This window comes from Ascaphus truei, chromosome 11 (assembly GCF_040206685.1).
Source record: "Ascaphus truei isolate aAscTru1 chromosome 11, aAscTru1.hap1, whole genome shotgun sequence".
Taxonomy (NCBI): domain Eukaryota; kingdom Metazoa; phylum Chordata; class Amphibia; order Anura; family Ascaphidae; genus Ascaphus; species Ascaphus truei.
In genome coordinates this window covers 33,966,877-34,543,592 of record NC_134493.1, presented here as the reverse complement: position 1 = coordinate 34,543,592, position 576,716 = coordinate 33,966,877, and the positions used below count along the sequence as shown (strand labels likewise).

At 43.9% G+C, this 576,716-nt stretch overlaps 2 protein-coding genes and 2 long non-coding RNA genes across 10 annotated transcripts in view; 3 read left to right on the top strand and 1 right to left on the bottom strand.

Annotated features, from left to right (window-relative positions):
• Window positions 1-44,263, top strand: part of MAD1L1 (mitotic arrest deficient 1 like 1) — a 482,152-nt gene extending 437,889 nt beyond the window's left edge. For 2 of the 3 annotated variants that reach the window (XM_075565583.1, XM_075565584.1), the window contains exon 18: window positions 42,531-44,263. In XM_075565583.1, the coding sequence (XP_075421698.1) occupies window positions 42,531-42,689 (159 nt within the window). In that variant the 3' untranslated portion in view covers window positions 42,690-44,263. Of the gene's footprint in view, window positions 1-19,500; window positions 21,101-42,530 lie in introns of those variants that run through there. The other variant, XM_075565586.1, reaches the window with a different exon arrangement.
• Window positions 44,264-103,815: 59,552 nt separating this feature from the next.
• Window positions 103,816-109,256, top strand: LOC142463177 (uncharacterized). The gene is made up of 2 exons (XR_012787384.1): window positions 103,816-104,081; window positions 109,142-109,256. It is a non-coding gene; the product is annotated as an uncharacterized LOC142463177 (long non-coding RNA).
• Window positions 108,501-547,200, bottom strand: ELFN1 (extracellular leucine rich repeat and fibronectin type III domain containing 1). Of its 5 annotated transcripts, XM_075565580.1 has the most exons (5): window positions 547,064-547,200; window positions 464,620-465,014; window positions 463,216-463,445; window positions 274,401-274,573; window positions 108,501-112,999 (listed from the first exon to the last, which is right to left on the bottom strand). In XM_075565580.1, the coding sequence occupies exon 5, from the start codon at window positions 112,608-112,610 to the stop codon at window positions 110,193-110,195; it is 2,418 nt and encodes an 805-aa protein (XP_075421695.1). In that variant the 5' UTR covers window positions 112,611-112,999; window positions 274,401-274,573; window positions 463,216-463,445; window positions 464,620-465,014; window positions 547,064-547,200; the 3' UTR covers window positions 108,501-110,192. The 5 variants fall into 5 exon arrangements, 4 of the variants coding, with proteins under 4 accessions (XP_075421695.1, XP_075421694.1, XP_075421697.1 ...); XM_075565579.1 differs by lacking the exon at window positions 547,064-547,200 and having other exon boundaries at window positions 464,620-465,167; XM_075565582.1 differs by lacking the exon at window positions 547,064-547,200 and having other exon boundaries at window positions 464,624-465,167.
• On the top strand, window positions 180,787-188,279 carry LOC142462975 (uncharacterized). The gene is made up of 3 exons (XR_012787314.1): window positions 180,787-181,261; window positions 184,221-184,379; window positions 188,125-188,279. It is a non-coding gene; the product is annotated as an uncharacterized LOC142462975 (long non-coding RNA).
• Window positions 547,201-576,716: the final 29,516 nt, after the last annotated feature.

Genomic DNA, 576,716 nt, shown 5'->3' with positions numbered 1-576,716 from the left:
GTGACAAGTGGAGAAGTGGGTGACAATGGGTGTAAATCCATACCTGTTCTGTGCTTACTCTCTGCAATGCCATCATCATCCTTCCTCCCTGCTCACATGTGGCTCTCACTCCGCGCCCGGCGTGAGAAGCTCCATCTTGGTCGGTGACGCACTGACCTGATCTAGAGCTCAGATTTATTAGGTGGGCATTTGGGGTTTTAGAGCGGGCCTTGCTCTGGTCCTACTCTAGCTACGCCTCTGCTTAAATGTCCTAAGTTTTTATCCCCTCCAGAAACTATGCCTTTTGGTACTTGTACCTTAACCCCTTTTGTACCAGCAGGGCATGCAATTAATTGGTCTTTGAAGAGATAAAGTCCTTTACGGCGGTGAAGGACTGATGCAGTCTCTGTTGTATTTGCTTACAGTCCTGAAAAGGGAAGAATATAATTCAAAGTTAAGTCAATGGTTTCAGCACAGAAGAGGCCAGACCTGCTTTGCATCCATAGTGTGTGTTAGCCGAGGCTTCATAGCTTCGCTCTTGTCAGATTCGGCTGCCTGTGGCAGGACACCAGTGGGATTTACAATCATGGGGGAATAAAAAGGTGTTGTAAGGGACTCGCTTAAATAAGCTTGCTGGTAAAAGCAATAAATGCAGATTTGTGATCTGCAAGACGAGGCTTTAACCATAAATCATTTTCCAACCAGCATAGTCTAGTATAATAAAATGAAGTTTTGTTCCAAGTAACATCCAGCGAAAGTATATGAGCCCTGCGCAGAGGAATTCATTGTCGTTTGTATTTCAAGGATAATTGAGTGTAAATCGACCAACTCTGAGGGGTCGGAGTTTGAGCCTCAATGAGCTGGAATTTGGGGCTATATTTGCTAAGCTGTGCAAAGATATGTCTTATACATATGCCTTATACATGATAAGCAGTTTACGGCTTAACCCTGCTTTGTAATTATAGCCCTGAGTCTCTTGCCACAGCAAATCATCTTTAGCTCACAATTTGAGGGACTCAAGTCCCTTTCGGATTCAGGCTATGTTAGAGCTCTGACTTAAGAACTGATTCTTCTGTAACCGTATGCACTAGTGTTGCCACCTCTCCGGGTTTGACCCGGAGACTCCAGGTTTCGGGCACGTACCTCCGCGCTATGGGTTTCCGTCGTCAATCTCCGGGTGGCGGGGGGGGTGCGGTGTGATGGCGTCTCAGGCATTCTGCTGCAATTTCCCCAACCAACTGCAGTGAAGATGGCTGCCATGGTAACCGGACGCTATGTGACGTCATGACGCAGCATCATGTTGCCATGGCAGCCATCTTCACTGCAGTTGGAGGGGGAAATTGCAGCAGAATGCCGGGAGACGCTGCCGCCGCCGCCGCCGCCGCTGCACCACACGACCACACAAGTAAGGGATTTTTTTCTCCGGGTTGGCCTTCAGTAGAAGGTGGCAACCCCGGTAAGCACAGAAGGGTGGGAGCTGTGTTGGTCCTTTCTTCCATGTAGTAACACAGGAGGGAGAGGGAGGAGGGGAAATTATACCTTTTATTGGACCAACAAGTAGTTGATATGTTACAAGCTTTCCAACCTCTCAGGGTGGGTAACCCGGTGAAGGACCCCGTGAGGTTGGAAAGCTTGTAACATATCAACTACTTGTTGGTCCAATAAAAGGTATCATACCCCCTCCTCCCTCTCCCTCCTGTGTTACTTCTGTAACACTTTCACTTGCAGTTACATCAGAAATTCCCAGCTGTGTTCCACATTACGTGCCACAGTTTACACCAAACTATGGAGTGGAGCAGAGAGAACTGGTGCTGACAGATTTGAGAGTATACCTTTTTGGGCAGTTCCTCTCATTGCTCCTTATTTTACGTGTAGCAGAGTCCCCCTCCTTACCCCCATTAAGGGGTAGCTGCTCTGCTGCTGGGCGGACTTCCGCGCGATCTGGGAGTTAGCAGGGGGCGGCCATCTTGGAGAGCGGCGTGCATGCACAGTGTGGCCATCTTGGATTTGGCTCCGCATAGACTGAAGTGGGACTACGAGTCCCAGAATCCTTGGGCGAGGGAGATCACGTGGGCTGATTCAGCCAATGGCTGGAAGCAGCCTGAATGAGCAGGATATTCTCCGTGGGGGGCGGAGAGCCCGCAAACCAGAGCTGACAGAGGTGGCAAGCTGGAAGGTAGTGTACTGGGAGGAGTACCTTCCTGGATTAGGCCAGACCTTGCCCATTAGGCCCTCAGCTAGGCCGTGAGCTACAATCAGTTGTGTTTGTAGGGAAGGCCCCAGATAGGGACTCTTCCTCTTAGAACTGTTGCCGCAGTACTGCACCGGTGGACGGACATCCACACGGCGATCTGCAGCCTGGGACCAGACTGCCGTTTCAGGGACATTTGTGTGAGACACTCCGGCTGGAACTCACATCATGTGGAGGACCGGGACCTTAGGTAAGAGGGGGAATTTCTGTTGGAGGCCCCGTTGCGTGGGACCTGCTTCAGCAAACGTCCGCAAGCAGCACCTGGGTGCTGGAGTACCCAGGAATGTACCCAATGTGCACCATTAGGCCAAGGGAGGGTAATGAAGCCCTGGGACATATATCTGGGGAAGGAAGTGTTGTTGGACACCGGTATACAGGTGCACAAGCACCCCAGGGTTATTTGGGGCTAGCTACTCCAGGGTGTGTGTTATTGTTGCATGATAAACATATATATATACGTGTGTATATATATATATATATATATACGTGTGTGTATATATATATATATATATATATATATATATATATATATATATATATATATAATCCACTCTATTAGATGTTTAAGAGAATATCAATAAGCTGAGTGGAAATGAACCATAAAATACATTGGTACTGTTTTTACGGATACTTCATAAGTAAAAACACAAAATAAACACTTATATACAAGTTTATCTTTCAAAATGGTTTTTTGTATTCATTTTTTAATAATGTGTTCAGCTCATTTTATATTTTGTATATATAATGTATTATTACTTATTGCTTTTAACACTATTTTTAATATTAGTAATATATTCAAATGTACTGATAATGTCAAAACCTCTCTAACAAATATATACTGTAGAGAAGAATATAAAGAAGTTAAAAATAATAATTAGAGTTTGAAATTGAAAATACGAGAACGGAAATGCTTGAGTCACAGAAATATGCAAAGTGAAAGCAATAAAGTAGATTCGGAAGGAAAAGGAAGAATATAACAATGACAAAAACGGGAACTGTTGGATAAATGGATCCTATAGCAGAATCCAATTCAACACATGCTAACAGATTGAAAGTACCCAAATCAATATGTTTTGAATCACCATAAGGATGTGGATGAATAATTTCCACATATAGATTCAGCTCTCTAAAAAGGGACCCAAGTACCAATCTGAGTTCAACTCAAAGGGGGCCCTTGTCTTCATGGTAAATATCCAATAAAGTTCCCGGCGGTCTAAAGCATTGACCCTATTGACACCTCTAGTGGACTGTGGTACATGCTCTATTCCTGAAAAGGAAAAAGCCCTCATGCCACCAGAACTACAACATCAGAAATGATTTGACACTGGGTGAGTCAAATCACCCCTCTCTATGAGTCGCACATGTTCCATGATTCTTATTTTTTAAGCTCTTATTGTGCGACCCACGTATTGTTTACCACAGCGACAGGTCAGCAGATAGACCACAAAGCGCGTATTACAATTAATAAACGCTTTGGCTCCCTACTGCCGACCCGTCGCTGTGGATGAAAAACTACAACCAGTATTCATGTATTTGCAAATTTTGCAATTGGAACATCTAAAGTTTCCATCTGGGAATGCTGAACATGTTGTCTGAACCGACTGAAATAAACTAGGACACACATAATTTGAGATTGTCTTCGCTCTTCTAAATACAGATTTTGGTCCCTCCTGGTATATTGTTTTTAACGCTGAATCAACTGACAATACACTCCAATGTCGTTTGACAAAGTTTTTTATTAGTTCAGATTGAACGCTACATTTGGTTATAAACACTGGAGTGTGCTGTGATGTTGATTTCACTTGATATCTGCTTGATTTCTCATTGTTTAATGATTGACTATTCTTAAACAGAGATGATCTGTCCTCAAAGGCCCCGTGAAGATCTTTAATGTTATAGCCTCTGTCCTGGAATCTGTCAATGAGATCTAATGATTGTTTTTCAAAATCTTCATAATTTGAACAATTTCATCTGATACGAATGAACTGTCCCTTGGGAATTCCTCGTATAAGGGATCTGGTGTGGCAGCTGTCTGCTCTTAAGAAAGTATTACGAGAATTAACCTTTCTATATACGTCACTTTGTATGGATTTGTCTAAATCAATAAATAAAAACAAATCCAAATAGTGAATGTGATGAAAATCATAATTGTGAGTAAAGTGTAAATTAAAATTATTATTATTTAAGTAATCTATAAACAATAAAAGTGCTTGTGCTCCCCCTTTCCAAATAAATATAAGATCGTCTATATACCGCTTGTAAAATAAAATGTGATGTCTGAACGGATTTTCATCTCCAAACACGTGGAACGACTCCCACCAGCCAAGAAACAAGTTCGCATATGATGGAGCAAAGCTGGTGCCCATAGCCGTTCCACGTGTCTGGAAATAAAATGTACCGTCAAACAAAAAATAATTGTGAGTAAGTAATTAATACAATCTATAATGAAAGTGCTCTGTGCTTGTGAAAGTTCTGATTTATCTAAGAAAGATTTGACAGCTGTCACCCCATGTTCATGTCGTATCACGGTGTAAAGAGATGTAACATCTAGTGTTACCCATAGAAAATTGTTTTCCCATATGACAGATTCCAGTTTTTGGAAGAGATCTCCGCTATCCCTTATGTACGAAGGTAAATCCTGTACAATATTTTGCAAATATGTATCAACATATCTTGAAACAACATCTCCCGAAGATCCAATACTTGAGACAATTGGCCTCCCAGGGGGGGAGACCAATGTCTTGTGGATCTTCGGGAGATGGTGGAAGATAGGGATGATTGGATGTTTTTTATATAGAAAATTAATCTCCTTTTGGTCCAGAACACCAAGAATTTGTCAGAATTCCAAAAGTGATCTGAGTTCTATGATAAAAAGTGACGGTGGGATCGCCTCTCAGGACCGCATATGAGGTTGTATCCTCCAGTTGTCTTAGTGCCTCCAATTTATACTGGGTGCTATCTAAGACAACAATAGCCCCATCCTTGTCAGCCCCCTTTATGATAATGTTTTTATTGCTTTTTAATGAATACAAAGCAGTTTTTTCGTCTGGGCTAAGATTACTAATAGGCTGATTAAGAGGGGAGACATTAAAGGTATAGCCTCTAGACAAGAATGTAAGATCTCTCTCTACAAGTTTTTCGAATGTAATTAAACTGTTTCCTTGATACGGGCCTACCTTCAAGAAGCTGGAGAATTACTTTTATCGTCCCTGCGGATTCATCCGGTCTTCAAGGAAGAGTGCTATCGAATCTCTGCTCGAGAAGGTTTTGGACAAATCTTCAACCTTGAAAAGGGGTTGATTCCACCAGGGGGAGTGAGACACATGGCTGCTGAACCTAACTATCCAGGTCGGCATGAGACAGACTGGTACTTTTTCCTAGAAACCACGCCCGAAGAGGACGCAATGAGAGGGTTCAAAGTGGTGCCAGAAATGGAGTTGAAGTCCTCGCTTCCTCGTTGGTTCACAGTGTCTATGCAGAACATCTCGCCTCACCCTATCCGGTTTTGATGTCGGACAAGCCCTGGGTCAAGTATACCCTGTTGAGCAAGTGGAATCCCTGGCTCATGTGAATGCGGCTACAGTGCGAGAAGCCTCTTCTGAACTGCAATTCGACTTTGGGGAGTCGTCTTTACCACCGGAGTGGAAGAAGCGACTGAGCGACAAGCTGGCGGAGCGCAAAGAGGTGTTCTCCACCAGCGAAATGGATGTGGGCTGCAGCAAGAATGCTCAACGCACGATTCGACTGAACGATACCACCCCATTTCGAGAGCGGTCCAGACACACAGCTCCCAGAGATGTGGATGATGTGAGGGATGTCCTGAAAGAGATGGAGACTGCTGGCATTGTGATGGAGTCCCGCAGCCCCTATGCATCACCCATTGTGGAGGTGCGGAAGAAGAACGGATCGGTGCGCTTATGTGTGGACTACCGCACCCTGAATCGCTGCACGGTTCCCGATCAGTATACTCTGCCACAGATTGAAGAGATCCCAAGTGTCTTGTCCGGCAGCCAGTGGTTCAGCATGACCCCCGAAGACCAGTAGAAGACAGCATTTGTATACCCCCTTGGGTTTTATATGTTCACTCGGATGCCTCAAGACATCTGTGGGGCACCTGCCACCTTCCAGAGACTGCTGGAGAAGACCATTGGAGATATGAATCCCCGGAAGTGTCTGGTCTATTTAGACAATATCATTGTCTTCAGACGGACACTAAAAGAGCATGAAGGACGCCTTCTGAAGGTCATGGATAGACTAGGGAAAGAAGGTCTAAAGTTGTCCCTGGACAAATGCCGATTCTGCCACCCCTCAGTTACGTATATGGGCCAAATTGTGTCCACAGAGGGAGTGGCTACCGACCCAGCTAAGGTCGAAGCAGTAGTAAACTGGCCCTGACCAGAGAACGTGATGGAGTTCCGATCCTTTCTGGGGTTTTGCGGATACTACCGTAGATTCGTGGAGACGTATTCCAGCAAGGCCAAAGTTCACAACAACCTGTTGTGGATCTCACCGGAAGATCCTCGGCAAAAGGCAGCGACACCGCGAACGCCGTTCGGGGACAAGTGGAATTCCACCTGTGAGAAGGCCTTCATGGAACTTAAGAAGAGCCTCACTGAAGCTCCTTTCTTGGCCTATGCAGACCCAGAGCAACCGTACATCCTGCACGTGGACGCCAGCTTCAACGGATTGGGAGCGGTATTACACCAGAAATACCCTGTTGGCCTCCGTCCTGTAGCCTATGTAAGCCGCATTCTGACTGCAAGTGAACAGAACTACCCAGTTCATTAACTGGAATTCCTAGCACTCAAGTGGGCTGCGGTAGATAAATTGCATGATTATCTCTATGGGGTCTCCTTCGAGGTGCGAACCGACAACAACCCGTTGACATACATTCTGACCTCTGCCAAGTTGGATGCCACAGGTGGTTGGCTGCTCTGTCCTATTATCAGTTTACTCTGAAATACAAGCCGGAGCCCCTGAATGTCGGAGCTAACGCTCTGTCCCGATTGCCCGGAATGAGTTCAGCATCGGACGATAGCGAATGGGAAGAGATTCCTGGTCCTGGGATTTGGGCAACGTGCTCCACAGCAGCGATGGTGGAGGACAAAGTCACCTTCTCCGAACTCAGCGGCGGACTCATTGGGATGCAAGTCGAAGGCACTTCCTGCAGCATACTGCCATCCAGAAGGCATGGCCATAACTCAAGATTCTATAATGAGCTGGTAAGAGCTAGTAGTGCACCAGATGCGAGACCAGGTGGCTAAAACCATACACCGGGCCATTCAAGAAAATAACCCCTCCTTAGTGAAGCGTGCTCCTGCCGACACAGTCTCTATTCTCATGAGGGAATGGGATAAGTTCCACATAGACCATGGCCTCCTCTATCGAGTCGTTCCCTATCACAACCACCTCGATAGGAGACAACTAGTTTTGCCCAGAAGGTTGCAGTCAACATCAAATATGACAAAAATACGCAGTGAAATACCTATATATCTCTTGAAAAGGGGTCATTTACTTAAACTTTGGTTTCTACAGATGACCATTCCTCCTTATTTGAATGCAATTCATACTTTTACCATTAACTTTGCAAAAAACTTTAAATGTTTTTAATTTTTGAGTATACCGGTCAAAATCTACAAGTTTGAAGTGTACCTTCAGGTGCATATTCTGTGTGCCATAGAATATTCAGTGCACTTTCCTTTGAAGTAAATATTGCATTCTAGCATCTTTAATGCATGCGCATTTTAAGTGAAACTTCTTTGTCTTTTGCACTGTTTTGCACAGAAATTGTATTTGTGATGGTGCTGTTTTTAATTAAAAATCAAAACACAATCGGTGACAAAACGCAAAGAAGTTTCTTAGAACGCGTGTGCGTGGCACACACCCCTGTTGTAACTATTTGCACTTCTATATTTATACTAACTGTGAATGTGAGTGACAGTGTGTGTGAGTGACAGTGACTGACTGGGTGGGTGGGTGACAGTGACTAACTGGGTGGGTGGGTGACAGTGACTAACTGGGTGGGTGGGTGACAGTGACTAAATGACTGGGTGACTAACTGACTTTGACAGTGACTGACTGGGTGGGTGACTGATTGGGTGGGTGTTTGACTGACTGATTTTTGACTGATTGGGTGGGTGGGTGACTGATTTTTGACTGGTTGGGTGGGGTGACTGATTGATTTTGTGTGCGTGTGCGTGTGCGTGTGTGTGTGTGTGTGTGTGTGTGTGTGTGTGTGTGTGTGTGTGTGTGTGTGTGTTTCCTAATTTCCAGACATATGATTCATACATGGTCAATATACTTCCTGAACACAGTTGCTTAAGAACCTAGCTCCACCCAAAAACTGTTGACGTAATGGTAATCTCAGCCTTGGGTAAATTGGAAACATTAGCTGTGGGTCAACAGATCATCTCCAAGCTGTAAACAGCAGAGGAAGGAGATGAAGCTTGGTTATTTATTTTTGAGCTGAACGTTCTTCTTTTTATTCCATGTCAGGGCCAGGATATTTATTCTCTTGTTTTGATCTTGCTGCTTGGTCTCTGCGCTGACACGCTGCTGCCGATATTTTTGTGCGAGACATGGCGAGAATCAATATTTTTTCCTTGAGTCGATTATAATGATGGTTGTTTTCAAAGCCACACTGCTTGCAATTAAGCCTACTCAAAGCCAGTATCATAGAAATACGGAAACCAGGAGAAAAATCTATTCTAGTGATAGCCATGTAGTGCAGGGGGAGCCAACTCCAGTCCCCAAGGGGCCACCAGCAGGTCAGGTTTTCCAGATATCCCTGCTTCAGCACAGGTGGCTCAATCAGTGGCTCAGTCGAAAACTGCACCACCTGTGCTGAAGCAGGGATATCCTGAAAACCTGACCTGCTAGTGGCCCTTGAGAACTGAAGTTGACGACCCCTGATGTGAAGGGAGGGATCTATAAACAAGAAAAGCTGGCAGTTAAAGTTTAGAAATAGGATATTAATATTACTCTTAGTCTCTAAAATGTAAGTGCTGCAAAAAGATGTCTACAGTAATTGTTTTTTTTTTAAATTAAAGCAGAGTGGCACAGCCATGCCCTCACAGTTGGTACAGAAAAATGTCAGCCTTTCAAGTTCATAAATATGAAAACCCCAAATCAAGTAATCGAAGCTTTAGCATTTGTTTGTATGTGGTCGAAAGGAACCAAGACATTATAATGATGTGTGAGATGAAGGCAGAATTTCTGTTATACTAAAAACACACTGCAAATATACAGCTATTAAGAGGCAAAGACCCGAATTTGAGAAGTTTGAGTGTTCTGGAATAAAAGATGATTTTTGAAATGGAATAATGGACTTCAATGAGCGATACTACTGAGGAAGAAGGTAAATAGACTTTTAAAAAAATATATTTTTTTTTTATTTTAATATATGCAGCCATTGATTACCTTTATTGAAATTTTTTTTTATCTAGCTGCCAATCAGTATGTTCTCCTGTGATCGATCAGCAAAGATCCCGCTTCCTGGGGTTCACGTAATGGCTGCCTTTCACTTTCAATCCTTCAGTCAGTGAAACCCAGCAGCTACTGTGTGTCCAGATATTACTAAGATATCATTGTAGTTTGCTGCTCAAACTGCTGGTAACATTGGCAGCAAATTATCACAAAAAGGAAAGTGTTAAGCCGCGCTTTTAGTGACGGCGACGCGATGTCGCGGCAAAACAAATGCATTGCCGCCGTTGCGTGCGCTTATTGTAGAAGCGACGTGATGGAGCGACAGCTTGGTCGCGATCACTGAAAGTCAAGTCAATTAGATTTTTCCAACGGCCGCAGCGTGACATAACCATCGCCGTCGCCAGCAACAGCACTATAAGCGCGGCCTTACAAAGATCTTGCACTGCTGGGTTAGTATGCTAAACCTGCTATAGAAATCAAAGGATGATCAGTATATTAAAACTCATTACAAATGGCATTGAATTGAACAAAAAAATGCAGTAAGTATTATCTAATACTACCGACTGATTAAAATAAGCACACGTAGGATATTGAATGGTTTGCTCCTGTAAACAAAAGATTCATTACAAATGATTGATGTTGAAGGGTCCTAAATGTCACCAAGTAACGTTTACCTGTGGGTGCAACAAATACTGTTCACAATACCAACTATTGGTACACCAGTGGTTTATAACCTTTTTTTGGTTAAGGAACCCTAGAATTAGATTGTGAAATTCTGGGGAACCCCAACACTCTCCCCGCGCCTCTACCCCCCCCTTCCTCTTTTCTGCCCCCCTTCCCCTTTTCTCCCCCTCTCTCCACCCACCCCCTTCTCCCTTTTCTCCCCCTCTCTCCCCCCCGTTCCCCCTTTTCTCCCCCCCTTCCCCCTTTTCTCCCCCTCTCTTCCCCCCTTCTCCCTTTTCTCTTCCCCCTTACACTCACTCACACTCTTTCCCCCCCCCCCTCCCCTGCACACACGTCTGATATATATTTATTTTTTTAAGGCGAGCGTGGGAAAAATCCCTGCAGTGAGAACAGAAGAGCGAGCACACACCTCTCTTGCCTTGGGGCCTGCGGTGCTTCGCTGGTCCGCTCCGTCCTCCTGTCGGCCGGAAAGTTGAAAGTGACTTCATCGAAGAAAGATCGCAGTGACTGGGCGGCTGCTGAGCGGGAGCCGCTGGGTCACTACTAAACTGGGGAGCCACTGGGTCACTACTAAACTGGGGAGCCGCTGGGTCACTACTAAACTGGGGAGCCACTGGGTCACTACTAAACTGGGGAGCCACTGGGTCACTACTAAACTGGGGAGCCGCTGGGTCACTACTAAACTGGGGAGCCGCTGGGTTACTACTAAGCTGGGGAGCCGCCAGTTCACTGCTGCTTGGGTCGCCGCCGGGTCACTGCTGGGCGGGAGTCGCCGGGTCACTGCTGTGTGGGCCGCCGCCGGGTCACTGCTGCGTGGGGGAGCCGCCGGGTCACTGCTGTGTGGGGCGCCGCCGGGTCACTGCTGTGTGGGGCGCCGCCGGGTCACTGCTGCGTGGGGGAGCCGCCGGGTCACTGCTGCGTGGGGTGCCGCCGGGTCACTGCTGCGTGGGGGAGCCGCCGGGTCACTGCTGCGTGGGGGAGCCGCCGGGTCACTGCTGAGCGGGGGAGCCGCCGGGTCACTGCTGAGCGGGAGCCGCCGGGTCACTGCTGAGCGGGAGCCGCCGGGTCACTGCTGAGCGGGGGAGCCGCCGGGTCACTGCTGAGCGGGAGCCGCCGGGTCACTGCTGTGTGGGGGAGCCGCCAAGTCACTGCTGTGTGGGGCGCCGGCGGGTCACTGCTGTGTGGGGCGCCGCCGGGTCACTGCTGCGTGGGGGAGCCGCCGGGTCACTGCTGTGTGGGGTGCCGCCGGGTCACTGCTGAGCTGGGGCGCCGGCGGGTCACTGCTGAGCGGGGGAGCCGCCGGGTCACTGCTGCGTGGGCCGCCGCCGGTCCTAGGACAGCTGGGAGAGTTGCCCCAGCTCTCTTTACACCCCCCCCCCCCCTGCCCCCGGGTGGTCCACGGAACCCCGGTTTAAAATCACTGATCTACACTAAACATACGCAGTTATCCCACTGAACTGCAACATTGCGACAGGAGCATTAGACGCCTCATAAAAAATAGCATTGCGTTAAGGTGAGCGACAGAAGACCGTGATCCTCTGTACAATACAAACTAGGGTTCAAATACGATTAAAACCAAAGGTGGGAAATATAAATTGACATCACTAGTCAGGAAGAAATGTACAAAAACAGAATGACATACATTGGTTAATAATAAGCACCACAACGTTTACAGATATCCAACATGAAATTAGGTAGAAGCATTACTTTTTCAGACAAAACTACTATTTGATGCCTTAAGAGTGGGCTAGCTCAGGGGCTCTCAACTCCAGTCCTCAAGACATCCCCAACAGGTCAGGTTTTAAGGATATCCCTGCTTCAGCACAGGTGGCTCAGTCTTCGACTGAGCCACTGATTGAGCCACCTGCGCTAAAGCAGGGATATCCTTAAAACCCAACCTGTTGGTGGTGTCCTGAGGACTGGAGTTGAGAGCCCCTGGGCTAGACAGTAAGAGCGCCAAACTTCTGAACCCCAGCACTGCCGCACACTGCTGAAACAGATCCACGTTAAAGAATAGTTCATTACTGTATATAAAAACATTATGGAAAGACAGTACCAATATCTCGGGCGCCGACTGGGCCTGTTATCAGTGTGTTACCTTTAATCATTAAATAGACGAATGAAGACATCTACTGGGGGTGGGGGGGGGGGTAATGGAAGATAATGAGGTTATTTTAAAGGAGAGCAGAGCTAATAAAAGTAATTTTTAGCCTGTGTTTGAATGCATCAAATTGATTGAATTTGTTGTGGACTGGTCCAGTCCATACAAAATCCTTTATTTGGCTTTCAGAGAACACCTCTCCCGTAAAACAAGAGCACTTTATTATGTGTTAGTAGCTACCTGCAAAGCAAAGCAGGCCTGTGCCCGGGGGTTTGTTTTGTTCTGTATAAATGAAATAAGAAGAGGCAGCTTCAAGACAGTATTTTGTTAGCATGTGTCAATGCTGCCTACTGCTGAGAAAAACTAGCACAGCAACCACCTGAGGCCTCAGATGCCCGCCTCTGGAGACCTCATGCTCCCATGATAGCATCTGTCGCTAGGTGTGAACACTCAGCACCTAATCCTGTTAACACTCCCTTTAGTTTATGCCAGTTTTAGTATTTAAGGTCGGCATGTTAGATTATGTTAAGTACGCAGCTTCTTCTTTCAAGGACATTGAATTCATGTCAGTGAAGACCCAGTCTAGTGAAAACTCAAGGAGGCACCAGGTCCAGTTGGTTTATGGGGAGAGTTTAATGTACAATTCAGGAGTCCGTGACCTTCTGTATTGGCATCAAGCATCCAGAATGTTTTACTGCAGGTCTTTCAAATCTATAAAATGTCTTAAACAACAAAGTGAGAATAGAGGAGAAAGGCATTGCTACCAGGTCCCAAGCACATTGTGCTTCTACATCGTTTTCAGAGACCAAACAAACTATACGTTTTTTTTTTTGAAAATCAGTGGCTGGTGTTGTAATGCCTGAAGCGAATCACAGACCTGAGGTCACAAAAACCGTGTTACATTTATTGAATGCAATTTTCTGTACAGATTCTGGACCCTGCTACACCATACTTTTGAAGTGAAACTTCTTAGCTGAAGGTGGCTCATTAGAAAATCTCATAGGGTAAAATGAATTGAGTTGTGACACGCTGTGAAACGGAAGCAGCATACTGCACATGGGCAGAGTTTGGCTGCAGAAGTTGCCACTAGTTGTCAGTAACGCTGTCAGCGGTGTTGGCGCATGAGTTATGGGGAGCGCACATAATCCCTCTGCCTCACCAAGCGCATCAGACCTTAGTCCCCCTAACTCCGTGACCACCTCAGACCAGTGATTTTCAACAGGGGTTCCGCGGCCGCCGGAGGGGGAGAGCTGGGATAACTCTCCCAGCGGTCCCAGGCCCGGCGGTGCGGCAGCCGTCCCACGCAGCAGTGACCCAGACTCAGTATCAGCAGCCAGCAGCTCAATGCTCTTCCTTCCCTGCTTCTGCCATCAGCTTCCGGCTGACAGGAGAGAGAGAGAAAGAATCAGAGCGAGAGCCGGCTCCCTTAAAAACACAGTGTGTGTCTGTGTCTCCGTGTGTGTGTGTGTGTGTGTGTGTGTGTGTGTGTGTGTGTGTGTGTGTGTGTGTGTGTGTCTCTGTGTGTGGGGGAGGGGAGAGATTGTGGGTGTGGGGGAAGCGTGTGGGGGAGTCAGACAGGGAGTGTGTGTATAGAAGAGTGATAAAGGGGGAGAGTGAGTGTAAGGGAGAAAGTGTGTGGGAGCATAAAGGGGGACAGACACAAAAGATGGGGGGTTCCCCAACCAAAATAAGGTGTAAAACCACTGCCGCAGACTCTTGCTGTCCTCCAGGCGCCGATACTGGTAGTGGCAGGGATCAGGAGCATTTATCAAACCGCCTGGGATCGTGTGCATGCGCAGAAGTGAGGCCATCATGCGCATGCGCTGAAACGGATCCTGGGCATGCGCAGATCCATCTGGCAGCGTTCCCATACTTGACTGAGACAAGCACTGTGCGGATGTGCGAAAAATCGTGCGCATGCACTACAACGGAAGGGATCATGCACTACAACGGAAGGGATCATGCACAGGTGCTGATGTAGCAGGTACCGTTCCCATGCTTGACAGAGGCAAGCATCATGCGCATGCGCAGAAACATCGAAACACACACACACCCTTTCCCTAATGGCATACTTACTTCCCATGTCCACCCAAAGAAGACACCCCCATAAACTACAATATATACTGCAGAAATATTAACCCATTGTCTACCCCTGCTATACACACGCATCACGCACACACGCACACACATATAGACGGGACAGGCACTACAAAATCCAATAAGGTGAAATGTATTCTCTACGCTTCGGCTCCCAATTGAACCTTTATCAATAGCACGTGTGTGTGTATATATATTTGGAGGAATCTGGCTATCCGGAGGGGGTATACAGGAGACAGGACAGAGTCTCTAGTGTTACCCGGATCAGTAATACGGTATACTTGTGTCGCGGATTTGCAGGCGCAGCTGACGGAGGGACGCAGACACCCCTTGGGGTTCATCACGTTTACACTCATCTGGTGAGACCTTTCCCTTACCCCCCTCTGCCTTTCCCTTGGATCCTATATATAGGAAACATCCCACAGCTTATCACGGCTATTTCTACCTTCACATTTGTTATATATCAGAGTCACTCTACTCCTCACTGTTGCTTCAATCACCATCCATGTCGGGCAAATAAGTTCTTGATTCATTCGACCGCTACTCCCTCACATTACATTTTCTGGACATTTTTTGGACACAGTTTTGGACATTTATTTGTTCCTCTATTTTTTATCCACTTATATAATGTTGTATGGTTTTATTGTCATGCTGTTTCTGTATTTGTGTCATTTGTGCTATCAGTAACCAACCTTTATTGCCTTTATTAAATTTTTCCCACATTTTTAACAGCTACATGGGATTGCGCTTTTTCTTTTTTGCAATTCTTTAGGATAGGCATATCTTTTTAGAGCTGCATCCTATGGTATATTCTCCTGACCAGTGCCTGATATTCTTTACACTATATTATTAAATTATTATCACTTATTAATTCACCTAGTGCCATTTCCAGCGCTGATTTGTTCTTTTGTTTTTATATATATATATATATATATATATATATATATATACTGTACAGTGGTTGACAAATCACCAAAAAATCTACTCGCCACACAAAAAAATCTACTCGCCACCTAGTACCAAACGTGTGCTGCTTGGGCCAATACTTACTCGCCCGGGGGTTAAATCCACTCGCCCGGGGCGAGCAAATGTATAGGTTTGTCGAACACTGTATATATATATATATATATATATATATATATATATATATATATATATATATATATATATATATATGAGCATACAGTTATATTTCCATTTGCTATATGCTTTGCTGTGGAGGGTTTTGTCACTTTTTTTACTCGCCATAACTTAACTAAGTGTATATATATATATATATACATACATACATACATACATACATACATACATACATACATACATACATACATACACACACACACAGTCCAGAAATCCAGGCACTCACATATGCGTAGATACAGGTAGTAGTAGTAGTAGTAGTAGTAGAGTGCAGACCATCCAGGTGTCAGCAAGGACAGGCACTCTAAGATCCAAAGGGGAAAAAGGTCCAAAGGTGTGGTAAATCAGCTGTGAGATTGACGGTTTTACAACAGAGGGAAAAAAACGACGTTTGAATTTTGTCTCAATATCTAAATGTACTCATAACTTTCCTTAACTAACACTTACGCACATGTGAGTCACATCAATACATTCAGGCGCTCAATGTGGACAAGACTAAACATGACCATTGTAATCCTAAATTTAAGTGACAAATTAATATCTGTCTCTTATTATCTCTTAAACATACAGTGTGGGATGTCGGAACGTGCCACTCAGTGACACGGTTACAGATTTTTTACTTTTATTATGCAGAGGATATGACATTGCAGGATATTCTAATTTTTAATAGTCTCTTGGTTGGATACCTTCTGTAGCCACGACCCATGCCATCCATAAACCCCCTGCATAGAATGCTTTGTAGCTCAGCTGTAAAAGAATCGTGTTTAGAACAGTTGTCACAGGGGCCATATTTTATTCCCATCTCTACTATCAGCAACATGCAACCCATCTGGACCTTTTAAGTGAGCCATACAGGATAACCCACCAGTTAAGGTCTGTTTGAAACCCAGCACATACCCGTGGCAAGCCTGGGCATGTCATAAACCCAATATATATGGTATTTTTAACTTCAAACTGTATCTCATTAACCCCTTAAGCACCAAATGAATTAAAATACATAATACCTCAGGACATTATCATGACAGGACCACTTTTATTTTTTGGCATATCTTGTAGAAACATCACTCAATTGTCATGAAAATTTGAGCAATTATAGGTCTGTCACAGTAGATTATTACATTTAAGAATGATTTCATAATCTAACAAATATTCATTGGAATTGGTGACGACGTGATGACCCCATCAAGTGCATAGTTACAAAATGGTGTTTAGCAAAGAAGAGAAGCACGCTATAAAGTACTTGAGACAGAGCATGAATTAGGGTCCCAAAACGGGTCGCTAGGAGGACTGAAAAAAAGGATTTGTATCGTTCAGCAATGGAAGTAGCCGGATCAGTGCGTCATGCAATCAGACAGCGGCGGTCTCGTCTCTGGGCGCGCGTTTCAGCAGGAGGAGGGGATATTGAACTCAAACTTTACAGTAATTTTAGTGTTTCATATTAGATTACAACATTTCAGCACATTTACGTGATACGAAGGGATAAAAAGCTTGTTTAATTAACATGGACCTACCGCCGTGTATCAGGTACATGTTTACACAATACAGTCGGGGCCGCTGATGGGGTGGAGAACCGGCCCGGTGGTTGCGGGGACCCCTGGCCGGCCAGTGCTGGAATTTGGAATATATATATATATATATATATATATATATATATATATATATATATATATATATATATATATACAGCTCATCCCCATTCTAACGCTGTGCTTGGGGTCCAAAGAATCACATTGCGTTATAAGCGGATCGCATTAGAAATAATGTACAATTGTATGCATTGTACAACGTCGGATCGTGCGCTCCTCTCCACCTTCTCAATCCTATACCACTGGAAGCTGCACATCCAGCCAGCCACACAGAGGAATTGTGAGTACTGAATTGCTACAGGGGAACTTCCAATGAAATAGATCGTGGGGGGGTCATTCCTACCCATTACCTGTCTTCAGGAGGTTCGTTAACCCATTTTTGCTAGCTATATTACTACAACTCATCATTACTGTCTATGGATTATCCTCGGATGTTGGCATTGGCTATTATTGGTTATTATACCTAGCATTTGAGCGCTTCTTCTCTACCTATGCATTGTACAATAAAGTATTTAAGATATCAATAATCGTTTTGTAAAGTATTCATAGATACGAAAATTGGGAGCCATCCTTGCATCGCGTTATAAGCGGATTCGTGTTGTAACAGATCGTGTTATAACAGGGTTGAGCTGTGTATGTGTATATATATATATATATATATATATATATATATATATATATATATCTCACAATGGTGAGAAGTCACTGGATAAAAATACTCACCAGATGTACTATTTGACATAAATGTCAATTGTATCCATGCGATATATCATCAGCCCTTTATCTGTTGCAATAATTGGAAGGTTCTGTGCTTTATTCAGCAGTAGTTAGGAGATAGACAGTTGAGTTCCCAGTCTGACTATTTTATGATGACAGCCGGCTGAGAGAAAACAACCCACAGACAACTGCAAGAAACTCAGAAATACTTTGAAGAAAAGTGTAGTCGTGTAATTGGAATTGAATATTTTATTCTTCGTGCAAACATTCTGACGCCTCACATTAGAAAAAATATACAATATTATTTCTGTGCAGCTTTTTCAGTAATGTTACATTATTGTGGATATCTAATATTTTACTGTTGCTCTGAATCATCTTTATTAATGCTGTTCAATTTTAACATTATACTATGTTGCCCAGTCAAACATGTATAATACAAATAATTATTCTTTCCTTACAGATTTTAAATATTCCTTTGTGTGTGTGTGTGTGTGTTGTGTGTGTGTGTGTGTGTGTGTGTGTGTGTGTGTGTGTGTGTGTGTGTGTGTGTGTGTGTGTGTGTGTATATGTATGTGTGTATGTAAAAAAAAAAAATATATATATATATATACATGTAGAGGTATCAGTACCGTGTTAGCCGAGCTTCAATAATCAAAAAAATAAATAGATGATACCATTCTGTGGCTAACGAAATGCTTTTATTTGTGCGACCTACACTACCGACACGATTTATTCGAGCAGGGCTAGTTCCGCAAGCCGGGGGATGCCCCGGCTTGCTAGCCCCACTCCCTCGGCGTGCCGCGCGTCACCGATGCGCGGTCACGCGTCATCGGGTGCCAGCGCCCCCTGCACGCGCGTCCAGGGCTCCCCGAGGGAGCCCTGGTGTCCCGCGATGTGGGGGACGGCGGCAGGGGGTTCCGGGGGTATTATATATATATAATACACACACCCATGAAAGCTTGATCCATTTTATTCATATTTGTTTCACTGAGTTGGACAAAAGTTCCTGTGCTAGGAGGTGGAATCAGTACTTTGCCCTGCACCTGTATATCAGTCTTTTATTAACCGCGAATGTCAGATTTATGACCTCTTTGGGTTTGGGAAGAATTAGTGAAAGCCCTGATAGTAAGAGAAGGCATATTTTAATAATCTGTGTGGATACATGCTTAAGATGCAGGGCAGATCTGAAGTCACTTCTAATTAGCTGTATGCTGCCGAAAGTAATAAACAGTTGTGTTTTAATCCAGAAGCCAAATGGACATAACCAACCATAATTTTCCGAGCCAGACTGCTGCCCAGCTTTCAGTAACATCTGAAGAGAGAATACAAGCAAACTGGGAAAGTAGAGAGAGAGCGTGGTCTTTGTGTACAGTATGTTTAAGGACACTGAGATGGTTTGTGAGCTTTGAGAGAGGCTGCAGCATGACAGCTGTTACTAGACACTGCACACAGGCCTGCTGGCAAAATGCATCAATTTGTATGATATCTGGGTGTCTCTTCTTCTGTTTTCATAATTGCAGAGATGGTGTCTGCATAAATCTTCTCCCCGCTATACCTCCGGCAAAAGCTGCAGAGCTCAGGAAGGCAGTCTGTCTGCTGGGAGACACGACATGCAAAAAGAATGTCAAAATAACATGGTCTAAAAGGCTTCATTTCTTCTATTCTTGTCAAAAGACTGACACGCAGTCAACACAATGTAAAAAAACGCTGCTCATTCTTCCTCCTCCTCCAGCTGAAAGGAAGAACTCGGGATAAAAACCTTTTCCTTTTCGGAACACTGACGTTGTGAGCAAAAGATGGACAAGGGAACGTATGTAAAGATGATGTGGATTTCGTGTTGGAAGTCAAATTCCTGCAACATGCCAGAATAATAGTGGAAATGTAGAGCTGTCCAGAGGCTGAATACAGATCCAGCTCATTTCTTAACCCTCTGGTTAGCTGCAGTTTCTCTCAGCATGTGATGCTTTGCAATACGAAGTTACACTTCTCTATTCTCTTTGTTTTCACTTTGGGGAACCATTCCTCCAACGTCGCTTGTGTATGTTTGTATTTTGGTTAAAGTCCAGCATCCGTCATATAAACGGGTTAAAACAAATTGTACCATGAAAATCTGCATGTTCCACCTCTGCTCCTCATCCTTAACTACTGTAGTTGCAGTCTCTGTTGGTTTGGATGAATGCGAATCCCCACGTGACCCTGTTACATAATGACAAGCTGCCCTTGAGCGCTGTGTGTCTTTGTCATTTAGGAGCCGTTTCTGGTCTTAAGAAGTCCCAGCAGATTAATGTTTTGCCTGCTTGGTCTCGACGACGTGTAGCTTGAGGGGTGCTGGGAGAAAAGTAGAACTCTGTAGGGCACGGGTTCTCAACGCCAGTTCTTAAGCCCCCACCCCATCAACAGGTTAGGTTTTCAAGATATGCCTGCTTCAGCACAGGTGGCTCAATCCGTGGCTCCGTGCTTCAGCACAGGTGGCTCAGTCTTCGACTGACCCACTGATTGAGCCACCTGTGCTGAAGCTGGGATATCCTGAAAAACCTGACCTGTTGGGGGGTGGTCTTGAGGAGCGCTGTAGGGTGCTAAAACAACAGATCCACTTACTGTATATTACATTCGAAAAAGTGTGTTTGCCCAAATAATACTTTCTGTCATTATCAATGTGTATTTCATCATTCAAAATATTTTAGGCAAATAACATTAGTCTACAGTGCTTTTGCTAGAAGCGTTTTTGCAACACAAAATATATAATCCTGCTTTGATTCCATTAGTACAGTGAGCATAGTATAATGCAGCTCAGAGGCGGCACTTAAACCTTACCATCTTTAATGAGCCCAGCATATGTTATTCCAATTTATTTTGCTCAATTAAATAGCAACTAAAGTTTCAGGACCTGAACGGAGAAGGTGCTTTGACACTGTAAATATTTACAGTACCGATGTGTTGCTTTTGGTCTTGTTTGGACCTCCTATAAAGAAAAGAAAGAATCCCAATACTGATTGCTGTTGTTTTCTTTACCGTATGTTCTGGATCTTCAGACAAACTCATCCTTTGAATGTATAGTTTTGGAGATAAGACATTCTGAGTGATATGAATGAGATTTGCAGGCTTTGAGGAAGGGTGTGCAATAGAATTATATTGGAAGCATACTGCCTGCTTATCCTCTTGACTTGAAATGTCTTTGCATTTTAATACATGAAGCCATTCTTTTATTGAAAATACATATTAACACTTAAACACATTTTAGTAAGAAAGAAAAAGAAAGATAATATTAATTATAAGTTACTTTTTGTTGTAACAATCATTTTTCAGAGATAAGCCCAAAAATGCCCATGAGGCATATCTGTTCATTTCAGTGCTTTCAGTCCAACCAGCCACTTCCCACGCTCGTTCACACACATACCCACACTCGTACACACACCTACTCATGCTCGTTCACACACCTACTCACGCTCGTACACACACCTACCCACACTCGTACATACACCTACTCACGCTCGTACACACACCTACCCACGCTCGTACACACCTACCCACACTCGTACACACACCTACCCACGCTCTTGCACACAGCTACCTTCTCTCTCTGAACAGGAAAGAACCCAACACACAAAAACACAGACTGTGAAAGGAAAGCTCATTTACAGTACCGAGGGGAGACTGCACTAACTTCCCCGGCCTATAGCTAATGCGTGTTGATGTCTTACACGACCCATTGGAACATTATTCACATGAGTGCACGGAGATCACGCACCGCAATGCTTTGCATGCCCCTTGGCAGCTAAAGGGTTCAATATCTTGGTACTGGTAGAACTGGAGGGCGCAAGCATGCTACATTTAATCCATGTAGGAGCCGGCTGAGTGTTTGTAACCCCTTCAGTGCCCTATTGACGGCATACTGCGTACGCCTTAAAATGTGCCACCCGTTCTCACGTTTTCTGTACGTCACAGACATTTGCTTGTTTTTTTAGACGGTGGTAGGACCCTCTGGCACGGAAGAGGTTAATGTTATTTCTCTATTTGCTTTGTTGACAATTTAAATGAATAAAATAGAAATGTGTCGTTTTGTTGAAGGTGTATTAATTCTCACATCTATACCTACAACGAGGACGCTATTCCTGCCTTACAGAAGCTTAAGCTTCGGCCCCACATTACAATGTGACCCTCCCTGTTGCAATGTATTTGTGTAGATAAATGCTTGGGTAGCATAGGAGGATTATGCAGGAATTGTGTAAACGTGGCACAGTGACCCGCGGGAGACTTTATTGGAGACACTTATTTATAGTCCAAATACGAGATTGCGATCACAACAGGAAAGCAAGGCGCCCGTACAAACACTCCGCACGCTGAATGTGCTCCTATTTCTAATTAGAAATTCTATATGTATTTAATTGTTAGGCAGCAAAGCAATTATTTCCTATCACAGGAGACAGCAGATCTACAAAACCCTGTAAATATAAGTAGATATCTCTCAATTCGAGCAAACAAAAAATATAGTAATTCAAATGTGACGTCGTCGGCCGGTTTCTCGTTCCAAAGAGTGTCCTTGATGGTATCTTTAAAAATATAAATAATCGAGATTTAAGAACATTTTAAATATTACATAATGGACTTAACGTGACAAGAATAAAAGCAACGAGGTTACAAGGTGGCGAACGTTTTTGCAAACTGTTAAAGGAAATGCCCCATGAAAATGTTTCCTTGTGTTGTAGAATATCCTCTTGGTGGTTGGCATGTAACAATTGAGGTGACTGTTCTTCCCCCCCCCTATGTCTGGTGTTTCAAAGCAAGTCTGCCAACAGCCAAAGCCATGGGTGTCGCTGCCGCACTCTGTACCGCGCTTGCAGCATTCTCCTTTCTGCCATTCAGAGCGCCAGTATAAAAGGGAACAATGGGGGACCAATTAAGTTCTTTGCGGATTTTACTGCCAACATCGGCTAAAGAAAGGAACCTCAATGTCACAGTGGAGTGTCGCCTACTTAGATCTTCTTAAAGACCCTTGTTCTGGTGTCAATGACTTCTCCAAAAAAAAAACCTGGAAGCTAGATCCATTTTAATGATGATACAAAGTACTCTTCCCTATTGTACTCTTTCTTATCTCCCTTTTGTTGTCTCCCCTTATACAAGGAGATAGATCACATTGCACATCCAGTCTCTCCTGTCAAGTGTCTCTTTCACTGTGTTCTGCATGAACGCTTCCCAGCTTCGTTTCTTCCATGGTCTCAGTGTCATCGTGCCTACTGCACAGCCCCAAGGTTTCATCTATTTCCCATCTCCAGGAGTAGTTCTGTCATACAAAGCCTGCGTCAGAGCCAGGTCCGCAGCACAGAGTGTAGTTCAGCTCATCAAAAAAGGATATAGATTACTTGGGAAACACAACAAAGAAGAATTGCTGGATGACAGACACAATGGCCTTATTTACCTCTTAGATTGTAAGCTCTTCTGGGCAGGGATTCCTTTTCTTAATGTCTATTTTTATGTTGAAGCGCTTCGTCCCATGATGTGTGAGGTTATCATATCACGTGTATTACTGCTGTGACGCGCTGTCTACCTGGATGACGCTATATAAATAAAGATATCCATACAATAAAGCAACTACTCTTCCAAATTAGCCAAAGCAGAAAATAAAATGGAGTGGAAGGGACATGAATGCATTGTAGTGTTTTCTGGTAATTATTGTTCTCTCCTGTTAATTTATTTCAACATATTATGCTGACATCATTTGTCAAACGCCCGTGCCCAGGACATACTGAAAAACAAGAGGTAACGCCCACGGGTTTTTTCCTGGTAAAATATTTTATAAATCAACAAACATGAAAGGAGAGAGATTCTGTGTGAACAGTTTTCCTCCGGCATACAGTATACAACAGTAAAAAAAATTAAAACACACTTATTTCAGTCGTATACTGTGTGTACTGTATATATATATAAATCTTAACCCCGTTATAGTGCGGTCCTCGGTCGCCACCCGCGACCACCGCGTTATAAACGGGGTCGCGGAACAAAAATGGCCGCCGAAACAAAAATGTGTGTATATATATATATATATATATATATATATATATATATATATATATATAGGCCATGTCTGTACATACTGTGCTATATGTATGCACACACAGCTGTCTCTCACACATACTTACACTCCTTGTTTTTCCATCCCTATACACCAATAGGGACCACAAAGTATCCACACACACTTTTAGTTGTGCTACAAACTCTCACATTTCCACACCCACCCACACCATTTATATCCACTCCCACTCCACACACACCTTGTGTACAGCACTGTATATACTGTGGGCTCTCCATTAATTTTTATTCACACTGATACACATACACACACTTTCTTCACTTGCTTTCAAGAACCTTTTGACACCTCTAGCCATAAAACACATCCACACCGGGGGAAGGACCAGCACAGATAACATTCCAAGAGACACTGTTTTTAAGTATACCCTTGCTTCATTCATTGTAACATCGCCGGAAGAAGAGATCAGTGTATCTCGAAAGCTCGCACAAATAAAAGCATTTCGTTAGCCACAGAACGGTATCATCTATTTATTTTTTGATTATATATATATATATAATAATCAAAAAATAAATAGATGATACCGTTCTGTGGCTAACGAAATGCTTTTATTTGTGCGAGCTTTCGAGATACACTGATCTCTTCTTCCGGCGATGTTACAATGAATGAAGCAAGGATTACTTAAAAACAGTGTCTCTTGGAATGTTATCTTTGCTGTTCCTTCCCCCGGTGTGGATGTGTTTTATGGCTAGAGGTGTCAAAGGGTAACTGAAGGCAAGTGAAGAAAGAGTGTGTATGTGTATCAGTGTGAATAAAAATGAATGGAGAGCCCACAGTATAAACAGTGCTCTACACAAGGTGTGTGTGGAGTGAGAGGGGATATAAATGGTGTGGGTGGGTGTGGAAATGTGAGAGTTTGTAGCACAACTAAAAGTGTGTGTGGATACTATGTGGTCCCTATTGGTGTATAGGGATGGAAAAATAAGGAGTATTGGTATGTGTGAGAGACAGCTGTGTGTGCATACATATAGCACTGTATGTACATACATGGCCTTTAGCGCTCATGGGAAGAGAGTTCGCTAGTGTCAGTAATGACTCATAAAATTTCGATCTCTGTTTAGGCCACTGCTAAGTGTCCCGAACAGTTGCATAAATTTGTATTCATGCAACCGTCTCTCTTTCGGGGTTTTAAGATTACCTTTGAGTATGGCAACCCTCAGATCGTTAATCTTATGGCCAGAGTCAGAGAAATGTTCGCCAACAGGACTGTCTCTTGTTCCGCGTGTGATGCTGTGGCGATGCAGGTTCATTCTCTTGTTTAGCCCCATATATATATACACATTTTTTTTTCGGCGCCCATTTTTCGGGTATTTAACCTAAGGTGAGGGACAGAGAGTGAGATCAGCCCCTGATGAAGCCCAAAGGAGAAATGCGTAGGGCGTGAATTAACTGCTATTGACCAAACACAGGACACTAGGTAGCTGTTACGCTACATGTTTTTATGTGGAGGACTAATTACTTTGGCTAAACAGTGAGTTACGAGGAGCAGAACGGAACTCTCGCGAGACTGAGTGACGTCATCATGTCAACACGAGGTATCGGACGAACGCAGAGGACGCGAGTTGCCGGAGGTGGAGAAGAGTCTGCATCCGAGGCCTTGAGTACATACAAACGAGTACGACATAAGAACTTTTGAGCCCCAAAGTACCGTGAGTACTAAGAGCACATTAGGTGCAGAGAGAGACCCGCGAGGGTTTGCTCAAACGGGGAGAATATCCAGTCCTAGGAGACTGTGGGCACGATCAATAGTGCAAGTGCTAAGTGTACTGTCACTAGAGCATCCGGCCAATTATACTAAGTGGATACATAACTCCACACCAGGATAACAACAGAGACTGTTAGAAGATCAACAGAGTATTATTAGCCCTAGATGAGTGTGAGATACTCTGAATTCTCAACCGTTTTATGAGAACTCACAAAGTGTGAGTTTTTTACCTACTGTTATTGAATTATATATTTTATTAAAACTGTGTTACACTATTTGTGTGTTTCTTACCTCTTTTTCTACATGTAATGCAACGTACGAGATAACACTTGGTTGTGAAATACGTGCTGCTGGATGTTCATCTGGGGATGAAGTCCTAGTTCCAGGACGAAACTAGTAGGGAGGAGGCTCTAAGACAAACTTTCAGCATCCCTATCCAACATCACATGCCAGCAGAACCCCCTGCTCATTACTGGACATTATATCCAAATTTCGGCCAAAATCTCGGCGGAGTGACGTCAGCGGGCTAGTCTCGCGAGACCAGAGGATCAACCAGGAAGTCACGGAGAAGGGCTGCAGGCAGAGGAGAACCAGCATGGCGCTTCTTGGCGTTCCACGTGAAGGATCCATACAGCAACTCCAGGCAGCAGGACGGAGAGGATTATAATATCCTACATGCTTGTTTACATCTGCTACTTTAATCATTGGCAAACCATACCCCCATTCTACCTATGCTCAAATTTATTATACAGTTAACAGTCATTTGCGCCGTTGTTTCCCCCCTTCCCCCATATATATATATACTGTATATATATATATATATATATATATATATATTTTTTTTTTTTTTTTTTTTTAAATGATCAGTCACCTGTATTTAACCTACAGAACGTGCCAATGCTATTTGGTCACTTTCGTCCTTATTCCTTTTCACCACTTCTGCATTGGCCCTTTTGCATCCAGATTGATCTCCCCAGCAGTATAGGGGATTTATGGATTGCTTTCTAGCATAATTCCTTGTGCTTACAAATTATTGTAGCTCTAAAGTGATTTCTCGTTTTCTTGGAAATGTGTGGAGCTGATTTTCGTGACCTTGCGAACTCAATTAAAAAGTGTGTTTGTTATCAACCTAATGAGATCACAACCTATAGAAATACCTTGTTCTGTGGTATACGCAACAGAGGTAATATTTGAGGTTATACACCCAGGCATTCAAATGCTTTTGTCTAGAATGTTATTGTACAGATAATGAATGTAATAGATTACATATATATAGCAACGTGGAGAAAATAGGCTTTCCACCGCAGCACCTGGAAGTGTGTGTGTGTGTGTATATTCATCAGGACTCCTAGAACCATGTTACAGTGTTATCCTTTGGAGGAAATCGCTCACTTTGAGTGACTTGAAGTATTGGCTTTAAAATGCATTCAAGTATTGCTTTCAATTGTCTAATGGGATCCTTTCCCATCAGAATAACAAAGTAAACATCGTGAAACAGGATTGTCAGAAGAAGGAAGACAAACAAAAGTCAAAAGTGGCCCTGGCTAATGCGTTTTATACATACAATTCCACTTCTCCGTGATCATTCCTTTCAATTAAGGGATGTTCGGACTAATGTGGGAGCTTTTTGAATATAAGATAATGGGCAATAGAAAAGATTGTTCATAACTGCTTAATTCAATGGAGAGATTTTGATAACTGGCTCCCAAACAGAGAACAAAGTTTGAGCATTTTAGTTTTTTCCCCGAGATTCCTAGAAGCAGAAATTGAATTCTATTAACGGCAGAGATTTGGCACTGAGGACTCGGGGAGCACGTGCATTTCTCTGGAGCAATGATGGATTGGAAATTATATTTCTTTCATTGAGCAGTCGGTAATTATTTTCCCAATGATGAGTGACTGACGAGGTGAAGACCTTTTTCAGTCTGATTCTTGACCTCGGGGTTTATTTAATTCATATTGTCAATGAAAATAGAAATCTGTTGTAGAATTATGGTCTCCCACTGCTCAATAAAAGCCAAGGTTGTGAGTGGAAATAAATATCCAGGGCAAGTTCGGATGTTTATTTTTAAAACTGGGAGATCATTATCCTGCCATAATTGTCTATTGCTATTATATTAGAACTAGGATATCCTTTGATTAGAGACTAAACAGAACAGCGAGATTAAATGCCCCATATCTGAGAAGGAAACCCCCACCTATGAACACACATTTCTCATTTATATTGGAAAACGAATAAATCTGTATTTTCAGCGGCCCGTACCATATTAACGTATCAATTCTGGCCTATGGTAAGGGCAAACTGGGCAGCTGCCGGGGTCCCACACTGTAGGGGACCCCCAAATTTTGCAAATGTGTTATTGGGTGGAGAAGTTAATATGGTCCTTAACTACCACCTAACAATCTTTTATCAATTAAAATCAGAAATGCCAGGCTTGCTAAATTGCTTATAGGTCATCAAAGTCAAACCTCCAAGGGGCCCCCAATGACTACTGCCCAGGGACCCAATAACCTTAAGGCCACCCCTGCATACATATATGAAAAACACTTATGGTTGTTTCATTAGGGTAACTTAGTGGCCAAAAACAATAACATCAGTTTGATTCCTTAGAAACATTGTCACTCTTAGTATAAAAGTTTTATTTATTGGTATTCTTTGTCAAATGATTGACATTTTTCTAGGTTCCCTGGAATCCATGCTCATCGGACGCTTGTTGTACTAAACTGGAATCTCTTAATAATGGTTACTATCGTTATATTACAAAGAACACAATACAAACAATAGAGATTAACATCATAATTGGGAGAAGTAGTGGCTCAGTGAGTAATGACACTGACTGGCACAGAGTTTGAATCAAGGGGAGCCTGGTTCAATTCCCGGTGTCAGCTCCTTGTGACCTTGGGCAAGTCACTTTATCTCCCTGTGCCACAGGCACCAAAACATAGATTGTAAGCTCCACGGGGCAGGGAAATGTGCCTGCAAAATGTCTCTGTAAAGCGCTACGTAAAACTAGCAGCGCTATACAAGAACATGTTATTATTATTATCGTAATTGTGTATTCTCAGATCAGAACAATTTTGCTCAAAAGTTTCCAGATAATGATCGTAAATGCCCTGCAATGCACTTGGTTACCATGGAAACATTAAAAGGTTTTAAATACCGTATGTCAAATACATGCACCTTTCTACTAACATTCATTTACTTTGTCATACTTGGTGGTCCTTTAACTTTGAAAAAACAATTTTTACTAGACGTACTTTTGTTTACTGAGCATCCATTTTAAGGTGATTTTGATACTTTAAAAATGCATAATATACAAAGCTGGTACCGAGATGTTTAGCAAATGAAACTTCGAGGCTTTCTGATGTGAGGCAGCCAAGTACGAACAAAGCAGTTGAAGCTGGAAGTTCTCAGAGTTGTGTTTTCGAAGCTTGATTACATTATGATACATTGGCTTCGTGCTTGGATGAAAAGAACCATCACTTTACACCCCCTTCTGTAGCACACACTGCACGTCATGCAAATGTGCGTGTTTTTAGCTCGTTACCCACTGGTCGGCTCTCCCACCGGCGCAGTCTGTGTTCCTCGAGTCTCTTTTCTGCTACACGTTGCAAATGGACTTTTGACATTTAGAAAATCTCACCAAAACGAAAAGGCAGCATGCAGAAATAAAGGAAATGTCGTTCTTAAAAGGTCATCTGTTTTCTTTGTCCCCGATTTTTTTTTTTTTTCTTTCTTGCTTTTTGAAATGAAATCTGTTCTTGTCAGGTAACCCAAGGAGATGCTAGAGATTAAACAAAGTGTAATAGGTTTGACTGTGGCATGCACCTTGCAGAAATGTATCTGGAACGAGGAAAAAAGCCATTTGGGGAAAGGGCTTTCCCATTGGATAACTTTGTTTAAAATATGCAGTATATATACTGCTGCTTATGGCATTGGTTGATTTTACTTTACCTTATATATTTAATAATAGATTATAAGCTGTCTTGTTAGATCAGTCACTATAAACTGTGGAATTACATAAACTTTAAATGTGGAATGAATTAAGAGGTAGCAGTTCGTTTTAATGCATATTGTGTATGTAGTTTGCACCATTTCATGACCTATTCTTTGGGATGACTGTAGGATGTACAGTATGTGACCTGAAATCAATTGTTCAATTAGAGATTGAGGCTTGTAAAATCCGAGAGAGAAGTGTTTTTGTAGAAGAAAGCTAGTAGGGAGAGCATTGCAGCTCTGTCGAAATGCATATAATTATCTCCCTCTATTAATGGACACAGTCATAATGAAACCGCTGCTTCTTATAGGAGTTAACAAGCCTTTATTCCTAATTAAATGATTGATTCCAAGTTGGAAAATTCCAACCGTCACCTAAAAGGAGGCCTAATGAAATGAGGTGCTTGTTTATCGGAGTTTTTCTAATGGGCTCTGGTGGAATAATGCTCTGGATTTATTTATTTTTGAATCCTCCTAATTGGAAACTGGTACATTAAAATAGCCAAACATTCCGGTGATTTAAGGATTCTGTTATTTCTCTTCTTTGGATAATTCTGCTCCATGGGGCTCGGGCGTTCCACCGTCATCAGCTAAAAGGTTAAAGGTGCAGTCCTGCCAAATATCAGCTTTGAGCTAAACACATTATGTAAGAGTCACAAGTTCCAAGTACTACCCTATTATGTTCCCAAAACATCCCCCAATCTACTAACCTGTAAACACTGAGTTTTTTCAGTGGGACGTTCTCTCACTTGTACAAGTCCAAGTAAGTTAGCAGGAATGCGCAGGGTTAATGTTTCTTGCAGTTACGCTGCTTCACCGGGCTTTATTTACAGTGAAAGAAGCCACTATTAATAGATAGAGGTGTTACATGGCAGAATACATCTATTTTATTCTAATTACACTATAGGCTGCTAAATGGGACTAGAGAATGAATGCTCCTTGGGAAATGTTCCTCTCGCATCCTGCTAAGCTTCTGTATTCCAAAAATATTAGCACATTGCTGTCACATCGCTTCTGCGGGGACAGACAGACGTGGGAAGATTCCTTTCTCGTCCCCAGTCTCTGACTGAAAGGCATCTGCTGGGTATCAGTCGATTGTTTTGGGAAGTGAGAGTTGACCTACTTTAATGGGTTCTGTCACTTTTGCGTGTGACTTGTTCTTTTAGCTAAGGGAGTAATGTAAGAGACAGGTTTATACAGTACCCTCACGCAAAATAAGACGAATGAACAAAAAAAAGCATTTTTTTTTGTTATTCTGTAATGTTTTCCCATTATCCCATCTGAAATTGACGCCCATGCATCAAAATATAAGTATTATTATTTTTTAGCTGTGTAAAAGACGACTGTTTATTATACTGTACACTGGATTATGTGCTTATTGTGAAACATAAAACAGGGACGTCTACAATATGAAAAGATCATGTGTCCTCCGACAGCACAAAACGGGAGCCTACTTGATTTTATAAGCCGATGTGAAACCAGGGCCGTCTTAACAGCATTATAGGCCCCCGGGCAAAGCAGTGCACTGGGCGCTGCCAACTCTCCGCTACAAGTCGTCATTTTTCTCCTTCTACCGAGTTAGCGGGAGATTTGAATGCTGAGGCGGGTGATCGGAAAATTAGTGTTAAATTCTGGTCTGTGCGTAGATTAGCCTGGGGCCCCTATGCTCGTGGGGCCCCCGGGCAACTGCCCAGCGTGCCCATGCGTTGAGACGGCACTGTGCGCAACACTATTTCTCTACGTTTAATGTTCAATGCAAAATATTAGTCCCAAAGAAATAGAGTTTCCTTCAGGGTTAGTTCAACTGTTTACATGCAATATTTGTTAAAGGGAACGTAACCCGAAGAAATCCTTTATTTAGTTAGCGATTTTTATAAAATATTTTACCAGTTACCTCCCGATTTCAAGTATGTCCTGGGCACAAAATAAAGTGTACACCATTACAGGTTACAGCTACACACGTGTTTAAAGTAGCAAACAGCCAAAGTCTTGAAGGCACCTGGACAGGAAGCGGATTTGAGCGACCCTGGTAACCTGTCCCAGCAGCGGGGTGATAGATACGAAGGAAGAGCGACCAGATCCTTTATTGAACCTTGGGACTAGAGGAAGGTTTCTGGAGGCAGACCTGAGGAGATGAGTGCGGTGTAGGGTGGGGTGACAAGCCTGCTCAGATAATTGGGTAACTTGTCCAGAAGATAAGTAAAGGGAATATGTACGTTGCGCCTGGGCTCGGGATAACTAGCCTGCTACAGATAACATATCCCAATATTGATGAAGAGCTTACAGTCCTGGGCGCAGGTCCTGATACACAATACCAGTCCGATGAGCAAATAGCAATCCTATAGAGGAAGATAAGGTGGATCAGTCTCTAAGGATCACAAGTGGGCAATGTTCAATCCTCCATGTCAGTCCATGCTGTGTTGGAAAGAGAGGACACAAACACACACCATTGCGCAGCACAATAAAAGCCCTGGAGACCCCTCTCCTGCTGCTGGCTACTTACAATATAGTAGTAATGTGCATTCGTTGAAAGGTATCTTTACACGGGAGTGGTCTTGGTGAAGGGATAGTTGTCTTCTCTGCTTACCGCACTTCTTTCAGTCTCAGGAGAGAGGGAAGACAGACAAAGACACAATTGTGCAGCACTACTCAATTATGCAAGACCCACACCAGAAGCCAACTACTTACAAAATAAAAGATGTACACAATCTTTGAAAGGTTTCTTTATGTCTGTGATGATGGTGTAGAGGGAGAGGGGGGTTGGCCCGGTATTTGGGTGGGTGGGGGTGAATGGGGGGTGGGGGTGAATCTTGGCTGTGTGTGTGGGGGGGCCTGAATCTTGGGGGAAGGTAAATCTTGGGGGGGGGGGGTGAATCTTGGGTGGGTGTGATTTTTTGGGGGCGGTTGGATGTGTGTGAATGTTAGGTGGGTTTGAGTTCCCCCTCCCCGTCCCAGACGATCAGTACCCCCCCCACCCTGTCCCCTGCGCGTGTTCCCCCCCCCTCTCCACCTCTGGAGGTTAGTGGCGGTGGGGAGAGGAGGGGGGTTTGGGGTAGGAAAGGCGGCACCAGTGTTCAGACCAGCGCGACGTCGCAGGGCCCCCTTTCCCCGTGCCGCCGTGGTGCAGACAGTAAGCGGCCTGCGGATCGGGCGGGAAGGCGGAGGGATGTCGATTGTGTATCGTGAAGGCGTCCATTTTCCGACACAGCGGCCAGCGGAGCGGGTGGGAGGCAGCCATTTTGGCAGAGACTGCTGAGCGCCGAGCGGCCGGGAAGGCGGAGGGAGTGTGGAGCGGGCGGGAAGACGGACATTTTAATCAGGGAGCGTGGTGATGATGATGGGGACAGATGTATCGGGCGGGAAGGCGGCCGGAGCGGGCGGGAAGGCGGAGGGAGTGTGAAGGCGCCATGAGGTAAGGGGGTGGATATCAGAGAGGTAGAGCACCATTTTCTCACAGGAGCGGTGATGATAGGGGTAAGCAGAGACATAGAGGAGCGTTGTGATGCGGGCTACGGGAGGCTGTGTGTGTGTTGGGGGGGGTTGCGGGCTAGGGGAGGGTGTGTTGCGGGCTCCGGAGGGGGGACTGTGTTGTCCGGTGCTGTCGGTGAAAGTGAGTAGCAGTGTGTTGCGGGCTACTGGAGTCTGGGGGGGAGGAGGATTGCGGCCTAGGTGAGGGTGTTGTTGCGGCCTCCGGAGGGGGGGAGTGTGTTGCGTGGTAGTGGAGGAGATGCGGGTGTTGTCCGGTGGCGATCAGGTAATGTGGCAGTGCAAGTGAGTAGCAGAGTGTGTATGTTTGCTGGGGGTGTGTGGTGTTTTTGCGGTGAACGTGCGTTTCGGCGTGGTTGTGTTGAGGTGAAGGGGAGGGGTGTTGGCAGGGTAGGCAGGAGTGTGTGCGGGTGGTAGAGGGGCTGCGGTACCGGGAGAGGTCTGGCGTGCTGTCGGGGGGGGGGATGAGTAGGGGGGTGGTTGTTAAGAGGTGGTGGCTGTCGGTGTGCGCTCCGTGAGCGTGCGGTGTGTGTGGGTGATCGTGCGGTGTTGTGTGAGGGTGGGTAGTGTTGCAGTGGTGAAAACAATATATATATTGCTAAGTGTCTGTACCTGATTCCGCAGTTCTTTTGGTGGTATCAGGCGGTGAGGGTTTTGTGGATTGAGAGGTGAGAGCTGTGAAGCGTTCCCAGAGCAGTGAGGGTTAGGTGCTGTGAAGCGTTCCCAAATCTCCCAGAGCAGTGAGGGTTAGGTGCTGTGAAGCGTTACCAAAGCTCAGTGAGGGCTGAGAGAGTGTGGCAGTGGGGTCGGTGTGTTGGCCGCAGGCCAATGAGAGGTGTGCGGGGGTGGACGTGGGGCCAAGGGAGCTATGTCATTGGCCTGAGGCAGTGGTGTCGGTGCCAATGAGAGGTGTGCGGGGGCGGGCGGGCCGGCCAAGGGACCAATCTCATTGGCCTGAGGCGGAGTGACGGGCCAAAGGTCTAATGCGATTGCCCCTAGACACAGGGAACACACATACAGACAGGCAAACACACATACGACGGTTTGAGAAATATATAGATAGATTAGAGTCATTCACCGTTCACTGACATAGATTGGCACTATTTTTTATAGGTTCCTAAGCACTAGTAGTCACAGCTATTTTGCTTCTTTTAGCCTTATTATAAGTATAGTTTAGTCACAAAATTGTTTTAATAGTTAAGCGCTTTTCTGTGTGTTATATATAGTTTAGTTAGTTTAGTTCACTTAGCTTAGTATATCCCAATGGTGGGAGTTAGTTACATAGTAACTGTTACGCCGGTGCTGCCCGCAGACCAGACTCGTCCCTTATACTGAGGTGGGGACGTATATGTGCACGCACCCGCAGCAGAAGGAGCGTGTCCGGAGTGTGGTGTTTTGGCGTTGCCAGGCCAGGTGTGAACAGGTGTAGCAATACTCGCCGGTACCGGTACTGAAGAAGCGAAGTGTTTGCCGTTAGCCAAAAGTCGGGGAGAGTGAGATCCGGAAGGTCGAGGTCCAAGCTGAGGTCGAGGGATGGAAGAAGCTGCAGGGTCAAGAGGGAGCCGGGATCCAGAGCCAGGTAAGTTCGTCCGCCAAGCCGGGTCAAAACCTGAATGCACAAAGACAAAGGGAGAGCCAGAGATTATGTCGAGCGATGTGAGAGAGGCAGAACAGGCATTAAGTACTGTGGCTGACCAATGGTTAACGGAGGCAGGCCTGGAGGAGCCCTAGGAGCAGTCCAGGATTGGTTTCCATAATAGGCTGCCAGGTGATAAGGTTTAGGGTTAACTAGTAACCAGCGTGTGGGAGGGAGGTGTGGCTTCACTGCAAGAGCAGTGAATAAATTAGCTGGTGCTGGAATGTGTTCTGTAACAGCAGGGGATGCGTGCGCAGAAGCAACGGCAGGCAGCCGAGCACCAGCCCCGCGCGGGGCAGCAGCAGCCCGACGGGGAGGACGGGGAAGTCCCCTCAGCAGGGGGCCGGGCGAGGAGGGAGCCGCACAGCCGCGGGAATGGACAGAGGTGAGGGGAGGTCACGCTGCGACCGACGTGACCCCTGAGTCCTCACAGTAACATAGTAAGACTGCATAGTGAGCAGTAACGAATACCAAGTTTGTTCATGTAAATTTGGGGTGCTGCACCATACCCTATATCCCCATAGTCTGTAATATGACATTAGCATCTGATGTGCAATGCGCTTTCTGACCAATGGGCTTAGGCAGGATATATTTCTATAAAGTACACTCATTTTGGGATAGATTATGCATGTCAGTTTGTCAATATGCAAACCAAATGTTAAATTGGAGCCCAGCCACATTTACAAATATTTTAAGCTAGTAACTGCGGCAAGATTAGTGTTGGAGCCGGTTCTGGTAAGTGTGTGTTGGAAAACTTTAGAAATGTAACCTTCGACCTAAGTACCACAGTTACTGTTTTGATAGATGTTGATCATCTCTGAAAAATCAGAATGCAGTACATTATCAAGGTCAGAGAGGCTGGGACTGTGTGCATTTAGGATCGTATCAGCATACATTCGTACAGAGGTCATCTAAAACAGTGGGCAGGTCATTTGTAAAGACAGAAAAAGGAAAGGGCCCCAGAACAGAGCCTTAGAGCAGCGGTGCGCAAACTGGGGGGCGCGGGATTTTTGTCAAATGCCGCTGCTGTGAGAGGTAAGGGGGGGGGGCGCAAAAACGGAGCAGAGCAAGCAGCCCCCCCCCCCCCACACCCCATCCACACAGGCCCAGCTTCCATCGCACACTGGCAGGGAGAGGCCCGCAGCAGTAGCTGTGGAGAACTGAGATCCGGCAGCAATCCCAGGCCTGGCAGCCGGACATAGAAGTTGGGACTGACCTATGGCCAGGCCCAGCTTCTAGCACCAGCCAACTGGGCCCCCCTCAGCCACCGGTCCTGGGCCCCCCTGTCAGCGGCTCTTTGTATCCCAAGCTGTGAGGGAACACCAGCACAGTTAATATATACCCAAAGAGACTGAAAACCAGTTGTTGATCCTGAGCAAGATAAAGGGCCCTATTCAATATAATCCAAACTGGCACCTTCTGCTTCGGTAAATATTAGGACTCATTCACTGAAAATGTTGTACATTTTTCGACTAATGCAGAATAAAACAAGTTATAGTTATATACAGTATATATATATATCCCTGATGAAGGGGCCCTGAGATGGCTCAAATGTTGGACACCTATGTATTAAATACCGTATTTTATTAATCTTCCTTTAGTGCTGCGTCTCCTTCCCTGGTCATTTGATTTTGGTGAAGTATCTCTTTTATACTATTTATGACGTGCGCACTTGCCAATTGTGAGCTAATTGTTTTGTATATATGGTGTGCTTTCTCTCCCTTAGAGTGTGTGTGTGTGTGTGTGTGTGTGTGTGTATATGTGTGTATATATATGTGTATATATATGTGTGTATATATATATATATATATATATATATATATACATACAGTGTGTGTATATGTGTATGTGTATATATATATATATATATATATATATATATAATGTGTGTGTGTATATATATATATATATATATATATATATATATATATATATATATATATATATATATATATATATATATATATATATAATATTATCACCGCTTGTGCTGTTTAAATGCCTGTGTGTGAGATGATTAAGACACACAGCATGTCATACTGTACATGCATTTGTATCAGCAGGTTTGATGATTACAATGTACAAACCATAAGGGCGAAACTTCTGCTCATACTATTGAACACCTGTGCGCTTTAGAAGCGGAGCGGTAGCACAAGTGATTTCTGAAAGATAAATGAATACTGTAAGTTAGTCTTGTAATCTCTTCCTCATTACCTTAGGTTATTCTATCTTCTACCTACTCCTTGTTTTAGAATATTACTGTCCTCCCTCCCACATTGTGCTGTGGAATATGTTCGAGCCGTACAAATACAAGGTATAGATAACAATAGTCTTCATCACACCGAATACTCGTCTCTCCCTGTGTACAACGGGTCTTTCCAGCAATGGTTACTTTATTGTTTTCATTTTCAAAGTAGCTTCTACCAAATAGTATTTAACTTTCATGTCTCCCCAGATTTATTAGCAGTATCTGAATTTCCCTGTACTGTAAGTGCAGTATGAGAATTTAGAAAGGGTTCCTTTGCATATGCGTGTTTATGTAAAATCTATGCATATGCCTTCCCACTGATTAAACGCTTACGTTCGTAGCTTCTGAAGTGATTAAAAATGTTAAAGCTTTGGGTAAAGACTCGAGTAATAACTAACCATAAATAATTCAATAATTGTTTCTTCGGCTCAAGTCAGAGTTTTGTGCAGCTGCGACATGCTTATGCTTTTATCACGTATACTCAGGGCCGCCGACAGCCTTCCCGGGGCCCAGGACTAGTGTTCACAGGGTCGGCAGCCTTGTGAGCCTCCTCCCCCACCCCCCTCTTTCACACCTCTTCGCTCTCACCCTATCTATTCCCCCCCCTCCCCCATGTATTTCTCTCCCCCTTCTATCTCTCACTCTTCTCCCTTCTTTTCCTCACTCCCACTCCCCCTCACTCGCTCTCTCTTACACCCCTTCTCTCCTCTCGCACCCCCCCCCCTCTATCACTCAATGACCCCCTGTCCCTCAATCCTCCTTCCTCACACTCATCCCCCCCTGGCCACATGCACAACTCACCCCACACGCACAATTCCACACAATCCCCACACATTATTTACCCCCTCCACAATACATATACAATAATTACTCCCCCCGCCATACACACACAATAATTAAACCCCACAAAACACTCAATAATACCCCCCACAATATACACACAATTATACCCCCCTACAATATACACCATAATACCCCCCACAATACAGACACAATAATATCCCCCCACACACAATACAGACAATACCCCCCCCCAAAATACACACAAAATAACACCCCCCATAATACCCCTCCACAATACACACAATACCCCCCCCCACAATACACACAATACCCCCTCCCACAATACACACAATACCCCCCCCCACAATACACGCACAATAATACCCCCCACAATACACACAAAATAACACCCCCCATAATACCCCTCCACAATACACACAATCCCCCCCCCACAATACACACACAATAATACCCTCCACAATACACACACAATAATACCCCGAAAACACAGTACCCTCCCAACCCCCAAAAAAATACACACAATAATATTGCCCCACTGCCACACACACACACACACACACACACACACACACACACACACACACACACACACACACACACACACACACACACACACACACACACACACACACACACACACACACACACACACACAGCTTCCATCACACACTGGCAGGGAGAGGCCCACAGCAGTAACTGGGGAGAACTGAGGTCCGGCAGCAATCTCAGGTTTGGCCGATGGACATAGAAGTTAGGCCTGACCTCTGGCCAGACCCATCTTCCAGCGGCGGACAGCTGGGCCCCACTCAGTCACCGGGCCTGGGCCCCCCTGTCAGCGGCCCTTTGTATCCCAAGCTGTGAGGGAACACCAGCACAGTTAATATATACCTGAAGAGACTGAAAACCAGTTGTTGATCCTGAGCAAGATAAAGGGCCCTATTCAATATAATCCAAACTGGCACCTTCTGCTTCGGTAAATATTAGTACTCATTCACTGAAAATGTTGTACATTTTTCGACTAATGCAGAATAAAACACGTGTATCCATTTTCAGGGGAAGAAAGGTATCTAAGAAAATAGCTAAGAAAGGCTAAAAAAAAAAAAAGTCCCAAAGGGCTCTCATTGTTTCCTTTATATACCTGGAATAATTTATAATGCAATAATGATGCATTCATGAATGCCATGGTTACTAAGGGATTACTAATGTAGGGATTTTATATATTGTTATTTTTTTCCCCCTTGCATAGGGTTTACAATTAGGTTTACGCCGTTTGGATTTCTGAATAGGGACGCTCCAGCGCCTTGGATTAGCCGGGGAAGAACGTTTGGGTGAATAGATAGTTTAGTCCGTCCCCTTCAATGGGGATTTTCTATTTGGCTAAAAATCCATCTGATTTTTTTCCCCCGGGGATGCTGCAGGTATTTATTCACTGTATATTGAAATAGGAGAAGACAACTTTTGCATTGTGTCGCAATTTTTAAACTGCCGAAGCTTTTCGGCCCAAAGGAATTGTTTATGGAACCCGGGGATCTAATTGTAGCAGTATATACTGTAGCATATTCACCGTTGCTGCCAGGTTGCCCAACTCCTGTCGGAGGCTTTACCACTTGTTCAGTGATATTAGTTACTGACCTTAACAAACTTGGTAAGCTTTTAAATGTAATATACATTCATATCTCCGAGCCTGCATACATCACGTACAGGCTGTTTGGTTCATCCTGTTGGGAAAATAGGAACAGCCAAACTTGAGAGAGGCAGCTGTGCCCGCCGAAACATCACGTTGTTACTTGGCCCAATAAATAGTTTTTTTTTTAGAAATCCGTTGAGCCCTGCTTCTTATCTGATTGCTGGAACATGGCGTGCAGAACGGGATTCCCTGAACAAGGAGCACCGGTGAATAGAAGTATATTTTTTCTTTATTGGTGTGCAGCAATAGTTCTTGTCTTTAGGGAAAATAGGAACATCCTTTTACTCGGCCTAACGTCCGCCTTTTATAGGTAGCCAGGCTGTTTGCTTGAAACATGGCTAAGGTCTCCCCTGCCGGATAAACCATTTGGGAGGTGTCCCTATCATCACTAGGACGACGTACAGTAACCGCCGCCTGAAGTAATTTCTAAAATAATTTTCATTCTTTATGACCTTTTCAGAATCTGGCGCATACCGGTGTGTTGGATTACGATTACTGGTGCTTTTTATAATATAATTTTTCACTTTTTTTCTCATCCCAGTATTTCGCTTTATCTTCCATAAAACCGTCAGATTATAAATGGTAAATCTTTGTATTCACATTCCATTCCCATAGAGATCCTCAAGGCATTTGGCCCAAAGTGTGCCAATTTGTTTTACATCCAATTTCATATTTTACCTAGTTTCCCTTAGATCGAACATGGTGTGAGCAGATTTTTATTGTGATACAGTTATATTTTTTTTCCATCCACATTAGATAATAATTGGATGTTCTTGTATAGCGCTGCTAGTTTTACGTAGCACTTTACAGAGACATTTTGCAGACACAGGTTCCTGCCCTGTGGAGCTTACAATCTATGTTTTTGGTGCCAGAGGCAGAGGGAGAAAAAGTGACTTGCCCAAGGTCACAAGGAGCCGACACTGGGAATTGAACCAGGTTGCCCTGTCAGTGTCTTTACTCACTGAGCTGCTCCTTCTCTCTGCTAGATATAGATCTATAGATGTGTATGTACATTTCCAGCATACTTTCCTTTCCATAAAGTCCCTCTCTCCCTATTATACATCCTGTAGAGTGTGGTTGTTCTCTCGTATTTTCTCCAGTACTCAAAATCCTAGGGCAAAAATGTGCCTACTGTTTGCTCTTGATGAATTGCTGTTTCTATGCTAATTGTTTGTTTCTTTGCAATGGTGGTGTGTTTGATACCAAGCATTTCTTTTGTCCGCTGCACACGATCTTTTCTGTATTGTTATATCGTCTTTATCTCTGACCTTGTATAAAGGAAACCAGTAAATGCTTAGCTAGTATTTCTATTCAGTGAACAAAACGGTGAATGGCTCGATGAAACCTGGAAGAGCTCCGAGATTTGTAAGATGACAGATAGATCTCTCACATCTCCTTTTCAAAAGAAAATAATCTTTAGGGTACGTGAGGAAGCCGAGTGGTTATGATGAAAACTGTATCTGAAACATGAATTATTTATTTATCAAATGTTTTACCAGGAAGTAATACATTGAGAGTTCCCTCTCATTTTCACGGATGTCCATTACGCCAAAGCTCCCACCCTGTTCCTAAGGCTTCATCCGTAGTAGGTACGTTGGCTCGCAAGCAAGCGCATGATGTCACGCACACATGTACTTGCCGAGATCTGTGTCCTGCAGGGTTGGTGGGGGCGTGGCAAAGGCCCTCATTGGCTGAACCGCGCATGCGACCCAGCCGACGCGCGGCAAATTCAAACCAGTTTGTCTCGCCACGCCTCGGCGCTCACATGTACGTCGCACTATGGACACACGCGTTGGCCTCCATTGGTTTGTATTTGGCGCTCGTGACATCGGATCCACTATGGACGCGGCCTAAAGCTTGCTGGTTGTGTGACTTTATATTGTGGGTATGGTGACTTGCACTATACTCATCATTTCATGACCTCTGTGACATCTTTGTATTACACAACCATTTGTCGTATGAGCAGGGACAGCAATGGGCGAAAGAATAAGAGAAACCACCACCCTCGAAACATAATTGAAGGACTCGCCTCCGACAGCGATTCTGCGCACACGCCTGCGACGATGAGTATAGGGAGCTGTGGTCAGACACTTGAAGGTTTTGTCTCATGCTTCTCTATAGTACTTTATACTTAGATGTTAAATATGATTTCAACAGTAGCATTTGAATATTCCTTCATTTTGTATCGCCGACGTGGACTTCACAAAAGTGCAACAACTACAGCAAAGTTATGGTGGCAGGTGTGAAGGCTGCTTTATAGGTGGGACTGTATTTGAAGGTGTGTTTTAAACTAATGGGTGTGTTGTACTCATAGTGCGGTCCCTTAGCTGGTGGGTCACGTACCTACTGTCAGCTGGTTGCATGGAAGACTCAATGGGCCTGATATATACACTGTCAAAATGTTTTAAAATAGTGTTCACTCTAGATGTAACCCAGATGCGTATGGAGCTTTTGAACCCTCACAGGTCTCTTATACAGATGTATACAATATAAAACGAGTCTATAGTTTTCCTGGTCAAGTGTGACAATTTACATTACAAATTACGCCATTGCTGAAACTCAGAAAAGTACTCTTGACCACACTGTTAGGAAACGTTTACCAACTTAGAGTAGAGTAGGTCTCTTCTAGCATTGCTTCTCAATGTTCATCCTATTCCATCCTGGCGATAACTGGTTTACTCTCACAATAAAGTGGCAGAAGGTGTTTGTGTGGTGGTTTGAAATGTGTGTGTACGTTGTATTCATTTACTAGTATTGAAGCTACTGTACATAGGATGCCTTAGATTAGAGACACCATTATCCTTGAAGAGGAACAGACGGACATTGCATGACTTGGAATCTGAGAACTCAATTTATTCTGCTAAGCAAGTCTCTTTAATGCTTCTTTCTTCTTTCTTCGCAGGCGTCCAGCCCCTCCGGAGGAAATATGCAGCTATTGGAGACTGACTTTTCTCTGACCTTGCGTGAGTTTATTGATCTCCACCTGCATCACCAGGACAGCATCCCCGTATTCCTCAGCACTGTCACCCTTGACCTCTTCAGCCGCCAGACAATTGCCTAGAAGTTACCCGCTCGGAGCACCTGTGCATTTGTGTCCTCTTAAAAGCAGCATTTTGTGTCCGTCACCTTCAAATGAAAGTACCAGCTATTTGCCTAACAGTTAGATTGATGTGGAGAGAGTGCTTGCAAACTTTGCATGGCGGTCAGTGGAGAGAGTGTGGTGGGGTCTCCCTCTGCAGATGGCTGTACAGAAGGAAGGAAAGATGGCAGACCTTGCAATAATATGCAAAGAACTAGAGTTTTGATGAGAACATATTAAACGAATCATATTCTACCCTGGCAAGGAATATATATATATATATATATATTTGTATTTCTTTAGAACAGGCAGTGTTGCTTTCAAACGTTCGTATGAAAAAATCTTTCTAACTTAGCATAGTTTGATGTTTGATACCTCCCCTCATATTTTACCATTTCCACAATATGTTACAACGTATTATTTAAGCGTAAATGGAGTTTACTGCCCATGTATTCTAGAATTATCCTAGCAATCTAGGCAGGCTTGCCACTGCCTTCATATACATAGTGTATCAATTAATTCAATTTCTCCAGTTGCCCCTGTACCATGTAAACTGCATGTTTCTGTATACAGCATCAGTGCCACCAATATATTAATATATATGTAAAGTAGCCTGTTGATTACATACTTCATTGGGACATGCTTCAGTATTTTTCTGGTTTGGAGAAAATGTGTATATTTGTTAGGCGTTCCTAAATATCGTCTCTTGTGGGATAAATGATACATTTTCGAGGATTTGCTATTGAAATGAGCTTTTCACTGTATTATTTTAGAGTATGCATGTAGCATTCCACTAAATGTATGTGACAGGATAACATGGCGGAGAAGTGCCACGTGAGTCATGAATTTTTATGGCGAGACCAATATACATCACTAAATGACAGTGTTACATTGTAACATCTATATGTTACTTTCCTATTCTCCCTCATTTCAAAGACTTCCCTAGCACTGAGAGCCTGACATTAGAGGCTCGAGATATTGTGATACTGTCTCCCCTGGTACTGAAGAAGAATCTGTTTACTTTCAGTCCCCCAACATCAATAATTTAAAAGGTTACCTTTCACTAATTCTTCATGGCATTTGCACTCTCTTGTTGCAGAACGGTACCAGCCGCGTGAGGTCCTTTCACAGAGTATGCTCTGTAGCTAGTTTAGTATTATTTTGGGTATATACCACAGTGTGTTTGTGTGACCAATTTTTTCTAAGTCTTTGTGTCCAGACAGCAATGATCTTTATAATCACACTTATACAGGACATCAATTTAGAAATTGCACATTCACATTTTTTGCCATGTTTTTGTTTCTTGGGGGGGTGAATGTTTTCTTGCATCTTTGTTGCAATGCATGGTGGGCCTTTCTAGCTGCTAACAAACTTGCATACTATATGGCTTATTTACTGCGCGAGAAGAGTTTGTCGGGGGTGGCATCCCTCTATCACAGACCTTCTCCCTTATAATTAATAAATAAACCATGTTTCTGTAGTGCTGATTAATATACTGTAATATCTGATCTTTTTGCAATAAAATTTAGTTTTGTACACGGCAAAATTAGTGTTCATTTAATTGAAAGTGGAATGTTTTTTTTTTTTGCAAAAGTAGCACACTTGATTTTAGCCTCTTGCCATATACTGTGTACCGGTGGTCCCCCCACCCGGTGGGAGATTGTGGCCATTACTACATCTGTGGTGCATGATACCTGCTCGTAACAGGAGGGCTGAGTCGTCCGCCGATGGTAGTGGGGACACAGGACTAGGCTTCTGGGGTTCATAGCAGGAGAATTCCACAGGGAAATAAAGCGGAGCACAGCAATAAGATTGGGGGCTAGACACCAACAAGTGTAGAGTTAAAAACACTTTAATCCATGGTAGACATCAAGGTACAGTACCAGGTCAGATCTCTAACGCGTTTCGGGCAGCAGCCCTTTGTCGACTGAAACGCGTTAGAGATCTGACCTGCTACTGTACCATGATGTCTACCATGGATTACAGTGTTTTTAACTCTACACTTGTTGGTGTCTAGCCCCCAATCTTATTGCTGCGCTCCGCTTTGTTTCCCTGTGGAATTCTCCTGCTGTCTTGTACATCAAGCATGATGCACGCCGACGGATCAACCGCCTCAGAACTGTGAGTACCCCTCTCCTTCATGCAAAGGATTGGGGGATTATGATTGTGATATGAGGGCCATTCTCCAGGGTTACGACAAATCATAGTGGTGTTCATACAGAGATTTGTTTGTTAACATTTTACTCTAGTATTGAAGTCCATACACCACATGTCCCCACATAAAGGATGTTAAAAAAGGCACACGGAACCTCATGAATCTCACGAGGCTGGATAAAGGTTGTTCCCCAAGCTTATGATTAGCACCCCTCAAGATATGATTGCACTATGGTGTCTCATTATTGCTGAGCACCAAATTTTGGAACTTTTCCTATCTTTGCCTTCTGGGGTTCATACAATACATATATTTAGCAGTGCAGCGCCTCCATCTGCCGTAGGCTCTGGGTAACTGAAGATGATCTCCCACGGTAGAACCGATTATCTCTCCCCCCCTGTAAGATCACACATCAGGCCGGAGGTATAATAACAGGAACGATTTATTGTCTCACTCTGTGCAGCACAGTACACAGCAGGGTTCTGCCCAATGCAGCAAACTGTCAGCTACTCACTGAAGGATGGTCCCTGTACCTTCCCTACAGGCAAAGGGCTCCCGCAATAGTCCCAGCTCTTCCCTGCCCCTCTAGCATGGACAGAGGTATGGTACACACTCATTCTCCCCCGGAGGGAAGAGGACCAGAGAAGGCCCAATAGTCAGGCTCTTGGCTGGGTGACCTGCCCTCTCAAGCGGGTAGAGGCACTAACGAATTTGGGTGGTACTGCCCTTAACAACAGCCAGGAGGAGGGCACCAGGTCCGCTCCATGATTGGACATGCTCAGGTCTGATGTCACTGCCTCCCACTGTCACTCAAGTGCAGCACCAACTAGGGGGAAAACCCCATGATAACTACTGGCAAGGCCTGCTTGTACCCGGACTTACTGCCAGGAAGAAAAGCAGATTAGTAGCCATAGATGGCATGGCTACACTGTATAGGTCTTTCTAGCATTGAAGGAGTTAAAAATATGTTAATCAAAGTCTTTTTCCCCATAGTAATACATATCTTGTTTCAATAAATGTTATAACCAAACTGGACCACAATTATTTATTGTCTCAAGCAGCAAAAAGGGAATTATCAGCTGAAAGTTTCCTTGTATATAATAGCTCACAAGTCAGTGCATAAGATGGATCACTGCTGCTCAGTGCCAGGGGAACGCAACCTGATTCATATGCGCAAAGTGGCATTATTAGCCGCGTCCATTAGTCAGAAAGTAAATGAAGTGGCGTCACCAGTGATCTGCTTCCCGGCCAACACAAAAGCCCAAGCCTGACTGGCACTGCAAATCTCTCCCACTCGCCCATGGAGGATAAATTAAGCAATTAATACCTTTACAATGAAGCCCCTATCTTAGACAAACAGAGGTGGTGTGTGAGGCAAGAGATGGAAAGTGAGGAAAAGGAAGGGTGGCTCTCATTGGAGGGCAGCTGCATGAATGAGAACAGAAGCTAGGCTAGGCCGATTCCCTCTGCAGACTCTAGAGAGAAGTCCCAAGGCCTACCAGCTCGTTCAATGCAAGGGAAGTTTCCAGAAAGTATGGAGAAGTGAATCCCATAGACATTTACCAGCCATTTATTTTATCTGCAGTGGAACTACATCTGCTTCTCTTCCCTTGACACCTGACGTCCTTGAGCGCGCACCTTCATTTTGCAGAATTTTAAGTCCAGAAGTGACGCAGGAAAATGTTCACTGCACAGGTGTGAAAATAAAAAATACAAAACGGCTGGGAATACTAAACATTTTGTTTCCTTTCTGTTTGTCAATAGAAATGATAAAATAAGAATTTCGTTGCATTAGGCCTCATAGGTTTTTACTTCTGCAGGATACAAAAGAATGTGTTGCTTGCCCCTCTGGCAACAAGGTGTTAAGTGGTCAAAATCTGTCATGGCTGAAATGTGAACGGGTGTGTTTAAAGGCTGCTACTTCAAGATTTTAGTAAGTAGTGTGTGCTATTATCCAGCTGCAAGTATGACCGAGTCTCAGCGACAGTACAGCCAAGGTAAAAGCAGCAGACCAGAGATGAGATGTCTCCCAACAGTCATATCAGGCGATGCTTTTTTTTTTTTTGCTCCCTCTGATGGGTTTAGCAAAAATTCACTAATCCTATTGCAGTGTGAAACTTCCTTTCTTGCTATCTGTAAGACATTCACTACAGGCGTCAACTAATCGCAGCCCGCACTGATCTGAGATCCCTGTGCATTTTGTAATAGGATTATTAAACTCTGGAAGGACCCACCTCGGAAAGAAATCATTCTTTATTTAAAAACCTTAATATCCAGCAGACTCCTTTTCCCGTTTGCTTTAATTGTGTGTAAATTGTTCCATTATTCTGCTAAATAGACTTATTTTATTGAAGCAGCATTTGATGTTTAAGTAAATGAATGTGCTGGAATATAATTGAAATGTAAAAGTATGCATGCTTCCAGCAATAAAAAAAGAAGCAGAAGAACTGATCAATTGGATGTCTGCATTGCGACTGGGCCATTTATCTCAATGTTGTAGAGTAGGTGACACCGAGACTCAATGCAATTGCCACAGATTGTGGACGCTTTGCAATGTGTTGGTCTCTGACCGTGAAAGAATTAAAGTATTTCTTTACACAATCATATAATTGCCTCATTCAATCTCACTCATCTTTAAGCCTTGACAGTTCTAAGGTATTATGAGGGTCGTACAAGGGGTAATAATTGATCAATCGGTCATTAACAGGGTAAGAACTTAAATATGACTTTGTATTTGCGAACTGGATATAACTAAAATAATGTTTATTTTCTTGTGGGAATAACGGTAGAGAAGGGAGAAGTAGCGGCTCAGGGAGTAAACTCACTGACTGTAAATAATGACAGAGATTGAATGGGGAACCTTGGGCAAGTCACTTTATCTCCCTGTGTCTCAGGCACCAAAATCATAGATTGCAAGCTCATCTGGGCAGGGGCCGTGTCTGTAACAATTCTAAGTGCTGCGTACCGCGCGCTATACTACAATTGTGATGCGCTCGGAGACACATTTGGAGAAAAGCGCTATATGAAAAAAAGTTATTATTAAATAATTGAGATGGCCTTACAGAAAAATACTGTTGCTTTTTGGAACCCCCAAAATGTAGCAATGTCACTGGCGAACCGCATGAGTTTGAGATCCTGTGTCTGTTTCTTCTCCAGTATTGTTAACCAAGCTCCACCTGTTATCACAACATCGAAGTCCAGTCGAGGTCTTGCAAGTCTCTATATTTCATAGAAATACACGACTGCAGAGAAAGAGAGTGCAAATAGGATTATAGTGAGAAAACCAGGACTGGATCCATTTTGTATCATTATATGGCACCGATATAGTCTGCAGAACGGTGTTATGTGGGGGTAAGGACAGGAACCAAACATTATAATTCATCTTGAAACAATAGATGGTACCTGGCAATTTACTCCAGGTCCAAAGTGGGGTAATAATCCAGTCTGATGTTTCATCAGAGCCTAATCTAAGATATATCAAAGTAGCCAGACAAACGGGAATAAAAAGTCGGGATTGGGATCATTGTCACACTGTTGACCTGCAGTTGGTTGTCCAGTATGGTCAATGAAACTACTGTGCCTGTATTCTCCAGCACCAGTTTGTGAGACCAGCTGGTGGAGTGTGATATATCGGTGGCCAGCAGAGGGAGCCATTTAATACTCTTATGGCTAGTGCGCTGATGAAGTGAAAAGCCATATTTTTAAATCCAGTTTTTTTTTCTGAGGTCTAGATAATTATTTTTTTAGCAGAGCTGATGCCAAAAGTGTACTTTAAAGCAGCAGTTCCCCTTACATAGGTAGGGAGTAGGACGTCTCCGGAGCGGAAACAAGTTATTTTAGCTCTGCGGACCTTCTAGTTACCAAGATACATACTTTTAAAGCTAATGCCAGTATTATTTCCCCGCCTCCCCCCCCCCCCCCGGGGGAGGAAACAAAATGGCAGCAGGCTTCCTTTTGGCCCGCGCGACACCGAGATTTTAAACAGCCAGGAAGTATTGGCACTAGCTTTCTTTGTGTTTTGTGAACCAGGGGGGTCCCCAGAGCTGGAATGAACGTGGTTCAGCTCCGGGGACCCCCTTGCTTTCCCATCTATGTGAGGGGAGAAAAAGGGGGTAAGGGTCCTTGGAGGGAGGAACTTCTCCGTTAAACAATGTTCCACACTTTCACTGCCAGAGGAACCAGCAACACATTGACCGGCAAACGGAGTTAAACGTTTCTGTGCCTGGAAGGATGCATCGGTAATACAGATTTATACTCAGCATTTTATTGAATAAAATAAGTTCATGGAAAGAGTAACGATGCATTTCTTTGCATTTGGGCCTTTCCAATGCATTATAAAGACAGAAAACATAGGGGGAGCAAGGTTTTTTTTTTCTGTTTTTATGTTCCATCAAGGGTCTTGGATGTTTCCTTTCTGGAACATTTACCATTTAGAGAGACTTTACCTGTTGGTTTGAATTATTACTTTATTTAAATCTTCATCTCTGATTCACAAACATAAGGTAAGCGCTTGGTTTTCTCTGTTTTATTTTTCCAATGCATTGTCTGTCCTGGCAGCAGATGGGATTTTTAAAAAAAAATGCTTTCGCTGCTTTTCTGTGGATTTTTGTGTTTTTTTTCTGTTTCAAATCCTCCTTGTTCAAGGTAACGCACTGCGGTTTGTGACCTCTGGTTGGGAAGGACGATCCTGGCCGAGTGAAAGACGCCGAGCATCAGAATTCTCAGCACACAAAACATGATCAACATGGTAGAGAACGAGGACCCTGCTTCACTGAATCATGGCAATTGAAAACCTAAATTGTTAGGCGTCTGAGATTGCTACAGTATGCAGCTCAAGACTGCAGAGAGGAGACAGAGGGCAGAGTTGAGTAAGGTCACCATCTGGATTTTAAGCATTGCAGTGCAGGAACGCATTGCCAAACAGTGGATGACGTGTAACACAGAGGACCACTACTCTTCATTGACAAATTTCCACTTCTTTTCATGGAAACAAAATTGCTTGTAAAGTTCTCTTTAGGATTTGTCAACCTTCAAATTCATTATTTTAGAAGCAATGTTTTAGAGTTACCGTCCTCTTCTACTTTTAATCACAGAACCTATACTCGTTCATGGTAACCTTGACGTAGCATCGCTTGGCCAACCTACTCTGCGCCTTATTGCTCAACGCTGCAATATACCCTAAATATACTGCAGATTCGTTTCCTTTTCTTGACCTTGTCCAATGAATGTAGTAGTGTATAGGCGGTCCTCGGTTATCCACGGGTAGCAATGGCCACCTGTAGTGTAATTACCTGAAATGTTTATTGCATCCACCCCTGCACTGAGGCACAGGGAGATAAAGTGACGAGGAGCCGACACCGGGAATTGAACCAGGTTTCCCTGCTTCACACTCAGTGCCAGGCAGTGTCTCTACTCCCTGAGCCACTCCTTCTCACTGAGCCACTCCTTCTCACTGAGCCACTCCTCCCTGAGCCGCTCCTTCTCCCTGAGCCGCTCCTTCTCCCTGAGCCACTCTTTCTCCCTGAGCCACTCCTTCTCACTGACCCACTCCTTCTCCCTGATCCACTCCTTCTCCCTGAGCCGCTCCTTCTCCCTGAGCCGCTCCTTCTCCCTGAGCCACTCCTCCCTGAGCCACTCCTTCTCACTGAGCCACTCCTTCTCACTGACCCACTCCTTCTCCCTGATCCACTCCTTCTCACTGAGCCGCTCCTCACTGAGCCGCTCCTTCTCCCTGAGCCGCTCCTTCTCCCTAAGAATTCCTCCTGTATATTTCTGTGTCTTCCTTAAAATCTTTTTTTTGGGAAAGATTGTACTTTTTTTTTTTTTAACCCCATTGAAGACTTGTATCTAACAACTTAACATATCATAGTATGACTACTTTCCTGAGAAAAAGCTGCAGAATGTTTAATGAATGAAGTTTGGCTAATTTAGAGTGAATGGCCCTCGCTGGAAGCAGGCGCACTCCTTATCTTTGGCATCTGCAGTTACAGACTTTACTCGGGTCTCCATATTTGTAGTCAAAACATATCCAGCAAAATTACTTTTTTTTAAATGTATTTTTTAATGTGGGTCTAGAACACCCACTCAGTCATTTGGGTCTTTACAGCCATTACGGAGTGGCATCTAAAAGTATTGTAACAGTGTGTCTAATAGCTGCCATGTAAGTGACACTTGAATTAAAAAGATGAACCTATTGTAGGAGGCAGCTTTGTAAAGAGCCTCTCTATCTCGGGGGTTCTGCAGTGTGCCCCCTTTCCTCTAACCACGTTACCCCCTCTCCTGCCTCATCAGTATTACCTTCTTACAGGTAGGGATTAGGACCTGCATACTGGTGATGCAGTGACGGGGCTGCAGGCTTATAACGCTTTGGCCAAAGGGTTTACCTAAATAACCCTTACTCATGAGAATACTAACATTGGAGTATTTACAGTAACTCTGTATTTTCTTATATTGGATGTGGCATCGGGTATCTTTGTCTTCTGTTTGTGTACTGTGTGTTCATTACCTTCTTGCTGCTTCTCCTTTCAGCCCGGCATATGATTCCACTCTCCCACAGCACACCGATGTCTCTGACAGACAGGCTCTGAAGTGACAGGTTTCCGAGCTCCGCTTATCGCTGCTTCCCCCCGCCCTTCCCTTCAAGAGCAAAAAAAAACGATATATGACGGAAGTGTTAAAGCTAGAAAGGCTGATAAAGGTTCCCCAGATAACATCTCTCTTCTGGGTTGATTTAATAAAAACCTGCAGTTATAGTTTGTCAAGTCCCTTTCATTCTTCCTGCCAAGAAGAATGGGAATAAAACAAATGAAAGTGATACTGAAAAGACAATGAGAAAGGAAGGGGGCGAGGGGGTGGGGGGCTCGTTTGGATAACAATGACTTGATTTAAATGTCACAAGTGTTTCTACTTGATGCTGGTAAACATCAACTTGTCTGGCCTCACTAATGCTGACAAACAGCCTTTTTGTGCGGTGTACACTTGGATACATGGCCTGCAGTACTGTGTTCAATGCAGATCATTTCCCATAAACACATCCATGCTTATCACTGAATAATTGTGTGTGCCAATGGCTAGTTAACATTGTAAGGTGACGTTCAGACGATTATTATTCTGGCTAAGCAATCGTTAAGTACGCCGACTCATTAAACTATTTGATACACAAAATTGTTGTTAATGACTGATTTGAGGGGATTACTGCTCGTGTAAACCATAATTAACAGTTTATAGCAGCAGTTCCTGTTTTAATGATGCTGTAGAGGAATCGGGCATAATATTTCTAAGCACAGTGGGAGCCTCACGCGCTGGTAGTCTAATGCTAGACGCTGGGGGCAGCAGCTGCCATGTGCTTGGGCTTCAGCAGAGGGCTCAAGCCTAGAGGCATCATTTATTTGTTGTGGTAAAGATATCTATGTATAATAGGCGTCCCCGAGCACAGCACTCACCCATAGATCAATAGAAAACGCTCTAGCATGTGGTCACGTCTGTTTTGCCGTGACCAAGTGACCGACGATGCTTCGCCGGGACATGATGCCGCTGGCTGCTTCGCCGCGAAGGGAAGTGCTTTACCCTAAAACCCCTACCCTAAGCTGTTACCGTAAAAACCCCTGCCCTCAACCGTTACCCTAAAACCCTCTTCACTAAGCCATTACCCTAAAACTCCCTACCCTAAGCCCCTACCCCAATCCCTTACCCTAAAACCCCCTACCCTAAGCCGTTACCCTAAAACCCCTTTCACTAAGCCATTACCCTAAAAACCCCTACCCTAAACCCCCTACCCTATGCCCTTACCCTAAAACCCTCTACACTAAGCACTTACCCTAATACCTGCCACCCTAAACCCTTACCCTAAAACTCTCTACCCTAAGCCCTTACCCTAATACCCACTACCCTAAGGCTTTACCCTAATATCCCCTACCCTAAGTCCATACCCTCGACCCTAAGCCCTTACCCTAATACCCTCTACCCTTATCCCTTACCCTAATACCCTCTACCCTAAGCCCTTACCATAAACCCCCTACCCTAAGCCCTTACCCTAAAACTCTCTACCCTAAGCCCGTATCCTAAAACTCCTTAAATAAACTCCCCACCCTAAGCCTTTACCCTAAACCCCTTAAATGAACCCCTACCCTAACCAGTAAAACTTTCCTTAGAAGTGTCCGGTGGGGGTTCCAGGTGCGGATTGGTTGCGGCGGAGAGTCTGTCTGCAGCCGAACACCAGCGGTAATTTGGTTGTGGCGAAACGGCCGTGACGAAATGTCCCACTCCGATAGAAAAGGTGCTGGCTATTCCCTGCCCATCTTCCCATATGGACCACATACACACAGAAAAAATAAAGCAATGGGAATATACAGTAGCACTCAGTCATTTTTTATTCAATGGGCCACTAGTCTCAGAGAGAGATAGTTGTAAAGCAGGTAACAAAACGTTGAATAAGGCAAAAGTACAAAAGATTTATACAAATGCTGATGTAACAAGTAATACATGTCCATCTGTGGTCTGTTACCCTTCTAGGGTCAACATTCTAGTGTTGTACGAAGTCCTGGAAGTACGTTTGCTAATCTATGTTGCAGATCATGTTCATATTAGGCCCCAACAAGACGAATTCAGAGGTTGTACAAGTCCTTAAACTCGCAGTAGTGGTGTAAGTCAGGAATTTTCAAACGGATCAGGATCTGTCATGAAAACAGTCCAATTCTTTCATAGGATATTGCGTAGGTCAGACCACTGACGATTAAAAGTGCCTACACATCTGATCTGATTTTGGTGGTCTTTTTTCTGTTTGGGCTGTAAGAGACAGTCTCTTGACACCTTTACACTCTTTTGAAATCCCTTATTTATACAGGTATGGCTGTAGCCTCGTTTGAGTAAACGTTGTTTCATCTCTTCTGCTCTCTCAAAAAAAATCTCGGGTGTCGATACATTGCGTCTCAACCTAAGAAACGCGCTGGTTGTGATACCTCTAACCTGGTGAATAGGCTGGGAACTGGTGGCGTGGAAGAGTGAGTTGGTTGCAGTCTGTTTCCGGAAAATATCCGTAGAAAGGCTGCCATAAAGACCTAAACTAATTTTAAGGTCTAGGAATTCCACTTGACTGGAACTGCATTGAAAGGTAAGTTTAATATTCAGGTCATTGTGGTTGAGGACATCGACGAACTTCGCAAACCCCCAGCAGTGCCCTGCCAGAGGATGAGGATATCGTCGATATACCTCAACCACAATGAGACGGACTGCGTGAATGTCTGGTATTGCTCCGAGAACACTACCTCTCTTTCCCACCACCCCAGGAATAGATTCGCATGTCGCCCCCATTGCTGTACCTTTCTTTTGTAGAAAATATTTGTTCTTGAAGACAAAATAGTTGTGTGTCAGGATGAATTGCAGAAGATTCAAAATAAGATGGGATAAATTATTAGAAATACAGCTCAACCCCGTTATAGCGTGACCCACTACAACGTGGATCCGCTTATAACTCGGTCTAAACGTGGCTCCCGATTTAAAAACACCTCCTCCACCACAAAGAAGGAAGATACAGCTCACCTGTGGGACATCATTTCTCACTACCAGATCATTCCATAAATGATTTAAAAATCAAAATCCTCAATGGAATGTTTAAACGCACCTAAGAACGGAAAATATTTGAACTCGGAATGATAAGACTCTTTGACACCAAAACAAAAGGACTTAATGCGGATATGGGGTTTCTCACACAGTATCAGAATTGTTTGTAATCATCCTGTCTGTCTCTCTTCTTATCCACACCTTCTTCCCACAGCATCCCCTTCCCCCCCATGCTGTTCTTTGTCACCCTTCCAGGGCTTCAAACACTTTATCACCCCAACTTATCTACAGTACATCTCTGTTTTTTTTTTTTTGCTCTCCTGTTACACTGTTTTAGCCATATTCCTGTGTTAATCAGTATTGCCGGCCTGAGGAAGAGAGGAGAACTCGCGAAAGCTTGTCCTATGACATAAATTGTTAGTCCAAATAAAAATGGTATTACCTAATACTGAAGAACTCATATTTATATCACTTGTGAACACATTCACATGTGTTAAACAGGTCTGCAACCCAGCCTTTCACCATTATCATCTAACATGTAGCGCTTCCACTTCAGCAAGGGATTCTGGGAAATGACATGCAAATGAGCACATCATGTCACCTTTTGTCTGAAATCCATTTTTACATGGAACCCTTAGAAGCCAATGCTCGCTGTTAACACAGCTTTTAAGCACAGCATGGGAATCAGATGCAAAGCCAGAGAAACCACTCACAGGCATGTTTCAATCTTAATGGGTCTCATCAGTGTGAGGTTGGTTGTACTGGCGCTGCAATTACTGTATATATAATGATATATATCAGGGTTGCAGACCTGCCTGACGTGAATGTGCTAACAACTGGTATTTGTATTTGCAGTATTTGCTATATATCTTTTTAAATTATTTGTTACCTGCTTGATAACAATTCTTCTGCAAGGCTAGTGGCCAGCTATATAATGTGACTTTTTCTGAGTGCTCCATTCCCATTGCTTCACTTATTGTGTGATAGTAAAGGGCTAGACTGACATTGTGAGTCTGAGTTTCCAAAGTATTATGCGATCCTGTGATTGTGATCCTGTGATTGTGATCCTGTGATTGTGACCGTTATCAGCCAGACCATGTATTGGAATAGAAACGTACAGCTTGATGTTAGCCATGGGTCATTTGGTATGGCTCATATCCATGAAAGGGTGCTAAAGCTTTAGCACGTCTCTGCTCCTATCCATATTGATGGGCGTGCTAAGGCTTAGCACCGTTTTGTGGATCAGGGCCATAGTTCACCCTTTTTCCCATATACTGTAAGTTAAAAACGTTGTATCCTGTTTATCTCTACAGGTTCTCCTTCCTATTTAGTTGTTCCCGTATGTGTATTCCCAGCCAATATTCTTTACTGCATTTCTCTCTCACTCAACTATTATTTTGTGCATCCACTAGACATCTTCCCATTGGAGTAACTTAGTGGTGCAAACACCATCTTTGAAGTGGGTGAACCTCATTTAAAGATCAGTCGGCTGCCCTTGTGCGCTTAGACAAGTGCCTCGGATATCAACATAAGATTGTAAGCTGTTTGGGGAGGGTGGACCCCTATAGCACTGCCTGTCAGTTCTACATGAGAGAACAAACCTACGCCCCCCCCCCCCACCCCCCGGCTCCTCCGCACGAGAGCTCGCTCCATCACTTGTGTTTCACTAGAAAATATTAAACTACTGGACGTGTATATTCAATGAATTCACATAACACGGGATTACCCAATACTATCCCAGACCAGAATGATTAATTAAGCACAGGAAACAAAAATAGGAGACAGGATTAAAGCACAGGGTTGTGTTCTTTGAAACCAGCAGGTTCTTTCCTGGAGGGGACGTGTTGGCTATGCCCGGGCGTAGGTTAGGAAATCCCTGGATTAAACGGCAAATGCTGACAGGTATCACACGGAGACCCTCCATTTGTCTCATCGTTAAGGTAGCGCTATAATTAGAGTAATTACAGACAGCCTTGTTTTTGCAACTTAAAAATGGAAATTCACTTTTGCTCCCAGTTTACAGGCTGCTGACGGGCGTCAAATAATCAAGCAAAACTCAGCACAACAACAAAAAGGTCTGTATTTGCATATTCATGTTTTTTAATAGAGTTCAGAAAGTATATTTGTAACCGACGTGCAGGATTAATTAAATCTGCCTAGTAGACGTATTTTAACCCTTTTGTTTACCTCTGACGTGTGATAGTGGTAAAGTGGTTTTGGTTAAGCCTCTAGAATCAGCTCTAAGCTATGTCCTTATATTTAGCACAAGGGACATAAACCCCTGGGCAAGTCGATAAGAGCTTTTATAATGTACAGTAGTAACAACAGGTAAAACCAGATGTCTCCAGGTCATCTGTCACTTAAGCAATTCTCTTAGTCTCCAGAGAATTGGTCCTGCAACTTGGATAGTAAGCTCCTTGGCTCAGGGAGGCATTTAAGGTTGCTGGATTTGTTGAGCAGGTCTGTCGGGTACACAGTGTATGAAGCTCCTTGACACATGTTCCACTGACCTCTGTCAAACGGCTTTATCAAGGTTCTAGCATTTGATGGAGATCTATTAGAAGTTCATACCATCTCAGACCTGGCATATTGTTTGGATGGATAGCCAGAGAGACAGGATGTTGTTTATCCCATTATAACACGAGCTCTGTAACTCCTCCCTGTCTGCTCCTGTAGCCCCACGTAATCACCCTACCAATCACCCACAGATCGGAGAGGATTGCATTGCACCTGCACATTACGACTGTGTGTAATAACTAAGATTTATCACGGTTATTATTGCATAGGAAAGAGAGAATCAACTGAGGTTAATCTGTGTGTGTATATGTATATATATATGTATATATACCTTTTGTAAAGCACTGCATACACTGTGGGCTCTCCATTCATTTATATTCACACAGATACACACACACACACACACACACACACTCTCACATCACTAACTTTCAGGAACCATTTAACACCTCTAGCCATAAATCACATCCACACACGGGGGAGGGACAAGCACAGATAACATTCCAAGAGACACTGTTTTTAAGTATACCCTTTGCTTGCTTCATTCATTGTAACATCGCCGGAAGAAGAGATCAGTGTATCTCGAAAGCTCGCACAAATAAAAGCATTTCGTTAGTCACAGAACGGTATCGTCTATTTATTTTTTGATTATTGAAGCTCGGCTAACACGGTACTGATACCTCTATATGTATATATATATATATATATATATATATATATATATATGTGTGTATATATATTTATGTGTGTATATATATATATATATATATATATATGTGTTATATATATATATGTGTTATATATATATATATATGTGTTATATATATATATATATATATATATATATATATATATATATATATATATATATGTATATATATATTTTTTTTCATGGATTCAATGAGCAGCTTAGGTGATTAGGACAATGCTGATCAACCCCAAGTATCCGCTCTTGTTCAATAACCTTGGGCACGTTCCCTCCTCTCCCTGAATCTCAGGCACCAAGAATTAAGATTGATAGCTCTGCAACATCGCACACATGTTGGTATTATTAATAACGGCTGGGCACTTTCACTTGTGTTTTGGTCCTATAAGAAATGTGGGCTTTTGGATTTGCCGCAACTTGGATCGGTAAATAATTATGGAAAAGACTCCCTTTAATTTTAATATTTGGTCAAACGTTTACACTGTAGTTTGCCCAGTTTGCAGAAACATATTGACCTTCTTCCCCCTACCCCCCAAAACCTGAGGAACCTGCCCATTCTTATTTGTATCATCCCACTGAATTGTAGGATAAGCAATCTTCCAGGGGCGGAAGAAAATATAAAACAAGACTCGCTCCATGTGCCCGATGATTGGGAGCAATTTGGAAGCTTTAACTTTAGGTCAAGTGGGGGCATTCTCCAAAAGAAGCCAATGTTTCTGTTTCACTGCCTCTGGCCGAGGTTATTGAATATTATTCTGAAATCTCACAGCAGGGAATAAGCAGTGTGTCCTCGTGGCTTCCGGCCAGAGGCGAGGCTTAATGCTGTATAATAGGCATTCTTCCATCCCTGCACAGTGTCCATGTGAGAATATTCATCCTTCCACTCAGCTGCAGCAAATGCTGTTTCTGTAGCTCTCAGGTGACAGGCCTCGGCTGAGAACTGCATCCCCAGAGTGACTCTGTTTGCTTCTCATTATCTGCATCTGGATCCCAGGAAGCAAGTGGTCAGCATATTTGATATTGACCTTATCAGTGCCTGATGGGTCAGCAGGGCACAATGAAAACAAGTCTTTGTTCATACTGTTTAAACTCAAGAAGCAAACGTGTCTGAGTGCCAAGATTGCACGGGGGCTGCTCGTACCATAGGAGACGAGCTAAAAAGAGCGAAAGCCTCACGCCAAAGTTTTTAGGGATCACTCTAGTGACCCTGATGATGACCCCCACGTTAGGATGAAAAGTAAAACGTTGGTATTTTCTTCATGTTCAATATGTAATCTATGAACAAGTGGTACCCTGGAGGGCTGATGTTTCTCGTTGTGTAGAGCGGTAATGCACAATCCAATGGTCAAAGTGATGTTGGACGAAACCTCAGCTCTCACTGCTTGTTTTTTTCTTTCTTTTAAAGATCTATTAAATGAAGCACGCAGGGGAAGATTCACTAACTTGCGGTATGGGTTAATGCAGGGGGGCTCAACGCAGGTCCTCCTGTCCCCCCAAAGTGTCAGGTTTTAAGGATATCCCAGCTTCAGCACAGGTGGCACAATCAGTGGCTCAGTGAAAGACTGAACTACTGATTGATCCACCTGTGCTTAAGCAGGGACTGATTGAGTCACCTCTGCTGAAGCAGGGTCTGATTGAGCCACCTGTACTGAAGCAGGGATATCTGGAAAACCTGAACTGTTGGGGAAGTTAGAGGACTATAGCTAAGCCCCAATGGGTTAATGCATCGTGACCCAGTGTTGACATGTCACCCCTATTTCTGGACACACACTCTTGACCTACTGTTTTGTTTTTGCCTACCAATCACATATATTTTTTAATTGTCTAAAGTTTGTTGGTTTTGTTCCGGTATACAGTGCAGTATGTGAATTGATCATCTTCTGTATATAAAAAATATATATTAAATAGGACTTGTTAGTAATTAATTATAAATAGTCATTAAATAGGTTGTTGTCGAAATACAATTCCATTGAGGAACTTATTTGCCATTTCTTATATAACACAATATTCTGTAAATAGCAGGCAATCAAAGCTGCGGGCCTCCCTCACTGAGCTTCGGACGTCACCGTGCGCCGGGCCTCCCTCTAATGCCGGTGCGTGCCGGAATCTGGGCCCAGCTTGTTTCCGGTGCGCGCTGATGTTAGAAGCTTGCCGTGAGACAGTCAGTGAGGGAGGCCCGCAGCTGGGGGAGAGCTGGGGCCAAGCGGCAACGAAAGGACCAGCAACCAACTGCTTTGTCCGGCCGCCAGGCCCCTCTGCCATTGACCAATCAGGGCTGGGGGCGGGCTTAGAGAGTTAAAGGGCTTGTGGCGGGAAATACAAACAGGTCAATGGGAGCCGCGCATACCAGAGAGACTCGGCAACGGCTTCCCCCGGCCGACTGGATATCTCGGGCTGGGCTGGCGCTGCTCTGGCTGGGGAGGCAACCACATGCTCCGCTTTGTGGGAGGATGGTTCCCCGGGCCGAACTTCATCCCTGGACACACACTCCTTTGTCCCCTGCGCCTCTCCTCCCCGTCCAGTCCCAGCAGCAGCCATTTTCTCGGGACATGCGGGCTGCACACGAGGTGTCTCAGCCCTGCGCGGCCCGAGACTCTGGCTCTGCTTTATTGGAGGGTGGCAACCTCCTTCCTAATTTAAGCTCACCCCCTCCCACATTTAAATGGTTATGGGCTCACTCCATAGCATCTTCCACTCAGGGGAACTTGCTGGCTTGCAGTATGGTTGTGACATCTCTAATACAGAGTGCTTTTCCTGGTAATGTACAGGTTAATAAAAGCTTCAGTCAGACTCAGAACTTTGCAACTAATATTGACAGATTTACTATAAATCATTCTTCCTGTTATTACACAGGTTATTAAGAATTTATATTAGCGTTAGGGACCCCTGATATGTGGTCTGCCTTGGCGTTGGCTCAGGGGCTTACAACAATTTTGGCCAAAAATGTCAAACTAAAAGACCATTTTACTTATTAGATATTTATACATATATATTTAGGCACTGTACCGTGTATGAGTCTCACTGGATGTGCTAAAACTGAGCTTTGTCTGTGTTTTATGTTCTGTCTCTGGTTTTAAAATATATATTGCCATGCTCAGTAGCACTCCTCTGTGACACTCATATGCTTATATATATGTTGTGGTCATTTTGGGGGTTCAATAGGAGCTTGTTAGGTGTCCAGTATGTTTTTATTGTTAAAACAGCCACATTTTTATACTTTCAATACATAAATACAGAGTACACTTTTACGTGGGATGCAAGGGGCTGCCGGGCATGTAATAACCGTGTAGCTCTGGGGTCTGGTGGCCAGATGAGCCTCAGGGATGCATGGACAGAGGCCAGGGACCGGGCTAACCCTTTATTTTACTGGTCCCTGGGCCCCTTTTCCGTCACAACCACCACCCTAGGCGGCCAGCTGCTGTGCCACACCGACAGTTTCGTAATTTGAGAAGAAACTGTTCATCAAGTAGTTTAATTCGCAAACAACCAGAACTTCTGAAGCGAAAATGTGTGAACAATTGATAGTTTTTGTCCCCTCCTGAACTCCCCCATCTCTACTTATCTCCCCTTGGACCCGAAATTATAGATTGGACTCCAGTCTCCACTACATAGAAGGACTTTGCTGCCGGTTGGCTGGGGTTAGAAATCGCTTTGGAGCAGATCTTTGAGTAGAAGCCTTTTAACCCGTTAATGTCTGGCATCATTCAACACATTGCAGTGCACTGGGGAGGATTAATTGTGTTGTCTCTCAGCAGAAGGAGGGGGGGGGGTACAATATTTACAGGGAGAGCGGCACAATATCCTATGGACTGTTCTGATAAGCGAGCCGGGCTCTGGGGGGACTTCCAGTTCAGCAAAAATATTCTAAAAAGTACAGTTTGGACTTCCAAGGATAATTGCATGCGGACCCTGGTACCCAGCCCCGACCTGCCCCAGCTGCTGCCGCTCTCCGAAATGCTGCGAGGCAGTAATGTACATTGTCTGGACAATGCTGGGCACTAATGAATGAACCTGCTGCTATGATTAATACTGGGGTAATATACTGTAGGCACTTCCATATAAAATGGAATTGTAAATGTATTGTTTATATTTTGAAGCAGCACTGTATAAAACCCATGGAAAAAAAGACATTATCCTTCAACTTTAAGTTTGAGTGCAAAGTCAATGAATTATTATTATTATTATTAAAAGAAAATGCTCTGGTTTTAATATATATATTTTTTCCCTATTCCACCAGCAAACCTAGTATTGGAAACTGAACAAACACCATTACATGTTATCAGAATTAAAAGGAAGGCTTCTCCAATTAAACGTGTTGTTGGGACGCGAATCGCACAGGACTGGCGTCCCTGTAGGTGCAGAGGAATACGTATTAGTAAGGCCTGGGACATAGTAGGGTGAGCAGCACTGAACCGCGCTGAGCCGCGCTGAGGGGAAACATTATCCCTATCAGCGCGGCTTTAAGGGCGCTTCCGCAGGCGTGCGGAGCCGTGTGGAAATGCAGGAGACAGGCAAGTTTGAAATTTTCCGCTCACGCAAGCGCAGGGCCGGTCACGTGACTGCCAGAAGCCAATGGCAGTCCGTGACGTCGGCGCCGTGACGTGGCGCCCTAGCCCCGCCTCCCGGCCCGCCTCCCGCCCGGCTCCAACCCTGCACACAAGCGCGCTCGCTGACACTCATGCAGGGACAAGAAAAATCTCCTGCGTGAGCAGGTGAGCATGAGCGTCAGCGCTGATCAACCTCCTATGTCCCAGGCCTATCTTGGAGAGGCCGGAGTGAGGATGCGAGGCAGGAAATCCAGCTTTCTGTTTTTCCCCTTTTTCCTTCTCCCACCCTGTCCGTTTCGTTAGCTTCAGTTTACCACCCTTTTGCCATTTTCTTCATACTCCAGTGATGTTAGGAGTATATATGGATGCAACTAGGGGAGACGGATGGGACTGGCTCGGGCTAACCTGTTTAGATATAATATGCTAATATAATATCTTGATGGTCCCTTTCTTCTATGTATTCAAACAATAAGTTATCATGATGTTATCCCGTTCCCATATGCTCCCCTTTCTTTTTCTGTATCCCATAAAAATCTGAAAAATAAACGTTTAAAGAAACAAAAGTGGTGTTGGGCTTCTGGCTGTAAAATTGTCCAGCAAATATGTATTTTCCCAGATAACTAGAATGACATACAGAAATACATACAACAATATGGCAGATGTGTTAGAATAAGGGATCAAGCAGATCAGGGGTGCGCTAACTTCCCCTCTCTGCCCCCCTGCCTAATCTCCCCCGTGCTCGCGCCCCCTCCTTACCTTGTCTTCCCGTTGCCAGTCGCCGAAGACAAGGTAAGGGACGTTGCAGAGGCCTCGCGTGTTCCCCCGGTATTTCATTTAAAGGCCTTGGATAAGAGTGCGGGGCCTCTGCAATGCACGCCCCCCCCCCCCCCCGTTTGCACACCCCTGAAGTAGATCATGTTTCCAGAACAGCACAGTGGGAAAGTCAAGCCTAGGATGCTGATTGACTCAAATACAGCTCCACTAATACGGCTCGGTGGTGACCTGACCCCCAAGGTGCCTTCTCCGAAGCTTGGGAAAAGAGAGTATGCAAAAATATGAACACTCTCGAGTGTACAAGGATTTATCCTGCTCTCTCTCTTTTATTCATCATTTTACAGTTAACATAATCATGAACAACTTGACAAACACTCCCTGCGGGTAACATGGCATTAAAGAGCCCCTTCACTGGCCATGCGTCGTGTGTCACAACAAAGCCCAGCTTGTCAGATCCTTGCAAGTTGCTGTGATGTACAGTGTGATCTGTTGTTGTCTGTGCAGCTGCTCTGGGATTCTGCCATGGCTTGAGTGCAGAGCTTCAGAAGAGCTAAGCATAACATGCTTTGTGATGGTCTATGATTTGTATTTGACGAGCTACCTGTGTATGGTCACTTGGAGTGTGAGCTGCATGAAGGATCAAGGTCGTTGTTATTTATAGTGGCTCTGATGGATGTATAAGAGGAAAAACAGCAGAGCAGTATCTAGCACACTTAGCCATGTGCGTTGGCCAGTCTATCATACAATATGGGCCATTTGATCCTAAATAACCACTAAAATGTATTATTTTCTAGAGATGAGCAAAATGAGGTGTGGGAAATAGGAAGCTGTCAGAACTGATGCCAGGTGCCAATCTCTACAGTGGAGTTTAAAGAGGCAATCCACGGAGGCGGATTTTTTTTGCTATTTAAATTTTTTTTATACTGTGTATATATAGGCTTGAAGCAGGGGGTCTCCAGAGCTGAACCCCATTAATTTCAGCTCCGGGGACCCCCTGCTTCTGGAGATATTTACCTGCGAATTAGGTGCCAGTAGCTGCTCTCCTCGTTTACCAGTGTTCACAATATGTCCGCTGTTTAGAGATCACGGGCCCGGGACGCCAACCCTGGCAGACCCCCCTGTTGGCGGGCCTGAATGCGGCTTCCTATTGGCCCATGTGATGCAGAAACGTTAAACTTTAAAGCCCAGCTTGCTGAGCCAGAGCAGCTACCGACATCTACCGCGGAGGTAACTATCTCCAGAAGCAGGGGGTCCCCTAAGCTGAAATTAACTGGGTTCATCTCCGGACACCCCCTGGGTTCATCTCCGGACACCCCCTGGGTTCATCTCCGGACACCCCCTGCTTCAATTCTATATAAAAATAAACTTTAAAAAAAAAAAATAATAATTTGCCGGCTTGGATTGTTCCTTCAACATTTGTGAAGTTTCTTGAAAAAAAAAAATGTGTGTTAAGTTTTTTAGTTTTCTAATTTTATACGAATTTATTTCCTGCTTCTTTGTTTTTTCTATAATTTAACATCGCGCATAGAATTTGACGGTATATATAGATCTATATAGATATTGATCACTTGGCTCACTGTGTCTGACCATTCTCCTATCTGCTGTAAAACCTCAGACCAGACTTGACCATTGTCCTTCTTTTGTATATAGGATTTAGGCTTATGTCTAACCCAACCATTTTTTATTTCCCTTGCTATATATTACCCTGTACCACCTCTGCTGTGAGGCTACTCCACAAGCCCACTACCCTTTCTGTAAACAAGTACTGTAAGGTCAGAAAAGGAAACAAAACAGAACTATCAAAGAAGAAAACAGAAAACCAAAGAAGATAAAAGACAACTTCCAAGGTTCAAATGAAGAAAAAGGAAAGGAAAAGGGAAAATAATATATATATAATATAATATATGGGTGTTAGAAATCCATTTACTAAATTAAAATGTATGAATGAGAACTTATCACTTCCTGGTTTGTAAAAGGGGGAGTTAAATGACCATCTAATAGGAAGCCACAACCGACGATGTTGCAGCTTGTTATTGGCCCACACGGTTTGGCGGCCATTTTCTTTCCCCTAGAGGGAGATTTAAATCGGATACCTTCACTGGTACTCATCTCAGGAACCAGTATGTGCCCCAGAACTGAAAACGGTGGGGTTCACCAACACTGGGGCTCTTCAAGTGGCAGATTGCAAAGGGCCAGGATGTGGCCCTTAGCTGCCTAAGCAACTAAAGGAACAACGTAGGATGGGCTAGACGCAAAAACTAAGTGAATGCACTCCACAACTCACCGGGATAGTGAAAAAATAAAAAAGATTTATTAAACTACATCTCCGTTTACTCTAATCTCCCATCCTACCTACGTTGGACATTACCAGTTCCTGCCTATTATGATATTTACTTACCTGCATATCTAAACTGCTGTCTAAACTACAATCAAACTTTTTTAAGATCTACTATATTTGTGGGACTAATTGTTCTCTCAGGTTATTCTTGCAGCTAGCAATGGCTTATCTGTTACATATGCCTAAGCAACTAGTCTGAAATTAGCAGGAGCAGAGCGTCTAAGTGAAGTTTTCCACACTGAAACTCACGTGTACGTTAAGGTAATATAAATATATATGGTACAGAGGTTATAGTATTTTTTAAAGTCTTTAAATGTATCTTAAAAATAAGCTTTGTGGCCCTTCTACTCCAAAGTGTTTTCTGATCTGGCTACTTTGGAGAACTAGTTGAAGAACCCTGCCCTACGCGTTCCACGGCATCTAAGCGTTCCATCAGGGTTCCCACTGAAACACAACAAATGAATGTTGATATTACTTTAGAACCTGAGTTTTGTCTCTGTTGCCACGTGAGCTGCAGGAAGTTCAGTAATATGAAGGGGGAGAGATATTGGAGGTTGGTTCTGCAGTTCACTTAGGATCAAACTCCAATATCCCTTATCGATGCTTGTTGAATCCTGGCTGAGGTGTTATAAGGTGAAATTAGACAACGGCACACTATGTAACAATGTCCATATCTTCTGCCAACATTTTTCTCCACAACTTATGCAACAATTACTCTAATAGTTCTGAGCTCAAGTTAATCTTGTCTGTTTTAGGAATGTGCATCAAATATATGAAACATTTGGCAAAGATGTGAACAGTAAATCATTCACACGGCCTGACACAAAAGCAGCAATCCCTTCCAATGCGCATTTACAGCTAAATTCCCATTAGTAGTACACCTTGTTCCTAAAGCAAAACCCTTTTTCTCTGTCTCATAAAATTCCCAAAGATTAAGAAATGATTGATACTGTATTTTCTTTTGTGGTTCCTATTGGCATCACTGGCAACAATCTGTATCTATCCCATTTTCCAGGAATCCGGAATGGAAAAAGAACCCACTTATAACACACACACACACTCACACTCACGCACGCACTTAACTGGTGTAACCCAGACCACATGAGAGGGTGCTGCTATCAGAGTGTCTATAAGGTACTGCACACTGGGGGGCGGGAGATTTGTCTGGCGGGGGCGGTTGCAGAGGTCCCGCGCTCCTCTCCAAGGCATTTAAATTAAATGCCGGGGATCACGTGAGGCCTCTGCAACAGTAACACTTACCGGGATTCAGATGCATCTCCATGGCAACGCGGCATCAAATGACGTCACCGGCATCAAATGACGCCGTGGGTCACGTGACGCTGGAGCGTCATTTAATGCTGCTGCCAGGTAGGAGAGGGGGCGCGAGACCAGGGGAGGCCAGACAGGGGGGCACAGCTTCAAACTTCTGTGCTCCCCTGGGTTAGACACACCATAAATATGTAAAAAAGTTATTTTATTGGCTCAATAAAATCTTTTTTTTGCATATTTATGGTCTCTCGGAAGAAAAGCGTGGGACCAGCAATTTAAAGCAGGTGAATATTTTAAGAAATGTCAATTTTTGTGCGGAGTAATGCAGATCTCTGCATTAACCACTTGAACGCCAGAGGGATTTAGGTTAATACAACTTGTTTGCAGGGTCGCCCCCGTCATTATATGACGTTTGACTTTCGCAAATGGGACGGAAGGGGTCTGACGTTCTCTCTGTGGATCCCTGAATGTGTAAAGCTGACACTCACCTCAGAATAAGGGCTGTAATATAGTGCGCGAACATGCGCTGCTGTGCGCGCCTCAATTATAATTGGCTGTGTTAGCCAGACATTTATATACTTGTGACGCGCGCACGGCCGTGAGCAGTGGTGCAGCAGACCAGAGAAAATACAAGAAAATTGTATTTTCGCGCTGCTGCCACGCCGCGAGCCAATCACAGTGCGGCCTAACGCTGTGATGTCAGAGTCACGACCCCTAGCCACGCGCGTCACCGCTTGCGCTATAGCAACTAATCGCGCACACCACCTGCACGCACAATGCTGGGCACGCGTACTGTATAACAAGCCTAAGACGTACCTAAGTTTTGTCCACAGCGTTCTTTAAAAAGACAGGGCAGTCAATAATGGAGTTTGGCACTCTCATTACATGGAAATAGACAGAGCTTAGCAAGTCAGCTAAAAATAGATTCAGCATTGCAGGTCATCTAAAAATAGATTCAGCATTGCAGGTCATCTAAAAATAGATTCAGCATTGCAGGTCATCTAATAAAAGTATACAGAATTAAATCAGGCGTATAGTTCATTCGCTGCCAAGCCTATTCTGTAAAAATAAATGTAATGTAAATGTCATTCAATAACTGAGCTTTGTGACAGAAATTTGAACAAAACATTGCGTAGCCGTATGCAAAAACCTCATGTTATCTCAGCAAAGATGCTACAATATTTACTGAAGAAAACTCAATAGGACTTATTTTATTTTGACATTTATTCAAAAATTTGTGGTTTCTGTCCAAAAATAAATTCCTGAAATTGTTTGTGAAGACGAGATCATTTTAGGCCGTTCTGCTAGAAACGTTCAAATGTTTTCATGCCTTCCACAGTGATTATTTTCCTTTCTGCTTTATGCCTTCCAAAGGTGTGCGCGGTATAATGGCCGGCTGGCCGCCATTTTTTCCCAGTGGTGCTTCTTCAGTATGTTGGGAAGCAGTGTCCCCGTGCCGGAGAAGGTTTTAGTCCCAGTAATTGGAATTGATCTGCAGCAAGGACGTGCCAATATAGCGGGAAGTCGTAAAAGGTTTTTTTTTTTTGGGGGGGGGGGGGAATATGTGGGAGGTCGGGCGCCTTCACTCGTGTTTTGGCGTTTTTCCTATTTTGGACGCGGTATTAGTTCTGTTTTGATTCTGTATCTGTTACTGTTGCGTGGCGCACTCGCGAGGTTTTGGATTTTTACCATTTTATAGAAATAACCAGGAGAACGCAAAGATAGCGCAAAGAGCCTAAAAAGGCCTAAAATAATTTCCAAAAGATATGGCAAGAAGTACCGCAAGTATTTGACATCACTGGTGGCGCCATAGTAAAGATGGGTTCTGGTTCTGCTTCTGAGACCATGGTGATTGCGAGGGCGTGCGAGGCGCGATCACATAGATGTGCCTCTGAGGCTGTCTATAGAGCGCACCGACGCGCGCGGGAGCAGAGGCGCTGGCGCTCGAGATTCAGAAGGAAACAGAAAAATGTGTTTTCACGCACAGCGGCCAGGCCATGTGAGCGGGTCGTCAATGAGGGCGAACCAGCTCCGTGACATCACTGCCGCGCCCCCCAACACGCCTCCCCGTCTCCTCTGCATGCAGGACACAGATCTCTCCGGCGACGGGGAGAAGCCGAGTGAACGCTTGCGCCCTCTCCAGCGTTCACCACGGCCGCAGCCTAAGGATTTAGTATTTGGTTTTGTAATGTAAGGTTCTGATTTGACACACCGGGGTTTGCATTGGCTTTCCTGTCTGTTTATTTTCACGTAAGATTAGGCTTCATACATCTATAAGAGTTGTTGGGAAATGTTGGGGTGCTTTGATTTCCTGTCTTATGCAAATGTATTTGATTTTTTTAATGTTCCACCACCACTCCAGACATTAATGTGGATCTATATTTAAAGATGCATTTCCCCTTGTCCATTTTTTCCCCCTTTCGTTTAAATAAATGAAGCAGTTCTTACATTTACAGCAATGTAATTATCTAAACTGCCGATCGATCCGGTGTGTGTGTGTGTGTGTGTGTTTTGCAGCAAGTATTATCTAATACTACACAACTGATTTATTACAAACACAATATATATGATTTTGAATGAATAGCTGCTTTAAATTGCCCTAGCTAATCAAGTCCTTTTTCTTTGTGTGCATCTTCTGATCTCCTGTGCTTCCATGTGCATACTAGATACCTGGTAGAATTATTTAACTCCCTACCAAGAAGCATTTTGCAGCACAACATATAGTGTCTTTGTCCCTTTGTCTTGCAAAGTAAGGCACAGAATGAATGAAGCTTGATGGTAAACGTTCCATTTTGTGCAATTGCAAGATATTGTATGCTGGCAGGTGGGGTGAATTAAATCTTGTAAAAAAAATAAAATGTAGCAGGGTGCTCCTCTTACCTCCGTAGGAGATGTCTTGGCTGATGTAAACTAGCAGAACTACAACTCCCAGAAGCCCTGAGGGGGGTGAGGTAGCATCACATGGGCTGTTGCAGCCAATCAGGAGTGCACCCATAGGAATGCAGGGAGCTGGTTCTGTGGCTAGGGGATCTGGAAAGTTGCGGCTGCCATCTTGCGGTTGGCATTGCATGTTAGGTATGGGCGGTGTGTAGTGTGGGGGCCCCCATCTTGGGACTGACATGATTTCCCCCGCGGTACAGGGGTGACCTTGGCAGATCATCCGGAGCCAGAGAAGAGGATGGTAGTGTCCAGGGAGCCTGCCAAGCTCCCGGACTAGGCCCAAACCTGCCCCTAAACCCCGGATAGATTCCCTTCACTGCAGACAAATGTGCAGGGCTGGCCTTAAGTATAGGGAGCTCATGTAGAGAGAGAGCACAGCGGAACCAACGGCGCAAACACTTCCGGTCTTTGGTGTTGCACCGGAACTGGTAATCCCGGCAAGGGTTGCCGGGAGGACCAGTTACGGTGCAACACCAAAGACCGGAAGTGACGTAGAAACCTGGTTGGATTGGCGGTGGATGTCACAGAAACCAGAGGGGAACACACGAACTGGTCTGTCTCTATTTGTTTTTACACTGTTATGTGTTTAATCAGTACCTGCACTTTTATAAAGCTGGAGCTTTTATAAAAGAAGTCCCTCTTGAAATTATTATTACCAAAACGGAGGTGAATTGTCTTCAAAAGATACCGTTACGTACCTGGTATAGGCACTTTTTAAGTAAGTGCATATCTTACCACTTCTATGTGCTGAAATCTTCATGTGAACATACTTCACTATATTGCTCTTTTTCTTTCTCACATCTTTTCCATATCTCGAGGAGCACTGAACATTGTGAACATTTTTGCTGCTGCTGGGAATTGGGAACAATTCAACTGTTCAAGCTGCACCACATCAACATATCTCTAAACGTTTGGACTTTATTTATGTTAGAGCGCTTCCTATTATTGCTACAATTCTATACCTTTAATAAGCAAGGCAACATAGCAAGGGACTGCAAGCAGTCGGCAAGTCCCACTCCTACGGCTCGGTCATTCATCACACACTTGAAAGAGCGGCCGGCCATCTCTACAGAAAACATCCCTACGGTGAGCCCCGGATGGGAGCACCCTCCAGAAGCCTGTAGTAAAGTGGGCCCTATGGCTATAGTACGGGCACTGATTGAGGGAATCTATGCCTCTGTCCTGCTAGACACTAGTTCACAAGTAACGATAGTCTACCGGTCCTTCTATGATCTTCACCTCCAACATCTGCCTCTGCAGTCGGCAGAGAAGATGGTGTTGTGGGGCCTCACCAGTCAAGGCTATCCCATGGACGGAGGGATCCGAGTGAGGATGGACATACTGCAACTCAATACGAATAGGACCCACCCCATGGAAGTAGAAGCGCTGGTGTGTCCTGAACCAAGGGAACATCCAAATTCCCCCATCATACTAGGAACCAATGTGGATGTGGTGCGATCCTTGATCAGGGTGTTCCTAAAAGAAGCCGGAGAACTACCATTGTCTTCCCTGAGAATTCATACCACTCTCAAGGAAGAGTGTTACCGAATCTCCACACAAGAACGGTTTGGACAGATTTACAACCTCGGGATGGGAGTGACAGAGACTCCACCAGATGGAGTAAAACATGTGAGAGCTACGCTCAACTACCCTGCTCATGATGACAGAGACTGGTACGTCTCTCTGGAAACTATGGCTGCAGATGACCAGATAAGAGGATAGAAGTTGGTACCCGAAGTGATAGAGTGGAAATCTACGCTTTCTCAGCGATTTGTAGTATCCATCCAAAATATGTTGCCTCATCCTGTGCACTTGGACACCGGTCAAATACTGGGCCAAATATACCCGGTAACCCTGGGACCTTTGGTTCACGTAAATGCTGCCTCCAGACGAGAAGCCTCATCTGAATTACCCTTTGACTTCGGAGAATCACCCTTTCCCCCAGAATGGAAGAAGCAGCTTGAGGACAAGTTAACTGAACGCAAGGAAGAATTCTCTACCAGTGAAATGGATGTGGGTTTCAGCAAAAGTGCACGGCACACCATCAGGCTGAGTGATTACACCCCGTTCCGAGAGAGATCCAGATGTATAGCTCCAAGATGTGGAGGATGTTAGGGACATGCTGAAAGTGATGGAGAACGCAGGCATCGTGACTGAGTCCCGCAGCCCCTACGCCTCACCCATCGTGGTGGTGCGGAAGAAGAATGGTTCTATGCACCTATGTGTGGACTACCACACCCTGAACCGTCATATGGTTCCTGACCAATATACACTACCCCGAATCGAGGAGATCCTCAGTGCCCTGTCAGGCAGCCAATGGTTAGTGTACTGGATCTGCCTTTGGGATACTATCTAGTTCCTATGAGCCCCGATGATCAAGAGAAGACGGCATTGGTCTGCCCGTTAGGGTTTTACCATTTCACCCGGATGCTTGCAGCAAGTATAGTATTACCTAAAACTACACACCTGATTTATTACAAAAACAATATACAGTCATGTGAAACAGAAAGTACACCCTCTTTGAATTCCATGGTTTTACATATCAGGACATAATAACAATCATCTGTTCCTTAGCAGGCCTTAATATTAGGTAAATACAACCTCAGATGAACAACAACACATGACATATTACACCGTGTCATGATTTATTTAACAAAAATAAAGCCAAAATGAAGAAGCTGTGTGTGAAAAACTAAGTACACCCTTACTGCTTCCATAGGAATTAAGATTCTAAGTAGCAGACAGGTGCTGCTAATCAAATGACCTTGATTAATTGATCATCAGCAAGTGTGACCACCTCTATAAAAGCTGAAGTTTTAGCAGTTCGCTGGTCTGGAGCATTCAGGTATGTGTTAACACAATGCCAAGGAGGAAAGACATCAGCAATGATCTTAGAAAAGCATTTGTTGCTGCCCATCAATCTGGGAAGGGTTATAAGGCCATTTCCAAACAATTTTAAGTCCATCATTCTACAGTGAGAAAGATTTTTCAAAAGTGGAAAACATTCAAGACAGTTGCCAATCTTCTCAGGAGTGGACATCCCAGCAAATTCACCCCAAGGTCAGACATTGCAATGCTCAGAGAAATTGCAAAATACCCAAGAGTTACATCTCAGACTCTACAGGCGTCAGTTAGCATGTTAAATGTTAAAGTTCATGACAGTACAATTAGAAAAAGACTGAACAAGTATGGCTTGTTTGAAAGGGTTGCCAGGAGAAAGCCTCTTCTCTCTAAAAAGAACATGGCAGCACGGCTTAGGTTTGCAAAGTTGCATCTGAACAAACCACAAGACTTCTGGAACAATATCCTTTGGACAGACAAGACCGAAGTGGAGATGTTTGTCCATAATTCACAGCGCCACGTTTGGCAAAAACCAAACACAGCATATCAGCACAAACACCTCATACCAACTGTCAAGCACGTTGGTGGAGGGGTGATGATTTGGGCTTGTTTTGCAGCCACAAGACCTGGGAACCTTGCAGTCATTGAGTCGACCATGAACTCCTCTGTATACCAAAGTATTCTAGAGTCAAATGTGAGGCCATCTGTCCGACAGCTGAAGCTTGGCCGAAATTGGGTCATGCAACAGGACAATGATCCCAAGCACACCAGCAAATCTACAACAGAATGGCTGAAAAAGAAAAGAATCAAGGTGTTGCAATGGCCCAGTCAAAGTCCAGACCTCAACCCGTTTGAAATGCTGTGGCTGGACCTTAAAGCTGCAGTTCAGCCTTTTTTTTTTTTTTTACTTCAATAGTTTCATGTGGGCAATCTCTAATTACCTAAAAAACTGTATAGCTGCCAGTCAAATTCGTTCTCCATGTATTCATCGGCGAAATTTGGCAAAATCTTTAGATATGGATATGTTTTTCCTCTGCTTCCGTCACTCAGTGGAAGCTTATGAATATTCATGAGCACTCCTGCACTAACAAGTGCTAGAGGGAGGGCAGGGCTGACAAAGGGGTGTGCCAGGGCTTGTGACAGGACATGAAGGGGTAGTGCCTTAACAAATGGCTGTTAAAATAGAATACAAGAAAATTGGTCTTTAAAAGTTGTTTTTTTATAAACAGAAAATGCTAAAAGTATTTTTTCTTACTACAGAACTGATTTATTAAAAAAAAACACACATGCAGGATATTGACTGAACTGAAGCTTTAAGAGAGCTGTGCATAAACAAATGCCCACAAACCTCAATGAACTGAAGCAACGATGTAAAGAAGAGTGGGCCAAAATTCCGCCTCAACGATGTGAGAGACTGATAAAGTCATACAGAAAACGATTACTTCAAGTTATTGCTGCTAAAGGTGGTTCTACAGTTTTTCACACATGGCTTCTCCATTTTGGCTTTATTTTTGTTAAATAAATCATGACACAGTGTAATATGTCATGTGTTGTTGTTCATCTGAGGTTGTATTTACCTAATTTTAAGACCTGCTAAGGAACAGATGATTGTTATTATGCCCTGATATGTAAAACCATGGAATTCAAAGAGGGTGTACTTTCTTTTTCACATGACTGTATATGATTTTGAATGAATAGCTGCTTTAAACTTCCCTAGCTAATCAAGTTCTTTTTCTTTGTGTGCATCTTCTGATCTCCTGTGATTCCATGTGCATACCTGGTAGAATTATTTAACTCCCTACCAAGGAGCATTTTGCAGCACAACATATAGCATCTTTGTCCCTTTGTCTTGCAAAATAAGGCACAGAATGAATGAAGCTTGATGGTAAATATTCCATTTTGTGCAATTGCAAGATATTGTATGCTGGCAGGTGGGGTGAATTAAATGTTGTAAAAAAAAAAAAAACCATGTAGCAGGGTGCTCCTCTTACCTCCGTAAAAGACGTTGTGGCTGATGTAAAATAGCAGGACTACAACTCCCAGAAGCCCTGCGGGGGAGGTAGCATCACATGGGCCGTTACAGCCAATCAGGAGTGCACCCATAGTAATGCAGGGAACTAGTTCTGTGGCTGGGGGATCAGGAAAGTTGCGGCGGCCATCTTGCGGTTGGCGCTGCATGTTAGGTATGGGCGGTGTGTTGCGCGGGGGCGGCCATCTTGGGACCAGTTCACCTGGATGCCTCAAGGCATATGCAAACCCCCTGCCACATTCCAGCAGTTGATGAAGAAAACCATCGGGGATATGAACCCCAGAGAGTGTCTGGTCTACCTGTATGACATTATCGTCTTCGGTCTGACGTTTGAAGAACATAAGGAGCGCTCCTGAGGAAGAAAGCAGTCATTTTCGAAACGCGTCGAGTGGGAGTCTCATCCAGAGCGGAGCATACAGCAGAGGAGTTGCAGGAGGATCCAGCACTCACCGAGCGACGAAACCGGAAGTGACGTCAGACGCCAGTCGGAGCAGTGTAACAGCTGACCGGAGGCTGAGGCGGAGGAGTGGGGGAATGTTGCGGGACGGTGAGCCAACTGGCTAAAGTCTTCCTACACTAATGCAGTGTGATATGCCCGTTTTTTATTGTTAGAATGTGAGTATACTATTTTATTGTTATAAAGCTATTTTATCTCGAGTGATCTGTGTTATGCCAGTTTTTCTCTCAACATTGGGGTACGTGATCCTGAGGACCTGATCCACTTTGATGACAACTGCATCATCCACTTACCTCTGACTGTTTGAGTCAACCCTGCCTATTTGACTCTTACATCTTGTAAGTAGTCAATTCATTAGAGCCAAGTCATTTGAAGGCTTTTTCCACGTTGCCATTTTTGCTGCACTTAAATTTATTTTTGTTTCCTCCCCATGCTCCCCGTGGATTTTGTGTGTTTTGCTGTTACTGTGGGGGAAGAGTGAAGACTACCCCTTCCAGTGGGTTCCAGAGCAGGGGGTGAAACTGTATTTACTTAAATTTTATCACATATTTCACTTATTTAAGTTTTGGATTAGTCACTTATTATTAGTGTCCACTTTTTATTTGTTTGCGCCTGTGTTCACTTTACCACTATACATAAGGAGCGCTTCCTGAGATTCTTGGATCGATTGCAGAAGGAAGGTCTGAAGTTGTCCTTAGACAAGTGCAAATTCTGTCGGACCTCCGTCATCTATGTGGGTCATACTGTCTCCGCCGACGGAGTGGCAACGGACCCTACCAAGGTGGAAGCAGTGGTGAACTGGCCTCGGCCTGACAATGTAATTGAGCTTCGGTCCTTTCTCGGATTCTGTGGCTATTACCGAAGATTCATGGAAGGGTACTCCTGTATTGCCAAAGTTCTGAATAACTTATTGAAGCTCTGTCCTAAAGATCCCTACCAGAAAGCCGCAAATCCAAGAACCCCGTTCGGCGAGAAATGGACTTCTGCCTGTGAGGAAGCCTTCGTGGCCTTGAAGAAAAGGCTAACTGAAGCTCCTGTGTTGGCTTATGCCGACCCAGTTCAACCATATGTGTTGCACATAGATGCCAGCTTCGGTGGACTGAGAGCGGTACTCCATGAAAAGTACCCCACGGGACTTCGGCCTGTCGCCTATGTGAGTCGCAGTCTAACCTTAAGTAACAAAATTATCCGGTCCATAAACTGGAGTTTCTAGCCTTGAAGTGGTCTGTCACAATTGCCTATATGGGGTACTCTTTGAGGTAAGGATGGACAACAATCCGCTTACTTACATGCTGACGTCCGCCAAATTGGATGCCACCGGTCACAGGTGGTTGGCTGCACTGTCCAACTACAACTTCACTTTAAAGTACAAGCCGGGCCTCCTGATTGTAGGAGCTGATGCTTTGTACAGAAGACCCGGACTGTGTTCCGTCCCTGACGATGGAGAGTGGGAAGAGATTACCGGTCCTGGGATTCGGGCTATGTGCTCCACAGCTGCAGTAGGAAAGGGAAACATAGCTTTCTCTGAACTTCGCGTGGCCGATTCACTGGGATGTCAATCAGGGGCACTCACAGCTGCGTACTGCCATCCTGAGGCCATGTCCGTCACTCCAGACACTATAATAAGGTGGAAAGAACTCGTCCATGTGCAGATGCGAGACCCGGTGGCTCGGGCCATATGTCGGGCTATTCAAAACCAGAATCCCTCATTAGTGAAGCGTGCCCCCACAGAGACGATCGCTATTCTCATGCGGGAATGGGATCTATTTCAAATAGACAATGGCCTACTCTACCAGGTGGTTCCCTATCATAATCATCCAGATAGAAGACAGCTAATCCTGGTAAGGAAACTGCAGTATATGGTCCTAAGGTCACTGCATGACGACCATGGGCACTTGGGAGTGGACAAGACCTTCAGATTGCTACGAGACCAGTTCTTCTGGCCCAAGATGAAGGAATCGATGGAACATCACTGCCGAAAGTGCTTGCGGTGTATCCAGCATAAAACACTGCCCACTCACGCAGCCCCAATTGCCCAGTTGAAGAGCTCTGGTCCTATGAACCTCGTATGTATGGATTTTTTGTGTATTGAGACATATTTAAAGGATATCAGGAATGTGCTCATGATAACTGACCACTACACCCGTTACGCCCAAGCCTTCCCCACCAAAGACTAAAAGGCCATCACGGTGGCTAAGGTACTATGGGAGATGTACTTTGTCTATTATGGGCTACCCAACTGAATGCATTCGGACCAGGGGCGGGACTTCGAGAGCAAACTCATCAAAGAGCTGCTGAAACTACTTAACATTAAGAAGTCCCGCACGACCCCCTATCATCCTGAAGGAGATACCCTACCGGAACGGTTAAATCGGACCTTGCTTGATATTCTAAGTACCCTGCAGGACCCTGAGAAGACAGGATGGAGTAAATATGTGGAGCACTTGGTGCACGCCTACAACTGCACTAGGCACAAGTCCACTGGGTTCTCACCATACTTTATGATGTTCGGCAGAGAAGCCAGGTTACCAGTGGATATTCGCCTGAGGGTGTCCACCGATGGAGTACCCCATACGACCCTTTATCAGTATATCCAAAGACTGAAAGACAATCTCCAGAGGGTGTATCAATTAGTTGAAGAATTCACTGACAAATTGAACAGGAACAACAAAAGGCGATTTGATTGTAAAGTACGCTATCGGGAACTTCAGCCTGGGGATAAGGTTCTCATGCGAAATCTGGGAGTACCCGGGAAGCATAAGTTGGCTGACCAATGGAGGAACGCCCCCTTCGAAGTGGAGTCACAGATGCCTGACCTCCCTGTCTATCATATCAAAGATTCCGAGGGTAGGGTAAAGGTATGGCATTGGAACCATCTGCTACCCATTCAACAAGTGGGCGCTGATAATGATTTTGATCAGTCGGCCGCCTTACCACAAATGGTACAGGAAGACGCCAGTGAAATCCAGGACCTACAGATGAAGAGGATCAAGGTTCAGTGGAAGAAGGTTTTCCCATCACTGAGGAAGAGTCAGGAAATAGTCCTGTCAATCAGGAGTCATTGCCGGTGGCTTCAACCAGTCGGCCTCTTGACCCAAAAAGTCCTAGCTTTACCCCAAAAAGACACTTTTCAGATAGACAATTACACTCTATGTGAGGGCAAGGGCCTCAAGCCACTGGAATCCTCTCTGACCAAGATGATGTGGAAGAAATTATTCAAGAGGTTCGCATGGGGTCAGAGATGCCCTCAAATGAGGGTGGCTTAAGATTCATTAGGAGCACCCAGCTATGAATCTCAGCAGTCGTCTCGGTGCAAGTTTGCATCTATAAAGGTGATACTCATGGAAGTATTGAATGCTATTTAAATACTTGCTGTATTATGTTGTTGCATTTTCCATTATATAAAGTTATGTTCATGTTGGTTTCACATGCAGGGATGTTGAGGTCTTCACCAGGGGGAGAGTGTAGCAGGGTGCTCCTCTAACCTCCATAGGAGACGTCTTGGCTGATGTAAAATAGCAGGACTACAACTCCCAGAAGCCCTATCCCTCTCCCACCTCCCCCTATCCCCCTCCCTATCCCTCTCCCCCTCCCTATCCCTCTCCCCCTCCCCCTATCCCTCTCTCCCCTCTTTCTATCCCCTCCCCCTATCCCCCTCCTCCTATCTCTCTCCTCCTACCCCTTTCCCCCTCCCCCTTTCCCCCTCCCCTTGTCCCTCCTTCAACCCCCTATCCTCTCCCTATTCCCCCTCCCCCCCTCCCCCTATCTCTCTCCCCCTATCCCTTCTCCCCTCCCCATATCCGTCTCCCCCTCCCCTTATCACTCTCCTCCCACCCCTATCCCTCTCCTTATCTCTCTCCCATTGTCCCCCTCCCCTATCTCTCTCCCCTCTCCCCCTCCCCCTATCTCTCTCCCCCTCTCCCTCTCCCCCATTCCACTCCCCCTCCCCCTATCCCTCTCCCCCTTCCCCCTATCCCTTTCCCCTATCCCCCCTCCCCTATCCCCCCTCCCCTATCACCCCTCCCCTATCCCCCCTCCCCTATCCCCCCTCCCCTATCCCCCCTCCCCTATCCCCGTATCCATCTCCCCCTCCCCTTATCCCTCCCATCCCACCCCCTATCCCTCTCCCCCTCTCCTCTGCCCCTCTCCCCCCTCTCTTCGCCCCCTATCCCTCTCCCCCTCCCGATATCCCTCTCCCCCTATCCCTCTCCCTCTATCCCTCTCCCCCTTCCCCTATCCGACTCCCCCTTCACCCTATCCCTCTCCCCCTTCCCCATATCCCTCTCCCCATATCCCTCTCCCTCTCCCTTTCCCTATATCCCTCTCCACAAATACCTCTCCCCTTCCCTATATCCCTCTCCACAAATCCCTCTCCACTTCCCCATACCCCTCTCCCCCCTTCCCCATATCCCTCTCCCCCTTACTGATCTATGTGTTTGTATTGCAAATTGCACAAAAGCAACAAATCCCATTGAAACCCGCGCCGGCAGTAACACGTTACAGTACAATCGCAGGTGCAATAACATCTGCTGAATGTGCACAAACACAGCTATAGCCGGCACAGGAAGAGCACCCGTAGAAAGATTAATAAGGAAGGGCCTTGGGACACCAGCAAATCAGAGCTAAAAATAAAATAAAAGTGGATCTAAAATGAACAGTCAATCAGAATTAGGACCAAAGTGAATTATATGACATGTTTAATGCATAGGAACCTTGTGATACTATTTATACTTGACCTTTTGTATGAATGCATCAATCTGGGTTTACAGTAGCCTGATAAGTCGCTTTCATGAATTTGATCCTAAGTGGGACTGCACCTTTAACCCTACACGGCTGCAAGACCCTGCAATGTGTCTCGCCGGCCCCCCATACCTTGATGTGTTTTCTTCTTGCATTAAGGAAACATGCAACCCACAAGGCAATCATGGTTTTCTTAGCAAGCGAGGGAAAATGCATAATAAAAGATATTTTCATTTCTAAATGCTTATCAAAGTTTGATTAAATAAGAAGTCCTGTTTCCATGCTTTGCCCGCCTCTGGCGCTTCCTACCTCTCCCCTGCTTTCTCAGCGGCCGAATGAAATAGAATTAATAAACACATACCCCGGGGATCCAGCTTGGCTGTCACGGTGCTGGTCAGGTCTGAGGAAATTAAACTTTAAACAGACAATCGCACAAATAAAGAAGAATTTGCAAAGCAGATGTAGAGAATCAGCATATTCCAGCCTTCGCTTTACCACTCGTTGAACACGTTTTCGAACAGGGGCGGCCAACTGCAGTCCTCAAGAGCTACCGACAGGTCAGGTTTTCAGGGTATCCCTGCTTCAGTACAGGTGGCTCAATCTGTGGCTCAGACTGAGCCACATGTGCTGAGGCAGGGTCTTCGACTGAGCCACTGATTGAGGCAGCTCTGCTGAAGCAGGGATATCCTTAAAACCTGACCTGTTGGTGGCCCTTGAGGACTGGAGTTGGCCGCCCCTGCCCTAGAATATATTTACAATGCCCTAAGAATAGCTAAATACAGTGCAGCCAGAGGCATTACCTGACCACTGTAAGCACAGCTAGAATCGACTTCTTTGCTACAGTAGCTTATTAAACCTCAGGCTGAGTCATATACGCTGGTAGAATAAAATTCAGATGTTCTTTATTGCTGCAAGATTTGGAGTATTTTTCTAAATCAACGGCTATTGTAATCATTACCCAAGGTCTGGGAGCTAAGGGGGCTCTTGACCTCCACAAATAACAGCAAAATGAAATCATTCTGGATTCCACCCTTTCTCTGCCAGAGAATGCAATGCGTACCAATGAGTTACAGTCCATTCTGGAAGGGGTGGGGTTAATTCGTTTAGTGGTGGACAGAGCCTGCAATATATAAAAATTCAACTCCAATTAGCAAGATAAATTAGGCTGCAATAAAATGAACGTACTAAATCATATTACACTTTTGAACTATTTCTTAATGCTTATAATATCATTTTAGATTTGTTTAATGGTTTTGATAATGTAAGTCTGCCTGAATGTCTAGCAAGTCACGGTTACAGGGGCTCAAGAGTCGAAGATTCAACTTGCTTTTCCCTGGGGGTCAGTTTTGGGTCTTACTTGGTAAGCAAGAATAATGCTGGAAGAAATGAAAGATTACAGTGACCAGAGCTCGGTTCTAAACCGAAATAGTGGCCCTACCAAAAGTTTGTGTGTCAATATTTCTCCAAATCAGACAACTACTGGAAGGTTTCACAATAATATTGTTATCTTTTTTGTGTAACCCTCCCTGCCCGCCTTCTAGGGAGATTATATGGGTGTCCTGTGTGTTTAGCCGCTCAGTATGGGTTACCCTGACTCAGAGCGCTGGATTCAGGCGCCTGGGCGATGAGGCAGCAAGGATGGGAAATAATGGGCGCCAGGAAAGTTTGTAGTACAACAGTCTTTTATTCGTGTCCCCAGCACCGCACACACGCACAGGAGTGTTGTACTGTTTCTGTAACAGACGTACATGAATACGGGGCTTCCATTAGTGCCCACTCTTAACATCAAATGGAGGTGCGTTGCCTTAGTTGCTTTACTTGTGTGGGACCCGGCACCCCTTTGTTGCTTCGGGATCGTTATCGGTATTATTCCGGTTACACTGGGCCCATACGGGAATCCTGGTTGGTCCGTTACAAGTGACCACAATACCTTTGGCCTGTTTGGGCCACTGCTTGGAACTGCTACTTCCATACAGACTGATGATTATTAATGCGGATCCGCGGTTAGAGCCGATCCTCCGACACCCGGGAGCCCTATTTCCTGAGGCCCTCTGTGGCATGCCGCTTTCCTATCTTGTAGATACCTGTATGTTGGACTCAATTCGGCTTCTTCTGGGATCCTAATTTAGAGGGGAATTGTCCCTATCTCCGACATAATAAAGAAAGGGGTTCTGGCCTGTCCTATTACTTTATTAACATCCCTATCTACTCTCCCCGAGGCTCCTCTCCTCTTGTCCTCTGGGAACCTGACCAAGATCCTTCCCCCTATCTTTTATATCCCTTCTGACATCAGTATCCCCATGCTAACAGGATGGGACCCAGCACACACTATCCCGCTATTAATTCCTCACAGCAACCTATCAACCCCATTGAGTGAGGGCTACATTTGTATACATACAGTAGCATGAGACTTTGCCCCGGGAGCCAATGTTCTAATTTTGAGATAAAGTGACTTGCCCAAGGTCACACACACAGCTACTCAATATTTCATCCCTTTCGCTGCCAGAGGGACTAGCAAGGAACCAAAACAGGAACTACAGTTAGGACACCCTGCTCTTGGACAACTAGATGCATCCCCCAATGGAATTATAGCTTGGTGAGGTAATGCAGGTGGACAATGTATAAGATGGATGGTAAAGGAGAGTTGGGATAAAGGGCACACAGGAGGAGTGGAATGGGGAAGGATATTAATAGTATTGCTTTTTCGTGTCGGAGATGGCCGAGTAACATTGCTGATAAACAGTTACCATCTTCATGCGCTGGAAGTGAAAGCTGTAAACTACCGGACAACTGGGACATCTCACATAATCTAAGGAGGAGTTGTTTTGGACGGTTTAACATTTATAGAGATACTCATCATCAATATGCAATGCACCGTGTTACAATTTCGCTGCCTCTTCCCCAAAGGAAGTCCTGGCCCTTCAAACTTCAGGGAAATCCATCGTGGAACACTCCTTACATTGTAATTTCCCATCAGGTATCTTCCCAACAGAGGTGGTGGGGACTAATGCAGCAAGGCAATTGCAAACATGCTTGGGATAGACATAAGGCTCATACTATATATGGAAGAAAGCTCCAAGGATCAAATAGGGCCTGACGTGTCACAGCAGATAGGAAAACGGGCAGTCTGGGGAGCCAAGTGGTCGTCAAATACTACCTTTCTAATCTCAACCCGTCAGAGCGCTCTACATTGTGTGTGTGTCAGTATCAGTGGAGTCATGAGAGGGTCTGTGACACTGTGCTGTTATTGCCTAATTCTCCATGACTTGATTCATAATGGTTCACTAAGAGCCACTGTGTCCATTGCATACATGTGTCACTCTGCTTTTCCTCACGGAAATCAAGATCCAATCAACCTGTCCCTAATGACCGCTAGCCATCTGGTAACTGTAAGGGCTGTGTGGATGCTGGAAGCTGATTACACAATTCTCAGTGATGTGTTCTTTCTTACAAGGATGAAACTGCTGTCTTCGAAAGGGGCACTGGCTCAGCGCTTCCCTGATCCAGGCAAGTTCGTTTGAATAGCTTTTTGGATTCATTTTTAAATGAACGGGAAAGGCTTGGGAAATCTTTGTGATAAGCAGAATTACTAATGAAGACTGAGACGAAGTTTACTACAGCCTTAATCGCAACCTCCAACCAAGACGTAGCTTCTCATCCCAGCCTTCTTCCATCTTCCCAGCCTTCTTCCATCTTCCCAGCCTTCTTCCATCTTTCCAGCCTTCTTCCATCTTCACAACACAATGCACTGGAAATCACATCATTTGTATACATGAGTTCATTTTCATATTGTGGTAGTAAAGGGGAAATGTTACACTCATAAATTCCAGCTTGCCTCTTTTTTAGCAAATGTGCATTGAGCTATTTGGCATTTGCATTTCTTTGGGTAGCTAATGGCATGCCAAAAATCTATTCTTGCTTAAATGTAAAACTCCTGTTATAAGCAAGGGTAGTACTGTACCCTACAAGGGGCCAACTAAGTGTGGATACTGTTACGTAATGAAGGTAGCAAACTGGCTACAGTAACTTAGGACAATGCCATGGTGTTACTTGGAATGGTTAATCCATTTACCTAAGGTGTTTATAGATTTGCTTATAGCCAACACCTACGGTAACATGGTTTGCTCTTGTTAAAGGGTATATTTTCTATTTAGTGTTAAAGCGGCAACTTCCAGCCTACTATAAGTAAGGGTGGGCACTTTCACCCGTGTTCTGATTTTGGTTGTGTTGGTTTTGCACGTGGTTTTGGTTCTAAAAATGTTTTGGTTCTGTTTTTTTTTTTTTTTTGCCATAATGTGATTTATTTGGCTTTGGATTGTTGCCAAATTTTGGGAAAAAAATCAAAATAGGCAGCAACATGCTAAAATATCATGATTAAGTGTAATACCCCCCCCCCCCCCCCGCATGAGGGACAGGGTGTACAGTGAAAATGGAGGATATTAAAGTCTCTGTCACTTTAAACAGGGTTTGTACCTGTTTAAAGGGTGTAGGTGCTCAGTGGTTACCTGGTTGCATCAGCAGGACAGGTCTTCAGGTGCATCTCGGGGTAGACGGATCCGCGCTGGCTTGTATGAGGAGTGGTGAATAAATAGAGAAGACGCCAAGAACTTTTAACTTGATTTATTAGCTTGCAGCAACTTAGGCACCACAAACAGAACTGGTTTTCAGCACTTTGGGACTCTGGAGTCCAGTTTCCCCTTGCTATGAGATTTGTAATGGCTCACTCTCCCCGAGAGCCTCTTGCCTTACCCACTTAAACTCCTGGCAGACACCTCTAGGACTTTCCTCTTGAAGAACTACTCTCTACTGTAGAGTAGGCTGACTGGGTCACTGGTTCCCTAAGGGCCCCCCTCACACTGGGAGACTTTGTCCTAGCACTGAAAAATATTACAAGCTAGGATCCCAAATCCTTCTAGATGGTCCAGGATCTTCCTGATGTTAAATGGGATCCTCCCTGATGTTGTTGGGATCCTCCCTGGGACTTAGGCCGGGTTGCCACATTGCCACCACGCCGCGTTGCAACCTGAAGCTATGTAATGTCATGACGCTATGCGGCGCCGCATCGCCATGGCAACGTAACGCCTCATATCATCATGATGCCACGTGGCGTCCAGTTGCCGTGGCCAGCCATGTTCACTGCAGTTAGAGGGGGAATTGCAGGAAAATGATGGAGAATGCTGAAGACGCCGCCGCACCCCCCCGCCACCCAGCGATTGACAACGGCAACCCGTAGCCCGGAAGTAAGTGCCCGAAACCCGAAGAGGTGGCAACCCTGGTCCTATGTCTGAGTACAAAATGGCTGATCCCGACCTTTTATACCCAAGGGGTGTGAACAACAACCCACCCCAGTAACTGGGCAGAGTACATGTTGCAATATGGTCCCACCATACCAGGCGAGCATTTCCATCAGCTTCTAGAAATAAGGCAGGACCAGCACTGCCCTTTACAAGGCTACATTATAGAAACACGTTAAATCACTGAGGCCTTGTGAGGATTTAACCCCTACACTGCCTGCAGCTACCAGGGCTGACATGCAGGGATTTCTAAACTTTAGCAAAGGTTTGGGTTTTAAATGATTGGTTTTGGCACGGTTCTGATATCATACACCCCGTTTTGCCTGCCTCTTATTAAAAAGGATATTAATCCTCTTCTGAGAAGAAGTAATCATTTTTATGGGGTTGAATAGAATGTCTGCCTGCTACAAGTTCTGCTTCCTGCATGCATCTGCATATTGCATTTGGAGTGACACTGCCATGCTGTGCCAAGAATTTGTTATCAAAGACTTGCACCTAAATCTGCATATCTATCTAAAGATGTGCCGCTAAATCCCACCTGCTGTGCTTGAGCGCCCGCTTTATTTTTCCCCAGGCCTGAGACGACCAATATTAACGGTTTACCACCCAGCCCAGATCCACCTGATTTTAGAAAAACAACCCACAGCTCCCATACAATTATTTTGATATGGGCGGCCAAGCTGAGTTCCAAGAAGGATGGCATTTTCTCCAATGTGTCTTATTCGTAGTGAATTGCCTTGTAAAGAGTATGAAGAGAAGATGGAAGGGTGACCATTACCGACCCAGCTTTTAATCCTCCACTCTACCCAATATATATTATGTTTTCCTCTCTTTTGTTCCCCCCCACTCTTTATTTGCTATGTATACCCCTGGTGATTGGATGCCTATTTCACCCAGGAGATTTTAGGTAGAGAGGTGCAAACCTGATGAAATTCACTTTGCTGCAGTTTCCATCAAACTTTTCAAACGTTCTTCTGAAATGGCCCAAATTCTAAAATAATTTGCCTTTTTAAAGTGGCAAAATAGCAGCCCTAGACTAAAAAAATTATTTTTGGACACGTTTGAAAGTAATGGAAAATGATGGAAAGTAATGGAAAATGAAGCGCTCATTGACTTTTCAGCGTTTATTGAATTTGCCAGAAACTTTTGTATTGAATTGAACTGTGAATCAAAATAGCGGATATCCGCCCAGTATAGCGGCTTTCAGGCTAGGGCACTGGTGAGCAATCTGGGCAGAGGTGGGTTATATACAGTGGCAATTTGTGTGTGTCTGTGTGTGTTGAGAGGGAGGGTCTTACCTTCTATAGAATGGCCCCCCGCCTGCAGCGTCACGTTGTCAAATGATGACACGTTGCCATGACAACATGACGCCCTGACATCATGATGTCGCTACGCTGCGCAGGAGGCCCCCTAACCCCCCACCCCCGAGCGCATAGGCAACACAAAGGAAAATCCCCCACTGCATCTAGGGACGTTTACTGATGTTAATATATGCATTGCTTTGCTGTCTTATTATTCGTTGTTTTCCATGTTACCATTTGGTTCCCATTTATTTGACTTGGTATATATAATTCACATTTATTTTCACATATATATTATACACTTTTATAGTCTCTATTTTAACGGTTTCTGCTCTTTTAAGCACCCTTTTTGTTATAAAGACCGCACATAAATCTATCACATGTGAGCGCGTTCCCAACTCAGACAGGTCTCCAACCCTGTCTTTCCCCATTACCTCAGGGTAACAGTGCTTGCACTGCAGCCAGGGTTTCTGGGTAATGACATGCAAATGAGCACACAGTGTCACCTTTTGCTTCATTGCCATTTTAAAGACCAAACTGGAGCTCCGGTCACCCTTTGCTAGAATATGCAGAAGGAACGACACTTTTAAAGTACGCTATCACTGAAGGAAGAGTCTGATAGCACAATGTGTCTAACCTCATATAGCAGTGATTTGCCCTCTCCCAATGGGCACGTTACAGCCAAAGTGGTACTATTGGAGGGTGGTGGGTGGAGTAATAGGGCTGTTTCCCCTGCACAGTCATCCTTCACTTTGACAGGCACTCAGAAATGTAAATACATTCCATCTTCAGACTCTGCTCTGTCTGCTGCGCTATAAATAGATGTTGGACGCAGTGCGTTGCAGCCTTCAATCACTCCCATTGATTCAGCATCTCCGTGCCGGCTTTCACCCAACTATGAATCTCTATTTGGCTTACTGCTTGGGTGCAGGATTGTGGGTCGTTGCTTAATAATTGGACAGAGAAGGAATCAACCCTCTATGGCATCCACTGCTGCAAGGCGGAATTAAAATGTGGCACTGGACCAACAATTAACCCCTTTGCTGCCAGAATGGCCATCATCTTTTATTTATATATATATACACAGATATATATATATATATATATATATATATATATATATATATATATATATATATACCGTTCTGTGGCTAACTAAATGCTTTTATTTGTGCGAGCTTTCGAGATACACTGATCTCTTCTTCCAGCGGTGTTCATTGTAACATCGCCGGAAGACGAGATCAGTGTATCTCGAAAGCTCGCACAAATAAAAGTATTTAGTTAGCCACAAACGGTATCGTCTATTCGTTTTTATTATTTTTATTATTAAAGCTCAGCTAACACGGTACTAATACCTCTACAATTATATATATATATATATATATATATATATATATATATATATATATATATATATTACTGTGTATATATATATATATATAAATAAAAGATGGTGGCCATTATGGCAGGAAAGTGGTTAATTGTTGGTCCAGTGCAACATTTTAATTCCGCCTTGCAGCAGTGGATGCCATAGAGGGTTGATTCCTCCTATATATATATAGACCATACGATACCGGTTGCAACACGACATCAAGGGACAGCACGCAGGTAAGTAAATCATACATTTTCTATATTTGATAGAAGACACAAAAAACGACGTTTCGGTCCCCCAGTGGAACCTTTCTCGAGGTGGGGCAGGGTGGGTGGAGGTGGGTGGACCTCGAGAGAGGTCCCACTGGGGGACCGAAACATCGTTTTTTGTGTCTTCTATCAAATATAGAAAATTTATGATTTACTTACCTGCGTGCTGTCCCTTGATGTCGTGTTGCAACCGGTATCGTATGGTCTATATATATATATATATATATATATCTACACTGTATGTGTATATATATATATATATATATATATATATATATATATATATATATAAAATAAATGAGTACTTCAGTGATAACATTTGAACTCAGAATGATAAGACTATTTGACACCAAAACCTCTGTTGTAGCCATAGATTCCTTTGTGAATCAGTATTGCTGACCTGAAGAAGAGAGAACTCTCGAAAGCTCGTCCTATGACATAAATTGGTTGTCCAAATAAAAAAGGTATCACCTAATACAGAAGTACTCATTTATTCTGCACTATCGCAACTGGTCTAACACGGCTATTTCTGTTATATGTGTTACAAGTACTTTCACACGCCTGTAAAAATGTGATGATAGTTCTGTTAACTTGTTACAGTGATAGAAGAAATAAGTTGGTCATCGCAATCTTACATTATGAAACTACAGGGAAAAAAACAGAAGCAGTTATCCAACGAAGTGCTTTCAGTTTATTTCAAATCCAGCTTGAGTTACTATGTGGCACTGCTCCATGAAATAACTGCCTGTTATAAACCCCTTCCATGCCAGGGTCGCCAACATTGATATCCTGCTGCACATCTGATGTATTGTATGCTGTAGGTTTGACGCAGCAGAATATCGCGTTACAGCTGCCGCAATATTTACCGCGGCTCCATTGAAACAAATCAAAGCACCAGTAATAACATGGAGCAGTGTCACATGTTACCTTGCGCTAACGTCGTTTACATCTGTAAGTCTCCAGTGGGAAAATGGCATTTTTAGGGGCTTGCGGGCACTAGAAAAACGTCTGTCCTTTCTTTCAATAGCAATAAATCTGGCTTTATGTCTGTTGATGGATTGTCACTCCCTGTGAATAACCATCATGAAGCCTTTGCCCCTTTGCCCCAGGCCTAGATGGAGGAGGTAAATGTGGGTATTGTTTGCATGTGTGTGTCTGTTGCTCCCTCCATTTGTACATACTTCGGTGTACTTAGGGGGCGAGAGAGAAGAGGCTTCTCGTGTTTGCCAACTCATGTGTAGCAGCTGTGTCACACGCTTGAAAGATTCACACTGGAGCCAATATTCCCGTTGGACAAGAAAATACACACTGCAACGTCCTTAGAAATCTGGAACAAGGTAGCACTGGGGTGAAATAATTGTCATTTTAATGACAGTTAAACTGCATTTGTTCTCAAAGGGCTGAATCCTGGCATTGTGTCCGAAGATTTGCAGCGTTTCAGATGGATTCAGATTCCTTTATATTTCAGGCATGGGATCTTAGAAATACTTTGAAGGGGTGAGAAATGTTCCCAATGTGATACCCTTTTTATAGGATACGTGCAGTAGAAGGTTGTGTCTCAATACTGTACGCCTGTGGCATGTGATAATAATTGATTCTGAACACGGTGGTGGGTATACAATTTAAAGGCTCAGTAGTTGCCATGAATAGCTAGCAGTCTATTTGTTATGCCAGACGTTCAGGGAGGTAATAGAACCTGGAAAGAAGGGTTTGCCAGGCATGCACCAAACTATTCAAGTGAATGTATTATATTTACATTTTGTACCTATATCAAAAGACCTGAATACTATGAACATGTCAATTTTCAGTCACTTAAGATGTTTATTTCCCAAATGTAAGATCTGAGTTCACTTATTTTACACGTAGGCCTCGTTCAGGCGCTCATGCTGATCAGGCGATTCCTGGGCAGCTACTTGTGCGCGTAAGGGGGGGGGCGTGCCCGTGACGTCACGTGAGCGGTTCACCCTCATTGGCTGAACCGCGCACGTGACCAGGGCAAGCGCAACCAATACAAAAATATTTGTCTCGCCAAGCATCGCGCCTCTGCACGCACACGTGCAGTATGGACCCAGCCATTTACTTTCACTGTTTTGATCGCGCAACTCTAATACTCACTGATAGAGTCACTGTTGCTTTCATTTATTGAAAAGCAAAGAAGGGGGGTGGTCACCGTGTTGGTCCTTTCTTCCATGTAGTAGCACTGGAGGGAGAGGGAGGAGAGGATATGATACCTGTTATGAACCAACAAGTTGATATGTTACAAGCTTTCCAACTTCTCAGGGTCCTTCATCAGGAACCCCGGACAGGTACCTCAACCAGTGCACCAACATTCCACGGGATAGCGCTATCTCCTACAATTTTGGGTGGGGGAAAAGGACATCAGTGTATTGGTGCCAAACACCCTGTGTACTTTGGGGGGCACTTCACTTGTCTATTGGGGTTGCGTGTGTGGAGCTATATACTGTGGGGTACAGGTTATTAAAGTGAGTTCAGTAAAACCAGTTGTCAATGGTCAAATACCCTGTGTGTGGTTACTATTGGTATTGTCCCATGAGGGGCTTATCCCACCATGTTGGGACCCCTCGCAGGTGGAGGCGCTGCACCGAGACGAACGAGGTATCACCCCATGCTCCCAGTGGCAGAGGCTCACGCCTCTTGGTTGCCAAACGGGTAATAGCAGTACTGGTATTTCCGTCCCAGGTACGGGGGAAAGGGGGCTACATATTCTTTTGAGACCCAAGCTCATTAAAAGGAGAGTGGCACTGCTACTTGAAGTGTTTAAGAAAGCATTTTCTCTTTCAGTATCTCTTTGGTACAACACTGCTGGCATTCAGAAAACCCGATTTTGGTAGCAGGGAGCTATGGCAGGCAGGATATCACCAGATCAAACATCCAACTTTCTGCTATGTACCCTACATACATACATACATACATACTATATATATATAGATAGATAGATAGATATATAAAAGTATACATTACCGCATAGCAGCAAAAAGGGAGACAGCACTCAGGTGAATGAAAATAAATGTATTAAATCCAGCACATAACTCCAACGTTTCGATCCCACAGGAAGATCCCCCTGTGGGATCGAAACGTTGGAGTTATGTGCTGTATTTAATACATTTATTTTCATTCACCTGAGTGCTGTCTCCCTTTTTGCTGCTATGCGGTAATGTATACTTTTATTATTTATATGGGACATGCACCTATTCATTATTGAATTTCTATTGGAGTGCCAGTGATTTTTTATCATATATATATATATATATATATATATATATAATCAAAAAATAAATAGATGATACCGTTCTGTGGCTAACGAAATGCTTTTATTTGTGCGAGCTTTCGAGATACACTGATCTCTTCTTCCGGCGATGTTACAATGAATGAAGCAAGGATTACTTAAAAACAGTGTCTCTTGGAATGTTATCTGTGCTGGTCCTTCCCCCGGTGTGGATGAGATTTATGGCTGGAGGTGTCAAAGGGTAACTGAAAGCAAGTGAAGAAATAGTGTGTATGTGTATCAGTGTGAATAAAAATGAATGGAGAGCCCACAGTATAAACTGTGCTCTACACAAGGTGTGTGTGGAGTGAGAGGGGATATAAATGGTGTGGTTGGGTGTGGAAATGTGAGAGTTTGTAGCACAACTAAAAGTGTGTGTGGATACTATGTGGTCCCTATTGGTGTATAGGGATGGAAAAATAAGGAGTATTAGTATGTGTGAGAGACACACTGCAACTGTTCGGGACACTTAGCAGTGGCCTAAACAGAGATCGAAATTTTATGAGTCATTACTGACACTAGCGAACTCTCTTCCCATGAGCACTAATGGCCATGTATGTACATACTGTGCTATATGTATGCACACACAGCTGTCTCTCACATATACTAATACTCCTTATTTTTCCATCCCTATACACCAATAGGGACCACATAGTATCCAGACACACTTTTAGTTGTGCTACAAACTCTCACATTTCCACACCCACCCACACCATTTATATCCCCTCTCACTCCACACACACCTTGTGTAGAGCACAGTTTATACTGTGGGCTCTCCATTCATTTTTATTCACACTGATACACATACACACTATTTCTTCACTTGCTTTCAGTTACCCTTTGACACCTCCAGCCATAAATCTCATCCACACCGGGGGAAGGACCAGCACAGATAACATTCCAAGAGACACTGTTTTTAAGTAATCCTTGCTTCATTCATTGTAACATCGCCGGAAGAAGAGATCAGTGTATCTCGAAAGCTCGCACAAATAAAAGCATTTCGTTAGCCACAGAAAGGTATCATCTATTTATTTTTTGATTACAGGCATACCCCGCTTTAAGGACACTCACTTTAAGTACACTCGCGAGTAAGTACATGACGCCCAATAGGCAAACGCCAGCTCACGCATGCGCCTGTCAGCACGTCCTGAACAGAAATACCGTCTCCCTACCTGTACCGAAGCTGTGCGCAAGCGGGAGACTATAGAGCATGTAACACATGCGTTATTTACATCAGTTATGCACGTATATGACGATTGTAGTCGATGCATCGATAAGTGGAGAAAAGGTAGTGCTTCACTTTAAGTACATTTTCGCTTTACATACATGCTCCGGTCCCATGTTAATTCGGGGTATGCCTTTATTGAAGCTCGGCTAACACGGTACTGATACCTCTACATGGATATATATATATACAGTGGTCGACAAATCACCAAAAAATCTACTCGCCCAACAAAAAAATCTACTCACCACCTAGTACCAAACGTGTGATGCTTGGGCCAATAGGAGCTCGCCACGATGTTAAATCCACTCGCCCGGGGCGTGCAAATGTATAGGTTTGTCGAACACTGTATATATATATATATATATATATATATATATATATATATATATATATTGTGACATAGTCCAAAGATGTTAGGCAGCTTTCTGCCCCATTTTAGAGCAGAAAGTGCAGGAATAGCTAAAAATGATCCGTTCCACAGCTTCCCATTAACTCAGGCAGCTGGATGGAAAATCCAGACCACAGATTACAATGGCTCTAGTTCTCCCTCACCTGCTCTTCTAATCACATGCACAGGTATTTAGAGCAGAGAGGTTTTGCATTTGACTCTCTCTCCTTGGAGCCTGGGGGCTGGGGGTGTCGCTACTCTCCTGCATCCAGTATCGAGGTTGACGGCCTCTCCACGTATCAAAGTACCAGAGGATTTGCCTGGACACCCCAAACAGATAAGACAAACAAATGGTTACTGCTGTTGCTAAAAGACTGTGCTGTATCTTGTGTCCCTAAATGAGAGAGCATTGTTTTAAGCTGGGGAACCAGTTTAGTTGGCCAGCAGCTGTTAGAGAGACTGATTCTGATGTGTAGTTAGATCCCTGAAAGGGATAGGATTTGCTTATATGATTTTGGTTTTATTTCTTGAAATAACAGTGTGGGAAATATTGTAACACTGAAATGTGTGAACTGCTGAATGAAAGTATCTGAGTACCTCTAACCTACACATGTTAAAGCTGCAGTACCTTACTTGGATGAAAATAAAGCAGGCAGAAGCCTGAGTTAAGCAGCATAATACTTTGCATGATCCTGTTTGTTGTATAATTAACCCTAGAAGACTGTGTCGGGAAGAACCCAGACAGACGTCAGCACTACAAAAGAGGGGCGTTTGTCACAATATATATATATATATATATATAATAGATAGAGCCAGTCAGCACACTAATACAAAGCATAGGCAGATGCTAGTCCCATAGAGATAAACAGCATAGTTACCAGTCCGTGAACTAATAAAGGAGACAACATACAGCAAGGGGTAGTCCAAAAAAAGATGTATTCAAAACATACTGTTACACAAATGCCAACGTTTCGGTCCCACAGGGAGACCTTGCACGGCCTTTACCAGGCAGACCAAAGAGTCCAGAGAATCCAAAGTACACACAGCAAGGAAGAGACAGCACACTTGGTAACAAAAAAGAATTGTATTAAATAGCAGGCACATACACCGACGTTTCGGTCCTAGGAACAGGACCTTTATCAATTCTTTTTTGTTACCAAGTGTGCTGTCTCTTCCTTGCTGTGTGTACTTTGGATTCTCTGGACTCTTTGGTCTGCCTGGTAAGGAGCCTTTGATTATATTTATTCATATGAGACTAGCACCTGTCTTCATCTGTATTTGTGTGCCATCTGCTGTGTTACACTATATATATATATATATATATATATATATATATATATATATATATATATATAATAGAGAGAGAGTTGGCACTCCAAATACAAAACAATAGTTGTGGTGCATGTCCCATAGGGATAAAATAGAAACCGGTAGTCAACTCAACAAGAGTAAACGAAGGACAGCACTCAGTGGTAGATGAAAAAACCTGTATTCAAAGTAGACAGCAGCACAAACAAGATCAACGTTTCGGTCCTCACAGGGACCTTCCTCAGGGCAGTGCTGTAGACTACTGGCCGTGGAAACCTTATATACCCCCTAAAACCCACACCTAAGTGACCATCAGCTACTCTGATTGGTTATGCAAAAATGACCCATGATCAACCCCTTCATAGCTCTCCCCAATGCGCATGTGCAGTCTCCTCGGAGTCAGTATAAGCACCACAACACATCTGGTAATGAGAAAGTTATCATAGGATCCTTTATCTTTAGCATAAATTCTGCAGCAAGCAGTCAGTGACTCAGCATATCAGGAACAGTCCAAGAATGGCAAGGCTGATGCTCTTGTGTATAGAGTCAATGACTGCTTGCTGCACTTCTCAAGGTGGTCCCACTGGGGGACCGAAACGTCGGTTTATGTGTCGTTTTCAATACAAAAACTTGTGATCAAACTTACCAGAGTGCTGTCTCCTGATCTCGTGCTTCAAACGGTATCGTATGGTTTATTGTTGCTTTATGGGACAAGCACCCAATCTTTTCTACTTGCAAGTGGAGTGCCAGCTGCTTCTGTGGATTTTATATATATATATATATATATATATATATATATATATATATATATATATATATTAGCCTTATTTTATTGCTGCCAAAGCAGCTGTTTGGACAATTTTGTTGCCTGAAAATTGCTGTTGAAGTCTAAAGGAAGTTTAGGGGGGAAAAAACAGCCCCAGCAGTTGCTTTGGCAGATGTACAATTACCCCCCATAGTATGGCACGAAAATGTTACTTTGCTTTCTATTCAGCAGAGGGGTTCGGTTCATATTATGTATGATTTTAATAATTGGCAGGGCTGTAATTTGTCCTTTTATCATGTACAAAATGTGACCCTTTTTCAATAGAACAAATGTAATTGAGATTAATTATACCCTTTTTGTGTTTTATGCCATCTATCAATAGCTTACAATAGAGAATACTGTACATAATATGTGCTGATGTTATGCAATATATTAGTAGTTTCTTTATGCATGGTGGTGTCACAACTACGGGCAAAGGACCTGAATGGGTAACCTTTGCAGGCCCAGTTTGGGCACATCAATTTCTCCCTGCTGCTTCCATCTATCCGTTGCCAGAGCACGACTGTCTTCTACATAATTATAAGTCTGGATTGTGCATGCTTTAATGACATTTGTTACATGGACTTCTCAATGGAAAAATGTTATACCTATGGCGCTCTGCACTATTATATATTAAACAATTTGTAATAGAAATATATAATAAAAAGATGTTATACAACCAGTATCACGGATTTCGCCCGTCCATATAGGTGCTCCACGGGATGTGGGTAAACATACTTCTCAATGCCATTTTATTTTTTGTTTGCTTGCTGTTCTGGCGGCGTATCCTGGTTTGTTGAGGCGAGGGGTAAAGGAGGCTAGGATGGGTCCTTCGAAGGAGTGACTGTGAGAGACGGGGGTCTCCAGCGAGCTGGATTTCCCTAACAGCGCCCGAGACTCTAAACAAAGTCCTTCACGTCATTTTGTTCTACAATTATACATTCCAACGAGTAGAGGAGATAGAATCCAAAGTGATCCAAGTTGAAATAGTCACAAACATTTCATTCACAAGGACCGGAGGACTTCTTTCCCCTCACACGTATGAAAGGGTGCAGCTTCTGAGTAAGAGAGGTACATTCCTCAGCTGTGTGTGTTTTTTTTTAAATTATTATTGTTATTATTATTTTTTTAGATATTTCCATGACTGGAATCATTGGGGTATCTTGTGGTCTCCAAAATCACTCTCAAATAGCTAGAGGGAAAAGACTGTTCTCTCTTTCCTGGCTGGATGGTGTTTTCTCTGCTGTGCTATCTCCTGAGATGATTTCCTGGTGAAGAAACATCAGAACTAAGAAACTCTCTTATCTGTGTGTGTGTAGTCACTCTAATCCCGTCTCTCATGTACAGCGCAAAAGGTAACAATGTTACTGTCAACAGCTACAGCATTAGTAAAGTCCATGGTTCCATGCACAATATGTTCTTCTTGTATGGATTAGTCCTAAGCAGGACGTGCCCCAATTATTTTCGCTGTGACCGGAGGTTAATTGAAAAGAAGGGGAACACCATATATCAGGAGTGGCCAACTCCAGTCCTCAAGGGCCACCATCACTGACTGAGCCGCTGATTGGGCCGGCCGTGCTGAAGCAGGGGTATTCTTAAAACCTCACCTGTTGGTGGCCCTTGTGGACTGGAGTTGGCCAATCCTGCCCTATATTCTAATGATTTTCCACGTATTCATGGACTTGCTGGCACTCATTATTCGGAAAATGGTTTAGTCAAATATTTTGACGCAGAGAAATTGAATGTTAATGGCAAGTACAATTTTTTTTTAAATTGTATCTGTGCCCCCCCACAAAGTGGAATGTGCATGAAAATCGCCCGCCATTTTGAACACGGCATAAACCCTAAAAACGAGTGTGTTTACAGTGTTAGCGCAGAATGAAGTTGCTATGTATTAACCAAAACTTTATTTGACGCAGCGCAGAAAATTCATTATGTAGCGCTTAACAAATGTATTATTTTCACAGTATGGCTATTATAAATAATATTATACTAATAATTGATATTTACTAACACTAGTTATACATAAATACAAATACACAGTTCTGTTTTAATTTAAATTATATAAATCTGCCGTCGGCGCACGCGGAAAGCAAGCTGGGCTCGGCTTCCGGAGAGCACCGGCATGAGAGGGAAGCCTGGGGTGCGCCGGCGGCAGAATTTCGGCGTGGGACAGTCAGTGAGGGAGGGTCGCAGCTGGGGGAGAGCCGGGGCACGGCGGCTACAAGAGGACCGGTAGCCGTGGCCCTCCCGCAGCCACCAGTCCCGGGCCAGAAACCTGAGTCTATCCCCAAGGTAAGTCTGTATTTTGTATTTATTTGGTGGGTGTTTTTTATTTTTATATGTATTGAGGGGTGGGGGTTTGATTTATATGTATTTGGGGGTGGGTATATGTATTTGGGGGTGGGGTATATGTATTTGGGGGTGGGAAGTTTATTTTATATGAATTTTGGGGGTTTGCTTTATATGTATTTGAGGTGGGGGGTGTTTTATATGTATTTATTGGTGTTTTTTTAATATGTATTTGGGGGTTGGGGGTTTGTTTAATATGTTTTTGGGGTGGGGGGTTGTTTTATATGTATTTGGGTGTGTTTTTAATATGTATTTGGGGGGTTATATGTATTTGGGGGGTGGTTTTGTATATGTATTTGGAGGGTTGGGGTGCTATATATGTATTTGGGGGGTTGGGGAGGGGGTTATATGTATTTGGGATGGGGTTTATATGTGTTTGGGGAGTGGGGGGTTTATATGTATTTGGGGGGGTGTTTTTTTACATGTATTTGGGGGGTTTGGTATGTATTTGGGGCGGTGGGAAGGTTTTTTGTTTTGGGGTGGCTTTTTTGTTATGTTTTTGTGGGGGGAATGTGTATGTTGGGGGAGGGAATGAGAGTGAGGAGGGGGGATTGAGTGAGTGTGGGGTAATTGATGGAGAGGTGGGGGGGAGAGTGAGAGGAAAAAGTGATGAAAAGAGGGAGTAGGACGGAGGGGAGAGAAATATATGCAGGGACAAGGGGTAAAGTGAGAGTGGGATAATTGATGGAGGGGGGGGAGAGTGAGATGAGAGAGGGGTGAGTGAGACGGAGGGGAGAGATACATGGGAAGAGGGGGGCATGAGAGCTGTGAAATGGGGGGGGGGGGGGGAGGCTCGCAAGACCACCGGCACATGGGGGGTGGGGGAGGGGTGGAGACAGTCGTAGCTGTAGTCCTGGGCCCCAGGAAAACTGCATGCGACCCCGTGGCTCTACTTCATGCACTGATCTGTAACATTCTGCTATTTCACAACCACATGTTTCTATCCGAATATAGTTATAATTCCCACTTGCCTTCAATTCTCCATAGACACGAAGGACTAGAGAACCTGAATGTAATAGGGTTATTGGAAGTCAAAAGACGGGATCAAAATCTCATGACAATGGAGTCAGGTGGGCAATTACAACTTAATATGATTACCTGACATAACGATATCATGAATCTTTTTACCATGCTCCCTGCCATTTGCTAAATATGCTCATACAGTACGTCTGGCTGCATCCAATCCCTCTTTTGCACCTTAGAATTTCCAAACCATTTGATGCTTTCAAGTCTTTCTATAAGACAGTAAGGTTGATGAAGCTAATATCCACACCTGACTATAAGGTATTTGGAGGAGATTGATCTTATGGAGCATGGAATGAAAAGTGCAGGTTAATGAGATATGCCAATATAAGGTGACACAGCCTTTGTAGGTAGAGACATTCAAATAATTGGACCCTAACTGTGATGCAACATACAGCAGAGGATAAAGTGATAGGTAATTGCTTTATCTTGCAGGTAATGGCAGAGGTGTTGCAATGTGTTGACGATTCTTCCTCTGGCAGAAAACTGCGTTAGGACAGATCCAGTTTTTGTGAGAGTGGGTTGTTGATGTGAAACAGCCGTTTTTGTTTTTTTTTGGTGCTTTTCTCTACATTGCATTAACCTCACTACCAGAAAAGTAATCACTCATTGCCGGAAGCAAATAGCAAGTTAGGGAGTCTGCATGATAAATGACTTGATAAAATACTGATTTTTAATATTACTTCTAGTCTTCGGAGAGCGGCTGAAGGACGTGATGGCCCAAAACAGCATGTACTAGTTCTACATGTGTCTGCTTTATTATGGAAGGGAGAGTGAATCCCCGTGTAATGTGCCTTTCTGGAAGCCCTGGTCAGTGCTCATCATGATTGGATGATCAATAAGAAAAGATAAGTAAAGAGCGAAAACATAATAGCCCTTTCGCTGTTAGAAGGCCCAGCATCGTGTTGCAATGTACGCTGTGTTGCTAATGAGTTAAGCGTGCATTTACGCCAGTTTCTAAAACATCCCACACGGTCTGAAAACATGCCAATTCACTAATGTTGCTGTAGCTTCCAAACTCCTTATAAAAAAGGATTTCCCAGTGGTATTCAACAACTTGTACATCCACGTCTGTGTTAAGAATGTACAATGCCTTTAGACTTACAGTTGCTTGCTCTTCATTGTGCGTTTGGTAGCGGGCTCCAAACTAGACACAATATACTAACTTTATTTATTTATAAAAATGTTTTACCAGGAAGTAACACATTAAGAGTTAACTCTCATTTTCAAGTATGTTCTGGGAACAGAGATACTGTATAACAATACATGGTTACATTAAATGAACAGGGTTATACACAGACATTTCATGGACTGATAGAGTTGGAAAATTGGGTACAGGGGATAAAAGGGCTGGTGAGTTTCAGATTAAAATAGAGAAGCTTTAACATCAGTAAACGGCTCACACCCTTTGGCTGTGCCAAAGGCTTACCGCCTTTGTGGCGACGCAGATGTACATTGAAGGGATTCATATTGAATGCAGCTGCGAATACAAAGTTCTTTGTCCTCTTGGCTCATTAACATTCCAGTGGGTGGGGTTGACGTTCCACAAAATACAAGCAAATATTAACCTTCAGCACGCTGGTCCTGTGCAGAGGGGAGCAGCTCTTGGGGAGCCCCATCAGGTGTTTGCCTTTGGGGCGTCGCAGATGTACACTGATTGGGTCCAGATTGAATGCCAGATAAGGGTTTAAAGGATATCCCTGCTTTAGCACAGGTGGCTCAATAAAAATGATTGAGCCACCTGTGCTGAAGCAAGGATATCCTTAAACCCTGGCCGGTTGGTGTCTCCTGAGGACGGAATTTGGCCTCCCCTGTAATATCTGGTAGTTACGGTGGATTAAAAGGTGACACAAGTCTTAGCTGTACAAAGTACAATAAAGCCATGTAAAAGTGTACCTGCTGTACATGTGTCACAGAGGTTCCCTAAGTCTCTCTCTAAGGGGCTTCTCCTATATCGGCCGGACAGCTAGGTTTTGGATGAAATTGTCGGTTGAAGTCAATAGGGAATTTTGACCACTTCAGCTGATATAGCCCCTAAAACATCGCACAGATTATATACGAGGGTTGTCGTGCCCCAGTCTTGTATGGGAACCTGCGATTGGTGTATCAGGCACTTCTTATCTCTGTATTCAGACTAGTAATTCTGCAGTTACATGTAATAAAGACTTTATTTTTCATGTGTAATATTTGGAAACTTTACCCTCTCCTCATGCAGGGAAAGTGCTGTAACTCGTGTCATTTTCATTTTCGAGATGTGGTATTAAGTTGTATAGGTCAGCCCGACTATAACGTGCAATTACAGCCTTATTATTCATGGTTCGGGAAACATTATCCTTGGTAATAATGTAATAATGTCAATTACTGGCCCTATTAATATTACAAAAGAGATTCGGAGTTGCAGTGGCAGCCAAAGTTGGCAGAATTAACTCTTGTGGTGCTGGACGGAACATAATTATGGAACCCTGTCCTGCCGCAGTACAAATATGTTACCACCATGGAATGTATTTATATGTGGGTCACACAAAGAAATGGCAACTGCCACATCTGTGGAATAGAGCCAAGAATCAGTTTTGAACATATGAGACATTAAAGCTGCAGTTCAAGCTGTCGTTTAAAAAAAAAATATATATATATTTTCCATTCAATATGTGCTTCAATACAATCTGCACACTGACAAGTGATTAGCTAAATTGCTGATCGATCCATTCTCCTGTGATCGATCGCTGAAATTCGACTGGGGGTTCCCTTAATGCATCTTGGGTACCTTGGGTCTTCTGTTGCACTGACAGCCAAAGTTCTGTGAGGAAGATCATGTGACCAGGCAGGCACTAGGTTCAATTGGGTCACTGCTAGAGAGGCAGGCCTCAAAAATGTGATGCTGTTTCGGAAGGGGAAGGGGATGCGACTTTTTATATGGTTGCTATAGGAACAACAATGCCTGTTACATTAGAATACATTAAAAATGTCTTTAACATTTAAGTGTAGTATTTTCCCATAGTACATAACTGATTTATTTAAAAAAAAAAAATACACATGTAGGATATTGCTGGGACTGCAGCTTTAATGGTCTCTGAGGCAGCTGATGCTAAAACAATCAGTGACTAAAGAAGTAAGACTCACTGAAAATCAGTGATTAATTCTCTTTATTTACTGCAGGAGTGGCCAACTGCAGTCCTCAAGGGCCAACAACAGACAGGTATAGGGGATATCCCTGCTTCAGCACAGGTGACTCAATCAGTGGCTCAGTCTTTGACTGAGCCACTGATTGAGCCACCTGGTGCTGAAGCAGGGATATCTTTCAACCTGACTTGTTGCTGGCCCTTGAGGACTGGAGTTGGCCACCCCTTATACATGTTACATTTGTAGCTATGAATCAACCAATAGCTTAAAAACACAAAAAAATGAAAGTCCCCGTTCTCTTTTATTCCGTCAGCATCGCCTTCTTGTAACGAGCAAAAACATAGGAGAGGAGAGATGGTCGGATTATAGAGGATTAGCTCGTATGGTGCTGGCCTATGAAGTGGACACTCTGGCCACTGCTCCCCTACCTGACCTTGGACCAATTCCTTTTGAGATTTCCATTTAAGCAACCATCTCTCTTTTAACTGTTGCATATTTTCATCGCCCAGTATTTTCCCGAAACACTGGGAAATAATATTTTTTAGAAGCGCCTAAAAAATGTCCACCATGGGGAATGTCTTCGTGCCTCATCTCTACGCCTGGAATCGCGGCAGCGCTAGTTGGGTCCGGATGTGATCGTCTTAAGTGCTGCATATCCACTATTATCCACATCTTAAAGATTTTCAGTGTCCCGCTTACTCCTTCCAAAAACCTTTTTATTCTTTAAGATGCCTTTTCGTTTTGAAAAAAGACATATCGGAAAGAATATTCTCGGGTGAACGAAATAAATCTCTTTTCTTAGAACTGCACATTTGGAATTGTGGCGGCATTTCTTCACTTGGCATGAGATATTAAGAAAGAACCGTGCACTGTATGTTGTCTTTATGCATAATGTATAACCCTGTTCACTTAATGTAACCATGTACTTGTCATCATATCTCTGTGCCCGGGACATACTTGAAAACAAGAGGTAACTCTCAATGTATTACTTCCTGGTAAAACATTTTATAAATAAATAAATAAACGTGCTAAAGAGTAAGAGTGTCAGACTATTATCCACTTTAATGCCAGCATTGCATTGAGAATGAGGACCTATGTCTCACAAACTGCATGAATGAGCTTTCTCTTGATTCCAACATCCATTGTATCACGACAAGCAGGACACCAAGTTCTGCAAACCTATGTTGAAACAAAAATCACAGGTGTTGCATGCATGGGGGGGGGGGGGGGGCATGGCTTTGTTTGCAGCTGAAATATACTTTGCTATATGGGACTCCACCTATAAAGAATAGAAGTCTTGAAAAACAACAGTGATGGGGAAGAGTGCCGGAGGCAATATTATTCAGGCAAATGTTTGAGCCACCTGATGTGATGAGAGATTTAAAATGCTCGTTTTCGTTAACTCCATCCCAACGAGGATTCTGGGAAGCCACGACAGCGCGGAGCAGGCACACGGCCAACAGCATGCGAGGCGGAAAACGCACCTCCCATATGAATACTCCCAACAGGGGAGACAGTTCCCCAGTGATTGTCCCTGTTACCCAGCTGCACAGCAATAACATACTGTGATTATGTAGCATCTTTCAGCTTCAAAGCGCTGTCACAGGTTAATAGGTATTACTTTACAACACTCATCCTTATCTGTTGGCTTATAATATATATATATATATGTCATTTCCCAGAATCCCTTGCTGTAGTGGAAGTGCTGTATGCTGGGTGATAATGGGGAAAGGCGGGGTTGCAGACCTGCCTAAGACATGTAGATGAGCACACAGCTATATTTGCATATTTGCTTTCCTGTGGAGGGTTTTTGTCACTTTTTTTACTCACCATAACTTAACTCGGTATTATGGTTTAGCCTATCCCATAGCCTCTCTTGCATTCCCAGTAAAATCAACCCCACACTGATGAGACCCATCAAGGTCGAAACAGCTGTCTGTGGGTGGTTTTCTGGGTATGCACCTTAACCCTGGCTGTGCTCAAAGCTGTGACCATGCAGCAAGCTTAAGCCTATAGGGAACCATGTTAAAAATGGTTATTGAGGCAAAAAGTGACACTGTGTGCTCATTTGCATGTCATTTCCCAGAATCCCTTGCTGCAGTGGAAGTGCTGTATCCTGGGTGATAATGGGGAAAAGCGGGGTTGCAGACCTGCCTAAGACATGCAGATGAGCACACAGCTATATTTGCATATATATATATATATATATATATTTATATATATATATATATATATATATATATATATATATATATAAAAAAATATATATATATATACAGGGCCACCAACATGGGGGATCTGCCGGGATTGGCGTCACGGGCCCTGCAAGTCAAGGGGCCTGGCCGTGCCCATTATATTTTAAAAAAAATGAAAGGCCATGCCTGCTCCTTTCATTTGTCCTGGGCCCATGATTTCTGTTGGCGGCCCTGTATGTGTGCGTGTGTATGTGTATATATATATATATATATGTGTGTGTGTTTATGTTTGTGTGTATGTATATATACTTCCACTGTCTGATATATCTCTACTCATTCTACCAGTAAGCAAAGGATACGAGCCGCACGTACCAGCATGTACCAGCGTGAGACGGGCTACTTTGTGGAGGAGTTCTTGTTGCCGAAGGAGCCGAATTGGAGGCGACACGGTGCATACATCCCACATCCGGTTGCGGTCAGCGTGGAGTACCGGATAGCACAGCAGCAGCTGCGTGGATTCCTTCGCTGAGACGAATTCTCAAAAACTGCCTGATTTCTAGCGTCGATTGTGAGTGAGCATCTTTTACCTGTTCAGTCCTATTAAATTGTTACACTTTATTACACTAGGAGGGCGCCTGTTCTTTTTTGTTTCTGTATATATTTATATATACAGGTAGTCCTCGTTATGCAACATTTCACTTTACAACGAAGGGCATATCCAATACTTTACAATGCCACCCTAAGGGCCAGAATGCGTTATCCAACGCTCACTGCCACTGATTAACATGGGACTCACTTTACAACGGTTTCACCATCCAACGCTACTCCCAGAGCGGATTCCGTTGGATAACCGAGGACTGCCTGTAGATATATTTCCACTGTCAGACGTATCTCTACTCATTCTACCAGTATAATAGTAATATTATTATTAGTCAGCTTAATTTTACCTGTTGGGCACTTGTTGAGTAACTGTGAAGCTGATCAGAGAGAGGTATGCGGCCATCGAACCTGTCTCCAATCCTACTCGCTGAGAAAATATAATACTTAACTGTATCCGTCAGTCAATTGGTTCTAGTTGCGTTAACACCCTTATCTGGCTTATATGATATAACTTTAGATATATATTTTATAGGGCAGAGAGACTGAGGTAGTACCATCTGACTTCTCCTATTCTTTGCCGGACTTGGAAACAGACATAAACAATTTTTATTATTATTATTATCATTATTTTTGCTAAATCGTTTTCAAAGGGCATACATATTTACAGAGGAAGCAAACAAAGCTCCTTTTACAGGAAGACATTATCTTTCCCATTAGACTCACCTTTTTCCCACAACACCAATCCTTCTGACGTATTTTTCTAAAACACTGATACTTCGTTAATTAACTAGTCTGTACTTCTTGTATAAGGCGTTATATTATAGGTCACAGGAAAGCATCTAGGGACCAAATACTGTTTAACCTGGTCAGTGCTAATTGCCCACTTTGTACTGAGAAAGTCACATCGTCCGCTGCGATGTGAGTAGCCAAGAATATAAAGAAGCTGTTGGGAAGACTGAGCTTGAAAGAAGTTTGCAGTGCAAGGTGTAGAACAGGGGCGGCCAACTCCAGTCCTCAAGGGACACTAACAGGTAAGGTTTTAAGGATATCCCTGCGTCAGCACAGGTGGCTCAAAAAGTGGCTCAGTCAAAGAGCCTGCTTCAGCACAGTGGCTCAGTCGAAGAGCCTGCTTTAGCATAGGTGGCTCAATCGGTGGCTCGTCTTTGACTGAGCCACTGATTGAGCCACCTGTGCTGAAGCCACCTGTGCTGAAGCCACCTGTGCTGAAGAAGAAATAGAAAAAACAAATAAGTGCGCACTAAACTATATACTTAATACAAAGTGTTAATTGTGATGTCAATTTAAATCAAAAAAACACACCCACCATTTGGAAAAGGTAAATAAATATATACCAATGTAGATAAGCGTCTGCTGCTGTGTAAAGGGTAGCCCAAGACCCCAGAATCTAGTAACAAAAAAAACAAACAAAGCGCACAACACTCATCGTGAAAAATTTAAAAACTATGTTTATATATAAGGTGTTTCAAGGTTATGCGTACATCAAGGTAGATTAATCAAGCATAGAGCCACAGAGTGGCAGTTACCAGCGTCTGCAACCAGGAACCACCAGAGCTTCACTCTCCTTTCCACCTACAGGTAGGTGAAATGCCAGATAATTGATGACTCTGCCACAGTCTCAATGTCCTGTAAATAGCGTCAATGCGCTTAGTGGATCCTGGGGAGTGGTTGTCCTTTGCTCGCAAGTAGTACACAGGTTCCTCTGCAGACCTCACTGTGTTTCCCGATCAGTCAGGCAGCGTGACGGCGTGGTCCCGCGGCCCTTCTGTGACGTCAGAGCGCCCGCTCTGCTTTGAGTAACAGCGTCTGCCAGTAATGATTCAGACCTCACTTGGCAACCACAGAGGCAGGCAACAGCGCGGCACATACGCAGAAGAGGAAATCAACTCGGTGTTCAGCAAACCGTTTGACAACAATAAAATACACCTTGGAACATGAATAATAAAAATATATAGGTTGAATGGTATCTCTACTACGCGGCGTTTCGTAGCTCAACAGGCCACTTCTTCAGGGAATAGAACACATGATATCTGTATCAGAGTTTATACCATTCAAAACCATATGATTGGTTAACAATTTGGTAGTATCAACGATAGAGACCACATGATATTACCAAAGAGGAAGGAATCACCTGTTGTAACTGGGTCTCTTGATATTCCATTTGTGACTACCTTTAATTCTGTGAGTGTTAAAATTGAGGAAATTTAAAAAAAAACATTGGGCAATATTAAATAGGGATGTGTTTTTAGGGGGCCACATCCCACCAGCACCAAAATTCATTTACAGGAGAGCTAAGAATTTTAAAAATACCTTGGCTCCTAGTGATATTTTTCCGCCAATCCATAATAGGGATAAGTTATGGCTAAATAAATCTGTAGGTAATTTTGCATGTGGTAAGTGCTCTGTTTGCCACTATCTACATAAAGTGAGGAAAACTTTTAAATCATTAGTTAATCATGAGGAGTTTAAAATTGAAGAATTTATAAACTGCAATACCACCCATGTGGTTTACTTGATTGAATGTATATGTTGGTCGCACTAAAAGGTGTTTGAAAGTGCGCATCCAGGAAAACATTAGGAATATTAAAAATGGTTATGATAAGCACAGTTTGTCTCGGCATTTCTCTGTACACCATAAAAAAGACCCATCTTCCCTTAGATTTAAGGGTATACACACTGTCCCCTTAGGGAGGAGAGGTGGTGATAGAATCAAGAATCTCTTTATCCAAGAAACATTCTGGATTTACAAATTAGAATCCCACACCCCTAAAGGGTTAAATGAGGATGTGGATATATGGTCCCTGTATTGATTCTGTCATTTAAATAATTCATGTCTGCTTCGGAACTAATTCTTGTTTCTTTCTTTCAGATATAAATCTTTGCCATTTGTTATTTTTATGGTTAATTTTAGTATTGCGTTTTATGCAGCTTTTTAAGTATTAAAAATAAAATGTTTTTTTTTTTTTAGGCAGCTCTGATTTTGCAGCTGTACTGCATTAGCATGGTGCATAGTGATTCGTTGATACTACTAAATTGTTAACCAATCATATGGTTTTGAATGGTATAAACTCTGATACAGATATCATGTGTTTTATTCCCTGAAGAAGTGGCCTGTTGAGCTACGAAACGCTGCGTAGGAGAGATACCATTCAACCTATATATTTTTATTATTCATGTTGCAAGGTGTATTTTATTGTTGTCAAACGGTTTGCTGAACACCGAGTTGATTTCCTCTTCTGCGTATGTGCCGCGCTGTTGCCTGCCTCTGTGGTTGCCAAGTGAGGTCTGAATCATTACTGGCAGACGCTGTTACTCAAAGCAGAGCGGGCGCTCTGACGTCACAGAAGGGCCGCGGGACCACGCCGTCACGCTGCCTGACTGATCGGGAAACACAGTGAGATCTGCAGAGGAACCTGTGTACTACTTGCGAGCAAAGGACAACCACTCCCCAGGATCCACTAAGCGCATTGATGCTATTTACAGGACATTGAGACTGTGGCACAGTCATCAATTATCTGGCATTTCACCTACCTGTAGGTGGAAAGGAGAGTGAAGCTCTGGTGGTTCCTGGTTGCTTACGCTGGTAACTGCCACTCTGTGGCTCTATGCTTGATTAATCTACCTTGAAACACCTTATATATAAACATAGTTTATTACATTTTTCACAATGAGTGTTGTGCGCTTTGTTTGTTTTTGTTTTTTCTTCTATTGAAGGGCGCCTGTGCTAAAGCAGGGATATCCTGAAAACCTAGCCTGTTGGAGGCCCTCAGGGGCTGGAGTTGGCCACCCCTGTTATAGAATCTGGGTGGGAAACCTATTTTCCCAATTCTGTCTGTCTGTAGCTCCTTCTATCCACTCCTCTCGGGCACATTGCATCACAAGAACACGATGGCAATAAGAGACATGGAATAGACAGAGTGTCAATGAGTGATAATTCCTTCATAAAAAAAAATGTCAACCACTGCCGGTATAAAGTGAAGTTCTGCATGTATCTAGGTAGCAATATTGTTTGACACATCTGGACTTGTATGTGTAATTCTCCCAGACTGGCCGTGTTAGCAGTGAACAGAAGCTACTGCCCTATCCTTAGAGATACATCAAATACACACAATATTAACCTGCTCATTGTGTCTTTGTACAGACCAATATGCAAATGTGTTCATGCGTGGTGCTGAAGGCTGCAAACAGAACAATTGATGTAATATGATGATGATTATTCCTGTGCGATGTGTGGAGTATATGTCTTGATTTGAGGCAGGGTACTGGGTGTGGTATCCCGGTTGGTAAACCAGCAAAAGCGGCACTCAATAAATCCAGGAACCGAAATGCTAAATATCACCCCAATCATGGGATGTGTATGCATGAAACATGTTGGTATGGTAATGCCTTGCCATTTTTTCCCATTCTTGATCATTAAACATTTTTATGGATAACGCACTTTCCTCCTAATTTTTGGGATATTTCCGGTTGTGCTCAGCCATTTCTTCCCTCTATTAAAGACCAATATGGCATGTTTTCAAGCTCACTACAAAGCATCTCAAATAGCCCCTCTTTCCCTAAAAGTGCAGCTCCATTTAACAACGTCTGTTTGACAGTAAAATCATTTTTTCTTTTTTATTATGTTTTTAAAAGATTTTAAAAGTGGCGTTTGAAAAGTGTTGGCAAAAACATTAAACTGAACAGTTTAACACAAAATGTCATATATTGAACAATATATATATACAGTTTTAGTTAAGTGCCTATTAGAGGCTTATAACTAAATGTGTCAGCAATCTAACCACCGGATAAAAATGTTTGTATATTGTTATTTATTCCTAATGGAAAAATATTGGATAATGTCTCAGTTTTTTTTTTTATCAGTGGTCTGGTTGATGAATTAATAATGAAGGCCCCAAAAATGGGGGCAGACTAAGTGGAACTTCACCTTTAACCCATTCGTTCCTAGGAATAATAGGCGGGAATCCAGTTTTCTGTAAGAATGTGTCTTTTTTTTTCTTTTTCTCATTGCAGTTCATCTCATTCAGAACTTGGAGACAGTCATTCAGCGGAAAAAAAGAATAAAACCAACTCGTAAAACAACAAACTGATTCTTCTTTTTTTTTTTTTTTTTCTCTCCTTTTTTTTTTTTTTTAAACAAAATAAAGTGAAATAATAATGAAAAACAAAAAAACATCCATTTTGTTTTGAAAATCCATGATTAAAACCTGATACAAACAGGGTGATTTATTTGATTTTTTTTTTTTTAACACCTTCGCTGTCAGAGCAGCAGCAAAGGGGTTAAGATATAAGTATATACTTTTAAATCTTATTTATTCTCTCTTTCTTTACAGCAAACGTTGCAAATATAGAAAATTATATCTGTAAAGTGTAGTAGTGATCACAGTTTTGAATGCAGCTGCTCATATTTTTGTAATGGGAGCCCTCCTCATAGCCAAAGTCCGCACTGGAAGACTCAGTTGAAGTAGAAATAAACATAACGAAAGGAGTTACTGTCTGTTAAAGTCTAGTATTGTGTTCTGTCTCGCGGTGATGGAAGGAATGACATGTCACACAAGAAACCACACAGGTCAGAGTATGAAATAACATGCGGTAATGCAAACAGAGTTCCAATCACTCTTCGGACGTCACTCTTTCCTTCACTTTGCCTATTTTTTTTTTCTTATTTTTATTTTTCTTTTGTAATAAAAACAAAAAAAAAGGAACTCTTCACAGTTTTAGCGCATCGATTTTGTTTTCCCCGATTTGGTGCATATACTCACAAACGTGAGATATATATATATATATATATATTGTATTTGTAAGAACTTCGCTTTTTCTATATGATGTATAATAATCTTATACTTTCTCTATTTTTTCTTTTTTTTACTTTCAGACAGTCTCGAGTAAAAATTAGCTGCTGCTACGTAGTTCGATTTTGGTCCTGTTAACCTCTTTTCCGCTATAGAGACCAGTAGAGTGTCGCACCCGCTATGCTTTGCGGGTCTCTCTGGCTGGGACAGCGTTAAGGGTTATGTACGTAAGTTAAGTCACGGTAGTTGGAGGTGAGGGGAGAGGTGAGGACTCAGGACTTGTGCTGGGCAGAGACACCCTTCCAGTAGTCTAGGATGTCATGGAGATCCTCATCTTTGGCAAACTGGACCTTTTTGCGCAGGGCATGGCCGGCTGCCATGTACTCTTCTTCTTTGTGGCGTTTGCGGTGCAGTTTGAAGCGCTCCCAGATGCTGTGGGAGGGTTTGCAGGTGTACTCAGGGCTGGAGGTGTAGCTCAGGTTGTGATAGTGAGGTGAGAGTTGGGAGTAGGCCAGCTCCCTTGGACGGGGCCGGGTCAGAGGTTCCAGTATGGAAGGTTTGCGCCCTCCCATGTTGTCGTGCTGTGGAGGCTGTTGCTGCTGTTGCTGCTGCTCACCCTGGTGTGAGCCTGGGTAGGAGTGCCGGTGCTCGGTATACTGGCGGATCTTTTCCGCTTCCGCTCTCAAGATGGCAGCGGCTGGGGTCACAGTGAGGATGGTGTCAGCGGTGGGGGAAGTCTTCTCAATGTATTTAGCTTCAGACTTGTGAGCCGATCCCTCGGAGCGAAATGATCGTGGGCTGCGAATAGAACCGCTGGACGAGGTGCTCGAGCGTTTTGGCGGCACTTCCATGCTGTGATGTCTTTGCAATGGGTGGGTGTAGCTTTCCTTGTACACTGGAGAGAGGAAGCCATGCTTGCTTGGAATTTGCTCAGACATCATTACCAGCTGGGGCTCCGCTGTGGATACTGCTCCTGACTTTCCCCCCTGGAAGGAGGTGGACTCAGACTTCAAGGCATCTATGCAGTTGTTAATAATCTGGTTGACCTTGTCGACCTCCTTAGCGATGGTGGAGATCTCTGCCACAGAACTCTGGCTGTCTTGTGGCATGGACATCTCGCAATCCCTTCTCTCAGACTGTTCACCAGTACGCACCTCCATGTAGTTTCCCTTGGTAGTTTTAGGCGTCCCCCCACTTTCTATGAGTTTGTACTGCTCCACTTCCCCCACTGAGGGTAAGTAGGGAATGCGTGATATAGTCTCAGGGCCCATCATCTGCCCTTGAGACAGCTGGTTGATGCTGGGCGTCTCCATCTCAGGTCCATACTTCAGTTCTATGATTGTTTTCTTCATGTTGCTCCCAGCCTTTTTGTGCTTCTCCTCTTTCTGCCGTCTCTTGCGCAGGCAGTAATACACAATACCCAGGATGATGACCATGCCGAACAGGCAGCCCAAGATGGTCATGATGTAGTGAGTGGCAGTGGATGGGGTAGGCACAGGTTCCGTTTTGGTATGGCTGCGAGTGTAAAAGGCTATGCAGGTGTGGTTGAACCTGAGAGAGTTGCGAATGGAGGCCACACAGTAAGTGTAATTTGTATTGGCTTTTAAGCCATCCAGCTTGATGAATTCCTTTTCTGTCTTCAGGTTCTGGATATCAGTGAAGAAGCTGTTGTTGTATTGGACCAAGATGTACATCTTGCTATACGGGTAAGGTATTTCTGCAACCAGAACTGCGTCTGTGTGCGTTTCTGTGTTTAAGTTGACACTGAGGCTGACCTTGGAATTGGCAGGAGGTGTGTTTAAAGAGATCAGTGGGGTTGTGCCATCCCCAGAAAAGCAATCCTCTTCTGAGCATGGGCTTTCAGGAGGACCAGTAGTTGCTTGATACCTTGGAGACATGAAGTGTGGCATCATTGTATATGAGCCATCTGTGCAGAGAGAAGACAGCATTCCAAGAGCATTGCGATAGCTGGATCGACCTTGGCCCAGCAAAAAGTAGCCAGTATAGTCTGGTGGAGAATCGCACTGCATGCGGTCATAGGTGCGGGTCATGTTGGTGAAAATGTCCAACCACTTCAGGAAGCCCAGAAGCTCACACGAGCAGTAAAAAGGGTTACTGTACAACTCGCACACAGTCAGCTTGTTGAGGCCCACGAATGTGTTGCTGTCCAGCCTTTGGATGCGGTTCATGGACAAGTCAATGTTCATAATGTTTGGGCACTCCCAAAAGGCATTTGGAGTCACAGTTTCAATGAGGTTCGCTTGGAGGTAGAGGTACTCCAACTTGCCCAAACCCCTCAGAATGCCCTCAGTGAGATTTCTCAATCGGTTGTAACCAAGCTGAAGCACCTGCAAATTGAACTGACCTGCAAAGGCTCCATCTTCAATGTAGGATACCTCATTCTTGGTGAGGTTGAGGTACGTCAGGTTGCCAAAGCGGCTGAGTGATGAGTAGTGGACGCTCTTTATTTTATTCTCATTGAGCCGTAGGTCCACAATGGTACTGTTAATGTGCTGTGGTATAGACTCATAGGGTGGCTGGTTCTGGCTGCAGATAGCAAGCCAAACAAAACCCTTATCACCTTCAATCAACCAGCAGTCTGCCCGTACCTTGCCTGTGTAGAAGAGGGTGAATAGGACTAATACCCATAAGCACAGTGCTGGCATCACTATTCCTCTGTGATCTGCCATAGAGAAAGAAACCCTGGAGGGGAGACTCTTTGTATACTGCACTTAAGTTTGATGAAAGAGAATTTGATTATAACACAATATCCCCTTTTCTAACTTTTCTCCACATCTGTACAACCAAATGTGCTCTACACATAGAGAGTGCTGACATTAAGTCTTTTCCCGAGAAAGACCTTTAGTGAGTAGGGATTCAAGTTACTCAGAGAGACACTTGGAAGCAAATTATTTGTCCATGTTGAAGGTTGAAATCATAGGCGCTCTCCAAAGTTTTTGTTACTCTCTGCTATTGATTTTCCTCTTCCTTCTGCTGCAGTACATTTCCTAGTGGTCACTGGGCATTTCCCATGTTTGCTTCTTGGCACCGAGTTTGTCCTTCTGATCCGCAGGTTTTCCTGGAGGAATAAGCAGAAGAGAGAAATATATCATTAAAAACACTATAGATGTCACTTCTCTTTCATTTGAATATGACAGGTGAGCTGCTACTGCGATAAAACATTACTCTAATCCAGTGTTTTTCAACCAGGGTTCCCCGGGCATCCCTAAAGGGTTCCCTGCAATTTTCAGGTAACTTTATAATTGTACCAAATGCAGAAGAATTTACCATGTATCTGATCTCAGACGCGCTATTAGAGAGGGTTGGGGTTCCTTACAATGCATCTGATCTCAGACGCGCTATTTGAGAGGGATGGGGTTCTTTACAATGCATCTGATCTCAGACGGGCTATTAGAGAGGGTTGGGGTTCCTTACACTGCATCTGATCTCAGACGCACTATTAGAGAGGGTTGGGGTTCCTTACAATGCATCTGATCTCAGACGTGCTATTAGAGAGGGTCGGGGTTCCTTACAATGCATCTGATCTCAGACGCGCTATTTGAGAGGGATGGGGTTCTTTACAATGCATCTGATCTCAGACGTACTATTAGAGAGGGTTGGGGATTCCTTACAATGCATATGATCTCAGATGCACTATTAGAGAGTGTTGGGGTTCCTCAGAATTTCACATGGGGTTCCTTAACTACAAAAAAGTTTGGGAACCTCTACTCTTATCAAAATCTCTACTGCAGGGCTCTTCAACCAATTCTCCAAAGCGGCAAGATCAGAACACATTCAGGATTAGAAGGGCCACAAGCTTCTTATAAAGTCATTTTAGATACATTTTAAAACTAGCAAATAATATTTAATCATTTTGCAAGTATGCATAACATCTGTACCATATATATTCACATTACTCTTACTTACAAGGGAGTTTTAGTGTGAGAAAGTGCACTTTGCTGCTGCTAATTTCATACTACACTAGTTGCTTGGCCAGTGGAAGAGCCCTGCTCTACTGGATGTGACAACGTTTGCAAGGATACAACTCACGATTGGATGTCTCAGGAAGCCAAAGCAACGGAAGGTGTCGATGCAACGGATTAGTACAGCTGAACCCCATTATAACGCGGTCTTTGAGGGCCACAGAATGAGACCGCGTTATAACCGGGATCGCGTTGTAGCAGATCGCACTATAACGGGGTTGAGCTGTATTATTATTATTTATTTTACCAGTCTCCCGACTGCTAAACTGGGGTAATATCATTACAACAGAACATCACCCCTGAGTTATAATCTTCCACGGGATCCTTTTTCTTGGATAAATATAATATAATTTTTTTACATTTGCCCCAATGTTGCAGCCGGGTTTTTTTAGCAAAAAAAAACAAAAAACATCAAAGATCTTAAGAATGAAATATATTAAAATATGACGTTTACCCCTCTCACTGCTGGATGCTTTCAATCATATGAAATACCTTCCACCTCGATACATACTTCATACTACAAATGTTTTAAGTTATGAAATATAATTAGGAAGTGAAGTAGGAAGTAAAATAGTAATTAGGAAGTAACGTAGGATATATGTACTGCAGTGTAATGAGACATTTACAAAGTAGCTTTGAATTATTCTTCATGCCCAGTAAAGACGCTTCTGCAGCCATACAAGCAATGAGAAGGTGGGCTTACAATAATAATGCTGACACATTTTTATTTAAGTAGTAATAAAAAGAACAAATGTAATGGGCCATCAGGTGGTGATTTAGGCTACGGCCCCGCTGCCTGCGCTGCACGCGCGTCTGCGAGGCAGGCAGCGCGTGCAGCTGAGTCCCCCGGTCTGCAGAGAGCTGCAGGGGGAAAGACGGGGGGAGGGGGTTGACAGGGGTGCGGCCTTGACATCACCCGGCAGGTTCGCCCTCATTGGCTGAACCACCGGGGGGCGAGGCCTAGCGTTCCATCGCGACTCCTGCTCTCAATTTTCTTGAGAGCAGGAGTTTCTGTTGGCGCAGCGTGGCGCCCCAACCCCCTTCGCAGCGGGCCCGGCCCCATTGTGTGGCGGCTCTTGTGCCTGCAGCGTCCGCCACAGCGGGCGCTGCAGTAGCCAGCGGGGACTGGGCCTTAGTATGTAGAATCACAGCCTGGTGTTGAAATATAAATGTGTCTGATGTAACGAGAAAATGTTACGATGACTGAAGAGAAAGGGAACTTGAGTTGAACGCCTGAGGCTTTCTACATGCGTTCAAGCTCCTGGCACAGACGGACATTACTACATTTCCCCCTCTCTATATGCACGTCTCGTTCTCGCCCTGAGATATGCTGCACCCGGGATGAGTTTCTCTTGCAATATAGAGCACTGTAATAAACGCATTTTATCAGGAGCAGAGTTTAATTTCGACATATTAGAGCAAGCAATTTGACAGTTATTTGCTTTACAAAGTGTGAATGAAACGACAGCATTAAGGGGAAGAAACGCGAAGAGAGGCTAATAACACAGATTAATGGATTGCAGAGAGTCACATGTCTGGGGAACAAAGATCTAATTTTAGGCCTAAGAATGTTTCTTTTACGGCTCACGGTGTAACTGATAAATACCTGCAGAAGTGTATGTACTTGTCATAGAAAAACACACAAGGACAATAATTTATTTGGGCATTATTTATTTATATATATATATATAGCAACTGTAAATATTACTGTATGCTCATTTGCATGTCTTAGACAGGTCTGCAACCCTGTCTTTCCCCATTATCACCCAGCATACAGCGCTTCCAATGCAGCAAGGGATTCTGGGAAATTACATGCAAATGAGCACTCAGTGCCACCTTTTGTCTCAAGCTCGTATTACAGCAGCTTTATATATTGCAAGAGGCTCGCAACCACAGTACCTGGAAGATTATTGGAGAGGCATTATTCCTTTATCAACAAGGGCTGAAGATAATTATATATATACACATACAGTTAGGTCCAGAAATAATTGGACACTGACACAATTTTCATAATTTTGGCTCTGTACGCATCCACAATGGATTTGAAATGAAACAACCAAGATGCAATAGAAGTGCAGACTTTCAGCTTTAATTCAAAGGGTTGAACAAAAATATTGTATGAAACGTTTAGGAATTGCAACAATTTTCATGCACAGTCCCCTTATTTCAGGGGCTCAAATGTAATTGGACAATGTTCATTTTTAAAACTTTGTCGAGAATCCTTTGCAGGCAATGACTGCTTGAAGTCTGGAACGCATGGACATCACCAAATGCTGGGTTTCTAACTTTGTGATGCTTTGCCAGGCCTTTACTGCAGCTGTCTTCAGTTGTTATTTGTTCGTGGGTCTTTCTGCCTTAAGTTTTGTCTTCAGCAAGTGAAATGCATGCTCGATCGGGTTGAGGGGAAAAAGGGGAAAGCAAAATAGTATAGTAGTGTTTTTAATGTTAAAAACACAAAGTACTATTTAAGGGAGGGATACAGAGAGGGAAGTTAGATAAACCCCTGATGAAGACTTTGCAGTGGAAACGCGCGTTGGGTGATATCAGTGACTACTAAGGAGCCCTTGTTGATGACATCTAGAGTGGAGGACAACTTTAATCAGCCCAGTACCTGCTGTGACGGCCGTGGAGTGGATGCTGTTGCTGTGAATACCTTGTCTGACCCTATGACCCAGGGTGGTCTGAATGCTCATAAACAAAGGCACTTATGTAAGTGGAATACTTTGTGTTTTTACCATTAAAAACAGTACTATACTATTTTGCTTTCCCCTTTTTTGTATATGGAATTTCCCCCCCTCTATGTGGATCTGGAGAACCTGTCTGGAGACATAAGTTGGTAACTTTGAACAACCACAACGCTTTCATTTCACATTAAACACGTGAGTGCAAATTCTATAGAACTTCCAGCATTGAAGCTATTTTGTTGGAGTAGACAATATTGCACTATTTTGTGTTTTTACTTTCTTTTCCATGTCCTGATGTGATTTGCGCACCTGTTTCTCCTTCGTTGGATAAAGATATGCCTACTTCCTGGAGAGTGTTCTTCACTTGGCTGGATGTTGTGAAGGGGTTTTTCTTTACCATGGAAAGGATCCTACGATTATCCACCACTGTTGTCTTCCATGGACGTCCAGGCCTTTTTGTGTTGCAGAGGTCACCAATGAGTTCTTTTTTTCTCAGAATGTACCAAACTGTTGATTTGGCCACTCCTAATGTTCCTGCTATCTCTCTGATGGATTTTCTTTTTTTTTTTGCAGCCTAAGGATGCCCTGTTTCACTTGCATTGAGAGCTCCTTTGACCGCATGTTGTGGGTTCACAGCAACAGCTTCCAAATGTGAATGCACACCTGCAATCAACTCCAGACCTTTTACCTGCTTAATTGATGATGAAATAACGAAGGAATAGCCCACACCTGTCCATGAAACAGCTTTTGAGTCAATTGTCCAATTACTTTTGGTCCCTTGAAAAAGAGGGGGCTACATATTAAAGAGATGTAATTCCTAAACCCTTCCTCCAGTTTGGATGTGAATACCCTCAAATTAAAACTGATAGACTGCACTTTAAGCCCATATTCATTATTTAACTGTAACTTGAATTTATTTTGGTACACAGCCGAAATAACTAAACTTGTATCAGTGTCCAATTATTTCCGGACCTAACTGTGTGTGTGTGTGTGTGTGTGTGTGTATATATGTATATAAACAATTGTATTTACCAGATGCAAGTCTGGAAAACAGAGACAGCACACAGCAAAGGAAGTCCAAAAACACTGTATTCAAGAGAAATACATGGCACTGCATCCAACGTTTCGGTCATCCAAATGTGACCTTCCAAGAGACACTGTTTTTAAGTATACCCTTTGCTTGCTTCATTCATTGTAACATCACCGGAAGAAGAGATCAGTGTATCTCGAAAGCTCGCACAAATAAAAGCATTTAGTTAGCCACAGAACGGTATCATCTATTAATTTTTTTATTATATATATATTTTTTTTTTTTTGTGTGGGCACTTTTTGTGTTTTGGCTCTAAACATTTGTTTTTGTTTTGCTGAAACTCATTATGATTTGTTTTTGGATTTTTCTTTTAATTGATTGAAAAAAATCCTCCAAAATAAGCATAAAAAATATTTTAAAAAACTACACCTCGAAGCATGAAAAAACAAGCAAAAAAAAGCTTAAAATAAGTATGGGATCATTCAAACTATAAGGAAATTTAAATACTGTAACTGAAAAGTGGAAAACAATTTTATATATATATATATATATATATATATATATATATATATATATATATATATATATATATATATATATATATATTGTGACATAGTCCAAAGATGTTAGGCAGCTTTCTGCCCCATTTTAGGTCAGAAAGTGCAGGAATAGTTAAAAATGATCCGTTCCACAGCTTCCCATTAACGCAGGCAGCTGGATGGAAAATCCAGACCACAGATTATAATGGCTCTAGTTCTCCCTCACCTGCTCTTCTAATCACATGCACAGGTATTTAGAGCAGAGAGGTTTTGCATTTCACTCTCTCTCCTTAGAGCCTGGAGGCTGGGGGTATCGCTGCTCCCCTGTTTCCAGTGTCGGGGTTGACGGCCCCTCCACGTATCACAGTACCAGAGGATTTGCCTGGACACCACAAACAGATAAGACAAAACAAATGGTTACTGCTGTTGCTAAAAGACTGTGCTGTATCTTGTGACCCTAAATGAGAGAGCATTGTTTTAAGCTGGGGAACCAGTTTAGTTGGCCAGCAGCTGTTAGAGAGACTGATTCTGATGTGTAGTTAGATCCCTGAAAGGGATAGGATTTTGCTTATATGATTTTGGTTTTATTGCTTGAAATAACAGTGTGGGAAATATTGTAACACTGAAATATGTGAACTGCTGAATGAAAGTATCTGAGTACCTCTAACCTTCACATGTTAAAGCTGCAGTACCTTACTTGGATGAAAATAAAGCAGGCAGAAGCCTGAGTTAAGCAGCATAATACTTTGCATGATCCTGTTTGTTGTATAATTAACCCTAGAAGACTGTGTCGGGAAGAACCCAGACAGACGTCAGCACTACAAAAGAGGGGCGTTTGTCACAATATATATATATATATATATATATATATGCAACCTATATACCCAACACAGGTAACCTAAGGGTATGTATAACACACAGGTAATGTGAGGGTGTGTATAACACACAGGTAACGTGAGGGTGAAACCCATGAGATGAACGAACTTTGTGCATGAGGTCACTAACCATTTCAAATTGGCCGTGGCTCAATCTGGGTTCACAGACGATTCCCCCAAGTATGAAATCAATGTGCGCTGTAATTTCATGTAATATGCTTAAATTCTCTAAAATTGCGAGATTTCCCTAAGAATGTAACAAGGCGCACACACCATGTATCGCTCACTGCCTGGCGGTATTTCAATGAAAGAGCACAAATGTAGCGATATTATTAGCCCCTTGAGGCTCAGCAAAATGTTTCAGAGAAAATCAAATTTTTATGGGAAAAGCACTTAAAATTTTGAGAATTAATTTTATACAGTTTTGCACATTTCTAAAGCAAAGCTGGAGCACCATATATTACATGCCCAGTACACCTGTCTCTCTCAGCCTGTCATGCCACCCCTCCCTCCCTATAAAGCTGCCCCTTCCCCTGACACATTTCGTGGTAACTTTACAGTGAGGGAATTGGCGTGAGATCTGAGCCCCGACTGGAATAGGAAACAAGGTTTTATTTCGATCCGGCTCAGTCACAGAGATCCGAGCTCATGATTTGGATTAAACCGAAACGCAAGAAGTCCCAGGACTTGAATTTAAGGAATACTAAACTGGGCAAGTTTGGGGAGGGGGGGGGGGTGGAGGCTCAGATTTGGGGCATTCAGGTCCGCCCCTCCTTAATAGATATAGGTATTCTTTGCAAGATTTGCCCATTTTAGAGACTATTTCCTCTAGGAAAGAGGATATCAGTAAGGAGGAGTGTCTAGTTGTTAAAGCTGCAGCCAAGCAATGTCCCACGTGTGTGTTTAAAAAAAATTAAAATAATAAGTTCTTTACTATGAGAAAATACTTGTAGTGTTTTTTTTGTGTGTTTTTTTTTTTAAGAACTCTGAATGATATTTTTAATGTATTATAATGTAACAAGCATTTGTTGTTTCTACAGCAACCATTTCCAAAGTCACATCCCCTTCCCCTTCTGAAACGGGCTCTGGCACACCCCTTTTTGAACCCTGCCCTCTTTCTAGCAGTGCACCAATTGTATCTAGTGACTGCCTGGTCACATGATCTTCCCCACAGAACTTTGCATCTTTGGTCCTCTTCTGCTGATCTGACAGCCATTTAATGAACCCCCAAGCTGAATCTTCACTGATCGATTACCGGAGAACGGATCGATCGACAACTTAGCTAATTACTTATCATTGTTTGGATTATATTAATGCACATATTACTTCTGCTGCTTTAAAATATTTTCTTTGAAGTCGGATGAAATCTCAGTGCCACGGCACTTTGTCACCGTGTAAAAGTCTCTACACTTTTTTGCATGTCACTTCCCAGAATCCCTTGCTGCAGTGGAAGCACAGTAAGCTGGGTGAAAATGGTGAAAGGCAGGGCTGCAAACCTGTCTAAGTCATGCAAATGAGCACACAGTAATATTTCCATTCGCTATATGTATATATATATATATATATATATATATATATATATATATTCAGCATCATTACACTTACAGTATATTATTATATACATCATTATAGCACAGGCTGCAACAATCTGCTTTACAGTCCCCGTGTTGCTAAGGTCATGTCAGGCAGTGTCACACCATTGGTCGACAGCAGTCACCTGTATGGGTCACATAAAGCAGTCACTTGTGACCCCCCTCTCCCCCCAACAGGTCAGGTTTTCAGGATATCCCAACTTCAGTACAGGTTGCTCAATTAGACTGAGCTTCTGATTGAGCCACCTGTGCTGAAGCAGGGATATCCTGAAACCCTGACCTGTTGGGTTGAGGGGGGGCTTGAGGACTGGAGTTGAACCCCCCTGACAAAGTAATAAAATGTAGCACAGCCTACAAAGAATACAGAGCACTAGAGACCTGTGTGGGAAATACATTCAGCTGCTTAACTAAAGACCTGATTACCTAATATTAGTAACCTCCGAGGAGTGTCGTTTAATTCAGTAATATTATAGCATGTTTCAGACGCCTGAGCATTTATCAATGGCGACCACTCCTCTATCCTCAACGTGTTCACTTTCTGAGATTCATTTCTCGGCTTCGCAAGGCGCACAGCTCTCCGTCACCCAGGGGCGGCAACCACCAGCTCGTGTTGTCAGGCTATCCCTGCTTCAGCATGGGTGGTTCAATCAGTGGCTCAGTCGAAGACTGCACCACCTGTGCTGAAGCAGGGGTATCCTGAAACCCTGACCTGTTGGTGGCCCTTGAGGACTGCAGTTGCCTACCCCCTGCCTTAACCTCTCTGCTATAATGCTTCCAGCAGGGGATGGGTTACCTTCCATCTTCCTGGTCGAATCACGCCGTCGCTTTGCCATTAGAAACACAACGGAGCGGTTACCCAAGCAGAGTAACAGAGAAATTAAAGTGATAAATTACAAATCATGAATGTTTAATCAGGCATAGAAAAAGAGACGGGATAGATATATATATATTTTTTTTTTTTATGGCTAAAAGGCACTAAATGTTAAAACGAACACAGGCTATCCATTTCCCTGTAATAATTTGAGCAGACAGCTCTAAAATGGCATGGAAAACATGTATTAATGACGAAGTTTACCCGAACTGGCTCAATGTACATTCATCAAACGTCAGGTGCTGAAAGAACAGCAGTTGCATTCTGCTGGAGACCTGTGTTCCTGGCGCTGTGATTTCCACGCGGGTGATATTCTTTGGCAATGCTCCAAATAACATTTCCATTCCCATTTACTTATTTATTTTTGAATATTTATAGGATGCGTTCCCTCTAGCTGTCTGGAAGCGCTTTGCTGCAAAGTAACATACTTATTCTGACTTTATATACAAGCGAGGACAGAGAACACCGTTCTGCAGAGCTGACACTCTGTTTGTATTTTGATGCCTGCGCAGTGGTTAACGTGTGATAGTAATAAGCAGGGCCGCAGGCAGCTTTCCCGGGGCCGGGGAATAACATTTCCACCAGGGCCCCCCACCCACATGTCGGAGGCCTTGCGAGAAACCCCCTCCCCCTGTTTTCTCTTACACTCTCCCCCCTTCTCACACACACCTCCTCTCACTCACCCCTCGTCACCCTTTCTTTCCTCCCAATATTATAATATATTTAAGTAATAATCCCCTCAGAAAGGGGCATGATTGGCCAGTAATGCCCTGTTTATAGGCTAAATGCCCTATTATAGGCTAAATGTAGGCTTATTATTATTATTTTTTTACATTTCATAAAAAAGATGGACACTTGTGAGGGGGCGGCAGCCAGGAAAGGGGAGGGCCCTTCTTCCCTGCACATAGAGAGAGAGCTGCAGGGTTGCCAGTAGGAAGGCTGGGCCTTGAACAGGACTCTCAGCTGCCCCCCTCCCCCCCTTGTCGGCAGCGCTGGTAAGATAAGTGATAGTAAATACTACTTCTTTTTTTATTGTATCATTGATGACCATGTGCTGTAGAATAGGTCAATGCCTTATAAATGAATGCTAATCATTATAATGAGAATTTGACGCCCTGCGCTAGATCGGCGTTAACCACGAGAGTTTCAGTGTTTACCCAGCACAATTAGGAATGTCGTTTATTCTGTCTCGCTGAACGGACAGGCGCATGTTTTCCTTTTTCAATTTAAGGTGACTGTTTATTTCTAATTTCTAGGCCCCTTATTGCTTGTAACATGTTCCCTGTTCTGTGTTCCGTGTGGCGATTCCTTCTAGCCCTGAAGCTGTTTCCTGTACAGAGCGTGATTCAGGTACATGTTGAGTTTTATGCACATAGCTGCTTAACGCTTCCTGTTTTTGAGTATACTTGTCACTTGTGGCATTCTGGGCCTAGCTGAGTGTTTTCCGTTGATGATATTTACATTTTCTTTGTCCCCGGCACACTTTCTCCTTACGCAAATGCATTTTATTCATTCTCACCTTGATGTCTTTTTTTTTTTTTTTTTTTAAACACCACAGTTTCATCTTAAGGATTTTGCTTTCTAGGGCACGAAACACTCAGGAATGTATCAATATACGTCACACAGGTGCCACAAGGAAGCTCCGATTTCTCAAACTGGGTTTAAATGTCACATTCAGCGTGAGAAACCACCGTGAATGAGTTTACAACGTATGTCACATTTTAGCTTCTATTCTTATTTTTTTTCCCAGGGGTGTCCCTAATCATCTGAGATCTGACTCAAAAAGACTGTTCATGGTCCCAAGGTTCAACAAAGTATCCGGCCGCTCCTCCTTCTCTTACCGTGCACCCCAAAACTGGAACAACCTACCGGAGACTCTCACAGCCACCGCCAGTTTAAGTTCTTTCAAAACTAAGGCTGCCTCACATTTAATCTGGTCGGTAACTGTTACATACGCCTATAATAGATAATCTTAACTGTGCATACAATGTCTTGTATATAATGAATACCCTGTTCACTTATGTAACTGTATTATTTGTCATCTTAACTCTATGCCCAGGACATACATGAAAACGAGAGGTAACTCTCAATGTATTACTTCCTGGTAAAATATTTTATACATAAATAAATCAGCTAAGCAGTTTCATCAGTGAAGAATGGGTTTGAGTTTATTGTCATACTATTTAAAGGGTTGTTTAGTGACTTACATTTAAAACTATTCTGTATGAGCACAGTCATGTATAAATTTGGATTCAAAAACTTAAAGTGACACTATAAAGGAAATGACACATTAAGGCTGATTGGCCACTTCAGTGAATATATAGTATATAAGCCCCTACATCCATTGGGTTAACTTCATGTGTTACAGCTACAATAAATGTTACATATATTACGATGTATACTTTATGCCTTATAAATATTGGATTTCTATGCACTCTTCCAGTCTTGCTCTATGGAAGGGGTTCTCAACTCCAGTCCTCAAGCCCCGTCCCCCCCCCCAACAGGTCAGGTTTGCAGGATATCCCTGCTTCAGCACAGGTGGTGCAGTCTTCGACTGAGCCACTGATTGAGCCACCTGTGCTGAAGCAGGGATATCCTCAAACCTGACCGGCGGGGGACGGGTCTTGAGGACTGGTGTTGAGAACCCCTGCTCTATGGGACAGGTACTCCTTTCTCACAATGTTTTACTATTATATTTGCATATTTTATATGCATAGGCCTGTTTGGAAGGAAAAAAATCCTGTATATTACATCTTATGAAAACACTACATACAGTACATGTTTTTGGGTATGTAAATAAAAAGCTGAAATACAATACAATTATTTGCATATTTTGATTAAAAATTAAAACGAAGTGTTCCACGTTAAAGCCCAAATAGGCCATTAATCTGTTATTGACTTTCATTTGTTGAAAGGGAGATTCTATGCTGTTAAAGCGCCAATCCAGTATAGGATTGAAGCAGGGGATCCCATTAAATTCAGCTCCGGAGAAACCCCGGCTTCCGGACATACATACCTCTGAAGTAGGTGCCGGGAATCACATAATGACTGCTCTTTAAAGGTCTCGTGCCTTGCGGGCCAATAGGAAGCTGTGACATCATCGGTGCGGCTTCCTATTGGCCCATGTGAAGCGGGAGCTTTAAACTTTAAACCCCAGCTTGCTCAGCCAGAGCGGCTTCCGGGCACCTATTTCGGAAGTAAGTATGTCCAGAAGTAGCGGGTTCCTGGAGCTGAAATTTATGGGGTTCAGCTCCAGAGACCCCCTGCTTCAATGCTATATAAAAAAAATTTAGCAAACAAATTTGCTGGCTTGGATTGGTCCTTTAAACTGAGTTTTAGAAAAATGTGCTTTATTAACTCTGGTTTAGAATCACTAACAGCAGAGCGGTTTGTATTGCTGACAGAGTAATTCTGGCCACTTTATACAGTTAGCCTTCCATTAATATCAGCAAGACGTGGCGAGCTTTACTGCCCGCGCTGGTGCGTTGTGTATGTGCCACGGCAACATACCATCGAGAGAAACACCGCTGGCTACATCTGCATGTGTGTTAATCCCCGGCTTACTGCAGAGTATTAAAATGATAACCACATCTATTATTTCGGATTAAAAGGGTAAGGTCGGGCTTAATCCAGAACGCTGTAATGTAATCTTCTTAAATTAGTGCGTTGAAGACTAATATTTAACTTTTTCTTACAAGATGAGAGCGAAATTAGTCCTTCATTTTGGTTTCTAGTAAAAGTGATGGACGTGCTTTAGAAAATAAATAGTCGCAGATCGCAATATCACTTTTTGAATCTGTTACAGGGCTCATTTTGGAAAGGTTTGTGCAATAAAGCCTTTTAGAAATGAATCCAATTTCATTTAAAGCTAAACGAATATGTTAAGATTAGAAATAAAATCATAATGTTCGTGTTTGTAAGTTAAAAAGTAGTGATACTTCATTCCTCACTTTGAGCACCTATAAAAGCCCATTCTTATGGCAGGCATATACCGTCCCCCTAAAGTCCCACTACAATCCCTGACCGATATCACTCACTATCTTGGCACAATATCATCTCTAAATGGGAAGAGTGAGCTGTTAGTTCTTGGTGATTTCAACCTCAATTGGCTTGACCCTAAAAACAACACTAAATTTAACCCAACTAATTTCCCAACCGACCAAGACAAACCTAAAATCTGGTAACTACTCCTTGCTAGATTAGATTCTATCCTCTTCTATTTCCAATCAGAGTTCTTAAAGCTCTGTGATACCCATGCCCCACCACGCAGAATAAGAATACAGGGGGCCACCTTCCATGGGTTACAACTGATCTTAATGGCTTTACCATTTTAGGGATCCCCTGTGGAAAGATACAAAGTAACTGGTAGTACCAAGGATCTTAATATTTATAGATGCCTGCGGAATATGTGCACAAGGCAAACAAGACTAGCAAAAGCCCAATATTACTCGGACAATCTTTAACAAAATACATCAAATCCAGCAAACTTCTGGAAGGTCGTCAAAAATATATTCCAGCCTTCTAACCATCAAATATCAAGAAGGATGATATTTTGTCTGACAAATCACATTGACATTGCAAACACATTCAATGAATACTTTGTGCGATGTGCTACTTCCCTATTATCAAATCGTAACCCGAACTACAATCATAAAGCTCGCCTGCCTCTCTAATCAACTCTATTTTGTCTTCAGGCAATATCCCACAGAGCTGGAAAACCGTCAACTACAGACCCATCTCTCTTCTCCCAGTACTATCCAAAGTCATGGATAAATGTGTCCATTCCCAATTAAGCGATTACTATACCAGGACAAATGTCGTTATTCAACTCCAATCTTGCTGTCGCCAAAAACATTCCACAGTAACTACTCTCCTAAAAGTTTGCAATGAGATCCAGTGTGGAATGGAACTGGGACAACTTACTGGTGCAATATTCACGGATTTTGCAAAGGCTTTTGATAAATAATGATTTTAAGCAAGCACAAGTGCTCTGGAATAGGGGAATGCTTTAAACTGATTTCACTTCTACCTATCTGTTAGATCCAAATATGCTTCTCGAGCTCTAATACCAACCCTTGTAAGGGAGCTTCAATACACATGTATGTGGATGACACAATCTTAGGTCGCGGACATGGTCAGTGCTTAGGCACTGACCCGTGCTGTGCCGCGGTCACGCTTGGCAGTGAGCCCTTGCAGCCGCAATGAGAGCAGCTTTAGCAGGGGATCGCACACGCTTCCGCAGGCGTGCGGAAGCGTAGCTGACAAGTGAATTTTATTTTCGGCGCTCACGACAGCGCAGGGCCGGTCACGTGAGTGGTTCGCCCAATGAGGGCGAACCAGCTCCGTGACGTCACTGGCCCGCCCCCCGACACGGCCCCGGACGGTGCGCAAACTAAGGCTAGGGAAAGCACCCGCTTTGGCGGGTGCATAGGCTGTGTACATAGTAAGCATGCGCGTGACCGAGCTTGTGACATCATGCGCGCTTACCTCTCCTGCAATTGTTGGCCTGTAGTGTAGGAGACGGAGCGCACGATGCAGTGGCGTGGCGGTGATGTCTAGTTAGCGGTTCACCCTCATTGGCTGAACCATGCATGTGACCAGCCGTTGCGCCGAAAAATGAAATTTCTTTGTTTGCCCAAGTTTCAGCAGCGCCGTCTCCTACATTCGTGCGCACTATGACCATCCACATTGGCTCAAGGTACATTGTATTTGACACTCGTGACGTTGCTCGCGACGTCTCCCCATCTATGGCCGCAGCCTTATATGCACATAACCCTTGCATCTCTGACCTTGGACACAAATTTCAATCTGATTTTTCAAGACTTGAATACTGGATTTCCCAAAACAAACTGTTTTTAAACACTGACAAAACTGTAACAATGGTACAGCTGAACCCCATTATAACGCGGTCCTTGGGGTCCACCCGATCCGACCGCGTTATAATCGCGATTAAAAAAAATGGCTGCCGCGATCAGTGACTCTGCGTCCGCCGGAGGGGGAGAGCTGGGATAACTCTCCCATCTCTCCCTGAGCCAGGCGTCGCAGTGGCAGCCCCCTACGCAGCACTACCCGGCATCTGCAGCAGCTTATCTATGCAGAGAAGCTGGTAAGTCTGCGAGAGGGGGGGGGGGGGGAGCTCACACAGCCTGTGCCAGGCTGTCAGCTCTCTCTGTGAGTCCCCCGGCCAGGAACCAGCTCCCTTCTATCCTCCTGTTCAGTGTGTGTGGGTGTGTGGGTGTGTTTGGATGGATACAAAAGTTTGCTAACAGACTCCCAGAGACACTTGGTTCCCATGAGCACAACCTTTGGACACAGGGCAGGTGCAGTGTGGGGGGCTCCCTCTTACCTTTCTCTGTTACTGGCTCTGGGTGACGCAGATACCTCTGGCATGTAGAAAGCACATTCCCTGAGCGTGGCTTTGCCTCCTCTCCCCTGGATTCCTGTAATTTTTAACTGTCTAGTTAGGCTCTATGGGAACTGAGCAGGTCATTATTGGCATATGATAGCAGGACATCAGTGAGCCATGATGTCACTGCCAGGAGCACCCTCAGGCTCTGGGGGATGGGCCCCCTCCCCTGGGCCAATCAGAAAGCAGAGGTCTACATGGAGGAAGCCAATGAAAGGTAGGGAGAAGCGGACTGGAGTTAAAGGGACTTTGGGAGATATGAGTGCAATACTGCAAACAGGTTAAACTCTCAGGGCTTCTGTATGAGGGATTCTGTCTCTCACCCTGATGTGTGTGTGTAAGTTTGCCCCAAAAGATTTTTAAATGGGAGCCACGCACACACCGCGTTATAAGCGGATCCGTGTTGTAGCGTATCATGCTATAACAGGGTTGAGCTGTATTTGGGACTAAAGCTAAATTACTAAAGCTACCAATGGCAGAGCTATAGATCAGAACCAACTCTAACACCATTCCAGCCCATGTCACTAGTTTAAAATGTCTGGGTATATGGCTTGAATCCCATTAAACATTTGGGTTGCATATTGATACTCTGACATCCAAAACCTATGCGAAACTAGGTGTACGTGACATGAACAAATCCTCCTTAATGCCAATTATTGACTATGGGGACATAGTATATGGTTCAGCATCCCAAACTCACCTTAGCAAACTAGATACCCTCTACAACTCTACAACTCAATATGCCGCGTTGTCCTACAATATAATTACAACACACATCACTGAAAAATTCTTCTAGAACTAGATTAGCCATCACTTTAGTCTACTCGCAAAGTACATTTTTCCTGCCTTCACTTCAAATACTTTCTGGGCAAGCTACCAGCCTATCTGAAGAAGCTCCTCACCCCGACCACACGCAGCACTTATCACCTGAGATCTGACTACAAAAGACTGGTCACGGTCCCAAGGTTCAACAAAGTATGCGGCCGTTCTCTTACCGTGCACCCCAAAACTGGAACAATCTACCGGAGACTCTCACAGCCTCCACCAGTCTAAGTTCTTTCAAAACCAAAGCTGTCTCACATTTTAATCTGGTCTGTAATTGTTACATACGCCTATAATATATATTATCTCTAACTGTCCGTGAACTGTCTGTAAATTGAATGTATAACCTCTGTTCATTTAATGTAACCATGTATTGGCATCATACAGTATCTCTGTGCCCAGGACATATGTGAAAATGAGAGGTAACTCTCAATGTATTACTTCCTGGTAAAACATTTTTAGAAATAAATATTTTTTTGGGGAAGCCGTACATAACATTTTCCAATAACATGTTGATATATTTGCACCTGAGTGTCACATCTCAATGATAATGTTATTTAATATTCAGATGTAGCCAGACTCCATCTCCCCACAGATTCCTCCAAATACCTCAGACTTTCCATAGGATTCAATGTTGAGAAATGTACCAAACTGTCCAAAACCCATCTGTGACATTATTAGTGTTTTTTCTCCCAAAACGTTTTGCCAAGCGTCCAAGGGCTTATAATGTCACCAAATTAGTAAGCTGTCAGCTAAATATTGCTAGACAGTGAGTGAAACATGGCATGTGTGTCCTATTTATAGTCTAGTGGGTGTGCGTGCCCTATTTATAGTCTAATGGGGGGTGGGGGGAAGAGTGTGCCCTATTGATTGTCTAGGGAGTGTGTGTGCCCTATTTATAGTCTAATGGGGGGGGGAGGGAGAGAGTGTGCCCTATTTATTGTCATGGGAGTGTGTGTGCCCTATTTATAGTCTTGTGGGGTGTGTGCCCTATTAAGTCTAGTGAGGGTGTCTGCGCCCTATTTATAGTATAATGGGGGGAGTGTGTGTGTGTGCCCTATTTATAGTCTAGTGGGTTTGTGTGCACTATTTATAGTCTTGTGGGAGAGGGTGCACTAATTATAGTCTTGTGGGGGGTGGTTGTGTGCCCTACTTATAGTCCTAGTGAGGGGGGTGCCTTATTTATAGTCCTAGTGAGGGGGGTACCCTATTTATAGTCTAGTAAGGAGGGGTGCCCTATGTATAGTATAGTGAGGGGGGTGCCTTATTTATAGTCTAGTGAGAGTGTCTGTGCCTTATTTATAGTCTTGTGGGGGTGGTTGTGTGCCCTATTTAGTCTAATGAGGGTGTCTGTGCCCTATTTATAGTCTAGTGGGGTGTGTGCCCTATTTAGTCTAGTGAGGGTGTCTGCACCGTATTTATAGTCTAATGGGGGGGAGGGGGTGTGGGTGCCCTATTTATAGTCTAGTGGGTGTGTGTGTACTATTTATAGTCTAGTGAAGGGGGGTGCCCTATTTATAGTCCTAGTGAGGGGGGTCCCCTATTTATAGTATAGGAAGGGGGGTGCCCTATTTATAGTCTAGTGAGTGTCTGTGCCTTATTTATAGTCTTGTGGGGGGGTGGTTGTGTGCCCTAGTCTAGTGAGGGTGTCTGTGCCCTATTTATAGTATAGTGGGGTGTGCCATATTTATAGTATACTGGGAGGTGCCCTATATATAGTATAGTGGGGGGTGCCCTATTTATAGTATAGTGGGGGGTGCCCTATTTATAGTCTTGTGGGGGGTGGTTATGTGCCTTATTTATAGTATAGTGGGGTGTGCCTTATTTATAGTATAGTGGGGGTGTTCTATTTATAGTATAGTGGGGTGTGCCTTATTTATAGTATAGTGGGGGTGTCCTATTTATAGTATAGTGGGGGGTGTCCTATTTATAGTATAGTGGGGGGTGTCCTATTTATAGTATAGATTTTAGAGAATTTCTGAAATTAGCATAATAAAATTGCAATGCACTGCACATTGATTTAATGATTGGCGAATTGCTTCTTAAGTGTTACTCTGCCGCTGCAAGAAGGGCAAATATTGCGCGGATCGCGATGGCGTGTGAATGTTTCGCACATCTGTAGTAAGGCTGCAGCAGAATGCCTGGGCGGCTTAAAAAAAAAGGAAAATTAGTCTGGCCACATCTACACGTCTTAAACTAAACACATTCCGCTTATAACATCCATGGGGAAAGAGATTTATAGGGTACTACGTTACTGGGAAAGAATTGATTTGTTATCTTCCAGCATGTCCCACCCTCTTTGCCTTTAATAATTGCGCCTGAGGTTTTGCTAGTTGCTCGTGATATATTTTACCACGCAGGTGTGAATAATCAAAATGCTAATGAACATGTAAATGTGGCAAATTGAAACGCATACATTATAATACTAATATTCTGCACAGACACAACTTAAATCCTGTTTGCTGCATTTGTTGAAAAGGGCAAAAGGAAACCTGAGTGTTAGTTTTGTCTGATGTGAAACATCCCGGGACTGGCTGAAACTTGACCCGTTCGGTGCTTAACTGGGTGGTGACACTTTGCTCTGAACTTAATTAGTCCTGGTTGGGCCGCAACAGACTGTATGACCAAGTATAATCTACTTAGATGTTCCAACATGGGCACCCAAGGCAGCGACCATTTCTTTCTATCCCTGAGCAATAGCTACGTCAGGCCAACTTCCAGTAAAAAGAAAGGCATGCAGAGCTGGAATAACCTATGCAAGGACATCTTTTTCCTTCTCATGTACTCATCCGTTCAAGTTTAGACTCCTATTCAATAGGCTTTAAAGTTGCAGACCCAGCAATATCCTACATGTGTTTTCTTTAATAAATCAGTTCTGTACTATGAGAACATACTTGTAGCATTTTTTAAACAACTCTGAATGACATTTTTAATGGATTGTAATGTAACAAGCATTTTTTGTTTCTATAGCAACCATTTACAAAGTCACATCCCCTTCCTCTTCTGAAAAAGACTCTGGCACACCCCTTTTTGAGCCCTGCCCTCTTTCTTGCAGTGCACCAATTGTATCTAGTGACTGCCTGGTCACATGATCTTCCCCACAGAACTTTGCATCTTTGGTCCTCTTCTGCTGCACTGACAGCCATTTAGTGAACCCCCGAGCCAAATCTTTGCCGATCGATCACAGGAGAACGGTTCAATCGGCAACTTAGCTAATTACTTATAATTGTGTAGACTGTATTGATGCACATATCAAAAAGCGGCTGGGGGGGGGAGGAATAGCGGCCTTAAAGCTGCTTCTCAGCGCTGGAGAGGTGTTCAGCTCCATTTCAATAAATGGGACTAAATTATTCACCAGCACAGAATGCTGGTCCGTTAGAACAAAGAAACATGGTAAAAAAAAAAAAAAAAGCATAAGTGATCCTAAAAAAAGTGAATACAAATATGTATTCTATTGGAGTGGGGAGATGGCTGCATTAACCATATCAGTGTCTGAACGATACACAGTGTTCTGTGCTCTGTGCTTTATTTGCTTACTGAAATGTTAAGAATTCACGGGCTGATGAGCAAGACATTAAGAAAGAGCGATTATTCCAATATGAACAGGGCTTTATTGCTCGTCTTGACGTAATGTCCGTCCATAAATAACACCGATTTTAATTCCAGTTGTTAAAAATGATGTACTTTATTTTAAACATTTACTGGCTAATAAATGAAACCGAACTGGCAAACATGTCAGAAAAACCTTTTCCATTGCAGAGCAGCAGACACTCCGAGTTTATGCTCATTTCATAGGAAATAAGGGAAGAAGAATGCACTGCGGAGGTTAGGACACCATCCAGGAAATACCTACTGGTTCTCACTCTATAGGAGTCTGCGCCACTAATTGTGTAACCCTTTGGCTGCCAGTGAGCCCAGAACCGTATTGCGAGATGCTATGTTGCGTTATGGCCAATTAAATTCTACATCCACGTATAGACTTAGTATATATATAGACTTAGTATATATATTAAAAAAAAAAACCTCTGTATAAAATAACTAAACATTAAAATCTATTTGGGGACTGTTATAACATCTAGCTTCTAGTTTAAGCCTCTAAGTATATAAAAAGCCTCTCCTCTATATACATCAAGGGTGGCCAACTCCAGCAATCAAAGGCCACCAACAGGTCAGGCTTTCTGGATATCCCTGCTTCAGTACAGGTGGCTCAATCAGTTCCAGCTTCAGCACAGGCGGCTCAATCAGAGGCTCAGTCTTTGACTGAGCCTCTGATTGAGCCCCCTGTGCGGAAGCAGGGATATCTGGAAATCCTGAGCTGTTGGTTGCCCTTGAGGACTGGAGTAGGCCACCGCTGATGTATATAATGATCGCCGAAGAACTGATATTATCCAATTAATTGGAATTGGTACTCCCTTTAACCCTGTCCTGTTTTTCTTATTTCTGTACATCTCTCCCCAACCCCCTACAAAGGAAAATCAATCAAATGTGACTAATGTTCATTAAAAAAAAATCATAAACCGCTGAATTCAGAATGCGAATGTTCTGATAAAAATATTACGGTAACACTTCCAAGATGAATAATAATTATTATTCTTTTTTTTTTTTTTAGCCTGGCACGATACGAGACAGCCTATCCATTTGAGCCAAATGAAATGAACTATTTATAATTTATTTGAAATGAATGTTTAGATGTTACATGAAGTTTCTGCAGCTTCCGCCTTCAGTAACTCGTGTTCGAGATCATTAACAGAGCAAGCGGGAGCATGGCTCATATTTGGAGATGCAGGGCAATTTGGAATATTCAAGCAAACGACATTGACATCATTGTAAATGGAATGTGCATAGTGGTTGAATCATCATTTAAAAAAAAGTGGTTGTACGTTTTTTTAAACGCAGAGCGCATAAAGCTCTCCGTTTATTATTTGTAAAAGGTTCATGTGATATTTAAACAGGCAGTTTCCTGATTATTTAACGCATTCCATGCTGAATAGTCCGTGGCTGGTCCATTTAGCACTGAAGGGGTTAAAAGTGGAAGCTTTGCAAATAACAAAGTAGTGAGACTCAGTACCCATCTTGTACCATCACATGTCCATCACGCTATCAGGAGAAAAAACAACCCAAAAAACAACATTTCCATCCACTACTGGAATTATCATTGGGTTGCATTTTCCCACTGTATATAATAGTGTAATTGTGGTTTGTCAACGTACCCTTTACTCACCTTGAAATAATATGTAAGGGGCCTATTTATGGGATGCTGACATCCGTCGGCACCTCTTCACCCTCTAACTTAGGGGTTCTCATCTTCAGTCCCCAAGCCCCCCCAACAGGTCAGGTTATCACTGCTTTAGCACAGGTGGCTCAATCAGTGGATCAGTCGAAGACTTTACCACCTGTGCTAAAGCAGGGATATCCTGAAAACCTGACCTGTTGAGGGGTCTCGGAGTCGAGCCCCCCTGCTCTAGAGAAGCAGGACGCTGTTGGTGAACGTACATGTTTAAAATACAGTGGTTAAATGAATAGTGCTGTGCATGTCTTCGATACATTGTAACACTGTTGACAATGAGGTAAGGTTGAGACCCCATAACCTCCGCTGCACGCACGCCCGCGAGACTGGCGGCGCGTGCAGCCGATTCCCCGGTCTGCAGGGAGCTGCAGACCAAAAGACCGGGGGGAGGGGGCGTGGCGAGGGAGTGACGGGGGCACGGCCATGATGACACCCGGCAGGTTCGCCCTCATTGGCTGAACCGCCGGGGCGTGGCTTAGCGCTCCGTCACGAGTCCTGCTCTTAATTCTATTGAGAGCAGGAGCAACTCGCGCCACAGCGCTGCGGCCCCCCCTCGCAGCAGGCCCAGCGCCATTGAGGGGAGGGCTCTCGTCCCTGCAGCGTCCGCCACAGCGGGCGCTGCAGTAGCAAGCGGGGACCAGCCCATAGGCTTATGGTCTTCATCTTGCAAACTATTTGCACAGTATGTCTGCGCTAAACACAGAAAAGCAGGAGGCATTTGCTAAAGAAATCTCTGGAAGAAAGTTGAAACGTAAGTTTGCAAATAAAACCGTGTGGTGCATTGTATCCTCGCCAATTGTGCTGCTCAAACTCTGTCCTCAAAGGCCACCTGCAGGTCAGGTTTTAACCCTTTGAGTGCTGGAGGGGTCGTGGTGCCCGAGTGCCCGGCCCCTCCGGCACACTGTGGTCACGTGACTGCGGCGGCCATTTTGTAGGAAACAGAAGAGGAAGGATCTTCCTCCGTTTCCTCGCTCAGCAGAGCGCGTCCGCCTTGGGAACGCAGGACGTGGTCAAACCCAGAAAACAAAACCCACAGCCTTTGGGGATGACGTAGTCACTATGCAATGGGGCCTTCGGAGTGCCGGTCTCCATGACGTAGGGTTAAGGATATCTCTGCTTCAGCACAGATGGCTCGGTCATTTTGATTCAACCACCTGTGCTGAAGATGAGAGATCCTTAAAACCTGACCTGTTGGTAGCTCATGAGGACGGAGTTTGAGCAACCCTGAATTCCCGTTATATATACACTAGGGCTCTTTATTTTGTAGAACATGTTATTAGGGCGCATTCCCATTTTATGAAGGAAAGAAGGGGAGAACCTTGTCGTTAGCCCTAAATAGTTAATGGCTAATGGGAGAGATACACAAAGTTATTTAGTAAGATGATTCTCAAGCCGCCAACAGCTTTTCCTGGGACCCAAGAGGGAAGTCTAGACTGGGGCCACGGGTTGTTGAGCAGGGGTCAGGAGGCCTGTCATGTGTGGGGACCTGTTGGGGAGGGGCTGCACACACTATTCAGCGTGGGCCCGGCAGAGGAAGTTGGTTTGGCTTCCGGTCGGCCGGGCCCAATTCCCCCCCCCCCCCATGTTGGGGGCCCTGACAGATCTAGCAGCAGCATTCTGAACAGATTGTAGAATGTTACAATAGACAAGGTGGGAGAAAGTGAGGGCAAGCCTCGTGCTTAAAGCAGCAAAACATGTGAAATCTTACGTTTGAAAAAAAACAAATCAGTTCTGTAGTATTAGATAATAATTACTGTTTTTTTTATTTTTTTATTATTCCACGCTTATTAGCATTTTTATTGAGTTTTAAAACATCCTTTGATTTCTACAGCAGGTTTTAGCCCACTTCCCAAGCAGTGCAAGATCTTTGCAACACTTTCCTGTTTGGGATAATTTGTTGCAAATGCTCCCAGCAGCTTTAGCTGTAAACTGTAACAATAGATAATGTTACCTTAGTGATATATGGATACATTGAAGCTGCTGGGTTACAGTGACTGAAGCAGCGATTATCTTAGGCACACAACCAGGATTTTGACAGATTCATAACAAGAGCCCCAAACGATCGCCAGCTTAGGTAAGAATATAGAGTAATGCATTGTCACAGGCTTTACATATACAAATAATAATAAAAAAAGTTGGAAAGAAGTATTGCTGCTTTAAGCTGAGTCTCCAGTCTTCACTGTGGCACGCGCGCCCGGCGAGGGGGGAAGGGGGGCGGCGCGTGCACAGCGCTGCACCGCGATAGGCGGTCTGAGGGGAGAGGGAAGGTTTGCGACGGGAGGGGGCGTGGCTGTGGGTTTGCAGGGGGCGTGGCCATGACGTCCCGCGGCTGGTTCGCCTTATTGGCTGAACCGCCGGCGGGGGCATTCTAATTTCAAATTCCCCTGCCTCCCTGAAAACCTGTCGCGCACCGCTGGGGAAAGGTGCGCGACAAGGTAGGGACTGGGACCGGCCAGACTGGGGGGGGCTTGATAGCACAGCGCACGCCGAGCCGTGCGCTGTAGAAGTGACTGGGGCCGCCCCCTTAAGCTGTAGGGCAAGAGATGGACGAGTGGATCCTAACAGTGCTGCAAAGGAAATCTGAAGAGGTCTCAAGTGAAAGGCACGGATAGGTGATAATGTTGTTGACAGCAGATAAAGCAACAGGCCTGGTTTAGATGGAAGTATGAGGACATTTATCTTAGACATGCAGCAGAGTTAAGGGAGGTTTATTATTAAAGCAGCAGTCTCTCCTCTGCTGCCCGCACTCGTTACAGAATGTGAAACAGGAGGTCCCTGAAGCTAAGCCACTTTTTTTTCCTGCTCCGGGGGACCTTCTGGTTTCCGTGATACTAGTAAATGTAGAGCCGGTATTTCATTTACCCCTGTCACGTGGGCCAATGGGGTGACACCACTGATGATGACTTCCTATTGGCCTCGCGTGATGCAGGAGATGCCACTTTGCTTCCCTTGGAGGGGACAGGAACGCACTTCTTTTACCGATAAGTATTTCGGGAACCCAGTGACCCTGGAGCTGAAAAAAGTGTGTCCGTTCCCAGGACACCGTGGCTTCCCTACTGGTAAAAGTAGGTTAAAGAAAAGAGAAATGTTGAAGCTGTTAGAAATCACATAGACTTGAAAGTCCTGGGCTAGATAGAACGGTAGATACTGTAGGTGCTATAGTCCATATTTAATAAGCAATGCTACACCACAAAACACAGCTGTGAAGTGAATGGGCTGCAGGTTGTCTTCTGCCGCCAGAAAGTGACGTGTGTAATAGCATCGCTTAGTAAGTGTTATTTATTTATCAAATGTTTTACCAGAAAGTAATACAATGACAGTTACCTCTCGTGTTCACGTATGTCCCGGGCACAGAGTTATAACAATACATGGTTACATTAAGTGAGCAGGGTTATACATTATATACAAGACATTGCATGCACAGTTAGAGATAATATATGTTATAGGCGTATGAAACAGTTACAGACCAGGTTAAAATGCGAGACAGCCTTAGTTTTAAAAGAACGTAGACTGGTGACGGCTGTGAGAGTCTCCGGTAGACTGTTCCAGTTGTGGGGTGCACAGTAAGAGAAGGAGGAGCGGCCGGATACTTTGTTGAGCCTTGGGACTGTGAGCAGTCTTTTGGAGTCAGATCTCAGGTGATAAGTTCTGCGTGTGTTTGGGGTGAGGAGCTTGTTCAGATAGACGGGTAACTTGCCCAGAAAGTATTTGATCCTGCATATCACCTATGTAGCGGTGACACATCAAGCCAAAGATGTTTGTACTGGTCGTTTGTTAATAATTCCAAAAAGTGAACCTATGGGTGTTACCCCTTAAGCTGCGATAGTGCTGATCTGGGCACAGTGGCAAGGAACCTCCCATGGACTTCCCTGGTGAAAAGTTTCTGCAAAAATGCAATAATAATTTAAAAAAAAAAATCCGAATGACAAATATTTTTCGGCAATTATTTCTACTCTTAACTTACAGTAAGTTACGTGACTGCAAATACAAACGCAGAGGAAATCCAGAGAAGTTGTCACTGAAAAATGTCAAAATATTATTTGTCAAAAAAATGGAAAACTGCAGGATTTTTACAGCGTGTGTTCAGCATCAAAGAAAGAAAAGCGAAAGGTGGTTTGTCCAAACGAATGAAACAGCGTCTTTAAGGATTATTTACAAGAGCTAGGCGGTTATAAACCAGTTATATATTTCCCTTGGAGACTACTTACTGCCATATTTAAAAAAACGAAGGGAAAAAAAAACATCCCTCTCCAGGGGAATCGAGTTTATTGTTAATAATCGGCTGATAAAAGGGTAACATCTGTTTTGGACAAACTGTAATGAGATTTAATCCCCAGGTGGGGGAATACTATGTACTAATGAATGAATTGCTCCACATGTAAATAGTTTTAATATTTTTTTGGCAGAAATAGCCACTCTTCTCACATCAGGCTTCTTTTTGCCATCTCTCTCTCTCTCTGTTTAATGATTGCTATTAATTTGCAGGGTGGCAGAAGGATTCTAGACTACAGGAGTTTGAAAGGAGAAGGTTAGCCTGTAAGAAGGTGAGACACTGATGTGTGCGGGTTCCTTCAGATGGTGCTGGTAAGCGCTGATCAAACCTTCCTCAAATTAAAGATTGGTAATTATATCTCAAAGCAGAAGTCTATATATGGATGCCCTCTCTCTGAAAAGGTCTGTGCTGCAATGTAGAGGAGCATTGAGTATAACATACCAACTGTATAGTTATTTTTCAAAGAGTTATGAGGGCCCCAAACAACTGACAATTAGAGCTAATCACCTTTTGCCTGTCCCTTTTTTCCAGCAAACTCCACTAAGCCCGAACTGTGCAAGAATTTAAAGGAGCCCCCCGCCCTTAGTAGCCTCCATTATTTTAATTTTATTTTAACAGGATTGGCCCCGGGGGGTCATCCACAGCTTAACCGCACTATATTCAGGTCTGGGGACCCCCAGTTTCCGAGATAGTTACTGGTGAAGTTACCGATATGACTTAATGGTTTTTAAAGGGGATTTAAATATCTGTCCAATAGGAAGCAACAACTAATGCCGCTTCCTATTGGGCTGTGATTTGGCAGCCATTTTGTTTCCACTGAGAGAGATTTAAATCCAGTAACTTCACCGGTAAGTGTCTCGGGAAGCTGGAAATAGTGGTGTTTTGGCTCAAGGTGACCCCCCGTTCCCAACCTAAAAAATGGGGGCTAAACCCCTCCCTTAAAAAAACAAGTAAGAGGAACGGACATGCTGGGTTAGAGGGGTGCAGATGCCACATAGAGGCAGCTTGTGGGGTAGCATTTTATCTGAAGAGATGAGGCTTGGGTGTCAAATATAGAAATGGCCAACAGACAAGTACCGTTTGAAACCCCAAGTCTGCCCAATTTCTCAAAGTCCTCACCAATCTTTGGACCTGGCTGTTTGTTTTTTTTATCTCCTATTTCCTAAAACCACTGGAGATTCTGGGGCCTCCCTGTATCTCTTTCAAATTTGAGTTCCTTTTATGCCCTGGAGGCTGTTCCATGCCTCCGATTATCCCAGAATGTGCCTCTCTTTGTTCTCCTATCTGATATGCAGTGCAGCTTCCCCATGCCGGAGAACAGTTTAGTCCCATTCACTTGGAGGTGAAATGTTCTCCAACGCAGGGAAGCAGCTCCACAGCAGATTGAACAGGAACCTCTGACTTCACAGCATTTTGTTTCTCTGAAACACATTATCCTCCTTGATACCTTCGAAATATTTAATAAAATACCCATCACACATCTCTCACCTTTATTTCTATTTTGACGCCCAAAGTTTTTTTTAAAATAAGGTAATAAACGACTCCACAGTATGTGCCAGGGTCATTTTGGAGCAAAACAGGGGGGCATTGTCACCCTGTCCCTATGTATCAAAGCATTTTGCTCCAATATTGCCCTATCTGTCCCAGTTTGCACCTTGGGCAGAGTCAGGAGGAGGAGTTGGGGGAGTTACATGGGGCACAGATTATAATGAGATGTATCACATTCTGCGTCTCTGCCCCAGCTTGCACATTGGGGAGAGTCAGTAGGAGGAGTTGGGGAGAGTTACATGGGGCACAGATTATAATGAGATGTATCACATTCTGCGTCTCTGCCACAGCTTGCACCTTGGGGAGAGTCAGTAGGAGGAGTTGGGGAGGAGTTACATGGGGCACAGATTATAATGAGATGTATCACATTCTGCGTCTCTGCCACAGCTTGCACCTTGGGGAGAGTCAGTAGGAGGAGTTGGGGATAGTTACATGGGGCACAGATTATAATGAGATGTATCACAGAATGCGTCTCTGCCCCAGTTTGCACATTGGGGAGAGCCAGTAGGAGGAGTTGGAGAGAGTTACATGGTGCAAAGATTATATGTACTGTATCTCTGTGCATAATGTTGTCCCTTTTATTTGCTCTCCAAATTCTACTATTTTGCACCAGATGTAAGAAACTATTCATACATACAGTATCCCGCAGCTCTGCTGCAAAAAATAGAGCAGTGTGTTGCAACGCACTTTCTATACGTTGATGCATAGACCCCACAGTTATTACTCGCTTCCAACTAGTAACGTGAAGAATTGAATTTTGCTAGTAATATTGTACAATTAAAAGCATAGCAGTCATGTTAAAGGTTAATGTATGTAGATTGGTGAAGTCTGAAAAGTATAGACGTACTAAATAAAATTGACGCACATTTTTCCCAAACATCAAATGTTGGTTTCATGATCAGGAGATAGGAAGGATAGCTTCTTTAATCCCAGCTTCTATGGACTTGGTGAACAAGCACTGTTCAGTACGGCCATGTCCCAGGTAACATCGATAATCACCTGTAATCTCTTGCTCCACATGGTCCAAAGTCTAGTAAAGGAGGGATTATAAAGCCTGATCCTCTATTATTACCAACATACTACACAGACAGCTGGCTTCCAGCAACGGTTTACAGTGAGGAGGAGGGAGAAGGGATTGTATTTGACATGACTTTTAGATCATGTGAGATGGATATTTTTTTAATCATCATTTCCCAGTTATCACACTGCAGTTCTGCTGAAGTCTGCAACACCATACAGTTTTAGCCTATATGTTCACTAGTAAAGCCAAGCAGTGATGTGCTAAATTATGGCAGGTATAAACACACAGATCAAGCAAAAAAAAAGGGGAATCAGGACAAAGCTAATAGGGATGCCCTTAGGTAGTGGGGACTGGGGGGATAGAGTAAAACATAAAGGGTGCTACAGGCAAAAAAACCTAGTCAAGGACACAGCATAATAAGCTTAATAAACAAGAGGGGGGCGAGCAGACCAGCAAAAAAAGGGTTACTGCAAAAAGATCATTTAATGACTGGGATAGTGAAATGCATCCAGCGTTTCAGTGCTAAGTTCCTCCCTGATGAAGGTGCTTATCACCGAAGTGCTGGATGCGTTTGACTATCCCAATCATTAAATTATCTTTTTGCAGTAACCCTGTTTTTTCGTTGGGGTGCTCGGCCCCCTCTTGCTTAATAGGTATAAACGCACAAAATATAGATAATAAAAACAAATGTCTACTGGAAAATTCCAGAGGTTTTCATTTTTTTTAATTTTTTTTCCAGAAATCAATGTTATTTCTAGTTGACTTCAATTTGATTAGAACATTTTTTTTTTTTTTTTGTTACCAATGCTGCTACAGTACTGTCTTTAAAGGTTCTGCTGGTGAAAGGGTACTACAGATAGCTATGGTGAAAGCCTGGAGTACTTAAAGTTACATTATTATTGCAATGGGCAATGCAGCCATTCCTTACAATATGTTTCAGCACTAATTCATCAATAGCAATCAACCAGAGCACTCAAGCACCCATATGTCCAATTTATTATGGCGTATTTATTATATACATACATCAATAATACTGTGCCCTACCATTTCAGTTCAATTAAGTGCTGAGTATCAAGGTTCTGCACTGGAAAGGGAAAATCCTTACCTAAAATAAAATATACAGCCCTAGTTTCTAGCCAGCCTCAGCATAATTGCTTCACTTACATTTACTTTAAAGCTGCAGTTCAAGCAATATCCTGCATGTGTTTTTTTTATTTTATTTTTAAATAAATCAGTTCTGTACTATGAGAAATTACTTGTAGCATTTAAAAAAAAAAAAAACAATTCTAAAGACATTTTTAATGTATGCTAATGTAAAAAGCATTTTTGTTCCTATAGCAACCATTTACAAAGTCACACCCCCTTCCCCTTCTGAAACAGCATCACCTTGTTGAGCCCTGCCTCTCTAGCAGTGACCCAATTGAATCTAGTGGCTGGCTGGTCACATGATCTTCCTCACAGAACTGTGGCTGTCAGTGCAGCAGAAGAGGATCCAAGATGCATTTAGTGAACCCCCAGCCGAATTTTCAGCGATCGATTACAGGATAACGGATCAATCAGCAACTTACCTAATCACTTGTCAGTGTGTAGATTGTATTGATGCACATATTGAATGATTTATTTAAATTTTTTTAACGACAGCTTGAACTGCAACATGTTTTGTGTTCTCTATTAATGAACACTAGGTCCTTTTCTGTTGTTCTTTATCCAGTGTTGTAGCAGCAATCATTTTTATGACCTACCTTAACGGAGCTTTATTTGAGCATGACTATCTCGGTCTAACCTTTGGGCGTCCAGCTGTTTAGGAAATATTTACCCATTATTTAATAATTAAACGGCATTTTCAGGACAAAACATGGTCAATTATTTAGGTGATCATCATTATGGCATGTATTAATTACCCCTGTCTTCCCAAATTGCCTGAATCAACAAAATGAAATGTTTTCTAACTCAAGAGTATCCCGGTGTTAATTCAGCAGGAGACGCTCTGTAAGTTATAACTGCCGAAAGGGTGGACCATTTGGCCGACGGAACTTCCCCAAAAGACTCATTACCGCTTCCTCATCCCCTCTTAGAAACTCCTGCTATAGCCCTAGAGTTTACATTTGTAACATTTGTTACTCTTGACAAAGGGTTACGTTGGGACCAAAACATTGAGTCTATTTGACTAGATGTCAGCCGATCTATATAGACCATTTTTTTTCAGCAGGGGTTCCTAGGAACTCCTGGGTTCCCCAGGCATTCCTAAAGGGTTCCCTGCAATTTTCAGGCTATTGTACCAAATACAGAATTATTTACAATGCATCTGATGTCAGACACGATATTAGACAGTATGGAAGAAAACCGCAATCGTGATTCCCCGGGTTATGATTTCAACCTGTTCTCCTTGCATCTGCTGTGCTGGTGCACTCCAAAGCTCCTACGGATGCCTCACATCAGAGGTCTCCAAAGACAGAAGATACAAAATACAGGAGGGCCCCACTAATACGGCGGGTTCCGTTCTGAGGACCCGCCGTAAAGCGAAAATCGCCGGAAAGTGGAACCGACGATTTTTGTTAGGTGCGCATGCGCAGACCGGCAATGCGCCGTTCTGCGCATGCGCGACAGAAGGAAACCCCTCCATTCCGCGCATGCGTGACCCCGGGCTGGTCTGTTCTGCACATGCACGACCCTGCCGACCCGTTCTGCGCATGTGCGAACATGGTGGCAAAATGACTGCCCCCTTCTCGGCACCGCCGTATCAGCAGATCGCCGAAAAGCGGAGCGCCGAGAAGCGGGTCCCTGCTCTACATAGAGTGATCAGTAAACTGAATATTTTAAAAGGTATAGTAAAGATATACTAGACCATTCTATATTGGTAAGTGTGGATAGGAGAGAGTTAACTGAACACATCATGTAGTATTTTATATAGGTATATCTATGCTGCTAATCTGTCTGAAGTCTAAACCTTTGACCTCGCTTAGAAGAGATAGAAAAAAATATCTTAGCAAAGAACTGACACTATCGTTCTAACATTTTTTCTTTAGATGGCCACTCGCTTGGTCTGTATCAATATATAGTAGGATATTGGAATGCAAAAACAAAGAAGATAAGGATGGATCAGAGCTGGGAAGTTGGTCATTCAAGGTCCGGACGTGTAATCTGATAATAAGGCGACAGAGCTAAATAACTGACCAATTATTTTGGAACAGGAAAAATCTAGTTTAATAGAAAACAATAAGAATAAACTCCTGTGAACTATTGATAATTATAATATTGAATAGAGCAGGGGTGCGCAAACGTTTCTGTTTGCCCCCACCCCCTGCTTGTGCCCCCCCCCCCCTGCTTGTGCCCCCCTTACCTGCTCTCTCGCATGGGCGGCTTCATGTGACGTAGCATTGACATTTGATGCTGCGTTGTCAGGGAGATGCGTCGTTGGAGAAAGCAGGTAAGAGGGAGTTAGCGATGCCTTGTGCGTTCCCCGGCATTTAATGTAAATGTTCTGGGGAAGAGCGCGGGGCACCTGCAAACAGTGCCCCCCCCCAGAAAATCTCGTGCACCCCTGGATTAGAGGTTGTGGCCTATATGCATGACTAATTTAATGCAAATGACAGAATAATGAATAGTGTATCAGTTTGATTGCTTCCATACATTTCTTTGTACCAGTTTTTTGTCCCGCTGTTATCTCTACCCGTGTGGTAGCATAGAAACAAAATTATAAACTGAGAATTTAACCGATTTTTTTTTTTTTTTTTTTTACCATCAATCAATAAATCAATCAAATTACATAGGACTGACGCCTTCTATAAATCCCCAGTGGACTGCGTGTGTCGACATCCAGATTGGCAATTGATAGATTATTGCTAATGATGATAACGTTTATTTCATATACTGTAGCGCTTTTCTCCCAATGGGACTCAAAGCGCTTCACAAATACAGTATAGGGACATAGACACAGGCCCTGCCCCGATGAGCTTACAATCTATGATTTTGGTGCCTGACGGTAATAGTTAAGAGCATTAATCTCCGACAGTAAGAATATTTTATTTGTTCATGTTTATTACATGCCTTTTTGTAACTTTTTGTTAAGTGCAACTACCCATTTGTATCGCATCCTACTTTGTAATTACAATTTAAGGTTGCACTTGTTTAATCCTACATGTCCTGTTTTTCTTTTTTATCACGTCCCTTCCTTATTTATTTTGCTACATTGATGGCATATGGAGAACGCCTTTTTGACTTTGTGTCACTACAATCTGAATGTGTTCCTGCTGTGCCCTGCGGGTATGGATACTACTATTTATATTTTTGATTTTTTTCTAAAATAAACCAGTAAAACTGGATATATCTTGTATTTGGGACACATAGTCCGAATAGTGTCACATTTGTACAAAATAACTATTTTAAAGTTTTTCCATTTTAAAGCAACAAAACATGTGAAATCTTATAATTAAAAAACTATTCTGTAGTATTAGATAATAGTGACTGTGTTTCTTGTTGTTTTTATTCAACTCTTACTGCCATTTTTAATTAGTTTTAAAGCATCCTTTGATTTCTATAAGCGGGTTTTAGCCACCTCCCAAGCGGTGCATGATTTTTGGAACACTTTCCTGTTTGGGATCAATTGTTGCCGATGTTTCCAGCAGTTTGAGCTGCAAACTGTAACAATAGATAATGTTACCTTCGTAATATAAGGATACATTGCAGCTGCTGAATTACACCGACTGTAGGATTGATTGAAACTGAAAGGCGGCCATTATGTTAGGCACACAATCAGGATTTTGTACAGATTTATAACAGGCGCACCAAACGATTGCCAGCGTAGGAAGGAGTGTAGAATTATACAAATAAGAAGGGGAAAAAAAGGGGGGGATGTAGTATTGCTGCTTTAACTCCAGCTACCAAAAAATAATCCTCAACTTATTTACCCTTTCCCTGCCGGAGATGCCTGCAGCAAATTCCAATCGCTCGTCCATCTGGCAGAGATAGGGTTAAGGCTCCCAAATCCCTACACGTCTATATGGCAAACGGAGTCTCTTCTCTGGTCTTCCTTCTCTCTCTGACGCGTTCTTCCCATTATCCGAGGCGCGGGAGGTTAGATTATTATTATTTTCCTCACCATGGCTGGAAATAGCTCTTGCACGATACAGAAAGAAGCCTTGCTATTCCTGCCAGCGCCTGTGCAGCTCACACGTCCTGTAATGGGTCAGCCTTGGTGTGTACGGCCTTGGAATCGTTACTCTCATTCTGGCAGGGCCTGGGCATGTTTTCACTTGTCACAAACACGTATTGACATTATCTCTGTCCAGAGGACTGCGATGACAAATAGTAGGGTGTGAATTACACCAAACAGAGCTGGGCCAGGAATGAGCTACTGTAAGCCGGCCGCTTCTGGGAATGAGCACATCCAAGTGATGGCAAACATCTGGAAAACTGTCACTTTCATGCCCTGGTAGTCGACTATTAACGCATGTAATAGAATTGAAGGGCTGATTCACATGTACTAGATGCTCCAGACACAAGGCAATACACACTGCATGTTCTCCGAATACAATTTGCAAGCTGATGACGCTATTTTACGCATTGGTTTTCTTTGTGAATGTAACAGTGCCGTCTGGGAAACAGCTGGATATGCTGGGAAACAGCTGGGAAACAGCTGTCTATGCTGGGAAACAGCTGGCTATGCTGGGAAACTGCTGGCTATGCTGGGAAACTGCTGGCTATGCTGGGAAACTGCTGGCTATGCTGGGAAACTGCTGGCTATGCTGGGAAACTGCTGGCTATGCTAGGAAACTGCTGGGAAACAGCTGGCTATGCTGGGAAACAGCTGGCTATGCTAGGAAACTGCTGGCTATGCTGGGAAACTGCTGGCTATGCTGGGAAACTGCTGGGAAACAGCTGGCTATGCTGGGAAACAGCTGGCTATGCTGGGAAACTGCGGGGAAACAGCTATCTATGCTGGGAAACAGCTGTCTATGCTGGGAAACTGCTGGCTATGCTGGGAAACTGCTGGGAAACAGCTGGCTATGCTGGGAAACATCTGGCTATGCTGGGAAACAGCTGGGAAACAGCTGGGAAACAGCTGGCTATGCTGGGAAACTGCTGGCTATGCTGGGAAACTGCTGGGAAACAGCTGTCTATGCTGGGAAACAGCAGGGAAACATCTGGCTATGCTGGGAAACAGCTGTCTATGCTGGGAAACAGCTGGGAAACAGCTGGGAAACAGCTGTCTATGCTGGGAAACAGCTGGGAAACAGCTGTCTATGCTGGGAAACAGCTGGCTATGCTGGGAAACTGCTGGCTATGCTGGGAAACAGCTGGGAAACAGCTGGCTATGCTGGGAAACTGCTGGCTATGCTGGGAAACTGCTGGGAAACAGCTGTCTATGCTGGGAAACATCTGGCTATGCTGGGAAACAGCTGTCTATGCTGGGAAACATCTGGCTATGCTGGGAAACAGCTGGGAAATAGCTGTCTATGCTGGGAAACAGCTGGGAAACAGCTGGGAAACAGCTGGCTATGCTGGGAAACTGCTGGCTATGCTGGGAAACTGCTGGGAAACAGCTGTCTATGCTGGGAAACAGCAGGGAAACATCTGGCTATGCTGGGAAACAGCTGTCTATGCTGGGAAACAGCTGGGAAACAGCTGGGAAACAGCTGTCTATGCTGGGAAACAGCTGGGAAACAGCTGTCTATGCTGGGAAACAGCTGGCTATGCTGGGAAACTGCTGGCTATGCTGGGAAACAGCTGGGAAACAGCTGGCTATGCTGGGAAACTGCTGGCTATGCTGGGAAACTGCTGGGAAACAGCTGTCTATGCTGGGAAACATCTGGCTATGCTGGGAAACAGCTGTCTATGCTGGGAAACATCTGGCTATGCTGGGAAACAGCTGGGAAATAGCTGTCTATGCTGGGAAACAGCTGGGAAACAGCTGGGAAACAGCTGGCTATGCTGGGAAACAGCTGGGAAACAGCTGTCTATGCTGGGAAACAGCAGGGAAACATCTGGCTATGCTGGGAAACAGCAGGGAAACAGCTGTCTATGCTGGGAAACAGCTGTCTATGCTGGGAAACAGCTGTCTATGCTGGGAAACAGCTGGGAAACAGCTGGGAAACAGCTGTCTATGCTGGGAAACAGCTGGCTATGCTGGGAAACAGCTGGGAAACAGCTGTCTATGCTGGGAAACAGCAGGGAAACATCTGGCTATGCTGGGAAACAGCTGGGAAACAGCTGTATATGCTGGGAAACAGCTGGGAAACAGCTGTCTATGCTGGGAAACATCTGGCTATGCTGGGAAACAGCTGGGAAACAGCTGGCTATGCTGGGAAACATCTGGGAAACAGCTGGCTATGCTGGGAAACTGCTGGGAAACAGCTGGCTATGCTGGGAAACAGCTGTCTATGCTGGGAAACAGCTGGGAAACAGCTGGGAAACATCTGGCTATGCTGGGAAACAGCTGGGAAACAGCTGGCTATGCTGGGAAACAGCTGGGAAATAGCTGTCTATGCTGGGAAACAGCTGGGAAACAGCTGGCTATGGTGGGAAACAGCTGGGAATCAGCTGTCTATGCTGGGAAACAGCAGGGAAACATCTGGCTATGCTGGGAAACAGCTGGGAAACAGCTGTCTATGCTGGGAAACAGCTGGCTATGCTGGGAAACAGCTGGGAAACAGCTGTCTATGCTGGGAAACAGCAGGGAAACAGCTGTCTATGCTGGGAAACTGCTGGCTATGCTGGGAAACAGCAGGGAAACAGCTGTCTATGCTGGGAAACAGCTGGCTATGCTGGGAAACAGCAGGGAAACAGCTGTCTATGCTGGGAAACAGCAGGGAAACAGCTGGCTATGCTGGGAAACTGCTGGGAAACAGCTGGCTATGCTGGGAAACAGCAGGGAAACAGCTGTCTATGCTGGGAAACTGCTGGGAAACAGCTGGCTATGCTGGGAAACAGCTGGGAAACAGCTGTCTATGCTGGGAAACAGCTGGCTATGCTGGGAAACAGCTGTCTATGCTGGGAAACTGCTGGCTATGCTGGGAAACTGCTGGGAAACAGCTGGCTATGCTGGGAAACAGCTGGGAAACAGCTGGCTATGCTGGGAAACTGCTGGGAAACAGCTGTCTATGCTGGGAAACAGCTGTCTATGCTGGGAAACAGCTGTCTATGCTGGGAAACAGCTGGGAATCAGCTGTCTATGCTGGGAAACATCTGGCTATGGTGGGAAACAGCTGTCTATGCTGGGAAACAGCTGGGAAACAGCTGTCTATGCTGGGAAACAGCAGGGAAACATCTGGCTATGCTGGGAAACAGCTGGGAATCAGCTGTCTATGCTGGGAAACATCTGGCTATGCTGGGAAACAGCTGTCTATGCTGGGAAACAGCTGGGAAACAGCTGGGAAACAGCTGGCTATGCTGGGAAACAGCTGGGAAACAGCTGTCTATGCTGGGAAACAGCTGTCTATGCTGGGAAACAGCTGGGAAACATCTGGCTATGCTGGGAAACAGCTGGGAATCAGCTGTCTATGCTGGGAAACATCTGGCTATGCTGGGAAACAGCTGGGAAATAGCTGTCTATGCTGGGAAACAGCTGGGAAACAGCTGGGAAACAGCTGGCTATGCTGGGAAACAGCTGGGAAACAGCTGTCTATGCTGGGAAACAGCAGGGAAACATCTGTCTATGCTGGGAAACATCTGTCTATGCTGGGAAACAGCTGGGAAACAGCTGGGAAACAGCTGTCTATGCTGGGAAACAGCTGGGAAACAGCTGTCTATGCTGGGAAACAGCTGGGAAACAGCTGTCTATGCTGGGAAACAGCAGGGAAACATCTGGCTATGCTGGGAAACAGCTGGGAAACAGCTGTATATGCTGGGAAACAGCTGGGAAACAGCTGTCTATGCTGGGAAACATCTGGCTATGCTGGGAAACAGCTGGGAAACAGCTGGCTATGCTGGGAAACATCTGGGAAACAGCTGGCTATGCTGGGAAACTGCTGGGAAACAGCTGGCTATGCTGGGAAACAGCTGTCTATGCTGGGAAACAGCTGGGAAACAGCTGGGAAACAGCTGTCTATGCTGGGAAACATCTGGCTATGCTGGGAAACAGCTGGGAAACAGCTGGCTATGCTGGGAAACAGCTGGGAAATAGCTGTCTATGCTGGGAAACAGCTGGGAAACAGCTGGCTATGGTGGGAAACAGCTGGGAATCAGCTGTCTATGCTGGGAAACAGCAGGGAAACATCTGGCTATGCTGGGAAACAGCTGGGAAACAGCTGTCTATGCTGGGAAACAGCTGGCTATGCTGGGAAACAGCTGGGAATCAGCTGTCTATGCTGGGAAACAGCAGGGAAACATCTGGCTATGCTGGGAAACAGCTGGGAAACAGCTGTCTATGCTGGGAAACATCTGGCTATGCTGGGAAACAGCAGGGAAACAGCTGTCTATGCTGGGAAACAGCAGGGAAACAGCTGTCTATGCTGGGAAACAGCAGGGAAACAGCTGGCTATGCTGGGAAACTGCTGGGAAACAGCTGGCTATGCTGGGAAACTGCTGGGAAACAGCTGGCTATGCTGGGAAACTGCTGGGAAACAGCTGGCTATGCTGGGAAACAGCTGGGAAACAGCTGTCTATGCTGGGAAACAGCTGGCTATGCTGGGAAACAGCAGGGAAACAGCTGTCTATGCTGGGAAACTGCTGGCTATGCTGGGAAACAGCTGTCTATGCTGGGAAACAGCTGGGAATCAGCTGTCTATGCTGGGAAACATCTGGCTATGGTGGGAAACAGCTGTCTATGCTGGGAAACAGCTGGGAAACAGCTGTCTATGCTGGGAAACAGCTGGGAAACATCTGGCTATGCTGGGAAACAGCTGGGAATCAGCTGTCTATGCTGGGAAACATCTGGCTATGCTGGGAAACATCTGTCTATGCTGGGAAACAGCTGGGAATCAGCTGTCTATGCTGGGAAACATCTGGCTATGCTGGGAAACAGCTGTCTATGCTGGGAAACAGCTGGGAAACAGCTGTCTATGCTGGGAAACAGCTGGGAAACAGCTGTCTATGCTGGGAAACAGCTGGGAAACATCTGGCTATGCTGGGAAACATCTGGCTATGCTGGGAAACAGCTGTCTATGCTGGGAAACAGCTGGCTATGCTGGGAAACAGCTGGGAAATAGCTGTCTATGCTGGGAAACAGCTGTCTATGCTGGGAAACAGCTGGGAAACAGCTGTCTATGCTGGGAAACAGCAGGGAAACATCTTGGTATGCTGGGAAACAGCTGGGAATCAGCTGTCTATGCTGGGAAACATCTGGCTATGCTGGGAAACAGCTGTCTATGCTGGGAAACAGCTGGGAAACAGCTGTCTATGCTGGGAAACAGCTGTCTATGCTGGGAAACAGCTGTCTATGCTGGGAAACAGCTGGGAAACAGCTGGGAAACAGCTGGCTATGCTGGGAAACAGCTGGGAAACAGCTGTCTATGCTGGGAAACAGCTGGGAAACAGCTGTCTATGCTGGGAAACATCTGTCTATGCTGGGAAACAGCTGGGAAACAGCTGTCTATGCTGGGAAACAGCAGGGAAACATCTGGCTATGCTGGGAAACAGCTGTCTATGCTGGGAAACAGCAGGGAAACATCTGGCTATGCTGGGAAACAGCAGGGAAACATCTGGCTATGCTGGGAAACAGCTGTCTATGCTGGGAAACAGCAGGGAAACATCTGGCTATGCTGGGAAACAGCTGGGAAACAGCTGTCTATGCTGGGAAACAGCTGTCTATGCTGGGAAACAGCTGGGAAACAGCTGTCTATGCTGGGAAACAGCAGGGAAACATCTGGCTATGCTGGGAAACAGCTGGGAAACAGCTGTCTATGCTGGGAAACAGCTGTCTATGCTGGGAAACAGCTGGGAAACAGCTGTCTATGCTGGGAAACAGCAGGGAAACAGCTGTCTATGCTGGGAAACAGCTGTCTATGCTGGGAAACAGCTGGGAAACAGCTGGGAAACAGCTGTCTATGCTGGGAAACAGCTGGCTATGCTGGGAAACAGCTGGGAAACAGCTGTCTATGCTGGGAAACAGCAGGGAAACATCTGGCTATGCTGGGAAACAGCTGGGAATCAGCTGTCTATGCTGGGAAACAGCTGGCTATGCTGGGAAACAGCTGGGAAACAGCTGTCTATGCTGGGAAACAGCAGGGAAACAGCTGTCTATGCTGGGAAACAGCTGGCTATGCTGGGAAACAGCTGGCTATGCTGGGAAACAGCTGGGAATCAGCTGTCTATGCTGGGAAACTGCTGGGAAACAGCTGTCTATGCTGGGAAACATCTGGCTATGCTGGGAAACATCTGGCTATGCTGGGAAACATCTGGCTATGCTGGGAAACATCTGGGAAACAGCTGGCTATGCTGGGAAACAGCTGTCTATGCTGGGAAACAGCTGGGAAACATCTGGCTATGCTGGGAAACAGCTGGGAAACAGCTGTCTATGCTGGGAAACAGCTTGGAAACAGCTGTCTATGCTGGGAAACATCTGGCTATGCTGGGAAACATCTGGCTATGCTGGGAAACATCTGGGAAACAGCTGGCTATGCTGGGAAACATCTGGGAAACAGCTGGCTATGCTGGGAAACAGCTGTCTATGCTGGGAAACATCTGGGAAACAGCTGGCTATGCTGGGAAACAGCTGTCTATGCTGGGAAACATCTGGGAAACAGCTGGCTATGCTGGGAAACAGCTGTGAAACATCTGGCTATGCTGGGAAACAGCTGGGAAACAGCTGTCTATGCTGGGAAACAGCTGTGAAACAGCTGTCTATGCTGGGAAACAGCTTGGAAACAGCTGTCTATGCTGGGAAACATCTGGCTATGCTGGGAAACAGCTGTCTATGCTGGGAAACATCTGGGAAACAGCTGGCTATGCTGGGAAACATCTGGGAAACAGCTGGCTATGCTGGGAAACAGCTGTCTATGCTGGGAAACTGCTGTCTATGCTGATGCTACAGGTGTAGCCAATCATATTGCAACCCATGGCATGCTCCCGCAGTAGCCCCGCTCGCAGCTGATTCACAACAATGATAGGTAAAGCAAACTGGCTGCAAGCTCCAGGAACAGCGCTGTATGAGTAATATACAGTAAGTTGTTTCGCCACGGTAAATGAGTCATAGGCACTATTTAAGAGGTGTATGGGGAGTCTCCGTAAGGGGATGCATCAGCAGGGTAAAGTCAGAGATACTGTATGTAGAAAGTCTCATGAGTTGATGAGCTGCTAAGAGTGAAAACATAAACCCGAAACGAATGACAAATTGGCGTGGAGTTAACACTTTTACTCAAAATATGTCGCCGTGCCCCTTGTTCTCCTGGCCACGCTGAAGCATTAAAGATCCTGCGTCTCTGTCGGCGTCTTATCCAATCCAAGAGCATGCCGTGTAGAGAGAGGGGATCGGTGTGACAGCAAAACTGAGGAAAAAAGCAGAACTCACCGGCCAAAAATGAGTAAAATAAAAGAATCTTTATTGAGCTACATAAAAATGTGTAACATCTACATGAAGAACAAGCTCCTTGAGAAAGCGCCAGTGACGACGTGAAACACGTGGGAGGGGGAGCTTGTTCTTCATGTGGATGTTACACATTTTTATGTAGCTCAATAAAAATTCTTTTATTTTAATCATTTTTGGCCGGTGGGTTCCGCTTTTTCCCTCGGTTTTGGATGTCACACCGATCCCCTCTCTCTACGATTCACGACAATGGCCTTTCCCCTACAGATGCGTTTTGTATATCGCACTTTAGCGACCCACACTGTGACACTATTACAGTGCCGGATTTCCCATTAGGCCCGATGGGCCTGTGCCTAAGGCATCAAGTTTTGGGGGGCGGCTGAATTTGGGGGCGTCATCTGCGATTGGCGCTTGCTGGCTGCTTGTGCGCATGCGTGATCAGAGCTTGCCGGCCAATCATGCGCATACGCGGCCATCAAGCGCAATGTGACGTCACACTGTATCACGTTACCATGGCAACGGGATGGCGCGGCGCTGGAAGACAAGGGCGGCACCAGGTAAATCTCTAAGGGCGCCATTTTTTTAAATTTGCCACTGGCCACCAATGGGGGAGGGGGGCGGAGAGAGGCGCAGCCGATCCTGCTGATCTGGGCCCGGTGATTTTAGGGGCTCAGCTCCCTACCAGCAGTATCAATTCTCTGCAGGGGCCCCTTGAGCTGCAGGAAGCACTGAGAGCTCAGGGAGGAGAGAGTGGGCAGAGTCTCAGAGAGGAGAGCAGTGCAGGGCTGGAGTATGTGGCAGAGAAGGGCTGAGCGGTGAGAGGGAAAGACCAGATCAGGGGGAGAAACACAGACCTGGAAGGGGAAATAGAGAGGAAGAGGCAAAAATAAATATATAAGAGGGAAAAGAAGGAGACACGAGGAGGGAAAAAAAAGAGAGAGACAAGAAGGGGAAAGAGTGAGAAAGACGTGAAGGGAAAAGAGAAGAGAAAAAGATGCTGGCGAGAAGAAAATCATGATTGATAAAGCAAGGATGACATGAGGGAAAAAAACGTTCTCCTCGTGTCATCCATGCTTTAGAGGATTAAAGAAAGAGAATGGCATGTATATTGGAAAAGAAGAGAGACTGAGAGTGAAAGGCACGAGGGAAAAAGAAGATACATCAAAGGAGGGGACAAGGAGCTGAGAAAAAAGAGGGAATAACAAAGGGTGTTAGATATGTAGTAGGTGGAAAAGGAGAGAGAAACATGAGGGGGGCAGGGATGGGGAGGCGGGAGCAGAGAGACATGAGGGGGAGGGGGAGGCGTGAGCAGAGAGACATGGGGTGGGCGAGGAGGCAGGAGCAGAGAGACATGAGGGGGATGGGGAGGCGGGAGCAGAGAGATGAGGGGGATGGGGAGGCAGGAGCAGAGAGACATGAGGGGGATGGGGAGGCGGGAGCAGAGAGATGAGGGGGATGGGGAGGCAGGAGCAGAGAGACATGAGGGCGATGGGGAGGCGGGAGCAGAGAGACATGAGGGGGATGGGGAGGCGGGAGCAGAGAGAGATGAGGGGGATGGGGAGGCGGGAGCAGAGAGAGATGAGGGGGATGGGGAGGCGGGAGCAGAGAGACATGAGGGGGATGGGGAGGCGGGAGCAGAGAGACATGAGGGGGATGGGGAGGCGGGAGCACAGAGACATGAGGGGGATGGGGAGGCAGGAGCAGAGAGACATGAGGGGGATGGGGAGGCGGGAGCAGAGAGACATGAGGGGGATGGGGAGGAAGGAGCAGGGAAACATGAGGCGGGAAGGCGGGAGCAGGGAAACATGAGGCAGGAGGGGGAGGCGGGAGCAGAGAGACATGAGGGGGATGGGGAGGCGTGAGCAGAGAGACATGCGTTGGGCGAGGAGGCAGGAGCAGAGAGACATGAGGGGGATGGGGAGGCAGGAGCAGAGAGATGAGGGGGATGGGGAGGCAGGAGCAGAGAGACATGAGGGGGATGGGGAGGCGGGAGCAGAGAGATGAGGGGGGTGGGGAGGCAGGAGCAGAGAGACATGAGGGGGATGGGGAGGCGGGAGCAGAGAGACATGAGAGGGATGGGGAGGCGGGAGCAGAGAGAGATGAGGGGGATGGGGAGGTGGGAGCAGAGAGAGATGAGGGGGATGGGGAGGCGGGAGCAGAGAGATATGAGGGGGATGGGGAGGCGGGAGCAGAGAGACATGAGGGGGATGGGGAGGCGGGAGCAGAGAGACATGTGGGGGATGGGGAGGCGGGAGCAGAGAGACATGAGGGGGATGGGGAGGCGGGAGCAGAGAGACATGAGGAGAGGCAGGAGCAGGGAAACATGAGGCAGGACGGGGAGGCGGGAGCAGAGAGACATGATGTGGGCGGGGAGGCAGGATGAGAGAGACATGAGGGGGATGGAAAGGTGGGAGCAGAGAGACATGAGGGGGAGGCGGGAGCAGAGAAACATGAGGGAGAGGCGGGAGCAGAGAGACATGAGGTGGGCGGGGAGGGGGAGGCGAAAGCAGAGAGACATGCAGGAGCGAGGAGGGGCAGGTGGGAGCAGAGTGTCATGAGGGGAGGCGAGAGCAGAGAGACATGAGGGGTGGGGAGGTGGGAGCAGAGAGACATGAGGGGGAGGAGGGAGCAGAGAGACATGAGGTGGGTGGGGAGGGGAGGTGGGAGCAGAGAGACATGAGGGGGGTTGGGAGCGGGAGGTGGGAGCAGAGAGACATGAGGGGGAGGTGGGAGGTGGGAGCAGGGAGACATGAGGGGGAGGTGGGAGCAGGGAGACATGAGGGGGAGGTGGGAGCAGGGAGACATGAGGGGGAGGTGGGAGCAGGGAGACATGAGGGGGTTGGGGATGGGAAGGCGTGAGCAGAGAGACCTGAGGGGGAGGTGGGAGAAGAGAGACATGAGGGGGAGGTGGGAGCAGAGAGAGATGAGGGGGAGGTGGGAGCAGGGAGACATGAGGGGGAGGTGGGAGCAGAGAGACATGAGGGGGAAGTGGGAGCAGGGAGACATGAGGGGGAGGTGGGAGCAGAGAGACATAAGGCAGGCGGGGATGGGATGGCGGGTGCAGAGAGACATGAGGTGGGTACGGAGGGGGAGGCGGCCCTAGCGCCATTGGTTACAATAACATTGGCTACATCTCTACTTCCTACTCTTCCGACCCTTGAGTGTAATGAATGAAGATGGGTTTCTGATTCTTCCTAATACATTGGTATCCCTCTACCTGATTATTTTAAAGAGTCATACGTTATAAGTGAGTTGCAATTGTTCCCTATGTGATTGTACTGTACTTATAATGCAACTTCATAAGGAGGATTTGCAAGAAAATGAAACCCAAATTGCATTGGGAATAAAAGGAAATGGCACGAGCCTTCGTCCCCTGTAATAAACATGTTCTGGAGGTTTTATCAAATCGTTTCCCTCTTCCCTTCTGTTATTGAGGGCACTTGATACTAGCAAGTATGTATGTATGTATATATGTCTTTATTTATATAGCGCCATTAATGTACATAGCGCTTCACAGCAGTAATACACGTGACAATCATATAAATAACAAATAGTACAAATAACAGATCATGGGAATAAGTGCTTCAGACATAAAAGTAACATTGTAGAAGAGGGGTCCCTGCTCCGAAGAGCTTACAATCTAATTGGTAAGTAAGCAAACACAAGGTTTATGTCCCCAGTCAAGTCACTTTATCTCCGGGGCAGGTTGGTTGGAGATACCGAATTGATAGTGAGTTGGTTGGAGAGATCTTCAGCCAATTCAGGTTTTAAAATATGCCATCGAAGATCTAAAAAACTAACGTGGGTGAAAGAGATATAGAGCCAGGTATACAGCCATACCCTCAGGATACAGCACACAGCCCTGCCCTTGTATTTGTATATTAAAGGGATAATGCATAGAGTACACAACTTGCTAGCAAAAGTCTAATTGGAGACAGAAACACTGATCACCACAAGCCTAATTTATCAATACTCTGAATGCTGCAGGTTCTAAAATGACACTGTTGGTGCCTATTTAGGTATCCTTGTGCCATAACTTTAAGGAAGTTTAAAATGACACAATAGCAGCATCTCACTTTGTTTTTTTTTACTCTCTAAAAATGGAAATGCAAGAAGCAAAAGTTGTAACCTTCGCACTTATTCCATTTCTGAACATCGATAAAGAATGGCCTTCCTTTGGAAATGTATTATGAATATTATTACTTTTCCTGAATTGAAAATACTGTCCTGATTAAGCAGAATCCTAATGTTACCGAAGTTCCTTCCACATCATGATAGCCTCACGTATTTTCTACTGTATCACCCAGAGTTGGCCAAGTGCTAATGTGTATTCTGTGAATGAGTTGGCAAGATGAATTCCTGACAAAGCGTCTTCAACCCGCACTTCTTGTAGTGGCAGCTTAGTGTCCCAGAAAAGCTGGCATTTATGTGAAGAAATGCTGCATCAGCTGGGCTCATGTTCCAAGAGCTAAGATCCTGCCATAGAATGCTTGATAGCCAGCATAATGGTCATTGGTTCTACCTCTCAATTTACCATATTACCGAGGATTTTTGCAAGCTTTTTGTTTGACTATTACAACATAAATAACAGAGAGCAAAGGCTCCTATGCAACAACTACATTCTAATTCCATTCTAACTGCATTGTATGTGACAACATGTTTCTTCTCAGCCGTTTAACCTAAAGGTGCAATCCTACATAGGAACACATTGAGCTAATTAAAGTCGTATGTTGATGAAAGGTTAAAATGTGGCTATTAATTCATTTTCCTCAAAGAAAAATATCAAACAAGAATAAGTATTTTGAAATTAATTTATCATATTTTTCTTGGAATGTCTGTAAACATTATAACATGAAAGAACATTTTCAGCCTTCAAAATAGATTTAAAAATGCATACACTGATCTGATTTTTTTTTTTGGTAAGGGCTTTAATCACCAGCTGTAGTTTTGATCTGCTGAAAATATTACTGTGATTAGTTTAACTTGGCCCTAGAAGAACTAGATTGGCTATCCCTTGAGTCCAGACGCAAGGTACATTTTTCCTGTCTTGCCTTCAAATACTTTCTGGGCACTGAGAAGACTGTAACAATGGTATTTGGGACCAAGACTAAATTTGTAAAGCTTCCAGTGATTGAGCTCCTGATTAGAACCAACGCTAACACCACCCTAACACCTGTCACTAGTTTTAAATACCTGGGCTTATGGTTTGACTCCCACTTAACATTCGGGATGCACATTGATACCCTGACAACCAAGACCTATGCCAAACTAGGGGTACTTTACAGGAACAAATCCTCCCTAAGTCTCCTGGTCAGAAAGCGTATTGCACAGCAGATGCTAATGCCAATTATTGACTATGGAGACATAGTATATGGCTCGGCTCCTCAAACCCACCTTAGCAAACTTGACACCCTCTACAATTCAATTTGTCGTTTTGTTCTCCAATGCAACTACAACACACATCACTGCGAAATGCTCAAAGAACTAGATTGGTCATCACTAGAGTCTAGGCGCAAAGTTCACCTTTCCTGTCTCACCCTCAAATACTTTCTGGGCAAGCTACCCAGCTACCTGAAAAAGCTCCTCACCCCTACCACATGCAGCACCTATCACCTGAGATCAGACTCCAAAAGATTATTCATGGTCCCAAGACTCGACAAAGTATCCGGACGTTCCTCCTTCTCCTTCCGTGCACCCCAAAACTGGAACAACCTACCAGAGACTCTCACATCCACCACCAGCTTAAGTTCTTTCAAATCTAAGGCTGTCTCACACTTTAATCTGGTCTGTAACTGTTTCATACGCTCATAATATATATTTTCTTTAACTGTGCACGCAATGTCTTGTATATAATGTATACCTTGTTCATTTATGTAACTGTATTTGTAACCATGTATTATTTTGTTTTACTCTGTGCCCAGGACATACTTGAAAACGAGAGGTAACTCTCAATGTATTACTTCCTGGTAAAATATTTTATAAATAAATAAATAAATAAATAAAATCTACCCGCCTATCTGAACAAGTTCCTCACCCCTACCACATGCAGCACTTATCATCTGAGATCTGACTCCAAAAGACTGTTCACAGTTCCAAGATTGAACAAAGAACGCGGTCGCTCTTTCTTCTATTACCGTGCACCTCACAACTGGAACAATCTACCGTAGACTCTCACAGCCGCCACCAGTCTAAGTTCTTTCAAGACTTCAGCTCTCACTCTTGAATCGTCTGTAACTGTTACATACGCCCATAACACTTATTGTCTGTAACTGTGCATGAAGTGTCTGTAAATATAACGTACAGTATAACTCTGTGCCCAGGACATACTTGGAAACGAGAGGTAACTCTCAATGTATTACTTCCTGCTAAAACATTTAATAAAAATAACAAGGAACGCCACCTAAAAAGTGTCTTTAATAGAGATGGGAGAATTTGTTAACAATTCCATTTGCATTTTTTTTTTCCGAACGACAGAAAAAAGGCAAAAAAAGATATGGTGCAAATTTTTAGTTTACTTTCTTTGTGAATTTGAGAACTTAGAATTTTAGAACTAGAATTAGAACGTAAAAAAAAAAAACCCGGTGGCTTCTCCCCCCCCCACCCCAGAAGTTCAAGAAATTTGTGAATATTCAAAAATGCGAACAAATACCATGTTTGAATTTTGGCGAGAAATGTGGTCCAGTCTTTAAAAATGACGCCTTAACATTAAAAAAATTTTTTTTTAACTATACATACATTTTTTGCTTATCCCTCAAACCTGAAAAGAGCTGATGAGTCAAAGAAACGTCCTGGAGAAAAAGGCAAGAGGGGTGAGCTTTCAACAGTGAGGGGAGCGAGTCCAAGGAGGATGTATATACTGTGTTGGGTATAAAGGAGACATAACCTACACAGGCCTTCAGTATTCTCCTAGTAATTATCACTTCCCATATATTCCCCATTACGGCGCATTCAAACAATGTACAATGCATTAAAGGCAAATTAATAGCCCTGCGCACCTTGAGTTACCTCTTTGACAAGCATCCATGGCAATCTCGAAGTGTATCACCTACATTTCTTGTGATATGCCAAAGAGCAGCTCTTTGCTCATGTGATTTGGGTACGTTAATGATCACCCCTGTGACCCATCTTATAAACACACAGCTTCTCTTTTAATAATGTCTAATGCAAGGGAGCAGGGATGGATTACAGCGCGTAAACACAGAAAGATAGGAAGAATTCATTATGATTAAAAAGCTTAGACTCCGAGGAAATGAAGGAAGACTACCACTGTGCTTTAATAAATCAGTTTAATCAAGAATGTAAGAATTCTTTTGCAGGCAGGATAAGGAAATTAAAGCGTACCTGACATTCAAATGGATTGTAATTTAAGGATATTATCAAAATGATAGGATGCAAAATCACATAATGCCAATTCTGAAATGCTACTTTTCCACTAATAATAGCATTTATTAGAAGCAGAAACACCATTGTTGACGAGTAGGAACACCTTTGTTTTTTTGCTGAATGAGTATTAGCAAACAGAAGCTGCCTTTCATTGTAAGTATTGTGTGCAGAAATGGCCAGCTTGCCATGACAACCGTGTTTTGCCTAAGAAATAATGGGGTTTTATCATGGAAAATAAACCACTGTTTTTAATAGGATCCTTTTGTTCACTGCACAAATGAATCATTGGTTCATAACTCCTTTAATGTGGATAGCCTTCCACCATGGGGGTTAATTAATTAAACTGCGGTAGTGCAAATCCAGTGCTATCGCATGGAAACTCTAATGAACTTGAATGGGATTTTCCGTGCGATACTGCCTTGAAACAGTGCAAGAATTATAGAGTAGGGTAACAGCCTTATCCTCAGGATATACTGTAGCGTACACAGGCATCATCATCTGTATTAGAATATTTTAAGGTATAACACATAGAGTACACAACTTTCTAGCACACGTCTCATTGGTGACGAACACTGGACGGCACGATCACAGTGTAATGATATTCTCCGATGTATGTTTACATCAAAGAGGTGAGATATCCGAAGCATGGGATCTTGAGATATCATTACTTGTACTGTAAGTCCTGATAGGGAAGCAGAAGGAAACTTGTGCTACACACACACACACACACACACACACACACGAAACAAACAGCGCAACCGTGAACAATTATCAACAAAAATTATAGTATAATATATATATATACTTAGTTAAGTTATGGTGGGTAAAAAAAAGTGACAAAAACCCTCCACAACAAAGCATATAGCAAATGGATATATTACTGTATGCTCATTTGCATGTCTTAGACAGGTCTGCAATCCCGCCTTTTACCATTATCACCCAGCACACAGCACTTCCACTGCAGCAAGGGATTCTGGGAAATGACATGCAAATGAGCACACTGTGCCACCTTTTGTCTCAAGCTCACATTACATGAACAACCCTTAAGCCAATGCATGCTGCTTTAAACACAGCTTTTAAACATGACCTGGGATGAGATGCAAAGCCAGTAAACCCACTCACAGACGACAGACAGTTTCGACCTTGTTGGTCTCTTCAGTGTGAAGTTGGTTGTACTGGCTCTGCTTGTTTGAGACTAAGAGTACTGTAGGTCTTCACCACACTTTATTAAGGTTATGGTGGGTAAAAAAGTGACAAAAACCCTCCACAGTAAAGCATATAGCAAATGGAAATATTACTGTTTGCATGTCTGGAGAAAGGACCAGGAGGTCTGAAACGTTGTTTCTTTTTCCTGCTGTTACCCCTGATGCTTGTGTTTCTACATTAAATTGTTTTGGCATTTGAATTGGTGAGTGCTGCGGATTTTGTATATCAGGATTTTGTCTATTTTTGCTGCTGGATGGTGATCCTGGTTGCACTGCTTGCACCTCTTGAGCGCCCTGAACATTATTGTGTGTTTATATATACAGTATATATGTCAGTGCGGCCATTTTGTGTGTGTGTGTGTATATATATATATATATATATTTTATATATATATATATATATATATATATATATATATATATATATATATATATATATATACATACATACAAACATATACACAGACAGCTCTACAAATGAATACAATAAACCCCATACTGAGCACAATGAGTCTGCCACACTAATACCACAATCTAACAATCTGAAACAGTGACATCTCAACCACACATATGGGCCGATTCTATATGTGTTGATTGACAGTCTTCAGTGGAGATTCCCTATTGACTTCAATGGAGAATTTCGTCTTAAAACGGACTGATCGCATGTATAGAATCAGCCCCGTAGAGCTGATATTGGATCTCAAACTGGTCCCCATTTCAAAGTCGTAGCCACAATACCAGCCAAACACACCCATTTACTGTTTGTTGCCAGTCACGGTAGCCTTATTGCCTTTGGTAAAATCTGTTTTGGCATCACACTAACACATGTATGTATGTATATTTTTATTTATATAGTGCCATTTACGTGCATAATGCTTCACAGCAAACACATTGCAAAATATGACCGATAAGAGAGTAATGTAGTGTTGAAAACGTCCCATTTCTGTGGAAAAACATTTATTTAAAACCGAAACACACATTTTTTTGCTCTACTTGCTCTAGATTATATAACTCACTTGTACCACACATTCCACATCCAGACTCAGAAGAGGTTTCTCATCTAATGATTAGTGAATGTGACAAAAGAGGAGAAGGATCTTTCGGAATGAATCATTAGCCAATTGCAAGCTGGAATCCCTTTTTTTTTTTTGGTCTGCTCAGAAAATTCTGCATTTGGACCAGATGATTCGGGAGACAATATCTCTAGTTTTGGTATTTTAGATGAGTGAAACTCATATAATGGAAACCAGGATGTAATAAGGATGAATTCCCATGGAAAGGCCACAAGTAGCTTCTGGCCATATGATGAGAACGTGTGTACTATTAAAAATGGGTCGCCATGCAGTAAGTTGGTTGTGAGACGAGGGACAATCTTTATGATGAAGCACCAGTATATGATTTAAGTGCAGAATGGGGCTTGGATGCATATTACACATCAGAATATAACGATTTTTTCACCTTCACTGCCAAAGGCGCCTGCAGCCGGTGACTTTGCGATGTGCCAAAAAAACGTGAAGCAGTCAAGCAATGAAGTGCAGGAGGCAAGAAGACGGGTAATAAGTTGGACATACTGTATATAAAGTGCTATGTATAAAAGTCTCCTGGCTGCATGGGAGGCAAAAAAATAGCACCAGTTTTATTAACAACAAAAAAACCCCTCTTCATTATTTTTTAATAGATAAATCTGGTGTAGATAATTGTCCTGTTTTTTTTCCCCCGGATCTGCCACCCTGAACTATGATGCCATAACCCCAAGAGTTCATCCTGTAGGTATCATGAATACTAAAATTGCGAGAAAGCCGAAAGTAATATGCAAGACAGGACCAAAACGTTCCATCCTACAAGAAAACATCACTTTTGATTTTTGCATCAAGTGCCCTGTTTTTTTTTTTTTTGCCTTACTTTAGACTTTCTTACAAGTAACTCCCTCAACCAATGGACAACAGAACACCCATGGCTAGGGTTGCCAGGTGTCCAGTATTGAACTGGACTGTCCTGTATTAGGACACTGTTCAGTAAACAATGAGAGGTAATACTGGGCGTGTTTGCGTCCGGTATTACCTCCCTGGACATAGTGACCTGACCGGCTTGGGGGTGACCGCGGGATTCCCCTGAGCAGGGAGAGAGCAGGGCGACTGCTGGGGGGGCGGGCAGCTTCCCCCATCATGATTGGCTGCTGCTGGGTAATGTAGCCAATTTTGGCTAGTATTTTTGGAGAAGCCGCCTGGGACCCCTACACATGACGGCTGCAGCGCGAGCGTTTGTGGGTGCAGCTCATATCAGAACTGTCATGAACATGTATGCATGAGTATGTCCTTGTCAAATAGCTGGCATTTGTTCCACTTTCTAATATGTAAATGTAACATGATGGCAGATGAGAGCAACTAGGCCCTACTATCTGACCATTTTAGCCTCTGCGGTAAAAATGCACTAATCTAACCACCCTTTCCGTGAGGAAATACTTCCTCTCATTTCCCCTTAGCCTGCCACCCGTCAGCTTCAGAGCATGCCTGACTTGTTCTAGTTCTTCTCTCTCTCTGAAGTATGCTTCCCTCCTGTACTGAAACCCTTTATGCCAGGGCTTGGGGTTGTGAGATGATGAGGAGGGGGAGAGGGGGGTAGATGAGAGATGATGAGGGGAGTGGGTGAGAGAGAGATGATGAGGGGGGTGAGAGAGAGAGATGATGAGGGGGGTGAGAGAGAGATGATGAGGGGTGTGAGAGAGAGATGATGTGGGGAGTGGGTGAGAGAGATGATGAGGGGGTGGGTAAGAGAGATGATGAGGGGATGAAAGAGAGGAGGAGGAGGGTGAGAGAGGAGGAGGGGGGAGTGAGAGAGGATGGGGGGAGTGAGAGAGGATGAGGGGAGTGAGAGAGGAGGGGGGAGTGAGAGAGGAGGGGGGGAGTGAGAGAGGAGGAGGATGAGAGAGATAAAAATGTCAGTCAGTATTATCTTATACTACTACACCGATTTTTTTTTTTTTAAAAACAACATAAAATTTGTCATGTTTTGCTGTTTTTAAAATGTTGAAATATGCCAAGTATTTTTATGTATTTGTATTCACGTTTATATTGTATACCGATTTAATAACGTTTCTTTTTCATGGGATTTGAATTACATCAAGCGGGGGTGGGCCGACCAATATCACGGATGGAAAGGGGGGCTCGACTTCAAAAGTTTGCTCAGCCCTGTAAGCTGTTAACACAGCAGCCGTCTGCGCATGCGTGAGCTCTTGTACATGCGCAGGTGGCTTCTGTGTTATTAGCTTCTCACAAAAAGATTGTTGGAGGACCCAGTATCCCAACCTTTTTCCTAAGAAAAAAAGCACTGAGTATATATATATATATATATATATATATATATATATATATATATATTACCTTAACTGAAAGTGCGTTTTAGCAGGAGAAACTGCACTTAGCTGCCTAAGCAACGAGTATGAAATTAGCAGGACCAGAAAGTCCGCTTTCCGCCAATTGAACAGCTCCGCTTTCTGCATTTCAATGGTTCAATCACATCCCTTAACCACATTCCAGTAGGTCAACTCCAACGAGTCAGACGTAGCTGTACACGAGAGGGAGTGTTTCAACACCAGGCACATGAATTGATGAACAAATTTCACGAAAGCAAATATAAAAAGGAAAAAATAGATGAGGCATATAATAGGGTGTCTAAAATGAATCGGACAGATTTAATTAATTATAAAGCATAGGAAACAACAGGTCTAAGGGGTGAAAAGGGGGAAATATCTTTTGTCACTAGGTCTGCTTCACAAATCAAAAAAATCTTTTTTTGAGCATTGGGGAATCCTACATAAGGACCCGATTCTCCAAGTTTTGCCATCAAACCCGGAGATAATATTTACCAAAGCACCCAATCTTAAGCATAGGTTGGCTCCGAGCTGTTTGAAGCAAGAATGTGTTAGACCTGTGACTGTAACAAAGGGATTCTTCATGTGTCAAAGCTGCAGAGGGTGTAAGTTACATCCGAACTCTCAAAAAAGCTTTAGAGATATACAGTCTGAAATTACACAAGAGAAACACAAAATGGGAGATCTGATAGATTGTAATTCATGTTACGTGATCTACATGTTACAATGTCCGTGTAATAAACAATGCATAGGAAGGACGACACGCAAATTAAAATCACGGTGGCAGAGCATTTTAAAAACATTGAGAGAGGCTTTATGCAACACAGTGTCTCAAGACACTTTAAGGATTATCATGCACAAAATCCAAATGGTCTAAAAAAAATGTGGTATTGAAAAAATCCATCCAAATTGGATGTCATTAACATTTCCAGACAGGAAACATATTGGATCCATGCCCTAAAAACATTAGTGCCACAGGGCTTTAACATCGGCATTGACTTGGGGTCGTTTCTCAAAGATTAAGAGTCTCTCTTTATGTCTAACAGTTCTGTACTGTTAAATGCCAAAATGCGTTGTATATCGTTTTTGTAAAATATCAATGTTTGATGTGATGTAAACCCTCTGTACTGTATTGTAGAATGCTTCTTTAAATATGATGTATCCTTTTGCTTCCCTTTTCTAAGCCTCCAGCGTGGTGTATACAATCTGACACATTTGTGGTGTTTGTTAGGCAATATGTTTAATAATATGCTTAATAATATGCTGTGTTATGCTATACAGCACAGAATATGATGATGCCAAGAGTTGTGATTCGTCTTGTAAAATCGTACAATTATGTTATTGTTATTATAATTTAATTTCCTGGTCTTAAGGGAATAATTCAACTAAAGTCTATCTAATAGAACTGAGTAATTAATTGACCAACTAAAATGATATAAGGGTCAAATATATATAAGGAATTTATGAGAACTGTAGTAGGTTTCTAGTGTGGTAATGAATGATTTTTAAAATAACATCCTTTTAAAAAATCCTGGGTAAATATATAAAGATTATAATGTAGATTATAATATATAATATATGATATTATATTATGAGGTAATGCCAATTATTATTATGAAGGGTGGCTATATATGGGGTATCTCCTTAATCAATCTATATAAAAGCCTATCTCTTAATATATGATAAGATTTGTTTATTAACATTGTATTTTAGTGGTAATGTGTTGATAATTAGGCTATATAGTATCCCATCTGTCTGCTTATCAAATATCTATTCAAACTATAACTATATGTAACGTGATATTCCTTTAGACTCAAATTATTTGTTGAGTAGTCTATTTCAGTTAATGTGTATATAGATATATTAAATAATATGGTGCCTATAGTTTGGGTACAATATATGTTGGTCGTACAAAGATCACCTGTGTAATTATGATTGCAGAAGGTGTATCAACAAAAACTGACTCTTTTTTTCATCAAAATCAATCAATATCATTATCCAATCAGCAATAAGAGGTGGCTATAAAACCCTAGGTAGGGACAGGTACAAGGTATCTACCCCTGACGAAGTCACATTGGTGAAACGCGTAGGGCGTGTTGTTGCAGTGTCCAGAGTGAGAGATTGACGTCCGGAGTCCACTACAGAACCGCAATCCACAGCGGCGAATGCGCAGCGAGTTCTCGTGGGACTGTGACGCGAACACGTGATGCGGAAGTAATCGCAGAGGCCGGTACCGGAGCAGCATTGAGTGTGAGAGACTCCGCTGTAAATCTCTCAACTGCTCTTTTTATACTCCGAGAGTGTGAGTTTACTATCTGTGAGGTATCTTATATTAACTTTTATTAAAACAATTTTACACTATGTTGTTTTCCCTACCTTACCTCTTGCATGTGACCTGGCCTTGAGACAGAGGCTGAGTGTCCAGGGTACTAATTCTAATCTTGGGATCCTGTTACTGAAGTTGTTTGGAGGGTGTGGAGAATCTCTGCTGGCTATAGGAAGATTTCAAGCTGAGTTCCTGGTCCCAATGGTTGATAAAGGCATGTATTTATCCATATAACTGTGAGAGCATATTTTACCATCAACTGGGCATATTTGGTTGAACATACTACCCTATGATTGTTCTCCTCATGGTCTTCTCTTCTATATCTCTATATCTCTATATCCTTAGCTGCCTAAGCATCGACTATGAAGTTAGCAGGAGCAGAAAGTCCACTTTCCGCCAATTAAACAGCTCCGCTTTCTGCATTTGAACGTTTCAATCACATCCCTTTCTCTCACTTCAATCTGTGTCCGGAATCCCTGAGCTGACATTCACTTCTCTAAGAGACACGCATCACGTGTATCAAATACTTCATTGCACGCAGGTTCTAAAGCAGGAATATTCAATATTATTAATTGTCAGGCTCGATCGTGCTACTACTCTGTTGACACAACCTGCTTAGTATGGGCCGCGTTCCTCTCCCCCCCATTCATCCCAATCGTCCCTGAGCCAATACATCTTTTTTTATTACTTTTCCTTCTCACATGTATTTCATTTTTATTCCAACGTGTCATTAGAAGAGAGATTGCAGGTGCTGTGCCTCCTAATTATGGATACACAAATGGCTGTGTTTGCAAAGCAAATCGGAGCTAAACGCTGCGCAGGTGAAAATATATATCTTGCCATCCTGCGCACGAGGTGATCCCGTTTTTTTAATGACGCTGGTTTTGCTGACCCAGTTAATGTCATTTCAAAATATGATGAGGAAAGGAAGACACCCAGCTCTCTATTGTGTCCTGTCCTTATCTCTCTCTTGATGTGTTTAGCCATCATTATTCACTAGCTGCACGTCACATGGTTGGAGCCTTCACATTTAATATACACAAATTGTTTTACCAATTGGTGCTCCTGTATATTTATTGAATCCACTTTTACACTAATTTACACTAACTGATTTATATACTTCACTTTTAGTTTAGAGCGCACTCATTCTCTCTATTGTATGGATGAAACGTGTTGTGTGTGTCGTTTCCACTCTGTGTATTTGGCACAAAATAAATATCAACAGTACAGGAAGGCAAAGCATGCATCCCATGTGGGTTACATTGCTTCAGTATATCAGTGATTATATACTTTATCTGTTAGGCTGCGACCTTGTTGCGCACGAAGGCGCGTGCGGCGTGAACAATATACAGCACCACTATCAGGCCGTCCATAGTGCGCACTGCTGCGTGTGCGAGGAAGCGTGACGGCGCGGCAGTATTTCGGACAAACAATTTAGGTTTTTTTTCGTGTCGCGGGCGCGTCACGTGAGCGGTTCAGCCAATGAGGGCTGACCAGCCTAGTGACGTCAGGGCCACGCCTCCCCATCAGAGTCCATGGATCGCTCGGGTGACAGGCGCACGTGGCTCCTTGCCACCCGTCGCGCGCATGCACTATAATCGGGGCCTTATAGTTAGATGGCAACATGTTTCCGAACGATAACAGTGCCACACAGCAAAACTGTGACAGAGATGGATCCTAGCAGGGGAGGAAACACAGCGCATCCTGCTCCTAACAAGGTTCGTTTTGGATTTTATGGTGTGCGAGTCAGACTGTTCTTTAATTAATAATGGTAAAATCTAAATTGTCCACTATAGAAGATTTTTGTGGAATATGAGAGTGTATAGTGGTTCGTTGTGTATATACAACACATGGGTTGATAGGGTTATTGACGGTGGTCCAATAGAAAACAAGTTTGGGGTGTAAAAGATGGTATTTTGACAAAAAGAACATGCTTTGTGGGTTTATGTACTTTTTCTTTGTAGGGAACTAGCTTCCGCTTGCTTTAACCATATTTACTGCTGCCTGGTATGCTGCAAGATACTGTGCAAATGTGCTTATGTAACTAAGAACCAGTTGTAAGAAATTGCTTTGTGACGTGTCTTTGTCAGACAGTCATTGTGCTCGGTATGTGACTCCAATAAAAATGAATACTTTTGCTTTACAAGAAAAAGGAGTTTGTGATTGTGAGTCTCACTGCATGGAAAAGAAAGATGACAATAACAAGAATACACATAACCATTTTAAAAAGGTGGAACTCCTAATTCATATCTAAATTTAATCTAGGGCATTTTCGGTGTTGTATTAGTCAAATGGCTTGAATATTAAAAAGTTGCTTATCATTTTCCCACCTGCGAGCACTGAGCTGTGTGACTGAATTGCAGTGTGGTCAATGTGCAGTTGGAATAAGTGGGGAGTTACAACCAGAAGGAAAGTGGTGTGCAGTCTCTACTGTGATCCCTGGTGACTGACATCTTCATATTGCTGTCTCTGAGGATGGAGAATGTACAGTGGATTCATTTATTTTGATTGCGTGGGTATTGGGAGTTGGTAGTAAACTTTTTTGACTGACTGGTTTGAGAGATTGCAGTGACTGTACAGTGTATGTGAATTAATTGCTTTACTAACACAGCTGATTGGTGTGTGCACTGAGCTGTGTGACTCAGTTTCAGTTTGGTTCAAGTGCAGATGGAATAAGTGTGGAGTTATAACAGAAGGAGTTAAAACAAAGGAGATTGGAAACAAGATAGTTAATAACACTCTCTAATCTCTTAGTTAGCACTTAATACATTTTGTTAGCAGAGGAAGAAGTGTGAAGGTGGAGTGACAAAATTAAGGTAAATGAAGCACCTGGTCCCGATGGCATGCCCCCAAAGGTTGCTACATTGAGTAAACAATAACATTTCATATTCACATACTCCGTTTCCGCAGGCTCGGTATCACTAGACTGGTGTACAGCAGATGTGGTGCCTATATTTAAAAACGGAGCTAGATCACAACTAAGGAATTACACATACCTGCAAGCCTGACATCAATAGTGGGGAAGCTACTTCAAGGTGTAGTATGGGATAATATTCAGGAATATCCAATGGATAATAAAATTATTAGTAATAGTCAGCATGGATTTATGAGGGATGTCATGCCAAACTAACATTAGTTTCTTTGAGGATGTAAGTAGGAATTTAGACCAGGGTAATGCAGTTTATGTGGTCTACTTAGATTTTGCAAAGGCTTTCGATCCGGTGCCACACAAGAGATTAGTGTACAAAATAAAGGAATTTGGTCTGGGTAAAAACATTTGCAATTGGATTGAACTGGTTGAAGGATAGACAGCAGAGAGCAGAGAGGTTCCATAAATGAAACCTTTTCAGGTTGGGCTAAAGTTGTGAGTGGAGTACCTCAGGGATCGGAACTGGGACTCCTGCTTTTTAACTTGTTTATTAATGACCTTGAGGTTGGCATTGAGAGCAAAGTCTCCATATTTGCTGATGACACCACATTGTGTAAGGTAATTTCTCTCCAGAAGGACTTGGAGAGACTGGAAACGTGGACAGGTAAATGGCAGATGAGGTTTAATACAGATAAATGTAAGGTTATGCATTTGGGAAACAAGAATAAACAGGTGACTTAAAAATTAAATGGGGCAAAATTAGGTGAATCCTTGATGGAGAAGGATTTAGGAGTGCTTGTAGACAGCAGGCTTAGCAACAGTGCCCAATGTCAGGCAGTAGCTGCAAAGGCAATTAAGATTTTATTTTGCATTAAATGGAGAATGGATGGAAAGGAAGTAAGCACTATTATGCCCCTCTATAAAGCATTAGAAAGACCACACCTTGAATATAGAGAACCGTTTTGGGCACCACTCCCCCAAAAATACATTAGGAACTAGAAAAAGTGCACAGAAGAGCCATTAAATGAATAAAAGGCATGGGAGGTCTGACTTACTGTATGAAGAGACGCTAGCTAATTTAGATTTGTTTACATTAGTAAAGAGGCACCTAAGAGGGGAAATGATAACTACAGGCATACCCTGCTTTAAGGACACACTTTAAGTACGCTCGCGAGTAAGGACATATCGCCCAATAGGCAAACGGCATATCATGCATGCGCCTGTCAGCACGTCCTGAACAGCAATACCAGCTCCCTACCTGTACCGAAGCTGTGCGCAAGCGGGGAGACTATAGAGCCTGTTACAAATGTGTTATTTACATCAGTTATGCACGTATATGACGATTGCAGTACAGTACAAGCATCTATAAGTGGGAAAAATGTAGTGTTTCACTTTAAGTACATTTTCACTTTACATACATGCTCCGGTCCCATTGCGTACGTTAATGCGGGGTATGCCTGTATATACAAATATATTCGGGAACAATACAAGGAGCTTACAAAGAACTATTCATCCGAAGAGCAGTACAAATGACTCGTAGTTATACAGAGATATACCAAATAAGTAGACATATGAAGGGCCTTGATCCATGGAGAAATATAATTCATATTACTTGAGTCAGGAAGGAATCGATTTTTTCTCTTAAGAGACATCATTAGATGTCGTGGAGGGGGGGTTATTTCTGCCCACCTCTGGATCAATATACTATAAATACAAATATAGGATAAGTATCTATTGTGTAAACTTGAAATAGGTTGAACTCAATGGATATATGTTTTTTTTCAACCTCATCAACTGTATGCAACTATGCAACTATCCAAGTATGTAACTATTCAAGTATGCAACTATCCAAGTATGCAACTATCCAAGTATGCAACTATCCAACTATTCAAGTATGCAACTATCCAACTATTCAAGTATGCAACTATCCAACTATTCAAGTATGCAACTATACAACTATTCAAGTATGCAACTATCCAACTATCCAAGTATGCAACTATCCAAGTATGCAACTATCCAACTATTCAAGTATGCAACTATCCAACTATTCAAGTATGCAACTATCCAACTATTCAAGTATGCAACTATACAACTATTCAAGTATGCAACTATCCAACTATCCAAGTATGCAACTATCCAAGTATGCAACTATCCAACTATTCAAGTATGCAACTATCCAACTATTCAAGTATGCAACTATCCAACTATCCAAGTATGCAACTATCCAAGTATGCAACTATCCAACTATTCAAGTATGCAACTATCCAACTATTCAAGTATGCAACTATCCAACTATTCAAGTATGCAACTATACAACTATTCAAGTATGCAACTATCCAAGTATGCAACTATCCAAGAATGCAACTATCCAAGTATGCAACTATCCAAGTATGCAACTATCCAACTATTCAAGTATGCAACTATCCAAGTATGCAACTATCCAAGAATGCAACTATCCAAGTATGCAACTATCCAAGTATGCAACTATCCAACTATTCAAGTATGCAACTATCCAACTATCCAAGTATGCAACTATCCAAGTATGCAACTATCCAACTATTCAAGTATGCAACTATTCAACTATTCAAGTATGCAACAATCCAACTACAACCACCTTTACAAGATGAATCTGCGGTAAAGAAGTCCTCTCTGGTCACACAATAACTGAGTGATAGATAATGGCCCATATTTACTAAGCAGTGCTATGCCATAAAACGCTGGAAGACACCTTTCATATGGTGTTTTATGGTGCCGGAAACTAACCTATAGCATAGCACTGCTTAGTAAATATGAGCCTCTGCATTAAGATGGGAATTTCAAGCAAAGTGGAGCACTCTGGGATTAACGGGCAGCAAAAGTCTCCGTGTTAAATGTGAGTGGTAAAGTCTATGTATAGCTATAGAAAAATAAATAGAGATGCTATCAAAAAGGATGCCAGGAAAGTGCCTGCGATATCACAGCAGAAATCAGTTCCTTTCTTCCTGAGAGCTCCTGAGGGATGAGTCAGACACTGACTGGATAGGAAATCCCCATCTTTGCCTCTTTAAACAGCCTGACTCACTCTGTCGCTTCAGATTTGTGCTGGCTGCTTTTGTTTTCGGCTTTTACGCCATGTGTGTTGCGTTGGTCGGGAGATTTTTCTTCTTCCCTGTGCTCTGCACTGACAGCGGGAGTTGTGCGCTGCTCTGCCCCAGAGGGTGAGATCAGAGGCCCAAGGATGGCTGCTGGAACTTATTGGGACACACCTCAAGGGAACCACATGTCAAAAGAAATTCCCAGGTACATCGTGTGAAACATGAACGGTTTCAGGGAAAACTGAAGCCTGGCTGCAGATTAAAAAAAAAATATTGTTCTTTTGATGAGCTTTCTTATGCATTCATTTTAGTTTAGGAGCTATGTAAACCCAGGCGTTCACAACACCAGTCCCCAAGATCCCCCAACATCTCAGGTTTTTAGGATAACCCTGCTTCAGTCAAAGACTGAGCCACTGATTGAGCCACCTGTGCTGAAGCTGGGATATCCTTTAAAACCCGACCTGTTCGGGTGTCCAGAGGACTGGAGTTGAGAGCCCCTGGTGTAACCCTTTCACTGCCAATGAGACCAGGAGCTACTGGAACGCCTTCACTGCCAGGTGGACCAGGAGTGGTGCCAGCATCAATCCAACAGCAAAAGCATGGCCCGCCCCCCACCCCCCCACACACACACACACGCATCAGAGAGACTTTAATAGATAATCCCCCTATATCTTCTGCGGTGCGAGTTGGGTCAGCAAATAATGCTGAAATACTCACTAGAACCATTATAAAAAGCAGTCAGTAATGGGTCACAGGAGCCTTTGTAACTTCTGCACATTCCCCTGTATCCTGGGCCCCACTATATCAAACCACAACCAGTCCTAGTATTGATGCTACAAGGCTGTTATCAGCCTCCACTATGACTCAGATAGAGGGCCCATGGACACAGGAATGCGTGTTCTCTCTAAGCTCAACACAGGGAACAAGGTTCAGATAAGCCACGAGAAGTGCCGCTATAAAGAGTCTAAGGATCTATTGAATAACAGGACAAAGCTCAACTGGCTGTATCATATAATAGAACATAAAACACGTTCCAACTGGCATCTCTTTTTGACACCGCGTAGAATGGCTGTAATACATCGCTTTTGATTGACAAAAAGCCTCTTTTCTATAGCGGTGAGTGATACAGGGCCATGGAAATGTCATAGCTCAGCTTCGGGAAGGGTGAGGAAAGCTGAGCTGTAAACAGTTTCAGGTTTTGGAGTCAGGAGGCAAGCAGCAAAGAATGTCATGTCAGCCACTGCCGTAACCAGGGGGCACGTCCCCGACGTTTCTTATGGCAGAAAACAAAATACACTATGATGTCCCCTGCCTGTCGGCGACTGGTAACATTCTCAAAGCTATCACTGTATTCTACAGCCGGCTCTAGTAACCGGGTGCGCAAACTGGGGGGCGCAAGATGTTTTTTTTGGGGGGGGGGGGGGCGGGGGGCGCTGCAGTTACAGAGGTCCCACGCTATTCCGAAGGCATTTAAATTAAATGTCGGGGATCGCGCAAGGCCTCTGTAAGGCTGCGGTCCCACTAACTACTACAGCGCACGCCGAGGCGATCAAGCCCCGCCCCCCCTGTTCCTACCTTGTCGCGCACCTTTCCCCAGCGGTGCGCGACAGGTTTTCAGGCAGGCGGGGAAATTTGAGTTCAGTGTTTGCGACGGAGGCGTGGCCACGCCCCCGCCGGCGGTTCAGCCAATGAGGGCGAACCAGCCGTGGGACGTCATGGCCACGCCCCCGCAAACCCACCGCCACGCCCCCTCCCGTCGCAAACCTTCCCTCTCCCCTCAGACCGCAGACCGCGGTGCAGCGCTGTGCACGCGCCGCCCCCCCCCCCCCCCGCCGGGCGCGCGTGCCACAGTGAAGACTGGGGACTTACCCTTACTTTCCTTCCTTGAACTTACCAGCGACGCCGCAAGGTCATGTGACGTCACATTCACATGACCCCGCGGGGTCATTTGATGCCGGAGGTGGGGGGGGGGGGGGGGAGGTAGCCTAGGATTAAGCCTCTAAAATAAACAGTAAAGTCTGAGAAATGGCCTAACCCCTTTGCTGCTGGAGGGGAGACAATCAACACATGGAAACAGAAATTCAGATTGAGCCTGGGCAGCATGTGGTTAATTACAGTGATTCCAACCATGTACGGGTGTGTGTACTGATTATATTATTATACACGGCCTGTGGTACCCACAGCATTTAGTCAACAGAGGGGTCTAGTTATGAATATCTCCCAGCTGAAAAAACTGGAGCAAAGCAAGAGCGGCCAGAAGTGACGCGACGGGAGAGAGTTCCAAGCGGAGGAGGGGGTGAGAGGCCAACAAGCCACGCTCGCTTTTATTATATGCCAGTATTTTATGTTGAAATTGTAAGTGCATTCCCACTAGTTTTATTAGATATAGATTTTGGATTTACACTGGTGTGCACTATATCTGCTTTGTCTCCATATTTAACGACACACGACCCCTGTATACCCTGAGGGACAAGGGAAGAAAATCAGGGCTCCACAGATTTGCTCAATAAACTAATTTTTGCCAATAGACTCAACGTTTCGGCCACACACGCCTTTCTGTGCCATTTCATGGCCATTTCTGCTTTTGAGAAAGGCCTGTGGCCGAAACGTTAAGTCTATTGGCAATAAATTAGTTTATTGAGAAAATCCGTGGAGCCCTGATTTTCTTCCCTTCGTTAACCCTGGATTGATACAGAAAATCCTGAACCAGGAGCACCGGTAGTTGTATCCCCTTTTTTCTGATTATAATAATGTGCAGCAATTTATTATTATTCTACCCTGAGGGACAACCACATCTTGAAGTAAGATCCACCCTGAAAACATCTTTGCCACTGTTTTGGAGATGCCTTTATTTGTTTGAAAAAAATGTGAGTTTAAAATCTAAAGACTCCTCCGGCACAGAAATTCAACATGTTCCATACGTTATCACACTGTATTATCCATTTTCTTTTTCACATTTACTCCACGCATTGCGTTCCCCTATTGTCCACCAATGTTGTCTGTGAGGTCTGCACGGTGCCTTATGGGTTAGTACCGTTTAATAAATCTAAGTAGGTACGTTCCAGAAACTCAGGCTGCAGTGCATTGAGATTCATTGATAATCATTCTGCTTCTCCTAGAAGAGCACAGGCAGAGGGGCAAACGACATGCATCAAGGCAAAAGAGGGGCAATTAAAGAAAAAGTCCTATTGATATCCATTGTATTTTTTTCTTTGATGCACCTGATGCAGTTTTTTGGGGCTCCAGATTTATAGTTGACAGGTGTCCAGTATTGAACTGAACTGTCCTGTATTTGGACACTGTCCAGTAAAAAAATGAGAGGTAATACTGGACATGTATGTGTATACCGGTATTACCTCTCCGGACATAGTGACCTGACCGGCTTGGAGGGGCTGTGGGATTTCCCCGAGCAGGCAGAGAGCAGGGCAGCTTCCTCCATTCTGCTTGGCTGCATTACCTAGCAGGATCCAATCAGGACAAGGTGTCAGGAGCCTGGGGGGCGGGGCCAAGGAGAGGAGGAAACAGCCTGGAGAGGTGTGTGGGTGTGGCTCGAGCACATTGCACCTTTCACCATTGTGTCCAGTATTTTTGGAGAAGCAACCTAGCGACCTCAGATATGCACCACGTTGCCTTGATACAGTATGCCTCAGTATGTGACATATACGAGAACCCCGGTTGTAGAGTAACCTAAAGAATAATTAGGATTGTACATGTGTACCTCTTACTGTAGGCACTTCATAAACAAAAACAGCTCCTACGGTTTCCTTACATCTCAGCTATGCAAGATTGACCACTGGTAGCAGGTTTAAAAGCAGTAATAATATAAAACAAATATAAAAGGTCAGTTCTCAGTCGTATTAATTAATCAGGCCAGCAAATAGTTAGCTTTATTTGCAACTTCTTATACTGTTTCTATCCTAGCTAAAGGATGTGCATAGTTTCACACTGGCTCTTGTCAGAAACTGCGGCTCGTACAAATTCACAGCAGCGTGTCTTGATATAGGGATTTCACAAACAATTTAAGGCTCTGTGTTTGCTTGTTTTGCATACTAATATCCAGGTTGCTGTCTGACTTTATACAGCTGTGCCCAGTAATTGCAAAAAAAACCACAAGATGGATTTGCAGAAAACAGAAGCAGTATAAATATTCTCTCTTCTCCAGGAGTGGCCAACTCCAGTCCTCAAGGGCCACCAACAGTTCAGGTTTTCCGGATATCCCCGCTTCAGCACAGGTGGCTCAGTCTTCAACTGCAGGGATATCCTGAAAATCTGAACTGTTGGTGGCTCTTGAGGACTGGAAATGGCCACCCCTGCTCTTCTTTTTCTTCTGCCACCACATTTTCCCCTCTCCTTCCTTTACCTGCCCCCTCAGAACTGAACCGCTTTCATTTCAGCTCCAGGGACCCCCCGGTTACTGTACATACATATACTTCCACATACTTAAATCCATTGTGGAACGTGGGCCAATAGGAAGCTGAGACGGATGATGTTTTGGCTTCCTATTGGCCCACCATATGTGGGAGATTTAAACCGCCATTTTGTTTGTTTGTTTGTTGAGGGGATGGTTCCAGGGGGTTCCCGGAGCTGATAATAGCACATTTCAGCCCTGGTGTTCCTTCATACACTTTGCTGTGGGAAGGTCATTTTATTATATGCCTTTGCTAAAAAATAATCTGGGTAATCCATGTTGTCATGATAATATCTTGAGATATTATGTATTCAGGGGTGAATGGTGCAACAGTTTCAGTTTAAAAATACAATATATTGGGTTTATGACAGGTCAAGGCATTTCCTGGGTCTGTGTGGTGGGGTCTTCAAAGAGGACTTCATTGGGGGGGCCTGTCATGGATGGCCCACTCAAGGTGACGTGTTATTTAGAAGGTCATAAACGTTAACCAGAGATGACGTTGTCAGCCTCAAAGAAATCTAAACTTTGTGAATAATTACTGGCGCATGCCAGAGAGAGGTGACACATAGGGTATGCTTTCATTGAAGGACTTTATTAAGAATGAGAATTTCATGTGATGTCATCCACTGTACATACTAAGAGTTACATGTGTGCGTTCGTGGCACAGAGTAGCATGTACTGAGACCACACACTGCATGGGTAAGAGGTACCAAGGCCAGATATCAATTTGTCACTCAAATTTAGGATGATTGGTCTCATTGCATCCATCGTGACCGCCTGGATCTATTGATCTATTGATCTATTGATATGCCCCCCTGTGTCTAAGTATGAGAAAATGGAAGTTATGAGTGCGGTTATATACCAAGGCACAATTTAAACGTCCTCTGTAGTAGTTTTTTACTCTGTCATAAAACTGTCAATCTCGGAATTGATTTACGACAAGGGTGGGCTTATGTTGTTCCAATTGGGGGAAAAATAGTACACAAATCTGAGCAAGGGATTATGAAAATCAGAAGTGTGTTTTGGACCAAACGTGTGATTTCTCATAATTACTATGCCAGTGACCTTTCTGGAAGAAAACCTATGACATATGGTAATGCACTGTATAGGTATTTGATGTTTTATACTGTTATTTTAAGAAACTGTCATGCATTTACTGTAAATGTATGTTCTTTTAATCCATTTTCTGTAATCTAAACACTGTATTTTTATGTATATTAAAACATTTAATAAGTGATGTTTTGGGCTCTGAATGAACTGAAGAGAGTATTATTTACATTTTCGGACACATTTTGCTACAACAGATTTTTGTGCGTTAAGTGCATAGTTTTTTCTACCATAAACAGGGACCGGAGACCCTGGCAAATATTAATTTGACATCTTTTATTTGCATAATTTATCGGGTGGTGGCAGCGTATAGATATGCTTGCAATTGAGTAAGGGGTTAATATTAACTAATTGAAAGTATCTTGCGCATGAGAAAGGTGAGTTGGCTAGAGTAGACGTGTGTATTAACCCCGGTTGCATATTGTTCATTTGAGAGACCTTTGCGAAGGTGAAAAGTGTGACAGCTTGCGAGCTGTGTATTAACCCTTGTCCAGTATGCAGGTCACGTGCTCACAGGTGTGCCATACGTGACACATGTAACTTCAATTTGAGTGTAGACAGAGCCCCCCTTATACTTTTGTACGTAACTGTCTTAATGCAGTTTCTAACTTTGATATGATGTGATCTGATTGACGCCTTTGACCTTTCATCACCTTATATCAGTCGAAAAAGTTGAAAATGGCTGAAAACCACAATAATGCCTCTAGTCACCTTTTCTAATGTTACTTTTATGCATGCAGTGCTTATTCCTATAACGTCCTATGTGTTACTGAAGCGCTATGTACATGTATGGTGCTATATAAATAAAGATATACATACATGTAGCCCTCCCTTAATTGGGACTGCTCTCTGAAAGGCTAATTATCACCTATGCCCATCCCATATCTGATAACACCACGGGAAGAAGCCTATATACAGAAAGTATAAATCCCCTTTCTTCCCTGGCTAGTTCTTCGATCTAGTTCTCAGTTCTTTAGTTCTGATCCAGTTCCATGTAAATTAGATAACTCCAGTATACCTGGCTGGAGAGGCCCAAGCCATGGACCTCCGTGCAGCCACATAAGGGAGATCTGGAAGGTGGAAAGCTAAACCTGGCTGGATCTAGCGGATGGTTCTTAAGTTTCTCTGCAGTAGGAGGATCCCAGACATCTGGATAAAGGAGGACAGTAACAAAGGGGTGTGCAACATGGTATGCCTCAAAAAAACGCGCCTTTGGGGGAGAGTCAACTGGTCACCCCGTCTAACACTACTACCACAGCCCTCTCTTAAGTGTAGAGTCCCATCTGGTAGAGACCCTGGGGTAATCACCATAGGGAGACTGCAACCCCTGGAAGAACCTGAAGCATCCTGCCTCAGAGATTACCAAGTGACTGACTGTGCACTAAACGAGGGGTGCTCAACTTCAGTCCTCAAGTGCCCCCCCAACAGGTTGAGTTTTTAGGATATCCACAGCTTCAGCACAGGTAGCTCAATCAGAAGCTCAGTCTTCAACTGAGTCTCTGATTCAGCCACCTGCGCTGAAGCTGGGACTGATTAAGCCAGGGCTGCACAACACGCGGCCCGCGGGCCGCATGCGGCCCGCCTGGCCTCTCTGTGTGGCCCTCGATGAGATTTAAAAAAAAAAAAAAAACTTTGAAATTTAAAAAAAAAAAAAAAAAAAAACTTTGAAAAAAAAAAAAACTTTGAAAAAAAAATGGCGCCAATTCCCTGCGGTCCCGGCGCGCATGCGCTAGGCCCGCTCCGTCCCCCCCCCTTCCCTGCTCCCAACGCGGGGCGGAAGGGGAAGCAACATGCAGCTCCTCTGCGGGCCCGCTCCCCCCCCCTGCTCCCAACGTGGGCCGGAGGGGGAAGCAACACACAGCTCCTCTGCGGGCCCGCTCCCCTCCCCCTTCCCTGCTCCCAACGCGGGGCGGAAGGGGAAGCAACATGCAGCTCCTCTGCGGGCCCGCTCCCCCCCCTGCTCCCAACGTGGGCTGGAGGGGGAAGTAATAATTAAATAATTCAGCTCCTCCAGCGGCCTGCTTCTCACCGCTTCCCTCCGCGGCCAGCTTCTCGCGTCCCCCACGAGCTCACCTCCCGTGCCCTCCTCCCCCCCCTCCCCCCAACCCGCGCCCCCAAGCCCACCTCCCGTCCCAGGCAGCTGCCGCAGGGATATCGGGGGCAGGAGGAGCAAGCGTCCGGCGGCAACCTGCACCCACCCGGGTCAAGGTAAGTCACTGTCACTGTTAGTCACTGTCACCCAAGTCACTGTCACCCACCCACCCACTGTCACTGTCACCCACCCAGTCACTGTCACCCACCCACCCAGTCACTGTCACCCAGTCACTGTCACGTCACTGTCACCCACCCAGTCACTGTCACCCAGTCACTGTCAAGTCACTGTCACCCACCCAGTCACTGTCACCCACCCACCCAGTCACTGTCACCCACCCAGTCACTGTCACCCTGTCACCCAGTCACTGTCACCCAGTCACTGTCACCCACCCACCCACTGTCAGTGTCACTGTCACCCACCCACCCAGTCACCCACCCACCCAGTCACTGTCCCACCCTGTCACTGTGTCCCACCCTGTCACTCTTCCCACCCAGTCACTGTGTCCCACCCCGTCACTGTCACCCACCCAGTCACTGTCACCCACCCAGTCACTGTCACCCACCCAGTCACTGTCATAGTCACTGTCACCCACCCAGTCACTGTCACCCACCCAGTCACTGTCAAGTCACTGTCACCCACCCAGTCACTGTCACCTACCCACCCACTGTCACCCACCCACCCAGTCACTGTCACCCAGTCACTGTCAAGTCACTGTCACCCACCCAGTCACTGTCAAGTCACTGTCACCCACCCACCCAGTCACTGTCACCCACCCACCCAGTCACTGTCACCCACCCACCCAGTCACTGTCACCCACCCAGTCACTGTCACCCTGTCACCCAGTCACTGTCACCCACCCACCCACCCACTGTCAGTGTCACTGTCACCCACCCACCCAGTCACCCACCCACCCACCCAGTCACTGTCCCACCCTGTCACTGTGTCCCACCCTGTCACTCTTCCCACCCAGTCACTGTGTCCCACCCCGTCACTGTCACCCACCCAGTCACTGTCACCCACCCAGTCACTGTCACCCACCCAGTCACTGTCATAGTCACTGTCACCCAGTCACTGTCACCCACCCAGTCACTGTCACCCACCCAGTCACTGTCACCCACCTATCCACCCAGTCACTGTCACCCACCCAGTCACTGTCACCCACCCAGTCACTATCACCCACCCACCCAGTCACTGTCAAGTCACTGTCACCCACCCAGTCACTGTCACCCACCCACCCACTGTCACCCACCCACCCAGTCACTGTCACCCAGTCACTGTCAAGTCACTGTCACCCACCCACCCAGTCAAGGTCACTGTCACCCACCCACCCAGTCACTGTCACCCTGTCACCCAGTCACTGTCACCCACCCACCCAGTCACTGTCACCCACCCACCCAGTCACTGTCAGTGTCACTGTCACCCACCCACCCAGTCACTGTGTCCCACCCAGTCACTGTGTCCCACCCAGTCACTCTTCCCACCCAGTCACTGTGTCCCACCCCGTCACTGTCACCCACCCAGTCACTGTCACCCACCCACCCAGTCACTGTCATAGTCACTGTCACCCACCCAGTCACTGTCACCCACCCAGTCACTGTCACCCACCCAGTCACTGTCACCCACCCAGTCACTGTCACCCACCTATCCACCCAGTCACTGTCACCCACCCAGTCACTGTCACCCACCCAGTCACTGTCACCCACCCACCCAGTCACTGTCACCCACCCAGTCACTGTCACCCAGTCACTGTCACCCACCCAAGGGGGAGAGTGATGTGAGGTGCAAGGGGGGGAGAGTGATGTGAGGTGCAAGGGGGGGAGAGGGATGTGAGGTGCAAGGGGGGGAGAGGGATGTGAGGTGCAAGGGGGGGAGAGGGATGTGAGGTGCAAGGGGGGGGAGAGGGATGTGAGGTGCAAGGGGGGAGAGGGATGTGAGGTTCAGGGGGGGAGAGGGATGTGAGGTTCAAGGGGGGAGAGGGATGTGAGGTGCAAGGGGGAGAGGGATGTGAGGTGCAAGGGGGCAGAGGGATGTGAGCTGCAGGGGGGAGGGATGTGAGCTGCAGGGGGGAGGGATGTGAGCTGCAGGTGGTGGTGGGATGTGTGTGGGGTGTAGGGGGGTATTGTGTGTTTGATGTGGAGGGGGGTATTGTGTGTTTGATGTGGAGGGGTGTATTGTGTGTGGGTGAGGGGGAGAGATGGGGGTATGAGAGATAGATGGGGAGTATCGCAATGGTTGATAGTGTTGGGTTCTGGGGGAGATATGAGGATGATGATGGGTGCTGGAGGAGAGATGATGATGATGATGATGATGATGATGATGATGATGATTTTACCCGTGCGGCCCAATTTATTTTTCCTTGGAGCAGTTCGGCCCTTCGCACTTTACGAGTTGTGCAGGCCTGGATTAAGCCATCTGTGCTGAGGCTAGGACTGATTGAGCTAACTGTGCTGACACTGGAATATCCTGAAAACCTGACCTGTTGGGGGGGAGCTTGAGGACTGGAGTTGAACGCCCCTGCACTAAACATATTCCTAAAATACTGTGGCGCCTGGGGCACCAGGGGTTACACCTATGTAATACAAAATAAAAATGCATGAACCCATTCATGTGGAAACATAAAGAAAGACCAATCTAAAATATGTATCATACCAACAGGGCCCTTCTTATAATGGATTGGGCAGGGTGAACGCACAACTCATATATTCTGCTTCAAGTACATATTGTTGGCATTGTCAGTTCTGCGGTCTAGAGAGTTGCTTAGAAAATGTCAGTTTTAAGTAACGTTTCAAGCACTGAATCATTGTGCACTCCCCCTATTCAGCTATCTGAACGCAGTTCATAAGAAATCACCCATCTTGTTAAATTACATGAGGACAGCCTTTACAACCTGGAATTGCTTTATTCTGTCTTATTAACTCTCAACCTTGTATTTATGTTAATGAAATAAAGAAAGACGAGGTTTCCAGACTTTTAAACTTCTTATGGGCCTGATTTACATAATGGACAGCGCTTCTGCCTCTGAGAATATCTAAAAATACTGTTTTTCTTCCCTCCCGTTTGCTATAATAAAAGGAATCCGTTGGAGACAGTTCTGCTGATGGAATGCACTTTGCCGACTGCCGAGCAGAAGAAGCTCAAATTAGGACGTGTTCCAATATTATCAAAAAGAAATGGAATCAAAGTTGCAGATCAATAACTTCGAAGTGTATCGCATATTAAAGAGACATCATGGTTAGTGCAGCTAATATCTGAAACATTTTGTCACCATATTGTAATAATAATGTTCCCCCCCCCCCCCAGAAAATATTATGCCTCCTGGGATTACTATTGAATCTCTGGTGCATTTAGATGAAGTTTATACAGCACGGCAGGTTGGAAAATGTTTGATTGCAAATATTAATAATTAATAATAGACCTGCCTTAGACATGCAGATGAGCATACAGTTATATTTACATATTTGCTTTGCAATGGAGGGTTTTTGTCACTTTTTTTACTCACCATAACTTAACTCAGTATTATGGTATACCCCATCCCTTAGCTTCTTTGCATACCCAGTCAATCAACCCCACACTGATGAGACCCATTAAGGTCGAAACAGCTGTCTGTGGGTGGTTTTCTGGGTATGCACCTTAACCCTGGCTGTGCTCAAAGCTGTGACCATGCAGCAAGCTTAAGCCTATAGGGAACCATGTTAAAAATGGTTTTTGAAGCAAAAAGTGGCACTGCGTGCTCATTTGCATGTCATTTCCCAGAATCCCTTGCTGCAGTGGAAGTGCTGTGTGCTGGATGATAATGGTGAAGGGTGGGGTTGCAGACCTGCCTTAGATGTGCAGATGAGCATACAGTTATATTTACATATATATATATATATATAATTTTTAGAGAGATGATCAAAATATCAAAATCAGGTGTTTGATATCTGAACCTGCGAGAAACTTACATTAAAAAAAACAAATACGTAACCCAAACCAAAATACAGAAATGATTTTGAACTACTGTAAAACCAGAACTCCAGGCCAAGTGCCCATTTCTTGGTGTATTTCACCATATCTTTTATCAGTTATATTATTTTAGATTCCTAATTGTTTTTATGATTTTAATCAGTCTTCGACTGAGCCTGTGATTGAGCCACCTGTGCTGAAGCTGGGATATCCTAAAATCCTGACCTGTTGGGAGGCTTGGAGTTAAGCTCCTCTGTATTAACACCCCTGTAACAGAGTCTGATGAAGCTGGGTGATAATGGGATATGTAACAATTCATGGGTAGCCTTAAAATTGATGCTAAGAAAGGCATTTGGAACAAGCAGATCTCAGAGAATTATGCTTGTTTTCCGCGAGTATCTACCTGGGGGCTGCCATTTAACCTGCGCCCCGCTGGAGCAGCGTGTAACACATTGTGAAGAGGTGCAGATAGAGAATAATATTGGAAGGGTGAATTCTACAGCATTTTGCATATGACTAATGTTGCACCGGGAGAATTTTAATTCTACAAATTCCAGAATACAGGTTGGAATATATATTTGAGCACTGATATTATACACACAATAAGTGGCCACGAGTCCCTGAGTTCCATACACAATAAACCTAAACCATATGCCGTAATAATAAAAATGATGATTATCATTAATATTAGTTGTAGGTAAGGATAGGGCGTATGGTGCATAAAATTCAGTGGCTGCTCAAAATCATGTTATTATTATTTGGACCAAGGTCTATAGTTTGTATTGTAAATATATTTCTTTCTTTTAAAGTGAATGCAAATAGGGGTGTAATTTATCCTTTAGAATCGCCGTAGAATTCACAGAGTGACTGAATCACTAAATTGAATTTATTCTCTTCTCTGAAGCTACTTTTTCTTTCTAATGATCTCTGTTTTTTCTCTTCTGTGGATTAGGCTGACCAAATGTTTTAGCAGGCTCATCTACCATGCCCTGTGAATGCCTTTGGCTTATGTCACTGATGTGTATTTAGCAGCAAAGATATGCAAAACGTCTGCACACGCTCAATTCCTTTACTTTCCTGATACAGTTATGAATTTCAATAGCCTAGACCAGGGGAGCGCCAACTTTTGGAGCTGCGCCCCCCCTGCCTGCTCCCCCAGGTGCTTGCTCCCCCCTTACTTTTTTACTGACGTCAAATGACGCTGAGGGGGACGTCACATGATCCTGTTGCCATAGTAACGAGCGTCAAATGACGCCGTGGGGTCATGTGACGTCACATGGCTCCGCAGCGTCATTTGACGCCGCGTTGCCATGGCGACATGGCACAACAAGGCTTCTGAATCCCGGTAAGTAAGTTACAGAGGTCTCGCGCGATCCCCCAGCATTTAATTTAAAGGCCTTGGGGAAGAGTGCGGGGCCTCTGCAATTGCCCGCGCCCGCCAAAAAAAACCCCGCACCCCCCAGTTTGTGCACCCCTGGCCTAGACCAGTGTGTTTCCACCCGGGTTCTGCGGGCATCCCTAACGGGTTCCCTGCAATTTTCAGGTAATTTGAAAATGGTACCAAACACAAAATAATTTACAATGCATCTGATCTCAGACGCGCTATTAGAGAGGGTTGGGGTTCCTTACAATGCATCTATCTCAGACGCGCTACTAGAGAGGGTTGGGGTTCCTTACAATGCATCTGATCTCAGACCCGCTATTAGAGAGGGTTGGGGTTCCTTACAATGCATCTGATCTCAGACGCGCTATTAGAGAGGGTTGGTGTTCTTTATAATGCATCTGATCTCAGACGCGCTACTAGAGAGAGTTGGGGTTCCTTACAATGCATCTGATCTCAGACGCGCTACTAGAGAGAGTTGGGGTTCCTTACAATGCATCTGATCTCAGACGCGCTATTAGAGAGGATTGGAGTTCCTTACAATGCATCTGATCTCAGACCCACTATTAGAGAGATTCAGGGTTCCTTACAATGCATCTGATCTCAGACACACTATTAGAGAGGGTTGGGGTTCCTTACAATGCATCTGATCTCAGACGCGCTACTAGAGAGGGTTGGGGTTCCTTACAATGCATCTATCTCAGACGCGCTACTAGAGAGGGTTGGGGTTCCTTACAATGCATCTGATCTCAGACGCGCTACTAGAGAGGGTTGGGGTTCCTTACAATGCATCTATCTCAGACACACTATTAGAGAGGGTTGGAGGTTCCTCAGAATTTCATACTATAATTATAGGGTTCCTTAATCAAACATAGGTTGGAAACCACTGGCCTAGACTTATGACCATGGCCACCGCAAGAGGTGAGAAGCGCACATGGGCCCGGTGTTAAGATGCCAAGGAAGTGATTGGCCTGGCCGACCGAGTCTGCACTAACCCTCCCGCCCCTCGCTCAACAAAAATCCTACCTTGTTTGTTTAAAGAATGGTTATTACATTGTGCTGTGTGTGTGTGTGTGTGTGTGTGTGTGTGTGTGTGTGTGTGTGTGTGTGTGTGTGTGTGTGTGTGTGTGTGTGTGTGTGTGTGTGTCATTTCAATGGTGTGTTACCTGCATCATTAAACATTATAACATACTTGCACAATTTTCTGGAAAAGGATTAGCATGAAATTGTGCCACTAATTATCCGAGTGTTTTATGTGAGTTGCGCTTATTCCGTCTATTATTTTGTTGCGTGTATTCTTGCTGTGAACCGCTATGTACATGGATGGCACTTTACAAATAAAGATACAGTATGTATACATTTTACATACACATCCCACCTAGGGCGGCTACGGGGACCCGGACAACCAGCGCTGGAAGTTGGCCCCAGCTTCTGTGTCCGGCTGCCGAGCCTCAGGTTGCTGCCAGCCCCGCTATTGCGTTGGGTGCTGTGTTGAATATTGTTAAAACAATAGGGATAATCTAGATTTATTAAAATGCCATCCTTCCCCTGGTAATCCACAGCTCTCTCCCGGTTGCACCAAATGTGTTTATAAGAAGTATTTCCACCCGGCCTGCTGACTCGGGGATATTTCCTCTCATTTTATCTTTCCAGCTGGAATACGAGCTTCAGTTTTTTAAAACGTTTTTCTCTGCTGCGGAGAGGTGAGCCACGTGGCGCGTGTTGTGGGCATGAGGTGAGCCACGTGGCGCGTGTTGTGGGCACGAGGAGACACATGCTGTATCTCCAGTGCAGAACTTCACATTAAATGATGATAATTACTACCGACTCTTTCCATGATTACAGTTACACATTACTGAGTCTTCATTTCCCCATAAACATTATTATATTGGGTTTACAGGAGTTGACCAGTGCTGGGAACAGCTGTAGAAAAACACTTATGGTTCAGATGTTGACCTATAAAATATTTTTTGAGCAGGTGACAGAGTTAGTTTAATACTGCACCGACACACTTTATTCGAGCAAATACCCAGTATGTACCTGGCAGATACCTGGAATGCGCCGCTCCTCACCTCTGACAAGCCCCGTTGCGTTTGCCTTCCCAGCCTGGGTTCATGCCTGGCTGACGGGCGGCTGATCTGTTAAATGATAATGATTAGGATTTAATAGGCTGCAATGCTTCGCGTGTCTACCAGATGGCATAAATTCATGAATTGTAATGCAGTATATATATATATACTGTGCAGTATTGCAGCCAGCGGGAAAAAATGCTTCAATCCCTGCCTAGAAAATACCTCAATGCACTCGGGCAGAAAACAGTCACAAACCTCAATACACCCGGGTATACCCGAATTCGTGGGACTAGCCGAGCTCGAATAAAGTGTGTCGCCAGTGTAAATCCAGAAGCCCCTTTTTCTAGGTTTTATGGTGCAGTTTATAGGGTTGCTGTCTGACCCAAGGATAACGGACACATTTTTGTCCTAACCTGCACTTGGGGGCGTCCTGAAGAAGCTCTGGTCTTTCTGCTCAAAGATCATTTATTCAACTATGCACTCACGCTTTACCCATGTCACCGGGAAACAAAAATGGCTGATGGTAAGTCAATGAACAAGTGTATGGGAACAATGCTCTGATAGGCAGAGTACCCCTCAGGGATTTGCTGCTGTGGTCCACTTTATTTTTGTGCCAGGACACAAGACTGGCGCAGTCTTCCAGATCTTGTAATAAATTTAAAAAAAGGTCCAGGTGGATGGCTGCTTTAAAAAGTAGACCAGCATGTGTTTAACATGAGGGATGGGTTCAAGAAGAGCAGCCCACTGTCACGCTCCACTCAGGAAGGCATTCTTCTTGTATTTAGTACCTTTTGGAACTCCTGGTCCCACACGCTTCACCCCATTTCTGATATGCTTGTGTCATCCTTAGTCCTAAAATACCACACATTACCCCACCCACCCACCCACAAAAAAAGAATGACCAGTATAAGGTTAACATGGCGTCATGGGAAAAACAGGAACAGGACCAAGACAAAACATCAAAAATACCTTTATCTTTGGGAAGCTGTGTGAAAGAAGCAAGTACACTGTTACAAGTATCCTAGCATTGCAGCATGTCTAACTGCCTCTTGGAGGGATCATTTGGGGAGATTTTCACAAACCATGGCCAGAGGGGACCTGCATTGCCTGGCCAGACCCTCTGACAGCGCAGGTGTTTACAGGAAGCATGGTTTCCATGACAGCTTGAGGCAATTTGGGATTTTGGATCTCCCATCCCAATTTAAAAAAACCAAAAAAAAAAACCAGAACTTGGTTAAAGCCGTCCCTTCTCATCTAGATTCAGATGGCCGCCTTTATAATGCCAAATCCCTTTATACGAGTTCAGCGTATACCTGCATATTCCCTTCCTCAGTGTAAACAACCCTTCCTCTGATATAGGAAGGTTCTCGCAGGGCTCCACACCGGCATAAATCATAAGATAAATTGCTCTCCTATTTCCTAACTTTTTTTTTATGTGGTTCTGAGCGATCTTTCTCTGAGAACGTGTGGTGGTTTTCCAAACAGATACGCTGCAGGAATACTGTATGTGGCTCTGATTTGGGAATCCGTCCCTTTACCATTCTCGGCAGAACTGTAAACTTTTATTTTCTGTTTTTATCTGCTCTTTGACAAAGACCAACCGTTTATAATGTGCCCGGGGAAATTCTCCTTGGGCTTTAGTAATAGAAATTCACCCAGCAGCGCGGGTATTCTGCGGATATGAACCCCCCATTGTGCAGGCTGCAATTTATTAAAACATATTTTTATCTAGAACAATATATTTTTACACCGTAGTAAGTACTGACATTTTATAAGCAGGGTAATGATACAGGCACCGTGAAACCTTGGGCTACAGAGCTTACAACCTACAGTTAACATGTAAGGCGCTAGAACAGGAGTGGCCAACTCCAGTCCTCAAGGGCCACCAAGGATTTTAAGGATATATGTGGCTCAGTCACCTGTGCTCAAGCAGGGATATCCTTAAAACCTGACCTGTTGGTGGCCCATGAGGACTGGAGCTGGCCGCCCCTGTACTAAAAGGTGAAGTGACGAATCCTCAAATCTCATTCTTCAGAGGCTAATATTACCCTATTACAATTAAATATAGAAGTACTATCCCTTCTCACAACAAATGGACCCAATATGCCTCTTTGACACAGCAAGATGACTAAGGGTAAATTCGATTATAATCCCAATCCCATTGATGTCTCTGGGGATTTTCTGACGAAACACTTTCCAAACAGTGGCTTCGGACTACACACAATGTACCCCTAAGCAGTGTCCAAATCTATATGCTAATGTACGCTGCGAGAGGGAAGATACACACGCAGGTACCTGTGTAGAGTTGCTGATGGGGATAGCAGCGCAATGAGAGCTGGCATCTTTTCTGTGATCCACAGCGAACCGTGACATGGAGAGAGAACTAGTACTTGGACTGAGATTATTTCATTTTCGTTCATACAAATCAATTCATGGAAATGACAGCTGGCGTGTACTATAAGGAGCTGCAATAAGTGAGAATACACTTTTAAAAGGTGCAGCTCTATAGCGGGGAGTCGGATGACATTGTAACATTTGTCATTTTTGTTTTTTGAAGTTTAGGCATAAAAACCTCCACCTGACACGCGCAATAAAAATTCAGTGTCCTATACGGAGCCTCCTCCTGTTATTGGGGCTATTTTGAGACTGCTGCCAGGTGATAGGTAGTAATAATGGGATAAGAAGTTGCTGGTTTGTGGAGGGTCAGATTGGGCAACTTGAATGTTTATTGAAAATATTGTGCGAACGTGGCAAATATTCCGCTAAAAGAAAAACAGCCTTCGGAGTAATTCGATCTCGGTTACTTAGATTGAGAAAGTGACTAAATATTGAAATGAATTTTGCGAAATGATATCAGTAAGTAATGGCAAATAAGGAGAAATCCGGTCGTTTCTAATGAAAACATTTTTAAAAGGGGGGGCTGACTGTTTAGGTATGGGAAATGAATGAAAGGATTCTTTGGCAGGGCGGGGGTATGTATTTGGCAGGGCGGGGGTATGTATTTGGCAGGGCGGGGGCATTTATTTGGCGGAATGGAGGTGTTTGAGAGGATTACTGGAGCAGTGGGGAAAAGTAAAAGATATCATGCTAAAAGTAACAGCTCCTTTTATCAGGCGGGTTAGTATCTATCCAAGGAAATAAAACCGATCTGGTTCTCAGGAGGTGGCAGGTAATGTAAGAGCTACAAAGAGAAAAGCTGTTAGGAAATATAAGCAGACTCAGAGGGAGGGGGACAGATTCTTATTAGGCTAAGCAATGAGTCAGATGTGCAAATGCCCTGGCAGAAGAGAAAGACAGTGGTCCAACCACCCTCCGTTACTTCCATCGCTTCCCGTCCGGAGCGCCGCGCTGGGGGCAGCTAATTAGTGCTCGGCGTTGATTGACAAGCGTCAAAGAGTGAAAAATGACTCCCCACAATTCCTAGCACCATGCGGAGGAGCAGGACGGGCGCCAGTGGGGGGCAGAGACGCTCTGCATGGCTGGGGAAGCCAATGGCGCATGGGCAAGAGGTAAACGGAGGTGTATGTGAGGGGGGGGGAGATGTGTCTGTGTGAGGTGAGGAAGAGGGATGTCTGTGTGAGGGGTGGGGGGAAATGTATCAGGGGAGAAGGAGAGAGAAAGGGATAAAGAGAGGTGGAGTGGAAAGAGAAAAGAGGAGTGAAGGGAGATAAAGAGGGCAAGAGAGAGAGACAGGGGGGGGGGTACAAGTCAATGGGACTAGATGGGCTACATCCAAGGACATTAAAATAGCTTATGGGTGTGCTGGCAACACTATTAACAGATCTATTTAGCCAAAACAGAAATATTGTGATAGTAGCGCTAAAGTTTAAACACCAATGTGATAATAAGCAGTGAAAAAAATATCCTTTACATAAAGGTAGGCTGCCTGGTCCCTACTGCTGGTACAAACAGATAACAACGTGAAAAAAGGAAAACCTGACGCCAAATGTTCAAATGGTAAGTCCTGTGATCCTCAGAGAATCTGCACACTTGCTTGACAGACCATGAAACGAGAGAGAAGAAAACAAACACAAATCATAGCGTACAACTGCTGGGTAACTCACTATAACACCATAAAACATATAACAGTGAGACTCCTAGTGACAAACTAAAATAAAGAATGTATTAAAACATGAACGATGTCATAAAATTAGCAATGAAGCAATGAAGAGCAGCTGGTCATCCGGAGATGGTAAAATCAAAACCCTACTTACAACAAGCAGGGTGATAACAGGCGATGTAACAACAGTGTCCTCTCGGCGCAGGAGAATGTCCTGGCAGAGTGCCAACGCGCGTTGATTGCCTATGAGCCAGGAGGAGGAAGGAAGGGGAACCAGCCACACGTGTTGTTGGACTGTGTACCCGAGAGACTGCCCCCAGCACCGGCACGTTCCTGTACACCACGGAAGGGATTTCGGGCGAGAGCACCGGCGGAGCAGAGTTGGCACTCTGCCAGGACATTCTCCTGCGCCGAGAGGACACTGTTGTTACCTCGCCTGTTATCACCCTGCTTATTGTAAGTAGGGTTTTGATTTTACCATCTCCAGATGACCAGCTGCTCTTCATTGCTTCATTGCTAATTTTATGACATCGTTCATGTTTTAATAAATTCTTTATTTTAGTTTGTCACTAGGAGTCTCACTGTTATATGTTTTATGGTGTTATACTGAGTTACCCAGCAGTTATACGCTATGATTTGTGTTTGTTTTCTTCTCTCTCGTTTCATGGTCTGTCAAGCAAGTGTGCAGATTCTCTGAGGATCACAGGACTTACAATTTGAACATTTGGCGCCAGGTTTTTCTTTTTTCAAGATCTATTTAGCCAGTCACAATCACCAGGTGTAGCTCCAGATGACTGGAGAAGAGCAGGAGTAGTCCCATTTCGCGAAGCAGAAGTAAGGAAGAGGCAGGTATCTACAGGCCAGTAAGCCTCACATCGGTAGTGGGGAAATTAGTGGAAACATTGCTGAAAGATAGAATTGTTGACTATCTAAAGTCCAACAACCTACTGCTGCGGCCGAGTTTATTCGAGCATTTGCCCGTTCTCGGCCGCAGCAGTAGCCTGGCGCGCGCCGGAGGGTGACGGGCGCGCGCCGAAGCAGCGGAAGAGCGCCCTCCGATCGGGGCGCTCTCCCTACCGCTGCCGGGTCCGCCGGGTCCCCCGGAACCCCCTGCCGCCGTCCCCTACATCGCGGGACACCAGGGCTCCCTCGGGGAGCCCTGGACGCGCGTGCAGGGGGCGCAGGCTCCCGATGACGCGTGACCGCGCGTCAGCACGCCGAGGGGCGGCCACTAGCAAGCCGGGAAATCTCCCGGCTTGCGGATCTGGCCGTAGTGCGATTAAGTGTGTCGCCAGTGTACAAGAACTAAGGCAGCCAGGTTTTACTGGGGGGAGATCATGTCAAACAAATCTAGTAGATGACAGTGGAACAGTAGCTGTAGCTTACCTAGATTGCACTAAAGCTTTTGACACTGTTCCACGCAGAAAACTGATAAGCAAGTTGCAATGCTTGGCATTGAACTCTAAGGTGCTAGCAGGACTGGCGTGATGACGGTGCCATCGATGCCTGTGCACCGAGCCCAGTGGTTACAGAGGCCCCACACTCTCCCCCACAACAATTAAACTGGAGAGAGGGACTTTTTCCAGAAGACACACTGCAACAGGGTTGACTAATAATGTAGGTAGATTAAAAAATTTGCACTCTCCCTGTTTTATATAATTCAGACGGAAGAGTGTTAGGATCCTGCACCTATACAGCTGCAACAACTCCCAGACAGGGAGGAACCGGTGCCCAGCGTCAGTCGTGGGATAAGTAATTCAAAAGGATTTATTCATATTAAAAACATGGACAGAAAAAGTACTGATGCAGTCACTCTAACGCGTTTCACACGCAGGGGGCTTTATCAAAGCTTTTCATCTTTGATAAAGCCCCCTGCGTGTGAAACGCGTTAGAGTGACTGCATCAGTACTTTTTCTGTCCATGTTTTTAATATGAATAAATCCTTTTGATTTACTTATCCCACGACTGACGCTGGGCACCGGTTCCTCCCTGTCTGGGAGTTGTTGCATACTGGTTCCTATCTACCAGGGAGCACGCAGAGCAGACGATTTGCATGCTGTTTGAGAATCCAGGCTACAGGCTACCGTACTATGTATCACTATCTACCCGGCAAGAGGTGACGTCAGACTGACCGGAGAGAGAGGCTGGGAGTCCCGTCAGGATTCCCTACAGGCGGAGACGCTGAGTTCCTGAGACCGCTGCCAAACGGAGTGACAAGCGGGGGGGAGGGGGGCGCTGAGACCCTGGCTGCACTCGACGTCATCGGTGCCTTAAGTGATGGGCCAGTCGAGATTTGCATCCGGATAAGAGATACGGAGCGGTTCACTGATAGGTCCACAAGATCTAAAACATCGTGACTCTCTCCACTAATCAGCCTGTCACCAAGCCGTGAGTAACTGGCTCTCACTGAGAGTAATAACTTTTAAACATACTGCAGAACTGTTCCTCTGTTCTAAGACTGGTGAGATACTTTTGAGCACCGGATTTTGGAGTGATCTTGCTCTGATATTATCCACCTATACAGCTGGATGCATACAACTACAAAACCATGCTGGATCGGCACTCAAAAAATAAATAAGACAAAATGCTAGATTTGTAGTTATTATTTTGAAAAGTAATGCCGTGTTTATAGTGCCGGCGACGCGACCGATGACATCACCCATTGCCGTTGACGAAAGTTGCATTTAAAGTTTGAGCGACGTCGCTGGTGACAGGGCCAGTGACGTCACCAAGGGGGAGGGCAGAGTGCATTGGTTTAGAGACAGTCACATGTGGCGACTGTCTCTCCAAAAATCAAATAACACTGTCTACCAAATTTTTGGTCGCTCTGTTGCGCCTACTATAAGCGCATGCAACAAATTCAATGTATTTATTTTGGAGCGACGTTGCGTCGCCGTCACCAGGCACTATAAGCGCAGCCTAAGGCCTCGGTCCCGCTGCGCTCGGTGGCGCGGGCGGCCACACGCGAGTTCCCCACCAGCAGGGGAATCCTGCGGAGCCGGTCCCGGTCCCGGTCCCCCCTGGCTGCACAGCTTACTACACGCTGTGGCGCGTCAGCCGCTATGGGATACAAGAGAATGGTGTTCCCTAGCGTAGACGCGTCACGTGGTGTGGCTGTGAGCCAATGGGGAGGGGAGGCTTCGGGAGGAGAGGCTTCGGGAGGAGGAGAGGCTTCAGGGAGCGGGGAGGAGTGTGGAGGGAAAGCAGCGTGAGTGCCTGTCTGTGTGTGTGTATGTGTGTGCCTGAGTGCGTGAGTGCCTGCCTCTGTCTGTGTGTGTGTGTGCGTGTGTATGTGTGTGCCTGAGTGCGTGAGTGCCTGCCTCTGTCTGTATGTGTGTGTGTTGCTTTACTTACCCGAGCCGTGGAGGGAGGGGGGGGGGAGAGTAGCGGGTCCCTCCGCTCAAGCCACGCCCCCCCTCCCGCTCAAACCTCCCACTCCCGCTCCCTACAGACCGCATATCGGTCTGTGTATGTCAGCGCCCCGCCTGTCTGCAGTGCGGGCGCGCTGACTCTGGGAGCGGGGCCTTAGCCTAAAGCATGTAAATCAGCAGTAACAATGTATCCATATATCACTAAGGTAACATTATCTATTGTTAAAGGAGACCAGGACTAATACCAGGGATCAACTCGCCAGACAGAAACACAAGTTTATAAAATGTAATTCATTGGAAAAAGGTTATCCACAGCTATAAAAATAAACAGACAACACATACTTAACTGGGATAAACTGGGGATATCCTATAATCCTAGGCACAGGGACCTCCTGGCAGAGATTTCCCCTGTCACCTGCCTTCTTCTTGCACAGTGCCTACATGGACTGGTTGTCAGGCCTGGGACCATCACTGGAGCTCTGTATATGCAGCTGGCAATCACCACCAGAACAGGAGCTTGACCTACCTAGGGGTCTCCCTCCCTACATGTTTTATACCTTTAGCCCACCATATTGCAACACTCAGGGCCAGGTGCTGCCTACGTGCCCAGGCCCTGATTGGTGGATAGACATGCAACATTACATTAGCAACATATTCTGTTACAGCGAAAGGTCCCAGGCAGCTTCTGCAACATTTCTCCTGCAAACACATTAGCCCCTGCTCCCTGAACTTTTAGAACCAGGCTTACAATACAGATATACATATACTGTATGTCCTGGGCATAGAGTTCAGATGAGAAATAATACATGGTTACAAATACCTGTACATACATAACCTTATATAATACAACTGTATTATTTACTGGTAGGGGTAATACAGGGCTTAACCTTTAGTAACATCAGCCATAATTACCCCTACCATCACAGTGTTATTATTTAAATCTTATGGCTATTACCCCTTACTGTTACGGCGAAAAACTAGCCCATAAAAGGAGCAATCGCATAACAATGATATCGAGAGAAAAATAGTAAAGACAAACACCAGCACAAATCCAAATATATATCCCCCTGTCTCACATGGGGCACCCCCAAACCTGCCATCAACATTCCTTTCTGCTCCAGGAATTCCCCTAAAGCACAAGGCTGGTGCATTAGGCTGTGGCCGTAGTGCACGCGCGACAGAGCGCAAGTAGGCACGCGCGCCTGCCGCCTGAATGATAAGTGGAGTCCTTCCACTCACGTGACAGGGAGGAATGGGCATGACATCACCAGGCTGGTTTGCCCTCATTGGTGGAAATACTCACGTGACGCGGCTGCTCAAAATCCGGCCGCGCACGTCGCATAGCGCGCAGCATGGCCAGACTGGTGCACTCACAGGAATTTGTTTGTGCCGCTTGTGCTGTCGCACGTGGCGTCGCGTGCACTATGTCCGCAGCCTTAAGCAGCATTAGGTCTAGACAAACCACAGAGCCAGCAAGCCACCCAATGATAGTGATTGCCTCCGTTTGGGCTCATCAGCGTTGTACTACGTTATGTAGCTGAAGTTGATTTGCCAAACAGACATTTGCAAATTGGTGGATGAACAAAACAAAACAAAACCTCCCAGTAATGCAATGTACTTTGATACATTAACAGTAGGGCTCGCAGATTCTGAGTCATCATGTTGAGATTTTTTTTTCCGTCTCTATTGTGCAGCTTCGAAGAGATTTCTGACTCATTTGCTGTGAGGTGTAGAACAGGCGATTTCGTGATTCACCTTTTCTTTTCTTGGATCCAGCAATATTCACCTAAAAGTTGTTTCCACTGAGAGACATTCATCCTAGGTCATCCGTTCCCAAAAGCTGTAGTCCCTTCCTGGACCACCAGCGCCCCCCTCCCCCCAAACTTCCAATCAGCCAGCTCTCTTTAGACCAGCAGTCTAAGCATTGTCCATCTCTACTAAAAGGGTGATTTGTGTATGTAGGTTTAGTATCTTGTTTTGAATATATGTTGCACATACGTATAAATATATAGATGTAATAAAGGTCGAGAGCACTCGCGTGGACTTGTACAAAAGCGTATTTAATAAATTGGTCAACGTTTTGGTTCCAGCCTGGACGTTTCTCATGGTCCAGGCTGGGACCAAAATGGGGACCATTTTATTAAAGACACTTCTTTTGTACAAATCTGCGCGAGTGTGCGGCACCTTTCTTACATACGTGCAACATAGATTTTGTTACTTATGTCTGTGCGTGCACCAGTGGCAGTAACTTTCATTCTGTGAGTACTCCTTCCTGTTCAAATGAAATATATGGATGAACAGAGATACAGTAAGTCTAAGAATGGTGGTCCCCCAGCCAAATATGAACAAGTACAGAGCCGAGTGTCCAACACCAGACTGGAACGCTGGCTCAAGTCAGCGCCCCTGGAGCGGTCGCATGATGTGACTGGTGCCCGGATGCCGGACACTGAAGTGGAGGGAGCTCCCGTTCCATTTCGATCTGGTCGATTTTGGAGCACTCGTGGAAACAAGGCAGTGATCATGCTGTACCAGGCAAGTCGTAAGGGCACTGTGAAGGTCATGTGAAGGTTATCACCGAAGTGAAGTCTGAGAACCCTTCACATATGTGATTTGGAACAGTTCTGCAGAGAATTTCAAAGAAACGGCATAAACTAACCTTGGTGTGAACTGTAATCTGCAGAGAAAAGATAGGAAGCATGCCTGCTGATTATACCCTTATGCTGTAACTATAACCCCCTGAATAATGAGGCTTCCTCAGTATCTTTGTGATCTCTGTGATAAGTAGTAGGTGTATAGATTGAAGAAACAAGTTATTTCCATTTGATGGTAAATGGCAGGATGAGAGTTACCACACCTGCATTTACATCTAATCTCTATGCGAGTAAATCATGCAGGAACCAAACCTTACATATTGAATGATTCTAAAGGAACCGCAGTGCAGATAAATATTTATGACTTCGTGCAATTGTACTCGCTACTGTGTGCATTCATTAAGAAGGCACAGCCGCCCCGTTCCTTCCTATATTCAGCTGGTGATTGCGATTACTTGGTTTTCTCAATACATATTAAACTAGCACAATATCAAAAGCAATTCAAGTTTTCAAATCAGCAAAGATTAAAGCTGTAGCTGCCGTGGGGACACTTGAGGAGTCGCCTTCAATGTACAAAAAGACAGACTTTAAAGTACAGCAGCATTAAATGTGTCCTCTCTCTTAAAATGAACAAAGTAAAACAGTAGTCCTGAGTATGATTATATGCTTCTGATCACCTGCACCTTTACTTGACCTTACATTTGAAATTACAATGATTGTAAGTAGTAACTAAGCATTTGCTTTAAGTCTGATTCTCTATTTTGTATGCTCGCTGCATGGTTTAGTTCAAGGGAGCTCAACAACAGTCCTCAAGCCCCCTCAACAGGTCAGGTGTTCAGGATATCACTGCTTCAGCACAGGTGGTTCAATCAGTCCCAGCTTCAGCACAGGTGGCTCAGTGAGTCCCAGTTTCAGTACAGTCGATGAGCCTGCTTCAGCACAGGTGGCTCAATCAGTGGCTCCGCCTTTAACTGAGCTTCTGATTGAGCTACCTGTGCTGAAGCTGGGATATCCTGAAAACCTGCCCTGTTGGGGCCAGGGGGGGAAGGGGGGAGTTGGCTAGAGGATTGGAGTTGATCACCACTGGTTTAGTAGATATGGTATTTAGGTTTGTTGCACCAATATACTGTAAGGGTGGTACACAAGCTCTCGATACATTCTTAAGTACCTTCTTCAGTTCTTGTACAAGACCATTACAATCCATGACAACCTCCAATAATCCTTCTACAACCCGCTCACCATTGCATCATCACCGAGGAAGCATCATGGACCTGTAACGTATGTTTCATGGACATCGACTTACTAGCAGGGGTATTCTCATGGACTCAGACCTATTAGGGAAGGGGTGGACAACTCCAGTCCTCAAGGTTCACCAACAGGTCTTTGCTGAACCTGAGTTGGCCACCGCTGATCTGTAAGGTACAATTACAAAAAGAAATGAATTCGGAGGAATCCAGAAATCATCTTAAAGCCGCAGCCATTTGGTTTTTGGCATTTTTTTTTTATTTCCTTTATTCTTCTTTTTTCCCCCCCGTTTCCAATACTGTTTTTATTTTAAAATGTGGGTTCTCTGTACAAGAGAGAAGTGGCGGAATTAGGAAGTGTCCGGGTGGTTAAAATGGAGCTACCATGGCAACCTCACAAGCTAGAGATTAAGGAAATCAGGAATTTTAACACTAAAAAAAACCATTAAAAAGAAAGAGCAGGACTTGCTAAGGGGCGAAGATGCTAATATTCTATGAGTTAAAGACGCTTGGGAGGGAGGGAGAGGGGAGGGTGGAGAGGGGAGGGGTTCGGTTAAGGCAGGTCATTAACTTGATAAGGAATCTTAGAAATTATTATCTTGCAGGCAAATAGTACCTTCACCTTAAAAACCTACATTTTATAACACTATGTAAAGCCGAGATTTAATTTTCTTCCATTTTTTTTTATTAACATTGTCTCCCTCGTTCCAGCTTCTAATGTTGGCAATTGGCTTCTAAGAAGTGTATCCAGGCCAGGTTTTACAATTGGGATGGTTTATGTGGAAGACAATTTTACTCCTTTTATAGAATCATTTCCCCCAAAGTGGAGCCTCACTCTGTTTCTATTAAAATGTCATTTTTGGTTACATATCCTTAAATTTCACAAATGTGGGTGACTGACCCTAGATAGTTGTTCGGCTAATGGCTACAGTTGTAGGGTGAGAATATTCTCCTCCCTTTATAATACTTAATTCCTGTCCCATGTGAATTGCAGCTATAAGGCCACCCCCTCTCCTCCTCCTCCTTCTCTGGCACTTTAACTTGGATGGGACCCTCATTATCTGAGGTATAAATCCCGCCTACATACATTTTTTTTTTACACCAGATACTTTCCGGTTTTGTTACCGGTGTCTCTTAAATAGCCGCTCAATACAGTGCTGCAAAACAATGACATCGCGGCTTCCAATTGGTTCGCTGCACTTGCAAGGTTTGGCGGCCATATTGAATTCCTGAAACGGGGAAAAGAACAATGGTAACGAAGGAATCAGGGGCTCCCTGGAGGTAGAAATCGCACAATTTAACTCTGGAGGACCCCTGGTTCCGTAGATGTTTATTAGTGTAGTTACCATTGTTCTCACCGTTCAGGAATTAAATATGGCCGCCAAACCTCGCACGTCTAGCGGGCCAATAGGAGGGTCACTGGAGCTAGAAATAGCGTGGTTTTACAGCATAGCCCCAAAACGAATGCTGCAAAAACAAAGATTTGTTGGCATTTTCTGCTTTTTGAGACATAAATAAAGTTGCTTCCTGGCAAGTCTCTTAATAATTATTGCACTATGATCACATATAATGATATTGCCTCTCATCTCTACCTTATAAACACAAGTTCCAGATGTGTTCCTCTGTTTCCATCCAAACCTTTGCAGAGAGGCTGTTCTATGTCTGACTAAGCAGGATAATAAAATAATAGACAGGCATCTTTTATTTCCCAGAGATACAGTATTACACCCATGACTCATGTCCGATTCTGTATTACTGGACATATGGGGGAGGCAGCAATGCCCACATGTATTAGTTGAAATACTGTATGTTCTCAGTGATATTAGTCAGACCTTTTGGCGATGGCTTAGCCTTGTCACTATTTTAATTAGACCTGCAGTGTTTTCAAACTTTGGGTAATTAGCGCCCACCTCCACAGAAGGTTGATTTCTATTATTATACACAAACTGTAGCTGCAGGTTGATGTGATTTTACTGAAGCATGAGTTTCAAACAGGGCTCGAGTTGGCAACCAATCATTATAAAAGACAAACTACATATCAAATCTAATTTCTTCCACAAAAGCGGAACGTTGCAAAGCAGAAATATTGGCATCGAAACGCTGCGATCCTTTACATCAGGGGGGCGCAAAGTTTCTCTCGTGCGCCCCCCTGTCTCCTCCGGCTTGTGCCCCATCCCCCCCCGCACGGCTCCGGCGTCAAATGACGTCGCAGGGTCATTTGACGCCGGTAGCCATGGAGACCCGTCACTGGAACTCCAGGTAAGGGAAAAGTTACAGAGGCCTAGCGCGATCCCCGGCATTTATTTTAAATGCCGCCGGGGAAGCGCCGGGCCTCTGTAACAGCCGCCCCCCCCCCCCCCGCAGAAAATCTCACGCCCCCCACTTTGCGCACCCCTGCTTTACATTTTTTGCCCTCAATAGACTCCACAACTCGGCTCCATACGTAGGGATATTTCTAGGTCTTAATAAAATACTGACAGACAAAACAAATACTAACAAGAATAGTGCACTGCGTGAAGTATCTGCATTGGTCCTGGAGAAGTGTAGGTTTGTAGGTTGTGATAACTTTTAATGGACCAACGTAAACATTTTCAGTAGATTAAATTAATAGCGGACAGAGCTTTTGAAACTTTGCTGGTATAAGGAGAAGCCGTGATGAATAAAGGTAAACAATGACACTGAGTTTGAAGCAGGGGAACACCGGTTCAATTCCCGGTGTCGGCTCCTTGTGACTTTGGGCAAGTCACCCTATCTCCCTGTACCTCAGGCACCAAAAACATAGATTGCAAGCTCATCCGGGCAGGAACTGTGTCTGTAACAATCCTATGTGCTGCTTACCGCACGCTATGCTGTAATTGTGACGCGCTTTAAGTCCCATTGGGAGAAAAGCGCTATATGGAATAGTTATTATTATAATGTGTATCAAGGGAATACATGCACATTGTTTGATATCTGTCATTGTGTGTCAGTATTCTAGAAACTTCCACTTTTTTTCTTTTTAGATTTTTTTTGTCCATGTACCACATTATTTTAAGGACAAATAATAATGTATGTCTCCCTTATACCTCGACCCCTTGCGATCTCCATAGGAAGTATTTAAGTCTTTGGCATGCCATAACCAGTCCCCTTCCTTGCATACCGTAATGCAGATAGTGGTGGCTAAAATCCAGGGGACCACATCCATAAGGATTTTTTCAGGGGTACAGAAAAGATGGATCCTAAGTCATGTGATCACTGCAAAAGGAATGGAATGACCTTGGACTAGAGAAAGGTGACATTTTCGCCATCATTCGCATTTGCCGCGGGTGGGCAAATTCCTTTTAAATCTGCGGATCCGTCTCAAAAATGCAGATTTTTTCCCCCTTCCCGATTACTTAAAATCTGCGTGACAGATTCGGAATCGAAATCCATCAAACGGAATTATTATGGGAGGTAGGGGAGAAGTATATAAATAAGCAAAACCAATAGAGGAAAAACGGAGCACCATCCAGTGTAAAAAAAACAAATAAAGTTTTAATAGATCATACCAAAATAACCTCTAGAGGGGCAGGATCACACAACGCGTTTCGTGCGTGTAGCGCTTCATTATGGAGTGAGGCAGCATCACACAACGCGTTTCGTGCATATAGCACTTCATCATGGAGTATATAAATAAGCCTCAATTTTAAGTCATTGTGTTGTAGGCTGGGTTTGGGTTTGGGTGTGGGTTGGTTGGGCTGCCGTAGTACTATAGGTCATACTATACATTTATACATTATCATTCGGGCAGGAAGTGGGAGTGGCAGTATTTCTACTTCCTGTTTGCAGAACGGATTCATGCGAAGATGTTCCGCGGATTCAGATTAAGTTGAAGCCGTCTACGGATTTCTTTAAAATTAAGACGCAACAATGGATTTTGAAGAATGTGGGCAGCCTTAGGAGGAAGCAATCCAATGGCGATTTAATTCAATTCAGTGGATTCAGACACATCCGCACATCTCTACCTTGGATCCACAATGTCTACCACTAGACACTATGGCAGGAGTGGTCAAATCCAGTCCTCAAGGGCCACCAACAGGTCAGGTTTTAAGGATTTCGCTGATTCAGCCCAGGTGGCTAAATCAGTGGCTCAGTTGAAGAGCCTGCTTCAGCACAGGTGGCTCAATCAGTCCCTGCTTCAGCGCAGGTGGCTCAATCAGAGGCTCAGCCTTCGATTGAGCCACTGATTGAGCCACCTATGCTGAAGCAGGGATATCCTTAAAACCTGACCTGTTGATGGCACTTGAGGACTGGAGTGGACCACCCCTGCACTATGGTATTTAAAGGGTAATACACAGACATTTTAACATAAAAGGAGAATACAAAAGTAAACCCCATACATAAAAGTAAACATAGAAAACAGACAATGGGGTAAAAAGTTTCGACATAAAGAAAGTGCAAATAGAAGTGTGTTTTGACACATTGCTCCATGTTCTGTTGCGTTTGCATCAAATGTAAAAAAAAAAAAAAAAAAAAAAAAAAAGGTGTTCTTACATTTGCCGCAAACGGTTAGCCAGAAAAGGTTACCACGGCCACCTCAGACCAGGCTGATTTTTGTTTGCCGCAAATACAAGCTAAAGAAAGTGACGCAGGGAGACGCAGAGTTGGATACATCCCATTATTATCTCTGTGTCATCTAACTCCTCCTACTGATACACCCCACATCGCAAGCTGACGCATACGGCGCAAAACTTGGAGCAAAGACCATGATATGTTGACACAGAGACGTGTAACGGATTTTCTGGACTGGCCTGACCCACCAAATCTCATATTGGCCCCTGTGGTCTAACCAGTCCCCATTACAGTGTGATGTCTGGTGGTGCACCTGTTGGCAACAGGACTCCTGAGTCTCCCGCATGATGGTGTGTGGGGATTTGCCAACCCAGACAGGCAGCTGAGGTAGTGTGCTGAGTCCTACCTATATCCAATGCAGCGCCTCCACCTCATCAGGATCCCGGCGTCCGCTTGGGGATGATTCTGATGAGGAACTCCTCTGTGGTGCTTCTCTCTGTGCAATAACTCCACACTTGCACACGAGAGTGTCTTTAATCAGGATCATCTTTATTATTACGGTGGGCCAGCTGCCCTCCACAATGGGGTGTATTCAGCCTCCCATGTTCACCGCACTTCCCTTTGAAAGGTATCTCTTCCCTTAATTGGTGGGTTCCCTATCTCCCCTTTAGGGAGATAGTCCCTGTGCCAGGTCCCTGGTCACAGTCTTATAAGCTGTCTCCTCCCAAGCCTGCACTCAGACTTGCTCCTTGTCTCATAGCTCTTACATAACACCCCAACAGCTTTTCTCTGTCTCCCTTGTGCTGCCAGACTCACAGCTCTGCATCAGACTACTGCAACAATGTTGCAGATCTCCATGTGCCTCTTACTGAACAGAGGCAGCCCAACAACAGGAACTCAACTAACTTTAGACAGTGCTGTGTCTTATATCACCTAGGAACAGGCACATCTCTGATGTCACTAACTGTGGACACACAGCATGTTGTCACTTCCTATGGGACATATGACACCTCACCAGGGTGTGAGGGCAAACCTCCATGATAACTGCTGGCATGCCAATAACTTACCAGGGAAACAAAAAAGAAAAAAAAGCGCAAGGCCCATAGAGTAGTATAGTCTGATTTATCCACAAGAAAAAACGGTTAGAAACACTTACAACAATGCAGTTGTTTTAAAGCACTTCGGTACTGTAACTGTTTTGTTTCCCTATCTCTAGTTTCTTCTGGTTCCGAGGTTGGTTCCAGACCTTAAGAAGCAGCATACCCATATATTCATTCGAGACTGGACTCTATATCTATCTTTATGGGAACACGATTTTGGACATTTTCCTAAGTATTAAGTATATCTTTATTGTATTGTGCAAATCCCATCTTACATATGTGACAAATGTGTTTATGCGATTACTAATTGTATTAATTTAGAGCGCTGGTGGATACTCTGAGGGATAGTGGGGTTCTTCCCATCTAGTCCCACATTGTGTCTGACTTATTTCAAATCCCTATTACCATAACTTACCAGGCCTTACTGTCAGCAGGAGAGATGACTGCAGCCATTTTACAGCATGGTTACAGACGCAAGATGAAATTGATGCAATGTCTGTCCTGAAGAGTTTATAGTCTAGAGTACAACTCCTATAGTCTGGAACTCCTGATAGTCTGGAACTCCTGATAGTCCGGACTCCTGATAGTCTGGAACTCCTGATAGTCCGGAACTCCTGATAGTCCGGCATTCCTGATAGTCCGGAACTCCTGATAGTCTGGGACTCCTGATAGTCCGGAACTCCTGATAGTCTGGAACTCCTGATAGTCCGGAACTCCTGATAGTCCGGAACTCCTGATAGTCCGGCATTCCTGATAGTCTGGAACTCCTGATAGTCTGGAACTCCTGATAGTCCGGAACTCCTGATAGTCTGGAACTCCTGATAGTCCAGAACTCCTGATAGTCTGGAACTCCTGATAGTCCGGAACTCCTGATAGTTTGGCATCTGATGGCTCACTCACTATCTCTTTTGCAGCTTTGTATTCTGGTCCACCTGAGATGTCTGAGAACTCCCCGGATCGGATCCCCCACTCCCGGCATCGGGCTGAGTACATGCTTGTTGGACATCAAATGGTGGTGGGGTCAGCACCTGGCAACCAATAGAAAACCTATGTCATCAGGAAATGACGTGGCGGCTTTCTATTGGTTGACTCCGCGTTTGTAGTCCGGCGATCATATTTGTAGGTGTTTTCTAGGGTGGCAAAACCGGCACAGAAAAACTATAAATACCTGGAGATGACGGGGTGCAAGGACCCTGGATGAGCTCCGAGGTTCAGCTTACCCTGTATCAGGGCGGTAGGTGAGCACAGCTGGGAGGTCGGAGAACCCTGTATGAGCACAGATGGGACATCTGAGCTGCATCGGCTTCCGGGTTCAATTTCAGTCACAGTCCCCCCAATAGTCCGGAATATCCAATAATTCGCCACCACTCAAATCCCAATGGTACCGGACTATCGGAATTGAACTGTATATAGCTTAGTGGATGGCTTTGCCGTGCATGTGATTGTTAAGCAGCTCGCTGTCAATGACTGAGCACAATCCCACTGCCATCTAAACCTATAGATCTTTCCCCCTCCTCCCCAAACCTTCCGCTCGGCAAACTATTTCTCTCTGGCTTTGCATTCTCAGCATCTGTCCCGCTGCATTTAGTCCATAAATTCTCTTCCTCTCGCAGAGTACATAAAAAATCAATCTAATTATACAGTGAACATTAATTACAGTTGAAAGACCATTGAAAAGGATTGATTTTAAAGGAAAGAGCGTTGGTCCCTGCTCAGTTTTAAAGAGTGACTGAATCATCAGCTTTGGCAGGCCTTGGGGTGAGAAGGCAACCTCTTCATGAGGGTCATAGGCTGGTGGTGGTCTCCATACTGTGGGTGAATGCAGCATATCGTGACGGTGGGAAGGACCATCGCAGTTATTAGAGGTAACCTTCTGGTTATGGCCCTGGCCTTCAGAGGAGACGCGTTTTGGCTGCAAGAGGGGTTTATAATGCACGGCAAAGTCTTTGGCTTTCAAGAGGCTAAATGGGTTAGTCCTACTTGGCTCACAAATAAACCTTTTGCAAACAACTTAACAATGTATTTGTTTCCTTAAATGTCAATTCTAAGATCCCAAGTCTCCCTCAAATTGTAAACGAGACATATGTTCTATTTTCTGCGGAGAGCTGAGAAGCTGAAATACATGTTGATTAACTTTTTTATTTTGCCAGGAGACAGTTAAATAAGAAAAATGGATTTTATAGTCCTGCTAGAAAAACATTTACGGAACAGAACTTTTAATTTAAAGAAACCTTGTTTATTGGTGTTTCGCTATTTAAAAATCTATGGGCTATTGACAGGCAAAATTCCTTCCCCGTTCAAATTGGATTCAGACCAAGAACTGCAAGAGGAATAAGCAGTGCATGGTAAAATATGAGGCGTACTTGTTTTTGTACTTGTACGCGTTTTGAAAATAAATTCCATTTGGTGCCACAGGTTGCTGGCTTGAGTTTACAGCCGTAATATTTTACAGCCGAATTACAAATTTCACCTCCATTTACATAACATTGGATTTGCACATAACGTTATTTACCTTGCACAAATATATTCTTGTGTGACATCTAACTGTAAAATATCTGTGTCTTCGAAAGTGGAAAGAATCCTTTTAGAACTGCACATCCCACAGGTATGTATGAATAATAATATAATAATAGCATGTTCTCGTATAGCGCTGCTAGTTGTACGCAGCGCTTTACAGAGACATTTTGCAGACACAGTCCCTGCCCCGTGGAGCTTACAATCTATGTTGTTGGTGCCTGAGGCACAGGGAGATAAAATGACTCGCCCAGGGTCACAAGGAGCCGACACCGGGAATTGAACCAGGTTCCCTGCTTCAAACTCCCAGTGCCAGTCAGTGTCTTTACTCACTGAGCCACTACTATCTTTATTGATATAGCGCTTCACAACAGTTAATGTAACAAACTCATTCAACCAGCGGCGGATTTGAAAATCCGCCGCCCCTAGCCACTTCGCTGTTGCGGCCGCCACCTTGCCGCCGCCCCCCCCCTCCTTCCGAACCGCAGCGTCAAATGACACCGCGGACGTCACCAACGTGACGTCATACGGCGTTACGTTGCCATGGTAACGCGACGTCAAGACGTCAATTGAAGGAGAAGGAGGGTGGCAGCAAGGAGGCGGCCGAAACAGCGAAGTGACTTCCCATCAGGCCCGATAGGCCCGAGAGCGCGGCAAAAGTATATAGGGGCAGACATTTTTGCCGCCCCCATATTTTGCAGCCCTAGGCCCGGGCCTAACAGGAAAATTCATAACTAGTTATATTTAAAGCATTAAAACTTTAACCAGGTGATTAAAGTAAAACAGCTCCGTCGTAAAAATGCGCAATTATAATTTAAAAAGAACAACTCCATCTTTCACAATGAAAAATCCTACTATCTTTTCGTATATTCAAAATAGTGGGATATTTTGCTTTAAATCGTATAATATACACTAGGGTGAAAGGTAACCCAACTAGTAGCACTCTCTCACCTACATGAATGATTGATGAGATAGTTAAAATAGTCTAATTGGAAATAACGATAATGTCTAGGGCTTAAAAAAAAAAACAATTAAACGACGCACTATAAATCCAGTTGGAGTAGGTGATTGTAGACAGTGCTGGATAGGGTATGTAGGTGTACATACGCTATCCTAGGTGGAACCTTCTGTGAGGGAGAACCCCCAGTGAAGGTAGGGGGGAGGTAATAACTAAAATACCACGAATAAAATGCAAACAGCTGATAGGAGTCATGCTATAATGTGGTTAAAGAACACTATAGATAACCTGGTAGGTAGATCATTGATTGGTGTGTGAGCAAAGCTCAGAGGTGTTGATCTATGTTTACACAAAAACTGATTAGTGTTCCTAGGATAGGAGACGACAATAAGCCAGTATATTTGTATACTTATGCAAGGCACAACAGTGTACACTGCATCAAGGTGTGTAAGCAAGGATCTCAGAATGAGGAACACCTGCACACACCTGCAATGCTCTGTGATGAAGGCAGGGTACAACAAACGTGTGGGTAGAGATCTGAGGTATAGCTAATTACCCACACAATGAGTTAAGTGCTAAGATGAATGAAGCCGGCTCCTGAGGAGGGACCCACAAAAGTATATATAACGGCTTAATGAAACACACTTGATGAATGCAGTGTCAGGTCCTGTGAGCAAGGGTCTCTGAATAGCAGATCGGTGCAGACACTAATGCTCCTGATCGGTGTCAGCTGTTAGCAGGAGCAGGGCAACGCGAATACTCTCCACTGGAGTCTGTGTCTGCGATACTAAGGCCTCGTTCAGGGTGCCAGAGGCAGGAGTTGGAGGGCGGGCGTTCGGGAGGGAGGGCGCCAGTCTGTTGGGCGATGTGTGTTCATCCCCAGCAGACGTTTTCAGGAGTTGAGGAGGGGGCGGGGCTACAGACGGCAGGTTAGGGATCGAGGCTGCAGTCTTGAAATCATTCTCAAGAATGATTTCATTGGCTGCCGAGGTCCCAGTGACGCTGCTGCAGCTTCAAAAAAATGAATTTTTTGTTTATTGAAACTGTAGCCAGCGTCAACTCCAGGCTTCGGAGACAGGGCAGCTGCTACCCTGACAACCAGTATTCAATTTGAATACTTTGTGTCCCACGGCAGCTCACACGGCAGCACGCCCTCCCTCCGAAGCCTGCACCCTGAACGAGGCCTAATGATCAGCCCTGCGCGTGCAAGTGTGCCGAGGTGCCGATGCGCGTTTCGCGAGGAAAACGCTTTGTCAAGGCCAAGTGAGAGGGGGGTGTCCCGTAGCAGCGGGTGAGTTTAAATAGTGGCGTCAATTGTATTCGATGCCTGCATTAACCCTTCATTTGCCGCACGCATGCGCAGCTAGAGAAAACCAGGACTCAGACCATATAGTGAATTTCAGGTGATTTCTAGCGATGCGGTACTGGCACTCAGGGCAGCACTGTTAAGATAACAGTGGTTCAGTAAATATGACATTTATGGTAAGAAACAAATCATTATTCTTGATCACTCGGATATAGTACTAGTGTGAGGAATAAGATCACTGCTGTGTGAAGAGTGAAAAGAAGGGGAATGGTTTATCAAAGTCCGTCCACAGTCCCTTAATAGATGTCAGGGTATGAACGGTGATACTGGTGCTTATTACAGTCACCGGTCATAGTGGGTTCCATGTTGACCACTGATGAATTCATATTAATAGTTTAGATCATATAAACCTGCATTGCTGTTTTATTGATATTAGAAGGAGTTGTAACATGTAGCAAAAGATATAATCACTAAAGACCTGTTTGAAAGAAAATCCAGTCGGTGATACATTTAGCAGTCCAAATTATTAAATAGCTACATTGGCAAAGAATTTAGGCAAATTGTGGCACCTTTTTATCCACATGAAGGTTTTTCTTGGATGTTTTTATGTTATGGCGTTTCAGGCCCTGAAGTAATTGCTCTCAAGGAGCCATATAATACTTCCAAAAAATGCTTTTGGGAAAGACACAGACAAACAAAATCCTCTTAAAAATATCTGCCATCGTGTTTTTATGTATTCATATTTCTCCTTGGAACTCGTGTTATACTAATTTAATCTTTACAGAGCAACACCATTATATTCCTCTGTAGGAAATAGCAGCCATTAATGTATATATCTAAAATAGTAAAATATTCAAGCAGGGGGGAATTGTGTGGGCACTGTCCTGTATCTGCCTACATCCTGAGGACTATGTTAAGGATAGGAATGACCATATTTGGGCATGTCATTTTGGGCTTCCTGGCCCACCTTCAATCCCAGTAATCTCACCAACCGGCTCTGGGGCCGTGTGCAGAGACCAGGACTATTGTTCCTACCAAGACTTGCTGGCATCTCACTAATTGGGACAGGGGTATAAATAGCCCTCTCCAGCCTCAGAGTCATTCTGGACCTGATGGCCTTTGTGAGGGCGGTGCGCTGACAGAGCTGTAAGAGCTGACAAAGAGTCAGCAAAAGGGAACGGAGGAGACCCAGTGCAGGGGTCTGGAGCACCCGGTGGAGCTGCAGTCTGGATGTGCAGCGTTGGCCGGTGCTGTTTGGTGAAGCAACGGTGGGGAATTTAAAACTGCTAGCTAGCGGAAAGCAAGGCAGTGCTGCCCATACTTCCGAAGAGAACGGCACAAGGTGGGAATGCGTATCGGGGTAAGCTTCTGGATGGAAGTCCCCACACCTAGGGCTTTAGGTTGTTCACCTAGTTACCCCAGTTGGGTAAGTTTGTGTGTATCTTATGTACTGGAAGTTTGTGGAAACGTTTTCCAATAAATTCACTTTTGTTCAACTCTGCAGTTCTGTCTAGTGTACTGATCCCTGGTGTAATTGCCCTGGTCTCGCGTGACAGACATCACAGGGAGAACCATAGCATCCTTCTAGTGTGTGTGTGTGTGTGTGTGTGTGTGTGTGTGTGTGTGTGTGTGTGTGTGTGTGTGTGTGTGTGTGTGTGTGTGTGTGTGTGTGTGTGTGTGTGTGTGTGTGTGTGTGTGTGTGTGTTAATGGTCACATCTCTCTGCGCCCCTCATTAAATTCCCCATATCTGAAGTGGTGTAAGTTTGGCATTCTGCATCAGATGTTAGAAACTGTTCCTACTGTACATGTGCAGCTATTCTGCTCGAAAACATTTTTTTCTCTTCGTTGATACATACAAAGTTGGCTGCCTGCCTCTAACAATAACTTGTCTATTCTGCTGTTGCTATCCAAGAGTTAGATGCATTTCTGAAACTAGCATTTTACAAAGTGTCCTTTCTGCTGCTGTACGCAGACTCTCTAAGGACAATTCTGCAGCTTGTGAAGGATACTGTTCCAGGTTTATTATAAGCACCCATCTATTTATCACTGTTTTATTGTTGATGTACAGTATAACACCTAAAACAACCCTGTGCTCAGTCGGGAATATTCGTGTTTTCTGAAGATTATAGGCTTCAAGTTTTGTCAAGTTTAGAAGAGTGCAAAACACACTGAGGTTAGTTCTAAAATTATTCTGCCCTTACAGTTGCAATGTCAAAACTCTCCATTATTCATGAAACAAGGGCATCCAAGGTCATGCCTGCTCTAAATGATCATCTGTCTGTGTCAGTTCCCTTATTACAATGAAACGTCTGTTGCAGCCCCTGTAGCGGAGAATAACTCTTATTCCTTGCCCATTGGTGATGCCATAAAATCCCATTCTTAGGACACATTATGGGAGTCATAAAGTGTACCATAGTCTTCCAGTGGCAAAAGTCAGATCGGATACTGATGGCTGCATCTGTATGAGCCCCCTGATGAAGTCGCAGTTACTCTAGCGACAAATCAAGTAGGGCTATTGCCATTGGACTAGTAGCCAGGAACCTGCTGCACTGCTGCACTTTGACTACGGAGGAGAGCTGTGGAACAAGGAGAGCATTAACCGCTGTGCCGGGGGACCATTGTGTGGACGCACATTCTCTGAGGTACTCGGATGTGGAAGCTGAACAACATTGCACTCCTCCAGCCTTGAGATTCAAGTTCCAAACCTTTAGTGGAGAATCAACAGGAGGCCTGTGCTCAGTTCCAATGTGCATGATCTACCCAATTTCTGTGAGTGGCCTGATTTTAGCTCGTGTATAATAAAACTATTTACTATTTACACTATGGAGTCCGCACTGTACCTTTCTGGAGAGAGGGAGAGAGGGAGAGAGGGAGAGAGGGAGAGAGGGAGAGAGGGAGAGAGGGAGAGAGGGAGAGAGGGAGAGAGGGAGAGGAAGAATGAATATATCACTTGTGAGCACATTCACATGTCTTAGAAAGGTCTGCACCCCTGCCTTTCAACCAATATCACCTAACATACAGTGCTCCCACTGCAGCAAGGGATTCTGGGAAATGACATGCAAATGAGCACACAATGTGTCACCTTTTGCCTTGAAAATCCATTCACATGAAGCCCATTTAAGCTGATGCATCACCGTTCACACAGCTTTTAAGCACAGCATGGGACTAGCAAAGCAAGTAAAACCACTCACAGACATGTTTCGACCTTGATGGATATCATCAGTGTGATATTCTTTATTGGCTATATGCTAACGGTGGAGGTTTTTTGTTGCCCTTTTCACCCACCATAACTTAAAATGTATATGGTAAACATACCCAGCCTAGAAATATTGCAAAGCAAGTATAAACCAACCTCACACTGATACCCATCAAGGTTGAATCCAAAATATATGCATCTTACTTTAGTTATCATAAGTCAATTATATCATGTATTCCAAGTGACTAGTATGTAAATTACAACACAAAAATAAATAAAATAAATTCTACTCTCAAATCTCTTTCATTGAATTAAAAACATCACCATCACAAATACAATTTCTGTGACAAAAGACAAAGAAGTTTCACTTACAATGCGCGTGCTCAGCACACACAACTGCATTTTGCATTGATTACTGGTATTGGTTTTTCTGCATCAGATGTAAACGTTACACTGTACAATCCTTCTGATGTTTTGATTTTCTGCACACTGAACAGTACACCGCTGGCTTTAAGTAAATAAAGGACTGTAAGTGACATTGATGGCCCTAATTTTTATCTTTATTGACACTTTTTATCTTTATGCATTTGGCACCGACTGTTCTGATTGCTCATTTGAATTTTGTCAAGTTCTGCATTATACTCATGATATACCTCGTGTTCCACAACATAAGTAAATTGTGTATCCGCTATCTGCAATTACAGTAGTCACATTGTGTCAATAGAAACCAACATAAGTTTGATTAAAAGTGATACCTGTGCAGGCTAATATAATTCAGGGTCATACGATTAACCAATCAGAATGCTGCTTTTAACAAAGCTCCCATGCCTTGTTAACTTGCTGCATCGCCTCTTGAATAAAACCTTGACCACAGAACAATCAGATTGATGTATACTCAGGAATACATTGAATCTTTCTCTCCCCACTCAACTGTCACCGTACACACATGACAACTGTTGTACACTGGTAAGCATGTACAGTATGTGACAAGGAACATATTCAATCACAGCATTGCACAAAATAACACAGTAAGAGGGCTTTATATAACCATATCCTCATTGATTTTTATCGAATGTCGGCACAGATAGAATTGCATCTGGGTCCAGAGTTTGGAACCAGCGTTTTCGCTTTATAAAACGTCACACGTAAACTCTGGTATAGAAAAAGATAAAGGATTTCCATTAAACAATGGTCTGATTTGCTGTCATTCTAGCCGCTTTTTCACATTTTGAGAGCACTGCATTGCTGACCCTAATGCCAGCGAGTTCATCAAATAATTGCACCGTCTCTCACTATAGAATTCTGGTGCCTGTCAAGCTGCTCAAACCATTTTTCTTCATGGAAGACGCTGCTCAACACCACATGCCATTAATTTCAGGACTTTCTGCCACTCTTTTCATGGCTCCGGGCAGAATACAGTGAGTGGAAGGACCAGTTGTAGACACCACGTACGTGGGCAAATCCAAGAAGGCGACCAACTTATAACAAAAGCGCAATAGCCATTATTAATGGTTCATTTTCCTTGACGTGTATGGCTATTATTGAACAAACCCCTACATAGATACTACTTTTTTTTTACCACCTCCTACAGTACTTGTGATTGTCAAGCGATGCTATTAGCCATATTGGTCCCAGTAAGAGTTAGATGTTTCCTATGAAACACTGTGAAACACTGTTTCCTGTGACACTTTTCAATGGACCAACATATGAATTCTACAGGTTTTCTTGTGCATACGCTTTCGAGCGAGAGCGCAGAGATCTCTTTATCAAATGAAGAGGCCTCTCCAAAGATCATGGACAAGAAAACGGTCTGCGATTGACATGTAGGCCCACTGAAAGGTATCACAACCTGCAAAATATGTTATTGTCATTAACACCCCCAATTGTACCGTGCTTCATATAAATAAATAATAATTAACTAAATATTACTGCTTCTTAAACCCTTTGAGTGACCCTGAAACGTAGCCATTACGCCATGCGGGTCTGACACTCCAGGGGGTCACATGACGCAGTAGCTATGCCATAAAAGCTCCTGTTCATTTTCCTAGGGGAGATCGCGTTCATCGGTGTGAGTGCCGGAAGGGCCGTGGCAGTCTGGTGCCCCTCGGCCCCTCCAGCAGTCAAAGAGTTAATGTGCAAATGAAGGCTCGTTAGAAGTGCAGTTACTGCAGTAGAAGTGTCAAGCTTTATTAGAACATATTGTATGGATTCAATGAAATCTGCACTGCTGTCTAAAAAAAAATGAAAGAGCCCTTCAATTTGTCCAACAAATAGAAGCACGGGTACATTTGCGGTAGCGGTTCCATTTTTTGCAGTGTAAGATGGAATGCTGTTCAATATCTTTGTAATGCTTTTCTGGCAGCGGCCGAAGGAACAGCCTGTTTTACTTGTGCCCTGCTCATCCCTGGGCCTCTGTACTGCTGAAACTTGGCAGAGACTGGTGTGTTGGTTCTGCCATTATCTTTAATAGGCTTGGCAGCGTATATATTTTTCTTAATTTGTTGTATCAATTTTACAACCTTTTTCTACGAAAACAATCTTATACTGGGACTAAGTCATTTATAATACGCCTGCCAAGGAAGCTGCCCACTGGAAAGTGGGGGGGGGGGGTGGGTTTTTCATCAATTCTAGAGCACAACAAGGCTGCGGTTGTTGCACGCGCGCCTGGCGGCGCGTACAGTGAGTACAGCCACGATCGGCGGCCTGTAGGGGAGCTCTAGGGGAGAGTGGGGCGCGGGGCCATGACGGGCATATTCTTGTCTTCCCTGCCAGCGTACGCGTCACAGCGCTTTGCGCGCCTAAACACACAGCCACTGGGGCCTGTGCTGTGGCGTGTGGCGCGCACGCTGTAGCGTGCCCCGCCGTGACCAACGGGGACTCAGATTAAAACATACATAAGATTTAACCGCTAACAGACGTTGTTTGCATTTTAAGGGCACTCTCACGCAGCAGTATGTACTAATATTGAAAGAAAACAAAGACCATCAGGAAAGGTTTTCTATCATTACTATGGTTATTTCTTTTATATAAAGGACAAAAAAGGGACAGCGCGGCTCTCATAGCGCAGAAATGTGTAATAACTTTTAATAAACCTTACAATCAAAAATGTGGATTATGGCCACTCACAAGATTAAAATTGAATATGCGCGTTGGACAGGTTTTGAAAGGGAACCGATATCCCTGTGTATCCTATGAAGAACAGCTTACATGCTCCTGTGTTAGAAGATCGTGTCTCTGTCGCCAATTCAACCGCGTACTGGGGGTGCACGTCTGCACTCGGCTCCCTCCACACATGCGCAGTATGGTCCAACTCCTCTGTGTAGCAGAGACTGCCTTGCATTTCCGATGTCGGGCGCGCTCCTGGCGTGCACATCCGCACTGGGCTGTCTCTGCACACACTCAGCAGGAATAGCACTTACAATGTCCGGTCTCTAATCCAAATGGATAATAACACTGCACGCGGCTAGGTTCCAACATGAAAAACAGTCCAACAGCGTTTAGCCCACCTACGCGTTTCGTCGCTTAGGGCTTGCGACTTCGTCAGGGACTGGGGTCCTGTTGCCATAGAAGATCATTAAATACCTAATTGGTAAATTGAACCACAAGTGTTCAACCCCCTTACTTGATTTAAAAAAGAAGTAAATGAGTGTCTGCTATTAGAGAATTGATTGGACAGGGATGACAAACATGCAAAAACATATAACAGACCATATAATATGAATAATATTGAGAGAGAAAATTATGAATAAAGCTAATAAATGAGACAAACAGAAATAAATATGTTAAAAATGAATAAACAATGTAAACATATCATGAAAAGGAAAATAAAAATAAAATAACCAATATATATATAACGAATTAAATGAAATAAAATAAAACTGCTGCAAGATTGTATTGAATAATCAACATTACAAAAATTCTCTGTAACATATATGTGTAACAAACAAAGCTATTGCAATGTTGCACTAAGCAATAAACATTCAATATTGATTCAAAAGTCTAAAAACCTAATCATTATAATTTTACCATAATGCAATAATATATAAATAATGAAATATACATAGATTTTTTTTAAAGAAATTGAATTCTGAATGTCTCATGGGACTTAAAATGATAAAAAAAATATATGTGTGTGTGTGTATACATACTGTATACACACACACATATATACACACACATATATATATCACACACACACACACACACACACACACACACACACACACACACACACACACACACACACACACACACACACACACACACACACACAAACACACACACACACACACACACACACACACACACACAGACACACACACACACACAGTGTGTATATGTAGAGGTTACAGTACCGTGTTAGCCGAGCTTCAATAATCAAAAAATAAATAGATGATACCGTTCTGTGGCTAACGAAATGCTTTTATTTGTGCGAGCTTTGGAAAGCTCGCAAAAATAAAAGCATTTCGTTAGCCACAGAACGGTATCATCTATTTATTTTTTGATTATATATATATAAATATATATATATATAATATGTACCATGTTAGCCGAGCTTAATAATCAAAAACGAATCGACGATACCGTTCTGTGGCTAATGAAAACCATTTAACACCTTAAGTCATAAATTGCAGGGACTGATTGGGCCACCTGTCTGTGTTGAATCAGGGATATCCTGAAAACATGAGAGGGGGGGGGGTTGAGGACTGTAATTGAGCTCCCCTGGTCTACACTGTATTTTCCAATCCTTATTCTAGGTGTGTCCATGACTATTACAAATGCTTTACGGAAAAACCTTGCAGGCCTCTCTGGCATTGAAGATGTTAAAGAGACACACATGAAAGGGGATGTTATTCTATTAAACAGACACAGAGATTTTGCACTTTCCGAATTGCAAGACTTGAATGTCCCGGAGCGACGATTCCTCAGCACCCCCAGAGGCGCGAGTGAGGGTATGATCTGCAAGTCCATTTAAATTTAAGTAAGCCATGAATAAATAATGACCCCTTATTCCCAATGCCATGATCTATATTTAATTACGAAAATGACTAGGTGGTGGGTATAAGGGAAAAAATAAGGAGAACAGTGAATACTGATAAGCTTGTTCTGTTCCCTACTGAGATAATAAGAGTTTTAGAGGCTTACTGGAGGTTCATCCTCTCCAAAGGGCATGGAAGTCCAAACTGAAAGGGCAAATAAGATGATCAATGAGATTCCAGGACTCCGTAATATAGAGGAGCCTGCTTATTAGTTTTCTCCTGGACCACAGCTGAATGACATGGATATTTTACGCGCGACTCCTGAGTTTATATTATACCTAAAATATTCATGTGCTAAAGAAGTCAGTGCAGATATGTCACACACTACCTCCTTCAGAGAATTGTTGCAAAAGCCGACATGCATCAGATAGTAAAACAACAGTAAACTGTGCTGTACTAATGCAAGAGGTATATATACCAACAGATGCTAACATGCAATTTATGTACAACACTCAAACATTCATATTTCCTAATTCACACTCTAAAACTGGGGATTAATAAGAGGCCCAGCCAATATCTCACCTAGGCTTCACATCAGGGACAGAGCAGGGGCATTTTGAGCAGGGCACCCCTGAAGGATTTTTAACTTCTCAGGGCTCCCCTACTCTTCAGACCTCACCTTCACAAAACACTTGCTGTCCTTTTCACAGGCACATACCCTCCACACTCACCCACCTTCTTCATACACAATACACATTCATCCTCACACATCATACAAAGCACACTCACATTCTTTTCTGATCATAACCACTACATTCACTCCTCCCTTCTCTTACTTACACCACACACCTTCACCCACACAAAGTACTAACCTTCCTCACCACACAAAACTATCACACTCCTCCACACAGAAAACCATGACACACTTCTCCGCTCACCAAACCATCACACTCTCCTCCCCACACAAAACCATCACACTCTCCTTCACACACTACAACCTCCCACTCTCCTTCACACACTACAACCTCCCACTCTCCTCCCCACACAAAACCATCACACTCTCCACCCCACACACAACCATCACACTCTCCTCCACACACTACAACCTCCCACTCTCCTTCACACACTACAACCTCCCACTCTCCTCCCCACACAAAACCATCACACCCTCCTCCCCACAAACAACCATCACACTCTCCTCCACACACTACAACCTCCCACTCTCCTCCCCACACTACAACCTCCCACTCTCCTCCCCACACAAAACCATCACACGCGCCTCCTCACACACAACCCTCACACTCTCCTCCCCACACAAAACCATCACACCCTCCTCCCCACAAACAACCATCACACTCTCCTCCACACACTACAACCTCCCACTCTCCTCCCCAAACTACAACCTCCCACTCTCCTCCCCACACAAAACCATCACACGCGCCTCCCCCCACACAACCCTCACACTCTCCTCCCCACACAAAACCCTCACACTCTCCTCCCCACACAAAACCCTCACACTCTCCTCCCCACACACAGCCATCACACTCTCCTCCCCACACACACAGCCCTCACACTCTCCTCCCCACACACAACCCTCACACTCTCCTTCACACACTACAACCTCACACTCTCCTCCCCACACAAAACCATCACACCCTCCTCCCCACAAACAACCATCACACCCTCCTCCCCACAAACAACCTCCCACTCTCCTCCCCACACAAAACCATCACACGCGCTTCCCCACACACAACCCTCACACTCTCCTCCCCACACAAAACCCTCACACTCTCCTCCCCACACACAGCCATCACACTCTCCTCCCCACACACACAGCCCTCACACTCTCCTCCCCACACACAACCATCACGCTCTCCTCCCCACACAGTCCTCACACTCTCCTCCCCACACACACAGCCCTCCCACTCTCTTCCCCACACACACAACGATCACACTCTCCTTCACACACTGCAACCTCCCACTCTCCTCCCCACACACACCCTCCCACACTCCTCCCTACACATACCCTCCCACTCTCCTCCCCACACAAAACCAACACACTCTCCTCCCACACAAAACCATCACACTCTCCTCACCACACACACCCTCACACTCTCCTCCCCACACACAATCATCACACTCTCCACCCCACACAACACCCTCACACTCTCCTCCCCACACAACACCCTCACACTCTCCTCCCTACACAAAACCATCACACTCTCCTCCCCACACACAATCATCAAACTCGCCTTCCCGCACACAATCATCACACTCGCCTCCCCACACAAAACCGTTACACTCGCCTCCCCACACACAACCATCACACTCTCCTCCCCACACACAACCATCACACTCTCCACACACTACACCCTCACACTCTCCTCCCCACACTACACCCTTCCACTCTCCTCCCCACACACAGCCCTCACACTCTCCTCCCTATACACAACCATCACACTCTCCTCCCTATACACAACCATCACACTCGCCTCCCCACACACAACCATCACACTCTCCACTCCACACACTACACCCTCACACTCTCCTCCCCACACTACACCCTCCCACTCTCCTCCCCACACAACAGCCCTCACACTCTCCTCCCTATACACAACCATCACACTCTCCCACCTATACACAACCATCACACTCGCCTCCCCACACACAACCATCACACTCGCCTCCCCACACACAACCATCACACTCACCACTCCACACAACGCCCTCACACTCTCCTCCCCACACACAACCATCACACTCTTCTAAAAACACAAAAACATCACACTCTCCTCCTCACACACACTCTTATGAAAGAAGTGACTTGTTTTTTATTAGCCAGCTCCACTCCATCAACTTGGAGACCCTTATTGGCCAAGGAACACAGCACATACCGCAAGGGAGACGGCTCCCCATATTAGAAAAAGGAGGTAGGATGCCCTACCTCATCCTGTAAGTGGGTTATTGTGATTGCTGCACCTGACATGTTGTGTTCTAGTTATCTTTATTTATCATCACATGGAGTGTGTTGCAGGCGAGAGGCAGCAAGAAAGCACGCACAATAATAAACAGTAAGAGATGGAGCTTCTCCCGTGGCCCATGACAGAAATCCATCTAATGCTCTTCTTACTGAGACTGATTGAGACAGGTTTTGTTTTTTTGGTTCTGGTATTTGTAGCTTTGTTCTTCCTTTTGTGAAGTCCAGCTTAATCTGTCACAGTGAAACAGAGTCATTAGTTAGCTTTACTAGAACTATACTAGTCATGCAATACTAATAAGAGGAACTTGTATTGCAGATAGGCCTGGGGTGGCCAACTCCAGTCCTCAAGGGCCACCAGCAGGTCAGGTTTTCAGGATATCTCTGCTTCAGCACAGGTGGCTCAAACAAAGACTGAAGCAGGGATATCCCGAAAACCTGACCTACAGTAGTTGTCGGCCCTTGAGGACTGGAGTTGCCCACCCCTGAGATTAACAGTAATGCACCTGACGGACAAACATCGCACAGAGCCATCTGTAATCGGTGTCCTACGCTTCACTCATATCTCTTTCTGTTTTTGAAGGGTGTAATTTGCCCGACCGCTTGGTGTGCAGCTCTGCAGCCTGACGTTGTTCAGTTATTTTGTTTGCAGTGTGCTGTGGCAAGAAAGAAAAAAAAACCCCCATAACCGAGATACTATTAATTTGTTCTCTAGTGATCTCCTCAGAGGATTTCGGGATCAGTGTCAAAGCTCCGGATCCCAATGTGGATTAAACTGCTTATGCTGGAGGATTAACGAAAAATGTATTTTTGGGTGTTTTGCTATTTTTATGTCTTGTTGGCTCTGGATTTAGCTGGGATTATTTTATGGTTCTGTATAATATTTCCGTGAAACATGATATGTGTGTCAAATAGTTCTGGATACATAGACATGTTTTGTCTGCACGAGGAGAGAGCTGTATACATATCGCAGGCTCTCACAAAGCAAACACATATGCAGCAGCCACTCAGATTCTGCTAGTGAATGTGAAAATTATTTGACACAAGTTTGCACAGTTCTATTACAAGTGCGTCAAATCTTAGGCTGCGTCCATAGAAGGACAGACAGCGCTGAGCTGTGCGGACGCTCCGCGATGAGCCCCGTCATCCTCAATGAGGATGTCTTGAGAGGGGGCTTCTGCGAGCGTCCGCAGGCGTGCTGAGGCGCAGGGATTTTCAGCCGACAGCAGAAATTGTCTCTGAGTGCGCTCTTGGCTGAAAACCTCCAATCAGAGCGAAGCAGCGTCACAACGTTGGCGCCGTGACGTTGACGTCAGCGCTTCGCGGGCTATTGGCCCCATGACATCAGTGCTCCGCCTCCCGATCGCGCGCGCTGGCTCGCCTGCTAGTCCATGCAATCGCTCCTGACTAAGCAGGCGAGCCTCAGCGTCAGCGCGGATCAGCGCTGTCTGTCCTTCTATGGACGCAGCCTTAAACAAGGATGTACGCTACCGTATTTAATGCTGCCTTGAGTTCCGGTTAGGTACCATTTTATTGTTACTTCTATTTTACAATATTAATATCTAAGATATCACAACTGCAATACAATATACATAATAGGTGCTCAGAAATGTCTGCTGATTACATTGACAAAGGTTTATAAAACTTGATTAAATGGGATCGTTTGTGCTCGGATGGATAAAGTCAGTCTTCTGCATGTAACACAAACTTTTATTTCTTAACTGATCTCCCTGATCACAAATCTAATGCAGTTTTTGTTATACTATCCATTATCAGTGGCTTCAATTTAGCAAACATCAGTTCAGCACATAAGAACTCTTATATGGGAATAATGTACCACTTATATTTAAGGCGCCATGCGGCTCTCGCAGGCTCAGTTTGGCAACCTGCCACAGCGGAGTGTGTTGCGTATTGACAAGGAAGACCCGAAACATTGCTGATGGCTATACAATAAACAAGGTCAATTGTGTGTGATATATATATACTGTACAGTGGTCGACAAATCACCAAAAAATCTACTCGTCACACAAAAAAATCTACTCGCCACCTAGTACCAAACGTGTGCTGCTTGGGCCAATAGGAGCTCGCCACGATGTTAAATCCACTCGCCCGGGGCGAGCAAATGTATAGGTTTGTCGAACACTGTATATATATATATATATATATATATATATATATATAATCACACATACATACAGGGGTGCAGCTATAGCCTGGGGACCCGCGCTCCTCCCCCCCCCTGTCGGCGGCCCTGCTGACCATCTCTCTCTTCTTCCCCAGATAGAGGCAGGGAGGGGGGGGGAGATGATGGTACGTGACGGCGGCGGGCCGTCAGAGGGTAGCAGAGGAGAGGAGAGCTGGAGGAAGGGGAGAGAGTTGGAGGAGGGGGTGGGAGCTGAGGTTGGATGTTGAGGAGGGGGAGAGAGCTGTGGAGGGATGAGGGGGAGAGATGATGATGAGGAGAGATATCCTCCCATTAAAAAAAAAAATTTGCCCGGAGTCCCGTGCATGGCTAAATACATATATATTTATGTTTTTATAACGGTGGTCATACAGGTTACTCATACAGCTGAACTATCCTCAGTCATTATTTTCGCACTTACATCCCACGCCTAAAACGCTGTGATTGCATAAGAGCTACAATCTTTATTAACATCATTATAGAAGAGGGGTCACCAGTGATGTCATTACGTTTAAAGGGCTTATTCTATAGCTGCCGACGCGACCAATTGCAGACTTTTTCTGCCGTAATTGTCCATTCAGGTCATCAGCAAAATTTTGTCCGTAAATGGCTCGTTTGGCCACTTTGGTGGGTATACAATAAGCCCATACGGCTTTTATGTTGCGCTAACAAACTGTAATACCCTGTCTTTTATTATGTGTATAACTTTATTTATATGGCGCCATCCATGTACACAGCGCTTCACAGCAGTAATACACGGGACGTAATAATATAACACATAATGGGAATAAGCTAGGGGCAATGTGTCCAGCATATTAATGGTTAAGCCCAGCCATTGCTCCTACCAGTCAAAATGGCTGACCTGTGTGATCCATCTTATTGTGGCCAAAATGGCTGACCTGTGTGATACTGTGCGCTCCCGTAAGCAGTGTTTCCCCCCTGCATATATAATGTAATGTATTTGAATGACTCCTTTTCTGTGCTGAGTGGGCACATTACTTAGCCAACCGGCACACAAAAGAAACTGGGCCCAGCCCCAACTGACTCGGTTCCCAGGTGTCAGTTTGAATTTCTTGCTGTCCTAAAGCTCTGTCATCTTCCATGGCCCTGAGTGGCCAACGTAGCACCCATGTGCTGATTGGTCGGCAGCCCTTCTCCATAGTTTCAGATGGACGCCAAGGTTCATTTTAACCCCTGCCGATCACAGTTAGTTGGATCAGATCCAGACTCTAAGCCTGGGAGACAGTTGGTGTGTTACTCCGAGGTTTTTGACGAAAACACACAGATCCGTAACGAGGCTAGGTTGTATAGACGAGCGAGACTTAACCTTTCTGGGACACAACTACCATCCCTATGGTACCGTGGTACCCAGATTCGCACGTGTGCGTCAAACCATGGTAAGCCTATTGAAGCGGCACTCAGCACCTAGTGTGCTAGGATTTCCTCCGCAACTCCGGATTTCGTGAGGTTGTGCTGTAATCGTGTATGGTGCCGTGCCTGTTAACTCCGGTCGAAATAAACCTGCTGTGATTAACTCCTTCGTTCTGTCTGGCATTTGCGATCCTGTGTAAATTGTCCTGGTCTTCCGTGACAGTAACGATAGGAAAAGGAGTCCCCGCCCGAAGAGCTTACAATCGAAGTGGTAAATGGGGAGAGCTTACAGAGACAGTAGGAAGGTATTCTGGTAAGTGTGTCTGCAAGGGACCACGGTCAGTGCATATGAGGTGTATAGTATCAGCCAGTGGAGCTACTGTACCCATATGCTTAGTTAAAGAGGGGTGTTATAATAAAGGTCCTAAAGATGGAGAGAGAGGGGGCTAGTCGGATATTGAGGGGAAGGACATTCCAGAGGTGTGGGGCAGTGAGTGAGGAAGGTCTTAGGTAGGAGAGGGCTTTAGATACAAAAGGGGGTAGACAGAAGACATCCTTGAGCAGAACGTAGGCGTCGGAATGGTTTATAGCGAGAAATTAGGGCTGAGATGTAAGGAGGGGAAGAAGAGTGTAAAGCCTTAAAAGTGAGGAGGAGAATTTTGTGTGTAATATGGGATTTGATAGGAAGCTAGGAGAGGGATTTCAGCGAGGGAGAAGCTGAGACAGATTTAGGAGAGCATAAAGTGATTGTAGCAGCAGCATGTAGGGGAGACAGGCAAGAGGCAGGAAGGCCGGACAGGGGAAGGTTACAATAGTCGAGGCTGGAGAGAATGAGAACCTGCCTTAGAGTTTTAGCAGTAAGAAAAACAGGAGTAAAAGTGAAAGGAGAAAATGGAGTATGTCAAATTTGATCTACAATATAAAGCAAGTTCAAGACATCATCCCAGTATGAGCAAAGGTAACCCAAAGGATGCCGACTCATGTTACAAAAGGTTATTGTATCCCTTCATCCCATGTTGCTAATAGGGGTGTTCCTTTGCCGTTTGTTTCCGCGGTCTTCATGAGCAACGGTGGTGAGGAAATGGATGGGCATTGTGGTAAAGCCATTGTTTCGTGTTGGAGAACCTCTTTTTTTAAATTTTGTTATTTCAGTAATGGTGGTCACGCACTTATAGGTGAACGCTCCTCAGGTGTTGAGGGAAAGGAATCGGGATAGGCCTCTTTTAAAGCCCATACTTTGGGAGTCAAATTGGGTTCTTTGTATCAAGGCAAAAGAACAATCTGTGTGTGTGCCTGTAAATAACATTGAGAGGCATTTTCATCCTGCATCTCATCATTAATGTGTCAATGTACATGGGTCCCGGTGTGCTATTGTGATTTGGGGTATGCTAGTGGGAAGAATAAGGAAGGAGGTAATCTATGCATATCTTAAAATGGGATGTATGAAATATGTCTCTGTCATTTCCTCCCATGCTTACCATTAAAAACTCCACTAGATCATAGGTGGTGTAAACCTATCAGGCTTATGATGGTCTTTTTAATGTCCCTGTACTGTATAGTGCTGTCTCCACAGTAAACCTGGACCTTTCATGCCACTGTGTACAATGCTGCTCGCACAATCAAAGCTATATACATATCATTAATGATTCTGTACCATAAGAAACCACCTACTAGCTTGTTTTGAAGGAACAGCATTTTTTCCCCTCTAAAGCAGCAATCCAAGCCAGTTTTAACGTTTTGTATTTGTCTTACATAGGATTGAAGTTGGGGATCTCCGGAGCTGAACACCTTTCATTTCAGCTCCGATAACCCCCTGCTTTCAGACATTCTTACCTCCGTAAGGGGGGCCGTTAGCCGCTCCGCTACCAGGGTTCATGTAATGATGGAGTTTCAAAGCTCCCGCACACTGCGAGCCAATAGGAAGCAGCGACGTTATCAGGTTCGGCATCCTATTGGCCCGTGTGACGCGGGAGCTTTAAGCTTTAAAACCCCAAAGTGGCTACCGTCACCCCCCCCCACTACAGAGGTAAGTATCTCCAAAAGCAGGGGGTTCCCCGGAACTGAAATGAATGGGGGTTCAGCTCCGGAGACCCCCCGGCTTCAAAACGGTGTTAAAAAAAATGAAAACAGTTAAAACGGCACGAATTGCTCCTTTAAAGAAATAAATGAGTGCCTTGCAGCACGAGTGAATCGCCGCCAGATCCAGACACACTGCACATAGAGCTAGGAGTGTGCAGCCAAGCGTGCCTATCTATCAACTATCACATTTTTTAATGGCCTCCATAAAGCAAAACATCTGAGTGCTAATGCTTGAATTTCTTCTCCTCTCGCCTGTTACATTTTCCCATATACTATATGGATTGTGTTTAGGTTATATAAGCTTCCTGCATTAAATGTGCAAATTATTCCCTCCGGGGCTATTTAAGGGCTCTATTTGCGTAGCACGGGGAAGTGTTTGAAACCAAAGTAGTTCCACTTTTAAGCTAATAAAAATACAGAGGTTGTTTGCAATAATATACATTTAAGACACCACATTGAGCAATAAATATACTTGAGTTATTGCTCCTGCATTCAATTTCTGGCTTAATCGTTTGACTGCATATGTTAACTCGGGGGCGGCCAACTCCAGTCCTCAAGATCTTCTAACGGGTCAGGTTTTCAGGATATAACCTGCTTCAGCACAGGTGGTGCAGTCGAAAACAGAGCCACTGATTTAGCCGCCTGTGCTGAAGCAGGGATATCCAAAAAGCTGACCTGTTGGTGGCTCTTGAGGACTGTGGTTTGCTAGCCCTGTGTTAACCCCTTCAGCTGCCTGTATATAGCAATGAATTGCACAGGTTTCCGGCATTAAAGGGTTGCAGATGGTTTTTTTGCATTACCCAAAATCAGTGTGCATTTATATTAATTTAACTACTGGGCAGATTCTGTGTCTTTAGCTGGAGTGCTGAGTCAGTGTTGGACATGCTCCTATTCTGCAGATAAAACCTCTGCATTCTCTTCCTCCTCCAACTGGATTTAAGTGGCTATTTCATAGATTTATAATCTAATACGTAACATTGTATCGGGCTATTCTGCGCTTGTACACAGTGTAGCATGGGTTGTTACTCACCTCTATGTCCCCTGTATTTCTACTGCCATTCATGCCTTAAGGCCCATATTCACTAAGCTCTGTTAACCTATTTAAAGCTGCAGACCAAGCTATATCCTACACGTCTGTGGTTAAAAAAAAAAAAAAAAAAATCAGTTCTGTACTATGAGAAAATACTTGTAGCATTAAAAATAAATAAATAAAAAAACAGCTCTGAATGACATTTTTAATGTATTATAATGTAACAAGCATTTTTGTTTCTATAGCAACCATTTACAAAGTCACACCCCCTTCCTCTTCTGAAACAGGCTCTGGCACACCCCTTTTTGAGCCCTGCAATACACCAATTGTATCTAGTGACTGCCTGGTCACATGATCTTCCACACAGAACTTTGCATCTTTTGTCCTCTTCTGCTGCACTGACAGCCATTTAGTGAAACCCTGAGCTGAATCTTTGCCAATCGATTACAGGAGAACGTATCGATCGGCAATTTCGCTAATTACTTATAATTGTGTGGATTATATTGATGCACATACAGTATTAAAGGGGGGGAAAAGAAAAAAATGGCAGCTTGGACAGCTTCTTTAATGTGCCGTTAACCCAAGATAACACCTGTTAATCCTTACGCAGGATCCACTAAAGCAAATCACGTGACGGTAACCTGGATTGACTCCCGTAAAAAGCATGGCGCTATTTTTAAAAGCATGTATTCTAAATCATATGCAAATTAGCCAAAATTGCATTCATCTCATAATTGCTAACCTCTGTTAAGATTAACGCTGAAAATAACTTTTTGTTATTTAGGTCATACATAACTCTGGCGTTGCTTCCTTCTAGACCAGGCGAGTCAAACGCAGTCCTCAAGGGCCACCAACAGGACAGGTTTTATGGTTATCCCTGCTTCAGTACAGGTGGCTCAATCAGTGGCTCAGTCATGACCGAGCCACTGATTGAGCCACTTGTGCAGAAACAAAGATATCCATAAAACCTGGCCTGTTCGCCGTTCGGGACTTTTCTCAAGGTGGTGCACCTGTGCCTTGTTTGTTTACATTACAAACCTATTTACCTGACTTGACTCGAGTGCTGTCTTTTGAGTTCGTGTGAACAGTATCATATATATATATATATATATATATATATATATATATATATATATATATATATATATATATATATATAGCAACTGCAAATATTCCTGTATGTTCATTTGCAAATGAACATACAGGAATATTTACAGTTGCTTTATGCTTTACTGTGGAGGGTTTTAGTCACTTTTTTTACCCACCATAACCTTAATAGTCGTGGTATATATATATACACACACACACACACACACACACACACACACACACACACACACACACACACACACACACACACACACACACACACACGACAAATGGCACTGGCCCAGCTGGCGAGTCAGCGGCTGGCAGCAGAAGAAGAGGACTGAAGAGCGGAGTGGCACCGGAGGAAGACACTTAGCGGTGGGAGAAGAGGACCGAGGACCAGCATGTCACAGGGCGGGGCAGCAGAGGCGTAACCAATGTGGGCCTAATCGGTTACTCACTAAATGAATCCTATTTCTGTTCCCAGCAATGTTTGCCAAGCTCCCTTTAAGTTTCTAACCGTCTTCATGGCTCGGTTAAAAAAGCCACATTTGAAAGGAGGAATTGCAGCATCATGGAAATCATACGGAACCCAGTTTGCACCCACATTCTGTGCCCTCGGATATATTTCTTCCTACTGTTTCTACAGTATATGTATTTTCTATCATTAGACTCTATGGAAGCCATTCCGTTTTATTTTCATTTACTTCCAGTACTTTACATGTGTAATCATGTTACATGCTATTATTCCTCTATATTAAAGCAGCAATCACACCTGGGAACTTGTGTTCTTTCTTCTGTACCTGATTCAGGGGGTCCCCCGAACTGATTGGCTGTCCCCTAATTTACTGGAATGGTGTTTTTTTAAGGATGTGGGGGTGGGGGGGTGTGGAGGAGGGGGAGGGGTTATGTGCCTCGATAGATTGGGGCTTATTTACTAAAGTCTTCCGGCTGCAAAATCATTGCACCAGATTTACCAAAGAAAAAAACTCCAATTGCTTTCTATGGAATTCCTTTCGTGTGCTAAGTATAGTGCTGTTAGCATGCGCTGGAGTTGGCCCTGTTTTGCCATCAGGAAACTTTCTATCTAAATATTTCTCTGATACTACAAGGTGCAGAATGAAAATGCCTCTCCTCGCATCATTTTAATCAACACCAATATTTTCCTGGAATATACAGTAGATAGCAATGTCTACAGTATATACAGTATATCCATAGACTCAGACAGCCATGTATGTCTACATATTCATCCGTGAGCACATAGGAGGTAATACATTGCTCTGCTATTCTCATTTTTCAGTACAAATCAACAACAGTCGATGGTACTTTAAATTCTACGAGCTGCGGCATACTGCAGAACGTGGCTATCTTTGCTTCCATGAAAATATTTCTGCACCGACTTTTGGCAACATTCGCTAAAACATGGAAATCCTCTGGAGTCCATTAGGAATGAGGCGTCATTAAAAAAAATATATATGTGCTTGGTAGACTTTCCATATGCTCATTGAACATGTGGAATCTGATAAAGGTTTCTCCTGTTTAGAATGCAGTTCGTCAATAGTTTTAAAGGTTACTGGTGGATGGAATGACATGAAAGCATTTCCAAGTAAGGGCGATCTAGCGAAGCTAATTAAAAACAGTGCAAATACTTCTGCGAAGAACCAATGCTGCAGTTACACGGCGGAGCGATGAATATGGGTCAAGTTCACATCTTTTGGCTTACATTAACCCATTAGCTGCCCTGGGGGGCAGCGGTGTGCTGTTGGCATCTCTGGCAGAGAAAGAGACAAATATGTACTGTAGGGTCATAGGAATGTCCATAAGGAAGGAGGTCATCGTGCCAAGGAGCTGACATATATATTCTTCTTAGATGGAAAAAAAAGAAGAATTTAAGTGAAAAGGTTTTCTACAAAGACTATTTTTAGTGAATACCTTGTTGAATGGAGGTGGTGGAATCGGGACATTTTGTTACCTGCTGCATAATCCTTGAGAGCAATGTAAATAGCTCTAGGTTTCAGGGAGCGGCCCTATTGTTGGCGATGACTCAATAATGATGCAATAACCTGGATCAGATCCCAGCAGTAGTGCCTGGTAATTGTGGGCAGGCCGTCTTCATGTTAACTTCAGGTGGCAAACCCAGGCGGCCTCCCATGCCTGAGATATATTGACATGTCTCCCTTCTTGGCGGCTACTGGTAACTGGTTTTGATATCTCATTCCCCCTTGTGTTTTAAATTCTTTCCCAAGACTGGTTATACTGCGAGCCGGGACCTTATCTATTATCTCTGGGAGGATATTATTTAATTACGTGTACTGTACGTGCGTGGTATCATTTAAATGTCGCTGCATTTTGCCTCCTATTACTCCACCTAATACAGCATATTTCTCTCTAAATGCACAACAAATATGAGTATGATTTTAATTACTAGTAATAATATTATTATTAATAACAACAGCAATAATAATAAAGAGGTTCTCGCGTTATAATTCAGAAATAAACATAAAGTATGTTCCAATATCTTTTTTAATGATAATATAGAGTGCCATTAGAAGCAACTCATACATAATTGCACCACAGGACAAAATCATGTTTTCTAACTGAGAATAATTATCAATAAAATAGCATTGGTGCGCACACATGAATATAAATATAGATTTTGCCATTGAATATGAGGATCTATTTTGTACACAATGTAGCTGAGTGCTTTCTGTAAATTGACCTGCGTGGTTTTTACTCTTGGTAGTTAGTTCTTTCAAGCTATGAATATATTTATATTCATTATATGAAATATTTATTCACAGCTGAGTGCAAGAATATGTACAGTTCAAAAGACGCTATTATTCTCCGGTAATGAAATGATGGCAGAAAAGCACAAATAGCCCCAGTATTCCAAAACCCAACCAGGTGCGAGCAATTAGCTGAACAATACTGTACATGCCTCGACATGAAGAAGTGTGAAAGGCTATTATAATATTACAAATGTAGACATAATCAATGAAGAATGTCCTTTAAGACCCTTGCTTAAGAATTATGAATGGTATCCAGAACCGATCTGATATACTTTTTTTATTTTAATAACAATCTAATACCTTGATCTGTTTTAATTTCCATAACACACTACAATTATGTTTTATTGAAGCCACCTCTGGGGTGCAATTGTATCCGAATATTGTGCAATATACTGGAACAATGCCTTCATGCAACCACGTATTTATATATAACGTCCAGGCAAGTGAATGTAATATTAAAGTATTAAATCATGTTACAATAGTTTCTATCAATATTTTAGTCCCCAGGCACGTCACATCCTGAGAAAGTCCATCTTCGGAAGAAAAAAAGCATTGATGTGAATTATTGATTCCCATTTCAGGAACGCCTGCATTTGTAATATTCGGTTTTTTTTGTTTTTTTTTACAAGAGATGAGTGAGTCCGGGTTGCAAAAATCCAAACCTTCCCCCTGAAATTCTGTGATCCTGACTAATTGTGGCCCGTGGCTCATATCTGCGTCCTACAAGCAATCTAAAAATGAGGTACAACCTTGTTTCCCGCGCACACGGATCTGACCTGACTCAGTCTATTAATCAATCAGCTACAGTATGGTTTGGTTATTCATTGGGTATTATTTTATCATATATTACAATGAGTGAGCAGAGCTATATATCTACCCTGTCTCTACTCTCTACCAGTAATATACTAGTCAATCGATGCCAGTTGGGTAACAACAATACTCATTTGTTTGTTATATATAAATATAGATATAATATATAAGACATATAAAGATATATTTATATATACAACTCTGCCCTGTTCTCCTCTCTTGATCTACATAGCCCTCTTTCTCTGCCGTTCTCGCCCTCCTAACCCCAGACCCTGGCTAAATTCCCACACGCGCATGTTGCGTTCCTCCACTCGTTCCTCTGAGCACTTATGGCGGAAATCTCACACTCTCGCAGACTTCCTTCACTACAAGTTTATCCTATCCGGTTTCAACTCTGCCCTCTCTCAAGTTAAGCAAACCTACTTTTCTTCACTAATCAAAACGCACAAGTCTAACCCACGCAGCCTCTACTCTGTCTTTGACTCCCTACTTAGATCACCGTCTGTTACCTGTTTTCTTCTTCTATTCCACCTCAGAACTTCGCTGACTATTTCAAGAAAAAGGTGGAATCCATTTGGCAAGACATCCCCTCTGTATTCTTCTCTCACCTCTTCCAGACTCTCCTCCTGCCTTCCTCAACTCTTTTTCCTTTGTCACAGAGAAGGATGTGTCGCTGCTGATCTCCTCTTCTCTCTCTACCTCTTGCCTTCTTGACCCCATTCCCTCCCATCTCATAAAACATCTTGCTCCTACTCTAATCCCTACACTCACACATATTTTCAACTCCTCCCTCTACTCTGGTACCTTTCCCTCCTCCATTAAGCACACAACAGTTCTACAATTACTCATAAACAGCAAACTGGACCCTACCTGTGTCTCTAATTATTGCCTGTCTCCCTCCTGCTTTTTGCCTCAACTCCATGAACATCTTGTATTCTCTCACTTGCTCCATTTCTCACCTCCTATTCTCTCCTAGATCCTCTACAATCGGAATTCCGCACTGCTCACTTGACGGAAACTGTCCTTATCAAAATAACTAATGACCTCCATACTGCCGAAGACAAAGGTCATTACACTCTGCTCATATTACTCGATCTTTCTGCAGCATTTGATACTGTGGACCACCCTCTTCTCCTTCACATTCTCCATACTCTTGGTATCCGTAACAGAGCTCTATCCTGGATTTCCTCTTACCTCTCCCATCGTACTTTCAGTGTCTTGTTTGCTAGTACTTTCTCCTCCTCTGTTTATCTCCCTATGTGGGGGTGTACCCCAGGAGTCTGTCCTGGGACCCCTTCTCTTTTCTCTTTATACACTCTCTCTAGGTGACCTTATCACATCTCTTGGGTTCAAATATCACCTCTATGCTGACGACACACAAATTTACTTTTCAACTCCTGACCTTGCAGCTGCTGTACAGACCAAAGTTTCTGAATGTCTCTCTGCTATATCATCCTGGATGGCCATCCGCCGACTCAAACGTAACATGGCAAAAACAGAGCTCCTCATAGTTTCTCCCAAACTTTGCCCCACTACCTCCTTCCACATTACTGTTGGAAGAACTATCATACACTCCGTATCACAAGCCAGCTGCCATGGGGTCACATTTGACTCCTCCCTCACATTCTCCTCTCACATAGGATGGAGGGGGAAGGGACAAGAAACAGATAACAAACTAAATGAAATAGATGAGGTTGGGGAACTAGCAAGGGGTCATGGAGGTAGAATGGGGAAAAGTGCGAGTTTAGCAAGCAACAAGACACCCATAGTAAATACAGATAATACTAGAAAACTTCTAAAGAGTAAACCCAATTGGCACAGAAAAGCAAGAGAAGATAAAATAATAGTACAGACTAAATAAAAACTTAAATGCATGCTTGCTAATGCTAGAAGCCTGACAGATAAAATGGGGGCGCTTGAATTAATAGCTACAAGGGAGCAGTATGATATCATAAGCAATGCTAAAACATGGTGGGATGAAACTCATGACTGGGCAGTTAATTTAGAGGGCTATTCTATTTTTTGGAAAGATCAAGCAAATAGAAGAGGAGGTGGAGTATGCTTATATTATAAGCCGGAAAATGTTTATGAAGGGAATGATGAAAATGTACAGACCTTGTGGATAGAATGAGTAGTGGAGCTAAAAGTATAAAGAAAATGTTTGTGGGAATATGCTATAAACCACCAAATATCTGTGAGATTGAGGATCTAAAATACTTTTGCAAATGGAGAAGGCATAAAAAACTAGGTCATGTTTGCATAATGGGGGATTTTAATTATCCAGACATAGACTGGAGTAATGAGATTAGCATTACCACAAAAAGAAACAGTTTTTTTGGGGTGCTTAAAGACAATTACATGACCCAAATTATTGAGGAACCAACCAGAAGAGGGACAGTACTGGATTTGGTAATATCAAACAATGTAGAAGTAATAGCAAATACTCAAGTCCGGGAACATTTGGGTAACAGTGATTATAACATGGTCTCATTTGAAATAAACGATCAAAATAACAGATTACTTGGGTTCAACAAAAACCCTAAACTTTAGAAAGTCAGATTTTAATAAATTTAGGACTAATATACAAGGAATACATTAGGATGATATTTTTGCAGGGGACAATGTAGAAGATAAATGGGCACTCTATAAAACATTGTTAGAAAAGCACACTTATCTGTGTATACCCTTGGGTAATAAATATAAAAGAAACACATCAAAACCAATGTGGCTAAATAAACAGGTAGGGGAGGAAATGGAAAAGAAGAGGCAGGCGTTTAGATTCTTGAAGTCAGAAGGGACGGAGGCATCATATCAGAATTACAGTATAAGGAATATAACAAAAATTGCAAATGGGCAATCAAATTAGCAAAAATGGACAATGAAAAAAGGATTGCAATAGAAAGTAAGGTCAACCCAAAAAAGTTCTTTAAGTACCTCAATAACAAAAAAATGAGAAAGGAAAATATAGGACCCTTTCAGGGAAAATATAGGACCTTTGCAGATTATTGGAGGTAAGGAAAAAGCAGAGATATTAAACAACTTCTTTGCCTCTGTGTTTACCAGGGAAGAATCAATTTCAATAGTAGTGCTGCAGGAGGAAGCCACAACCTCCATATTAACGAACAATTGGTTAACTAAGGAAGAAGTTCATAGGTGGCTTGATAAAATTAAAGTAAATAAATCACATGGCCCAGATGGCATACATCCAAGAGTTCTCAAGGAATTAAGTTCAGTAATAGCCAAACCATTACATTTAATATTCAAGGACTCCATTTGCACAGGCTCAGTATCAAAAGATTGGCATAAAGCAGATGTGGTGCCTATATTTAAAAAGGGAGCTAGATCACAACCAGGGAATTACAGACCCATAAGCCTAACATCAATAGTGGGGAAGCTACTTGAAGGTTTAATATTATTTATTTATTTATTTATAAAATATTTTATCAGGAAGTAATACATTGAGAGTTACCTCTCGTTTTCAAGTATGTCCTGGGCCTGTCCTAATATAGGATACTATTCAGAAATACCTAATGGAAAACAAAATTATTAGTAATACTCAGCATGGATTTATGAAGGATAGATCATGCCAAACTAACCTTATTTGTTTATTTGAGGAGGTAAGTAGTAATTTAGACCAGGGAAATGCAGTTGATGTGGTCTACTTAGATTTTGCAAAGGCTTTTGATATGGTTCCAGACAAGAGGTTAGTGTACAAAATAAAGCAAATTGGACTCAGTAAAAATATTTGCACCTGGATTGAAAACTGGTTAAAGGATAGACTACAGAGAGTTGTCATAAATGGAACTTTTTCAGGTTGGGCTAAAGTTGTGAGTGGAGTACTTCAGGGATCGGTACTGGGACCTCTGCTTTTTAACTTGTTTATTAATGACCTTGAGGTTGGGATCGAGAGCAAAGTCTTCATCTTTGCTGATACTAAATTGTGTAAGGTAATAGAATCAGAGCAGGATGTAATTTATCCCCAGAAGAACTTCGATAGAGTGGAAACTTGGGCAGGTAAATGACAGATGAGGTTTAATAAAGATAAATGTAAGATTATGCATTTGGGAGACAAGAATAAACAGGCGATTTACAAATTAAATGAGGATAAATTGGGGGAATCCTTGATGGAGAAGGATTTAGGAGTGCTTGTAGACAGCAGGCTTAGCAATAGTGCCCAAAGTCATGCAGTAGCTGCAAAGGCAAACAAGATCTTATCTTGCATCAAACGGGCAATGGATGGAAGTAAACATAATTATGCCCCTTTACAAAGCATTAGTAAAACAATACCTTGAATATGGAGTACAATTTTGGGCACCACTCCTTAGAAAAGACATTATGGAACTACAGAAAGTGCAAAGAAGAGCTACCAAATGAATAAAGGGGATGAACAATCTGATTTATGAGGAGAGGCTAGCTAAATTAGATTTATTTACATTAGAAACCAGGCGTCTAAGAGGCGATATGATAACTGTATGCAAATATATTTGGGTACAATACAAGAAGCTTTCAAAAGAACTATTCATCCCACAAGCAGTACAAAGGACTCGGGGGCATCCCTTAAGGTTGGAGGAAAGGAGATTTCACCAGCAACAAAGGAAAGGGTTCTTTACAGTAAGGGCAGTTAAAATGCAGAATTCAATACCCATGGAGACTGTGATGGCAGATACAATAGATTTATTAAAAAAAACATTTTTTTTCCTCTTATGAGATATCATTGGATGATATTTCACTGGGGGTTTTGTTTTGTTTGCCTTCCTCTGGATCAATATACTGTAAGTACGGATATGGAATAGAGCAGTGGTTCCCAACCCCAGTCCTTAAGGACCAGTAACAGTCCAGGTTTTAAGGATACCCCAGCTTGAGCACAGGCGGTTCAGTCACAATGATTGGGCCACCTGTGGTAATGAGAGGATTGCCTTAAAACCTGCACTGTTAGTGGTCCTTGAGGACTGGGGTTGGGAACCACTGGAATAGAGTATCTGTCATCTAAATTTAGCATAGGTTGAACTCCATGGACGCATGTCTTTTTCCAACCTCACCTACTATGTAACTACGGTATGTAACATTCACAATGTAGCTAAAACCTGTTTTTTTTTCATTCTGCAATATTGCAAAGATACGACATTTCCTCTGTTGCTCTACTGCAAAAACTCTGACGCAAGCCCTCATTCTCTCCTGCCTCAACTATTGTAACCTCCTGTTGTCTGGACTTCCTGCCTCCCCTATAATCTATCCTAAACGCTGCTGCCAGAATCACTTTACTTTCTCCTAAATCTGTCTCAGCATCTCTCCTGCTGAAATCCCTCTCCTGGCTTCCTAGCAAATCCCATATCACACACACAATTCTCCTCCTCACTTTTAAGGCTTTACACTCTTCTGCCCCTCCCATCTCACCCCTAATTTCTCGCTATGCACCATCCTGACTCTTGTGTTCTGTTCAAGGATATCTTCTCTCTACCCCTTTTGTATCTAAAGCCCTCTCCTGCCTTAAACCTTTCTCACTCACTACCCCTATTTAGGGGAATGCTTACCCCTCTCTTTCCGCCTTTAAAGACTCATATTAAAACCCACCTCCTTAGCAAAGCATATGGGTAGCTCCGTAGCTGATACTATACACTTCTTACATCAGCCATGGCCCCCTGCAGACGCACTTACCAGAACACTATCCTACTGTCTCTTTACATTCTTCCTACTTAACAATTGATTGTAAGCTCTTCCTAATGTTACTTTTATGTCTGAAGCGCTTCTTCCCATTATCTGTTAGTTGTATTTTTTTTTTTATATTATTATGTCACGTGTATTATTGCTGTGAAGCACTTTGTACATTAATGGCACCATATAAATAAAGACATATTATATATATAAATATATATAGCTGAACCCCGTTATAACGCGGTGCTCGGGGTCCACCCAATGCCATCGTGTTATAACCGGATCAAAAAAGAAAATGGCCGCAATCGAGGGTTCCGTGTCTGCCGGAGGAGAAGAGCTGGGATAACTCTCCCAGCTGTCCCAGACCCGGCGGCACAGCAGCACCCCTACACAGGACTTACGCTGCATCAGCTCTCTCCTCTCCTGTGTGTGTGTGTGTCATTTGTACAAGTACTGTACTTCAGCATTACAAAAATATACAACAGTCAATATTACACATTTATGAATCACAGCTTTCAAGGGTAACGGTAAATGGGGGAAAAAATTGTGCTCACACAAAAAGTAAGAAACAATTCACACAAAAGGATAAAGCACCCAGTTATGGACTGGAATGTGGAAATAAAAGCATTTAATGAAAGTCACTACTGCACTGAGTGGTGCTCCTCTGCTTCCTAACTAGGGAGTTAGGACCATTAAACTGATAATAGTTTATGATAGTGGCCATAACAATCCCTGAGCACTGACGATCCCCAGATATCAATGATGCACAAGCTGTGGGACTAGAATCTCCTGTCACCAATACCCCCAAATATCACTAGACCCATGTACAGGCTTCCAGTGATCCCTGACTGGTGTTGCCTCTGGTCTCCATGCTGACGACACAGGGCAGTACCTGGGTGATGAGGCGAGCGAGGTCATTGTGCAATTTACAGGTAAGCCGTGAAGATGCTGATGTTGCCAGGCAGTGTGGTGAGCTCCTGGTCCGAGCAGTCCACCCTCAGCAGCATACTGTCCTGTTCGCAGTGACAGGGGGCCGGGCAGCTACTGTGCTGCCGCTGCTGCTGCTGCTTCCCCGGCCAAGCCACGCTGACAAGCTGCAGGCTGCACAACACAGAGCACACGAGCAGGCTGATCCGGGAGGTGTCCATGGTGCCGATCAGATTCTTGGTTCCGCGGGTGGTGCTGCTGGCGCCCCCCTCCTTGGCGTCAAATGACCCCGCAGGGTCAAGTGATGTCGCATTGCCATGATGACGTGATGTCACATAACCTCGTGGGGTCATTTGATGCCGGAGCTGAGGAGGAGGGTGGGGCACCGGCAGCAAGAGCACAGAATCAGAAAGGTAGGAGATCTGCTGCTTAGATCAGGAGCCACACTCAAACCGCATTATAAGCAGATCTGCGTTGTAGTGGATCACGCTATAACGGGGTTGAGCTGTATATATATCTCAATTGATGGGAACCTTTTGAATAAAATCAACAGGAGAATGAACATGTGATGGAGGCAGTTTGAAGAAACAAGACAATATTCCACAGTGCCTCAAGAAGAAACTTGGACCCTAACTGCAAAGATAATTGAGAAGTTTCAGACAACTCGAAGTATGGAGAGAAGCATGATGGGTAGTACTTGAAGAGACAGGAAAAAGAATAAATGGGTTCGAGACCAAACACAAGTCTGTGACATCACAAGGGTGAAGAAATTAAAATGGCAGAGGGCCGGACATATCGCAAGAAGAAATGACCATCATTGGACAAAGATGGTACTCGACTGGATTCCATGAGAGATTAAGAGACCATGACGATGAACAAAAGTTAGATGGGATGATGAGTTCAGAAAATGTGTATGAGCGACGTGGAGAAGTGAGGCTGTAACCGCAGTACCTGGGAGATCATTGGGGTGGTTTCACCCAACAGTGGGGAGACAAGAGCTGGAGATGATGATATAGATATCACCCATATGCAGTTGTGTTTAAAAAAACAAAAAAAACAAAAACAAAATAAATACAAGACTAATATACCATATGGAGGCCCAAACAAGTGAGCATCTGTTCTTATTATACCATATTCTATATAATTATACCATAAATTATTCTATGAAAATGTAACTCCTTTGCTGCCGGAGCCATCTGCCGAAAGGGTTAAGTGTTTTTAAATGTACCAATGCAAATATAGCATATGTACGAGTATACGTTTCCCAAAAAGAAGTTCCTGTTAACCTCCAGATCTTTCTTTTTTTCTCCCAAACAGCCAACCCTCCCCTCCCCCCCCAAAAAAAAAATCCATCACAGCCTGAGACCATCTATTTTAATTTCTGTTATTACCAGCTAGATGAGCTTCCAGCCTCCAAAGAGATACTAACAGCCCCAGGTGCCTTCAGCTAAAAGTTATCTGGCAGAAACTGCAGAACTTCATAGCTTGTATCCTTGAACTGCAACCGAAGAATCTGCGAGTTGGTCAGCTGTGTAAAAGCAAATGAATGAAGCGAGTGAGGCTATTATAGCCAATGTTACAGCACCCACAGAAATATGAGCTCAGTCACATCCCTTGACTTGGAGCATACAATGCAAACTTTAATTATTTGCTGAAATACTTTCTCAGGAACGCACTCAACACGCACTTAACACTTGCATATTTTGTTGCAGATGCATCCAATATTTACGGTTTCTATTTGGAGATAGTTAGTAAAACAAATTTAGGGGAAAACAAAGTAGGTGGGAAAATGGCCCCGCCCCGTAATGGCCCCTCCCACCGACCCATTTTGGCCATGCCCCCGCGACTAAAAACGGCTACCTAAAGACCGCAGATCGCGTGAAGTGCAGTGCACGCGCCGCCGGGACGCAAGGCGGGCACACCGGCGCGTGCAGTGGGGCTTTAGAGTGCAGTGAAGAATACAACATTTGAGGTCCATATGGACCTTTCATCAGGTGAGTAGAGTCCTACTTGGTATCTCACTTGGGAAACTGTTGCATTGTGTTTTTCAGTCTATTCGGAGATAACCTATGCGAATAAACGAAGAGAACAGTGACGGTCTGAAAACCCTGAACGTATAAAATATGTTAAACATAGAATCATAAGACTTTGACGGCAGATAAGAACTACTCGCCCCAACGTGACCGCCCAGCTCCTATCGGCAGTATAAACCTCAGACCCTAATTGATCTTCATTTAGAACAACCTTATGTCTATCCTTTTCAACATATAGGAATAAATCTCTCGTTAGTCGATTGGAAGGAAACAGAAGCTGCAACTAATCTTCACTTCTCCCCCGGACCAATACAGCGACAAGCCCTGAACGCTAATTTGGAGAGTAAAAAAGAAAAAAATGTGTGAACAAACGCTACATATTTTTAAATAGCATATAGCAACTCCTAAAATTCATTAGCGCTGGATGTTGTGACTGCAAAGTGTTTTAACCCCTGCAGTGCCGGATGTTCCAGCTACCGCCAACGAGTCCTCATGTGATCGCTTCCTTTTCCGGAGTTATAAACTGAAAGGGAGCGCTGGTCGACAACGCTCCTTAGAAAATGAGACCCGTGGCTTACACCCCAAGGGTGCCATCCATGATGCAAGCCAGGGGTGGTCAACGTCAATCCTCAAGGGCCACCAACAGGTAAGGTTTTCAAGATATCGCTGCTTCAGCTCAGGTGGCTCAATCAGTGGCTCAGTCAATGGCTACACCACCTGTGCTGAAGCAGGGATATCCTGAAAACCTCACCTGTTGGTGGTCCTTGAGGATTGGAGTTGGCCGCCCCTGACGTAAACGGTCTATTTTTATTGGTGGGTTTACAGAAGGACAACAATACCTACTAGCATGAAGGATACAAATATACCTTCTATGATTTGAGTCTGTATACTCCTGTTTACAACCAAAGACAAAAATACCCAACGCTCCATCCAATGTAACAGAAAATACATAGTTAAACACTTAAATGTTTGTATTCTGATGAGTAAGGGTCATTTAGTTAAACCCTTTGGCCAAAGCGTTATAAGCCTGCAGCCACGTCACGGCATGACCAGTGTGCAGCCGCGTCACGGCATGATCAGTGTGCAGCCGCGTCACGGCATGACCAGTATGCAGCCGCGTCACGGCATGACCAGTGTGCAGCCGCGTCACGGCATGACCAGTATGCAGCCGCGTCACGGCATGACCAGTGTGCAGCCGCGTCACGGCATGACCAGTATGCAGCCACGTCACGGCATGACCAGTATGCAGCCACGTCACGGCATGACCAGTATGCAGCCACGTCACGGCATGAGCAGTATGCAGCCACGTCACGGCATGACCAGTATGCAGCCATGTCACGGCATGACCAGTATGCAGCCACGTCACGGCATGACCAGTGTGCAGCCGCGTCACGGCATGACCAGTGTGCAGCCGCGTCACGGCATGACCAGTATGCAGCCACGTCACGGCATGACCAGTATGCAGCCACGTCACGGCATGACCAGTATGCAGCCACGTCACGGCATGACCAGTATGCAGCCACGTCACGGCATGACCAGTATGCAGCCACGTCACGGCATGACCAGTATGCAGCCACGTCACGGCATGACCAATATGCAGCCACGTCACGGCATGACCAGTATGCAGGTCCTAACACTGCCTGTGAGTATTCTCATTTATCTCTGCAGTGGAGTTAGAAAGATCTCCATAGACCTGTCCTGCACAGGAACATGGAAATACATGCTACTTAAAAAGTGGAGAGGAGTGAGTTTAAACCCAGGGAAGAGGGGCCACCAACCTCCAAACAACTGTTACCAGTTGACAATTAATGACCACACAGTCCCTGCAAGCTCTAGCCCCAGCACCCACCACATCATACTCTTGTTGATACAGAAAAGCAGAGGGTGGGTGATAGTGTAAAAAACACAAAAACACAGCGCACAACGCTCATTGTGCATCAAAAGAAATATTATTCAAATCAAACAGTACAGGTAAGTATTGTTCGTACATCAAGGGAGAAAAAAAAACAGCATGTCATAAGGGAATGATGAAGAAACCTTGTGGTTTCGAAACGCGTTGGAAAGGATTTTATGTGCTATTTCCATTGAACTATTCATCCTACTACGGCGGGCCTATTTTACTCAATTGGTGAGGAGATCGTGATGCGAGTTGCGTTGTCGCCATTCAGTGACGTCAGAGATCCGGAAGCAGAGGATCGGAGGGCTGCGAGTGTGCACCCAGCCACCGCAAGAGATTAACCCACGCAGCAGTTATTATCCTCGTTCACTACGAGTTTGCTGGATTTTCCATCTCAAAGAGTGGGACTATCCAGGGTCTACCAATTTCGGTTCGTGACCGAGAGACCCAGAGGCGGGAAACTGCTTTAACAACCATAGATGACATCTTATCTGGAGATCCGGTTGGCGCATGGGTAACATTAACCCCTGACATGCTGTTTTTTTTCTCCCTTGATGTACGCACAATACTTACCTGTACTGTTTGATTTGAATAATATTTCAGTTAATGCACAATGAGCGTTGTGCGCTGTGTTTTTGTGTTTTTTGTCTAACGTTTAGGGGGTGTTTTGAGCCATCCCTGGTTTCACGGCTGCAGACGCTCCTTCTATCAGTGTCCATAAGGTCACGTATTTATTTAATTTTATCATCACTTGTTTATCACTTCACTTTTGTGATTGAATGTAGTTGCGCACTTCACTTCGCCTTGGGTGATAGTGTGTCTGCCTGCAGGGGGTGGGTGATAGTGTATCTGCCTGCAGGGGGTGGGTGATAGTGTATCTGCCTGCTGGGGGTGGGTGATAGTGTATCTGCCTGCTGGGGGTGGGTGATAGTGTGTCTGCCTGCTGGGGGTGGGTGATAGTGTGTCTGCCTGCAGGGGGTGGGTGATAGTGTGTCTGCCTGCAGGGGGTGGGTGATAGTGTATCTGCCTGCTGGGGGTGGGTGATAGTGTGTCTGCCTGCTGGGGGTGGGTGATAGTGTGTCTGCCTGCAGGGGGTGGGTGATAGTGTGTCTGCCTGCAGGGGGTGGGTGATAGTGTATCTGCCTGCAGGGGGTGGGTGACAGTGTGTCTGCCTGCAGGGGGTGGGTGACAGTATGTCTGCCTGCTGGGGGTGGGTGATAGTGTGTCTGCCTGCAGGGGGTGGGTGATAGTGTGTCTGCCTGCAGGGGGTGGGTGATAGTGTGTCTGCCTGCTGGGGGTGGGTGATGTGTGTCTGCCTGCAGGGGGTGGGTGACAGTGTGTCTGCCTGCAGAGGGTGGAATATAGTGTGTATGCCTGCAGGGGGTGGATGATAGTGTGTATGCCTGTAGGGGGTAGGTGACAGTGTGTCTGCCTGCAGGGAGTGGGTGACAGTGTGTCTGCCTGCAGGGGGGGGGGGTGACAGTGTGTCTGCCTGAAGGGAGTGGGTGACAGTGTGACTGCCTGCAGGGGATGGGTGACAGTGTGACTGCCTGCAGGGAGTGGGTGACAGTGTGACTGCCTGCACAGTTGCACATGAACTAATTTTACAAAAATGTTCCCGTGCTGGGCTGGAAGAGAAAGGATACTGGGATTGTTGCACACCATTCACACCAATATGCATGAATAATATGTATAGGGCAGCGAGCCGCAAACAATGTTTGACCAGCTAAATAAACAAAGAATACTCTGTGTATACATTACCACAAAACAGCTAATATAGGTCGTCAGAGCATCGTATCATGTCTCGGGATATGATAAACGTTTCGGGTACGATCCCCTTCCTCGGAATTTCATGCCTGATCATGTCCCCATTCTGAGGACGGGAATAGCCCCAAAACGTTTATCACGATGGTTCGATGTGACAACCTTTTAACAGTAACACAGATTGTAACAAGGAAAGACCAATGCTAGTATCCTGCAAATACAGCAGGAGCTCAGAATTGAAGGGGCGAGTGCTTAAGAACGCATTGAAAGGGACCAATCACCTTGAAAAAACATCCTAGCCGCTGCCCTGCAATGCATCGCAGATCTTCCAGCACTGCAGGGGTTTGGTATTGGAAATCAGCATTGCCAAGGGGCTAGGAAAGTCGGCAGCTGGAACCGTTTTTGGTACTGCTGTGAGAATCATTTACTGCTTCTAGCCAGGCAGGGGGACGCCGCTGAGCTGAATCTTACTTTATTGGAATATTACCTGGGGCAGTCCCCATATTACACTGCTGTGAAGCTGCTCCCATTCCTCCTTAGCGACAATTGATGGCATCCCTAAACTGAATAGGGGAACAGCTGAATTATAAACTGGCATTGACTTGAGGCAGCTGAAGGGAAGCTTGCACCATTCAAATTTCACATAACAACAACTGTGCACGGCTGCAGCTTCTGGCGCCTTTCAATCATGTTGATAAAGCTGAAATCACAGGATTATTTGCCCGTGCAAATAGCACCAGATGTGTAAACTAGCATTATCGGATTCCCACCTGTAGCTGGTACTCTGGTCTCCAACAGAGACTATGCCAGGCAAGTTCTCAGCTAGACTTGATAGGGCAACAGAGTAACACAGATGAAATTAATAGGTTACATGTGTGTTTGTTTTTTGATATGATACTAAAACCATTGTATAATCCGTACAGTACAGGAGGAAGCACAGATGGTGATGCCAGTGTTAGAGCTGCTATTCTTACAAATACAAAAATAATTGTTACAACTATTGATACGATGTGACCACCAACGTTTGCCAGAAGATAATGAAACTCATATATATGTTGTGACATAGTCCAAAGATGTTAGGCAGCTTTCTGCCCCATTTTAGAGCAGCGAGTGCAGGAATAGTTACAAATGATCCGTTCCACAGCTTCCCATTACCTCAGGCAGCTGGATGGAAAATCCAGACCACAGATTACAATGGCTCTAGTTCTCCCTCACCTGCTCTTCTAATCACATGCACAGGTATTTAGAGCAGAGAGGTTTTGCATTTCACTCTCTCTCCTTGGAGCCTGGGGGCTGGGGGTGTCGCTACTCTCCTGCATCCAGTATCGAGGTTGACGGCCTCTCCACGTATGACAGTACCAGAGGATTTGCCTGGACACCACGAACAGATAAGACAAAACAAATGATTACTGCTGTTGCTAAAAGACTGTGCTGTATCTTGTGACCCTAAATGAAAGAGCATTGTTTTAAGCTGGGGAACCAGTTTAGTTGGCCAGCAGCTGTTAGAGAGACTGATTCTGATGTGTAGTTAGATCCCTGAAAGGGATAGGATTTGCTTATATGATTTTGGTTTTATTTCTTGAAATAACAGTGTGGGAAATATTGTAACACTGAAATGTGTGAACTGCTGAATGAAAGTATCTGAGTACCTCTAACCTACACATGTTAAAGCTGCAGTACCTTACTTGGATGAAAATAAAGCAGGCAGAAGCCTGAGTTAAGCAGCATAATACTTTGCATGATCCTGTTTGTTGTATAATTAACCCTAGAAGACTGTGTCGGGAAGAACCCAGACAGACGTCAGCACTACAAAAGAGGGGCGTTTGTCACATATGGTGGAGAATGCGGGTCGACACTAAAAAGTCTGTGGGTTTGCAAATAAATGCGGGGGTTTAAAATGGCCGCCGAGCTGAACTAAAGTACAGATGCTATGAGTGAAGTCTGTCCCAATGTGTATATCAGTTGTGCTTCTAGCATACACAGAGAATGTGCGAAGTGTGGATGCAATAGCACCCTGAACCCAAACAGAAAACCAAAATGTTTTGCTGAAGAAGGAAAAAAAAAAAAAAATTGCATCTAGCAAGTGCTGTTTGTAAAGCTAATGCATTTTGCTGAAGTGAGTGAATTTGCAGCTAGCAAGTGCTGTATGCAAGTTGCTGAAGGGAGTGAAATTGCAGCTAGCAAATTGTTCCTGCCGGGTTTCTAAAATGGCCGACGTGAAATGTTTATTTTGTAATGTACATAATCATGAAAAACAGTGTCCCTTCAGGCCATACGATGATGATGATGACGACTCGTATGTGGCCCCTGGAGGAGAGCCGTACCCACAGATGAATTTAGTATGCTGGGCCTGTCATAAAGTAGGTCACATGGAAGATGTGTGCCCCAAAATTTTCAAAGACAAACAGCTGCAAAAGCAAGCAACGCCCTATGTGTGCAAGCAAGATGTGGAAGCTGATACCAGTGAGCGTGTGCCCAGTACCACTGATATCTCTGGAGCTAATAAAGCAAAAAGAAAGAAGAAGAAAAAGAAAACTGTCCCTCAAGTCACAGGGGAAGTGACCGAGCCACTTGAACCTGCGCTGTCAGAAAGGCGCCGAGATGTGCTGCAGACCGGAGTGATCGGCAGAATTGTCACGGGAACAGTGGCAAAGGAAAAGGAGGAGCAGAGGGAAGCTGAATCCTTGAACCAGGATAAAGAGGCTTTGGTTTCTGCACTCCAAGCTGCCCGCCATAATTATGAAGTCCTGTGGCAGGATTTGGTGAAGGAGCGAGAATGTTGGAAGAAGGAGCAAGAATCTAACAATAAGGTGCGAGAAGCGAACGCCGAGTTACAGAGGTGTATACTTCCAGCTTTACAAGAGCACGAGGCTTTGAAGAAAACAGAGTCTCTCTTACGGAGTGAGCTGGAAGAGGTGACGACTAGTCTGGAAAAGGCCAACACCGTAATTGTCACCATGGATGAAAAACAGATTAAGTCTGACAAATTGATTGCTATCCTAAAACAGAAATACGGGAAGGCTCTACAAGAGGTTCATGCGCTCAGCACAGAGGTGCAACACTTGCGCCTGGAGGGCCACGGTCTGAACACAGAGCTGGGAATGTTGAAGCAAACCCATGAGATTGCCCTAAGTGAGTTAGAGACTGTAAAGCAAGAAAATGAGACTCTGAAATTGGAAAATTCAGATTTGACTGACCAAGCAGAAAAAATAAAGAAACAGTTGACTCAGGAAAAATTAGAAGTGCAGGAAGCACTGATGCACACTCAGAGCCAGCACCAGGAAGAAATGGACGCTCTGAGAACAGAATTGCGAGATGTATGTACAAAACAGAATTCTCTCGTGGAGGAACTTAACATTTTGAAAAAGGAGAAAAGCATTAGAATAATTCAGAAGCACTGCAAAGCTCTTATCCAAGGAAGAAGGGAAAGAGAAAATTATCAGCGTAAACGCGCCGCAACTATCATCCTACAGGCTGCCTACAGAGGGATGAAAATTCGTGTGTTCAATCACCGGAATAAAGCAGCCTGTGTTCTTCAATCATTCTACCATGCCCGCATGGTACGAAACAGGTTCCTCATTATGAAAGGAGCAACTATAAAAATCCAGTCTCTGACTAGGATGACACAGAACAGGATTCGCTATCAAACCCTGAGAAATGCGTCACTGGTTATCCAGCGGTACTTCCGCCTGAATAAATGTAGACCTCAGGAAAGAGAGGTCCAAGACTACATGCCTGCCGGCTGCAAAGGTAAAATGCCACAGGGTACAGCCAGAGTTAGTGAGAGCCCCATCAAGGTGAAGGTGCTCCAGGTAATCAGTGCTTCATCTTCTAAATACCATATAATTGCCCCAAAGGAAAAATCCCAAATCTCTGTGAGTGATGGTCATGAGAAAATACATGGCAGTAAGAAGTACCATAAAGGTTCAAAGGTCGCAAATCAAAAGCGACGAAGGTCAACGCTGGCCTTGAATTTTTCCGGATCTCGCCACTCTGGGCCACAATATAAAGACAAAGACTATCCGGGCCCAGAGTTCCGTCAGAAGCTAAAGAAACAGTCCAGTCATTTGCAGGTTGCAGCGGCCTATGAAATAAAGTCAGGAAATGTAATGGACTGGAAGTCAAAGAAAAAAAAAAAATGTGTTTGGGGAATTGACCGATATTTTTTTTGTTATTACACGTGTGGACTATGTCACGGACACTTAACTATGCAAATAAGCTATTGTAGTTAAGGTATATTAGGCCTCTAGAATAAGCATTTTGTCAAGGGTACAGTGTTATATTGGTTCTCTGTGTTGAAAATGTAGCTAAACTACAAATTAATATACAGGGTTGATGGCCCTTTCAGTTGGTAAATTATATAATGAAGTTCATATTCGTGTCATGTGAATACTTAATGTTGTACTGAGGAGTTAGCTCAAGTATTTCAGGTAGGACGCTCACCCCAGTGAGGTCCATGGCCGCTCACCCCAGAAGGTGTGAGCTGGGGAGGGGGATATGTGACATAGTCCAAAGATGTTAGGCAGCTTTCTGCCCCATTTTAGAGCAGAAAGTGCAGGAATAGTTACAAATGATCCGTTCCACAGCTTCCCATTACCTCAGGCAGCTGGATGGAAAATCCAGACCACAGATTACAATGGCTCTAGTTCTCCCTCACCTGCTCTTCTAATCACATGCACAGGTATTTAGAGCAGAGAGGTTTTGCATTTCACTCTCTCTCCTTGGAGCCTGGGGGCTGGGGGTGTCGCTACTCTCCTGCATCCAGTATCGAGGTTGACGGCCTCTCCACGTATGACAGTACCAGAGGATTTGCCTGGACACCACGAAAAGATAAGACAAAACAAATGATTACTGCTGTTGCTAAAAGACTGTGCTGTATCTTGTGACCCTAAATGAAAGAGCATTGTTTTAAGCTGGGGAACCAGTTTAGTTGGCCAGCAGCTGTTAGAGAGACTGATTCTGATGTGTAGTTAGATCCCTGAAAGGGATAGGATTTGCTTATATGATTTTGGTTTTATTTCTTGAAATAACAGTGTGGGAAATATTGTAACACTGAAATGTGTGAACTGCTGAATGAAAGTATCTGAGTACCTCTAACCTACACATGTTAAAGCTGCAGTACCTTACTTGGATGAAAATAAAGCAGGCAGAAGCCTGAGTTAAGCAGCATAATACTTTGCATGATCCTGTTTGTTGTATAATTAACCCTAGAAGACTGTGTCGGGAAGAACCCAGACAGACGTCAGCACTACAAAAGAGGGGCGTTTGTCACAATGTATATACGTCAGCATATGTATACACATTCAGCTATAAGAAAAGAGAAAGACGCGCACGAACCATCGTGTGAAAAAGTAACAAAGGTTAAATGTACTGCATATGATAAAAATGCACTTACAAGAGGTAAGATCTCTTTGTAGCATATAGAGAAACATTTCTCAGTGAGTTACCAGGCAGATGAGAGGAACAGCGTCTGTTCGACAGGTCTGGTGGAGTCATAGAACGTTGTTATTTTTCAAATTTCCCCTCATCACCGAACATGATGGAGAGTTTGATCTCCCCTGCTCTCTCCACGGAATTCCCCTCTGAAGAAGTCATGAGTGTGTGACGGAACGCGTCGGCTCACGCCAGAAGGAGAGAACGACTTGCTATGCTCACTGCACGCACAGAGAACAGAGGAGATCATCATACGCTCTGAAACTTTCCCAAGCAAAACTTCTTGCATATACGGAGACAGGTGTTATTCTACCGCTGTTCCGTGATAAGGGGAAATGTTAACATTTTGAAAAAGAACTTTGACTCCAGAAGACCATCGAACAGATGCTGTCTCTCTCATTCGCCAGGTAACCCTTTGAGAAATGTTCTCTATTTGCTACAAAGATCTCACTTCTTGTATGTGCGGCACATTATATTTTTGTTACTTTTTCACACGTTACTTTTTTTGCACTTCTTTTTCTTTTCTAACACATTTCACCTATGGATCTGGAGTTGTATATTTGTCTCAACCGTGCCACATGTATGCGGCTCAAAGAGACAACTGGCTTATTCTCATAGCTCCAAAGAGGTCAGTGCCAAACCGCGTAGCTTGGCTTGTACAGAAGCAGCGGAATGAAATGTGAGGAAAACAAACTCTATTCTCTATTGCAAACCGCTTCTATAAAATGTGACAAACTGCCCGGTGTAACAGCCAAACCGCCCGGTGTAACAGCCAAACCGCCCAGTGTAACAGCCCAACCGCCCGGTGTAACAGCCAAACCGCCCGGTGTAACAGCCAAACCGCCCGGTGTAACAGCCAAACCGCCCGGTGTAACAGCCAAACCGCCCGGTGTAACAGCCGAACCGCCCGGTGTAACAGCCGAACCGCCCGGTGTAACAGCCGAACCGCCCGGTGTAACAGCCAAACCGCCCGGTGAAACAGCCAAACCGCCCGGTGTAACAGCCAAACCGCCCGGTGTAACAGCCAAACCGCCCGGTGTAACAGCCCAACCGCCCGGTGTAACAGCCAAACCGCCCGGTGTAACAGCCCAACCGCCCGGTGTAACAGCCAAACCGCCCGGTGTAACAGCCAAACCGCCCGGTGTAACAGCCTAACCGCCCGGTGTAACAGCCAAACCGCCCGGTGAAACAGCCAAACCGCCCGGTGTAACAGCCAAACCGCCCGGTGTAACAGCCAAACCGCCCGGTGTAACAGCCAAACCGCCCGGTGTAACAGCCAAACCGCCCGGTGTAACAGCCAAACCGCCCAGTGAAACAGCCCAACCGCCCGGTGAAACAGCCCAACCGCCCGGTGTAACAGCCAAACCGCCCAGTGTAACAGCCAAACCGCCCGGTGTAACAGCCCAACCGCCCGGTGTAACAGCCAAACCGCCCAGTGAAACAGCCAAACCGCCCGGTGTAACAGCCAAACCGCCCGGTGTAACAGCCTAACCGCCCGGTGTAACAGCCAAACCGCCCGGTGTAACAGCCAAACCGCCCGGTGTAACAGCCAAACCGCCCGGTGTAACAGCCAAACCGCCCAGTGAAACAGCCAAACCGCCCGGTGTAACAGCCAAACCGCCCGGTGTAACAGCCTAACCGCCCGGTGTAACAGCCAAACCGCCCGGTGTAACAGCCCAACCGCCCGGTGAAACAGCCCAACCGCCCGGTGAAACAGCCCAACCGCCCGGTGTAACAGCCCAACCACCCGGTGTAACAGCCCAACCATCCGGTGTAACAGCCAAACCGCCCGGTGTAACAGCCAAACCGCCCGGTGTAACAGCCAAACCGCCCGGTGTAACAGCCAAACCGCCCGGTGTAACAGCCAAACCGCCCGGTGTAACAGCCAAACCGCCCGGTGAAACAGCCAAACCGCCCGGTGTAACAGCCAAACCGCCCGGTGTAACAGCCAAACCGCCCGGTGAAACAGCCAAACCGCCCGGTGAAACAGCCAAACCGCCCGGTGTAACAGCCTAACCGCCCGGTGTAAAAGCCCAACCGCCCGGTGAAACAGCCCAACCGCCCGGTGAAACAGCCCAACCGCCCGGTGTAACAGCCCAACCACCCGGTGTAACAGCCTAACCGCCCGGTGTAACAGCCTAACCGCCCCCGGGTTGTACTTGCTTTGGAAGCGGAATGACCTGAGGTGGGGCTAACTCCATCCCCAGTCTGACTTTGGGTTTTGCTCTCTCAGCCAATCCCATATTTCTGGCTCTGGATGGAACTCGCAATACCAATCTCACCCCTTCCCCCTCCCCCCCCCCCCTCCTTGAGGTTGCGTGAAAATAATGCGAGTTTTTAGAAGCGGTTTCCATAACAGAGCTACGATAATAGCAGTTTTAGTTTAAAAAAAAAAAGCACTTTAGTTGCATTTTGGCACACTTTGGAGCTACCAGAATAGGCCCCAATGAGCATAATGATATTTGTAATATCTACCACCTAATATAAAAGTCCCCCCTCACTTCAGATTACAATTGATTTCGACACACATCTTCGCAAAAACCATGATATACATACATACATACAGTACATACATACATACATACACACATACATACATACATACATACACACACACACATACATACATACATACATCATACATACATACATCATACATACATACATACAGTACATACATACACACACACATACATACATACATACATCATACATACATACAGTACATACACACACACATACATACATACATACACACACACATACATACATACATACATACATACACACACACACATACATACATACACACACACATACATACACACATACATACATACATACACACACACACACACACACACACACACACACACACACACACACACACACACACACACACACACACACACACACACACACACACACACACATACAGAGATAGGTGCCAAGAAACACAGGGGAAAAAAGAAACATTTGTTTTAAAACAGAAAAAGGGAATTGTTACATGTATCAGCGAATATGTTACCGTTTGGTTGGGCAGTTCCAGGAATCCTGTGTATGAAACACTCTCTTATTGTATAAGCGCTCCAGACTGCTAACCCAATTAATTTATAGTAGCTGGCGTGAACAGAGCTTGGATTTAGAGAGGCACGCACACTGCTGGACTTCTAAATGACACAGGCAGAGCCACTTTAAACAGCTTACAGTACCATGCTGGCACTGACAGGGCACTGCTGAGAGAAATCTTCTACTGCCGCAGCCCTTGTTGGCACTGACAAAATACTGCCGCTTGGAGGAACTTCTCAACACTAGTGTGGTAACTGGCATTGACAGAGCACTGTTATTAGGGATCTCACATGGCCATCCGCAAATCTAGCATGGAATTACTGTAAGAAGACGTACGCTGATGTTGGCCCAGCTGGTAATGACAGGGCAACGCTAAGAGGATCTTCAAAATGATGGTCAGCTCACCGGGCACGACAAAGCACTGCTCTACAAAGTATCTTTAACTGGCACTAGAACCCAGATCACTAAATCCCTAAGGCAAAGCCTAATAGAGCAGACCACTTTTCACATCCATGTGACCTTGGGCAAGACATTTTATGCTTTAGGCATTATCGATGACATTGTAAGGGCTTTTGGGCAGTGCTGTGTACCTAGTCCATGCTGTAAAAAGTTAATTATTTGCAATGTTTCCCCTAATTATTAGAGTAGAGGGAGGTGGAAATCAGATGTAATAATGAATATATTTTGCAGCCTTGCCGTGCCTCTGGCCTCCTGGCACGGATCCATAGCCATACATCAAACAGAAAGGAAAAGTTGGACTGCTGCAGATGAAGGCTGGGACCTGAGAACTGCCGAGGGGGCATTAATAAAGAGCGACGTTTGGGAGCTGGTCCAGGTGCCTTGGCTACAGCCACAGGAAATGATATGCAGTACTTGTCAATGGAGATTGATGCTGTGTGCTGTAATACAAATATGGTGCGAGGACATGGATCCAAAAGACACGGGACCCAAGTCTAAAGTTCTGAGACAGATACGTTGATAGATTCAGTTCTCCCCTGTATTATGCAATAATAATAATAAAACGTTTTATTATTTTCCTCTAGTGGAGGACCTTGAGTGCACCATATGGAGAAACGCTCTTTGTAAATTATTACGCCTCGCCAGGTGATGTGTTTTTAGGAATGGCTAGAGAAATATTGCTGTATGAAGTGTGCGCCACTTTTGACTGCCACAGGGTTTATGGTCGGTGACAAAGAGCCACCATACGCGGATAGAAAACACTCAAAGCCCATGTATATGTCTTTTACGCATCAGAAAGTGTTAAAAATCTGCGGATACCAGGATTCTTCCATGGAGATGCAAAATAGCACATTAAAGAGGCAATCCAATTAGTTTTTTGTATTTTTGAATACAGGATCTCTGGAGCTGAACCCCACTCATTTCAGCTCTGGGGACCCCCTGCTTCCGGAGATACTTGCCTCGGCAGTGGGTACCGGTAGCCACTCCAGGGTCCACATAATGGCCGCTTTCAAAAGCTCCCGGGCCCTGCGGGCCAATAGGAAGCCGTGACATCACCAGGTGCAGCTTCCTATTGGCCCATGTGACCAGAGGCCTTAAACGGCAGAAAACTGCAGAGAGATTCCGGCACCCCCTTGGGAAGTCTGTGTCTCTGGAAGCTGGGGGTGTCCCGAGCTTAAATGAATGGAGTTCAGCTCCGGAGACCCCGCTGCTTCAATCCTGTATTAAAATACTAACTACAACAAAATGCCATGGAGGGGTCCTTTAAAAAGCAGAACATATAAAGGAAACGGGGTAATAGATCTGTCAAAAAAATCCCACAGTCAGACAAAGCAAACACCTGACATCGCAAGTATATGAGTCTTTGTAACTTCTGTTTCCTTATATCAGAAACTGCACAAAGCAAACAGAAGTGTTCATACACTTTAGTGTTGGCTCTAAATGAAAACTGGGTCATGATTTATACGTGAGGACTCTTCTTATGGGGCTAAAGAAGACAGGCTTACATAATCCAACATGTATTAGTTGAATGTAGATAAAGTGGTATGGACAGATCTAATTTGTAGCTCAGGAATGATGTAAGCCAGTTCTGCCTAAGCCTCTGCATCCTGTGAGGGAGTCGGAGAGCAGTCCCAGATCTTTGCATTCTCTCCCTGTCCATGTCTCTCCTGTTTAAGCTGTGTTTTAGTGCCTAATGTTAATGTTTCATGCTTTAAGGTTAAGATCGCGTATCTGACATAAATTGTAATTAAATTAAAAGGCAAATGAGAAGCCTACGACAGAATAAGATGATGAGCCTGAGGGATTCGGGCAGGAGGAGAGCAAGGCGTGAGCGAGAAGAGGAGGGAAGGGAGAAGAGTGAGACGAGGAGGGAAGGGAGAGGAGTGAGGAGGAGGGTAGGGAGATGAATGAGAAGAGGAGGGCAGGAGAGGAGTGAGAAGAGGAGGGAATGTATAGGAGTGAGAAGAGGAGGGAAGGGAGAGGAGTGAGAAGGGGAGGGAAGGAGAGGAGTGAGAAGAGGAGGATAGGAGATGAATGAGAAGAGGAGAGAAGGGATAGGAGTGAGAAGAGGAGGGAAGGGAGAGGAGTGAGAAGAGGAGGATAGGGAGATGAATGAGAAGAGGAGGGAAGGAGAGGAGTGAGAAGAGGAGGGAAGGGAGAGGTGTGAGAAGAGGAGGGAAGGGAAAGGAGTGAGAAGAGGAGGATAGGGAGATGAATGAGAAGAGGAGGGAAGGAGAGGAGTGAGAAGAGGAGGGAAGGGAGAGGTGTGAGAAGAGGAGGGAAGGGAAAGGAGTGAGAAGAGGAGGGAAGGGAAAGGAGTGAGAAGAGGAGGGAAGGGAGAGGAGTGAGAAGAGGAGGGAAGGGAGAGGAGTGAGAAGAGGAGGGAAGGGAGAGGCGTGAGAAGAGGAGGGAAGGGAGAGGCGTGAGAAGAGGAGGGAAGGGAGAGGCGTGAGAGGAGGAGGGAAGGGAGAGAAGTGTGATGAGGAGGGAAGGGAGAGGAGTGAGAGAAGGAGGAAAGGGATAGGAGTGAGAAGAGGAGGGAAGGAGAGGAGTGAGAAGAGGAGGAAAGGGAGAGAAGTGAGAAGAGGAGTGAAGGGAGAGGAGTGAGAAGAGGAGGGAAGGAGAGGAGTTAGAAGAGGAGGGCAGGAGAGGAGTGAGAAGAGGAGGGAAGGGAGAGTTCTGAGAAGAGGAGGGAAGGGAGAGGAGTAAGAAAAGGAGGGAGAGGGAGTGAGAAGAGGAGGGGAGGAGATGAGTGAGAAGATGAGGGAAGGGATAGGGAGTGAGAAGAGGAGGGAAGGAGAGGAGTTAGAAGAGGAGGGAAGGGAGAGGAATGAGAAGAGGAGGGAAGGGAGAGGGCGTGAGAAGAGGAGGGAAGGAGAGGAGAGAGATGAGTAAGGAAGGGAGAGGGAGTGAGAGAAGGAGGAAAGGGAGAGGGAGTGAGAGAAGGAGGAAAGGGAGAGGGAAGAGGAGGGAAGGGATAGGAGTGAGAAGAGGAGGGAAAGAGAGGAGTGAGATAAGGAGGAGAGGAGTGAGATAAGGAGGGAAGGGAGAGGAATGAGAAGAGGAGGATAGGGAGAGGAGTGAGAAGAGGAGGATAGGGAGAGGAGTGAGAAGAGGAGGATAGGGAGAGGAGAGAGAAGAGGAGGATAGGGTGAGGAGTGAGATGAGGAGGGAAGAAAGAGGGGAGAGATTAGGAGGGAAGGGAGAGGGGGCGGGAGCAAAATAAAGACAAAAGCTGAAACATGAAAACCATAAATGATAAATCTGTTTAAAGCAGAACTAGCTCCTGTAAATACAAAAATATATACATAACGTACTGTACGTACCTCCCTTTGGCCATGATGTGTAATCCCATTGTGTACTGTATCTCTATTCACCTTCATTCCTCTGAAACTGTTCCCTTGTATAGAATATACGTATAATTTAAGGGGGAAACTTACACGTGTGTTTTAGTTCTAAAAAGTTTTTGTGTTTTGGTTTTGCCAGAACTCAATTTTTTTTTCATTTTTAAACAAATTATGTTGGGAAAAATTCAAAATTAGCAGGAATTTGTTTTTGAAATTTGTTCGAAATTTGGATTTTTTTAAATGTTATTTAAAGGATTCTCTTCCTGTGTTCTGGTTTGAATTTAGCTCGGAATCTTTGTTCCAAATTCCGACTTGAATTTGCAGAAAAAAAACATTGACGTTCGAGAAGTTTGGGTTTCGAACTTGCCGACCGGCACCCCGGCTCATCATTACTATAGTCCAGGGGTATCCAACGCCAGGGCCACCAACAGTCGAAGATTGAGCCACCTATGCTGAAGCAGACTTTTCCGACTGAGCCACCAGTGCTGAAGCAGGGATATCCTGAAAACCTGACCTGTTGGCAGACCTTGAGGACTGGAGTTGACTGGTATAATCTAATCAAATGCAATCACCATGCAAACTTCACCTGCTCTACTACAATTATCCGGTGTAGTGTCTGCTCCTCACCTGTCCCTTTAACTGTGATAACCAATAGTAGTGTAGTTCCCTCATCAGGTGTTATTCTATTGGTATGTGTAGCAGGTAAGATAAGAGGTAATTTAGTGCAGGTATTGGGCCTGTAGCAGTAGTAGGACGTAGTGGTGTAACCCCCTGTGTGTGTGAGCTCACACACTGCCACACTGCCCCTGGCAGGTTGCTCTCCAACGTGACTGGTATGGACATGGGAGCAGCCAATAATAACGGCTGTAGAACAGGAGGGACTATGTGGGAGAGGAGCCTTTAAGAAAAGGGAAGGCAGCCATGTTGGATTAGATCTCAACGGACCTGAGCACAGCAGGTTCGTTCGAGGTCTGCAGAGAGACTGTACGCGGTGACCGGAGCGGAGAGCTACAGTTCCAGGGTGGAAAAGAGATCACACCCAGCTGGAGGGGACCCTCACCGGCTACAAAGACACAGTGATACCTTTTTGAAGAACCGGCCTACATGTGGTTCAGTAGAACACAAGCTCCCACATTGTGCCGGCGCCATCATAAGCCAACATACTCAGGATTGGGTGGCTACTACACCACTGACACTGACTCACACACCCACACAGTGCTGTTTGGGGATTGTGTTGTATTTGTGTACAGTGTGTAGTGATCCTCTGCTGAGAATCACAAGGTGTCTGAGTTTAATAAGTGTATAATAAACTAAGCGAATTACCCACCTGGGTTTGTATTATTCCTGCCGTCTGACCGTAGGCCACGTGTGGCCCAGTAAGTACCAAGGGTACTCAGGGCCCAGCCTCAGCGGTAGTTGTAAGTCTGAGAGCTAAAAGTAGAGGGGATGGGCGAGACAGGTGGGAAAGTCATACTCAAGATACACATATGTATCAATGTCACTTTAGGGAAAGAAAACGACGAGCTACAGAGAAAAGTACAAACAAAGAATAATCTCCGTTACAAGAGAGTTAAACAGAATGAAAAACAAATAATTGGATGGATCAGCTAGGGCAGCCTTAATCTCTGTGAATATACACAAGCTTTATCCTGTGACAGGACAGAACACGGCTTGCCAATGGTACTTGGGATCTTAGCCAAAAACACAGAAATACCACCAAAAGCATTTTTTACTAAAGTGCCTGTAAATCATAGCAGCGTCGGTAACCACTGCCAGAGGCACACGATTCATTTGAAGGGATTGAAAGTATTTAGTTGGCATAGTTTTGTTAAATCAAGGCATGTTTTTAAGGCTGGTACAGTAGTGGGGTGTAATTTAACCCCCTTGTCCCAACCATCATTCTGGCAGGGAGAGGTTAAAAACAATAACAGCAGAAGTTGAATTTAAAGGGCCCACGTGTATACGATTTAACACAATACAACAAAAAGAAAGGTGCTTGAAAGAGCGCTTAAGCGTAATAAACAATAAAACAATACTGTGAAATGTACTCTAATAATTCAAGAGTGCAAAGTAAACTCATATAAATGAGCCAAGGCTGCCCGGAAACAGTAACCGAACCAAATCAGAGAAAACAATGCAGAAAACTGACACAAACCAGAGCCTTAAAGATACTGTCCAAGCGCATCTAGCTTCTGTTTGTGTTTGTGTTTTATGTTGGTGTATGTTTTTGGAGTTTTATGTGTGTATGTTCTTGTTTATGTTTTATGTATTTTTAACCAGGAGTATACACTATGATTTTTCTTTGTGTTTGATTTCACATATCACGTGACGCCATCCACGAAGTCTGCAAGCCAGTCCTGGTGCATATGATTGGATCATCCTATAAGGACTAGATGCCACCTACCTACTAGTGCATTTGGACATTTGCTTGGACTGTATCTTTAAGGGGCCGGTTTGTATCTGTTTTCTTCATGATTTAACACAGGTGTTCTCAAGTTCAGTCCTCAAGACACCCCCAAACAGGTCAGGTTTTCAGGATATTCCTGCTTCAGCAACGGTGGCTCAATCAGTGGCTCAGTCGAAGAGCCTGCTTCAGAACAGGTGGCTCAATCTGTGGCTCAGTTGACTGAGCCACCGGTTCTGAAGCAGGGACTGATTAAGCCACCTGTGCTGAAGCAGGGATATCCTGAAAACCTGTCCTGTTGGGGGGTCTCGTGGACTGGACTGGAGAACCCCCTGACATCACAGTTTTGGAGAGAAGATCAACAATTCCTTTTGTCATCCAGAATATTCTGCTCCAGCCCTGAGGCTTGTCAGCGTTAAGCCACAGAGAAAGACTGAGACCCCACTCACAGGATTGATGATTGTTGGCGATAGGTGAGGAAGTCTTGTTTATCTCGATTGGTTCTTGTGCTGTTAGATCAACAAATCAGACGAGAGAGAGAAATAGAAAAGGGACTCGTAGAGAGAATGAGAAATAAAGCCCAGAAAAAGAAATGTTTGTGATTTATTACGTGAGATACAATATGTCATGTTTGTTTTCCCCATAATCTTCCTGGGTCTGGTTATCAGTCTGTTCCTTTACATTGCAAAGCAGGGAAGCTTTTTATTTTAATTGATATCTCTGGTGGCGTTAGAGAGATTGCATCAGTGTGATATAATAACAACTTCATTTCATATCGCACTTTTCTTCCAATGGGACTCAGAGCACGTCACAAATACAGTGTAGCACACGGTACGCACACATTGTGTGTGTGTGTGTATTTGGGGAGCGGGGCTTATAGTGTGTGTTTGTATTTGGGGAGGGGGGCTATTGAGTGGGGGAGAAATACACGGGGGGAGCGACAGGATGGGAGGGGCGTGTAAGGGAGGGGGGAAGGAAAAGGTGACGAGGAGTGTGAGGGGGGGGTTGAGAGAGTGAGGTGCTGTGTGAGAAGAGGGGGAGTGGGTTCCCACAAGATCGCCGGCACATTGGTGGTGGGGGTGGAAAGTTTAGTCCTGGGCCCCGGGCAAGCTGTCTGCGGCCCTGGACCTATGTCTTTATTTAACCTCCTCGATATGTGACTGGAACATATTTAACCCCAAAGCAATACACTACTGACCACAGTGGCCCTGACAGCACACATTTCGAGTCCCCTGCCCTTTTATTAGACATTTGCCCCCAGATACTACACCGGACATGTTAATATCTCTGCACTGCGTCTCTGGGAAGGGAACTTAGAACAATTCTCCTCTTCCTTAATCAGCGGCTGGACACGCCCCCAAGAATCCAGTGGGCGCTAGGAGTGGGTAAGACCTTTGACTTATTCTCAAATTGTGGATCGTCATCAGTACTACAATATTTGGTGAGTTGTGGACTTTGATATACAGCTATCTCCAATAAGGTGCAGCCAAGTGAGAATGACATCATTTTGTCTGTTGCCTTCAAGAGATTTATGTTTCCAGTGATTTGATTGACTCACATAGTAGTTTACCCACTCCATAGTCGAGCCACATCTGTATCTATTATTCATGAATACAAGATTATATTCCAGGACTGTTGGAGCACCCATTACCCTTCCATACTGAATTCCCATGGAATGAAAGAAATCACAGAGGAAGATGGAAGTCTTCGTGCACAACGCCCATTGCAACCCACCCGTGTTCTTAGTAATTGTGGCTGTGGGTATTTTTCCACAGGAGCAGTTAAACACAAGTTTTAAAGAAAATGCACATCAAAAATTCATGTTCTGATGATATTTTTAAAGTTGTACAGATGTTTTTGTTTTGATTTCTGAGCATTTTATGAGCTCAGTGGCAGTAAACATCACGCAGCACCCAGGCAGGTGTTGGTTTTAGTTCTTTTTTTACACGTACCCTGTTGTGCGATGCTATTTTATGCCCATCTGATAAATCACTTCTATTGTAAACATAATATCGGGAGCAAATTCCCAGCCTGGAAATGAATTGCTGCATGTTTGTCTTTGACTGTTTTTCAATTAAATTCACTGCAGTTTTTTTCAGCATTATATTAATTGAAAAACCCTTTCAGGACCTGTGTAAAAGTACCCTCCAGATCTGTGTGTGTAAAAGTACCCTCCAGATCTGTGTGTGTAAAAGCCCCTTCAGCACCTGTGTGTGTAAAAGTCCCCTTAGCACCTGTGTGTGTAAAAGTCCCCTCAGCACCTGTGTGTGTAAAAGTACACTCCAGATCTGTGTGTAAAGCCCCTTTAGCACCTGTGTGTGTAAAAGCCCCTTTAGCACCTGTGTGTGTAAAAGCCCCTTTAGCACCTGTGTGTGTAAAAGCCCCTTTAGCACCTGTGTGTGTAAAAGCCCCTTTAGCACCTGTGTGTGTAAAAGCCCCTTTAGCACCTGTGTGTAAAAGCCCCTTGTGGTGTGGATAATTAACTGATCACAGTGTAGTGTTGAATATGGATTAAATATAGATTATACATACAGCACATTTTCAGTAGCTCATCAGCAATTTTTGCAGGTAAGTGTAATTAGTTACATATTTTTAGAGCATTCCTCTATTTCCCTGAGCCTGCACACAGTGAAGTCAGACCAGACTCCTCCCAAATAATCTCTGAATACTGTACTTTTCTCTCTCCATCCAAATGTACAAACCTAAAAACAGACATACACGGATTATTCATTTCAAGAAATCAAATGAATGTGTTAACCCTGCTATCTTCCCCATCCCCTGCACCTTCCTGCCAATGTTTGCCACTGTGGGGTCAATTCTATATACTGTAGTTCCAGTTCGGGCCATTTTCAGCCAAAAATCCCCATTGAGTTTAATGGGGATTTTCGTCATAAAAGGCCCTTTGTAGCCGCTATGGAGTATATAAAATGTACCACTTTGTCTATTCAAACGTCACACTTGACACATCTTACCAGCCTCTTATACAGACATGCACTTAGGATACTGCTGGTAAGGAATAGGATGTTATACCTGGGTGACTGCTGAACCTATTTCAATCAAAGCCTACGAACTTGCGTTTATATGGGACACGTTTTCTCTGGCATCATTTTCTCTGTTGCGTTTTTTTTTTTTTTATCTCTGGATGAATTTATTTTATATCCATGTTCAAATTTCATTGGTTCTGGACCACAAAGCATATAAAACGCACTATTACATTTCTTCTTTACCTACAGATTTACTGCAACTCAGGAAGGTTGGTTGACAAGGAATCTGTACTGCAATTCCCTCTGGCAGTGAATGGGTCTATCTGCAGTGGCACCTGCAATGCATCGCAGGAGGAGTGGCTCAGTGAGTAAAGATACTAAGGGGCCTATGCCATAAGTGTTCATAAAAAAAATCGCCGGGCCATTTAAATCGCCTGTTTTGGAGCGTTGCTATCACGGTATCAGAAAGCCTCGATTACCTGTGATAGCAAAATTCCCAAAACGGGCGAGAAGCCGGCGGCGTGATGATCGCCCCTCTCAAAAGGGCTCACCCAGTGATTTGTTCCAGCTGCAGAGAGAGAGAGAGCCGCCTCTCCCTGTGCAAATCTTGCCCAAAATTAATGTTTTGTAATAAAAAATGTAATACTAGTGTAGATGAGCAGGGGGGTCTCCGGAGCAGAACCGCGTTGATTTCAGGTCCGGGGTCCTCCTGATTCCCGAGATACAGGCCCCGTTATGGGGTGCCGGTATCTCCTATGCATTTTATTCCCACGGTCACGTGACACGGGACATTTAAATTCATTGGAGATAACGACACCCCATAATGGTGCCTGTATCTCGGGAAGCAGGGTGTCTCCGGACCTCAAATAAACGCAGTTCTGCTCCGGAGCCCCCCTGCTCATCTACACTAGTATTAAAATGTATATTAAAACAGCTGCTACCCACAATAAACATTTAAAACACAACAACACTAGTACCCACCTCCTCTACCCCCACATGATTGATACAAGAGGCCGCGGGTGTCCGGGGGTCCTCAGGTGGTCCCCATGGGTGTCTGGGGCCCTTGGGTAGTCCCCAAGGGTGTCCGGAGGTCCTCCGGGTGTCCCCGCTGGCCTGCGGTACCAATCCTGTGGCCATATTTTTTTTTTCAATACCGTAGCGGTTAATAACTGCTATAGTAATTAAGGGGTTAACCGACACCCCTGCCACCCAATCGGGAGACCTAACCACCCACCCAGGACCACTATATCCCCCCTGTACCCATTGATTGGCATAGTGGTACATCATACTCATATAATATGGGCATGATAAGCCACTATAGCAGTTAATGTTCGCCCTAATAAAAAAGCATGAAGGCCAAAAATACACAGTAATAAATGACATACACAAGCACCTAAACACCACAATTCAAGAAATAAATGCACTAGCCAACCAATGAAATAAATAAAAGCACCCGCCAACCAATTAAATAAATAAAAGCACTAGCCAACCAATTAAACACATAAATAAAAGCACTAGCCAACCAATCTATTTAAAAAATAAAAGCCATAAACATCAATTAATTAATTTTAAACACTAGCTAACAAAACAATTAATACATTTAAGCCAGTAGCCAACAAAACAAATAATTAATTTAAAATGCTAAACAATCCTAAAATGTCCGTGTGCCCTCAAGTGGTCCCCACGGGTGTCCGGGGGTCCTCAGGTGGTCCCGTGGGCATTTAGGGGTCCTCAGGTGGTCCCCGTGGGTGTCTGGGGGCCCTCGGGTGGTCCCCACGGGTGTCTGGGGGCCCTCAGATGGTCCCCACGGGTCCCCTCTGGCCTGTGGTACCAATCCTGTGGCAAATTGTTTTTTTGCAATACAGTACATTTAAATAAATACACCCCCCAACACATACAGTACAGTAATAGCAAAATAACTATTCTCCAGATGTGAATAATAGTGAATTTACCCATTATAAAATAAAATATTAGCCAACCAGCATAAATAAAGTAAATAAACCTTTCTACTTACCCCTGCCATCATGAAGGGTATCTGCATCAGCATATTGCAGGTCCATGTCCTCCGATGCCAGCAAGAAAACATGAAATAATACAATCTAATGGTCCCTAACCCCTTAATCAACTTGGTGGTTAATAACCGCTATAGTAATTAAGGGGTTAACCCACCCTCCCCTGCTACCCACCCGGGAGGCCTAACCACCCATGCCGGGACCACTATACCCACCCTGTACCCATTGATTGGCATAGTGGTACATCATACCCATATAATATGGGCATCATAAGCCAATATAGCAGTCAATGTCATCCTAATAAAAAAGCATGAAGGCCAAAAAAACACAATAATAAAAGATATACATAAGCACCTAAACACCTCAACTCTAGAAATAAAAGCACTAGCCAACATATTAAATAAATAAAAGCACTAGCCAACCAATCAATTTAATAAATAAAAGCACTAACCAACAAAACAATTAATACATTTTAAACACTAACCAACAAGACAATTAATGAATTTAAACCAGTAGCCAACAAAACAAATAATTAATTTAAAACGATAACCAATCCTAAAATGTACTAAAAACAAGCCATCCAAAATCCAAACAATTGAATCCAAACAATAAAAACAAATAGAAAAAAATTACAATCAATTCAAAACAAGCATTTGCCGAAAATGCATTGGCTGTCACTGTATTTATCTGTACCCTGGCACAGATTAATAGATTATCAATCAATGGGTAAGCAAATACATACAACCGGATTCGGAGGGTGGAGATTTCTAAAGGTAAGTAAAATATTAAATGCATGTAAATGTCTTTTTTTCAGTTTTTTTCATTGTATTTATTTATTTTTATGTTTGCGATTGCCCATTGACTGATAATGTATTAAACTGTGCCCCTTTAGGCACAGATTTTTATTGTTTTGGATTCAATTGTTTGGATTTTTGATGGCTTGTTTTTAGTACATTTTAGGATTGGTTGGCAGTTTAAATTACTGTAATTATTTGTTTTGTTGACTAGTGTTTAAAATTAATTAATTGTTTTGTTGGTTAGTGCTTTTATTTATTAAATTGATTGGTTGGCTATTGCTTTTATTTATTTAATTGTTTGGCTAGTGCTTTTATTTTTTGAATTTGGGTGTTTAGGTGCTTGTGTATATGTTTTATTATTGTGTATTTTTGGCCTTCATACTTTTTTATTAGGGTGACCATTGACTGCTATAGTGGCTTATCATGCCCATATTTTATGGGTATGATGTACCACTATGCCAATCAATGGGTACAGGGTGGGTATAGTGGTCCCGGGGTGGGTGGTTAGGCCTCCCGGGTGGGTTAACCCCTTAATTACTATAGCAGTTATTAACCACCAAGTTGATTAAGGGGTTAGGGGCCATTAGATTGTATTTTTTCATGTTTTCTTGCTGGCATCGGAGGACATGGACCTGCAGAATGCTGGTGAGGATTCCCTTCATGATGGCAGAGGTAAGTAGAAAGGGTTATTTACTTTATTTATGCTGGCTGGATAATGTTTTATTTTATAATTGGCAAATGCACTATTATCCATATCTGGATAATAGTTATTTTGCCCATTACTGGGCAGTATGTGTTGGGGGAGGGGAAGGGGGTGTATTTATTTCAATGTATTGAAAAAAAAAAACAATTTGCCACAGGATTGGTACCGCAGGCCAGCGGTAGGCCCCCAGACACCCAAGCAGAAAACCAACATTTTTGAAGGTGAGTGAAAACCAGAACCACTGTAAACTCTGGTCTGGAGTTTCCATCCCACAGTCTCAGCAAATGTGAAACTCTGGAATGGATCATTTTTTCCCTTTTTTGCACTTTCGGCTTTAAATCGGACAGACAGCTGCCTAATTATCTGGGACTATATATATATATATATATATATATATATATATATATATATATATATGTATGTATGTATGTGTATATATATATATATATATATAGTGACATAGTCAGAGAGTGTATATATATATATATATATATATATATATATATATATATATATATATGAAAAGGGGAAAGAGAGAGCGCACACCCATAGCGTAAAATTGTAAAATTTAATGAGGGAAAGGGAGGGGGGGGAATAAGAATTGCACTTACAAAGGTACAATATAAAAAAGCATTCTGTGATATATAATCACCACCATCCGGTTTAGAACTGCAGCCTCATGGTCTGTGCAGTCCCAGGGTGGCGTCCCAGTCCAAATCCAGGGTAGTAGTTCTTCTCTGCATCAATGGGGGAGTCCTGTAGAGTAGTTCCAAGCTGGGAAGCCTCTGCAACAATCGCGCGGGTCAGTGAGTCCCAGCGCGCGGTGATGACGTCAGTGTCATGCGTCTGACGTAATGACGCTCCCTACTTAGGGACTCACTGACCCGCGCGATTGTTGCAGAGGCTTCCCAGCTTGGAACTACTCTACAGGACTCCCCCATTGATGCAGAGAAGAACTACTACCCTGGATTTGGACTGGGACGCCACCCTGGGACTGCACAGACCATGAGGCTGCAGTTCTAAACCGGATGGTGGTGATTATATATCACAGAATGCTTTTTTATATTGTACCTTTGTAAGTGCAATTCTTATTCCCCCCCTCCCTTTCCCTCATTAAATTTTACAATTTTACGCTATGGGTGTGCGCTCTCTCTTTCCCCTTTTCTTCTAGATTCCCTGTGGATATGGTTTGTCCACTTTGAGAGCAGCCGGAAACCCTCTATACCAGAACTTATTGGATTCATTGGACTATTTGAGGACTGGTTTTTATACCTCTTTTTTTTCCCCCTATTTGTGGAGATATTCATTTGCTGTATGATTATTGATATTTTGTTTTTATTGTAAGCTTGGTTTTAGGTTTTGTCCTATTATAATTGATTTATCATTCATTTTGATTTTCATATATATTTTTTCATTTTTATTATTATTTTTTTACTTTTATTGTTATATTTCAAATTGTCTATATATACCTAATTCACAGAGTCTAACTCTTAGTGAGTCACACTGTATATCAGCAACCAATTGCAGAGGCGCAGCTCAGTCCCTTTTCTTTTTGTTCATATATATATATATATATATATATATATATATATATATACATACAAGTAGAGGTATCAGTACCGTGTTAGCCGAGCTTCAATAATCAAAAAATAAATAGATGATACCGTTCTGTGGCTAACGAAATAAAAGCATTTTGTTAGCCCCAGAACGGTATCATCTATTTATTTTTTGATTATATATATGTATATAAAAATATATATATGTATGTATATATTATAAAATCAATCATTCTCCTACCAATCATCACGCATGGGTATCTAGGCTATGTGAACAAATCAAAACTGTTAAAGACGAGAACTTGAACAGAAAGACAAACTTTATAATATAAGAAATATTGTGTATCATAGAAATAATTTTCAGCCCCCTGGGGAGAATGCTGCAGCTTTTTTTCCCCAGAAAATAACAAATGACATTATTCGGCTACAAAAAGATAGGACCAACATGCCCTTATAATGGAATCATTCAGATTTCAATAAGTGATACTCCATTGAACTCTAAGAGGCCATTGATTTTGGGAATGAGTGAGACTTCCATTTAATGAGTGAAGCGTTTCAGCACAACAATATTGATAGTCTAACTCTCTAAATCTGTGGCCCTGCTGTTATCCATGCAGGGAAAGGTGAGGCTGGATTTCTTACAGAGACATGCAGAGAGAAAGAGGAATCACTTTATTAGTACGATGAGGTTTTCTTTAGCAGAGACTGTACACTATTTGCTCCCACCGGATGCTGATAACTGACAGTATTATAAGGAGAGCACAAAGTCTAAAGGAGTTTCTTCTGCGTGTTAGTTATATTATCAGAGACTGTACAACAGACACAACACCCCCTCGGATCAATACTATTTTATTGAGGATACCTCTGAACTGATGCAGACAGACAGCGGGGATTTGATAAATGAGATACGTTCTTTCTTTGAGGCATGCATGTGTTCTATACATCAGTTTTATAGACAGCCTCAGGTGTTAGTCAGGATGCCCGGTACCAATTAAAATTTGTGTTTCTGCTTTATTTGTACCAGGGTGAAAGAGAGAAATTGACATCTTTCCAATCCAGACATATAAATTAAAAAGACAGATCAGTCCAGTGCAGCATTCTTAATCTTAACCTTTCACTATTTTTAATGTCATCTTTTAGGCGCCTCTATTTCAGTCCCTGGAATGAGATTCAAGAATGTTTCTTTACGGTCCAGACAGGTCAACGAGGCATTCGCATTTCCGTAAAAAACGTGACTTGTGCTTTTTAAAAATAATATATAAATAGAGCTTGCTTGTGGGTAACAAGAGAAACTGAAGATTTAAATCAATTCAAAATCAGGTCACAAATCACACCCCCTTAGTTGTTCTTCACATGCATATAATATTTCAATATGATGAAGGTAAAAATAATAAAACAGAACAGACTCCCACGTAGAAAGCAAACACTCTGTTTGCTTTCCAGATACTGAAAAATGTCACCCCATCTTCTGCACTTAATAGACGCGACCGTTTCGTCCTCCTTAAGCAGAAGCATTTTGCGCAATAAATTATTTAGACAAATGGTTGTGGAATCCATTCACTTCTTTGCATTTGAACGTGAAGGTGCACTGGCAGCCACTTTTCTTGTAACATGGAAAAGAAAATCTACTCAATAGGATAATCTTTAGTTCCGTTGAATGCAATGACATGAAGACATGTATATATTTAGCATAGGTTGAACTTGATGGACATTCAGTATGTCTTTTTCAACCTCATCTACTATGTAACAAGTTGGCCCAAATGTACAAAGAAGCCTTCTGCCATAAGGCTGCTGCAGGTGCTGGAGGACACCTTAGAATCCATTGACTAAAAATAGTCTGCAAGGTGTATCATGGCAGAAGACTATTTAGTAAATATGGCCCTGTATAAAAAAGCTGTTCCCTGAATTCAGATCTGAAGTACACATTTGAATCAGGAGATCTCCCTTACACCCTTCTGTCCACATTTCAATCGTCTGAAACACAGGGAAATACATTGTCTGGTGTTTGCACTTTGGACCACTTTGGACCAAACGTTCAGTTGTCCTGTCTCAAGACATAGAAGCTAAGTACTGCTGATGTCCACTGCTCTAACTGGGACTAGAAGAAAAGAAAATAATGAAGAGAAGAGGTTTCCACCACAAAACACATAATAAATCACAGGATAACAGAATTTAATGTGAAAATCCTGTTATTTTGTCAAACTAAACACAGCTTCCTTGTATCTTGCTGTGCTTTGGATGCCCTGAAACATAAAACAATTGAGTCATCCGAAGCAAACTCGAGAAGATCATGTAATTGTGATCAATACGTCTGAAGACTCCTGAGGCTGTTTACTGTAAGTTGATGCTTCCAAGAAAGTTGCAAAGATTATAGTTTTCAGCAAATTTCAATTAGCCCACCCCCCTCCCTTTTATAGCTTGGAAATAGTTGTTGAAGAAACTCTAAATGACTGATTTACATGGCCGGGGGTTACGGGGGAGGTTGTTTATCAAATGAGAGGATAAGAAAATGGAAGGAAAAGTCACATGAAAAACTATCATTTCTTTTGCCTTTTCTAAGCGCATTTTACTTTTGGTCATATTTCACATTGGGAAATGCCACTGTGTTGACATTTTAACTACATGTCATTGTAGTAAAATAAACTGTAAATCTGTGCAGGGGTTTTTCTATATAATGGAATCAAACTTTTTACAATTCTACCGCCTATCCCTGGGCCATTCGTTCATCTAGTAAACAATTGATTGTCTGTGTTTTCCATTTCCATTTCTCAACCCCGTCTCGCGGTCAATGCATCACCTTTAATTTCATTCGAAGATAGAGGACCTGGTAGTCCTCTACCTTTCTGCAACTCAATGCTGCTAGTGGTTCCGGTGTGTGAATAAATTACCCGTCGTCAGCTTTTCCTGTCTGGATCCCCGTTGTGTTGTTATTGGCGCAGTGCTCTCCACGTGCCTGTTCTCCAGGTCTTCCATCTTCTATTGCATTGTGCAGGTTGCACGCCCACGGAGGTCGGAATATACGCTCCCAGGTCGGGTGACGTGAGTCGCTTATGGCCATTGTGGCAATTATTTATTAATTCGTTGACTTTGTTCTATCTGGTTGGGGTTATCACTGGCTGTGATTATTGAGGGAGTGGTTGCTCGGGCCGCCCCGAGTCTTCACTGGACTGCAACCCAATTTGCTTATATACCCCCTCCTCCCCTTTCAATGCTCAGAGTTTGCTGTATACTCTCGTTTTTTCTGGATCATTGCTGGAATGAATATATAGTACATCAGAGGGAACACTCTCACCAGATTTACATATATAAAATTGACTCGCCTCTCACCCGTACCTATCCTCATTACTTCCAAATCATTGAATATATGGACATTACATTGTGATCAGTGATGCTGGGATTCTGCTCCAGCTGTGCACCACTAGCTCTGGATTTTTTAGTCTCTCCACTTTCCAATTACTGTATTTCCATTCTACTCACAATTTGACAACAGCTGCCTAGCCCCAAAGATTATAATAGGATCACCCTCTGAAAAGTCATGATCAAATAGAACGTCAGTTGTCAGTTGAAAACCCACCTCTTAAATGAAGCATCCCAATAGCCTGGACTCGTGGCTACTGTCCCACACCCACAGTCGCTCGTACCAACCATTGCAACCATCTACTGCACCTATTCCCTCGCCTGCTGTCTCTCTAAGTTTCCCAACATTCCACTTAGATTGTAAGCTCTCCGGGGCAGGGATCTACTGTCCTATTGTCTGACTTTGCTGCACTTATTATATTATTATAATTCCCTGTACTGTATTGTCTTTGTAAAGTGCTGAGTACTATATAAATAAAGATATACATACAAACAGTTGTCCCCACACTTACAAACATTAGTTGCCTTCACGGGGTCATCTTTTTAAAAGTCAAACTCCAAACTGTTACCCAGACATTTATGGTTCAGTGTCCTTATAATCGCACCCTTACACACACCAACTGCCTTACAAGACTTCAAAGGAGTTAAACAAATAAGTATCGTTGGTTATGAGTTATTGTACATGAATGTACTGTAAAGAGGTGTTCACGTGGTTAGCACTCTATAAAAATAATGAAATAAAAATAATATTGGAGGCAAATGCAGAAACTCAGTAGAAAAATAGAACTTGCAGATGTACGGTGGGGTTTTCTGTCTGCACTGTTAGCATTGACATTTGCTGCTTCACATGCTTGAGTGCATAACTCAGTCTTAATCTGGTTGATACTAAAGAAGGCCTCATGTTGGACACTTAAAGGATGTTGCATTTAAATTATGTGAAATTGCCCCAGTGTATCTGTGGGAGCCGGCAGCATTGAATGTGACAGCGATGACACTGTGCTATGGAAAGCAGAGAAAGGTTCTCTGGGAAAATGTCAGCTTCGTGTATTCTCCATCTCACTCCGTGTCCTTGCGGCTCACTCTGTGACAGTCCTATTGCTCTCTTTTCCATTTCCTGTTATCTCTTCTAAGTTCCTGACTTTTACCAGCGGTTCCTGCCATCTTTGTTTCCATGGAGACAAAAATGCTACTATAGAAGCATCCATTGCTTATATAACATAATACCAACTATATATAGCTATAAACTATAGATAGATACAAAAGTGTGTGATGTCATCACAAGGCGGAATACATTCAAATGGCAGCGGACCGGACATCTTTCAAAAAGAAATGGCCATTGTTGGACAGGGATGGTACACGAATGGATTCCAATGAATATCAAGTGACCAAGATGGCGACCGAACATAAGATGGGAGGAGGAAATCAGAAAATGTGTTAGGACAACTTGAAGAAGAGGGGCTGTAACCGCAGAACCTGGAAGATCATTGGAGAGGCCTTTATCCAGCAGTGGATTGACAAGGCCTGAAGATGAGAATGATATATATATTTTTAATTTATTCACTTTTTGTAATGATTACTTTTGATTGCTGATATATATATATATATCTTTGACATTGCATTGCTTGTATCATACCACTTTTTGTGAACATTGCAGCCTTATTACAAGTTCACTCACCATATAACACATACAATGCCCCCATAGACTACAATGGGATCACCCTTTAAGAGAAAGTCCTGAACACCAGAATTACTTCTGTAACCCTCCCTTTAGAAATTGCCTGTATGCATTCAATGAAGGTGCAGCTGAATGTTTATTTTGTAAAAGAGAATACGAAGAGATTTATACTCCTCTGCAAAGGAGCAACTTTCGATTGAAAGAAGGTTGATTGGTAAAATAGTCTGCTATAAGTCTCCGTATGCCATAATTGCAATTAAAATAAGCTTTCTTAAATACTTGTCCTTCTGCCACCGAGCAGACAAAGAAAAGGAACAGGAAGCTTTTTACACCAGTTTTTTTTACCAACAGGTACGTACTGAACAAAAAGTGAATGCTCTACAGATCTGAACGGCAGGATGTTGCTTTACTGCATTTCCTTGATGAATCCCTGGGACTCTCTCCATGCAGTTTCCATGTAGTCAGTAATTGAATTCTATTTCTCATGCTGCTGATGGGCAGGAGAGACAGATAACTTACTCTTGGAGTTTTATTCAGCACCAGTTGTGACTTGTCATTTGTTTCAAAGCTATTTCTGCAAACAGAAAGCCCATGTCAGTTTGGCCGAATGGAGGGGAATAATTCCTCTCAGTCTTGGAATGTAGAAGTAATTGGTGCCGTAAATTGAAATGATCCTTATTGCTATCAGACAATGGCGGGTTATGCATTATAGTCTCTTGACTGCAAAACCGGGGCAATGAGACTGCATCCACATGATCAGAGAGAAATACCCAATTCAAAGCAAGAAGATCAGTTGCTTAAATAAATCTGGTGCAATTATTTTGTCCAAGTTTTGCCTTGTGATGGATATGTATGCATCAAAATAGATCAACTGCAAATTTGTAGCTTTCCTCCAAAAAATGACACAAATTGCACCATTGTGTAACTATTGTGTCAATGTAGTGACCGTTTTGCTCCATGTGTGTAAGATAGTGATTTGGGCAGCGGTTTGGGAGCAGTTAGGGAACGCAGTTGCTTGGGGCAATAGTATAATGAGATGTCTCAACATTACCATCAGTGACGTGCGAAAGGCCCTGTTTCAGGTCTAGATCAATGCTGGGAATTTTGCCAACACAAAAATATGCTTGCACACTTTCTCGTGCTAAACCAAGGGTGCATTTCGCATCGTTTGCAAAATGGGAAAATGACTGACATCTCAAGTTAGCATCGATATAATGCAGCACGCGTTGTGTCAATTCAATCCGCCGCCAGGTTTGAGGTGGCGTTAATCCCCAGGACTGGGGTGGCATTCATGCATATGGAGAAGAAGCCAGTTGGAGCAAATAAGAACTGTTGCTTCAGCAAATTGCATCACCTTGATATATACAGTATCCTCCTTTGATTCATCGCTTTCATAATTTCTACAACACACAGAATTAATCATAATAGTATTAATAATTCAGATTATATAGAAAGGATATGCTATGCACCCTTGCAAATACAATTTTTTAGGCATATTCAATCTCTGCCCAAAAGAACTTCTAGTCCAATGTTTCAGCGCACAGGGCTTCGTCTGTGACTCGTGATTAAACATATTTTGGCCAGAACGGCAAAACAAAGTAAGGCTTTTACCTCTGTCTCTGGTACTGTCCGCAGGTATTAGAAAGTAGTACTTCTTTCTTAAATGATATTCCTTTTGATAGTCATTAATGTCTTGTGAGAAGAGGGTGTTACTTTTATTGACGTGTTGAGAAGATCACACTCGGAAAACCTTTTCAGATCGGTCTCCGAGACCAGAATCCAAACTGAAACAAAACAAAAAAAAATGTATGAATAAAAACGTCAAGGTATCAACAAAGCGGAATTATGGTAGTTTAATGTTGGGAGTACACAGCATAAGCATCAGAGATACCTGGGGCGATGATAATAAGAAAAACACTAGGAAATTGGGATTAAAGAGAATTAGAAAGGGCAAATATTGCAGAAAAGCATATCAGCATTAATAACATCAGACCAGCTAATCAGACACTAGGCAGATGGATCAAACATCTGGAGCAACATCAGAAAGTTAGGACAGTGGGGAGGCTGCAAAGACATAGGGCACAAATCAAAGAGCTAGAAGAGATTTGAGATAAGTATTAGAGGGGACTCACTTCAAACCACTGAATTATACATCTGAGCAGCGTGCAGCTGATCTGGGACAGGTATCAGAGGGGAGGCATTGGTGCAGTCTTTTAGACATACAAGGGAAAGTCAAGAAGAACAGATCTGAGGAACAGCTCAGATGACTCAATCAGAGGGCTGTGAGGATGGTGAAATGAAATCAGCATGCTGTATCTATTAGAATATACTGAGAAGCATCTCATAGGCAGTACATAGAGCTGAAGCAGGGAGAATTCAAAGAGTTGGCACAGTGAGGCGGCACAGTGACTACACCAAGTCCTAAAGAAATTGCAGTTGAAGATGTTGATCTGAAATTCTAGAAAACCTGAGAAATAAAGCACCCGGTGCCCTACTTTGTCCAAAGACGACATACAGTATTCATTCTGTATAGTATGGACCAGAAGCTTGTCACACAATTTTTGCAGTTAGAGACATGGAAATTCTTATCTACGGAACTGGAATCCGGTGAATTTTCTATTTTGTGACCGGCAATTAAATCAAGAAGCTTAATCAGAAGCTGCCAGACAATTACAGACATTCAAATGCCTTTGACGAAAGGGATTTTGCTAGTGTGCCCAGAAAAAATATGACGCGGTTAGTCCTTCGTCCTAACTCAAATTTTTCCAGAAAATAGTAAAACTCGTAAGCATTAGCATTTCCAAGTGACGCAGGATATTATGGATGTATTTGTTACTTAAAAATAGCGAAAAATACCAAAATAGCAAATGTCACTGTCAGATGGATCAACGCAACGCAGATCTTCGCCAGCTGAGGTTCTTCCATAGATACACTGAAGTAACAAAAAGAGACTGTCAAATATACTGTATCTGCCAGGAACGTATAGAAACGGGGCTCTATTTATTAAGGGGTACGTGTGCGCTGATGCACAGACGCAGTTTCTTCTGTCTCAATCGCAACATAATTATGAAGTGGATTCTGCGCTGAAAGACTTACACTACTAGAAAAGTCACGGAGAAAACCAACGCAGAAGACGGTCAAGTAATGCCAGCCGCACACGCTTTAATACATAGACCTGCGCCTTAACTCCCCCCACTTGCACCATCAATTCTTCATCTCTCTCAGGCAGACACAAACGTAGATGGCGCTGGTGTATTTCTGAGTGAGTTGCGACTTTGTGACGGAATTTACTCTTGATACATACAGCCCAGGGAACGTAATCCTGCATTACATATAAGAAATGACCTAAGTGGAAATATTTTTCATGTGGTCACAATGTAGCCAGCACAGGTTTACCTTGGGGCACAGTAATGCTGCTATGTGGCAACATGTGACTTACCACTTAAATATTGCGTCGATCACTTGGCTAGGGTTGCCAGGTGTCCAGAATTGAACCGAACTGTCCTGCATTTGGGCACAGAGTCCAGTAAAAAAAAATAGATGCAATACTGGACATGTGTGTGTCCGGTATTACCTTTCTGGACATAGTGACCTGACCGGCTTAGAGGGTCGCGGGATTTCCCCGAGCAGGGAGAGAGCAGGGCTGGGCAGCTTTCTCGATCCTGATTGGCTGCATTACCCTGCAGCAGCCAATCAGGAGGAGGTGTTAGGAGTATGGGGGTGGGGCCAAGAAGAGGAGGTATCAGCTTGGAGCAGAGAGAGGTGTGTGTGTCTCTTGAGCATGTTGCGCCTTAGACCATTGTGTCCAGTATTTTTGGAGAAGCTGTCTAGCAACCCTACACATGTCTGACGAATAGATAATAAAGGCATTGAGGAAACCAATCTAATTTATTTCCAAATAAATAGAGGGGCAGAGTTGGTTAGAAAAGAGAACTCATACTGTAGGACCAACAATATTTTGGATTTATGTGGACTTACTAAACTGTATACTTAAGTTATGGAACTCCTGCGCAGTGAACTTTTCTAATCTAATAAAAGACTGCACTTGTGTGTGTATACAGGCAGACATGGAATAGCAGGGTTAATAAACAGTTTATTTAATTAGATAGTTTGGGCTTTTTTATTAAGGAGAGTAGAGTCCCTGAGAAGGAAGAGGAGGGGTCGATGGGGGGGTCACTACAAAGGTCAGCAACTCAGCAACATGCCTGTGAGTATGTATAGGCAGAGTGATCCCAGCTGCAATTAATTAGCTTCCTGACTACCTGGACTGGGATAGAATTCACTTTTTGGAGTTTACTTGTATCGCTTGTGATCTGATCCCATAATTGTATCAGTATAGGGCTGTGAAGCCCTGTCCTGCTGCCCATTTTCATCGGGGTTACTATCAGTAACCCTAGGGTCCATAGTGGGCATCAGTATTTTGCCCTTGTATTATTATGTATGCGTATGTTATGCTTTATCCCAATGTGGATTGTGGTTTCATAAACGTAGTGATACTGCTTTGCCCCAGGGTTTAGGGATGGGTGGGGGTTAATCCTAGACTGGTTCACACTGGAGCTATGATCACGGAGTCTGCATCCCGTTTTCCTGGGATGGGGGTGCCTTTGTAAGGGAAAGTCGCTCCATACTTCTGGCCCGTTTGGATGGACCTTTGTTGCCTGGGTGCAAAATACACCATGTGCAGAGGCAAAGGGGTGCAAAGGGCATCTTCTGGGATCCAATACCAAGGCAAAGCAGAGCTTTGTTCAATCCTGACATACTGGCACCAACCCAGCTGACCGCGTGGAACCCTGAAGTTGATAGAACCGGCTTCGCAGAGGCTTCGTAGGTGCACTTCTGATTGGCGGTTTGAACTTCCTGCCCACGATGATATCACTCATTTGCAACCATCCAGGGGCCATAGCCACACCCCAGCCAGTGATTGGCCTGTAACGTCCGCCCACCTCGCTCCCAATTGGCTGGGCGTCTAAAGAGACTCCCCTAATTGGTTAAACCCACCTTCCTCCATGATTTGGACTGGAAGCGGTAAAACTACATCTGCCTAGCCGATCGGAAATGTCACAATTGCCCATGGTTAGTCTCGGTGTCTAGAGACCAGCTGGAAATACAGGCAGGCGGCTATCCTGAGTTACGAGGCTCTACAGAGACGGGCTGAATCATGGAAGCTTGATTCGGCAGCGCTCAGTACCTGGCAAGCTCAGAGTCCCCTGTAACCCTGTTTTGGGTGAGATTTGACTGTTTGTGTTGTTCCCTGCTGGTTCCAGCCACAATAAACCTTTGTTTATGTAACCTTTCATTCTGTGTGGTGCATGCGCTCCCTGTGTAACTCGTCTGGTATTCCGTGGCACCATGTATTTTACACTGGGTACTAATACCTTGACTGAAAACAGAATTTCCATTAACTAACTGTAACCCCCCCATTTGGATTACTAGGGCCATTAGGGGTTAACTGTGTGGGCCCACGCAGCCCATCACATGGTGCTGGGATGAATCAGCAGAAGTTAAGTCCCACCCATCTGCCTGGAGACAGTGACATCAGACTAGGCTATAAATAGTGACGGGGACGCTTCTGAAACTCAGATCCCAGGAGGAGTTGAAGAAGAGGGATCTCACTGTGAATAGTTATATAAGTTCCTATCTTTAGGATAGGTTATGTATCCCCTTTATTGTTTTCCAGTTAGGGAGAGTACCTTGTTTATATAGTGTCCCATACTACTACCAAGGTTCACAGAGAGACTGCTGATGCCTAATGGGGGCTCCACAAGCCCCAGCCCCGGGGCATAGTTGGTCCAGCCCCATCTGAGGGTCTGTAGCAGGCTGTCATCCAGAAGACCACGTGGTGGCCGGCTGCCCAAAGATGGGGAAGCTGATCACAGAAGAAGTAGTACCAGGCCCGTCAGGGGCCCAGGGGATATGGAGCATTACAAGCGCTATGGAGCAGGGGGACCCTACAGGTAACATGATAATTATAAAGACTCCGCACATTCCCAGCGGGGTCAGATGGGGCAGCTTGGGAAGTCATACAAACAGTGCGGCCCAAGGACACTAATTGGATAAAGAAGATGCACTGTGTATAATAACTGTAAGACTGTGTATAAGAGATAATAAAGCTGCTGTTTGGATGAATAAAGTTCCCGGGGCCCACCCTTGGTTACCAATGCCCAGCCTGCACGAATCAGGCACCCCGAATAAGGTACCGCACCCCGAGTAGCGAATATTACAGACACGTTAAGAGCCGGCCAGGGAGGGTTACATAACATAAAGTAACAAGACGTGTTTACAGGAAGCTGAAAGGGCAAGTTGCACTCGTGACGTGAATTATTTAAAACTTCAATTGTATTATTATATATCGATAAAATAAGTGGGCACAGAACAAACAAACAAATCACCCTTATTAAAACAGTCCTAGCCTGGTCTGAGCTAGAAATGTAGGTTACGTGACATTAGACCTAAGTAAGTAACAGTATAGGCTACAGTATAACTTTTATGTTAGGTCATAATGTATCCAAATATTCGTACCATAGTAATTCTGGGTAGTGTGGTATGATTCAAAAAACAGCCACCCCACTACCCAGAATTCCTATGGTACGAATATTTGGATACATTATGACCTAACATAAAAGTCTTTATTTGAGCTATTTAGCCTATACTGTTACTTACTTAGGTCTAATGTCACGTAACCTACATTTCTAGCTCAGACCATACAAGGACTATTTTAATAAGTGTGTTTTGTTTGTTTTTTCTGTGCCCGCTTATTTTATCGATATAATAATAAAATTGAAGTTTTAAATAATTCACGTCACAAGTGCGACTTGCAGTGCTTGCCCTTTCTGTGCCTCCCCTACTACTGAATATACCTGCAGCCACCTTGTCATTCTCTGTACACCCATTTCTCCAGCTGAGCAGGCATCCCTTTCTAAATACTCTATTGTAGAAATGTAAGCTGGGAAAGACACTTTAAGGAAGCGGACACGATATTGGTGTGCCGTGTATCAGCAGAATAAAGGATAACCCTCTGCATCACCCACAATGCATCATTGTGTGTCTGACACCTTGTTTTGTTATCATTGACTGGATTATGTAGTTTGCTTCAAGAAAGGTGACAAGATTAGAGCCATCCATCGTACACAAGAAAGGAGCGGGCAGCTTCTTTGAAGGTGTAATCCCACTAACTTGCGATCAGTTTACGGCTGTAATGACATTCAGTACTTTTTACAAACATTTTCTCCACTCATTTCATTATTCAAGACGTTTCAAAGCTTTTCAATAAGAGATGGGCAGAAACGGATGTATGAAACCAGAACCTACCAGAACATTACATTCCAATACTAAATAGAAACCAAAACCCTTGAGAATTTTAGAACCAAACCACCCAAATTCTTTTGAACCAAAACGAGAGCACCAGCCCTAAGTGCCCATCCCCCGGCATTTCTCATCATATCATAGCGACCCGTCTATCTCAACAAGCTCCTCACCCCTACCACATGCAGCACTTATCACCTGAGATCTGACTCAAAAAGACTGTTCACGGTCCCAAGTTTCGACAAAGTATCGGCCGCTCCTCCTTCTCTTACCGTGCACCCCAAAACTGGAACAATCTACCAGAGATTCTCACAGCCACCACCCATCTAGGTTCTTTCAAAACTAAAGCTGTCTCACATTTTAATCTGGTCTGTAACTGTTACATACGCCTAATAATATATATTATCTCTAACTGTGCATGCAATGTCTTGTATATAATGTATAACCCTGTTCACATCACGTAACTATGGATCTGTCATCATAACTCTGTGCCCAGGACATACTTGAAAACAAGAGGTAACTCTCAATGTATTACTTCCTCGTAAAACATTTTAAAAATAAATAAATATCGTTTGCGATGAATTTTGCTTTTGCAGTTATATTATTTTAGTGTCCTAATTCTTTTTGTGAGTTTATACTTTATTTTTAAAATATATAAAGTTATACGTGTACTCGACGGCGGATTTGAAAATCTGCTGCCCCCAGGCATTTCCATGTAAAGGCTGCGGGGTGTCCATGGAGTGATTTGACGCTGAGATTCCAAAGGTAATTGAGGGGGCGGCAGCAAGGAGGAGGCTGACATATGTAAGTGCCTTCCCATTAGGTCCGATAGGCCTGTGAGTGCGGCAAATGTATATGGGGCGGAAATTTTGCCGTCTGGACCAAGCGGGCCTAATTGGAAATCTGCTACTGCGTGTACTCAAGTTAAAGAGACTTGCGGCAGGTGCTGGAACTCACCAGGGAAATCCCATAGAAATTAAGCAAAGTGAGTAGCCCGCCAAAATAGCGGTCAAGTGGTCAGTATTTAGTCATCCAATGTTTCGCTCCCACACAGCAGACCTTTTTCGAAAAGCAAACGTTGGGTCAATAAATATTCACCACATGACCACTATTTAGAGCGCTTCTTTTTGCTACATTTATACTTATTTTCCCCAGATAAAAAGAAAGTTAAGGTGAGTAAAAAGTGACAAAACCCTCCACCGTAAGGTGCCCAGCAGATAGATCCACAACCCTGCCTTCCCCCATTATCTCTTAGCATACGATGTTTCCACTGCAGCCAGGCATTCTGGGTAAGGAAATGCAAATGAGCACTCCGTGTGTTTATAGGGGTCCATGTTAAAATGGATAAGAAGCAAAAAGTGATGCACTGTGAGTGCTCATTTGCATGTCATTTCCCAGAATCCCTGGCTGCAGTGGAAGCATTCTATGCTAAGTTATAATGGGGAAAGGCAGGGTTGTGGACCTGTCTCAGACATGTAAATGTAATCACAAGGGGTATTTTTATTTGCTGTGCTTATTTTAAGCATTAAATGTGCTATTTTAGCATTTGTATTATTGCTTTGAGTCCACCCCCATAATTTGATTAAAAAAAATATATAATAATAATTGCGTTTTGCAACACCAGAACCAGAACCAGAACCAAAACACGAAATAAAGTGCCCACCCTTCATTTTTCTATTTAGGACTAACAACCTCACTCAGGACAGCACAGAAAGCAACGTCCAAAGCTTCTAAGAACACAGAACAGGAAAAATCTCCTTAACTAACCTCCGGACTGGCATTGGGCAGGGGGTCCTAACTATTTTCAGCTCTGGGGTCTCTCTGATATCGAAGGGGTTCATTTTAATTTGTGCAGCCCACATTCTTCCTCTACTTATTGAAGACCTCCCTAAAATGTGAAGTATATGACTTATCTCCCTAACTCCCATACCTCGACCGGCATCTTGTTTTGTTTTACAAAGCACAAAGATTCCTGATATGCATTGTACATTTGATGATGCAAATGTTTCCTACGAGACTTGTTTTATTGATATGTGTATATTAATGTATAATATACCTCAATATGTATATCCGCTGTATTTTTCCCAGTGGCACTGGGTTTTGAAGGATTTCCTATATGTTTTTAACTCAAATGCATTTTTCCCTGGCATTAGGTCGACTGTTGATAAGTCATTGCATTTAGATAGAAAATGAATTTTCTAGCAACTACTCTGGATTCAAATGTATCCGGTGTGTCAGATGGCAATTCTGTAGCAAATTGACTCAATTTTCTAATATGGTTCTTTCAACACATATCACAGAATGTATCTGCTGCAATCTACCACTTCTTCTATTCTTTGGTAAGTACTAAATAATCCTAAAACAATCTTACTGAAATGTGACAAGGTATATTTCATTCTGATATGCTGCCACTTGGCAGGACTTCTGCTGAATAAGCTTATGATACATATGCATTCTTTGTAATACTTTATCCTATGGATCACATCACATTCACGTTAATGTAACTTGCAAACATGGAACATTGCTTGCTGGGGGACACAGGAGACTTGGGAGGGGGCTCAGAGGGATAGTGCAGGGGGTGGCCAACTCCAGTCCTCAAGGGACAACCAACAGGTCAGGTTTTAAGGATATCCCTGCTTCAGCAAAGGTGGCTCAGGCAAAGACTGACCCTTGAGGTCAAAGCAGAGCTTAGAGCAGGGGTGGCTGTAACTATAGGGCAATGTGGCCCCATCGTCTGGGTGGATATACAGAGTAGCCCTGTATATTCATCCTATCATGACTTATCTGGCCAAGTATGGATAATGTTTGTAACTTTTATTGTTGAAATTGTTGGTGTTAATATGTAACATTGTGTTCTGGATTCCCTGGGCATGCTAGACTGGTAATACACTTACTCAGACAAAGATGCCCAAAGCTACTTCCAATGTGACAAAAATACACAGTGCAATACCTATATATTCTCTTGAAAAAAAGGGTAATTTAGTTTAACCCTTTGGCCAATGGGTTAAACTAAATGACCCTTTTTTCAAGAGAATATATAGGTATTGCACTGAGTATTTTTGTCCCATTGGAAGTAGCTTTGGGCATCTTTGTCTGTTTTTTGTTGTATACATTTAGCCACGCCCACTAGCACTCCTTTTGACACTTATATACATATATATATTATGTGGTAATGGTTGGGGTTTCCCAGAGCTTGTTGGGTATCTGTGTGTTTAATACACTTACTCAGTCTGTTCTCCCAGGGACCTGGGTTTAGATGGCAACACGAGGAGGTTGTAGACAATGAAGGGTGGGGATGGGCAGTTGTCCTATCTGGGAGCCATTGGTCTGATAAGCCGGACCATTGTCTGCCTAGACAGAGAGGCACCTATCTCACCAAGAGATAGTGAGCCGGCACTGGGAACAGGAGGAGGTAGACACTGTTCCCATTGACTGTTTGTAATTCCCGTCCCCTTTGCCTCAGTCCCTCCGTCACGCCCCATGTCCAGTTTGGCCAACGCAGATGAGCCCTCGTCCTGTGATTAGCCCACAACCCAGCATCCATGTGGGGATTGGTTTTTGCCCCGATCTCCGTGTTTGGCTATGGAGACAGAAAGCCTATAAGAATGGTGGCCGATTTCAGTAGTGGTGTGGTTGCTGACCCTGTCGTGCGGATCTAGTAGGCAAGGCTCTACGAGGTTGTGCTAGAGTGACCTGAAGGCGAGGCCGTGCGCTCTGCTATAACAGGAAATGTAAAGTTGCTGCTCGAGGAGTTGCAGCCAGCGATACCTATGGACTCTTAGCCTGCACAATAGTGGAAGCTGCACTTTGAAAGGCATTTTAGTGGCACCGGGCACCTAGAATGTTTAGGATTCCCCTTGTATGGGCCAGGGACTGTGAGTATACAGACGAGACAATGAGTATTCTAAAGCTTGCCTTAAACTAGCCCGGTTACATTCTGGGTATGTGCTGGGTGTAACCTGGCTAGTTTAAGGCAAGTTTAAGGCATTTCTGCATTGACTAATGACCCATTGGATTAACACAGCAGGGACTGCCAGGGACCCCGCTGTTAATCTGATGGGTCATTAGTCAATGCAGAAATGCCTTAAACTTGCCTTAAACTAGACCCAGCATGTACCTGGGTCTTTTTGGCGATTGCCACTGGTTTGTGTTAGAATAACCATCGGCACTACAGTAGCTCTATTGTGATTTGTGTTGGGTCTGCTGGCTATCGCCAGAATAAAAATACTTTTTATTTGACTTTGGTGTCCTGTCTGGTGCTTGATCCCATCGAATAGTCCTGGTCTCCCGTGACAGTGGCCAACTCCAGTCCTCAAGGGCCACTAACAGGCTTGGCTTTCAGGATATCCTTGCTTCAGCACAGGTGGCTCAGTCATTGTGACTGAGTCACCTGTGCTGAAGCAGGGATATGCCTAATACCTGGCCTGTTGGTGGCCCTTGAAGACTGGATTTGGAGAGAGGGAGAGGGAGAGAGAGAGAGAATAGGAGTTTCCCTGCATGTAGCAACAAAAATATAAAAGGTCCCTATAGAATGCACTCACTGTCTGATGAATAATGTCTTAATGATATAAAAAAAATACCTTTCATTTGTAGTATTTAAAATGGTAGAAATTGGATTGGCAAAACATGAATCCATGACCAATCCCAATGAACAACACACTAATCATAAACACACCAAAATAAAGCAGTATTGAGTGATATTGTTGTATTGCCCCTACTGGATACAATATTTTGAAAGACTGAGAAGAGTCTACAGAAGGATTGACCCGTTGGTAATATATAAACCTACTAATATTAATATAGGCCTGTCTAGAGACTCTTATCAAAAGATTTATTCTAAAACCCCAGGTTAGTAATAAACCTTTAGCACCTCAGTCTATATACATATTTGTTGAGCTGATGCAGGAGTACTTTTCTACCCCACACTGAGGAGACCCATTAAGGTCGAAGCAGTCTGTCTGTGGGTGGATTTACTGGCTATGCATCTTAACCCAGGCTGTGCTCAAAGCTGTGACCATGCAGCAAGCTTAAGCCTATAGGGGACCATATTGAATGGTTTTGAAGCAAAAGGTGGCACTGTGTGCTCATTTGCATGTCATTTCCCAGAATGCCTTGCTGCAGTGGAAGTGCTGGGTGATAATGGTGACAGGCGGGGTTGCAGACCTGTCTTAGACATGCAAATGAGCACACAGTAATATTTCCATTTGCTATATACAGATCCGCATGCGCCATGGGCCAGATACAGTAGGAAACAACTGTATTATTATATAATGTACAAAGGAGATCTGCTGCGGGATGAAGCCTTTAAAGCACCGCTGGACACTCTGACATGAAGGGGTTAAAATAGCCTGCATCCTGGACCACGAAACAAAAATGAATGTGCGCAGGTAGACCTTTTAATGTACACAAAAGTAGACCTTTCACCAAGCCAAAAGCATTCTAACCATCTCCGAATGTGAGCAATAGATCTAAATAATTCCTTGCGTGTGTTGCTGCGCGGCAGCTTACAAAGAGGAGAGAGGAATATATAAATATATATACTAAAGTCAGATGGATGAGAGGAAGAGAGAAGATAAAAATCAACCATCACAGAGACAAAGCTGATATCATAACAGATATCAGAATGAGGGGGCGGATGTCAGAGGAATTGAATAAACACCAATCATTTCTCTAAAGATGGGTGCTGTAACTTAGTTTAGTATCAAATTGCTACTTTGGATGTCATATTGAGTTATATTCTGATTTGCAGGTGATGGGTATGTTTTCTTACAGCCTTTGTGTTGCTCTGTGAATCCTATCAGAATTTATCAAACCATCCATTAGCAAAAAAAAAACAGCTTTGCAGAATAATCATTTCATCACACACACACAGTAGCTTTAAACAAATTTCATTAGAAAGAAACGCAGAGCTGCAATGTCATTTATATTATGACCATTATTTAAAAATCGACTTTAAATCCGAGTTCTAAGCAGATCCCTTCTTTGCAATATTTAGACCCAGGTCCACAAAGCACCGTTAAGTCCCCTCATGTCCCATTATGTCCCCTCACATCCTGTTATGTCTATCCTTCACTTCCCCTCGTGCCCTGTTTTGTCCTCTCGCGTCCCGTTAAGTCCCCTCATGTCCCCTCGTGTCCCGTTATGTCCCCTCACGTCCCATTAAGTCCCCTCACGTCCTGTTATGTCCCCTCGCGTCCCGTTATGTCCCCTCACGTCCTCTCATGTCCCGTTATGTCCCCTCACGTCCCATTATGTCCCCTCACGTCCCGTTATGTCCCCTCACGTCCCGTTATGTCCCCTCACGTCCCGTTATGTCCCCTCACGTCCCGTTATGTCCCCTCACGTCCCGTTATGTCCCCTCACGTCCCGTTATGTCCCCTCACGTCCCGTTATGTCCCCTCACGTCCCGTTATGTCCCCTCACGTCCCGTTATGTCCCCTCACATCCTGTTATGTCCCCTCACGTCCCCTCATGCCCCCTTACAGTGGCGGCCGCCTTCATTCTCCTGCGGCCGCCACCGCAATGTGGGGGCAATGTGCGGGCAGACGGCGGCTGGTTTTGTTTTTTTCCTGGTGCGTGCCGCGCATCACTGTGGCAGGCGGTCACACGTGCCGGGGTTCCCCGGCATCCCCGAAGGCTGAAGGGGTAAGCAGGGGTAAGGGGAAGCTGCGCAAAGCTGCGCGAAGCAGAGGAGCAGCCAGGGGGAGCAGCCAGGGGGTCGCAAGGGGAGGGGAACCGCTACGAAGATGCGCACGCGGGAAGGGGAAGATGCGGCTGGCGCACGGCCAAGTTTGGCGCCAGCCGAGCGCCAGCTGAAATAAGCCCCGGACAATTACGGACAAATGTTAGACTCAAGCTGGCCGCAGCAGTATGTCCCCTGATGTCCCGTTAGGTCCCCTCACATCCCGTTATGTCCTCTAATGTCCCATTAACTCCCCTCACGTCCCATTATGTCCTCTCACATCCCGTTATGTCCTCTCACAACCTGATATGTCCCCTCACATCCTGTTATGTCCCCTCACATCCCGTTATGTCCCCTCACATCCCGTTATGTCCCCTCACATCCCGTTATGTCCCCTCCCGTCCCGTTATGTCCCCTCACGTCCCGTTATGTCCCCTCACGTCCTGTTATGTCCCCTCACATCCCGTTATGTCCCCTCACATCCTGTTATGTCCCCTCACATCCCGTTATGTCCCCTCACATCCCGTTATGTCCCCTCACATCCCGTTATGTCCCCTCACATCCCGTTATGTCCCCTCACATCCCGTTATGCCCCCTCACATCCCGTTATGTCCCCTCACATCCCGTTATGTCCCCTCACATCCCGTTATGTCCCCTCATATCCCGTTATGTCCCCTCACATCCCGTTATGTCCCCTCACATCCCGTTATGTCCCCTCACATCCCATTATGTCTCCTCACATCCCGTTATGTCCCCTCATGTCCCCTCGCATCCCGTTATGTCCCCTCACGTCCCGTTATGTCCCCTCACATCCCGTTATGTCCCCTCACATCCCGTTATGTCCCCTCATGTCCCTTTATGTCCCCTCACATCCCGTTATGTCCCCTCACATCCCATTATGTCCCCTCACGTCCCTTTATGTACTCTCACGTCCTATGTCCCCTCACGTCCCGTTATGTCCCCTCACATCCCGTTATGTCCCCTCATGTCCTGTTATGCCCCGTTATGTTCCCTCATGTCCCTTCACATCCCGTTTTGTCCCCTCATGTCCCCTCACGTCCCCTCATGTCCCCTCATGTCCCGTTATGTCCCCTCACGTCACGGAAAGGGCACTGAGTTAATGATAATGACCGTTGGTGATCATGACATGCAAATGAGATGCTATCATAACATGGCATAGACAAAGGTCTGTTAAGGTTAACGCAGGGGCATAATGTTCCATTCGTTGGTCATACCTAAACGTTGCTCACATCCACGCCCTGAATGGGGCTTTTACAAGGTCCGGGCGGGTGTAACACTACACTTAGGTATGATTTAACTACTATAGCATTATTTCCCTTTCCTATCTTCTCTCTCTCTCAACTTTAGTTAAAAACCTATTTTTGGTATGGATCTGAGTAACACCAAGACATACTTATCGTCCCATTATAGGAAGATAACACAATGTTATGCTACAATAACTTGACATTAAGCCTATGATAATGAGATGTAGAACAGCCAATGTTTTTGCATATAATGTCATATAATAATATGTATTCCATCACTCATTAAGCGAAATAATTTATCCTGCAAGTTCACCTTGTTGACACTCTTTTATTGAGAAGTTCCTATCATGACCTGTCCCCTGTTGCTCCTTTCTTCCAGGGAGTCCGTGTTCTTGTTGTTTAGTCTTCCCTGATGTATATGTTTTATGACAGGGTGGCCAACTCCAGTCCTCAAGGGCCACCGACAGGTCAGGTTTGAAGGATATCCCTGCTTCAGCACAGGTGACTCAATCAGTGGCTCAGTCATTCTTACTGAGCCATTGATTGAACCACCTGTGCTGAAGCAGGGATATCCATAATATGGCCTGTAGGTTGACCTTGAGGACTGGAGTTGGCCACCCCCAGTTTAGGATATGATTAGATTTGAAAGCTCTAACAGTGCCCTAAAAAACTGCCCTTCCTGACCTGTCTGAATGGCCCGAACTCCAGTTTGCACTGCCTGTGTGTCATAGAGTAGAGGCAGATATCCGCCAATGGTTTAACTGTCTGATTATAACATCAGCTCTAGAAAGAACACATCCGAAAGATTGCTCTCATTTCTGACTGAGCAGCAGATTGGCGTGTGGAACGAGACTTTGCAGGACCCTGTTCTTTGGTCTGGGGATAGCATGTCCATTCGGACACTGCCCCTTGGCTAAGATGTCAAGGTGGTTGTGAGCTGCCATTGGTTGGATGCTGGGGGAGCCTTTTTTGATTGTGTGGTTTGGGTAGTTCGGTAGTTAGATTGGTCAGTTGGGGGAAGCGTGGGGTAGGCAGATGGTTGAGACGCTTGTGGGTGGCAGTTGGGGAGTGTAACAGGGACTTATCCCTGTTGAGAGAAACTGTCTCTAAATCCAGCAGTGTGCTGGTTAATTGGACACAGGCAATCAACCAGACGCCACCTGGCTGATTAAGACTCTTAGAAAAAGCCTGATGTGAGAAACAGGAGAGGGATTCCTGAGCTCACAATTGGGCTGACACAGGAGAGCAGAGAAGCCTGCACACAGATACTGTCTTGAGCACAAAGGCTGTGCTGAGATCAAGACACCCAGAGACCTATATTTCCTGGACACATAGGACCAGGAACCTACCAGAGACTGATATGGCCGGGAGGTCCACCTGCCTTAAGACTCCTGAGACTTTGGGGTGAAAGGCTGCCCTGCAGATAGGGTCTGGGGAAGTATGTTAGCCCTTACAAAGGGGGGTTGTTATTTTGTTGTTTTATGCATATTTTTGTTTGCTGTGTTATTTAAAGGAACAGGCAATAAAGCCTTATATTAATTTCGCCCTAAAAACGGTCTCCACTTTGCATGCCTCTGCACAAATATCTTACAGGGAGTCATTATTTAAATGTATGTATGTATATCTTTTTTTATATAGGGCCATTTATGTACATAGCGTTTAACAGAAGAAATACACGTGACATAATAACATAACACATAATGGGAATAAGCACTTGTGACATAAAAGTAACATTAGGAAAAGGAGTCCCTGCCCCAAAGAGCTTACAATCTAAGTAGTAAGTAGGAAGAACTTACAGAGACAGTAAGTTTGTTTGCAAGGGGCCAAGGTCGATGTATGAGGTGAATAGTATCAACCAGCGGAGCTACTCATCTGCTTTGTTAAAGAGGTGTGTTTTAAGAAAGGTCCAAAAGGTGGAGTGAGAGGGTGCTAGTCGGATATTGAGGGGAAGGGCATTCCAGAGGTGTGGGCCGGGAGTGAGAGGTTTTAGGCAGGAGAGGGCTTTAGATACAAAATGAGTAGACAGAAAACATCCTTGAGTAAAATGCAAGAGTCGCGATGGTGTATAGCCAGAAATTAGGGTGAGATGAAAGGAGGGGCAGATGAGAATATAGTGAGATATTAGGGCTGAGATGTGAGGGGCAGAAGAGTGTAAAGACCTTAAAAGTGAGAAGGAGAATTTTGTTTGTAATACGGGATTTGATAAGTAGCCAGGAGAGGGATTTCAGCTGGAGAGAAGCTGAGACAGATTTAGGAGAGAGTAACGTGATTCTAGCAGCAGCGTATAGGATAGATTGAAAGGAGGACAGGTGAGAGGCAGTAAAGGCTGGACAGTAGAAGTTAGAGTTAGTATTTTAGCAGTAGAGCAATAGAGCAAAAGGTGTATCTTTGCACTGTTACAGTGGAGGGGGGGAAGCAGGTTTTAGCTACATTGTGGAAAGGAGAATGTGAGGGAGGAGTCAAATGTGACCCCTAGCCAGCGTGCTTGTGATACTGGGTGTGTGATAGTGCTGCTAACAGTAATGTAGAAGGGGCAGTAGGGCCAGGCTTGGGAGGAAGTATGAAGAGCTCCGTCTGTGACATTTTAAGTTGGCGGAGGGTCAACGAGGATGATATAGCAGAGACACGTTCAGAGATTTTGGTCTGTATAGCAGATGTAAAGTCAGGGGTTGAAATGTAAATGTGTGTGTCATCAGTATAGAGGTGATATTTGAAACCAAGAGATTTGATAAGGTCACCTAAAGAGAGTGTATAAAGAGAAGAAGTCCCAGGACAGACCCTTGGGGTACGCCCACAGAAAGATCGATGGAGGAGGAGGTATAGCAAACAAGACACTGAAGGTACGATGAGAGGTAAGAGGAAATCCAGGATAGAGTTTTGTTACGGATACAAAGAGTATGGAAAATGTGAAGGAGAAGCGGGTGGTCCACAGTATCAAAGACTGCAAAGAGGTTGAGTAATATGAGTAGAGTGTAATGACCTTTGTCATTGACAGCATGGAGGTCATTAATTATTTTCGTGAGAGCTCTTTCAGTGGAGTGAGCAGTGCGGGAACCAGATTGTAGGAGGTCTAGGAGAGAATAGGAAGTGAGAAAATGGAGTAAGTGAAATAATAGATGTAGCCAGGTCCCCCTTCCGTGATAGACTCCCCCTCCGGGTACTCACTGCGGCCGGTTGTCGGGGACGTGTGCGGCCGGTTGCCGATTCAGGGCGCCGCCATCACTCATTGCCTCGCGCCTGCGCAGAAGACCCAGGCGACGGGAGGCACAGAGACAGCTTGCACATGTGCAGAACAAGCGCGCGAGAGGCAGCAAATCACAGGAGGGCTCACAGCAGGGACTACAGATCCCATGAGCCTCAGGAGCGCCCCACGTGAGCCAGGGAGCAAATAGGGCTAGTGTATCTCCCTGCACAGAGGGATTGATACATTTTGCGGGCTCTGAGCACGTTAGTCTGTCAGGACCAGGAAGAGCTAGGGGATGGAGGTGAGTGCAGGAGTCAGTGACCCACTGCATTAGGCCAGTAACCCCCTAGGCCCCAGATAGGTTCTGAACTCCCCAGCTTTTGGTGCTATAGGGACAGGCCCTAGGTTAGGGACCCTGTCACATTAGTGCCAGTGTTAGATAGGGACACAGCGGACGCTGCGCTCCCCGGGAAGAGACTTGGACTCAAGTCTGTGCTAAAGAGACAGAGACTATCTCCAGGGTGGGGTCGCCCCTGTCGGACCCTCGTGCGCGAAAACATTGGATGACAGACGGGATCACCAAGCGGCAGATCCTTTTTGAAGTTGATTGCTGGCCCGAGTGCAGGAGCGCTTGGCAGGTACCTTCCTAAGTGCACCAACGTTCATATATATATATATTTGTTACACATAGTGGCAGCGCTGACCACGGGACAAAGGGGTTAGGCTGTGGACACGGTGTGGGGATACACGGTGGTGGATAGGTACACTTCTAGTGGAGTGAAAGACACTTGGGACTGAGTTATATTGTGGAGTTACCCTCTAGGGGATATATTACTATTATCAAGGTGTGTGAGTATTCTGCATTACAGTAAAGTGGTTATATACATTCCTGTGTATGTGTTTATTGTATATGTGGGTCCTGTGTAGGCAACCTTCTACATTCCTAGAACCCTACACAGGTGGAGGCGCTGAAAACCAGAACGTTCCAGAGATTCACCCCAGGCTCTCACTAGCGGAGGCTCAGGCCTCCTGTGAGCCTGACAGGTATAACGCACCACACCAGGTAACATTAAGTTCCCCGCACACACACACAATATGCGATTGGGTGGGGGAATACCCGTTACATTTGGAGGCGCTGCTGAGATCCCAGACCTGGGGTGCCCCCTCAGTTATTAAGCATGTCACCCCCATTACCGTCCCCATCACGCTCAGAAGTGTATGACTGGGCCGTGGAGCTGCAAGTGCCGCTGCTCCACACGCTCGCGGTGAGCCGAGTCCCTGTTGATACTCCGTCTTCGGCAATACAAATGGCCCTGAGGCAGCACCCAAATATCCGGGATGCTGCCAAAATAAGAGTGTTGGAATGACGTAAGGATGCGGACCAGGAGTGTTGCTCCGTGTAAGTGAGTATAGGGCAAGATAACCGAAGACCGGGGGCCGTCCAGTTTGTGGCTCGCGAGGCTGACCGGTTCCTGCTGTATTGTTGTCTACCCTGAACTGCCTATAAAATCTGAGCCCAGCAGCTCTCACACGAACTTACAAGAGGTTGCTATGCATACATCACCTTCCCCCCCTGAAAGTTATTGCGGGGCCGACCGGGCTGCTCCCACAGACTACAGTCCACCATTAAGTATTGCCAGCTCATCCCCTAAACCTGGGGATGATATCCGAATGCTAGCTCAGGCTATCCTACAACAGGGGGCGTCCAAATCCGAAGCTCTGCCCCACAGCAGTATCGCAAGTTAAAGATCTTTTCAGGGACCAAGCCGACCCCGACTGGCGAAGAAGCGTTTGAAGTCTGGAGAGAATACACTTCTCAGGTCCTAGAAGAATGGACATGCTCTGAGTCGGTGAAGCGGCAACACATAATGGAATGCCTACGTTCTCCCGCGTCCACCACAATACAGATGTGTAAAGATTAGCATGCGGACGTTACCGCGCATCAGGTGCTAGAGACTCTAGTGCGGGCTTACGGGTGAACTGAAGACATAGGACAATTGATGAAGAGATACTACAACCTTTGCCAAAAAGAGGGAGAGGATCTGTCTGATTTCCTACAGAGGATTCAAGCGATCTTATGGGAGCTACGTAAGCAAAAACGTATTACTGCAGCAGAGGTGAATGAGTATCACCGCGCGCAATTCCTGAGTGGAGCCCTTCCCAATAATAATATTGTGCTCATGATGATGGCGTTCTCTGATGCGAGGTGACCCACCTTCCTGGGAGGAGCTAAGGGATGAGATAAAAGAACATGAGGTCTACGCCCGGTTGCATCCAAGAAGACTAAGGAGTCTCCAAAGAGTGAACCTCAGGGGGCTTCTGCGCCAAAGGCCAAGAAACCTCCAAGTCAAGAAGAGGAGGCCTCACCCAAGATCCCGGTCTCCAAATCTAGACCATCCGGGAAAACACCTTCCCCGTACAGGGGCCGTCCTGAACGCAGAGAAGTCGTTTGCTATAACTGCGGTAAGAAGGGTCACTTCTCCAGTGACTGTCCAGAGAGGGAGGACCCCCCGGAGGAAAAACCTCCCAATAGAGGAAATTCAGCCCGGGCAATGGTTTGCCGCGTGCGAATGGCAGAGTCTGATCCAGAGACCCCTACTGGACCCAAAGAGGCTTCTCCTGACACCGGCCCCAGTGGTGACGCCTTACCCGAGGATGCTTACAGTCAAGTAGGCCCCTCCACCATAGTGCCTGTTTTACTGGAAGGAATCTATGCCTCTGCCTTACTGGACACTGGATCCCAAGTGACAATTATATACCTCAAGTTCTATGACCAGCACCTTAGACACTGCCCCCTGAGGTCGGCCGAACATATGAAGGTAAGGGGGTTAAGTAATGAAAAAAAGAGATGGGAGGTGGAGCGCAGAGAAAGAAAAAACCAGGGTGAGATAGGTTCAATTTATTACAACAACAGAAGCACAGAATTACTTACAATTAGTAAAACAGCAGCATGTAGATACTCCCACAGGAATCTGATCTGCAACTATTTGGTTACCCCCGTCCTGACTGCAACACACTGCTTCAGTCACACAGGGTCCCTGACCCGGAACCGGAAGTGTAGCGACCGAGCAAAGGGCGGGCTCTCTCTAGCCGTGGCAAGGGCTACAGCAATAGCAACAGCCACTCAAGACTCACGGGGGAATACCAGCAAAAAACAGAAAATAGGGAGATTCTACTATGCTAAAGATGCACTCCTACCCAGGAGTGCAACATAAAAGTATTGAAACAACCCTCTACGCGTTTCGCGCAGTATAGCGCTTCGTCAGGAGGTATTAGGGTATTGCAGGAGGTGGTCTTATATAGGTCACCACCTAATTAACCACCACAAAATACATGTGTCAAAACCTACTTTTAAAATACTTCCCAATGGTGAATGTGACTAAAAGACATATAATATACATATAAAAACAGTGAACATACTTGCACATAAAAATAAATGCAATAATACCTAATATGAACTCTACAAATACATGTCTACCTATACTCATACCAATAATCCAATTAATAATAAAGATACCCATTTTTAATCCCTAATGTTACATATTGTGTACTTGTACAGTTTGACCTTTTGCTAGCATACATCTCCTAAATGTACATAGCAATAGACCTTTAGTCACATTCACCATTGGGAAGTATTTTAAAAGTAGGTTTTGACACATGTATTTTGTGGTGGTTAATTAGGTGGTGACCTATATAAGACCACCTCCTGCAATACCCTAATACCTCCTGACGAAGCGCTATACTGCGCGAAACGCGTAGAGGGTTGTTTCAATACTTTTATGTTGCACTCCTGGGTAGGAGTGCATCTTTAGCATAGTAGAATCTCCCTATTTTCTGTTTTTTGCTGGTATTCCCCCGTGAGTCTTGAGTGGCTGTTGCTATTGCTGTAGCCCTTGCCACGGCTAGAGAGAGCCCGCCCTTTGCTCGGTCGCTACACTTCCGGTTCCGGGTCAGGGACCCTGTGTGACTGAAGCAGTGTGTTGCAGTCAGGACGGGGGTAACCAAATAGTTGCAGATCAGATTCCTGTGGGAGTATCTACATGCTGCTGTTTTACTAATTGTAAGTAATTCTGTGCTTCTGTTGTTGTAATAAATTGAACCTATCTCACCCTGGTTTTTTCTTTCTCTGCGCTCCACCTCCCATCTCTTTTTTGCATTTTGGACTGTATCTGGCCGGCTGATCACCGGAGGGAGAGGGAGCAGCGGGAGAGGAGACCTTCCAGAGGAATCTCCCTTAGGATCCCAGACGAGCGCGATTTCCATCTTCAAGAACTGTGGTTAAGTAATGAAGACTACCCCATCGATGAGATTGTAAGGGTTCAACTAGAAATACTCCAACTGAACACCGGCAAGAAACACCCCATGCAAGTAGCGGCGATGGTATGTCCGGAGCCCCAAGACCCATGCAAGTATCCAATCATCCTGGGAACAAATACTGATATAATACAAGCTGTAATCAGAGCATACCTGAAGGAGACCAACGAGTTACCGCTGGCCAATTTGCTCCTAGATCCCGTACTACGAGAGGAGTGCAACCGAGTATATGCCTTAGAGTGTCACGGGGATCTCCACAATCGTCAACGCGGACTGACGACCATTTTACCAGGGGGAGTGCAACGAATGGCCGTCTGGTGCTGTTATCCCGAGCGAGATGAGAACGACCTGCTTTTCTCTCTGGAGAGTACCCTTGAAGAAGAGGTTCAGAGAGGGTATAGGGTACTACCCGAAGTGAGAGAGTGGACGACTAAAATCCCTCTACAAGCCTACGTATATGTGCAGAACATCTCTCCATTCCCGATGGAACTTGATGCCAGACAGAGTCTGGGTTGCATATATCCGGTTAGTCCTGTGGAAACAACACCCCAGGTGAATGCGGCGGCAGCAAGTGAGCGGTTAGTCGATCTAGATTTCAACTTCGGCAAGTCGACATTGCCCACTGAGTGGAAAGAGCGGCTGACAACCCAGTTGAATAAACGACGGAATGTGTTCTCCATGAGCGAGATGGATGTGGGTTGCAGTCGCAGCGCTCAACATGCCATTAGACTGAGTGACGCCACTCCGTTCCGTGAATGCTCTCGTCGCATTGCCCCTAGGGATGTGGACAATGTAAGGAACGTCTTGCAAGAAATGGAGACCGCTGGGATTTTGACGGAGTCTCGGAGCCCTTACGCCACTCCCATAGTGGTGGTGAGGAAAAAGAACGGATCCGTACAACTGTGTGTTGACTATCGAACCCTGAACAATCGTACGATACCGAACCTGTACAACCTTCCTCGCATTGAAGAGATCCTGAATGCTCTGAATGGAAGCCAATGGTTCAGCATGCTCGATCTACGATCTGGGTAATATCAGGTACCCATGAATGCAGAGGATCAGGAGAAAATAGCTTTCGTCTGTCCCCTGGGGTTCTACCAATTTACACGTATGCCGCAAGGTATATGTAGGGCCCCTGCTACCTTCCAATGACTGATGGAGAAGACTATCGGGGACATGAACCCTCGGGAGTGTCTCGTCTACCTGGACGACATCATCGTATTCGGAAGGACTCTGGAAGAGCACGAAGAGAGGCTGCTTAAAGTGATAGACCGTCTTGGGAAGGAAGGGTTCAAATTGTCCCTAGACAAGTGCCGGTTTTGTCACACCTCGGTGACCTACGTGGGGCACATCGTGTCTGCTCAAGGAATCGCCACCGACCCAGCCAAAGTAGAAGCGGTCGTGAACTGGCCGCGTCCCGGGAATGTCACGGAACTACGATCCTTTCTGGGGTTCTGTGGGTATTACCGTCGCTTCGTGGAAGGGTACTCTAGTAGAGCTAAATCCCTGAACAATCTGTTGAAGATATACCCCGAAGATACAGGAAGGAATGCCGTATCGGCCCGCCAACCGTTTGGCGATAAATGGACGTCTCAGTGTGAACAGGCCTTCCTGAAACTGAAGAAGTGTCTGACCGAAGCGCCGGTGCTTGCGTATGCTGATCCTGAACAACCATATGTTCTGCATGTGGATGCCAGTCTCAATGGACTGGGTGCCGTCCTGCACCAGAAGCACCCCGAGGGCCTTCGGCCTGTAGCCTATATCAGCCGCAGTCTTACACCCAGTGAACAGAAATACCCCGTCCACAAGTTGGAGTTCCTGGCTCTCAAGTGGGCGATCACCAAGAAGCTCCACGATTACCTTTACGGTATTACGTTTGAGGTAAGGACGGATAACAATCCCCTCAACATCAATACCTCGGCCAAATTGGATGCAGCAGGACACTGATGGCTGGCAGCTCTGAACAATTACAGCTTCTCCCTGAAGTATAAGCCGGGACCCTTGAATGTCGGGGCTGACGCCCTCTCCCGACGGCCAGGGCTAAGTGCTACTCAAGATGATGAGGAATGGGAAGAACTGCCAGTACAAGGGGTGCAAGCTATGTGTAGCACCGCCGCCATCATCAACGATCAAGTGGCCTTCTCAGAATTACGGGTTGCGGATTCCTTGGAATGCCAGTCGCAGGCTGTCTTAGCCGCCTACTGCGATCCCAAGGGGATGAATATAACTCATGACAAAGTGCTGCGGTGGAAAGATCTTGTAGACTACCAAATACGAGATCCTGTCATTAGTATCTTTAGGCAAGCCGTTGAAAAGAAGAATCCAGCCCTTCTGAGGCATGCTCCCAACGACTTGGTTGCCTCGCTCATGCGGGAGGTGGACAAATTTGAAATCGACAACTGCTTACTCTATCGGGTGGTGCAATACCACAACCACCCGGATAGACGACAACTAGTCCTCCCTAAGAACTTGCAATACATGGTATTAAAGTCCCTACATGATGAACAGGGACATCTCGGTGTGGAGAAGACCTTTGGGTTGGTCCAAGACCGCTTTTTCTGGCCCAAGATGTGAGAGGCCGTAGAACGCCATTGTCGCCGTTGTACTCGGTGTATACAACGCAAGACCCTGCCTACCAGAGCAGCACCCATGGGCCATCTGAAGAGTTCTGGCCCAATGGATCTTGTGTGTATGGACCTTCTGTGCATTGAACCTGATAGCCGAGGAATATGCAACGTGCTGGTCATCACGGACCATTACACCCGGTATGCCCAGGCATTCCCCACTAAAGACCAGAAAGCTATCACGGTGGCAAAAATATTATGGGAGAAGTACTTCGTACACTACGGTCTTCCAAACCGCCTTCACTCCGACCAGGGTCAGGATTTTGAGAGCACTCTGATCCGAGAACTGCTCAAAATGCTGAACATCGCTAAATCACGAACAACACCGTAGGGAGACGCGTTGCCCAAACGATTTAATTGAACTTTACTGGACATGCTCGGAACTCTACAGAATGCTCAGAAGACTGAATGGAGTCGACATGTAGAGGCCTTGGTTCACGCGTACAACTGTACCCGACACGAGTCAACTGGATTCTCGCCCTACTTTCTCATGTTCAGATGAGAGGCGAGACTGCCAGTAGATGTACGCCTTCGCGTATCGACAGATGGGATACACAACGCTACCCATTTCAAATACGTGCAAAGACTCAAAGACAGCTTGCAACAGGCTTACCAACAGGCTGAAAAGTCTACAGCTAAGCTGAATGCTGATAATAAAAGGCGATACGACCATAAGTTCAAATATCGGGAACTTCGTCCTGGAGACGCTGTGTTGCTTTGCAATCTGGGAGTTCCGGGAAAGCATAAGTTGGTGGACCGATGGAGAGATGGTGTATATGAAATAGAATCTCAAATGCCTGGCCTCCCGGTCTACCGCATCAAAGACACCGACGGCCGGATAAAGGTATGGCACCGTAATCATCTTCTCCCCATTCCACAAGTGGGAGAGGAAGAAGCAGAAATACTGGCCACACCGCTCAACGGTGAGTCCAACTTATTAGAGATGGGTCAAGAGACTGTAAATAACGAAACCCACTCTGAAACTCCTGAAGATCCTATGGAAGGACCCTCTCAAAGGGACTATTCCACTGAAGGGGCATCTCCCGGAGGAGCTACGGGTAAAGGGCCCCGTAGGCCAACGCCTACTAAGGTGGCACCAACAGGCCAGCCTTTGGATCCACAGAGCCTGTGCTTTGTGCCAAACAGACACTGTCCAGAGACATTTCTCCCCTCAAGGGAAGAGGCTGAGCCTCAGGACTATACTTATTACTCCCCAGAGGGAGTTGCTGAAGAACAGCTCCGCAGGAGCCAAAGAGTAAGGTACCCTCCAAACCGGGTAACCTATGATCAAATTGAGGCACCCCATTATGAGGCTCAGCAGTGGGCTCACAGCAGAGTGCAGTCTTTCATTGTGATGTTCAATGAACTGTACAATCTAATGTAGAACTGATAAGTTAAAATCGCATTTGGTTGTTGCATTTTTATTATATAACAATGTTGTGCCATTTTCATTATATAATTTCTGTGCATAGTTATATTCAGTTGTGTCCCAAGCGAGGACGTTGGGGATTTTACCAGGGAGAGGATGTAGCCAGGTCCCCCTTCCGTGGTAGACTCCTCCTCCGGGTACTCACTGCGGCCGGTTGTCAGGGACGCGTGCGGCCGGTTGCCAGGGACGCAGTCGCGTTGCGAGGTCCCCGGCGAGTCCCGATTCAGGGCGCCGCCATCACTCATTGCCTCGCGCCTGCGCAGAAGACCCAGGCGACGGGAGGCACAGAGACAGCTCGCGCATGCGCAGAACAAGCGCGCGAGAGGCAGCAAATCACAGGAGGGCTCACAGCAGGGACTACAGATCCCATGAGCCTCAGGAGCACCCCACGTGAGCCAATAGGGCAAGTGTATCTCCCTGCACAGAGGGATTGATACATTTTGCGGGCTCTGAGCACGTTAGTCAGTCAGGACCAGGAAGAGCTAGGGGAAGGAGGTGAGTGCAGGGGTCAGTGACCCACTGCATTTGGCCAGTAACCCCCTAGGCCCCAGATAGGTTCTGAACTCCCCAGCTTTTGGTGCTATAGGGACAGGCCCTAGGTTAGGGACCCTGTCACATTAGTGCCAGTGTTAGATAGGGACACAGCGGACGCTGCGCTCCCCGGGAAGAGACTTGGACTCAAGTCTGTGCTAAAGAGACAGAGACTATCTCCAGGCTGGTGGACCCTCGTGCGAGGAAGCATTGGATGACAGATGGGATCACCAAGCGGCAGATCCTTTTTGAAGTTGATTGCTGGCCCGAGTGCAGGAGCGCTCAGCAGGTACCTTCCTAAGTGCACCAACGTTCATATATATATATATTCATTACACATAGTGGCAGCGCTGACCACGGGACAAAGGGGTTAGGCTGTGGGCACGGTGTGGGGATACACGGTGGTGGGTAGGTACACTCCTAGTGGAGTGAAAGACACTTGGGACTGAGTTATATTGTGGAGTTACCCTCTAGGGGATATATTACTATTATCAAGGTGTGTGATTATTCTGCATTACAGTAAAGTGGTTATATACATTCCTGTGTATGTGTTTATTGTATATGTGGGTCCTGTGTAGGCAACCATCTACATTCCTAGAACCCTACACAGGTGGAGGCGCTGAAAACTAGAACGTTCCAGAGATTCACCCCAGGCTCTCACTAGCGGAGGCGCAGGCCTCCTGTGAGCCTGACAGGTATAACGCACCACACCAGGTAACATTAAGTTCCCCGCACGCACACACTATATGCGATTGGGTGGGAGAATACCCGTTACATAAAATTTGTTCAAGCAGTTTAGAGTAAAAAGGCAGGAGGGAGACAGGATGATAATTAGAGAGACAGGTAGGGTCAAGCATTTTGAGCAATGGTATAACAGTTCCTGTTTTAAGGAGGATTGGAAGGTACCAGAGTAGAGGGAGGAGTTGAAAATATGTGTGAGTGTAAGGATTAGAGTAGGTGCAAGAGGTTTGAGGAGATGGGACAGAATGGGATCGAGAGGGCAAGTGGTAGAGGGAGAAGAAGAGATCAGCAATGACACATCCTCCTCTGTGACAAAGGAAGAAGAGTTGAGGAAGGCAGGAGGAGTGTTTTGAAGAGGGGTAGAATGTGAGGAGGACACACAGGGGATGTGTTGACAAATGGATTCCACTTATGAAATGTACCTTCATTGCCCTCCCTCCCTTTGTTTTAATTAGGAATATTTTGTTAATAATAAGGTTTTATTATTAAGTTGCATTTAAGATTGTTAAAATGTTTGATTGTGTCAAAATCTGTTATATTTTCCATATTTATATATGTACATATACATATTTAAACTCGTTGGCTGTCATAGCTTTATTTCATTGCATGTTAAGTTAAAGCTCTTGGCTGGGGGGCCGAGTAATATTTGGTATAATATTCATATACCGTTGGTTACCTTATGGCCGGAAGGCTAAAGTTGGTTTAGGTTTGATTATTAAAGATAAATGTTAAATTCATAAAGCTTTGGCCATTGCATCATTTCCATATACTTACTGTCTGGTCTCATTATTTATTTTAAGTTTAAAGGGCACATGCGTCCTTGGACAAGACATGGTATATACAGCCGACGTAAACACCCACCACGTCTCCAGATTTACCTCCCACCCTCAGCATGATGAAATCCCACAGAGTAAAAAATCTAGTGAGGTTTACCTTCTCCAGCCATAATAAATACCATGAAATGGAGCGCCATTCATTAGCTATAGCACTGCTTACTCGGCTTCTCATCTTCAAGTAGCAGAGTAGGCTTGCCTTGCTGATTTAACACTTTCACTGCCAGAGGTTCCTAAATGCACTAAATGCCTGTTTATTTATTTATTGAGTGAAACAATCTTCATGCACTTAGGATATCACCAATCACAATACATACAAGAGGAATAGTTATTTGTGATTCATTAGCATGTGCAGTGTAATATCAGTTAGTGACATTATTAAGTGGATCCATGATTTAATGTATGAAGGTTTACATGGCTCCAGCTGCCTGTAATCCAGAGGTTTCCTTGTGACACACTCATGCTGCTTATTTATTTTTTTAGGATTTGTGAGCTCTGTAGGAGTGCAAAGAACATATACAAACAGATTACCCTTCATTAACCCTCGAGGGGGGTTGGATTAGCTCATTCAATGGCAATAGGTTGATGTTTGAGTCACAGCGGGTGAACGGCAAATTAAATTAAATGTTTCTTGGTTAAAAATAGTGCAAACAGTGTAACCTAACAACCTACATATGGAAAATACTTAAGGCGTCTGGATATTTTTGATTTTCACTTCTCAGTGGGGGGAAGTGCGTGGAATACCATCACCTTTATCTCTCAAACTAGAAGATACGTGCAATAAAAGATCTTTTAAGCATGATTGACTATTTTATATTCGACAGATATTTAGAGGGTGCGGTAAAAATGTTGCTTTGCTTATCTATACTCTTTGCAGTGACCTTACGATGTAGCTGTCACGCCAAAGGACCATACTGTATGACCTGCTGGGTACGTCAGAGCCACTTGCTTGTTTTCCATAAAATAAGATGAATTCAATGTTCTGGGAGTATCTGATTCAGTCTGATTGAATGTAGGTGGTTTTCCTTGCGCTGCTCTACAGTTTTCTAGCCACAGGAAAATCACGAATTCCTCGCATAAAAAGGCACAAAGGGGTCATTTATTAAGGACAACATCTATCACGTAAAAGGACCCCAGTGTCACGATTGCACATATGTACAGATGACGTCATGTGGTATTCTCATTTTTAATAGACACTCCTTGGTTAAATAATTTCTTGGCCATGCCCCATGAACCTTGCTGGACCCTCCAGAGCACAGGTGCGCAAACTGGGGTGCGCAATACTTTTTTGGGGGGGACGCCGCGGTTACAGAGGCCCCGCGCTCTTCAGTGCGAGGCCTCTGTAACTCATTTACCTGAATTCAGCCGGCTTCGGGTGACGCGTCGCCATGGCAACGCGGCATAAAATGACGCTGCGGGGTCATGTGACGTGACATTACATGGCCTCACGGTGTCATTTGACGGCCGTCTCCATGGCAACGCGGCGTCAAATATCGCTGCTGGGTCACTTGACGTCACATCACATGACCCCGCGTGTCATTTGACCCTGGATTAAAGGTAACGGTTTCCGCAAACCTGCTCCAGAGAATGCCTTCGAAGGCAGCTTCAAAAGGATCCTCTTTATAAAGCTGACAAAGGGGACATATTTTAATTCCATCACTGGCAAAACAACAGCCCTTATCTCGGGACTCCATATAGCCCCCCTGGCACTTTTACTGGGACATACAGGATAGCCCCCCCCCCCCCACACACAATTAAGTTCCCTATGAAATCCAGCAAAGATCCGTGACAAGCCTGAACCTGTCATAAACCCAATACATTGTATTTGTAAGCCCAATGTGTACCTTCTTTAACCCTTGAAGCACCAGGTGGGTTAAAATACCCAATATCTCATGACATTATCATGACACCTAGTAATAGACTTGTTTCTCCCTGATAAATGTGGTGCCCGGGTTCTGCACCTGGGAGACTTTGGTTGCAGATTAAAGCTGCTGTCCATGTATTAGCTGCGGAAAAGAGTAGAGCCTTTACGGGTTTGTTAAACGATTTAAGGGACTAACCCAGGGGTGGGCAACTCCAGTCCTCAATGGCCACCAACAGGCCAGCTATAAAGGATATCCCTGCTTCAGCACAAATAGTGCAGTCGAAGACTAAACCAGTGATTGAGCCACGTGTGCTGAAGCAGGGAGGATATGCTGAAAAGCTGAACTGTTGGTGGCCCTTGAGGGTTGGAGTTGCCCACCCCTGGACTACCATGAGAGCTCTCCGTAGATGAAATGGCAAAGGACACGGCTTTTAAATCTCACACACGTCTTCGCCAAGTGCACCTTTACCCAGAAAGAAATGACAAAACCAACACTGGCTAGTGCCCTGCTGGAGATCTTTGACTTTATCTTTATGACTCCCTTTGGATCAGCAGCTCGGGCTGCAAGCCACCGCTGATAATTCAGTCCCATGAACCTGTCTTCTTTGAATGTCACCTGCGAGATTTCAAAAACCCAATGCACAGCATCCTCTAAGAATGTCAGTCCAATGAAAGGTAACATAACCTCCAGCTCATCGGCATAAAAAAAAATGGATGTATACAGCTACTCATCGGTAACGCTATCACTGCCAGCTGGTCCCGCAAAGCATTGATACTCAACTGGCAGTGGAAGAGTTAATTCTCTACTTATAGCGAGCCCTGTTGTGCCTATAATATATATTACATTTAACTGTGCACGCAATGTCTTGTATATAATGTATAACCCTGCTCACGTAATGTAACTATGTATTTGTAACCATGTATTTGTCATCATAAGTCTGTGCCCAGGACATACCTGAAAACGAGAGGTAACTCTCAGTGTATTACTTCCTGGTAACACATTTTATAAATAAAATAATGCTAGGGGAAATATCACCCAGAACTGCGACTGAAGAAGCCCTTTCATGTGATATTATATGAAATGACAATACAAGAATGTAGCCAATCACTAAGGCTGGGTTTGTAGCAGTCTAATCTATCTTCTCCTCAGCTGGAATGATTTCTCACCTGCATAGAACATTTATTCTCAATCTAATCGGTTTAACATGTGCACTGATCTATTTTACACAACATAAATGTGAGGAGAGGGCAAAGCTTTAAACATTTCCTGTAACCGTATTAAACAATAATCCTTCCTAATGTTTGTTGTGATTTATATCAGATGTGTTCTATGACAAGGTAAAAGGCACGGGCTGCTGGGAGGATTTATCTTGCTAAATTAGACAGGAATGCTGTGTAATCAGAACGCATTCTTAACCCACTCCTCCAAATGTGCCCTCGTTTATTCAATGGCAATGGTAACATTAGGCAGGGCAACCCCTCTTTTTTATTGGGTGGTGGTGAAGGGTGCCGGGATTGTGCTGCCCTTTAGCGAAAACCAGGCTCTCTCAACCATAAAAGGTTCCCTTGGTTTTTTTTTTGGGGGGGGGGGGGGGTTTAAAGACATATTTGCAGTTTTAAAGGATACAAAGTCACATCTAATGCAATACTACAAATTAGTCATTGTTGGGCACAACCGAAATACCTTAATTATTATTAATATTATTATAACATCAGTGTTTTAGTCCCATTTCAATGAGAAAAATCCCAAAGGTGTCCAAGTCCCATATCCTGCTGCTGAAATATTGATTTCATAACAAAAGAATTAGAAATGTGTCCAGGTGTCTGTAACTCCTTTTTCTACCCATACTTAGACTGATGGATGAGATGGCATATAACATGAAATGGACTCTTAGGGGTATATTCATGATGAAGAATGCTAGCCATTATCCTTGGTACAGGTAATTGCTAATGGCTATCACCCTTTAGAGAATATACACTTTAGTGTTAATGTCATGGAAAAATACCGCAAATGTTCTCAACAATTGATACATACTGTATCCCTTTAGTATTTATACAGTGCAACAAATACATTCAGCTCGTTCCCTCTTTCTGCACATTAAACACATCCCTATACGTCACGAAAATATTTAATTTCTAGGATGCTTTTTTCATTCAAAATGTCAAGTTATCCAAACATGCTGTGAGATGCCCTATGATAAAGACAGATAAGGATAATAACGTGTGAACGCTTGAACCTCCTTTAAACCTTCACTGGTATCTGGGGTGGGAAATCTTTTCCAAGAGCTGAGAACAGCAAAACGCAGCCCACGGCTTGCAGAGATTTTTGCATTGCAAACAGAGCTTACAGGAGCATGTACAGTATCACATCATTTTGTTTATCTTATTAGGCGATCAATAAGACAGTTTAATATTGTGCTCTGTAGTGGGGGTTGCAAATTCGGTAATATTTGTTCACATTTTCTCCGGGGAAATGTTCGACAGCAGCCGAGCTGTGGCCCAACTCATCTCACCCTTCTGACAGGTCTGTTTTACCAGCACCTTCTGGGTCTGGGATTGGACCCAAATAAACTCAGAAAGAATAGTCTTTTTTTTTTATTCCCACAGAACAAAAAGACAGAACGAAATTACCCTTTGAGCACAAAATGACAGTTTGAATGATACAATTCTTCCCCCCATTTGTAGGGAAAAAAAGACAATTATACAAAGCAGTTTAAAGGCTGCTTTTAAATAATAAAGGTATGTGTAGTATTGTGGGTGTACGTGCAAATGCTGCCAATGAGAGGCAATCACCAGCACTGTGACTTAGAAGATAATGCAAATAATGCTGAAAGGAAAAATGATAATGAATTAGAGCACTTTAATTAACTTCTAATTAAATTAAGAACGGGTAGCATTTAAATATCTTTTCGCTAATAATGCTGAAGGTGCCACTGAAAAGCTAATTTAAACAAACGCATGTGGATTATAAATATAACTTGAAACATTCTTTGTGTATATCCGCTTGGGAATTAGGGTGATAAATGAAATGTCTTTTATTCTTGACATCTTGTAACTACGGAGCCTTAATAGTGATTGGTGAACAACAACAAAAATGCAGTCACCTGCTAATAGTATGCGATGCGTTGGGCTTTGAGATCTAAATCAAATTCTAAACCTACAGAATCACAGAATCATTTAAAGCTGAATTTCTTTACATGGGGCATATTGCCAATGCACATTCCGTCTTAGATCAAATGTAACACTAATACACGCCCTTCCCATGTCTGTCAAGTTGATTGAGGTTGGATGCCTTCTGCGCTGTCCTAACATTTAACGGGAAATTCCTTAGCTACGGTTGTCCGAAGCCTTAATCTTTAGAGTGTAAGATCTCAGGATCAGGGCTTCTCATTACCTTTTTTGTATATGTTTGCGCATGTTTGTCCATATTTGTATATATCTGTTAATGTAACCATCAAATCTCTGTACCGCATTGTACCGCGCTACAGAATATGTTGGCACTTTACAAACAAACAATGATAATAATAATAATAATATTGGGAGGAGTGAAAAAAAAATTTGGGCTCCATTTCATTGAGAGATTTTGACTTGCACAGATCCAGATACATCGGTATGGGTAAGCACACCCAATGGGAGTCAGTGGGAGTTAACGCTGGAACGGGGAAGCTAACCCGTACTAATGCTTGATGAATCTGGGCCATACTATTGCAATGCAGGGAAATAAAGGGGTACAACATTTCCAGAATGTTATAATTTTGTGGGAGGCCCATAATATGCTCACATCCAGTAATTGTATGAACTATAAATAGGATGAGGCGGAAATGTGACACATTCAGAGAAATCCTCTGTACAATTGGAAGATTTCGGGAGCCAGATGGCTGAAGTGTTTGGTATATTTGGCATATTTGCATTTTTTTACACACCTGTAGAGCAGGGCCGTCTTAACAGCATTATCGGCCCCCGGGCAAAGCAGTGCTCTGGGCCCCGCCAACTCTCCGCTACAAGTCGTAATTTTTCTCCTTCTACCGAGTTAGCGGGAGATTTGAATGCTGAGGCGGGCGATCGGAAAATTAGTGTTAAATTCTGGTCTGTGCATAGATTAGCATGGGGCCCCAAAGCTTGTGGGGCCCCCGGGCAACTGCCCAGCGTGCCCATGCGTTGAGACGGCACTACTGTAAAGAACAAATGGCTTACTAAATATTTCCAAAACACCAGACAGATATAATTCAAAAGCATCCATGTATTATAGACACTCCTAAGATGAAATCCTGGCATCTCACTTGTGATTCTCACAAATCTCCCAGAGAAATAAATTATCCCAGAATCTCAAAGCCAACCCGCATCCCTGTACATTCAAAACCAACCTGTAAACCACTAAACCATACTCCCTCCTCTTATAATATAATGCTTCTGCCCCATTAACATTTTCTGGGGCAATTACCGTGAGCCCACCATGATTACTGTAAGGATTCACTTATACTGCATCTCTCCGAATGACTTACCACTGCTTTTGCTGCTTAATATGTAAAACTGCACTAACCAATATATTCAAAGCCAGTCACTTTCATGCCTATACAATCATGTTTACAATATATCCATTTTAATGTTCCACTTCCATACAATTCATTCCTGAATTCTCAATGATTCATTTGATTTTATATTTGCTGCTCATAGGACTGTGACTGAATTCTAGAGCCACTACAGAGTGGAATTGCCTGATGTTATCCTTGTGTTGAGCTTGTGGGGAATGCTAATGCTTCAAGTTGAGCTGTGGCCTTTCAGCACCATCAACAGCGACAATATAGCAACATTTCTCCTTCAATAAGAAGGATGTCCATTACAGTTTAGGTGAGCAAAGGTGCTGGTCTTTGGATTTAGGCCCATATTTACTAAGCCGTGCTATACTATAGGACACCAGACGACACCCTATACAGTCCATTTACTTGAATGGGCCAGAAGGTATCTTATGGAATGGCACATCTATGTAAATATGGCCTTTTATGTCTACATTTATGGCAGCTGGACCAGCAATGCATTATCTGTAGGCAGCAAATAAGTTCATATATAATTACTATAAACCAGCCATTATACGTTTAGATTTTAAGAAATAAATATTTCCGATAGGCTTATTTCTTTTAGGAAAGGAAATACATTTTTCAGTATTTTGTTTATATCAGGTTCTCTCGCTCCAATAAACCAATATTGAAAGGACTTTAGTAAGTTTCTCCCACCCATTAATCAGTCTGCTTTTTTAACTTCAACATTAATGCCGTGTAGGATAGGCAATTATTTTTAAATTATCCCCATGCACTGGATACCTATAGATGATGTTCCAGCAGCTTTTTGCATCAAGGCCATATTGGACTTAAACTGGCATAAAGTGATTCATGTGCGTCTGACGTCTTTTAGATTCATGTGCCAAGTTACTTGTGTATATCAGCTTTTAATCTGGTTAGTGTTCACAGAAAGCATTAGTGAACCACTACAACGCATACATAAGTATGTAGCACCTGTCCCCCCCCCCTGCCATGGAAGATCTATAAGTATATAAAGGGTAGTATCAAATTCTCCACCTCAATCCATCATTTGTTTTCATATATCCACCAGCTCCCAGGTGGTGTAGGGAAAACAATGTCTAAGATTGTTCATTTAAACGCAGTCATATTCTGAAATCTTTCATACAAATTGCAGTGCGTCAAGGTAGATTTTTGCTCTACATCGATGCACAAACTTCATAGACTTTTCCTTTTTCCTCTCTGCCAATATGTATCCTCAAAAGGACCACAGGTGGGAAATCTGGGTTGGGTTCTTGGAGGCAAGATGGTGGTAGGATGTTTTGCAGGTTGTGATGCCTTTTAATGGACCAACACTGGCAAAACACAGGTTTTCAAAGCTCTGTAAAGTATAATTTTATCAGCTATTGAGATTTCTCGTGTCTGTCTATGAAAAGGTACAGTATAACAACCTTCAGAGAATAATGCAGCTACTCATACTTTAAACTACTGTACTGCATATACTTTTGGTTACAAATACAAATAGGATGATCGGCTACTAAGTACAGACAGATTTATAGTATATTTTGCTTAAAATGTATTTTGTCACATTCTTATACATCAATTTCTCAACTGGACATGCCAGTGATACAGCGAAATGAAAGTCTCTCCAGGAGTGTGCATGGTTTAAGTTATTTAAGCTTATTTCCCCCAAGCAGACACCTGCAAACATACAAACATACTGTATTTCTGGTACTTTGCCCAATAGGAAGCAGTTGTCCTTATCTGTGAGTGTGAAGCTGTCTTGTATATTTCTTCCTTGAAGCACAGCCAGTCACCCAGAAGCCTCTCAGGACTATTTATCAGATGATTATATGCTGTAAGATTTAAGGTGTATTGTTATCTTTGGGATGCTGCGTTTAGAAATGTATTATTTATGATTTCCCTTCTAGATGGAATTCACCTTTTTCGAACTAGAGGAACTAACACAACGGGACGCACATTTTACAGTCAGTATCTCCAGCTCTAGGGTATGGAAGCGCAACTTTTTATCATTCGGTGTGCGGTGTCGTATAAAAATATTATACTTCCACAGAGGTCTCCAGTGCAGTTTTAAGGCAAGAAAACCCAAGCCCTCCAAATGTATTTAGTTATGAAACAAATCAGAGGGGCATAGTGGGGTGGAGTTGGGGGATGACGACAACATTGAAAGGGACTAAAGACACGAGTGTGCAAAAGGCAAATCTCCTCACACAACAACACGTGTTTATTTCTATGTTAGAAGCCACCAATCAACACGGGGTCTAGAGCCTCCAGAATCCATAAAGTAGACATGGTGGGCTCGCAGTAATTACCCCCAGAACATGTTAGTCTCCAAAGATAATGAGGCAGCAGCATCACATTATAAAATGAGGGATTGTTTAGTGGTTGACTGGTTGGTAATGAATGCACAGGGATGTTGGTTGGTGTTGAGATTCTTGGATAACTTATTTCCCTGTGAGATTTCCCTGTGGGATGGAGATAGGTATCATGTGGCATTTTCATCATATGAAACAAAATAACAAGAGGATCCTACGCCTGCATCGCATGTATAGCTGTGTAATCAAGTGTCTTCTATCTAATTGACACAAATAAATCAGTGGAGTTTACAATAAGTCAATAACCACAGAGTGTTTTGAGGGAGATGAATGCCATGCAGAATTTGATGCACCCATTAAAATATGTGCCTCTGCTAATCCTTCTCGCGAAGCCTAACGAAGATATTTGAGCCCCTCTTAAGAAACTGGCCTTGTTCACCCTGGCTGCGGCTCGCTGCTCAATAGCAGCTAATTGGAAAAAGATTAAACCCCCATCTAAGCAGATGGGCCTTCGTAGGGTAAACGAGGTTAAGCTAATGGAATACCTGCCGGCGCTCCTGAAACAGAATATCGAACAATTCGATAAAGTTTGGGTACAGTGGCCTTATAATTAAAGCGATTAAAAATGGGACGTGGATGATTCAGTTGGACACTGTGTTAGGCCCCTGATCCCTCGGAGTTGGGGTTTGTGTCTATTCAGGGGATGCCGACGGCGTGGAGGGGAAGAAACCCCCCCCCTCCTGTTAGCTCTCCCCCGTTCCTATCCCCCCTTCCCCACTCCCCCCTTCTCCTGCTCTTTTCTCTCTTCCCCCTCTCTCTCTTCATCTGCCCTTTACATTTCTAGTCTAAGGGGTCAGATCAAAGATCCTCCCAAAAATGTTAATCCTCCCTGACGGAGCGTAGGAGGTTACAAAAGGCTAGGTGCAGATCGTTCGTACCCGATCAACCAACCTTGAGATGGGTTGTTAAATGTGTGTGTTGACTATGTATACTGTCTATAATCGGCCATGTGACATGTATGTGCCCCTTTCAGAAAAACAATAAAAGTGTTTCAAATAAAAAAAATTTAAAAAATATGCGCCTCTTTGAGTATCAATTTTATGACAATTTCTGTCCCAATGCTTTGCTGGCCCCTCTGGCAGCGATAGTGTTAGAAACATGGCCATCTAAGTGCTTGTTATGTGAGTAGAACAATGTACGAGGGATTCTAATCATATGTAACACTGAATACACATCTGAGCAGCGCAGTATTTAATTGGCCATCATCGTGTCCCGTTTGGTATTTTGCTTTTCACATGCACACGATGACAATTCCAGAAGGAAAAATCTCTATAACACAATAATTGTCCACTGACAAAGTTTAATGCCCCTATTACAAGGCACGCTTATTGACTCCAGATTGGTAAATCCCAATTGCCCCAATTAAACAAGACATGACATTTACTAGAAGTCATCTGATTTCTCTCTCTGCAATTAAGATAACATCTCTGTTTCCATTGTCCTGATTTTGATCATTCCGAATGCAAGGGCCTGGTGCCCTAGGCTCAAGCGATGTGTGTGTGTTTGCTGTAATTAAAACTTCCTACAACAGTGCAAGCTGTAAACGTGGACTAATTTACAAGAATATTAATGCAAAATGTTACCGTTCTGCCTTACTCATCATTAATGTGTTAAAAAAAATGAATAGCTAGCCATACTAGTCTAGTTTTGGGCTACAGTTGGTACGCCAAAGCCAAGATGAACCCAATGCTGTACTAAATGTTGTGCTACAACTGATACATGCCAATCCATCTCCGTCTTTAATAAATAAATATTCCACTTAGTTCTAGGCGTCTCTGTTGTTGTTAGCTCCTGTGCTTTATTTTTCCCTTCTCTGGACTTCTCTCTTTAGAAAGGCTGTTTGCTTAATAAAACCTGACGCCAGAGATTGGAACCTTCTAATTTATAAAGAGTCCCACCTTTGTGATAAAGGTGACACCGTGTGCTCATTTGCATGTCATTTCCCAGAATCCTTGGCTGCAGTGGGAGCATTGTATGCTAACAGATAATGGTGAGAAGCAGGGTTGCAGACCTGTCTGAGACATGTGAAAGTACTCACAGTTTTTATATGCTGTACCTTTGTGTACACACATCATTTGTAATTGTCCAACAATTGGCTTAACTCTTCCCAGCCCAAGAAGCCAATAGTGAACTACACGGTGATGGGGGTAAAAAAAACATGATTAATGTGGAATTGCACATTACTTCTGCATAATGTGACATTTTAATTTGATTAAAGACTCCACCAGACTAAGCTTAATGGGCAGTTAATGCTAAAGGGGCTGTTTATGCTAAATGGAACATCAGATTCATCCATCAGATTCATCCTTTTCCTCTGTTGCTCTACTGCTAAAACTCTGACAAAGGCCCTCAATCTCTCCCATCTTGATTACTGTAACCTGCTGCTGTCTGGCCTTCCTGCCTCTCACCTGTCTCCCCTACAATCTATCCTAAACACTGCTGTTTCAGCGTCTTCCCTACTGAAATCCCTTCCTGGCTTCCTATCAAATCCTGTATTACACACTCAATTCTCCTCCTCACTTTTAAGACTATATACTCTTCTGCCCCTCCCTACATCTCAGCCCTAATTTCTCGCTATACACCTGCACGGCTCTTGTGTTCTGCTCAAGGATGTCTTCTCTCTACCTGTTTTGTGCCTAAAGCCCTCTCCCACCTTAAAACGTTCTCGCTGACGGCCCCACACCTCTGGAATGCCCTTCCCTTCAACATCCGGCTAGCACCCTCTCTCTCCAACTTTACGACCCATCTTAAAACCCACCTGCTTAACGAAGCATATGAGTAGATCCAGGGATGATACCATACATCTCATACATGGACCTTGACCCCTTGCAGACGCACTTACCAAAACACCTTCCTACTGTCTCTGTACGTTCTTGCTACTTAACAGTTCGATTGTAAGCTCTTCAGGGAAGGGACTCCTTTACCTAAATGTCACTTTTATGTCTGAAGCGCTTCTTTCCATTATGTGTTATTTGTATTATTTGTTAGTGCAGAATAAATGAGTTTTTCAGTATTAGGTGATAACTTTTTTATTTGGACTAACAATTTATGTCATAGGACAAGCTTTTGAGAGTTCTCCTCTCTTCCTCAGGTCGGAAATACTGATTAACAAAGAAATCTATGGCTAAAACAGGGTTAGGAGAGCAGAAAAAAACAAAAACAAACAAACAATTTTTTTTTAAAAATCCAAATGAAATTGTCTCTTCAAGCGATGGACGCATGACGTCAGCGTCACGTGATGCAGTTCAGCCAATGAGGATGATTCTGCCGCGTGATCGCGAGTCACGGTCGCAGAGCACAATGCGTATTTTCAATCTAAAGTAAGTATTTGTATTGGCGGCGCGCACCATCGCAGTCGCGGTAACTATAAAGTATTTTTGCAGTAGAGCGATGGAGGAAAGGGAGTATCTTTGCAATGTTGCGGAGGAAAAAACTCCAGGTATTAGCTACATTGTGACCATGAGAGGGGAATGTGAGGGAGGAGTAAAATGTGACCCCTAGCCAGCGTGCTTGTGATACTGGGTGTGTGATAGTGCCGCCAACAGTAATGTAGAAGGGGCAGTAGGGCCAGGCTTGGGAGGAAGTGTGAGGAGCTCCGTCTTTGACATGTTAAGTTTAAATGAGCATTTCTGTGGTCCTTTAGGAGCTCTTAGTAACTGATATCGCACTCCCTGGCAGCAATTGGCACGGAGCAGGCCTGTTCCGGTGCCACCAGGGGAAGCGCACCCAACACCCCCGGGGCAGTCGACTCACCCTCCATGTGCACCGACACCGGTTCCGGTCCTGGAACCGTTGGGACTTGGACCACGGGGTGTTGTCTCGGCCACAGGAATGCTGGGGCATGATTGAGCAGGTAAAGGGGCACATGGGTCCACAGGTGGCCCTGCAAGGTATAAGTTGGCACAGGCCGCATCCCATGACTGTAGAGCTTGGTCGTAGGCTGGAAGGGACACGGGTGCAGAACAGACCGCAGGGGCCACACCACATGGCGTAGAGGCCCGGTCTACCAGCTGGAACACAGCGGAAGGTGCTACAGGGCTGGCAGGCCGCATGTACAGGGCCCCGCAGTGCTGGCACCGCGCGGTAGGGCTGGCATCGCACCCTGCAAGCCGGCAGTTGGGGCACACACACTGCAAGTGGTGTTGCCCATAGATGGTAACTACCAGGTAGCCTCCTGGCAGATAATAATTTGTCAGCTCTAGCTCTGACATTGTCTCGAGATGAGGTAGAATATTAGCAGTTAAGCAAGGCAGCTCTTCTCTCTCTCACAGCTCCGCAGAACTAAAGTCCAGCAGCGTGTGGTAACTCCTCCCATAGCAGAGACAGAGTCCTGGATTGCTTCTTGAGTGTGGCCTCTCCCCCAGGTGGAACACAGAGTAGGAGCAGGGTGGACCAAGGAGTGACCTGGCTCCGGCTAAACCAGTCACAGCGATGGGTGGTATCAGCTTTTGCCGCCGACTGCATGCAACCGTTTTGCAAAACTCATAGCTTGCTTTTGCAAACCCATGCGGTCCCTTGGTTTCAGCGGGAACGCCATCTTGTTTGCGCAGCAAACGCGGTGAACTCCATTTTGGAGTACACAGCAAAGTCCATTGAAATAAAGGTACACAGGGTCCCTGGCAATGCCTTAGGGGCCGTTCCTCACATTTTAGAGTAGAACAGCACTGTCCATGATTGGCTGCAACACAGACCCAGTGTCATCTCCTCTCCTGCCACTCAGGGAGGCTGCATGAGGAGGGGTAAACCCCGCAGGGTAGCCTGTCACTGCCTGTAGCTACTAGGGCTTAAGTGACAGGATGGCAGAAAGATAGTCTGGACCAGCCATGATGTAAAGTTAACCAATAGTTAGTATAACCATATGTAGCTGATATCAATAAAAGAATGCTTGTGATAAAAAGAATATTAAATAATAATCTAGATATTATAAACCATATATTTAAAAGTATTATAAAATAATAGAAAAAGGTGAAAAAATTGAAAAATGAGAAAAAATCGAAAATCAATATTTCTCAAAAAGTGTGTACATAAAAATAATAAAAGAAAGTCCAAGATAAAAAAAAACATACACTTTTGAGTCCACTGATTAAATAGTCCCAATTGTTTGGTGCATAGAACAGGATGCTGGCAGCCTTCTTTGTGGGCACAACGACCCCCTCTCACAAAACTGCATAGAACAAAGAAAAAGAAAAAGCGCCCGATCCTAGTGCATTATTTCTAAAATATGAATTTAATACATTCCAAAACTCACAAATTAAAACTCACAAACAGAAATAGTACAGAGGCGTTTTATGAGATAAATACTCATGCCCCAATCCGATCGCAGGAACTCCGCTCCTCTGCTTCACTACACTTGGGTCACATGAGCTGTTGATGTCAAGGTGTTTTTATGTGCGGTTCACCCACATTGAAGTACCAGCCATATTCGCTGTATCATTGAAATCGCTCCCTGCCCGGAACTAAAGACATCAGAAGTTTGTTCCCGGAGGAAGGATCTGTCGGCTGCTGTCATTTCAAGTTTCTGCTGGACAGAGGCTCGTGACGGACAGTCAGATGCTCGGAGGAGTGAAGCAGAGGAGCGGAGTTTTACTTTAAGCCTGTGTGATATGACCATTTCTGTGGTCCTTTGCAAAGGATTAAATATAATGACCTTATTTAACCCACTTGTGACTGCTTGCATTTATAACAAGGGAGTGCTGGGAATGCATTATTTCCCCTCTATTTCCAGTCTATATGTGCTTTGGCGGGGGGCCTGAGTCCTTCCTCCCTTAGTACACCATCATTGGACCCCTTGAATAAAACAAGATGAGACTTGTGTATTTATTCACTGGTGCTTTATAGCCTATGGGCAACCTCAACCCGGCAGCCCTCACCCTTAGATAAACCACTATTCACTTAACACAAAATATATGTATACATTTAGGACAAAAGTAATAGACAGCACTCACATAAAGTAGATAAATATACACAAAGCGGGGTGCCACGGACTAGAGAGGTCCCAATCCCTCTCAAACACAATAAAGTACTGAAGAAAATCCAGCACACACTAATAATAGATTCAAAGTCACTGGTATATAACCAATTTGAAAATTTAATCAGTGCACAAATAAGTCAAACAACTGACACCGCCACACTAGGAAAACAGATAACATATAGGTAGGGCCATACGTGGGATGTACAGGAGGATAAGGGATAAAGGAAAAGTAGGATGGTCCCATCCTACTTTTCCTTTATCCCTTATCCTCCTGTACATCCCACATATGGCCCTACCTATATGTTATCTGTTTTCCTAGTGTGGCGGTGTCAGTTGTTTGACTTATTTGTGCACTGATTAAATTTTCAAATTGGTTATATACCAGTGACTTTGTATCTATTATTAGGGTGTACTGGATTTTCTTCAGTACTTTAATATGTATACATTACACTGTAATTAGATTGTAAGCTCTTCGGAGCACGGACTCCTTTTCCTAAATGTTACTTTTATGTCTGAAGCGCTTCTTCAAATTATGTGTTATTTGTATTATTTGTTATTTATATGATTGTCATGTGTATTAGTGCTGTGAAGCGATATGTACATTAATGGCGCTATATAAATAAAGACATACAGGCAGTCCTCGTTTTACAACGCTTCGCTTTACAACGAATGGCTTATCCAACGCTTTGCAATGCATACCTATGTTCATTTTTACAACGCCAAAACGCTTATCCAACGCTCTTACGACGCTTTGCAACGTTGTGTATGTATGTATATATATATATATATATATATATATATATATATAAATAAAGCAGTCAGCACTCTAATGTAAAGCAAAAGGCAGTTGCTAGTCCCATAGGAATCCACAAATCATACGAACCAGCCCAAAGACCAGTAAAGAGACAGCAACCAGCGAGGTGTAATCCAAAATAATCTGTATTGAAATGAACAGATACACGAAAGCCCATATATATACACATTCACATAAACAACGTTGCAAAGCATCGTAAGAGCTTATATATATATAATATTATACTATATAATATTATATTATACTATATAATATATTATTTATTATGTTATATTATATATATATATATATAATACAGTATATACACTATATAATTTACTAGCTGAGAGACCCGGCGTTGCCCGGGATGTAATGTTCCCGCTCCTCTCTCACTCCTCTCTCTGTTTGTCCCCCATTCACATCAATCCAGTACCCCCCCCTCCCTCCTTTACAGCTCTGTTTGTCCCCCTTTACAGCTTCATGCAATGTGTGTGCGTCAGTCATTGTGTGTGCGTCAGTCAGTCACTGTGTGTGTGCGCGCGTCAGTGAGTGTGACGCAGAAACACAAACACACACAGACTGACGCACACACACACAGTCAGTGTGTGCGTGTGTGTGTGTGTGTGTGCCTCAGTCAGTGTGTGCATGCGTGTGTGCCTCAGTCAGAATTGTGTGTGCGGCAGTCAGTGTTTGTGTGCGCGTCAGTCAGTGTGTGCGTGCGTGCGGCAGTCAGTCAGTCAGTATGTGTGTGCGTGCGTCAGTCACTGTGTGTGTGTGTGTGTGTGTGGGTGTGTGTGTGCGCGCATGCGGCAGTCAGTGTGTGTGTCAGTCAGTGTGTGTGTCAGTCAGTGTGTGTGTTTGTCAGTCAGTGTGTGTGTTTGTCAGTCAGTGTGTGTGTGTCAGTCAGTTTGTGTGTTTGTCAGTCAGTGTGTGTGTGTGTGTCAGTCAGTGTGTGTGTGTGTCAGTCAGTGTGTGTGTGTGTCAGTCAGTGTGTGTGTGTGTGCGTGTGCGCATCAGTCAGTGTGTGCGCGTCAGTCAGTGTGTGTGTGTCAGTCAGTGTGTGTGTGCCAGTCAGTGTGTCAGTCAGTGTGTGTGTCAGTCAGTGTGTGTGTCAGTCAGTGTGTGTGTGTGTGCACGCGTCAGTTAGTCTGTGTGTGTGTGTGTTTGTGTGCGTCAGTCAGTGTGTGTGTGTGTGTCAGTCAGTGAGTGTGTGTGTGTGGTGAAGGGCAGCGGTGAATGGCAGGGGTGGGGGGGGGGTGAAGGGCAGGGGTGGGGAGGGGTGAAGGGCAGGGGTAGGGGTGGGGGGTGAAGGGCAGGGGTAGGGGTGGGTAACACATTGTGTCGGATAACCGAGGACTGCCTGTACATACATACACACACATACATACACAGACACACACATACATACACACACACACACACACACAGACACACACACACACACACACACAGTACATAATGACACTGCACTATTTTCCCTTGTATAGACCCAGTGTCCAATGTAGCAGCCAAACAGGCTCATATTAATGCCGGCACAGCGTTGGAGCTTTAATTTTTTCGATGGCGTGTATTCGTGTTACAGGCATGTTAAGGGTGAAACATTTGTGAGGTGTGCGAGTTTAATACACAAAGGATACTTTAAATTACAGGAACGGGCCTCCCGGCTGTGTGTTATATGGTGGCGCATTAAAGCAGCAAAACATAAAAAATCCTAAATGTTTTTTTCTAAATAAATCAGTTCTGTAGTATTAATAATACTGTGTGCACTTTTTTTTTTTTTTTAACTCAATGCCATTTGTAAAAAATTTTTTTCATGTATTTATCATCCTTTGGTTGCTTCAGCAACCATTTAGAAAGTCATATCCTTTTCCTATTTTGAAACAGACTCTGACACACAGCTTTTTGAGCTCTGCCCTTTGGCAACAAAGTATCGCAAACAGATCTATTGAAGTATTCCAAGCAGCAGTCTGTCTATTACTCTGGAAGCAGTAACAATAATGTGTTACACTTAGTAATATAATGTTACATATCAGCTGCAACATGTCAGACTGCAGCACAGAGTTAGAAGGCGGCCATTTCGTTAGGCACACAATCAGGATTGTTACAGATTTATAACAGGAGCACCAAACGATTGCCCGCTTAGGTAAGAATGTAGAATTATACAGTGTCACACGCTCTACATATACAAATAAGAACAAAAGAAAAGGGTAAAAAGGGGGAAGAAAGTAGTATTGCTGCTTTAACTGTCCAGCAAGTATCTGGATCTCTCTTGCTGTGGACTCTTCTCCTCATAGCCCATTTCTCTCACCTTGGCTAGCAGTCTCTTACAAGCCTCCTCTCTGACCACCTGTGAGTGTCAAACTATCTCTTAAGCCCCTCTCACTGTCACCTGGGTTGTCTCTTTGTGTGCCTCTCACACTGGCACTCCCTATCTCTGTGTCTGATCTCAGACTGGCAGCTCAATAACTCTCATCCCTTATTGCACTATGGTGGAACATATTAATTCGGTATTGTTCACCGTTTTCATATATTTGTAGCATGGGGCTACATTAGCACTGCAAATGACCCTATATATTTAACATCAAGAGGCTGGAAGTTGTTTTTTTTTTTATATCTCATGGTTGTTCTGTCTGAAAATTTTGGACCATTTTCAGACTTTTTGATTAAAGTAAAATGTCACCATTTTCATACTGGCCACAGATTTACTGAAGCATTAGAAATAGCCTATTTAATTAAAAAGCTTATATACGTGGATATAAATCCAGCGAAATGTATAGCACTGAATGGCATGTTTGATAAACAAATCTATTATTTATTCAAGATGTTCTCTGTGTAACCCTATCCCGCAGTTCTCCATAAAACGACAAAATCAATCATATAAAATAGCGCTCAATGAAGTAAAATGCAGTAGCATTAGTTATGGAAAAAGCACGACGCAAATTGTTTAATTGGATGAATATGAATGTGACAAGTGAGTGATAAAATTCTCCCCTGTCGAGCAGAATCCTGATACTTCCTTCCTGTCACTGTTCAGAAGGTTTCCTGTCTCTCTAGGGCTTGATTGAAGAACCTACTTACTAAGAAAAAAATGTACTAGCTAAAGCTATATAAAGCCCATTCTTCAGCGCCAGACGGGCTGGTCACATACTGCAAAAGCCTTAAAGCAGGGTACCTCAACCGGTGGCCTGCAAAGGGTCAAAATGCCACCTGCCAAGGGTCCTGATGTGCACCTTGGACTCTGCTCCTGCGCATTTCACATTAGTTGGTTCCGTTCCGTTTCTCACACTAAAAACTTGCTTGTAAGTTAAGGATGGTGCATATATGCTTACAAAATATTGAAACCCTATTTTTTCCAGACTTTAGATGTATCTAAATTGACATTACAATCAGCTTGTGGTTGTACTGCTCCTAGATGTTTAATGATCTGGTCCCTTTGGAGAACTAGTTGAAGAGCCCTGAACTAAATGGTATTAAAGTATCCTTTAATTTATGATAGCTAGACATGTTATAATTAATTCACTAATATTCCTAATGTATCAAATGTGCACCATATGGGACTATAATGGCTATAAATGTGCCAAACAGAAATGCTTTTGGTGGATTTCTCTTGAATTTCATGTTTTTACCAAATGTTTGTGAAAATCCCTTTACTCACAGTGTTCCCAATTTATCCAGAATGTTGAGAAAATGTTGAGAAAATAGCCGTATATAAAGGATTGTGTGACCTTATATAAAGGATTGTGTGCACATTGATTTTTAATGCGTGTAATTTTATTCCTGCAAAGATTGCCATTTTTTACTAAAACGTTTTGAGGGGGAAAAAAGGGCAAATTTTTCCGGGATTGCGCATGTGTGCGAAAACTTTGCACATGTATACTCAGAACGTATATATGTTTAACAGAAGAGGTATGGAAACTTTTTCCCCACACTTTCACATTTTTTTCAATTTGCAGAAAAGCAAACTTTTTCAAAGTTTGCCAAGTAAAACTCTCCACAGCCTGAAATTGAGCTTTGTTGGAGTGGGAATGGGAGTGAGAGGGAGAGTGTGAGAGGGAGAGTGTGAGAGGGATAGAGAGGGAGATAGGGAAAGAGAGGGAGAGAGGGAAAGAGAGAGAGAGATGGAGAGAGGGAAAGAGAGGGAGAGAGGGAAAGAGAGGGAGAGAGGGAAAGAGAGGGAGAGAGGGAAAGAGAGGGAAAGAGAGGGAGAGAGGAAAGAGAGGGAGAGAGGGAAAGAGAGGGAGAGAAGGAAAGAGAGGGAGAGAAGGAAAGAGAGGGAGAGAAGGAAAGAGAGGGAGAGAGGGGAAGAGAGGGAGAGAGGGGAAGAGAGGGAGAGAGGGGAAGAGAGGGAGAGGGAGAGAGGGAAAGAGAGGGAGAGAGGGAAAGAGTGGGAAAGAGGGAAATAGTGGGAAAGAGAGGGGAGAGAGGGAAAGAGAGGGAGAGGGAGAGGGAAAGAGGGAGAGAGGGAAAGAGAGGGAGAGAGGGAAAGAGAGAGTGAAAGAGAGAGGGAGAGAGAGAGGGAGAAGGAAAGAGAGAGGGAGAGGGAAAAGGAGAGGGAAAAGGAGAGGGAAAGAGAGAGGGAAAGAGAGAGGGAAAGAGAGAGAGAGAGGGAAAGAGAGAGAGAGACAGAGAGAGAGACAGAGACAGAGACAGAGACGAGAGACAGAGACAGAGAGAGAGAGAGAGAGAGGGAGAGAGAGGGAGAGAGAGAGAGAGAGAGAGAGAGAGAGAGAGAGAGAGAGAGAGAGAGAGAGAGAGAGAGAGAGAGAGAGAGAGAGAGAGAGAGAGAGAGAGAGAGAGAGAGAGAGAGAGAGAGGGAGAGGGAGAGGGAGAGAGAGAGAGAGAGAGAGGTAAAGGGAGAGGGAAAGAGAGAGAGACCTGGGTCATTGGCTAATTTGAATATGCAAATAATATTCACATTTTCTTCCATTCACATGATATACACTAGCATATTTCCCAGCCACCCCAGGTCCCAGGCTTCACTCCAGAAGCTGTTGTACAAATGAGTATTTTGGGAGGCGTGTAAATCAATGGGTAATTTACTAAGTAGGATTTACAAACAATTGTATCCAGACCAACTGGTTGCGCTGCTGGGGGAAGTTGCGGAATCAGATGGTAGCGGGAAACTTCTTGCTGTGGGAGGGTCCCATTCAGAAGAATGGACCCTTAGGCATCCACCGTTAGCATATAGCAACCAGCCATGAAAATGGCAAAGCCAGTACAACCAACCTCGCACTGATGAGACCCACAAGGTGAAAACAGCATGTCTGTGAGTGGCTTGACTGGCTTTGCATCTAATCCCATGCTGTGCTTAAAAGCTGTGTGAACGACAGAGCATTTGCTTATATGGGTTCAATGTATAAATGGATTTCAGGCAAAAGGTGCCACATTGTGTGCTCTTTTGCATGTAATTTCCCAGAGTCCCTTGCTGCAGTGGAAGCACTGTATGCGAGGTGATAATGGTGAAAGGCAGGGTTGCAGACCTTTCTAAGACATGTGAATGTGCTCACAAGTGATATTATACATACATACATAAATACAGTATATATATATATAGCTTCTCGCCACGTTAAATGAATTTGGGTAAAGTCACACATCTCTATTTAACAGATTAGGAAATGTGTGTAAACGTTGTTACTCCAAAATTGACAATAGGTCTGACTGTGCTTTAATCTCGCTTATTTTATTCTCTTTCTTAATTGCTTGTGTGACAGACAGGGGGCATTGATAAATCTGATTACCTTGTCATTGTAAATCAACACGATTGACAGTCAGCCTCACTAACATAAATCAAAGCAAAGGAAACAATGTAATCATTCAAAAATGGTTTTGAAATGTACATATTTGTCTGGGGTTGTGTTGGTCATTAAACGCATCAGTGACATTAATTCACTATGTTTATCTCTCAGATAGATAGGATTCTGGGAAATGACATGCAAATAAGCACACAGTGCCACATTTTGCTTCAAAACCATTAACATGGTTCCTGACAAAGTCGGAAGTCTCTGACGAAACGCCTAGGGTCTGACGTCATTGGGTTGCGCCTTGCTGAGTTCCGTGGGGCACTTGTGTATCGAGGACATGCTCTGGTGTGTTTGGCCTGCAACAGCTGAAGGAGGGCTAACCGGTCTCTTCTACCGCACCCTGATCCATCGTGACTACAGCTGCGGTTGGCTCCGGCATTTGAGGACGCATGCAGCGTTCGGCAGCGGGTCTGCAGATTGCTGGTAGTAAGTAACATCTGAAGCCCCTTCTACCTGCTGTGGCTATGATCTATCAACTCACACTTAAGGATACCTTTATGTGAACTTTGCCTCATTTTATCTTGTAAGTGTGAATTATCTATCACTGAATAAATTATTCATCTTTAATATCACTGAAGATAATGCACTAGGGATCTGCACTTTTTCTTTATATATATATATATATATATATATATATACACTGTGTGTGTGTGTGTATTTGTATGCATGCATGCATGTATATATATATATATATATATATATATATATATATATATATATATATATATATATATACAGTGGTCGACAAATCACCCGAAAATCTTCTTGCCGAACAAAAAAATCTACTCGCCACCTAGTACCACACGTGTGCTGCTTGGGCCAATGCGTGCTCGCCACGATGTTGAATCCACTTGCCCGAGGCGTGCAAATGTATAGGTTTGTCGAACACTGTATATATATATAGGATAAAGACGTTGCTAATAAGTCAGGAAATGCTCCCAGAATGATCATTGATCAATCAAGTTGGGCACATGGTATAGATGTAGAGTAGCTGACCTACAGGTAACTGCCTTTGTTGCGGGACGTCCCATTCCGAAGCATGACTCTCGGCCGTGCCACTGGAGAGAGTAAGTCTTGCTACATATATATGTGTATATGTATATATATACTGTATATCTATATTTGGCTTGCCTCTTTAACATGCATGGTGTTGGCAGCCATCTTGGTTATTTTGACTGCAATCTGCTCTGGGCAGGCTTTACACTAAGAACCTAAACTACCTAAAAGAAAGAAAATACTATGGGCGCAGCATGCAAAGTCTCCACATTTTGGCTTATGCAAAAATACAAATGTATGAGGCTGATTTTTCATATTAAACTGGCCATGCTACCTGCCATATATATCATCTTCCTTATGTAAAGAGCAGAATAAGATAATATAATGACAGATAATAAATAAATCAAATGATATTCAATTTTCCAACAAGATGCCAATGATTACCCTGACAGCCAACTCTAGTTTCAACTAATTCAGGAAAAATTTAAGTATCCCCTCACCCTCGCAGGACACCTCAGAGAGTAAAAGATACCTCGCCTTGCCCCTGTAACTTCTGTTTACTTGCTACTTCTGTACCTAGTATCAACCCCTGCATCATTTTGATAGCCCTTGTTTCACTGCAGACTCATTGTATGTATATGTATTTATGTATATCTTTATTTACAGTATATAGCGCCATTAATGTACATAGCGCTTCACAGCAGTAATACGCGTGATAATCATATAAATACCAAATAATACAAATAACACATGATGGGAAGAAGCGCTTCACACATAAAAGTGACATTTAGGAAAAGGAGTCTCTGCCCCGAAGAGCTTACAATCTAATCGCTAATGTAAACTCCCTTTCTCTGCCAGAGCTGCGGGGTGTCCTCCGGCAGCCGAGGGGTTAAAGAGTGGGTTGCAAATTGAAAAACATGACTGGAAAATGCTTGATTTTTTGCCCCGCTATAGATGTAGCAAGACTTACTCTCTCCAGTGGCACGGCCGAGAGTCATGCTTCGGAATGGGACGTCCCGCAACAAAGGCAGTTACCTGTAGGTCAGCTACTCTACATCTATACCATGTGCCCAACTTGATTGATCAATGATCATTCTGGGAGCATTTCCTGACTTATTAGCAACGTCTTTATCCTATTCAAATTGCCAGCAAAAAGGAGACGTTGTACGTTATTCTGAAACACATCCCCCAGGGCAGCAACTGCGAGCAACTTATAGTCAATGCGGGACAAGATTTCTTGTTACTGACAAAGCAGTTTGCCTTGCTTTAACTTTTGCAGTGTGCTGAGCTCCTCTGTGAGTCAAGGAGTTAAATGGGGCTCAAAGAGAGGATGTTTTGTGCTAGAGATGAAGCTGACACAAGACGCCAGCGAAAAAAAGAGAACAGATGTTTGTGCTCTCCCCGGGTTCTCGCTGTTACAGAAAATGGTGATAAGATTAAACTAATTCCTTTCCATGTAGAGACATCTGAACATTTGGCCGGGGGGCGGGGAGCAGGTTGTTCTTGGTTTGGAATATTACCTTAGGGTCTTCAAGAAAACTTTCATAACATTTATTGGCTGGGTAGGAAACACTGGTGTGATCCTTCATATCAAAGTGATTGGGGCATAGTGAACATTAATATCATAATAGAGAGAAGACTTGTTTTATACAATGTAATAACTTTCAATGTGCTGAACATTATTCTTCTTTCCTACAGATGCATCTGGGGGGAGATCCAGGCAGCATACTTTAGTTACAATGATACAAATGTAGCATTGTAGTTTAAAACTCTGGTATAATGACTCTGTTGGTCCTGGGAGTATTTGTACGCTTGTATCGGAGGCTCTCTGGTTAGCTTACGTTGGTCACAGCTACTCTCGCTGCTTTCTCAAATGTGGAACAAACAAATAAATCCCTGTCTTGTTGCCTGCTGTCTCGTGTTGTTTTCCCATTGCTATACCAGTTGGCTTGGTGTCCTGGCATAAGTTAAAAAGAGCATAATTGTTGTTCGTCTTAATCCAAATAATTGTCTTCATTATGCAGTGGGCGATGCGTGGGAGTAATGGGATTGGGGAACACGTCCGGCTGTTTTGTGGAGATTTTGTTAGAAAATGAGATAGACCTTCTGTCCCATCCAGTGAACGGGGAGAAGTGTGAACACAGCAATAATGTCCAATTACAATATTGATAAGAACATGTCATGTTCAAAAGGATGAGCAACTGGGCATTTTCATTCATAAGTGAGACTGTAAGGTTTGCTCTTAACACCTGGGCAACCTTTGCAACCTCTTCTGATCCAAGTTCTGGCTAATGATTGACTAATTTCATATACTGTACCACTTCTCGTAGTGTTCAACAAGCCACAGGCACATTGGTATCTTGGCCCCAATCAAAAGACAAGAAACAAGAGCACTACAAGTTGGATTTAATGCATAACTGGGTGAGACATACAGAAGCTCACTCCACTTCACCTCTACTCTCATGGGAACCTGCATACAGTTTGATTGTGACAAATCTAATACAGAGTGCTTTTCCTGGTAATGTACAGGTTAATAAGAGCTTCAATCAGACTTAGAACTATGCAACTCATTTTGACAGATTTATTATAAATTCTTCTTCCTGGTAATGTACAGGTTATTAAGAATTTAATTTAGTGTTAGGATCCTTGAGATGTGGTCTGCCGTGTAGTGGCTCAAGGGCTTACAACACTTTGGCCAAAGGGTTAAACTAAAAGACCATTTTATTCAAAAGATATCTATATATATATATATATATCTATATCTATATCTATATCTATATCTATATCTATATCTATCTATCTATCTATCTATCTATCTATCTATCTATCTATCTATCTATCTATCTATCTATCTATCTATCTATCTATATATATATCTATATATATATAGATATATATATACAAAAACAAACAAAGAAAGTAGCGCCAGTGAATGTGTGGTTAATATACTAAAGTGTAAACTTATAATATAAAAATGGAAAAGTGTGAATACACATGAAAAAATATATATATAAAGTGATAACCACCACAAATGTGTATAATATATAATACTAATAAAACACAATAACTAAATACACAGCTAATAAAAAGAAGAAATTAAGTATAGAACCAGTCCAAATGTTAAGTCCAGAATATATACTGTAGTTATATCCAGTGGAAGGGGAACTTCAGGCTGCTCTCTATTGGATGAACCACATCCAGTGGAACCTGTAGAAAAGAAAAGAGGAGAGAGCGCACGCCCCATAGCGTAAAAAGATAACATTTATTGGAGATAGGGAGGGTAGGAGAGGGGGGGGATAGGAATCGCACTCACAAGATTCAAATTAAAATGTGCAGTTGTGAAATCATATATCACCGCCAAACTGATGTGTCCACCGCAGTCCAAGGATGAAATCCGCAAAGAAGATGGTGATCTGTATTGGCAGTCAGTGGAGGGCTTCTGGATGGCAAAGTGAAGCCCTTTTGGAGGTACATGGCAGCTCGGCTAAGTGTCTCTCACAGCTCAGGAAAACACACGGTCTGTAGAAACTTCATGCGCGATCCGACCTGATCGCGCACTTCCGTGATGACGTAATGTCGTGACGTGATGACGTAATGAGGTCCCTGACGCGTTTCGTCGCATCAGCGACTTTCTCAGACTCTCAGAAAAAGTCGCTGTTGCGACGAAACGCGTCAGGGACGTCATCACGTCACGACATTACGTCATCACGGAAGTGTGCGATCAGGTCGGATCGCGCATGAAGTTTTTACAGACCGTGTGTTTTCCTGAGCTGTGAGAGACACTTAGCCGAGCTGCCGTGTACCTCCAAAAGGGCTTCACTTTGCCATCCAGCAGCCCTCCACTGACTGCCAATACAGATCACCATCTTATTTGCGGATTTCATCCTTGGACTGCGGTGGACACATCAGTTTGGCGGTGATATATGATTTCACAACTGCGCATTTTTATTTGAATCTTGTGAGTGCGATTCCTATTCCCCCCCCTCTCCTACCCTCCCTATCTCCAATAAATGTTATCTTTTTACGCTATGGGGCGTGCGCTCTCTCCTCTTTTCTTCTCATATATATATATATAGGCACTGTACCGTGTATCTGTGTTAATGGATGTAGCACTGAGCTCTGTCTGTGTTTCATGTTCTGTCTCTGGTTTAAATAACTGGGTGAGCTATTAAACGTAGAATGTTATCCCTTACAGTAAAGTTTATAGTAAACAGAGTGGTCTGTTCGAAATGTTCTGTGTGTGAAGGACATGTGCCGTGACATAAATGTGCATGGTTGACATAAATATATATTCAATTTGTGGTGGGTGGGGGAGTTTGAGCTTGCTGGGTATCTGTGTATGTGCCGTGACATTATAAGGCCTGAAAGCTTTGCTGAATGGAGTATTCTGATTGGTCAGTGTCAAAGCCCTGTACAATCAGTATTTTGGTTTGCATTAGCAAAGCACTCAAGTGTGGATAATAAAGGTACCCAGTTCTCATTCTCCAGGTCATTATTTTACAGGAGAGCAATATCACCTGAAGATAGCTTGTGTTGATGATTAATTCAGTTAAATGCATGTATTTGCTCTGTTATGTGCATACACACCTACCTCCTGCTCCTATAAATCCCTTGTGTGCACTTTCTGCTTTCTAAGTGAACTGTTTGCACATTCATCCTCAGGCCGTGAGATTGCTTGAAATATGAGCATTCTCACAGGCAGAAGAGAAATGTGACACTGGTATCATGAGGACCTACACCTGAATCCTACAAGTTACCAATTACTGATCATTGCAAAGAAATCCTCAAGAACTGCTACATGTGCACATTGTTTACAAGGTGTGTATCAATTCTAAAGCTAATGATAGTTGGTGACTTGCTGATGTAATCGCAATAAACGACTTGAGCTATTTCACATTTTCAGTACTGCTGAGTCTGAGAAAGGCTGTGCCAGACATACTTTCACAGACACTAGGGTGTCCAGATTTACGTTTTTATAATACGGGACGCCGAAATCCAGTATGAAAGTGCGACGTCATAATGAGGCATGAATGATTTGCAATTGCTTCGCGCAGAATGGTATCTTCCGCTTGACAAGATGGCCGCTATATCCTCTGGTTTTTATCATCTCAGCGATTGGCGGGACGGGGAAAGACGCGCACGGAACTAACACCTAGCCAGGGGAGAAAAAGTAACGCCTATAGGGATGGGGGTCATGGTGTTATGAGATGACCGGGCAGTGTCCTAACTTTATTATTTTAATCATTTAGTAAGGCGACATCTATCAGAAAAGGGAACAATTACACTCCAGTAGAAATCTTTTAAGTTTTTATGACTGATTTTATTGCAGTAACTTTAAGTTCAGGCATTTCACATCAAGGCGCTAAAATACGGGACAATGATGCATCCCAACTGACCTCTCCAGGACAACAGGAAAAGCCAATGAAATAAGGGATAATTCCGTATATACGGAACGTCTGGCAATACTACACCCACGCGCTTCCATATGTACCCACCCACACTTTCTCCTAAGCACTTTTTTTTTCACCGAGCATGTTCGGAGTCTGTAAATTACCCATTCGAGTGTCTTCTCCCTCACGTGGAATGTTATGTTATGAAAAATGCCCGGCTACGGCTAGTTTGACAGCATGGAACTAATTAGGTTACACTCCCCAATTGGGTTGTCTAAGTCCAAGGCTCAAGGGCCATCAACAGACCAGGTTTTGAAGATTTCTATAATAGACATGTCATTAATTAAGTAACCTAGTTCTAATGATCACAAAGGCAACTTAGTTAGGTATGAATTGCCTTAATAATCGAACCTGCTGGTGGCCCTTGAGGATTGGACAACCTTGAACTATGGCCTACCACATCTTGTTCTTACTTTGGTGGTGTGTCCTCCATTGGAAGGCCATCTCATAGGTGAAACAATACAGCCTGAGTCTGAAGTCAGACTTTCCTCATTATAATGTATTTTTTGGTCAGAAGTTCCAAAATTAAACTAATTTGGACCTTAACATCTATTTCGCAAATGTGGAGCGCCTACCACCCTGTTACACTTTAAGGCAATCACAAGACGTGTTTGGGTGATAGCAAATATGGCTTTAATTGTCAGAGTGAAATAAATAAAATTGTGATGTTTTTCTTGACCGAACCTGCCACCATTCTGTACATATCTCTTACATACAGTACATACCGTGACAAATTTGCAGGCCCCTTATACACTAAAGGGTCAAATGAAGGCAGCTCTTACAGCTTCTACACAGCTTTGTGAAACAGCTGTCCACGTTAAAATAGATGAGACGTAAAGAGTGACACACTGGGCTCATTTGCATGTCATTACCCAAAATCCATGGCTGCAGTGAAAGCAGTGTTTCCTAAGCGATAACGGGGTAAGACAGGGTTGCAGACCTGCCTGGGACATGCAAATGCACCACACGTGGTATTTTTATTTACTGAAACAGCTGTAAAACTGTGCATTGAAGTATCAGATGACATCCACATGATGAACTCTAATTTGTTATATGATGACTTTTGCTGCCTTTGTAGGAGAAATGATTCACTCCTACCAGCTCTGAGTGGACAGAGGCCGGTGCCTGAGGTAATTGGGTAGTTTGTCACAGGTCTAAATAAAAGTCCTTCACCCATGGCAGCATTAGCTCTCTTCTTATTGTTCTACAGCGCGAGTGAGAATTCCTGATGAATGATTGCAGAAAGATGAAATAACTCCCAGTTGGACCGAGAATGTCGGAAGCTAAAGGTAGCTGAAATTAATAGATCAGGGATCTCCACAGGTAGGAAGAAGAAGAAGAAAAAGACACAGCCTTTGAGAGGCTTGGTGACCAGGGTAGTTTAACCCTTTCAATGCTGGAGAGGCCTACAACGCCTTGCCAAGTAATGCATTGATGTCCACTCCAGCAGTGAAGGAGTCAATATTTTACTTCTGTGAGAGATCCTTCCCTTCTGCCTCCTTGTGCACCTGTGTGATTGGTTAGGACTGGAAGTCCATCCGATGTTCAAGTTGCCCCTTAATACCTCATTCTGCCTGCAACTGTTAGAAGCAGCTTCAGGCTTGAAGAAGTCATGCAGGGGGTGTGGGGAAGAGGGGTAATAATAGGCTGCAGCGTATGCTGATTTTGACCAAATACACGGAGAAAAGGCACTAAAAAGCATCTGTTGATTAGCGTCTGGTTCTTGTTAACTGCAGAATTCAGTTCTCAATTGTAAAAATGCTATAGAGCTTTCAAAACGGTTCCAACTATATTTGAAACAAAAATATCTCCTGGTTCGTCCTCTGTCCTCGTTTCATTCTTCTTCATTGTTGACAAATCGCACACGCAACCAGATCAGCACTATCAGATACAGAATGTTGTGGTGATGGGATGGAGGGGAAAAGAGGTTAGGCTGACCCATGATGTGAGATCTCCAACAATGGCCCATAGTTACTAAGAAGGCCTCCTGCCATGAGCTGATAGACTCCTTGACTTGAATGAGCTGTAAGGTATCATCCAGGGCTGAAAGGTGTCTTATGATAGAAGACTGCTTAGTAAATATAGGCCAATGAGTGCTTTTATTTGAACATATCTTATTAATAAAAGGAAAAGCATTCCACTGAAAAGGACACAACAGAGTAAAGGAGTTATCGAGCAGGGCTATAAATCCTTCCAAATTTTTCGGGTCTTAAATATACTCTTCTCATGTATTATTATTAATAATTTATTCCAAGACAGGGCTTTAGATGTAGATAGGGCTGTACAGTGGGAGTAATGTGCTCTTGCAAATTCCCATGCCTTATAATGACTAGCAAAGGCTGCTCTATATAATACAAGACCAGATACACTGTCATTACCAATCTGCACAGGCCACGGGTTCTCTGTTGACTACAGAACTAGTTTGCAGGATCCTTGGGTATCCCAGAAGATTTAGATGCTGCATGGTAACTGTATAAGGACTAATTGCCCTGTGTGACCATCTCTCGGGACCAAACATGCCACCAGGATGCCCAGGGCATCTCCCGGGAGACAGAAGAGAAATACACAGTCAAAGTGCACTTCGTAAAACACATTGTATATGAAGTGGCACATAACTAGGATGGGAAACAAACATTCTGGCATTTCGCAAAAAAGGTCGAGACCTTTGAGTTACCCTCGGGCATCTCCTTGTCCCTCGCTTGTCTGTGGAGGTCATATCATGTATGGCAAATGTGAAGATAAATATAGATTTATATGTTTAACTTGAAAGACAAATTCATTTCGGTTATTGGAATCGGATACACGAAGAAGATAAGCAAACAGATGAGGAACACTTTAACCCGTATGTTGTCATTAATTAGAATAGGATGTCATGAATGATCTTATCGCATGTAACGTAATAATTGTAATAGAACAAGTAACAAGGTTAACCCGATGATTGCCACATGGACCAACGCATTGCTAAATCGTGTATTTATCTAGTGGAGCCCTATAAAAAAAAAAAACAAGTAACAACGGTAGAAATCAAGTTTTAGGTTACCACAAGGAGGGGAAGGAGGGAAAGGAGGGGAAGGAGGGGAAGGAGGGGAAGGAGGGAAAGGAGGGAAAGGAGGGGAAGGAGGGGAAGGAGGGAAAGGAGGGAAAGGAGGGAAAGGAGGGAGTATATTTCACAGGAGTCCCAACTGCTATACTGTATATCCCCTTAAACCCACCTTCAAACAACACATTGAGAGACACCTGTGCACAAAAAGGAGCACACTTGATATACCTGGGATATATGCTAATGTGTCATTTATATATACGTTGCATATCTTATCTGTGTGTATATATATTATATATATATAGATGTATATATTATGTACCCTGCGCTCTTCCCCCACAACATTTAAACTGATTGCCAGGGGAGAGCGCGGGGCCTCTGTAACTGTCTCTTAACTTGTCCGGCGGCATCTCCTCCTGCAGCGTCTCGTTGTTATGGCGCTGCAACGTCACATGGTGCCGCATTGTCTGAAGAGATGCCGCGCCGGACAAGGTAAGAGGCCCCTGCAACGAGCCCCGCAAAAGTCCCAGCCGGCCCTGGGCTGACATTAGTTTTAAAGGGGGAGAGGGAGTGCTGAAACAAAGATGCGGGAGACCCTAAGTGACCCCTAATTCTTCAAACAGAATTATAAGACAACAATTTATTTGAGACAATATTTTATTGAGGAAGTTACATGCATACAAGTGTACCATAAATTTGGGAGATCTTGCATATATAGCCAGAGCTGCCCCATTATATATATATATATATATATATACACAGTATATTATACACGTTATTACATTTTATACAGATTGGTTACAGGTTACTTAAGTTGTTCTCTCTCAAGTGTCTACTCAAAGAATATTTAGCACTGCTGATAACATTGTAAGTGACCGTTGCATGACACTACGGGCCAGATATGTTGAGAGGTACTGTATTAATAAAAAAAAACAACAGCATGTTCAATGAATACCGTCAGCTTGAAACAGAAAATATTCTGGTTAATTCCAATATGGATGAGATTATATTAGTTAAAGACAATGCTGACAGCGATAATGATGAAGCTATCAAAGTTGAGCCATTAAAAAAGGACTGTGCCCCTTCTTGCTGATTGGCACCAATAATAATCACAATTTTTGCTAAATAGATTGAAAGTTTCATAAATACTTCAATAGGAAGCATAAAACAGCTCCAGATCAAATTCCCATTTCCCCCATAATTCAAAATCAGAACCATAACCCGCAAAACAAAATGTAGAGGTCAAATCAAAGCACAGGGTCAAATAAGCATCTCTAATCTCCAAACTGCAATGAATATCTCAGCTTTAAAGGAAAGTGTTGAAAAAATACCATGCATCGGTTAGTGTTCCAGCCATGTTTCGTATAATTTCATTATAACTATATGGAGATTGTTGTTGATTCCTTAAAAAAAGGTGATGGAATCCAGTTCCCCCGCGTTCTCCCACAAATAGCCCTGTACTTCCCAACACTGATATTCCCTTTTCCCATGTCTCCAGGCTGCGGTTTCTTGGCTAGGGTTGAAGAGCTAGGGGACCTGGTACTCCCTCTGTCTGTCTCTCCCTCTCTCTCTCTCTCTCTCTCTCTCTTCCCTTCTCTTAGGGTTTAAAAGGTGGAACTGAGACAGAACCATAGGATCTTTTCACACCTGGCTGGAACCAGGTCAGGCGGCTAATGTGTTTTCCAAGCTCAGCGGCTGCTTGTTGGAGACACAAAAACACTGCTCAGCTATTGAAACGCTGCAGGCAGAGAGCAGAAACCCCAACAAGAGACATGTATGTAGAAGGCAGAGTGTGATATTATGCAAAAAAAAAAAAAGGGCTAAAAGAAGTGCAGGTGTGGAAAGTAATAGAGAACAGAGGCAGCAAAAATAGAATTGTAATAATAGCCCCTGGCAAAAAAAACCTACTTGAAGTTCAAAGGTGTTTTCATTGTGTTAGCTGCAGTGCTTATAAATGTACAGTACATCTTGTTTATTTGAGATGAGGGTGAATGTGAGTACTCAACAGGCTACTGTATGGTAAGAGGAGACCTGTGTATTAATTTGCGTACATACAGAGCAGATTACATTAAAGCTTGTATCAGTTAGATCCTGGAACATTGCAAGAGTGTATTGCATACAGAAAGATATATTGTCATGAGATGTATAAATGTTTGTACTGTATCAGGTAACTCCGCACATGACGCTCCTTCCTACTGCTCCATATAACCAATTCCAGTATCACATGCTCAACATAGCTAATTTTCTAAAATATGTTTTTAAAACACCTGTATTCTATATGAAGCTTGTAACCACTTAGATTGTAAGCTATTCGGGGCAGGGACACCTTTTTCCTAAATATTACTTTTTTTATGATTGAAATGTTTATTCTTATAATGTATCAGATTATTGTGTTGTCTATTACTGCTGTGAAGTTCTATGTATATGGATGGCATTATACAAATGAAGATATACAGTTAGGTCCGGAAATAATTGGACACTTATACAAGTTTTTTTATTTCGGCTGTGTACCAAAATAAATTCAAGTTACAGTTAAATAATGAATATGGGCTTAAAGTGCAGTCTATCAGCTTTAATTTGAGGGTATTCACATCCAAAGTGGAGAAAGGGTTTAGGAATTACATCTCTTTAATATGTAGCCCCCTCTTTTTCAAGGGACCAAAAGTAATTGGACAATTGACTCAAAAGCTGTTTCATGGATAGGTGTGGGCTATTCCATCGTTATTTAATTATCAATTAAGCAGGTAAAAGGTCTGGAGTTGATTCCAGGTGTGGCATTCACTTTTGTAAGCTGTTGCTGTGAACCCACAACATGCGGTCAAAGGAGCTCTCAATGTAAGCGAAACAGGCGAACCTTAGGCTGCAAAAAAAAAAAAAAACCCATCAGAGAGATAGCAGGAACATTAGGAGTGGCCAAATCAACAGTTTGGTAAATTCTGAGAAAAAAAGAACACACTGGTGAGCTCTGCAACACAAAAAGGCCAGGACATCCACGGAAAACAACAGTGGTGGATGATCGTAGGATCCTTTCCATGGTAAAGAAAAACTCCTTCACAACATCCAGCCAAGTGAAGAACACTCTCCAGGAGGTAGGCATATCATTATCCAAGTCTACCATAAAGAGAAGATTTCACGAGAGAAAATACAGAGGGTTCACCACAAGGTGCGAACCATTCATAAGCCTCAAGAATAGAAATGCCAGATTAGACTTTGCCAAACAATATCTAAAAAAGCCAGCCCAGTTCTGGAACAGCATTCTCTGGACAGATGAAACTAAGATCAACCTGTACCAGAATGATGGGAAGAAAAAAGTATGGAGAAGGCTTGAACGGCTCATGATCTGAAGCATACCACATCATCTGTAAAACATGGTGGAGACAGTGTGATGGCATGGGCATGCATGGCTTACAATGGCACTGGGTCACTAGTATTTATTAATGATGTGACAGAAGACAGAAGCAGCCGGATGAATTCTGAAGTGTATAGGGATATATTGTCTGCTCAGATTCAGCCAAATTCAGCGAAGTTGATTGGATGGCGCCTTACTTTACAGATGGACAATGACCCAAAACATACTGAGAAAGCAACCCAGGAGTTTTTTAAGGCAAAGAAGTGGAATATTCTGCAATGGCCGAGTCAATCACCTGATCTCAACCCGATCGAGCATGCATTTCACTTGCTGAAGACAAAACTTAAGACAGAAAGACCCACGAACAAACAACAACTGAAGACAGCTGCAGTAAAGGCCTGGCAAAGCATCACAAAGAAGGAAACACAGCATTTGGTGATGTCCATGCGTTCCAGAATTCAAGCAGTCATTGCCTGCAAAGGATTCTCGACAAAATATTAAAAATGAACATTTTATTTATGATTGTGTTAATTTGTCCAATTACATTTGAGCCCCTGAAAAAAAGGGGACTGTGTATGAAAATAGTTGCAATTCCTAAATGTTTCATACGATATTTTTGTTCAACCCCTTGAATTAAAGCTGAAAATCTGCACTTTTATTGCATCACGGTTGTTTCATTTAAAATCCATTGTGGTGGCGTACAGAGCCAAAATTATGAAAATTGTGTCAGTGTCCCATTATTTCCGGACCTAACTGTACATACAGTTGTGTGAAAAAGAAAATAAATCCTCTTTGAATTCCATGGTTTTACATATCAGGACATAACAATCATCTGTTCCTTAGCAGGGCTTAAAATTAGGTAAATACAACCTCAGATAAACAACAACACATGACATATTACACCGTGTCATGATTTTTTTAACAAAAATAAAGCCAAAATGAGGAAGCCATGTGTGAAAAACTAAGTACACCCTTACTGTTTCCATAGTAATTAAGATGCTAAGTAGCAGACAGGTGCTGCTAATCAAATGCCCTTGATTAATTGATCATCAGCAAGTGTGACCACCTCTATAAAAGCCGACGTTTTAGCAGTTTGCTGGTCTGGAGCATTCATGTGTGTGTTAACACAATGCAAAGGAGGAAAGACATCAGCAATGATCATAGAGAAGCAATTGTTGCTGCCCATCAATCTGGGAAGGGTTATAAGGCCATTTCCAAACAATTTAATGTCCATCATTCTACAGTGAGAAAGATTACTCAAAAGTGGAAAACATTCAAGACAGTTGCCAATCTTCCCAGGGTGGACGTCCCAGCAAATTCACCCCAAGGTCAGACCGTGCAATGCTCAGAGAAATTGCAAAAAAAACAAGAGTTACATCTCAGAATCTACAAGCCTCAGTTAGCATGTTAAATGTTAAAGTTCATGACAGTACAATTAGAAAAAGACTGAACATATTATGGTTTGTTTGGAAGGGTTGCCAGGAGAAAGCCTCTTCTCTCTAAAAAGAACATGGCAGCATGGCTTAGGTTTGCAAAGTTGCATCTGAACAAACCACAAGACTTCTGGAACAATGTCCTTTGGACAGATGAGACCAAAGTGGAGATGTTTGGCCATAATGCACAGCGCCACGTTTGGCGAAAACCAAACACAGCATATCAGCACAAACACCTCATACCAACCGTCAAGAACGGTGGTGGAGGGGGGATGATTTGGGCTTGTTTTGCAGCCACAGGACCTGGGAACCTTGCAGTCATTGAGTCGACCATGAACTCCTCTGTATACCAAAGTATTCTAGAGTCAAATGTGAGGCCATCTGTCCGACAGCTTAAGCTTGGCCGAAATTGGGTCATGCAACAGGACAATGATCCCAAGCACACCAGCAAATCTACAACAGAATGGCTGAAAAAGAAAAGAATCAAGGTGTTGCAATGGCCCAGTCAAAGTCCAGACCTCAACCCGATTGAAATGCTGTGGCTGGACCTTAAGAGAGCTGTGCATAAACAATTGCCCACAAACCTCAATGAACTGAAGCAACGTTGTAAAGAAGAGTGGGCAAAAATTCCTCCACATTGATGTGAGAGACTGATAAAGTCATACAGAAAACGATTACTTCAAGTTATTGCTGCTAAAGGTGGTTCTACAAGCTATTGAATCAAAGTGTACTTAGTTTTTCACACATGGCTTCTCCATTTTGGCTTTTTTTTTGTTAAATAAATCATGACACAGTGTAAAATGTCATGTGTTGTTCATCTGAGGTTGTATTTACCTCATTTTAAGACCTGCTATGGAACAGATGATTGTTATTATGTCCTGATATGTAAAACCATAGAATTCAAAGAGGGTGTACTTTCTTTTTCACACAACTGTACATACATACATACATACACACATACACATACATACATACACACACATACATACATATATACATACATACATACATACACACATACACACACACATACACACACACACACACACACATACATACATACATACATACATACACACATACACACACACACACATACATACATACACACACACATACATACATACATACATACACACACATACACTACCACAAACCTCCATTTTTGCAGACAGCAATTTCTAATTGCTTTTAAGATGCAGACTTTTTAAAACCTGAGAGCATCCTTTGCACCCTTCCCTTTTTAAGAACTTGGTTCCCCTACAGCAGCATCTTTCTGCAGTTTCTTTTTTGTTGATGTACTGTTCTGCATTCTGTAAAATGAAAAACAATGGCATTGCTGCTGTTTTGTGTCGCTGAACATGATAAGCAGATACAAATGTAAATATAATTCCCAAGCAGTAAAATCAAGGAACATTTCTTTCAAAACTGATCACCGGGAACATGGTGTGTGCCGGACGCTGGGGGCATCCTGCCTCCCGTAATCTCGCGTCTTTGCATAGTTATAACAAACTTTTGACCTTTCCTGCTGCTGCTCTTCATGCCTGAATCATAGCATTTGGTAGGTGTCACCAAAACCCCCTGGTAACATTCTTCATATAGATAACCAGACATTCAAATAGCTATAGTGGGTCTATGTTTAGGTAGATTTTCTCACATACACTGTCTAGTCCCATTCCCCTCCCCCTCAAGTCTTCCTACTGTGAAAGCGTAGAAATAAAATCAATGAGTCAAGGGTTCAAAAGTAACAACATGAGTTTATCTGTACCAAGGCACCATTGAGAGAAAAGAATTCCAACAAGGAACTCAGGCCTCTGAAAACATATTGCTAGGATCACATTTGTATACATTTCAAAATGAGTAATACACCCCTTAAGGGGGCTGGCTTAGAGATAAATAATAATATGATGACATGCAAAAATACATATTGGTTGATACCTAAATATGCTGCATACGCTATATTCTTATCGATAATTTACCATAATGTGGGCCTCTTAACCTTGTGACATAAGGGAGTTACTCTGTTCAGCCCTGTATACACTGTAACTGTTAGATAATAAAGCCTAAGATCAGCAGGAATGTCTAAGACAGGAGAAATCGCTTACGAATGCTATTTCAATTCTTGCATGCATTGTAGGAATTACACAAGGGTTAGTTATATCTAGGAGCGATACTCTGCAGACTCTAACATTCACAGTTCATTCATTCACGAATGAAACAAATAAACATTCATATAAGCAAACACTCAGAAAATGGTGGTTTAGGCCAAAATGGAGGTGATGATAGCCACACACATTATCTCAATCTTCACACTACTGTCTAGACCGCAATTACATTTCAATAGTGAATAGAGAATTGCCTTGTATGTCTCCACTGTTAATTTTCACACCATGCTACCTTTGTACCCTATCTAATGTCCCACTTCCTCTCAACAGTTTCCAATTTACCTGCTTTATAGATTGTAAGCTCCTTGAGGCAGGACCTCTTCTAACACATTGCAGGTCCATTCTACCTCTCCTAACACCATTTTAATCGTGTCTGTAAATGTTACATTCACCAATAATCATATCTCTAGCTGTCCATGAAATGTCTGTGAATCGACTGTATAACCTCTGTTCATTTCATGTATTGTTATAACTCTGTGCCCAGGACATACTTGAACACGAGAGGTAACGCTCAATGCACATTACTTCCTGGTAAAACATTTTTATATCTAAAATAAATAATAACATCCATTGCAACCAGATATTCCTCTTACAAACATTGTTGATAATATTGTGTTTCTGTATCTTTAACAATTTCTTCAAAGTGCCAGTCTTCTCAAAGATAGCGATACAAAGCAGCGCTCTACTCACAGGTCCATAATGAAATTCTCCTTTAATGAGACAACCTAGAACAGTGGAAATACAACGTTTCAGGTCCCATATGGACGTACCTTTGGAATTATACTTTATGTTTATGTATCTCTGCCATAGCCCATGAAGGACCCTGAGAGGTTGAAAAGCTTGTAACATATCAACTACGTGTTGGTCCAATAAAAGGTATCATAGCATCTACCCCCTCTCCCTCCTTTGTTACTTCTCTGAACCAAATGTGAGAGTATGGGAATTTAATGCAACAATCCCTCCCAAAAGTAATTTTTGAAGTGAAACCTCTTTGCCGGCACCTAACAAAATCGAAAATCACATAGGACTGAATGTTGTTGTTGGAGACGAAAATCCGTTACCAAAATGCGCGTGCACGAATGTGCGCGTCTCCCCGCATGCGCACAAGCCTGTTTCCTCGCGCATGCTCAGATATGTAAACCGTGACCGCCGTCCGCAGCGCATGCGCGGCCATTGTTCGTCGAGCATGCGCACATTCAGCGCGCATGCGCAGACATGGCCTGCTCATAAACACCCATCCCGCTGTACAAATGCTCAGGAATCACCAAAGTCACAGGAACAGATATGGGTAAAAGCCACAGGCACAGACATGGGAAAACCACACATAATCAACCAAACACACAATCACCCACCCAATCATCTACTCACCTACCCACCCACACAATCACTCACCCACCCACACAATCACCCACCAACACACCCCCAACCACCCACACATTCACTCAACTCACACAATCACCCACACACAATCACTCACCCACAAACCCACACAATCACTTACCCACTCACACAATCACTGACCCAACAACCCACACAATAATCCACCCACACAATCACTCACCCACCCACTGACAAAACGCATAGAAGTTTCACATACAGTGCATGTGCTCGGCCCACATCTCTTATTTTTAAAACGGGATTAGGTTCAGCGGTCTTCCAGAACTGATGTATATTACTCCTTGAGCTTGGGGTACTGCAATTAACCTCGACAGGGCCACTGAGACCTTATCATGTAAAAATAAAAAAGGGGTGTGTGCAGAGCACACTCGTATGAAGTGAAACTTCTTTGCATTTTGTCACTCCCTAAAGTCTTTCATTCAGGCAAAATTATAAAAATCAAAATATAACTTACGTGAGAAAATGCAAAGCAGTATCACTTAGAACGTGTGTGTATGTGTGTGTGTGTGTGTGTGTGTGTGTGTGTGTGTGTGTGTGTGTATACATATACCTAAATAATGTGTGGTGATAACCTACCCAGGTCTTAAATTGCAAAGCCAGTATAACCAACCTCTCACTGATGAGACCCAAAAGGTCGAAACAGCTGTCTGTGAGTAGGTTTACTGACTTTGCATCTGATCCCAGGCTGTGTATATAAAGCAGCGAGCATTTGCTTAAGGGTTCAATGTAATAATGGATTTGAGGCAAAAGGTGGCATTGTGTGCTCGTTTGCATGTCATTTCCCAGAATCCCTTGCTGCAGTTGAAGCACTGTATGCTGGGCGATAATGGTGAAAGGCAGGGTTGCAGACCTGTCTAAGACATGCAAATGAACACACAGTAATATTTCCATTTGAGATATATATATATATATATATATATACACATACACACACCTACATACATACTGTATACATATAAACATACATACATACATGCATGCCTACATACATACATACATGCATGCATACATACAGTGGAGAAGGAGCGGCTCAGTGAGTAAAGACACTGACTGGCACTGATTTTGAAGCAGGGGTATCAGCTCATTGTGACCTTGGGTAAGTCACTTTATCTCCCTGTGCCTCAGGCACCAAAAACATAGATTGTAAACTCTACGGGCAGGGCCTGTGTCTGCACAATGTCTCTGTAAAGTGCTACGTAAAAACTAGCAGCGCTATACAAAAATAAACTATTATTTAGTATTATATACACACACGTCCTAAGTGACACTGCTTTGCATTTTGTAACAAACTATATTTTGATTTTTATCATTTTGCATGAAGGAAAGACTTTAAAGAGTGACAAAATGCAAAGAAGTTTCACTTCATACGCGTGTGCTCTGCACACACCCCTTTTTTAAATTATTTTCAGTCTGTATGTTAGTTGATAAAGGGTTGCCCACCTGTCTAAGACATGTGAATGTGCACACAAGTGATCTTTTTATTTGCTATATGCTACACGGTGGAGGTTTCTTGTCGCCTTTTTCACCCACCATAACTTAAAATGATTACTAGGATATACTGTAGGCTGGAATGGAGGCCCCTGTCGACTCACCTGATCGTGATTATATGCTCAAGTGGGCGGCGGACTTAAATATAGTAATTTCAGGGATGATTTGGGAGGATATATGGGAGTTCGCTGGAAAAACTTCCATATGTACACCCATTAAAGAAAATATATATAAAATCCTATTTTATTGGTACCTCACTCCAAGTTGATTGAAACAAATCTACCCTCTGGTGTCTGATCTGTGTTGGAGGGGCTGCGGGCAAAGAGGCGATATGGTCCTTATTTGGTGGACATGCCCAGCGATACAGAAATATTGGATCACTGTTCAAACTATTACTAAAGAGATAACGGATGTGGCCATCCCCTTGGAACCACTGATTTTCTTGCTAGCCAAGCCAGTTGAAGATATTGGTCGCCCTTTAAGATGGCTGATGTCATTTATTCTGACAGCTGCTAGGTGCGCAGTGGCGGCCTCTTGGAAGAAGATAGCTCCCCCCCCCTAGACAAATTGTGGAGATGAGAATAAACTAGGTCGTGCTGATGGAAAAATTGACAGCTCTTTTGAAGCAGTCAACTGACGAATTCTATAAAACATGGGACCCATGGTTGGGTCGGTGAACTGACCTAACACGAGATTGGTAATGGCGACCAAGGGCACGTAGGGGGGGATCCCTTCCCTCCCGTCTTCCCCTTATCTCCCCCTCCCCCTTCCCTATCTCTCTACACTACCGACACACTTTATTAAAGTGTGGCCGGTACCGCAAGCCGGGATATTTCCCGGCTTGCTTGTGGCTGCCCCTCGGCGTGCCGCGCATCATAGACGCGCGGTCACGCGTCTTCGGGAGCCTGCGCTCCCTGCACGCGCGTCCAGGGCTCCCCGAGGGAGCCCTGGTGTCCCGCGATCTGCGGGACGGCGGCAGGGGGTTCCGGGGAACCCGGCGGACCCGGTAGCGGTAGGGAGAGCGCCCCGATCGGAGGGCGCTCTTCCGCTGCTTCGGCGCGCGCCCGTCACACTCGGGCGCGCGCCAGGCTACTGCTGCGGCCAAGAACGGGCAAATGCTCGAATAAACTTGGCCGCAGCAGTATATTCTTTCTTCTTCCTGACCTTCTCATAGGACACCCACTAGACCAGGGATCTCTAGTGGCCAGTCAAGCACCGAGGCACTGATTGAGCCACCTGTGCCGAAACAGGGATATCCATAAAAGCTGGCCTGTGTGCGGCTCTTGAGGACAGGTTTGGAGACCCCTGCACTATATAATACTGGGTGGTCTCTGTTACCATCCAGATTTAAATCAATATACCCCATTATAGTATCTGCAAATAAATCTAGGATGATGATCAGGTGTTATTAAATATTTTTCACTGTTTTCTCTATTTTCTTATATTCCTCGAAAAAATATTGGTGCATTGTCTTTTATCAATGTCTTGAGATGTTGTTTATTCTATGGTTACCCCATAAAAAAATTAAACAAAGGAAACATAAACTAAAGCTAAAAAGATGAATGAAAATAAACTGTCACGAAGATGAGTTGCATACAAGGAATAAGGGGGTCACCATGATTTCTATCTCGCTGTACTCAAAACACATCCCAAACCTTCTCAATAATAATGAAGCATTTTAATACCTCCAAAATGCAAACACGTTATTCTCTTGAGATGCACTTAGCTGTGTTCTCTGAACCGATGCACTTACTGTACAAGAAATCTTACGGTCTCTGTAAGTCTTCCAACACACCACTTAGGTTGTAAGCTCCATGTGGCTTCCTTCTCACAATGCTTGTTTTTATATGCGTTGCATTTTTTCCAGTTTTGTAATATATTCCTCTGCATTAATTCTATTTAAAATGCTGGGTACATGCCTGACAATATATAAATAAAGATAGACTGTACATCATACATACAAGTTTAATTTTTAAGAACTGTTGCAGCATTTTCTCTTCCACAATGTACTGTGAAGCCCCTGGAGTCCTTTCACTCGTCTATACTTGACACTTTGAAATGCTATATGGATATCATCTCCATTCTTTCCTGCCCTTGTCTTTCCCACTCAAGATTTTCCTTTGTTGCTGACCCCCACCAGCCACAGCAGCAAAGCCGTATAGATTTTTATGGAGTTGCGGAAGCACAGGTGTGCAACCTAATTCTGCATCATTTTGCGAATGTTCGTGCTTTTATGCCCAACGGTCAGAAGTACGTGAGAATCTTTTCCGAAATGTGTTGAGAATGTCTCCTTCATTCCTTGTCATTATTCAACGTAAACAAATGGCCAATTTCCATTAAAGTCACAAAAACCTCAGCAAACGCCGGGGTGAAGTTCAATCACTGAGTAAGATATTGATGTTTGTTGATTTGTGGAGAAGTTATGTGCGAATGGGTTATACTGTATCTACTGCTGAGAAGAATGGCTAAACAGTAGAGACTGACAAAACTATGTGCTAGCTACAGTACATTAATTCATAATATAGATTTGTAGTTTATTTTGTTTATTATATTATACAGTAGAAACCAGAAAATGGAAATAAAGAGAGGTATTCCTCAACTTCTAGCCGACCCAGAGAGGGTATAAGTGAATAATATGCATGGAATTAGCATATTGACAGAAGTCGTGTTGGTATTACATGGAGTAAAAATGCAATCAATTGGGTTTCTTTTTCAGAACTTGACAGTTGACATGAGAGGAAAGATTGTTTTGGCTACTCCTAGGGTTCGTAATCCTACCAGTTATTATAAAGAGGACATTGAGTGCCTGCACTTCTTTGAAGGGTCCTCTGCTAAAATGTGTAGATTCTTTAGTGGAATTTGGAATTGTGCTTCTTATGATCCTTGCTAATAGAAACTCTTATAAAATCCTTCACTTCACTATACTTCCCAAAAAATCTCTCTCTAAAAGGCTACACTTTGGTATCCACTCCAACAGCACAAGAATATTTCTAGGCAGAATTGCATCCATTGACTCTATTTTCTATTGTATTTGTTAACAGAGCTAAATAATTTGTAGCACAAGGTGCTAATTAATCAATGTGTTCCAAGCTGTTCTGATCAGGAGAGAGAGAAAAAAATCAACTGAAGTCAACACGTGATATCAATGTATCTCCCAGATTAGAAAGTGACTTTTCTCAGATGTAATTCAGACTTCTTCAAAGGAGGACAAAGTCAATCAATACCCTAAAAAGTGCATAAAAAAGGACACAGAGGTTCTGTTCTATATAAATCCATCAGGAACTAGCAAATGGGTCACCTTTACAAATATTATGTGTAGTAAGTTGAATTTTTTGTTGATTCTATAAAATGTTAATGTCATACCTGACATGGTCATTATTGCCTGTCTCATGTAACTGATGTCAGGAAGGCACTCCTGAAGAAGGGGAGAAGGGTTACCTTCTATGATCTCATCCATCGAGTATCAATAAAAAGACTCAGACATGAAATGCTGAAGCAATCATTAATTTATAATATTTTTTTCCAACAGGTCAATGGATAGAAAGATGTTAGATTTATCTTAGAAAGTAGTTACCAGGAATAAGGTAATATTTTCAAACAGATATAATGGCCCATTATACAACCTCAGAACGTACTTATTCTTTAGCACCAAAGGTAGTCATTGAGATGAACCCTACTATTCTTGGGTTGTCAATCCCAGTTGGTTCTCATGGGGCAGGTAGTTACATTTCTTGAGAAATCCTACTGCCTGAAGTTGAAACAATTACATTGTTTCAGAAAAGGGTTTATTCCCACTGGTCTCTTAGCTGTCATTTCTCCGGAAGATAGATGGTTTGACAAGATCTAATACAGCATCTTTAGAAATAATTCAGTAAGTCAGATCTCATTCAACTCTCCTGATAAATAATTAACTACATGTTTGGCTTCCTTCTGTACATTGACTTTAAAGCATTACGTACTTGGCAACTTTTAGTTACTGCGGTGAGAATATTGAACTGCCTTTAGGCCCATGGAATACCGGAACCTTTTTACACAACAGAATTCTTGACAAAATAAGTAATTATCCTTAGTTTTGAAGTGGAAGCCTAGTGGAGATTTGGTAGTATACAGGGCCTCATGCACTAAGCGCCGAAAAAATCTCTTCGGCAAGTGTTGCCGATAGGCATGATTTTGGCGATTTGCCCTTGCAGTATTCAGTAAGGGCCGAATCCATGCCGATCCCTGCGAAAGCAAAACGCCGATGAGCCGGTGATAAAAAATCCTGGCTCCCGATAACCTGGCGATAGGCCGTTTCTGCCGATATGTGTTTGCAGCAGAGAGAGACCCGCCGCTGTCTCTGCGCAAACATCGGCAAAATAAAAACATATCAAAACAAGATAGTGTACATGTGCAGGGGGTCTCCGGAGCTGAACCGCATTGGTTTGAGGTCCGGGGACCCCCTGCTTCCCCAGATACAGGCCCCTTTATGAGGGGCCGGTATCCTTCTGCATTTAAAGGTTCTGATCACGTGACCGCGGAATGTAAACAAAGCAGAGGGATACCGGCACCCCCTAAAGGGGCCTGTATCTCGGGAAGCAGGTGGTCCCCGGACCTAAAACCAAAGCGTTCAGCTCCGGAGACCCTCTGCACATCTACACTATGAGTAAAACACATATATAAATAAACACTCATTCCTTACCTTTGCGTCTATGTGCTATGGTAACGAAGCACCATGAATGTATTTTTAATAATAGAAAACAGTGAGCAGGGGGTCCCCTGAGCTGAACCGCATTGCTTTGTGGACCAGGGACCCCCTGCTTCCTGAGTTACAGGCCCTGGTATGTGTCATCGGGTGGCAGTGTCGCCGCCATCTTTATTGCGTCCCATTTGCGCCGTGGCCACTATAAATATGGCGGCGACACTGTAACCGATGCCCCAAACCGGGGCCTGTAACTCGGGAAGCAGGGGGTCTCTGAGCCACAAATCAATGCGGTTCAGCTCAGGAGCCCCCTGCTTCCGCACAATATTATTAAAATACATAAATGCTGATTCATTACCATAGCGGATAGCCGCTAAGGCAATGAAGGGGTTAAGGCAGAATAGCATGTTTATTGGGGACATTTGCCCCCAATAAACATTGCAATTAACAACATACACCCCCTGTGTATTTAAAATACATAAACACCAATCAATACATTATCATACCTTGGGTCACCGTGGGCCACAATTGGGTCCCCACGGTAGGCCCGCGGATGTCTGGGAGCCCCGGGTCAGACCCACAGGTGTCTGCGGGGCCTCTGGTGGTTCTCACGAGGGTCTGGGGAACTCACGAGTGCTCACAATGGGTCCGTGGTGCCCCCATGGATGTGGGACCACCGGTTCTTCCCCGCACACTACGGGTCCGCGGTGCCCCCACGGATGTGAGGCCACCGGTTCATCTCCGCAGGTGTCACCCGTGGAACCACCAGCCTGACACCCGTGAGATACCCGAGGATACCGCAGGTGGTCTCCAGAGGTCTCACGCAGAACCACGGAACAAACCCTGAATGTAAAATAAATAAACCTGACCTATACATTCAATACTTCATTCCCCCCCCCCCCAACACCTACAGTACAATAATGTGCAAAATAACTATTATCCAGATAGGGATAATAGATTAGTTGCCCATTATTAAACACATTAACTAGCATATTAAAATAAATAAAGTACTACTGACCAATAAGAAGCCCCCGTCGCCAGCAACATCCTGGTCTTTCGTTGCCCACAAAACACATAGCCAATACATTGCAATTAGACTGTAAGCTCCTCGGAGCAGGGACTCCTCTTCCTTAATGTCTAAAGCACTTATTCCCATGATCTGTTATTTATATTATCTGTTATTTATTGGATTACCACATGTATTACTGCTGTGAAGCGCTATTTACATTAATGGTGCTATATAAATAAAGACATACAATTACATTCAGATATCAATTAACCCCTTAAACACTTTATCGGATAATAACCGCAAAGGTAATTAAGGGGTTAAGCCACACTGGCCCGATACCCACCCTTCACCCATTCATTTGTACAGTGGCTTCATCATGCAACTATATATATATATATATATATATATATATATATATATATATATATATATATATATATATATATATATATATATATATACATACACACACACATATGATGAACCAATATACAAATAAATGTAGAAGGGTTATCAAAAACATGCTGTACTACAAATACCACTTCTCCATACAGACACACTACAATAATATCAATTTCATTTAATAATCCAATCTGATCTTCCAATCAAAATCCTCAAATGCCACTGAAAACATTGCATTTACATTGTATATATGATGCATACAATCTATCCACTATATACATTCTACAAATGAATGTTAACAATAACATATTCCAAACAAAATACCAATACATCCAAATAAGTATACTATTTAATACAGTAACCATAAATCAATTAGCATTCATTAATGAAATCCCTAAACAATTTACATTCCATCCCTAACAATTAAACAATTAACTAATTCAATCGTTGAACAGAACAAGTTATCCTCTGACAAAATCTAAGTACCAAAAAAAATACAATATACAAAAGCAAGCCTCACCCTGACCTAAAGTACACCATACAATAGCAAAAATTGCATCTATCTAATTTTACAATACATGACACACACATTTATGCATAGCAGCATAGCCAAAATAATTTAAAACGCAGCAAATCAAGCTTTTAAAACTACATCATTTCTTACCCTGTATGTATATATCGATCTAGACATACATACATACATACAGTGGCAAGAAATGATATACCAAAAATAAATAAATTCACATGTAAAAAAGCTTAAGAAAAATGAACAAGTTCAATAAAATACATTTCTTTAGTTCACTTACCATTAATTGACCCACTCACCGACTCCCATTGAACAGCTTACTCTCGAACCAATCCACCACGCACAGGAACCCATAAAATAAAAAACCATAAAATAATAAACATTAAAATAAAAATCCAAAACAATCCACGGGTCTTCTATTTGTAATCCATCTTCATCTGTATTCTTCTTTCTTCTATCTGCGGCTCTCTTCCGGGGTCTTCTTCGGCCACGCCCTGGCCTTCTTCTTCTGTAGGAGGTCCTTCCTCCTCGGCGTCTGCCTTCAAAATGAGACGACATAGGCTTTTAAAGGCCTATGACGTCACATTTTCGTCATATGGTTCCCACGGCCCTGATTGGGCCGTGAAAACCATGTGCTTTGGCCGACAAAAAAAAAATGATGACGTAATTTAAAGGCAATGAAAGCACAGCCAATCAGAATGGCTTTGCTTCAATTGCCTTTAAGATGACGTCATGAAAAGAAACATGGCCAGCCTCACATGGTACGGTAGCCAATCAGATCGTGGGAACTCTACCCCAACTCTGATTGGCTCTAGTACAATGTGACAGGCTTTCAATGACGTCACATCCGTTCTCCCCTAACCCTCTGTCACATGGTATACTAGAGCCAATCAGAGTTGGGATGGAGTTCCCACGCTCTGATTGGCTACCGTACCATGGATGTATTGGTATTTTGTTTGGAATATGTTATTGTTAACATTCATTTGCAGAATGTATATAGTGCATAGATTGTATGCATCATGTATACAATGTAAATGCAATGTTTTCAGTGGCATTTGTGGCTTTGATTGGCATTTGAGGATTCTGATTGGAAGATCAGATTGGATTATTACATGAAATTGATATTATTGTAGTGTGTCTGTATGGAGAAGTGGTATTTGTAGTACAGCATGTTTTTGATAACCCTTCTACATTTATTTGTATATTGGTTCATCATGTGTGTGTGTGTGTATATATATATATATATATATATATATATATATATATATATATATATATATATATGTGTGTGTATATATATATATATATATATATATATATATATATATGTGTGTGTATATATATATATATATATATATATATATATACAGTGTTCAACAAACCTATACATTTGCATGCCCCGGGCGAGTGGATTTAACATCGTGGCGAGCTCCTATTGGCCCAAGCAGCACACGTTTGGTACTAGGTGGCGAGTATATTTTTTTGTTCGGCGAGTAGATTTTTATATTTTTTTGTTCGGCGAGTAGATTTTTTTGGTGATTTGTCGACCACTGTATATATACACATATATATATATATATATATATATATATATATATATATAGTTGCATGATGAAGCCACTGTACAAATGAATGGGTGAAGGGTGGGTATCGGGCCAGTGTGGCTTAACTCCTTAATTACCTTTGCGGTTAGTATCCGATAAGGTGTTTAAGGGGTTAATTAATATCTGAATGTAATTGCAATGTATTGGCTATGTGTTTTGTGGGCAACGAAAGACAAGGATGTTGCTGGCGACGGGGGCTTCTTATTGATGAGGTCAGTAGCACTTTATTTATTTTAATATGCTAGTTAATGTGTTTAATAATGGGCAAATAATCTATTATCCATATATACATTCAGGGTTTGTTCCGTGGTTCTGCGTGAGACCTCTGGAGACCACCTGCGGTATCCTCGGGTATCTCACGGGTATCAGGCTGGTGGTTCCACGGGTGACACCTGCGGGGATGAACCGGTGGCCTCACATCCGTGGGGGCACCGCGGACCAGAAGTGTGCGGGGAAGAACCGGTGGTCCCATATCCGTGGGGGCACCGTGGACCCATTGTGAGCACTCATGAGTTCCCCAGACCCTCGTGAGAACCACCCGAGGCCCCGCAGACACCTGTGGGTCTGACCCGGGGCTCCCAGACATCCGCGGGCCTACCGTGGGGACCCAATTGTGGCCCACGGTGACCCAAGGAGACCACCTGGGGGCCCTGGCGCTTGGCGGGACCACCAACAGGCCTCCAGAACCTGTGAGAAACAAGTTGCTGGTACCCTGTAGGTCTGTCAGGTGACCCGCCAGCCCGCCGGGGACTCGCGTGGGGCTGGGGTATGAACCCTGTATGTAAAAGAATAAATCATGTATTTATGGGGGGGCACAGGGGGTGGGTAATGTATTTAATAAATAGAATAATGTTTATTGTGGGGCTGTGTATTGTTTTTATTGTGGGTACTGGGGGTGGGGGGAGGGGGTATTGGCCCCAAGGGTATGTGGGTAGGCCTCCCTTGTGGGTAGTGTGTGAGGGTGGGTTAACCCCTTAATGACTGTAGCGGTTAATAACCGCTATGGTGATTAAGGGGTTAGGGGACATTACATTGGATGTTTTTATTCTTGTGTCTGTTTTGCAGCAGCGGAGGGGGCATGAACAGGATGAAGATGAGGATGGCCTTCATCGTGGCAGCCGGACATGGGTGAGTGCTGTATGTATTTAATGTATTTATTGTCCTTTATGTATTTAAAATGGGCACATTCACTATTATCCATTTGTGGATAATAGTAATTGTGCCCATTACTATACTGTATGTGTTAGGGGGGGGGGGTTATTTATTTATAAGTATGTATGTGTTTTGACATTAATTGGGGGGGGGGGCACATAATTGTTACTGCAGGCCTGCGGGTAACACCCGAGGGCCCCGCCGGCCTATAGTATCATTGATGTGCAAATACTGTATGTGTATGTTAGGGGGGTATAGGGGTTGTTGGGGTTATATATATATATATATATATACAGTGGTCGACAAATCACCAAAAAATCTACTCGCCGATCAAAAAAATCTACTCGCCACCGAGTACCACACGTGTGCTGCTTGGGCCAATAGGAGCTCGCCACGATGTTAAACACACTCACCCGGGGCGTGCAAATGTATAGGTTTGTCGAACACTGTATATATATATATATATATATATATATATATATATATATACTTATTTATTTAGATATATTTATTTATTTAGATATACTAATTTATTTAGTGTGGGGCTGTTGTGTGTGTATTTTTTTTATTGTGGGTAGGGGGGTGGGTGAAGGGGGTATTAGCCCCAACGGTGGTTGTTTAGGGCTTGCGGGTGGGTAGCGGGAGGGCTTAACCCCTTCATGACCGTAGCGGTATTAACTGCTACGGTCGTGAAGGGGTTAAGTGCACCCGCAACCCCCCTCAAGCTCTAAACAAACAACAAGGGCCAAATACCCCCTTCACCCACCCCCGTTACCCACAATAAACCTGGCACGGTGGGTTAACCCCTTCATCACCTTAGCGGTTAGCCGCTAAGGAAATGAAGTGGGTTTTACATGCATTTTTCCTGCCTCGGATGCATGCCGGGGGGCTCCGGTGCAGCTATTAGCGGGTATCAGCTCCGGAGACCCCCGGCATCAATCATCGACAGGAAAAAGGCCTGATGTTTTTTAAGTGTCGCCCTTGCCGATGCTTCTCCCCACCGACCCGCCAACTTTGAGTTGGAGGGACGATTTACCGAAAAAATGGCTTTTCGAGACTGCCGATCAGCTCCGATAAGCACCGAAAACAGGATCGGGGCTACTAGAATACAGCCGATTTAAAAAAGTGGCAAAAGGTGCTGAGAAGTGGCTTATCGCCAGCCGCCTGCCGATAATTTTTTATCGGGGACAAAAAATGCCGATTTTGGCAAATTATCGGCGCTTACTGAATACCAAAGGCATTTTGTGGCGATAAAAAACTTTTCGGCGCCTTGTGCATACAGCCCGTAGTATGTGTTTTTTCTATGTAACACAGTCGGCGGAGGATACTGTACTGACATTTGAAATGCCTTAATGCAGGGTCACATGTATTAAAAAGTCCAAAGTTTGGCCGGCACTCTGAAAATAATTTTTTTTAAAAAGGGGTGTGTGCAGCGCACACGCGTGCGAAGTGAAACTTCTTTGCATTTTGTCACTCTCTAAAGTCTTTCCTTCATGCAAAATGTAAAAAAATAAAAATCAAAATATAGTTTGTGATAAAATGCAAAGCAGTGTCACTTAGAACGTGCGTGTGTGTGTATATAATAATAAATAATTGTTTGTTCTTGTATAGTACTGCTAGTTTTTACGTAGCACTTTACAAAGACATTTTGCAGACACAGGCCCTGCCACTGGAGCTTACAATCTATGGTTTTGGTGCCTGAGGCACAGAGAGATAAAGTGACTTGCCCAAGGTCACAAGGAGCAGGTTCCCCTGCTTCAAAATCAGTGCCAGTCAGTGTCTTTACGCACTGAGCCACTCCTTCTCCACTGTATGCATGTATGTATGTAGGCATGCATGTATGTACAGTATGTTTATATGTATATATATGTAGCACAACAGAAAGAAAAAAACGGCGCCAACCTAAACCACTAAATGAATGACCACATAAAGATGATGAAAAAAACCTATCCTGTACAAAATGGGGAAAGATAATAATACATGCACAATACACAAAAATAAAAGTAAAAATATCAGATGAAAAGTCCAAAAAAAGATATAAATAAAAAATATACAAATCCTAAAAAATGCTCCAATTTGCTATCCAAAAGAGTCTCTGCAGCCCGAATGAAGGGAACACCACTTCCTTGAAGATATCTATAGATCCCCGGGCTGCGGAGGCGTCCACAGAGGCTGCTGCAGTGTATCAACACCGGACACTGAAGTTATCCGTTACCGGGTTCCTGCGTCTGGCTGGCTGAGTTATACTCAAAATTGCTTTTTATTAAGCTATGTTTGTGAGTGTGCATTTTAAAATCCTTTGCTCCATAAATATTGTTATACCTTTTTACGCTATGAGTGCACCTTTTTTTTCTGTGTTTCTGTATATATATGTGTGTGTGTATATATATATATATATATATATATATATATATATACAGTTGTATTTACATTTATATATATATATATATATCAAATGGAAATATTATTGTGTGCTCATTTGCATGTCTAGACAGGTCTGCGCCCCTGCCTTTCACCATTATCGCCCAGCATACAGTGCTTCCACTGCAGCAAGGGATTCTGGGAAATGACATGCAAATGAGCACACAGTGCCACCTTCTGCTTCAAATCCATTTTGACATGGACCCTTATAAGCTTATGCTTGCTGCATTGCACAGCTTTTCAGCACAGCCTGGGTTAAGATGCATAGCCAGCAAACCTACATGCGCAATACGCTACTTCCGTTTCATAGGAAGTCACAACTCAAACCGTTTTACCCTATGAGATTTTCCAATGAGCCACCGCCAGCTAAGAAGTTTCACTTCAAAAGAAGAAAGAACGCACGTGCTCCACATGGAACTTACTCCAATTCCTCGGTTTAATTAAAAAAAATATTCACAAGTATTACAGAAGGAGAATGGTTAGCCACATGCTGTTATACCAAGACTCAGCTGTAGCAACAATGTTTCAAGGCCCCTGGACCCTTTATCAAACTCGTGAATTTGAAAATGAATCCGAGGACTTAGAGTAAGTTCCATGCCGATCACGTGAGTCTTTTCTTCTTCTTATTTTTCTATAAGTGTTAATATTTTCGGGGTGCCGGTCCAACTTTGGACTTTTTTCTGTACGTGTTTGTACCAGAACGATGGTGGTACCAGTCCAGAGCACCTGTATATTACAAATCTAAATGTGCGGTGGGCGAGTGCCAGCACTTAATCCTTCTTTTTTTTTTTTACAGGATACAGAGCCATATATATTAGTCATCCTTTGAAGATAACGATTCCTATTTAAGCAGCTCTGTAATTTGGGCCAAGCAACATTTTCAACATTGATGATAAAATAAAACACAACCCTTGATGAAGTTATAAATCATGGATGCAACACATGGAAATCAGTACTGTAGGTGGTAGTTTAGTTGACAAAGGCTGAAGTTTAACACTAGTAAGAAAATAGCCAGCTGTCATTCAGTTAGAATAGATAGGAACTCAAAACAGACTAATAATACTTTTATTGTGCGACTCTTCACTTACTCAGAACCACATGGTTGGAACATCCACCTCTCTACATGCCATGTATCAATTTCTTTCTTTGCATCCCCTTCTCATCATCATCTAAATGGCCACATATGAGTTAGCAACCAAACCATGTCTAGATTTGGTGTTCGCAGTAGGGACAATTGGATATTGTTGGGCTGAATGGTGCTGCTACAGTCTTCTTCACATGTAGCCTTGGAAGTGACTCTGTATGCTCCGTAACTACAGAGAAGCCCATATTAGACAAATGTATATTACTTTCCTCATATAACTATGCATGCTTGCACAACCCCCCGCATGGGGGCTCCTGTTTAAATGCCAAATAGACTCTGATGTTGGCTAATGCAGTTTATAGTTATTGGAATTCCTCTGTCACTGGAAATATGCTTTTCAAAGTCTGGTAGTAATGTGTATGATATTTATTTGGCAAAATTGCCGTACACATAATGTATATTGCTCTTTTCAGTCCAGTAATAAACAGGCCTTTTATCTTTTTGCGTTTCATTCTTAATGTGCTCTTACATTTAATGGAAATCAAAGCCTAATTACTCACTATACTGTACGGGCAAACCATCTGCTCAGAAAAGAAATGTAGATATGTTAAGTTGTATTTTGTTGTATAAATCGTTAGGAAGAGCAGTTCTTCGATCAATTGAGTTCTTGGTCTGTTGCATACCTCTTTTAATGTAAATGTAACTAGATTTTATTGCGAGTGGTTATTACTTTTACGGGAAAGAGGTTTTCGGGTTCAAATAACTATTCTTTCATGTCTTGGAAGTGAATAAGAAACATTTTGTCTGCACCTTATCACATTATCATAAGCAATTGATCATGAGAAAAACATTGGCATTTTGTCCCCAGTGAGACCTATCTTTATGTTTTTCTAAGGCCCAAAACATCACTCTTATTAATTGTCATATAATATACTGTAATATTTATTGGTTCCCATGTTGGTAACATTTGGACTTCTTCTTTATGCATAGATTGCAAATAACAGCTGAACTTTTTTTGCTTAGACATATTAAAATGTCCCAACACACCAAAGCACATGTTTATGTGAATGGACAACCCCCCAATTTTACCAAGTAGATCATGGGTGGCTAACTCCAGTCCTCAAGGGCCAGCAACAGGTCAGGTTTTAAGAACATCCCTGCTTCAGCACAGATGGCTCAAGCAGTGAATCAGTCATTCTGACTGAGCCACCTGTGCTGAAGCAGGGATATTCCTAATACCTGCCCTGTTGGTGGCCGTTGAGGATTGGACTTGGCCACCCCCGAAGTAGGTAACAAACGACAAAGCTCCTTTTTTCTTTTTTTAAAGAAGGACTATCCATCACACCTTCCTAATGTGCCCATCTATTTCACACTTATGGGAGAGACACAATCCATCATTCTACTATCCTGGGATAACACACTGGCTGTTGCGTTGTAGGTTACAAACATATTTCATTGCATTCTTCATCCAACTCAGTGACCCGCTCTGCGGACTTTAGTGGGGAATGTCTGAGTGATAACATTACCGGATTTCAGGTGATAAGTTCGGGGGAAATCAGACAGAAACTTGACACATCGACGGATTTCACCACGTATTCCAAGGGCTTATCATTCTTTATCTGTCTTGTGATGAATACAAAGTTGGTTACGGACAATAAAAGGGGAGCGACAGGAGAAATTACACTGAGAAGGGACTAGGTTAACTAAAGATGCCCTTGTGTTCTTTACGTTCCCATTTTCTCAAGGTCTTTACGGCCAATATTCACTAAATGGAGCTAAAAGTAGAAATACTAACCCACCCGCTTTACTTTTTTTTTAAAGGACTGGAACTGGGGGTCCTCCAGAGAAGATGCATGCGGTTGTCAGACCCCTTTACCAAGCTAGTGGCCGGTAAAGTTACCAGTATTACTTCATTATTTTTAAAGGGCATTTAAATGACAGGAAGATGCAACCGATGATGTTTCGGCTACCTATTGGTCCGATATTTGGCAGCCATTTTGTTTCCCCTGGTGGGAGATTTAAACCCGGTAACTTCACTGGTAAGTATCTCAAGAAACGCGCGTGCAGTTAGGCTCTAGGGGATACCCCGGTTTCCATCCACTAAAAAGAATGAGTGGGGGGGGGCAGACAAAATGAGCGAATAGAGGGGATTGCATCTTTAACTCCCATTCAAATGAATGCATAGTAATACTACAGCTTTAATCTGTGCCTCAATCTCTCATTTTCTCCAGGCAGACAAAATGAGTATGGATTCTGTGTAGGTAACAATAATGATGTGCAATTGCCTGTGAAGCAGTTTGAATTCATTGGAGATAAAGAGCTAAGAGCAAAGTGGCAGAAATGGAAACATCAGTGGGAGTCAATAGAAACAGGACCAGACTTACCTGGATACTCTGTACCATGAACTCAGCTCTACCTAACAGCAGGTGTGTACAACAAGAATGAAACAAGCCGTATTACATTTATTATATGCTAGAATATGTTTTATTGAATCACCAGGAAAATGACAGACATATGAGCTTTCTGTTAACTAACCTCACACTGTAGAGACCCAAAAGGTCGAAAAAGCTGTCTGTGGGTAGGGTTGCTGGCTCTGCCCTTCTTTAACCCAGGCTATGCTGAAAAGCTGTGTAATGCGGCAGGCACAGGCTTATAAGGGTCCGTGTTAAAATGGATGAGAGGTAAAGAGTGACACACTGAGTGCTCATTTGCATGTCATTACCCAGAATCCCTGGCTACAGTGGAAGCACTGGAAGAGAGAGAGAGCTTTCAAAAACGTGTCCTATAATATCAATTGTTATTCCAAATAAAAAAGGTATCACGGAATATTGGAGTACTCATTTACTCTGCAGTATCGCCACTGGACTAAGGCCTTGCCCCCGCTCAATAGAATTGAGAGCAGGAACTCGCGTCGAGCGGCTAGGCACGCCCCCCCGGCGGTTCAGCCAATGAGGGCGAACCTGCCGGGTGACGTCATGGCCGCGCCCCGTCACTCCTCCGGCACGCCCCCCCCCCCCCCCCGGTCTCTGCTCCTGCAGTGAGCTGCAGACCGGGGAATCGCCGGAACGCGCAGCCGAAAGCGCGGGCGCGCATTAGAGCGCCGTGACCGGGGCCTTAGCCTAACACGGCAGTGTCTACTTAATTATATATGGAAAGACCGAAGTGCTGGAGCAGAAGCCCCATATGGTGTGGTATTTTTTATTGAAGAAAAAAATGAATAAAGGTGAAAAAAAATGCACTCACAAACACGTGTCCTTTTAACGATTATCGGGGGAGTGCTAGTCCCCTAAATAGACAAAAATAGGTGCGCATGAAATGAAACCAAGAAAAGTTGAAATTAATACATAATGTTTATCATAAATTGTTATCATAAAAACACATGTAAATGAGAAACATACAAATCGAAAAATGCCTTAAATGACATGTAGCCCTGTGTAATTTTGGGGTTACAGGCCTCTCTCCTCCTGTGCAATAATCCCTGTTAAAAGCGCAGGTCTGCCAGGAGTAATCATGAGGTTTGCCCTCATCCCCTGTGATGTGTACTGTGTAGTGAAGGAAGTGACTCATGCTCTGTGTCCACTTACAGTGACACAGGGGTGGTGCCTACTGGAGCTATATAGTACGCATCACTTCCTGAATTTAGTGTGTTGAAGTGTGTTGAAGTGTGTATGAGTGTCTCATGTCACATGACGGAGACTGTCTGACCCAACACAGTGCCAGGGCTCTGGCAAGGATTGTGGCCCTCCCTTAGGGGAGAGGTGGGCAGACTATTCCCCTTACTCTATTAGAGAGTAAGGGAATAGCAAGGACAGCTTCTAGGGCCCTGACTAGGAGTGGTGTCCAGGGACTTTCTTGAGGTGGGCAACCTTTATTATGAGCGGCTAGAGACCGGCCACAATGATGAGCAGTCTGCCAGTCAAGATGCCAATAAAGAATGTCCAATTTGAAAGAACCGTCTTGCCTGAGAGTGGAGTCATTCAGGGAGAAGCTGCACCCAGGGGTTCTCTTCCAGAGACTACTCCCTGCTGTTGTGGGGACCTGGAAGAGATGGAGGCGCTATATGAGAAGTGAGTAGTTCTCAGCAATACCTCACGAGCCAGTCCTGATGTACTTGCCCATATCACCGCGGAAGACTCAGGTGTCCTGTAAGCCAGCAGGTGCACCACACTGTAGTACATGTAACATGGAGCAGGGGCCAATATGAGATTTGGGGGGGGGGGGTGGGAAACACCGTTACAGACACTAATATTAAAATGAGAGCCCTAGCTTCATAGAGGATAGGGGTGCAAGCACCGAACAGTACACAAAAAATATTCCTAGCTGTTATAAGGGAAGAAGAATCGCTGGGACTGCTAGATGGAAAAAACAGACCTTAGCTATCATGTGTATTCCTCGTGGTGTAGCAGGGCTCAAGGCAGCAACACAAACAACCGTCGTCACGGATGTGCGTCGCTACGTGATGACGTCACCAAAGGTTTTTGTCTGCTGAGTGTGCCCCGCTGCTCACGGGAGATTAGGAGCTGCGGGTGGAACCAGATAGTTGAGGGTGAACATTTGGAGGGACAGCGCGCTCAATACCTTCTTCCAGAGTGCTAGTCCCCTGTCTGTCAGCAGGCGTCTTCTCAACAGGGGGAATTCCTCACTGAAGGTGCTGTCATCCCTCTAAGTCACCCGCCGCTGCCCCCGCTGAGTTTGATGACGTCACTATGGAAAGCAGCTATGAACGGATTCAGTTCCCACACCTTTTGGCTCCACGCGTTTCGCAGAACTTGGTCTGATTTGTCAGGAGTACAGATAGTAGCGAGACTGCCCTTAAATAGGCTGTCTAACGCCTCTCTAAGACATGCAAATGAGCATACAGGAATATTTCCATTTGCTATATGCTTTGCTGTGGAGGGTTTTTGTCACTTTTTTTACCCACCATAACTTAACTCAGTATATATATATATATATATATATATATATATATATATATATATATATATATATATATACATACACATAGCTCCACACTATATATAAATATAGCATAAAAGAGATCCAATATACTTGGACTTCTTCAATAAGGGAAGTTTATTTACACAGTGATCAACGTTTCAACCGAAATGTTGATCACTGTGTGTGTTTGTGTGTGTGTGTATATATATATATATATATATATATATATATATATATATATATATATATATATATATATATATATATATATATATATATACATACATACATAAATCGCATATATTCAACAGACTATGGTCGATGGTTTAGCATTGCTCAGCAATCTCAAAATGACCCCTGAATCAGTAAAAGCAGTTGAATAGATAATTCTATTGGAGACTGAATTTATCTAACTCTTTAGGCACCTTTTTACTATTTTTGATGCTTTCATAGAAATAAGTCAGACATTCAGGCTGGCAATCTATGAAGCCAGTGGCATACTAGGGAAGAGGTTTAAGATATCTGTAAGCACGTCTCTTGACTCCCAGCACAAGTCTGTTAGATCTATAGCATCCATTATAAAAACAGCATTGACTTGTACCCTGATAGAATTTCAGAGATGAAAAATCCAGGGCAAACTCATTATGCTGACTTTAAAGGTGGAGGGTAGTGTCTCCCATTATAAGAGCTTACAGCTCCACAGACGTTCACGTCAAGAAACTGTCTGCAATTTGTATTATTCACAAAAGGAACCTACAAACTAAAAAAAAAAAAATATTAGCAATTTAAAGAATTGGGTCTTATAATTCAAGATAGGATTTTAAATGTAAGATGCAAATCCCAACTTCCAACTAACACTACACATACAGTACAATTTACCATGCACACAGCTATTGTTACACACGCTAAATAATGCTCCTATGACCAGTATCATATACTTCTGACCTTGGGACAAATCACATGTGGACCAGGATTAAAAAAACAGACTGTAAGCTTGAAAAAAATCTATATAATGTAGAGTGCTGTGTACACTGCAGGTCTCTGGAAGAAAATATATAGTTGCTGTTAAGGATGTGTTTTCAATCAGTGGCATCCGCGTGTCGGCTCCTTGTGACCTTGGGCAAGCCACCATCTCCCTGTGCCTCAGGCACCAAAAACATAGATTGTAAGCTCTATGGGGCAGGGACTCGTTATGCCTGCAAAATTCTAGGTACAGCGCTGTGTGTACTATGAGTGCTATACAAGTGTAACCCCCCTCTGGTATAACCATATGCATTTAGGTGGTAAAGGGCATTAAAGAGTTAACTACCCAGTAAAGCCCCTCCTATAGTATGTTGTGAAGTAGCTAGGCAGGGGATTGGTTACACCCTTTCTTCTGGGAGGTGCTAAGTTGGTCACCTGGTCCAGGGTGACTCAGCAGAGACTAAGCTCCGCCCCTGTTCTGCCTGGAGACAGAGAAGGAGATGAGAGGCTATAAATAAGAGGGGGAAAGTGCTAGACCCTCAGCTCCCTGGGGGAGAGACAGAGGAGGGATCTCACTGGCATATATTGTATTGTATTGTATTGTATGTCTTTATTTATATAGCGCCATTAATGTACATAGCGCTTCACAGTAGTAATACATGTGGTAATCGAATAAATAACAGATAATATAAATAACAGATCATGGGAATAAGTGCTTTAGACAAACATAACATTAAGGAAGAGGAGTCCCTGCCCCGAGGAGCTTACAATCTAATTGGTAGGTAGGGAGAACGTACAGAGACAGGAGGAGGGAGTTCTGGTAAGTGCGTCTGCAGGGGGCCAAGCTTTATGTATCATGTGTTCAGAATGTTCACAGTGCTATTCGTATGCTTCTTTAAGCAAGTGTGTCTTAAGGTGGGTCTTAAAGGTGGATAGAGAGGGTGCTAGTCGGGTACTGAGGGGAAGGGCATTCCAGAGGTGTGGGGCAGTCAGTGAAAAAGGTTTAAGGCGGGAGAGGGCTTTAGATAAAAAGGGGGTAGAAAGAAGACATCCTTGAGCAGAACGCAAGAGTCGGGGTGGTGCATAGCGAGAAATTAGGGCTGAGATGTAAGGAGGGGCAGAAGAGTGTAAAGCTTTAAAAGTGAGAAGAATGGAGTGTGAGATGCGGGATTTGATTGGAAGCCAGGAGAGGGATTTCAGGAGGGGAGATGTTGAGACAGATCTAGGAAAGAGTAGAGTGATTCTGGCAGCAGCATTTAGGATAGATTGTAGGGGAGACAGGTGAGAGGCAGGAAGGCCGGACAGCAGGAGGTTACAGTAATCAAGACGGGAGAGAATGAGGGCCTGAGTCAGAGTTTTAGCAGTCGAGCAACAGAGGAAAGGGCGTATCTTTGTTATATTGCGGAGGAAAAAGCGACAAGTTTTAGAAATGTTTTGAATGTGAGGGGCGAATGTGAGAGAGGAGTCGAGTGTGACCCCTAGGCAGCGTGCTTGGGCTACTGGGTGGATGATCGTAGTTCCAACAGTAATGTGGAAGGAGGTAGTAGGGCCAGGTTTGGGAGGAAGTATGAGGAGCTCTGTTTTAGCCATGTTGAGTTTAAGGCGACGGAGGGCCATCCAGGATGATATAGCAGAGAGACATTCAGAAACTTTGGTCTGTATAGCAGGTGCAAGGTCAGGTGTTGAAAAGTATATTTGTGTGTCGTCAGCATAGAGGTGATATTTAAACCCAAAAGATGTTATTAGGTCATCTAGAGAGAGTGTGTACAGAGAAAAGAGAAGAGGTCCCAGGACAGAGCCCTGGGGTACCCCCACAGAGAGATCAATAGAGGAGGAGGAGGTGTTAGCAGAAGAGACACTGAAAGTACGATGGGAGAGGTAGGATGAGATCCAGGATAGAGCTTTGTTCCGAATACCAAGAGTATGGAGAATGTGAAGGAGAAGAGGGTGGTCCACGGTGTCAAATGCTGCAGAGAGGTCGAGTAATATGAGCAGAGTTTAATGACCTCTGTCTTTGGCAGCATGGAGGTCGTCAGTTATTTTAGTGAGGGCTGTTTCCGTGGAGTGAGCAGTGCGGAAGCCAGATTGTAGAGGGTCTAGGAGAGAATAGGTGTTGAGAAAATGGAGCAAGCGAGAGAATACAAGACGTTCAAGGAGTTTAGAGGCAAAAGGCAGGAGGGAGACAGGTCGATAGTTAGAAAGACAGGTAGGGTCAAGCTTGCTGTTTTTGAGTAATGGTATGACTGTTGCATGTTTGAAGGAGGATGGAAAGGTTCCAGAGCAGAGGGAGGAGTTAAAAATGTGTGTGAGCGTAGGGATTATAGTAGGAGCAAGAGGTTTTAGGAGATGGGAGGGAATGGGGTCAAGAGGGCAAGTGGTAGAGGGAGATGGTAACTAGATGGTAATGTTAATAGAGTAGGGTAGGTTTCCTTTTACTTGTTTTATAGGTAGGGAAGTATCCTTTGAAGTTAGGTTCCCTAGTATGAGGGAAGCAGAGAAGTGCAGGCTCCCAGATGGGAAGCCTGTGTCCCCTAGGGGTTGTGCTAAACGTAGCCCAGTGACTAGCCAGGAGAAGCATTAACTTGGAGCCCCTTGACTCATTCCTTTGGTCAGCACACCCAGGGAATAACGAGTGGGGCACACTTAAGAGAATCCATGCTACCTTCCCCAGCACTGAGGCACTGCATATGGGATGGGTGGGACAGAACACAGAGGTCAAGGTCTCTCTAGCAAAGAGGAGAAAGGGTATCCCAAGCTGTGACCCAGGACGTAATTGAAGAGAATGCCTTAGGATCAATCATCAGATATGCATAGCCAAGCAACTGATAACACAAAGAAAAGTGCTTTGGCGCTACGTGCAATAAAATAAAATACTAACAATAATAACACAATGTGTACAGGGCAGCCAGGAACACTAGCAGAACAACACCAGAGAGAACACAAAGAACATATACAGACCAGCGCCCAAAAAGAATCCAAAGTCCCTAATAGAGTCCAAACAGATGGAAGGGAAGATAATCCAAATGCTCCAATCACTGTAAGATCTCCATTCCGGGGGTCCGTGACATAGGGACAGAAACAAAGAAAAATAATAGTGTAATACGTAATGTTAAAATGGGACAAACAACATGAAACACTTAACAGAAGACAAGCATAAAACAATCAAGCTGAAAGAAAAATAACTATTTAATAAAACAAACGGAGCCTGCTGCAGCGGGTCATCAAGGGGTTAAGGAAGTGACGTCAGGGTAGGGTCAAAGGTCACGGTGCCTTGGAGTAACACTGGTTGTGAGAAGTGTCAGTCAAGTGAAGCAGGAAGCAGCATCATTGAAGCTGCAGTGCTGGCAAGCAGGAGAGTATGGAGTTCCCTTACTCGGCGTCCATCTTGGAGAGTGTTTTGAAGCTAGAGGGAAAGATACTACACAGGGAGCCCCTGAGGACCCCCACTGCTGCAGACGTCTGCCCCACTTGGTTACAAATGCTTGTTATTCCAGTCCTGCTGTAAGTAGGGTTTTGGGTTTTAACCCCTTGATGACCCGCTGCAGCAGGCTCCGTTTGTTTTATTAAATAGTTATTTTTCTTTCAGCTTGATTGTTTTATGCTTGTCTTCTGTTAAGTGTTTCATGTTGTTTGTCCCATTTTACATAACGTATTACACTATTATTTTTCTTTGTTTCTGTCCCTATGTCACGGACCCCCGGATTGGAGATTTTACAGTGATTGCAGCATTTGGATTATCTTCCCTTCCATCTGTTTGGACTCTATTAGGGACTTTGGATTCTTTTTGGGCGCTGGTCTGTATATGTTCATAGCCAAGCAACTAACCACATGTTCAAAGGATGTGCATCTCCAGGAATTAGGGTTGCCAGGTGTCCAGTATCTGGACATAGTGATCTAGGAGAGAAGGAGAGAAGAAGTGGCTCAGTGAGTAAAGACACTGACTGGCACGGAGAGTTTGAAGCAGGTTCAATTCCCGGTGTTGGCTCCTTGTGACCTTGGGCAAGTCACTTTATCTCCCTGTGCCTCAGGCACCAAAACATAGATTGTAAGCTCCACGGGGCCTGTGCCTGCAAAATGTCTCTGTAAAGCGCTACGTAAAAACTAGCAGCGCTATACAAGAACATGCTATTATTATTTTTATCTGACTGGCTTGGGGGGCCCACAGAATTTTACCGAGCAGGGCTGCTGTTGCTAGGGGGCTGGGCAGCTTCCTCCATCCGGATTGGCTGCTGCTGGGTAATTCAGCAAACCAGGAAGAGATGTCATGAGCCAATGGTGGGGCCAAGGAGAGGAGTAAACAGCATGGAGCGGTGAGAGGTTTGTGGGTGTGTGGGTCCAGTATTTCTGGAGAAGCCACATGGCAACTCTACTAGAAATGCAGTAATGCATCAGGGGAAGAAGCTGTATTTCTATGAAATGTAAATAGCGACCACTCTGTTCATAACTACAAAGTTCCTGGCGCCCACCCTTTGTCCCTCACCACCCAGCCGCACGGATCCAGCACCCTGATAAAGGAACACTCTGAGTAATAGCATCCGATGTAAACTCCCTGGGAATCGGGCAGGGAGGATTACACAAGAAAAACAAATTGGTACACTTTCTCCCTCACAGCTTTATTCTTTATTGTCCAAACTGGTCATTTGGGCAGTTTTCAGCGGAAAAATCCCCCTTGGAAATTTTTGAATGAAACCTAGCCAAAAAGCTGCTTCCGGCAATAACGAATAAGGCCCTTAGGCATAAGCCCCTCTCCGCCGCAGGCTGCATGCAGGTTTATGGAGTAAGATGATACATAGCACAATTACTTTCATATTTGCAAATGTGCACTAATACACCCACAGGAAATTAATTCATTCATTTTAAAATCCCTTTCTGTTTTTATCGCTTTGATACAGCCAAGGCCTTTGGGAAACGGAGTGGAAAGAGCCTGGCCTCCTTATTTATTGCATTTACAGAAGGAACGGCTCAGTGAGTAAAGACTGACTCTGAGTGCGAAGCAGGGGAACCTGCTTCTATTCCCGCCGTCGGCTCCTTGTGACCGTGGGCAAGTCACGTTATCTCCCTGTGCCTCAGGCATCAAAATCATAGATTGTAAGCTCATCTGGGCAGGGACCGGTGCCTGCAACAATTCCTGTTTAGCGCGCACTATGCTGTAATTATGATGCGCTTTAGGTCCCATTGGGAGAAAAGCACTATATGAAATATAGTTATTATTATTATTATTATTACAAGATGTTGCTTCCCGGAAATCAGGCCCAATACACAACCATACTGGCCAACATGTGAAGTTTGATACGAAGCAGATTTGGGCAAAAGGGGATGAGCACTGGAATAATGGATCTTTAATCAGACCATAGAAAAAAAAGGGTCAGGGCCCAGGAGGTGTTTCGTGGTGTAGGGCCCATGCAGCATTGGATGAGTTCACTTTATTGTTTTGGCTGGTGAGCCATTGGAAGCGCAGATATAGAATCACATATGCAGGGCCGCCAACAGGGGGAAACAGCTAGTACTCCTGTCCCGGGCCCCGGTGAGGCAGGGGGCCCGGTCCGCTGGCCTAACAAGTCAGTGATTGAAACCTAGCTGCAGAGCCAATCAGGGCCTTTCTGGTGGGCGGGAACTAGCAGCCGATATAAGTAACTGAAGAGGCGGAAAAACATGTTTGAATCTTCCCTGCTGTGCAGCTGCTTATTTCTACTCATAAACCACCCCAGAGCCCGCTGCTGCCACCCAGTGCTTTCTCTCTCCTCTCAACCCTGTGCCCCCCAGTCCCTATTGATTTGAGGAACAACCTTCACAGGGTCCCCCTGCAGGCCACCTCAAAGCCCCTTCATAGCGCCCCACCGTGGGACGTCCCCTTCACATGGACCCTCTGTGGGCTGTTGCAGCTCCAGTCACATGTCACCTCCTCCTTGAGTCTCCCCTCTGCAGGCCCCTTCTGGACTGTCAAGTTCCCTCTGTCGGACATTCCAGTCCCCTGAGTTCACAAGGACCCAATGTGGGCCTTCCAGGCCCCTTCAAAGGGCCCCTCTGTGGGCTGTCTCAAAGTCCCTCTGTGGGCCGTTGCAGTTCCCTTCACAACTCCCTCCTTGATCCTCTGCGGGCTCACCACCCACGTGTTCCTGCTTCCTCCTCAGCCCTCCATTGCATACCAAGGTACTTTAACTCCCCTCAGCCAATACCTCTTTCCCTCACCCTTCCCCCTTACCCCATACCTCACCCCATGCCTTGCCCCCCACACCCTTGCCCCACCACCTCCCCCCTAGCCCCATACCTTTTTTTCTGCCTTTCACCCCCTTAACTCATACCTTCCGCCCCTATACCTATTTTCACCATTACCCCATACCTCGACCCCTTACCCCATACTTATTCTCCCACCCTTACCCCTATACCCCCTCCACCCTATGGCCATTCCCCCCTCCCTACCCTATACCCCTTACTCTATAATATTCCCCCCTTACCCTATACCTATTTCTCCCCCCTTTATACCTATTTCTCGCCCCCCCTTACCCTGTACATATTCCCCCCCCCCTTAACCTATACCTATTCCCCCCCTTACCCTATAACTATTTCTCCCCCTTACCCATTTCTCCCCCCCCTTACCCTGTACCTATTTCCCTCCCCCTTACCCTATACCTATCCTTCCCCCCCCATACCTATTTTCCCACCCTTATCCCATACCTTTTTGCGTGCCAAAAGTCCTGCGGTTTTCAAGAAAAATATCTAAAGAAAGTATAAATCTAATAAAAGTATCGGTGTTATTGGCTTCTTTAGAAATATGTAATCGCTCTTCAAGTAAAAGTAAGGAGGGGTAGAGGGTGTATATGAGAGGGCGGAGAGGGTATACGAGGGCATGAGGGTGTGTGGGAGGGGGGAGATACATGGGGGAGGGTGGAGTGAGAAGAGGGAGAGAAATAGAGGGGGGTAAGAGCAAGGGGGGAAGTGCAAGGGGATGAGAGCAACGCTGCTGACATGGGGCCCCGGTTGAAACTCTGGTCTTGGGCCCCATGAAAGCTGCCAGCGGCCCTGCACGTACTGTATGACTCCCATGGGACATGTTTGCAGGGGGATATGTGTGGCAAGATTAAACACAAACGTTGCATTATTTAAGCAGATGTATTTCTTAATAAAATGAACGATGGGGACTGGGGAAAAATAATTGCATGAAGTTCTGTGCAGCTCTATGCTTCCTTGAAGGGTGAGTCTAGCATAAAACCAACGTCCTGATAAGATGGGACAGGAGTCACAGGTAGGCAGGAAGGAAAATGTCAATTGGAACAGTATGTGAAGTTCTTCCAAAAGAATACATTATCATATCTTTTGATCTTGGTTAGGACTAGGAATGGAAAAAGCAACAGGTTATTAGGTAATACTTAGATTACATTCACCAGTCCCACTTGATTTTTTGCCCACACTTTATTTTTATTTCTATAGTGTGTTAAATCTGCAAACCAAGCAATATCCTACATGTGTGCTTTTGTTTAATAAATCAGTTATGTACTATGAGAAAATACTTGTAGCATGTTTTTCTAAAACAACTTTAAATTACATTTTGATTATAATGTAATAAGCATTTTTGTTTCTATAGCAACCATTTACAAAGTCACATCCCCTTCCTCTTCTGAAACAGGCTCTGGCACACCCATTTTTGAGCCCTGCCTTCTCTCTAGCAGTGCACCAATTGTGTCTAGTGACTGCCTGGTCACATGATCTTCCCCACAGAACTTTGCATCTTTGGTCCTCTTCTGCTGCACTGACAGCATTTAGTGAACCCCCGAGCCGAATCTTCCCTAATCAATCACAGGAGAATTTTGTGTGGATTGTATTGATGCACATAATAAAGGTAAAAAAATAAATACAATTTAAAAAAAAAACAGCAGCTTGGACAACTGCTTTAAAGCACTGTATAATGACACTGAGCATTGGTATAATCTATGTAAGGGGTGGCCGACTCCAGTGCTCAAGGGCCACTAACAGGTCAGGTTTTCAGAATAACCCTACTTCAGCAGGTGGCTCAGTCAACGACAGATACAATCTTTCTGGATATTGTCAGTTTCAGGTGGCAACCAAATCCAAATGGAGGAACTGGTCTGGACTGATTGACTGAGACAAGTCAGATGGGGCCTCCCACTCTTCCTTTACCTGCTGACGTCACCCCCAAATGGAAGCAAGAGAAAAAAGAAGCGGCTTTATAAGGAAAAGGGATGAAATATTGCAAAGTTTTGTCCCAATTTCGCCTCGGGCCCAGCACGGAAACTTGAGCCCGGGCTAAATTTTGCTCAGATTTATGAAATTTTGGGGTGTTGGATTCCAAGACTTCTCCCTCTCTACCCCCCCTCTCTCCCCCCTCCTCCCCTCCTCTCTTTCCCCCCATTAAATATATACAAATGTTGTAGCTTAAACAATATATATGTAATATATATGTATATATTAAAAATCAAAACCACTTTAAAAAACAAATCCTGTGTATTTTGAGCTTTTTTCCATAATTTCTTTTACAAAACCAAAACACCAATTTTTTTATTTTTTTTTAAGAATGAACCCAAATCAAACACACCAATAACATTTTCCACCCTCAGTGGTGACATTCTCTACCAGTTATAGTACAAGCTTACCACTGCTAATCGTAACCCCTTCGTTCCTGAGGTAGTTCCCCCTTCACCCCCCCTCCCTCCCTCACCACGGCAGTGCAAAAAAACTAGTTAATTAAGTCTAAAGCCAACATAGCCAGTCAACCTAATCTAAACAAACCTCTTGCATCAAAACAGCGGTGTTGTTACTCTCTTTACTCTCTTACAAGAGTAAGGTAATACAGTACATTCAATTAAGCCTGTAACAGTAGTTAGCGTGTGCATAGGATGTAGGGTTGAGTACACACTGGTCTCTAATAAAATAAGAACGTTCCTCCATAGCTCTAAATGTAATAAAGCTTACTGGCCTGGGGCATCACTTAAAGACGGTCACATCTTGTTAGTCTTTGGTGACTATGTCATTATACTCTGTATATCATTTTCATAGAGTAGATTGGGACATGTAGAGCCTCGGCTAGTGTTTCAAGGGGCAAATAAACAGGTGTACAGTGCAACCATCTCACGGCAAACAGAGGCTCAAATGAACTCATGTTACTTCCTGCACAAATGAGCAGGTTATCCATCGCTACAGACCTGGAGATGTCCCGAGGAGGGGAATGTACTGCTGGCTGCGTTGGAACACGATGGGAAAGTTTACCCGTCAAGCAATGATAAAGATCATTATAAGGGTGGTAGAGTGGAGGTTGGAAAATATTCACATTCATTTAAATAAGTGTCACTCGGTCTTTCCAGATGGTCATCGTCAAAGTTGAAACATATTATCAATTACAAATTATATATATATATATATATATATATATATATATATATATATATATATATATATATATATATATATATATATATATATACAGCTCAGCCCCCTTATAACGCTGTGCTTGGGGTCCAAATAATCACATCGCGCTATAAGCGGATCACATTAGAAATAATGTACAATTGTATGCATTGTACAATAACGTATTTAAGACGCCAATAATCGTGTTGTAAAGTATTCATAAATACAAAAATTGGGAGCCTCGCTTGCATCGCGTTATAACGGGGTTGGGGTTGAGGTCTCTCTCTTCCCTCTCTCTCCTCTCTCTCTCCATTCTCTCCTCTCTCTCTCTCCTCAGCTCTTTCTAACATAATGCAGTTAGTACAATGGGCACACAAATGTTATGTCAATGCAGAGAGAGCAACCCAGACATAAAAGATATCAGTAAAAGACGAATCAATGCCACGAGTCTAATGTGTTACTGTCCCCTCCAACAGTACAGTGATAAGAGTTGACTCTTTGCCTGACATTTTATAAGAACAATATCTCTGCACTGACTTACCATCTGTGTTGTATGTTCACCCAAAAATCACACCTGTGCAATGTATGACTCAAAAATTTACCTTTCCAAATGACTTCTCGAAATGCTAATTGGGTAAAAACAAAAACTGCAACAAAATCTCAAACGCTATCTGTCCGTGACCCCAAGCTAAAAGGAAAGATGGTTACATCATATAATAAGGGAACCGATACAATGGGTCTAGAAGGAGAGAAATGGGTTCATGTACAGTAGCAAATATGGGAATAGATGTTTGCCCTGTTTGGATGTATGATGTATGTATGTTTGCATGTATGCATGTATGTACAGTATGTTTGCATGTATCTGCATAACAGTTTTACAGCAGGGGAGTGTTTTTGTGATACATTTGATAAAATAGGAGTAGTTTATACAGATTTTCAGACTAGCAGATACAGTAGTACAATTAAGGTATAATTGGGTTAAGATCTTGCAGAAAAACATACAAGGACACTGCTTATTTCACCATGTTTTCCAGCAGTAACACAGCAGTGTCAGGTGTAGCTATTAGAAAGCATTGAAGCTGTAGACCAGGGGTCTCAAACTCGGTCCTCAAGCGCCACCAATAGGCCAGGATATCCCTGCTTCAGCACACGTGGCTCAATCAGTGCCTCAGTTCAAAGCCTGCACCCCCTGTGTTGAAGCAGGGATAGCCATCAAAACTGGCCCGTTGGTGGCCCTTGAGGACTGAGTTTGAGACCCCGGCTGTAGACTTTATACAGCCGCACCATAAGGCAGATGAGTGATTCGAAGCTACCAGGACTCCCTTCATGAACCGAGATGTTCATCTGAAGGTTAAGGTTCAATGGAAGGTATTGAAGAAAAGCTCTATGAATTATTGATCAGGTTCAACTGCAGATCTACACTTTTAATATCAGTAAAGAGAGCTAAAGTTTCAGTCCATGTAACGTTCACCCTTCCAAACTGGCTCCGATTGATGGCATTAGCTTTTGATCTCATTGTTCAATGACATCTCACTCTGAACAAATTAATCCGAGGTACTGGTCAAAGTGCAAAGCCAAGGTAATTACCATCGGTTCTGGCCTTTTAGATGATTATACAAACAAAAGGGTAAATGGCAAAATGGGAGTCGCACAAATGGCCAGGATGTGTTTGGGATCATGTTCCCAGGATGCAAGGGAAAGGTTATGTGTGGGCTCTCTATAGCTTATAAGGCGGTAATAAATCCCTAACAGCAAAAGCTGTCAAAGAAAGTAAGTGAGGCAGTGAGAACGGAAGCAAACACATGAAGAAAGGAGGCAGGGAAAGAGGAATAGAATACAATAACACAGTGAAAGGAGCAATTCCTTTGTATTTTATTTTTTACATCGGTGGGAAGCAGTGGGGAGCTGAGCAGCGTTATCTCTGAGGAAACCCCCTGGTTTGAGAGATACTTCCTAGGGATGGTGACGCTTGTGGCGTCCCCTCCAGGGAAAACAGGAAGCCGCAATGTCATTCGTTGTGGTTTCCTATTGCCGGGGGATTTAAATGCCAGAAAGTAACCGACAGCACATTCTCTGGTAAGTATCTGAGAGCCAAGGGGATTACTCCCTTAAAGCTGCAGACCAAGCAATATCCTACATGTGTGTGTTTTTTTTTATAAATCAGTTCTGTACTATGAGAAAATACTTGTAGCATTAAAAAACAAACAACAACTCTGAATGACATTTTTAATGTATTATAATGCAACAAGCATTTTTTGTTTCTATAGCAACCATTTACAAAGTCACATCCCTTTCCTCTTCTGAAACAGGCTCTGGCACACCCCTTTTTGAGCCTTGCCCCCTCTCTAGCAGTGCACCAATTGTATCTAGTGAGTTATGTGGACAAAAGGAAAATATATAGTGCAATATGTTTTAACCAAAAAGTAGAAGATGAGACTGGGTAAGTATCTCACTCACAATTTTGATGTTATTAAAGGCAGTGTGGTTGTATAGAGTAACAAACTCGGACGTTTCTTCCGGTGTTCTTAGAAGAAGTTCCTCAGAGCCAGATGGGTAGAATGGGTAGAATTCCCATGTGTGAAGGAGAGAGAGGCCCAAAATAGTGCAGATGGTTTTATGATTATATATGTGTGTATATATATATATGCATGTATATATATATGCGTGTATATATATATATATATATATATATATATATATATATATACACACACACACACAACTGGAGGTAGTGCAGCTCCGGAAATGGACACAATTCAAGTCCAGACAGATTCACGAAAGCGGGGGGGATCAGGAGCGCAAATACATCCAGGGTTATGTGGACAAAAGGAAAATATATAGTGCAATATGTTTTAACCATGTATATATATACCATGTGTATATATATATATATATATATATATATATATATATATATATATATATATATATATATATATATATATATATATATGTGTGTGTATATATATATATATATACGACTATTAAGGTTATGGTGGGTAAAAAAAGTGACTAAAACCCTCCACAGTAAAGCATAAAGCAACTGTAAATAAGTGATAAAAAGTGGCACTGTGTGCTCATTTGCATGTCATTTCCCAGAATCCCTTGCTGCAGTGGAAGTGCTGTTTGCTGGGTGATAATGGTGAAAGACAGGGTTGCAGAACTGTCTAAGACATGCAAATGAATATACAGGAATATTTACAGTTGCTATATATATATATATATATATATATATATATATATATATTATTATTATTATTATTGACTATTATGTCCACTGGGTCTTAATTCACTAAACGGTATTTGCGCTTGGACCCTTCTCTGCTCTCTGTATCTAGTGACTGCCTGGTCTCATGATCTTCCCCACAGAACTTTGCATCTTTGGTCCTCTTCTGCTACACTGGCAGCCATTTAGTGAACCTCCGAGCCGAATCTTCACCGATCGATCACAGGAGAAAGGACCAATGGGCAACTTAGCTAAAATTATTATTTTTTTTTTTTAAAGCGGCAGCTTGGACTGCTGCTTTTAATGGGTTTTTTTCCACTTTTATGCACGATAGGCAGACAAAAAATGAGATAGCGAGAGAGTAAACCAAAAAAGATTTTAGCGAGCAAGATTGATAAAGAACAAACAACAGAAGGAGAATACCAAAGGGAGAAGAAAAAAAGGTGGCATAGAAGAAATAGAGCGAGGAAAAAGATATTTAATAAATATACGAATAAAGAAAAAGGAATGTGTGTTCCTGATAGCATGAAACATGTATTGATCTGGACATACTGACATATTTTCTTCCACAGGTGAACATTGAATTTTTAACAGCAACCTCTGTTCTCCTTCAATATCGTATTCCTTAGATCTCGTCATTGATTTGGTACTCAGTGAAAAACCTGCCTAACGCGTACTCCATAAACATTGATGAGATCATCAGAATGAATTGAGGATGTTACATATTGACAATAAAGGAGAACGCAATGGAGTCATGAGTGTAAATTATGGTTCAGATAGGTGACTGGTATACTACTTTGTTGCCTACTACCATCATTTTACTCGATAAACATTACAATGAGCATCTTCATGTACAATGTCCTCCATAGTAGACATGTGTGAAAGTGTACAAAATGCTTTCCTCGAACTCGTATTCTCTGACACACATTTTGCCAAGCCTCAAAAGTGCTAATAATGTTGCCAAATTAGTAAGCTTTCAGTAAAATATCGCCACTTAGTGAAAAAACACGGGGTGTGCCCTATTTATAGTCTCGGTTCCAAAGTCCGGGGAAAGAGTTTCAGGCGAGGAGACTCCGGCTTGTGCAGCCAACACACAGACAAACAAATTCCTCAAAGTGCAGGTTTCCTCTAGGACAGAGGTACAACGTACAGCTCTACGCACACGTTCACAAAGCAATTCTCCATTTATTGTAACAGCCAAGAACAGAGGAGAAACAACGTTTCAGGTCCCACCTGATGAAAGGTCCATATGGGACCCGAAACGTTGTTTCTCCTGTGTTCTTGGCTGTCACAGTAAATGGAGAATTGCTTTGTGAACGTGTGAGTAGAGCTCTGCTTTGTACCTCTGTCCTAGAGGAGACCTGAAGCTTGAGGAATTTGTTTGTCTATTTATAGTCTCAGCATACAGCGAATGTAGCGATTTTGTAACTGGTCTGTAACTGTTTCATACGCCCATAATATATATTATCTTTAACTGTGCATGCAATGTCTTGTATATAATGTATACCCTGCTCATTTATGTAACTGTATTTGTAAACATGTATTATTTGTCTTAACTCGTGCCCAGGACATACTTGAAAACGAGAGGTAACTCTCACTGTATTACTTCCTGGTAAAATATTTTAGAAATAAATAAATACATTTTAGAGAATGAAGCTAATTAGCCTATTAGATAAAATTGTAATGCACACTGACCTAATGCCGGCGAACCGTCTCCGAACCCTAACTGATCCAAGACTTTAAAAAGAGCCCCTTGTATGTTAGGACGAAATGGGGCTTCTTCGATCAAGTGCGATAATGCAATTTCATCCGTACTGCACGGAAACTCCTATTCAAGTGGACGGGAGTTCGAGCCGAATCGACAATATCGCGCTTTACTAGAAAAAAAACCCTTGTGTGAGCAAACGCCATTGAAATGCACAGCGCGTGCGTGTGCAAAGGACCATTTCATCGGATGCGAATGATAAATAATTAGTATAAGATGAGAACAGCTGGTAATTGGGTAATAATTGGGTAATAATATGTCACCCTATATTTATAATGCATCGGATAAAACATGCCCAGACTCCAAACTTCTTACTGATTAGAGAACATATTTAACTTAACCTCATTACCCTAACTGACATCTAACCCTCATTAATATCCAACAGGAGACATCTTCCATACAAGAGTGGGTGAGTGGGTGCTTTATTGGTGTTTGACAAAGGTCAGAGAGCACTAGGGCAGTGGGGGTCAGCAGCTGTAATAACCAAGAGTGCTAAGATCAGCTTTTTCTGTTCCCGTCTTCTATGTAAAAGGAGTTTTAAACAATGAGGTGTCACACTCAGTATGACCACATATAGCAAGTGCAAAACTTTCGCGTGGCGTCACGGACCATGCACAAATTGCCCTTTTTTAAGTCGCGAAAAACATCTCAGCTTCTCCCAGTGTTAAGTCTGTGTGAATTGCAATTCCTTTCATATGCGAATTTGTGAAGTTCTCTAAAATCGCTGGATTCCCTTCATGCTGAGACTATAAGTGTATGTGTATCTTCAGGGGTCTGAAACCTTTCAAGGAAGAATAGCCATTTTATAAAAAATGATTTTGTCCAAAATATTCCGAGAGCCGCAGCACATGCATGAATATTACACCCCTACACACACATATACTGTACACACACTGATAGGTATATACTGTACATGCATTAACATACAGCACATACATGAATATTACACCCCTACACACACACATACTGTACACACACTGATAGGTATATACTGTACATGCATTAACATACAGCACATGCATGAATATTACACCCCCACAAACACACACATATACTGTACACACACTGATAGGTATATACTGTACAAGCATTAACATACAGCACATGCATGAATATTACACCCCCACAAACACACACATATACTGTACACACACTAATAGCTATATACTGTACAAGCATTAACATACAGCACATGCATGAATATTACACCCCTACACACACATATACTGTACACACTAATAGCTATATACTGTACAAGCATTAACATACAGCACATGCATGAATATTACACCCCCACAAACACATATACTGTACACACACTAATAGCTATATACTGTACAAGCATTAACATACAGCACATGCATGAATATTACACCCCCACAAACACATATACTGTACACACACTAATAGCTATATACTGTACAAGCATTAACATACAGCACATGCATGAATATTACACCCCCACAAACACATATACTGTACTATACACACTAATAGGTATATACTGTACAAGCATTAACATACAGCACATGCATGAATATTACACCCCCACAAACACACATACTGTACACACACTAATAGGTATATACTGTACAAGCATTAACATACAGCACATGCATGAATATTACACCCCCACAAACACACATACTGTACACACACTAATAGGTATATACAGTACTGTATAAGCATTAACATACGACAAACTTATTTTTTCCTTTCCCTAATTCTGATTAAGTATGTGGGGGAATAAAATGTATCTCACAATAAGTCTTTATTTTGTTTTTTTGTTTTGCATTGTTTTTTGTACAGTTTGTACAAATTATCACACCCACACACGCTCGCTCGCACGCATGCACGCCACACGCACGCACACACACAGGTCCTGGCTCTCCCCTGCACTCACTGTTCTGGGTTGCTGCTTCTTTCCCTCAATGTGCTACTGGTAGCTGTGAGGGGGAGGGCTGCCGGTGGCTGTGAGGGGGAGTGGCGCCGGAGGCTGTGAGGGGGGGATGGGGGGATGGGGTACTGCCGGTGCAGGGAAGGGTAGTGCTGCCGGTGGCTGTAAGGGGGGGGGGGGTGCTGCCGGTGGCTGGGAAGAGGAATGCTGGTGGTGGCTGTGAGTGGGGGGGGGTAAAGCGAGGGGGAGGGGGAGGGCTGCCGGTGGCTGTGAGGGGGAGGGCTGCCGGTGGCTGTGAGGGGGAGGGCTGCCGGTGGCTGTGAGTGGGAGTGGCGCCGGAGGCTGTGAGGGGGGGATGGGGTACTGCCGGTGCAGGGAAGGGTAGTGCTGCCGGTGGCTGTAAGGGGGGGGGGGTGCTGCCGGTGGCTGGGAAGAGGAATGCTGGTGGTGGCTGTGAGGGTAGGGGGGTAGAGCGGGGGGGAGGTGCTGCCGGTGGATGGTAGGGGGATTGCTGCCGGTGGCTGGGTTTGCTGGGTGGGGGTTGCCACTCTCCAGCTCCTGCCTCTCTCTCGCTGTGTGCTGCGGAGGTGGGGGTCGGCGGTGGTTGAGCCTATTGTGCCTCCCGGCATCTCCCCAGCTGCTGGGCTGCCTCCTCATTGTCCCACGCCGGGCCGCTCTGTGACGTCATTGTGTGCCGTAAGTTGCGACGCGCTCTCCCGGTGTGTGTCGGCATCAGAAAAACCTGGTGTGGGACAGTGCAAGAGGCAGCCCAACAGCTGGGGAGATGTAGGGCGGCAAATAAAGGCCTAACGAGCGCCGGCCGGGCCCCCCCGCAGCACAGTGAGAGAGGCAGCAGCCGGTGAGCGGCAACCTGCGAGAGCCACATGTAGGTGCGGGAAGAGCCGCAGGTTGCCGACCTCTGCGCTAGGGTGACCAAACCGGGACAAATGTTCCACATGAGCAAACGTCAGGCGCCGACTGCATATGTGCGATGGGCACCTGCCAATGCGTATGCGCGATCAGTGCCACGGAACAAATAGATAGATTTCGGGATATCGGGACAGAGGACAAAAGCGGGGACTGTCCCGGCTAAACCGGGACATTTAATCACCCTGTTTACAGCAGTAACAGACGTGACATAATAGGAATAAGCACTTCACACACATAAGTAGACATTTAGGAATCTAAGTGGTATTTAGGGAGAACGTACAGAGACACTAGGAGGTGTTCTGGTAAGTGTGTCTGCAGGGGGCCACGGTCAGTGCATCTGAGATGTATAGTATCAGCCAGCGGAGCTACCCATATATTTAATTAATGAGGTGTGTTTTAATATGGGTCTTACAGGTGGAGGGTGCTAGTCAGGCGCACACGCCATGTTTCGCTCTCTCTTGTGGGGATGTACTTAATTTGGCGACATTATTGGCCATTTCAGGCTTGGTATCGAATTTGGGGGGGAAAGCAGGTTTGCACATCTCTATTAGGAAAGGAGACCAGCACATTAAAACTGTTCTTTAAAATTAATATGTATCATTTGAGATAAAAATCCAACAGCCACCATTTCTCTGGCTTGCTTCATACAGCAAATCCCCTTCAGTTCCAGACAGCGCTGCAACAACACAGGGTAGATTGCTTCAGCGCGGCAGAGTTTATGCATTTCCCGTCTGAGTACTCTTATCTGTCATTTACTCATGGAAAACAAAACAAGGTATTATTAAACTCATCACACCGCCTAATATTTGCATCGGAGGGTTTGAAGACTTTCAGGTAAAGGTGCAGACATTTTGTGCAAGTTGTTATTACTGCAATCAGATAGAATGAGAATTGAACGTGTGCAGAAATAGGGGGGACTCATCCAATCACGGGGGGGGGGGGGAAGCCGCCACTGTTGTGTTGCCGAAACCTTCTCTTTGGTATCAGACAGCTGGGAATATGCGGGCTCCAGCTCCTCGCAGATAAGAGGCAATGTGTAAATAGAATTTTTTTTTTTTTTTTAATAAAGACTTGGTGAGATTGAACATTTTCTAGCTTGCTAATGGTATTTATTAGGGAACAGAAAATAGCAATTTTGCCATCTGCCTGCACACACAAAAAAAAATCCTCATTAAGCTGCTGGAATGTGCAGCTGCTAAGCAAAGTTCCAGCTGATAAAATTTCGGTTCATTTAAGCCTCAAAATGACACGTAAAACCTTTTGTGTGTGGTTTTTATCTGTGCGCCTGAAAACAAACAGCACCTTTTTAATTGTAGAGGTTCGGTGATATATGACAGTCCACACAGAATAAATTCAGAGTTAAAAGGAATTAGAGGAAATAGCCTCATAATCGCTAAGGAGGCATTTTCTCTCGCTGCGAAACGGGTTTATAACGGCAACAACACTCTGGGCGTCGTGATCTGCGCAGCTGTTCGTAAGCAAGGGAGGAATATAAATGAACATGCAGCATTGTATAATTATAGTGAGTATCTTTATCAGGGGTGGGCAACTCCAGGTGTCAGTCAGGTGCCTCCAACAGGTCAAGTTTCCAGGATATCCCTGCTTCAGCACAGGTGGCTCAATCAGTGGCACCACCTGTGCTGAAGCAGGGATATGATGAAAACCTGACCTGTTGGGGACTCTTGAGGACTGGACTTGTCCAACCCTGATCTTTATACTTACAAGCTACTAGAGAAAATATAATATATGATAGTTGTTGTTTGGCTTTACGCTTGACGCGCTGAATCATGCGTAATACCCGATATCATTTAAATTAAGATTTTTTTATTTATAAGTGTTATTAGTAATTATAAATGATTAGTGTTAATTATTTATAATAACCACACTGTAAATATACTACATTTTGTTAACCTACATAATGAAACATCCGCACAGCGCCAAATCCTTTTTCCCTTGATACACAGCAACTTATTTTGGCGGTAACAATACAAGCAGACGTTTTAGGGTTTACCCGAAGTTGAACTTGGAGGATAAATTTAATGCACCGTCTACTTTTTGGGGGTACACAAAAACATTATTATTTAGTATATGCAATTAAAGCAGCCGTCCAAGCTGCCGTTTTTTTTTTTTACGTTTTTTTTTTGTTCCCGTTAATATGAGCATCAATACAATTCACACAATGATAAGTAATTAGCTAAGTTGTCAATCGATCAGTTCTCCTTTGATCGATCAGCGTAGATTGGCTTGAGGGTTCACTAAATGGCTGCCAGTGCAGCAGAAGAGGAGCAAGGATGCAAAGTTCTGTGGGGAAGATCATGTGACCAGGCAGTCACTAGATACAATTGGTGCCCTGCTAGAGAGAGGGCAGGGCTCAAAAAGGGGTGGGCCAGATCCTGTTTCAGAAGAGGAAGGGGATGCGACTTTGTAAATGGTTGCTTTAGAAACAAAAAATGCTTGTTACATTATAATACATTAAAAATGTCATTTAAGATGTTTAAAAAAAAATGCTACAGGTATTTTCTCATAGTACAGAACTGATTTATTTAAAAAACAAACAAAACAAATGTAGGATATTGCTTGGGATGCAGCTTTGACATCTGTATGCCCAGTGTCAGCCATTTCTGTGCTCCCAAAAAAATGGGAATTTTTTTTTAACACTGATGGCGCAGATTGAGAAATTTCAGCTAAGTACAAAGGTGCACACAAGCACCGTTTCATATGAGATTTACAAGCGCACCAAAAAAGCATTCTGTGATGGTTAGTACTTAGGTTTCAAGGACGGTCTTGCTAAAAACATAGTTCTTAATTGTCTCTAACCCACAGAATCAACAAAAGTCACAGGGAGTAGTGAGTTCATGGAATAGCCTCTCCCTTCTCTCCTGCAGGATTACAGGGCCCTCCCCTTTCCTGGCTGCCGCCCCCCTCCCTTCCCTCCTGCAGGACTGCAGGGCCCTCCCCTTTCCTGGCTGCCGCCCCCCTCCCTTCTCTCCTGCAGGACTTCAGAGCCATCCCCTTCCCTCAGCACTGCCCATCTGTCCCTCCCTCCCCAGGCCTCCGCGGGCCTGCTGGTCTCTGCCTTGTACTTACCATGCAGCTTCAGCAGGCCCATCCAAGAGCCCAGGTAAGCCCAAATGCCCCAGGCATCCCGTATACCACCCTCCCAGGCACCTTACCCACCCCACGGGGGGAGAGGGCTTATTTTTATGTGTGTGTTCGGGCAAGGGGCTTATGCTGTGTGTGTGTCACTGTGTGCCTCACTGTCTGTGTCACTGTCTGTGTGTGTCACTGTCTGTGCATGTGTGTCACTGTGTGCCTCACTGTCTGTGTCACTGTCTGTGTGTGTGTCACTGTGTGTCACTGTCTGTGCATGTGTGTCACTGTGTGCCTCACTGTCTGTGTCACTGTGTGTGTGTGTGTGTGTGTGTCGCTGTCCTTGTGTGTCACTGTGTGTGTGTGTCACTGAGTGTGTGTGTCACTGTGTGTGTGTGTGTCACTGTGTGTCACTGCCTGTGCGTGTGTGTCACTGTGTGACACTGTGTGCGCGCGTATATTGGGGAGGGAGGTTATTGAATGTGGGGTGTGAGGAAGAGAGCGGGGCCTCTGTATATGAGGGGAAAGGGAAATTTGACGCCTTAGGCTTGGGCCTAATAGGAAATGCGGCACTGTATATACACAATGGGAATTAAAGTCTGCAAGAAATACCGCGGGCGTAACGTGTCTCATTAAAGCTCCGGGAAATGGCCGGACTTTTTGGGGCCGGGTTTCTTCTCTGCTATGAATGTCCACGTATCTATGCAAAGGTTTCCACCATTGGTGCCAATTAAGTGCCGTATGGTTCTGGGTGTTGTTCTCCAAACAAAAGAAATAATGGAAGAGCCTGCGTGATGTGACAGCCGCGGGCGGGAGCAGCAGAACACCGCGGGCGGGAGCAGCAGAACACCGGCATGCGGGAGCAGCAGAACACCGCGGGCGGGAGCAGGAGAACACCGCGGGCGGGAGCAGCAGAACACCGCGGGCGGGAGCAGCAGAACACCGCGGGCGGGAGCAGCAGAACACCGGCATGCGGGAGCAGCAGAACACCGGGGGTGCCGCGGGCGGGAGCAGCAGAACACCGTGGGCGGGAGCAGCAGAACACCGCGGGCGGGAGCAGCAGAACACCGCGGGCGGGAGCAGCAGAACACCGCGGGCGGGAGCAGCAGAACACCGCGGTCGGGAGCAGCAGAACACCGCGGTCGGGAGCAGCAGAACACCGCGGGCGGGAGCAGCAGAACACCGCGGGCGGGAGCAGCAGAACACCGCGGGTCGGGAGCGTCAGAACACCGCGGGCGTGAGCAGTAGAACACCGCGGGCGGGAGCAGCAGAACACCGCGGGCGGGAGCGTCAGAACACCGCGGGCGTGAGCAGTAGAACACCGCGGGCGGGAGCAGCAGAACACCGCGGGCGGGAGCAGCAGAACACCGCGAGCGGGAGCAGCAGAACACCGCGGGCGGGAGCAGCAGAACACATCGAGCGGGAGCAGCAGAACACCGCGGGCGGGAGCAGCAGAACACCGCGGGCGGGAGCAGCAGAACACCGCGGGTGGGAGCAGCAGAACACCGCGGCGGGAGCAGCAGAACACCGCGGGCGGGAGCATCAGAACACCGCGGGCGGGAGCATCAGAACACCGCGGGCGGGAGCATCAGAACACCGCGGGCGGGAGCAGCAGAACACCGCGGGCGGGAGCGTCAGAACACCGCGGGCGGGAGCGTCAGAACACCGCGGGCGGGAGCGTCAGAACACCGCGGGCGGGAGCAGCAGAACACCGCGGGCGGGAGCATCAGAACACCGCGGGCGGGAGCAGCAGAACACCGCGGGCGGGAGCGTCAGAACACCGCGGGCGGGAGCGTCAGAACACCGCGGGCGGGAGCGTCAGAACACCGCGGGCGGGAGCAGCAGAACACCGCGGGCGGGAGCAGCAGAACACCGCGGGCGGGAGCAGCAGAACACCGCGAGCGGGAGCAGCAGAACACCGCGGGCGGGAGCAGCAGAACACCGCGGGCGGGAGCAGCAGAACCCCGCGGGCGGGAGCAGCAGAACACCGCGGGCGGGAGCAGCAGAACACCGGCATGCGGGAGCAGCAGAACACCGGGGGTGCCGCGGGCGGGACCAGCAGAACACCGCGGGCGGGAGCAGCAGAACACCGCGGGCGGGAGCACCAGAACACCGGGGGTGCCGCGGGCGGTAGCAGCAGAACACCGTCATGCATGAAGTATTTTCATTTCTAATAGGGAAAGGAAGTTCCCGTCTTTATCAAAAAGAAATACATATTAGACTTAGAAAAAGTACAAAGACTTACCCAAAAAATACTTTAGGAGTCACAAAATGAGCCCTATGTTGAGTGTTTAAAGCAGCAGTTCTCCCCAAATGGAGATATATCTATCTATCTATCTATCTATATATATATATATATATATATATATATATATATATATATATATATATATATATATATATATATATATATATATATATATATATATATATATACATATGTTAACCTTAGACCGCACTTAAAGTGTCGGCGACGCGATGTCGCCCGAAAACAAATGCATTGTCGCCGCGTCCGCTTATAGTAAGCGCGACGGAGCGAAAACTGGTGGCCGGCAATATTTGATTTTTCAAGGGCTGTCACCTCATGTGACAGCCCCTGAACCAATCAAATGCCAGGAAACCGGCGACGACGACGATTGGCAAAATATAACTTTCGCCTGTGGCGACGGCGACAGGTGACGTCACCCGTCGTGTCGCCGTCGACAGCACTATAAGCGCGGCCTTACCTAAACCAGGAGGTCCCCGGGAGCTCATCCAGGGTCCCCTGATGTGTAGGCACCCCCAGGCAGCAAGAATCTACAAATATGGCCCAATATGGTCACCAGGGTTGCCACCATCTATTGAAGGCTAACCTGGATACTTTTTACAATACATTTATTTATTTTATATATGTATTTCTCTTACCAGCGGCATCCCCTCTCTCCCCCCAGCATCCTCTCTCCCCGGCATCCTCTCTCTCCCCCCCCCCCCCGGCATCCTCTCTCTCCCCCCCCCCCCCGGCATCCTCTCTCTACCCCCCCTCCGGCATCCTCTCTCTCCCCCGGCATCCTCTCACCCGGCATCCTCTCTTTCCCCCGGCACCATCTTCCCTTGCAAAGTGCAGTCAGCATGGCTCCGCGACATCAAATGGGTGCTTTGCCATGACAACGTGATGTCACGGCGTCACGCGGCTTTAAGTTGCCATGACAGCCGGACGCCTTATGGCTCCGAAGGTGTCACATGATGCCCTGTTGTCATGGCAATGCGATGCTTCATGAAATCATGTGACGTCACATTGTCATGACAACTGGGCGTCACGTGATTCAGGGACGTCACGTAGACGTCATGGAAACATGGCGCCATTTGTCATCGCACAGCCATGTTGACTGAGGATTGTCCAAGAGGGAATGCAAAAAAAAATAAAAAGTATTCCAGAGGATTACCAGAAATACGCTTTGTCCCCAAATTACTGGACTATTTCCCAGGAAAACATGCAAAAAGAATTCAATGTGAAATACTTGTGGCGATTCTCCTCGCAAAGCATTGTATTCTGTTCAGCAGCAAATCGGTTAAAGGAGCAGTTCCCCCTACTCTTTTTTCTGTTTTGTGTTAGCATCTACAGGTAGTCCTCGCTTTACAGCGTTCCGCTTTCCGTCGGATGCGTTTTCCGACGGCGCATAATGCAGTCCAAAAACGTTTTCCGCGTATCCGACGGAAACCGTCGGCGGTTAACATGGGTCCCGCTTTCCGACTGTCCGCTATCCAACGCGGGTTTGTGGGACGCATTCTGTCTGAAAAGCGAGGACTGCCTGTATATTTTGTCGCTGGGTGGGAAACAGGGGACCCCCAGAGCCAAACACCAGTATTTCCAGCTCTGGGGACCCTCCCCCCCAGGTTCTGAGATACTTACTAGTGAAGTTACCTGGTTTAAATCTCCCAGATTAGCTGCCAAATCACAGGCCAATAGGAAGCTGCAACATTATCGGCCGTGGATTCCTATTGGACGGCCATTTAAATCCCCTTTGAAAATCAGGAAGTAATGCAGATAACTTCACCAGTAAATATCTTTGGAAGCGGGGGGTCCCCAGAGCTGGAAATAGCATGCTTCAGCTCTAAAGGACCCCCGCTTCCAATCCTGTGAAAGATCGGAGGTTGGTGGGAGTGGATTGCCCCTTTAGGCATGTGCATATCTTCCTTTCCATGGTTTGAGCCCTGAGTAAAGTTCATACAAACAATCCCGTCAGTCTCTTGCTCCAGTTGTCCAACACTCGCAGTCTGTATTATAGTTGTATGTAAACATGTTCCTTGGCTTTTATTTCATAATTAACTAGAAGAGACCTGGCAAACCTTCCCCTGCACATGCAGACAGCTTGTCCTACAATATTTGCGTGCTCTCGTTATGTTTACCGTGGCACAGCTGCGAATTTGACATGTTACCTTGACAGGCTGGAGCTATATATAGACAATGTATAACTGCAACTAATTTAAATTAAGATCTGATCTGAAATTCCCATTTCCGAAAGGATTTTGTACATTGCAGCAACATCAGAATATAATGTTATTTCTTATATATCGCTGCCAGTTTACGCAGCGCTGTACACAGATTATTTTTGCAGGCACAAGTCCCTGCCCAGTAGAATTTACAATCTACTTTTTTTGGTGCTTGAGGCACAGTGACTTGCCCAAGGTCACAACGAGCAGACACCGGGAATTGAACCAGACTTAGTGTCGTTGTTCTCAGTCAGTGTCTTTACTTACCGAGCCGCTCCTTCAGCCTTGCCTGTTATTGTATCTATGATTAGGGCTGTGGCCTGGATTCAGGTTTAAAAGACAGCCACAGCCAGACCTGGCTATTCACTCACTTCAAGAGATTTAAACCTCAACTATCTCAGCCTTCCCTTTTATTACTGAGAGTGGCTAAGGATAGATTCAGCCCCAACTCAAATATGAAATCCTTCCCTGCCAACCTTATTCTTGCTTTAGATTTAGATAAAGAAATCCAGCCTCCTGTAACTCCCAGGATGGTCTTTCTTAACATGAAGCCCGTGCTTTGATTGAGTTCCCACTTAAGATAGTCTCAGTAGCGATACGCCTGATAAAGAGGCTGAAATAACACACCATGCAGCGGGCGTGATAATATATTTTAACTGATTCACAGGTGAGAAATATCACAACATTGGAGCCCACATCTGGATAAAATAAGAAGTATAAGTTAGATACAGTATGGCTAGAAAAATGGTCACTTTTTTCTGTAATGTATCAATATGAACAAAGATTTCCTTTGATGCACAAGACCAGGAGTGCCCAACTCCAGTCTAATATAAACCATGTTGATTTCAGCTCCGGGGACCCCCTGCTTCCCGAGTTACTTACTTCGGAAGGGGCTGCCGGTATCTCTACGCAGTTTAAATGTCCCGCGTCACGTTGGGCAATAGGCAGCCGTAAGATATGATGTCACTGCCTCCTATTAGCCCGCATACCGTGGGAATTTTAAAGCTGCCATATTCATAGCCCCGTCTGGGCTGCTATCGGCACACCCTTCCGAGGTAAGTATCTCAGGAAACAAGGGGTCCTCAGAGCTAAAATTAACTCGGTTCAGCTCCAGAGATCCCCCGCCCAAGAATTGTACCACTTTTGCATTGATACATATGCTCCTTCGATTATAGATTGCATGGGCCAGTGAACGGGACCGACAGAGCCAGAGAGACTAAGGCTAGGTCCCCAGTAAATGCTACAGTGCACGTTATGGCGTTATGGCATGCGCTGCACGAACAATAACCGTCCCTCAATGGGGCAGGGCGCACTATGTACCTTGGCGCGCATTTGGCAGCTGCGCGCTACGACGAGTTTTTGCAAAGACAATAAAATTGTATTTACAACTTGCGACGGAGGGCTGGCCACGCCCTCCCCCCCCAGCGGTTCAGCCAATGAGGGTGAACCAGCCGTGTGAGGTCATAGCCACGCGCCTGCAACACCACCGCCCAACCCCCGTCGCAATCTCCTGCAGCTCACCACAGACCGGAGATCGCAGTTTTCAGGCACGCGTGCAGCAGCCAACACTGGCGCCGTAGCCTGAGTGTGACTGCTTGGTACAGTTTGGAACTTTGAGCTTATTGAGGAGGGGCGCATAAGAGAAGTCCGGCGTTTTTATGCGCGGGAAGGGGCCAGAAGAAAGGACATTAGGTCCAGAAACGTTGCCCCCTTTTATAATTGCTGCTCTTATTTGCATTTCCCCCCTTTGTGTTTCTTGCACTTTTTTTAACACCTTTTTGCATAATATAAGGTATTCGCGGGATGTGTATCCCATTCACTCATGAATCCATGGTGTTCGACATATCTTGCATTTCTCTCTCCTTTGTATGTTAGAGATTTATTGTCACTGTGTATTTCTGTGTTTTATATTTGTCACCTTTTGATAGCGTTGACAGTAGTTTTTTTTACCTAGTATGTGGTTTTCTACTGATATAAAATATTAAATTGTAGACAACGTTTTGTCAGTAGTTTTCTTGTTTGTGTGCGGGTCACACTTATTGTGATTATAGTTAGGGTGTACAGGAACCCTTGTTGTTACCCACACCTAATTAAGTTTTGATAGTTTTTTATGCCTAGGTGGTACTGGCTGTTTGTTTGTACTACAATAACAAAAAGCGTTGCCAGGAGTGTCTGTTAAAGTCCAGATATCCTGCCCCAGAATTGTACCACTTTTGCCCTTATACATATACTCCTTATATGGAAGGTTCCTTGGGCCAGTGGCTCATTTTATCCATGTTGCCTATATACAGTACTGGATTGTGTACTATGTTCTAGTAGTGTTATTAATATAAATTATTTGTGTTCTTTTCTCAACCATAGTCTACGGTACAGCTCTGCCATGCAGGCATTCACATATCAAAAGTAGAACTGCAATTTTCGAGCAAAGCTATGTATTTTCAGTATATTTTACTTGACCTGGAAAATCTGGTGTCAGTGCTGGTAGTCCAAACCATATATTTACGTCCCACAAATAACATACTTTATACTCTAATATTTTCTAAAATAGACTGCAGGCGGATTTTACAAGGGCTACGTGACTTTATATTGCAGGGGACTTAGATAACGAGAGTATATTTTATTAAATGGATAGGATGTGTTTCCACTTCAAAACTTCAATCTAAAATCAATTCGAACAATTTCCTAAGAGTTTCAAGCAAACACAATTTGCCAAAGAGAAATACCCGTTCCCAGATCTCGGTTTTTACAATTGCAAATGTACCTACTAAAAAAATTCATTTTCTAACTCACGACTCTTTGCCTGCAGCAAAAAAATGCAATTCTATAAAAAAATAAGGTACCTTAGCAGAGAGATGGCTGCGTATATCAGGGTTTATAAGATTTGTAAATATTGCCGGTGAGATTTTTATTAGATATTATCAAGTTAATCATGATAGGGTTTTGTTTTGTTTTTCATAAGCACATAACAATATTTTTGCCTCCTTTCTTTTTTTAGCACCTATGGAAAAAAAAACCAGCTGCTCGTTATTTGATCAACATAAAAAAAAACCACACTTGTTAAAATAATGCATGATGCCTAGAATAGTTTAAACAAAGTCTCGATAAGACAAACACATTAGGAATGATAATGCAGACAGTGGCTAAGCTCAGAATCTTGTCAAGAATACAAATGAAAAAAATATCCATAGCACATTCCGTCCCCAAGGAATTTCTTGGTGGTTTGTCATTCCTATATGTGCTCCTGTCTGAGTAGGTATGAGGCCGTTGGAGTCCCCTATGGTTTATAGGACTAATCCCTTATTATAAAAGCAGAAAGTTCAAAGAGTCCCTATTGTTTGGTATGAATAAGCACCTTTGCAATGAGAAAAGGATTGCTGGGAAGATAACTTGTCTATGTTAGCGCACTGAATGATATTATGAGACAGCTGTCAAGAGAAGTAGCTATTGGTCATCTGCTGAAGGCTACAGGTCATCTCTTATCTGCTACATCATATTTTATTTTTGCACCACCTTCTTTCCCCCTCCCCCCCCCCATATTTTGCTCATCTTTGGATATTGGCTTTATCAGTGCATAATGAATAAACAATATGGAAACTTTGAAATGTAAAAGTCGGGAAGTTGGTCATGTTGCAGATGGTCCCATAACGATACAGCACAATAACAAGAGAGTTATGGATCACTGATGCAATGGGACCATTAAAACATCCCTGTACACACCAGCTATTTGGGGAAGTGCAGAGCTTACGGAAACACTACAAACAGGGCTGGACTTTTCAGCATTACGTGGCGTTCTCCAAAAGGTTGCCATATTTACCGAGGCATAGAAGAATTAGCCACCCTGAACCCCCAGATTTCGTGTGCACTCACCTACATTGGAGCTGAGAGACAACATCATGTGGGAACAATCATTTGACATGGCAATCGTTCAAATGCTCCCTTTCCTTAGCAAAGTTGTAGAGTCTCTTTAAATAGTAATCCAGTTCATTTTTTTGCAATGGCTTATATTGCAGGAGATTTGTATGTGTCACTTATTTTGTCATTTTTTTCCCCCCAGCTGTTTATTTGCCAATTTTTATTGGGTTCAGAAATGAAAATGGGAAAAGCAGTCAACATGTGGGCGCATAAGATACGCCTCAGTCGAAACCTTGGCATTGTTAATAAATAACATTGAGTGGGGCATCAAGCTCTGTCTCTCCCTCGGTTCTGACCCCCACCCCAAAGAGGACTTACCCATGATCATTCTTTCATCTTAAAGCAGCAGTTCAAGCTGCCATTTGTTTTTTACATTTAATTTTTTTCCCTTTAATTTATGCAGAAGGTAAAGGAAGAGTGGGAGACACATCTGACTTGTCTCAGTCATTCAGTCCAGACCAGTTCGTCCATTTGGTTGCCACCTGGGACTGGCAATATCCAGAAAGATTGTATCTATCATTGACTGAGCCAATTGCTGAAGCAGGGATATTCTGAAAACCTGACCTGTTAGTGGCACTTGACGACTGGAGTTGGCCACCCCTTACATAGAGTATTCCAATGCTCAGTGTCATTATACACTGCTTTAAAGCAGCAATCCAAGCTGCTTTTTAAAAAATGTTTACATTTATTTATTCCCTTTAATATGCGCATCAATACAATCCACACAATGATAAGTAATTAGCTAAGTTGCCAATCGATCCGTTCTCCTGTGATTGATCGGCGAAGATTTGGCTCGGGGGTTCACTAAATAGCCGTCAGTGCAGCAGAAGAGGAGCAAAGATGCAAAGTTCTGTGGGAAAGATCATGTGACCAGGCAGTCACTAGATACAATTGGTGCACTGCTAGAGAGAGGACAGGGCACAAAAAGGGGTGTGCCAGAGCCTGTCTCAGAAGAGGAAGGGGGTGTGACTTTGTAAATGGTTGCTATAGAAACAAAAATGCTTGTTACATTATAGTACCTTAAAAATGTCATTTAGAGTTGTTATAAAAAAACAAATGCTACAAGTATTTTCTCACAGTACAGAACTGATTTATTAAAAAAAACACACATGTTGCTTGGTCTGCAGCTTTGGGTTTTTTTTATAACATGGCCTGCCTCTAGCCACAGCCCACGCTCCCCTCTCCCGTCAACCAGGGTTCCCGTATCTGTGAAAACTTGGACGTTTTGTCCCTGAGATACGCTGTTATTTTCTTCATTGTTGATATGTACCAGCCCCATTTCCATATACTATTTATGTAGATTTCCAGGTCATGGGGAGCGCAGGTCAATATAGAAAAATAGAAGACATACAATAGTGCCCTATGTCTGTGGTATGGTAAATTGTGGTCTGTGAATCCACAGGAAATATGCTCATTCCCAATACAGTCCCAATAGTGAAGACTGTAATAGAGTTTAATCAATAAGAACAAATAAAAAGTGAACACTCATAAGGTGTCAATTCTTCAAAAGCGTTTTAGCCACACAGGGCAACAGGAACAGCTGACGCACACTCAGCCCCTCTGCCCCGTGATCTCTGCGTCTCTCACTTCCGGCTTGAATTCCCGGTTGATCGGCGGTGATGACAGCTGCGCTGTATGGGCGTCCCCTCTCTCAGCTCACACAGCAGCTCTACGCGTTTCACTTACTAGAGGTTTCATCAGGAGTATGAAGGAGGAGGATATGTTTTCTATTTTTCTATATTGACCTTCGCTCCCCATGACCTGGAAATCTACACAATTAGGATTCAGAAAAAGCAATCCACCTAAGGCCAGGTCCCCGCTGGCTACTGCAGCGCCCGCTGTGGCGGACGCTGCAGGGACAAGAGCCGCTACTCAATGGGGCCGGGGCCGCTGCGAGGGGGTGTCGCCGCACGGTGAGTTTTTCCAGCCTGCCAGAAAATTGTGAGGGGAGCGCTAGGCCACACCCCCTGACGGTTCAGCCAATGAGGGAGAACCTGCCGGGTGACATCACGGCCACGCCTCCGTCACTCCACCATCACGCCCCCCCATCCTGTCTTTCCCCCTGCAGCTCTCTGCAGACCGGGGAATTTGGCTTCATACGCCGCCAGCCTCGCAGGCGCGCATGCAGCGCAGGCAGCGGGGTCGCAGCCTAAGGGTTGAGCTGCAATCAACATATATCTTTATTATTGGTTTGCTATACACACCCATATGTCTTTTTTTTTTACTACACCTGTAGTTCACTTTTACACTAATTAGTGGTTATATTCACTAACTGTCACTTATTGTACACAATGTATTTATAATTGCACTTATTAGACTTAAGGGCCATTGATAACACATTGTTCTCCATAAAGTTTATACTATTTATACCAGGAACCGTTTGCTTGTTCCAGCATGCAGCTCTGCAGCATCTTGTTGCAAGGAAACTGTGTGTTAGTAGCTGATAGATGTTCTTGGATTTCCCAGAGGGGAGGGAGGCCCAGCAGAATCAGCCATGGATCTAGGGCCAGAGTACGTTATCCTTGTGTTAGCAAGGGCGAAGATCTGCAGCCAAAGAGGGACAAGCAATGGCCAAGACCACCACGTATGATATAGAGAGCCATGTTGCCCCCAGCCTCGAGAGCTTAACGGGGAATTGTCTCCCCTTATAGCATGAATATGCAGCGGGGTAAGGTACCACCTGAACAACATCTTATACGCATACTCCTTGGGTGTGCAAAGAGAGATGGTTGACAGATCTCCTTCCAGTCCTCTAGTTTCTCGGTTTAGCCCATCTTGGCCTCCCATTTTATCATGTATGGTCATTTGCTGCCTGGCGTCATATTCAATAACAATTGAAAATCAAGGTAATCAGCCCTTTCTCAAGCTATCTGGAGTCGTATATATCCTCAAAATATGCAATAGTGGCCGGTGAGGAAGTTGAATGTATTGTCATTACAAAGTGCTTGACTTGTCACTTATTGTAAGGAGGACTTGGGTCTCAATGATAGAGGGTCCTCTGTAGGGTGTTATGGGCTTCATTATACGAGGAGTTTTCCCAACGCTTGGGATCTTCAGGGTACGGCGGACAATCTAATGGCCATAAATATCAACAGGCGTAACCCACCAGAGCACCAAAACATGTTGGAGAATGAGTAAGAAGAACAAGATATATATATATATTTTGTAACGGACGTGCTCGCCACAAACCGGGACCGGACCACGGGGCTGAGGTGGGGGTGTGAATACACCGACCTTAGACCACGAAGCCGGTTCTGGATTGCGCAGTTCATAGTCAATCGTAGCTGGTTCAGGGTTGGAGAAGGCAGGGTAATCCATGGACAAACCAGGGTCAGAGTTGGGGACGTCAGAGTAGTCGATATCCAGGTTGGGGTTCGGCAAAAGCTAGGCGGGTGCGAAGCGCTTCAGCGTAGCAGCTGAAGCGTGGGAATGGCCTCTGTGCGAGTAGCGGGAGCGGCCCATGATTAAGGTCTCTGCAAGGGGTGAATGCAGCAGGTCTCAGGAACAAGGCAAGACTAGCACTGGGGATCCTGTGCTTCAGTACAGGAACCAGAAAGCAGACATCTGCCTGGGGTAAATGCAGCAGGTCTCAGAAACAACGCAAGGCTAAGGCAAGGTAGCTTGTGGTAAACACATTTACATCCAAGTCCAACTTGGTTTATGCTCAGCAATGAGGGAAAGGGAGAGCCCAGTATAAGAAGGGCAATGCCAGAGCAGAGGGACAGAGCTGCAGTGATTGCAAGCACAGGTGATAGTGCTTGCAAATCAAGGGGAGGTCTGTCTGAGAGCTCACCAACTCTGCAGGAGTGAGCTTCAGCCAAACCCAGGAACAGATTACTTACATATATATAGTGTAATAATATCAGGAAATATCTCACTATTCGCCAGAAAATGGTTGTATATCACCTCTGAAGCCCTCTACATCAGCCAGGTGTTTTTCAAGGGGCAGTCCTATAACTTCTGTTCTGAGCAATGTCAGATTAACTCTAAGGAAATGCAACAAGATGCTAATTTACCACATCCATTCCACAATAACCAGTGTATCATTCCCTCATTTGTTTGTTATTTCTGTTTTATCTACCCTTCACATTTAGATTTTGATTTCGCAGTAGGTTTGGCAAATCTTATAAATTCAAGCGCCTGTGAATGATTAAAGGAAAGTTTCCTTCCAAACTGCTTTGATTTGGGATGATGGCTTCATGAAGTTGGACACTCGGCTCTAATGATCTGTGAAACTCTCCCTGCTGTGACCGTTTTTTTTTTTTTTGGTTGCTGCAAGAGAAGCTACATGAAGATCAGAGAAGGATGCACATCATTTGTAATGATAGTTCCAGAGCTCAGAGGCCTTCAGAGTTTAAGGTGGAAGAAAAGGGTTTGTAATTTTAATGGGGGTGTATCATTTCCTCGTGGTTCTTGTCTTTTAGCTATGGATGAAAGAAATATGACTTGGGCCCCCTGGAGCAAAGCTTTTATTATTGGGAGTATCAAAGGCATTTCAAGATGCACTTGTATGTCACAGTAGAACAAAGCCTACAGACTAAACCCTATAACACATTACGCTTCATCTTGCTGTGGCATCTATTTCCCCACCAAGAACGTTCTAGGAATGCAAACGATTTTGAGGAAATCAATAAGTGGGATTTTCAGCCAATCTAAAGACGCTCCCGTTGCAGTGGGAAAAAACGAGATGGAGAAAGTGGAGGTAATATAATAAACAGCAATTTCCAAGATCCATATTTTCCAGAGAATGGAAACTATAATGCCAACTGTTCCTTTTGGAGACGGTCCTTTTGTTTCAGGATAACTCTCCATTGGTGTGTGTTGGAGGATTTATTATTTCCATGCCAACAATGTAAAGAAAATGATCCATTACAGCAAAGATGGGTGAGTAGCCGTGTTGGTCCTTTCTTTCATGTAGTAACAAAGGAGGGAGTAGGTGGTATGATACCTTTTATTGGACCAACAAGTATGTATGTATGTATATCTTTATTAATATAGCACCATTATTGTACATAGCGCTTCACAGCAGTAATACGTGTGACATAATAATATAAATAACAAATAATACAAATAACACATAAGGGGAGAACTGCTTCAGACATAAAAGTAACATTTAGGAAAAGTAGTCCCTGCTGCGAAGAGCTTGCAATCTAATTGTAATTGATATGTTACAAGCTTTTCCACCTCTCAGGGTCAGGTAACCCGACGAAGGACCCTGAGAGGTTTGAACGCTTGTAACGTATTAGATACTTGTGGGACCAATATAAGGTATCACACCCCCTCCTCCCTCTCCCTCTTTTGTTACTACAATAACTGTACATGTCACATAAGAAGATTATGGTATGAAAATAAATTACAAACAATAATAGGGTGAAAGTGAAAAACACCCTCCAGTCAACCCACCCCAAGCCTGTTTAGAGTGGTCTGGAATATTTGCAATGGTTTGGGCCCAAGGATATTTAATAAGTGACCCCTATAACCGAGGAAGAATAAAAGTGTTATCTAGTAATTAGAGTAATTTCTGTGTCCACAATAGAATCTGTATTTTACATTGTAGCCATTGTATAACCTTTAGGACTCTGGACAGGATTGAGGTGCATGAAACATATACTGTAGATGCATTCTTTCCAAGTGCAAACACCCAGTGGTAGAGTTTGAAAATCTGTATGAGGAAGTAGTGAGGAACACCTGGAACAGGACGACTTGTATGCAGGGAATGACCCTCAGACTGACATTGGGTGTTCTTAGCTGTTAATCCTGAGTTAGGAGGATTTCAGCAGATCTCATTTAATCACTCGCTGTATTTACCTCATTCCCTCAGCCATTACCCATGGAATGGGGTGAGCAATTCACAATGTTGTAGCAGGTATCTAATTAGACTATTGCTCCAAGAGCTGGCACAATGCACTGGACCCTCCCCGTGTGTCAAATCCATTAATATCACATTGTGACAATCTCTGTCTCAAGCGATGGGGAATACAAATGCAAAGCTAAAAAATAAAACGTGTAGTGTAACAGATTAAAGAAATTTAGATATAATAGATTCAAAAATATATATAATATATAAGTTGTCCACAGCACTGCACGTTTTAAAAAAATATTGATTTTTATATATATCAGACTTATCTGTTCCGTGCGCACATGGCTCCACCAATGTCCATTTCCGTTGGCTCAAATAAATAGAAAAATAAGTGTCCCCAGCACTCCAAATTTAAAAAGAAATATTGATTTTTACTTGCGCCATGAACTGCAAAAAATGGGGCGACGTTCCAAGGTTTTTTTTCAATCTATTTTTTGTATGTCATGGAGTACAAATCAATCTATTTTTTGTATGTCATGGAGTACAAATCAATATATTTTTAAAACGTGCAGTGCTGTGGACAATTTATATATTATATATATTTTTGAATCTATTATATCTAAATTTCTTTGATCTGTTACACTACACGTTTTATTTTTTAGCTTTGCATTTGTATTCCCCATCGCTTGAGACAGAGATTGTCACAATGTGATATTAATGGATTTGACACACGGGGAGGGTCCAGTGCATTGTGCCAGCTCTTAGAGCAATAGTCTAATTAGATACCTGCTACAACATTGTGAATTGCTCATATATATATATATATCAGGGAATCCGCTTATAGGGGTCCCTGTTAAAGAGACAATCAAAGTTTGCAAATTTTTTTTTACAGAAGATTGAAGCAGGTGGTTTTGGGAGCTGAACCCCATTAATTTAAGCTCCGGGGACACCCTGCTTCCAGAGATACTTACCTCCGTGGCAGGTGACAGTAGCTGCTCTGCTCGGCTAGCAGGAATCATGCAGTGGCCGCTTCTCACAGCTCCCGCGCCCTTCAGGTAAGTAGAGAGCCAGGACGTCATCAAGTTTGGCTTCCAATTGGCCCACGGGGCTTTTAAGCTCAGCTGGTGCGACCACTGGCACCTACTACGGAGCTAAGTTTATTGGGAAATACTGTTCTACTATTTATTGGTGTCAAGTTAATATTTGTAGAAAAAGTATCCACCGAGGTGAAGGGAACGCAGTGCACTGCAAAAATGGGCTAAGACACTGGGGTAATTAAAAATGATTTATTGATCTCGTGTCATGAGGGGTAAAGTGGGACAAATAACTTCTGACGCGTTTCGTGCTCAAATGGCACTTTACTTTGATAAAGTGCCATTTGAGCACGACACGCGTTGGTGGTTATTTGTCCTGCTTTACCCCTCCTATGCCACAAGATCAATTATTTTTCTACGAATGCTATGACCATTACAGCAGGAAGCACGTCGTTGGAGTTTTACACCACCAAGCCGTGAGTACTCTCTTCATTGACCTTTTGCATACCGGATAACTCTCAGGATTGAATACTAGCTGACGTCACATTGATCATTTCCTGCAGGGTTGGTTCGCTCGTTACGAGGGGAGGGGCTCCGCTCTACCTGTCTTCACTTGCTGGGGTAGCTGCGGTTTCCCCATACTTCCCCACAGGACTCCATACCTTCCTTTTGGTTTCATTTACTGACTACATTGTAGAGTCTCCGGCCACTAGTGGTGTTTGTAATAATATTCTCCACAAGACTTTGCCCATAATTCGTCTTATAATCACTGGAAACAGTATATTATTCCCGCATAGACCCTGCAGCACTGATGGATATCCTTGTTCTTTTTTTCGTACTGTTAATATTTGTGTGTATGGTATACTATACATGGGAACTATTTGTATATTTTGGAGGCCAATACAATAAGCAGGACTGCAAAGTGCAATAACAGTGCAGTTTGTAAATATATGGAAGTATTTAGGATTGTTGAGTCAACAGGAAGGAAAATGAAAGCAAAACATACACTGATGCAGGAGTGGCCAACTCCAGTCCTCAAGGGCCACCAACAGGTCAGGTTTTAAGGATAACTCAGCTTCAGCACAGGTGGCTGAATCAGTGGCTCAATCGAAGACTGAGCCACTGATTGAGCCACCTGTGCTGGAACAGGGACTGATTGAGTCACCTGTGCTAAAGCAGGAATATCCTGAAAACCTGACCTGTTGGTAGCTTTTGAGGACTAAAGTTGGCCACCCCTGTCCCGACGTGATCTACTAATACGAAGTAGCTCAGGGTTTGGTCTTCCTATCTCACACCTGATACTGCAGCCAGCAGTCATCCCATAAATCTGGTCTGGGTCACAAAGGTGACCAGACTTCGCTTGCACAGGGACTCTTGAAAATAGATGACACTACAGCATGATGTTTTAAACCTCGGCTCTGATCACTGCATTTCTCCACAGCTAGGAATAAACCTTTAATATCCCCCAAAAGCAAAGTGAGTACCTTTGTCATGGGGATTTCTACAGCTAGACTTCTGTGCTTGTAATGTAGTGAATCCACCCAACACTCTGTACTCCATGCCACAGGCTCTATACAGCAGGAGGCTGACACTGTACAGGGAATTGGGGAATACATACAGTACAGTGAGTGATGAGGCAGAATCTGATGTGATACAAGAAATCATTGCAGTTGCTTCTCAACAAACACAGAGTTCTTATTGGTCGGCAATGTAAATGTTCAGTTCTTTCCATGGAGCTAATACACCATAGAGCCATTCTAAATAGCCAATTAGCTGGATGTAGCCCCTCCTAGCAATAAACCCTGGGCTTTCTGTTTATTATTTCAATTCTCAGATTTTATGAGCTTCACTTGTACCGTGTATACACAAGTGGTGTATTTTGTGTTAAACGAAGGCTAGGGTTTCTTGCAGGTGCGTTGCTCACTAACGACCATCGGCTATGCCGTGCTAAACATGAAATATTTAAGCTCTTGTCAATGTTGTAATGATTTTTGTTCTCTTGTTCAATCTATTAGCTCTGTTTCCTAAGCTCGGCCCTGTAACCTGTATTTTTATGGAATTCAACTTTTAAGGTATTTAAATAAAAAAAAAATAACTCCAGTGTACAATGTGACGTTAGGGGCAAATGTGACTGTTTTTAATAAAGGTCAAGCCCGCCATTACCCCTACCTGTCAGTAATACATTTGTATTATGTCATATGTGTATATATATTCTGTAGCCAGGTCCCAGCACTTCAGGGACCAGGGGTTAATTTTGTTTTCAGCTGAAATGTTGCAAAGTGGTCTGTGATCTTCTGAAGTAAGGCTAGGTCCCCGCTGGTGATGGCGGCGTGAGCGCCTCACACCATTTCCTCACCTCCTCACTAGCAGGCCCCGCTGTCTCCTCGCTTCTTGGTTCTCTTTGTGCTGTGGCACGTCAGCCAGCAGGGGATACAACTAGATTGTGCAGCGACACGGTCACATGATGCGCCGGAAGCCAATCAGAGGCTAGATCGCACAGACCAATCGGATAGCACCTACTGTTCACCAATGGGAGCGCAGCTTTTGGAAACCAGGAGAGGGAAAAAAGTGTGTTTGTATTACTGCAGTTCTTGTGCTTTAACCCTGCAACTTGTTGGTTGCTTGCTGTTTGCTTTATTTACTTTTATTTATTTATTATTGATTATTATTCTATTATCCGTATTAATTCTTAATATTATACTTGTAACTAACTTTGTGCCTTACATCATGGTACCCACCCCCCCACGTCATGGCAGCGCCCACCTCCCCTGTTTTGGACACGCCCCCCGCGCCTCCAAATGCTGCCCATAGACTGCAGATCGCAGTTTTGAGCTGTGCACGAGCTGCCAGGAAGCCAGACGTGAGTGCAGCAGCCTCCAGCGGGGACTTACCCTAACACTTTCCATGTCACTGTGTTTGGTGTTGCACTTCCCCCCCACCAATCAGGGGCTGGGTCATATTGCAAACACCTAGGGGGAAGGAAGACCCCTAGCTTGATGAGATAAGATCAGCTCAGCTTAAGCTGTGAGTTCAGAGTGTTTTAGCTGAAGGAGCTATGAGAACAAGGAGAAATGTCCGGCGGTTCACTGCTCACCGTGGAGGTACAATAAAGGCAATCCAACACAATCAGAAGAGTAGGCTGTTTATTCGGTGCATGACAAAAACCTTCTGCCACAAGGCAACTCTGACGCGTTTCGTCCACCAATAGGACTTTGTCAAAGAGTGCTATGAGAAGCTGGGAATAGAGGCAGCTGGAAAGAAGCGATGAGTAACTGGGAAAAGCTGCAGTCTGCAGGAAGAAATAACAGGGAAAATCTCTTTAGGGAGGTCCCTGCACCCAATTGTATAGGGTAACCCCAGTTTCTCAGTTGCAAGTGTGAACCTTTCCTTTTTTGTGACTGATAGGGAATAGGAGTAGTTGCAACACATTTATAACAGTATAAATATACACATTCACACATATATATGTATATAATATATATATATATATATATATATATATATACTAGCTGATAGACCCGCCGTTGCCCGGGTTAGAATGTTCCCGCTCCACCTCTCTCTCCGCTCCCCCCCTATTTCTGCTCCCCCTCTCTCTCTCTCCGCTCCCCCTCTCTCTCCCCATTGCCCTCTCTCTTTCCCCTCCTTCCCCTTTCGGCCCTGGTGAAAGCAATCTGGACCCCCCTTGCACATGAATGCGGCCCTCCCGCGTTCACAGCTGGGGTCCGCTCCCACGTTCACAGCTGGGGACCCCCTCCTGCGTTCACAGCTGGGGTCCCCCACCCCGTTCACAGCTCAGGCCCCCCCTACTTCACACCTCCATTCCCCCCTCACTTCACACCTCCATTCCCCCCTCACTTCACACCTCCATTCCCCCCTCCTTCACATTGGTGATTTTGCCCCTCATGACAGGTCTGTGCCCCCCCATTAACAGTTGCCCCCCTCCCCCCACCATCTTCCTTGCGGCAGCGTGTGCAACTCACTGCACCGCGATCTGCGGTCTGCAGATAACTTTTTTTTGACGTGGGGGTTGTGTATCCAAAATGGGTCGGGGCGGCGGGGCCACGTGTACATCAGTGTATACAATTCTGAGTGTCCCTTGGAAGCAGTCTCTTCCCCCTGTATACAGCGTATCACCCCTGTATAACGTGACCTCTCTCTCTGGAAACAGGAGAAGCTGTCCCTTGACTTGCTCCATCACCAGCCACAGAGAGAACGCGGTGCTGCGGTCTCCTTGCTGTATACAGGGGTTCCGGGTCCCCCCCCGGTGTGTGAGCGGTATAGCCGGGAGTGAGGCCTCTCTCTCTCCTTCTTGGCCTCCCAGTGCTGCCGCCTCTCCACACTCGCAGCCCCGGGGGCCTCAGTGACAGCACACCGGGAGGTGCAGGGTCAGGCAGGGAGGTATGGCGGTGTCCCTGTCTGCCGGTGAGTACTGCCACAGTGTCTCTCTGTGTTTGGGGGTTGCGCCCTCCCCCCCATTACGGAGCCACAGTGGGCAGGGGCAGCCTGCGAAATGGGCACGGGGGGGGGAGAAGAGTAGAGCTAACGGCTACCATACAGACTTGCCTCCCTCCCGTAGCTCCAGACAGCTCCCCTCCTCCACCGCTCCTGTGGCGTGAGTGGGTTAGAGCGCACTGGCCAATGATAGACGGGGGGGGGCGGGACACGGGGGCGGGACACATGGGGGAGGGGGCAAGACACACCGGCCAATGAGAGCAGTGGGAGGGCGGACAGACTGACGGACCAATCAAATTGTCTACAGGGACGCACAAACAACACTTTCAGTTTTATATATATATATATACATAGATATATATATATATTTAGATTTTATATGTATATATATATATATATATTTATATATATATATATATATAAACAGTTTGTGTGTATGTGTGTATATGTGTAATGTTAGCAGCGCTCATCTACTATATATTTGTGAAATCACTGTATGTCTGCGTCCCAAGGGTCAATCGCATTGGACCTTGGGCCTGTCACTCCTGCTCAGGCCATGCCCGCCCCCGCACACCTCTCATTGGCCTACGTCCAACACCAATGCCACACTGTCCCACCCCTCACTGACTCTCATTGGCCTGCGTCCAATGCCCGCCCCCGCACACCTCTCATTGGCCTGCGTCCCACCCCTCACTGACTCTCATTGGCCTGCGTCCAATGCCCGCCCCCGCACACCTCTCATTGGCCTGCGTCCCACCCCTCACTGACTCTCATTGGCCTGCTTTTCACAGCTATCAAAACCTTCACGTCTGCTACCACAGACTGCCAAATCAGGTACAGCAGTGTTTCCCAAACTGTGCGCCGCGGCGCCCTGGTGCGCCGCGGCTTGGCTAGAGGGGCGCCGCGATCAGGGCCGCCAGCAGCGGGAAACAAGGGCTGCTCGCTCATTTAAAAAAAAATAAAAAACCTCTGAGGGGAAGCAGAGGAGCGGTCACGTAACCGCTCCCATCCACCCGGCATTGCAACTGCAGAGCCACCAGACAGAGGCAGCACCAAGGTGTGTGTGTGTGTGTGTGTGTGTGTGTGTGCAGAGGCAGCACCAAGGTGTGTGTGTGTGTGTGTGTGTGCAGAGGCAGCACCAAGGTGTGTGTGTGTGTGTGTGTGTGTGTGTGTGTGTGTGTGTATATATGTATATATGAGTGGTGTGTGTGTGTATATATATATATATATATATATATATATAATGTGTGGTGTGTATATATGTATGTGTGGTGTATATATATATATATATATATATAATGTGTATGTGTGGTGTATATATGTGTGGTGTGTGTGTGTATGTATGTATATTAGATATATATATATATATATGTGTGTGTGTGTGTGTGTATATATGTATGTGTGGTGTATATGGATGTGTGTGATGTGTGTGTGGTGTGTGCGTGTGAATATATTTATCAAAGTTGCACAATGTTAATAAATAATTTATTCTCACATGTCTTTTTTTTTTTCATTTTTAAATATTATATAATGTACACACACACACACACACACACACACACACACACACACACATACACACACTGACAGCTACCAAGTGACAAACACACACACACACACACACTGACAGCTACCAAGTGACAAACACACACAGTGATACCCGCCTACCAAGCGCGCTTGCTGTCTCCTCTGCCAGGCAGCGCTGATTACAGATGCAGGGGCTTTGTGCATCTGTTCAGCCCGGCTCAGCGACGCTGAGAGAGGGAGGCCCGGCGCGCACGCTGGAGGAGCAGCACCGGGAGACTGAGAGAGAGAGTGATGTCAGAGAGAGAGAGAGAGTGAGGTCAGAGAGAGTGAGGTCAGAGAGAGAGAGTGAGGTCAGAGAGAGAGAGAGAGAGGTCAGAGAGAGAGTGAGGTCAGAGAGAGAGAGAGAGTGAGGTCAGAGAGAGAGTGAGGTCAGAGAGAGAGAGTGAGGTCAGAGAGAGAGAGAGTGAGGTCAGAGAGAGAGAGAGGGAGGTCAGAGAGAGTGTGAGGTCAGAGAGAGAGAGAGAGGTCTGAGAGAGAGAGAGTGAGGTCAGAGAGAGAGAGTGAGGTCAGAGAGAGAGTGAGGTCAGAGAGAGTGAGGTCAGAGAGAGAGAGTGAGGTCAGAGAGAGTGAGAGTGTGTGAGGGAGACACCAACTGCGCACTGCAACTGTTAGGTATGTATATACACCTTTGTTTTTACTTTGGGCGCCGCGTAAAAATCCTGATCGCCTTGGGGAGCCTTGAAAAAATTCTGATTGCCTTGGGGAGCCTTGAACCGAAAAAGTTTGGGAACCACTGAGGTACAGAATCTACACACAACGCACAAACACAGCACACACACACATTCACACAACACCAAACACTGCAGACTGCCTCTTCAAACCCCCCCTCCCCTCCACGCCACACATCTCCCTCCCGCAACCGGACCGCGAGGCCGCGGCCTCCACTCACACACCATGGCAACTATGTCCCTCCCCCTATCCCGCTACCTCACACAGTGTAGCTCCCGCGAACCGCACAGCACGCCACATCTCCTACACCTCACACAGCTCCCTACCGCAACCGGACCGCGAAGCCCCCTACCCCGCTACACCATGCCACCAATGTACCTCCCCCTATCCCGCTACCTCACACAGTGTAGCTCCCGCGGACCGCACAGCACGCCTCACATCTCCTGCACCTCACACATCTCCCTCCGCAACCGGACCGCGAGGCCCCCTACCCCGCTACACCATGCCACCAATGGCCCTCCCCCTATCCCGCTACCTCACACAGTGTAGCTCCCGCGAACCGCACAGCACGCCTCACATCTCCTGCACCTCACACATCTCCCTACCGCAACCGGACCGCGAGGCCCCCTACCCCGCTACACCATGCCACCAATGTCCCTCCCCCTATCCCGCTACCTCACACAGTGTAGCTCCCGCGGACTGCACAGCACGCCTCACATCTCCTGCACCTCACACATCTCCCTCCGCAACCGGACCGCGAGGCCCCCTACCCCGCTACACCATGCCACCAATGTCCCTCCCCCTATCCCGCTACCTCACACAGTGTAGCTCCCGCGGACCGCACAGCACGCCTCACATCTCCTGCACCTCACACATCTCCCTACCGCAACCGGACCGCGAGGCCCCCTACCCCGCTACACCATGCCACCAATGTCCCTCCCCCTATCCCGCTACCTCACACAGTGTAGCTCCCGCGGACCACACAGCACGCCTCACATCTCCTGCACCTCACACATCTCCCTCCGCAACCGGACCGCGAGGCCCCCTACCCCGCTACACCATGTCACTAATGTCCCTCCCCCTATCCCGCTACCTCACACAGTGTAGCTCCCGCGAACCGCACAGCACGCCTCATCTCCTGCACCTCACACAGCTCCCTACCGCAACCAGACCGCGAGGCCCCCTACCCCGCTACACCATGCCACCAATGTCCCTCCCCCTATCCCGCTAGCTCACACAGTGTAGCTCCCGCGAACCACACAGCACGCCTCACATCTCCTGCACCTCACACATCTCCCTACCGCAACCGGACCGCGAGGCCCCCTACCCCGCTACACCATGCCACCAATGTCCCTATCCCGCTACCTCACACAGTGTAGCTCCCGCGGACCGCACAGCACGCCTCACATCTCCTGCACCTCACACATCTCCCTACCGCAACCGGACCGCGAGGCCGCGGCCTACACTCACACACCATGGCAACGATGTCCCTCCCCCTATCCCGCTACCTCACACTGTGTAGCTCCCGCGAACCGCACAGCACGCCACATCTCCTGCACCTCACACAGCTCCCTACCGCAACCGGACCGCGAGGCCGCGGCCTACACTCACACACCATGGCAACGATGTCCCTCCCCCTATCCCGCTACCTCACACAGTGTAGCTCCCGCGGACCGCACAGCACGCCTCATCTCCTGCACCTCACACAGCTCCCTACCGCAACCGGACCGCGAGGCCGCGGCCTACACTCACACACCATGCCACCAATGTTCCTCCCCCTATCCCGCTACCTCACACAGTGTATGACAACACCTACCACTGGAAATCAGATGTTCGTTGAAATAAAATATGTTTTCCTAACTATTTTACTGTCTGTATAATGTACACAACACTCACCCACACAAAACCCCCTCATACACACACACACACACACGCAAACATCCTGTCATTCTATGCCACATACTACACTCAAAAACATGCCATTTTTAACATGTGTATGACCAACAACACGCACTCACACACGTCACACACACAACATGCCTCATACACACACACACGCCATCACACACCAGCAACACACACACATGCTCTCACACACACCACACACCATGCCACCGATGTCACTCCCGCTATCCCGCTACCTCACACACTCTACCTCCCGCGGAACAACCAGCACGCCTGACATCTCCTGCACCTCACACATCTCCCTCCGCAACCGGACCGCGACGCCGCGGACTACAGTCAAACAGCATGCCACCAATGTCACTCCCGCTACCTCACACACTGTATGACAACACCTACCACTGAAACTCAGCTGTTCCTTACAATAAAATATGTTTTCCTAACAATTTCACTGTCTGTATAATTTATTCTAAAACACTTCTCACACCACCACTCACACACAACACTCACCCACACAAAACCCCCTCATACACACACACACACACACGCAAACATCCTGTCATTCTATGCCACACATAACAACAAATCACACCTCACCTTCACCCTCATAATACACACACTACACTCAAAAACATGCAATTTACAACATGTCTATGACCAACAACACGCACTCACACACGTCACACACACAACATGCGTCATACACACACACATGCCATCACACATGCCACATACACACATGCTCTCACACACACCACACACCATCACACACAACACACACACAAATACACAAACACATGCACACACACACGCACTCAGCAACGCCACACGCCCTCAACCACGCAACACACGTACTCACACACACACCAACCTCCTCTGCTGATACAACACACAAAACAACACTTCAACATAACCTTAACTACCACACACAACACAACCACCACTAAACAAACACACACACCCAACCCACTGTTCCAATTACCTACCCTTCACCATACACACTACACTGAATACAATGCACATTTACACGTCTCACCACCCACTCCCATTGCACATCAACATCCCACCACACACAAACATTAACAACAACACAACACCTCCGCTACTAACACACCTAGCACAATAAATCACCTCTTCCTTTCAATAACATATTTTACACAAAACATTACTATTTACACATCTGTCTAATTTATTGCACACAAACACTCAACTAACCAACACTGACACACACACTCACACACCACACACTCACTATCACATCACACACTCACTCATCCACACACACACCCCACACAATCAACAATCACACACAATAATTACATACACACACTATTCTGCCACACACACAGCCAACATTAACACAAAACAAAAACACACACAACATTTCAACACCTACACAAACGCACACCAAACACAAATAAATACCCCTCACCTCACACAGTGTAGCTCCCGCGAACCGCACAGCACGCCTCACATCTCCTGCACCTCACACATCTCCCTACCGCAACCGGACCGCGAGGCCCCCTACCCCGCTACACCATGCCACCAATGTCCCTCCCCCTATCCCGCTACCTCACATGAGTGAAGATATACTTCACAAAGCACAGAGACACAACCCATCACTCAATGTTACCTTTTCACCTGACATTTTCAACGAGGTACTCATATTGTTAGAAGACACATGTCTCTCTATCAATAACAAAACACTACTTCAATTAGGTCTAGAAGCTCCCCAACGTCATCATCACGATGTACTCAATACAGACCTTATGCGAGAGAAACAATACAATATTTCCATACTACAAGAATATGTTGCCACAACAAAACCAATGTTAATTCCACAACAACTTAACACCTATGACAACATCATGCAGCACATAAACAACGAACAAGGTGCAATCCTGTTTCTTGATGCTCCAGGTGGAACAGGCAAAACATTTCTCATAAATTTACTCCTTGCAGAAATAAGAATGCACAATCATGTTGCACTTGCACTTGCATCATCTGGCATTGCAGCCACTCTTATGGATGGAGGAAGAACTGTGCACTCAGCTCTTAAATTACCACTAAACATTGCTCATGAAGAAAACCCAACATGTAATATTACCAAGACATCTGGCCAAGCCCGTGTTCTTCAAATTTGCAAACTTATTGTTTGGGATGAGTGTACCATGGCGCATAAAAAAGCACTTCAAGCCCTTAATAGAACCTTGCAAGACTTGCGTAACAATAAACAAATAATGGGTGGTGCTGTCATTCTTTTAGCTGGTGATTTCAGACAAACACTTCCAGTCATACCACGATCCACACCAGCAGACGAACTTCATGCATGCCTTAAATCCTCTATTTTATGGCGACATGTCAAACATTTTCCATTAACAACCAATATGCGAGTCCAACTTCTCGGCCACTCAAATGAACAACTTTTTGCACACACACTTCTTCAAATAGGTGAAGGCACTTTACCTACTGACTTAACATCAGGTGAAATTGCTTTTCCCACACATTTTTGTCACATGATGACATCACTTGAAGATCTCATACATCACGTCTATCCAAATCTCTTACACAATTACACAAACCACCAGTGGCTCTGTGAAAGAGCCATCCTTGCTGCCAAAAATACTTCTGTCAATGACATCAATCATCAAATTCAAGACATTATTCCAAACACAATTACTCAATACAACTCAATCGATACAGTTGTGGATTGCGATGAAGCCGTTAACTATCCACCTGAATTCCTACACTCCCTCGAACCATCAGGGATGCCACCACATCATCTTCGCCTCAAAGTTGGAGCACCCATCATGCTACTTCGCAACCTACACACACCTAACCTTTGTAATGGAACCAGACTGTGCATAAAAACATTGATGCCCAACCTAATTGAAGCTACTATCTTAACTGGCAACGCCAAAGGCCAAGATGTCTTCATCCCCCGCATTCCACTCATTCCTACAGACATGCCTTTTACTTTCAAACGGCTACAGTTCCCCATCAAACTAGCTTTTGCTATCACCATTAACAAAGCACAAGGACAATCTATAAAGTGCACTGGTATCAACTTAGAATCACCATGTTTCTCCCACGGCCAGTTATATGTTGCGTGCTCTAGAGTTGGATCCCCCCAACAATTGTACATCTTTGCTCCAACTGGAACTACCAAAAATGTCGTTTACAAACAAGCATTACAATGAACATTGACTTTCCTCAATTTCCATGAACTCTACATATTGCCATAAGAAATTACAAAAAAATGAAAGACACTCAATACACTACTGTCATCTTTTATTACTACATTATTTTACAACACACACTTTAACATTACATCAAATACACTCCTCTCAACAATGGACATTCACATCTTTCAAGAAGCATTTCCAACAATAACATTTTCAAAAATAACTACCGTAACAACTAACATACACTTCAAACATTTGCCCTCATATACATGTGCTTTCTACTACTGTTGATTTACAAACACAATTCTAACTAATATTACATAACATTGGCATCACATTACCACTTTCACATACAACATTTACACATACTTATTCACACTTCACATCCCGGGCAACGCCGGGTTTCTCAGCTAGTCACAGATAATACATAATTCTAAAGACATATTGACAAAGATTACAATTTATTAAAAATCCCCAAAACACATTTTGGGGTACATCAGCACACTACAGTACACTATAAAACAATGGGAATTGATGATCACTGCCTGTGGAATCAGAATATGTAGGTGCATGTAGCACTCTGAGGCAGAAAGATATAAAAGCCTGCCACTGCTCTAGGAGGATGGAATAGTCCAATCAAAGTCCAGAGGGTAAATTTATATCTTGTAAATATACAAAGATAATTGACCACCGTAGTGAAAGAAAATGAATAATTAGAGGTGTCATAATGTAAGGTCTCAGGGAGCAGTCCTTACCCAAAGTGTGAATAAAAAATACGGGACCTGCAAGAGACTGATTGCCCCAGCAGTAGACCTTGCTCTGGGACTATATGACTCCCAATTCACGTCTCCAGCGCACACCAAAATGTTCACAGGGTACTGTATAAGGAAACGTGGTACCTTACCCAAATCTCTGATTTATACTCTGTACCTACAGTACACACCCTCCTATCCCTTCCCCAAACCCTCTCCACTATAGGACTCTGGTTGGATATATTCACATTTAGCACATATACACCGTACGTACTAATCTTTTTTACATTTGTGTTAGTAGCACGTGGTAGTAGCACGTACTAATCTTTTTTACATTTGTGTTAGTAGCACGTGGTAGTAGCACGTACTAATCTTTTTCACATTTATCACTCACTATTTAGTGATTTTATACAAATACATACAAAAATGATTTGTTTTTATTATATAGTATTTCCCTTTCCACATCTCTTTTAGCGTCATTTTTTCATTGTTTTATATATATATATATAAAGCTTATATACCCGGCGTTGCCCGGGAATTCATGTCCAGTCGTGACGCAGGATGGAGCTGCCAGGACTTCAAACCTGCACGGGTAAGTAATGGGTGTGTGTTGCTGTGCCTCCTGCTCACGCGGTGTGTCCCCCTCCTACCCCCCGTCCCCGTGGCTGGCTGCCCGTGCAGGGCGGGAGGTGGTATCAGGGGGTGTTCCTCCCCCCCCCCCCCCTGGTCCCCGTGGCTGGCTGCCGTGTTCCTTCACCCCCGGTCCCCGGCGCTCCCGCTGCCCGCGTGGGGTGGGAGGTGGTAGCGGGGGTGTTCCTTCCCCCTCCCCCCCCCGGTCCCCGTGGCTGCCGTGTTCCTTCCCCCCACCCACGGTCCCCGGCGCTCCCGTTTCACCTGATGCCGACTGAGTGGGGAAAGTACCTTCACTGATTTGAAGACGCTTATTTCCCGTACGCCAACGCTTCACCAACCCACAAACTCACAAACAATTTTTTGACTTTTATATATATATATATATATATATATATATATATATATATATATATATATATATATATATACCTTATGGGACTGCTATGTATGTAAAGCTATATATGTTTGATAAATATATATCATGAGTATTTACAAGAAGTGTTATGCTATGTTATTTATTATGTTATGGTGTTATATTAATGTTATGATGGAGTTTATCCCAGAATATGAAATAGTACCTATGTAAATATGATTGCATGAGCCGCTTCTCTGCTACACAGTGTGAAGGGGTTCATGTGGACGGGAGCACATGTTCTCACAATCTGCTAATTTGAAACTCAGATATTGAATGGCAGAGCATTTCTCACATATGTTGGGAATTTCCTTTGCTATCCATATTTTAATTAAACGATTGGCCCCTAATGAATTAGGCTATTAACTAAAGGTATTATCATGCGGGGGGAAATCAGATGAGCTGATTCATTGCTGTAAGGGCCTGTCTTACATAAACCTTTCCATATTATATATTTATAATTAAAAAATATATATTTTTAGGCCTTTTTTTCTGTAAGGTGTGATACACTGGCGACACACTTTATTCGAGCTCGGCTAGTCCCACGAATTCGGGTATACTCGGGTGTATTGAGGTTTGTGACTGTTTTCTGCCCGAGTGCATTGCGTTATTTTCCAGGCAGGGATTGAAGCATTTTATTCCCGCTGGCTGCAATACTGCACAGTATATATATATATATACTGCATTACAATTCATGAATTTATGCCATCTGGTAGACACGCGAAGCATTGCAGCCTATTAAATCCTAATCATTATCATTTAACAGATCAGCCGCCCGTCAGCCAGGCATGAACCATGGCTGGGAAGGCAAACGCAACGGGGCTTGTCAGAGGTGAGGAGCGGCGCATTCCAGGTATCTGCCAGGTACATACTGGGTATTTGCTCGAATAAAGTGTGTCGCAGCAGTAAGTGCAGAAGACGTGCTATTGCATGAAAAGCCCCATTTAATTTAGTGGGACCTTTCCTGCGATAGCACATCATCTGCGTTTATCACACCTTACAGAATATGGGCTATAAATTGTTTTCAGGTGATAATTTCCATATCTTATATCTTTTTGCCAATACTTGCTAAGGTGTATATTGCCCTGAAAACCTGGCCCTTGATGACTGAATTTCAACTCCTGATTGAACTCGAGTTAAACGGCACTTTTGGATCCCACAGCAAGCGGACAGTGAGCGTGGTTAGGGAGAGAAGGAATGTCATGTAAATAACGCCATCTTAAATGGGCCCCACATAAAATGCACGTTAGGGATTATTTTAAATTGCTTCAGCTGAGTACATGGCGCGGACAAAAATCCAACAGATTCTTTAGAGAAACAAATCCCCACCCCCCCCAAAAAAAAATTCTAGAGAAATATAGTCCCCACTTGGGTCCTCATTTACTAAGCAGTGGCAAGTTATAAGGAACTGTTCAGCCCCTTCAAGTAAATGGATTGGTTAGTAAATATAGCCATACATCTGTGCATAACTGCAGCAACATTAGTCAGTCATTCAGAAAATCAATTAAAGGTATGTTTATTTGAAAATGTATTTCTTACCAATAGTAAATATACATGCCCTTTTAACCTTGTCTCTACCAGAAGGGTCATTCAATACCTTAACAAGGGACCCCCTCTCTGCCACAGGGGTCCCCAACCTTTTGGTGCCCCAAGGGCACCCTTGAGAGTTCAGGAGAGAGTGGCGGGGGCGCCAACCAATTAACGCGCGCGCACGGACACAAAATGCACTTGCCTTAGTGGGAGGCCTCCGGTGCCCTGCCTGTCCCGCTCGCGGATACGAAAGTTGGGCATGAGAGAGAGGCCCGCAGCAGCTGTCGGGCGGCACTGCAGCGAGCTACTCACTGGCAGCCGGTGGGCTACCGGCAGCTCGCGATCGACGTGTTGGAGACCCCTGATCTACGCCGTATTATCAACCGCTTGGCCATTCAGTCGCGGGCACCCACAAAATGCTTGGCGCATGGCCACCGTGTTGGGCACCGCGTTGGGCACCGCTGCTCTGCCAGAAGGGTTAGGGAGTGGCTCAGTGAGTAAAATACACTGACTGGCACTGAGAGTTTGGAGCAAGGGAGCCTGGTTCAATTCCCGACGTCGACTCCTTGTGACCTTGGGCAAGTCACTTTATCTCCCTGTGCCTCAAGCACCAAAAACATAGATTGTAAGCTCCACAGGGCAGGGACCTGTGTCTGCAAAATGTCTCTGTAAAGCGCTACGTAAAACTAGCAGCGCTATACAAGAACATGCTATTATTATTATTATTATTATTAAAACCTTAACAACGGGCTGAATATTCGTAGAAAAGTTTTGAAAAGGGATGAAAATCATTGTCATACTCATGGGAGAAAGGTCTGAAACAAAGTTACGAGAAATGCAATTACTATTCATTGGACAACAGTTAGCAATTATAGGCCACAAAAAGCAGTCAATATTTATATATTGTTTACCGTGGGAGGAAATTTGCTGAAAGGAAGGCAAATTAATGGAAGGAAAGAGCTAAGTTTTATTGGGTATTTTACAAGACAGATTGGAAAATTATTGCTCTTTAAAGCTTTGCAGATTACATTTGTAATGTCACCTGAATAAAGGGTCTTGTAATTTCTCTCTTATTCCAGTTCAGGTGGATGACGGAAGATGAAATATTACGGAGTGAAGGCTCTGAATTAATCATTCACAAATATTAAAGGAAGTCCATAACTCAAAAGCAGTGTATTACACGTTCCCCATTATCCGGTGTGAAAGAACTCAATTGCTATCACCGGCACTGACTGTTATAACATTCTGTCTATTTGTTATTATAGATTATATTGTGCCACTGTTCTCTCTGTTGTTTTAAATCATGGGTATATTTTGTATAATAAAAAAGCAGTAATTCTGCAAAGACATAAAAGGAAAGGAACCCTGTAGTGGCCAAATCTAGTCCTCAAGGGCCATCAACAGGCCAGGATTTCAGGATATCCCAGTTTCAGCACAGGTGGTCCCGTCATTGACTGAGCAACTGATTAAGCAAACTGCAGGGATATCCTTAAAACCTGACCTGTTGATGGCCCTTGAGGACTGGAGTTGGCCGCCCTTGCTGCAGACCTTGTTTCTGATGTCCTTGCTTCATGACGTCACATTGCCACGGCAACGCGACACGACACAAGGAGCATCTGAACCAAGGTAAGGGGAAGCTTACAGAGGCCTTGCAGCTCCCCCGGCATTAATTTAAAGGCCTCTGTAAACCCCGCGCCCCTCGCAGTGAATCTCGCCCCCCACTTTGCAGACCCCTGCTGTAAACCGTACACAAGAAGACGAGACCTGAGAGGCTATGAAAGATCTGTACACTATAATTTCATTTATTAAGAATTCATATATTGGTCCATTAACCACTTGAGTGCCAGATGCTTTGCAATGCATTGCGGGTGTCATGGCACTCAAGGAGTTAAACGTCTTTACATCTAATAAATCTATGCATCTTCAACACCAAAACTATTATTATCATCGTTTGTTTATTAAGGGCTAACATTTTCCACAGCACGGTACGATGGGGGAACAGTAGTTTCATAAACAAAATTACACAAAATAAGGAGAAATGAACACAAACCAATACTAAAGGGACTGAGGGCCCTGCTCGTGGGAGCTTACAATATAGAGGGAACTACATGGACTTTGAAAATAGACATCAAAACAGCATAAACGTTATTTGGATAAGACGTGTGTTAAAGTGCTCAGTGACTCATTTAATATGCTGGGACTTAGTCTCCTCAATGCTGGGACGTAGTCTTCTTAATACTGGGACGTAGTCTTCTCAATGCTGGGACGTAGTCTTCTCAATGCTAGGACGTAGTCTTCTTAATACTGGGGCGTAGTCTTCTCAATGCTGGAAAATAAACAATACAGACCGGTGCCGCAATAGTCCAAAGGGAACAGTAAAGTCCAATGGTGTAAAAGTCTCTAGTGGTGGGTATCTGTTGGTATGATGGGATATTCCAGCCTTCTTCAAGACGTTATTCCATACATATAATACAGAAAAAGAGACAAAGAAAACACATCATAGTGCAACAATAGAGATATTAACATGCAGGACAAACGAAACAAGACAGACACTACATAAAACAAGTAAGGCTGACTATATTAAAAAGGTAGTTTATTACACAAATATAGATGAAGCAGATGTGGGATCCGGTGTTTTAAAACCAGAATCCTACTTATAGAACTGCCACAGGTCATAGGCAGAGGATAGGATATGTGTTGTCCGGTTGCAGCTCCGTCCGAGCACGTGACTTCCCAGGATCTCTCTCACTCTGCGACCGGAAGTTCGTCACTCCAAGCGACTCTGGAGCTCTCCAGGGGCTGCCAATCAACCTCCCACCGGAAACACCTCACTGGGGGCGGGTGGAAGCGCCGAAAATCTCCTCTCCAAGCAATTACTGTGACCAACGTTCAGCAAGTCCTCTGCCGCAATGCACAATAAAACTTCTGACAAACGGCCCAACCGTGCTTCTTCAGGGGTTCTTCCCCTGAAGAAGTGCGCATGCGCACGAAACGCGTTGGGCCGTTTGTCAGAAGTTTTATTGTGCATTGCGGCAGAGGACTTGCTGAACGTTGGTCACAGTAATTGCTTGGAGAGGAGATTTTCGGCGCTTCCACCCGCCCCCAGTGAGGTGTTTCCGGTGGGAGGTTGATTGGCAGCCCCTGGAGAGCTCCAGAGTCGCTTGGAGTGACGAACTTCCGGTCGCAGAGTGAGAGAGATCCTGGGAAGTCACGTGCTCGGACGGAGCTGCAACCGGACAACACATATCCTATCCTCTGCCTATGACCTGTGGCAGTTCTGTAAGTAGGATTCTGGTTTTAAAACACCGGATCCCACATCTGCTTCATCTATATTTGTGTAATAAACTACCTTTTTAATATAGTCAGCCTTACTTGTTTTATGTAGTGTCTGTCTTGTTTCGTTTGTCCTGCATGTTAATATCTCTATTGTTGCACTATGATGTCTTTTCTTTGTCTCTTTTTCTGTATTATATGTATGGAATAACGTCTTTAAGAAGGCTGGAATATCCCATCATACCAACAGATACCCACCACTAGAGACTTTTACACCATTGGACTTTACTGTTCCCTTTGGACTATTGCGGCACCGGTCTGTATTGTTTATTTTGTGGTTTGTTCACTAACTGTGTCTTGGAGTTAGTATTACCTGGCAGCCTATGTTTATATATTTTTTGTAGTGTAGAATCACTCATTATCACCACACTGTATGGTTTATTGCATTCACTTTTAGCGCTTTTTACACCGTATTTTTTTCTTCTCAATGCTGGGACGTAGTCTTCTCAATGCTGGGACGTAGTCTTCTCAATGCTGGGATGTAGTCTTCTCAATGCTGGGAACGTAGTCTTTTCAATGCTGCGACGTAGTCTTCTCAAAGCTGGGACGTAGTCTTCTCAATGCTGGGGCGTAGTCTTCTCAATGCTGGGGCGTAGTCTTCTCAATGCTGGGGCGTAGTCTTCTCAATGCTGGAGTTGTGTCATTCACAGAAATGGGACTCAATCTTCTCCAGCCCGTGAGGAAAAAAAGGTTCACAACATGTTGAAGAGCCAACAAATCTCAATCACTAGTGCCGGGGTGGCCAACTCCAGTTCTCAAGGGCCACCAACAGGCCAGATAATAGAGATATCCCTGCTTCAGCACAGGTAGCTCAATCAGTGACTCAGTCATAATTACTGCACCACCCATGCTGAAGCAGGCATATTCTGAACACCTGACCTGTTGGTGGCCCTTGAGGACAGGATTTGGCCTTCCTTGCTCTAGTAGAACGACTTTCTCTCATCCGTTTTCATGTGTGTTGCATTTGTATCTATCCTTCAGTCACACACAACCCATTCTTTAAATATTGATTCACTCATTACCAATTTAACTTGAAGGTACCTCAGTCTTGTGGGTCACTGCTAGGACTTTTCTGACCTCTAAAGAGGATTGATCTACTATCGTGCTCGTCATCGATGAAGATTCAATGTTTAGTTGAATTTGAGATTTGAAAGACGAAATAAAAAATATATAGAGGAAAGGAAAAGCCATTGATCTGCAGGCATTCATCATAAATGAACAATAATAAGATTGAGCCTATTTTCCCATGTATATCTGGTAAGCTAAAAAGCGAATAACATTTTATTATGGGTTATACTGTATAAGAAAGGCTTGTCCTATGAAAATATTTTCTCATCTATGCTGTTCTCTAAAGATGAATGATATGGTCGGGTGACTGATAACATGTTATGAATCCTTCAATCTTTAAATGCTCAAAGAATATCTTGCATGCAATTATTCTGCTTGTTGCTATGAAATACGCTGCAAATGCCAAGATTTGTTTTCCGGTCCCTTGCGCATGTTTATGAGGGGATTCCTTGTATTTATTGATTAAACCTTGAAAGAAGCCAGAAGGACCAGCGATTATTGATTTATGCACAAGGAAAAATTAGCATTTTCCAAGCGGTTTCAATCTGCCCCAGGCACAAGTTCCGTGATGTCACTCAGCAATTTTCACCGCTGTGAAGTTGGGCTGGGCCAACAACCCGTAAAGCTGAGATTCGCAAAGATTGGATTCTGAAATTGCAAACATGGCACTGTTTAAGGAGCCTGACCTATATATACTGACTTGGTTCAATTCTTCCCTTGGCTATGTAGTAACACAGAAGGGAGAGGGAGGAGGGGGTATGATACCTTTTATGGACTACCAAGTAGTTGAAATGTTACAAGCTTTCGAGCCACTCAGGGTCAGGGTAACCCAGTGAAAGACCCTGAGAGGTTTGAAAGCTTGTAACATATCAACTACTTGTTGGTTGTCCAATGAAAGGACCCTCTCCCTCCTGTGAGGATCAGATGCAGGCTCTGCCCCCGTCAAGTTACAGTCACCTGATTGGTTTGAGCATCTCTCCTGCCTGCAAGAGTAATCCTGCGCCTGATTCGCCGATCCTGCTATTTAGGCTCAGCCTCTTCCACCAGGAAGTTGGCTGAGCATAAGCCTGTGTGACGTGTGCTGGTCACAAGCACTCTGTCTTGCCTCGCCTTGCCTAGCCTCGTCTTGACTCGCTTATCCTCGATTACTCTGCTTTCTCCAGTCATTGACCCCATCTTATCCTCGACTACTCCGCTTTCTCCAATCCACTACCTGGCTAAAGACCCTCTATGATCCGTACCTCTCTGGCCTTGGATTGCCTATGACAATTCGACCTTCTCCTGCCACGACCCGGCTAACCACGACTACAAGTCTCGCATCCGGTCGCAGCTTCAGGTCAGTGTTTATATATCACCACCTTGGACTCACGGTCCAGTCCTGTTTGTGGCGAGCAACCGTTACACCTCCTTTGTTACTAACGGAAGAAATTACCAACACAACTACCCATCGTTCTTTCCCTTGCCTATGCTCTGGGTAATCCCATGTCATGGGAATAGAGTCCAAGTCTCTATTATCCATAGAAATAGAGGACTATCAAAAACTTGAAGGACTGGACCAAACTGGTGACATGGTGCCAGTTTGGCAACACCGCGATCACTTACAAAAGAAAACTGGTGGACCTTACATCCATTTTGCAAAGGATGCATGGAATATTTTGTAGTGAATGATACAAGTTGGCTTTGCAAGTGAATGGCAGTAAAAAAAAAAAAGGTCATGTAAAGCATGCATTGAATTATAATGCTTTGTGAATTTTTTATTGCAAACGTTGCTGTTTCAGTAATTTTTTGGCATGAATAAGTATGGCAAATTTTATTTGGTTTGCAAATGTTTACAGAAATGTTACACATCGCTAATTAATTAATTTTGGGCATTTTTGACTGTTTGAGGCCACTGTACCAACCCTGCATCACTCCCTGTGAGACCCTGATTGGCTGAGGCGGCTGTTGCGCGTCTAACAGACGGGAGGCTCCGGTTGCGGGTGAGAGACGCTGACGGAGGAGACCGGCACACGTGGTTTTGTGCACGCCGAGCAGCGGGTTCGGGAGGAATGTTGAAGTGCGCCCAAAGTCACTTCTTGCGATTATACCAGTGGGGAGAGTGCGAGTTTTATTCCTTTCCCCTCTGTGTTGTTTGTCACCTTCAGTAAATGTTAATGCACTATACCCTCTGCATTTGTGTCTTTTCCTACATATGAGGTCACCAAGGAACTTATGAACCAGAGGATCTACATATGGAGTAACAGTATATGTGTTCTCAGTGTTTATTAGTCACTGGGTTCATTTGCACATGTTACTGTTTATTGATGGTCACTTTGCACCACAAGCACTTTTTGGTTTAGTTCTGTTATAGTTGCGATTTGGGGGAACCGCTGGTGTTCAGGCAGCAGCGTGACTTTATCACGATATTTGTTGCGCTTTATTTCTGTTTCACTTTTTTCTCTAATTAATATGATAAGTCTCAAGTGTCCACTTGGATCTCCCTTCATATTTGAGATTAGATTTGTTTTAAAAAGCAGATGGCACACAGGAGGTTGTTCATTAAACTGCGATAGTTCCCCTACTTGTTTTTTTTTACCAGATTTCAAAGGAGAATTTTTATACAATAGTATCCTAATAGGCACTATTCCAGTCTAAGTACAGGTCCCCGCTGGCTACTGCAGTGCCCGCTGGTGATGGCCAGTGCCCGCTGGTGTGGCCTAGTGATGGAGCGCTAGGCCACGCGCCCCGGCGGTTCAGCCAATCAGGGGGAACCTGCCGGGTGATGTCACGGCCGCGCCCCGTCACTCCCTCATCACGCCCCCCCCCTGTCTTTCCCCCTGCAGCTCACTGCAGACCGGGGAATTTGGCTGCACGCGCCACAATCCTCGCAAACGTGCGAGCAGCGCAGGCTCTGGGGCCGTAGCCTAATGAATAGCCCCCAAGTACTGCTTCCTTGTGTACTAAAAATGCAATAATTATTTTAAAAATATCACGTGGTTGCTATCTAGACTTGTTTATGTAGATTAGGTGATTAAAATATTGTCTTTTAACAAATGCCTCATTTGTTTGAAGTTTTCTTTTTTTTAACATTGTTGGTGATTTATCTCGTAACATTTTCTGTGTTGTGTAAGATCTTATCTGAAGGTTTGATACCTTGTCGTGTTCATTAGTAATGCATTGTCAAACGTCTTTCTGGAAATGTTGGTTCAAAGGCTCACCCATGATGTTAAAAGGATGATCAGTAGAAAGAACAGACTGCTTAGAAATCAAAAAAACGCACCGTACAGTTAATTTTATTAGTTTAATAGATTCCTCAGGCAAGCACATCACCATGATCAGAAGAACAAAAAAAAACAGTTCATTATTTATTTATTTTTGCTTAGCTTGTGAAGGGGGTTAGATGAAGAACATTGAAAACTAAAGCCTTCCAAGTACCAAAAGAACAGTTAAAAGCATGAGTCAGGCTCATTCACGATAAGATGTGGAAGTTGTACTTAGAAAATCAGTGTGGTGATGAGGGTGTGGAGGTTCCTTATGCTTTTGAAACCCTTGTTTGATGCTGAGGACACATTCCATGTCCATTCACGTGTCTCAAGACTTGTATATGAAATAGCAAGTTCTTTTGGGTATGGAAATCATGCCACTGTTTAACTAAGTGTTAAATCCAGGATACTAAAGTTAGAAAGTTAATGCAAGGGTGTTTGACTTTTCCCTCTATATTATATCATTTCTTCTCTCTTGTTTCTCTCCTTGGGGGGATTGTTTTGGTAAATAACTAACACACCCTTTTCATCCAATGACTTTCTCCCATTACATGTCCTATTTTGTCTCTTTCTTACATTCCCGTTGTGAGTGTCCAAGCACAGAGAGTTCAGTGGACTATACCACACAGTCAAACCATGTCCATGTTTTGTTCTTGCTGTGGACAGACATACAGATATCTACCCGGCGTGGGTGGAGAAGCAGCTTTGCAGTTCAGAAACATCCTCTGCTCCATAATACATTAATGTTTCTCTGAACCTCCGAACTCATAAAATCAGTAAAGTTATTCAGAAAATGTTATTAAATGCCTGTGGAGTTAAACTGGAGTTGAACATAGGAAGGAAGATCAGCATCTGACTACCTACTCTGCAACTGTGAGGACTTACTATTTTAACTTTACCTGTCAATTTATGAACAGTGGAAGCACCATCACTTTCTAAGCCTGGATAGTGTTCAGTGCTGCACTAGCACCTCAAGCCTACTCAGCCTACTCAAGATAATCGGACACCTTACCCTAAAAAGCTAAACCTTAACCCCTTACCCTAAAACCCCTAATTGGATTCCTTACCCTAAAACCCCTAACATTAACCCCTTAACCTAAAAAGCTTAAAAACCCTTATCACTTACCCTAGCGTGAAATGTCTGTCCGCTAGCTGCCCTCGGCTATGAGAAGATGTCCCTTTCCGCCTGCTCCTGCCCATGCCTCCCTGCCAAGGGCACTATCCCTGCTAACAAAACCAACTCCCTGTCTCCCTTCCTAAGCCCTGTGCTCCCTGGAATGTACCACTCTGACAAACAAGGCTCTGGCTACACATCCCCTCTTCTGCTCTCGCTCTTTTCATCTCTTTGGTCTAACCAAAATGTGGCTCTCACATCCTAACTCCGCCGTGGAGGCTGCTGTCTCCTATGGTGCTACACTATCCCTTCATGACCTCATCAATTCTTTGACTTTAGGCATCACATCTATGCAGATATATCTTTCGTCTCCTAACTTTGCACCTGCAATCCAGTCTTAAGTCGACATCAGTAGAGCACTCAAGTGGTTACTATCTCTAAAACTGAGCTCCTTATATTTCCCGCTGTGCGTTAGCTTGACATAACTAACTAACTAACCTTACTTACCTAAAGGTGGCTCTGTCCAGACCCCGAGGAGAAAGCAAGACCTATTTTAGTAGAGTCCCAAGCATATATATTCCATCAAACGTCCCTCCAAATAACATAGAGAGAGACGTCTGTGCTCAAAAAGGAGAATACCTTAGATATCTGGGAGATATGCTAATGAATATGCAAAGTACATTGAAATAACTCACACCCCACACCTCCTAAAAGGATTTCCAAAAGAACGATACTGACAAGCCTAAGGCCCATTGTGATGAAGAGTATGCTAGTGTCAGGCCCAACAGAACAAGAACCCACAACCTCTGCCAATCAGAGCAGCAGCCCTAGAATTAAACTGAACCAGTTGCTGGAAAGCAACCCTGTCATATACTTTTGAGCTCTACTGCTCACACTTGTAGCTAATCATACTCATGGACAGTATTCCCCTGGGCTTCCTTCCTATACTTTGCATATGACATCAGCATATATCTCAGGTGTGCTCCTTTTTGTGCACAAGCCACATTTAATTGGCACCCAGGAAGTGGAAGTGGTCTGCTTATAAAGGAAGTGTAAGATAAATGCTGCACACCTAAAAATTGAGTATAACCATAGATACAATTACTGGTGCTCCCGTGCTGGAACGATAGCCTGTTGTCAATCCAATGCAGGTAGTAGCAGAAGGAACACAGAGCACAACGGATTTGAGATAACTAAACTCATTTATCGAACCAAACACTCAATAAATGAGTTTAGTTATCTCAAATCCGTTGTGCCCTGTGTCCCTTCTGCTACTGCTTATAAAGGAAGCCAGGAGTGCCCACAGGTATGATTAGCTACAGGGGTCTCTCTCTCTCTCTGTCTCTCTGCTCCCCCCCCCCCCCACCCCCCTCCCCATATTTCAGGGTCTGAGGGAGATAATGCCACCTTTATTTATAAATTATATTTATTTATTTATAAATTATAAATTTATTTATTTATTTATTTTATTTATTTATTTTATAGCGAGTGTAGCTCTGTGGATAGGCGCTGTTAGAGGGAACAGCTCTTCAGCATATCATTATCGCTAACGCAGGGGTCTCTTATGACTGAAAACAGCACATAACACTGCTCTAGTGAGCTCTGAAGATGCCCGTTAGCACTTAACGAGAGAGAAAGAAAGGGGCAAAAAGAGGGAGGGGAGGAAGAGACAGGGAGAAAAGAGAGAAAGGGGAGAAAAGAGAGAAAGGAAGGAGAGAGAAAGAATGGGGCAGATAGAGGAAAGGGGGAAGAGAGAGAGAGAGAGGGAGGGGGAAGAGAGAGAGAGAGGGAGGGGAGGAGGAGACGGGGAGAAAAGAGGGAAGGGAAGGAGAGAGAAAGAAAGAAGTAAGTAAGAGAGAGAGCGAGAAGGGGGGCAGAGATGGGGAGAATAGAGAGAAACTTGGGAGGGAGAGAGGTAGAGTAAGGGAGAGGGGGGAAAGAGAGAATAATGGTTTTATAAATTGGGGGGGGGGGGGGGAGAGGGCACAGTTGGTAAAACTTGCCCCGGGGACAAAAAATCCCTAGTTCAGCCTCTGAATACATACATACAAATGTTTAATAAGATAAGGTAGGATGTAATGAAACCGCAATCACCACAGTAATGAACAGAGATAGACAGGTGCTTTGGAAGATAATGTAATATATTATCGGTGTTGATCAAAGAGAGATCAAAAAAGGTTCCTCCTGCTAATAGCACTCTCTGCCAAATATATCAGTAGAAGGACTTAACAGCCCGACAGCGAAATACTGTAAGTCAGGTCTAGTGACCCAGATTCACCGGAGAAACCAAATAATAATAATAACATTTTATTACTTCTAAATTGAAATTACAAACACATATACATTATTAAAAGTCCCCATATAGTGTGGCAAAAAGAGCAGTTCGTTCAGGTAAGTATATCTTAAAAGATAGTATCCAAAAACACTCAATATAAACATCCAAAATATTAGTATCTATGGTAGCTCAGGCTAGTAACAGGTATAAATGAACTCTATCAAATATACATCATCATCAGAGACACGCATAAACAATATCCAAATGATCACATATCTTAGAGATATCACTCAAAAATTACTGATATATCTGTTGTAGGTGATAAACAGCTGGTATATATCTCTTTAAGATTGATCAAAATAGTAGTGATTGCGTCAAAAATTCACATAAATTACATATAGCGGACGCAGGAAAACAGTATCCTGTGTCATATGTGAGGATATAATTGTTCACAAGGAATTTATATAATACAGTATACTGTATGTCTCTGGAGTATATGTTTAACCCTCAATGGGTGTAAACTCTGTTGTAGGGCGGCGAAAATTATTAGTATTTCTACCAGTTTATCTAATACACCAATGCAAGTATTCCAGCCAGGAGTTTGACGCACTGACAATCTGATATGAAAATAATAAAGTATGATGAACTTTGTGTAACCCCTGACATTTTCCCATTAAGCCACAAGGAGCTTTCTATAGGTTTTATCGTCTCCTCACAATAGTGTTATCCTGGCAGCCTGTCACCTAGGCCGGAATGTGATTTTAGGCCTAAAACCCCCAAAGTTTTATTGACAAAGCTTTTCTATTCTACAATGTAATAACCTCGTGTAAATTAAATGTATTCCGAGTGCATTATAGGTGTAGCGGGTGTACCCCTAGAGTACTATAGCTACTGGTACTGCTGTCACCTGTGAGGCTAACCAGAGGCCTGAGCCTCTGCCACTGGGAGCCTGGGGTGTACTCACACTCGGTGCAGCGCCTCCACTGATGAGGGATCCCAACGTGGTGGGAGTGTGCCCTCACCAGAACAACCATACAGTAAATACACACACCGCTGTATGAAACAGTATTTACTTATCAGCATACTATCCTTGGCATATCAATAGCACAGCATCACATAATACAACATTGCATAACATTGCATACCATAGCCTTTATATCAACATACATATAGACTGAGTGTATGCTTGGTATCAGTCCCTTATCACCTTAGTCCCTGGTGTACCACTGTGCCAGGGCACTTAACCTCTTAGTGCCCACCAGCTATGAAGTCAGGGTGTGTGTGTAAGGGACAGCGCTTCCCTGTGTTGGGGCCCGTTGGTGCACTTTAAGATACTATCTTCCTGGTTATGATCCTAACCAGGAGAATCCTTGGTAACTCTGCAACACCGCCACGTGATCCCACGCCGTGCTGCGCTGCTCTCTGCAAAAGGGGTGAACACTCTGACTCCACAGGGGAGGTATCCCCAGCCGGATGATCCACTGCACACTGTCTCTGCTATGGAGCAGATGCCACACCAGCACTCTCAGGCTGCGCTGGTAATCAGGCAATGTCCTGCAGGATTTCCTCTCTCAAACTATATGAAAAGGTCCGTGCATTAAGGCCTTCCCTATACAGCACTCTCAGCGCCTCTACAGTGACTCAGGGAACTAACTGGGCCCTGGGGATTGGATATCTGCCCTAGTCCCTGGAGCACTGCTCCGTTGATCTAACCTGCAGCTTCAGGCTCCTGATCCGCACTCTGAAGGTAGGGGGGGGGGCGGGAAACCGGTGCACGGGAAGCCCGATGGGGAGTACCTGGCTACATAGGATTTATATAATAAGTAAAATTTGTTCTGCTTCAATAGGAGTTTAATGCCATTATTCTGTCTGCCTGATATTGCATTAGATTAGACATTTTAAAGTATGAGGGAAATAATTTAAAGTCCCTTTAGATATGTTTTAGTGCAATAAAAGTAATCAACTCATCTATTTGACTACCAGATATACTTAGGAGCCCCAATGGAAATAAAGCAGTCTAAACTCATTCATTTTCTTTTTTTTTAATATCTACAGATTGTAATTTCCATACATATGTTCCTAATTGTTGGATGAAAATGATATTTTGTGCCATTCCAAGCCAAAATGTAGTATAAAACATTAACATACATTATGCAACAGTAAAGACTTTCCATTGGCAAATTCATCTAATTGGTATATTCCCATTTAATTTGAATAGATCAATTTGTTTAATTCCGCTCCTCTCTGGATTGTAGGTTTCCATTATTGATGTATTGATGTGAACATTATCAGTAGACGATGTTCAGTGATGTGATGAAATAACCAAACATCATATGAATCTCTAGACACGTACGACCATTAAAAGAAAGAAGATACAGAATTTTCTAAATGCAAAGTAGGCGATATTTCACTGAGAGTTGCCAAAATACAATGTTAGTCAGACAAGAACAATATTTTTGGTTTTCTAAAAAATATGGACACTGTCACTGGTGTTTCTGCTTCGGGTTTCCTTCCAAAATTCATTCGGATTTTGGTTTTAGTTGTGGTTCTAAAAATGCTCATTTTTTGGTTTTGCCAAAACTCGTTTCTTTTTGGTTATGGCGAAAAAAATATTTTTTTGACATGGGGAGGAAAGAGAGTGGCATGAAGGGGGACCCGAGAGTGGCATGAAGGGAGACCCGAGAGTGGTATGAAGGGGGACACGAGAGTGGCATGAAGGGAGACACGAGAGTGGCATGAAGGGAGACACGAGAGTGACATGAAGGGGGATGCGAGAGAAAGCATGAAGGGAGACACGAGAGTGACATGAAGGGGGATGCGAGAGAAAGCATGAAGGGAGACACGAGAGTGGCATGAAGGGGGATGCGAGAGAAAGCATGAAGGGAGACACGAGAGTGGCATTAAGGGAGACACGAGAGTGGCATGAAGGGAGACCCGAGAGTGGTATGAAGGAGGATGCGAGAGTGGCATGAAGGGGGACACGAGAGTGGTATGAAGGAGGATGCGAGAGTGGCATGAAGGGGGACACGAGAGTGGTATGAAGGAGGATGCGAGAGTGGCATGAAGGGGGACACGAGAGTGGTATGAAGGAGGATGCGAGAGTGGCATGAAGGGGGACCCGAGAGTGGCATGAAGGGGGATGAAAGAGTGTGAAACCCAGTGATTCAGTGTGGCGCTAAAACACAGTGATAGTTATATTTAAATAATATTAAATAATATATTGTGTAACTGAAAGAAACTCTCAACCTTCCAGGGAATATATAAAAGTTAATTATACCATTTCATACAGGAATTGAACCCAGGACCCTTTCATATGTTGGCAAGAGTTCTACCACTAGACCACAGGAGTTGTATGGGGATGAAAGAGTGGCATGAAGGGGGACAAGAGAGTGACAAAGGGAGATATGAGAGTGACATGAAGGGGGACATGGAGAGGGAAAAGAGAGTGACATGGGGGACGCGAGAGTGGCATGAAGGGGGACACGAGAGTGACATTAAGGGAGACATAAGAGCGACATGAGGGGGAGAGAGTTACATGGAATAAGATGGGGAAAAGAGAGAGACATGGGGGGAGAAAGTAGCATGGGGAAACAGAGTGACATAGGTAAGAGAGAATTACATGGGGGAGTGACAGAGGAGAGAGATAGTGACATGGGGCGGGAGAGTGAAATGGGGGGAGAGACAGAGAAAGGAGAATGACATGGGGCGGGAGAGAGAGCGACATGAGGGGAAGGGACAGAGAGCATGGGGGAGAGAGTGATATGGGGGGGAGTGACAGAGAAAGGAGAGCGACATGGGGCTGGGATAGAGAGAGAGCATGGGGGGGGGGGGAGAAAGAGTGACATAGTGATGGAGTGCCCCACTCTAGGATATGTAGGGGTTTAACTGCAGCTCTAAGGGTCCCAGTATCTGCTGCTGGCCTCTCATCCATGTGTTCATCGGATCCAAGTGACAGAGGAGACCAACACCATAGAGAGGAAGCCTCAGACAGCTACAGTAATCTCACTCTCCTTACAGCTGCACTGGCCAGCTGACTTGGGGCAGAGTAGGGTTTTTTTAGGGGGGCAATTTTTGAAGAGGGGGGTCCCTCCCCGCCAACCCTTCCTCCAAGCTATAGCGTGGGCATGGCTGATGCCATACTAACCTTGCAGCCAGTAACCGTAGATATTTTTCTGGCAATGCATCCAGGTCATAAGTTAGTATTACTTTATCTTCAGCTTTGCGTGTGATCTTACACAAGTCACTTTATCTCCCTGTGCCTTGGCCCCACGTCTAGATTTGTAAACTCTTTGGGCCAGGGAATAATTGGGCCTGAACAATTCTATGTACAGCACTGTGTAAATCGGCAGTGCTATGTAGTGGAAAAAAAAAAGAAGAAATACCTGTATATATTTTCTGTTCTTCTGCCTTTACATTTCAGTTTTAAAAGTGAAAATCTTCTGAACATATCCCAAATTGTCAAACAAGAATTGCAAATGGTGGACCAGATGGTTATAAATGACAGATACGAATTTATTGCACTTTTATTGCTACATCGGAGTATACTTTCCAATTAGTGGAAGAGACACTGCACAAATATGGCTCAGCACTGTTATAGAGGCTTAATTGGCTAGTTTTTGTATTCATATAATGGGGCTATACGAGAAGCTCTTCCAATTCATTGCAGATGACTTCAATGCAGGCTCATCCAACTGTGATGTTCAATTATCAAAGGCCACGTGCCATCATGGCACATCCATATCACAGATGAAATATTTAAGATTGAAGAGTATGATTGAAAAGTCCAGGCATTGCAAGGCTCATTGTGGGACAGTGAGCGCTTTTTCCCTTAGACAGAGCTTATGGCTTTATACATACATGATCATTCCTGTTACTCTACTTCACTGAATAATACACACGGATTTCTTTTGCTAATGAGGATACCAACTTTGCCATGATTTGTAGCCTGTGAATTCTTTATTGATTTCTGTAACCATTTCAAGTTGGTACCTGTATACTAATGCATCAACCATTTCACCGCCAGTGGATCCTGAAAAGATTACTAGCGATCCTGTAACCTTACATTAAAATTAGGCTCTTCCTATTTACAACATCAAGTACAATATAAATGGATGGCATTTACGCTTGCCATGTCATATTTATATTGCTGATGAAGTCTTAGCAAGGTTTCTCAAACTTTGCCATGCCATGGACCACTTCATACATAATAATCTTTTTAGGACAGACCATCATACTTCTACTTTCAGTAGAGGTAGAATATGCAGGTGAGAGCTGCCCGACATGAATGTTTAGAATACTGGTGTTCCACAGTTCACAGTTTGAGAACAACTGGTCTACCAGATTCCACAGTGCCTATAATCACTGGCTATCATCAGTGTCCATTTACAGTCCATATTACTCCAGGTTTCATGAATCACAGTTCCCCTTAGTGTGTTATGGCATTCACTCTTCCATTAATAGGTTTGTTGGCTGTGTGTCCTTTTTTCTGATAATTGGATACAATAAACATTGTAGTTCACCAACTGAAAGTACAAGCTCAAAATGACAGCTCTGTTTCATAAACTGTAGTCTCCATTCTACAAGTAACCCACGCACAAATAATTCCGTGTGCAATCATTGTGTTCTATAAGCTCAGAAACAACCTCAAGAGAGGCCCTGTGGTATAAGTGTAACAGGGGCATGTTGCCCATTCTTGTATTCACAGTACACCTCCACGTTCATCTCAGCTTGCTGTTATTGTTACATAGTCATGTCAGGATATCAGAGGTTTGAAAGATTGTACATTGTGAATGTTTCATCGTCTCCTTGCTGGAGAGAAAATACTGCACGTTCCTCCAGCAATGAAAGGGAAAAAAAGGGCAAACAGACAGTGACAGTCATTTTCTCCCGTTTGTTTTTAATACAATCCAAACCTGGGCTGATTAGTTGCTACAGTATATGTTTTGTGATTGTCTACTTAGCTGCATTCGTATTGTGTTCTGTTATCACAAAGCCATTTATCAGTGTGTGTGTGTGTGTGTGTGTGTGTGTGTGTGTGTGTGTGTGTGTGTGTGTGTGTGTGTGTGTGTGTGTGTGTGTGTGTGTGTGTGTGTGTGTGTGTGTGTGTGTGTGTGTGTGTGTGTGTGTGTGTGTAGTATCATCAGCATACCCATATAGCCATCATGTTGATTTGTTTTTAACCTTATCTTTCAGACCTCAATCTTCTGATATCACTATTACATTTTACCTGCAACTAATGTTGCAGAAATCACCATTTTTGCTGCCACAAGCCGCGAAGGAAAAGAAGAGAGGGGATAATGAGATCTGCTGGTCTAATGATCCTCGTTACGCCTTCTTGGAATGTGGTCGATGTGAAAATAGGGTGCCTTTGTTTACCTGATTCTATATATGATTGCTAAATCCTGACCCTCTGGGTGTATAAGGTTCCACAACAGTAAACATTATTGTATAGCTCTCCCTAGGGATTAATTTCCTTGCCACGGGACTCAGCAGGTTCTCTCATTGTCTTAACTTATTACCAAGATACTAAATAAAAAGCCTACGCAGAATTGGTACTGCTCAATACACGATTCTTTTTATTTAATGCATTCCTATAAATCTCTCATATATTTCGAGAACCGCGGTGATTATAAATACCATCAATTAAAATTCTTTGCGGGAAAGCAGACGTAACGGATGTTATGTTTTTTACACGGCTTGTACCCAAGGTTAGAAATGGAAGAAGGAATTAACTCTACTTGTTGCTGTATTATTAGTAATATTCATATGGTCGGAAGTATGCTTACATTGTCTTGGTGATCTATATGTATGTTGTGGTTATTTAAATAATCTGAAGAGTCCAGTGGTGGAATATATACACTGCCACAATAGCTATGGTTTCATTAAATGTAGTCTTGTTATTAGTGCTCTGATGTTCTGGAAAGCAAAAATATGTGGAGTAGTGTCAATTCAGTTAAAACATTTTTTTGAGAAAGTCTTTCTTTGACCATTATGAAACATATTCTTTCAAAACTAAAGCTGTCTCACATTTTAACCTGGTCTGTAACTGCTACATATACATCTATAATATATTATCTCTAACTGTGCATGCAATATCTTGTATATAATGTATACCCTGTTCACTTATGTAACTGTATTTGTAACCATGTATTATTTGTCATCTTAACTCTGTGCCCAGGACATACTTGAAAACGAGAGGTAACTCTCAATGTATTATTTCCTGGTAAAACATTTTATAAATAATAAATATTTATTCTGTATTGCTAATATACTAATATTAGCCTTGCAGAATAAAGATTTGTCATAACTCTTAGGACTTCAGACGCATTGCTACATAATGTGTCGTGTCTGTGGCACCGAGAGATGAAGTGAAAAGCCCACGTTTTGATATGGTGCGACTTGACATTAAAAATAGGTTCTTCCTCATCAAGCTCAATGTCCACCACTTCTCCCATAAGAAGATGCATGAAGGACAAGTACATTTGCTTTCAAGATCCCAACATTGTTTCCTTTAGGTAAATGTTGTGATGTCAAAATCAATATCATTCATTATAGATTCTATTATACATAATTAGGCCTGGAATTATTTAAATGGAAAGATGGGGAAGGAACAGGACCAATCCTATGGATGAAGAACCCCGGCTTGCTGCTAATCTGCAAAGGTGTTGAACTCATGGCTTGAGTGTTGGGGATTTAAATGTATTTTATTATATAGTGTTGTTTTTTTTCTAAGTGTTGAAATCATTTTTGAAAGATTAAAAGTTTTGAATTCCATTTCGGGAGGTTATTGCTCACCCTGTTTCTTTCACTCCAATGATAACGCTCCAAAAATAACTTACCTAGAGAACCAACTTTCAGCAAAAAAATTATTATAATTGGTTGGTGATAGAACTGAAACAACTCACAAGTTTCAATTTACACCTACCGGATGCTCATTTGCATATCACTACCCAGAATCCTTGTCTACACTTTAATCACTGATATGATGTGATAATGGAAGTTTGGAGACCAGTGGAAGACATACAACTCCCAAAAGATACTTTACATTATCTATACTTTTCAGATCTTCTTTTAAAGGCTTCAACATTTGATCCATTAAACATGTCACTGCCATTATTCACTTTAGTCCGACATCAAACTGGACATTCAAGCTGCCTTTAGCTTTGTGTGAACTGTTCCGTGTGATTTTGGAACAGGTGCATTTTACAGATTAAATCGTAGGGTTGTAAATAAAATCACCCAAACAACTCAACTGCTTTGAAGTGCGCTCATTGAAGGGCATTTTCAGAATCTTGGCAGAAGATTAAGAAAAACTCTGTCTGGAGTTGTGTTGGTGGCATAAAGAGATAACCTATCTCCTTCTACGGGTTTGTAATGTCAGACAACCTGCTTGGGCTGCCCTTTGAAGAGGGGAAATGCTAACTTACCCTATCCTTTCTCAAGAATATTTTGTAATTGACGCATAACCAAAATGCTGCCAGGTAGGGCCAGGCCAGTGAAAGGCTTAGAAACATGGGAGCTGTTGTTTCTTAGAACAAACCAATACATGTATGGCCGATTAGTTCATTTTAAGCCTTTTCAAAGAAAAAAAAATACATGTTTTGGGCGGCATTGCTGCATTTAACTGTGTAAAACCATCTTTAAAAAAACAAAACAATGACTTATAGTAAATCACAACATGAAGAAAGGGTGGATTGTATATAATTCAGAATACGTAGAACATGTGGAGGCAGAAGGTGCCTTTCCAAAATACTTTGTAAAAAAATATATATATATTTGATGGATCTGAATGAGCAGCTCAATGAGTAAACACAGTGACTGTGATAACACTGAGTCTGAAGCAGGGGAGCCTAGTTCATAATCCCGGACGGAGTCAGCTCCTTGCGACCTTGGGCAAGTCACTTTATCTCCCTCGTCTCTGCAATATGTCGGTACTGCGCTGTGTACCCTGTCGGCACCATACAAGAAACCAAAACATTATTATGATATCTCGTCTTCCACTGCGAGATTGCTGATACGTATTCGATTTTAACAGTGACAAAGTGAAGAGATATCCTGAACGGCCTCTTATATTCACGAGCAGCCCATGCTGTTTGGGCGGCGTCTGAGAAGCGCCGGATACAATTTTCATTTGCTCCAAGCTCTTATTTTCTTGAAGTGGCTGCAGAATGGAACCATCGCTTCCTCTTTGACGTAGTTCCCTGTTCTCAGCTGTCACTGTGCATTTAAAAGCAGCGTTAACTACCGTAGATTGCAAAATGTACAATTACACTCTCCATAAGCAGAGATAGAAAATACATTTATAAAAAGGATCATTAAAATAAATATATAGTAAGAAATGTCTCGTTATAAACAAAAATGGCTGGAAAGATAAAGGCGGGCAGTAAGCCTCTGTAATTTTTTACAGCTAAGCGTGTAGTCCGCTCCTCCAAGTATAACCCCTATGTTCTTATATAAAAATACCTGAAGATAAAAGAGTTATTGTTTTTTTTCATATATTTTTGGGGGTTATTTCTGATGTTTCTATTGCAACCGCTGGCTTTTTCTACTGAAAAAATGGAGGTGGCGAGCGTCGCACCACAGGTCAATAAGACGGAGCGAGGGTGACTACCATAAAAATTATTAGTTATTGATCATGGCATAGGTTCAAAACATAGGACCACCTACACGTTTCGCACTGGTAAAGCGCTTTATCAAGGCTTTTTTATAGTGACCCATTTCTGTTTTTCAGCCGTTGGTGTCACAGGACTAGAAAGATGCACACGGCGAAGTTTAAGAGCAGAAACTGCAGTTTAATAAGTGATCACAAAATTCTATATATTGTTTTTTTTAGTTGAGTAGCAAAGATTTCTGCTTTAAATACCATATACACCATTCTGGGGAATGTGTTTCTATAATGAATTTAACACTGAGTGTAGATATGGGGAACCTGGCTCAATTCCCGGTGTCTGCTCCTTGTGACCTTGGGTAAGTCACTTTATCTCCCTTTCCCTCAGACACCAGAAACATAGATTGTAAGCTCTGTGGGGCTGGAACTGTGTCAGTAAAAATCCTGCGTACGGCGCACTATACTGTAATTGTGAAGCGCTTTCAGTCCCATTGGGAGAAAAGCGCTATTTGAAATAAAGTTAGTATTATTAAAGTTATTTTTATAATAACTAATAATATTAGTGCTACAGTATATTTTTACTAATAAACAGAGTGCTGTACATAATAGAATATGGGCACATTTTACACCTACCCCATAGATTTTGCAACTAAAAATAGAAAAATGGGGGTTCAATTATTTTATCCTAGTCAACAAGTAGCTGGTTCTGGCACCGGCAGTAATATCCAAAGCCCTAACCAGCTGGTTCCTCCTCCTTGCATTACAGTGTGTAGCAGGAATGAAGCACTTCAGTTAATCTCAGTCAATGGTATACTGTATTTAATTGTGCTATGTAAAACACCATGCATAATTCCCCCATATCAGATCAGGTGGCTTTCAATAACATCCTCAGAGATGCTATGCATGACATGACTGTCGTGCTCATAAACGTGGCACTTCACACAAGCCATTGTAAAACTTTGCGAAAGTTTTAATTAGGCAATAAATAGATTGGTTAATCTGACAATTTATTGGAACATTGTATTTTACTATCAAGCATCAGTGCTGCTAGGTAGAAGCAAGCTGATACACTGTGTACATGTTCCACTTAGCACTAGTGATTCAATTACAAAGACGTCTTTATTGTTTGCTAGATAATATAAATGAAACATTATAGGTGCTATACTGAGGACGTAGTATTTTGCTACCCTCATATTTTTCTGTTTAGGGTGCCCAGCTGACTGGTAATTGTTCACAACGATCTACTTATTACACTAGGTTAACACACTGGTTAAACAATATCTGTTGAGAAGCGATGTGCAACATTATCGCAGATTTTTGCGAACCAGGAGAAATTCGCAATTTCTGATTGCGAAAAGTTGCATGAAAATGGCGAAGCTAAACAAATACAATTTTTTTACCAAGCATTAAAGTCCATGGGCCTTATTCAGAGAGGGTTGATTAAAAAAAATCGCCAGGGAATTTAAAATGACTGTTTTTTGGGCTTTGCTATCACGGTATTCAGAAAGGCTCGATTACCAGTGATAGCAAAATGCCCAAAACGGGCGAGTTGCTGCCAGCGAGAGCCTAGAGACTCTGAAAAGGCCTAAACCAGCGATTCATTTCTGCTGCAGAGAGAGCTGCTCTGAGAGAGCCGCCTCTCCCAGCTGAAATGTCGCCGAAAATTATTTATTTAAATATACATTTCTTTAATAGTGTAGAGGTACAGGGGGTCTCCGGAGCTGAACCACGTTGGTTTTATGTCCGGGGACTCCCTGCTTCCCGAGATACAGGCCTCTTTATGGGGTGCCGGTATCTCCTATGCAAGGAAATGTCCCGGTCACGTGACGCATTAAGCACAGCCATTCTGATTGGATGGCATCATTCCCTTTAACATGACATCACTTAATCCAAGATGGCCGCTGTGTCACAAGGTAGTTCAACCAATCAGAGTGTGGAATTTGTTCCCACGATCTGATTGGCTGAAATATCATCTGACGCCGGCTTCGTGACGTCATCTTAAAGGCAAATGAAGCACAGCCATTCTGATTGGCTGGCATCATTCCCTTTAAGTGACGTCACGGCAAAAAAAAAATTCAAGTCTGCACATGGTTTTAACAGCCAATCAGGAGGCTGTTAACCATTTTGAGGGTAAATGTGACGTCACAAGCCATATTTAAGGCCGTGACGCCTCATTTGAGCCAAAGAAGCCGACGAGACAGCATCGGCTGGGATTTAACATGGGGTATTTTGGATTGACAGATGAAGAAAGAAGATAAAGAAGATGAAGAAATGGTTACAGATGGAGATAGAAGAAGGTGATTAAAGAAAGAAAAAAGAAGATTGGGGTACCTGAGCCGGATCTTCATGGCGGATAGCATCGGATGCTGTTGGAGGCCTTCAAGGTACGTGAGCTTCCGGTTTCCCCGGGAGTCGGACGGCCACCGCTTCTAATGGTAAGTAATATATTCAATGTTTGTAAATGTCTCTTTTTACAGGTTTAATCTTTGGATGTGTTTTTTGATTTTTTGGGGGGAGGCACATTGACTGATAATATATTAATCGGTACCTCTTTAGGGTACAGATTAATACATTATTATGACAATATTTGGGGGGCATTTCTCGCTTGGTATTGGTGTTGCTTTTTGGCATTTCATGTATTATGTGGATGTGATTGATTGTTTTTTCATGCTTAATGTCATTAAAGGTTTGCGATTGGTGTTCGTTTGTATTTAATGTTATATTATGTTAGCTAATGTGTTTTATGGTTACTTCAGAGATTGTTAGAATTTCTTTCTATTTAACTGTTTAAATTCATTAATGTTGGAGTAATTCATTGTTCACATTGGTTAGTGTTACTATTCATTTTGAGTTGGTTTCGGAATTAATTGTTTAGATTGGTTAATGGTTTAATTAATTCATTGTTGATGTTGCTATTGATTGTATTGATTGGATTAGCTGGCTACTGTTTGTATTTAGTGACGTGTGATTTTTTGGAGTTTAGTTACATTTTATTATTGTGTGTCTTGTGTATTACTGTATTTTTATTAGGGTGCCATTGAGTGCTATAGAGGCTTATCATGCCCTTATTATTATTATATGGGTATGATGTACCACTATACTACTCAATGGGTATAGGGTGGGTATAGTCAGTCAGGGGTGGGTGTTTAGGCCTCACGGGTGGGTGAAGGGGGTATTAGCCCTAAGGATGGGTGTTTAGACCTTGCGGGTCGGTAGCAGTTGGGTTAACCCCTTTATTACCTTAGCGGTATTAACCGCTAAGGTAATGAAGGGGGTTAACTCCCCCCGCAACCCCCCCGCAAGGCCTAAACAGCCACTAAGGGCCAAATTCCCCCTTCACCCACCCCCGCTAGCCACTGTATTGTATGTTTCTTACAGTAAGCTTGGCACGGGTGTTTAACCCCTTCATTGCCTTAGCGGTTAGCCGCTAAGGTAATGAAGTTGCTGTACATGCATGTTTCCTGCCTCGGATGCATGCCGGGGGGGGTCCGGAGCTGCTATTAATGGCTATCAGCTCCGGAGACCCCCGGCATCAATCCGAGGCAGGAAAGGGGCCTGATTTTTTCTAAGTTCCGACACATCGCTGCTCATCGAGGCCATCTCCCCACCAATTTACCAAACGTTTTTGTGGTGAATTGGATTTGGGGAGAAGACCGCCTTTTAGGGCTGCGATGGGCTGCGATATGGCGCAACAGCCGACTCGTGGGTCTTCTGAATCGCGCAAGTTTATCAACCATCCGAAAATGGTCGATAAGCGGCTGATCGCTGCTCAGTCGGCGAATTTTGGATAGCGATACAATTTTGCGTCGATACAGGTCGTTATCGAGCACTTATCGAGGCTATCTGAATACGAGTAGCCATTTTGGTCGATAAGTGCTTGATAAGGGCCTTATCAAGGCTTTCTGAATAAGGCCCAATGTGCAGGTTCAATGGCCATTTATATCCTGCGATTTTTACTAAAACATGGTGAAAGGGGCAAAATTAGCGATAGTCACAATTGGCAAAATTCCAACCAATAATAAAAATAAAAAAGACCCACTTTATGAGGAAATGCCAATAAGACCAGGACCAAAATGTTGGTTTTTTTTTATATAGTAATTACAAGATTAAGCGTTATACTTGAACCTTACACGTACCTAGTACTCCAACGTCACTAAAATCTCCCAAGAGATCTGTAACCTGAAATTTTCTAATGTGAGCTGTCCACATCAAGTCTGTCTGCTGCTTTGATACGCTTCCTGTACTGGTCCCTGCATGATTAGTTTATTCCTTGTTCTGGCACCATTTACAAATGTTTGGAGACATCAATGGGGCAGCTGTAGCATTGGTCAACACTACATTCACCCATTCATTCCAGAGATGGTCATTATCTATCTAAGCTATGTCACGTTGCCGTTTATGCTAATAAAGAGAGCCGTATCTTCATGTTTGCAGCTGTGTAGTCTATTAACATAATTCAATGGACAGCCTTTGGAGAACTGAAATTATTTACAGATTTCTGTGTGTGTCAGCGGATCCCTTCTCTACAAATCAGCCAGGGGTTAAACACCATTTCTGAAAGAGTTATCCGCATTTTAGCAATCCTATATGGTACTCAGAAGGGCCCGGAGAAGGCTGAAAAAAGCGCCCTGAAACCCAAAACAGCATTATAGCTCTTGAACTTTACTGAATACAATTTTAGAAACATCGGAAGACGTTTTTCTAAACAGAATCAGAAAAATGTACTGTGCTTTGAACACAAAGAGTTAAAGAATCAAGCAGATTTTAAGCAGCATTGCTGTTTAGCACCCTTTTCCCAATGAACTTGGTGCAACATAAAGCAGTAATAAGTATGACACTGCATAAAAACAACTTCAAATTAGAGAGCTGGAAATCTATCAGATATTGAAGTGCGTTTAGACTGATTACTAATCACTGTGGCTTCTTCTTCTTCCAGCAAACCTCGTCTCTTCTCTGCTACAGTACCATGGAAATCACTTGTACAAGAAGAACAACGTTAAATGAAACTATGGCTGACACGTACAGCTGCTTGCAGAATGAACGGCAGGTAACTATTGCTTCATATAACCATTGTATTGCCAGCCGATGGAAGTGGGCCAAAGCTGATTTGATAAATAAACACTGAAAGACACAGGTTCACTCTGACTATTAACATCAATGTGGTACCAGACCTGTTAATGTGACACAGTGCATCATAAACTAGAAACCTACTTTATAACAGCATAGCAAATAAAAGACTGATATTTTCCCCCACGTCCTGTATACTCAGATCTGTAATTACACTTAATGATGTGATCCTAGAAAAACAAAAAGCTATAAAGGTTACTTTTTTGCTTATGCGGTAAATTGTTGGTAATTGTAACTGTATTTATTTTCATACGGTGGAGTAAACATGAATTACACAGATGAATATTGCCACATTTTACAGTCGTTTACTGCAGTGTCTTCCCAATTACCACATAGCCAATTCACATGAAGAACATGAATGCAGATGCAGCTTCTGATGTGCCTTGGATCAAGAACCCTGCTGTTACAACGCCCGCCTCCCCCTGTCCATGTGTTCGCCATAACAAACAGATGCAGACAGAGCATCAGCAATGGACCACTGCATACAGTATATGAGACAACATACAATTAATTGCCCTGCAAGGCCAAAGTTCTCAAAAAGCCAAAATAAGCTCTGTATCCCCTTATCCAGCTTCCAAGATACTCTGCAATGCAGAGAAGAGCAATACATTTGTGGCTCCCATTCCCTGCCAGGCGGAAAAACACATTTCTCCGCAGCAAGAAGCTCATTGATCTGGGTGGCATGTCACCGTGGCTTGTTTGATGCCAATTATAAGATGTTAGTACAGCATTTTGTAGTTCTGTTATGCTCAGTTAAGGGATGGGTACTGAGGAGTTGGTTTTCTCCTCAATGCTTCACTCCTGCTCTGTCACCCGTGTCAGGCCCTTTTTTGGTCTATAGAAAGACATCTATTTCTTAAATGCCAGTCACCATCCAGGTTCAACGAGTGTTCTTGGTAGAGCAAATAACTCACCTTTGTAAGAATTCATTGATGTGTCTAATGTTCCAACAACTCGAGGTTTGATTAGCTTAGCAAAAAGGGGTGCAGATAGCATTCTGTTCATGACATTTGTTGCTAGAAAAATGGCAAAACATGCGAAATAGGACATTAATACATTTTTCAGAAGCCAACCCTTATTCTGCTGTGGTACATATTGAAATAACACAAGGCGACCCTGCACTGCCCAATAAGATCGACATAAGATACCTTTTTATACCAATTCTAATGCCTTCGGTTGTGACCAGAGAAATGGTTATTTTTATTTTGAAATCATTTACCATCCATAAGCATGTCCCATGACCTTACGGAGGTATCATCCCCGGTCAAGCTTTTTAAAATTCTCCAGATTAAAAAAAATAATCTCTGAACTAAAAAAACACAATCCGTTTACAATAGATTATAATTTCTTTTTAATAATTCTAATTTTACAAAAAATAGCATAGAGAATGGATGCCCAAAAATCCAGTGGTGAAACATGCTATAAAGTCGCTACAAACAGTATTGTTGCACACAATCTAATATACAATGTATGTATGTGTCTTTATTTATATAGCACCATTAACGTACATAGCCCTTTACAGCGGAAATACACGGGACAATCATATAAATAACAAATAATCCAAATAACACATAATGGGAAGAAGTGCTTCAGATATAAAAGTGACATTTAGGAAAGGAGTCCCTGCTCCGAAGAGCTTACAATCTAATTGATTGTTTGGAAGAACGTACTGTAGGAGGGAGAGGTCTGGTAAGTGCGTCTGCAAGGGGCCAAGATTTATGTATGAGGTGTACTGTACATTATCAGCCATGGAGCTACTCATATGCTTCATTAAGCAAGTGTGTTTTAAGGTGGGTCTTAAAGGTGGATAGAGAGGGTGCTACTCGGATATTGAGGGGACGGTCATTCCAGAGGTGTGGGGCAGTCAGTGAGAAAGATTTAAGTTGGGAGAGGGCTTTGGATACGAAAGAGGTAGAGAGAAGACATCCTTGAGCAGAACGCAAGAGTTGGGATGGTGCATAGTGAGAAACTAGGGCTGAGATGTAAGGAGGAGCAGAAGTGTGTAAAGCTTTACAAGTGAGGAGGAGAATGAGTGTGAGATGCGGGATTTGATAGGAAGCCAAGAGACGGATTTCAGGAGGGGAGATGCTGAGACAGATTTAGGAAAGAGTAGAGTGATTCTGGCAGCAGCGTTTAGTATAGATTGTAGGGGAGACAGGTGAGAAGCAGGAAGGCCGGACAACAGGAGGTTACAGTAATCAAGACGGGAGGGAACCTGTATTGTCTCAGTCAAAATATAAATATTTGAATGGCTGTGATACCTTTTATTTGATCAACATATAAAATGTAATTATTCTTATTTAATTCTGTACACACACTTTGCCCATAGCCTTATTCATAATAGAATAACCCAGAACGCAAGACTATTTACTAGATAACATAATGCTCTCAGACATCATGTTAATATATCTACATGCCAGTTGGATAGATCCCGTGATAAAGAGAATCCAATTTAAATCGGAGGCAGAAATGGAAAAATAACTTGCCCAATGTCACAATGAGCTGGCACTATTTCTCCAAGACGACCGTCAAACCACCTACTACATACACATTACACATACAGGGGATCTGAAACATACACATTACACATACATGGGATCTGAAACATCTCATTATACATACAGTACATGGGATCTGAAACATCTCATTACACATACATGGGATCTGAAACATGTCATTACACATACATGGGATCTGAAACATCTCATTACACATACATGGGAACTGAAACTTACGCCTTACACATAAATGGGATCTGAAACATACGCATTACACATACATGGGATCTGAAACATATGCATTATACATACATGGGATCTGAAACATACGCATTAGACAAACATGGGATCTGAAACATACGCATTAGACATACATGGGATCTGAAACATACGCATTACACATACATGGGATCTGAAACATACGCATTACACATACATGGGATCTGAAACATACGCATTACACATACAGGGGATCTGAAACATATGCATTATACATACATGGGATCTGAAACATACGCATTATACATACAGTACATGGGATCTGAAACATCTCATTACACATACATGGGATCTGAAACATGTCATTACACATACATGGGATCTGAAACATCTCATTACACATACATGGGAACTGAAACATACGCCTTACACATACATGGGATCTGAAACATACGCATTACACATACATGGGATCTAAAATATATGCATTACACATACATGGGATCTGAAACATATGCATTTATATATACATACAGGGGATCTGAAACATACGCTGGCACTATTTCTCCAAGACGACCGTCAAACCACCTACTACATACACATTACACATACAGGGGATCTGAAACATACACATTACACATACATGGGATCTGAAACATCTCACTATACATACAGTACATGGGATCTGAAACATCTCATTACACATACATGGGATCTGAAACATGTCATTACACATACATGGGATCTGAAACATCTCATTACACATACATGGGAACTGAAACATACGCCTTACACATACATGGGATCTGAAACATACGCATTACACATACATGGGATCTAAAATATACGCATTACACATACATGGGATCTGAAACATATGCATTTATATATACATACAGGGGATCTGAAACATACGCATTATCAGTGGTTGACAAATCACCAAAAAATCTACTCGCCACACAAAAAAATTTACTCGCCACCTAGTACCAAACGTCTGCTGCTTGGGCCAATATTTACTCGCCCGGGGGTTAAATCCACTCGCCCGGGGCGAGCAAATGTATAGGTTTGTCGAACACTGCGCATTATACATACATGGGATCTGAAACATACGCATTAGACATACATGGGATCTGAAACATACGCATTATACATACATGGGATCTGAAACATACGCATTAGACATACATGGGATCTGAAACATACGCATTACACATACATGGGATCTGAAACATACGCATTACACATACATGGGATCTGAAACATACGCATTATACATACATGGGATCTGAAACATACGCATTATACATACATGGGATCGGAAACATACGCATTAGACATACATGGGATCTGAAACATACGCATTAGACATACATGGGATCTGAAACATACGCATTACACATAGATGGGATCTGAAAAATACGCATTATATATACATACATGGGATCTAAAATATACGCATTATACATACATGGGATCTGAAATATACGCATTACACATACATGGGATCTGAAATATATGCATTACACATACATGGGATCTGAAACATATGCATTTATATATACATACAGGGGATCTGAAACATACGCATTATACATACATGGGATCTGAAACATACGCATTATACATACATGGGATCTGAAACATACGCATTAGACAAACATGGGATCTGAAACATACGCATTAGACATACATGGGATCTGAAACATACGCATTACACATACATGGGATCTGAAACATACGCATTACACATACATGGGATCTGAAACATACGCATTACACATACATGGGATCTGAAACATATGCATTATACATACATGGGATCTGAAACATACGCATTATACATACATGGGATCTGAAACATACGCATTATACATACATGGGATCTAAAACATACGCATTAGACATACATGGGATCTGAAACATACGCATTACACATACATGGGATCTGAAACATACGCATTACACATACATGGGATCTGAAACATACGCATTACACATACATGGGATCTGAAACATATGCATTAGACATAAATGGGATCTGAAACATACGCATTACACATACATGGGATCTGAAACATATGCATTATACATACATGGGATCTGAAACATACGCATTAGACAAACATGGGATCTGAAACATACGCATTAGACATACATGGGATCTGAAACATACGCATTACACATACATGGGATCTGAAACATACGCATTACACATACATGGGATCTGAAACATACGCATTACACATACATGGGATCTGAAACATATGCATTATACATACATGGGATCTGAAACATACGCATTATACATACATGGGATCTGAAACATACGCATTATACATACATGGGATCTAAAACATACGCATTAGACATACATGGGATCAGAAACATACGCATTACACATACATGGGATCTGAAAAATACGCATTACACATACATGGGATCTGAAACATACGCATTACACATACATGGGATCTGAAACATATGCATTATACATACATGGGATCTGAAACATACGCATTATACATACATGGGATCTGAAACATATGCATTAGACATACATGGGATCTGAAACATACGCATTAGACATACATGGGATCTGAAACATACGCATTACACATACATGGGATCTGAAAAATACGCATTACACATACATGGGATCTAAACATACGCATTACACATACATGGGATCTGAAACATATGCATTACACATACATGGGATCTGAAACATACGCATTACACATACATGGGATCTGAAACATACGCATTATACATACATGGGATCTGAAACATACGCATTATACATACATGGGATCTGAAACATATGCATTATACATACATGGGATCTGAAACATACGCATTAGACATACATGGGATCTGAAACATATGCATTACACATACATGGGATCTGAAAAATACGCATTACACATACATGGGATCTGAAACATACGCATTACACATACATGGGATCTGAAACATATGCATTATACATACATGGGATCTGAAACATATGCATTATACATACATGGGATCTGAAACATACGCATTATACATACATGGGATCTGAAACATACGCATTAGACATACATGGGATCTGAAACATACGCATTACACATACATGGGATCTGAAAAATACACATTACACATACATGGGATCTGAAACATACGCATTACACATACATGGGATCTGAAACATATGCATTATACATACATGGGATCTGAAACATATGCATTACACATACATGGAATCTGAAACATACGCATTACACATACATGGGATCTGAAACATACGCATTACACATACATGGGATCTGAAACATATGCATTATACATACATGGGATCTGAAACATATGCATTACACATACATGGAATCTGAAACATACGCATTACACATACATGGGATCTGAGCAGTATACAAGTCCCTCCTTCATGAGCAATATTATTTTTGTGATGGTCCAGTATATGCAAACACATCCTGCGGTTGGATCCCTAGAAATATGTTTCATAGGTATAGTGACAGAACAGCCATGAAGGGATTATTCCAGGGGTGGCAAACTCCAGTCCCCAAGGGTCAGCAACAGGTCAAATTTTAAGGATACCCCTTGTTCCGCACAGGTGACTCAATCAGTGGCTCAGTTGTTGGCAGAGTCACCTGTGCTGAAGCAGGGATATCCTGAAAACCTGACCTGTTGGTGGCCCTTGAGGAGTAGAGTTGGCCACCCCTGTATTATTCAATGTAATATGTTCACGCTCATTTCTTTCCCCACAAACGGTTTTCACAGTGATACATTATTTTCTGTATCATCTGAAATGACACATTTAACTTTCATGTTAGGGTTAGGGTTAGGGTTACTGGCAAGCGGATATTTAAAAAAAAGTCTGATATCGGGGTCAGATTGTGAAAAGACTAACTGACAGGACATTAGGAAATTGTTGGGTTTTCCTCAACGCTGTTTTTTTTTTTTTGTCAAACACTGTATATTTTATTTTATTTTAAACAGCCTAATGAACTATATGCTTGAAATCTTTGGGTAATTCCAAATATATGAATTTCTCAGGGCTCCAAATAGTCTAACTGCGTATATTGTGTTATATGTTCATATATATATATTTGCATATAGTTACTAATTCTAAAATATATATTTTTCATTTCAGTTCAAGATAGAGCTCTAATTTAACCTCTTAAGTGTCTGGGTGGCCAAGTGTTGCTGTTCCCTGTGGCACTCAATGGGCTAACTCCATCAGTGCCAGATGGACAGGGATTACTTTGAGGTGCATGCATTAAAGTACAGTGAATGCAGTACTGAATGGGTTCAGGCTTGACCAAAATCCTGCCTATAACCCCAGTGCAGTGGATCTCCCCCCAGAGAGTCTCTTTCCTTATATCCAGCTAGCAGCAATCTTTAAATGTACCTGACAATTGACTACAACTCAACTGAGTGATGGAGGCTCCGGCTGGTCTGTCTTCACATTTTACCAAAGTTGACAAAACACCAGCAAATAGGAAAGCAAAACGTTGAATTGAAGCACTGCCACAAAGGTGACCTAGAGTTAGTTAGTGAAGTCCAATGAAAATACCATGGGGGGGAGGGGGGAGGAGCAATAACTCAATGCAACACATTGAGACTTGTAGCAAAGAAGCTGGCACTCAGCGTCTACTTCTGTACCTCCCAGAACACTCCTCTATACAACACATGGAGAGATACCGTGAATAGCTGGGAAATAAGCTACTTTAAATATGCAAAGTATATTCAAAATATGTATATTAGAATATTTCCCAGGTATCTCAGGTGTTTCCACTGGTATCTCTTCACATGTTGTATAGGGGAGTGTTTTGGGAGGTATACAAGTCAATGGGTACTCTACTACAATCCTCCACCATGGCTCTTTGTCAGGGTTTGGGTGGGAGTAAGGCAAAGACCAGTGGCAGATTTTCCGTTAGGCCTGGGGTGGCAAAACTTTCTGCCCCCATATGCTTTTGCCATGCTATTGGACCTAATGAGACGGCACTTGCCTTTTTGCTGTCGCCCTCCTGCTCCTTTGGAATCCCAGCGTCAAATGACGCCACCAACGTAGCGACACACGGCGTCTCGTTGCCATGGCAACGTGACGTCGCAACGTCAAATGACATCGTGTTTCCATGGCAATGCACCACCATGCCCCGTCTCGTTGGTGACGTCCGCGGCGTCATTTGACGCTGGGATTGCAAAGGAGCAGGAGGGCGGTAGCGAGAAGGCGGCATCAGAGTTCCACAGAGTAGCGAATAATGAAGGCAGATGGATAATTAGCCTCGCGTCCGCTGTGTGAACAATTGTGCGCCCGTTACACTGTCGCCTCAGGTTCCATACAATCCACTGCTGATGAGGATAAGTAAATGTAGCAAGACGTTCCTGCAGTAAGGAATTGCTACAGTGTGGCTGTGTGAGCTGTATAAAACATCCAATAGGAAAACTTTTGAAAGCAGTTGAGCATAAGGCTGCGTCCACAGACATTTCTCCCGTGCGGAGGCGCGTACGTGGGCGTGTCTATGGGTGTGCCAATGACGTCACGGAGCTGGAACCGCCCTCCGCTCACGTGACCGCCCTATCGCGCGAGAAATCAGTTTTAACTGATTTCTCGCACATCGCGCGCCCCCGCCTGCCTCCGCGCGCACGCGCCCGCACGCTGCATGTACGCGAACACTGCCTTAAGGCAGTCTGTTCGCTCAGCATGCGGACGCGTCCGTGCTGTCTGCCACAGTATGGACGCAGCCTAAGACTGATCCAAGTCTCAGCTAACAGCACTGTGACGTCTGTGACATGGATCCAACTTGTTTCGTCATGCAAACAGGTGACTTCATCCCTGACTTTTATCCCTCTGCTATCCCTCCCCCCCCCCCATATGTATTTGAATGCATTTTAACATGTGAGAGTTTTGCTAGCAATTATTAGTGTGATTACATTGTTTATCTGCCCCTTGCATTATAGTGTGTGCTCTCTCGTTCCATACTGTGTATATATATATATATATATATATATATATATATATATATATCGCCATGTTGTTGATGTCTGATACGGGGTATATTATTCTGGATCTCTGCACTATCCTCCTCTATCAATTCCACTATCCCTTGCACTTTTGCTGAATGTTTATTGGAGAGAATTATCTAGTACAGAAAACACGCTATGAAATGGTATATTCTATCATTGGAGGCTATGTCCAACAAGACTGATTCTGTAGATCACTTGACACACGCATTAGATATATATATATATATATATATATATATATATATATATATATATATATATATATATCATACAGGACACCTACAAGCTCATATTGAACCCCCAAAATAACCACAACATATATAAGCATATGTGTCACAGAGGACTGCTACTGAGCATGGCAATATATATTTCTCCATTGCAACTCCCACTCTCAGGGGAACTTGCTTGCTTGCAGTTTGATTGTGACAAATCTAATACAGAGTGCTTTTCCTGGTAATGTACAGGTTAATAAGAGCTTCAATCAGACTTAGAACTATGCAACTTATTTTATTATAAATCATTCTTCCTGGTAATGCACAGGTTATTAAGAATTTATATTAGTGTTAGGTACCCTTGAGATGTGGTCTGCAGTGTAGTGGCTCAAGGGCTTACAACACTTTGGCCAAAATGTTAAACTAAAATACCATTTTATTTAATAGATATCTATACATATATATTTAGGCACTGTACCGTGTATAAGTTTCACTGGATGTGCACTGAGCTCTGTCTGTGTTTCATGTTCTGTCTCTGGTTTTAAATATATATATATATTAATGCTTGTCACGATATGACCCAAAATAACTACAGTATTTATCCATAGGCCCATTTTAAACAGCCTGTTGGAATATTTAAACCTGGGTTAATGACAACGCTGCAGAGTTTTACTCGGATTAGACCTTTTCTTCTTCACGGAGTTATAAGCTGCTGAAAAGGGCTGTGACAGTGTTTACGTTCCTGTATATAGTACCCACACATAGTAGAGCTGTAATAATGACAAAACATTTAGTAAGGAAACTTGCATTTAGTATGACACCATTTATCAAAGTAAAACAGAAAATATTTGGGGTTTATGTACTTGTATGTATATCTTTATTTATACAGAGCAATCCAGGTACATAGCATGTCACAACACACGTGACATAATATTATAACACATAATGGGTATAAGCTCTTCAGACATAAAACAATAGGAAAAGGAGTCCCTGCCCTGAAGAGCTTACTATCTAAGTAACCAATGTTGTTGCACCCGTTATCGCATGATAACGCTTTTCCCCCTGGTGCAATTTTTAGCATGCTATCATGCGATTTGCTATTTCATTTAATTGATCTGTGAATTCTAAAATCTCGCAACCTAGTACCTTAGTGCAGGATTATGGGTGCAGTAATGCTGCCTGCATCTGTATATTAGAAGCACTGTGGGATGTGGTGTATAGGATCAGGGAATGCATGAAAATACTGTAGTTTAGGTGTCTTAAGTTCTATCCTACAGTATATTTCAAGCTTTCATTTGCTCTTTATGTGTACAAAGGGATAACTTAAACCACTGGCAAAACGCCAGAGCTGTCAAACTCTATTTCTCCTCAATGTTTCTAAGTGGAGTGCACACAAGTAACAAGGGATAGAGCAAGCAGCTGGTTATTGCTTGCAAGATGAAAATATCTCCCTAAATGTTATCACAACATGCTTTTAACATCTGCAGCCATAAGCAAAGGCCTTGAGTTTGGTTTTAGACCTGGTCAACGTGCAAAAGATTGTATGTCGCTTGCATAACTCTGCCCGTGAAATATATATAACCTAGGCTCATCCCAGCACCCTGTGGTTTTAGCAAACCCAACGGACAGCCTGTAGTCAGGCCAAATGTGGTCCACAACGAGAGCATGCTAGTTAGACAAACCAAGTGGAAGGGGACATCTGATGAGCTGTAAATCTCCTCTGCTTACCCTTCAGTGCTGCCTGTAGGCAAGAAAAATACACACAGAGAATGAGAGGCACAAACACAGGTAAAAAGATGTGCACTTTGCTTGCCCCCGCTGTGGCCCACAAGTAAACAAGTGATTCCAGGTTACAGTTCAGGGCTTCATTTTTTTGATAAGGAATCCTGTTGTAAACGAAACGTTGGTTCAATAAAAGGTATCACTATCATTATGTTATTAGGAAATGCATTCTCTCTCTTTCTCTGCATAGCTTACTTGTATTTGCTATTAATGATTACCCTACACATTGCGACGCAGATCCCCCAACTAGTGGAGACGGTGACTGGTATCGCTCAATAATTTATATTCTTGATTGGCACTTGATTGTCACTTTTACATCTCTTTCACAAAGAAATGGGCTTGATGGAGAGTGTATTTTCCTTGTAAAATATTAACAGACCTACTTTCCTTGCTGCGTTTTGCACTGAATGAGGTAAGGTTTTGAACGCTCCATTAGCTCATCCGCTGTGTGCCCCAACAATATTGGGATGTGATACCTGGTTTATATGTGATCTTTAATGACAGTTGACACTGCCTGCAAACTGAAAACAATGGGACATTAGCTCAGCTTTCCCGTCCTTACAGATCGGTTACAATGAGCTGCTTAATTTACTGATCAGGGACAATTCCCTCTGTCAATAGTAAAAGGTAACTGGCAGGGACATTTCAACAAGGGACATCAATGTTATTGTCATTGTTATCTCAAATTAGACAGGGCGTATGTGCCAAGATGATGTAATTTGCTCCTTGATGAGGTGCAAGAATTTGTTACTTGCATCAATTTGCTTCAGTGTCAAATGTATGAAACCTGGTGACTTTCTTACATGTGGCATTTCATACCCAGTGTGTTGCATTGGTGCCTAGTAAACAGATAGCTGTAGTTGTTGCCGAGACCAACTTTAAAACATCCCATTTTAATAAGGGAACGTGCAACTTCTTCCTTTAGTGTATATATTACTAGCTGATATACCCGGCGTTGCCCGGGATTTAATGTTCTGGCTCCCCCTCTCTCTCCGCTCCCCCTCTCTCTCCCGGTGTTGGCTCATTGTGACCTTGGGCAAGTCACTTTATCTCACTGTGCCTCAGGCACCAGAACATCGATTGTAAGCTCCATGGGGCAGGGACCTCTGCCTGCAAAATGTCTCTGTAAAGAGCTATGTAAAACTAGCAGCGCTATACAAGAACATGCTATTATTATTATTATTGCTTTCCCCTTTGGGGAAACTCAGTATGAATACTTGTTCAATAGGACACGCAATTCTATCTCTGCTTCTATCACTAGCACCAAAATCAGATGCAAGGCTTCTGAGGGCATTGTTGATGCACAGAATTAAGGGCTGAATCTGCACCGCTTCATTAAATCAGGTCTCATAACGTGAGGTTACCTGAAACAGGAATGGACATATGTTCCCTGAGTTAGCATGGAGTCCACAAATCTAATTATATGCAAAAACAACAGCCGTACTGCTACATCTCATTAGCACAGGCTCACCGTCACGTTATTTAAGTAATAATCCCCGAAGAACAGGGCATTACTGCCCACTAATGCCCTGGCTGGAAGAGTTGAAGGCCCAAGGCAAAGACGAGGGACTTTAACCCAGCCAGGGCATTATTGGCCAGTAATGCCCTGTTCTGAAGGGATTATTACTATTATAGGCTAAATGTAGGCTTTTTCATAAATAATAGACACTTTTGTATAGTTAAATAGATTTTTTTAATTAAAATAAAATGGTAAATACATGAAACCACCTCTATATACTCTTACACTGCAGATATCTATATCCACACATTGCCGTCCCTCTGTGTGTACACACACACACACAGCAGCTCAACACACACAAACTGCTGCTACACACACACACACATACACACACACACAGAACAGCACACCACACAACTCAGCACCTCTACACACATACAACACAGCACCTCCTCTACACTCACAACACAGCACATCTACACCCACAACACAGCAACTCTACACACACCCACAACACAGCAGCTCTACACACACACAAACTCTGCTGCTACACACACATGCTACACCCATAAACACTGCTGCTGACACTGACACACACACACACACACACACATCAGCTCTACAGACACACAAACTACTGCTACACATACAACAGCACAACACAACAACACACACACACTGCAGCCATAATAAAAAATGCAGCCACTTACTAAACTTTACACTCCCCCCCCCCCACCTCTACACACAACACAGCACAACACAGCACCTCTACACACACCCCACACACACACACAACACTGCACCTCTATACACAACACAGCACCTCTACACATTCAACATACACCCACAACATACACACACACACACAACACTGCACCTCTATACACAGCACCTCCACACACACACAAACTGCTGCTACACACACATGCTACACCCATAAACACTGCTGCTGACACTGACACACACTGGAGCTCTATACACACACACAGCATCTCTACACAGATATACAACAGCACAGCACACACACACACTGCTACTGACACACACACACACACAAACTGCAGCCACAAAGAAACTGCAGACAGCCACTTCTTTGCTAATCCCCCCACTCCCCCCCTCCCTCCCCCCTTCCCCCCTTTCCTCCCCCCCCCCCCCCCCCCAATTCAACTGAATCTGCTCAGAAAATCTCAGTCAGCTTGGGAGGGCGAGGAGTCAACCCGTGGCTGATACGTCCTGACCAATCCCCTGCCTTAGAGCTCTTACTTTAATCAGCCGAATCCCCTGCCCTGTCTCAGCTGTTCTGAAAGCTGATTGGCTGGAAATAAACACATTGAAAACTACACATTCTGCTGCTTAAATTCCGGGCATTACTGATTGGATAATGCCCGGAATTTTAACCAATCAGAGAGCAGGGTTTTCAATAATGCCCGGAATTTTACTGCTTTAGCCTATAATATTGGATAATGCTGTGCTATCTCCTAACAACGTGATGTTATGCCAGTTTTGGTGTTATTCCATTCCAGACACCGAAACATGTCTTTTGCCAAAGTGAAGAGAAATAGTAGGAGAGGGAAATAATGCCATGTGTTTAAATTATACCTAACGTTACACTCATCCAAACTCTGCAAAAGCCCTGTTTCATGGTCGGCAACGGTAGGTACAGATGCAGCTACGAGTACACTGCTTTGAAAAATCTGGGGCAATCTCCCAGTAATGCTGCAACATTTCTCTGACATTTCTGCAGAAAGACTAATGGCCCGTCGGATTAACACAGCAGGGATCCCTGGTCAGTTTGAATGGGACTGCCAGGGACCCCCGCTGTGTTAATCCGATGGGCCATTAGTCTGTCTGCAGAAATGTCACAGGAATGTTGCTGCATTACTGGGAGATTGCCCCAGATTTTCCCAGGCAAGTGTTCGAATACTCGTGGCTGCACCTGTATAACGTACCCTTAATGGACTTTAGTGGATAAGTGATGTTATGAAGATGCTTCATTTGCATAAACATTAGCACTAAGGTCCATCATAGATAGTGTATGCTCTTTATGAGGAAAAACATGAATTAACACTACAATATTGTCCTTTGAAGATACACCATTAGTCTGTAATGTAATGTGACGTAAAGTTAGGTTAATGCCACGTTAAGTGACAAAAGATCTTTCTGAATCTGGGCTTTAATGTACAACTCTGTGTACGGTGCATCACTAAACAAGAGAAAGATGTGTTATTAAAAACAGAACAGATGGGCATTTGCTGGCTGATGTACATAGCTTCTGAGCTATGATCAGACCCTTTGATCCATCCATACAGGCTTTTTTGCAGAACCTGCACTCTGGTGTTTAATGAAGATACAGCCAGCAACAAGACAAAATCAATTCCTTTTGGGAGCTTTCTGAGCTCTATGTTGTTGTTTTTTCTGGTTTAACATGGTAATGAGATCTCACTTTTAAAATCAGGCCAAATTGGTTAGCAAAGGGATGTTTGTTTGTTTGTTTCTTCCTATTAGGGCACGAGTGACAGAGATAGTTTGCATTGCAGAAAAAGTGCAAACCAAGGTGTTCCCCCCCCTACTCCCCACTGAATGAATGAGTACATAACCTTCAAAAACACTGTGTTCTACAGCAAACACTTCTCTGATGTTCCCCAAGGGTTTAGGACTATTCCGTGTGACCAAGTGGGTTTACTTGGATGTTCTTGATGTAATGATGACCATTAATAATATGTAATAAGGAGAATGTCTGCAGGGAAATCAGACCATGACTTCTCTGCCTAATAGACAGACCATGCTCATCATTGCCCATCTAAAGACTTGTTTGTCAGATCTTTTTTGCCTCGAAGCTGATACAGAGATTTACATAATACAGCAATTTACAATCTAATTTCTGGTCATTTTAACGTCCCAGTGTGGTGGCACTTGGTTTTAGAATGGTACCCCCCCCCTCCCCCTTTCAGAGGTTAGTGTCTTCATTTCAGGGTAACCCATCTGTTTTGAAAGCTACATGCTGAGCTCCTCCAGCAATACAAGAAGAATGGTATATCTGTATTTGTAAATGTATTTCTTGATATTTTTGTGTTTTGGATTTCCAACAGATTTTATTAACCTGTTTACTCATCAGGCGCCTGCAGAAATGGCGGTGAAAGAGTTACTAAATATGAAAAAGACTATCCACATAAAGTCTGCACAGCTACTATATTGTAACAAACAATAATTCAGCATCCTATGTGTTTACAAGAATATCCTTGTGACTATATACATTGTATTTCAAACGTGTTTCTATCGCTTAAAATAATACATGCAATTACATTTACACTAAGCTGATATAAATCCTCATCTGCTTATGCTTCTTTTAACACTTCATACCTGAAGAAGAGATTCATGAGGTCTAGTTGCACACTGCTTCTGAGAAGACATTTTATTGTGGTTTCATGCAAAGTGCAAGTAGCCTTATAAGTCCTTGATACCTTGTAAATTGTGTTAACTTTTAATGGACCAACATGAGAGATCTCCATACTGCAAATCAAATTATAGTGTGCAGAGCTTTGAAACCCTAACAGGTTTCATAGTTAGTTGCACATGAGTTTTTGACTCTCATAAGCCTCCTGTTCGAATGATACAAAGAAAGTTTGTTTGTCTCCAGGGCTGTTTTTCCATCTGTGACTTCAATTTTTGTCTCTTATTGAAATTCACTGAGAGTCCACAATCGATCCCTGTGCACAGTAGCTGCTTCCATGCTAAGCAAATTACCCCTCTCACATTTAGATCTATTTTCTCATTTAAAAATGAAGAGAAGGTTTGCAGCTCATCATCATATAGAGCAGGGGTGTTCAACTCCAGTCCTCAACCCCCCCGCCCCCCCCTCTGCCGCAACAGGTCAGGTTTTCAGGATGTCCCTGCTTCAGCACAAGTGGGTCAAGCAGTCCCTGCTTCAGCACAGGTGGCTCAATCAGTCCCATCTTAAGCACAGGTGGACCAATCAGTCCCAGCCTCAGCACAGGTGGCTCAGTCAGTCCCTGCTTCAGCACAGGTGGCTCAATCAGAGGCTCAGTCTTTGACTGGGATATCCTGAAAAGCTGACCGGTTGGGGGGGTCTTCAGGACTGGAGTTGAGCACCCCGCTGTAGTCACACAGGCACAGCCGTCACAAAACCATTATTAACATTAAAGGGGGATTGCAACAGATCATCCAATTCTCAGATTAGGCCTAAAAAGAACACTGACAGCGAAGATCCGTAAAAGAAATCATTTGAGAAATCTACGTTAATTAACCCCAATGAACTCTTCACTTTCTGAAGCAAGCGTTCTTTTTTTTATATAGCAAGAAATAAGCTTCCGTCTCCTATTCCCTTCTACAAAACAGTCAGGCACAAGCTGAATATATTGCTACTCTGCAGAGCTTAGAAGCTAGTTCTTGATGGCTTAGTCACAGGTCTCTCTTTAATATGCCATGAAGCCATCTCCCACTGAAGATTGAAGCTCCATTAATTTCGGATCGACAGATCTTTCCATCTCAAACTATCTGAGCTTCCGGAGCAAAGAGAAGACGGCTTCGAAGCATAATGAATAGAAGCTATAGATAGATAAAGTAACCTGCCAAGTATCAAGGAGTTAATAAACATGGTGATACTAAATGTTCTTATATACACCACAAGAAGCCCCCTTAAGTGAGGCATAGTGAGGCAAAGGGACTTGGCCAAGGCTACGTGGAACTATCATTGGGACTGAATGACCTACAGCACTTGAAAGATAATAATGCTATAACTCAGGGGTGCGCAAACTTTTTTGTCTGCACCCCCCTGCTCGCACCCTTCCCTCCGGTGTTTTCTGATGTCACGACATCATGGCGACATCATGTGACCCAGCAGCATAATTTGATGCTGCGCTGCCATGGCGACGCGTCGCCAGAAGCCGCCGGGGACATTACAGAAGCCTCACGCACTCCCCCGGCATTTAATTTAAATGTTGTGGGGAAGAGCGCTGGGACCTCTGTAAGCACCGCGTCGTACCCCACCTGAAAATCTCACGCCCCCCCAGTTTGCGCACCCCTGCTATAACCAACCCCCCTCTTTCACGTACTGTACTTAACCACCATCAAAGGTCTCCTTCTACAGAGGACAGAGCCTTAACCAGAAGGTCAGTACTACTGCTTCTTACGTTTACAAGCCTTGGTTGAGGTTTCCAAATGGTTTTCACGTTACCACTGAAGAGAACAGGCAAATATGCGTGTGCAGCTTAGGCTGCGCTTATAGTGCTGTCGACAGCGATGGTGACATCACGCTACAGTCGCTGGAAAAATCAAATTGACTTGACTACCAGCGATCGCGACCAAGCGGTAGCTCCGTCGCGCCCTCTACTATAAGCGCACGCAACGGCGGCAATACATGTTTTGCCGTGACGTCGCATTGCCGGCACTATAAGCGCAACCTTAGGTATAGAAGGGGGGTAGCCATGTTGGTCCTTTCTTCCATATGGTAAAATAACAAAGGAGGGAGAGGGAGTGGGTAGCGTGATACCTTTTATTGGATTAATAAATAGTTGATATGTTACAAGCTTTCAAACCTCTCGGGGTTCTCTTCTTAGTAAATATGTCTGACTGTTTCTATGAAAAGAATCAGTCTATTATGTGTCCCTGCCTTCAATTTATAAGCTATTGTTGTTAGCACATGCAATCCATTCGAGCAGAGAGGTCCAAGTGCGAGTTATTCATTGTTATAACAAGGAAAAGTGATTTCACTAGCAATGTGTCATTAGAACTAAGGAGGATTATCTTTAGTGAGCTGTGTAGGTCTTTTCACATTCTTTCTTACAGATGAAAGAAGAACTATTTTAGCACAGACCTATGTCAGAACCCAAGATATCCATTTTGTTCTGGTCCAGTTTACAAATATATTATACCTCTCCCTTGCCATTGTTACGTTATCTAAATTCACCTTTTTTTTTTCTTTTTTATTGGATAGGCGTCCAATACTTTTGAACTGCGCCTGCATTTTCCGCACTATTTCCATACGTCCCACATCCAAATCAATTCCAATTGCATACAAGAAAGGTGGACTCTCCACTGTCAGTTAAGCAAAACAATGACAAGATTGTGAGCAAAGGGATTGTGGCTGGTACCGTTGGAAATAAATGCAGTTTTCTGCCTCAGATGAACAAACACACAACATTGTACAGAAATACATTTGGGCCAATCAGACAGAAAAAGGCAAATAAGACAAAACCCGTACTCGGCTATTTGTTACAGAGTCCGTTTTTTAAACAAACCTTGTAGTTTAAAGTTCCAGTATCCATGTTAGTCCTGGAGAAATCTAGATTTGTTGTAGGTTGTGATACCCTTTTAGGGTTCAAATAATAGTTTTTTTCATAGATTAAATGGTGCACAGAGCTTTCAAAACCTCATAGTTTTCTTCTACGAGTGTACTGTAGCAGGCCAGTGGAAAAGAATCATGCTGTATGTGTATGCAAAGGTGATTAGTAGGGGTCTTTAGAAAATTATGCAGCGTTCCTCTCCACCCATGCTAATCACAGTGAGTATAATTTATTTTGATAGATAGATAGATAGATAGATAGATAGATAGATAGATAGATAGATAGATAGATAGATAGATAGATAGATAGATAGATAGATAGATAGATAGATAGATAGACACACACACTACAGTACAGTGCACTTGAAGAAAAAACTATGAGGTTTCCAAAGCTCTGTACACATTCATTTAATCTATGAAGAACCTCACTTCTGGTCCCCTAAAAGTCATCCCAGCTGACAACCAACCTAAATATTAAACATGTCAGTCACTCATTTGAGTGTGCAAAGTGTAACCGTAATATTATGGAAAGAATGTAATGTATGTTCATTATAGCCGGCAGAAAATGCATATCTACTCTATGTTGTAAAACAATAGACCTGATTGATGTGGTAATATAAGCACCTGCTCTAATAATGCCAATTTACATTTTCCTGTAAAAAAAAGCAGTAAATCACTTGTGTATAGTTTAACACGTTGGGTACCATGCCACTGCCCATCTTATAGCATGCACAGCAACACGACATCTCACCAATATTACAAGATCTGCACTGGCTCCCGGTGGGGCAAAGGGTTCAATATCTTGACCCTTAGCTTAAAGGCTATCCATGGACTATTCCCCCCTTACCTTCAGAACTGCCTAAATCAGTACCACTCCCAATCGGGCCCTTAGATCTGACATCGCCCCTCAACTGATTGGGCCTCGGTTTAAGATCAATAAAGCTGGAGGGAGAGCTTTATCAAGAACCGCCCCAACACCGTGGAAAAAGCTCCCTGCTGCTTTAAGAAAGCAGGAAGCTTTGCTTCCATTCAGAAAGGAATTAAAAACCTTCCTTTTTAAACAAAGTCTGGCAAACTGACCCCAATACCCTGGCAGTCAGCTTTCCTGGTCCCATTCATGTTTCCCAGCCTTTGTTGGTCTTCTTCGTTGTTCCCCTATATGTTTTCGGTAGGTCCCGGTTGTAGGTGTGGGATGGGTGTCCTCCCATCATGTCATTCCTAGACAAGCTCTAGTACCGAGTTTCTTGGTGCACATTAAAAGAAAATCTAAATAAATACCAGAAGTGCCTCTGTAGCGGTAGCAAAGTCCCTGGTTTGTAACTCAAATCTTTATGACAATGTAGAATCCACTGGTGATAACACATTCATATAGTTGTTGTTAAACCCCATACCTGCCTGGTATAACACCCCAAAATGTATCTTTCTGCCAGTACACTCCCAGGTTAAGTGACATGGGCCCCTTGCCTGTTCCTGTGTAAGAAAACAGGATGTCCTTATATGTGCTGATTCTTAGTGATGCTGTCTGGCCTCTGGATTTTGAGACTGGCTACAGCAGGCTCACTTTTCCAAACAAGATATCAGAATTTTTATTAAAACCTTTGAAAGACGCAACCTCCGCTTGGCTTCTTAAACCACAATATATTCCAATAGGAGCAGCTACTGAGTGTCAGCTATTGCTGACATTTATTATGCACTCAGGGATATTCTATTTGTTGTATAAGAAGGATGTAGCAATAAAGAATGAAATATCATTTGAAGCAACGCTAGGTCTATCTCTCCAATTGTCCTGACTGTGGGACTGGAGCAAACAAACAGCACTGTATATTATGAATTCCAATTATTGTGACTTTTATTTTACTTATTTTTTATTGGATGTGTATTGACCTAGTTTTGCAGCCAAAAGCTTTTGATAAGGAACTTGGGTCTATTACAATATCTAGGAGGTGTTTGTTTAATTGAATCTGCCCCACATAAGCCTTGGACATATGTTACAACCCATCAACACAATTCACATGGGTACCTAGCTAAACCTGTGTAAAGATAAAGAAGCCATGAAAGACAAAGTTGTTCTCACAAAGTTAAGACCTGCACTGCCCCAGTGGCAGCAAAGGGGTTAAGAAAATAATTTGCCCTGTGTGTAAGTGAAAACATGCTAGCCATCTAGCAATCTGAAGATACCTCTTCAACCTGTTAATAAAATGCAGTGTTGAGCCCTCCCTGAAACATTAAAGCAAGGAAGCATACATTTGTGAATTGTCTGTAATAATTTACAATTCACCTCCACATTCACAAACTGCTCACTCTACAGCTTTCTTAATAGACATGTATACATGTATACGATTGCACCTTTTGAAACATAGGAATCAATTTATATTAATGATCTCTTTATTCACCACAGCAAACTTCTAAATATTTAATACAGTGCAAACAGGCAATGAAATGCATCAAGCTAACAGAGGGAGGTTAGCCCTAGTACAGAATAATATCTCCAAGTGGATCTTAAGGACCATAATTACAGAAAGGGCAAATAAACTCCATTCTAAAGGGGAATTAGTGGAAAGGTCACTCTCAGCTGCGTTTCTTTTTGTACCTTCCCTATTGGGCAATCCTGTTGATATTAGAAATTGAAAACCTGACAAAAACACCTTTTTTTATGACTGGGAATCAAGAAGTGCCAGTGTGCTCAGCTGTGAGCTGGGGAGCTCAAGTCCCTGTTTGAGTGCTTCATGCTGCTGGTAAATATATATTTCATTGAAGGAACGTGACAACACATAGCAGTGTCTTGTATGCGCTGCTACTCATTTAGAAATGAGATACGGTAATCAGGGCATCCTTAGGGCTGGTTGCAGATCACAGCCAGAGCACTGTACGCTGATCTTCTAGAAAGGCAAAGATGCAAGTGTTACATTTAAGGTAAGATCTCTCCATTCCTTCCTCTATTCTTCTGTAAGTGTGTATCCTCTCTCCCCCTCTCTTTCTCTATCACACGCCCTGCTCTTTTTAGCCCCTCCTTTCTCACGTTCTCTCTTTTTCACAGCCCCTCTCTCTCCTTGTAATGGACTCGGAACTTCTCTATGTATCTGATTTTTTTTAAATTTCTCTGTCTGCCTCTTTCTATCTCTTTATTAATTCCCTTCTATCTCTATCATATGCCTCTCCATCCCTTTCTTGGCCTTCTCTCGCCCCCTCTGTCCCTATCTCCCTCCCCTTACTCTTTTCTTTGTGTACAATTGCTTGCTCCAGGCCCCCAAATCCCTTTTAATCTTTCACTCTTTACTCTTCCCACTCACTATCTTCACCCATTTCCTCCCTCTCTTACACCTTCCCTCTTTATGTCTGTCCCTGTCTCTCCCATTCTCCACCCTTCTCTCTTCCCATCATTGCAAAGTGCCTAGAACAGCAAAGCTCCTTGTTTCCAGTGACTTCACTGAATCCTATTAACAGACCTTTGCTTCGGTTCCTTGAGAACCCATTCACGTCTATATCACCTACAGTGCGAGACCATATCAGGCTAGGCTTTGAGAAGGTTCTAAATGTAAAACTATTCACTACTAGCAATTCCAGAGCAAGCAAAGGTCATTCTAGAGCAATTAAAAGTCATTCCAGAGCACAGCTCTTTGTCTAAATTCACATCCTGCATGCATGGGAGGAAAAGGAATTACATAAATTGCTAGGAAATAATATTACTTGAGCTCATCCTCTAAAACACGAGTAACCACGTAGGATTTAAACACTCCAATCCCTCTTGTGCTATTGCACTGATAAGATTTTCTAGATTACATTCAATATTATTCCTCATTCTCCCATAAAAGATTTTGCGAGTTTGATGTTAAATTGTGAACATACTAATATGTTCAATAAGCGGGGGTAATTAAATTCCTCATATCACATAATAAACACCCAAAGCATGTATTACTAATTATACAGATACTGCCAAAATGATAGCAGGATTTTAAAACAAACTGGAAACAATTTGAGACACTGGTAAAATGACTGCTGTTCACTAAACTCGGAACTAAATAAAGATAAGCAGGCACACAACACTGCATATATTACCACTTCAAATACTGTTTAATGCAATATATGTTATTACACAAATCAAGCTGAAGTTCGCATATGGGAGAGAACACTGTCACCATAATAAACCAACATCTGAGAAACGCACTGAAGATTTCAAATAAGATCCAACTTTTAAATGAACATTTATAACAGACCAAATGTTATGAGACAGTCGACAATTAATTTGAATCTTTGCATAATTATCACATCCCTGTTTCTGATGGAGCAGGTGGCAATCTGTTAGATGCAAACACTTGACATTTTCCGAAGAAAAGGAAATCGAGAACTGATAGCTCAACCTGTGTTATTTTTCACAAATTAAAAGCATTATTAAACCGAAGACAGCCTTCCTGCACGTGTCACTTCTAATCCCAGTGGGATGAAGATTAACAGGAAAGTCATTGGCGAATCAATCTTTTCAAGAGCATTGTGGCTCACACATATGAATAGATTTTGTTTTGTTTTTAACCAGGACAAGTTCTGTAAAAGCAAATTAAATATGGAATTAAAGTCAATATTGATGGATATCGTATATATCAAGGACAAGTAGTAGACACTGACAGGAGGGGGGTGAATCTGTGGACACAGATGCTTCTCTCTCCTACAGAGACCAGACAATCATATGCTGTGTATTCTTCATATTAACCTTCTTCCATGTTGGGGTGTGTCCTGCATGGCCTGGACATGTGGGATATTATTTTCGCTTCATTAAAATGCAATCAAGGCGCTTTGGCAACTCAGTTTGCCACTGAACAATGGGTTTTCTGATTGGCAAGCTACTCCATTCTCTGTGCCTATCATTAATTCTGTTACTGAGATGGAAACTGTAAGGCAACATCTGTCATTATAATTAAAGCTGCAATGTATCAAGTGGATAGTACAAAAATATTTTTTTGCAACCTAAACTGCAAAAACGAAATGATAAAGCTCACTGGAGAGCAATCCCACACACAACAGATGTCCATCTGCCCAATATCTACACCTTATGCCTCCCTTATCCTTGACCCATGGAAGTCATCTTCACAGTGGACACTGGCAAAACCTACCTTTCCTTACCTTTAAAGTTTGGAGTGGTTTTCTAAATAGCAACATGGTCAAAAATGATCCTAGCGGCATTTAAAGCAATACTAGTTAATTTTACCCAAAGTGTCTTACATGCCTAATGAAGAACTAATGCTCTTTAACTCACCTAAAGGTACTGGATTTTCCCTCTCGAGAACACAAAGAAAACCCGAAATACCCTCCTAACCTAACAATGCTTATCAAAGCCACCATTCTCCTACCACAAGGCGAACTCAGTTATTCCTGGAGAACAGAAAGTTTGTTACAGCATTTTTGATGGAATCCAAAGACTTGGGCTGTGTTATAGTACAAACGCCTGGTTTATGTACTCGTGGGAGTACCTGAGGCATACTGACGTTTTGTTTTTTTTACAAGTGCTGAGACCATTGTGGCTGATCAATTCTCCTGACCTGACATATGACCACAATACTTTCCCCATGCATCATATAGGAGTATAATGTGCAGTTTGGTATCACATCATAAAACAAAACGCAGCTGAGATTTGCTTCAGTAAAGTAACACTGTAATCTGGTACCCAGTGTGATGGGCAGGTTCCATACACTCTGAAGAGAATAAACCACACGTGTATGAATTGTAGTTGACACTAAAGTTACCCATGAGGAATTGGAGCATGTACAAGCAGTGTGTGTAAATTTCCTCTTTGTTGGTGCACATGCATTTTTAGTGCTCTGCCACTAAAATGACCCATGACTCATGAAACTGTTGATGTGGATATATACCGCATCCATTAAGTCTGTTAAAGTGACATCGCATTCAATTTCCTACAGTACAGTCCGCGTCGCTATGCTTCATTGAACATATTTGTTAAAGCAACAATGTCATACTCCATTTAATTTGTTAAAGTGACATGCTAGGCTCCACAGGGTGTACCTATTAACCGACGTCGCTGTTTGTCTCTATTTTGCATGTTGTCTAACGTAAAAGGAGAACTTCACGAAAGACTGAACCGTGGAAAGTTGCGGGGACTTAAATATTGCCCAGTGTATAGTCCCGACACTTAGTCAGTGAATAGACACCAGTTTAAATATCATTTAAAAAGAGAATCCAGGCATTTACTCTGTGGCATAAAAAAAACAGGTTCTTGTTGTACTGGGAGATTGCTGTGTATGATAGCAGGAGAATACATTAAAGGTATGAGGAACAGAATGGGAAGTTTGCATTTAGTGCTCTGTCCACTAATAAGTTTAGATTTACTGTTCTACACTGAAATATATGTGGCAAAAAAAGGATAATTGGAGAGATGAATGTATGAGGAGTAATGTTAATGCTCCTGTCCTATTGTTAAACAAGGACCTAGAAATGGAATGATCACACGGTGAATTAAAACCCATTGATTCTCTTCTTTTTTTTTTTTTTTAAGGAACACTGAATAAAGATGAAGCCAAGTAATCCTTAGTATTCAGGATCGGCAGGAGCTGAGTTGCATTCTCTTAGGAATAGTTTTACAATCAGGCCATTACTCATTTTCGACAAGTTCGAAACTGATCAGCAAACAGCTTAATCTGTGCAAAAGTAACAAATCAGTGGCACATTGTGTCTAATAAATCAGGGCTCTGCAGAAATATACCAAGTTTTGTCAAGGCTGTTAATGCAGTCGACAATACCAATGAGCTTATACCCTAAAGGCATTTCAAATCTTTGTACCTCACATCAAATGAGATTCAGACTCTTAACAGCTTTGGCACAGATAATGAAAATGCGACGAAGATATATTCTGGATTGCAACAGTTGTATTATTCACCCTCCTAGCGGCAACCCGAGCTACTTTTAACGCCAGAAAGTGACAATTCTATACAAAAAGACCTGGCTTTCCTAAAGAAAAATGACATTTGCTGAACATGTCCTGGGCATAATGGAGATTGGGTATTTCATAAACAAGCAAGGGCGTGAATAAAAAGGGTTAGAAATTATTATTTTTTAAACCGGGAACCATTTTGGGGGGGAATATTTAAAAAGCACAAACACACCGCAGGGCGTTATACACCCCCGTGTTATACGTGTAACAGCTGTTTAAAAAATAACGCTGCGTTTTGATACGGTATTATGGAGAATGTGATGGTAACGCGGGTACCTTGTCTCAGTCCAGTAGATAGGCAAAGTGAGCGCTCCTGGGGTTGCATTGCATGGATGAGAGGAGACCTGCCGGTTAGCTCCAGTGCTGGGATGGGGAGTTGGATAGCTGGACTCTCTGGGAGCTGTCCGCCAGCCTCTGGTGCTGAAACCTCGCCACGTATCAGGACATCGCCACCTCCCGAGATTCAGCCGGGACAATCGGAAGCGCAGAACTGGCGATGAATCCCTCTTGGGAACAAAATAAGGAACACACTAAGCACACACCTCCCTCACCAAACGGCATCCGCCATTAGTCTATTGAGACTTGTAAAATGATGGAGATCTGCTAAAGTTTTAGGAGAATGTCCATTCTTCTGTTAAACACTGTAGAGCAGGGGTGGGCAACTTCAGTTCTCAAGGGCCACCAACAGGTCAGGCTTTCGGGATATCCCTACTGCAGCCCAGGTGGCTCAATCAGTGGCTCAGACTGAGACACTGATTGAGGCACTTGTGCTGAAGCAAGCTCTTGGACTGAGCAACTGATTGAGTCACCGGGACTGGGACATGGACTGGCTGAAGACCTGACCTGTTGGCAGCTCTTGAGGATTGGAGTTGCCCACCCCTGCTGCAGACCCTACAGAGGTATTTATGACAAATGACAATACACCTCAAATAATAAAGCCATACAAAAGTGCTGCTCAGAAATTATACCTTCGTTGGCTAATGATGACAAAACAATGAAAGAACCAGTTAACCATTAAAAGCAGCATTGCCACCGTAAAATGAGTTATTTACTAAATGTCTTTGTCTGGCTAGCTAATGATATGCCCGCTCATTTTAGCAGTGATAATAGCATTACAAATCTCACCAGTCATTGGGATAATGTCACAGGCATCTAAAAGCTGTGTGTGTGAAGTTGGGCTGCTGTGAACACAGGGGCACCGGGGCGATATTCATACTGTATATTCATCTGATAGTGGGGAGTATAGAGCCCTTCAGATAATATCTGTATTTTTCCCCGTGGCACGCTTCCTCTCAGCTCCAGTCAGCTTGTCTCCTATCACATCTGGAGCCCCAGATGTGGGTGGAAACAAACCCTTTCAGTGCTGGACTTACCAGCGACCCGTTAACTAGACATTAACCAAAGAAAATTTACCGTGGGCTGGAGTTTGTTGGTGTGTGTGTGTGTGTGTGTGTGTCAATAGCATTAGGTGAGAGAGCTCTCTCTGTACAAATACTAAGAATAAAGACAGGGACACGAAAATATCCCTAGCATACAGCACGGCTGGCTATCTGTTTTTTTTTAATTATATCCAGCTCCTAAAGCAGCATGGATGTGATGTACAGTAACATGGACTAACACTGCGGCAGGGAAGCCTGAAGCAGACATCCCTCTCCTCTCAGCTATAGCAACAGATCTTACCTGCCTCAGACATGAGGGCTTCTTCTGTGGGATTTTCCGGGTGGCTTGTGGGTCCCTTCAGGACACGGGTCCCTGTGAATTCCACAGCAGCTTCCTATAGAGACTACACGCTTCCAAGACAGATCCTAGGGCTGGACTCGGCCTGAGAGAAGTGAGCCGCAGCTCCTCACTGCGTCAAGTAAAGGACGGACCTCAAAGATTCATTCAGTACAAGGTGATTAATTCAAAGCAAGTCTTGATTGAAAGCTACCAGCTTCTCTGGTTTCATTTATTCCAAACAGCCGCGGAGGGGCTCTGGAAAATGCCATCTAGCTCTGGTACAGCGTTTTCAGTGGCAGTTCTTGGGTAGTATCACATTCTTTGTGAGCCTGGATGTGAGGTTTATTGTAGGAGTCCTTTGGGAAGAAGGGGAGGGGTGTGTAAGTTAAACAGAAACAGCATGTTGATCCAATGGTGTGTAATGTGAAGTTAAAGCATACGGCTTCTAATCAGATTGTTTGGCAAAGGCAGAGGGATGATGAACAAATAGATCTGCAGTGGGAGAATTATTCCTCCACCCACTGCCCCCTTAACCATCTCTTTCCTCCTCCCTCCAACCCCATCACTTCACTCCACCCTACTATTTCCTTCTATTTATCTCTGGATCTATTTGTATTTCTTGATTTACCTTTTTCTTTACTGTCCACATTCACTCTCTCTCTGTCTGTCTGTCTGTCTGTCTCTGCCTCTTCTCCCATCTCTCTCTCTCTTCCCTGAGTTCCCACTCGTTTTTTATCTCAGCCAATCTTCCTCTGAGATAGACAATCCCGATTGCTTTATTCAATAACTCTGTATTACAGCAATAACTTTCCCAACTACGCTTTATGCTGGTATTGGCAGTAAAGTTTATTTTCACGTTTGGTTCTGCTGTAATGAAAAACATATATAAAGAAAACCAATACTGACAATGTTAGCAGTTCTGATATGAGGATAATATATCTTACTACTAAATTAGGGGTTGAGAGAAATTGGTCATTTAACATTAAACTTTCAGGTGCATTGAATTGTATTCTAAGATGTTTATTTTGACTGAATAATACATTCAATCTATATCAGGGGTCTCAAACTCAGTCCCAAGGGCCACCAACAGGCCAGGTTTTATGGATATCCCAGCGTCAGCACAGGTGGCTCAATCAGTGGGCCAGTCATCGACCAAGCCACTGATTGAGCCACCTGTGCTGAAGCAGGGATATCCATAAAACCTGGCCTGTTGGTGGCCCTTGAGGACTGAGTTTGAGACCCCTGATCTATATATTTAGATTAAAAATATTCTAAATCACATGCCACTTACAAGCTAACTTGATACATTAAGGAAGCCATGCATTTATAGCCAATACATTATTCAACTTAAATATTTCACTTAAAAGGTCATTAGATGCATCACATGACCAGCAGCCCTGCTTAAGAGGATGCTAATTCATTTTAGTGGGAAATGGAACAAGTCCACGCGAGATGAAACGGTTAATCAATGAATTCATCTGAAAAACACTAGGAGTATTCATGTGTAGAACACTGCAGGGAAGAAAAATGTCCTCGCAGAACCGAGAGCCACAAAGGGTCACTGTCTTGCAAGATCTTCCCCACACTACAGGATTGTCTCTTGTAGACTCATTGGCTGCAGCTACAGACCTTTAGGTACATAAGTAGACTAAACCTAAGCCTGAGTTGGAAGAAATAAGTCCTTTCAGTATTGCGATGGAAGAGCCACGCAGAAAGCAACGCGTTGCAGCATTCAAGAGGTTAACTCCCATGACACTATACTATAGGACACACATTTCCTTGGGCGAAATTGGGGGGAAACAGATAGAAACAGCGCTAAATGTCGACGGTAATAAAGCCTCGTGGCGTTTCATGGGATGTCGGTGAATCGAGTTAGGTTTTCTTTTTGCCCAGCTTTGTAACCTAGTCTTCAGTCTATTAGATTGTCTATTGAAACAGAACATGAACACAAGTCATAAAATAACAAGATGCTGTGACCCATCTTTTTCTTTACAGAGTAAGTAAACATTTAACATTGTTTGCAATGTTCAGGATATAAAATCTTAACAGCTGCAATTTTGGTTTCAGGCAAGGTGGCCAAAGCACTGGGACATTAAGGGTGATTTATTAAAAGGCTCAAATTCTTTGACATACACGTCACCGCGTTAAAAGGACAGAGTAGAAATTGCTGCTGTTCTGCTGAGCTTGTATTGGGGAGAAGTCACAATGTAATTTTTCATTACAAACTTATATATTGTATTACCATAAAACCATTGTAGAGAGAAGTGCAATATTTCTCTTTCTTCACTTGCTCGTGGTATTTTTCTCCCATTTGTTTCTGCCATTAATATGACTTCCTCTTTGTGTCATGTCATTTTTTATAGGAAAATACAACAACGCCCCCTTTCCCTCCACCCCCCCCCCCCCCGTTCCCCCCAATATGCATTTGAAACAGTGTGTAGGAAATGATTAAGAATAGGAGAGGAAGGTAATTAATTATTCGCCTTATCGATTTCATGTTTATGTACAGATAAATGTCCATTGGTATATTCAACTTCAGGACTTTCCTGCTGGTCAGTCACACTGGTCACGTGTAAAAATGCTTCACTTGTGGCATCAAGAATAAGAGGGAGCAACAATGGGTTAACATCGTATTGGCCATCGCCGGCCATGAGACCCCTACATTGGGTTGTTGAGATTTTAAAAAGCATTTGACAGGTTTCTAACACTGTTCTTCTGGGGATTTAGGAATACGTTTAATACTGGTTAATGAAATGATTAGAATGACATGAAGTGATATCCCATACATAATTCCTTTGGAATTAGACAAGTTTTATTTTCAGTATAGTTTTTATGAAGGCTTCAGAGAATGCAAAGCCGCTGTGACAGATAATTCCCCCCATGGTTTTGTCTCTTGATTAACTTGTAGTTGCATATCTGAACCCTCCCCTCTCTCCTTTCCCACATAGATGCTGCACTTCACAGCAGCGTTCAGTAGCGCCTGTCCTTGCAATTTAATATCCCTGAAGCTGCAGTGATTATATCACCAAATGCATTTTACTTTATTACTTGCATCTCAATCCTTTTAATAGCGTCTCAATTGAGTCATGGGGTGCAAACAGAATGCCATCCTTTGGAACACAATGGAGAATGTGATTTCAACAGCAAATTACCTATGCTTTTATACTGTGTAGTCTGCCTTGCGAGAATAGTGAATTTGGAAGTGAGTGGTTGCTACTTTTAAGCCATCTGAAAGGAGGGGTCTGTGCTCATTAAATGGCTGATTATATCATTTAACTCAATGTGCTGAAACGTCACGTTTTTGCACATACTTGCTCTGATGCTTTAAATACAAAGTAAGTTAATGTACAGAAAGGCTCCTGTGTGCTTCCTCCATCATTCAAATTTCTACATATCATTTAACTCAAGTATGTCCATGGAGATCTTTTGGAACGTTCAGGGGGAAAATATACACGGAGATACAGTGTATAGTAGTTGTTGACTCTTGTATAATGTTGGGAGGTTCATAGATACTTTGTGTCTCTTCTTGACTCAATGGTGGTCCTTTCAGATGTTTACTTTCCTACCACAACAACGGGATGGACTGGTGAATCAATACATACTTGGAAATTCAATTTCAATCAAAAGTGTCAGACACAAAATATTTTATTTAACAATCGGCAGGGAGGGTTGATAAATCTTCCTTTAGGACAGTATTTTTTTTTTTTTTTTTTTTTTTTATGGAAATGCTTCATATCAGCTATATAGTACAAGATATACAGCCAACCCGGTGAAAATACAAAGGTTTCTTTCTGGGGGGAAAGTGGGATTTGCAGTTCTGTAGGCAAACTAGATTAATCTTATTACTGTAACTGACAATTATTTCCACTAGGCGGTGTGCACATGTCCTGTACATCCTGTTTTCTGTATAGCTCACAGTCCAACGCATAAGGATGTATATAGTTTCTACATGTCCCTGGAGATGGTAAAAAGAGGACAATTTTGATCATGCTAAAATGACCCATTCATTTTTTGCCCCCATAAACCATTGACTGACATTATATTGCCATAACGTTTTGCTTTCTTTTTAAACAGATTTCATGCATATTTCTCAGTTTCTCTATTTTCCATAAAACCAATATAAAAAAGGGGTGGCCTTTTACCCTCTGATAATCTGTGTGTTGTGGAAAAGGAAGAAGGTGCTTGTAATTGCCTCCAGTTCTTGACTTCTCTAATAGTTGAGCTCTGATATCTGTTCTATAACCATCCTTATCTTACAGTTTCAAATTGTGCCCACTTTGTCCCCAAGCCAGTCACCCTCCTCTGATTTGGGTACAAAACCACAAAGGAAGAATTTGGTATTGCTACTATGGAGGCTAATACTAAAACACTTACATCTTGTATGTATTTGTTAGGATGATTATAGAGCTAGAAGTCCTACCTATTCCCACTCCCTTATATACACTTATACATTCATGCCAGGCACAAGAAATCATGGCAGTATCCATAGCAGCAAATAGTTCCGCATACTATCCTGTTATTCAACCAAGCATAAAACTGTCACTTTTGACCCTAGCAAAGCAATAAGGTCAAGATACACATAGCATCTGGTGGTCACTTAACGGAGCTAACGTAAGTTAACCTAAGCCCTTCTACAGGTTAATATATTCCATGATATTGTAGAGAAGTGATAATTACAAGTAAGAAGTGATGGCAACAAGTGCCTATATTTCTGAACATATAATTGCTCTTTTTTAGTATCCTCCATAGGGTTTTTGCAGAGCCTGATTTCAAAGGCATTAGTAAAAATATTCAGCATGACTAATTTAGATGTTTCAATAGGACTCATCCGGAAATGAGGATCTTTCCAGCATTTACAATTATACAGCACATGCAAGCATCATAAAATACACACACTCATCTTTTAGCTTACATTCTATTAATTGTTAGTCCACTCTAAAATGCTAGTGAGTTGAAATTAATCTGTAAAAAAATGAGGCCCAATATTTATTGGGTTAACTAAACATCCTGATGCCATGATTATTTTATTTCTTTTTCTAAAACAAAGGAGTAGCATGTGGACCTGTATCACTGATCTGAAGCAGCTTCGGCTACTCTACAATCTAGGTAACATGAGACCAATTCTCTGCCCATCTCATTGTTTGTTTATTTAGATATTAGGTAGACACAGAAGCCCACACCAGCACAAAGATTTCCGTCTTTGTGCAAAGTTTTCCCTTCATCTTTCCAACGAAACTCACATGAACTGACTCAAAATAATCTTTCCAGCAGTTTAAAAACCCCATATGAAGAGGGAAGAGATCTTCCCAAAACAGACACTCCTGAATATTGCATGTTCATGAAGTCTGTTTTTGGAAGATCTCATCCCTATTCTTATATATTTTTTATATATTTGCTATACATTTTTCATGTATTTGGTTATACATCTCAAACTAATCTATCCCGCAGTTCTCAGCAATCCACAAAATATTAAAACATTTAGGGCTCTCTGCCAAAAGCTTCTCCAAGGTCAAATATGGTGGCAAACAGTGCCAGAAGGCCAAATCCAAGGCCACAAGAGATCTGGGACATAGCTTGCATGCTGATGTAGAGTATATTAATGCACAAGTTTCATCTGCTAAGAAAAAAAAAACATGGTTTGCACATAGAACAATGAACATTCCCCATCTCCAGGAAAACATTTTTGGGAATCTTTATAGGCTCAGTAACCACTGAATTACATTGAAGACTCAAGAATGCTGCTGACAAAAGTAACCTAGCAGCCACATTCATATAACAAGAAAGATGAGCTGCTGTAGAAACTGCTTAATAAAACATAGCCTTCTATATGCCTGATTATGTCAAGATGGAGTTGGAATGACAGCTACTGGTCACAGCCCATCTTGCCACAGGTCTTGTCCTAGGACACTGCAGCATTTCTTTCAGACCAATTAAAGTAGGTTGGGTTGCAGGAGTAGATGTATATGCTGGCGAAAGTACATTTTAAAGGATTAATTGGCAAGCGCCACATATCACTGCACACAGCTCATTAAGCCTGCCTCTTCCTTTACCCTTAACACATGGGAGATGCATTCTGCCGTCCATCTGAACAGGAAAAGAGAAATTAATGCTTTCTGATGCAAAACACTCAATAAATTACCTTCAAAAGTACTGCGCCAGACTTAAATGAGCATATGCCATTTACGGATTTGTTTTTTAAATTGTGAATCTTTTTTTTTTTTTTTTCAAGATGGTCCATGGCAATTTACATTGCTGAGAATTTTAATGCATTTATTCTAAAATGTATAACATTGTTTGAACACTCTGAATATTTGAAGCAGCATTGCTATCTATGTGGCTGTTTTTTAATTAGTGGTGATGGTATAATGACAGGGCACTGAATTGCAGCACGTTTAACCTGGAGCATAGTATTTTCTAAGGTTCAGGACAGACTCCTTACCTTATTAAGTCCAGCTGCAAATGGATATAAGGACTGCATTTTTGGGACCCTCGGTTAAGTGTAAGTTGGGGGGCCGTCCCACAAAGATCACATTTAAATACAGTATGTTTTTATCAAGCAACATTCAAAACTGTTATTGAAATTCTGCAAATATTACTACAAAACACCAACATTGTATTTATCTACAGGTGTCCCTGTTTTTTTTATTTGCAAAGTTACAAATAACATCATCAAATTTCGATTTTATTTAGTATGTCTGATTCGATTGTCACCAAGCAAAGAGTGTACAATCTCGGTTGAAGCAACAAATTCGGAGCTCGTTCTTAATAAGTTTCAACTTTGGAAAAGATCTTTTTGCCTTCACAGTTGGTGGCTGTCTTTGATAGGCTAAAGGTCCGGAGCCCTGGACTACAGCCAAGTTACCCTATGCCTTAAAATGGCATTGAGTGGTACCATTGCCGTGCCAGGTTATAATGCCTGTGATTTAAGAGTGATGGTAAAGAGTGCCACTACTTTTTAAAAAGAGTCTTGTAAGAGATGTGTGCAGAGGTACGCAATGGAGACTGGTTCTAAGGTGAAATTAAATAAGGCTTTATTGCGCCTGTTGCTTTATACACAGCAAATATGTGAAAATCCACAAACAAAATCTGCTCCACGTTGGAGTATATTTACACTTGTCCAGCGATTCACCAGCCCAAATCAAAGAGACAGTATATATATATATATATATATATATATATATAGATATGGAGAAGAATGACCTAAGCGCAAGTGAGATAAGGAATAGAGAAAACACAAAAAAGAATCATAGGGCAGTATTAAGGAATAGAGAAAACACAAAAAAGAATCATAGGGCAGTATTTTAAGGAATAGAAAAAACACAAAAAAGAATCATAGGGCAGTATGGTCTTCATGCGCTTAGGTCATTCTTCTCCAGATCTTCCAGGCGGCAAGTGTGGATCCGCAGACCTAAACAGCTGCAGTGTGTAGGGTTAGAGGTGAACCAGGGTACGTACCCCCCCTCCCATTTTATTGGCTTTTTATAGTGGTGAGAATATCATTATCCTTAGGTACAACTGTTTAGATTTGCGCTGTGTGTTTCTTCTGTATATATATAGATATATCTATATATATATAGACAGAGATAGATAATCAGTCTTATAAGAAAAGTCTTATCTGTCTCGTAGTTGTAGGGGGAAGGCTTCTCTCTTTCCTGGGTTGCTGCCTTTTCCTCAGGTTATCTCAGCATTCAGGTGTAGAAGTCTTGTGAGCTCCAGACATCTGTGATCCCTCTATCAGTCTCATCTGTGAGACTCAGGAACCTCTGCTCTGTCTGTTTCCTTGGTCAACTCAGTTGTGGACTAAGGAATCCCTCTTCCTGTCTCAAAGGCAGGCTTTTCTAACCAACCTCTAATCAGTCAGGTGGTGTTGGTAAATTGACTACCAGCAGTTAACCACCACACTGCTGGATTAGAGGCACCTTTTTGAACAGGGACAAATCCCCTGTTACAGGTTTCCTTAATGTTAACAGGGCATAGCACAGGTAATAATAATAGTAATAATAATAATAATAATAATAATAATAATAATAATAATAATAATATTAGGTAGCACTAAAGTATTCTTCATAGATTTTCCAGGCATAACGATTCCCTGGCCCAAAGAGCTTACACTCGATTTGTGATTCCTGTGGCACAGCGAGATAAAGTAGTTTTCCTAAGGTCAACAGGAGAAATGATACTCTGATTTAAACCGGGTCAACCACTTCAAAGACAGAGTTCATACCTTCTTCAGCCATCAGGTTCAGAACAAGATTTTGTGAGATTGGGTTTGAAGAGTTTTACCAAGTGAAACAGAATGATGTTTTTCTACATAGAAGCACATTACAAATCTAAGGGGGCTTTGCGCTATTTATACTGTCATATACTCACTGTAATATCCCAAAACTGGCTGTGCAGATAGCACTACAGTAACAGAGAAACACGGGGATTGCTATTTCCTTACCCAGAATCCCCTGCTCGCCTCATTATCATTTTTTGCTGGTTCTCCTACCCAAATGAGGGCAGTGGCATCATCAGACTGGAATTAAGGCTTCATCAGATTATATCTGAGGGCTGTTCTATAGTGTGTATGGCCATGCGCGCACGTGCCTGTGCGAACGCGCGTGCATGTGCCGCACGCTTTTTGTGTGTATGCTGTGAGCGAGTGAGGTACTGTATGTATGTGTACGTATGTGTGTATGTTAAATAAGTTTTGAAATAAAGAAATACTTTAATAAATTGTTTATTAACAACACACACACACACACACACACACACAAGCAGCGCAAATTCTTTATTTTCTTCATCTTCCCACCTGTCGGGCGGTTCCACGCACACTGCCACGCGCGCGCGTGCGTGGCACCATTATAAAAAGGCTGACTAACCTCAGCCAACTAAACCTGCCACGCGCGCACGGCGCAGCAAGTGCGCGCACTATAGAACAGCCTTGACGTGTTTTTCTATCCCAGGCAGCAGGGATTTTCAGAGGAGCCACCCTATAACCCACTTAGAAAGGGTGTGGGAAGTTTCGGAGGGTTGTACAGGAGTGTAGAGGGACGCCCTGTCCAATGCACTCTGCGGATCCCACAACCAATGGATTGCTGAATCCGTGGGTTGGATTCTACAAATCCGTCCACAGGTTGTATCCAATGGTGGATTTTGATGAATCCGCGTGGATTGAAACTGCCCAAATCCATTTGTGGATTTTACACCGCGAAACGGATTTTAGGGGTAACATCAGCGAAAATCCGGAAAACTTATTTAGGCAAATTCACCCCTCTCTAGGGATTACATTTTGAAGTATGTAATCAACATTTAAAAAAAAAACATGTTGAGACTAACTATACGGAACTGCATGTTCAAGGATATTCTAAGTGAAATGTGTCTACATTTTAAATAGCACAGAAAAAGTTGTCCTGCAGCTCCCATACCTAATAACGCCACATTTTCAGTGAAGTGGGCTTCCTGGGAATCTGCAAGATACACGAGCACAAACGGTCAGATTTATCTAATGCTACTAACACGGAGAAGGAATGTAACTTGTGATACTGAGAAAAGAACACTATCGGTTTGCTGAATATCAATGAGATGTTTTTCATTACCACACACATCGAGGTTCCCTCTAATTAGATCAGAGTGCAGACATATCTTCGTAAATTCTGTGAGTCAGAGTGAATTATGCAGATTCTTCATTAATCCTCAACCAGACAGATGAACATGCCCCTATAAGAGAGTATGACAATCAGGAGCATAAGACACTACACTAGGGTAGATAAATGCTGGTGAATGAGGGCATTTTACAGACTTTACAAGGCTACAGTAACTGCATCTTGAATGCTACAATCAATCATCCCTCATAAACATTGCTGAACATCATCAGTTTTGAATGCATTGTCCAGCCCGGTAGGGATTATTATCTTTGTTATTAGATTTGTTTTGAGATTGTAAAATGGACTATCACTGTAAAAATGTATTACAAGGAATGTAAATACCGTCTCACAGTAAATTATTCTATTACATTAAAATAAAAATAAACCTACATTGTATTTCAAAATATATATTCTTGATGCAGATAAAACTTCAGCGGGGGATTAAAAGAACGTCTGATATCTGCTCAGAATTGTGCTAGGATGGGGAATGTTCGACCTCTCCTAAGGGCCCTGGGCCAGACAAGGTTTTTTGCTTCAAGCAATCCTCTGTTCATAGGTGTGAGAGACATGTGGAGAGGTATACACAGGGTGCAGTTTTGGGGAAATTAAAACATGGCTTTATTTAGCCTGTTACTTTAAACAATGCACAGCATACAAAAATAAACAAATACAGCCTCTTCCTGTGTAAGGGCTAATTCACTTCCCCAGTCCTTATCTGCAAGGCTGCGAGGAAAAGCCCCTTACCAACCTATCTCCCCAAAGTCTCAAGAGGTACCTCAAAGCAGGTGGTCAGTCTCTGGTTCTGGGTCTGGATAGGTGTCTGCTTAAGGGGCCAGCCTCTGGTAGGTTCCTGGGTTTTCTGCACACTGGAAGAGAGGTCTGTTCCCTTGGTGTCTTGAAATTAGCACACAGTCTTCCTGTGTGCTCAAGAGTCTTTTGGTTAGTTCACAGCAGGAGGCTTTTACACTGGTCTGTCATTTCCCAGAATCCCTTGCTGCAGTGGAAACACGGTATGCTAGGTGATAATGGTTGAAAGGCAGGGTTGCAGACCTGTCTAAGACATGTGAATGTGCTCACAAGTGATATTCTTTATTGGCTATATGCTAACGGTGGAGGTTTTCTGTCGCCTTTTGTCACCCACCATAACTTAAAATGTATATATATATAACTTATGTCATCTAATTACACACTGCACACAACTGCATTAAATAGAACCAAAGTTCTATTCTCCATGTACAGCCTGGGGCTTTGCCACCATCTGCACCTCCTTTAAAGCTTTGTATGAAGCTGCTATTTTATAGCAATAAAATCCATCAGTGCAGGCCAACCGATAGTATTTACAGGGTGGGGGGGAAGAGAGGTGAGGTGGGCAGGCTCATCCAGGCGCCGGAGGGAACGTTTGTGGAAGATAAAGTAAAAACAACAGAGATAGACAGCACACAAATATATGGTAAAAAGATAATGTGCAGGGTGCACAAGGGAAAAGGGAGGACCCATTTTCCTCCAAAATATAAATGGAAGAGAGAGAGAGGGGGGGGCAGCACTCATTGACAAATAGAGATACAAATGGTCAAAATAGAGGATATGCCAAAAATAAATGTAATGAATGAATAAATTAGAACCCCCTCCCCCTCTCTTCCGTTTGTGGAAGATAGGTCCGACTTCCACTCGGCTCCAACTTTCAGTCTAGGCTGCTTGGGCCCCCAAAAGTCACAGGGACCCCAAGAGCCCAGCTCTAACCCTGTTGGCAGGCCTGCATCAGTATCCCATCCTTACATATCACTGTAAAATGTACCATATTTGTCTTAAATACCTTAGATCAGGGGTGGGCAGGTGGCTCAATCAGAGGCTCAGTCGAAGATTGAGCCACCTGTGTTGAAGCAGGAATATTCTGAAAACCTGACCTGTTGGTGACCCTTGATGGCTGGATTTGCCCTAGATGCCTTAATGCAACATTTTATACCAGCCAGACAAGGGGATAATAGTTATTATCATTTGTATGTGGAAACAAAGAAAAAGCAGGCACCGTTTCTCAGGAAAAAAGCAAAAAAATAAATAAAGTCAAGGAGAGCGTTTTGCCCTAAAAAACAATAATTTAATGGACCGGCAAATAGATACAGCTACATTACGGGGTACAAAGGACCCCCACCAACGCATTTCACGCGTGAGCGTTAGTCACCTTGATAAAGAGAAACGGTGCCTGCTTTTTCTTTGTTTCCAGGTTTATCTCATCAGAAAAATCGGATGCACACCCCCAATTGGAAGAAGATTTTACATTTGCAAGGACAACATCCACTCTAAAAGTGAGTTATTTTCATTACCAGCACATACTCCATTCTGATATTCTATGTTGGGACACTGGCATCCATAGTGTGACCCCTTACTGCAGTGTTTGTGGGGGTCTTAGCCCACTAGTCAGAGTACAATGGAGAAGTGTTTCGTGTTGGACTGGTTTCCATTTATTCATTGATCACTGGGGGTCATCATCTCAGGAACATCATATGGCACATTGAACATTATAGTTTTCTGCAAGAATATTTTGAGGCTTTTATTAGAGCACCACACATTTTCATTTTTCTATGTATTATCATTTGTATGTCTGGTCATTTTTCCCTTTGCTCTCATATTGCATTCTGGTGCAAGAATGCCCAACAGTCTCCACCCTTTCTTCTTTAGGTCACGATTATACCCAAAGTGGCCTGCGGCACCGCGTGGCTCAAAATCAAAATGCTACAATACAATGAAAGTTTACATACGAAGCGCGATGCCCGCGCAGACTGGAACAGCATGGTGGTAGACCAGAGGGCAGACCTGGGATTTTGTTTTCTTCAGGCGACGGCCGCGTCACGTGAGCGGTCCAGCCAATGAGGGCGAAGCACTCGCTGCCACGCCTCCCTGTCTCCTCCGGCTGCCTCCTGCCTGCAGTGCACATGTCTCTCGTTCGCGTCGCAACTATGACGTCACAAGACCGTGCGGACCTGGTATAATCGGAGCCTTATATGGCATCAGTAAAAGAACACGAGTGAGGTGTTGCGGGAGAAGCAGTAGTAGGAAGGATTCGTAATGAATCTTAATGCACTCCGGCATTTCCTACATTAACACTCATATAACAGACATCACAAATGAGAGAACGTCTCCAGAGAAATTAAGATCGCAATGATCTTGCTTTACATTTCAGTTTGTATAGCGTCTTAAAGCTGCAGTTCAAGCAATATCCTGCATGTGTGTTTTTTTTTAATAAATCAGTTCTGTAGTAAGAAAAAATACTTTTAGCATTTTCTGTTTTTTAAAAAAAAAACAACTTTGAAAGACCAATTTCTTCTATCCTATTTTTCAAAGCATGCTTGTTGCTATAGCAACCATTTACATTCCCCAGATTTAAAGATGTCGCCAAACTTTGCCGATTAATAGACGGAGAACGAATTGACCGGCAGCTATGCAGTTCTTTAGGTAAGTAGAGATTGCCCACATGAAACTATTGAAGTAAAAAAATAAACCTAAAAAAAAAAACCTAAAAAAAAAACTGGGGGCTTGAACTGCAGCTTAAATACCCATATTCTATACTAGAGGGGGCTAATCTTTAGCACGTCTAAACTTCTGGTCATTTGAATGGGATTTCGGTTGTGCTACAGGTTACCACACTTTCGTGAATATGGGCCATAGTGCACCTACAGTATATATCATGCTCGGTGTTAATAAGATAACAGCCTGCCTTTAAAAGTGAGTGTGATATATAAGAACTCAGTGGTCATGTCACTCTGTCATCACTGTCTTTGTAGTGAGTGAACCCAGTTCAAAACCGAGCATCAGCTGTCCTTGTTGCCTTGGGCAAGTCCCGTTATCTCCTCGTGGCAGATACATTAAATTGCATGCTCTGCAGTCCAGGACCCCTTGCGCCTGTAAAACTCGATGTACACTATTAGCGGTAGAATATAAAAACCAAAAAACACTAACAGTTTTGAACTACAACCAACAACTTGAAAAAGATAAACATCAGCTTCATTTATTGAGACTGAGGACACCTTGATAAAGCGCGGGGCGCGCAAAACGCATAGGTGTTTTTATCTGTTAAAACTGTCTATGTGAGCTGAACAAATGCTATATTTTTATTGGAGTTACCCATGGTTGATCCTCCGTTTTTTGTGCTACTGTAGCTGTGCCTCGCTCCATACAGATTCTACCTGAGGACACGGATGCTTTGGATCATCAAACCTACAGTATACCCATCCCAGGTCACAGCATTGGCAGTGATAAGACAAATCTAACCACGTTCATTCAATTTCAGTAGTATGCTATTCATCGTGTTCTTCATCTAATTACCATTTTAATTTGACTTCTAATGTTCACTGTATATCGGCTTCACATTTTAATGGCCTTGTAGTACAGAGACCGGTTGGATTTGACATTCAGTGATGCACACGTTCGCTCTGTTTAAAATAGTTGATGGATGTTTATTTTACTACCAGGATTTAGTATATTGTAGAATAATGGGTAAGTAAAACATTAAGAGAGGCTCCGAGCGCCTCACTCCATCTGTGAAGCAGCAAATCATCCGACACTGCCGCAGCAGTAAGCCCCCTACTATAGCTTCAGTGCCACTTACTTGGCCACTATAGGAGGTACGTTTCTGAGTTTGTTTGGACTGATTCCGACAACAAATGCACAGGTCGAAGTGGTTAAAAAAAAAAAAAAAAAAAGTTTTGGCACAGTGAATGATTACAAAACAGATCTACATTTATTGAACATTGGCGCAGTGATATTGGAGTTGTATTTTAGAAAGATGTAAGCAATAGGTCTGCAGTATAATAGGAAGGGGTGAGCCTTTCTACAATAAATCTAAATACGCTTTTAAAAATAAAGTGGAATTGTAAGTTTATAAATAAAAAAAAGTGTATGGGGTATATAGGGTGAGAAAATAAAAAAAAGTAGTGATGCTCTGTACCCCCCTCATGCATCCCATTTAGGCTGGGACTCACAAAGTCTTAACGGAATTGTCATCCAAGTCAATGGCAATTAGCGACAGATCAAGGCGCCATACCCCACATAGCTGCTTAGACCACTGCCTGAATCCCATATGTGATGGGGACCCAGCAGAATAATGCAACTGCATTTATCCTATATTTCCGGTCCCCAACTACTTCTGCTGGATACTCAGAATGACTCCTCATGGAGGCAAGGTTGGGTGTATGCAGGGTACCAGTTCCAAGCCAACAGATCAGAGCTCTTAAACCCAGCGGGCAAAGGGTCTTGGAGTGACCCCTGGACTGTCTGCCCTGGCTAATTTCATTGTGGTTAAGGGCAATTTTGCATACCAAAACTCACTTCTAAGCATGGTAATATAAATAAATATGATGCGAATAACAAAGATGCTTTCAAACTGTAAGTCTTCTTAAAAGTATCTTAAATTACATGACATTTTTCTTCTGGATATTGACACTTAGGAAATGTAGTTTAAGTGCCCTGCCAAATATCCCTCTGTTTCAGGCTTCTATTATTTATTTATAAAATATTTTACCAGGAAGTAATACATTGAGAGTTACCTCTCGTTTTCAAGTATGTCCTGGGCACAGAGTAAAACAAATAATACATGGTTACAAGTACAGTTACATAAATGAACAGGGTATACATTATATACAGTACAAGACATTGCGTGCACAGTTAAAGAAAATATATATTATGAGCGTATGAAACAGTTACAGACCAGGTTAAAATGTGAGACAGCCTTAGATTTGAAAGAACTTAAACTGGTGGTGGATGTGAGAGTCTCTGGTAGGTTGTTCCAGTTTTGGGGTGCACGGTAAGAGAAGGAGGAACGTCCGGATACTTTGTTGAGCCTTGGGACCATGAATAGTCTTTTGGAGTCTGATCTCAGGTGATAAGTGCTGCAGGTGGTAGGGGTGAGGAGCTTGTTCAGGAAGCTGGGTAGCTTGTCCATGAAGAATTTAAAGGCAAGACAGGAAAGGTGAACTTTGCGCCTAGACTCTAGTGTTGACCAATCTAGTTCTTTGGGCATTTCGCAGTGATGTGTGTTGTAGTTGCATTGGAGAACAAAATGACAAATTGAATTGTAGAGGGTGTCAAGTTTGCTAAGGTGGGTTTGAGGAGCCGAGCCATATACTATGTCTCCATAGTCAATAATTGGCATTAGCATCTGCTGTGCGATACGCTTTCTGACCAGGAGACTTAGGGAGGATTTGTTCCTGTAAAGTACCCCCAGTTTGGCATAGGTCTTGGTTGTCAGGGTATCAATGTGCATCCCGAATGTTAAGTGGGAGTCAAACCATAAGCCCAGGTATTTAAAACTAGTGGCAGGTGTTAGGGTGGTGTTAGCGTTGGTTCGAATCAGGAGCTCAGTCACTGGAAGCTTTACAAATGTAGTCTTGGTCCCAAATACCATTGTTACAGTCTTGTCAGTGTTTAAAAACAGTTTGTTTAGGGAAATCCAGTTTTCGAGTCTCAAAAAGTCAGACTGAAGTATGTGTTGAAGGTCAGAGAGGCTATGACTGTGTGCATATAGGATTGTGTCATCTGCATACATGTGTATTGAGGCTTCCTTACAAGCTGTGGGAAGATCATTAATGAACACTGAGAAGAGTAGGGGCCCCAGAACAGAGCCTTGCGGGACACCACAGGTGATATCCAGGGGGTTAGAGTTAGAGCCAGAGATGGACACATGTTGGGATCTTCCTGATAGGTAGGACTTAAACCAGTTTAAAGCATGCTTCCCTATTCCAGAGCTCTGGAGTTTGTTAAGCAGGATAGCATGATCGACTGTGTCAAAAGCCTTTGCAAAATCTAGGAATACTGCACCAGTGAGTTGTCCCCGTTCCATTCCACACTGGATTTCATTGCAAACTTTTAGCAGGGTAGTTACGGGGGAGTGTTTGGGGCGAAATCCATCTATAATTCCGGTACCTACATCTGTCCTTCTAACTAGCCAGTGACTGTGCAAATGGCACTGTAAGGCATTGCAAACAAAAAAAAAGTTGCAGGCAATTAAGTGGTTAAAGATAAGAGGAGCAGTTAATATTTTCTATAATACAAGAGCTTGTTGCTTTAGCTTTATTGCAGATCTGTAAAGAGTTTCCTATTTCTCTTGCACAATGTTACATTGAATAAAGAGCAAAAGGATATAAATGATTTCGCCACATGATTCAAATCCATCAGACAATCCATAAATTAGTAAGCCGGAAACCAAAGAGCGGTTGGGTAGAAATGATTCTTTTATTAACTAATTGATGGGAGACAAAACTGTTTTCATGATCACTGCAATCTCTTCTTCAGGCGCACGTTACAAGTGAAGTAGAAGCTTCCTATTGAAGTGGGAAACACCTTCCTTAATGTTTCATCTGAAGGTGTTGATGATGTTTGCAACGGGGTGTGTTCAATCAATAAGTAGTAACGGTGTCAGGAGTTCTGCTAAGCAATTACAAAATCCTATTCCTAAATGACTCCAAAGGAACCAACACTTTAATCCAACTTTGGCCTCATCAGCGCAACAGAACGAGTTTTCAGTACTCATAGCTTTACAAAAACATTTTTCAGCATTCTTCCACATGTGTTCATCACATGTTGACACAATGACATCACTCAATGACATCACAGCACCATCTTCATAGGAATGGTCACAAACAATGCATGGGAGTGAGGTCCACAGAGAAGTCTATTCATATCATTCATATCATACACAATCAATGGACATTAACCCAACCAATCTGATGTATGGTTCTTTTTCCCTACAAAGTGAATGTCCATGTGCCCTACAAGAACTGTATGTGTGAAAGAGCTGCATGTGGCTTCTTGTGATTCATTTGTGTCACCCCCTTTAAATGAATGGTACATTTATTCTGCAATCTCTGGTAGCTTTGCTCTGTGTATCAAATGCAAATGCTTTTTTTGTCAGTAAACTTGATGCTGAGGCCCCTAGACTAGTCTAATTTTCCTCACCCCCTTAGGGGCAAGGCAGGAACACAGCCCTCTGAACCCAGAGAGAGAACACACACAATTTGGAAGGGAGACAATTTTTATACCATGGGTGTGCCCCACTCCAAAGTCCCAGCAAGACCTCGTCCCCACTGTGCGTCGCAGACAAGATCCGGACTTCTATGGGGCCGGGCCCAGTAGGTACCTGCGCACGCCTGCTGAAAGTGTGATGTACAATCGCATTTTGAAAAGACAAGGATTTTGTCTTTTCATGCAGTGACGGCGTCACGTGGTTTCTTATAAACCAATCAGAGCGCAGAAGAGGATGTGATGGAGGAGGTGCTGTGCTGAGGAAGAGAATATGATGTCATAGCCGAATCCCCTTGTCTCGCATCCAATCGTAGAAGTCAGTGAGTAGGTGAGTCGACTGATCGCAGCTTTCACACGTGCACGCGCCGCCAGGCTGGCAGGCGCATGCGCGCAGCAACTAACACTGGGGCCGTAGCCTAAGTGGGCAGGACCACCAGAGTAAGCCCACCCCCCTAGCAAGTGGCTCCAATGGTATTCAGGCACCTGCCTGTAAACTGCAACAATGTTTCACCTGGGTGATGAGGCTCACATGCTAGGCCATGTGAAAGGGGTTTAACCTTAGCACTGCCTGCTCTTACCAGGACTTATTGTGCTAGGGCAAAGTATTTAGTAGCTAGAGGTTATATGGCTACATACTCCCCCTGCTGGAAAAACCTAATCGACCCCGTATGAGGTACATTCTATAAATCCCATACCATCTACATTTATATAATACAAAATACAATGGCATGGTACAACAATATAACAGTAATAACATTTACAACAGGTTCCTTCCCTGGGAAGAACCAGAATACAGCAGCATACATTTTATAGGCCCTCAATAGTAGAGAGCAGGATCAGGCTTTCTGATCAGGTACTGTTACCGAGTAGCACCTTTCTTTCCCTTTTCACTGATGTATTCCACCCGGTCTATGTAGATGTTACGGCCTACATGCCATACCCACATTCTATATCCTACGTGATCTTCAGTGTAATGGGCCTTGCTGCTACACTTAGGTGCCATATATTCCAACACAGCATATCTTACCCATTCCTCTCGGTGCTCCTCCACCTCCCGCATTCTAGGGTCGGGTAAATAGGGAAAATCATACCCATGAGATTTTCTACATCTTTGGAAGATAACCCTGTCAGCCCTACTGTTCAAATTGAGATTCTGACCACACGCCTGCCCTGGCAGTACCCAGAATAATGGCACCCCATGGGGGTCTTCAAAATTGCCTTCCTCCGAACTTGGAGAAGAGACAAGCCCCATGTCATAATCCTTGCTATGATTACGCATTACCTCTGCCTCTTGCTTGGGAGTATATTCACCTTCATCCCACCAGTGCTCAACTTTGTTGCCCCTCACTAGAACAAAGGGGGTTCTGTTCATGTGTGGAACATAGCTCCTAAACATCGGATCCCACCAGTTGGTTACAACATTCTGACAGTAGATTTAGACACATCAGTACATACATTGGTATTAATACACTTGGGGGTAACGGACATTACTGGGGACAGTGGTTGTGGCGATAAGGGTCGGTATTTCCCACTTAACCCTTGGAACTTATCTCAGGGATCCAGGGCAGTAGTAGGGGTATTATCACTGGGTTGGGCCAGCACAACAATGTTCCGCTTTGACTTGGAAGCAACCACCTCTGTCAATGGGGTAATTAAAGTCTCCTGGCTCTCAACCTTAATGGCTGACAAGTGTGAAAGTCTCAGTCTCACTTTTACCTTGGCGCGACCTAAGTCGATCACTGAATTCACTGCATCCATATCCTCCTTGCTAAGCGGAGGACGGGACGCCAGCTCCTCAGAAGGAGCGTTTGCCGCGGCCAGTTCCCGGGCCTTCTGGAGTTCCCGACACTGCTGCAGGAACGGTTTTACCTTCGAAATCACCACTGCTGAAGAGACCTCTGGAGCCGTAACCGATGAGACGACCTCGGAAGCAGAAACGGTGGAAGTACCGTCCGGTACCTTTACGACTGATGCATCCATGACGCCACTCCTGATGGAAACAGGTATTGCAGTCGCCCCATGAGGATCCTCCGCAGCCGCAGACATCTCTCAATCAGGACCGGTCATCATGGACGGTGTAGACCAAACTTGGCAGTACTCCTCCAGGCAACTGGCATCCTGGATGATATGGGTTTGTAACTGCTTCATCAAGGAGAAGGAGAAGTACTGGACACCTCCAACACCGGTCGGCGTTAAGACAGGTAAGTCCAGCAGGGGGTTGCAGAGTAGAGCAGTACTCACATTCTTAGGAGAAACGGAGCTCTCTTTCTTGGGGCCAGTTCCTAATGACTCCCTTCCCGAGTCCGAACTCAGACAGCAGTACTCCCCGCAAGAATCAAGGGCCAGAACTTTTTGGTCAGATTGGAACAGATCATATACTATTCCCAGATAGTCTCTCGTTGCGTCCGCAGAAGAATTCTCCACTACTGCCCACAACTTACGCAGCAGGGCGTAAAGGCTCCATCGTTCTTCGGGTCGTAGAGTACAAATGGGCTGATCACAGGCCTTCAGCCGCAGTTGGAGATAAGTCACCTCGCACTGTGGGCAGTGGGACGTAACCTCCAGCTCTCCTCCTGGCCGGTCACATATTGGGCACAGCAACTGCAGGAAATCCTTCCCATTAATTTGGAGCAGCAGGAGATCCTCCTGTCAGCTCAAATCGTTGAGCCATTTACTCAGCCATAGTACAGTGCGATGAAGCAGGAATCAAATTAGACACAGCTCTGTCACCACGTGTGTTTCTTGGGTGTGATAGCTGCATCCGGCTACACCCCACGTGATGGCAATTGAATCAGTGTCTCTTCCCCCTGGTGGATCCAGGAGTCCGAGACACTCTAGAAAGGGCGCAGCTATGGCTTTCGCGCCAAGCCACACTTGTTCTGCAAAACAGGGCCTTGTTTCTTGCAATTGCTGCACACGGTTCTCCCGGTTTTGGCGGGAACCGCTTTCAGCCACCAGGATCCTCCTCAGGGACCCTGAATTCACGTTATGTATGCTGGCAGCTCCTTCTTGGGGGTTCTATGTTTCAAGACATCCACACCTGGACACTCCGCATGCACTTTCTTTATTGGGGAGTACACGCTGGTAGTCCCAATCTTGGGGGTTCTCTATTTCAAAATATCCACACCCTGGCGACCCCGTGCGTGCTCCGCCGATACCATGATTGTCAGTCACAACTCAGCACATAGCAACAGTTCAGTATAAGATAGTTGAGCACACGTGGGTAGTTCCTTCTTGGGGGTTCTATTTTTCAAGACATCCACACTTGGCAACATCCACGTGCACTCGGCTGATACTATGATGGTCAGTCACATTTGAGCCCTGCAAAAGTTCATGAATAAAGTAGGGGAGTACACACTGGTGATTCCTTCTTGGGGGTTCTCTATTTCAAGACATCCACACCTGGACAACTCCACATGTACTCGGCTGATACCACGAGGTTCAGTCACATCTCAGCCCCTAAGCAACAAGTTGAAAAGAAAACACGGCTCTGATACAGTGCATATACCATCACCTCTCAGATATAGCAAATGTTCTTGGTCTTCAAATGGCTCTGATACCATGACTTGTCAGGTGACAACTCAGGTATAGCAGCAGTGCTTTTGCAATCGTGAGCTTGATACTGCCACTGCACCACTTCAGTGAGCATCTCAAGCTTGCAACAAAAGACAGAAATGCCCAATGCTACATTTTGGGATTCTTGAGCTTGTTGGAATATTGTGTTTTTATTGAGCATCTCAAGCTTGGAAATAGGCTGGGAGTATAATGGCTTCAATAGTGAATGTCCCATCACTTCTCAGTTTAGCAAATATCCCAATTTGTTGGCACTTTAAATGCAATAATCCTTCACTTTCCCCATCTCAGCAGCGCCTCCAAATGTAACACCCGATTCTCCCCCCCCCTCCCCCCCCCCCCACTATGGGAGATTTGTAGGTCTTATGGTGTTATAGTGCTGTGGTGCTCACCTGTTGGTTCCCAGGAGGCTGAGTCTCCGCGATGTTGTAGGGGGCTTGGGGAATAGTATCACTGTTAGGATGGTGCAGCGCCTCCATCCTGCAGGGCGCCTGCCATAGACAGGGTTTTATCCCCACAAGAACTTACATGATGTAGATAAAGGAGTCTGGAGAACAATAAATCCATGCAACAGATTTATTGCAACTGCATAACAGAACAGAACAGAACTTAACTGGTCCCTTTCTTCCAGTATCCCAGCCCAGGGGCACCATCCCTTCCCTGGGCAGGACATGACTAGTCACCCCAGGAGCTTGAGGCCCCTAGGCTAGTGTAATTTTCCTCACCCCCTTAGGGGCAAGGCAGGAACACAGCCCTCTGAACCCAGAGAGAGAACACACACAATTTAGAAGGGAGCCAACCTTTATACCAGGGTTGTGCCCCACTCCTAAGCCCAGTAACTGGGCAGGACCATCAGAATAAGCCCACCCCCTGGGATATGGCTCCAACGGTTTTCAGGCACCTGCCTGTAAACTGCAACATGTTTCACTAGCGTGATGAGGCTCACATGCTAGGCCATGTGAAAGGGGTTTAACCCTAGCACTGCCTGCCCTTACAAGGACTTATTGTGTTAGGACTTGGCATAAATTCCTCTGAATAACTATCTCATTGAAATGTGGGACATCTAATTTACACATTTCTTACACGTGACAGACACAAGCAAAACACATTCATTTGCTGTGTGTCTCACTTAATATTTAGTCACCCCAATATTTATTTAGGGACATGGGTACACTCTTCAGGCCCCATATCTTCATAGGCTAGGTTGCTCATAAGGCTATCACTGGCATCTCATTGGACTCTAGAATGGATTAATGACCTCTGGATGATTACTCATTTAGTGTTTAGCATTTCACTTGTCCCACTAGGTTGGAAGGTTATCTTCCAAAATACCTTTTAGAAGTCAAGCCTTTCATTTTAAAGGTCAGTGTAGATGAATGCAAATGTTGGTTAAGTCAATTAAAATGCATCCCATTCAAAGTTTGAAATTGAAGGGCTCACCCTTTCTTTGTGGCTTATCTTCTATGTTTTCTGACCGTACGTCTTCAAAGTGTCACAGTTTATCTCCCTGAAATGTCTGAAAAGATAATATTTATGACCAAACCCTTTATTAAGATGCCTTCAAAGAAAATGTGTTGCCTGTGATATCCCATGGTGGAGCATCTCTAACTAGTTAAAAGCTGTCTTTGGAGATGAAATCAGTTTTTTAGGATGATATTTGCTGTATTATTTCCTATCATTTCACATGACATCTGTGCACATGACTTGTTAAATCACTTGTTGTCATTACTCACATGAATTGATTGAACAAGTACCTGTCATTATTTTCTTCTATCTTCCTTCTTACATACTCCCATTTGAAGAGCACTTCTAGCTATGACTAATGATCTTGCAGTGTCCTCTGCAAGAGGTTGTGGGCAAACCTATTTAACTGTCTGTCGAGGCTGGAACACAATTTAACCGGATGTAAATTACATGTAGAATATTATTTGATTGTGACTATGTGAAAAGTGAGTGGAGTCAGAACAACTCAGCTTTGTTCCCTGAAATGTGTGAGCAATCACCCTTTTCCACATGAGGTAGTTAACCCAGCCATTGTTGGCTTACAAAAGGGGCTCACTTTCTTTGCACCATCTCAACGATGAAATGACAATGTGTGCTAAATAACTCCTCGCTTAACTCAACCTATTGCTCCATATAACTTCTGACCATATTGCTTAATAATGCATGTTAGTGTAGCCCTGATAGGTTTGGGCTATTATTCTGTCCTCCTCCTGTGCAGTAATACCTGGTAAGGGCAGGTTTGCCAGGAGTAATCATGGGTTTTTCTCACTTCATGCAGTGCAGTGAGTCAGTGAAGGAAGTGTCATCAGGCTCTGTGTCCAATTAGAAGACCAGGGGTGGTGCCTGTTGGAGCTGCTTACTGTACTGCCACTTCCTATTTAGTTAGATGGTCTCTACCTTTGAGAGAGACAGGCTACCCGTGCCAAGCTGCCAGGGATTTGGTAAGCTTGTGGCCTCCCTTAGGGGAGTTTGGGGTAGACCCATACCTCCTACCCTAGAAGAGGGCAGAGGAAGAGCAAGAACCACTCTTGGTGCCCTTGGCCAGGAGTGAGTTCAGGGACATCCTGAAGGTGAAGAGCCTTCTGTCTGCTTGATTGAGGCTGCTGCTAAAGATGAAGACCAATAAAGATATCTGCATTTTACCTATACCTCCTGCCTGAGAGTGAAGTATATTAGGAGGAGAGGGACAAGTTCTTTTGCAGAGACTTCACCCCACACCACTGGGGGCTCCACAAGACGAAGGCGCTGCACCTGTAAGTAGTATTCGGGTACAACCCCAGAAGCCTGTCCTGTATTCCCCTACAACATCATGCGGGAGAACGAGGGCCCCCTGTTGCCAGCAGGTATGCACCAACCAGACCGATGTAACACGAGCAGTATTTCCCTTAGGAGACCCTATGTGAGATTGGGTGGGGGAAATAGGGTTACATTGGGTACAACTGGAACAAAGTGCCTTGATACTGTATATTGGGAGCAATATCTCAGGCTCCCAATGGGATCAGAAATCCAAACAACATGGTAAAAAGTTTGTATGCAATGGAGAGCCATATGCAGAATTATATTCATTGTAACATGAGGCTGCGTCCCCGCTAGCGCTGAGCGGGCGGGGCTTGCCGTGGTTACTTACATATATAGGGTGACAAGATTTTGAAAATGAAAAACCGAGAAACACAATTTATTTATTTTTACATCAACAGTTTATTTATTGTATTACACTTATACTTTACTACCATTAGTCCTAGTTACGTGTGTGTGTGTGTGTGTGTGTGTGTGTGTGTGTGTGTGTGTGTGTGTGTGTGTGTGTGTGTGTGTGTGTGTGTGTGTGTGTGTGTGTGTGTGTGTGTGTGTGTGTGTCGGATGACCTCAATAATCGAACAAAAAAAAAAGCCAGATGTGAATGACTTCTGAACCCTTTAACCAGTGTCAAGATGCCACCTCATCACAATTTCTAAAGCAGCAATCCCGCCTGGGATCTTACCTGATCCGCAGTCCCTCAAGGTACTATACTGGAGGGGAGGTGTTCCCTACCTGTCTTCCGAGGTCTCCTGTTTGAAACTTAAGTCAGATCTGGAAGAAAGCAGTATAGGTTATTTCGGTGTAGGTATACGGCAGTTAAGATAAGACAGAGAGAGTGGGTGACAGACTGAGTGAGTGAGTGAGACAGAGAGAAAGACAGAGAGACGGAGAGATAGAGAGAGACAGAGAGAGACAGAGAGAGACAGTGACAGAGAGAGACAGTGACAGAGAGAGACAGAGACAGAGAGAGAGAGACTTACCCTTTGACTGACTGACACTTTGACTGACTGACACTTGGGTGGGTTGACTGACTGACGGGGGTGGGTGGGTGACTGACTGACTTTCTGACACATGTGTGGGTGGGTGACTGACTGCCGGACACATGGGTGGGTGGGTGACTGACTGCCTGACACGTGGGTGGGTGACTGACTGACACGTGGGTGGGTGACTGACTGACACGTTGACTGACTGACAGGTGGGTGGGTGGTTGACTGACTGCCACGTGGGTGGGTGGGTGATTGACTGACACGTGGGTGGGTGTCTGACACATTTGACTGACATGTGGGTGAGTGGGTGACTGGGTTGGTGTCTGTATACACACTGTCACTGATACACACAGACACTGGGAGGGGGCAGTCACACACACACACACACAGAATGGGAAGGGGCAGACACACACACACAGAATGGGAGGGGGGCAGTCACACAAACACACACCTAGACTGGGAGGGGGACAGTCACACACACACACTGGGAGGGGGCACACACACACACACTGGGAGAGGGGCATCACACAGTGGGAGGGGGCAGACAGACACACAGACTGGAGGGGGCAGTCACACACACAGACTGGGAGGGTGGCAGTGACACATACACACAGACTGGGAGGGTGGCAGTGACACATACACACAGACTGGGAGGGGGCAGTCACACACACAGACTGGGAGGGTGGCAGTGACACATACACACAGACTGGGAGGGTGGCAGTGACACATACACAGAGACTGGGAGGGGGGCAGTCACACACACACTAGGAGGGTGGCAGTGACACATACACACACACTGGGAGTGGGCAGTCACACACACACACACACAGAATGGGAGGGGGCAGTCACACACACGCACAGACTGGGAGGGGGACACACACACACACACACACACACACACACACACACACACACACACACACACACACACACACACACACTGGGAGGGGGAACACACACACACTGGGAGGGGGCAGACAGACACAGACACACAGACTGGGAGGGGACAGTCACACACACAGACTGGGAGGGGGGCAGTGACACATACACACAGACTGGGAGGGGGTCAGTCACACACACACTGGGAGGGGGGCAGTCACACACACACAGACTGGGAGGGGGGCAGACACACACTGGGAGGGACACACACACACAGGCGTCATGGGGCTCACCGGTGAGTGTAGTGCCACTGTACGGAGCCAGAAGTAGTGAGGCTTTTTTCCTGTCTGCCGGCAGTTTCAGTTGCCAGCTGTTTGCTGGTAGCCTTCCTTCTGGTACACACACACTCCGATACTAAGCCCCGCCCCCGACATACCCTGACCTCCAACCAACCCCCTGCTTCTACTCTAAAGCCCCGCCCCCCGGCATCCTGCTATTGGGGGGGAGGGGGGGAATACTCACGGCTGCCGCATCCTCCTCACGCTGCCCCCGCGCACCGCCGCCGACTCGTGCACAGGACCAGTCACCAGGGGCAAAAATCAGGACATTTCCGGGACGGGCTGTCACCCGGGACAGCCCAGAAAAAACCGGGACTGTCCCAGCAAAACCGGGACGAATGGTCACCCTAACATATATAGATATATGTAAGTCCCCGCGCACTCGTGCTCGGACACACACGCTCACCGGTGCTCGGTGCTTATGTAAACAAAAAAATCTAACTTTCCAGCGTACTCAATGCCCCCTCCTCCATCCCGTAAATGACAGGACACCTGGCGCTCATGCTTGGAGCGCTCTCCAAGCATGAACGCGCTCAGCGCCAACGGGGACTCAGCCTCAGAAAGGTAACTGCTTCATAACGCAAGTGCTAATCAATACACCAGAGGCCAAATGGATGAAAAACACCTTGATACAGTATATTCATGCTAACAGATGCCACTTCAAAATACCCCATGAAGACATTTACAGCAAAAATTGCATTTGCATTCCTTCACACAGAACCAATACAGCCCAGCCCATTCTGGCAGCGAAGGTGTTAAAAACAAATCACATTTATCTAAGACCATTGCTGTTTATAAATGTTTTACAGCATGGGGAGTACGAAGGCCTTAATAACCGTTCACATTTACACACAAACTACTTACCCCTTGGAAACAAAGACATTTAAAAGCATCTTGTGATTCCAAGTCTTCGCCAGAGAAGAAGTTCCTGAACTCAGCTCAGCACTGCACAGGGCTTACTCGTTTGAACAAACGCTTCCCCTGCCACAGAAGCAAACCAAGTTTAGCTTTGATCTACCACCCAAATTCAGCTGGGGCAGCTACAGTATTAAGCAATGCACAGCTCTGGAGATTTGCTAGACTAAGAATAGATTCCTTGTTTGTTGCTTTGTATTCTCAGCAGAAGGCTGAGAAAGGAGGGGGGGGGGGGGCATCTTATTCCTGAGGTGCATCAGATCAATACATTATGCACAGTTTGCGGTAATGATGGGATGTGCATAAAGGATGAAATGTCGGTCCATGTCGAACAAAAAAACTGGCCTGCAGGCATTGTGGGGAAAGGGGCGTTATTCCAAGTTAATGCAGACGTTATTTTGGAGAGGAAATTGACTGGTTAGTATCATACTGTAAGCAAATATGAATTCCCTGAGCATATGGTACATGCATTATTGCAGGGGTGCTCAACTCCTGACCTCAAGGGCCACCAGCAGCTTAGGTTTTAATGTTATCACTGCTTCAGCTCAGGTGGCTCAGTCAAAGACTGCACTCCGTGCTGAAGCAGGGATATCCTGAAAACCTGACCTGTTGGTGACCCTTGAGGACTGGGAGTTGGCCACTCCTGTTCTATGAGAACTGTATAATAATATAATGACAATTACCCCCCTATAGTGCTGTAAGAACCGGCAGTGAATCCGTTCTGGCACTGAATGGGTTAACGTTGATTCTCTCCCCCCCCCCCCTTCACTGCTAGAGGCTTTAAAGGTAAAGCCAGCACTTTGTAATGAGGAATCCGTTTAAACAACTTATTCTGCACTAGATGATATATTTGTGAGATGACCACTCACACCAGCACGGAGAAGATAAGGCCGTAGCATTAGTATGCAATGCTCAATATTGTCACAACAGGAGGGTTATGCATCGCTCCTAGGTAGGGCATTAAAAAAACGATACTATTTATACTGATGTTAGCTTTTATTAACTCCATAAATTGTCCTTTAAATTTTCCCTAGTTTTTCAATATCTGTCGTAATTCGGCTTATTACTACAGTGCAATAAATGAAGTGATACAGAGTGGCTTTCCCCCATAAAAGCAGAAGCAGAGTGTGTAATTATAAACATTCCAGCCCCTGGGGTAAACTGAAGTGAGCATATTCTTAAATGGAGGCTCGAACAATATTAATTTCATTGCAAACATAGAAAGAAATGAGGATATAACGGGCAATATAGTCAACATATCCTATAGCAGGAGTGGCCAACTCCAGTCCTCAAGGTAACAACAGGTCAGGTTTTCAGGGGATCCCTGCTTCATCACAGGTGGCTCAGTCTTTGAGTGCATCACCTGTGCTGAAGCAGGGATATCCTGAAAACCTGACCTGTTGGTAGCTCTTGAGGACTGGAGTTGGCCTCTCCTGAATGTTCCTATGCTGAATTACTAGCTGTTTGCTAATGAAGGCCGGCCTCGCTTAATTTGAGGACAGATATAAAGATATAGGTAACATACATACATGCAGAAAATAAAGGTTTACATTTCAGGACTAAAAACTATAATAGGGTGATCTAGTATGCAAATAAGTTGTAATATATCTATTTTGGCTCTTTATATCTGTGCTTTATTCTTCTGGGTATGTTCGTTGTAACTTAAATATCCTTGAATCCCAACTTGTATCTACATCAATATAATCACCGTGCAAGAAACGAATGCCCGTTGGCAAGGTTAGAAAAAATGCTAGTCTCAAAACAGCAAGTCTGTATAAACCATGATAGATACCACTGGAAGAAAGGTAAATGTTAGAAAAACAAGATTATTGTCCTGGAGAAACATGAGAACTTGGAAATCCAACTTTAGTTTGTCGACATCCTTACCAAGGACTAATTTAGGTGCAGACATAATCAGCAGTAAGGCACCACCCTTTAATAAATACAGTAGGTATTTTTTTGTTATCCTTACTAGTTTTTGGGCTTGTTTTTTGTTTGTTGACTGTACATGGTAATGTTTCCAAAAGTATATTTCATTTGAACAGTGAGAACTTGTTCACATTCTCATGGGCCATTTTCTTCGATTTTCCTCAAATCTACCCGAGCTCAGTTTCATGTTACAAAGGACCAGGGAGCCAGGTTTAAACCCCAAACATAAATGCTTTGACCTAAAATTACAGCCTCCATCACTTGCTCAAACATAAAAAAGCTTTATTCTCTTAGTCTTACATTGGAAGAAAGGAGATTTTCCCAGCAACAAAGGAAAGCGTTCTTTACAGAAAGGGCAGTTATATGCGGCATGTATTGCCCATGGAGACTGTGATGGCAGATACAATAGATATCACAAAAATACAGAGAAAAGAGAGAGCCCTCTAAAAAAAAACGCAGTTTGGGTACATATTCTTAAAAGGATGAAAGCAACTTCAGTACTGCCATCAAAAAATCTTCATTTATTGCAATAGAACAGCAGCCCAACTGCAATGTACCCCATCTACCGGAGGAAAGGCCTCATAGGCCTAAAACGTTTAGTTGATACCAGTACTGAAGGATATGACCAAGACCATGAGTTTTTTTTATAGTACTCTCTCTTTTCTCTGTATTTATTATTACTGTTACAGCTTTGTTGTCCAAGCTGTTTTAGAGATAAGCATCAAGTTATATTTTTGTAGAAGTCTTTGGCATACAATTGTTGCCCACTTGATATCGATTGTATCTTGCATAGAAAAAATACTATCTTCAAGAAAAGGTTGGACATCTTTTTAGAAGGAAAAGGTATAGAGGGATATACCAAATAACTAAACATGGGAAGGATGTTAATCCAGGGAGAAATCTTATTGCCATTAATGGAGTCGGCAAATAATGTATTTTTCTCCTTATGAGACATCTTTCTCCTTTACAATCCATTCAAACTGCTGCTGCCCAAATCATCTCCAGCTCTTCTAGGTGCGTATCTGCTTCTGACCTCCCGAACGCTTTCTGCTGTTTCCTTTTCATTTCCGCATGAATACAAAAATCTCCTCCTTACTTTTCAGGCTTCGGCCCCAGTGTTTACTGCTGCTCTCGCGCCTGAAGAGCCCCATGAAGATGCTATATATATATATATATATACAACCTTATCCAAGGGCCAGCCTTTCTTCTATTATGTTACGGCTGCAGGAGTAGTTTAGTGGTAAGGTCACACTGATGCGAGAGAACCCATTAAGGGTCTTATTCTATATTCATTGAAGCGACTGTTGGGGCAATTCTTGGCTGAAAATTCTCAATTACTTCAATAGGGATTTTCGTCCAAAAACGTCACTTGAGTAGTGTAACAGGGGAGTTATCCCTGTTCAGGTAATGTGCCTCTAATCCAGCAGTGTGGTGGTTAACTGCTGGTAGTCAATTAACAAACACCACCTGCCTGATTAGATTGCTTAGAAAAGCCTGTCTTTTGAGACAGGAAGTGAGACTCCTTAGCTCACACCTGAGCTGAACTTGGAGACAGAGGAGAGATTCCTTAGTCCACACCTGGGCTGAACCATGGAAAAACAGATGTCTTGAGCGACAAGCTGAACACAAGACAAAGGGGACAAGATTCTAAACTTGAAGCCTGACATTTCCTGTGCACACAAGGATGCGGTTCCAAGAGAGCAGAGAAGCTTTACCTACAGCAGCCCAGCTAATAGATAAGACTTTTTCGTATAAGACTATTATCTATGTCTGTGTATTGATAAATGTCTCCCTGATTTGGGGCTGGTAAAGAGCCTAGCTAACCAAAGCAAAGATAGATTTTCTTTGTTTGGCTCACTATTTCGCTTATGTTGATTTTTTGCTGTGTTTTAAGCGACAGGCACAATAAAGCCTTGTTATAATTTCACCTTACAACATTCTCCATTGTGTACCTCTGCACATGTCCTCCTACATATGGTGTCAGAAATTTGGGATGAGAAGTGGCCTTTGAAGTTTAAAGGGCCGGAGATTGTGGAATTTTTTTTTGTGCTTTTGCCTGCATACAGTCTTGCAAACAAACCTGAGCAACAAAAACAAAGATTCACCTGCAGCAGAGATTAGAATTAAAGGGATACACACCCAGGCAGGAAACTTACACTGCACTGAAACCTACAAAACCACAGATGGACTCTTTTCCCCAATCCCAAGAGGAGAGAGAGAGAGACTGCTGAAGCAGGTAAACCTTATTTGCCTATCACAAAGTGTAATATGGTCATTGAAATAGAGGTTTTGCCTTCCAGCCATAGTCAGGGTTCAAGAAGTGAGTCAGCCCTTAAAAGGGATAGGTGTTTGTTGTTTTCAAAAGTTTTGCTGAAGCAGTGAATACAGATGGTGACCCACGAGCGGTACTGATTTTGCAAATAAAGGTTGCCACACCGCATAGGACTACCAGCTGTGAATGGAGTATATGCAGGAAAGTGTGAAAATTGATACAAGACTGTGCTGAAGCAGGGGAATTTTTAGCAAACAAATGCTGAGTGTAAAATTGCCCTACCGGGGAAAAAGGAATTGCTGAACTGTGTAAAAGGTATTCCAAAGCCAATTGCTGAGTGTTGAGTCACCCTGCCGGGAGTGAAAGAAATATTCCACTGCAAATAATGTTTTTTTTCTGCAAGTAAAAAAGTCTGCCTATGTATCTTGGGAGCAAAACAGGCACCCACAGTGTGAAGTGTGAATGCCATAATACCCAAAGATGAGACTGAAAATTATTGAACTCAAGCAGAAAACCAAATTCTGTTGCTGAAGCGGAGGAATTGCACCTAGCAAGTAAATGGTGTAAAGCAAACAGAAGTTTTTACCTAGCAACTACACATCCAGCATACCTAATGAGAGATTAAACCTAGCAAGTAAATGGTGTAAAGCAAATAGATGTTTTTACCTAGCAACTGCACATCCTGTATACCTGATGAGAGAAAATGCGTGCACAGTACTGCTGATATTGTAAAACTTATCCAAGAAAGAAAAAGTCTACAGAGATGCCTGTGAGAGCTACGACCTCTACAAGCAAAATATGCCCACCTGTAGGACTACCACAATTGGGGGTTCTAGCAAATACAGTGGCAACAGCTGCAATAGCGCCTCCTGAGGTCAGGAAGAAAACTACACCTGAGAGCCCCAAAAGGGAGGACAAGATGCAGCGTTCCTGTAATGAACCCTACCCCATGGAAGAGTGGCCCTTCCAGTCCAATAAGGAGGAAGACATCTCTTATGGGGAACCCGAACCGAGTCACATCCACAAAGCACCCCACGAATGGTGGGGGTGCCTGAACTCGGCATGAACAGAAAAGACCACTCTCTATGATGACGAATATGGTCGACAAGAGAAAGAGCGGAAGCAGCAGATCACCCAATATTTCTGTCAGCTAAAGCAACTGCAAGAGAAGCCTGGCGTATATAATGAAGCTGCTAAAGTATCAAATAAAGAAGGAGACCCCAGTATTCCTGATGGGACAGAGTCATCCAAAACAAAAAAGCAGAAAAAGAAAAGCAGTTCTTCACTTACCGTGGAAGGAACAGACACGTCCGCAGATCATGTGGAGGAAAAGGGGGACCAAGTTGCCCTGCAGCCTAGAGAAAATGGAGAATTCGTCCCGCGGTTAACCGAATATCCAGAGGACCCAAGGCAGAAGTCGTGTACCCCAAAGAAGTGTCTGTCCAGTGCCAACAGTGAGGAACCCTCAACCAACCATTCCAGGGAAGTGGAGCCGGAATCAGTGAGTGACGATCCCTTGACCAGCCCTGAAGATGCCCTGAAAAATGCCAGGCATGACTGTGATATGCTCCGTGAACAATTGAAACAAAAGAAAGATGGTTACAAAGAGCTACTGTATAGAAAAATAACGTGAGGCTACAAAAAGATGTACTCACAATTTACTCTTTAGCCAGGACAGAATTGGACGATCTCAAGACTGAGCTAGATACTGCAAATGCTACTATTTCCGCCATGGATGAACAGCAGAGCCAATCTGATAAAATGATGGCTATGCTAAAGTGGAAGTATGAGGAGGCACTGAAGCAGATGACAGTCTTCAAGCAAGAGGTTCACACTCTTCGCATAGAGCTGAATGCCTCACAACAGGAGGTCAACAGTGTCCGGACAGAGGTGGACGTATCTCAGAAAGAGGTTCAGACACTCCGCAGAGCACTGGATGCCTCACATCATGAGACCAACAGCTGCCGCACAGACCTGGAAGTTTCCAGAAAGGAACTACACAGTCTCACTGAGGGGCTGTACATATCTAAAGAAGCGATTGTCAATCTTAAGACAGATCTCAAAGTCTCTCAGAAGGAGCTTCAGACCCTCAACCTAGAGAAGGAAATCTCACGCCAGGAGACTGTCATTCTCAAAGCAGATGTGCGTAAATGGAAGGAGGACTGCAAGGAGGCCCTGAATAGTACAGAGACTGAAAAAGGAGAAAATTCAAGATTACAAAGAAAAAAATTAAAACTCAAAGAAGAAAATTTTAATTTGACAAACGACGTCAAGGAAAAAAATTAAAAGCTACACGAGCTTAAAGAAATAAATAGACTTTTGGAAGGTGAGAAGTTTGAAGCAGAGCACCGACTGCAGAACCAACTGCAAGGTCTGCGAAAGCACCTCGAGAAGGCCGAGGAGAAGCAGCGAACTCTACAGGAAGACAATCTCCAGACTGTTAAAGAAATTCAAGTGCTGCAGGAACGTCTGATTACCCAGTATGTCCCCACAAATCAGCATGAGAAACTGAAGGCTACCCTGAGCATCACCAAAGCAACGCTAAAGGCCAAGCTTAGAACCCAGGTGAAGCGGCACAATAGGGAGCACAAGAAGGTCCAGAAACTGAAACAAGTAAGTGTGACCCAAGCAAAGAAGTTCATAGTGCTTCACAATGCAATAAAAATGTGGAAGCAAGCTAAGAGAAAGCACAGCATGCAGATAAATTCCCTGAGAAGAGACTTGCAAGACGCACTCAAAAAACAGGGATCTCTCGCGGATGAGATGAAAGTTCTACAAGGACAAGTATTGACCCTGACTAAGCGTCAGTATCCCACAGCCACAAAAACCCATGAAGACAAGGGTACAGTGAGAGCTGGGAATACCGCTCATCTGAAAGACAAGGTTGCAAAATGTGAAGCACTAGCAAAACCTTCAGCCACCCAACAGGCAATAAAAGAAGGTACACGTGCTGAATCAAAACCAGAAGAATCCTTAGCTGATGAAGCTGAAAAGATGGGACATTCTCTGGAAGTGGTTGTGGAATTAAAACTTAATCCCAAAGAGGCTGAACTAGCAACCCCATTGAGTGGGAAAAGGGCAGAGAGACAGCTTCAAGAGCAGAAAACTCAAAGGGCTGTTTTTAAACGCTCTGCAACTACTGCCATACAGTCTGCCTACAATAAGACGAGCACCCGACGCAAGGGAAATCTCATGGCCGCGCACATAGCAAAAAGACTATACTTAGAAAAAGTCCTCCTCGAGCGACTGAGGGGTGCTAATCTCAAGCACCTTTGGGAGGAGACGCGAATAAACTGGAGAAAGGGCTCCAATCCCAGCGGGACTGAGGGTTCTCTTCCTCCATCCACTCTCATTCAATTCACAGAGATATCTAGAATGAGAGTGGAAGGATGGGCTTTGGCCGTGGCAAGCCCGAGCTTCCCACAAACAGGGGAGGTATGTAACAGGGGAGTTATCCCTGTTCAGGTAATGTGCCTCTAATCCAGCAGTGTGGTGGTTAACTGCTGGTAGTTAATTAACAAACACCACCTGCCTGATTAGATTGCTTAGAAAAGCCTGTCTTTTGAGACAGGAAGTGAGACTCCTTAGCTCACACCTGAGCTGAACTTGGAGACAGAGGAGAGATTCCTTAGTCCACACCTGGGCTGAACCAAGGAAAAACAGATGTCTTGAGCGACAAGCTGACCACAAGACAAAGGGGACAAGATTCTAAACTTGGAGCCTGACATTTCCTGTGCACACATGGGTGCGGTTCCAAGAGAGCAGAGAAGCTTCCCCTACAGCAGCCCAGTTAACAGATAAGACTTTTTCGTATAAGACTATTATCTATGTCTGTGTATTGATAAATGTCTCCATGATTTGGGGCTGGTAAAGAGCCTAGCTAACCAACCCAGTCAGAGAGGGCTGAGCTACATGTGTAGATAGTCTCCAAAGCAGAGATAGGTTTTCTTTGTTTGGCTCACTATTTCGCTTATGTTGATTTTTTGCTGTGTTTTAAGCGACAGACACAATAAAGCCTTGTTATAATTTCCCCTTACAACAGTCTCCATTGTGTACCTCTGCACATGTCCTCCTACAAGTAGATAAAGGGATAACCCCTTAGCATCCTAAAGTTAGTGCTCCTTGTGACAAGTCCCACACAAGGCGCGTATCTGTTTTTGACCTTCCAAACTCTCTCTGCTGCTTCCTATTAATTTCCGTATGAACTACAACATTCTCCTCCTTACTTTTAAGACTCTGCACCTCCATATATCTCTGATCTCCCGTTACACCCCTACTCGTCTCCCGCTCATCCCAGGGTGGTCTCATCTTTGCCCCTTTAACATTTACAGCTCTCTCCCTTTCTCACTAATCTCTCCCTTTCTACGGAACGCTCTTCCACTCCATATAGGCCAAGCACTGTCTCTTTCCCCTGTCACAGCCCAGCTGCAAATTCAGCTATTAAAGAAGCATCACATTAAATGATCTCCGCCTCTGTGCAAACTCCAGGTGCACTCCCCCTCCCCGTCTGCACGTCAAATAATGCACATTTACTCCAACTATGTCTGTAAGGCTCCCAACATACCACTTAGATTGTAAGCGCCTTGGGGCAGGGTCTCGGTTATCCTTATTTTGTCATTTACTTGTTACACTTATTCCCATTGTTCTTAATGTACATGATTTACCTTCTATTGTAATGTTGTAAAGTGTTGGGGCTATATAAATAAAATTATACATACAGAATGTTGCACTGGGGTTTTTTGCTGGTCTTCACCTGGATCAATATACTGTAAATACACATATATTGTAGGATGTATATCACTCATCTCAATGTAATAAACGTTGAACTCGATGGACATGTGTCTTTTTTCAACCTCATCTACTATGCAACAATGAACAAGGGTATTCATGCCCTGAAAAGTCTTCAAGGTTCATCTACGTATGAGTGAGATCTCAAATGCGAGGTCTCATGTACATTTGTATGTATGAGTAACTTTCATAATGATCTATTAGTATGTATGAGTAAGTTTCACATCTTGCAGTATGGCCATAATTCCCAAGTTACTAATGAATGAGAAAAACACACAAACGGGGAAATGCACTTGAATACATTTTCAATTTTCTTATAAAGTTATTGCAATTTTCATTAAATGAATATATTTGGGTCCTGTGAGGATTCCCTTCTCTTTATTTCATGTGTATAATTAAAAGGGGACACAATTGTTTTACACCAAATATCAGAATTTGTGCTGGAGTATGTTTATTTTACCGTCCTGTATGCTTCATATGGTAGATTAATAGTTGGTACAGGAGAGATGTAAAAAATAAAAAGTACACAATACACTTAAAATGGGAGAAAATACTATGTTATTTTGTACAGTGCAAGAAGAATGTTATAGTCACAGAAAAGGCTCTGGACCAAAGGTCTTACAATCTAATTTTGGACTAAGGGAGAAGATGCCTCAAATCACAGAGAACTAAAATTGAGATTGAACTTTGTACACACCCACTTCAAAGGCAGTCTCATTACCTTATTAGGATTTGTAGGAGACACGCATCACGTGATCCATTTGAACCCATGAGGGCGAACCTCAATTGTTCAGCCTGGTGACGTCACGGCCACGCCTCTCCGTCGTGCACGTCAACGGAGGACACTAAACGCTCAGCGACAGCCGCGCAAATCTATTTCCAGGTCTGTCGCGTGCACTATGGCCACAGCCTTAGAGATAAAGCTCCGCTCGCGGCTGGGGAAATCCTTACAATAAAACGGTCTCAGACCCCAAAATCAGCGATACAAGGCCCAAGAATAACCAGGGCACCGGAAAATGCCATAAGGGAAGAAGGTCTCAACCCTGCTTGAAGGCAGCCGGTTCCTTGAGAAAAAGGAAAGGGCTCCACAAAGGCAGGGACCCGGCGGTCATCTTGGTGAAAGGGAGCCTGACTCGGCCTCACTCCCAGAGATTGTCCCTGCACTACAAGACAGCAGAACACAACGTGCTGTATGCCAACATCGAGGCAATGTGCCAGAAGGGACTGTCAAAGAAACAACCAGGGAAATCTCCGCTGTGGGGGACTGGACAGACACCCTAGGGACTTAAACAGACGACCTCGTGAAGGAATACGAGGCCCTCTCCCAAGCAGTTAAGCCGCCCATGGAATTGATAACAGAGCTACTGAGAAGAATGATTCTCCTAGAGCGGCTATCCAGGTCTTCAATTTCTGGATTCGAGGAGTCCCAGAGCAGGCAGATTCCTTAAACATTTACATAGACTCTTGTTAGAGATGAGTGCAGAGGTTTGAAAGCAGGAGACGTTTTTTAGGGGAAAATCTTAGAGGGTTTTATTTAGCCGCAACTTTGGCAACATAAATATCATCTTGTGATCAGCATAACAGAGGTAATAAAAACAAACAGGTCTCGCTCGTATAGGGAGTGCTGACTATACCACAGCTTACACCCTATATATGGGTAGGAGGGATAAACCCCTTACCAAAAATAACACAAAAAGTCACTGTGGAGGTCACTTTACCTTCGGGTCCCGGCTTCCTCCTGTCTGGCTAAGAGGGGAGGGGGAGGGGACCCAACATAATGAACCAACCATAGAATGGAAAACTCATCTTCCTCTATCACATGAAGAAGGTAAATAGAGGACAGGTCTACGCGAGATGGGTCGTATATTGGAACTCCCCAGAAATTAGAGATTTAACCTTGTTGGAGCACAGAAGACCTAACTCGGGGACTACCAGCATGGACCCTAGATACAAGGGGATCCATCTGTGGTGTTTTTTGTCTTCTAGCAAATATAGTAAATTTATGATTTTCTTACCTGCGTGCTGTCCCTTGATGTCGTGTTGCAACCGGTATCGTATGGTCTGTTATTGCTTTATGGGATAAGCACCAAAACTTATTTACTTGCAAATGGTGTGCCGGCTGTGCATTGGATTATATATATGTAGCCGGGATCCCCATACCACCAGTTGTTGTTGTTGTTGTGGGGTGGGAAGGGCCGCAGTACAGGGAACGCTCCGATATCGGAGGTTCCGCACAGAGAGAGCCGCCATGTTGAAGGTTGGCGCAAGCGTAGGGCCGGGGCGGCAGGAGGTTGTGCACGCGCGGGCATAGTTGCCAAAGCCCGCGAAGGAGGAGAGCTCTGATAGGAAGGGAGTGGGTCCCAGCAGCCCCGCGAGACACCGTGACGCGAGAGGACCAATCAGGCGTTGGTGAGGGAGGAAAAGGGGTCGAAGGGCGCACACATTGGGCAGAGCTAGCGGGAGGAGGAAGGAGAAGGAGCTCCGGTGCAGGGAGGCATTCAGCACCTACCTAGGCCTTATACCCCAGTCCCAGATAGGCCCTGAGCCCCAGTAGTGTGAAGCTGAGATAGGGACTGGCCCTAGATAGGTTCCGGTTCCCTTACTGTGTATGAATCGCTAACACAGACATTACCTATTCCGCGGACGGTCTGGGCACAGACTCCGCTGCTGTGCTGCTGCGCGTCTGGGTGGGATCGCCCCGGACGCCTAGGGCGACGTCACCTCGGCTCCTCGACGATCCTTTGTGAAGACTGTTGCAGGACCGGGTACTGGAGTGCCCGGCAAATAAACTACAAGTGCACCAACTGTAACACCATTTATTCAGGACACAGTGGCTGCGCAGTCACACACACACAGGTTCATTGTCTCACTTGAGGGTGGTGGGGATATTGCACGAGGGAACTGGACACAGGGTGGGATCACCCGGTGAAGGAGGGAACTGGACACATGGTGGGATCACCCGGTGAAGGAGGGAAGTGAGCGTCCTGCGAGACGCAAGTGTATAGTGTCTCCTCTAGGGAGGGACACCTCTTGGAGAGAGAGAGAGGCTACGCAATTTCCATTAATGCTAGTAAAGTTATTGGTTGGTTATATTGCTGTGTGTGTGTGTTGATATACATAGTGTCCTGTGAAGAACCACTTTCCCTCTGGCGGAAGCTGTCGCAGGTGGAGGCGCTGCACCAAGTAATAAGTATTGCACGTGCCCCAGGCTCTCCGTGGCAGAGGCTTAAGGTTATACAGCATACGGTAGCGGCCTGTGTTCACTAGGAAACAGGGCTACATTTGGAGGCGCTGCTGAGATTCTTAGACCTGGGGTGCCCCTCGAGCAAACAAATACCGCCACCATGGCCCTTCCCTCATGTCAGCGAGTCCGCGACTGGGCGCGGCAAATGCAAACGCCCGCACGCCGCGTAGTGGCTGTGACCCAAGTACCCATGGCCCTACCATTAGAGACATTGCAAACGGCCCTACGACAACTACCGGGTTTTGCCAAAGCCCGCCTGGTAGATGTTCTCATAGACCAAGACGCTAAGTGGAACACCTTGTTAGTAGATTGCCGGCGAGACCTATTTGTCCTTGAACCTGCCGTTCCTCAATATCTGCAGCTTCCCAACTCCCCGCCCGGCGGAAGCCCCTTTGTCTACCCACTCCGAGACCCCCCTGTGGAGACACTCGGTGGTGACGGCTCTCCTCTCACCTCTGCTCACTACCCAGCTAGCGAAGCGGGCAGCTGTCAGTCAGGATTTAGCTATCCAGGGTCTAGCATATCTGAAGAGGCGGGGTTGCGTAATGACATGCTGCAGAAACAAAATGATAAGATGGACCAGTTAACCACCTCACCCAGTTTACCGCCGTTGGTAGAAGCGCTCACCCTGGCCACGCATTCCCAGAACTACAGGAAATTGAAGGCTTTCTCTGGGACTCTGCCTGTACCCACAGGGGAAGATGGCATAGACCCCTGGAAGGAGCACACTCGGGGGGTAATAGAAGAATGGTCATGTACGGACGTCGTGAAACGTCAACGTCTCATGGAGTGCTTGAGACCCCCGGCGTCCACACTGATCAGCATTCACCGAGAACAGTATCCCGACCTGACCGCTCGGATGATGATCGAGTTCCTCGTCGAGGGCTACAGCGCGACCGAGGATGATGGGGCCTTGTGGCCCAAATACTATGCCATCAACCAAAAAGATGGAGAAGACTTATCTGCCTACATCCACTGCGTGCAAATTTCATTAGGTCCCCTGCTGCACCATAAGTACGTGACCGCCTCACAGATGGATGAATACCTCCGCAAACAATACCTACGGGGATCCAGTCCTAGCCATCCAATCGCGAACATGATCCGCGATAACCTCACTCGAGGGCCTCCCCCCTCGTTTATCAAACTATTACAGCAAGTCAAAGAGCACGAAACGCATCTCATGCTTCACTCCCCACAGAAGGCTAAAGCAGCCAGCTGCCCCAAACCCAAAGGGGGTACTGAGAAGAAGAAAGATCCCCCGGACAAACCCGGCCCTGAACGGCCGAAGTACGCCGGACGAACCTCGCCCCCGTATGATCGCCGCACCCCACCCAGGAATATGTCCTGTTACAAGTGCGGGAAGAAGGGGCATATCTCCTACGATTGCCGGATGGGGGAGTCCCGCCACCGGAGCCCATCTCCCAAGAATTTCACGCCAAATGCCATGATATGTGGTGTTTACGCAGCCAGCGGAGAAAACCCTGTCTCCAATCAAAGTGGCGAAGGGCCCGATGATGAGAGTAACCGCGTGGGACCGGTAGCGTTGATACGGGTGCTAGTAGACGGTACCTATTCCTCCGCTCTACTGGACACGGGATCTCAAGTGACCATCATATATCGAGGATTTTATGATCGACACCTCCAGAAGCGGCCTCTGAAGTCGGCAGGGCATATCAAAGTAAGAGGGCTGAGCAATGAAGACTACCCAATCGACGGTATCGTAACCGTGGGCCTGGAAATACAACAGCTCAATACTGGAAAGTCTCACCCCATGAATGTGGACGCCCTGGTGTGCCCAGAACCCAAAGACCCACCTAAGTATCTGATCATCCTAGGCACGAATGCGGACATTGTACAAGCCGTCATCCAGGCCTATCTACAAGAAACGAATGAGTTGCCCATGTTTAGCCTACAACTGCAGCTGGTCCAGGTGAATCCGGAGTCCCCTCTGACACCCTCGGAAGACTATGGACTGTTGTTCTGCGGCCGAGCGGGGTTGACCAAACTTTTACCAGGAGAAACACAGAGGATGCCTGCCTGGTGCTCCTACGCTGAACGAGTATACAAGGAGCAGCTCTTTTCCATAGAAAGCGCGCCAGAAGACGTCCGCCGAGGATACCGGCTGGTACCTGAATTCCGGGACTGGCCAACTGCCATTCCCCGTCGGATTTATGTGATGGTCCAGAATCTTTCGCCATTTCCCATGGCCATCGACGCGGGACAGAGAATAGGGAGAATTTATCCCGTCAGCTTGGTAGATGAGGCAGTGCAAGTAAACACTACCCGCGAGAAAAACGTCCCGGCTCGAACCTAGACTTCGACTTCGGCTCGTCCGGATTGTCAGATGCATGAAAGGAGAGGCTGCGGGTTCAGCTGGAAGAGAGACGAGCAGTATTCTCTACCGGAGAGATGGATGTGGGGTGCAGCCGCAGCGCCCAACACGCTATTCGGATGAGTGATACAAAGCCATTCAGGGAACGTTCCCGCCGGCTCGCTCCTAGAGATGTAGATGATGTATGGACCGTCATTCAAGAGATGGAAGAAGCCGGAATCGTCACGGAGTCCCGAAGCCCTTACGCTTCACCAATAGTAGTAGTGAGAAAGAACAATGGGACCGTGAGGTTATGTGTGGATAACCGGACACTGAACAATCGGACGGTACAAGACCAGTATAATCTTCCTCGCATAGAGGAACTCCTGAACGCCCTACATGGAAGCAAATGGTTCAGTGTACTGGACCTCAGGTCTGGCTACTACCAGGTACCCATGAGTCCCGAGGACCAAGAGAAAACGGCATTCATCTGTCCACTGGGGTTCTACCAATTCACCCGTATGCCCCAAGGTATATGTGGTGCCCCCGCCACCTTCCAGAGGCTAATGGAGAAGACTTTAGGTGACCTGAATCCCCGAGAATGCCTAGTGTATTTGGACGACGTCATAGTTTTCGGGAAAACATTGGAGGAGCACGAGGCTTGGCTTCTGAAGGTGCTGGACCGATTAGCCCAAGAAAGACTCAAGCTCTCCCTGGACAAATGCTGTTTCTGTAGGACATCGGTGACTTACGCGGGGCACATAGTGTCCGCAGAGGGGATCGCCACTGATCCCGCCAAAATAGAAGCCGTCGTAAATTGGCCCCATCCTGACAATGTGGTAGAGTTGCGGACATTCCTGGGATTCAGATTAGGGGCGGTGCTACATCAAAAGTATCCAGAAGGGCTGTGACCCGTAGCCTATATCAGCCGCAGTCTTACCCTCAGTGAGCAGAACTACCCAGTGCACAAGCTCGAGTTCTTGGCCCTCAAGTGGGCTATCGTAGACAAACTTTGTTATTACCTGTATGGGGTGTCGTTCGAGGTGCGTACTGACAACAATCCGCTCACCTATATCATGACATCAGCCAAACTCGACGTGGCCGGAAACCGCTGGCTGGCCGCTCTCTTCAATTACAATTTTACCCTGGAATATAAACCAGGCCCCTTGAACATTGGGGCTGACGCGCTGTCTAGACGACCGGGGCTGGCCGCAACCCCCGATGATGACCAATGGGAAGAAATTCCGGGGCCTGGGATGAGGGCCCTGTGTTGTACCGCTGCCATAGTCAATAATCAAGTTGCGTTCTCTGAGTTAAGGGTGGCCGACTCTCTAGGATGCACCTCCAACGCTATCCCGGAAGCCTATCGGGACCCAAGTGGGATGCGCGTTACTCCCGACAAGATCTTAGGCTGGAAAGATATGGTGCGCTACCAAGAACGAGATCCAGAAGCGGGAGCCATTCGCTATGCTATCTGGCAAAACCGCCCTGCCCTCCTCAGACATGCTCCTGGTGACGTGGGAGGTATACTGATGCGAGAAGCCGATAAATTTGAGATACGGGACAATTTGCTATACCGAGTTGTAGAGTACCATAACCACCCGAACAGGAGACAACTAGTACTACCTAAAAGATTACAGTACTTGGTACTGAGGGCCCTACACGATGAACATGGTCATCTGGGGGTCGACAAGACCTTTGGATTGGTGAGAGATCGTTTTTTCTGGCCGAAGATGAGAGAGGCAGTAGAGCATCACTGTCGACGGTGTGTGCGGTGCATCCAGCGGAAGACATTGCCCACTAGGGCCGCCCCAATGGGCCACTTAAAAAGCACCGGGCCCATGGACTTAGTATGCATGGACTTCCTATGTATTGAACCAGATAGCCGAGGCATCAGCAACGTGCTGGTCATCACTAATCACTAAACTAGATATGCCCAGGCATTTCCGACAAAAGACCAAAAGGCCATTACGGTTGCCAAGGTGCTCTGGGAAAAGTACTTCATGCATTACGGACTTCCCCAACGACTACATTCCGATCAAGGTCGAGATTTTGAAAGCAAGTTGATAAGAGAACTACTAAAAATCTTACATATCACTAAATCCCGAACTACCCTATATCAACCAGAAGGGGATGCACTGCCCGGACGATTCAACCGCACGTTACTGGACATGCTGGGCACGTTAACTGGAGTAGAAAAAACTGAATGGAGTCGCCATGTGGAAACCTTAGTGCACGCTTACAATTGCACTCGACACGATTCCACTGGGTTCTCTCCGTACTTTCTAATGTTCGGCCGAGAAGCATGACTGCCTGTGGACATACGTTTGAGGTTCTCCACGGATGGGGTGCATAATACTACTCATTTCCGATATGTACAGAGACTACAAGAGAATCTGCAACGGGCCTACGTGCAGGCCGAGAAATCTACCGAAAAGCTGAACGCCGGAAACAAACGGCGTTATGATCACAAAGTCAAACACGGAGACATTAAACCAGGAGACGCCGTGCTTCTCCGTAATCTGGGAGTACCTGGGAAACATAAATTGGCTGACCGATGGAGGGAGGGAGTGTACGAGGTAGCCTCACAGATGCCTGGTCTTCTGGTTTATCGTATTAAGGACTCGGAGGGTCGGGTGAAGACATGGCACCGAAATCATTTGCTCCCTATTCCCCGAGTTGAGGAGGGGGATTTGGAGTGGCCTGCATCCTCATTGGATGGTGAGATGACACTGGGGAGGAGCGAGCTGACGATCGGTAGCCCAGTTCTTCAGGAAGATCCACAAGAGGGAACCTCTCAAAGGGGCCCTTAACAGAGAGCATCTACCGGCGGAGCTAAGGGTAAAGGGCTCAGGGAGCACACGCCCCATGGGGTGGCTCGGGAAAATTCATCATTGGACCCGCTAAGTCCATGCTTTGTACCGAGTACAGGGCTCAGCCCTGAGGAAGGTCTCTCTCTGCAGACCGAAATGTTGGCTGAGGTGCCTGTATGTTTCTACAATACATACTACTTTGAATATACCCCTGGTGTGCTGTCTCTTTGTTGCTAGACCTCCATCTGGTAATATCTCATCTATTTGATTTTTTATGGGATTAGCATCTGGATACCTTGTGACATGTGAGTGCTGGTTGCTGCAATTATCTATATATATATATATATATATATATATATATATATATATATATGACGTCTATAAGAGCAACCAAACCAAGTGTAGGAGGACATGTGCAGAGGTACACAATAGAGACTGTTTTAAGGTGAAATTAAAACAAGGCTTTATTGTGGCTGTCGCTTTAAACACAGCAAAAATCAACATCAGAGAATAAGCCAAACAAAAAAACATATATCTGCTTTGGAGACTATCTACATATGTAGCTCAGCCCTCTCTGACTGGGTTGGTTAGCTAAGCTATTTACCAGCCCCAAATCATGGAGACATTTATCAATACACATAGACATAGATAATAGTCTTATACGAAAAGTCTTATCTGTTAGCTGGGCTGCTGTAGGGGAAGCTTCTCTGCTCTCTTGGAACCGCACCCTTGTGTGCACAGGCAATGTCAGGCTCCAGGTTAGAATCTTGTCCCCTTTGTCTTGTGGTCAGCTTGTCGCTCAAGACATCTGTTTTTCCATGGTTTAGCCCAGGTGTGGACTAAGGAATCTCTCCTCTGTCTCCAAGTTCAGCTCAGGTGTGAGCTAAGGAGTCTCACTTCCTGTCTCAAAGGCAGGCTTTTTCTAACACCTCTAATCAGCCAGGTGCTGGTCAATTAACCAGCACACTGCTGGATAAGAGGCAAGTTTTCTGAACAGGGTAAGTCCCCTTTACACCAAGTCTGAGCCCTATTTTGTCAAATACACCCAGACTTTGCTCAGTCCGCCGTGGACATAGTGCTCTCTCCCCATGATGATCGGATTAGAAGATGCGTTCCCCCACCATGCAAGCCCTTAGATATCCTGTGTTACGAGTATGTAAAGGTCCAATTTATCCTACTATGACTCACATGTTATGTATGCACATCTTCCATTCCATCTCCACTGACTGGATACTTTATGACTAAAACAGGAATTACCATTATCTCCCATAACGTGAGAGGACTGAAATGTCCCAAGAAAAGAAAGAGAGCTTGCACAGACCACCCGGCCCTGAAGGCAGATATTTTATTACTTCAAGAAACACATTTCAGCACACAGCCCATCCCAAAATATTTTGATAAAATGATTCCCACATCTGACTTCATCCTTAGAGGGGAAAAAATGGGGTAGCAATAGTAATTGAAGCTCGAACCCCATTCATGTTAAAACAGAAAAAATGTGACAAAAACGGATGTGTCATTATCCTGGTAGGAACTATACAAAACACAACGGTAACGCTGGGGATTCTATACGCTCTCAACTGTGCGAAAAAGGAGGAGTTCTTTGCATCGTTCTTTTGGGACCTAGAAAATTTCACATTAGTTATAGGCAGAGAGCTTAACATGGCTTTAAACTATGTACTAGACAGATCAGCTAGCAATACAGGAATGTGCAGAAATATGGAACACTATATCAAAGATTTCCCCAAAAACACTAGGGAAAGAAAATAGTTACAAACTCTTATATAGGTGGTATCTGAACCCAGACCGCATGCGCAAATATCTCGCTATGTTTCTGGGGGTGTGGCCCGAGTGGAACTTTCTTCCATATATGGTGGGAGTGTCCGGCAATCAAAAAAACTCTGGGCAGAGGTGCATGGACTTCTCAATGATACCCTAGGGCAGGGGTGCACAAACTGGGGGGCACGAGACTTTCTGGGGGGGGGGACCGTGCGAGGCCTCTGTAACTTGGCTTCCAGCAACTCATCGTCATGGTAAACCGGCATCAAATGACGCCGCGGGGTAACGTGATGTTGCGTTGCCGTAGCAACATGACGTTGCATGACCCCCGCGGTGTCATTTGACGCCGGAGCCGAGGAGGAGGGAGGGGGTGAGCAGGGCAGGAGAGCGCAGGGGGAAAAGATTGAGCACCCCTGCCCTAGGGTATTACTGATCCCCTCACTAGGGGAAGCACTCCTCCATAAAAGACCCCTTAGGACTAATAGGCGGAGGAAGCACCATTACAGCGCCCTGGAATGGATTGGCTCCTAGTCTTCCAACAGTTGGAACATCAGGGCCCTAAAAAAGCTCACAGCTTGGCTTAATGATTCCTCAAACAAGTTTATGGCGTCATGGAAGCTATGGGTCTTGAAACGGGAACATTTTGTTTTTGACAGATCCTCCATGACAGTATAAATAAACGGTCCGCTCAGCCTGTAACTGTAAGACATTAGAAACTTTATATGTGCATCTCAAGATGTATACAAGTACATGGCAACACTGTAACCTTTTTGCTGGTTAAGTCTGGAAATCTACCCCCTCCCCCCCAAGTTTTTGATTTCTGTATACTGAGATCTCCCTTCCTTTGCCCTCTTTATTTTTGTTCCCCTTCAAACCAAAATCTTAATGTAAAAAAAAAAAAAAAAATGAAAAAAATAAATGCCCAATATGCATTGGTGTCACAAAATAAAATCTTCCGTATCTGATTTTACGCATGTACAGTGCTGGCATTTAGTGCAACATTAAAAAGTTCAAAAGGCTACTGTAAATCAAACGGAGTCATGACGCAAGATCTGTTTGTTTAGAGGTGGTACAAAAAATGTTGAAAAAAGAGAATAGTGTGCGCTGTCCTCAGTCTCCCCTCTCGTCACCGCCCATGTAGCTCTCCCTGCAGCTCCCAATCTCCCGTGATCAGCGGGGCAATATCCACATGAAATTTATAAAAAAGGGGGCGCATAAGAGATAAAACACAGACAAAATTGGGTAAAGTAAACACAATTTATATGTACACTAAAAACCTGAAGAAGTGAAGAAGTGTCATTTGACACAAAACGCGTCGTGGTGAGGCCACAGGCAGCAACGAAGGATTCGTGACGACGGAACCCGGAAGCTGCACACGCATACACTCAGAGGTCATAACTCAGGATAATTGGTTCGGCTGATTATACCCTCACGTACGCCGTTACCTCTTGTCTGTTTACAACTGGGACTTGCAACGAGTGCCCCCCTCTTGAGCCTTGCCCTCAGTAGTGTTGTGTGCTTTTAGGATTATGTGATCCATTCTTAATTAAATGTGTTGTACATGGTTTTAGTGTACATATAAATTGTGTTTACTTTACCCAATTTTGTCTGTGTTTTATCTCTTATGCGCCCCTTTTTTTGGTACAAAAAATGTTAACTGAAAATCATTTGCAAGTGTGTTAATTTGTTTGTTTTTAGGATGTTTTTACAGATACATATTTTACAGCAGAAAACGAGCGAACCATCAAATTCCCTGTTGTGTATTTACATTTAGTAGTTACAGATATAGGTTGAGATCCTCGGTGAGGTTTATTTCAGAGAATGATCTCCGCTAAGAACCTTTATAGGAACGTAGTGAGAACATAAAAGACTTTTCGTGGAATGTGCACATGGTTTATCAACATCGGAATTTCCCAAAAGGGCTCATGTTCTTGATAATTACATCACACAGCAAAGATTATTTTGATAACCCAAAGAACATATATAGCTTTAGACTTTTACAATGTGTTCGATTAAACAGACGCGGCCTCAAGAGTTTAAAAAAAAAAAAAAACTACAAATGACAGATAAGAAAAACCAAGACCATTACAAATTGAAAAGTTGTATTCTTTCCAGACAGAATTGTTATTACTTAACACAGAGGTATCGCCTTCTTCTCTGCAGTGTAAGAAAACAACTAACCTCCAGATTCCGGCTGTGACTGTGTGAAGGGCTGATATTACATTTGTGAACTTATTGAACCCCCGGCGCATTTCTTTGCCAGCTTAGAAAGGAAGGCATGTTTACAAATATGAAGTTGGCAAATGTTTAATGTGCGATTTCCTAGAGATACTGAGTAAATTGATTGACCTCTGAAGCCTAAGTATTTAGCCTTCGTGGTATTTAAAATGTCTGCCCGTGCATTACACTTTGCAATTGTGTATACACCTGGCACAGAAAAGGGATTTGTTAAAGTTCAGTGGCTTGCAACTTATTGCATGAATCATGATCAAAGTTTTATTATAATGTTGTCAAGTCTGAAAGACAGAGGATGAGACACGCACTCAATATCAATGGTAATAGAGTTGGGGTACTTAGCTGCCGGTGCGCTGGTCCTGGGGAGCTCCTGTAGTCCCAAATGTTCCAATACAAAGAAGAAGAAGCAGGCACACGGTCTTACTCAAAAGGAGGTTTAATATGCCATAAAGTCCAACGTTTCGGCAGTCAAATACTGCCTTTCTCAAGGTGAACGTTGGACTTTATGGCATATTAAACCTCCTTTTGAGTAAGACCGTGTGCCTGCTTCTTCGTCAAGTCTGAAAGACCATAAAGCAAGTTAACGTCTCTCTGCCACATTTTTGTATTCTACTCTCAACTATCAACAAGGCTATGAAGAGAAAAGTGAACAAGCGCTGGCTGCCTTGTGATGATATTGAGTGGAACCTTACCAATGAAAACCAACAGGAACACAGTTACTACAGAATGATGCACTCTTTTTCTGTGCAAGAACCGAGATCCTGTTCACAATGCAACATAACATCCCAAATGCTGGTATGCGCATCAGTGATTTTGAATATGGAGTTGAAGAGATAACAAAACAACAAGAGAAAGAACGTAACTGAGCCAGGTATTTAAACGGTCTTTCAAAAGGTAGATTGAGGTTTAAATGAATGCACATGTATTGAGTGCAGTTTCTCCCTATTAAAACAACCGACCAAAACATTGATAAATGGTGCCCGATGTTTCTCACTACCCTGCCCAGTGGTTGAAGTATAACGGTGACATTACAAATGTACTGGAGGGGAATGTATTGTTTTTTTCAGATGACACAAAGATCTGCAGTGGGGTCGACACGTCGGGGTGGTTACCAAAATGGTTAATGATTAAGGTAGTTTAGCAGAATGGTTAAGAGAGTGGTTGGTATCTACCATTTGATGCAAGGCTGGGATTATTGCGGGGCCCAGCGTAGTGTGTGCGCGTGGGCCTCTTAACGCCTTCGGTGCCGGCATCTCCTCCTGCTACAACGAGTCACCTTTATGACACAATGTTATGTGATGTGCAGGGGCCTCTTGTGCACCCTCACGTTGTCCAGGCGACGCGTCGTCACGTGGTAGCAGGAGGAGATGCCGGCACTTACAGTGGCCCTGCGCTCTCCGCGGGCCCCAACTCCAGTAATCACAGTTTAAATGTCGTGGTGGTTAATTTAATCACCACAACATTTAAATTGTGATTATAGAAGTTGGGCAGGGGGAGAGTACGGTGCCAGGTGCATTCGCACCGATGGCACCGCCATCAAGCCAGCCCTGAAAAGTGCAAAATAATGCACTTGGGTCACATAGGGGACCTCTGAATCATTATTTCTGTTAACTTAAAAGTAGGCAAGCAATGGAACATAGCAATGGGGAAAGTCAGCAGGATGTTGGGTTGCTTTGTAAGCAACATGTAGATATGGTGAAGTGGGTGCTCCAAAGTGTCCGGAATATATGCAGTCCTATAGCAATGATATTAGTACAGACACCTTGTTAAAGGACTGCACGTCTGAAATGCATAGGAGGGTAGCACTACCCCCGTGGGTGATGTTTATTTGATCAATAAATTCATTTATTTTTAACCACTTGGATCCCTGGCAGTGCGCTGCTGTTCTCTTTTTTGTGCTTAGTAAGCAAACCTGACATTCTATACAATTCAATATGTTGTTTTATCTTATTATGTAACTACAACACCCACTATTGCGTTGTGTTCAGTGGACCAGGTTGGCTATTCCTCGAGTCCATGTGCAACATACATTTATCCCGTCTTGCCTTTAAATACTTTCTGGACAAGTTAGCCAATTGTCTAAGCAGGCGTCTCACCCTACTGCACCCAGTACTTATCTCCTGAGATAGAAGCCTTCTTATTGTTCCAATGTTCAATAAATAAAGAATCTAATCGCTCTTCTTTCTCTTACCAAACATCCCACTTCTGGTCAAATTTACCTCAGTCTCTCGAAACTGCGTCCAGTCAATTATCTTTTAAGACTTTTGTGTGTTTGATACTTTAAACATGTTTCTAAGTGTAACTTATAATGTTGTCAAATTATTATTTTGTACTCAGGGCATAGCCTACTTGAAACCCAGGAGGTAACTCTCCATGTATTTTTCCCAGTAAAATATTTTATAAATCAAATAAAACAAATAAGAAGAGGTATTCACAGCAAACAGAGAGTTAGTGATTAGAGAAACTTTGCAGACGTTTGTGAACCACAATAAATTTGCTTTTTTTTTCTGCGTCTGAGTTTACAAGTGATACGCAAGCAATAAATCAATGTGCATTGCAAATTCACGTAATTCGGTTAATTTGCAAAATTCTCTAAAATTACTAGATCCACTTAGTTCTGCAAGAGCTGGGGGAGCACAGGTGGAAGGGTGAAATGGAACAAAATATAGTTCAGGTGTGTTGAACCCTGAAGCAATGGGGTTTTGAAGTGTGTATTAAATCTTAACACTCACACGGCCTTGTGCAAATGCTGTCGCATCAAGGTATCTTTTGGTCTTCTCCTCTCTGTCTTGTGGAGTGGTTCTTCACTCTGCGTCTGCAGACTCCTTCTTCGGTGTAGTATCACCCAAGAGAGCAGAGAGCCTGGTAATTCTCCATCATCACATCCTTGTAAAGTTCCTTCTGTTCTTCTGTTAAATAATCCCACTCGTCCTTGGAGAAGTAAATTGCAACTTTATCAAACTCAACTGGTTCCATCTGGAGCTGGTTCAGGAGCTCCCAGCTTGCTCTCTGATCTGAAGTCCGGTCAGCATGTGAGTAGAGATCTCATAACTTCCCCCTAGATGTGCAATGAATGAGACTGAGCCGCCGGACTGGGGCTGTCACTCTGAGTCTCATTCATTGCACATCTGGGGGGAAGTTATGAGATCTCTACTCACATGCTGACCGGACTTCAGATCAGAGAGCAAGCTGGGAGCTCCTGAACCAGCTCCAGATAGAACCAGTTGAGTTTGATAAAGTTGCAATTTACTTCTCCAAGGACGAGTGTGATTATTTAACAGAAGAACAGAAGGAACTTTACAAGGATGTGATGATGGAGAATTACCAGGCTCTCTGCTCTCTTGGGTGATACCACACCAAAGAAGAAGAAGAAGAAGGAGTCCGCAGACGCAGAGTGAAGAACCACTCCACAAGACAGAGAGGAGAAGACCAAAAGATACCTTGATGCGACAGCATTTGCACAAGGCCGTGTGAGTGTTAAGATTTAATACACACTTCAAAACCCCATTGCTTCAGGGTTCAACACACCTGAACTATATTTTGTTCCATTTCACCCTTCCACCTGTGCTCCCCCATCTCTTTCTCTTGTTTCCCTATTCTTTAAGGATCCCGGGTAGATCCTTTTTTGGGGTTGTTTGAGTCACAGGAGGAGACAAAGAAGCGGAGGGATAGCTTATGAACTTCTAAGGTTGTTATTATACCTATATCCCGTACTTATTATACATACAGGTAGCGCCCGGGTATTTCTCTTTCCATCACTTAGTTCTGCGACTATAAAGTGTCCCCCTCCCTTCCCCCCACACACCATGTGCTTCTGCATTTAGGAGGGGGTTCAGGGTGGGAGAGAGAGTTTTAATACATGCAGTAGACGGTGATATGATCACACTTAATTAGGTAATTATAATAAAACAAGTATGTCTAGGCATTATATTGCCAAAAGATGGAAGGTGTCGTGGTGGTCAAAGTGGCCATGTCGGCCAGAAAGGCTATTAATACGTGGAATTCGTAGAGAAGTGAGTTGTACTCGACCCCTAGTACCCTTCTAGCAAGGAAAGAAATAAAACAGAAAAGCAGAGTTGCGGACACCATCGCCTTTTTCATCAAGTGAGGAGGACAAACAGGACGTCCAGAAAGAAAAATGGTGCAAGACTGAAAGGACTGAAAGTGGCTTACACAGAAAGTAGCCATCTATGCTAAGCACACCTGTTATGAATGTGAGTGAGAGGGAAGAGGACTGAGGCAGAGGAGTATTGTGAGCGGGGGGTGGAAAGGCACCAGCAGAAAGGGTCAGCGTCCGATACATCTTATTCCTCAGCAAAATCTGCAACAGCAAGGACTGGGGAGGATAGATCCTAAATGGGCCCTATCTCTTTTGTTTCAAGACTGAGGAGGCGGAGGTAGGAGGGATGGCTGAGGGACGGATTGAGGCCGAGATGGAAAAGGTAGATGATGATGATGATGAGAATGATGATGATGATGATGAACGTGGTGTTGAAGTGACAGATTGTAGTAGTGACGGAGGGGATGGTGTGATTCTTGGTGCTACGACAATGGCTAATGGGAGTGTAGTGTTGGAGGCGGTAGCAGCAGGGAAAAAGGTAACGTTGATCATATTATTGATAGTCAGTCTGTCACCAGCAGGCACCACCGCAACAAGTAGTGGTCCTATTATTAGCAGAACATTGAAATATAGAACATATAGGCAAAGTCACTTATGCTTTTTAAGTAAAAAATTTAAAAAAACACCAATAATACCCTTATTGTCAGCTTCAGAAACAGCACATACTGGTCGGTAACAGCAGCTAATGCGATATCATTTGTTATCATCCTCCTCAATAGTGCTCAAGCCGGCCCCGAGGGACACGAGAGTCTGATCAGCCTCAGAAGACAGCAGCACACAATGTCACATAACAGAAAACGGTTGAGGTGGAGCAGTATGATGAGGATGAAGTGATACCACTTTAGAGATCATTAGCGAGACCGTACCTAGATTACTGTGCTCAGTTCTGGACTCTATGGGGCCAATTCTCGTAGGCTCCGAAGTCGTCAAACCGCGCGGCTTGGCATGTACAAAAGCAGCAGAATGAAATGTAAAAAAAAACTATTCTCTGTGGCAATCACATCTTCTAAACCGCTTCTATAAAAGTGACAAACTGCCAATCCGCCCGGATTGTACTTGTGCGAACCAAAAAAAGGGGGGGGGAGGGGATGGGTAGCCTCGCTCAGCTTGAAGTGGGGTGGGGGATGGTGCTCCTCTGGGTCAAGGTAAGTGGACAACACTAAATAAAGAAAAAGTAAACCCAGTTGTGGTCACTCTGACCCCCCTATGCCTTGACAAAGCGTGACATCACGCAAAACGCGCGCGTCGGCGGCTACGAGCACACTCGCGTGCATGCGCAGGGACTGTACTCCACGAGCGCCTCTATGCGGACCAACCCGCTAGCACTCCCCTGTTACTGCAATTAGAAGACTCGGCACATAGCCCCCAGGCAAGCCGAGCACCTAGCAAGGGGGTGTTTTAGAAAACCACCGACAGGGAGGACAAGTTGATATTACTAACTTACCTTATGTTTGGGTACTTTTGAGGACTTTATCGCAATACTGCCTCTCTACTCACTGCTCCACATCAGAGTGAATTTATCTAAGTGTGATCATTACATTAAGGGCAAGTCAGCAACAATAGAAGAGGTGCACCACTTCAGCTGATCTATTGTATTGAAGTGCAGTATTCACACACTCCTCTATCACCACCTATCATCGGGTATATTTATTACCATCTACATTGACTCTTCCTACTTTATGTGTATTAAGACCACCTACCTATATATAGGAGATTCTTGGACTATACCCTTCGTCCGGTTTCCCTATCCTAGGGGTATTAATGGCTACCCTACATTAAGGTTACTATAGGGCATTGACCTAGGGTTACCCGGCTAGGACTCTACCTCCTTTAGGTGGTGTTTTATCTACCTGGAATTCATGTGTGATTCATATTAGGAAGTCTCATACACATCTTGTCCTTTAATCCTCCCTGTATTATTCATCCTGATACACCATAAAGGTTTAGGGCTATCTGTGTTATTGATTGGTCCTAAACCTATCAACAGATACCTGGAGGGCACTGTAAGCTTTATATGTATCACCATCCCTGGGATATGATTAAGCATATAGACATTACCCTTGGATTTGAGTTAGGCAACATATATAAGCTAAACCTATCTGGCTATCACGATGTTTACGGTGGGAGATTTCTACATCCTCAATCCCGCTTTATATTAAAGGGATATCTATTTTTCTAATTTGGTCATTGTACCTGGGGGTAGCTGAATATTTATAAAAACAACTACCCCATTGAATTTAAAAATCCTAACATTCACCATTGAAGTTAGAGGATCAAGCTTAGCGTCGTTGTTTACACCATATATTTTAATGATTCCATTAATAAAGTTATTTTAAATACGTCATTATACATCCACCCGGGGGACAGAGTGACCACAACTGGGAAGCAGAATTGTCACGAACGTGCTCGCCACAAACCGGGACCGGACCGCGGGGCTGAGGTGGGGATGTGAAAACACCAACCGTAGGCCACGGAGTCAGGTCCGGAGTGCGGATTCCGTGGTTAAACGTAGCCGGGTCAGGGTTGGAGAAAGCAGCGTTAACGTTATCCAGGCTGGGGTCAAGGCAGGCGGCACAGGAGCGGTGGTCGAGGATGCAAGCGATGGTCGGCAACGGGAAGGCAGATGCGTGGCGCTACAGCGTAGCAGCTTCAGCATAGAAAACAGGAACTTGGAGTGGAGCCGCTTTAGCGTAGAAAACAGGAACTTGGAGCAGAGCCGCTTCAGCGTAGAAAACAGGAACTTGGAGTGGAGCCGCTTTAGCGTAGAAAACAGGAACTTGGAGCAGAGCCGCTTCAGCGTAGATAGGAGGAATTTGGAGCGGGGCCACTTTAGCGGAGGAAATCGGAACTTGGAGCGGGACCGCTTCAGCGTAGGATACAGGAACTTGGAATGGGCCGCTTCAGCATAGAGAGGAGGAATTTGGAGCGGGGCTGCTTCAGTGTAGGAAACAGGAACATTGAACGGGGCCACTACAGGGGAGAAGGGAGGACAGGGGAAGGATAGCACGAAGGCCTCTGCAAGGAGGATAAGCAGCAGGCCACAGGAACTAGAAGCAAGCACTGGGGAACCAGCGCTTCAGTACAGCAAGGCCAAGAGGGAACAAGCAAGGAGTTTGTGGCCAGCACAGTGAGACCAAGGAGGTTGGAATTATGCACAGCACTTCCTGTATGGAATTGCTGACCCTAAATAGCACAGGAAGCCAATCAGGCCAGAGCTGCACAGGAGGCAACAAGAGACAGGTGATTGCATGAGCAGGGAGGGTTTGTCTGGAACCTGCATAGCTCTGTAAGGGACGGGTTCCAGCCAAACCCAGGGGCGGATTCCTTACAAGAATGACCTGAGGTGGGGCGAACTCCCGCCCCAGCCTGATTTACGGGTTTTGCTCTCTCAGCCAAACCCATATTTTGGCTTCGGATGTAACTCGTAATACCAATCTTCGCTCCCCTTGAGGTGGGGAATGCGATTTTTTTTCTAGAAGTGGTTTACATAACGGGGCTATCAGAATAGCAGTTGTCGGGGGAAAAAATGCGAGTTTGAGGCTTTTCTTTTGACAAACTGATGGGATTGGCAGAGCCAGAGCGAAACCGCTTCTAAAAAGGCCTTTAGACACGTATAGAACATGCGAGAAGGGCTTACGGAATAGCACGGCATGCCAATCCCATCGGAAATGGTACTTTAGAAGCGGATTGACACACTTCAGAGCTTCAAGAATAGGTCCCTATGTCTAAATAAGGATATAAATAAGAGTTAAGAAGGGCTACTAAAATGGTGCATGGTCTATATAATCAGGAAAGACTGATCATTGCTTTTGCTGAAACTCCATTTTGGCATTTTATATATATATACAGTACTGTATTTAAAAATTATGGCTCACATGTTGCTTTAATTTGAAAGTTCCTTCGAAAATTCGACTCGAACTTCTAAATGAACTTCGAAGTTCGCCAAATTCGGATTTCAAATCCGCAAACCTGGCCTGTAAATCACCCCCCCCCCCCGCTCCCTCATCGTTGCCGAGATAGTCCACTTTCTTTCTCTTGCGCGTTCCCAAAAAGAATTATACGTGGCTGTGACGTCACCAACAGAAATCCGTGCGGCTAAACTTCGTGGCCATGCCGCGTCGCCCAGACACGTCAACATGGTTCCGTTTCCAACAAGATCTCAGGTTCCCATCGAAATAAATTGTCGCCTCCTCCGGAACCAAAGGGTAAACGAGCTGATAATATAAAAAGATAAGAAGGGTTTGAAGGCACAGCCATGCAAAATTGTTTTGAGTGCCTTTTGCAGGGACACAAGGTCGTGTTTTTGATTTATATCTCAACTTGGAATGTGTAGATAATGAAGAATTTTGCAGCGTTGGCAAGAGCACATTATGCCGGCGCACAAATTATCTCTACATAAGCACGCAGGAAAGATCTGTCTTTGCGGTGTGCGGTATTACAGATGTTCAGCTGGTAATGAAGTTTAATTAATAAATCTGAATGCCACTTCCATGCTACGCTGCCAGTGCCGGGACACGTGGGCCCGAGGCGAAGTCATGCTGAGCCAAGCACTAAATATTTGTCACGTGAGCCCGTTCAAACGAATCGGGTTATTTGCATATTTACCTCTTCGTTGCTGGCGCTGCCTGGCGGCGCTTTGGTGCCTCCTCTGGGGTTGAAGGGGTTAAAATCAAGCTTCCACCTTGGTTGTCAGAGGGGCTGCCCCCTCCCTTTGTCGGAGAGAGGTACCCGCCTCGCCAACCTCAAGGCAATGTTAGGCTGACCGGCAGTGAAGAGGTTAAAAACTTACGCTTTCCTCTTGGCTCATAATAGAATGATACCAGTGATATTTTTAACAGGTTTAATTGTCGCTAGAAGGCACATTGCAAAAAGATAAATGTGCAGAGAAATGCATTTCAAGGGATTGTGTCCCTTTTTGGCAACTAAGGAGTTACTAAAACCTACAGTTTCCTCTCGTCAATTAAAGAAGAACGTTATCTCCTTGCCCCGGATCTCATGTACAGCTTCATATCTACCTCTGTAGCTCTGTTTTGCTGCACTGGTAAAATGATTAGCAAAAACTAATAAACTAATAACAAACTAATGAGAATATATTACAGCAGGCAGTCAGCAAATTAAAATCGGAATTCAGAGATAAGTGGTGAATCACATCTGGATCGCGTTACTCAGAGAGAAATACCCAATTTAAAAAAAAAAAGAAAAAACACAATGTGTACAGTATGTAGCAATGCAAGACACCAAAGCAAAGTGTCCAGAATGGAATATTTTGCTTAATTAAGTGTTTTTCCTCCAAAGTGATGAAACTGCTGCTTGCTTTAAGAGAGTCTCCCATATGGACCAATCAAACACTGTAGAACCAGTAATTAATAAAATTGGTAATGACGGGCCATCTGTGCACAGGTTTCTGTTTTCTTCTACAGGGCAGCTTTATGGCCATCATTAGGTATTCATGATCCGAGTTCTCCCAATGGAAGTGTGTTGTAGACCTCTGAATCACCTAGAGGGTGATAAAACTGCATCTGCAGAAGGTGATTTAGCAGAGCAATGATCAGAAACCTCTATCTAGTAAGGAGAGAAGAGAAGCCACACATAATACATCCTGAAGGTACCTTATGACAAAACTGGTCAACGTGTTTGTTATCACAGACGGCTCCTGAGTACTTGATGAAACCACCGAATAATCCCTTTGCTGCCAGTAACCCCAAGTCTCAATAAACCACATGGGCTAGAAATAGCAGTGCACTGGGTGCTCCCTACTTTTTCCAGCTGGTCAAGTGGACAATAGACGACGTGGCAGCTTTCCATGGAGGTCATGCTAATGAAGTCTTCTGCAATAAGACACCTTCCAGCACTGGATGGGCGGTAAAGTGTGTTCAAGCACCTGAAGGTGTCCTTGTGGCAGAATGCTGCTTAGTAAATGTAGACTTAGATAAATCATTAGATGACATCCCAAGGCTTATCCTGCATGTTCCATGATAACTAACCCTACTGTGGCATTAAAATGCAGCCTCTGTGCACAATACATAGCTTCAGCAATCCAGTGCAACATGGTAAGTCTATTCTACCTGTCTCTCCCACTGTTACGTAAGCCCCTAGTAAGTTCAGGGCAGTAACAGGTTAATTCTGTGGGTATTACACCCCCTGCAGCCTCCTCTGTGATGGACAGAAGTGAGGTGGTGACTCATGACCTGTGTAAGCCTATGAGGATATGAACAGATCATGAGCCCGCCCCTTCTGGAATCCTAATCAAAGGAGTGGCCCAAAGTTAGTTCAGTCTTGCTTTGCCTTCCAAGGTGAGAGCATGGGCTGTCAGACTCTACCATTGCGAGGATGAGCTGACCCACTTTTGGCCTAAGGGCCTAAAGTCCATCAAGAATCAAGACTCCACACTATCAGGGCAGCACCATACAGAAATCCTGGGACTTTGGACCTCCATGTGTATGCTGTATAAAGAGCTGCTACAGCATGTACAATAAATCCATCTGTTCATCATACCTCTGCCTGGGTATCAGTTCCTGGGCAGGAGGAGTAAGGAGTGCAGTGGTGGGTACTGACATCCATATACCAAGGATCCTATCACAGCTGGAGGCGCTGACACCATGAACCAGAACCCAGAGACCACTCAAAAGCCTGTCCTGTTATCGCTTACACCGCGGCAGACTCAGCTCTTCTGTACTAGCAGGTATGCCTCAGCACCACACTAGATAGTAATTCAGTCCTTCTCCCAGAAGGGGGGGGGGGAACATGGGTTACACCAGTTATAGATATTTTTTTTCTAACTGCCACCTGTAAACACACGTGAAAACATTGCTACAAAGTCATTAAAAAAAAATTTTTAAATTGCATATTTTTGAGGCAAACTTAACTCTTGAGATCAATTATGATAACTATTAAAGATCTTCCCAAGAACTCTGTAATGGATTATCATAGTGTAATCCCCTCTAATTTACCTCAGACTAACACCTACTACTGAGGTGGGGGCCCGAGTCCTTCTCTATGTGATGTTCCACACGTGGCTTTAGGTCTGACAAAAGGAACCAGTAATGTTTATAGTATAACAATAATTATAAAGTAATTAGCAATGGATACTCTGGTACCTTATGATCCCTAACAGAAGGAATATTACATGTATCCACATAACTTAGTGACACAACACTCTCAATTAAACGCTGCACGGGTGTGTGTCAGTGTCTGTTGCTGAGGCCACCCAATCCTGGGGATCAAGGCCTGTGTGATGGTGCCAGAACACTGTTGGAGCTCTTAACTACGGATTTGTGTAGCAGGCCTGTCCTTTGCAAAACGCTTCGGTACCCTTTTTATGTGGCTTCTGTTGAGGATCCCCTCTGCCGGTGTGCGATCCTTCTGCGGCTCTCAGATGGGTGAACCACTGGGCCTCCTCGCGAAGTTAACTGCTCTACCTCCAGCCAGTGTCCACTACCACCGGCGGAATCCACTGACTCCAGGCTACCAACAGTCAGTCCCGAGATCTCTCGGGCTTGCGCAGATCTGCCAGGGACTCTTCCACATCATCTCACTTATTCCCGCCTCTCCAAAGTCCAGTCTCATTGGCTGAGGCCCTGTCCATCACAACTCACATCCTCTTACACAGGAAGCAGCTCCCTGATGCAGCATATCATGCTGGGAGTTGTAGTTTCCTATTGCAGTCAGGGGCTAGTGTAGGTAGCTGCATACATATTATATGGGGCTACAATAGCATTCTAGTTTTCCTGCTATGTACAAACAGGAGTTAAGATAAAATAGAATGACCATGGTGTTACAATGGAGTGTGACTTTAACAGCTATTAAACCCTTCTGCTGCTGAACAGTACTGCAATGCATTGCATACGAGTTTAACAGATTTCAAATGATGAAACTGGTGTTGAAAATGAAACAGTGAGTGCTTTAATGATACACAAAAGGAGAATGACATTTTATGTATATCCGACACCTTAAGGAAGAAAGTAGTTATGTTTCTTGTCCACTCTCAACAAATGCCAGACGGAATTAAAACTTAAATCGGAATGATGCAACACAGGCTGACACAGCCATACGGCAAGGCTGATTAGCGAGCTGTGCACAAAACATTTGTAACAGCAGAGCCAGGCATATTACACGTATTAACATGAAAACTACCCCGTTCTGCTGGTGTCCAGTCACAGAAGACATTTCCCTGGGATTATGCAGCTGTCTCATGAATAGCTTAATGTTTAGGCGACCCTTTCAAGGGAATGATTGGAAATGTCCAGCACAGATACAGTATCTGACATGCAGAACAAAGTGTCATGGAAGCTTGTTGTGGCCCAGTCTAGCTGCCCACCACTTACCAAGATATTAATAATATTTTGGGGAGGGTTAACGCCTTCAGTGCTGGGGATTATTTTATAAGATGCGAGATAGCAGTTTCGGCACCAGCGCATGGAAAAGTCCCACTGACTTCCATGAGCATTCTGTGTGACAGGATCGAAATGCACGCTCGCAGCATCTATGGCGCTTATTCTGTAATCTACAACGATACGCAGCAGACTTAATTCTTCCTAGTTTTTCATAACTTGCCTCTACTGCGTATTTTCTATACAAATCACATACCTCCTCTTGCATTATTGGCCAAAAAAGAATAGTGTTTTACAATAGTGGTTTTCGTAAAACAAATTTTATAACACAACCCTATGTAACCCCAGATTACTGTGACTGTGTTGATGTAGAGTTTTTACAAACATTTTTGAGATTTTTTTTCTTCTTTACCTTGTTTTTTTTTTTCAATGTCTTTTTTTATGTTGTATCACTGCAAAGATATCTGCTTTTGTTTCATTTTTTTTTAAACTATAAAAATGACTGCAGTTTTCTATAATACGAAATATCAATTTCCCTCCGTAATGTGCTACAAGCTTTGGGCCTAAGGTCGCTGACCTGCGCTGAGTCACGGTCATGCTTGCCAGTGAGCCCCTGCAGCCGCAATGAGAGCGGCTTTAGCAGGGGCTCGCGCGCGCTTCCGCAGGCGTGCGGAGGCGTAGCAGACAAATTTTTTAAGTTTAAGCGTTCATGGGAGCGGAGGGCCGGTCACGTGAGAGGTTCGCCCAATGAGGGCTCCGTGACGTCACTGGCCCGCCTCCAGACACGCCCCAGGACACGCACCCGCTTTCCTTCAGCCTCAGCGCGCCTCCGCACGGCTGGAGTCTCTATGGACTCAGCCTTATTCTATAGATGCCCAAGCAGGGACGAAGTTTGGGCCAGTGTTTATGGGGAGTTTTGGACAGAAACAGACCGGATGAGCACTTTGTCAGATATAGAGTTACACCCTCAAGATTTTATCAGTAGGGACCATTTCTTAAAGCAGCAGTCCAAGCTGCCGTTTTTCCCTCCCTTTAATATGCTCATCAATACAATCCACATAATGACAAGTAATTAGCTAAGCTGCTAATCGATCCTTTGTCCTGTGATGGATCGGTGAACATTCATCTTGAGGGTTCACTAAATGGCTGTCAGTGCAGCAGAAGAGGACCAAAGATGCAAAGATCTGTGGGGAAGATCATGTGACCAGGCAGTCACTAGATACAATTGGTGCACTGCTAGAGAGAGGGCAGGGATCAAAAAGGGGTGTGCCAGGGCCTGTTTCAGAAGAGGAAGGGGATGTGACTTTGGAAATGGTTGCTATAGAAACAAAAATGCTTGTTACATTACAATACATTAAAAATGTAATTCAGAGTTGTTTAAAAAAAAAAATGCTACTAGTATTTTCCCATAGTACAGAGCTGATTTATATCTGATATCTGATATATATATATACTAGCTGAGAGACCCGGCATTGCCCGTGAGTTAAATTTCCCGCTAGGAAAGGGTGGGGGGGGAGAGGGTGGGGAAAGGGGGGGAGGGGGAGGGAGAGGGGGGGACGGGAGGGGGGGGCAGTGGACAGGAGGGGGGGACAGTGGACAGGATGGGGGACAGTGGACAGGAGGGTGGGGGAGCAGTGGACAGGAGGAGGGAGACAGTGGACAGGAGAGGGGGAGACAGTGGACAGGAGGGGGGTGAGACAGTGGACAGGAGGGGGGGGAGACAGTGGACAGGAGGGGACGGAGACAGTGGACAGGAGGGGACAGTGGACAGGAGGGGATGGGACAGTGGACAGGAGGGGATGGGACAGTGGACAGGAGTGGACGGGGACAGTGGACAGGAGGGGACGGGGACAGTGGACAGGAGGGGACGGGGAGACAGTGTACAGGAGGGGGGGGAGACAGTGGACAGGAGGGGGGGAGACAGTGGACAGGAGGGGGGGAGACAGTGGACAGGAGGGGGGGAGACAGTGGACAGGAAGGGACGGGACAGTGGACAGGAGGGGACAGTGGACAGGAGGGGATGGGACAGTGGACAGGAGGGGATGGGGACAGTGGACAGGAGGGGACGGGGACAGTGGACAGGAGGGGACGGGGACAGTGGACAGGAGGGGATGGGGACAGTGGACAGGAGGGGACAGTGGACAGGAGGGGACGGGGACAGTGGACAGGAGGGGACGGGACGACAGTGGACAGGAGGAGACAGGATGACAGTGGACAGGAGGGACGGGACGACAGTGGACAGGAGGTGGACGGGATGACAGTGGACAGGAGGGGGACGGGACGACAGTGGACAGGAGGGGGAAGGGATGACAGTGGACAGGAGGGGGACGGGCCGACAGTGGACAGGAGGGGGACGGGACAACAGTGGACAGGAGGGGGACGGGATGACAGTGGACAGGAGGGGGACGGGATGACAGTGGACAGGAGGGGGACGGGACGACAGTGGACAGGAGGGGGACGGGACGACAGTGGACAGGAGGGGGACGGGATGACAGTGGACAAGAGGGGGATGGGACGACAGTGGACAGGAGGGGGACGGGACGACAGTGGACAGGAGGGGGCGGGATGACAGTGGACAGGAGGGGGATGGGACGACAGTGGACAGGAGGGGGTCGGGACGACAGTGGACAGGAGGGCGACGGGACGACAGTGGCCAGGAGGGTGACAGAACAGTGGACAGGAGGGCGACGGGACAGTGGACAGGAGGGGGACGGGACAGTGGACAGGAGGGGGATGGGACAGTGGACAGGAGGGGGGCGGGACAGTGGACAGGAGGGGGACGGGACAGTGGATAGGAGGGGGATGGGACAGTGGACAGGAGGGGGACGGGACAGAGGACAGGAGGGGGACGGGACAGTGGACAGGCGGGACAGTGGACAGGAGGGGGGGTGAAAGTGGACAGGAGGGGGGGTGAAAGTGGACAGGAGGGGGGTGACAGTGGACAGGAGGGGGGGTGACAGTGGACAGGAGGGGGTGTGACAGTGGACAGGAGGGGGCGTGACAGTGGATAGGAGGGGGGGTGACAGTGGACAGGAGGGGGGGTGACAGTGGACAGGAGGGGGGGTGACAGTGGACAGGAGGGGGGGTGACAGTGGACAGGAGGGGGGGTGACAGAGGACAGGAGGGGGGTGACAGTGGAAAGGAGGGGGGGATAGTGGACAAGAGGGGCTGGGACAGTGGACAGGAGGGGGGACAGTTGACAGGAGGGGGGGCAGTGGACAGGAGGGGGGTGGGTTGCTTAAAATTTCCGGGTGCCTCCTCTCCACTCCCCCTGTATGTTTCTATGCTCCCCCCTCTCTTTCTGCTCCTGATCCCCCCCCCTCCCACCCCCCCCGTAGCTCCGGTCCCCACTCTACAGTGCCTGACACACACACAGTGACACACACACACAGTGTCACAGACATACAGTGTCACACACACACAGTGACACACACAAACACTGTCACACACACACACAGTGACACACACACACGTCACCTCTCGTTCCGGCCGCCGCCATCTTAGTTACTCCACGAGGGAGGAAGGGGGTCCTTCCGTGCGCCGCCATCTTAGGTGCCACGTGGCAGCTGCAGGCTGCCTGTCCCCCGCAGGGGAGGGGGGGAGGTGAGTGGGGCATTGGGGAGGGGGGGGAGGTGAGTGGAGCATCGGGGAGGGGGGGAGGTGAGTGGAGCATCGGGGAGGAGGGGGAGGTGAGTGGAGCATCGGGGAGGGGGGGAGGTGAGTGGAGCATCAGGGAGGGGGGGAGGTGAGTGGAGCATTGGGGAGGGGGGGTGAGGTGAGTGGAGCATTGGGGAGGGGGGGTGAGGTGAGTGGAGCATCAGGGAGGGGGGAGGTGAGTGGAGCATCGGGGAGGGGGGGTGAGTGGAGCATCGGGGAGGGGGGAGGTGAGTGGAGCATCGGGGATGGGGTGGTGTGTCTGTGTGTGTCTGTGTGTCTGTGTGTCTGTGTGTGTGTGTGTGTGTATGTGTTGTGTGTTCTTTGGCCCGTCACTCTGCCTCAGACCAATGAGAGGTGTGCGGGGGCGGGACGGCCCAAGGGACCAATGAGATTTCCCTTAGGGACACAGTGTGTGTGTGTGTGTGTGTGTGTGTGTGTGTGTGTGTGTGTGTGTGTGTGTGTGTGTGTGTGTGTGTGTGTGTGTGTGTGTGTGTGTGTGTGTGTGTGTGTGTAAAAAGCACATGTAGGATATTGCTTGGTCTGCAACTTTAAGTGACGAAACAATCAATAAATATGTTAATAAATATTAGAGAGACCTACAGCTCAATGTGTTGATGGCCCCTGCAGGCAGCGAAAGGGTTAAGTTTGGATAAGAACAAGGTGACATCTTCCTCAAGAAGTGTAACAGTATGAAGCTTTTCTCCACGGACAATCACCATGGTCCCAGATCCCTTGTCGCAGACAACACTGGAAAACATGAAATACAATCAATGTCCTCCCTGCAAATTGGGGAAATAGATGTGTTTCTTAAAGAAAATGACTCCATTTGGCACAGGTGCTCATATCCAGAGCCTGTTCGGCTATCCTCACCGCAGGAAGATTAATCAGGGTAAGGATCTCTGTGATTCTTGTGATGAAAAGCACAGTCTCATTATAGTGTTTAGACACAAGATTGATCAGCTTTCTCCCTGCGTAATTGGAGGCAGCATGGCCAAGGGATTTGGAGACCAGGCAAAGGATTTGTAGTCACTGGAATTAAACCCTCAAGCCAGCTGATGGAGAGGCTGTTAGAAGAAGCACATGGATATTGAAGATTGTATGCCTTAGAAGACCTGCTTAAATGGCTCTTACAAGCTGGACACGGATTAGGTCTTAATCATGACCCCGTGCCCTCTAACCTCCCAGTTTTGCATGGACCAGTCTCTGAAAAGACAAGCAAAGGGAATATCTGGACACCCGTAGCCCGCTACGATGCCATGAGACATTATCCAAATTAGAAAACTAAGATTATTTCATTCTTTGATTACATGTTTTTTCTTTACGAAATAGTAAAGTAGCTTCTGAGAATAACTAGTATATATAATACTAATAATATTTCTTCTTCTATAACAGTGACAATGTACAGAGTGTTAGACAAAGAATTTTGCCAGCAGAAGGAGTCCCTGTTCCAAAGAGCTTGTGATCTTATTTTCGTTAGAACAAAAAAATAAAGAATATAACAGTCCGCTACCAAGCTCAAAAAAGTGAAATGAGCTATAAATATGAAAAATAATATAAAATACTTTATTTTATCTAGGTGTAGTCATGCCAGTCCTGGCTACTTGTCTGCCCTGCCTGCCATGTCAGTCTTAGTAAGTCAAAAGCATTGTCAGGCATAATCCTGGATTTTCGCCACCTTCAGGCAGCCTCTCTGAGCGACATGGGGGTGGAGATGGAACTGGGTCTGTGTGCAGCCCAATCTGGGTGCAGACCTTGTGCCCTCCCCCTCTGTGCTAGAGAGGAAGTCATTCCAAATTATAGTCCGTTCTAGTCTCTCCCTCAAGGGATTGAGATGACCCTCAGACCCTCAGGGGGCTGAAGAGAAATACCATGCAGGCTGGAGAGGCCTCAATTATGACTACATCACTGTAATATCATCGGCAGTGGATGAATAAATAAGACCCTGTTTTATATACCACTGCCTAAGTCTACAGTCTATTGGGTGGGGATATGCACAATGTGTTTCACAGTGCTGACTGTCTCCAGCTAAGCTGGAGCCTGCTGTGAATGGAAGCAATTGCACCTGAGAAGAACACAGCCTGATGATAACCAAAAGCCTGTCCTGTTCCCCACAACATCCTAAAAGATCAGCATCTCCCGGAACCAACAGGTACCATGCACCAACTCACAGCTGGTAGCCAGCCAATCTCCCAGAGGGGGAGGGGGGAGGGGGGAGGGAAGCAGTGCTACATATGTTAATTGGAGGAATAAACACTCCTAATTAACAGGGTTATACATTAACCTGTCCCAAGCCATAAGTGGACTCAACCCAATCCTATTCCCCAACTATACACTAGTCTCCCAATTGCCACATCAGGACCTGATGTATTAGATCGTTTCTGAAACTACAGATTCAGCGGCCATTATTCGATCATTTCTCTGCGCCGTTTTCGTAAAGTCTGCTGTATTCCGCGTGGCATCTACTCATTAATCTTGTCTGAACGCTGTCAATCACACACCTGTTTACCATTGTTTATTTCCGTGATTACTGTGATTGTGATTTGGTTGGGGGCAGTTCTGCATGTTTCCGCCATATGGCAAAAGTGAATCCCTTTGCACAGGGCAACCAGGGAATTGTGTGTAGTCAATTTGCAGGTGTTTAAAAACTAGATAAAAAGGGTGGCCACTACAGTCATTAATTATAAATTGACCTTGGTCGCTGAAGACGTTATCAAATATAGGCATTTCATAATTAAAATCTCCACAATATACACAATGCTTGTCCCGTTATTCTACATTGCTATCCCAGCACTTGTTAAATGGACATCATGTCAAGTCAATTCATGTCAAGTCCTTATACCAAACCACAATGTAGTTACGCATTTCTCCTATTTTCTGCAATTAATGCTGGAACAGATAAAAAGGTGACTTTAGCAGACATATACGACTATATAATTGAAAAATATGAATTCTTCAAATTTTCACAGAACCAACGTGGCTGGAAGCATTCAATAAGGCAAACTTTGACTAATGAGGATTGCTTTTTTTCGCACAGCCCCTCCTCTGGGAGATACCTGTACAGGAGGATATTGGTCTGTGCTACCAGCTTTTGCCGGTATGTTTGATTATGGCGACTTCAAAAGAAGAAAGGTCGGGTTTTATCCATTTAAGATTTGTAAAGTACCTGTATGTACTTCCTGACCCTGCAGTGTACAGGTACCAACACCGGCTTCCCAATACTATTGCAATAACTGGCCGACCGAACTGAAAATCTGGTGAACCGCAAACCTTGCTACCTGGCCCCGCCTGATTACTAGCTTCAGCAGGCACCTGCCAACTATAATGCTGATTACATGAGTGATCCCAGGTGTTACGCACAATGCTGTACACCCCTGACATTGGTCATCTTCACCCGGTTGGCAACGTATATAATGAAGATAAATATAATGCAGACTACATGAGTGACCCCAGCTTGTACGCACAATACACCTCTTACATTGGCACATCTCCACCTGGTTGGCAAAGTTTATAATGAAGGTAAATACAATGTACTATACAGTATTAACTTTAATTCCCCTGGGGGAGTCGCAAGATTTTCTGGGGGGCGTGGCAGTTATAGAGGTCCCGCTCTCTCCTCCTAGGCATTTAAATTAAATGCCAGGGGATCGCACAAAGCCTCCATAATACACTTACAGTACCTTCCCTTCCAGAAACGCATCATCATGGTTACCTGACGTTAAATTACCATGGCAACGTGACGTCACATGACCCAGCACGTCATTTGATGCCAGGCCGAGCAGGGGGGGGTGGCGCGAGGTGCTGAAGAGAGCAGCCTGGTATAGTGTACTGTATGTCTGCCATAGCCCGTCAATGCTTGTACATATGCGCAATAGAGCGGGACTTGACGCATGCGCACTACCGGAATTTATAGCATATTTTTTTTTTACGAAAAGAAACTTTGAAATCGAGCGTCAAAAGATAAGGATGTAGTTCAATGGAACTCTAATATCGCTTATTTTAAACATTGCCTTTTTTACTTTTATACAGTCAGTATTACCAGCTTAACACTTTTAAAACTTTGCCACGCTACAGTATTATTTTAGACAACACACTATGCACTGTGGTTTAATTACATGTCATAACCTGTAATAAATTTTCCCACCAAGATGTTTATTGATTTTATTCCACTTCATGGTTAATGGAAAACATTAAGTGATGCATGTTTTTCTAATTTATTATTTACTCAATTTTTTATTTAATCAATTTTAAGATTTAGAAAATAACTACATTTGCAAACAGTTGTTTTCGAATCCTTCACGATCATCCATGCAGTACTGTAAGACAGACCAATTGAGTTGCATCTCACCTCCCCTCCACCCCCACAAAGCAAAGGCATGGGACTAGCTATCAACACCTACAGGAATTACCTCCTGTAACAGAGAAAGTCTAAGACGGTTTCATGATTTGTCTGCTGGAATAGAAATGTACATTTCCTGGTTCCTCACGCATGCGCATTGTGAACTAGTGTATAATAGAAAGCCTTCACTGCCAATCGGACTAAATGTAAAAATCTAACGGGAAACAAAAAAAAAATTACATTTTTTTGGGAGAAGTAGAGAATAATGGTGAGCTGTAAACAAAACCTTATGCGATGCATTTATTTTAATATTCAATCATTTATAAAATCCCTACCTTTTTATTTCTCTATGAGGTGGCATACAGTACTGTCATATTTTTGTGGAGGGGTGGAAATTCTATTCAATACCTTCAACTTTTGGTAGGATTGGTCATCTTTCCCCAAGATTAAACATTTTAATTGCACTTTCCTCCCCCCATCCCCTCCCCCCCCCCACAAAGTCAAGCAAAACGCATTCGACTCATTATCAACACCTACCCCGGCCGAACATTCACTCAAAAAGACACATTACGTATGCTTCGGGTCTTGGCCGAACAATTACTTTTCCCACTTTCACACGCATGCGCATGGCTGATAAGAAGATCTGCATTGTAATTTGGTTAGAATGACTTCACTGCCAATGTAAATTTCTATTCGTCAAAAAAAAAATCCTTTTTTTTTCTTTTTTTTCTAGAGAAGGTATTAATAAATAAGTGATTTGAAGAAACACTTTATGTAATGCTTTTTTTAATGTTTCATCAATGTCAACATTGTTCAAATCAAATTTCGAGCCCAAAAAAATATAAATAAAGGCATAATTTTTTTTCTTTTGTCTTCTCGAGCAGGGTTTAAAAAATGAGTGATTATAAGGAAAACTTTGTTATGCATTTTTATCATATTTTACCAATTTTTACATTTAAAAAATCACTCCATTTGTATTTCTCTATGATATTGCTTTTTGCATTATACTGTAAATAGACCTTGCATGTGTAATTAAGTCGGGGAAGAAACCCCCCAAAAAAATTCATACATTTTATTCAATACCTTCAACTTTGGGTCATATCTTTTATTATATTTTACAACAGTTCAGTTCAAATGATTTATTTCAGGTGTAATCCTACATGGTCAACCCAGAATTACACAAAGATGAAACAATTTTCAGAGTTGCACCTTCCCCCATCCCACCCTCACTAAGCCAAGGCATTCAACTCGTTATCAACACCTCTGCCGGTGATAGGACATTCACACAGAAAGATACAATCTTCCAGGCTTTGGTTCTGGGCTGAGAAATTACTTACTGCCAATGTGAATTTTGAGCCCACCCCAAAAAATAAACGCATAATTTTTTTTAAAAATATTCTCAAGCAGGGCTTAATAAATGAGTGATTTTAAGGAAAATGCATTTTTTTAATCATATTTTATCAATTTTTACATTAAAAAAATCACTACATTTTTATTTCTCTATGATGTTGCTTTTTGCATTATAAATAGACCTTGCATGTGTAATTAAGTTGGGGAAGAAACCCCCCAAAAAAATTTAATACATTTTTGGGAGGGGGAATTCTATTCAATACCTACATTGTTATTTCTCTTGGAGGTGGCATACTGCCATGGTTTTTTTTGGGGGGGGGGGGGGGGGATTGTCACGGTAACTTTATGACAAGATATAATATACACCAAAATACCTGGGTTGAACTGAGGCTTAGATATGATAAAATATATTTTATTCCTTGAAAAAGGTGAACACATGAGATATACAAATAACAGACAAAATATAGACACTTACTTAAGATGGAATGATGAAACAGTCAAATCTGGACTGGCAGTTCATACAGCAATCTTGAAAATCACAAAGACAATAGCCATAGGCTGAGCCTTGTTTATATACAATTATTTTCCATTGAACACAACCTAAACCCAGCCCCTCTCATAAATCAGTGGTGAGGTTGACAGTCTTCCCCAGAGTAAAACTCCTCCCACCCAAGGACGTTTAAAAACTGCTTTTCCTATCTAAATAACTTCAGTTCAGTAGTACTTACTGGCACGCGAGACATATTAATACATTCCGGCAGGCATGACGCTCCCAATAATACTAAATATTACCGTGTAATACTAAAATTAAGAGAGATATTAATATCTGTCTCGTAGTACCTGCTAGACATCATGTGTCTGTAATCCTTATGTGCGAATTGGTCCCACGAATACACACATGTAGCTTTTAGCACAATCAGCCGAGGACATCTCATAATATTCTTATATTTAATAAGGTCACTCATTCTGACATCTCCTTCTGTAACCGCATCCCTGGCCCCCATAACCCCTTGTCAAGAAATCCTTTGAAGCTGGGCCTCGTGTGTAGAGAACATTTGTCACAGGTGCTATATTTCACACCCAATGCTCCAGACCTGGGTCCTAGCTGTCTCTACCAGCAATATACACTTGGCCTGCAAATTAGCTATTAACATACTGTACACTAAACCCCCTCTGTACTTTTCACACCCAACTTCAATCAAGCCTTTTGAAGCCCAGATATTTCTGAAAAGACACCACACATATTTGTATTTTCCTAAAACTGTAGCTCATTAACCCCTTAAGCCTCCCGCATCAACCCCAGTGTATGTGTTGGTGCAAACACTGGGATGAGACAATACATTTTTACAGGGGAATAAACAGTTGGATTCTGAAGCAAGGTAAAAACACATTACTGGACCCCAGTCCAGTTAACCCCTTGCTTCCCCAGTGAGAGCAGGGGGTGGCCCCCTTTAATACCGGGCCAAACCCCCTCTCCCATGACAGAGATTCTATTCAATACCTTCAACTTTGGGTAGGCTTGGTCTGCTTACAGTATCACACTGTTTATGGAAATATCACACCCACACATGGTACAGTATCAAGGGAGTCATAGCTTTTATTGTATTTTACAACAGTTCAAATTATTTCTTTCAACTTTAATCCTGCAGGCTCATCGCAGCATTAGACCTAGATGGACTAATTTAGTTTTTAATTCCATGGGGTTTAGCTGAGTCACCTCACAATGTGTAGACGACCGTGGAGTTCTTTTGTCATTGAGTCCTGGGACCTCTTCTCTTTTCTCTGTATACACTCTCTCTAGGTGACCTAATAACATCTTTTGGGTTTAATTATCACCTCTATGCTGACGACACACAAATATATTTCTCAACACCCGACCTTACACCTGCTGTACAAACCAAAGTTTCTGAATGTCTCTCTGCTATATCATCCTGGATGGCCCTCCGCCGCCTTAAACTCAACATGGCTAAAACAGAGCTCCTCATACTTCCTCCCAAACCTGGCCCTACTACCTCCTTCCACATTACTGTTGGAACTACGATCATTCACCCAGTAGCCCAAGCACGCTGCCTTGGGGTTACACTCGACTCCTCTCTCACATTTGCCCCTCACATTCAAAACATTTCTAAAACCTGTCGCTTTTTCCTCCGCAATATAACAAAGATACGCCCTTTCCTCTGTTGCTTGACTGCTAAAACTCTGACTCAGGCCCTCATTCTCTCCCGTCTTAATTACTGTAACCTCCTGCTGTCCGGCCTTCCTGCCTCTCACCTGTCTCCCCTACAATCTATCCTTAACGCTGCTGCCAGAATCACTCTACTCTTTCCTAGATCTGTCTCAGCATCTCCCCTCATGAAATCCCTCTCCTGGCTTCCAATCAAATCCCGCATCTCACACTCCATTCTTCTCCTCACTTTTAAAGCTTTACACTCTTCTGCCCCTCCTTACATCTCAGCCCTAATTTCTCGTTATGCACCATCCAGACTCTTGCGTTCTTCTCAAGGATGTCTTCTTTCTACCCCCTTTGTATCTAAAGCCCTCTCCCGCCTTAAACCTTTTTCATTGACTGCCCCTCACCTCTGGAATGCCCTTCCCCTCAGTACCCGACTAGCACCCTCTCTATCCACCTTTAAGACCCACCTTAAGACACACTTGCTTAAAGAAGCATATGAATAGCACTGTGGCTATTCTGAAGACATGGCACATAAAGCTTGGCCCCCTGCAGATGCACTTACCAGAACTCCCTCCTACTGTCTCTGTACGTTCTCCCTACCTACCAATTAGACTGTAAGCTCCTCGGAGCAGGAACTCCTCTTCCTTAATGTCTAAAGCACTTATTCCCATGATCTGTTATTTATATTATCTGTTATTTATTGGATTACCACATGTATTACTGCTGTGAAGCGCTATGTACATTAATGGCGCTATATAAATAAAGACATACAATACAATACAATACAATTGAGAGGGGGGGGATTAAAACAACATATTGACTGTTATTATGCACACAGTACAATAAGCTTGGAATTCCGCCACCCCCCTTCCAGCAGTGCTGCATCTGTGAAAGAAAAAAAATGGCTGCAGGATAAGTGAATTGAAGGCCTTGACTGGTTAACACTACTGAAAGCCACACAAAACGAATAAACTATACAGTAACTTGCCGTACATGTAAACTATAATGATTTTTTTTAAATAATAGGTATTACACATATTTGTAATACAAATTCTATACATACAGTTCTGTATAAAATTAAGTACTGTATATATTAAGTGGAGACTAAGCGCAGCGATAAAATGGTTAACGTTCACGTTCAATTACCTTTAATAGAAGGCTAACATTTAATCAGGTTATTGTCAGTACCATACTTACCTGTACTATACCTTCTGTACCTGTGCTTACCTTAATAGTACAGCACAGTACTGTACCTTACTACATGCCCGTGGCACTCCCATTACGCTCTAAAAGAACGGGCAAAATGCTGCTAATATGATCTATGTAGTTGTTACATCTTTGTACAGTCTATATGTCGTTCCATAAACTTATTATTTCTTGTATTAAGTTCTCCTTTTTGGACGGTTTAACCTTTCTGATATGATCCTTCAGTGCATGCCACAACAATTCTATAGAGTTCAAATCTGGTGACCTGGAATGGGAGGGGGGGGAAATGACGAATTAGTTGAACAGATAAAAACAGTTTAAAACAATGAGAAAATGTTCAGGTACACTGGAGCACTTACTGCGGTGGCGTCTTAACCCAGTTGATACCGCTTGCAAGAATATAGGCACTAGAGGAGGTATGTTTAGGGTCATTGTCCTGGAAGAACCGGTGACCACCAGACGGGAGATAATGCCTAATGTATTCAACAATACGGGTGGCTATTTGCTCTTGGAAAAATACTTTGTCCATGACTCCTGGAACAAGAGAAGAAAAAATTATGTTAAAACTGACCATTAGGCTACAGAATACACTAGAGTTGTACTGTACAGTGCACAAGGCTACAGCATGTGACTTTGTGCATTATTTTACCCTCAAATATTATTATGCATCCTGGTCCACATCTAGAGATCGCACCACACACATGCATCTTCACTGGGTGCTTGGGACGTGGCTTCAGAGATAGGCGTCCTTTTTTGTGTAATGCAAAAGTGGCAAATCTCTCAAGAGCTACAGTTGTCTCGTCAGTAAAGATGACATCCTGAAAAGTCTCGCCACTTTCAATCCATGTCCGTGCTTGGTCCACTCTTTTTACCTTGTTGGTATCCCTTATTATTGGATATGCTCTGTAATGAGGAAGAATTTTACAGGTACAGTAAAACCACACTTTTACCTACAGTATAGTAGTGTATAGCAGGGGGCGCAACATTGTTTCCCTGCGCCCCCCTGCTGGATGTCCTCCTCTCCGTGCGCCCCCCTCCCTCCTCCTTACCTTGATTCCCGGTGTCTGGACGTCATGACGTCACGTCGCCATAGCAACGTGACGTCACATGACCCCGCAGCATCATTCGACGCCGCGTTGCCATGGCGACGTATCTCCAGATGCCGGCTGAATCAAGGTAAATAGGTTTATAGAGGCCCTGCAGCTTCCCGGGCACTTAATTTAAGTGCCTTCAGGAAGCGCGCAGGGACTCTGTAAACCCGCGCCCCCCTTCGGTAATCTCGTGCCCCCCACTTTGCGCACCGCTGGTGTACAGTACAAGAAAAATGCAGGTATGGCGGTTCACAGCTGTCCATATGGGTATAAATCAAGCGAAATCAATTTAAAAAGGTAACTTTTAATGTGCACTAAACATATACAAAAATGCCACAAAGAAACTCTGACGCGTTTTGTCCTGTAGCTAGGACTTACAAGGGAAAGTGTGGTATTTGTCCGTTAGTAGCTCTCCTTATTTTAATTGTTTTTATATGTATGTGTGTTCGATATGTGTGTGTTCGATATGCTGTTTACATATACCTAATCAAAGATTTTATATTAGTTACTGGAGTGGCTATATGGGATACGATTATCCCACGGATTTAATATTTCCGGCCACCACACCAGAGTCCAACATTTGGTTTATATTGAGTGCAGTCAGGTGCCTTTTGGGTTGTTCTTCTCAACCATTTTCTCCCTAAAAGAATTGAACAGAAAACAAGTAAACAAAAACATGCCTTTTGATATGCAAGAAGCTTTTTGAGTAATACAGTAATTGCAGAAAAAAAACAGAAATACTTACTCTGTTGTGACTAGGGGACTCCACTTTACCCTTTTTGCCTGGCCACGGGCATGATAGCTGACAGTGCTAAATTTAGACCCGAATTCAGTAACCAGCGTTTGATCTGTTAAATTCCGTGTCCTCTCTTGTACGTCCTGTATTCTCATGCTGAGATCCTTTGAAATAACTTTCTTCGGCATCGCTGCTTTAGAAAATAAATCAAGCACAGAGGAATGTATATTCGATTTGTATTCGATGTTGTAACGGGGACTTACCCCTGTTCAGAAACTTGACTCTAATCCAGCAGTGGGCTGGTTAATTGCTGGTGTGCAATCAACCAACTCCACCTGCCTAATCACAGCTCTGTGAAATAGTGTCATGTGAGACACAGGAAGAGGATTCCTTAGTCTCACAATTGGGGGCTGACCCAAGGAAAGACTGTCCAGATTTTTCCTTAGTCCACACTGGACTGACCAGAGGAACAGATGTCTTGAGCTGCAGAAGGACTTGACTGTACAGTATGCTGATAGCAAGACAAGGGGACCAGACCTCTATACCTGGACAGACATTGCCTTAGCACACAAGGGTGCTGACCCAGGAGAGCAGAGAGGCGTTCCCATACAGCTACAAGAAACAGCAATACTTTCTTATGGGACTGTTATATATTTATATATATATGTATATATATTTGAGCTGGTAATTAGCTTAGCTAACCACCCAGTTAGAGAGGGCTGGACTACATGTGTAGATATTCTCTAAAGTGGAGTTGGTTTTCTTTTCTTCATTTGAATGTTTTTGTGGTTTTAAAGTGACAGGCGCCATAAAGCCTAATTTTAGTTTCACTTTAAACAGTCTCCATTGCGTACCTCTGCACACGTCTCTTACAGATGTATATTCAATGTGCATTGAATCAACATAAGTTGCCACCGATCCCAAAACATTTGTCCACTGTGACCCTTTGTCCACCGATACTTGTCCGGAAACCCCCAGCTCACCTGCTCCTGCACCTAGCAACGCTGATGTTCATCTGGGTGACAGCAGCACTCCTTGCACCAGATCCAGCTCGGTCGCCCGCATGCTGGATGTTTTCAGTGGTATCGAAGTCACTGACAACTCAACAGAGCAATACAGGGACCGAATGGAGGCCAAGATGGATCGTCTTTTGGAGACCATGGGGAATATGGATAGGTGCATGGGTGTTCGCCTGGATAAGATTGAGAGGAACATCGTGGGGCTCGATTCTTTGCTTGGAGTCCCTGCCCCTGTATGTCTGATGCAAGAGCAGGAGGGTTGCCTGGAGGCGCCTTATTCTCCCATGGAGGAACTGCATACCCCCTCCTCCCCTGTGCACCCTCTCAATCCCTGGATCCCTTCACTGTGCCAACACCAAGCACACCACGAGACCCCCAAGGCTTACCCCCTCCATCTCCAAGATACACATATGCCCTTCGGATGGAGGAGATGACAACCCTGGTAAGAGCTAGGCCACGACAGGAGGAAAGCATCCTCCCTGACCGCCTACCCCCGCTCGCTGCTAGAAGCACACCTGCTCCAGCACCCAGGATTGTACAGCTCCCAGACATCATGCTGAGAGACCTGCCCCAGAGCGTTCAGGAGAAATACAAGATAAGATGTGGTGGTCTGCCTCAGAAATATGCCCAGTTCATCTTTAAACACCACCTCAGTTTTGAGCTGTACAGCGAGTGGACCCAAAATGTAAATTATGTAGGCAATAAATACAAGAAGGCTCTAACTGCAAATTTAAGGAGAACAATTATGGAGGAAGTGAAGTTCTATCTTAAAGCTCCCAGTCTTCTTCTGAAAACCATGAGAGACAGCATCAAAAGCCTTTTGAGGCATAAAAGGGCTTGTTTGATGACTACTAGCTTAAAATTTATTTACAAATAAAGATGTGCCGCCAATGTTTTTAATCTTAAAAAAAAAACAGTTGATTTTTTAAAAATGATTTCATTGTTTAATGTTTATTTTCTATTTTGGATGTCTGGAGCTGGGCAAAGACAACATGCAGGAAATCCCCTCCCCCTCCCCCCCTCCCCTTGGTGCAGGAAACTCTCCCAGCAATACTACCAGGTAAGACACAGTGCTCAAATCCATGCTTTCCTCCTGTCATGGCCTAACTCTTACCGGGGTTGTCATCTCATCCAACTACACTAGCGAAATTTGTTTTGGTACAGTAATCGCTTAATTGGGAGTGAACACATTTTTCCATGACTTTGGATAGTATTGGGAGAAGTGAGATTGGCCTGTAGTTTGAGACAGTGTTTTTGTCCCCACTTTTGAAGATTGGGACAACTCTGGCAGTTTTCCAGGTCCCAGGGATATGGCCTGAAGACACAATAGAGTTGATTAGGGAAGCAAGTGGTTTGGCAATGGCTGGGGCACCGAGTCGTAGGAACTTAGATTGCAGTAGGTCAGGTCCACATTGGCTGCTTAGTTTTAATTTGAGGAGCGCTTGTGTAATCTCCTCTTCAGATACTGGGACAAATTGAAAACTGTGAGCAGTGTTGGGAGAGGGTGGGGCTATAGAGGGGCTAAGCGAAGGGCAATCATGACCGGGGGGCCAGGCTCCCCTTTTTCCTCCACGTTAGCTCCCTGGATTCTCACACCCCCAACCTCCACCCGTTAAGGTGATGGAGGTGACCCAGTCAGGGGGCGGGGGGGGGGGGGTAAGACGAGGGAGGTTACTTAGGTCGGCTGGCAGGGCGCACATTCAGTTTGAATTAAAAAGAAAAAAGAGAAGCAAACAACAAATAATAAATATGAGAGTGAGTACTGGTTCCTGGAGGGGAGATAAGCCTCTGTTTTTGTTACCCCCACAGGGTCAAAAAGTGTTGAGGTGTTTGTTGCCACTGACGGGTTGTGGGGTAAGTGTGCTCATCCTTGCCAGAAGAGGCTCAGTGCTTAGTAAAGCCCTATAGGGTGGCGAGTGGTGAGTGGGCGGGGCTCATTTAAGCGTGAGTTCCGGAAGCCCACTCGCGTCAACGGCCAGGTCACGTGGGCCTGGCTTGGGTGTCACAGGTCATCAGTTCAACAACCTTTGACCTTTAACCCTTTGAGGGAGCGCTCTGGCAGAGGTAGTGCTTACCAATTATACACTGGCGACACACTTTATTCGAGCTTGGCTAGTCCCACGAATTTGGGTATACCCGGGTGTATTGAGGTTTGTGACTGTTTTCTGCCCGAGTGCATTGAGTTATTTTCCAAGCAGGGATTGAAGCATTTTATTCCCGCTGGCTGCAATACTGCACAGTATATATATATATACTGCATTACAATTCATGAATTTATGCCATCTGTTAGACACGCGAAGCATTGCAGCCTATTAAATCCTAATCATTATCATTTAACAGATCAGCCGCCCATCAGCCAGGCATGAACCCAGGCTGGGAAGGCAAACGCAACGGGGCTTGTTAGAGGTGAGGAGCGGCGCATTCCAGGTATCTGCCAGGTACATACCGGGTATTTGCTCGAATAAAGTGTGTCGGTGCAGTATAATGGTTAAATAAAAAGCCGTGGCCTTGTACGTTCAGACCTGGTCTTGTCGTTATTTATGTGGGGTTCTGGGTACTTGGGGTGGAGGCGAGGGGAGCTCCTTCGCAGTCTCCCAGATCAGGGAAGTAGGCAGGTGGCACATAGCAAGGAGTGAGCGGGTTTATTGCAGGATTTACACACTCACTGTATTCGAATGCACAGTGATTATGTGCACTATTTAAAGCTGAAGACCAAGCAATAATCCACATTTCTTTTAATAAATCAGTTCTGTACTATGAGAAAATACTTGTAGCATTTTTTTAACAACTCTGAATTAAATTTTTAATGTATTATAATGTAAAAAGCATTTTTTGTTTCTATAACAACCATTTACAAAGCCACATCCCCTTCCTCTTCTGAAACAGGCTCTGGCACACCCCTTTTTGAGCCCAGCCCTCTCTCTAGCATTGCACCAATTGTATCTAGTGACTGTCTGGTCACATGATCTTCCCCACAGAACTTTGCATATTTGGTCCTCTTCTGCTGCACTGACAGCCATTTAGTGAACTCCTGAGCTGAATCTTCGCCGATCGATCCCAGGAGAACGGATCTATCGGCAATTTAGCTAATTACTCATCATTGTGGGGATTGTATTGATGCACATATTAAAGGGGTGGGGGGGACCTGAAGCTTGGACAGCTGCTTTAAGTACAGTCAAACACACAGTACTTACATTCAAGACTAAGGGCACTAACAAATTGTCCCAGCTTTGCAGCATAGGCCTGGATATCTGAGGTGACAGCCTTTGGGATTTGGTTGTGATAAGCAAGCTGAGTTCTCGTGTGACACAAATTTGAGCCAAGGCATTTGTACAAAGGATAGTCTGCTGTGCTAACTCTGTGTCAGCTGCTTCCAGCCTGATCATACACATCCTCAACTCTTATACAGTATCAGTGCTAACTCGGTGTCAGCTGCTTCCAGCCTGATCATACACATCCTCAACTCTTATACAGTATCTGTGCTCTACTCTTGGAAACCGTCACTGCCCATTGTGCTGTTACATTGTTTGCCTACAGTATGTAGCCAAGTGGTGAAACTGCCGGAACCATGCAGATCAGCTGGCATGCGGTCACTACCAAGCCCGTGTTACCAGGGGGCAGTCTCCGATGTCACTGTGGGTGAACAGGATTACTGGTGTGTGTATACTAGCCATCAGGGGCAACTCGGTATGGATGCAGGCAGGTAGGAGCCTAGGTAGGTTTGCTAGTACCTCATGGATTTGGAGCAGGGCAGCAGGGGCTTTAATATAAAAGTGGCAATCTTTTATAGAACATTAGCAGCAAACAATAACCTCTCCTGATCAGTCAGTCTCAGGTCTGGCTAACGAGAGGCACAGCCCTTGGAATGTTAAGGGAGAACAACAAAGTGGACTTGCAACGAGGGATGGTTCAGGACAGTCATTTTCCTATAGCAAATAAGAGAAATAAATCTCTAATGTAGGGCTCCAAAAATCTAAATGTAGATGATGTCTAAAGTGGCTGAGAGACATATAAACTTTAAAGCCAAACAGACTGATCAGATTCTTGGAGTATACTCTGGTGCCGCCATAACCACTTCCAGGCCGAACCAGAGTATGAGCCTGTAGGGAATAGAGCCGAACCGAGGCCCCACAATGAAGCAGCACCACCACAGGTAAGGTCAATAAATGCCCGGCAGCTATAGGTTCCGGCAAAAAATACAGCATATAATATTCATTCAAACTTATATAGGTAGATGTGGTTTTGTTTTTGACCAGCAATAAATGGAGTAACGCATGTACTCACGGAGCCCGATGCTGAAGGTAAGTTTGACCGCCCAGGCGTGCGTCCCGCTTATATTGTGGATAGGAGAAGCAGAAAAAGCGAAGGCGCACAGCAAAAAAGGAGAACGGGAGGCAAAGTAGAAAATCTAATGCAGCATAATGCCAAACAAGACAAAAATTAGAACAACTCTGACGTGTTTCCCGCTGTAGCTGGCGCTTTATCAAATCTATCTTGATAAAGCGCCAGCTACGGCAGGAAACGCGTCAGAGTTCTATTTTTCATCTTCATTTGGCATTATGCTGCATTCAATTTTGATTTTCTACGTTGCCTCCCGTTCTCATTTTTTGCTCTTCTCCTTCACTTTTTCTACTTGTTCCAGTCATTTTCCTATCAAGCTGGGATGTTGGACTATCCCTTCAGATGCCCTTCTACTCACCAGCACCTTGTTGATCCCGATCTCCCGTAGGGCGGACCATCCTTTGGCCGGAATACCCGACTGTCCAACAGAGGTCTTGTCCACAGACTGCTCCTGCCCTTAGCTGTTCCTCTTAATGAACTACAACTCTTTATAACATAATGTAAACCACTCCCCTGGCTAAAACCTACTAAAGGGAGGGGAACTACCCTAAATCTGGGAGTTTAACCCTTTACTACAAGGATGGCCACACCTACATTTATGTCACCTTGAACAATGACTCCCAGGTCCCTTTCCTCTATCCCCAGGGTAGGATTATGCATTTTTTGGGGGCATTTAATTGTCATTTCCACATTCTTGACCATTTCTCTAATGTAAATCATTGTGTTTACCCCCTTTGAAAGTCAACCCCTGTTACAGATCTTTGCGTGATCTGATTTCCCCTTGGGAATATTTGTGATGACACTAAAAGATATTAAAAAAAACAAGTACAGATCCTCAAGGTACTCTGCTGGTCACCTTTTCCACCTCTGAGTACAGCTATTTACCATGACTCTCTCTCACCAATCCTTAGCAGATGCCATCTGTACAACCCAGGGGCGCAATCAGAAAGCTGATTAGGGGGTGCACTCGTGGCGTCATGACGCAGTGACATCACACGGCAACACGTTGCCATGGGACGACACTACATCATGTCGACGAAGCATCACCTGACACTGCCTAAAATGTCAATAATACAGTGAAAGTCCTGACCATATAGCAAGAACCAGTCCTGTTGAACTAGAAATCCTCTTATGATTGTTGATAGTAGTCTCATAACATGTAAAAAGAAAACCAGAAGCCAATCATAGTGTATAACTGTATAGGATACTAAAAAAACCATAAAATCTATCAAATTAAGGTATTGACAAATACATACAGTACAACACTTACAGACCCACTTACAGACCCAGGCAACTGCTGATAGAACAAATGAGACTTACAAACAAACATAAATCATACAAACATACAAAAACTCTAAAAAAAAAAACTGCAGTAAGCCAATTGGCATGTTCAACCACCTAAGAATCCAATCCCAAGCACTCTAAATTGTTTATCAGTCTTCTAAGTGAGGCAGTATCAAAGGCCTTACTAAAATGTAGATAATCTTCTGTAACACCCTGATCTATTACCCGGTGCAAAAGAATCAATTCAATCATACCCTACCTATTTCAGCCGGCAGTCTACAGGTAGCGAACTCCTCTCAAAGTCCAAATTTCCAAAATGTGTCACTGACAACTCGCACCTTACACCCATTGCACTGCACAGCACTAAACATGGTAACAGATGGAAGTGCTACTGACAAAGCATGCCTATGTAAAACTCACGCATTCAAAACCAGCTGCATTTGGCACAACCAGCGGCTTACAGGCACACATGATATGGGCACACAAACACTGGAGGTAGCAAACAAGTCTGACAATCACTCCCCTTCCAAGCTCCAATGAAAATAAGGGATTTTCCAAATTTATTGATATAGATTATTTGTCTTCATTTTACATAAGAAAAATGTTACAACGTATCCCATTTCCCTATAAACAGATACAACATCAAGTATATATAGATCTCCCTAGCAACTGTTTTACAAAACATTAAATGATCTATTAAAGCTGCAGACCAAGCAATATCCTACATGTGTGTTTTTCTTAATAAATACGTTCTGTACTATGAGAAAATACTTGTATCGTTTTTTTAAACAATTCTGAATGACATTTTTAATGTATTATAATGTAACAAACATTTTTTGTTTCTATAGCAACCATTTACAAAGTCACATCCCCTTCCTCTTCTGAAACAGGCACTGGCACGCCCCTTTTTGAACCCTGCCCCCTCTCCAATGAACCCTGCACCAATTGTATCTAGTGACTGCCTGGTCACATGATCTTTCCCACAGAACTTTGCATCTTTGGTCCTCTTCTGCTGCGCTGACAGCCATATAGTGAACCCCCGAGCCGAATCTTCACCGATCGATCACAGGAGAACGGATCAATCGGCAACTTATCTAATTACTTATCATTGTGTGGCTTGTATTGATGCACATATTAAAAGGTGAAAAAATTAAATAAAAAATAAAAAACGGTAGCTTGGACGGCTGCTTTAAATTATACAAAATTAAATCATACACGTAAATTAACAAACAGAAAAAAAGCAGTGTGCATTTTGCTGTCAGTAAATGTAACAGTATCAATTACATAACATATTGCGGATAATTTTCCTATAAAATCCTATCTTAACCCCTTCATGACTGGCTGAGCTCCCTTATTTATGTTGCTAGTACTGTATATCCAGCCCTTGCACTTTATCATCTGTTTTAACAGAAGCCACCTTTACCCCTCACACACCTTTACAAACTGTTCTGTTCCGCGCTGTCGAAAGACGTTCCAAATAATTCTCCCAATCAAAATGTATTTTAAAAAAACTGCTTATACTTGTCTTGTTTTTTCTTTTTAAAGATTTTTAAAGAACGCTCCAAGATTTAACCCATTAAATATTTCACTGCCATTAAGTCACTTTGGTCCTCCATGGGGATGCATCTTTAAAACATGTTTGTTAAGGATGGAAATACTTTGATCTTTGCAGATAGTGTATAGTTAATAGTTTTACTTTTCAAGGTACTGCATTAACCCAACTCGCTGCTTTATCTCTGGTTGTGTGCGCTGCCTGCGTTGTTGTAATAGTGACATTCATGTATTAAGGGTTTACAACTTTCCCTGGTTTTCTAGAGCAGGGGGCTCAACTCCAGTCCTCAAGCCCCTCCAACGGGTCAGATTTTCAGGATATCCCTGCTTCAGCACAGGTGGCTCAATCAGTCCCTGATTCAGAAGAGGTGGCTCAATCAGTCCCTGCTTCAGCACAGGTGGCTCAATCAGTTCCTGCTTCAGCACAGGTGGCTCAACCAGCCTCTGTTTGAGCCACCCGTGCTGAAGCTGGGATATCATGAAAACCTGACCTGTTGGGGTGTCTTGAGGACTGGAGTTGAGCACCCCTGCTTTAGAAGTAACTGGAATCAGCAATCTAATTAATGGATTACAGTATTCAGTATGAACTAATTTGTCTTTAATGCCCCGAAAGTTGACAGAGAGAAAGCCGTTTTGACCTTTACACCTCCGTTCTGTCTGATTGATGGGTGGCAAATGGACCTGCAAGCATCACCACAGGCCTCATACTAAGTGCAGCTGATGCTCTGGATGTCAATGCAGAATAACAAGTAAATACGACAGAATAAGATCCAAACATCTAAACATGGGCAGAAATGGGAGACAATGCTGAGAATAGACACAGCTCATAAACGCCTTCCGTTCGGGAAGCAACACAGTAAAGGACATTACACACACACACACAGCTATGCATAGGATCATTAAATATATTCACTTATATGTAGGTTTTTTATTATTACTTTTTCTCTGGTAGGGGAGCACTCTCAGAGACAGGGGAGTATCTTCCCTTGGTGCAGAATCGAAGGTGACTATTGAGTATGCAGACAAAGGATGGGCCTCGCACACTCGGGAACTTTTTCAATGCAAAAGGGAATTTTAATAATGCAGGATCAACATTTTCGGTCTTAAGTCCTTTGTCAAGATCCATTCATGTATTATTAGGGTGACATTGACTGCTATAGTGGCTTATCATGCCCATATTATATGGGTATGATGTACCACTATGCCAATCAATGGGTACATGGTAGGTATAATGGGTCTTGGGCGGGTGGTTAGGCCTCCCGGGTGGGAAGCGGGGGAGGTGGATTAACCTCCTATTACTATAGCGGTTATTAACCCGCTAAGGTGATTAAGGAGTTAGGGGCCATTAGATTGTATTTTTGTATGTATTCTTGCTGACATTGGAGGACATGGCCCTGCAGTATGCTGACGAGGATAAAAACAATGGATGGGCTATTTCTTTTATTCTCTGGACATTAAGGGACAAGCAGGGACAAGCAGGTTCAGTGCTGAGTATTGTAGCTTGGTGTGGAGGACCAGAAGAGTGAATATCGCCGCTTCCCTTGGCTTCGTCGGACGGGTCTGCCAGGCCTTGACGTCACGTCCGGTGACGTCACTACCGGTCCCGGCACACATCGGAGACGTCATTTCCGGTACAAACCAGGATACACGGAGGAGCACACGGCGTTCTTGGCGCTCTGAGGACTCTCTACACGTAGAGCCAATACCCTACCATCTTATGCCAGTAACCTTCTGCCGTCCTGTGAGTGTCACTCAGGTTTTACCCAACCGGATTGGCATTCCTATTATTGTCCAGCCTTTTATATAATCTAGTTATATTAAACTACCTTTCATCATTAGCTTTGCTTCTGTGTTTATATGTCTTGTTAGTGTTGTCAGTCAGTCTGTGAGTCCATCTCTGTGTGAATTTTCATAACAGTGTTGCACTAATTATCTCTCTTCTCATTCCATGTTCCAATCCCACAAACGAAGTCCCACCAGGTCACCTCAAGATTAAGGGACAGCATACCACTTTGGGACTCTAATCACTTCCATTGGACTTTCAGTATTCCACCTAATTGGACTAATTAGGCGCCGGTATCTCTTTGTTTTTATGCTATTGTTTCTGATTGGCTGCCTTGCTTGCCACTAGAGTTCACCCTCATAATAGCGATTATTGTTTATTTATTTTTCTCTAGCGCTATTCTACATCACCTTTTTTCCTTTTTTATGCTGACGAGGATGCCCTTCATGATGGCACGGGTAAGTAGAAAAGTGTATTTACTTTATTTCTGCTGCATGGCTAATGTCTGATTTAATAATGGGCAAATGAGCTATTATCCATATCTGGATAATAGTTATTTTGTACATTACTGTACTGTATGTGTTGAGGGGGGTGTGGGAGGAAGTGAATTTAGTGCTATGTATTACAAATTTTATTCTTGGATACAGGATTGGTATTGTAGGCCAGCAGGGACCCACAGGGACCACTCGAGGAACCCCAGACACCCATTGGGACTACCTGAGGACCCACAGACACCCATTGGGACCACCTGAGGGCCCCCAGACACCCATGGGGACCCTCAAGGGCCCTCTGACATCCACGGGGACCACCTGGAGGCCCATAGACACTCGTGGGGACCACCCGGGAACCCTGTTGGGGCCCCGGACACCCGCGGGGACCACCTGGAGGCCCACGGACACCCACAGGGACCACCCAGGGACCCCCGTCGGCCTCCGGTATCAATCCTCTGTCTAAAAATATAAATCTGGTTTTATGTGGGGGCACAGGGGGTGGGTTGTGTATTGGTGGTTAGTACATATTGTAATGTTTATTGGGGGCAGAGGGGGTGAGTGAAGGGCCAAGTACCCGTTTCACTCACCCCCTCTGCCCTCAATAAAGCTTCTATTGTGCCTTAACCCCTTCATTGCCTTAGCGGCTATCCGCTAAGGTAATGAAGCTGCTTTATTGTAATTTGTATTATTAGTGTGCAGGAGCAAGGAGTCTCCTGAGCTGAACCGCATTGATTTCAGCCTCGGAGACCCCATGCTTCCCGAGATACAGGCCCCATTATGGGTTGCCGGTATCTCCTATGCATTTAAATGTCCCGTATCACGTGACCGTGGGAATCAAATGCATAGGAGATACCGGCACCCCATAACGGGGCCTGTATCTCGGGAAGCAGGGGGTCCCCGGACCTCAAATCAACAAGGTTCTGCACAGGAGACCCACTGCTACAATACACCAGTATAATAATAATAATAATATGTTCTTGTATAGCGCTGCTAATTGTACGCAGAGCTTTACAGAGACATTTTGCAGGCACAGGTCCCTGCCCCGTAGAGCTTACAATCTATGTTTTGGATGCCTGAGTCACAGGGAGATAAAGTGACTTGCCCAAGGTCACAAGGAGCCGACTCTGGGAATTGAACCAGGCTCCCCTGCAGCAATCTCAGTGTCAGTCAGTGTCTTTACTCACTGAGCCACTCCATCTCCCTAACATATATAACATTTTAGATTAAAATTTTGGATATCTGTCGAGATTTGCACAGGGAGAGGCGGCTCTCTCTCTCTGCAGCAGAAAGAAACCGCCAGGTGAGCCCTTTTCAGAGAGGCTTTCATCACGTCGCCGGTTACTCGTCATGTTTGCTAATGTTGCTATCACAGGTATTCGGGGCGTTCTGCATACCGTGAGCAACACTGTCAAAAATGGCGAATTAACAAACGTGGCGATTTTTTTATCGCCGCTTAGTTCATAGGCCCCTTAGTCTGTTCATGTTACTGTAACCGCATTGGTCAAAGTAGCTTAAGAAATAGTGGTAATGGGCATGATCAACAAATGGACATTTCAAACCCTTTTTGGCCAAGGCCCACCGGGCTGAAACGCGTCAGAGGATCCGCCAGACTTTTACCCTGATGTTCTATTAAAAGTTTTTCTATCACCACCATTGCCTGTATGCGGTTTCCTTCCACGGCTGTGCATCGCTTCTACCTCCGGCGGGAGGTGTGTGTGTTATTTTAGAAAAAAGAATTATTTGTGCTTCAAACATAGGATACAGATGGGTTTCTAAAACAAATTACCTTAAAAAAAAAATTGAAGGTAATTTAGCAAATTGAAGAAGTAGCATTGATTTGTGTGTCAAAACAAGAAAGCTGTGGGATTTCAACCACAATGTATCCATTGTTTTCAAGGCAGCACAAGGATAATGCTGCACGTTTCTGGAGCACACAGTTTAATGTTTATTGGGCTAAACTGTACATATGCATCGACTTAACACAATTACAGACAAATCTGGCAGACTTCTTTATCAGATGTTCAATTCGCTCTTCGAGTCAATATAAACTACATCGTGTGCTAAACTAGATCCTTAACAAATCAGGGGGAGCCTGTCGTTTAGCGAGCGAGGAATAATCATAAATGATGGTTTGCATTAAAAACACATATTGCTGGGAAAGTTTACATGCGTTCAACAGCTCGAAATGTAATAAGAGGAGCAGCAGACGGCACCAAGAAAATGAAACTAATGGCAAATGTAATGTAAGAAATATAGTCTGAAACGTAATAATTCATAATGCAGCTTTGTTTGGGTTTTTTTCCCCCCCTAATTTTCAAAACATTTTCTCAGAGTGAGGATGGAAACCAGCAGAAAATAAATCCTGGTTATTAGTAATCCGTGTCAGAGAAAGTGGGCTACGGGAAGGCAATAATTCACGGCATTTATCTAGGGTGGCGATTTGGAGATTCCATGTAATAGACAGTGATTAAGATGAAAGAAATGAAAAGCATTGCTTCACCTACCAAAATATAGATGTCAGGGTCGCAGAACGCTTTGCCGGAGACCAGGACTAGAGTTTCGACTGGGTACCACCCCCCCCCCCCCCCCACCTGTGTCGGCGGCCATGTGAGAATCCCCCCCCCCCTTTTCACACACCTCCTCACTCTCTTACTCCCTTCTCAAACTGCTCGCCCACTCATCCTCTTCCCCCTGTTTCTCCCTCACATCTCCTCTCTCGACCCCCCACCCCATCCTCTCCCTCCAAGTATTTTTCGCCCCCTCCCTCCCTCACAACCCCACTTCGGACCCGCCTCCCCACACTCAATAACACCCCCCTTCTCCAATACACACACACAATAACACCCCCCTTCTCCAATACACACACACAATAACACCCCCCTTCTCCAATACACACACACAATAACACCCCCCTTCTCCAATACACACACACAATAACCCTCCCAATACACCCCCCCCCCCCACCCCTTACCGACTTCTAGGCGGGTCCAACTTCCGGCGCGAGCGCGTGGTTTAAGGCCGGGCCGCAGTAGGGGAGAGCTGGGGCCTCCAGTCAACAGAAGCCCAGCAGGCGGAGGAGGGGGTTCCGGCCTCTAGCCGATCCCAACTTCCAGCGCCGGCAGACTGGGCCCCCTGCAGCCGTCCCGGCTCTCCCCCCCTGTCGGCGGATAGAAGCTGCAATAAAGGGAAAACACTCAGCGATGTAACACCTTTCGTGCAGTTTGTACAGTTTGTTTTGCATAAAAATAATATTTTTAAAACAGCCATTGATTTACCGTGTGAAAAATATATTTTTGATATTTAGTACTTACAAAAAATTAATTTAAAACAACCTTGTGTAGGTGTTAAGGAAAAAATCCGTCTTAGGACCAAAGTGAACTAATCCCAGTGACGTGTTTCAGGGGCCTCATCTGGGTGATTCATACCTTTTTTACCCAAATTTGATACCCAAGTATTTTTTTATGACACTTGAGATGGGTTTGATTTCCTCTGGCCGTTCCCTTTTGTGTGATGTCACTGTGTGATGTCACTGTGTGATGTCACTGTGTGATCAGTAAGGCTACGGCCCCAGTGTTTCCTGCAGCACGCGCGCCTGGCGGCCTGGAGGACACGTGCACAGGTGAAAGCCGTGTTGTGCGGTCTAGGGGCAGCGATGGTAGGCGCGGGGGGCGCAGCCATTATAGGAGGAGGGGGCGCAGCCGTGATGTCAGCGCAGCACAAAGCACAGCACTCTCCCTATTGGTCCACCCAATCTGCCCTGCCATTGGCTGCCGCACACCCCGTGATCGAGTCACCGTAAGGGAGCTGGCGGACGCGTCATCACTCTTTGCGCGCCCACACACACACACGCCCACTGGGGACTGCCCCATAGTGGGCTGTGGTGTGCTGTGTGGCGCGGACGCCGGAGCAAGCCCCGCAGTGACCACTAGGGACCTGGCCTGAGTGTTTGTTTCGACAGCCAGAATTCCCCCCTCCCCACCTCCCCTTTATTGGCTCTCTGATAAGGCCTGGGTGGGATACCATTATTAATGGCCTGTTTTATGCACTTGCAAACCTTTGTATATTATCCCACTACACTGCCATGCTCATTCTGTAAAGTGCTGAGTATATTGATGGTGTAATATAAAACAAACATGTACACTCATACATAAATACACACCCCTCCCCGGCAAGAGGGTCCGCAACACATTGCACAGCCATATGGTTCTGGCTCGCTGGCACGGAAGGGGTTAACTCTGGATATAAGTTTTCAAGGTTCAAGAAAATGGTTTATATTATGACAAACAATCTGACTTTCCAAGTATAACTAGTATTATACAACTATCAGAGCCCTGGGCAGTATGGGTGCTCAACTCGAGGACTCAAGACCTCCAAACAGGACAGGTTTTCAGAATATTCCTGCTTAAGCACAGGTGGCTCAATCAGTCCCTGCTTCAGCACAGGTGGTTCAGCCACTGATTGAGCTGCCTGTGCTGAAGCAGGGATATCCTTAAAACCTGTCCTGTTGGCGGGTCTTGAGGACTGGGAGTTGCGCCCCCCTGCTGTACAAGAAAAGCTAAACAATAGAATGTGCTTCTCAGACCTCGTTAGCCAGGAACGTAATGTGCACAGACGGTCCCTAACTCACTCTGCCACTTATGGGAGAATAAGCTCACCACTAACTCATGGAGATAAATAATTCACTCGCTGCCGGCATGTAAAATATTTCTAGACATTAGAAGATGTATAGCTTCAAAAAGTGCCCACGACACCCCTGTGAAACACTCTCCAATAGAAGAAAATATGCAAGAAAATGAGCGAATGTAGAAAAGCGGTTACATGCGTAGAACAGAGTAAGGGGCTCTTCGTTAAACTTAATTGGTGCCAGTTTGGGTATTATGGCCCGGAAAACGCCTGTTGAAGCCGGTACTATCACAGTTTAAGGAATAACCCCCGATCAGAGAGGGAGAGAATACTGCCCCAGTCAGCCATAGAAAAGTGCATTAACAGCCTATGCAATGTCCGAAGTAATGCGGATCTTACTTAGACGTTTTGTAGGAAACCTCAATAAGGACCAGAACACATGCACAGTGTTACATAATATATATATCATCAACATAAGCTTACAATTTCAGTATATACACGTGTGGTATAGTGTGTCTTTGCCAATGAGTGAGTGTGTGTACACAGACAAATTTGTGTATATCCTCGTACTGTATATACTGCATCAATGTATCAATGTATGTTTAGACATTGTAACAGCGTTTACATTTGACTCACAGAATATTTATTTATTTATTTATTTTCAACTTTCTTTTTATTGGGTTTTCAGAATATAGCATACAATTATCTCATGAGTGCCATAAAACATAATTCAGGACATACAACATCAATACAAACAGGGGGAGGGATGGACAAGAAGGTAAGGAGGTGGAGGGGGGGGGGGTAGAGGAGGTATCTCTGAGGCTCTCAAATCCTGTACAGGCGATCCGGAATCGCGCCCGTCTGTGTCTCCGTGGCACCGGGTAAGGGGGGGCGCACACCGCCTTCTGCTTCTCCGCGGGAAGGGACTACTGTCGTCCCCAAGTTCTACTAACTCCAGCTCTCGCCGACCATCAGAGGAGAACTCACCTGATCTTATTAGAGCCAGACGGAGGCATTGCTCACCCCCGGAATATCTGTCTGCGCCAGCCAAGGCAGCCAGACCTTTTGGAAATTTGGGCCAGTGTCGTTAACCAAACTCGTCAACTATTCCATCTGGCAAACAAACCAAATTCTGTTCCGAATTTTATCTATTGATGGAATTGCATTCTGCTTCCACAGTGCTGCGGTCTCACACCTCATAGCCGTAGCAAAATGTGCTATCAATTTGTTCCCTGATCTAGACACTTCTTGCGTAGTCTTACCTAATCACAGAATATTTTTAATAGAAAACAACATATATCCTAGCTTTTACCATGGTTGATATTTGGGGATTTGGACGAATTTTCTGCCTACGCGTTGTGAACGCTGTAAAGACTTGTGGTCCCCCGATCATTATTTGAAATATATCAAATATTAATATTATTATATTTCATATATATAAAATATTGATTGTCCCAGAGATCTTTTTTTTTTTAAATAAACATGGTACAGTAAATACTAATTAATAGCAACAAAAACGGTGGTTACAGTGACACCGACTTCCAAGGTTTAATTTTAAGTGTGTAGCATTAGAATTGACACAAGTAACCTTAAAGATGATAACATATTTAGATTGTGTTATATGTCTTTATTTATATAGCGCCAAAAGTGTACTCAGCGCTTCACAAAGACAATACAGTACAGGGAATTATAATAATACATTAAGTGCAGCAAAATCAGACAATAGGATAGGAAATCCCTGCCCTGAAGAGCTTACAATCTAAGACGTATGTAGGGGAATTTACAGAGACAGCGGGTGAGGGAATAAGTGCTGTAGATGGCAGTGCTTGGCCACAATTGGTGGTAGGAATGACTGTGGGTGTGGGACAATAGCCATGAGTGCCGGCTATTGGGATGCTTAATTTGTGCGGCAAGTTTTAAGATTTGTCAGGATTAAATCAGATGGTTAACACCATTTGCATGGGAGGAGAATGCAGGGAGGTGTGGGTGAGAGCAGGTGTATTTATGTCTGGGTTTCCCAGTGCAAATGGCCCTATGGATTTCAATGGAGTCCCCACTCGTTGAGGTGAGAATTCATTCTAGAACCCATGTAATTTGTTGATTTGGTATTCACAGCTGGCTATAGAAGGATTTACGTCCAGAGGATTATTCAAGCCCTTGATACAATGTTGAGTTTGAATTCTATGTTGAACTGCTGCACTTATATTGAGGCAGTGGGCTATTGAGACAATATGGAGCTTGAGTTGGGTATGTGTGTTCCCCTTGTTTGTCTGACCCTGTTTAAAACTTTCTGTTATCAGGTAAACATTTTTCAAGGGTTAATTAAGATGTCTACAGATGATTAGAGTGTGCCACTGATGAAACTGAGATGTAATTAGCAAATTAAAAAAAAAAATCTTTTGATTAGTACTCAGCATAATTCCTTCCAATTATTCAAAGTTCAGGACTACAGGGGGTGGAATTTTCCAGGAACGTGTATTTATATCCTCATTTCTTCATCATCTTTGTGAATATAGTTAATCACCGAAATCTGAACTTGTTAAAGTGGGGGGAGTTTCAGGTCTGCCAGGTTGGTGGAGAGACCGCGAAAAGGGGAGTTATTAATATCCAAAAGAACAATTTTCACATATTACACATCTATTTCTATCCTTATCAGCTCTACGCAAATAGGCAGAGTCAATTTTCGATTTATAGGACGCTGTGTGTCTACAACCTGACTAGGTACCACCATCTACTCTTATGGCTAATAACTCAACCGCTCCAACCTGCACCAAAATACATCCTGCGTTGTCCACTCAGTTTAAGCTGACGTTTTTTAAAATATATATTTATTTATTTTCCCATTCAAGATGTGCATCAATACAATCTGGACACTGACAAGTGATTAGTTAAACTGCAGATCGATCTGTTCTCCTGTAATAGATCGCTTGCTCAGGGTTATTTAATTCAGTTCTTGCACAGCATTGTGGGCAATGTAGTCTTGGAATATGATTGACTGGGCAGTTACTAGATACAATTGGTGCACTGCTAGAGAGAGGGCGGGGCTCAAGAGCCAGAGCCTATCAGAAGGGGAAGGGGCTGTCACTTTGGAAATGCTTCCTACATTAGAAACATTAAAAATGTCTTTAAAACATTCTTTTTTTTTTAAATGCTACAAGTATTTTCTTATAGTACAGAACTGATTAAAAAAAAAAAACACATGTAGGATATTGCTTGAATTGCTGCTTTAAAGTCTAGAATAGCTTCTGTTTATTGATGGTTACATAGATTTAATTTCTTCCTATATATAATAATAACAGCATGTTCTTGTATAGCGCTGCTAGTTTTACGTAGCGCTTTACAGAGACATTTTGTAGGCACGGGTCCCTGCCCCATGGAGCTTACAATCTATGTTTTTGGGGCCGGAGGCACAGGGAGATAAAGTGACTTGCCCAAGGTCACAAGGAGCAGACAATGGGAATTGAACCAGGTTCCCCTGCCAGTCAGTGTCTTTACTCACTGAGCTGCTCCTTCTTCCTGGATATATGTATATAAATTGTATTTATTTTTTTAGTTACTTGCCGACACACTAACTGGACATAGACGTGTCGGCAGCTGCTTATTGCAGCCTCAAACGGCTTCTCTGTTTTTTCTTGTGGCCATTTATGAACATGTTCCAAACTGCGACCCTTTCCTAATGCACAAGATGGTAATGCGTAAGGCCAGGTCCGTTATTCCCATATCCGGTGCTTCTGGGATATCGTCCTTGTTAAGCAACAGACAGACAATAACCAATGAGACTTGCCCCTACACATATCCTTTTAATAGGCGGGTAGAAGTGAGAGCGGGATACTTAAATATGCAACAGAATGCCATTTCCAAGCTCCAGGAAATTACCACATGTACATCTATGACTATCTCAGTTGTCTTGAGAATCAATAGTGTCATTTGTTTGGCCATTGTATTTTTTTAAGGGCAAAATCAATGCAATCTGCAGCATCTTTGTGTTTATGTTGCATGGCAAACATCTAGTTGATGTGTTTCTCTTGGATAAGTGTAGATTGGTTGTGTGATCATGTGATGGTTCAATGTAGATATACACTAGTGCATACAGGACTCTCTCTAAAGCTTAGTCACAGGTCCTTTCTCCGTGTGGATTGTTCTCTTGCACTGATGGGGTTAAACCTTTGTTTATTAAGAAGTCAAACTGCTCAGTGATTTTCAGTGACAGAAAACTATTCAAGATGAGCTATCATCTGTGAAATGGAACTGCAAAATATAAGCTGGAATTGCTCACCACCTAGAAGCAGCTACGTATGAAAGGTCAGCTGTCTAGCATTGCGATAACATTAAACAACTCCATGCAGCTACAAGTTCCAAAGAAGAATGACAATTACATGTAAAACGTGTGGACGTGCGCTCATATAGCCGGATTTCTGTTGCCCACTATAGGGAACGTTAATGTTTAATTTGGGTTACGGTCAGCACAGGCACATCATATAAAGATCCATAAACAAAGGCATCAACTCCTGCTAAAAAATAAAGCCAGCACCCTTCTGTCGGATGTCGCTAAATGACATTTAAGGACTTTGCGGTTTTGCAAACAGAGATTGCAACTAAAATTCAGGAAGACAAATCCCTTATGTTGATAGACATTCAGTCCGGGAGACTGCATATTTTGATAGAATGCTCAAAACACTCGTGATCAGATCATCAGCCTTAATGCCATCTTCATAATTAAACAAGCAAAATCCGGAAGAAAATCTGTTTACCAAAAATCAACAAGGACGTGGGAGCAAAAAAAAAGTGATTGGCAGCAAAAGATTGAAGTCTCTAAGAGAACAGGAGCAGGTTTGCCTATCAGAACTTGTGAATCAGAACTTGTGAATCAGAACTTGTTAATCAGTTGATTCTCCTGCACGCCGGTTTCCAGGTGTCTGGGTATAAAGCATTGATATCACTAAGTCACAAAAGATAGCAATGCAGTTATAATGCAAGTGTCTTAACAACCAGACTATGTGACCTCGCAGAACTCATTCCTAAAACTCACCCTACCTGAAAAAAGTCATCTTACGTATATATTATTTCTTTTTTTATGGTTTTCAGCGTTGGCTTTCTCAGTAACCCTAAATGTGTCATAAACTGTTTTTTTTAGCGCAGAATACTAGCGCAGCGTGCACCAAATTCTGCAACAGGAGAAATACACGTCATAAATATATGTCGCTTTTCAGACAGAAAAAACGTGCATACCACTTTCAGTCACAGAGTTGCACGGTTACATAGTTACACAGTTACATAGTAGATGAGTTTGAAAAAAGACATGCGTCCATCACGTTCAACCTATGCTAAATTTAGACAACAGATACTTTATCCTATATTTGTATTTACAGTATATTGATCCAGAGAAAGGCAAACAAAAAACCCCAGTGAAATATCAACTAATGCTATCTATTAGGGGGGGAATAAATTCCTTCCTGACTCCAGTAATGGCAATCAGATTACTCCCTGGATCAACATCCTTCCCGTGTTTACTTATTTGGTATATCCCTGTATACCTTTCCTTTCTAAAAAGATGTCCAACCTTTTTTTGAATCCTTTTGTTCCTAAGACTATTGTAGCTGGATAGGCAGCATATTATTTTATGAAGCCTACTAGTTTCTTGGCTCTTTCGCTCTCTAAGGACTGTAAATTAAGGATAAATCCCCCGGGCGCTCCCCACTGACATGCAAGGGTTCTATTGTACATGTGCTGCAGCTAAGAAATATAAACCCGTTTCATTCACATGTCATTATGTGGAGCAGGGATCCCTTGGGGAACGAGTGAGCGATTCCCTGCTCACGGAATGCATATCTAAACCTCTCATATCCGTTCTTCAGTGGGACTTTTACATCCATATTAGGAACATTCATCACTGCAGATTCAGAGATTTCCATCTTTTTTTCATGATTTGTATTTAATCACACAAAGCGAGAGTGCTGTGTATCCCTCCTAAACCCGCTCGCATGCCATACTCGTTTCAAATGTTATTTGGGCCTGTGGTTCATATTTGACACTCTTGAATTTGTTGAATGGACGTATGAAAAGGATCACGTTAAAACTGCAGAACTGAAACAATGCAAGTGAAAGCTGCTGAGTAATGCAGGATCGCAGGGCCCTACATTGGATTTCTGCAGACCAGTGCCGTCTCAACGCATGGGCACGCTGGGCAGTTGCCCGGGGGCCCCACGAGCATAGGGGCCCCATGCTAATCTATGCACAGACCAGAATTTAACACTAATTTTCCGATCACCCGCCTCAGCATTCAAATCTCCCGCTAACTCGGTAGAAGGAGGAAAATGACGACTTGTAACGGAGAGTTGGCAGGGCCCAGTGCACTGCTTTGCCCGGGGGCCTATAATGCTGTTAAGACGGCCCTGCAGCAGACAAGACATGGGATGTGATCTTGCAAAGGACGGCCTGCTTCAGTTGTAAACTCCGACTCTCGTACATTCCGACTGGGTCTTATAAGGAGGAAATTAGGAAGCAGCACGAACGGTATAGGGACGCTTGTCTATATATTCAAGCGTATGTATGTTTATCTCATTTACTCTACTTTGTAACCAGAACAAAATAAATCATTCCCCTGTGGTTTTGAGGATTGAAAAGCTGATGAAGAAGCAAAAGCCCCTGGCGGCCAGGGGAGGGTCTGCAGCGATCGCGCTGCGGGGGGCACCCATTCTTCTGAATGGGACCCCCCAACAGAGTTAATCCTTCGGTGCCGTGACCACTGCAGTCACGTGACCGCGAGCGGCTGCGGCACCGAAGACGGTAAGCCTTGCTAGATCTGTACAAAATGAGAATATAGGACCGTTGCACAGTTCGATATATTACATTTACTCGGTTTCCGGCCCCCGCGTCCATTGGTGCTATTTCAAATAAAACAAAACCGGTGGGTTTGACAAGATCAGTATGCCCAGGAGCTATACTGGCCCCTGTGATCATTTCCAACATGCTGGTACCGTCGCTGTTATAATTCACTTAGACAGTTACAACATGTATTAGATGTGCCGGTCCACAACAGTTTGCTCCCCTTCAATTCTGACAGTAGAAAATAATTCAATGATTTACCCAAAGTTTTAGTGAGGGGCGGTCAACTCCAGTCCACGAGAGCCACCAACAGGCCAGGTATTAGGGATATCCCTGCTTCAGCACAGGTAGCCCAATCAGTGGCTCAGTCATTCTGAGTTGGCCACCCATCTTAGGCCTGGGACCCCCTGCGCTCGGCGGCGCTGGCCGGTCCCGGTCCCCCCTGGCTGCACAGCTCACTACACGCTGTGACGCGTCAGCCGCTATGGGATACAAGAGAATTGTAATCCCTAGCTTCGACGCGTCACGTGGTGTGGCTGTGAGCCAATGAGGAGGGGAGGCTTCGGGAGGAGGAGAGGCTTCGGGGAGCGGGGAGGAGTGTGGAGTGCCTGCCTCTGTCTGTGTGCGTGTGTGTGTGAGAGAGTGCCTGCGTGTGTGTATGAGTGCCTGCGTGTGTGTATGAGTGCCTGCGTGTGTGAGAGTGCCTGCGTGTGTGTGTGAGTGCCTGCGTGTGTGTGTGTGTGTGAGAGAGTGCCTGCGTGTGTGTGTGAGTGCCTGCGTGTGTGTGTGTGAGAGTGCCTGCGTGTGTGTGTGAGTGCCTGCGTGTGTGTGTGTGTGTGTGTGAGAGTGCCTGCGCGTGTGTGTGAGTGCCTGCGTGTGTGTGTGAGAGTGCCTGCGTGTGTGTGTGAGTGCCTGCGTGTGTGTATGAGTGTGTGTGTTGCTTGTGATTACTTCCATCAGCAGCTCCAGCCCGAGCCCGTGGAGGGTGGGGGGGGGGGGGGGAGAGTAGCGGGTCCCTCCGCTCAAGCCACGCCCCCCCTCCCGCTCATGCCTCCCACTCCCGCCCACCTCCCGCTCCGGCTCCCTACAGACCGCATATCGGAGGGAGCGGGTCCTTAGCCTTAGGCTGCGGCCACAGTACCTGCGCTGCATGCGCGTCAACGAGGCTGGCGGCGCGTGCAGCCGATTCCCCTGGTCTGCAGGGAGCTGCAGACCAAAAGACAGGGGGGGGGGGCGTGACCGTGACATCACCCGGCAGGTTCGCCCTCATTGGATGAACCGCCGGGGGAGTGGCTTAGCGCTCCGTCGTGACTCCCGATCACAATTCTCTTGCGAGCAGGAGTCACTGTCGGCAGAGCGCAGCGCCCCCCCCCCCCCTCGCAGCGGGCCCGGTCCCATTGTGCAGCGGCTATTGTACCTGCAGCATCCCCAACAGCGGGCGCTGCAGTAGCCAGCGGGGACCTGGCCTAATACTGTTGCTAGAGGATGTGTAATGTATCAGGGTTTAGTCATTTTAAGCTCCTTCGGGTACTTTCCAACTGCTCCCTACAGACATATTAAACAAGGTACACGGGCTCCACGTTCATCCTTTGTGTTTCCCTGCAGCTTTGCACCAGTGCAAATTAATGGTGTAATAAGATACCTGCAGCCTTTCTACTCACCATAATCATATCATCTCTATCAGAGCTGTGCATACTGTAAACCACAGCCTCCAAGGTCTCCGTATCCATATTAGATTGTAAGCTCTTCGGAGTAGGGACTCCTTTTCCTAAATGTTACTTTTAAGTCTGGGCCACTTCTTCCCTTTGTGTTATTTATATCTTATTATTTATATGATTGTACGTAACTATTACTGCTGTGCAGCGCTATGTATAATAATGGCGCTATACAAATAAAGACATAAATACATACATCCGGATACACTACATATTCAGTTGCTCCGAATTTTAATATGAATCATTTGAACCTCAGTGAGGTTCCACTAATGTATCCAAGTAATTACCGGGGGGGAAACGTGTGGCTGATATGACAATGAGTTGGACTCTGATACTCTGTTTCCATTAGATACCAACAGGATTACTATGGGGGTTTCCTTGCTTCTTGAACACATTTGCATTCAGTAGCTGCCTTGAGACTCCCTATTTACATAGTGGACTGGTGTTATAGAAACATAGGAGATGATGGCAGATAAGAGCCTTCCCATCTGTTGTGAAACCTCGGAGTCTCTTTGGTTTTTGGATTCCTTTCATATTTAGGATGAGTGTGTGTCTCACGCATTTTTTAATTCCCTTATTGCTTTAACTGCTACTTCCTCTGCTGGGAGGCTATGCCATTCGTTCACTATTTATTTATTTATAAAAATGTTTTACCAGGAAGTAATACATTGAGAGTTACCGCTTGTTTTCACGTATGTCCAGGACATAGTTAATGACAAATAATACATGGTTACAAATACAGTTACATAAATGAACAAGGTATACATTATATACAATACATTGCATGCACAGCTAGAGGAGATGTATATTATGGGCGTATGTAACAGTTACAGACCAGATTAAAATGTGAGACAGCCTTAGTTTTGAAAGAACTTAAACTGGTGTTGGCTGTGAGAGTCTCTGCCCTTTCTGTGAAGAAGGACTTCCTAACATCTGCCCTGAGCCTGCCACCCTCCCACGTTAGTACTTCTCCTTGTGTCCAGGGTTAAGGGCAAAAAGGCGTATGATTGCAGAAAAAGTGTTACACAATAATTATCTTTCTTCCAATACAATTTACCACCTTGTGTATATATATATATATGATTCTTTTTCTTTAAAACAATGTATTTGCCATGATAATGTAATAGCCAGTCATTGGTCATTTTCTTCTAAGCCTTTACTTACTCATTTCACATATCACCAATAGCCCTTCTTAGTCAGTTATTTAACAAGCGCAATCATAAACAAGTTTCAAACACACAAACTGCAACATTTACATGTATTATATAAGTACAGTATATAGGTGTCTATAAATGTTGCAATTTGTTTTTATCTGAAAGTAAATGGACTATTTCTCAAATAGGCATGTATCCCAAAAACTAACGTTGTACCACTTTGCATATACATCAACATAAAGTGTAAACAAGAAGCGTGGAAAGATTTTCCATGGTATAAATCTGAAGTTGCTCTTTTTTCTTAGACCAAAATGGCGCTCTTTCAGCGGAAAGATGGTTATTTATTTAACAGCAGCCGCCATTGGCAGTTAATTGCAATTGAAGTACATGGGCAATTAACACAAATAGCAAAGCATAACAAATAGTGACATTACAGGCTATAGTTTGCTCACCTTTAGCCGGATTACTTGGTAGTAAGGGCAGGAAGCTTTTATTCTCTGTAGGCTGTGCACTGTGGTTTCTGCTGCATAAAATGGATTTGGTTCTGAGATATAAAACCAGGAATAGTTGGGCAGTGGGAACACAATCTGTAAAAGCCGACATAAAAAATAGTGTCTCTTCGTGAAATACATTTCCATTTACCCGGCACAAAATGTATTTTATTCCTCTCACTTCCACCTCCAGTTTTGCTCTAACAAATAATTTAGAACAGGACAGAAAAGGTTTGCTTTGTATCTCACTCTTTAAAAGACTTGCAGTCTCTCACTTGTGGACAGTGTACATGGAAATGCTTTCACTGTGCTTTGTCATACAGTGTTGCCTTCTCATCTCACATTTATAGCACCAATATATATATATATATATATATATATATATATATATATATATATATATATATATATAACAACAATTAGAAAAATCTACAGCACTCACTGAAATGGAATATAAATGTAGAACTTTTATTGCAAAAGTGTACATAAAAAGGGCTGAAAAAAATTAGCTATTTTTTCAGCCCTTTTTTTTTTGTACAAATAGTTTTTTATTGAATTTTCCAAACAGTTGTAAATACAGACATTGCATAGGGGTACCGTGGGACCCATTACATTCAGCAACTTTTGTACATATTTTTTGGGGGGGTGGGGGGGGTAGGGGAGGTGGGGTGGGGGGGGGGGTGGTCCCGTTCATCTTTGCTTATTAGCTTGACTTGTTAGCTTGTTAACTTAAGTTATTTGTTAGCTTGTTTATCTTGTTGATCCTGGGCTCACTCAGACTCTGCAGTATCGCATTTGTTCTTTCGTGACTTCTATTTCTATTCCTACTCCTCACCCAGGCCTAAGCTCCATGCCTTATCTTGTCTAAGCTCTTCTTACCCCCTCTTGGGGCATCCAGCTTTGGGCTATTTAGGTTCCTTGCCAGGGATCCCAGGTCTTATAGAATTTTTCGGTTGAGTGCCTAAGGAAGTCTGAGAACCGTCCCATCAGCATCACTTCCCCAATTCTCCTCTCGACCTCTATTCTGGAAGGGAGAGATGGGTTCTTCCAGGCCACCGCTATCGCGCACCTGGCGGCAGTCAGGATGTGGGAGATCAGGCGCCTGGTCGGGTAGTTTCCTTCCTCTATTGGTTTGGCCAGCAGGTATACTAGGGTGTCCAGGGGTATTGTCAGACCGGTTGTCTCTTCTACGATTCCTCGGATCATCTCCCAATATGCTTGGACTGCCGGGCAATCCCACCAAATATGGGCCATATTGCCCGCCTGTCCACACGCCCTCAAGCATCGGTCAGAGGAGTCTGGGAAGATTTGCTTCAGTCTTACTGGGGTGAGATACCATTGGAAAATTATTGTGTATATATTTTCCTTGGTTTCCGCCCTTTTTACGTTGACGGATGCAATACATTTTCTACATATATATTCCATTTCAGTGAGTGCTGTAGATGTTTCTAATTGTTGTTCTATTTAAATTGAAGCCAGATGGTGGTCCTGAGTTCACTACATGCACCCTGTCACAAGATAAGTATGTTGTTTGATTTTCTCTGTGTATTTGTATTATTTGTGTTAAATAAACCATGACACGGTGTAATATGTCATGTGTTGTTGTTCATCTTAGGTTGTATTTACCTAATTTTAAGACCTGCTAAGGAACAGATGATTGTTATTATGTCCTGATATGTAAAACCATAGAATTGAAAGAGGGTGTACTTTCTTTTTCATACAACTGTATATAAATTTTATATATATATATAAAATTAACCCTGCCACTGCATATGCAGGACCGGACATAGCATGGCAGCAGAAAGAACTTACTATTGGTTAAAATATACTGTTGTAATATCTGCTTAGTTAGAATTGCCATAAATATTATTCTTCTCCAGATCCTGATAATTTATATATTCCAATATGTCAGAGATTAAGTGTTAATTAGAACATACAAGCTGGTGCCACTCAATGTAAGTTGCAGTAATTTAGGTCTGCAACATTATATTGAATTTTTGGTATAAGTTATAAACATTTGCTCTTTGTTATTTCCCCTTCAATTTCCATTTCCTCATTTGAAACTTAGAATATCAATTGTTAATCTAATTGATGGTTGATTATATACTATAATTGTTCATTATTGATACATGGTATTTTTTCCAATTATTTTTATTTTTTCCAATCAAATTGCATTCTCCTATTTTATCCCATTTTGAACTCGATCTCTAGTTAACTCAGCTGGGTCCTCATAACACTATATGAAGTGTATTAGCATTATTAGTTGCGATTTATGTGTTTAACTAATTAATCAATTAATGCAAATGCCTCCCTATAAATACTGTAAAGGGGTGTCTAGTGGGTATCCCCTGATGAAGTCATCATCGATGATGAAATGCGTAGGGCGTGGTCTGATTGTGGCCGTCATTTGCCCATGAACATTGCTGCTGTTGGATGGGAGACGTTGGCTCCTGTGTCTCCCGCGATTTTGCTACCGGCACAGAGGATTTCCAGTTGCTGGTTCCCGGAGGGACTCTTTTCGCCGAGCACCCAATAGGAGGGATACTACTTCCAGCTATACGAAGGAGGGTCGCGGGAGGACGCTGCTGCCTCGAGCCGGACCGAGGGGACCGCGTTGCTGGCACATGGGAGCCAATCCCATAAATGCTTATTATTGCAGTATTCTTGTGAGTGGGCATTTGTTTGATTTTATGTTCCTTTAATATATATTTTATTACGTTAATGCACTAGGTGTGCGCCTGTTTTTGTCTTTCTTTTTTCACAGATTTGGTCAGGGATTGGTGATCCCTTTGAAACGGGCTGCAATCACCTGGAAGCTATTGACATTGGAACAGGACTTTGTTTTTTCAAAGGTTTTTTTAAGGTTTTCATTTATATTATTTAATTTTTTTTTAGATTTTTCATTTATCACATTTTTATTTTTTATATATTTTTTCTAATTAAATGGTATTGTTTTTATTCATATATATGATATTACAATTCACTTGTATCCTTTTTAAGATTACAAGTTCATATCATTGTGTATTAGCTATTATCACACTGCCCCACTAGGCATATTCACTTTTAGGTTATTAGTTCTTTATTATCATTAGCTTAATTCAGGTTATATTAGAGGCGCTACTTCATTGTTTTTTTGTTTTTGTTCCATATATATATATATATATATATATATATATATATATATAAATTTAACCCTGCCACTGCATATGCAGGACCGGACATGTCATGGCAGCAGAAAGAATACTTACCGGTCAGTTTACTGTTGACATCGGTATGCCTCATGGACAGGAATCCTACCCGTGTGTACTCAACTCCGCCCCTGCTGGAAATGTCTGCTGCACTGCCCCTTCGGAAAGAAAAATGTGTCTTACAAAAGTATTGTCAATATCCCTTAGGCTGCGCTTATAGTGCCGGCGACAGCGTCCCGACGTCGCTGCAAAACAAAGGCATTGCCGCCGTCGCGTGCGCTTATAGTAAGTGCGACGCGACAGATAGGTCGCGATTGCTGGAAGTCATCTCTATTTGATTTTCCAGCGACCCTCGCATGGCTGTCGCCGGCACTATAAGCGCAGCCTTAGTAGCAGCATACAAGTTATTTGCTGACAAATGCGCTTGTTGAAGTTGGTGTTTCACCGATTGTCTGACAATAAAAATGTACAATCTTATTCTCATTGTTTTAAAGGGCAGCAGAACCTTTTAAGAAATATATTCTGCCTAAACCCAAACTGCTCCTCTTCTTCAGAACACTATTGCTGTGGGAAGTGTTATTTCTTTGAATTAAAATGACATCTTCCTATATCAGACGACATATAATATCATCAAAATACTGTATAAGATGATTAGAAGAAGGATTTTTAGTCTTTTCCCCCATTTTCCATTGAGCACAGTTTGAGAACCAGATCTCTAGATCAGTAACCAGGGGGCTGGGAAAACCCTAGGGGTTCGTGAGGTGTCTCCAAGGGGTTCGCCAAACAAAATATGTAATGGTGGACCCCAGGCAGTATAGTGGGGTCCTGAGCCTGTGTGAGGACTGCGCACTTAGTAAGACCCCAAACTGCATATTGGAGTGGGGGGTTTAACTGTCAATTACAGCAGGAGGTTCCAGAATCCCTCCCCACAATGCTTTGCATCTACAGCAGCAAGGCATTGTGGCGTGTAACTTTGGATGCTCCCTCAGTCAGTAACAGCTGTACCCCTCTATGCTACCTGCACACACTGAGGGGCAGTTATGGGCCTTATTAAGCGTGTGTTCCCCCCCACGAGCTCAGGACACTCTACTACTGCCTCGGATCGGTCACACAGTTTCATTAGCAACTGTCTAATGAGTCAGCAATAAGATTTATTTATTAGAGGTTCCCGGAACAAATATTTTCTAGCACACTGTGAAACAGGTTGAGAAGCGCTGCTATAGATGCTGTGGGCAATGTTTTGCAAATGCCTTTGCTAACTGAACTCAGGCAGTTCTACACATCTCCAACGACTAAGTTAATTTCACTTAGCGGTTTCTCCCCGTTTCTGATATCTTAATCCCTTTGCTGCCAGGAACGCCAGGAACGCATGAATACACTCAGGCATAAAACACCTTGTCTATTTAACAGGGTATGTCCCACTATGCCTTTCTTTCCCCCTGTTATCCTTGTTATGTATGTCCTGTTAGCTGCAGGAAGTAACAGGTTAAATCTATGGGCTCTTGACCCCCCCCCCTCCCCCTTATGCCCCTCTAATGAGTGATAGAAGTATGGTGGTGACTCATGGCCTGTGTAAGCCTCAGGGATAGGTATAGACCATGAGCCTGTCCCTCCTTGATCCTCCTAGGAGGGAGTGACCAATTTAGTTTAGTCCTGCTTCTGCTCTTGAAGAGAGAGGAAGTCCTGTAACTGCTCTGGAAGAAAGAGGAGGCAGAGAGCTGTCAGTCTCTCCTATGGCAGGATGAGCGTGCTCACCCTCAGCCTTTTTTACTGAGGGAACATCAGATTCAGCCCCAGAGGCCATGTAAGACCAGGGGCGCTCACCATCCAGAGGTCTGAGACCTCTGAGACTCTGCATCGCTGTATGGAGATCTGCAGTGGATGCCTGCCATACAATAAAGACCCTTGTTATGACACTCCTGTTTGAGTACCAGTCCTTGGGCAGGAGGGAGAGAATGCAGTAGTGGGGCTGATTTCTGGACACCCTGGAACCCACTACGGCTGGAGGCGCTGAACACCAAGAGAAAGAACCTAAGCCTGTCCTAAATCTCCATTACATCGCAGATCAGACTCAGCTCTCCTGACCCTCACAGGTATTGCACCACACACAGGTAGTGAATCTCCCACTGGGGGGGGGGGGGACAGTGCTACATCTACAATGTGTCATGTTTGGTTTACAGTTTACATGGAAGAGAGAGGACGTAGAATGAGAAGCACCAGTCGTGGGTACTTTCCATTTTTAGGCAACCCACCCCAATGACTTTTTTTTGTCAGTACAATGGCAATGCAGTGGCAACCCCCTTATATAGGGTTCCGAAAAGTAACGGAGTTTGTGTCTGGGATAGAACAACTTTGTACTGGAAGGAGGAATCTGAGCCAATTCTACTTTCTGTCTCCCGGGTTGTCCTGTCAAGCGTCAGACAGACAGTGAATGACACACACAGAGGGACTACACATCTTCAAGCAGAAAACGCCAGGGACGCAAATCGCGACCATATTTCAAGAGCTATATCTCCACTGTCCTCTCCTTATAAATTGGTTTGTCGTGCTCAGATGATTACACTGCTGCTGCCTGACCCAGAGGAGAAAAATGCATCTTTTATCTGCCTCGCAGCAGAGAGAGAGAGCGAGAGAGAGAGAGAGAGAGCGAGAGAGAGCGAGAAACAAAACAAAGAGAGGAGACAGTGGCCCAGGGGGGGAGAGGGGAGTGAAGCTCTCAGATAGGTATAGGAGAGAGAGGTGCAGGAGATAGAGGGAGATGGCACACGCGATAAGGAGGATACGGCAGATAACGGAGAGACAGTAACACAGGTAACGTATGTGACTAAAGGACACAAAAAAGGAACAGATTGCAGACAGAATGGTAGGAGGGAGTGGGAGCTGACGAGACAAAGTGCTGGGAAGAGATTTGAGGAAAATAAAAGGGAAAAATGCAGTTAGAAAAAAATACATCTTTCCGAAACATTCTGTACTTGGTAACTAATGGGAGCGTCGAAACTGTTAAACACTTTTCACGGCCCATATGCAGTATGTTGTAAATCGTTTGGTGGGGTTAACCTCTTTTCTGCCGGGGCAGCGTGCAAAGCATGGTAAAGTAACATTGTTCTGCTTTATATTATGCCCGTTATGCCACACGCCACGTGCTGTTTGGAGTGTGGAATTCGGGTGCAAAACGGAAGCAAATGATGTCACGTGGGTGAATGATTTCACCTTATTGGAAGTTAGATGGGTGGGGTGGGGGGGTGGTCTGATGGGGTGGGGTGCGGGATTGTGGGGTGGGGGTTCTGCCACTGCCATATCCCCTACGCTGCAGGAAAGAGTCTGAGAAAAGAATGGAAGTGAACCCAGGAAGCAGAGAAAATCCTCTCCCCCCCTTATTTCATTAAACTCCTACAACAAAAAGACATTGAAAGAGCAATCCACCCTTTTTTTTTTTTTTTTTTACAGGATTGGAGGTCCCCAGACCTGAACTGTGCTATTTCCAGCTCTGGAGACCCCACAGGCTCTGAGATACTTACTGGTGAAGTTATCGGTATTACTTCCTGGTTTATAATGGGGATTTATAAAGGGTCGTCCAACAGGAAGTCACAACCAATGGTGTTGGAGCGTCCTATTGGCACTAGATTTGGCAGCCATTTTGTTTCCCCTGAGAGAGATTTAAACCCAAACTGAAAATAGTGGCGTTTGGCTCACATAGACCCCCTGGTTCTCACCCTATAAAGAAAAAAAAAAAGGTCGGAGGAAATGCTTCTTTAACATCTGACCTGCAAAAACTGGCATCTTTTTTTTCGTAAAAACAATATATATATTTTTACCCCTTATGTAGTGCTGACATTGTACGCAGTGCTGTATATATAATTTTGCAAGGGCAATGAGATCCTGTCCCAAAGAGCTTGCAATCTAATTTTGATGACTGAAGACCTGCTCATTTCCAAAACATTAACATCACCTAAAATCTGCGAGTCTTTGCATATCTTGGAGACTGAGAACAACGGAAAAATAGTTGTAATATTTGGTCATGTGACACGTGGATCCGACGCGGCGGTTTCTATTTGAAGTGTCGAGCTCTAGTCCATCTCCTGTATTTATTCCCCAACATCCAATCCAACAATGGGGTTTTGCTGAAGACTCTTCCAAATTACTATGGCATTTTGATTATCCATTATTAGTTCCCTTCTTATTCACAAAACTCATGTAAATTGGATAAAATACTGTGGTTGTGGGGGGGAGGGGGGTTTGTGTGGTCACAGTTATTACTGAAGATCTCCGAATTTAGAAACAGTACGGGTAATAAATGCAGGGAGGGTATGTTAGCTGAGATAACAGGGTAAATATACAATGCAGGGAAATCTTAATGCAGCTGTGAACATCATCTTAGTTTGCGCTCAATTACTGGAGTAATCCCTCCATACATGTCCAAAGTGCAGCAACGCAAGTGACATGCTTAAGGAGTCACATTTTGGTGACTGACAACACTTTTTTTCCCCCCCACAAATATCTTTATTAGTGATACATATACCTTGCAGACATTTACTTTTTGGGTACAGTAGACTTGCATTGTCATATAATCTACATCTCAAGTTTATATTGACGCAAGTGCGTGGGTGGGATTAGAGCATCTCCGTCTGTTTTAATTCCTGGGTTGGTATTCACTTATCGGATTGGGTTCAGAATTATTCTGTAGATATGGATATTCTTATATTGGCTGTTTTTGTGGACTGATGGAGTTGCGTCCTCGGTTGTATCATTTACATTTTTCTAATTTTATAATCCTATGGTATCTTTCGTGCCCCGATTTGTCCCTCCCAGGAACCAATCCCACCTCATATGGAAGCCCCCCAGTGTCCTATTTCTGTCTAGGCCAGTCTCAAGTCTGTCAATTAGTTGGTACAGTGTGTTATGTAAATTCTCTACCGAGAGTTGGTGTGGTGATAACCAGTTTTCCATACTTGTCTTTATTGCTGCTAAGATTATGACTTCTGTGGGTCTGGTCACTATCTTCCTAATGTGTCTGCCGTGTATCCAATTCTCTGTTTTAGCGAAGATCAGAGGGATTGGGTCTTTGACCCAGGATATTTGTAATGTTGTCTTTATGTAACTTAACACCAGGTCCCAGTATCTGGATATGTATTCACATGTCCAAAGGCAATGATTGAGGTCAGCTTTTGGTTCTTTACACGTTGGACATTTCGTGGTGTCTTCTGTTCTCGTTTTTATTTGTCTCGTGAATCAGATGTATGCCCTACAAGTGATTTTGGACTGCATTTCCCCCCCCATGTCTCTGATGGTATTAGGCTGTGGATTCTATGGTTACCTTTTATCAGTTGTTCCATATTTTGTGTCTCCGGGAAATCTCGTTTCCATGCTCTAAGTGTGCTAGCGTTTGTATTCTCCATATCCTGATCTCTTATCATTTTGTACAATTCTGATAGTGTGGATTTTTTGTGTGTTGAGATTAAAATACTTATCAATTTTGTTGTTTTGGAGTATGGCTGTTTTGTAGTTGGTCCCCTTTTAACAGTAGCTGATTATCTGTGTGCATGAGAAGGCGTGGATCAGATTTTGGGGGAAGACCCATTTGTCTGCGAAACTTGTAATTTCAAACATTCCTGCTTGTCTGTTGATTAGGTGGTCCAGGCATGTGATGCTTTTCTCTTTCCACAATTGGAATGAGGTTTGAGTGGACCCCGGTGTGAATCTAGAATTCCTTTGGATTGCTATATATCTTGAGGTTGTGAAAGATAGTTCATATTTTTTCCGGACAGTTTTCCAGGTGACTATAGTGTCTTTGAATAGAATGTTGTTTCTAGTTGGATTTCAGTCCACCTTTTATGAATTAGTTATCTCAGGGTATGTCCAGGAGAGAAGGCTTTTTCTGGTTCTGGGGTGTCTTGCAATCAGCCCCCCACGTGTCTCATCACGCATGCTATATTATAGCTCCAAATGTTTGGTAGGTTAATACGTCCCATTTCTCTTGGAAGCTGTAGTTTTTTGTGGGCTATTCTGCTTCTTCTGGAGCCCCACAGAAATTGTGTCATTGCTCTGCTAACTGCATTTCGTTAACATCTGTGTGTTTCAGTAGCAAGGGAAAGGTTTGCATGGGGTATAGAAGTCTGGCAAATAATATCATTTTGATCACATTTTCTCTACCGAATAGTGACAGTGGTAGGGTCATCCAACTCTTCAATTCTCCTACTATTTTATCCACTACTGGCTTGAAGTTATTATCGTATAGTCTGGAGAGATCTGCTTCCAGCAATATCCCTAGATATCTTATAGGTGTTTTTGTGATTTTCACTGGTAGAATAGTTGGCTCTTTTGTATAAGGTGGTTCCTTAATGTATATCATTTCACTCTTAGAATTGTTGATTTTGAAACCCGCGAAGGACCCAAAAATGCCTATTTGTTGCAGTATATGTTTAATTGGTTCGTTGGGATTGGTTAGAAACATTAGTATGTCATCGGCGAATATTGATAGTTTCAGTTCTATTTTGTTCATCATGATCCCCATAAATTCCTGCATTTGCCTCAGAAATATTGCTGGGGGTTCTATTGCAAGGTTAAACAATAGGGGCGATAGAGGGCTCCCCTGGCGTGTTCCTCTATGTAGCTGAAATGGGTCTGAGAGGTGTCCTGCTGCTTTGATTCTGGCCATTGGTTTATTATACATAGCTTTTATCATATTATTGAAAATTTCCACTTAAGCCGAATTTGTCTAGGGTAAAAAATACACGTTTCCACAATATATTATCAAATGCCTTTTCAGCATCAATGGCTGCTAAGGCTGTGTTTTTTAATGTGTGCTTCTGAACCCATTCCATAGCGGCTAGTACTTTTCTAATATTTTTGACTGCTAATCTTCCCTTAACAAAGCCCAACTGATCCTGGTGTATCAGGGAGGGGAGAATATCCGCTAATCTGCCCGCCATCATTTTGATGAACATTTTTGTGTCCTGGTTAATCAGGGAGACTGGTCTGTAAGATTCGAGTCGCAAAGGATCTTTGCCTGGTTTGTGTAGTATCCTGATATGGGCCACCTTACTTGTTTGCATGAAGGTCGCCCCCTCTAGCGCCCTATTATATACTTGCTGTAAGGGTTCCATTAGTACCTCTTTTAATATTTTATAAGAATAAATTTTAATTATAATAAATACATAATATTTTATATTCCCCTGATAGCCCGTCTGGGCCTGGGGGTTTTAAAGTGTTTCAGATTTTGAATTGTATTGTTTATCTCCTTTTTCAGCAATTGGGGAGTTCAGGCTATCCATGACTTTCTGACTGATTTTGGGTATCTGTAGGTTTTTGAAAAAGGTGTCTCCCGCCATTGTATCCACGTTTCCTACGTTATATAGTTCACTACAGTAATCCTAAATACATCATTTATTTTCTTTGAGTCAGTGGTTATTGCTGACTTATCGTATATTCTGGATATGGGTTTTGATGTTTTAAAGTTTCTCATAATTTATTTATTTATTTATAAAATGTTTTACCAGGAAGTAATACATTGAGAGTTACCCTCTCGTTTTCAAGTATGTTCTGGGCACAGAGTTAAGACAAATAATACATGTTTACAAATACAGTTACATAAATGAACAGGGTATACATTATATACAAGACATTGCATGCACAGTTAGAGATAATATATATTATAGGCGTATGAAACAGTTACAGACCAGATTAAAATGTGAGACAGCTTTAGATTTGAAAGAACTTAAACTGGTGTTGGATGTGAGAGCCTCCGGTAGGTTGTTCCAGTTTTGGGGTGCACGGTAAGAGAAGGAGGAGCGGTCGGATACTTTGTTGAGCCTTGGGACCATGAACAGTCTTTTGGAGTCTGATCTCAGATGATAAGATTCCCTGCTAGTCTTCCTGTTTTGTTCCCATATCTAAAGAATTGGACTTCTCTCACTGATCTTTTTCCTAGCTCTTGTTTCCAGCCGCACCTCGCAGGCGGCTTTTTCCTGTAAATATATGTCCTTATTATGGGGTGCTGGGTTTGTTTTAAATCCGTTGAATGCCTTGCTTAGCTCTTTACTAGCTGAGCAGAAATCCTGAGTAGCCTGGTTTCTTTTTCTTGAGATGTAGGAT

Excerpts from the sequence above, each read along its gene's own strand:
- ELFN1 (XM_075565580.1), bottom strand. The coding sequence starts at position 112,610 with ATGGCAGATCACAGAGGAATAGTGATGCCAGCACTGTGCTTATGGGTA.